This window comes from Balaenoptera ricei, chromosome 3 (genome assembly GCF_028023285.1).
Source record: "Balaenoptera ricei isolate mBalRic1 chromosome 3, mBalRic1.hap2, whole genome shotgun sequence".
Classification (NCBI taxonomy): domain Eukaryota; kingdom Metazoa; phylum Chordata; class Mammalia; order Artiodactyla; family Balaenopteridae; genus Balaenoptera; species Balaenoptera ricei.
In genome coordinates, this window is record NC_082641.1 from 43,063,888 (window position 1) to 43,566,886 (window position 502,999).

At 37.6% G+C, this 502,999-nt stretch overlaps 6 protein-coding genes, 1 long non-coding RNA gene, 1 other non-coding gene and 2 pseudogenes across 16 annotated transcripts in view; 4 read left to right on the forward strand and 6 right to left on the reverse strand.

Annotated features, from left to right (window-relative positions):
* The window catches only part of MCIDAS (multiciliate differentiation and DNA synthesis associated cell cycle protein), a 6,110-nt gene extending 5,912 nt beyond the window's left edge, over window positions 1-198 (reverse strand). The window contains exon 1 of the mRNA XM_059919302.1: window positions 82-198. Coding sequence (XP_059775285.1) covers window positions 82-198 — 117 coding nt within the window. The remainder of the gene's footprint in view (window positions 1-81) is intronic.
* Window positions 199-4,435: 4,237 nt separating this feature from the next.
* Window positions 4,436-6,564, reverse strand: CCNO (cyclin O). The gene is made up of 3 exons (XM_059919303.1): window positions 6,190-6,564; window positions 5,367-5,552; window positions 4,436-4,921 (listed from the first exon to the last, which is right to left on the reverse strand). Exons 1-3 carry the CDS (start codon window positions 6,562-6,564, stop codon window positions 4,436-4,438), a joined length of 1,047 nt encoding a protein of 348 aa, XP_059775286.1.
* Window positions 6,565-38,020: 31,456 nt separating this feature from the next.
* On the reverse strand, window positions 38,021-85,099 carry DHX29 (DExH-box helicase 29). Its single transcript, XM_059916380.1, has 27 exons — window positions 84,590-85,099; window positions 77,136-77,209; window positions 75,813-75,926; window positions 74,770-74,899; window positions 73,880-74,025; window positions 72,293-72,418; window positions 69,223-69,349; window positions 68,337-68,495; window positions 65,532-65,697; window positions 65,153-65,276; window positions 62,967-63,575; window positions 61,528-61,671; window positions 57,694-57,870; window positions 56,264-56,404; window positions 55,095-55,239; window positions 54,853-54,970; window positions 53,762-53,846; window positions 52,137-52,225; window positions 51,050-51,178; window positions 50,885-50,960; window positions 49,948-50,172; window positions 48,721-48,857; window positions 48,220-48,313; window positions 43,166-43,468; window positions 42,243-42,374; window positions 41,013-41,109; window positions 38,021-38,311 (listed from the first exon to the last, which is right to left on the reverse strand). Exons 1-27 carry the CDS (start codon window positions 84,768-84,770, stop codon window positions 38,265-38,267), a joined length of 4,095 nt encoding a protein of 1,364 aa, XP_059772363.1. The 5' UTR covers window positions 84,771-85,099; the 3' UTR covers window positions 38,021-38,264.
* On the forward strand, window positions 66,555-73,602 carry LOC132362238 (uncharacterized). Its single transcript, XR_009502311.1, has 3 exons — window positions 66,555-66,606; window positions 69,992-70,174; window positions 73,330-73,602. It is a non-coding gene; the product is annotated as an uncharacterized LOC132362238 (long non-coding RNA).
* MTREX (Mtr4 exosome RNA helicase) lies at window positions 84,972-218,695 on the forward strand. Of its 2 annotated transcripts, XM_059916381.1 has the most exons (27): window positions 84,972-85,346; window positions 91,176-91,313; window positions 92,623-92,689; window positions 95,684-95,746; window positions 96,668-96,780; window positions 119,125-119,299; window positions 120,405-120,495; window positions 128,677-128,801; window positions 131,641-131,739; window positions 132,151-132,253; window positions 134,038-134,169; window positions 135,472-135,551; window positions 137,153-137,263; window positions 138,817-138,918; window positions 140,806-140,931; window positions 145,211-145,361; window positions 160,113-160,285; window positions 160,883-160,951; window positions 180,885-181,013; window positions 189,558-189,668; window positions 190,832-191,020; window positions 195,177-195,340; window positions 200,521-200,626; window positions 203,711-203,767; window positions 204,702-204,864; window positions 216,315-216,419; window positions 217,830-218,695. In XM_059916381.1, exons 1-27 carry the CDS (start codon window positions 85,213-85,215, stop codon window positions 217,880-217,882), a joined length of 3,129 nt encoding a protein of 1,042 aa, XP_059772364.1. In that variant the 5' UTR covers window positions 84,972-85,212; the 3' UTR covers window positions 217,883-218,695. The 2 variants fall into 2 exon arrangements, with proteins under 2 accessions (XP_059772364.1, XP_059772365.1); XM_059916382.1 differs by lacking the exons at window positions 84,972-85,346; window positions 96,668-96,780 and having other exon boundaries at window positions 91,294-91,313.
* PLPP1 (phospholipid phosphatase 1) lies at window positions 216,608-331,211 on the reverse strand. Of its 2 annotated transcripts, none has more exons than XM_059916383.1 (6): window positions 330,743-331,211; window positions 294,420-294,574; window positions 257,975-258,255; window positions 231,175-231,232; window positions 218,963-219,139; window positions 216,608-218,398 (listed from the first exon to the last, which is right to left on the reverse strand). In XM_059916383.1, exons 1-6 carry the CDS (start codon window positions 330,798-330,800, stop codon window positions 218,267-218,269), a joined length of 861 nt encoding a protein of 286 aa, XP_059772366.1. In that variant the 5' UTR covers window positions 330,801-331,211; the 3' UTR covers window positions 216,608-218,266. The 2 variants fall into 2 exon arrangements, with proteins under 2 accessions (XP_059772366.1, XP_059772367.1); XM_059916384.1 differs by lacking the exon at window positions 294,420-294,574 and adding an exon at window positions 263,289-263,440 and having other exon boundaries at window positions 330,743-331,210.
* Window positions 331,212-397,430: 66,219 nt separating this feature from the next.
* Window positions 397,431-501,486, reverse strand: SLC38A9 (solute carrier family 38 member 9). Of its 7 annotated transcripts, none has more exons than XM_059916386.1 (15): window positions 501,114-501,486; window positions 483,648-483,794; window positions 460,541-460,673; window positions 456,904-457,025; window positions 456,705-456,768; window positions 455,984-456,077; window positions 454,184-454,354; window positions 443,809-443,868; window positions 440,977-441,171; window positions 438,334-438,441; window positions 421,548-421,654; window positions 411,674-411,787; window positions 409,930-410,078; window positions 406,115-406,204; window positions 397,431-404,914 (listed from the first exon to the last, which is right to left on the reverse strand). In XM_059916386.1, exons 2-15 carry the CDS (start codon window positions 483,758-483,760, stop codon window positions 404,749-404,751), a joined length of 1,686 nt encoding a protein of 561 aa, XP_059772369.1. In that variant the 5' UTR covers window positions 483,761-483,794; window positions 501,114-501,486; the 3' UTR covers window positions 397,431-404,748. The 7 variants fall into 7 exon arrangements, 6 of the variants coding, with proteins under 6 accessions (XP_059772369.1, XP_059772371.1, XP_059772370.1 ...); XM_059916388.1 differs by lacking the exon at window positions 501,114-501,486 and adding an exon at window positions 481,809-481,974 and having other exon boundaries at window positions 460,541-460,801; window positions 483,648-483,719; XM_059916387.1 differs by lacking the exon at window positions 501,114-501,486 and having other exon boundaries at window positions 460,541-460,801; window positions 483,648-483,728.
* On the forward strand, window positions 416,813-417,326 carry LOC132362046 (small ribosomal subunit protein uS10-like; annotated as a pseudogene).
* LOC132364214 (small nucleolar RNA SNORA18) lies at window positions 425,130-425,260 on the reverse strand. The gene has a single exon (XR_009502760.1). It is a non-coding gene; the product is annotated as a small nucleolar RNA SNORA18 (small nucleolar RNA).
* LOC132364177 (U6 spliceosomal RNA) lies at window positions 428,974-429,057 on the forward strand (annotated as a pseudogene).
* Window positions 501,487-502,999: the final 1,513 nt, after the last annotated feature.

A 502,999-nucleotide genomic window follows, 5' to 3' on the forward strand; every position in this document is an offset into this window, starting at 1 on the left:
GGGCACAGAAACGGTGAGCGCGGGTCAGCCCTCACTGCCGGGAGTGTGAGGACCCTGCCCGGCTCCGTTCCGCGGCCCCACCTTCCTCTCCAGCTTCCCGGGCTTGCCGAACGGCCGGCCTCGCGGATCCAGCATCCTATTGGGGCAAATGCTGTCGAAGGCCCGGCGACCTGCCGCGGTGCCCCCGCACGCCTGCATCCTGCCTCCCCGCCCGCTTCAGGCCTGGAGCCCCGCGTCGACTGCTCGGAGGCGGCGGCCGGGCCGGGATGGCGACCCCACACCCAGGGCTCCCGAGGCTCTGAAGCCGGCCAGAAGTCGGGGAGGCGCGTGGCCGGGGTGGGGCTAAGGGGCGACTGTGAAGGTGCGGAGGGAAGGCGGGGTGGAGTAGGAGGACCGCCGCGCGGGCGGGGCGGCTCGCGCCTGAGCGCCAGTGGTGGCGCCTTCAGCCCGGGACAATCTGTGCGCGGGCGGAGGCGTTAAAACCCAACCTGGCAACGCGGCTTCCCCCGGGAGCCGCGAGCGCGGGGCCCGGGCCCGCGAGCGCTCTTTTGGCTCGCGTTGGCGCCGCAGCCTCCCGGCCACGCCATAGGAAAGGAGAGGAGGGGAGGACAACCCCTACTGGTCCCTAGCGCTGGGTACCGCCTTTCCGCGTACAGACAGCGGGAATGTGGAAAAGTTAACGATTCTTATTTCATTTTCTTCCCACGCCAGCCACAAGGCACGAAACAAACTTGGAGTGTCAACTGCCAAAGTCAGACCCCGGCGTTTGCCCCGCCATGTAGGATTTGCTGGGGATGTATTGTAGAAGTCCAGCAGGGACTCCCCAGAACAGCCCCAGATTACGGAAGTCCCCTCCCCCAAGGCTAGGGAGCCCTCCTGGTTTTGACATCCACTTGGTCTGATGCCTAGAGCCCCGCTCCGTACCCCTACCCGGCACTTTCTCAGGCAGCAGCAGCTGAGCACAGCCTTTAAAAAAGTGGGTCACACATGTCCACTCGAGGCATTTGGTCACTCTCTGTACAACCGGCCTTGCTTGCTCAGCCGGAGTCTTGGCTCCTCTTCCCAAGCCGGAAGCCTCGCCCAGGAAGGGGCATCTCTAGATCCTTGGGTGAGGGGTCTCTTTCAGGACCACTCTCATATCCATACAGTTTGAAAAATCATCTGAAATTGAAATCTTTGTGACCCCCTATTGGGCACCTTAAATTGGTGCCTTACACCTCATAGGAGTAGTGAAAGATCCTCTTTTATTTGCACCTATTATCTGGATTAATAAACAAGATCCCCCTAACAGTGATGGAAAGCAATCCAATGATATAGTTAGAATAGACTTAGAGACTCTCTGAGCCATCTATAGATGCAGGAACCCAGTGAAGTCAGCCAGCTAGAGTTGGTGTGGTGTCGCTGATGGTGAGGAAGAAGCTCTGGCTTTAGGGTCAGAACCCAGGCTCCACCAGGTACCCGAACCCCAGTTCTTTTGGAAAAACATAGCACTAACTTCAGAGGAGTTGCTGTGAAGATGAGATTGTTTATGTAATACGACTGGTGCTTGGTGTGGATAAATTAATGTTGCTGTTTTGAGGCGCCTTTTCAGCTGCACCTCCAGCCTCCCACAGCCTCTTGCTGGCTTTGTCTCTTACTTCCTCTGGTTCCTGAGTAGCCTAGCCACTAGTCAGTACATTTCCCATCCCTATCCTTAATGACTTCCCAGTCTGTAAAAGGAGTGGGGAAGCTCTTAGCTGAGTTTTGGGGAGATTTTTACACATGGCAAGATCCAAAACAGGCCCATTTTCCATCAATGAGTTACACATGGGAGTAGGAAAATATGGGCAGTGTGCATAAAAATGTACAATAGATTGTCTGTGGCAACAGGAGCTGGAATAGCATGATTACATGATTCCTGGTCTGGATGAGTCTGGAACCAAATCACCCATATCAATCTTAGCTGAGTAAAGGCTGGTGAAGACAACTCCCCCCAAAATCACTCTTTTGCAGAGGTACCCCATCCCCTAATAGCCAGGCTGAGAGCTCCAGATATTTTGGAACTTGGAACAGATGATATGATTTTCCTCCTCCTTTTCACCATCACAGACCAGCATTTCCTCAAACAGCTCGGGGATCACCACTTCCCTCTCCCTGAGCCAAGGAGGAGAAAGTTCCTGGAGAGCTTAGCATATCAACATATCAGGAGAGTAGGGTTCGTAAGGTGCTCCTGTCTCTGGAGAGTACTTGGGTGCACAAGAAGTGCAAGGAAGTTTCTCTAAGTATGTTTTGAGTTTGCTTTTTATCTGGGCCATTTGTCATACATTTAGATTTATTCTAAATGCAGTAGAACATGACTGAGTTTATTCCGCCAAAAGTTTATTTTTTCAACCATACAGAAAATTTGAAAAACACAGTACAATGAACAACAGTAACATTAACATTTTCCTGTATTTGCTTTCTGTTTTTTCACCGAGTTTTTTTTTTTTCTGTGTAACTCCTCCCCCACACCCCATCACTGTGCAGGCTGCCACCAGCCTTTTTTTTTTTTTTTTTTTTGGCTGCGTTGGGTCTTTGTTGCTGCCCGCAGACTTTTCTCTAGTTGCCGCGAGCGGGGGCTATTCTTCTTTGCCGTGCGTGGGCTTCTCATTGCAGTGGCTTCTCTTGTTGCAGAGCACGGGCTCTAGGCGCGCGGGCTTCAGTAGTTGTGGCTCACGGGCTCTAGAGCGCAGGCTCAGTAGCTGTGGTGCACGGGCTTAGTTGCACCGCGGCATGTGGGATCTTCTCGGACCAGGGCTCGAACCCGTGTCCCCTGCATTGGCAGGCGGATTCTTAACCACTGTGCCACCATGGAAGCCCCTAGCCTTCTTGAAGACTTGCTATGTGCCAGGCAGGACCTGTGCTGAGGGGTTTGTAGAGAACATCTCATTAAATCCATACCTCAACACTACCAGGTAAATGCTACTGTTACTCTCATTTTTACAGGAAAGACTTAAGCACAGATATGTGACTTGCTTAAGGTCACACAGCAAATTGACTCCAGAGTCCAAGTGTTTAAGCACTACTTTATACTACCTCATAGCAATCTCATAATAGCTTCATAATAGCCCCGCTATCAGTTGGCGGTTGGGCTCAGAGAGGTTAAGAAATTTGCTGGAGGTTACAGATTCAGGGTCTACAGCAGATTCACAACAGTGAGAATGAAGATGATGGGACAGCTGTGGAGTCACAGAACTCCAGCAAGCCTCTGTCGCATTTCTTGACTCACTTTTCCCATCTGTAAAATGACTCCTGTAACATGACTGGAGGCAAGGACTGTACTGGCTCTCCAAATATGTTCTCCATAATCCCTATTAAATGGAGGGCACTGAACAGATCACTTGTCCCACACTTACCTTGGGAAGAGAGGTTTTTTTTTTTTTTTTTGAGCATTTCCAGAAACCTGTAAGTGGAGGAAATTGAGCATGTGGCAGAGGGTGGAACTCTGGACTCAGATCACCTGCCCTCACATCCTGGCTGCTCCACTGTTGTTTAACCTCTCTGTGGCCCAGTGTCCTCCTCTGAAAAATGGGATAATAGACTCTGCCTAGTAGAACTGTTGAAGGATTGAAATAATGAATGCTGAACACTGTGCCTGGTACATGTAAGCACTCAATGATAGCCATGATTACTAGTGCACCATTGTTACCATGGGCTCACACATAGTAGGCGTTAGACAAGAGAGAACTGTTCAACCATGTGATTGCAGGATAAATGGACTCAATTTGCAATGGCCATAACTGCCTGCAAAGCCTTCATTTTCCCACATCTGGCAGTTGTCAGGGTAACTCTTGGTTGCCCCAGCTAGTGGGAGTGTGCAGTCCCCAAAGCTTCTCAGCCTGGGATCTTCTGCACCAGCAGTGTGCCCCCTGGCCCCGCTAGACAACATCGACTGCTGTGGGTTCTTTTCAGCCTCACACCCCACCTCGCCCTTTGAACCTCTAGGAGTGAGCAGTCCTCAGCCTCCTAACAAGGTCACCAGTTACAGGCCAACCAGTGACCCTGACTCGCCTTGTAACTGGAACCTCGGTCTACAGGAACCTCTCCAGACCTGGTGTTCCCAAACAGAGATGCCTGGGGGGAGGGAGGAGCCCTCCATGGTTACTGACCGCCTCTATTCCCGGACGGCCTTCACCTTCCCTCTTCGTGGACAAACGCTCGCATTGGTAGTATTCAGACAAACCACCGCAGACAGCCTGTTTACTGGGGAAAGACTCGTCTCTTCTCTTGTGCGCTGTTAGTAAAATAAATAAACAATGAAACGCTACAATCGTACACTATTTACAACCTGCAGGATGACCTGGTGACCAAGTGGGAGGCCTGAACCCCTCTCTGTGGGCCAATACTGCATTCTTTCAAAGCAATGGGAGAGGTCCAGCAGCCAGGCCAGGGGATCAAAGGAGACCAAGGGTCTACTTCATTTCAAGCTCGGGGACAGGCTGCACTTCTCGCAGATCTGGAGGGGCACTATGTGAGTCAGGGACGTTCTGTTTATGGCCACCAGTAGCTGCAGCTTGCCCAGGCAGTCCTGCAGCGCCGCCTCGGGGTGCCCGCCCAGGCGCAAGTCCATCGGGCGAGGGAACTGCAGCATACGGTCTGCCAGCGCCAGGCAACAGATGGCCAGCAGGGAGGGGGTGTAGCTGGTGAAAGCGTAGTCAGCCAGGCTCAGCTCCGCCACCCCTCGCGCCAGGGCTTGCGCTTCCAGGGCTTCGGAGACCTCTGCCTGCCCGGCCTCCACGCGTGCGTGCGTGAAATGCTCCAGGAAGAAGCTGATGGTCGGCGCGCCCAGGCTGAAGTGCAGTTTGTGCAGCACGATGCACTCGAGGTTGCAGAGCTGCTGCCGGGAGAAGGCGCCGCAGCACAGGGCCAGGAGCTGCTTCACGCGCGGCGGGTGCACCTCCACCTGTAACACAGGGGCGCTCATCCCTCGCTTCGCAGCATCCAGGGCCGGAGGCCCACCCAGTCTCACACCCGGGAGAAAACCAGGACTTCCCCCATCCCTTCCAGCGAGATATTTGGGGCTTCGCCTCTCCATACTTCCACCGTAATCATCTGGGGTGTCCTTCCAGCGCAACGCTGAAAACAGGTTTGAGAAATTTTGAAGATTTTTTTTTTTCGGAGACTAGAATAGAGGGGCTACAGAGAGCTGTTGACACGTGGCCTATTTCTTTGGGGGCTGGGTGAAAGGATTGTTCGTTTTGGGGGGAATTCTGTAGTTAAGGCTGTGGGGCATGTAAGTTTGCAAAATGAGTTCAGGGAACCCAGCACTCAACCGTGTGCGCTGAACAGCCGGGCGGCCAGAGAGCGGCCGGGAGTCTGGCTGGCCCCGAGACGCCGCGTGGAGGTACCTGTTTGCAAGCGATGAGCAGGGACGTGACCCCGAGCAGCTGGAAGCAGTCTGCAGCCACAGGCGTGGTGATAAGGAAGCGGTCCAGAGTGTTCACCGTCAGGCACAGCGACTCGAAGGAGAGGCCGAACTGGCGGTGCACGGGGATTAGCCAGCTGAGCAGCTTACAGCGGGATTCCGCCGTTACCTGCCGGAGGGAGGAGGGAGGCGGGCCAGCTGAGCCTAAGGCTGAGAGCGGCTGTGGAAGGGACAGGGCACGAAGACCTAGGGAGCGTCCCCGGAGGGAGGCAGGAAACAGAGGAAAAACCTAAAGGCGCTGGAAACGGAGAGAGGTGGGCAGCGCTGCTGCGGAAAGAGCACAGGCAGGACTAGGAGCCAGGACGCCGGGATTCGTGCCTGGCGCCGTGCCGAGCGCCGGATACACGCTACCTCGTGTAATCCTCTCAGCAATCAGCGGGGGGCAGGGAGGTCACCACTTTGCAAATGCAGAAACAAGTTTAGGATCGTGAAGTAACTTGCCGGGGTCGGTAGGAGTCTGGACTCGAACCTAGAAACTGTCTTAACTAATCTGCATTCTACCGTGTCCCTGCTAAACAGTTTGGAGACTTCGGGCAGGTCACTTAAGCCGTCTAGGCCCCGCTTTTCTCCATCTGTAAAATGAGGCTGGTGGCCCGGCCCTCCAAAGCCCCTTCCCGCTGGGACCGGGGGTGGAAGCCGGGCTGGCGAGGGCCGGGGCGCCGCGGAGGGCAGACAGAGCAGAAAAGGAGAGAGCCCGGGAGAGGAAGAGGAGCGGCGGTGGAGAGCTGGCTCTACCAGCGCCTCACTTGTGGCTGCCGCGCCAATGACTCCCGCGGGTGGTAGTGGCTTTCCCGCGCCTTGCGGAAGGCGTAGCAGCTCTGACCGTAGTCGCGGAAGGTCTGTAGATCTAGCTGCACCAGCTGCTGGGCAGGACCGGGTAGGGGGCTGCAGCCTCCCGCCGCGGGGCTGTCTGCGCCATCCGAGCCGGAGCTGGGGGACTCGAACAGGTCGCAGACGCCAGAGTCTCCGGGTAGCGGGCACGGGTTCAGCGGCTGCAGCGGCTGCTTCCTCCGGAGGCGTGGGCGCCTGCTCTTCTTCACCGGGGCACGGAGGTTCTGGTCGTCCCGCCTCCCAGCCCGGGCGGCGGGGCTCATGGGGCTGGTGGGGCAGGGGGTCACCATGATGAAGCCGGGTGGCCGTTCTCCGACTCCCCGGCTGCGGTGGTGTGGACACGCGTGCGCAAGAGGGCGAAGAAGGCCAGGCCTGAGCCGCGGCGAGCCCATAAGTACTCTGCCTGCAGGTTGCCTCAGCCACACCCCCGGCTTCTCACTGGCTGAGCCCAGAGCGGCACGAAAACCGCGCTTTCCCGGCTAAAGACCCGCTTCCGAGCGCGCTGCTGGCACACTCAGCTACCCGGGTCTGCAAGGCGGAGGAGGGGCTACAGCGCGCAGGGCGCACTCGCGTTGCGCGGCCCGCTCCGTGTGCATCCCTTGTTACCCGGGCAACTGAGCTCGGGTTGCGGCAGGAGCTGAGCGCGCGCGGCGTGGGGTAGCGGTGGGGTGGGGCGGCAGCTAGGCCAGGTGGACGCCGGATCCAGATGAGGGAATCTAACCGCGCCCGAGAAAGAGATTCCCCCGGGGGGTATCTCCTCGTCCTTGGCCAGATGGTTTTGACAAGTGCGAACACCTTCTATGCCGGCTGTAACCAGGTCGGTAATTTTGTAAAGGCCCTCTTCCGAGCTCCAGACGAAGGCTCCAGCTAGAATTCTGTCAGCACAGACGTTTTCTTCCGTGACCCATACGAACAATAATTATAATTCAGTTGCGTTTGTGATTTTCGTTTTAGGCAGGACCTGAGGAGCCGGTATCCCTCCTTCCGCCGGGCTGGGGAGCACAGCCTCCGCAGGTTCCTCGATGCTGCTGCGTATCTAGGGGCCAGTCCAGCCAGCCAGCCGGTATTCGTGCTCCAAACAGAAGACTGCCCGAGGAACCTCCAGCAGCAGGTCTGCAGCCCTGTGATATTTTCTCCGCACTTTCCCCTCAAACCAAGTAAGCTGCAGCGGTTTAAGAACTTATCATTGTTGGAGGGTTGCATTTCTAGCTTTATTAAATTGCTCACCGCCTGCTATGTTCTAGGTCATTAGCTTCTGACCCCCTGCCCCGCGCGGCCCAGTCTTTCTCGGTTATTCCCTGCTTCCTGTTTCCGCTCCTTCAAAGTGGAAGTTTCCTTTGAGGAAGCTTCCTTCAGAAGCCTACGGAAGTAGAGCTGGAGGGGGGGCGGTGAGAGAGACTGGACTAGACCTGGCAGCTTCCTGTTCTAGTAGAAGCGGCAGCCCTTCTCCGGCCTGAGTGAATCTCCCTCGGGCTCAGACCCTTCAGGAGAAGGGGCACAAGTAACATCTAGTCAGCCTTACAGGCATCTCCCAGCGGCAGAAAGCCCACATACCCTCCGGCTGATGAATTTTGCAGAGGTGCTCGAAGAGGTGAGTTACTAGGTGCTGTTTGGCGAGCAGGTTCAGCCATTTTTCATTCCAGAAGAAAGCTGACAAATATATGTAATCAAAATGTAAATCCTTGTCTCCAGAAATTTAGCGGAGTGTGAGGTGGTGTCTTCTAGAGATTCAGGTAAAAGAGAAGGGACAGATTTCGGGTTCCAGTCAGTGTTACTCCTATTTTCCTGTAATTCTGAGCAAGGTCTTTAGTCTTCAGACCTAAATAATGTCATTTATAACATGAGAGATTAGCTAAGACTTACCTGTATTTCAAAATACAGATGCCAGGCCTCCCTGTCTCCTCTCAGGCAATTGTTGGGGAACTTTTACAGGAGGAGCAATTAAATCTGTGGAGTGGAGTCAGGTATCAGACTTCTTCTTTGAGAGGGTGTCTAGGTGAGGAGGAAGGACCTAAGAATTCTGATTCTTTAAATTGGCCCAGACGGCCATGTGGTATGGTGGGAAGAGTGCACAGTCAACTCCTCGGGTTAAAATGGTCGCTCTCTTTGATTGGTCATCTTGGGCAAGCTGCTTACCTTCTCTGAGCCTCTGTTTCCTCACCTGTTAGTTGTGGATATTAATACTTGCCTTAAGAGTCAAGTGAAATAGGTGTGAAAACGCAAAGTCCTTTTTTGAATATTAGATAGTGGGGTCACCTTAAAATTGTCATTGGGGAGTCGACATTATCACACTGGAGATATTCTGAAAAGCAGTACCATCATTTTATCCACCTGTGGACAAGAGGCTAGTGGTACCTTGTTGAAAAGGCTTTGTCCTCCCAGAGAGTTTGCCTGCTGTTAACTCGTAATAGGGGGACCCTGAGCTTTGGCCTGATGGCTCTATTCCTCAGTACTTGTGGAATGCCTGCCATGCCAGGTCTAAAACAGTTAGCAAGGCTGTCTGGGCCCTGTCCTTGCAGAGCTATCACTGTAGTGGGGGAAACAAAACCACTTGTCATACTTTTTAAATTACTGAAGTGTGATAAGGGTTATGATGGAGGATATCCCGGGTGTGCGGTTGACAGATGAAATACAGGACTCCAGTTAAATTCAAAAGTCAGATAAATAAGTGTTTAGTATCTCAAATATTGCATAGTACCTATTATACTAAAAACTCATTCGTTGTTTATCTGAAATCCAAATATTGCATGGGGCATGCTTATGCTAGAAGAGTATTTATTGTTTATCTGACATTCATATTTAACTGGACCTCCTAACCTCTGGCAGTCCTACCTGGGGCCTTGGGGGCCCATATTAGAAACAACTGGCCTGGACTGGAAAGGCTTCCCAAAGCAAGTGGTGGTTAAGCGAAGATAGAAGGATGGGGGTGGAAAGAAGATAAGAGGGAGATTTGGCCGCAAGTATTTAAAATAGAGAAACAGGATGTGGGAAGGTCTGGAAGCATGATTCCTGGGACATTCTAGGGCCTATCTGATGCAGAATGGCTGGAACACAGAGTTGGGGGGGGGGGGAGGGAGGAGAAGAAACAGGGGAGATAAGAGATAGTAGCTAATATATAAAACTTCTTATGTGCCAGGGATTGTGTTGTGCTTTTTATATGTATATATTATACTCACTTTATCTTCCCAACTCTATGAGATGGATTCTATTATTATCCCCATTTTACAGAGAAGAAAAACTGAGGCATAGACAGGAAAAGTAATTTGCCCAAGGTCATGCAGATAGTAAATGGCAGAACTGGATTCAAATGGAGACAGCCTAGCTCTTTGCTCCATAATCACCATGCTCTACTCCTTCAGTAGCAAGATCGTGCAGTTCCTTGTAGGCTACATTAAAGGTTTAGACTTTACCTGAAGCGACTGAAGATGCTTGACCAAGGGAGAAACACGATCTGTCTTTTGTTTTAAAAATTAAAAAATTACTCTGATATGTGGAAAATGGATTGGAGGAAAAGAAACTGGAGGCCTTTAGGTACAGTATTTGTGGTTCAAGCTAAGGGCATTTTATTTTCCCTATGAAGGGTCTTTAAAATTAATTTCTGTTTTTTAATCTTTCTGGGACCAGGGCCCAATGCACCTTAAAGGCACTAGGCAAACCTAAAATACTTTAAAAATGTAAAACCTAATTAAACCCAGGCTGCTATGATGAAAGCTGCTTAGCCACGATTTGACACTGCTTATTTTCAGGTGTTGTTTATGAAATCTGCAAGTGAGTATTAATATAATGGAACCAACCTTGTCTTGTTCTTTATTTTTATTTTTTCCAGTTTAGCACTTTAGCTTCTGTCAAAGCCCCTACCCTCATGCTGCCCCAGGTCTAGGGTTGGGGGACTGAAGTAGGAAGATCGCATTTCCTGACAGTACCTTGTTTCAGCAAACAAAGCAAGTGGGTTGCTACTTAGATATGGACAACTTTGTTGGCACCTCACATGGTCTTTAAACTCGGTTTTGATGTCACTAAAAATACTTGCTTAAGACTCTATTTTCTATTAATGTATTTAAGTGCCCAAATTGAGAAGTATTTAAGGTACTTGAAATCAGACAAGTTTTGCTGGTATTTAGTAAACAAAGGGCAGGAATTTTCAGCACATTTTAAAAAGCCAAACATTTTACTTACACGTCTAAATGTCCACAGGCATCCACACCTGGGGAAAAGGCCATCTCTTTGTTACCTGCCTTCCTGGTGCTTTGCCAATTACCAGTTCATTAAGGGTTCAGTACACATGCTCAAGTGCATTGCTTCTCCCTTAGTGCATACGTGTACTTTTTCTCCCAACTCACATCCACCTGTGGCAATCTGCCTGGCACAGGTGGTAGCATGTAATGGTTAAGAGCTTTGGCTCTGGAGTCAGACTCCTTGGGTTTTAAGCCTGGGTATGCAGTACACAAGCTCCGTAAACATGGGCAAGTTACTCAACCTTTTTATTCCTCAGTTTCCCCAGCTGTTAAAAAAAAAAATGAGGTAGTAAGAGTATCCCATAAAATTGTTGTGCGGATTAGATAAAGCATATAATGTGCCCGCATAGTACTCAATATGAGTTATGTGCTGCTATAATTATTGAGTTTTTCCAGCTGAGGTATGTGGGTTATTTTGCCATCCAGGGTGGCTGAGGAAAATAATACCTGTCATCCAGTTTGTTGATACGTATAATATATGTATTACATATATATAATATCTCATATGTATCTGAATTATACGTTGATATATGTTTATAGCTGTAAGGAGCAAGGAGGCTATTCATACTACAGTTCCACTGGACTTAATTTGAGATGTGAGGCGGGTCTTTGGAGTGTTGAACTAAAGATATAGCCCTCCAAATAAGCATTACCTGGGCTAACATTTAAGAAATTTTACTTCTGTAAAGTGTATGTCTTTTTGCCACATTCAGATGCTGAATTCCAGCTATGAGAAGGAAGATGTAATATAGGGTTGGGAGGTTCTCCAGCAGCAGCCTGTCCTTCCAGGGCCTGGATCAGAAAAACTAAAAGAGTAGTAAGCACAGTAGCATAATTATGCTTGAGGCCAACCCAGGCCCCAGCTCTCTTGAAATCTAGGAGACTAAGTGACTTGCTTCAGTGAGCCTTCAAAGCATTTCCTCAAACTGTGATTGTAGTCTGATACTCACTCTGCTGTTTTCCTTTTAGATGGTGGGGTTGCGCATGTAGACTCAGGGGTATCAGGAGGGAACAGCCCTTCTAGCACTGTGGATATAACATTTAGGGTGTTGACATTTACTTATGAAATAGTCAAGATGTTGTTTTACTATCAGACTTGTTTTAGGAATGTATTATGTAGCTTTATTGAGCTACTACCAGTGTATAGAGAGCAGAGTCTTACTTGAAGACTGAGGTCATTCCTGGTGTTGTTTGCTTGGAGAAAAGGTGTGCCTTCCCCAAAAGAAACCACAATAAGGGGGAAATTTTTGGTAATCTGCAAGAAGGAAATGTTTCTCTCTTGTGCTTGTACCCCCAGGTAGTGAGGTGTCTAAGGAGATTTGCTCATGATGGTAGATGTTAAAGTGGCATGCCTCAGATTTTGTGATATTCTCAGAATGGGTAATTATGACACAAAACCAAGAGACTATAAAAGATTGATAAATTTGATTATGTAAAAGTAAAAAAAATGTTTTTACAGGGAAAGATGTATTTTCAGTCAAAACTGGAAAAATACTTGTAACTTATGTCACAGACTTGAGCCTAATTTTCTTTTTTTCATGTTTTATCTGTGTTAGCTGTTTCTTTCCTTTTTTCTTAAGCCCAATTTTCTTAAAATCTAAAGAACTTCTTTAAAATCAGTAAGAAAGAGTGGCAATCTAATAGAAAAATGAGCAAATGTTTGAATAGATAGTCCACAGGAAAATGTGTCTCATACGAAAAGATGCTCAAATTCACTCATAATAAGAAAAAATGCAAATTAAAACTATCATGAGATATTATTTTGCACTTAATCTGATTGATAAAAGTCCAAACCTTTGATAAGAGGATATAGGGGAATAGGGCCTCAATATATTGTTGGTGAGAGTGTAAATTGGTACAACCATTTTGGAAGACAATTTGGCAAGATCTGTAAACATTTATAAAAGGATACTTATTGCAGTATCCTTGTTAAAAGCAAAATATTGATTGTCTTCAATAAGGGACATCTAAAAAACAGAATATTGTGTAGCCATTAAAAAGAATAACGAAGAAGCAACATGGATGCAACTAGAGATTATCATACTAAGTGAAGTAAGTCGGAAAAAGAAAGACAAATACCATATGATATCAGTTATACGTGGAATCTAAAATATGACCCAAATGAACCTATCTATGAAATAGAAACAGAATCACAGACATAGAGAACAGACTGGTGGTTGCCAAGGGGGAGGGTATTGGGGGAGGGATGGAGAATGGGAGGTTGGGGTTAGCATATGTAAGCTTTTATATATAGAATGGCTAAACAACAAGGTCCTACTGTATAGCACAGAGAACTATATTCAGTATCCTATGATAAACCATAATGGAAAAGAATATAAAAAAAGAATATATATATATATATATGTATAACTGAATCACTTTGCTGTACAGCAGGAATTAACACAACATTGTAAATCAACTATAGTTCAGTTTAAAAAAAAGAATGAGGAAGATGTTTATGGACTGATAGAGAAGATTTTCAAAATAGAGTGTTAAATAAAACAAGAAAAGGGAGAGGGACTCTTTACTGTATACCTTCACCTAACTTCTGAATTTTGAACTATGCATATGTGTTATCTGTTTTTAAATGCCATTTTTCATATGCAGATGAGCTGAAAGTTAGAAAGCAGGGCCCCTAGGAGAGGCCTGAAAAGTAGCAATAGCTCTCATGTGGACATTAGGAAAGAGTGGGTAGAATAAAAGAGGGCATGGGTACTCTGGGAGCAAAGTTGTATTGCTTCATATGTGAGACTTTTGTTTTGGAACTTGGTTTATATCAGGGAACAGAACTGACAAACATCCCTGCCTTCATGGAGCGTATATAGGGTGGTGGTACAGGGAGAAACAAACCATATAGGGACTGGGGCATTGAGAGTCCTGGCATGCAGGTTGCAGGATTAAATAAGTTGGTCAGATAAAGCTCACTAGGAAGTTTTGAGCAGAGACCTCTAGGAAGTGGGGGAGTTGGCCAGGTGGGCATCTGGGGGAAAAGCATCCTAGCCAGATAAAATAGCCAGTACAAAGGCCCTGAGGCACGAGCAAACCTAGCGTGAGGAGGAACAGTGAGGAGCGCAGTGTAGTGAGTTGGAGTGAGGGGATTAGCAGGTGAGGTAAAAAAGGTAATAGAGGCACATCTTGTAGGAGCCTGTTATTGCCAGCATTCGCTGCGTTCTTATGCTTTGTTAGGCTGCACTTTTATTTGCTGTAGCATTTAATCATCACCTGAACCATATGAGCTAGATACAGTTATCGTCCCCATTTTACAGAGGAGAGACTCTTTAGAGAGATTAAGGAGCTTGCTTGAAGATTCACAGCTAGTAAGTGGAATACCAGGCCTTAAACCCGAGTCTGTGATTCTAGTCTGGACCTTTATCCTGATGCTGTTCTGTGTTTATGAAGTGCTAAGGGAGAACTAAGGGAAGGCTTTGAGTGCACCCTTGGGCCACTGCGTTGAAGGAGGACAAAGCTGAGGGGATAGAGCCCCCAGAAGAAGGAGGTGCCCACATGGTCAGAGCTAGTTGCGCTTTCTCATGATAAACCTTGGAGGCTCTGCAGTCTGGTTTAGCAGGCCAGCCAGAATTGTCTTGCCCAAGTATGTGCCTAGAGGTTCAAGCTGAGCTAGAATTGAGAGCTTGGGAGAGGAAGCAAGGCTTTGAGGCCAAAGGAAGTGTGAAGCCATTTGGAGTGTGATGAGCACAGACTGTGTCTGATTCCTGTGACTCAGCCACCTCTTAGGAGGTGATCGTGTAACGAAGTGACTGTTCACTTAGCTTCTCAGAGAAAGCACGGGTACCGAAAAGATGAGTTTAAATTGTCTGGAGAGGGAATTCCCCGACAGTCCAGTAGTTAGGACTCCTTGCTTTCACTGCCGAAGACCTGGGTTCAACCCCTGGTCGGGGAACGAAGATACTGCAAGCCGCAGCGTGGCCAATAATTAATAAATAAATAAATACAGAAGTTAATTGTCTGGAGGGTGTAAGTTCTGCTATCTAGTGGCCTTGCTAGGAGTAGGAGGTCTCAGAAAGCAGGCTGACCTGAGGAGTGAGGGAAGTTGGCACCTTTGTTCTTTAGCCGAGACTTACTGCCTGTTAAAAAGTGCAGCTTTCTTCCCACCTTCCATTCCTGGTGCAAACAGTGTTTCACATGAAGCAGCAGATCAAAGACAATCACTAAAGGAAGCTTTTACTTTTTTATTTTTAAAAATATTTATTTATTTATTTGGCTCTACCGGGTCTTAGTTGCAGCATGAGGGATCTTTGTTGTGGCATGTGGGATCTTTAGTTGCGGCATGTGGGATCTTTAGTTGTGGCATGTGGGATCTTTAGTTGTGGCATGTGGGATCTAATTTCCTGACCAGGGATCGAACCCCAGCCCCCTGCATTGGGAGCGTGGAGTCTTAGCCACTGGACCACCAGGGAAGTCCCTAAAGGAAGCTTTTAAAGAGTTGTCTTGTTACTTGAATATAACTGTACCTGAACACTGTAGTTGTCTGTCTCTGCTCCTCCACAATCACTATTTAATGAACACCTACTAAGTGCTGGGCATTGCTCTAGATCTGCAGCAGTGGTAAGACACACAAGGTCATATAGAGGGAGGAGAGGGGAGGTTGAAAGTAAAACAATAAAATATAAACGATAGCAGGCCATGGTAAGTTCTCTGCAGAGATTTTAAAGTGTGCTGGCCTAGAGTGTGAATGGGTGGCCACTTTAAACTGGATGGTCAAGAATGCCTCTTTGAAGAGAGTTCTCACTTCATGTGTTGCTAAGGTCAGGATATCAGTCTTTTTCTTTTAATGTTGTGCAAATCCAGTGCCTAAGTGGGATTTCTCATAATGTTGCTTAAATTGCTACGCCATTGTTTGGCAGCAGTGTTTTCTTGGAGAGGGGTGGAGGTCCTACAAATGTTTAGATAATGATATTTAAATCCTCCTAAAGTAGTTATGTTGAGGTGAACTGCAAAGGAGTGAGAGTGTGAAGTAGACTTACTGTATACAATGGATTTTTCCCAACCAAGTGCAAGATAAAGCTAGTACATCTCTGTGTTTATTAGTGTTATTTTAAATGATGAAGGTCTAGCTTGCAGAAGGGTCTTCTTCTGCCCAGTGGGGCGTCCTATGTTAACATAACGTCAGACTTCTGTGTTAGATAGGGGCAGATCTATCATATCTTTTCTTTCTCTACCACATAGAAAACAAAGAAGGCAGCAATTAGTATCTTCAGTCCATGGTAAAACAACCCCCTGTCCCAAACATAAAGCAAAGCTGGTCCTATTGAAAAACAACAAAGGGGAAGGCTGAAGGGCACAATATGTAATGCGCCTACTTGGATGTCAAATCACAGGGTGCAGATCAAAACAGAGCAGCTGGTGAGGGACGCCTAGTCATATGTTTCTTAGAATTTATGAGAAAAGGCACCAAGGGCCTGCAGTTAACAAAGGCACTCAGCATGGAGCAGGTTAGGCTGCCCTACTGGGAGGCACCAGCCAGTCTCTGAGTGTGTTCAACTATGCGGATTTGAAATGAATGGACGGAGTGGTTGGATTTTCTCCGCATGTGGCAAGTCTGGGTGTTAAAGTTATATCCTTCAGGAACAATGTTTCCTAGTACTTTTGGAGAGACTGACAAATTTTCATTTTTCTTCAGCATTATAACCTGCATTTCTGTACGTTGATTATGTCTGCTCTTTCTGCATCGGCCCGGAGTTATACGTGTGTGAACCATTTGTGGAGAATCTGGTTTTTGTTCCAGACATTGTGCTCTCCTGTATTTTATGTTGTAACATCAATTTGAAATTCAAAGACCAATTGGAGGTTGTCTTTTTGGTGATATTCACAATACAAGTTTAACATACAAATAAGGAAACTGTAAGTAACCAAAGTAACATGTTTAGAGAATGCGCCTGACTTATTTTGGAGATGTACAATCACTAAAATATCTAGGCATTCCAGGAAGAGCAGTGACAGTAGCATGCACCCCTTCCTCCAATATGGCAATCAGATACTCACCGGAATACTTTTCAGTTCATCTACCAGTGTTCATTCAGTGTCTGCCCTTAGCCTGGCCTCGTGCTTTTTCATTAATAACATTTGTTGTATATTCCTGACGAGAAAAGTAATGTCTGTTTATTGCAATAAAATTAGAAAAATCTCATAATGAATAGAGAATTTAACAGTTACAGTTTTATAACAGAAAACACTGACATTTCAGTATGTATCTTTCAGTTACCTGTGTGTATATATCCAAACACATACATGCAATACATACATATATATGTTTTTGTATATACTTTTTATTAACAAAATTAAGCTTTTCATATATATAGTTTGGTATCCTAGTGTATTCGTTGCCCTAACAACTAAATCTAATCTTAATGGCTTAACAGAACGAAGGTTAGTTTCTTGTTTTTAGCACAGTCTTGCAGGTCAGGCAGCTCTCCTGGTCAGCTTTCCTCTAACAGTGAGTTGGAGATAGATTGATCAGAGCTGCTTCTGGTTTGCAAATCACCATCTTTGGAGCTCTGTGCTTCCAGCCCTGTGTTTAGGAGAGTGAGCTTGGCAAATTTGCAGTGGTTCTTTACTGCCTAAGACTAGAATGTGATTCATGATTTTTGCTCACATTTCCATTGATGAGAAATCCAATCACATGATCCCTGCATAACCCAAGGGAGGCTGGGCTGTAGTCTCCTCGTAAGCTCAGAAAGAGGAAAGAGTTCAGCCAACATATCACACTGTCTCTGTCCTATCTGCTTTATCTCACTTAACATTGTATCATGGCATTTTCCCCAAATCATTAAATATTCATCAAGATCATGATTTTATTAATTAATTAATTTATTTATTTTTGGCTGTGTTGGGTCTTCGTTTCTGTGCGAGGGCTTTCTCCAGTTGTGGCAAGCGGGGGCCACTCTTCATCACGGTGCGCGGGCCTCTCACTATCGCGGCCTCTTTTGTTGCAGAGCACAGGCTCCAGACGCGCAGGCTCAGTAGTTGTGGCTCACGGGCCCAGCTGCTCCGCGGCATGTGGGATCCTCCCAGACCAGGGCTCGAACCCGTGTCCCCTGCATTGGCAGGCAGATTCTCAACCACTGCACCACCAGGGAAGCCCCAAGATCATGATTTTTAATAGCCTCAGAGTTTCCCATCAAATGGATATGCCATTCTTTACTTAGTTAAAGTATTCCAGGAAGTTTTGTGTACAGTGACATACAGCCCTCACTCCAAAGTGATTTCCTGAAGCCAACTAATCTAAGGTTTTGGACATTTAGATTTTTGGCATTTATTTAGAAATGTTAGGATACTAATGTTAAAGATGCAACGGAAAAATTTCTCTCTACATTAGCACAAACTTTTATGGCCCAAAACCATAAACAGAAGGGCAAAGCTATCTCCTATATCCTCAAATGCCCCATCTTTTCTATAAATAGAGTGTTTCCCTGCACCCTCCCATTTCTCCCTACACCCTTTTATTTTCTTCTTTCCTAGGCAGATTCCCCCACCCAAAGCCAACTAATCTTAAGTTTACACCGCTCAGTTTTTCCCCTTTTGCGCTATATTTCAGCTCCCATCTCAACCCCTCTCAACACTCTCCCTCCTCCAGAGGTGCTGGGCTTGCCAGCGGTGTTACCACTCCCCTTAGGCCTTTGTCCATAGGCAGTGGTCCCCAACCTTTTTGGCACCCGGACCGGTTTTGTGGAAGACAAGTTTTCCACGGACAGGGTGGGGGGGTGAGGTGTGGGGTGGGGGAATGGCTCAGGCGGTAATGCCAGCGATGGGGAGCAGCCGATGAAGCTTCACTAGCTTGCCTGGCCCGCTGGCCTCCTGCTCTGCGGCCCGGGGGTTGGGGACCCCTGTCCATAGGGACTTAGGATGAATAGAGTAATGTTAAACCAGCTGAGAAAGAGAAAGGGCTTGTGTAACCAAGCAGAATAGGACTTGCTTATTAATAGCTCTCAGCAGACTGTGGTTTGAGGTAAATTAATAATTCCATTTTACAACTAAATGTGAAGTGTGTGTGTGTGTGTGTGTCTCCACCAGTCTCTAAATTCTGTCTTCTATGTAGAAATGAAGTAGGTAATAAAAATAGCCCCGCTGTGACCTTTTGGAAAGGTATAGGTCATTTGTTTTAGAATACTTTATCTCAAAATGACTGTAAGCCAAAATCGATATAGCTTTTGGATTTATCAAAATGGGTTAGTAAAAGATGTCAACTGAAAAAAATGCACGAGCCAAAAGGTGAGAATTATGTTTTATTCAGGGATGTTACAGAGGACTGAAGCCCAGAAACAGCCTCTCAGCTCCGAGGAACTGTTCCAAAGAGGTACAGGAAGAGCCAGGATATATAGGAATTTTTGCTTCAAAGAAAAACATGTAGTCTAACATCAAAAGATGACTGCTAATCACAAAAAAACAGACTTCTCAAGTTAATGATTTTAGTGCTTTTCTATGTATGGGAAGATGCAAGAGTCTGGACTCACTGAAAGTATTCCTTTGATATGCATCTTAACTTCTAGGGCCCGTATCCTGTTTTTCTCCATCCTGAATTCCCCTCGGGGTGCACTGGGGGGGGGTGGGGTCAGGGGGCTGGGGTGTCCCTGCAGCAGCTGATGGCTTGATGGCGCAACACTCCGTGTTTACTCAAATGGCAGGCAACATTTTTTTTTTTGTCCACAAAGGAAAACCCAGTGTGTTAACACGAGCAGACAACCCTGATTCTGTTTGGCCTTTACTTCAGAGAGTCCAAATATTCCCGTTGGACCACAGCTGCCTCACTCACCCGACCCTTCTCTCTTTTGTTTTCTAGAGGCTGAGGTAGAATCTTTTACAAACATATTGACTAGAAAACTGAGGGTAAAGCTCTACTAACTAGTTGTATGACTTTGTCCTGATCTAGTTGTTTGGACTCCTGGCTAGAGAGAATTTTAGTTTGGTGCCATTATTTACTCTAGTCGAATTCCTATTTGCTCCTAGATTATATTTCCTAGTCAGTGTTTTCCAGGTGTGTGAGGTCTCTATGCTAGATTGAATTTTACTTGTTAGACAGCTACCCTACCCACGAACACCATTATATAGCAATTCCCTTTCTATATGGCCTCAGAGATTCATAACCTGAGGGCCAGTCTGCCCAAACCTAACTTTAAAATCTCTTTCTTCATCTCTTTTAGTAGTTCTTTAAGACTATCACCCCATAAGCCCTGCCCTTATCCTGGACCTATTTTTCTTGGCCTTGTTTGGTTTGTCTAACTAATGCGTACTTATCAGCTCGTTCTTAAGGCTGGTACTCTGGTGAAGTTGTCTTTTTTACCTATGACTCTAACCTGACACTTGGATTGGTCTCCCTAGTGTCTGAGTGGCATGGACTGAGTTGACAGGGCACTCTTCATTGGAATCTACCTTTTGTATGAGTCAGCAGAAAATACTTTCTCTGTTTATGTTTCAAATTGTGTCCTCCCTAGTGGACCTATCATCAGGGTCCGGTTTCTTGTCCAAGAAATACCTCCAATTTTTCTCACCCCAGAGCCCAGTGAATAATTACATCTTTCCTGGCATGTCTGTCTTCTTTTTCATTTGCATAATTCATTCTGACACTTCTGGAGGAGTGACTCCTTTCCAGCATCTCATTGTATAGTTTTACTTTAGTAAAATATAGATGAATCGATTATTGGAGTTTGTAGACAAGGACTTAAAATAATTATTATAAGTATGTTAAGGAAAACACATGGCATGGATACACAGGACAGACAGAGAAGAATTTCATCAGAGGATTGAAATCTATAAAAAATAATCAAATGAGCATATTATAATTAAAGAACACAATATGTGAAAGTAGCACTCATTTGATGGCTTTAACAGCAGTCTGGATATAGCAGAAAACAGGATCAGTGAACTTGAAGACAGATTAATAGAATCTATCCAAACTGAATTACGGAGAAAAAAGAATGGCAGGAGGTTGGAAGCACAGAATATAAAAACAACACGTTTGATACAAAAGTATAGTCTAACAGTCCAAAAAGTCTAACATACATGACATTGGAGCTCCAGAAGGAGAGAAGAGAGGGAATAGTTCAGAAGCAATAGTTGAAGAGATGATGCTTGAGAAGTTACCAAAACTGGTAGAAGAAATCAGTAGATTCAAGAAGCTCAGTGAATTCCCAGCAGGATGTATGTGTATGCATCCTAGCACTTCATAGTCAAACTGCTGGTAACCAACAGTAAAGAGAAAATTCTCATGAGCTAGATAGTATGGTTGGGGTGAGGGTGGGAAGATACATTAACTTTCCAAAACACAACAATAATACTAATCGATGTCTTTTCAGTAGAACTCATGAAAGTCAAAATACAATGGAATAACATCTTTAAAGTGCTGAAAGGAAAAAACAAAAACTGCCAACCTAGAATTCTATATTCTGTGAAGGTATCCATAAAAAAAAGGTGAAAAAAAAATGAAGGTGAAATAAAGACGTTTTCAGGCAAACAAAAGCTGAAGGAATTCATTACCAGAAGATCTATACCATAAAAAATACTAGCAATAGTAACAATAATCTTTTGGTGTTTAGAATACCTGTGGAAGTAAAATATGTGATAACAGTAGCACAAATGGTGGGAGAGTTAAATGAAGTTAAATGTTGTAAGCGTAATTGTTTTATTTATAAGTGTGGGATTTTAATGTATGGAGTTGAACAACATGGAGAAGCCAATGCCATTGAAAAAAAAATTTATTACTTATATTTCCTGAGAGAAGGGGGCCTGTCATGCCATATGAGGAGCACCAGATTTTCATCAGGAGGCAGAACTAGGAGTGAGGGGAAAGCCTAGGTCAGAGTCTTTACTGGGGTTTCTGTGGGAAAGGCAACCCTCAGAGTAAACAGCATAGCATTGGCTAGTTTGAATAATTCCAGTTAGCTGTGGGCTACAGGGTGATCTGTCATTGCCTAGTACCTGGCCCTGGGATGATTTAGTTCAGGGGAAATACTAGCTTGGTCTGCAAGAGTTAGGTAAAGGGGGTCATTGGGAATATAAACTCAGGATCGGTTGGCTTGCCCATGAAAGGCGTGCTCCTACCCAAGGTCTTTGCTGTCTCTAAGAATTGGCTAGCCCCGGGAAGGGCAGTTTCTCCCTGGTCAGCAAGATTTTTTAAATGTCAAAACATTATAAGATACAGAAATAAAAAACATGATTAATACAATCATGCACTGTTCAGGAAGTGGTAAATGTAGTGATTTAGGGTAGACTGTAAGAAGGCAAGGATGCATATTTAATGTCTAGAGATGTGCTCTCCAATACAGTAGCTACTAGTCACATGTGGCTATTTATGTTTAAAGTTAAAGTAAAAATCTAGTTCCTTAGTCATACAACCACATTGAAGTGCTCCATAACCACACGTGGCTAGTGGCTACCACAGTGGAGAGTGTAGTTACGGAACAATTCTATCAAGATAGAAATTTTTATTGCATTATGCTGCTCTAAGGTAATCACTAAAAGACTAATACAAAACACTTAAGTTAATAGAGTAGATAAATAGAATAACAAAAATACTTGATTAATCCAAATGAAATCAGAAAAGAATAGAAAAAGGAACAAAGAACTGATATGACAAATAGAATACAAAAAGCAAGATGATAGACTTAACCCCAAATGTAAGTCAACGTATACATTTCAGTTAAAAGGGAAAGCTAATAGTACATAAGTCAGAATAGTGGGTACCCCGGAGCTGTGGGAGGCATTGACGAGGAAGGAGCAGTACAGTACAGTAATGCATTACAGGATATGTAAACCAGTGGCTTGGTGAAGGCAAGTGGGAGGTTTACTTTCTCCAGTTTCTATTCTCTACTTTTTAATAGACTTTTACTACTGTTTATTTTTCATTAAATGTTCTATGAAAAAGTGTCACAACACCTTTTCCTTTTGGGAGTATTAACAGAAGACTGAGGTTATAGAAAAAAAATTTCTGTGATTTTTTTTCTTGTAAACACATGCTTCTTGTTGGCTCTGTGGAGAATTTAGGTGGATGACTCTGAGACTGAATGGTCAGTCAGTGCCCTCAGCTTTGTCAGACAGTCTTATATGGCTTCATTCTTAGTGGGATAGCATTCTACTGCTGTGTGAGGACGAAAGGTAACCTGTGATCACTCGGAATTAGACGCTGCTCTGACAATATTTTGTAAATTCATACTAACCTTTCCATGTTCCTAATGTATTTCTAGCCTTCTTTTCAACGTCCTATTTCTCATCCAGCTTATCTCCACCTTTTCCCAAATCTGATTCATTCCTTTAGCTTTTTGCTGTATCCTTTTTGGACCTTTGATTCTATTGAGAGTAACAGTCCAGTGCCAGGACTCCAGATCTTCACTCCCAAAACTGCTCTATCCACAGTCATCCTTAAAATTTCTCTTTGTTTCACACCTCACACCCAAGCCATCAGCAAATCCTATCAGCTGTATCTTCTAGAATCACTGTTTTTCACCCATATCCAGGGCTACCACCCTGGTCCCAGCCACCATTGTTTCTTATTGCAGTAGCCTCCTAAAGAATCTCTCAATTTCCCTCTTGTCCCTTGCCATTTATTTTCTATACAGCAGACTGTATGATCATTCTAAAATCCAAGTCAAGACTATTTTACTCATTTGTTCAGAACCTGCCAGTTTCTCCTCATTTCACTTAAAATAAAAGCCAAAGTCCTGTAGATCTTTTTTTTTTTTTTAACGTCTCTATTGGAGTATAATTGCTTTACAATGGTGTGTTAGTTTCTGCTTTATAACATAGTGAATCAGCTATACATATACATATATCCCCATATCTCCTCCCTCTTGCATCTCCCTCCTACCCTCCCTATCCCACCCCTCTAGGTGGTCACAAAGCACCGAGCTGATCTCCCTGTGCTATGTGGCTGCTTCCCACTAGCTATCAGTTTTACATTTGGTAATGTATATATGTCCATGCCACTCTCTCACTTCGTTCCAGCTTATCCTTCCCCCTCCCCGTGTCCTCAAGTCCATTCTCTCTGTCTGCGTCTTTATTCCTGTCCTGCCCCTAGGTTCTTCAGAACTTTTTTTTTTTTTTAGATTCCATATATATGTGTTAGCATACAGTATTTGTTTTTCTCTTTCTGACTTACTTCACTCTTTATGACAAGACTCTAGGTCCATCCACCTAACTACAAATAACTCAGTTTCATTTCTTTTTATGGCTGAGTAATATTCCATTGTATATATGTGCCACATCTTCTTTACCCATTCATCTATTGATGGACACTTAGGTTGCTTCCATGTCCTGGCTATTGTAAATAGTGCTGCAGTGAACATTGTGGTACTTGTCTCTTTTTGAATTATAGTCCTGTATATCTTATTTTAATTTTTATTCTATATTGGAATATACTTGATTTACAATGTTGTGTTAGTTTCAGGTGTATAGCAAAGTGATTTATTTATACATATACATATATCTACTTCTTTTCAGATTCTTTTCCCATATAGGTTACTACAGAGTATTGAGTAGAGCTTCCTGTGCTAATTATCTATTTTATATATAGTAGTGTTTATATGTAAATCCCAACCTCCTAATTTATCCCTCCCCCCAACCTTTCCCCTTTGGTAACCATAAGTTTGTTTTCAAAGTCTGTAAGTCTGCTTCTGTTTTGTAAATAAGTTCATTTGTATCATTTTTTAGATCCTACATATGAGTGATATCATATGCTATTTGTCTTTCTCTGTCTGACTTACTTCAATTAGTATGATAATCTCTAGGTCCATCCATGTTGCTGCAAATGGCATTATTTCATTCTTTTTTATGGCTAATACTCCATTGTATGTATGTACCTCATCTTCTTTGTCCATTCATCTGTCAGTGGACACTTAGGTTGCTTCCATGTCTTAGCTATTGTAAATAGCGCTACAGTGAACATTGGGGTGCATGTATCTTTTCAAAGTACGGTTTTCTCCAGATATATGCCCAGGAGTGGGATTGCTGGATCATATGGTACCTCTATTTTTAGTTTTTTAAGGAACCTCCATACTGTTTTTGATAGTGGCTGTACCAATTTACATTCCCACCAACAGTGTAGGAGGGTTCTTTTTTACCCACACCGTCTCCAGCATTTATTGTTTGTCAACTTTTTGATGATGGCCATTCTGACTGGTGTGAAGTGATACTTCATTGTAGTTTGATTTGCAGTTCTCTAATAATTAGTGATGTTGAGCATCTTTTCATGTGGTTTTTGTTTTGTTTTGTTTCTAAAGATTTATTGATTGATTGATTGATTGATTGCTATGTTGGGTCTTCGTTTCTGTGCTAGGGCTTTCTCTAGTTGCAGCAAGCGGGGGGCACTCTTCATCGCAATGTGCGGGCCTCTCACTATCGCGGCCTCTCTTTGTTGCAGAGCAGAGGCTCCAGACGCACAGGTTCAGCAGTTGTGGCCCAAGGGCCTAGTCGCTCCACGGCATGTGGGATCTTCCCAGACCAGGGCTCGAACCCGTGTCCCCTGCATTAGCAGGCAGACTCTCAACCACTGCGCCACCAGGGAAGCCCTTCATGTGGTTTTTGGCCATCTGTTTGTCTTCTTCAGAGACATATCTATTTAGATCTTTTGCGCATTTTTTTTCCCCCATTTTTTGATTGGGTATTTTTTTTTTTATATTGAGCTGCATGAGGTGTTTGTATATTTTGGAGATTAACCCCTTGTCAGTCGCATCATTTGCAAATAGTTTCTCCCTTTCCGTGGGTGGTCTTTGCATTTTGTTTATGGTTTCCTTTGCTGTGCAGAAGCTTTTAAGTTTAATTAGGTCCCATTTGTTTATTTTTGTTTTTATTTTCATTACACTAGGAGGTGGATACAAAAAGATATTTCTGTGATTTATGTCAGAGTGTTCTGCCTATGTTTTCCTCTAAGAGTTTTATAGTATTCAGTCTTACACTTAGGTCTTTAATCCATTTTGAGTTTATTTTTGTGTGTAGTGTTAAAGAATGTTCTAATTACATTCTTTTACGTGTAGCTGTCCAGTTTTCTCAGAACCACTTATTCAAGAGATTGTCTTTTCTCCATTGTATATTCTTCCCTCCTTTGTTGTAGATATATTGACCACAGGTGTGTGAGTTTAGCTCTGGGCTTTCTGTTCTTTTCCATTGATCTATATTTCTGTTTTGTGCCAGTACCATACTGTTTTGATTACTGTAGCTTTGTAGTATAGTCTGAAGTCAGGGAGCCTGATTCTTCCAGTTCCGTTTTTCTTTCTCAAGATTGCTTTGGCTATTCAGGGTCTTCTGTGTTTCCATACAGATTTTAAGGTTTTTTGTTCTAGATCTGCAAAAAATGCCACTGGTAACTTGATAGGGATTGGATTAAATCTGTAGATTACCTCGGGTAGTATAGTCATTTTCACAATATTGATTCTTCCAATCCAAGAACACAGTATATCTTTCTATCTGTTTGTGTCATCTTCTATTTCTTTCATCAGTGTCTTATAGTTTTCAGAGTACAGGTTTTTTGCCTCCTTAGGTAGGTTTATTCCTAGGTATTTTATTCTTTTTGATGTGATGGTAAATGGGATTGTTTCCTTAATTTCTCTTACTGACCTTTTGATGTTAGTGTATAGAAATGCAACAGATTTCTGTGTATTAATTTTGTATCCTACAACTTTACCGAATTTGTTGATGAGCTCTAGTAGTTTTCTGGTAGCATCTTTAGGATTTTCTAAGTATAGTATCATGTCATCTGCAAACAGTGACAGTTTTACTTCTTTTTTTCCAATTTGGATTCCTTTTATTTCTTTTTCTTCTCTGATTGCCGTGGCTAGGACTTCCAAAACTATGTTGAATAAAAATGGTGAGAGTGGACATCCTTGTCTTGTTCCTGATCTTAGAGGAAATGCTTTCACCTTTTCACTGTTGAGTATGATGTTAGCTGTGGGTTTGTCATATATGGCCTTTATTTTGTTGTTTTTTTAAAATTATTTTTTAAAATATTTATTTATTTGGTTGTGCCGGGTCTTAGTTGCGGCAGGCGGGCTCCTTACTTGTGTCTCGTGGGCTCCTTAGTTGTGGCACATGGGCTCCTTAGTTGCGGCACATGGGCTCCTTAGTTGTGGCATGCAAACTCTTAATTGCAGCATGCATGTGAGATCTAGTTCCCTGACCAGGGAACATACCTGGGCCCCCTGCAATTGAGAGTGCAGAGTCTTAACCACTGCACCACCAGGGAAGTCCCTATGGCCTTTATTTTGTTGAGGTATGTTCCTTCTATGCCCACTTTCTGGAGAGTTTTTATCATAAATAAGTGTTGAATTTTGTCAAAAGCTTTTTCTGCATCTATTGAGATAATCATATGTTTTCTATTCTTCAGTTTGTTAATGTAGTGTATCACAACGATTGCTTTGTGGATACTGAAAAATCTTTGCATCCCTGGAATAAATCCCACTTGATCATGGTGTATGATCCTTTTAATGTATTGTTGGATTCAGCTTGCTAGTATTTTGTTGAGGATTTTTGCATCTGTGTTCATCAGTGATATTTGCCTGTAATTTTCCTTTTTTGTGGTATCTTTGTCTGGTTTTGGTATCAGAGTGATGGTGGCCTCATAGAATGAGTTTGGGTATGTTCCTTCCTCTGTAATCTTTTGAAATAGTTTCAGAAGGATAGGTGTTAACTCTTCCCTAAATGTTTGATAGAATTTGCCTGTGAAGCCATTTGGTCCTGGACTTTTGTTTTTTGGGAGTTTTTAAATCACAGTTTCAATTTCAGTGCTTGTGAGTGATCTGTTCATATTTTTTATTACTTCCTGGTTCAGTTTTGGGAGATTGTACCTTTCTAAGAATTTGTCCATTTTATTGGCATATGGTTGCTGTAGTAGTCTCTTATGATCCTTTGTATTTCTGTGACGTCCGTCGTAACTTCTCCTTTTTCATTTCTAATTTTATTGATTTGAGCCTTCTCCCTTTTTTTCTTGATGAATTTGGCTAAAGGTTTATCTATTTTGTTTACCTTGTCAAAGAACCAGCTTTTAGTTTCATTGACCTTTGCTATTGTTTTCTTCATCTCTATGTCATTTATTTCTGCTCTGATCTTTATGATTTCTTTCCTTCTGATAACTTTGGGTTTTGTCTGTTCTTCTTTCTCTAGTTGCCTTAGGTGTAATGTTAGATTGTTTATTTGGGATTTTTCTTGTTTCCTGAGGTAAGAGTGTGTTGCTCTAATCTTCCCTTTTAGAACTACTTACGCTGCATACCATAGGTTTTGGATTGTCGTATTTTTGTTTTCATTTGTCTCTAGGTATTTTTAAATTTCCTCTTTGATTTCTTCAGTGATCCATTTGTTGTTTAGTGGCATTTTGTTTAGCCTCCACGTGTTTGTGTTTTTATAGTTTTTTTCTTGTAGTTGATTTCTAATCTCATAGTGTTGGGGGCAGAAAAGATGCTTGATATGATTTCAGTTTTCTTAAATTTACCGAGGCTTGCTTTATGGCCCAGCATGTGATCTATCCTGCAGAATGTTCTATGTGCATTTTCAAAGAATGTGTATTCTGCTGCTTTTGGATGGAATGTTCTATAAATATCAAGTCCATCTGGTCTAATGTGTCATTTAAGGCCTGGGTTCCCTTATTGATTTTCTGTCTGGATGATCTGTCCATTGATGTAAGTGAGGTGTTAAAGTCCCCCATTATTGTGTTACTGTTGATTTCTTCTTTTATGGCAGTTAGCATTTGCCTTATATATTGAGGTGCTCTTATATTGAGTGCATATATATTTACAATCGTTATATCTTTTTCTTGGATTGATCCCTTGATCATTATGTCGTGTCCTTCTTTGTCTCTTGTAACAGTCTTTATTTTAAAGTCTGTTTTGTCTGATATGAGTATTGCTACTTCAGCTTTCTTTTGTTTTCCATTTGCATAGAATACCTTTCTCCATCCCCTCCCTTTCAGTCTGTATGTGTCCCTAGATCTGAAGTGGGTCTATTGTAGACAGCATATATATGGGTCTTGTTTTTGTATCCATTTAGCCAGTTTATGTCTTTTGGTTGAAGCATTTAATCCATTTACACTTAACGTAATTACCGATATATAGTTTCTTATTTCCATTTTGTTAATTGTTTTGGGTTTGTTTTTGTAGGTCTCTTTTCTTCCCTTCCTCTTTTGTTCTCTTCTCTTGTGATTTGATGACTATCTTTAGTGTTGTTTTTGGATTCCTTTTTCTTTTTTGTGTGTATATCTATTGTCTTGATAGAGTTTTGGTTTGCAGTTACCATGAGGTTTTGATATATCCGTCTATATATATACAAGATTGTTTTAAGTTGCTGGTGTCTTAATTTCAAATGCATTTCCAATATCCTGAATTTGTATTCTCCTCATGATTGCTGGTTTTGATATCATATTTGTGTGTGGATGATTTCCTACCTTTAATGTATGTTTGCCTTTACTGGGTGCTTTCCCATTCATAATTTTCTTATTTCTAGTTGTGGCCTTTTCTTTTACGCCTAGAGAAATTCCTTTAGGATTTGTTGTAAAGATGGTTTGGTGGTGCTGAATTCTTTTAGCTTTTGCTTGTCTGTAAAACTTTTGATTTCTCTGTCGAATCTGAATGAGAGCCTTGCTGGGTAGAGTATTCTTGGTTGTAGGTTTTTTCCTTTTCATCACTTTAAATATATCATGCTACTCCCTTCTGGCTGGCAGAGTTTCTGCTGAAAAATCAGCTGATAACCTTATGGGGATTCCCTTGTATGTTATTTGGTGCTTTTCCCTTGTTGCTTTTAATATTCTCTCTTTGTGTTTAATTTTTGTCAGTTTGATTAATATGTGTCTCGGTGTGTTCCTCCTTAGGTTTATCCTGTATGGAACTCTGCACTTCCTGGCCTTGGGTGACTCTTTCCTTTCCCATGTCAGGGAAGTTTTCAGCCATTATCTCTTTAAATATTTTCTTAGGCACTTTCTCTTCTCCTTCTGGGACCCCTATAATGTAAATATTGGTGCATTTAATGTTGTCCCAGAGGTTTCTTAGACTGTCCTCATTTGTTTTCATTCTTTTTCCTTTGTTTTGCGGCAGTGAATTCCACCATTCTGTCTTCCAGCTCACTTATTCATTCTTCTGCCTCATTTATTCTGCTGTTGATTACTTCTGGTGTATTCTTCATTTCAGTTATTGTATTTTTCAACTCTGTTTGTTCTTTATGTCTTCTAGCTCTTTGCTAAACATTTCTTGTATCTTCTTGGTCTGTGCCTCCATTCTTTTTCCGAGATCTTGAATCATCTTTACTACCATTACTATGAATTCTTTTTCAGGTATATTGCCTATCTCCACTTCACATAGTTGTTCTTTTGAGGTTTTATCTTGTTCCTTTGTCTGGAACATATTCCTCTGCCATCTCATTTTGTCTAACTTTCTGTGTTTGCGGTCCCACAGGCTTCAGGATTGTAGTTCCTCTTGCTTCTGGTGTCTGCCCCCTGGTGGGTGAGGCTGGTCTAAGGCTTGTGCAGGACTCCTGGTGGGAGGAACTGGTGCTGCTCACTGGTGGGTGAAGCTGGGTCTTGTCCCTCTGGTGGGCAGGACCATGTCAAGGGATGTTTTTTGTTTGTTTTTTTTTGGCCGTACCTTGCAGCATGTGGAACTCCTCCAACCAGGGATCAAACCTGTGCCCCCTACATTGGGACCATGGAGTGTTAACCTCTGGACCACCGGGGAAGTCCTCAAGGGGTGTGTTTAGAGGTGGCTCTGGGCTCAGGAAGACTTTAAGCAGCCTGTCTGCTGATGGGTCGGGCTGTTTTCCCACCCTGTTGGTTGTTTGGTCTGAGGCGTCCCAGCACTGGGGCCTATGGGCTGTTGGGTGTGTCAGGTCTTGGCATCAAAATGGCTGCCTCCAGGAGAGCTAATGCCAATGAGTACTCCTCAGTACTGCCACCACCAGTGTCCTTGTCCCCACAGTGATGCATAGTCGCCCCCTACCCAGGAGACCCTCCAAGACCAGTAGGTAGGTCTGGTACAGGCTCCTATGCAGTCACTGCTTTTTCCCCTCGTCCTGGTGTTCACAAGACCTTGTGTGTACCCTCTAAGAGTGGAGTTTCTGTTTCCCACAGTCCTGTAGAGTTCCCATGATCAAGCCCCTCTGGCCTTCAAAGCCAAATGCTCTGGGGGCTCCTCTTCCCTATGCCAGACCCCCAGACTGGGGAGCCTGACATGGGGCTCCAAACTCTCACTCCTGTGGGAGAACCTCTGCAATATAATTATTTTCCAGTTTGTGGGTCACCCACCCGGCAGGTATGGGATTTGCTTGTGTTGCGAATGTGCCCCTCCTTCTTCTTTGTCTTTGGAAGTAGAATATCTTTTTTTGGTAGGTTCCAGTCTTTTTTGTTGATGGTTGTTCAGCAGTTAGTTGTGATTTTGGTGCTTTCATGAGGGGAGGTGAGCTCACTTCCTTCTACTCTGCCATTTTGTCCTCAGTCCAAGATCCACCTGGTTATGTGGAGATCTTTCTTGTGATTTTGGGTGTTTGAAATATTCTTCCAGCGTTCAGTATGTATTTTGTAAGAATTGTTTCAGATGTAGATGTATTTGTAGAAGAAGGTGAGCTTCACGTCCTTCTATTCTGCCATCTTTACTGGAGCCGACAAAGTCCTGTAGGTCCTAAAAGTTCTCATAAGAAAGAACAAAAAAGGAATAAAGAAAGAGGAAAAAGAAAAGAAGAAGAAAAAGAAAAATATTTTTGTAACTATATGTGGTGATGAATGTTAATAAGACTTATTGTGGTGAGTATTTCGCAATATACAGTTGACCCTTGAACAATGTAGGGGTTGGGGTGCAAACCATCCACCTACCCCCTGCACCGTTGAAAATCCACATATAACTTTTGACTCCCCCCAAAACTTTACTAATAGCCTACTGTTGACTAGAAGCTTTACTGATAACGTAAACAATCGATTAACACATATTTTGTGTTATATGTATTATATGCTGTATTCTTACAATAAGTTAGAGAATAGAAAATATTATTAAGAAAATCATAAAGAAGAAAAAATAGATTTACAGTACTGTACTGTGTTTATTGATACTGTAAAATTACATTGTTCTGTTTATGAGATGAATTGTCAGTACCTACATCAATATTGTCTATTTTTTTTTAATATTGTCTATTATGATACAAAACACTGTCGATGTTATACATATTACTAACACTAAATATCAAAAATGGAAAGATAATGTGAAAAGGAAATTCATATTTATTTACAGGTATAATGATTCATGCATTGATAATGAAGAAGCAGCAATATGATAGTTCAATGGTAGCCTAGTGTAATTGATACAATTGCTTTGCTATAGCCTAGCCTATATACTAATGAATGAATCGTTATAAAATTTTTATGGCATACAGTATTACAGTCATATTCATAATATAGCATTGGAAACATTGTTACTTAAAAAAGACCCCCCTTATCTAATGCTGATACACAGTAAGAAAACTAACACATTGTTAATTTTATATTAAATATCACTCACCTTATGCCTATATAAGGGTAGGCTATCCACTTTAATACTAGTCTTGCACACGATGTTCTACATGATGAATACTTAGGTGATGATGATGATGTCACAAAAAAGTCTCATACAGTTCTTGCTGTATAGTTATTAGATTTCCACATGAAGACACACACATACACAACAGAGAAACTTATTAGCTGTATGACATGATGATTATTTACTATTCATTAAGTAGAAGTGGGTCATCATAAAGGTCTTTGTCCTTGTCATTTTCACATTGAGTAGGCTGAGGAGGAGGAGGTGGGGGAGTGGTTGGTCTTGCTGTCTCAGGGGTGACAAGAGGTGGAAGAGGAGGAGGAGGTGGAAGGGGAGGGAGGAGAGGCAGGCACACTTGGTGAACTTTACAGAATACATTATAATTTCTGACGTTTTTGCTTTTTCATTTCTCTGAAAATGTTTCTATAATATATGGTACCAATCTTTCTTCTACCATTTGCTTTAGTTTCAGTGCCTGTATCACAGAAGGGTCCATGTCATAAAAGGAGTTAAAAGCAATTTTGAATAATTGGAACCCTCTGCCAGATTGTCTAATGTCAATTTGTTTTCTGACACTGCTTCTTTTACATCTTCTTCCTAATTGTCTGGCACTGGTTCAGAAGCACTCACCTCCATCAAGTTGTCTTCTGTTAATTCTTCTGGTGTGGTGTCTGTTAGCTCTTGAAATCTCTCCAAGATCCATATCTTGAACCCTTCAGCTTCCACTTTTTCTGTCATATCCACAGTCTCTCTCTTTCATGATTTCCTTGACCTGCTATGTAGTAAATCCTGTGGAGTCATGCTCAACATCTGGACACAGTTTTCTCCAGCAGGAATATATTGTTTCAGGCTTGATGGCTTTCACAGCTTTTTCTATAACAACGATGGCATCTTGAATGGTGTAATCCTTCCAGACTTTCCTGTTGTTCTATCAGGGTTCTCTTCCATAGTGTGACACTCCTTTTCATAGAGTACCATGTATAATTAGCCTTAAAGGTCCTTATGATCCCCTGATATAGAGGCTGAATTAGAGACGTTATGTTTGGGGGCACGTAGGATCACTTTGATGCCTTCAATGTTGAACTCATGGAGTTCTGGGTGGCTGGGGGCATTGTCCGATATCAAAAGAACTTTAAAAGGCAGTTCCTTACTGGCAAGGTACTTCCTGTCTTCAGGGACAAAGCATTGATGGAAGCAATCCAGAAAAGGGGTTCTGGTTGTCCAGGCCTTCTTCTTATACCACCAAAAGACTCACTCTTTAATTGGATTGTCTTTTCATTACTGACTTGTAAGAGTTCTTCATATATTCTAAATACAAGTCCCTTATCAGAGATGTGATTGCAAATATTTCCTCCCATTCTGTGGGTTGTCATTTAAATACTTTCTTGATAGTGTGCTTTAAATGACAAATGTTTTTAGTTTTTACACTTAGCTCTATGATCTACTTTTAGTTACATTTTGTATGTGGTGTGAGGTAAGGGTCCAGATTCATTCTTTTGTATATGGATATCCAGTTGTCCCAGCACCATTTGTTGAGAAGACTGTTCTTTCCCCATTGAACAGTCTTGGCACACTTGTTGAAAATCAGCTGTCCACAGACAGATGGGTTTACTTATTTCTTTTTTTATTTGAAGTAGAGTTGATTTACAATATCGTGTTAGTTTCAGGTGTACAGCAAAGTGATTCAGTTGTATATATTTTTCAGATTATTTTCCATTATAGGTTATTATAAGATATTGATATAGTTCCCTGTGCTATACAGTAAATCGTTGATGCTTATCTATTTTATGTACAGTAGTTTGTATTTGTTAACACATTTTTGAACTCTCAATTCTATTCCATAGATCTAATATGTCTATCCTTACACCAGTATACTGCTCAGATTATTTTGGAATGGTCTTTTCGTTTTTCCTCATTAGCTGAGCGACCTCGGAAAATTTAGTTGCTTAGCGTCAATTTCCTCATTTGTAAATTGGAAATATATTATCCATCTCCCCTCAGGATTGTTGTGAGGACTAAACAAGAATATAATAAAGCTTTTAGTTAAGTGCTTATCACATAATACTCCATTTAAAAAAATTTTAATGGAAATCTACTTTCCATTCATAATATTTCCTTTCCTTCTGGCTAATCCTCCCCAATATAGACTATTCCTTATATTTTAAAATGTCTTGTGGGTTAGATTGATTCAGTGAGAAGAGGTGGGCATATTCCTGTACCACCACCAGGATTCAACAACCCCTAACCTGAAGAGCATGCATTTTCTCATATGACTCTCTCCTTATTTTTTATTTTTGCCACTGTGTATTAAGCTCCAGGGCACCTTCCCACTTTCCCCAATAACCATAGCAACTGGCGTGGTCTTCTCCATCCTTTTCCTGCATCCCCACTTATGAACCTACGTGCTGGCTATCCTGCTTCTGGACCTACCTTCAGTGTTTCTTATCTCCATTTTCCTCTCCACCAGCAGGGAAGCCCTTTGGGTTTATTTATTGTTGGAACAATTGCATCTCAGATTTTAAATTATGAAATTCTCTTCCTTAATCAGTTTCCTTACTTTTCACTTACAATAAATTTGGGATTAGATCCTGACCTCTAAACTTTCAGCCTCTCCCTGTTTTTTTGGTCCATGGCCTTTTTTCTGGACCCATTTGCCTGTATGTAAGCATTTTGGTCAACCATTTCAATGAGACAGTCTCTTTCATTCTAAGAACCCAAGGTCACTTGAATGCAAAAAAGCCCTTTATTAACTTTAGAGGCTTATCTCCTCAAGTCACTAAGCATTGCTGGGTGGGGAAAGCCAAAAAGCCTTTCCAAGTTGTTCCCTGTATTCTTCTTTAGTCCTTTCTTGGGCTCCCTCCAATGCTAATATTATCTTTACTCTCTGCTAGTTATTTCTGTTTTGTCTGCAAATCAGTGAGGGTCTTCCTATCCTAAAATATCTCATTCTTCAGCCTCTTATGTGTTCTCTGTTTCTTCATCACATCTATAAAGAGTATTCTTTACTTGGTGCACCACCTTTTGGTTTGTATTCATTCCCTAAAAATTATGCTTTGTGACTGTGCAGGGAAGAGTTTTTAACATAGCAGGCCTGAGGTTGCTGTCTTTAGAAGGGCCTACTTGCAGGGTTGGCTCTTGGCTGGAGCCTGAGAATTTGGCTTTTGAAGTGTTCCTTGCTTTTCAGATAACACTTTTGCCTGCTTGGGGCACTGAATGCCTGCTTTCCTTCTGGGTGTCTGGAATTTTGATAGTTATGATTATGGTCTTTGTGCCTGTAACCAGCCCTCAATAAAATCCTTGGACTCCGAGTCTCCAGCAGGCTTCTCTGGGCAGAGACATTGCACAACACGTAGGAGGCCTGTGCGTAGATTCCTCCAGACTCCACGTGATGTGTCTTTTTCCCTTTATGATCCTGTTATATATCTTTCTCTGCAATAAATGATAGCCTCTGAGCCCTGCAAGTCCTTCTAGCAAACCACCAAATGTGTAGGTGGCTGTGGGACCTCTTATAGTGTCCTTCCTCGCCACCCTTAATTCAAACTGCTCTCAAAAGCTTGATCTATTTATGAAATCTGGAAGTCTTTTCTTAGTTTGTAACATCTGTTGCCAATACTCTTGCTTCCAGAAACTTTCCTTTGTCTACTTCGGTAAGAACGCCCTACCCTGCCTCTCCTCACACCTCATTCATCTTCAGCAGACATTTATTGAATGCCTGGATGTGCCAGGCAGTGGGCCTGGTACACAATAGCGAGTGAAGACAGTCATGGTGCAGCATATGGTCTAGTGGGAGAAGACAAGAAGCAGATGGTACATTCTGAGAAAAGTACTGTGTTGTAAGAGTGATTAAAAGGGGAGATATACTTCAGAAGGGTGGTCAGTGAGGAAGTCCATAGGATGGTCTGTGGAGATAGCAAAGGGGCAGGTAAAGTCTATTTGGTAAAGAACCAGAACAGCAGAGAACAGCACATGTAAATGATTAAAAAGGCACTTGGCATCTTCTAGGATTCAAAAGGAGTCCGGTGTGGCTGGAGCACTGTGAGAAGAGGGAGAGTGGAGAGGAGTTTGGAGGGTAGCAAGGTCCAGATCACTTAGAGCTTTGTAGGCATGTTCAGAACTTCATACTTTAGGGGCAGTGGGAGGCCAGTAAAGGGTTTATTCAGCCAAGCAACAGATATCTTTTCAAAAGATCATTCTTACAGTTGTAGAGAGAATGGATTAGAGAGGGGTAAGAAGAGGAGAGCCTAGTTTGGAGATTACTAGTGATATAGGTGAAAGATGATGGTGATGTGGGTCTGTGTGATGGCTGAGGAGATGGAAAGGAGTGAATGGACTTGGAAGTACGGACTTCTCCAAGATTTTAACCTTACTTATCTTCTATCTGCTCTCTCCTTTGGTGATTATCTTCATTCCCACATTGTTAACTATCACCTCTGTGTGAAAGACTAACCCTATGATCCTAATCCTGATGTGAGCCAGTTTCACATTTTCAAAGGAATGGTTACATTTCAGAAACGTAAATGGCTCCAGAGCCATAATGCTTCTGCCACTTACTATCAGTGTGATCTTGGACCAGTTATTTCACTTCCTCATGCCTCAGTTTCCTCATCTGTAAAACGGGGATAATGCATTACCTACCTAACAGGATTGTTGTGAAGATTAAATGAGTCAGCAAACAAAAGACATCTGGGCAGTAGCTTGCACAAAGTAATCTATCAACATTAGTTCCACCAGCAGGACTCCACAATTTCTCTGTCCCCGTCAGTCACAGGTGGAACTGCCTCCAGCACCCAGTCTAGCTCTTTCACCTAACACTTCCATTTCTGTTAATGGCACTAGCCAGAGATTCCTAACCACAGTCACATTTGACTCCTTGCTGTCAAGTAGAAACCTAAAATTACCGATAACTACTAAGTATATTTTCAGTTTCATCTGCACATAAAGTGAAAGTTACAGCTTCTTTTATTCATTCATCAACAAATACAGTTGACCCTTAGACAACACAGTTTTGAACTGTATTGTGGGTTCACTTATAGAGATTTCTTTCAGTAAATATATTGGAACGTTTTTTTGAAGATTTGCAACAATTTAAAAAACTTGCAGATGAACCATGTAGCCTAGAAATATCAAAAAAAAATTAAGAAAAAGTTAGGTATGTCATGAATGTATAAAATGTATGTTAGATATACAAATACATACAAAATGTATGTTAATCGGCTGTTTATCAGTAAGACTTCTGGCCAACAGTAGGCTGTTAGTAGTTAAGTTTTGGGGGAGTCAAAAGTTACAGGCAGATTTTCAGCTGCATGGAGGGTTGGTACTCCTGTGTTGTTCAAGGGTCAACTATATTCACTGAATGCCTACTATGAGAGTCAAGCAATTAGACTCCGTTCCTACTCAATTCTAATCTTTTGTCCCTCAGATACAATTTCTGCCTTTGGTTTACACAAAAATATACTTTAAGTTCCTTAACAATCTTGACGGAAAATTCCTCTACATAATCAAGATGGAGTTTCAAAGATACTCAGTAAGTGAAACAAATGAAACCACTGAAAAATTTCTAAGCATGTTTTACTATCTCAAAGTTACCGACCTTATCAATCCAATTATGGGTAGAAAAAGGGTTCAAGAGCAGTGATATCAAAGCTTATGATTGAGGAAAATGGTGCAAGCTACTCATCCCTGAGTTGACAGTAGCATTAGCTATAGCTGCCTATCCTCCAGTACTATGTCTTTGTACTTAGTGAATGTTACTGATATAGGTGGCATCTATTAATAGTGTATACCTTATTAGGTTTTGACTTTGAGTATCAAATATTAAGTAAGTGAAGTTGTTCCTTTTTGTGGAAATTCAATTACAACTGGTTTTGGAGCTCATTTCCTCCTCTGGGTCAAGAAGGTCTAAACTCTCTAGACATCAAGGACTGATAGAAAGGATGAGGTGGGTACAAAGAGAATCACAACACAAAGTTATAGATACTATAGACACAGACCTTGCCCATAAGGCACATAATGATGTATACAACATGGATGATACCAAAGAATTTATTGTAAATGTAGTGGCAAATACATTGAGAATAATCATCATTAAAAAGAAATTAGAAAATTACACGTTTAAAGTATGTGCTTTTTTCTGCCACCTTTACCTTATGGCTAGTACCAACATTTTAAGTACTGAAATACTTAATGGGATGGTCCATTTTCACATAATTTCATGACTTTGTCTTCATCTTAATTTTTAAAGCAGTTGACCATGAATTTCAGTTTCAATTATTATTCTGTTTTTATCAATTCGGTAATGATCTGTAGAATCTTGTCATCTGGATGGAAGGAGAAAAAACTCCCATGAATAAATTCATCACTGACTAATTTTCCAATATATACACATGTAAACCACAGATATACTTCATTAAAAGATTCTTTTAAATTAGAATACAGAATTAACAGCAATATTTACTGTAAAACTAGAGATGCCTCTCTAATATAATTTGTTGCCCTACAAATATTATTTTAATTATCATTATAGTTGTATTACACCTACTTTGATAAAAAGTAGGCAAAGGCCTGAAGAGATGATGTGATATAACTGTTGGTCCTCTATAAGGAATTATTTCCTTAAAAATTCTTTTAAGACAGAAGTTTCCTAACTTTTTCACCTGGCTCAAATATACTAAAGGCTTTTTGACTCTTCCATATACTTCAGAACGTGTCAGGATTCCAACAGTATCGGCAAGGAATAAGGAACTCTTTATCCATTTCTCCATGTTTAGTCCAAAGGAAACAAAGAAATTTAACTGGGAAGTGCTCTTGGAGAGGTGTCAATGGCAAAGTGACAGACCTCTCCACACAACAAAGGAATCAAACACCAATTAATCTGATGAATAGACCAATAGAGGCTACATTATTTGCTAGAGGTTTTAACAGCTGCTTCCACTTTTAAACAGTTGGTCTGATATTGTGACTTCCTAACTACTCTCTGGATAATTGTAATTATCAGGGCTCCAAGACTGAAATTCTGTATCTTATTAGATACTTCAGTAAGAGAATGGTCTATGTTTCAATGATTGCAATGGAGAATTCTGATAACGGGGCCCATGGCCTGACACTCTGGTTCCCAGAGGCTATAGTGGCATTTAAAAAAAGGAAAAGGAAAAGAAAGGTCACCTGCTGCAAGGGGAACACGGCAGGTCTAGAAAGAACCATGATTTTTAGTCTGAGGAAGAGTAGAGTAAAAGAAAGTACAAGAGTAACTTCGGTTATTTCTTTTTCAACAGCTTGGTGTTATATCCCAACTTTTCTTACTATAAAGTCCAGAAAGAGGACACTAATGTACTTTATCCTCCCCCCTAAGTCAAAAATATATGCTTCATCAGAGGGCAAGTTCTGCTTTCTCTTTTATGGCAAAGAGAAACAGTGAAATCATTTTAAAATTCATTTTTCTTAATTTAAAAGTTGAGGTTCAACCTGTCCTTTATATAATATAATTTTTTCTAAGGCTGAGTTGTAGTGCACAAAGTTCCTCAAGAAAAGAGCTCACATCTCTTAATATGTCAAGACCTGATCTAAGTTTCCAGCAGTATAGGAAAACTAATACAGTTTAGCGCTTATTCATTCACCTTCAGTTATGCAAATAAACATAGAATGTGAGGCTTCAGGGTAGTAGCACTAGACCAGTAGCTCCCCACCTTGCCTAACTATGAGAATTAACTGGGATACTTGTTAAATATAATCACATTGAACAAATAAATCAATTCTTAACATCATTAAAAGCAGGAAAACCAAACTGATGTGATGCAATGAGAGGAATATAGCACCAACCAAAAAATATTCTTTTCCTGAAAATCTGATTCTAATCAACTCTCTAGATATAACTACCAGTTTACAGGAAATATAAGAAACAGAGGGACTTCCCTGGTGGTGTAGTGGTTAAGAATCCGCCTGCCAATGCAGGGGACACGGGTTCGAGCCCTGGTCCGGGAAGATCTCACATGCTGCGGAGCAACTAAGCCCATGCACCACAACTACTGAGCCTGCGCTCTAAAGCCCACGAGCCACAACTACTGAAGCCCACGCGCCACAACTACTGAAGCCCGCCCGCCTAGAGCCCGTGCTCCCCAACAAGAGAAGCCACCGCAATGAGAAGCCCGTGCACCGCAAAGACGAGTACCCCCCATTCGCCGCAACTAGAGAAAGCCCACACGCAGCAACGAAGACCCAATGCAGCCAAATTCAAATAAATAAAATAAATTTATTAAAAAAAAAAAAAAAAGAGAGACAGAGAAACACATTAAATCAAAGCATGAAGATGCAACCACCCAAATCCTAAATGTCAGAAATTCTACCAGAAAAATAACCTAGTTTATTAAAAATTTTAAAATGGGGAGGGTAGTAGAGGGGAAGTGTTACAGATTAAAAGAGATTACAAAATAATAACATGGCCATCGGCCTCTCCCACAGAGGAGATTCAGTATGCCTGGAGTAGGTCTTTGGACTTTGTACTTTTAACAACTGCCAGGATAATTCTGATTATTTGGCAGGTTTGGGAAACACTATACCAGACTAAGTGGCAACTCAGGTGTCCACTGCAGATTTCTGTTGAAGGATAATGTACATATTTTATACAGACTAACAGCTCTGCATTTGTGAGAATGGTAGAGAAAACATGCTGGGAACCTCAGAGAAAGTCCCTCTTTCTTATTTTTTATAATAACTATCACTGGTTTACTAGTATGTAAACTAGTAGCAAAATTACAAATGCTCAGTTTTATCATCCTTTTTCTGTGAAATGACCAGAAGTTTAGAAGTGAAGCATAGAAGAGGAAGGAGTAAACCAGAAGAATCTTAAGAGAATAACTAGATTGTGAATAATGAAGAACTGTCTGTGTCTGATGGAATTCAGCATAAAATAAATTTTATTAAAGTAATTTTTAATCACATGGAATTTAAGCCTCAGTGAGCTATAGTGTATGCCAGTGTTTAAAAGTATACTGTTTTCTACCTACATTATAATCAAACACTTACTTTCAAGGGACATCTTAGGATTTTCAAGCTTTTTTCTTAAAACAGAATCAATGAGAATTCTTAGCTGCTTGAAAATGACAGCTATCTTAACAGGTGCCTATTGAGAGGAGATAACAAATTGAACAATGTTAATCCCAGGGAGTGGGAATGTGTTTAAGTAAAATCAAATTAAGCATGTATACCTTACAATATGCTTTAGCACATCTTGACTTTAATATAAAACGTTATGGGAAAAATATAAATAAATCACTTCCTGTAGCTAAGATACATAAACTTCAATTTCCTTATTAAGTACCCATAAATTTGATATCTCTTTCCAAAATAAAGCAACCATTATTTCAATTGTTTGTTTTCTTCTCTTACTACAGTTTTTAAAATGGAATTTTTTAAAAAAGCTTTATTGAGGTATAATTTACAGATTATAAAAAATTTACTCATTGTATACAATCCAATGATTTTTAGTTAATTTATAGAGTTGTGCAACCATCACCAGAATCCAGTTATAGAACTCTACTACCACCTCAGCCTCTTTGTGAGAACTGCACCTATTTTTTAAGTTGCCTTTTAAATTTACATCTTCAGTCTTAGACAAACAGCTATCATGGTATATCAGCAGAATGTATCAGATTTGCTTAAACTGGTCAATGTTGATGAGTTACAGAGAAATAGACTTATTGCCGGTAGCACTGGTTGGTCTAATTTTTCCAGAGAAGAATGAAGAATGTGACAATATGCATTTAAGCTATGAATCTGTGTCTCTTTATAGGTGGCACAATATAGCGGAAGGAGCATGAGTTTGAGGATCAGATAGTTCTAGGTTTAAACCTTGCTCTACCATTAACAATCCATGTAACCTAGGTAAGTTATTTAACTTCTCACTGAGCTTAAGTGCCTTGTCTATAGAAAGAAACTATAGAAATTATCTAACAAGACTGTTAGGGTATTAAATTAGGGATAATCCATGTAAAGTTAACTACTGAAGTATACAACACATGGCAAATTATAATTATTACTGACAATAAATGGAATCTGTAATAGCAATATAATTTGATTTTCAAATTAAACAGATTTAAAACCATATAGGCAAGATAAAATAAGTAAGTCTTCTATTTTAAGTCAAATTATTGGAAGAAGTTACGCAAACTCCAATAAAATTTTTAAAAAAACTACCTCAGTGGTACTGGAAGTAGAAATTTTAATATAATCAGTAAGATCAGTTGTAGCATGTACCTGAAAATAGATCCAGCCATCAACAGAGAGAAGACGTTCCCGGTGTTGAACTTCTATGTCACCACCAAAAAGTAAAACTGGAAAAGGGGTTATTAGGGTAGTTTCCCTCAAATATACTCGGGCATACCGTATCTGCATAAAAACAGAGAGGAAAAAAACACTTTACAGCCTAAAAATATAAAAAATTCATTTATCTGTTTCATGTAAGCATTTTTCTATAATTTGCTACTATATATTTTAAGTCAGGTTTTATAAAGCTACATGTCTACATTCTCTTATGTGCATAATTTGTCAATTTTATAATAATCAGAGTCACCACCTGTGCATTTATACTATTAAAAGGATTTTAAACATTAATTGTAAGGCTGAATTATATACCTTGAACATAAATGAGACTATGAACAAGCAATTTTATGCTAATGCTGTTGAATAATTAATGCAACAATAAAATTATGATTAAGTTTCAGAGTGTCTGGTTTCTAAAGCAAGGTTCAGCAATGGCCATTAGTCAGGAATTTGTCACGTTTTACACATTTAAGTTTGATGATATGCTGGGAGTTATTCAAGCCAATGCTTGAAATTATGGATCTTTATTTAATGAGCTATGATTCAAAAGGCTGACTGTTTTAATTGTAATCTACAAATATTTGCTATTAAATTATCTTAGGTTGCACTGTGACTCAAACTGTTGCCACATCATATATAGTTCTACCCATCCCATATCTCCCTTATTTGGAAATGTGGAAAAAAGACATGTTACATGTTTTTGTTGAGAAACCATGTACGTCTTGATTTCGAATATAAACAAACATGAATAGCTCAATTTAAGAACCAAATACGATATCTGCTGGGCATCCTAATTTCTTATAACTGATTTCTAGAATAATGCCCTGAATATTGGAATTTAAGAATGAGTACTTTACCTTCTCCTGGTATAAAAGCCATCCATAAGTTTGCAAATCTCGATTTACTGAGGATGGATGTACTTGTGCTTTGCCTTGGGCTGTCTCCACAATGCAAGCCAATTTTTCTGTAACATCAACTGATTTTGTATAGATTATCTTCCCCACATTGTCATACAGTCCAGCAGTAAGTACAGCTTTAAGAAGGGCAATTTCTTGGAAGGAAAGGGTCTGTGAGGCTCTGTTTCCTTCCAAGCCACTGGAAGTTGTAGATGATAAAAATCCTGCTGCCTTAACCAACTTTATTAACTCCTGCTTTACATCCTGGATTGGTTTGTTGAAAAGAGACAAGATCATGATTAAAATAGAGAAGGTGCCAACCAACCTTGTATTTTATATTACTGTTTCCTATCAAAATTGACAGGATGCCAAAAAGCTAAAAACAGAATTACGACATGATCCAGCAATCTCACTCCTGGGCATATATCCGGAAAAAACAAAAACACTAACTCGAAAAGATACATGAACTGCAATGTTCATAGCAGCACCATCTAAAATAGCCAAGATATGGAAAAAACCCAAATGTCCATCAATAGACAAATGGATAAAGAAGATGATGTATGTATATACAATGGAATATTACTTAACCATAAAAAAAGAATGAATTTTTGCCATTTGCTACAACTTGGATGGACCTGGAGGGCATTATGCTTAGTGAAATATGTCAGACAGAGAAAGACAAATACTGTGTGTTATCACTTATACGTGGAATCTAAAAAATAAAACTAGTGAATATAACACAAAAGAAACAGACTCACAGACATAGAGAACAAACTAGTGGTTACCAGTGGGGAGAGGGAAGGAGGGAGGGGCAAGATAGGGATAGGGGACTAACAGGTACAAACTACTATGTATAAAATAAGTAAGTTACAAGGATATATTGCCAGCACATGGAATACACCCAATATTTTATAATAACTATAAATGAACCATAATCTTTAAAATTTGTGAATCACTGTGATACACCTGAAACTTATTAATACTGTAAATCAACTATACCTCAATTAAAAACAGCCTTTGTGGAAATTTGGCATGCTAAAATTTTTCATTTTTAGCCTTATTATAAATATTAATATTTGTTAAATATTTTCCTAGTCCATCATATTACTAAGTAAAGCCAGCAGCATAAAGTATATATCTTGGGCTTCCCTGGTGGCACAGTGGTTAAGAATCCACCTGCCAATGCAGGAGACACAGGTTCGAGCCCTGGTCCGGGAAGATCCCACATGCCGCAGAGCAATGAAGCCCATGCGCCACAACTACTGAGCCTGTGCTCTAGAGCTGCGAGCCACAAATACTGAGCCTGCATGCCACAACTACTGAAGCCCACGCTCCTAGAGCCTGTGCTCCACAACAAGAGAGGCCACCGCAATGAGAAGCCCACACACCACAACGAAGAGGGGCCCCCGCTCACGGCAACTAGAGAAAGCCTGCGCACAGCAACGAAGACCCAATGCAACCAAAAATAAATAAATAAATTTATTTGTTTAAAAAGTATATATTTTTGTGCATTAGTCTTTGTATAAATAATATCTTGTTAGTTTAGCCAACTGTTCAGATTATGCATTTTATTAATATATCAGTTTATTTTCAAGTTTAGCACCAGCCAATACTTGTGAAGAAATGTCTTAATATATTACTATTCCTCAAGTTCCATAAATATCTAATATTATAGTAAAATTTTAGACGAAAGACGAAAAGACAACCCTCAAAATGGGAGAAAATATTTGCCAACGAATCAACGGACAAAGGATTAACCTCCAAAATATATAAACAGCTCACGCAGCTCAATATTAAAAAAACAAACAACCCAATCAAAAAATGGGCAGAAGACCTAAACGGACATTTCTCCAAAGAAGACATACAGATGGCCAAGAGGCACATGAAAAGCTGCTCAACATCACTAATTATTAGAGAAATGCAAATCAAAACTATAATGAGGTATCACCTCATACCGGTCAGAATGGCCATCATCAGAAAATCTACAAACAACAAATGCTGGAGAGGGTGTGGAGAAAAGGGAACCCTCTTGCACTGTTGGTGGGAATGTAAATTGATACAGCTACTATGGAGAACAGTATGGAGGTTCCTTAAAAAACTAAAAATAGAATTATCATATGACCCAGCAATCCCACTACTGGGCATGTATCTGGAGAAAACTGTAATTCAGAAAGACACATGCACCCCAATGTTCATTGCAGCACTATTTACAACAGCCAGGTCATGGAAGCAACCTAAATGCCTATCGACAGACGAATGGATAAAGAAGATGTGGTACATATACCCAATGGAATATTACTCAGCCATAAAAAGGAACGAAATTGGGTCATTTGTAGAGACGTGGAGGGACTCAGAGACTGTCATACAGAGTGAAGTAAGTCAGAAAAACAAATATCATATTAACACATATATGTGGAATCTAGAAAAATGGTACAGATGAACCGGTTTGCAAGGCAGAAATAGAGACACAGATGTAGAGAACAAAAGAATGGACACCAATGGGGGAAAGTGGAGGTGGCATAGAATGGACTGGGAGGTTGGGGTTGACATATATACACTAATATGTATACAATAGATGACTAATAAGAACCTGCTGTATTAAAAAAAATAAAATTCAAAAAAACATTTTAGTAAAAATAAAAATGAAATCCTGCCATTTGCAGCAGTGTGGATGGATCTAAAGAGTATTATGCTTAGTGAAATAAGGCAGACAGAGAAAGACAGATATTGTATGATATCACTTACTTGTGGAATCTAAAATAAACAAATGTATACAGCAAAACAGAAAGAGACTCACAGATACAGAGAACAAACAAGTGATTACCAGTGGAGGAAGGGAAAGGGGGAGGGGCAAGATAGGGATGTGGAATTAAGAGATATACACTAGTATGTATAAAACAGACAAGCAACTAGGATATATTGTACATCACAGGGAGTTATAGCCATTATTGTGTAATAACCTTTAATGGAGTATAAACTATAAAAATACCGAATCACTATGCTGTATACCTGAAATGAATATTATGTTGTAAATCAACCATACATCAATTAAAACAAGATTAACAGTATGCCAAATTTTTAGTTAACTACAGCCCAAATTACATTAGGGAGGAAGATACTGGAAAGTCAAGGATTAAATGGAGTCATCTGATTCCGTAACATCAACTGATTTTGTATAGATTATCTTCCCAAGACTTTAGATGTCATAAAATAAGAATGTCTAAAATGTGAGAGCAATAAAAATGTACCTGAACGCATTTTCATTCAGTCTATTTACTTCCACAGTAGCTCTCCTTTCAAGATTTTTACTCAATAAGGATGGTCACATAGAGAACAGTAAGGAAGAATTACAGAGGACTCTGATCCTAGACTGCAAGAACCTTCTTCATTTGTCTCTGGGAAACATCTTAATTTCCTAAAGAACTCTGACGAAGTTTATTAATGGCAACAATCTAAACTTGTTGCCTAAAATCTTTCTCTACCTCTAGCAGTGCCAATCAACTGAAATACTACAGGGAGGATGAGCATTTTAAAGTAAACAGGATACAAGTGATTAAAAGGTGAAGTGTACATTTACGATTTACTTTAGGCTTCTGGTTTGGGACTTAAGGGACTTTAAGTCCAGGAGAGGAAAGACCAAACAGACAGTTGCTGCCACACCACAAAGCTGGTAAAGAGATTGAAAACCTTGCAGCCCAGGGGAGGTGAAGAAAAGGCTCATAGAAGGAAGGGGGTGGGAGGCAACTTGGAGGTTGGGAGGAAGTGGAGTCGAGATAAAGGAGTGTTGATTAGCTCTCCATATCTTGAACCCCAGTTAGCTGGCCCAGAGGCATCTGTTTTTTCAATTTATCCCGTTTTCTGCTTCAAGAAGGACAAAGTTTATTCCACTTAGCAAAGTCCCTGCTGTCATCTCAGCAGTTATTTTATTTTTATTTATTTTTTCTTGCATTCTTCAAGTCTACTGCATATCTGACATTATAGAAGTACACTGTTAGGCTAATCTAATAATCTCGTTTTTATTCATTAGTTCAAAAATATTGACTAAGCACCTAATAGATGCTTAGGTACTAGGTTCAGCAGTTATTTTAAATTACACACACAAAAATTGGTCAAATTATATGGGAATAAAAATATTTTTTAACCTTTTAAAATATGAGCATAGAATAGGGGAATTATGTGAGAGGTTATGGGAATTGTGTGAGAGGTTATGAATACTTTTATAGCATGTCTGCACTAAACACCATTTCCCTTTAAATGTACTAAACTTGAGACATATCAATCAATGTGTGGACCTTGTGTGGATCATGATTTGAACTAGCTGTAAAGAAACATTTATGAGATATCAGGGATATTTAAATACTGTATAGTTGATGATATTAAGGAATTATTTTTTAAGGCATGGTAATGTTAAAGAAAAAAATAGTCCTATACTTCAGAGACATATAACAATCTGACGCCTGGGATTTGCTTCAGAATAATCTAGAGGGCAGACAGTGGATTAACGGGAGTATAAGTAAAACAAGGTTGAGCACGTGTTGATAATTACGGAAGTGGGAAATGAGTACCCAGGAGTTCCCTATACTATTTTGTATGTTTGAAAATTTCCATAATAATTAAAAATAACAGCTGATTATCAGAGTTAAGAAAAACTATAGAACATCCCCAATTCAATTCTATTTTTTAAAATGAAAAACTGAGACTTAATTAACCTTCCCCAAGCTGAGCTGCTGAATAGACAACTATCCTAATTCCCAAGCTAGTGTTATTTCTATGAAATCATGTTGCATCTTTGATCATTTCCTGAATATATTATGATCGTTACATACTATTTTGAATCACTGTGTAATACAGGTTAACTGCTGGGATAAACAAAACAAAAAATCACAAATTTATTAATTCAGCAAATGTTTATTAAACCCTTACTATGTGTCAAGCACTATCCTAGGCATTTCTTTTTCCAAATTAATCCTCTTGACTATATGACCCTGAATTAAGATAGCTGCATTAAGACTTACCTCTAGGGTTAACAGTGATGTTCTATTAAGAAAGTTCCTCCGGCAGTATGCTATTTCAGAACGATAGCCTCCTTCTTGCCGTGCTTTCTTCCATCTACATAAGTAAAATGACCAAATTTTAATATGCTTCCAAACTCTTTTTCAGATGTACTAACCAAAGCTTTAATTACATTATAATCATATCAAAAGAGGAAGTTTTAGGAGCTAGCCAATTGTATGTAAGAATTTCAATTACAATACAGATATTTTTTGTTCATGTATAACAGTAAATTCATAACTTCAAGTACAAGGTAATATACACATAATAATACAGAGTACATTCGTAAATTTTAGGATTATAAAAATGTGAATCTTTAAAATAATTCAACTTGACAGATGCAGTCACTAAAAATAAATTTAAATCTTAAATGTATCTTTTTAATAAAAGTCAAAAATAATTTTTTTTAAAAAGTAAATACCCTCAGGTTTGACCTACTGACAAAACCCAGATTATTTCTTTACCCCAGATATGCATTGTAGATCGTCAGATGGTCTGAGTCTGCCATAGCCAAAGCTGATTTTGCAAGATCTGCTTCATCTTTTCGACCAATTGGTGTGGTAAAAGGAGACTTCTCTGTCATAACTGCAGCTAGTGTTGCCTATCCATAAATAACCAAAAAATTTGTCATTAAAGAGGTATATATTGAAAGCTGATTTGAAATAGAAAGCAAATCATAAAACAATTGCACTTTCAAGTTGCACGTTTCTTCTTTTCAATTTATCGTGTTCTATAATAGCTACATATTTTCATTTTAATTAGTTACTTTTAGTTTCATTTTATGGAATTTTAAACATTTATCACTTTACTTTTACACCATCTTTGTGGGTAGGGAAGTAATACCACCAGAATCAGAGATTTAAAAAAATGAATATTTGTGTGATTTATAGTCTGTCACACAGTTAAAAGAAATCCCTTAACCACAGCTCAGGGATCTTGACTCCTAGCCTGAATTTCCATTGTCTGCAATGCTCTTTAAATACTTCTTACATAATCTGGACTACATAACAACCCATTTGTTGTTGTTGTTGCAGCTTTTCAGATCAACTGTCATGGCAGAGGATATTTCTTGGACTCAACACAATTCTGGTGAGTATCTATATCTGATACTAGAAAAAAAGAGACTAGAGTAAGTCATACTCTCTCCATATCATTTTCAAACAGCCTTGATTTGTAGTCCCAGAAAAGGCCACAACTTGATATAGCTGGAAAGTTGGAATGGCAGAGCAGGCGTATGAGCCAAGAGATTCAGAGTCACAAAGTTTGTTAATTCTGAGATAATTTGAGAAAACAGAATCGCTGGTAATTGCCAGCTCAGAGGTAACTCAGAAAAAAGGAAGTTTTGATTCTACTTATGTGTGGAGTTCAAAACGCTCTAAGAATCACTTACTGTAATTAAGTAAAAATATTTCAGGTGGTATGTTTGATAGCAAAAGTCTAGACAAGCCAAAACCCTTTTACAAAATAGTACCTACAATACACTTAGTAAATGGATGATTTTCTTGTATATAAATATAAAAAGTTAAATATTTAAAAATTCTCATTAAGCATTTAGATTTCCTGGTTTTAATGTTAGTACAGACATTCTGTTTAGTTAAAAAAAATAAAAGTTAAAATTTGTTTCTAAACTTAATACGTCCCCAGCCAAAATGATATTTACAGTGAAGAAGCAGCAGTGTTGTTTGTCTTACCACTGGATCAAGACAGCCAAAAATGGCACCAAAAATAAGCATCTTGCCAATTTTGACATTCACAGGCAAAGCTGCAAGGTGTTGGCCCAATGGAGTCAGTTTAGGCTCATTTAGTTCACAAGCTCCAATTTTTCGGAGTAAATTCATTGCATTGCTGATTACTTGAAGTTGAGGAGGATCTAAAGCTTTGGAGAGGAAATCTTCAGGAGAACCAAGATTGCATTTCTGCAGATTGAAAAAGTGATAAATTAGTATGTGATCAGAAAGAATTAACAAAGAGATGGTCAAACTGGAACTAAATTTAAGTAAAATTTTAAGCAAGGAGGATAAATGTCTGTGTCTATTAAGGGAGTAGCAAAGAGGATGAGATCTTCCAGTCCATATTTTTAGTTTCTTCATTTCTGATTCTTATAGAATCAAAAATCTGAGAACTGAAGGATATTATAGATCTGTCAGAGTAGGAAGCCTTTGGTCTAGGCTAGGATTTCTCAAGTCCAGCTCTATTGTTATTTGGGGCCAGATAATTCTGTTTTAGGGGACTGTGCTGTTCATTGTAGAATGTTTAGCAGCATCCCTGGCCTTGACCCACTAGATGTCCATAGCATGGTCTCCCTCTCCCCCCAGTTCTGACAACCAAAAATGTTGCTTGACATTGCAGTTTTTCCCTGGTGAGCAATATCGTCCCCCGTTGAGAACTACTGGTCTAGGTTATGAATCTATATTTTCATCTAAAAACTATGAGTGCCTATGGCAGATTTAAAGCACAGTGGGTTTACTTACAAAAGATGGGGGAAGGGGGCATTTATTAAAGAAGAGTAAATAAAATACTTGAAAATCTAGAGCAACAGAAGGTAAGATAAGTTTAAGTCTTCGTCCCACCCGCCTGCCCAGAAAGGGGTGAAGAACAAAAAATTCATCTAAGTTCCTCTGGGATTACCATAATATGAAGACATAATTCCTCCAAAGGCACACGCAAGATTTCAGGAACAGAATAGTCCATAAAGCCTTCAAATCTGAAAAATAAAATAATACTAAATACATACTATCAGAAATGCCACACTGTACTGGTTTATGTGTTTTTAATTTCCGGGCTATGCCATACCTTTCTCTCGTGTACATTCGGAAACAGAAGCCACCTCTGACGCGCCCAGCTCTCCCCTGGCGCTGCAGAGCACTTGCTTTGCTGACAAACGTCTCCACCAAAGAACTCATCTGACTGCTTTCATGGTACCTAGAGAAATGTTTTAGGAGAGAATATGTACATAATTGACTGAAATCAAAATCTGAAAAAACTGGAAATATTTGACTCTAAAATTAAGTTGAAGATTAGAGTGCCTCTTAATTATGCAATAAGAATTCTGAGAGTTTGAGAAATGCCACTGTGAACATTACAATTCAACGCACCTTTCACAAGATACAGTTCAACCCTGAAAACACCTCCTCTACAGGTACAATTAAAAAAATCAAGAGTTTATTTTGTACTGGATAGTCATACTCACTTCCAAATATTGCTCAAGTTTCCTAATATTAGGGACAGTGTATATAGATTACAATAGACTACTAAGGTGGGCTCCCTTATTTGTGAAATATAAACATTAAAACATTTATAAAGTAATAATCTTTCTGTTGAAGATTCAGTTAAAGTTATCTATTATGTGCCAATTACTGTACTAGGCACTTTCAATTATGAAATTTTAATTTTTCCCATTTACATATGAGGAAACTGATGATTATAACTGATGGTCATATTACTTGCTCAAGATTATAGATCATAGATTTATAATCCAACTCTGATTCTAAAACTCATGCTCTTTTTTTTGTAATCCCATAAATAATGCTTTTGTAAAACATTAATTTATAAACTAATTTATAAAAATTTATGTTCTGAATATTTTCTCAGCACTTTTCTAAAAGCAGCGATACATTGACATTACTTATGGGAAAACTGATGACATGAATTTTAACATTTATTCTCAGACATTTTAAACTTCCCTACAGTTTCTCTGAGACTTTTTGTTTTGGGCAGAATTAGGACATTTGAGATTTTCCTGATATGGTTCTGTGATCTAATGCTTGCTTCAGCAGCACATGTACTAAAATTGGAATGATTCTGTGATGTCTCCTAAGAATTCAAGAGTCCCAAGCCCTTTTCGGTTAAAAATGTTTTGATTTGGAAAATCCAAACTTACTTATTTTCTTTCGTTCTTCCGGTATCAATTACAAATACAACATCTGGAATAGTGATACCCGTCTCTGCAATATTTGTTGCTAAAACAATCTGAAAATAAAAAGCCAAAACATTTAGGTAACAACTTTCAGCAATGTGCCATCATTTAAACTCCTTTGGATAGTTTAACCAATGAATTTTAAAAAATGAATTACAATTTTATTTACAAAAATTCACAATCTAATTGCTATTACTGTGTAATTTAAATTTGCTCTAATTAATTTTATCACCTTAGCTTATTAATTAAAGTTATAGATTCTTATTCCAACAAAAATACCAGTCCCCTAATTCTAGTCAGTCATCTTAAAAATGACATACATGGAATGGGAAATTGGATCAGAGAATGGAGACTGCTCAGCAGAAACTTCACAGTTAAGTAGATAAAAAAGTAATAGTTCTTCAGTAAGAAGAACTGGTGGGTTGTTGCCCTGGCTCTGCTACTTATTAGCTTTGTGACCTGGGCAAGTCATTTTACCTCTCTGGCCTCCAATTACCTGACCTGCAAATTACAAGGCAGAAAAATAGATGACTTCTTAAGTCCCTTTCTAGCTCAAAATTTCTTAACGGTGATGGCTGAATAGTGCAATCTTCTTGTGGCTTTTTTGTTTGTTTCTTCTTTTTTTTTTTTTCTGTTGAGTCTTTGGAGGTAAAACATTTAGGAAATTCTAGGTCAAATTCAATATATTATCACTCTATCTCAATACTGAATGCTTGCTTTTCTTACTCATTTATCCTAGGAAACAGAACCCAGATTATTAAGATTTAGATGGGACCTAGGTGATCGAAGTTTTTAGAGGTGGAATCCTTTTCTTAAGACAAAATGTTACAGGGAAGCCAAATGTTACAGATCAGAGCACACAGCCTCTGAACCCCTGGAGTTTTCAGAGCACAGTTAGAAAACCGTAAGTTTAATCCAGCTCCTGTTTAAAGATGAGAAAGGAAGCTGAGTGGGTTGCCAAAGGTCACAGACATGGCAGCAGCTTAGGGACAAGAACCCAGGCCTCCTGCATTAGAGTGCAGGCTCTTGCTGGGAGCTCTGTGTTCCCCAGAGTTTCTACATTGTGCTCTTTTTTGCCCCCCGCCTAAGAGAGGGTCAAAATCTGAGAAACTCTCTTTGCCAAGTATCTCTTCGTTCAGCATCCGAACAGAGGAGACGATGAAAATACTTAGATTGTCTCCTAACCTAATGGTCTCTGTATTGCAAAAATAATCAGGGATGAGTAGCAAAGAGAACAAAAAAGAATCCTTCCAGGATTCAAGTAGCTCCTGATATCCAACATCCTTTGTGATATCTTCTTTAAGGAATAGTAGTAATTTTTCTTTTCATAAGCAACATCCATGCCATATTTTTAAACTACCACTCCCCTAAAGTTATTAATAACATATAATATAAACATAAACACCTAATATAAATTGAATTTTAATACTGGGTTCACTTTTGATTATGTTAAGCTGCCGAGCATCTGGAGTCTGCATGCACTATAAGGCACTTAATATTAACAACTGTCTTTGATGATAAAAAGTCATAACACTTTTATGAAATATTCTCAGTTGGATCACATATAAATTTGCTGTACTGAATTTTACCTTCCTGACTCCTTGAGGAGGAAGTGTGAATGCTGCAGCTTGATCTTGAGTTGAAAGAATAGAATGCAGAGCTATCACTTTATATCTGAAAGTTAAAATCACAGTTCTTAGCAAGAGTTTCTCTTTAGAAGACACTGCAAAGAATAACAAAATTTATTTGCAAATAGAAAGCAATTTTTAAATTTTTTATTATGAAAAATTTTAAACACACACAGAAGTTCTGAAAATGGTACAATGAAACCCCATATATACTCATCAAAGAGAAAAAACTTAATATGAATGAATTATATGGAATGTAGGGTTTAAAGAATTTTAAAAATGTATTCTGATGCTGAAGTTATAACCGTAACAGCGGTAATAACTGTATCAAAACAGGCATAGTAAAAAGCCAATTCAATATGTATGGATGGGCTTCCCTGGTGGCACAGTGGTTAAGAATCCACCTGCCAGTGCAGGGGTCACGGGTTCGAGCCCTAGTCCGGGAAGATCCCACATAACCTGGAGCAACTAAGCCCGTGTGCCACAACTACTGAGCCTGCGCTCTAGAGTCCACAAGCCACAGCTACTGAAGCCCGTGCACCTAGAGACCGTGCTCTGCAACAAGAGAGGCCACCGCAACGAGAAGCCAGCACACCGCACCGAAGAGTAGCCCCTGCTCGCCGCAACTAGAGGAAAGCCCACACGCAGCAACGAAGACCCAATGCAGCCAAAAATAAATAAATAAATAAATTTATTAAAAAGAAAAAAAAAGTGCTTCAAAGATATTTAAAAAAAAATGTATGGATGATAAACTGCTGTTAGGGTTTTGCACCATCCAGCGTGCTGGGGAGGGGAGTCACCATCTTACTCTTAACCACAGGATTCCCTCTGCTTAATCATATTGAGAAAATAAAATAAATGTAGAAATAGTACCTAAAAATTTTAGTAGGTAAAATGCTATAATAGAAATGTTAAAAGAAAATAAAGAGCTTTGCCATGGACAATTTTCACTAAAGGTGAAAAGACTTTGAAAGTTCTGATCAAGAGTTTTAATGTGCGAAACATTTTTCTGTTTTAAAACTACCAGGAATATAATGAAGATTTGTAGTTACCGTTCTGAAAAAAATCTTCTGTCAGTTGATAAGAGATCATACAACTGTTGAATATGAGCAAGGCCTGGTAAAAAGATCAGTACTGCTCCTTCAACATTTTTGAACTGGGGACTTCTGTCTGAAATTTTTAAAAAGATACAATATTCAAAAATAAGGAACAGCGTATAAGATATTAATAGAACATCTCCAGTTAGAAAAGTTTTATCAAAACAAATGGAGACACATTAGAAATAGATACATACCTAAATATGTAAGAAGTTCCAAAATGAGATCCAGGTTGATTTTATGAGGATTCATGTAGAGAATAGCATGCTGAGTGCGGTTGCTGTACTTTTGGTAAAATGGATGTAAATCATCACTTGTTCCACTCTGAACTGGGATGTATTCCTAAAAGAAACACAATCAGAAAAAGCTGAACAAAAATATTATGTATTTTTATAAGACAAAGAAGGAAAAAAGGAGCTACTTGCATTCATTCAAATCTGTATTTTTCTCATTGTCACTATTATTTTGTTAAAATATAGCAAGAATACAATTTTTAACAGAATTAAAGTATTATAAAATTTCATCTCTCCTATTAATTTCATTTCATACAGCCCGCTTAAGTATAGCAAACCTTCTTATCTTGGCATGTAAACCCTAAATTAAAAAAGAAATGAAGAAAAACAGAACAATGGATGCATTGTTCTGTGGCAGCTGAAAAGCAGCCTGGCCAAGAGAGGTAATAATAACTTTATTAAGTAATTTACACCTGCCTCATTCCTTCTAGATTCTATTTTGGTTGCTGAATTCCAATCATCTCCTTTGAAATACTACTTTTAATTTTTTAAAGTCTTTCTTTAGTTTCTAATTTCTATCTCTGCAGTTTCAGGGAAAGATTTTAGTTTTTGCTTCCTTGGTTTATCTGCTTAACTAAAGGATAAAGTAACTTCTACTTTGTGCTTCCATTAGATGAATGAAATATTGTGGATATAATGAAAATACTGTGTATAGTACCACTGGCCAAAATGCAGGATAATGTAGCTTTTGTGATATTTCTAAAATTATGTCATTGAAAGTAAATTAACTCTCTGTGATGATCCGTGCTTGCCCTGGATAGTATAGAGCTAAGGTTGGCTCATGTCAGGACAGAGGCTGCTAGGAAAACCAATGGCAAGGATCTAGATCTTGGTCCTGCCCCATCCTGACTATCTAAGGTGTTGAGATAAAGTAAATATCGTAAGCCAAACACTAGAGTCAGTGAAACAAAGATTTAAAGAAATGACCTTTAAAATTTGCTCATAATCATATCTGTTCTTCTTCTACCAGATTATATTTGAATGCACTGTGTCAGCCATATTTTTAAACTCTTATGGCAGTTTGTGCCCTGGATATCACAATCAGATGTCTTTCAAAAATGTTTTATTTTTACCTGATACTTTTTTATTCCCCCTGCTTTGCTTGTAACATTAACGGTTATTTCTTCTTCCTCCTCCAGAAATTTCTGACAATATTCTGAGTCTTTCTCCAGGACAAAGCCCGTTTCTTCTATTATATCTTCAAGATGAAAAACCTGCATAGATTAAGGCATATAAATAGTGAACTCAAATTCATTTCAGTAAATATCATTTTAAAGAGAACAAGGGATTGTTACCTTTTGAATGTCACCAAATGCTAATTTAGAATATTACGAAAAAAGCTTTTTTCTGCATTTATTGGTAGCGAAGAACTTGGCTGATGTAGATGGATCTATTCCTAGTAGTCTCAGGACAAAGCACATCATGGTGTATAGTTTTTACATGTGAAAACCAATTAAAAGAGCAGCCTTTATCAGCTGAACCAAAAGGGCAAACATTAAGAATAGAAGGAAGCTTCAAAGACAAGCCTAAATTTGAGGGATGGGTGAAAAAGGAGTTCCTTATTGCTAGGCAGCTACCCCCAATCTGGATGTAATGCCTTTGCTATGGAAGTGTGTTTTACGCTGTGTACCTCTGAGGTATGTCGTTCATCAGCAGAATCCTCCTTCCAGCCCACTCACCCTCAGTCAAGGCAGCACCAGGCATCTGATTCCCAAGGCCATCTCCAGGTCCTCCCTCTCTCTCTCTCTCTTTTTTTAAAATTAATTAACTTATTTATTATTATTTATTTTGGCTGTGTTGGGTCTTTGTTGCTGTGTGCGGGCTTTCTCTAGTTGTGGTGAGTGGGGGCTACTCTTCGTTGCGGTGCGCGGGCTTCTCATTGTCATGGCTTCTCTTGTTGCAGAGCACGGGCTCTAGGCACGTGGGCTTCAGTTGTTGAGGCATGTGGGCTCAGTTGTGGCTCGCAGGCTCTAGAGCATAGGCTCAGTAGTTGTGGCGCATGGGTTTAGTCACTCTGTGGTACGTGGGATCTTCCCCGGGCCAGGGCACGAACCCGTGTCCCCTGCATTGGCAGGCAGATTCTTTGTTTTTTAAATAAATTTATTTATTTTTGCTGTGTTGGGTCTTCGTTTCTGTGCGAGGGCTTTCTCTAGTTGCGGCGAGCGGGGGCCACTCTTCATCGCGATGTGCGGGCCTCTCACTATCGCGGCCTCTGTTGTTGCGGAGAACAGGCTCCAGACGTGCAGGCTCAGTAGTTGTGGCTCACGGGCCCAGTTGCTCCGTGGCATGTGGGATCTTCCCAGACCAGGGCTCGAACCCGTGTCCCCTGCATTGGCAGGCAGATTCCTAACCACTGTGCCACCAGGGAAGCCCTTCAGGTCCTCTCTTGACTTGCACTACCCTAGGAATCGTTCTAGGCTCACACTTAAGGGCCTGTCTTATGGTGACACTCACTGGTGGGAATGTAGTTTCTGTTTACATATGCATTATAAAGAAAACTTACCTCAACAGGATAATTTCTTCCTGAAATTCTCAGAATAGGGCAGTGTATGAAATAGCTAGAAAACTTTTCACTGTCTACAGTGGCACTCATTAGAATCAAATGTAGATCAGAGCGTTTCTGTAAAATTTCCTTCAAGATAATTAGTAGGAAGTCTGACTGGACACTTCTTTCATGAACCTAGCATAAGGGGAACAAAAAAATCATAAGGTCAAGTAATAGGCTAAAACAATCAGACACTGAAATCTACTAAAAGTTAATCAATATTTACATATAGTCAGTACATACAGAAAGAGAAGCTGTATGTTTCAAATAAGGCAGATCTTCAGAATTGAAAATAAAGTCACCCTCTAAAATTGAAGTCAGTAAAAATCAGCATATAATGAACAAGAGTAGCTATGATAGTAGGACTCTACCTCAGGAGATGTTTGTAAGTGTGCAGCTGATAAGATTAGGGTGTCTCTCAAATTTCACGTAGAAGCTAGTGTAACTCTTAAAGCACTGCTACTAATACACAACTGAACAGACACAAAACTGCAACAAGACAGATGGTTTATCTACTATGTAGAAAAAGGGGAATTTGATTAGTAGGAATCTGACAGGTTCTCTATCAACTGTCTGAGAAAAAGGCTCTTATGCCCTTCCAACAGATGCATTTTAGGGACGAGCATTGTAAACCTGCTATAGAGCATAAAAAAACATGGGACATTGTCAGAACTCAGTATCTGCTGGATGTACCAGTCTATATTCCAACTTCCTGTACTGGAGTTATTTCTACTCCATTTTATTTTATGAGATTAAGGCAGCATACAAAAGATAGAATACATCAAGATAACAAAAATTAAAACGGTTTTGATCATTCATGTGCTCGGAAGGGAGGCAACAGCGGTCAAGTGTTCACTACAAACAGTACTAAGCATTGTGCTAGATGCTGGGGATTAAAAAATGACCAAGATAGTCTTTTCATTTCAGAGTTTACAGCCTTGGAAGAGGATACTGTAGAGGATGGTTTGAAATTACATATGAAGGGTAGTTAATTTTTTTTTGGGGGGGAGGGGTCTAATATTCTTTTTTTGTTTTATATTTATTTTTTTTTTATTGGAGTATAGTTGATTTATAATGTGTTAGTTTCTGCTGTACAGCAAGGGGTAGCTAATTCAGGTGGTCAGGAAGGCTACTAAGAGATATCTGCCATCTGTGCTGAGAAATGAAATGAGTTTTAAAAAAGGAGGAGAAAGGAACAGTATATGATAAAGGGAGAAAAAGTAGTCATGGGACACAACTTGTGCAAAATCATGGTGGACAGGGGGATAATTATACATTTCAGGAAATGAAGAAACAAAAATGATGCCTTGAGCATGGGATGAGGAACGGGCAAGAGATAGAGCTGGCGAGGTACTCAGTAATCTGCCCATATGAGGTCTTGTAAACCGTGTTAAGGAGTTGAGACTTTATCCTAATGAGTCAGGGTAGTGAGTAAGATATTTCAAAGCAGGGGGATCATGTGGTCTGAATTTTGTTTTAAAAAAGATAACTCCAGCTATAATTGAAGAATGTAGTAGAAGAGAGCAAAACAGAAAGTAGGAAGTTTTATTAGAGGCTTTTGTACTAATTAAAAGAGATAATGGTAGCCTATATGAGGGCAATACCAGTGAATATGGAGAGGTAAATGAATGTGAGAAAAGTAAAATCAACAAAGTCTAGGTGATTGGATTTAGGGGATATGGGAGAAAGAAGAAGGAATAATCTTGGATGTTTTTACTTTGGTAGTTTGACCAGGATATTTATATCTGAAGCTCAAGAAAGAAAGATTTCCTGATGGATGAAACAGATCTGGGGAACCTCCTCAAATAGATGGTAATTTATACAGATACTGACATTTTTTAAAAAGAAAATTAAAAATGAGGATAAAACATAAAATAGAGCTAATAAAAATGTATGCTTTATTAAGTACACTTGGAAGAGGTGGGCAAAAAGTTTGGCTGTAAACATACCAGCAGCCAGAGGAAAAGCTACTTAACTCACACACTGACCATAAACTAAAACAAATCGCACAACTATTCCTAATAAGAAAGCCAGAAGTATTGTCCTGAGCATCTTCATAAAGAAGGCCCTGAATAATGTAATGAACTCTATGCCAGCATCTCTTACATCATTATATTTAACATGATGATGAATTTCACTGGGTTTTTTCTTACTCTTACTGTACTTCTCAACAAGAGGTTGACATTATCACACTGAAGCACAATTCAGTAAATCACACCTACAGACTGCTAATACTAAAACATCAAAGAACAGCTCCCTGAAGTTGGTCTAACTTTTAAATTAGGGTTCATTCTGATATATATTTATCAATCAATTTTCTAATAATTTGGGGCTCCAAGAAAACTTACTGACTGGCTGATATAAGTATTTCATCTTACCTAGCAGTAAAAATTTCTCATTATAAATAGATAAATTAGCATTTTGACTTAAGTTGATTCTTGAGGATATTGATAAAATCTAGGTCTTAGCCATGCACAGCTGCAACTGTGACACCACCCCATTCCCCACCCAGCACTGCCAGGAGCAAGTTACCAATGGGCCTGCTCAATCAAGCAGCCATACATCCTCTTTCTTTTTGACATCTTAGTGATAACAGTACAACGCCTTCTCCCACTGAAGATTAAAGACTCCTTAGATAAAAATGAATTCCTATCACTCATCTATTACCAAAATTATTATATTTAAAAACATCTTACCCTAAACTTGTCCAACAACAGGAAAATGGTTAAATAAATTATGGGACATCCAAATTATATACTTCTATAAAGCTATTAAAAAATAGCGTTTTTGTAGACTATCTAATGATGTGAAAGAATTATAAAATAAATATCACACATGCTAAACATACACATATATAAATGCACAAATGTCAATATTAATTTTTTTTCTGGATGAGACTACAGATAATCTTTATTTTCATTTTTGTATCTCCCTATACTTCTAATACTTACTAACCAAAATGAGGAAACTAACCCAATAATCTATGTATAGTCTATTAATTAAAAATCAAAGAATGACTGAACTTTCACTAATGCCTTCTGAACTTGGTGAATTAACAGACATTCATAGAAACTTTACATCAGGGAAAATAGAAAAAAATTTTTTTTGAATAATAGAAATGCTGTATATCTTATTTCTTTTTCAAAAAATTATGTACAAAGCAAGTCAGTTTAACATATACTAGGCTAGTATACCATTTTAAATAATTCTAATGTGAAACTTTTGGCATAATTCAATTTTAGTGTGCATTCAAATTTGATTCAAGTAGGGGTATATCTATAGAGAAAATGACATACTGATGAGGATTCCTTGCTTTTTATAAGAATCCGAGAAAATCCTTTAACAAATGTAGCTGAGAGGCAGCAGACTGGTAAGAGATGGCTGCAGATGTACTGCCTGGGTTTGAACCCCCAGCTGTAGAGCTTATTGGCCGTGTGAATTTGAGCAAGCTATTTAACCTCTGTGTGCCTCAACTGTAAAATAGGGATAATAATATCTACTTCACTGGATTGCTGGAAGGACTAATTGAAGTTGTATATATGAAGTCCTTAAAATAGCACCTTGCATATAGCAAATGTTATACAGCATTTGTTAAATAAATCAATTTACAGGAGACACATTTGTTAGAGGAAATTAATTATTATATGTAGAGGAAATTAAATAATTATTATATGTAAAGTGTCTGGCATTTAATAAGCATGAAAAAAATATTAGCTAGTTTTAGAAGTAACATCTTTTTAATACAAAAATGTTTAGAATTTTTTTCTGAACATGACTACAGAATCAACTCACCTCATCTACAATAACGTGAGACACATTAGTTAGGAGACCATCTTCTTGAAGTTTTCTTAGCAAAACCCCTGTTGTACAGTAGAGTAACCTGGTAGATTCACTCACTCGAGACTCCATCCGGATCTGATATCCACACAAAGAATTCTGAAGGGAAAACACAAGGCCAAGATTAGATTCTCACAAATGATCTAGGAAACAAGCTTTAAAAAGTACAGGTGCTGATCCTGCTACTATATGGAGCAGTCTAAGTAAATCTGTTTAGTGCAATTTATTACTTTCCTATGGTCATCAATTATATAAAACTATACAATTAGTTTCGGCAATTTTAAACAAGAAAAACCTTTTTTCAGTTTTGAAACAAAAAGCTGTTCACCTGCTTTGAGTACCATTAACATTATTATGAAAATATTAATAGATTTAATCAATTTCTTATTAAATTATCTTGGAGCAAAATATTGAGGTACTGAGGAAGAGAATTTTAGAGAAGCTCCTACAATTTGGTCTACTTTTCTATCAAGATCTCATAAAAGCTGCAACCATTAAAAACCAGTGGTGCCTGATGGGAATCCTGAAGTCACTTCTATTCCCATCACATTTACTTTCTGTCTCCTTCAGTCATTCCTTTGTTATATTTGTAAACACGTCTGCCATGCCCTTAATGTAAATTCCTTATAAGACAGAAATTATGTCCTTTTTCCTCTTACATTTCATGAGAGAAACCAAGAAAAATTGCCAAATAAATTTTTTTTTAATGAAGGGATACCTAACTTAAAGATAGAGACAAAGATGTTAAGTATCATATTTATAAAGAACAATTCAAAGTAAGCTGAGTTATATGAACTGGGAATTCATTACATTTGGTTCTAAAGCAATTTTATTAATTCCTATACTTTACAGTCACTCCGGTTAAGGTTTGGCCAGTTTTGTGTATACTTTTATCGCAAAGTGTGTGACAGTGGATATTTAAGTACTTTTTCTATTATTTTTTTATATACAGGATTTGAAAATAGTCTGGCATTTTCTTTTATATTGTTTTTTCCTTCTGTTCACTGAACTAATGAAAATCATTCAGGAATACGTCCCACAGAAAAGATTTCCAAATACTTGAGATGTCTGATATTACAGTTATACTTGCATGTGTTTATATTCTTTGAATGATCAACTTAGTATGTAATATATTTGAATACTCAATTATTAAAGTGAATATATTTTTCCTTTTATGTGAGAATTTTAATGATAATTACTGACAATCCTTTTCATATACAGGAGAGTGGCAGAATATCACATCTAGCCAAGAAAACATGAGAAACACCTGAGATACGCTACTGAACAAACAGCATCAGTCAAAACTCATATATGGCACAGGCTCCATTTGGGTCCCAAGGGCACAGGTTGAGTGAGGTCAGCGCTCTCTGAGGTGAGGCTGGACAGTGTCTCACCTTTCCTCCAGGTCCATTTTCACAGCCCAGTTCATCACACACTCTTGTGGCTAAGCTCACCGCTGAGACCCGCCGGGGCTGGGTGCAGACAATGCTGCATCTACTTGTTTGCCACTCGTTCAGAAGCAGGTCCTCCAACAGGAAATGTGGCACTTGAGTACTCTTGCCGCTCCCTGTTTCACCTGCCACCACCACAGCCCGGTGCCTTCTAAGAGTTTCGACAATTGAGTTCCTGTGTTTGAACACGGGTAACTGTTGCCGTTCCTTTAGCAGTCTCTGGTACTTAGGTGTGCTTTGCAACTTTCTAAAGAGGTTTCTAACCGGCTCCAAATCTTCTGCCTTTTCTGATTCCAAGGACAGTGCAGAAAAATCCTCATCAGAAACTAAATTTTCCCAAGATTCCTCAGGATCTTCAGAGGTTTCTCTCGTATTCTCAGAGTGCTGTTGTTGCTGTTGCTGCTGCTGCTTCAGTTTATTCAGAAGTCTGGCAATGAAAAGGTCACGTGGTTTATTGGTCTCCATTTTATTTAACTGTTCCTTTCTCTTTTCCGCATCACTCCACTCCAGCCAGACATCTCGGTAAGTGGGCGGAAGTAACTGATGAACTGACTATAAAGGGAAAAAACAGTAGTTATGTCATTTTCACTAACTACTGGACACCAAAATTCAATAGGTTAGAACTTAAAAGGATAGCTGCCTTCTTCTTAAAATGTCTCTTAAACTAGTAAGTTACTACTTTAATATAAGATATACATGTATATGATGCAAATTTATAAATAGCATATCATATTCAGGCTTCTAGACTTACTAGCTGTGTGACCTTGGGCAAGTAACTTAACCTCTTGGTGTCTTAGTTTCTAAATTTGTAAAATGGGGCTAATAGTAGTACCTCCCTACAGGCATACTCTGAGGTAAACTAAGTTAATCATGTAACGTGCTTATTCCTGGAACACAATAAACTATTAAATACATGTTTATTATTTATTCCTACAGTGGTGCTATTTAAATATTCAGATGATCCATAAAGCATCTCTAAAACAAAGTTCCCTCTGAGATTCCAGCAGTTGTATAATATTACAGGTCAAAGTATTTAAAATGAACTCCACTGGATGAAACTAAGTTATCTTAATTCTGTGTTATAAAAGAGCCCACAATTATTTCTGTAACACTGATAGTCACTTCCATCAATTAAGCTTAGCTTATGATACCTTATTCCAGAAAATGAGGGAAATAAAGACATTAAGAACTTTTACTGACACAAAATGGAAAAGAATTATTGTTGGAGTTCCACTTAATCAGTGCCTAAATTTTCAGTAGTTCTAATTCCCCATGAAGAAAGACATATACGTTTATTATAAAAAGGAAATGTTGACAATACCCCCCCAACCAAAAAAAAGAGCATTGTGTTCTCTTAATAGTGCTCTCTTCAGTAATACTTTATTTTCATCTTTCCTTAAACTGGAAGCTTACAGTCAACATAACCTAAAAGTGAAAACTGGAATCAGTGTCTAATTTTTTAAAGTTGAGAGACAATATAACGTTAAAGGAAAACAAATGTTTAAAAACTCTCCTTAGGGCTTCCCTGGTGGCGCAGTGGTTGAGAATCTGCCTGCCAATGCAGGGGACACGGGTTCGAGCCCTGGTCTGGGAAGATCCCACATGCCGCAGAGCGACTAGGCCCGTGAGCCGCAACTACTGAGCCTGTGCGTCTGGAGCCTGTGCTCCGCAACAAGAGAGGCCGCGATCGTAAGAGGCCCGCGCACCGCGATGAGGAGTGGCCCCCACTTGCTGCAGCTGGAGAAAGCCCTTGCACAGAAACGAAGACCCAACACAGCCGTGAATAATAAATAAATAAAATTTTAAAAAAAACTCTCCTTAATTCAACCACTCTAGCACAACTATTTTTTAACCTGTAAATTAGTACAGCTTACAAAGCTGGACCAAATGGTTCAGAGCCTCTGGTCTAAGAAGAGAAAGACTGAACTATGTTTAGAAGTGAGAGGAAGTCAAGATTATAAATAAGCAGAAACAAGGATTAATCAGAAGAAGCATTCAGTAAGAGAAAATTGGCACAAAGGGCCATAATTAAAAACTAACTTCCACATGCAGATACAGTTTTATGTTGACAAAATATACCCATTACTCCAGAAATGATTTTTGAAACACTTAGGTCTAAAAAGTCTCACCTGCCCTTTCACTAAACGATAAAGAGCTAAAGTAGCTCCCAGGTGCTGAGCTTGCATGCCATCCTCCGTTAAGATTGTAGGGCATACTACCAGTACATCGTCTTCAGACTTGATTACCCTTACCCTACAAAGAAGCCAAAAACATTTTAAAATAAAATTGATGAAGTAAAAAAGGTCAGAATTCCATTAACACTGAACTGTAGTTTAATTATTTAAATTAAATATTCCCATGGAAGATATGATACTACATAATGACTTATAAGCACTATCAAGCTGAGATGTGGAATTAGCTTCCTAAATATCTACTTAACTCATCAGAAAAAAAAGATTTTCATCTTAGATTTTTCTGTAAGTTCATTCAGTTAACCAAAAAACATACCTACATTTCCAGTATCTACCTACTGCAACTTTTTCAAAGGAAGGATTTGGACTCTTGGGAAGATTCTTCCTGACCCAATCGATCAGAAATTGTTTGGGAGATTTTCCAGTCCAGCTTCGAGCGGTATAGTCAAAATTTCTTACATCATGAGGTTCTTTCTTTTTCTCTAAAATGATAAAAGATTGGTTCTTTAAAAATGGTTATGTAGTAATATACAGTCTCTTTTGAGAGATTAATGTTCTCTCACTTTTGGGAACAGACTTTTAGAAGAGAATAGGTTTAAAAAAAGACAGAAAGGCCTGCTCTTCTTTAAGTGATGCAAGGAAATCCTCTTGATGAACAGAATCAGTGAAAATCTGGATCTTTTTAAAAAAGTATCTTAAGTTATGTGTTATTGTAAAATATCTATGATACAATCCATGCGATGAATTGTTTAGAATACTCTGAATTACAATGTTTGGTAGACTATCTTTTGAAAAGATATAAATCAGATGTCCTTTCTCTGTTTAACAGCTGCCACTACCACCACTGTCAATGGCTTCATGTTGCCTATAAGATAAAGTCCAAATTCTTCACTACTGCCTAAAAGCCGTCTGTGGCCCAGCCGTGCCTATTTGTTGTCAGTCTTCCACCATGCTCACTATGCTGTAGCCACACTGGTCATGAGTCAATTCCTTAAATGCTCTAAGCCTGCCTGGCCCAATACAGTAGCCACCAGCCACATGTGGCTAAATTTAAATTAATTAAAATTAAAATTTCAGTTTCTCAGTTATACTAGTCACATTTCAAGTGCTCGATATAGTTGACCCTTGAACAACACAGGTTTGAACTGTACAGGTCCACTTATATGCAGATTTTTTTTCAATAAATATACAAAAACACACATGAAGAACATCATGTGTAAGACTTATATTGAAGTGGATAGCCTATCCTTACACAGGCATGAGGTGATAATATAAAATTAATAATGTGTTATTTTCTTTGTTTTATAACTTTGCTTTCAAAGAATTACCTTACCTTACAGAATGCCTCTCTCTCATAATTGGAGAAATTGCATATCAGCCTATCATCATAGGTAAGTGGTTTTTTAAAAAATGTTAACAATGTTTCCAATAGTATATTATGAATAGTACTGTAATACTGTATGCCATAAAAATTTTATAATGATTCTTTCATTAGTGTATAAGGCTAAACTAACAGTGACGTGAAGCAGTTGTATTGATTACACTAGGGTACCATTAAAGCAATCGTATTGCTGCTTCTTCGTTATCAGTGCATGAATCATTATACCTATAAACAACTAAGAATTTCTTCTGCACATTGCCTTTTCATTTTTGATGTCTAGTGTTAGTAATACATATAACATCTACAGTGTTTTGAATCATACAAGACAATGTTGATATAGGTACTGACAGATGATTCATCTTGTACATACATAACATAATCTCACAGAATCTATACAGTACAGTACTGCAAATGTATCTTCTCTTCGTTATGATTTCCTTAATAATGTTTTTCTTTCTCTAGCTTACTTTATTATAAGGATATAGTATATAATACATATAACATACAAAATATGTTAATCAACTGTTATCACTAAGGCTTCCAGTCATTAGTAGGCTATTAGTAGTTATGTTTGGGGGAAGTCAAAAGTTATACGCAGATTTTTGACTGCACAGGGGTCAGCGGCCCTAACCCCTGCGTTGTTCAAGGGTCAACTGTACTCATATTTGGCTAGTAGCTACCACATGGGATAGTGCAGATACAGAACATTCCCATCATAGTGTGTTCTGTTGAATAGTGATGCTCTAAGCTCTTTTCCACCTTAGACTTCCAATGTACTGTCTCCTTCCTTAGAAGTTCTTTCCACCAACTCATTACCAGGCTAATACCTAATCATCTGTCAGATCTCAGAGCAAGACCTCAGCAAGGTTTCCCCAGTGCAAATTAGGCCCCCTTATTAGCTCTATTATTGGAAGCCAGTTTTCTTTCTTCGACAGCACACATCAGTTTGTAATTGTGTTTCTGTGTCTGTTTAAAGCTTACATTCCCTGCTAGACTGTATACTTGAAGAGGGCAAAGATCAAGTTATTTTGCTAATAACTGTACATGTAGCACCTGATATTATGAACAATAAAAATTCAATAAATATTTGTAGAAAGAATGTACAATTAACAGAACTGACAATTTAGTGTGGGACTCAACTGACTATATTACAGAGTGATAAATATACTAGCTATATCAATAATTTACCTATGAGCACAAAGAAGAGCACACTTACACACCTCTGGTGGCACAGCAGAAATCAGAGGTTTAAAGAAGAGGTGCTGTTTGATTCAAGCCTCTTAGCAAGGGAAAGGTTGGCCAAGAAGGGGAAAACTGGATGAGCAAAGTCATGGAGCCATGAAACAATATATGTTTTAAAAAATGATGTAGCTGTAGTACATAGCTGGGAGAATAAGGTGGAAAGGATCTTCAGTGCCATGATACAGGGTTTGAACTTGCTAAGTGATTAAAATTTTTAACAGGAAACTCACATTTTGATCTGTGTTATGGAAAGATAATTCTGGCAGGAGTTTGGAGGAGGGACTGAAGAGAGATGAGGCCGAAGCAAGATGTTTGTAATTACAAAATGCTATACAAGTTATCATAATTATTACTTTTCCAAGACAGTATGTGGAAGCATAACTTTACTGCCATCTTATGTAGTTTGCTGGAATACAAAGTAACAATTTCTCAATTAAATAGTCCTTGACATTTTTCTATTTACAAATTATACCCTGGAACACTTTCCCTCCATTTTACCTTTCTCTTCTTCAGTAACAGCTGTAGATTTTTCAAATAAATTAAAGTTCAAAGCACTTTCCCCTTCTGTGGCTACAGGAGGTTTCTTCCTTTCATTCTGTTGATGTGAAATCTTTATGGCTGGATTGAATACTGGATGGTCTTCTAAAGTTTCCATTTCTACCAAAAAAACCATGATGCTTATTTTTGTTTTATTTGTATTTGTTTTTCATGCCTTTTTACTTTGTAAAAATTGGTTTAAAAAAACAACATTCCTTCTTTTTCCTTGTAGTCAATTAGTCAACACTTCCTACTAGGAATTTGTGCTAGAAGTCAGAGGTAATTTATTTTCACATCATATACTAACATTTTCAGAACAATTACTTAACAGATGTAGAAGGCCAGGAAAAACATCTTCACTAGAAATAAATACTCATGGAATTATATCCACCTCTTGTTCTTGAATGGAGATGGTATTTTATGGTATACATCTGAGGTTAACAAACTATGGCCTGCAGGCCAAATCCAGCCCCGCTGCCTATTTCCATATGGCCTGTGGGCTAAGAATGATTTTTACACGTTTAACTGGTTGAAAAAGACAAAAAGATATATTTGGTGACGTGTGAAAATTATATATGAAATTTCAGCATCCATAAAGTTTTATGAGAACATAACCATTTGCTTATGTATTGTTTATGGCTGCTTTTATGCTGTGACAGCAGAGTTAAGTAATCATAACAAATTGCAAAACCTAAAATATTTACTATTTGGCTTGTTGCAAAAAGTCTGCCAATCCCAATTATAAACTGTTAGGAAAGAGCAGACATATTAAAAAGAGGCAACCTCCATCCTAGGAAGGCCAATAAAGAAGAGATATTTATACGTCTGAGAATTTTAAAGTGTTTACCTCTTTGAAATTTCCTTATTTTTTCTTGAGCCTCTTTTTGGCCTTGCTTGTTTTTTTCTAATTTAAAGGTAGCTGCTTGCTCCTTTGCATCCAGAAGTTTTGCTGCAAGGTGCAAGTACCTTTCATTCTGTTGTTCCAAATAAGATGATGATAAAGAAATAAAAAGAAGAGCAAGATTAGTTTATCTATTGTCAATGTATTATATCAAAACCTGTGATCTTTTGATCTTATTCTTTGATCCAACAAATCTTTTAGAAATTTTTCATAGAGAAATAATACAAACGTGCAGATTTGCAGGTACACAGATGTTTACTGCAGTACTGATTGAAAAGGAAAACTGGAAATCAAGTGTGGTACATCTCTACAGAGAAAACTAGTCAGCCATTGGGAGAAAAAGTGAGGTAGCAAAAGAATGAGGGTGATCCACATGGAGAAACTTCCTTGACATGTTAAATAAAATAAAACAAACTACAGAATAAAATGTAAGTATGAGCTCATTTCTGTAAAAAGAAAAATTAAATTTTTATATATTTTATAAATACATGTATTTAAAGGATTGCATATGCAATAATAGGATAATACTAATTTCTGAAAGTTACCTTCCCATAATCTTTATCTTATGGAAGATAGCCAGGGACATTAAAAAAAAAAAAAAAAAAAAAAAAGGCCTCTGGGGAAGATGGGTGCCATAAAACTTAAGGACTTAACTCTGCTGGGCAAAAACTAGACAGAGTTAAAGCTAAACTCAAATTACTGTTTTTTTCTTTAGGTTAGGTTGATAGCAGATGAGAAGCATTAAAGCTCGGGGTGGAGAAGAAGGCATGTGCAGTGCTGCCATGAAAGTCAACCGCTGAGACGAAGGGAAAAGAGACAACTAAGGAAGCACAACCACCTGAATTCTGGGACCATTTTGTGTAGAAGCAAACATCAATACAGTGTAACAGATAGAAGGGTTGGCTATCGCCTCAATTTCACCTAAATTACACTCATTCTTTCAATCTTTCCTATCTATGGCACTGATACCACCATCCCTCCACCTATGAATCTCATGCTGACTTTGGCTTCTTAACCTTTATGTTCAGTAAATCATCAGTTTCTACTGATTCTTGCTTTAAATGTTTCTCTTCCAAATTCCAATTTGGCACCTTGTTATTTCACACCTCAGCAAGTGCAAGAGCTGCCAAAATGGCCTCCCTACCCTTTGCAAATCACCTTAAACACTACTAAATTTGCCCTAAAATGTCAAATTCTTCTTGTCGGTCACCTGCCCCCATACTTCTAGCAACTCTTCACAATCAGTAGGAAAAGTTGTCAAATTCATTTTCTGGGCATCAAAATCTTCTAGTCTCAGTTTAACTCACCTGTTTACTCCTATTGGCCAGTACTCACCTACACATTTTATCCTGTTTATTGTTTAATACTCAAAGGCCCCTTGCACAATTCCACTGCTGTACCCTTATTCACATATTTCACCCATCTGGGTCATTTTCCCATTCTTTGTTGCCTATGCACACTTCATGCATCCTTCAAGTCCCACTTTTTTCTTTGAAGTATTGACCTAATGCTCCAATCAGAAGAGACCTCTTTCTCTGAACGTCAAAGTAACATGTGTACTGTCCTAAATTATTTTTGTTTATATTACTTTAATACAGGCACATGGTTAAAAAAACTTATGAGGATACAGAGGAGTATAAAAAAGAAGTCTCCCTCCCACCCTACCAACCCCAGTCCTAATCACTAGTAATAGCTTCTTGTGTATCTCTCCCGATGTTTCCTTTGCATACATAAGAATGCAAATATATGTGTGTGTGTATATTGTTTTACTCAAATGAGTTCATTACACTACACATGCTGTTCTGCAACTTCCTTTTTGTCTTTCTAAATCAACTTTATAAAAGTATGATTCACTTCTAATAAAATGTCATTTTAAGTGTATAAGTGAATGTGTTTGACACATGTATACATCCACGTAACCATCATCATAATCAAGAAATAAAACATTGTCATCATCCCCAAAAGTTTCCTCATCATGCCTAACAGTCAATCTCTTCCCTCCATCCCTGGATTCAGGCAACCACTGACCTGCTTCCTCTCACTAGAGACAGATTTTGCATAGATGACTTTTCTAGAATTTAATATAATGAAATTGTTCAGCATGTACTCATTTTTGCCTGGCTTCTTTCATTCTTATATAATGTTTTTGAGAGTTGCTTGCAGTGTTTGGCTGTTATTAGTAAAGTTGCTATGAACATTTGTGTACACGTCTTTTTTTGTTGACGTTTTCATTTTTCTTGAGTAAATACCTAGGAATGAAATTGTTAGGTCATATGGTAAGTGTATGTCTAACTTCATAAGAAAGTGCCAAGCAGTTTTACCAAGTGGTTGTACCATTTCATTTTATACTCTTACAATCAGTGTATGAGTATTCAGTTGCTTCACATCCTCCCAACACTTGGTATTACTGATCTTTTTAATTTTAGCCATTTTGATTGATATATACATAGTGGTATGTCACTACAGTTTTCATTTTCATTTTTCCCATGACTAGCGATGTTGAACTTATTTTTACATGTTTATTGGCTATCCACATATCTACCTCTGTAAAGTGTCTGTTGTCCTTTTAAAACTTCTTTATAAATTCTAGACAGAAGTCTTTTATCAGATATATGTATTGTGTTATTTTCTTCCTCCAACTTGCTTTTTTCACTTAACCTAATATTTTTAGTTTATCTTATGATATGTAAGTTTTCTCTGTCCAGGCAATGGGTTTCCTCTATAAAGGAAGGTGCTTTTTAAAATTATCCAAATAATTTAGCATACTCCTTACACAGAACAATCATTTAAAAATACTTGGTGATTATCTCTTTAAACATGGGAGGAATGTAATTAACATATATTGAGCAGTTATTTTGTGTCATGTTTTTGCCTAAGTGTTATTTTATTTAATCCTCACATAAACCCATAGAGGCAACTATTTCCTCAATTTACAAATGAGGAAACTAAGTCTTATAAAAGTTAAATATTTTGTCAGGTATATCCAGCTAGAAGCCCAATATAAATTTCTACTCACAGGGTCAAATTTTTCCTCTTCTAAACTTTTAGAAGTCTCACTCTTTTCTTCTTCGTTTTGTTGTTCAGCGTATCGCAAAATCCATTCTTTCATATTTACTTCCAAATTTTTTTCTTCCTTTTTTGGCTAGAAAGAAAACACAAATATCTGAAAAATCAAAATTAGAAAAAGGTGTCAAAACTATCATCAAGTGTCACTGCTTTTATAATTTCTTTACACTCAGAAACAGTAGACACATAAGCCTCAAAAATCACATTCTTTACTGTTCAGTGAAGGACAAATGAATGGAACTCAACATTAATAAGTCTAAACTTCCATGATCCGAAGAATACATTTACATAAAGAGGCAAAAAAATGAAAGAACTGTTAAAAACTAGTGTTGTCCTTAAAAACAGTGGTTTTGTGGGGATGATGTTTCCACAGATTTTTGCTCTGTTTATTTTTAGGCTTTATTGAGGTATAACTGATAAATTAAAAATTGCACATATTTAATGTACATATTATTAAAATGTTAATTATTTACTGTATATATACATATATATATATATAGACTCATCATTTTGATGAGTTTGGACATACGCATACACCCATGATATCGTCACCACGATCAAGGTGCTAAACATATCCATCACCTCCAAAAATTTTTGTGTGTTCTTGTGTGTGTGTGTACAGTATTGTACTGTTAACTATAGGCACTATGTTGCATAGCAGCTGTATAGAACTTACCTATCTTGCATAACTAAAATTTTATAACCATTAAGCAACATTTCCCCATTTGCCCCTCCTCCCTTTAGCCCCTGGTAACTACCATTCTATTCTCTGTTTCTATGAATATGACTACATTAGGTACCTCATATAAGTGACATAATGTAGTATTTGTCTTTCTGTGATTGGCTTATTTAGCATAATGTTCTCTAGGTTCACCCATGTTCATAGATGTTTTATGATATGCAGAGTGGTTATGTGTAATGCGTAATGAAGTGTAATGAAGTACACCTTCCAGTATTAATGCCTTTCTGTAATCCCCTTCCATACAGATTTTGAATTGGCCACGTGACTTGCTTCAACCAATGGGACATTAGCCAGAGTGATACAAGCAGAGGCTTGATAAAAATTTGTACACACTGGTGCTTACTATCTCGAGATACTTGCTCTTGGAAGCCATATGTCAAGTAAGAAGTCTGACCACCATAATATCACCATATAAGAGGAAACCTAAGCTAGTCAAGTGGAGAGAGAGATGCCTTGCTAGCTCCCAGCTGAGGCACCTAGTCATGTGAGCAAAGAAACCATTTTGGATGTTCCAGTCTGAGGAGACACCTCATGGAGCAGAAGAACTGCCTAGCTGAGCCCAGTCCAGACTGCAAAATCATAAGAAATTCTTGGTTTAAGTCACTACATTTTCGGGTAGCTTGTTATGTAGCAATAGATAACTGAAACCGACAGTGATAGAAGAGTTTGGCAAACCCATTAGACATTTTCAATAAGTAAAAACATTATTGTAACCTAATATTTATACCCTTATGAACTATTATGTGTGCTTCATTCTGATTTTATACAACTTTAAATGTTTAATTCTTAAATTACCTTTATCTTAGGATCTTCTTCCTGTTTTTTGGTTTTAGATTGCAGTGGAGGTGAAATAGTGGCTTGTATTTGAGGAGACTGGAATTTTGGCCTACTTAGAGGTTGTTGCTCTTCAAATTCCTGACTGAATCCTTCAGGAAGTGCATCTTAAGAGAAATTGGGATGAAAATAAACATGTACATGATACATAAAACACACAAATATTTATTAAACACTCACATTAACCCTGTCTAGACAAAGAGCACCTAATTTTATTCTACTGCTCATCTCCTAGGAATAGAAATCCTATGATGAACCTCGTTTTATTATCAAATCAGTGGGAACACTCTCTAGATGATAACCAGCCCACCTCTATTTGACCATTTATTTCACCCCCAATATGCTAGACTTCTAAATTTCCATAAGAAAATCTTAACCCTCCCCTCTCTTTGGTTGCCTGTCACAACATGTGACAGTATCCTTAATCAGTCATAGAAGCAATATGCATTCCAGGTTCTTGCCAAAGATTACAACCTTGACCCTTTGCTTAATTAAATATTATTTATCCAAAGCCAGACAGCCCTAATTTCTAAACCAAAACGAGGATACACAGCCTGACAGGTTACAGACAGGCAAACTCTGAGAATCTGCTGTATTATGTACATTGTAAAATGGCTGTCAACAACTGAAAGCAGCACACAAAAAAATAATTTCTTCTTGCACAGACTACAACCTTTAAGAAGAATATACTAAAAAGACTAGAAAAGTGTAAGAACATTCTAAAAATAAATAATTATAACAGTGAAAAAAATTTTAAGTACAAGTCAAAAGCTTGATACCAATATCATAAACATTGAAATTATTTCAAAAGGCTTTATAAACTGAAAGACATTTATGACAATACTGCTTACCATCTGAAAGGTTTAAACAGAGCCAATCCAAGGCAGAATGAAGATCACCTCCGTGTAAGAGTGTGTTGGTCATGGCATCTTCAATGTCCTTAGTCTTAAATGAAAATGCTTGCAAAGCCATGTATAAATCCTATGAAAGGGAAATGTAAAAAAGTCATTCTGTCAATTTTCTCTTTTTTCATTACTAAGTCTATTCTCCCATTCATTTTAAACTAGAAACTCTGACACAAATTATAACTTCAAAAATATCTTTTTTTCTTTTCTTTTTTTCCAGTTAGAAGAGTTAAATGTGCTCACTGTATTGAGAATCTGAGAACTATAGATAAATAAAAAAGGACCAGGAGAAACTGCTCATATTCTATCTAAAGATACTGTTTGCAGTGTAGTATGCTTCCTTTCAGTCATTTTTTCTATGATTTTGTAAAAACTTTACTTAACATTATAACATAAGCATCTTCCCAAATTATTAGAAACTGTTCATCAATTTTAATAGTTACAGAATATTCCACTGGGTAGACATATCATAATCTATTTTCCTATTGGTGACCACTTAAGATGTTTTCTTTTTTTTTTTATTATTATCAGCAGTGCTTCAATGAACATGTTCATACATAAAGCTTTTTATTGTACTTTCTAAAGCATGATCTTTACAGCTGGGCAGGACTGGGTTCAAATCCAGACTCTGCTTACTTTGCTACTTAGTAATTAAAAACCTCAGGCTATAAATTATGTAATCCTTCCAAGCCTCATTTCCTTCATTTGAAAAATGGGGCAAAATACCTTCCAGGATTGTGTGTCAGAGAAAATGTAAGCAAAGTGCCCACCACAAGTCCAACATAATTTTGGGAATGTAATTTAGTTTTCATATCACTATTTTAATGCATGTACTTGTTTTTGGCACAGTTCCTTCCTTATTCTTGCAGATGGAACTAATCTACATGAAATTTCAATGGAAGTTGAAACGTCATTTTATCTCACATGTGGAGCGGACTTAAAAATGCTCCACTAAAAGTAAGTAACTTAAAAAAAAGTTTGCAAAATACCTGTAATTTTTTGGCAGTAAGTCTTCCAGAAATCACTCCCTTGTCATTATTTTGCTTTTTATGCTCATTTATCACTCCAATAATTTTTTGCTCTAGTTTGTTATTAATTACCACCTGTTGAGACCAAAAAGGTCATATCAATTAGAAGATGAATTATTAAATAACATTTAATAATTAAATAATTAGAAACAAATCACACAGTTTTCTATATCCCTTCCAACCAAGCCCAGAATTTCAGCTGAAATCAGATACAATGATTATCATATATTGGAATACCATTCACTGGACCACATTCCTACCATATATTTAAGAAAAAATGGGATACGGAAAAAGCAACAACATGTGGCAAGGCAAAAATCCTTTTATAAAGCCTCTTGAAGCCGTATGTCTCAAGACTCTGTCCTTGGACCACCCTTAGATTGCCACCACAAAGACAGATTCCTAAGCCCTATCCTAAACATACTGAATCAGAATCCTTGGGGATGGAACCCAGAAATTTGCCTTAATGTAAACCAGCCCAAGCACATTGCCTGAAAGAATGGATGCTACACTAAAAAGAGGGCAAATCAAGTAAAAGTAAAAACTTACATAAATTGTAATAATTAGGTTACACAAATTATTTTGGCTTCCAGAGTTTGTTTTCTATTTTTTCCTTTTGGCCATTTTACCTTCTGCTGTTTCCATATGTTTAACCTAAGATTATACAGCCAACTACCTTCAAAAATACCTTCTTTTGATCACATCTTTACTGAATGCTCACTACGAGCAATGCACAAAAACATACTTCAGGAATTCAGTCTAGCACAGGAAACATATATAAAAAGATAAACTGTAACCCAGCATGTCATTATTTAAAAAGATGGAAGAAGTGCTGATGGAACCACCAGGAAAATAACCTGGTGAGTTATGATGGACTTCACAGAGGTTATAAATGGAGAAAGGGAAATAGAGCATTCTAGGTTGAGAGCCCACGGACAAAAGCCTGGAATCGTTAAAATCATATGGGATTTGGGGGAACAATGACATATGAACTAAAATTTTAAGTGGAGAAGAGTAATGGAGAGGAGGCTGGAAAAGAATACTAAGTCAGACCTGAAAGGGTGTGTATGATATACTTAGAAGTTTGGACCTTATCCAGCTCTTCCTTAATTTCTTACAGGCTCTCAACAGATGTGTATGGTTCACTTTTATTTAGTATAGATGAGGAATTATTGTACTACTTACAAAAATTTTAAACACCCCATCATTTGCTTACATTTAAGAGTTTATCTTTTTTTTTTTAAGGTAACATTTCTTGAAATGACTCAAAACCTTGATACTCACTTTCAAAATAGATTTATCCAGATTTGCAGGACCACCAGAATCATTTGCAGAATTAAAACTATAAATTTTCGGACCTGTATATAACAGACAATAAAGAGTCAAGGTAATTTAATGATTAATATCCATGACACTATTTTAATTTTCCTCTAAAGATCGCTAAACATTAAATATTTGATTTCAGCTCTTTCTTTTCCACTTTACCAAATAACTCAATCTGGAAGTCAGCAATACTTCTGCTAAATTTGCAAAAACATTCTACCGCTTAGCACTCTCTAGGTTAACTAGTTTCTCATAGAGTGCAAATGCTTGGCACTTAGCTGAAGTAAGACCTCTCAGAGGATATCTGATTCCTGGCAGAGAAGATGGGTAATTTTGAAGAGAAAGCACTCCTCCTAAGGCAAAAAGGAGGTGGGAGTTCCTATCATTCTCTCCTACTGAGTATAAGGTTGCTATATTAGTTTCCAAGGCTGCTGTACAAACTTGGTGGCTGAATATACAGAAACACTCTCAATTCTGAAGGCTAGAAGTCCAAAATCAAGGTGTCAGTAGGACCATACTCCCTCTGAAGTCTCTAGATAAGACTCTTTTCTTGCCTCTTCTGGCTTCTGGTGACCCCAGGCACTGCTTGGCTTGTCTGCCTCCTTAAAATGGGTCTTCACATGGCCTTATTCCCTCTGTCTCTCTGTGTGCAAATCTCCGTCTCCTTTCTCTGGACGCTAGTCATTGGATTTAGGGCTCTCCTTAAATCCATGATGATTTCATCTCAAGATCCTTAACTAATTACACCTGCAAAGATCTTTTTTCCAAATAAGATCACATTCTGAGGTTCCACGTGGACATGAAATTTTGGGGGACACTACTCAACCCACTACAGTTGCCAAGTCTGTTCCAGTCAATAGAAATGCTATATATTAACAGTTTTCTAACAATGAATAACCGGGAAGGAATACATTTCATTTTCAAACTTTGGTCTCATGATCTCCTTACTCTCTTAAAAATTATTGAAGATCCCAAATACTTTTTGTTTATGTAGGTTATAATATTGATATTTATCATACTATAAATTAAAAGGGAAATTTTATTTATTTTTAAAGACTTATTTATTATTTATTTTTGGCTGCATCGGGTCTTAGTTGCCCCATGTGGGAGCTTCGTTGAGGCACACTGGCTCTTCGTTGTGGTGCGCAGGCTTCTCTCTAGTTGTGGCGTGCGGATTTACTCTTCTTTAGATGAGGCGCGTGGGCTCCAGTTGAGGCATGCGAGCTCAGTTGTTGTGGCACGCAGGCTTAGCTGCCCCGCGGCATGTGGGATCTTGGTTCCCTGACCAGGGATTGAACACACGTCCCCTGCATTGCAAGGTGGATTCTTTATCACTGGACCACCAGGGAAATCCCAAAAGGGAAATTTTAAAAAATATTTATTAATTCATTAAAAATAAACCTACTACATGTTAATATAGTACTTTTATGAAAAATAACTATATTTTCCAAACCAAAAAAATTTTCTACTTTTGCAAATCTCTTAATATCTGGCTTCTGCATTCAGTCTTCTGTAATGTCACACATCATGTAGTCACTGTACACTAGAGAGAAAATGAGCATGAAAATGGCAAATAACATTTTAGAATTATTATGAATATAGTTTGATCTCATTAAGCCTCTGCTAGAAAGGTCTCAAAAATTCCCCAGGATCCCCTAAGCACACTTTGAGAACCACTGCTATATAAAAATAATCCTAGAATCGTACAAAACCTTGTTACTCTGCTTTTATAAACCTTAAAATAGGATTTTTTTCACTTTGAGAAACCTAAACATTAAAGAGTTGCTTATTATAAAGTCCAGGATTTTAGTCTCTGTTGACTTACATTGGGTTGTTCATTTTAAGATGCTAGTTAATATAATGAGGCATTTAAAAAGGAAAACCAAAGTTTTTGAAAATAACTATTTACATTTGAGCAGCCTGAACTAGGAACATTGGTGGGTCCCTGAATTACTTCTGTGCTATCGTTAAGAAGGTACCCAAAGCTACCTAGAATACGTTAAAAGATAATAACAATTCTGGTATAGTATGGTTTTCCTCATCTTTTAGTCTCAGACTTTACCTTAATCCTGGTAACCTTGCTCATAAACTCATGTCAATGGTTATAAAGGAGAGTATATATCAGTAGTCTTTAACCATTTCTGGGGGGGTCTTATCAGTTGTAGTAAATTCATTCACAAATTTAGCACACTAATCAGTTTTAGAGGTCCCTAAACCCATGGAGGGGCCCCAGTTATAACCCTTTCTGAAAAGGTACAGATGGATGAATGTTTCATTACCAAGACAATACTGAGAAACAGTTCAGGTTCCTGTGTTACTGACAGAAGTAAGATTGTAAATTCCATTAATAAGTGTTTTTTGGTTTTGTTTTTTGTTTTGGCCACGCCACACAGATTACGATATCTTGGTTCCCCAACCAGGAGTTGAACCTGAGCCCCAGCAGTGAAACCTCCGAGTCCTAACCACTGGACCACCAGGGAATTCCCGATTGGTTTTGTTTTTTAAATTAGTGAATTAAAGATTGCAGTCAGCTCTCATTTTTCTCCTCCAACCATTCCACCTAAAACGTCCAACCATATCACTTCCTTGAGGTCAGCTTATACTGCAAACTTCCAGAGGGCAAATAAAAGATCTAAGTCCCCAGACTATCAGGAGGGGAATGAACACCCATACTGCTATGCATTCGCTGGGTGTCAATCAGGGTCTCTAAAAACGGTATGTTTTCATTTTATTCAATACTCTGAGGAACTGAAGCAATAATGAGATCTTGCCAGGGATATTACCAATTAAATCAAGTAAACCAGTAAGGCCCTTTCATTTTCAAATTCTTCCTAAAACATGTTCATGTAAGATTTTTAGTCAGCATGAATGAAAACTCCAAAATCTGAAATGCATTTTAAAACAATGATAGAAATCCTTCTAAACTGTATTTACACTTCCTGCCATAATACATACAATAAGCAAAATTCAAAGCTTTTCGTGATGCATTACTTATTATGAGTATCTATGACTTTGCTCAGAGGCTTGCAGAGGCTACCCAATTCCCTGAGACTGCTCTAATTTTCTATTTAGTGATTCTTTGGTCTTCTCTCCTGTCAGCTGCCACCTTTCAGAATGTCAACCTAATAACTCCCCACCCCCAAATTCTAATCTGTTACCTAGGAAAAAGTGATGGCACCAGAAGAAAATAGATACTGAAACTTGTAAATGAGTAACCCTATTTTCAAATACAATTCTAAGTCAATAGGCCATGGAATAAAAATGGTCCCCATTCTTCTGCCAAGTAATGTGCATAAGATTTATGGCAGCTACCTTTCTTGCTGCTTAGAGACCCTTCTCCACAAGTTTTGGTTTTGTTTTAGATGAAGGGAGTTATTGGAAATCTGACTGGAAATAAGGAAGTTAGTGTGCAGAATGTATCCCTAAGGCAAAAGCACTAAGGGTTTCAAATTTATAATGACTGTTCATGGAACAAAGGAACATACGTAACTGGCTCTCAAAAATATTTATTACATTAAAGTTGAAGCACAGAAAAACTAAGTGATTTCCTCAAGATGACTTAGCAAGAAAAAAGAAGCATCAGCCAGAATCAATTTCTTGTTGCCCAATACTCTTTCTTATAGAATATATTCTTTTTATACGGTATTGCATTTTACATCCTACAGTGATTGTGACGACCCACTATCACTGAAACATTCACTTTGAGGTGCTGGTGCTGGTGATAGGTGCACTGAGGCACTGTGGCTCCCTTCTGCCCAACAGTACACATCTGCAAGGGGAACCAAACCAGCCAAGAGATCCAGTCAGAAATAAATAAGACCCAAACTTGTCCTCATGGAGCTCATATTCTGGTGGAGTAATTAAGCAACTAATTACCCAAATAGGCTATGAAGGGGAAGTACAGCGTATCTGGAGAATAAATTAGAGTTAGCTGATATAGTCTAAGCAGTCAGGGTCTGTGAGGAAGTCCATCCATACTGCCAAAACTACCTGACTAAGCTAAGGTCTCTTCCCCGTTTAATACAAACACCAGTCCCCCCTCTCTCACTCCACCCATACAGACTTTCTTCTTGTCTTCCTGCATCATGCCAAGCTTGTTCCCACCTTAGGGCCTTTGCCCTTGTTGCCTAAGCCTCAAACATTCTGTCTCCAGATCTAATAACTGGTTGCTTCAAATCATCTCAGCAGGTTTCCTCAGAAAAGCCATCTCTGTTCTAAACCAAAACAGACCCCACCACCCAATTTATTCTTTACCAAGTCACTGTTTTCTGACGTTCATGGCACTTTTTCTATTTTATTTTGGTGACCCTAAAAATTATTTATAACGGTTTTTATGAATTTATTCATGACATCAGTCCCCTAGTCTTATTTCTCTCAAGATTTTAAGTCTCAACTAGGTTTAAGAATTTTCACAAACACAAGCCTTATGGTTGTAAGCACCCTCCACCAGCCCCCAATAAGCCCCTTGAAAGCAGTGATCTCAGTCTGTTTTGTTCTTGTGGTATCCTCAGTGCCTAAAATCTTGCCTGGCACATAGTAGCTCTTCAAACATTATTTGATAAACAAAAGAAATGATAAAATAGAAGTGGAAGAATACCCAGGATTGTACCAAGAACCATTTCGTGGCACCAGTCATTTTCTATTTCTAGATGACAGTCCAATTTTGAGAAAGTATGCTATGTACAATCCTTCAAATTGTTTGAAAAGCCAGAGAGAGAGATGGAAGCAGAGTAAAGCAATTACATTTACATTAGGAACAACAAAGAGTTCAGAGATAATTTTTTCTGTGTACTTTTCCACTTTTTTCTTCCAAGTAGGCCTATTATATGTAATATAAAAATATCCAGACAGAAAAAAAGAAAACAAACAAAATCATGTGGCAATCTTGCTGCAACAGTTTATTTATACTGCTATGTATATTGATTTATGGTTATAAAATATTCTCTACAAATTTGGTAGATAACCTCTCATTTTCTCTCTTTTGATTTCTTGGTCTTAGTAATTCCTCTGAAATTTTCCTTGTCACTTACCCAAGAAATTTTTTGGATGACTATATTCAGAGCATTTGACTAGATACTGAGTGATGTTAATACATAACCATAAAACTGTTCCTACCTCCTACAATTTTATAGGATAGATAAAATGTATAATTGCTCACATAGGCAAGATCTAAACATCAAAAAGAATGATTCAGACAACAATGATATACATGAGCTGTGGAGACAGAAGAATTCAAAAAGTAGTTGATATCTGCGGTGGGTTATTACAGGATTCTCGTAGATAGCTTTAGGGATAGATAGCATTCCAATGAGAGAAAACGGCAAGAATAAACATGAGGAGGCAGAAAGCCAACAGCTGCATTTGGAGCAGTGAAAATATACCAGATTTGCTAGAGCTGAATATAGGAACTAGGAAAAAGGCTAGAAAGGGGGTCTTAGACGAGCTGAACGGTTTGTATTTTATCACAGAGTCAGTGAAGACGCTGTAGAAAAAACTGGTAAGTGACGTGATCAAAGCACTGGTTCTGAAAGATCAATCTGATGCTTTATGCAGGACAGACTGGAGGAGGAAAAAAGAGTACAGCTAGGGAAACCCATTAGAAGGCTGTGTTGGTACTCCAGAAATTCATGAGTGCCTAAACTGAGGTGTGAACAGTATAAATCAAAAGTGAAAAGGGCATACATAGAAGAGAAATAAGCAAAGACTGCACGGAGCTTGACAACAGATTGGATGTGAAGAAGAAAGGAAGACATAAAAAATAAATATTGACATTGGATACAGGAATATGGAAAAATAGAAACAAAGAAGTCACAGGAGAAGCTAGTTTGGGGGAGAGAAGTATAGTTCAGTATTAGCCATGTTATTAAATTTGATGTGCTTTCAAAACAGGGCCAAAAGTCCAAGTAAATGTAGAAATGGCTGACTTGAGCTTGGAATAGACCAGGATTGGACGTGTTGACTGAGGAGTCATCTACAAAAGAAAAGACAGAAGTAATGGAAGTAGATGAACTCTCCTGAAAGGGCTGTAGAGAGAGAATCATACTGTCACAGACTGACACCTTCGGTAACGGTCATATTTTGGGGTTGGGAGAATGGGAAGCCAAAGAATACAACAAAGGACTATTAGAAAGTTCAAAGAATTCAGAGGAATATCAAGAAAAGACAGAGAGTTAGAAAGAGGCTGATTCACAGAGTAAAAGTGCTACAGAATACTTAAGGAGAAATTCTATGTACTTGTAATTGCAGGCATAATAGCTTTGTAGTTAAAGGGTTACAATATATTGTAGGGCAATGAATTATTATTCACCTTCTAAGTGAAAGTTTGTTACCTGCCTACTTCTTCAGTCTCATCTCTTTTCCTCCTTAGGCAGTGCTTACATTCTGAGTATCTTAAAGGCCCATGCTCTTTCCTGACTCAAGATCTTTGCACAACAGAGTTCCTTACCTCAGCCAGGAATACTATTTCCCCCATTCTGTACAGCGTTAACACCTATTCATCCTCCCGATACTGTCACTTTCTCAAAGAGACTGTCCATTACTCCTCCTTTTCCCCAGTAAAAATCAGATTACGCCGTTAAATTCTCTTCCTTAGCTTTTCTTTGTGGCACTTATCAATCATAAAGCAACGTTTGTGTGACTACTTCATGGCTGTGTGCGCCATTAGATTGGCAAGCTCCAGGAGAGACGATTTGTCTATTTTGCTCATCCCATCCCTAACTTCGTGCCAAATACACAGTAGGTTTTCAACAAATATTTGCTAAACTTACATTTCAGTAAGAACTACAAGCAAACAAGCTAAGCAGAACAAAACACCGTATAACTGTCCAAATCAGCTGTAATAGTGGCCTGCTGATCTGCAGCCAGAACCGGCAATCTCCAGATTGAGTTATCAAACCAGACTGCACAGTAAGCAAAAATGCATTGCTGCGGTAAAGATCGCTGATAATTTTTGCAATAGGTTACCCATATTCGGTGTGTAAGTGCTGAAATTCTTAAGTACTGATTTTTTCCATAACACGTGGAAACGCTACATCGTGGCTGAAAATGGTTTGAGAAGCAAGTAGAAAATGGGTCTGGCTCTAGGGCGTTAATAATTCCACACACTACTCTCTGCATTCGCCTCGCTAGTTTAGATGACGGCTCAGGACGGATCCCCACTGAAACGGGAGCTAATGCAAATTTCTTTTGTTCTCAGGAGATGGAAGCGGAGGTTAGGTGGGGGACGCTACCGTCGGAACTCTGGAGGCCCAAGCAGCTCACACTGATCTAAAAACAAGGCTACCCGATGGGGAGCCAGCAGCTCCGGGTGTGAAAGATAGAAATTTTAAGACCGAGGGTCCGCCCAGGTGCGAAGGCTTCTCCCCCGGGACTGGCAGTAGCGGTTCAGGAGGAGGCCGGGGCCCGACCGCTCGTACCTTGCTTGACTCGGGGATCCCTGGTGCTAGTAGCGGCGGATGGGGGCGGCCTGACCACGGGCTTCTTGTTTTGGGCCTCCCCGGCAGCTCCGGCCTCGGCGGATTTGGCTCTGGAAGCTGATACAGCGGCCCGGACCGCCGCGGCCCCCGGCGCCTTGTGTTTCTTGTTCTTGCCGCCCATGTTGCAGCTGCGGCAGAAGATTCCTCCCGGTCCAGGTCCCGGAACCACTCCCGCACCGCCTCCAGAAGCTCTTCACATTCCCCGAGTCCCACGCCGCCACCTTCCGTCCTCCATCCGGGCTTCTAGGCCCTGCTACAACCGCTGCTTCGCAATTGGCCCGACTCACCAAGGTCCCGCCTCCTCTCCGCCCACCTAGGCGTTTGCTGCGTGCCGGGAACCCTCGCCTCGCTCCCTCTTTAGCCAAGGAGCTGCCTATCCGCCGGTGGTTAAGAAAGGAAAGGTCGGAGGAGAAAAAGGAGGCAGGGAAAAAGTCTCCGGGGCTGCGTGACTCGACTAATTTTGTCTCCCACGGGGCCCTGTTGAGGCTTTGCTTGGCGTCACTGTTGGTGCGGTCGCGGAGCATCGTGGGTAGGAGGGAGATTCGGTCTCTCAGCTCCGAAAGATGGCGGACGCTTTCGGGGATGAGCTCTTCAGCGTGTTTGAGGACGACTCGACCACTGCGCCCGGAGCCAAAAAAGACAAGGAAAAGGAGAAGGGGAAATGGAAGGGGCCGCCAGGGTCTGCGGAAAAGGCCGGGTAAGGAAGATGTCCGAGATGTCTTTTTTTCTTTCTCTCTCCTCAGTGCTGAGGGAAGAAAATCCCACTCTCTTCTGAAGACCACGAGAAGTAGGATGTACGTTAGTGGCGTTGGGAAGTGAAGGGGGTTGAGAAGGATGTTGAGGAGGGAGGAAGAACGTTGGTTTGGGGAAGCTGGGTCTTGGCGTTCTCCGGTGGCCGCAGGCAGCGTGTACTTTTGCCGCTGCAATTTCCCTGACGCGTGCGTAAGGCCTGACTACAACCCCTGCCTGCGCCCTGGGGTCGTGAGGGCAGGTCAGCTGTCTCTTGAGTTTCTGTACCCCCAGCTCCAGCACAATACTGGGCACAATACAGGAAACGAATCACCAGTTGAGTAAAGGGTTAAGAAGCTTAGAAAATGTGACTTGGATTGACTTGGAGGGGAAAGGGCAAATAGCAGGAGAAGGGAGAGAGATTCAGTCTCCAAGCTTCAGTTTTCTTGCCCATAATGAGGTGATAGCGCCAACCGCTAGTGTTTTTGTGAGGAGTAAACGAGATAGTATGTGTAAGCGCCTAACAGTGTTTAGCACATAATAGATTCTCAAATGCTGGCTTTCTTTGATTTTATTAAGAAAAATTTTAAAAATTACTGGTCCCTGAAACTTAAAGTAAGATGATTCATTAGTTTACTCTTGACCTTGGGGGAGGATACCCAATGGATGCTTGAGTTAAATTAGACATGATTTTGCTCTCAAGGAACTTTTATTTGGGGTAAGGAGGTGGTACAGATACATATTTTAAAGAGTTAGTAGGAGATTGAAATACAATAAGCTGTATATACAGTTAAGTGCTATAAAAGTTCAGGAAAGAGAGCTATTTGTGATGTCTAGAGAGCCTTACATGCAAGAAGCTATTGTGTTGAGATGATTCCTTATTGACGCTGAGAATTTTTTTGATTTGTTTTGTTTTGTAGCACAAATTGGGCTAGGCGGAGTGTTTGCTTAGGGACTACAAGAGATAAGCCTGAGAATATAAATTGGTTTTAGATTATGAAGGGCCTTGAATAGCAAGCATATGAGTTTTGATTTCATTTTAAAAACCCAGGTGAACATGTGTTTTTTTCCTAACTTGATGACTGGATAGGTAGAGTGATAGTTTAGAAAAATTAATTTGGTATCAGTAGTCAGTGTATGGAAAGAGGAAAGACACTGATAGTAAAAAGTAAATTAAAAAGTATTTCAGTTATCTAATTATGAGATTATAAAAACCTCAACTCAGGAGGTCACAGAAGGAAGGAAAAGGAAAGATAAAATGTTGTGAAGGAAAAAATTGACAGGCCTTATTTAAGGAAGACAATGGAAAAGGTCAAAAGAGACGTTTTGAACTTGGATATCAGGAAGAAGAAAAATAGGGAAATTTATAGGAGATTTTGATTTAGAAATTAATCTGGCTAGAGACAAAGTGAAGTGATAGTATATCCATATTGAAGTGTCCATTGGGCAATTTTAATCTGGGTTTGGAGAAATACCAGAACTGTAGGTATATATTTGGATGCTATTTCAATTGGTACTGCTTGAAGTGGAGATTCCTGTGGGAAAGTATAGTTTTCCCACATATAACATAGAGATTAGAGGGATATTAGAACAATCAGGAGTTTGAAATGTCACATAAGAGTGAAACAAAGGAGAAAAATAGTCTTCCTCTCTCATTGAGTTAGAGGGTGTAGTAGTCTTGGAGAACTTTTCAGGGAAAATGAGAAAGGAGGACAGGTTCTTTTTATTTTTTTCCAAACAGGAATAATTAATAATTTCTGTAGTTTGAATGGGCAACTATGATGTTATGAAGATGATACATGTATAATTTCCTACTGCGGTAAATATTTTGTTTCAAAATTATTCAGGTAAAATTCACTTTGCAGTGTATTAGGGGTAAGCTGTTTCTGCAACCTTCCAAAGTGAACATTTGTAGGATATAAAAACAATTTATATTTTAATTTTACTAGGAAATATGTGAACATTAGAGAAAGGAAATACATAAGAAAATATAGACCATGATTAACTTACGGAACTTTGTTTACTACCAACACTTCTAACTAGACCTAGACGTCTAGGTATTTTTAGGGAAAAATCCAATTTGCCTTATTGTAACTATCATACTGTCATAATTATTTGTATCTAGTCAATATGTATAGCATGATTTCCATCTGATTTGTATAACACAGAAGGGCAAATCCTGGAACTTTAGAGGATCTTGTCTTTTGTATTGATATTTAATACTCTAGACTAAGTGGGTGCTTTTTTAAAAAACTTTATGAGAATTGTCTGGAGAGAGAGAATAATATGAAAAACTCCATGTACGCATAACTCAGCTTCAGTATTATCAAGTCATGGTCAATTTATTCCCACATCCTTTTTTTGTAAATCAAATGCTACTAATCATGTTATTTCCCCCTAAATATTTCAGTATGCATCTCTTGTTGATTATGACTTTTTTTTCCAACATAACTGTCATGCCATTGTTATACCTAACAAAATGTACAATAATTCCTTGATATCATTGAATAGTCAGTCCACAGTAAGATTCCCCAGTTGTCGCAAAGGTATTTTTTTGTAGTTGGTTTATTTGAATCAGGTTCCAGACAAAGCCCTTATACTGTTTTGGTTGTTATATCCCTGAAGTCTTTCATTTTACAACAGTCCCTTTTTTCCTTACGCTATTGATTTCTTTTGGAGGGGTGGATGAGAGGAGAAACCAGCTCATTTGTCCTGTATAGTTTTCCACATCCTGAATTTGCTTTCTTATGCTGTCATTTTACTAGCTTTTTTATCTTCAAGTATTTACTGTAAACTGTCCTTATATCCAGAGCGGAACTATGCAATCTATAGTAGTCCCCCACCCTTATCTGAGAGGGATAGGTTCCAAGAGCCCCCCAGTGGTTGCCCGAAACCTTGGATAGTACCAAACCCTGTATGTAGTATGATTTTTCCTATACATACATACCTACGAAAGCATAATTTATAAATTAGGCACAGTAAGAGATTAACAGTTACTAAAAATAAAATGAAATAATTATATCAATATATAAGTTGAGAACTTTCACCTTTTCATTTAAAGTAAGCACTTGACGGCTTCTCTTTGGCATTGCCAGCATCACTACTCTTGTGCTTCGGGGCCATTATTAAGTAAAATAATGGTTACTTAAACACAAGCACTGCCATAGTACAACAGTGATCTGAAAACTTAGACAGCCACTAAGTGACTTAATAGGCTGGATACTGTTGGCAAAGGGATGATTCATGTCCCAGGCGGGATGGAGCAGGAATGTGCAAGATTTCATCATGCTACTCAAAAAGGCATCCAGTTTAAAACTTATGAATTATTTACCTCTGGAATTTTCCATTTAATATTTTTGGACCTCAGTTGACCTTGGGTGACTGAACTCTTGGAAAGGGAAAACACAGATAAGGGGGGGACTCCTGTAACAGCTGCTACCTACCTGTAGCTATTGAGCACTTAAATGTAGCTAATCAGAATTGACATGTTCTGTGAATGTAAGATATACACTGTATCTTGAAGACTTGTTATAAAAAATGTCAAATACAGCATTTTTATCTTTATATACTGAAATAATATTTTGTATATTTTGGGTTAAATGAAATATATTAAAATTGGTTTCTTTTTTAAACTATTTTAACATGGTTACTAGAAATTTAAAGTTATATGGGTACTTGCATGTATATATCTTGGACAGCTGCTGATGTCGAGACTTGATTAGATTCAGATTCAATTGTTTAGATAAGAATACGGTTGAATAGAGAGTTGAATATAGTATTAAAGAATAATGGAGCTCTTCTGAAGGAAAGTATTCTACAATGAATTTAGGTTTTAAGCTTCTCAAAGGTATAGGAATGATGTTTCTTTGTCTTATAGTTGTCACCAACTCCTAGTAGGTTTAATTACAATGCTTTGGTTGATGCTTACTAATTCAGACAGAATAATAAAATGTTAGAACTAGAGGGATCATAATTATCATTCATATGTCTTCTTTTACTGAGGGCCAAGGATATTGATCGCTTGTCCAAAGGAGATTCATGTAAGTAATATGGGACAGCTGTGAATGCCTATTCCACTAAATGGGGCGTGAGAGGAATTACATATTTCAGGTTTTGCCAAGCATCAAGGAATAAACTTCATTATGGAAAGGTTATTCAAGCATATAGATCAATACTACTGTTTGTTGAGTCTTTTTTAAAAAAATTTTTCTGTTGAGATAAAACATATTAAAAAAAAGTGCGAAAGTCATGGGGCAAATTTTCATAGTGAACACACCAATGTAAGCCCTGTTCAGGACAAAAAAATAGAATATTGCAGAAATCCCTCTTTGTCCCCCAGTAAAGTGACTAACCTGATAACCACATGTGTTAGTTTTTTTTCTGTTTGTAAATATAATGTAAATGGATTCATACAGAATATGTTCTTTTGTTTCTGGCTTTTGCTCAACATTGTTTGTAAAATTCTTAACTGTAGCTCTGGCAGTACCTTTCGAAGTATGATTGAGGTTTGGTGTGGGATCAGAGGAATATTCCCAATTATCTGAAAAGCCTGCTCTTTTTCAACTATAGGAGACTGAATTTTTCTTCACATACTTCAGCCAAAAACTGTATCACAACAAGTTGAATGTAGAGATAGATGAGAGTCCAGCTGCCTTCTATTAAGCCAGACATTAAAGAGACTTGCAAAAATATAAAACAATGCCATTTTTCTCATTAAAATTTTTTTGGGAAAATACTAACTTTTTTTTAGTTTTAATATTTAATATGGTAAACATCAGTAGATAAGACTACGTAAACAAAATTCCTTGGAATCCTCAATAACTTTTAGACTGGAAAATCAAAATCAAAATCTCTCATTTCTGAGATCAGTAATTTTGGAGCCACTGATGTAATATAGTCTACTTTAATTTCCATTTTCCTGGTAATTAATGGTTCTTGAGCTCCTTTTCGTATGCTTATTGATCATTTGGATATCCTCTTTCGTAAAGTGCCTGTTCTAGTCTTTTTCTCATTTTTTTATTGGGTTATCTTTTTTTTTTTAATCTGTAGCCGTCACTTCCATTATTTTAGATACATACGCCTTTTGTCAGTTATGTGTGTTTCCTCCCACTTTGTCTTTTCTCTGTACTCTCTTAATGGTACCTTTTGATTTACAGAAACTCTTAGTTTCAATGCAGTCCAATTTAGCAAACTTACTTTTTGGTTAACAATTTTATGTTCTGTTTAGTAATACCTAAAGATAATTTTCTCATTTTATCTTCTAGAGTCTTTGTTGTTTTTGCGTTTCACAATTAGATCTAATATCCATATTGATTTTTGTGTATAATTGGCATAGGGGTCAGATTGATTTTCCCTATGGTTATCCAATCCACAAAGCACCGTTTATTGTCACTACTTTTGACCAGTGAATCCAACCACATAAAAAAATTTTCTCCCAAATAGTAATATTATGCCATTAGAAAAGCATTAAATGTTTATTGAAAGTGTTCACGTAAATGTCTAATGGTATTTTACAGTTTTTAAGAATATTATATTAGTAGTAGTTACGTTAGTGTGAGTTGCAAAATATTTTTAGAACAGAATTTCCAAGAAAATATGAAATGAAAGAGGAGTAGTATTCAGTTTCATTAGTTAAAATAAGAGTATTCTGGGCCTTAGCCACTTTTGATTTGTAATATCTATTTACATGACTTTTTTTGTTAATAGTGTATATTATACATGGGATAATATTTTACGGAGTCACCCTTAAAGTAAGCAGTGCTATTGCAGAATTCATTCTAAACCGTTCACTTTTCAGAAGACGTTTTGATGGTAAATTACAATCTGAGTCAACTAATATTGGAAAAAACAAGAGAGATGCAGACTTCGAGGGCACAGATGAACCCATTTTTGGAAAGAAGCCCAGGGTAGAAGAGTCAATAACTGAAGACTTAAGGTAGTATTTCCATTGTTATAAATGCTAGTAACTCTTAGGTTGGGTGGTTGCCTGAAGTTTTGAAAATTGCTTGTATGTTGTTACTTTATGAAAATATTTGTTGAATTAGAGAAATGAAAATAAATATTCTTTATATATTCATATAAACATATAACTGTAGAACAATTAGGTAAGTTTGGGGAAATGGAAAACAATATAGAAAAGAAAGGCTTTTAATACTTTTGAATCCAATTTTAAGAAAGAATCTTGAAGCCTGATTTTTTTAAAAAGAAGAAATGCCATTTCATTTATTCGTTAATGTCTTAGAAGAGGATCACTGGAAGAGTGGGATAAAAGGAAAGAATAAAACTGACACAATGGAAGGGAATCCTTGAGAAGGAGCATTAGAAGGAATTAGATTTTCACTGTTGCATGTAGCAGTAGAGTGGCTATGAATCTCAAGACTACTGTCAATGAGGGAGACCCAGGGATATGTGTGGCTGAAATAGCTGGGTGTTTCTTTGATTTCAAAAGTTGGAACTTTCTAGAAATTAATTCCAATTTCTTAGGTTGACCTGTTTCCTCTCGTAGCGATGGTCATGACTTTGCTTTTCCCTTCTCATTTGCCATATTCTAGGTTGGCACTACAATAAAGAATTTACTCCTATGGTTTTTTGTTGTTGTTGTTGTTTTTTAACCAGTTAGCTGTTGTTGTAGCTAGCAAAAGTAGGTACTATAAATGGTGGTAGATGTATCACTGAAATACTTAAGATGCACTGTTTGTCCAAACTAGTGGAATAGGTTACAAAATAATACTGATAATTTAAAATCATTGTTGCTTATTGTAGTAATTCTTGGGTTTTATCCAAAGTATGGTTATTGATTTAAAGTAAAAAATCAAAAGTACAATCAATAATAGTGGATCTAGTGCAGAAATACATCTATTTTTCTTCAATTTATCCACAATCATGTCTTTTCAGAGTCTAAACAGAGAACCTAGATGAGTATAACTTAGGATTTTGATGAGAAGAGGGAACACCTCTATAAATTATAGCAACATCTGTATTAGGCTAGTGTATTTTATACTTCCTATCACGTAATGGTTTTTATAAGCAGCTTTGTGTTTTGAAGCAGTGATAATGCTTTTGTAGAGGTACTTTTTATCCAAAATAGTTACTGGAACTAAGCTGACATAATTATTTGAATAATCCATTTGGAGTCTGTTTTGTATTTGTAATAAAAGATGCTAACTCACCATTTTGAATTCCCAGCATATATAATTCTCAGTAATTTATTTTAATGTAATTTTAACAATTTTTTTTTTTTTAAGTTTGTCAGACTTGATGCCCAGGGTCAAGGTACAATCAGTTGAAACTGTTGAAGGGTGTACACATGAGGTAAGCACAAACAGTGTATGGTAAGTTGGTGTTTTAAGTGGGATTTTGCTTTGGACTATCTAGTCTGATGATTGACAAGCAGTTTAGCCTTAAGGGCTTTGGAAACAATATGTAGTTTCTGTGCAGTCAGCTTACGTAGTCTAGTGGAAGGAGCTGGGGGTTTGTATTCAAACCTGAGCTCAGACACTGACACAGCGCTTTTCCCAACTACAGTCTTGGATAAATTTCTTAACCTCTTTGACATTGTTTTTCTAATTTGTAAGTTTAGAATAATGGGATTTACATCTTGGGGTGGTTGTGAAGATTATGTAAGAAAATTAGGTAAGATACCCAGCACAGAGTAGGGTTTTTTTGTTGGTTTTTTTGTTTTGTTTTTCAGAGTAGGAATTTAGTACATGTTTATTCCCATGCTCCTAAAGTCAAGTAACAGTGACATTTTGCAGGTCCCGTGCTTTTTTGTGTTTTGCTCTGATGACTGATATATTGCAGTTTCATTGTCTGCCACAAGATGGTGGTCACTGATAGCTTGTAGTAACCGTTTATCAGTGAGCATTTATAAAAATATGGGACATAAGGAAACTAACACTAGTTCTTTCTATTAAGACTTCTGCCTTTACCATGTAACCTTATAAGTTATTACTACAGTTAATTGGGGAATCTTATTAAAGACTTTATCAAATAAGCAGAGTAATTCCAAATTAACAAAAATTGCTTTTGATGTAGATCTGGAACCTTATTTTCTTAAACACCTGTTTTTCTACTTGAAATTTCCTTATGTTCCTTTAGAATAGCACTTAGTTTGGCAGGTATAATATCCATTAGATCATTCTTTTAACACTTATATTAGACCCTATTTGATGCTGTGGTCTTAAAAAGATGGGGAAAAAACCTCAAACACACACAAATTTTTCTCTCAAGAGGTCAGAAGTTCTTTCTGTCCTCCTTCATGATTATCCTCAAGCCCTCCATTCTGTTATCTCCTCTCACATTTTTAGCAGGTAACCTTACCTTTTACTTTATATTAGAGGTTTGAAGATACCAAGTTGGAGTCACATCAACTCAAAGGACAAGGCACTGCGTTGTTTAGGCTGAGGAGAGTTGTTCTTGGTTGTATCCTATCCTGCCTCCACAAAGACTTGGATCATTCCATTTTCCCTTGACTGTTTCTGGTGTCTCCTTTTCTCTATTTTCCTTTTCTTATCAGCATATGAATATTCAAAAGCTTCTCTTTTGTTCTTTGTTGCTTTTTAGCCACTGTGTTGTGTTTCTTCTTCCCCATTGTAGTCATTCATTCAGTACATATCTTTCGGGTGCCAGGTATATTTTATTATTCACTGAATATAGAGATAAACAAAAAAAGTTATGGTCCCTTTCTTTTCAGAGTTGTTATTGAGTGCTCTGCTTAGAAAATCCCTGCTTAACTTCCTAACTTTCCAGTCATCTTTTAGTCTACTATAGTTAGATTTCTTCTTTCTCCATGTCTTTCAAACTGCTCTGGCAAAAATCACCAATAACTAATTGCTAAGTCTATTTGACTCTTGATTATTCTGTTGGTTTTCTATTTTTCTGACTCCTTAGTCTCTGTAGGCTTCTCTTCTACCTGTCTGTTATAAGTTAGTGTTACCCAGACTGTTTTCAGAGAATAAAAACAAAACTCTGATTCTCATACATGTGAAAACACAATTTGTTGTTGCTGCTATTAAATCTCAGAAATGCTAAAATCTAAATTGCTTTGTGTTAATGTTTTTTGTTCATGTCATAGCAAGTATCAGGAGAGATGTGAGGGAGGTGAACCAAGTAACCAGGTATGGGCCCGCAGGTTGATCATACCTTGATGAGGGTCACACCATGATTTAGGGTCTAGTCTTCGATTTTCAGATTCCGAAATCTGATTTTGTCAGTGCGCCAGAGGTTGTGCTCTTTGGGTAGAATCACTTTCATCATACTCATGGTATGGTATAACAAAAGAAGGACATTCCCTTAAATTAATGGATAAGTAGTCCTCTTATTGTCAAACTACCTAGGAGTCAGAAACTACTTAGAAGTTTCTTGGCGTCATAATAAAGGGGAATATGTAGTCTCAAGGGGAAGACTGATGAAAACTATTCCTGTCCCCGGAAGGGTTCATTCATTAATAAAAACAACTCAAATTAATCCTTTCGTAATGTGTGCTGGATAAACTACCAAATTCTGCCCCTTTATAGATTCTATTTAGAGTTTCACATTGCTTCTAACACAGTTATTATACTGGGTATTGTTCATTGAGTTTCTTAATTTATCGTTTCACTTAATTACAGTCAGGTTCTAGTTATTCCTTTTTGAAACACTACACACATCATCTTGATTGTAATAGAATTGCAAATTTACCAACAATCTCTTAATATTTCTAAGACAGCTAATCTTACCTCATACTTGTTTGTTGAAATTTTGCTCTTAGAAATTATTTCTAACTTCTGTGTGTACCGTACTTTGCCCTTGTTGATTATTTATACATTAATTCGCTTACGTATTGGGAATTTAGATATATTGTGAACTGCTCTCCAGATCTTAATCTTCACTGGAGGAAAATTAGTTTCCTGTTGCAGGGAATAATACCATTTTATTCCACATAGTTTTCTTTCATATAGTGGCATCCCTTTTTTATGTCCATTCTGCTTTTTTGAGCATTCATTAATGTCAGGAAGTACATTAGATATAGAAAATACAAAGATAGCTGAGATAGATCCTAGACCTTAATAAACAGTTTCTTTTGGGAGATAGACTTAAGTGCTTTTAATTAGATTACTATCAGATAAACACTAATAGAAGTTTTTTGAATGTTGTAGCTTTTGCATTTTGACTTTTTCTCAAAGGTGGTTATTTAATTTTACAGTGTCTAAGACTGTCAGAAACACTTTAGTTCATCACCTTTATTTTTCAAACCATCATTGATTAAGGAGTGTTGAATGCATCAATTCTCGAATAGTAAATTGATTTTTTTTTTTTTAACATCAGGTTGCACTTCCTGCAGATGAAGATTATCTACCACTTAAACCTCGCGTTGGAAAAGCTGCAAAGGTTTGTACTTTGGGCAGTATGGTTTGTATAGTTTTGTGAGTCTGTTTTCCTAAAAATCTTAAAGATAAACTTTTAAATGAGATTCTTATACTTCCCAGTGTGTGTGTATATATGTATATACACACATGTATATGTACAAACTAAGAAGCCGCCACCTGAAGTCAAATATGGTGAGAACCAAATCAATAACCATGCTGAAAACCAAGTATCATGTGATAAGATTTTTAAAAATTAAAATAATTCTCAACCTTTTTAATGAATCTAATGAAAAGTACTGATCTTTCTCTAGAAAAAAATGCATATGTACAATCAGTTTTGCATATAGTTTTGGGAGTTGAACAAGCTTCTAATGAAATTTAAACTCTATTGCTGATAGTAAATGGATTTTGAAACCCTGATAGATGGTGAAAGAGTAATATAAATTTTCCAAGTCATTTTCTTAAGTAAAAAAGGCAGTATGGTGGGGTAAACATGAACTCTTCAAGTCTAATAGATACATTATTCTGCCTTTGCCGAATGAACTTCATTGAGGCCTTGCCTTTTCAGAGCCTCAGAGTTCCCATCTGTGAAAAGAAATTATACTTAGGTTAGGGGTTGCTGTGAAGATTAGTATGTGGAAAATGTGTTGCACAGTGCCCACCATAAAGCATGTTCTTGATAAATGGTAATGATTATTGTGTTGTAATTAATATATATGTAAACATATAATAATTGAAAGATCAGATAGTAGAAATAACTTCTATGCTGTCTGGTTAAAGTTTTTTTTTTAATTCTTCCTAATTTTCTCTAGTGGGTGGCATATTTCCCATATAGACTCATAAAGAAATGCTCCCAGAATGCTTCTAGGGGTAGCGTCTCTTGGTTTTAAGTGTACTATGATGTGTTTAGGTGTCTTCATACAGATACTAATTTTTTTTATAGGAATACCCGTTCATTCTTGATGCTTTTCAAAGAGAAGCCATTCAGTGTGTTGATAATAATCAGTCTGTTCTAGTATCTGCACATACATCAGCAGGAAAAACTGTATGCGCTGAGTGAGTAGCTTTCTTTTTAAATGGAATTTTAGGACTGTTAATATTTGCTTTATACTTTAGGTGCTCCTATGTTGGGTGCATAAATATTTACAAATATTATATCCTCCTGTTGGACTCACCCCTTTATCATTATGTAATGCCCTTCTTTGTCTCTTGTTACAGTCTTAGTTTTATTTTTTATTTATTTATTTATTGTTATAAATTTATTTATTTTTGGCTGCATTGGGTCTTCGTTGCTGCACGTGGGCTTTCTCTAGTTGCTGCAGGCGGGGGCTGCTCTTCCTTGCGGTGCGCGGGCTTCTCATTGCGGTGGCTTCTCTTGTTGCAGAGCACAGTCTCTAGGTGCCTGGGCTGCAGTAGTTGTGGCTCATCGGCTCTAGAGAGCAGGCTCAGTAGTTGTGGCGCATGGGCTTAGTTGCTCTGCAGCATGTGGGATCTTCCCAGACCAGGGCTCGAACCCATGTTCCCTGCATTGGCAGGCGGATTCTTAACCACTGCACCACCAGGGAAGTCCTTACAGTCTTAGTTTTAAAGTCTATTTTGTTTTACATAAGTGTAGCTACCACAACGTTCTTTTGGTTTCTATTTGCATGGAATATCTTTTTCCATCCCTTCACTTTCAGTCTGTGTGTCCTTATATCTGAAGTGAGTCTCCTATAGGCAGCATATAGCTGCAACTTCTTTTTTTAATCCATTCAGCCACTCTCTTTTGATTGGAGAATTCGTCTATTTACATTTTATTATTGATAGGTGTGTACTTACTGCCATTTTGTTAATTGTTTTCTGGCTGTTTTGTAGTTTGTCTCTGTTCCTTTCTTCTCTTGCTCACTTTCTAGTTTTAAAATGAAATTTTAAAATAACTGTTTTTTACTGTGCTCTTTAAAAGTTTAAATTTTTTCTATTTGATTTCTGTAAATTTAGACTCTTACCTTTATTTCATTTCTTCTACCTACTTTGGGCTTCATTTGCTCTTCTTGTTCTAGTTTTTTAAAGGAGGAAAGGTGAGATCCTTGATTTCAGACCTTTTTCTAATACAGACATTTAGTGCTGTAAATTTCCCTTCAGTCATGAATATGTATCATGATTCACTAATGCTATGTTCATTTTTTGTGCATTTCATTTCAGGTCTTTTCTAATGCTCTATCTTCAGATTCATTAATCTTTGCTTGTTCATTATCTAATCTGTCCTTATTCCTATTCAGTGCATTTTTTTCATCTCGGACATTATAGTTTTCTTTCCTGGAAGTTCATTTTTGTGTGTGTTTGTTTTCCATGTGTCTACTTAACTTTCCTCCAGCTTTTTGAGCATACAGAATACAGTTTAAAAACTGTTTAAATGTTTTTGTGACTATTACTTTCATTTGTGTTACTCCCTGATCTGTTTTAATTAATTGACTTTTCCCTTCATTATAGGTCAGTATTTTCCTACTGCTTTGCATACGGCTCTGATGGGATGTTTGGCTGTTTTTTAATTTCATCACTGACTTTTGGCAGTTTAATTATGATGTGACTTTACATAATTCTTCTCATGTTTCTTATGCTTGAATTTATTGGGCTTCTCAAATCATGGGTTTATTAGTTTTCATCAGATTTGGGAAAATTTCAGCCATTTTTTATGTCAAATAGTCCCCCTTCTAGTAATCTTAGGACTTCAGTTAAACTTAGGTTGACTTTAAGTTGTCTCAGAGCCTAGTGACACTCTTATTTATTATTGTTTTTTGGTGTTTATTCTCTGTGTTTCATTTTGGACAGCTCTTAAATGGCTTTAACTTTATTCATCTTTTTTTCTGCAATGTCAAATATGCTTTTAATCCTACCAACTTTATTTCATCTTAGATTTAGATTTTTTTTTTTGCTGAAAGTTTGGTTTGGGTCTTTTAATATTTTCCATATTTCTTCCAAACATGCTGTTTTATTTTTTCTCAATTTTCTTGAATATACAGAACATAGTTATACTATAGTAACTTTCACTATCCTTGTTTACTATTTTATATTTTCTGTCTCATTTTTGGATGCCTTTTTACTTATTTATTTTTACTCATATTATAGGTTGTATTTGCCTGGTTCTTTGCTTACCTGATTATTTTTTAATGCCTGCCGGGACATTGTGAATTTTACCTCCTTGGGTGATGAATATTTTTGCATTTCTATTCACATCTTTTTTTTCTTTTTTTAACATCTTTATTGGAGTATAATTGCTTTACAATGGTTTGTTAGTTTCTGCTTTATAACAAAGTGAATCAGCTATACATACACATATATCCCCATATCTCCTCCCTCTTGCATCTCCCTCCCATCCGCCCTATCCCACCCCTCTAGGTGGTCACAAAGCACCGAGCTGATCTCCCTGTGCTATGTGGCTGCTTCCCACTAGCTATGTATTTTATATTTGGTAATGTATATATGTCCATGCCACTCTCTCACCTTGTCCCACCTTACCTTGCCCCTCTCCATGTCCTCAAGTCCATTCTCTACATCTGCATCTTTATTCCTGTCCTGTCCCTAGGTTCCTGAGAAGCATTTTTGTTTTTTGTTTTTGTTTTGTTTTTTAAATACATTTATTTATTTTTGGCTGCATGGGGTCTTTGTTGCTGTGCGTGGGCTTTCTCTGGTTGTGGCGAGAGGGGGCTACTCTTCGTTGCGATGCAGGGGCTTCTCATTGCGGTGGCTTCTCTTGTGGAGCATGGGCTCTAGGCATGCAGGCTTCAGTAGTTGTGGCACCCGGGCTCAGTAGTTGTGGCTCATGGGCTTAGTTGCTCTGTGGCATGTGGGATCTGCCCGGACCAGGGCTCGAACCAGTGTCCCCTGCATTGGTAGGCAGATTCTTAACCACTGTGCCACCAGGGAAGCCCCCATTTTTGTTTTTTTCTAGATTCCATATATATGTGTTAGCATACGGTATTTGTTGTTCTCTTTCTGACTTAACTTCACTCTGTATGACAGACTCTAGGTCCATCCACCTCATTACAAATAACTCAATATAGTTTTTTTTTATGGCTGAGTAATATTCCATTGTATATGTGTGTCACATCTTCTTTATCCATTCATTTGTCGGTGAACACTTAGGTTGCTTCCATGTCCTGGCTTTGTAAATAGAGCTGCAGTGAACATTGTGGTACATGACTTTTTTTGCATTATGGTTTTCTCAGGGTATATGCCCAGTAGTGGGAATGCTGGGTCGTATGGTAGTTTTATTTTTACTTTTGTAAGGAACCTCCATACTGTTCTCCATAGTGGCTATATGAATTTAGATTCCCACCAATGGGAATGCTGGGTCGTATGGTAGTTTTATTTTTACTTTTGTAAGGAACCTCCATACTGTTCTCCATAGTGGCTATATGAATTTACATTCCCACCAATGGTGCAAGAGGGTTCCCTTTTCTCCACACCCTCTCCAGCATTTATTGTTTGTAGATTTTTTGATGATGGCCATTCTGACTAGTGTGAGGCGATATCTCATTGTAGTTTCGATTTGCATTTCTCTAATGATTAGTGATGTTGAGCATCCTTTCAGGTGTTTGTTGGCAATCTGTATATCTTTGGAGAAATGTCTATTTAGCTCTTCTGCCCATTTTTGGATTGGGTTGTTTGTTTTTTTGATACTGAGCTGCATGAGCTGCTTGTAAATTTTGGAGATTAATCCTTTGTCAGTTTCTTGGTTTGCAAATATTTTCTCCCATTCTGAGGGTTGTCTTTTCGTCTTGTTTATGGTTTCCTTTGCTGTGTAAAAGGTTTTAAGTTTCATTAGGTCCCATTTTTTTGTTGTTTTTATTTCCATTTCTCTAGGAGGTGGGTCAAAAAGGATCTTGCTGTGATTTATGTCATAGAGTGTTCTGCCTATGTTTTCCTCTAAGAGTTATAGAGTGTCTGGCCTTACATTTAGGTCTTTAATCCATTTTGAGTTTATTTCTGTGTTTGGTTTTAGGGAGTGTTCTAATTTCATTCTTTTACATGTAGCTGTCAAATTTTCCCATCACAACTTACTGAAGAGGCTGTCTTTTCTCCATTGTATATTCTTGCCATCTTTATCAAAAATAAGGTGACCATATGTGCGTGGGTTTATCTCTGGTCTTTCTATCCTGTTCCATAGATGTATGTTTCTGTTTTTGTGTCAGTACCATACTGTTTTGATTACTGTAGCTTTGTAGTATAGTCGGAAGTCAGGGAGCCTGATTCCTCCAGCTCCGTATTTCATTCTCAAGATTGCTTTGGCTATTCGGGGTCTTCAGTGTTTCCATACAAATTGTGAAATTTTGTTCTAGTTCTGTGAAAAATGCCAGTGGTAGTTTGATAGGGATTGCATTGAATCTGTAGATTGTTTGGGTAGTATAGTCATTTTCACAATGTTGATTTTTCCAATCTAAGAACATGGTATATCTCTCCATCTGTTTGTATCATGTTTTAATTTCTTTCATCAGTGTCTTATAGTTTTCTGCATACAGGTCTTTTGTCTCCTTAGGTAGGTTTATTCCTACGTGTTTTGTTCTTTTTGTTGCAGTGGTAAATGGGAGTGTTTCCTTAGTTTCTCTTTCAGATTTTTCATCCTTAGTGTATAGGAATGCAAGAGATTTCCTTGCATTAATTTTGTATCCTGCTACTTTACCAGATTCATTGATTAGCTCTAGTAGTTTTCTGGTAGCATCTTTAGGATTCTCTGTGTATAGTATCATGTGACCTGCAAACAGTGACAGCTTTACTTCTTCTTTTCTGATTTGGATTCCTTTTATTTCTTGGATTCTTTATTTCTTTGGATTGCTTTTATAGTGGTGAGTGTGGGCACCCTTGTCTTGTTCCTCATCTTAGTGGAAATGGTTTCAGTTTTTCACCATTGAGGACGATGTTGGCTGTGGGTTTGTCATATATGGCCTTTATTATGTTGAGATAAGTTCCCTCTATGCCTACCTTCTGGAGGGTTTTTATCATAAATGGGTGTTGATTTTGTCAAAAGCTTTTTCTGAATCTATTGAGATGATCATATAGTTTTTATTCAATTTGTCAATATGGTGTATTACATTGATTGATTTGCATATATTGAAGAAGCCTTGCATTCCTGGGATAAACCTCACTTGATCATGGTGTATGATCCTTTTAATGTGCTGTTGGATTCTGTTTGCTAGTATTTTGTTGAGGATTTTTGCATCTATGTTCATCAGTGATATTGGCCTGTAGTTTTCTTTCTTTGTGACATCTTTGTCTGGTTTTGGTATCAGGGTGATGGTGGCCTCGTAGAACGATTTGGAGAGTGTTCCTCCCTCTGCTATATTTTGGAAGAGTTTGTGGAGGATAGGTATTAGCTCTTCTCTAAATGTTTGATAGAATTTGCCTGTGAAGCCATCTAGTCCTGGACTTTTTGTTTGCTGGAAGATTTTTAATCACAGCCTCAATTTCAGTGCTTGTGGTTGATCTGTTTATATTTTCTATTTCTTCCTGGTTCAGTCACAGAAGGTTGTGCTTTTCTAAGAATTTGTCCATTTTTTCCATGTTGTCCATTTTATTGGCATGTAGTTGCTTATAGTAATCTCTCATGATCCTGTGTATCTGTACAGTGTCAGTTGTTACTTTTCCTTTTCCATTTCTAATTCTATTGAGTCTTCTCCCTTTTTTTTCTTGATGAGTCTGACTAATGGTTTATCAATTTTGTTTATATTCTCAAAGAACCAGCTTTTAGTTTTATTGATCTTTGCTATTGTTTCCTTCATTTCTTTTTCATTTATTTCTTTTTTTTTTAAATTTTTTAATTTATTATTTATTTATTATTTTTATTTTTGGCTGTGTTGGGTCTTCGTTTCTGTGCGAGGGCTTTCTCCAGTTGCGGCGAGTGGGGGCCACTCTTCATCGCGGTGCGCGGGCCTCTCACTGTCGCGGCCTCTCTTTGTTGCGGAGCACAGGCTCTAGACGCTCAGGCTCAGTAGTTGTGGCTCACGGGCCCAGTTGCTCCGCGCCATGTGGGATCTTCCCAGACCAGGGCTCGAACCCGTGTCCCCTGCATTGGCAGGCAGATTCTCAACCACTGCGCCACCAGGGAAGCCCTTTCATTTATTTCTGATCTGATCTTTATGATTTCTTTCCTTCTGCTAACTTTGGGGTTTTTTTGTTCTTCTTTCTCTAATTGCTTTAGGTGTAAGGTTAGGTTGTTTATTTGAGATGTTTCTTGTTTCTTCAGGTAGGATTTTAGTGCTATAAACTTCCCTCTTAGACCTGCTTTTGCTGCATCCCATAGGTTTTGGGTCATTGTGTTTTCATTGTCATTTGTTTCTAGGTATTTTTTGATTTCCTCTTTGATTTCTTCAGTGATCTCTTAGTTATTAACTAGTGTATTATTTAGCCTCCATGTGTTTGTAATTTTTACAGGTATTTTCCTGTAATTGATATCTAGTCTCATAGCATTGTGGTCGGAAAAGATACTTGATTCGATTTCAATTTTCTTAAATTTACCAAGGCTTGATTTGTGACCCAAGATATGATCTATCCTGGAAAATGTTCCGTGAGCACTTGAGAAGAAAGTTTATTCTGTTGTTTTGAATGGAATGTCCTATAAATATCAATTAAGTCCATCTTGTTTAATGTATCATTTAAAGGTTGTGTTTCCTTATTTATTTTCATTTTGGATGATCTGTCCAGTGGTGAAAGTGTGGTGTTAAAAGTCCCCTACTATGATTGTGTTACTGTCGATTTCCCCTTTTATGGCTGTTAGCATTTGCCTTAGGTATTGAGGTGCTCCTATTTTGGGTGCATGAATATTTATAATTGTTATATCTTCTTCTTGGAATCCCTTGATCGTTATGTAAAGTCCTTCTTTGTCTCTTGTAACATTCTTTGTTTTAAAGTCTATTTTGTCTGATATGAGAATTGCTACTTCAGCTTTCTTTTGATTTCCGTTTGCTTAGAATATCTTTTTCCATCCCCTCACTTTCAGTCTGTTTTTGTCCCTAAGTCTGAAGTGGGTCTCTTGTAGACAGCATATGTATGGGTCTTGTTTTTGTATCCATTCAGCCAGTCTGTGTCTTTTGGTTGGAGCATTTAATCCATTTACATTTAAGGTAGTTATTGATATGTATGTTCCTATTACCATTTTCTTAATTGTTTGGGGTTTGTTATTGTAGGTCTTTTCCTTCTCTTGTGTTTCCTGCCTAGAGAAGTTCCTTTAGCATTTGTTGTAAAGCTGGTTTGGTGGTGCTGAATTCTCTTAGCTTTTGCTTGTCTGTAAAAGTTTTAATTTCTCTGTCGAATCTGAATGAGATCCTTGCTGGGTAGAGTAATTTTGGTTCTAGGTTTTTCCCTTTCATCACTTTAAATATGTCCTGCCACTCCCTTCTGGCTTGCTTAGTTTCTGCTGAAAGATCAGTTGTTAACCTTATGGGGAGTCCTTTGTATGTTATTTGTTGTTTTTCCCTTGCTGCTTTTTATATTTTTTCTTTGTATTTAATTTTTGGTAGTTTGAATAATATGTGTCTTGGCTTGTTTCTCCTTGGATTTATCCTGTATGGGACTCTCTGCGCTTCCTGGACTTGATTATTTCCTTTCCCATGTTAGGGAAGATTTCAACTGTTATCTCTTTAAATATTTTCTCAGTCCTTTTCTTTTTCTCTTCTTCTTCTGGGACCCCTATAATTCGAATGTTGGTGCGTTTAATGTTGTCCCAGAGGTCTCTGAGACTGTCCTCAATTCTTTTCATTCTTTTTTCTTTATTCTGCTCTTCAGTAGCTATTTCCACTATTTTATCTTCCAGGTCACTTATCCGTTTTTCTGCCTCAGTTATTCTGCTATTGCTTCCTTCTAGAGAATTTTTAATTTCATTTATTGTGTTGTTCATCATTGTTTGTTTGCTCTTTAGTTCTTCTAGGTTCTTGTTAAACATTTCTTATATTTTCTCCATTCTATTTCCAAGGTTTTGGATCATCTTTACTATCATTATTCTGAATTCTTTTTCAGGTAGATTGCTTGTTTCCTCTTCATTTGTTTGGTCTGGTGGGTTGTTACCTTGCTCCTTCATCTGCTGTGTGTTTCTCTGTGTTCTCATTGTGGTTAACTTACTGTGTTTGGGGTTTCCTTTTCCTAGGCTGCAGGTTCATAGTTCCCGTTTCTTTTGGTGTCTGCCCCCAGTGGCTAAGGTTGCTTCAATGGGTTTTGTAGGCTTCCTGGTGGATGGGACTAGTTCCTGTGTTCTGCTGGATGAGGCTGGATCTTGTCTTTCTGGTGGGCACGTCCATGTCCAATGGTGTGTTTTGGGGTGTCTGTGACCTTATTATTTTAGGCAGCCTTTCTGCTAGTGAGTGGGGTTGTGTTCCTGTCTTGCTAGTTGTTTGGCATAGGGTGTCCAGCACTGTAGCTTGGGTCGTTGAGTGGAGCTGGCTCTTGGCGTTGAGATGGAGATCTCTGAGAGATTTTCGCCATTCGATATGATATGGAGCTGGGAGGTCTCTGGTGGACCAATGTCCTGAACTTGGCTCTCCCACCTCAGAGGCACTGGCCTGACAGCCGGCCAGAGCACCAAGATCCTGTCATACACACAGCTCAGAATAAAAGGGAGAAGAAAGGAAAGAAAGTAAGAAAAAAGAAAGTTTTTAAAATAAAAAATAATTATTAAAAATAAAAAAATTTACAAGTAATAAAAAACAAGAGAAGGAAAGAAGAGAGCAACCAAACCAAAAAAGAAATCCACCAGTGATAAAAAGCACTAAAAACTATACTAAAAGGGAAGAACAAAAAAATAAGCGTGCATACAGAACCCTAGGACAAATGATAAAAGCATTTTTGATTGCTTTTTCAGAAGCATTCACATACACACTCACAAAAAGAGATAAAGGAAAAATATATATATATTTTTGCTCCCAAAGTCCACCGCCTCAATTTGGGATTATTCGTTGTCTATTCAGGTATTCCACAGATGCAGGGTGCATCAAGTTGATTGTGGAGATTTAATCCACTGCTCCTGAGGCTGCTGGGAGAGATTTCCCTTTCTTTTCTTTGTTCACACAGCTCCTGGGGTTCAGCTTTGGATTGGCCCTGCCTCTGCATGTGGGTCGCCTGAGGGCATCTGTTCTTCGCTCAGACAGGATGGGGTTAAAGGAGCAACTGATTTGGGGCTGTGGCTCACTCAGGCCAGGGGGAGGGAGGGGTATGGATGAGGGGCTATCCTGCGGCGGCAAAGGCCAGCATGACATTGCACCAGCCTGAGGCGTGCCGTGCGTTCTCCCGGGGAAGTTGTCCCTGGATCACGGGACCCTGGCAGTGGCGGGCTGCACAGGCTTCTGGGAGGGGAGGTGTGGAGAGTGACCTGTGTTTGCACACAGGCTTCTTGGTGGCTGCAGTAGCAGCCTTAGCATCTCATGCCCATTTCTGGGGTCCGTGCTGATAGCCGCAGCTCACGCCCGTCTCTGGAGCTCGTTTAGACGGTGCTCTGAGTCCCCTCTCGCGCACCAGGAAACAAAGACGCAAGAAAAAGTCTCTTGTCTCTTCGGTAGCTCCATACTTTTTCCCGGACTCCCTCCTAGCTAGCTGTGGCACGCTAGCCCCCTTCAGGCTGTGTTCACGCAGCCAACCCTAGTCCTCTCCCTGGGATCTGACCTCTGATGCCAGAGCCTCAGCTCCCAGCCCCTACCTGCCCCAGCGGGTGAGCAGAGAAGCCTCTCAGGCTGGTGAGTGCTGGTCAGCACTGATCCTCTGTGGGAATCCTTCCACTGCCCTCTGCACCCCTGTTGCTGTGCTCTCCTCCATGGCTCCGAAGCTTCCCCCCGCCCACCCCCCATCTCTGCCAGTGAAGGGGCTTCCTAGTGTGTGGAAACTTTTCCTCCTTCACAGATCCCTCCCACTGGTGCAGGTCCTGTCCCTATTCTTTTGTCTCTTGTTTTTTCTTTTGCTCTACCCAGGTACGTGGGGAGTTTCTTGCCTTTTGGGAAGTCTGAGGTCTTCTGCCAGCGTTGAGTAGGTTTCTGTAGGAGTTGTTCCACATGTAGATGTATTTCTGATGTATTTGTGGAGAGGAAGGTGATCTCCACGTCTTACTCTTCCACCATCTTGAATGTCCCTTTCTATTAACATCTTGAGCTTTGTTCTGGGGTATAGTTTCTTGGAAAAAAATATAATCCTTTCAGGGCTTGTTTTTATGATGAGTTTAGGCAGGACTAGAGTAGCATTCAGTCTAGGGCTAATTTTCTCCACTATTTAATATATTTCTTGGTATTCTAGCTAGTACCTTGTGAATTATAAGTTTTTCCACCATGACCAATGGGAACCTGAATAACTCCCAGCCCTGTGAAGATCTGGTTATTTTTAGCTCTGCTTCATTTGGTTGGTTTCCCCCTGGCTTTGGGTTGTTTCCTAACACTTATTCACTGATTATTACTTACTTGAAAACACAGGAGTGCTCAGCAGATGTTCAGAGCTTTCCCTCTGTCCAGCTGTCTCTTCTCTGGTTATTTTCCACTGCAGTGTAGCTGCCATGGCCTCCCCAGGCTCCCACCTCTGTCTGCTTAACTTAGGGAAACCTCCAGGGTCCATCTCCTGGAACTGTGACTTGGAAACTCTGTGGACAATAATCTGGAATTACCTCATTTCCTTCCACCTTCTCCAGGATTACTATGCTTTTATTCAGTGTCTGAAATCATTGTTTCATATATTTTGTCATGTTTTGTAGTTGTTTCAGGTGGATAGGTAAAGCGAGTCCTTGTTAGTCCATGTTGCAAGTAAGTATTTTCTACATTATTTTTAATGTGTGTTCTCTACTACTGCAGTAGTTATCTAATTTTGTAAATAAATATGCATATATTGCCTGTGTTTTAAATTTTTTGATAGGTATCTTTTCTTCTAAACTGTATTTAAAGGCCACAGTTCTGGAGTCTTGCTACTCAAAGTATGGTCCTGCACCAGATACATGAGTATCAGCTACAGACTTATTAGGCAGAATCTCAGGACCCACCCCAAAACTACTGAGTCATAATCTGCATTTTAACAAGATCACCAGGTGATGCATATGTCCATTAAAGTTTGAGAGGAACTGGGCTATTCTGAAAATGGATTGTGCTCTTTCACGTGGATGGGATTTTGCAATCTGTTGTAGATAGGCTTTTGTGGGTTAACTTTTTTTTCCTTCATATGTGCTGCTGTCACTACTATCTAGTTCGTGAACACCTTCACCATGGCAAAAAGAAACCAGGTACACATTAATCAGTCGTTCCGCATTTCCTTAGCCCCAGTTCCTTTCAGCCACCAGTCTGCTTTCTGTTTGTATGACTTTACCTTTTCTGGGCATTTCATATAAATAGAATCATACAATACGTGGCCTTTTGTTTCTGTTTTATTTCACTAAGCATAATGATTTTAAGGTTCATCTGTGTTGTAGTATACATCAGAGTCGAATTGCATTTTATGACTGATTAATTGTGTGGTATTAATATACCACATTTTGTTTATCCATTCATCAATTTATGGGATATATGAGTATTCGCAGTTTTTTGGCTATTATGAATGATGCTGTTGGAAACATTTATGTACAAGTTTTTGTTTGAACACATGGTTTTACTTCTCTTCAGTATATACCTAGGAATGGAATTACTGGGTCATGTTTAATTTAACCATGTTTAACTTTTTGAGGAACCACCAAACTTTTCCACACAGCTGCATCATTTTATTTTCCCAGCATCATTTTATGAGGGCTTCAATTTCTCCATATCCTTGCCAACACTTGTTACTACCTTTTTTTTAAAATTGATTATATAGTAAATTTATTTTATGATTGTTTTAAATAAAAACTTTTTTAATGTGGATTTTCAGCATAATACAAGTTAGTCAGAATAATGCAAAGCATTTTTAAAGGTGAACTAATTAGGTTTCTGAAAAGAATTCCAGAAAGAAAAAAAGCACAATGATGTTACTTATTTCTAGACAAGATTAAGGTTCTCTGGGTATTAGTATAATCCTATATTATGTGCATTGTTTCTAGATTCTGATCATGTGAAGTTTATTATTTTTAAATTATTTTTTCTTCCAGTTTTATTGAGATACAATTGACATGTAGCACAGTGTAAGTTTAAGGTTTGCAGCATAATGATTTGACTTACATGCATCATAAAATGATTATCATAATAAGTTTGGTGAACATCCATCATTTCATATAGATACAGAATTAAAGAAATAGAAAAAATTTTTTTTCTTGTGATGAGAAAGAACTCTTAGGATTTACTCTTTTAACAACTTTTTTATGTAATCTTCAGCAGTGTTAATGATATTTATTGTATTGTACATTACATCCCTATTACTTATAACTGGAAGTTTCTACCTTTTGGCCATCTTCATCCCAACCCACCCCCCCCACCCCCGCCCCGACCTGTGGTAACCATAGATCTGATCTCTTTTTCTGTAAGTTTATTTTGAAATGTAATTGACCTATAACACTATGTTAGTTCCTATTACACAGCATAGTGATTTGATAATTCTATACATTTCAAAGTGGTCACCACAATAAGTCTGGTTACAATATGTCACCATAAAAAGATATTATGTAGTTATTAGACTATATTCCCCATACTGTATGTTGCATTCCCATGACTCATATATTTTGCAACTGGAAGTTTTTACCTCTTAATCTCCCTTACCTATTTCTTTCCTCTCCTCACCATTCTCCCCTCTGGTGACTACCTGTTGGTTTTCTGTTTCTATAACTGTTTCTATTTTGTTGTGTTTGTTCATTTGTTTTTTAGATTCCACATACAAGTGAAATCATACAGTATTTGTCTTTCTCTGTCTGACTTATTTCACTTAGCACAATACCCTCTAGGTCCATCTATGTTGTTGCAAATGGCAAGATTTCATTTTTTATGGTTTAGTAATATTCCATTGGATATGCATATACCACATCTTTATCCATTCATTTATTGATGGGCACTTGGGCACAGGGGTTCCCTTTTGTCCTCATCCTCACCAACACTTGTTTCTTGCCTCTTTGATATAGCCATTCTGTCAGGTGTGAGGTGACATCTCATTGTGGTTTTGATTTGCATTTCCTTAATGACTGATGATATTGAACATTTTTTAATGTGCTTTTTGGCCTTTTTATGTCTTTGGAGATACGTCTGCTTAAGTCTTTTTTTACTTGTTCATTGGGTTGTTGGTCTTATTGAATTGTGGTAGTTGTTTTGTATTCTGATACTAGTTCCTTGTCAGATATATGATTTGCAAAACTTTTCTGTCATTCTGTAGGTCATCTTTTCACTTTCTTGAGTGTCCTTTCAGGTACAGATGTCTTTAATTTGACGAAGTGCAGTTCATCTGTTTTCTTTTGTTGCTTGTGTCATTTTTAAGAAACCGTTTCCTAATCAAGGTGACGAAGATTTACACCTATATTTTCTTCTAAGAGTTTTGTAATTTTAGCTATTATATTAGGTCTTTGATCCATTTTGAGGGTTTTTCATTTTTGTAGGTCCAACTTCATTGTTTTGCATATGGATATCCAGTTGCCTCAGAATTTGTTGAAAGACTGTTTTTTCCCCTCAGTCTTGGCATCTTTTCGAAAATCAATTTGAGTTTGCAGGTTAACTATTAATAATTTATAATATATTTTATTTCTTCATTATGGAGAAATTACAGCTTTCCTATTGAGCAGCTGAATTAGGTATTCTTAACAGTGATCACCTAAAGAGTAAAGAAGATCATAGAGGAAGAAAACTTAAAAATGGCTCCAGTCTCCCTATTCATCATTGCCTTTACCTTGGCATAATGGTGGATATATTTCATGAGTTCTGGAATATTGTCCTTTGGGATAGTCAGGGCCTATCTGGTTATTGTATATTAGTCTTTCCAGACCTTGGCTTAGATGTAACTCAAAATTTTTCTCTTTGCAGGGGAGTTAGACAAGTGAAGCTTTGGATCTTAAATTATCATTCTAATGGCATCAGCCAATTGCAGATTAGTCTTGATCTGTTTCTGAGATTCAAACACATTATGGTCAGGTACTGCCCTAGTTTTGTCCAGTGGATTAGGACTAATTTTTTTATTGGTCCACTTTTCAGAAGGTGCTGAAGTCAGAAGTTAGTTTCCTCCTAAGGCACAAATATAGAAGAGGTTTGACTATTATTAGTTCAGTTATTTTATCTCACTTAGAAAAGTGTACAGTAGTTTGGTGCATTATCCATTTAAAGGCAACATATATAGTCATTAGAATTCTGGGCATTAGTGTAACTTTGCTTTCATTTTTCCTACAAAAGCAGACTGATTTTCAGTATGGGAAATTTTCATGTATATGCTGAAACCTGCTCTCATACTCTGGGTTAGGAGAACATAAAGAGATGTTTAAGAAATTCACCAGGTTTATAGACACTTTTGAAAACCTGGTGAGGACTGCTGTGGAAACCAGTCTGGTACTTATTCAAAAAGTTAAATGTAGAATTACTATATGACTCAGTAATTCCACTCCTAGGTATATTACTGCAAAGAATTGAAAACAGATACACAGATACTTATACATGAATGTTCATAGCAGCACTATTCACAGTAGTGAAAAGATAGAAACAACCCAGAAGTCCATCAATTGATGAATAGATAAATAAATCTGGTTTATCTGTGCAATGAAATATTATCCAGCTGTAACAGCAGTGAAGTACTGATACATGCTACAGTGTGGGTGAACCTCAGAAACATGCTGAGTAAAAGAAGCCAGATCCAGTAGGTATGATTCCATTTGTGTGAAATATCCCATATGACTTCATTTATGTGAAATATCTCAGGTAAATTCCTAGAGACAGAAAGATTGGTGGAGGCCAGGGGATGTTGAGAGGAAGGGAGCAAAAAGTAACTGCCTAATGGGTATGGGGTTTTTGGAAGGATGAGAATTATGTTTCAGAATCAGGTAGAGGTGGTGGTTGCACAACATAGTGAATGTACTAAATGCCACTGAATTGTACACTTTAAAATGGTTAATTTTATGTTGTATGAATTTTACCTCAATTAAAAAAATGTGATGAGGTATGTATTTGTATGTACATACCATATTTTATAATTTCAGGGAGTGGTTCATGGATCTCAGATAAAGATTTCCCCTAGGGATTCAAGGACTTAAGGTAAACTCCAGCTTTAGCTGGTAACTGTAGCAAGTATAATATTTTATTTATAAATCTGGTGCTAGGGTTAACATTTTGGTACCAGATTATCTATGTAATTAAGTAGTTTTCTGGCCCTGATGGTTTTTTATTTTATGTAAAGCTTTTTTTAAAAGCTTTATTATTATATAATTTAAATATTATTAAACTCACCCATTTAAAGTATACAGTTCAGTGAGTTTTAATAAATTTGTACAGTTGTGCAACCCTCTCCAGTTTTAGACTTCCATACATACAGTTTTGTTATGTGTGTTTGCTTTCAGCCTACTCCCACCTCCAACCCTAGGCAAACACTCATCAGCTTTGTCTAAATAGTTTTGCCTTTTCTAGAAGTTTCATGTAAATGAAATCATGTAATGTGGAGTCTTTTGTGTCTTTTTTTTTTTCGCTTTTTAGAATAACATTTTTGAGGTTCATTCATGCTGCATATATGACTAGTTCATTTCTTTTTATTTATAAGTAGTATTACATTTTATGGATACCTGACATTTTATTTACCTATTCAGTTGATAGACATTTGAGTTGTTTTGTGTTTTTGATCATTTTGAGTAGTTCTGATATAAACATTCATGTACAAGTCTGTGTGTGGACATGTTTTTATTTCTCTTGGGTAGTACCTGTAATTGCTGGGTTTTATGGCAAATATATATTTAACTGTTCAGTAAATTGCCAGACTGTTTTCCAAAGTGGCTGTACCATTTTGTATTCCTACCAATAATGGATGAGGGTGCCAGTTTCTCTATGTCCTTACCACCTCTTGTCATTATCTTTTTTGATTATACCTATTTTAGTGTGTATATAGTACTGTCTCATAGTGGTTTTGAATTTCTACGATGACTATAAATGTTAAGTATCAATTTCCTGTGCTTATCTTAAATGAAATATCCATTTGTATATCTTAAATGAAGTATCTATTTCAGTCTTTCGCTGATTTTTAAAATTGAGATGTTGGTCTTACTGCATCATAAGTAATTCTTTAAACTATCTTAATGGTATCTTTTGTAGAACAAAAGATTTTTATTTTGATGTTCAGCTCAGTTTTTTCTTTTATGGATTGATTGATTATGCTTTTGATGTCAATCCTTAAGACATTTTTGCCTATCCCAATATCACAAATATTTTCTCTTATATTTTCTTTTTGAAGTTTATAGTATTAGCTCTTCCACTTAGAGCTTTGATTTCCTTTGAATTAATTTTTATGTATGATGTGAGGTAAAGGTGGGGTTTAAATTAATCTTTTTGTATGTGGATAATTGTTCTAGTTGAAAAACTGTTATTTTTCCACTAAATTACCTTTGAATTGAATTGACTATTGAATTCCTAGTGAATTGACTATAAATGTATGGATTTGGTTTTGGACTTCCTATTCTGTTGATCTCTGTGTGTATCCTTATACCAGTACCACACTATCTTGATTATTGTAGCCTTAAAGTCAGTATTGAATTTAGGTAATTAGAGTCCGCTAACATCAGTCTTTCTGAAAATTGTTTGGACTCCTCTAGGTCCTTTGCATTCTTCAATAAAATTTTAAGATTAGTTTGTTAATTTCTACCAAAAAAGACTGCTTGCATAGGGATTGTGTTGAATTTATAATTTGGGGAGAATTTTCATCTTAACATTATTATAGACTCTTCCAGTCCGTGAGCATGGTATATTTCTTCATTATTCACATCTTCTTTGATATCCCTCAGCAGTATTTTGTAGTTTCAGTGTACAGGTCTTACATTTTCATAAATCTCTAAGTATTTTATTGCTTCATGCTATTGCAAATGGCATTCTTTCTTAAGTTCATATTTGTATTGTTAATGACTTGTATACTAAAGTACAGTTTATTTTATTAAACATCTTTATTGGAGTATAATTGCTTTACAATGGTGTGTTAGTTTCTGCTTTATAACAAAGTGAATCAGCTATACATATATCCCCATATCTCCTCCCTCTTGCATCTCCCTCCCACCCTCCCTATCCCATCCCTCTAGGTTGTCACAAAGCACGGAGCTGATCTCCCTGTGCTATGCGGCTGCTTCCCACTAGTTACCTGTTTTACATTTGGTAGTGTATATATGTGCATTCCACTCTCTTCGTCCCAGCTTACCCTTCCCCCCTGCCCCACACCGTGTCCTCAAGTCCATTCTCTACGTCTGCGTATTTATTCCTGTCTTGCCCCTAGGTTCTTCAGAACCCTTTTTTTTTTTAGATTCCATATATATGTGTTAGCATACAGTATTTGTTTTTCTGACTTATGAAGTACAGTTTATTTTTATATGCTGATATTTTATCTTGTCACTTTGTTAATATACTTGCTTACTAACAAGTTTTAGTAACTTTCATATTCCATAAAATTTTCTACATAGGTGGGCATATTGTCTGTGAATAAAGACAGTTTTTGCTGCTTCTTTTTGATATGTTATCCCTTCAGTTTCTTTTTCTTATTGCATTGGCAATATCCAGTACATTGTTGAATAGTAGTAGTGACGGTAGATATCCTTATCTGTTCCTGATCTTAAAGGAAGAACAGTGTTTCACCATGAAGTGTGATATTAGCTATAGTTTTTTCCTAAGTGCCTTTTATCAGGTTGAGGAAGTTCCTTTCTATTCTTAGTTGGGAATAAATGAAAAAAATTTAAAATCACCTGTTTGAATGGCTATTATCAAAAAGACGAGAGATAACAAGTGTTGGCAAGGATATGAAGAACAGGGAAACTTTGTGCACTGTTGTGGGAATGTAAATTGGTACAGTCACTATGGAAAGCAGTGTGGAGGTTTCTCAAAAAATTAGAAATAGAGTATAATCCAACAATCCCACTTCTGGATATATATCTAAAGGAAATGAAATTAGTATCTCAAAGAGATATCTGCATTCCTATTATTCACAATACCCAAGACAAGGAAACAACCTATGTCCATCAACAGATGAATGGATAAAGAAAATGTGATATCTATCTGTCTGTCTATATCCATATACACACACACTGTCGATCACAATGGAAAATTATTTAGCCATCAAAAAAAGGAAATCCTGCTATTTGTGACAGCATGAATGGACCTTGAGAGCATTATAAGTCAAATAAGTCAGAGAAAGACAAATACTGTGTGATCTCACTTTCATTTGGAATCTAAAAAAGCTGAACGCATTGAAACAGGGAGTTGAATGGTGGTTGCCAGGGGCTGGGGTGGACAGGGTGGAGGAGGTAGGAAGATATTGATCAAAGGAAACAAACTTCCAGTTATAAAATGAGTAATTTCTGGGGATCTAATTTAGAGCATGGTTATTATCTTTAAAAATACTGTATTATACACTTGAAAGTTGCTAAGAGAGTAGATCTTAAATGCTTTTACCAGAAAAAAACCAAAAGGTAATTAGTGAGGTGATGGAGATGTTAATTAACCTTATTGTGGTAATCATTTCACAATATATATGTGTAACAAATCTTACAGTATATAGTTTAAACTTATACAATGTTATATGTCAATTATATCTTAATAAAGCTGGGAAAAATAAGTGTATTGAGGATTAGAAAAGAAGCACTGTATTTTATCAAATCCTTTTTCCATCTATAGAGGCAAGGATATGGTATTTGCTTTTTACTCTGTTAATGTGGTGTATTACATCAATTTTTTGTTAAACCATCCTTATATTCCTGAAATAAACCTGGTTTATGGCACATGATCATTTTATATGATGTTGCCAGTTGCAGTTTGTGCATATTTTGTTCTGGAATATCTTTGAATCTTATCTTCATGAGGGATTTTGGTGTGTAATTTTCTTTTCTTACAAGGTCTTTGACTAGGTTTGATACCATGTTAATACTGACCTGATAATATAAGTTGGGAAGTGTTCCCTCCTGGTCTGTCTTCTGAAAGGATTTGTGTAGTTTTGGTATTTTCTCTTTAAATGTTTGACAGAATTTACTAATGAAGCCATCTAAACCACCTAGGCTTTTCTTCATGGGAAGATTTTTAAATTCCTAACTCAGTTTGCTTTCTTCTTGAGCCAGTTTTGGTAATCTGTGTCTATCAGGGAATTACTTGAAGTGGAATTAGATTGATTTTAGATTATTCTTCCTGTCTAATGTGTTTAAAACTATAATTTTCTGTCTTAGTACTGCTTTACATGCATCCCATAAATTTTGGTAGTTATATTTTATTTTCAATTCAATTCATTTTTTATTTTCTCTTAGCTTCCTCTTATGTTTACTTTTCAAGCATTTGGTGATTTTCCATACACCTTTCTGTTTTGGTTTCTAATTTAATTTCTTTGTGGTTGGAGAAGATACTTTATGATTTCTATAATTTGATTTAATGATTGATGTGGTTGATTTTGTTGTTTTTCAGTAATGTGTCTCATGTCTTAACAGGCTTCTATTTAACAAATATTTTTTAGTATACTATTTTAATTCCTCTGTTGATTTTTTTTTAGCTTTGAGTTATGTTTTTAGTGATTACTCTAGGGCTTACAGTATACATTTTTAACTAAATCACAGCCACAGTTTCTGTAAAATATTGATACTTTGCTCTAATATTTCTTCCTCCTTTTTTTCTGCTATTTTTGTCACATGTATTTCAACTATATGTTATAAATCCAGTGTAATACAATGTTAAAATGTTTTTGCTTTAAACAGTCTTATGTTTTTAAAAATATTAATTGAAAAAGAAGCACAAACCCTATACAGTCTTGTATTTACCCACATATTTATCATTTTTAGAACTCTATTCTTTTCTCTGTATTTGAGTTAAAGAATTTTTTAAGACTATTTCTTCTGGGGTTGATGTGTTAGCAGTGAATTTCCTCAGTTTTTATTTGGAAATGTCTTTATTTTGCTTTTATTTTTGAAAGGATAATGTCACTGAATATGTAATTCTGGGTTGACAGTTTTTTTTCTTTCACCATTGGATACTCATTCGGCTGACATTGTTTCATTCTACTCCATTATTTCCCATCAGAAGTAAGCCTTAATTATGGTATTCTCCTGTTATGTTTTGAGTTGTTTTTCTCTTGCTGCTTTGAAGACTTTCAGCAGTTTGACTATGTTTCTAGGTGAGATTCCACAGTTTTTCCTGCTTGGGTTCATTGTGCTTATGGTATGTATAATGTTTTTTAAAACAAATGTGGGAAGTTTTTTTATTGTTATTTTTTCAAATATTTATCTTGCGTCTTTCTCAGTTTGGAACTTATGTTTGGACACTTGGGGTTGTCGCATAGATCTTTGAGTGTCTTTATTTTTCTTCTATTTCTCTCTTTAGATTTGATAGTTTCTATTGATCTATCTTCATATTTAGATACTTTCTTCTGCCATCTCAGATCTTCTCTTGAGCCACCTAGTGGATTTTTCATTTCAATTATTGTACTTTTCATCTGTAGAGTTTTCACTTGGTTATGTTGTTATAGTTTCAGGTGTCTGTTGAGATTGCCTGTTTGTTGAATCATTGTCCTATTTCCTTTAATTCTTAGAACATGGTTTCCTTACATTTTTTGGACCTGTTTGTTATAGCTTCTTTGAAGTCTTTGTCTGCTAAGTCCAACATCTGGGCCCACTCAGTTTCTCGTGACTCCTTCTTTTACTTAAGTATTGATCACTTTCCTGTTTCTTTTTACATCTTCTAATTTTTTGTAGCATCTGTATATTTTCTCTTTCATGTATGTCTCTTACTATTCATATTTGATCATGTTTGGACAACTTTTAATTTTTTAGTTGTTTATTTCACGGGGGGCATGGTTGGGATAAATTTTTTTTAAGTAATTTATTTTTATTTATTTATTTATTTTTGGCTGCGTTGGGTCTTGGTTGCTGCACGCGCGGGCCTTCTCCAGTTGCGGCGAGCGGGGTCTACTCCTCATTGAGGTGCACAGGCTTCTCATTGCATTGGCTTCTCTTGTTGCGGAGCATGGGCTCTAGGAGCGTGGGCTTTAGCAGCTGTGGCACGTGGCTCAGCATTTGTGGCTCACAGGCTCCAGAGCACAGGCTCAGCAGCTGGGGCGCACAGGCCTAGCCACTCCGCGGCCTCTGGGATCCTCCTGGGCCAGGGATCGAACCCGTATCCCCTGCAATGGCAGGCGGATTCCTAACCACTGTGCCACCAGGGAAATCCCATATTTTGATTTCTGCAAATAGGTTATAAGCCTGTTGTGGATAGGAACTGTATCTTAAATATGGAGGATCTACCATGCTGCTAAGTTTAGTCCTGATTTCGTGGTCTATTTTTAAATACTTAACTCTGCTGAATTTTCTTCAAAAAAGAAAAACTGTATTGCATCCTATTAATCTCTGCAGAAGAATTATTGGAACCTGCCTTAATTTCCAGTCAAGGACAGACTTGATGGGACTTCCCTGGTGGTCCAGTGGTAAAGAATCCACCTTACAATGCAGGGGACGTGGGTTCTATCCCTGGTCATGGAACTAAGATCCCACATGCCACAGGGCAACTGAGCCTGCATGCCACAACTACCGAGCTCACGCCCCTCAAGTAGAGCCTGTGTGCCGCAAACTACAGAGCCTGTCTGGAACCCATGCGCCCTGGAGCCTCCACGCGACAACTAGAGAAGAGAAAATCCACACACCACAACTAGAGAGAAGCCCGGCACCGCAACAAAAGAAGCTGCATGCCTCAGTGAACATCCTGCGTGCTGCAACTAAGACCCAACACTGCCAAAAATAAAATTTATATTTAAATAATAAATAAGTCTTTAAAAAAGAAAAAGTTTGCTGACCAAAAAAAAGGTCAGAGATGTTTATTTAAAAAAAAAAAACACAAAGGACAGACTTGATAACTAATACATGTGGGGAAAGAATACATATGGATTAACTTATTTGTGAAACTCAAAAAAACTAATTTTCCAGTGTTTCCTAAATATTTATACTCTGTGTATGTATAAATTGGCAGGCAGAGGCTCTGTAAACTTTTGGAGGCCCATCTAGAGAAACAAAGGTGTTTTACTTCCAAGGAATAGGGTAATAACCATTAGTAATCCATTGGTATTAGTAATTAAGTTACATTAACTCCAAGAGACCAGAGTTCAAACGTTCTTATTCATTTAGACCAATATTCTTCAGATTTATCATCATTATTACTATTATTATAGTTTGTTGAAAGTAAATACAATAAGACATTAATATTCTGCAAAGTCTGTTTAAGATACGTAATTAGGGAAAGTTTGGACACAATTTATATATTAATAGAATTTATAAAATCACATACTTCTAAAGACATGGTTTTGTAAATTCTTTATTCTTATTTGTTTTCACATTTTTAGATATGCCATTGCATTGGCCTTAAGGGAAAAACAGCGTGTAATATTTACTAGCCCAATTAAGGCCCTGAGTAACCAGAAATACCGTGAAATGTATGAAGAATTTCAAGATGTTGGTCTGATGACTGGAGATGTTACTATTAATCCTACAGCATCTTGTCTTGTTATGACCACAGAGGTAATTTATATGGTGTCTCAATTTAATTAATTTTCCTTTTAATTAATGTGGCAATTCATTTAAAACAGCTAATGTTTTATTACTTACTCTATATCGATAAAAATGTAACATTTTACTGTCTGAGTAGATTTACTCGAAAGGGATAGAGTTCATCTTAAAACAAGTTCTAGTAATTGAATTTAGTTGTAAATTACCAATATTTCTGCTATTTGTCATAATATAGATGCAGTTTTTTCTTAACAAAGTGTTTTTAAAGGCGTATTGTCAGTGACATGAAAATAATTTGATGGTTTTGTATAATTTCAAAGATTTGAGTACATACTTTCGAATGTGTAGTGGCTCCTTGTTCTGTGTGATTTTTTATTCTTCTGTATCTGAGTGTTGATACAAATAGATAACTAACTTTTAAAAAAATACCCAGTTATGTTTAGCTTCTTTCCATAATCACAGTTAAGTTTTGCATATCTTCGTAACATCTTACATTTTGGACATTATTAGCTGTCTTTACTAAGTACTTTTGTACATGCTTGAATTATATCCTTGCATTCTACAAAGACATGGTACACTAGAGAGCATAAATTAGCTTCTGGTTTTTAGAGTTACCCAAAAGCATTGCTCACTTTTCATCTTAGTGCCTAAAGTAAGTTTGTTTTCCATTCTCAAAACTTTCTTGCATTCGTGGAAGATTTCTTTAACTCAGAAATCAGAATAACGGTTGCTAGAAAGTATTCATATTGTTAAGATGAGGTAGAAAAAATGGATAACAGTATAAGATCCATTGTGTTAGACAGAAGATAACTTCAAGTTATTCTCATATTCTAGTAAGTGTAGGTCTTGGCTTAAGTGCTGCACATGCAAGGAAGTGGCTTCTTATTCAAGATAATGGATATGGAGATGATAATTCTCTCCATGGATTATATCTGATTACTTACTTGAGAAATCATTTATTTTGGATTTAGGAAAGGAATATTATGTATTTAAGAGATATGTATCTCCCTAAAATTATTTTAATCTTTCCGTTAAAAAAGAATATCCAGAATTTCTTGTTAGAAAGAAGAGCTTTTGGTATGTCAGAATCCTGCTAAATCTTCTCCTTTTTCTTTAGATTTTGAGAAGTATGCTGTACAGAGGTTCTGAAGTTATGCGAGAAGTTGCTTGGGTCATATTTGATGAAATTCATTACATGAGAGATTCAGGTATATTCTGTAGTGTTGTTGAGATGTGAGCATGTATTTTATTTAAGAATGGCATTAGGTAGGGTGGAGTCAAGATGGCGTACTAGGAGGATGTGGAATTCGCGTCTCCTCACAACTAGGGTACCTACCAGGTACCAGTGGGGGACCACGGACACCTAAGGGACAGGAGGAAACCCCAGTGACCGTGTAGGATGTGGGGCGTTGGGGGAGTGAAGTGGGAGGAGAAGTGGAGGCAGGACGGGACTGGCGTCCCTGAGGGGCGGCTTGGGGAGGGGAAGGGATCCCATGCCCAACAGGGGAAATTGGGGAACCATTGGGAGGGCAGAGGATCAAAAGGGAGCATGTCCAGGTTTCCCCTGCCCAGTTGGACCCCCAGGAACTTGTTGAGATCCCAGGCCTGATCATCTGCTCACCTAGTCTCCCTCCAGCCACGTGGGTCCTGAGGGAGTGGGAGGGAGGAAAGGGGGAGCAAAAGTAAAGGCCGGACTTCTGGGACAGCACCCCTGAGGGGTGGCTGGGGGAGAGAAGTAGTTTCTACACCCAGCAGGACCCACCCACGATTAGGGTTCCAGCGGCAATGGGGGAGACCCCAGGGGAGATGGTGGGGGAGGTGTGCGAAAGAACAGAAGGGAACGGGGCCAGTGCTTTCCCTGTCCGCTTAGGCACCAGGAAGCCTTTTGTGCTCCCGGACCTAATACTCTGCCCTCGGAGCCTCCCATCTACAGCACAGAGCCCAAGCCCCGCCACTACACCCCCACCCAAGGCCCTACCTCTACACTCAGAGAACCCTTCCAATGAACTGGGCCTAAACCCCACCCACACACCCTCAGTCAGGGCCCTACCTCCTAACTCCTGAACCCCGCACTCCAGAGGCCCTCTTTTCGACTTGCTGCCTCTCCCCTTCTGCACAGGCCCCGCCCCACACTCACCCCACCACCCACCTAGGTCCTGCCCCACCCTGCCACTACCTAAGTTCCACCCCCTGCCTAAACTCCGCCTGCATAGCCAAGGCTTTTTTTTGTTTTCTTCCCATTTTTTTTCTTTTCCTTTTTCCTCTTTTAGATTGGGGCTCTGTTTTACGTTGTTGATTCATTGCTGTTGATTCTTTTATATTTTTATTTTTCCTAATCTTATTTTTCTAATTTTATTTTATTCTTTATACTTTGTTAGTGATATCTCCTTTTGGCTTGTTACCCCCCCCCCCCGCTTTTTTTTCCTTCTGCTGTGGTTTTTATTTTACCTTGTTGCAGTTGTAACAATTATAGTTTTATTTTTCCTAATATACCTTTATCTTTCTGATTTTATTTTCTTTTTTATTCTTGATATTGTATTGGTCCTTTTTCTTTCTTTCCTTCTTTCTTCTTTTTTTTTTTTTTTTTTTCTGCACCACGAAGCTGGCAGGATCTTGGTTCCCAGGCCAGAGGTTGGGCCTGAGCTCCTGTGGTGGGAGCTCCAAGTCCAAACCACTGGACTAACAGAGAACTTCAGACCACAGTGAATATCAATCTGAGTGAGGCCTCCCGGAGGTGCTCATTGCAGCATCAGGAACCAACTCTATCTAACTGCCTGCAAACTCCAGTGCTAGACTTCTCAGGCGAAACAACCACTAAGACAGGAATACAGCAGCACCCATCAAAAAAACCGAAAAAAATGAAATATGTTACAGACGAAGGAGTAGGGTAAAAACCTACAAGACCAAATAAATGAAAATGAAATAAGCAGCCTATCTGAAAAAGAATTCAGAATAATAGTAAAGATGATCCAAAATCTCGGAAACAGAATGGAGAAAATACAAGAAACATTTAACAGGGACAGAGAAGAACTAAACAGCAGACAAATAGTGATGAACAACACAATTACTGAAATTAAAAATACTCTAGAAGGAATCAATAACAGAATACCTGAAGCAGAAGAACGGATAAGTAAGCTAGAAGATAAAATGGTGGAAATAACTGCCAGGGAGCAGAATAAAGAAAAAAGAATGAAAAGACGTGAGGACAGTCTCAGGAGACCTCTGGGGCAACATTAACGCACGAACATTCGAATTAGAAGGGTCCCAGAAGAAGAGAAAAAGAAAGGGACTGAGAAAATATTTGAGAAGATTATAGTCGAAAACTTCTCTAAAATGGGAAAGGAAATAGTCAATCAAGTCCAGGAAGAACAGAGAGTACCATCGGGATAAACCCAAAGAGAGACACACTGAGACACATATTAAACAAACTATCAAAAATTAAATACAAAGTAAAAATATTAAAAGCAGCAAGGGAAAAACAACAAATAACATACAAGGGAATCCCCATAAGGTTAACAGCTGATTTTTCAGCAGAAACTCTGCAAGCCCGAAGGGAGTGGCAGGACATATTTAAAGTGATGAAAGGGAAAAACCTACAGCCAAGATTACTCTATCCAGCAAGGATCTCATCACATTCGATGGAGAAATTAAAACCTTTACAGATAAGCAAAAGTTAAGAGAATTCAGGACCACCAAACCAGCTTTACAACAAATGCTAAAAGAACTTCTCTAGGCAAGAAACACAAGAGAAAGAAAACACCTACAATAACAAACCCAAAACATTTAAGAAAATGGGAATAGGAACATACATATTGATAATTACCTTAAATGTAAATGGATTAAATGCTCCCACCAAAAGACACAGACTGGCTGAATGGATACAAAAACAAGACCCATATATAGGCTGTCTACAAGAGACCCACTTCAGACCTAGAGACACATACAGACTGAAAGTGAGGGGATGGAAAAAGATATTCCATGCAAATGGAAATCAAAAGAAAGCTGGAGTAGCAATTCTCATATCAGACAAAATAGACTTTAAAATAAAAACTATTACAAGAAACAAAGAAGGACACTACATAATGATCAAGGGATCAATCCAAGAAGAAGATATAACAGTGTAAATATTTATGCACCCAACATAGGAGTACCACAATACATAAGGCAAATGCTAACAGCCATAAAAGGGGAAATAGACAGTAATACAACCATAGTTGGGAACTTTAACACGCCACCACTTTGACCAATGGACAGATCATCCAAAATGAAAATAAGGAAACACAAGCTTTAAATGGTACATTAAACAAGATGGGCTTAATTGACATTTATAGGACATTCCATCCCAAAACAACAGAATACACTTTCAAGTGCTTATGGAACATTCTTCAGGATAATCATATCTTGGGTCACAAATCAAACCTTGGTAAATTGAAATCATATCAAATATTTTTTCCGACCTCAACGCTGTGAGACTAGATACCACTTACAGGAAGAAATCTATAAAAAGTAGAAACACGTGGAAGCTAAACAGTACACTAGTAAATAACCAAGAGATCACTGAAAAAATCAAAGAGGAAATCAAAGAATACCTAGAATCAAATGACAATGAAAACGCGACGACCCAAAACCTATGGGATGCAGCAAAAGCAGTTTTTTTTTTTTAACGTGATGGTCCATTTATTTATTTATTTATTTATTTATTTATTTATTTATGGCTGTGTTGGGTCTTCGTTTTTGTGCGAGGGCTTTCTCTAATTACGGCAAGTGGGGGCCACTCTTCATCGCGGTGCGCGGGCCTCTCACTATCGTGGCCTCTCTTGTTGCAGAGCACAAGCTCCAGACGCACAGGCTCAGTAATTGTGGCTCACGGGCGTAGTTGCTCCATGGCATGTGGGATCTTCCCAGACCAGGGCTCGAACCCGTTTCCCCTGTATTGGCAGGCAGACTCTCAACCACTGCGCCACCAGGGAAGCCCAGCAAAAGCAGTTTTAAGAGGGACGTTTATAGCAATACAGTCCGACCTCAAGAAACAAGAAAAATCTCAAATAAACAACTTAATCTTACACCTAAAGCAATTAGAGAAAGAAAAACAAAGAACCCTGAAGTTAGCTGAAGGAAAGAAATCATAAAGATCGGAAATAAATGAAAAAGAAATGAAGGAAAGAGTAGCAAAGATCAATAAAACTAAAAGCTGGTTCTTTGACAAGATAAAGAAAATTGATAAACCATTAGCCAGACTCACTAAGAAAACAAGGGAGAAGACTCAAATCAACAGAAATGAAAAAGGAGAAGTAACAACTGACAATGCAGAAATACAAAGGATCATGAGAGATTACTACCAGCAACTCTATGCCAATAAAATGGACAACCTGGAAGAAATGGACAAATTCTTAGAAAAGTATAACATTCCGAGACTAAACCAGGAAGAAATAGAAAATATAAACAGACAATCACAAGCACTGAGACTGTGATTAAAAATCTTCCAACAAACAAAAGCCCAGGACCAGATGGCTTCACAGCCAAATGCTATCAAACATTTAGAGAAGAGATAACACCTGTCCTTCTCAAACTCTTCCAGAATATAGCAGAGAGAGGAACACTCCCAAACTCTTTCTACGAGGCCACCATCACCGTGATACCAAAACCTAATGAAGATGTCACAAAGAAAACTACAGGCCAACATCTCTGATGAACATAGATGCAAAATCCTCAACAAAATACTAGCAAACAGAATCCAACAGCACATTAAAAGGATCATACACCATTATCAAGTGGGGTTTATCCCAGGAATGCAAAGATTCTTCAATATATGCAAATCAGTCAGTGTGAGAGACTATATTAACAAATTGAAGGATGAAACCCATATGATCATCTCAATAGATGCAGAAAAAGCATTTGACAAAATTCAACACCCATTTATGATAAAAACTCTACAGAAGAGAGGCATAGAAGGAACCTGCCTCAACATAATAAAGGCCGTATATGACAAACCCACAGCCAACATCATTCTCAATGATGAAAAACTGAAACCATTTCCTCTAAGATCAGGAACAAGACAAGGTTACCCACTCTCACCACTTTTATTCAACATAGTTTTGGAACTTTTACCCACAGCAATCAGAGAAGAAAAAGAAATAAAAGGAATCCAAATCAGAAAAGAAGTTAAACTGTCACTGTCTGCAGATGACATGATACTGTACATAGAGAATCCTAAAGATGCTACCAGAAAACTACTAGAGCTAATCAGTAAATTTGGTAGAGTAGCAGGATACAAAATTAATGCACAGAAATCTCTTGCATGCCTATACACTAATGATGAAATATCTGAAAGAGAAATTAAGGAAACACTCCCATTTACCATTGCAACAAAAAGAATAAAATACCTAGGAATAAACCTACCTAAGGATACAAAAGACCTGTATGCAGAAAATTACAAGACAGTGATGAAAGAAATTAAAGATACAAAGGGAGGGACAGATATACTATGTTCTTGGATTGTATGAATCAACATTGTGAAAATGACTGTACTACCCAAAGCAATCTACAGATTCAGTGCAATCCCTATCAAACTACCAATGGCATGTTTCACGGAAGTAGAACAGAAAATTGCACAATTTGTATTGAAACACAAAAGATCCCAAATAGCCAAAGCAATCTTGAGAAAGAAAAACAGAGCTGGAGGAATCAGGCTCCTGGAATTCAGACTATACTAGAAAGCTACAGTAATCAAGACAGTATGGTACTGACACAAAAACAGAAATACAGATCAATGGAACAGGATAGAAAGCCCGGAGATAAACCCACGCACATATGGTCACCTTATCTTTGATAAAGGAGGCAAGTATATACAATGGAGAAAAGAGCCTCTTCAATAAGTGGTGCTAGGAAAACTGGACAGCTACATGTAAAAGAATGAAATTAGAACACTTCCTAAACCATACACAAAAATAAAATGTATTAAAGACCTAAATGTAAGGTCAGACATTATAAAACTCTTAGAAGAAAACATAGGAAGAACATTGTGACATAAATCACAGTAAGATCGTTTTTGACCCACCTCCCAGAGAAATGGAAATAAAAACAAAAATAAACAAATGGGACCTAATGAAGCTGAAAAGCTGTTGCACAGCAAAGGAAACCATAAACAAGACCAAAAGACAACCCTGAGAAAAGGAGAAAATATTTGCAAATGAAGCAACTGACAATGGATTAATCTCCAGAATATACAAGCAGCTCATGCAGCTCAATATCAAAAAAACAACCCAATCCAAAAATGGGCAGAAGACCTAAATAGACATTTCTCCAGAGAAGATATACAGATTGCCAACAAACACATGAAAAGATGCTCAACGTCACTAATTATTAGAGAAATGCAAATCAAAACTACAATGAGGTATCACCTCACACCGGTCAGAATGGGCATCATCAAAAAATCTACAAACAATAAATGCTGGGAGAGGGTGTGGAGAAAAGGGAACCCTCTTGCACTGTTGGTGGGAATGTAAATTGATAACAGCCACTGTGGAGAACAGTATGGAGGTTCCTTAAAAAACTAAAAATAGAACTGCCATACGACCCAGCCATCCCACTACTGGGCATATACCTTGAGAAAACCATAATTTAGAAAGAGTCATGTACCACAATGTTCATTGCAGCACTATTTACAATAGCCAGGACATGGAAGCAACCTAAGTGTCCATCGACAGATGAATGGATAAAGAAGATGTGGCACATATATACAATGGAATATTACTCAGCCATAAAAAGAAACGGAATTGAATTATTTGTAGTGAGGTGGATGGACCTAGAGTGTCATACAGAGTGAAGTACGTCAGAAAGAGAACAAATACTGTATGCTAACACATATGTATGGAATCTAAAAAAAAAAATTGTTCTGAAGAACCTTGGGGCAAGACAGGAATAAAGACACAGAGGTAGAGAATGGACTTGAGGACATGGGGAGGGGGAAGTGTAAGCTGGGACAAATAGAGAGAGTAGCACTGACATATATACAGTACCAAATGTAAAATAGATAGCTAGTGGGAAGCAGCTGCATGGCACAGGGAGATCAGCTTGGTGCTTTGTGACCACCTAGAGGGGTGGGATAAGGAGGGTGGGAGGGAGATGCAAGAGGGAGGGGATATGTGGCTATACATATGCATATAGGTGATTCACTTTGTTATGCAGCAGAAGCTAACACAGCACTAAATCGTACTCCACTAAAGTTGTTAAAAAAAAAAAGGCATTAGGAATTTTGAACAAGTAGTTGTTGATCTTCCATGTGAGTAGAGTTCTCATAAACTAATTTGTGGATGACGTGATGTGATATTTCCAGTAGGATCTCATTCAGTTACAGCTTCTTAGAATAACAACTTCTGGGTGAGAAAATGCAAATTCACATTTTAAAAATGGAATTAAAATTAGTTCCCTTTAAGAGAGAGCTCTCTAGTATAACTAATGTTAAAGAATTTCCAAAACTTGTAGCCTACAAGGTTAACATTCTTGATTTTTATTTATTTTTTTAAAAAAACTAAGTGCATGTTTATGGTAAAAAATAAAAGGATTATGAAATAAAACTGAGCAAAATATTTATCCCTTTACTTGAACTATTGCACTACTGTAATGGAAAAAGTAAGTTTACTTGGAATTTTGGGTGGAACTTGGAGGGCGAAAGTTAACAAACACATTTAAAAGTTAAATGTTTAGTATGTACACACTTAAAGCTTAGTTTTTATTTGAATTAAAGCAGTGAGTTAACCTGTATTCATAGTGAAAGTAATGCAGTTTAAGAAATCATTTACCCTTTTTAAAAATTTCACTTTTGTGAAATTCATAAGATTAGGTTCTAAACAGAGTTATTTTGGTTTTTAAATCATGAATCCTGTATTGATTTGTTCATTTATGGGAGGGAAATTCTCACACGGATTTTTCCTTTTTTTTTTCCATCTGACTTATAGTTTTGTTTATCAAATCTTTCTGTCATCTCTGGAGATGATGATGGTAATTTAGATGAATGATGCTATATGCTGTAGTAATGGTGTTTCTTTGAAATTCGTTACTGTGACTTTCTATAAGCCAACAACTTCTGTTTCTCTAAGTGAGATGGAAATACTATTTCCATTGTCCTGGGACTCTTGTTAGGCTGTTTGAACAGGATTCAGTTTGGCACTGCTTTTTTGCAGGCTGTTATTTCAGAGTACATTGGGTTTATAGTGGTTTAGTCTACTGACTTTCTACTAGATGAATTCATGGTTAGAACTAAAGTAGTTTACAGTAAGGGTCTGTGGCTAAAAATTTCCTTGTGCAACATGGTCTGTATTTCTGATTATTGAGCTTGAGAGAAAATAATCAAGTGACATTGAATTCCAAGGTGTATTTGTATTTTTCAGAGCGTGGTGTTGTATGGGAAGAAACTATTATTTTGCTTCCTGATAATGTTCACTATGTCTTTCTTTCGGCTACTATTCCAAATGCTCGGCAGTTTGCTGAATGGATTTGCCACTTACATAAACAGGTATTTTCTTTCCCTTTTTTGATGTTTTCAATATTTAAAATGTTACAAGTTGGCCTTACTATATCCTGTACTTTCTTTCCTGATGCTGCCTAGAATAAAGAAGACATTTTAATGTGAAACTACTTTTTAAATCGAGCAAGCTTATCAAAATCAACTGACTAATTTTTTTATAAGTGTGAATTTTCTGAGTCCCATCTCAAACCCAATACATCAAAATCTCTGGGAGTAGGGTCTTGGGTTTTGAAATCTTTAACTTTTAAACGCTCCCAAATTGATCATGATGACCTACCAGGTTTGGAAACTATCTATTCATACAATGAACCACGAGTACACAGTAGAGAATTTTCTCTAAGACCTCGGTACTGGGAAAAAGCTGGGCATTTCCTGAGAGTGTGATTTGATTGTTCTCATGTGAACGCAGACTTTTTACTGACTGTATTTCCTTTTTGCTTTTCTAGTCTAATTTTAGCAGCATTAAAGGACCTTATAACAAGCTTTTGTTCATGTGTACTAAATTTATTTTATTTTATTTTTTTTTTAAACATCTTTATTGAAGTATAATTGCCTTACAACGGTGTGTTAGCTTCTGCTTTATAACAAAGTTAATCAGTTATACATATACAATATGTTCCCATATCTCTTCCCTCTTGCATCTCCCTCCCTCCCACCCTCCCCATCCCACCCCTCTAGGTGGTCACAAAGCACCGAGCTGATCTCCCTGTGCTATGCGGCTGCTTCCCACTAGCTATCTATTTTACATTTGGTACTGTATATATGTCCATGACACTCTCTCACCCTGTCACATCTCACCCCACCCCCTCCCCATATCCTCAAGTCCATTCTCTAGTAGGTCTGTGTCTTTATTCCCGTCTTGCCACTAGGTTCTTCATGGCTTTTTTTTTCCTTAGATTCCGTATATATGTGTTAGCATACTGTATTTGTTTTTCTCTTTCTGACTTACTTCACTCTGTATGACAGACTCTAACTCCATCCACCTCATTACAAATACCTCCATTTCATTTCTTTTTATGGCTGAGTAATATTCCATTGTATGTATGTGCCACATCTTCTTTATCCATTCATCTGTCGATGGACATTTAGGTTGCTTCCATGTCCTGGCTATTGTAAATAGAGCTGCAATGAACATTTTGGTACATGACTCTTTTTGAACTATGGTTTTCTCAGGGTATATGCCCAGTAGTGGGATTGCTGGATCGTATGGTAGTTCTATTTGTAGTTTTTTAAGGAACCTCCATACTGTTCTCCATAGTGGCTGTATCAATTTACATTCCCACCAACAGTGCAAGAGATTTCCCTTTCCTCCACAGCCTCTCCAGCATTTATTGTTTCTAGATTTTTTGATGATGGCCATTCTGACCGGTGTGAGATGATATCTCATTGTAGTTTTGATTTGCATTTCTCTAGTGATTAATGATGTTGAGCATTCTTTCATGTGTCTGTAGGCCATCTGTATATCTTCTTTGGAGAAATGTCTATTTAGGTCTTCTGCCCATTTTTGGATTGGGTTGTTCGTTTTTTTGTTATTGAGCTGCATGAGCTGCTTGTAAATCTTGGAGATTAATCCTTTGTCAGTTGCTTCATTTGCAAATATTTTCTCCCATTCTGATGGTTGTCTTTTGGTCTTGTTTATGGTTTCCTTTGCTGTGCAAAAGCTTTTAAGTTTCATTAGGTCCCATTTGTTTATTTGTGTTCTTATTTCCATTTCTCTGGGAGCTGGGTCAAAAAGAATCTTGCTGTGATGTATGTCATAGAGTGTTCTGCCTATATTTTCCTCTAAGAGTTTTATAGTGTCTGGTCTTACACTTAGGTCTTTAATCCATTTTGAGTTTATTTTTGTGCATGGTGTCAGGGAGTGTTCTAATTTCATACTTTTACATGTATCTGTCCAATTTTCCCAGCACCACTTATTGGAGAGGCTGTCTTTTCTCCACTGTATATGCTTGCCTCCTTTATCAAAGATAAGGTGACCATATGTGCGTGGGTTTATCTCTGGGCTTTCTATCCTGTTCCATTGATCAATATTTCTGTTTTTGTGCCAGTACCAAACTGTCTTGATTACTGTAGCTTTGTAATATAGTCTGAAGTCAGGGAGCCTGATTCCCCCAGCTCCATTTTTCGTTCTCAAGATTGCTTTGGCTATTCGGGGTCTTTTGTGTTTCCATACAAATTTTGAAATTTTTTGTTCTAGTTCTGTGAAAAATGCCAGTGGTAGTTTGATAGGGATTGCATTGAATTAAATTTATTCTTGATTTTATTTTTCTGCCCTTATTTTTCCTTTATACCAGAATGCTGACAAATTTATTTTTTATCCATTTATAAGCTCTCTAATGGTATTTTTGTAACATCCATGTTGCTTCTGTAGGATAGAAACACAGTGGATCTTCTGGAGGAGTTAGATCAACCTGCTGTTTTAGTAAGGCTTTGAAAAGTCTCTGTGGGCTAGAAAAGTTCCATTTTACCTCAGGGAGCATTCTGTGTCACCATTACTGCTGCTACAGAGAAATTGAAGTCTTCTTTAATTATGGCATCACAGGTCTAGGGTATGGATCCAAGATCATATGGAAACTCAAATCATGTATTGATACTTATCCCTGATTAGGGAATTAGTAAAATTGAACAGATGGTAGTATAATTTGATAGACCTCATTTTTCCCCATTTTTCTCTTCCTGACTTAAGGGTTTTTTTAAAAAACTTTTTTCTTTTTGAAATGTTGAATTCAAAAGTTTGTCTCCTTAAGGTCTGTTAGGTATGTCATATACATAGTATTATTTTGAAGAAATAAAATACATGGTTAATTACTTTTGTTTGCTTTTACAGCCTTGTCATGTAATTTACACAGATTATCGGCCTACTCCGTTACAGCACTACATTTTTCCAGCAGGGGGAGATGGTCTGCACCTTGTGGTTGATGAAAATGTAAGGGAGTAATAATAATTCTTATATCTATAATATCATACTTTGCTGTTTATACCCATTTTTCTTTAAACTAGAGAAGAATGGCAGAGATCCGTTTTTTTTCTTAAGTAGTTTTGTGGTCCAGAGTTATTGTTGGTTTTTTGTGTATGTATTTTTATCTCAAAAATTATATTTAAGACTCGTATTTTTTAATGCATGAATTAGATTTCCTTCCTTTTCCACTATTTTTTAAATGCCTTGAGAATAAGGGGCTCTGGACATGTTTCAGGTATCTTATGTTTTGCTTTTCCCAGTTATATTATTATATTAAATTATTTATTATTTGAGGAAGCTTTGTTTTGAGGTATGAAAAAATATTTGCATTATGATTAGGTGTTAATGAAGTTACATAGAAAAATTTTGTGATTCCAGGGTGACTTCAGAGAAGATAATTTTAATACTGCGATGCAGGTACTTCGAGATGCTGGTGATTTGGCAAAAGGAGATCAGAAGGGGAGAAAAGGAGGAACAAAGGGTAATTTGGAACTTTGTTTTAAGAGAATTTTACATGTAAATTGTGTTTTCAAATTACATTTTTGGGTTTTTTTTATTTAACTTTTTTCGCCTCAGGGGGCTGTATAAAGATCTAGATAGTGTATGATAAAATTGGATGAATAAAGGTTTAATCTCTTTTTCCTCTATGACATTTACTGAGATATAGTTCATATACAATTCACCCATTAAAGTATACAATTCAACAGTTATTAGTACATTCACAGAATTATGCAGCCATCACCACAGTTTTTTTATTGAGATACAATTCACATATCATAGAAGTCACCATTTTTAAGGGTACAATTAAGTGGATTTTAGTATATTCACAAAATTGTGCAACTACTATCTAATTCTAGAACATTTTCATTGACTCAACAAGAAACCCCATACCCATGAGCAGTCATTCTTCATTTACTCCCAACCTCTTCCCCACCACCCCTCAGCCTTAGGCAATCACTAATCTACTTTCTATTTCTATTTTCCTTTTCTAGACATTTCATATAAATGGAATCATGATATATGTGGTGTTTTGCAACTTAGCTTGTTTTCAAGGTTCATCCATGTTATAACATATGTCAGTACTTCATTCTTTTTTATGGTCAAATAACATTCCATTGTATGATTTTAGCACATTTTATTTATTCATTCTTTTTTTTTCTTTTTTTGAACCATCTTTTTCCCTTTATTTATTTATTTTATTTATTATTTTATGGCTGTGTTGGGTCTTCGTTTCTGTGCGAGGGCTTTCTTTAGTTGCGGCAAGCGGGGGCCGCTCTTCATCGCGGTGCGCGGGCCTCTCACTTTCGCGGCCTCTCGTTGCGGAGCACAGGCTCCAGACGCGCAGGCTCAGTAGTTGTGGCTCACGGGCCTGGTTGCTCCGTGGCATGTGGGATCCTCCCAGACCAGGGCTCGAACCCATGTCCCCTGCATTAGCAGGCAGATTCTCAACCACTGCGCCACCAGGGAAGCCCCTATTTATTCATTCTTCATGAACAGTTAGGTTGTTTTCAACTTTTTGATTGTTGTGACTAATGCTGCTGTAAACATTTGTGTACTACAAGTTTTTGTGTGAACGTGTTTTCTCATGAGAATATACCTAGTGCAGTTGCTGAGTCATGTGATAATTCTATGTTTAACCTTTTCAGTAACTGCCAAGTTATTTTCCAAAGTGTCTGCCCCATTATACATTGTCATCAGAAGGATATGAGGTATCCATTTCCTCCACCTCCTTGCCAGTACTTTACTGTAGCCTGTCTATTTGATTATGGTCATTCTAGTACGTATGAAGTCATATCTCAGTGTGGTTTTTATTTATATTTCTCTGTTGGCTAATGAAGATCCTGTACTTACTGGCCATTTGTTATCTGTGGAGAAATATCTATTCAAATCCTTGGCCCATTCAAAAATCACATTGTCTTTTTGTTGTTGAGTTGTAAGAATTCTTTTCTACTCTGGATACTAGACCTTTATTAAATATCTGATTTGTAAATATTTTTTTCCATTCTGTGAGTTAGGGTTATCTTTATTGTTGGTGTCTGTTGAAGTACAAAAGTTTTAAATTTTGGTGAAATCCAGTTTATCAGGGTTTTTTTCTTTTGTGGCTTATGCTTTTGGTATCATATCTAAAAGTGCTTTGCCTAACCCAACATCATGAAGGTTTACTCCTATATATTTTTTAAGAGTTTTGTAGTTTAGATTTTACATTTAAGTCTATAATCCATTTTGAGTTAATTTTTGGATATGGTTTATGTACCTTTTTTGCAGGACCATCAAATGTGTTCAAGATTGTGAAGATGATTATGGAAAGAAACTTTCAACCTGTAATTATTTTCAGTTTTAGTAAGAAAGATTGTGAAGCCTATGCACTTCAAATGACCAAATTAGATTTCAACACAGGTACTATATAATTTCAGTATAGTTTTAATGTTACGTGAAAATTAGTGTAAATATATTTCTGGTAAGACATTTTTGTGTATTGCTAGAATTTGCAGTTCACCTTACAGTTACAGCAGTAGTTACATCACATTTGTAAAAGCTTTAAGGCCCTCAATTTATCATTTCTTTTCCTTTCTTCAGTCTTCTTTTATTGGAAGGTAAGTATAATACGTTGTTCTATATAAGACCCAAAGACCCCTAGTAAGAAATATTAGGCTCATACCTTCTTATACTTCATTGCCATAGCTCTTTGGTTATTGTGGTTTTCTGTCTGATTACTTAAGGTTAGTCTCTTGGTCAGACTACCTTCTGTTATGTTTCATTCTTCTAGAAATCCAAACAGGGAAGACCTGCCCCTGTACCTAACTGGTATAATTTTTGAATAAAGTAAAATAACTTCTAGCAAATGAATATATTATTCTCATGTATTAACTGTAAATGTAACCATTTAAAAGTCACACAGCTAGATAGTAGCATAGCCTAGGCAAAAATTGCAGCATGCCAAATACCAACCCAGTTGTCATTCATTTCAGCCTTTTACATATCTAATCCTGTGCAGTGAGAAGTAAATAATATCTTCAGTTGTGCAGAATCAAATTTCAGTTGTCTTGTTTTCTTTATCAAGGCACAGAACTAATCCCATGATTTTAAAGCTAATTTTTACTTATCCATGGGTAAAAAATAACCAATGACAGATAACCCATATACCCTCCTAAAGCCAATAATATTTTATTTTTTTTGACTGAGTGAATTGCTCTACTTAGAAATGTTTTCTTATAACTACCAGTGCTGTATGTGCTTGATGTTGCAGGGTTTTATATTGATAAAGTCAACAAATATTTATTGACAAATAGTCACTTTATAAAAAGGCAGTGTAATGGTTAAGAGCATAGTCTTTGGAATTGTTCATGTAACAGTTAATACCAATGCCCATTATTTGCTCTATGCCTTACTTTCCTTAATAGTGAGAAATAATAATCCCTGTGTCCTGTAATTTTTTGACTTAAATAGATACCTAGCGTAGTTACTGTCACTGCTTTTATAAGATAGTACTTTTATTCGTGGACTAACTCTGCTAGATCTGTTTTGAAAGGCAATGAATTTTATTAAATAATTATGTAGAAAATTTGATCTACTTTACCTACTGCCTATCTTAAATCCTGAGTCTTTTACTCTTTATAGACTCTTATTCTTTGCTGTGTGTGAAATTTGTTATCACTGACTCATTTAGATACTTATATACACTTGGGTTTTCTCTCTTAGATGAAGAAAAGAAGATGGTTGAAGAAGTATTCAGTAACGCAATTGACTGCTTGTCAGATGAAGATAAAAAGCTCCCTCAGGTGTGTGTTTAATGTCATTAAGTAGACTGTGGCTGTTTACAGATAGTATATATTCACTTTGTATTTCCTGGAGTTGTTGCTATATTATATATTGCACTGTTTGCACACTGCAGTAAATATGTTGCATTGTGCACTGAAATGATACCTTGATTCTTATTTTGAACTTCTAAGAAGGTGACAAAAGGAAACATTTGCTGCCTTGAAGAACCTTTTCTCTGAAAGCTAGCATGATCTGGAAATTACTGCTTCTGTTTCTAATACTACAAAATTTTTAATGCTAATTTGAAGTCAATGAATTTCTTAATTCATAAGGCTACCAAACAAAACAATAGAGCAAACCTAAGTTTAGTGAGAAATTTGATTTCTACTTTGCTTTAATTAATTAAAGTGGTTTTTTCTTTTGACTATTAGAATTGCCTTAGGAGTTCTAAAATATACTGATGCCTTGTTGCCACTCCAGAGATTCTGATTTAATTGTCTCGCGTGTGTCCTGATCATTAGAATCTTTCCGAAACTCCCCTGGTTGGTCTAATGTGCATCCGAAACTGAGAACTAATGCTTTAGCCCAACCTAATACTATATGAAAGTTTTATTTTGTGAAAAGAAAAATTGGAAGGTCATACTCTGCTTACAGATGATTGCTTTGATTTGTGTGGGATTTATGATAAGACTGCAATTGCATGTTTCTTGGTATTTAAAATGGTATTTAATTTATGAAATCTTATTGTAATTTTTCTTTCCAGCTGAATTATTAGTATCTAAGGGCTGAGCCATGTCTTTATACATCTTTGTTATCCTAGCACACTTCTAATAGTAAAATTTAATGGCATTTAATAGTGTTAATGAGAATGAACTTTTCAGTAATTCATTTGTTTTTAGATAAAGTACATATTTATATTAAATATGCTTTACAGTTATTTATTTTCTTTTGGTTTGAGTTGGCCAGTATTTTTTTTTTTTTTTTTTTTAATTTTGGCTGCATTGGGTCTTCGTTGCTGTGCACAGGCCTTCTCTAGTTGTGCCGAGTGGGGGCTACTCTTCATTGTGGTGCACGGGCTTCTCACTGCGGTGGCCTCTCTTGTTGTGGAGCACGGGCTCTAGGCGCGCGGGCTTTAGAGCGCAGGCTCAGTAATTGTGGCTCATGGGCCCAGTTGCTCCACGGCATGTGGGATCTTCCTGCACCAGGGCTCGAACCCGTGTCCCCTGCATTGGCAGGCGGATTCTTAACTACTGCGCCACCAGGGAACTCCTGGCCAGTATTTTTTAAGTTTATTTCGTGCAGATGCAAACTTTGCTGTCATAACCTTTAATTATTTTAGAGGAGATGAAGTGATGCTGGAAAATTTGAGGAAGCAAAACATTTATAAAGTTTATTTAAACATGCCTTTCATATTAAAGCTAGGACAGAATTATATTGTGTTTTAAGTTTAATAATTTGTGGGAATATGGGTTTGGTTTCTAGTTTTTCTGGAAAAGTTATATAACATTTCTTTAAACAGCATTCTTTCTTGATTGCCCATTTTTCTTCATGTTGTTAGTTTCACATTTTAAAAGTTCTTTTCCTCACGTCTTTTTAAAAATAAAATTGAATCCAATCGCAGGTTGAACATGTACTTCCTCTCTTGAAGCGGGGGATTGGTATTCACCATGGTGGTTTACTTCCTATTTTGAAAGAAACTATAGAAATTCTCTTTTCTGAAGGATTGATAAAGGTATGATTTTATTTTATTTATTATGCCCTAAAATTGTGTTGTGTGAGCAATTTGAAAGTTATCAAGAACACTGTTTGTAGGCAACTTTTTTTTTTTATTGTTACTGTTTTTTAAGTAAGTCAAACAGAATGGCTTAGGTAATGAACTTATTTTTGTATACAGTGTTATACTTCATAAATTTTGGACTATAGGTAAAAGTCATTTGTTTCTCTTCCTAGTCTTAAAGTAAGAAATGGTATCATTACTGAATACAGTGTAGAATTTTCCAGAATGTGCTGTTTAATTTTCAGACCTGAAGTGATAACTGTAAGTGGACTCCATTCTGTATACAGATTAAAAGAACTAGTTTAGAAAAGACAAGGAGAATTGCTGTTTAGACTTATGAAAGAGTTTTTAGGATGTTCTCATTTAAACCAAAGAGAGTCTGATTTAACTTTTAATATTATGTCGATGTCTGTACCCAGTAATGGGATGTTGAAAATGGGAAACAACTCCAAAATATAGTTGTAAGCCTTTATATGACTCATAAATTATTTTATGTTTAAAAATCAGATTAGAGATTTGTCATGAGAACTTCAGCACTAACTAGGATATTTAAAAGAAACTTACTCACCCTAAAGACCATACTTGAGGTATTTTAGATAAAGAATTGGTCACTATTTGCACCTGGGTCCTGGTAAGGTCCTGTTGATGTCCTTATATAGATTGCATGTTTTGTTGAGACCCATTTGAAAGAATCTTTTAAGTGATACTTGTGGATTGTAGAATTCAAATAGAATAACTGTACATAAAGTGAAAAATTAAAGACCACCATTGCCCTTCACTTTCTAGAAATATCCACTAGGATACATACAAATAATATTTGATTTAGTTTGTAAACAAAAGTGATTATATTACCCATGTTATTCAATTTCGTCATATGCATTGCTATTCATTCTTTTTAATAGATGAATAGCATTCTGTTAAGTTGATGAAATAAAGTGTTTTTATATTGTTACCTATGGATGAAAATTTAGATTATTTAACAGTACTTCAGTGACTTAACTTGTACACATACCTTTGTGTGCTCTTTGTTGGTAAAGTCTTAGATGTGAACATAAAGTGCCACTGATTTTGATCTCCCCTCAGAGATTTTAAAGGTGTCTCTAAAACCACTGCATCATCAATGAAGAAACCAAGAAATGTGACTGTGTTTAGAAAAATATTCTCCAGCTTAATAATGCTTTGTCCATTAGACCAGTAGTAGTCTTTCCAAGTTATCACCACTGGAATTACAGAAAGAAAGACTATTTTCCCTGAATTAAAAAATTTCTGCAATGCAAGGGACATTAAATATTATAAATTTACTATAATATACATAATTATATGTCAATTTAATAATTTTGTATATAAAATACTGAAATACACCTGGGGTAGCATGTCTTATTTTTGTAGAATTTCATTAACAACTAATTTTTAAAATTAATGATTTATTTATACTTGAGTAATTTATTAACGAAACTATTTTTCAGTTTAAAATACGTGTTTAATTGTATAATTATTTATTCATTTAGGCCTTATTTGCCACTGAGACTTTTGCTATGGGGATTAACATGCCAGCTAGAACTGTTTTATTTACAAGCGCCCGAAAATTTGATGGGAAGGATTTCCGATGGGTAAGTAAAATAATTCATATATTGAAATAACTTTTAGCTTCAGTTGTTTTACCTAAGGTGATTTTGGCTCATGTAGTCTTTGAGATTTTCAGTTCTGAATACTTTAAAACTTGTACCTGAGCTAATATGAGAAGTTCATCAAAGTTTAATTTCAGATCCTTTGTATTTCTATTCTTTAGCCAAAAACAAAAACCAAAAACTACTTTAGGTGAAAGAGTTTGGTGATGAGGGATAAGTGTGCAAATGAGTCATGAATGCTTTAATACATTTAAAATACGTCTAGAATTTTTATTTCTTCAAGTTTTAAGTTATTTAAAGCACCTTTACTGTAGTGGCTACAGTTGTAGCTCACTGTTTTACTCTTTAGGTTTAAAATAGAGATTTTTTTTTAATAGGTTTGCACATATGTCTTTTCTAAGGCAAAAGCTGGGATCATGAGTGAAATGGTGAATTGGAGTAAAAATAAATCCTTAATCCAGAAGCAAGTAATCGCTTCTTACCAAACTTAAACTATGGGCCTAGAGCTATGGTAGATACTAAGAATGCTAAATTTAAAACAAAACCAAACTAATCCCTACTGTGAAGAGACTTAGTGCAGGTGGAAGTTTATTTTATGGGCTCTGAGAAGTATGTATAGGAAGAATAGAACACAAGAAAAGAAGTCACTTGTATATAAGTGGTCAGGGAGGCGTCATAGAGAAGGCCTCTAGGTTTTGAGAAGGCCCTAAAGTTTTGAGAATGCCTCAGAAACTTTCTGTAACTTGTGACTTTTTTAAGTCAAAAGAAGATTATTTCATGTAGAATATAATTTTTAATTGCAACGTGGATAAAGTCTTTCCTATGTTTTATATTTTAAGTTAATGTAAATTTTAAAATTCTTCATCATCAGTTTAAAATTACTTAATTCTTTGAATAAAACTGATGCTACAAGAAAATAAATAAATAAGTTTTTCGTGACTTTACATGCTCCTTGGCATCCAGTGGACCCCAGGGAAGGGTATGTAGTAAAGTGGGTAATTGAATTTAAGAAAACAACCATTTCTTGATGATTCAAGATCCTAATTATGAAATCTAAAAATCATAATGTGTCAAAATGTAACGATGACCTTGAGCGCTGTTGAGATTTTATTGGACTGCCTTTTTGAAATATTCTTTTCTGATCTTTAAGGTTGGTCCCAGGTCGTTAGGTCTGTTTTTGATGCTATCAGTAATATGCCTTCTAGTAGCACAGTGGTTTGTAACTCTTCTTGAGTGAAACATTTTTTGAGAGTCCGAACACGCTGGACCCTTTCCACAGGAAAAAAGTATACGTGTACTTAAAGATAAAACTTTGCCCAGTGTTCAGGTGGCTCAGTTTTACCCTTAAAGACTATGCATGGGAGACTTACTAACCTTTCTCCCTTAGGTGGTTCTTAGTGATGAATGGACTCTTCTGAATGCCAAGGACATACACTGAGAAAATAGAAATTGTGCTTTTTGTGTGTGTTGATTTTTATATTAATCTCATTTGGAAATTAAGAAAATTTGTTATAATCAAGACAGAATTGGTATTTAATAGAGTTTGGGTCATTGTTTGCTTTCTTAAACTTTCCTGTTTTCCAGAATATATAGTTCAAAGATATCTTTTATGCCATTGAATTAGCCAGTATTTCTCTATAGCTATTTGATCATTTTGGAGCTAAAATTTAGTTTTGCAACATTATTCTTAAGTGTTTTGCATTTTTGTCTTTTTACTTAAACTTTCCTAAAAGTTCATGTTTTTAATCTTGTTTCCTTTCTTGGAATGTGTAGCTTGTGCTTGTGAACTTTATGATAAGAATAATTTTAAGAATATGTTTTTCAGTAGGTTTTCTCCTAAACTTTTCATTTTTAATTATGTTCATTCAGATTTCCTCTGGTGAATACATTCAGATGTCTGGTCGTGCTGGAAGGAGGGGAATGGATGACAGAGGAATTGTAATTCTTATGGTAGATGAAAAGATGAGCCCAACGATTGGAAAACAACTACTTAAGGTAATAAGTTAAGCTTCTGTGCCTTCACCAGGAATTTGAGAAACATACTTCAGGACCACATTGAAATTAATTGTGTCAGTTCAAATACCTCTCTGAGTAGATGAGTTAATTTACTGAACTATCTGGGCTTAGGAAGGTGGAAGAGGGTAACTGCTCAAATTGCTGATACTTTGTACCCTAGTTTCTGTTCTAATAGGAAAAGAGTAAGTCGTGCAGTGGAGGGGATGGAGATCTGCAGAGGGCAGAAATGTTTACTTTGCCCTCCAAATTTGAGATACCTCTATATTTGCCCACTCGACTGCACAAACCACTTCTCACCTATCAGCGCAGGAAGTAGGGCAGATATTATCAGTATTATGCACAGTTATCTTCCTATACCTTTGCAAGCCCAGATAGCTTAATAAATTAATTCTACAATCTACCATTCTAATTCATCCTGTTGCGAGATTATAATATCCCAATAATAAATTTAAATTTATAAGCTTTATTTCAAATTAACCTTTTGCTTGCTTAGTATTTGTGTTTTGGATTGTCTAAGATTTTTGTTTTATTTTGAAGAGCTTCTCAAGGAAGTTTGACCTGCCTGATTGCTTTCCTTCTCCTTCTCCATGTATTGATAGTAAGGAATTATTAAGCATATCCATAGAGAACACTGTCAATAAGATAGGAAACTTAACATGAATTAAAGTATAAAATTAACTGCCAGCTGATTAACTACTTAAAATAAATCTTCGAAACATGTTAAGACGTGCATAGGTCAGTATCTCTGAAATATACTGTGTTCAACTTCTAAGACTTAGAAACTGCATGGAGAATTTGAGATATGGTTGTAGGAAGCCTGGTATGCTGAAGCAAAAATAGGTAAAGTTCTTTTTTCTTTCTTTTTTTTTTTTAGACTTTGGGTTCGTTTGTTTGTTTATTTATTTATTTATTTATTTATTTATTTATATGGCTGTGTTGGGTCTTCGTTTCTGTGTGAGGGCTTTCTGTAGTTGCGGCAAGTGGGGGCCACTCTTTATCGCGGTGCGCGGGCCTCTCATTATCGTGGCCTCTCTTGTTGCGGAGCACAGGCTCCAGACGCGCAGGCTCAGTAATTGTGGCTCATGGGCCTAGTTGCTCTGCGGGAAGATGTGGGATCTTCCCAGACCAGGGCTCGAACCCGTGTCCTCTGCATTGGCAGTCAGATTCTCAACCACTGCGCCACCAGGGAAGCCCCTCTTTTTTTTTTTTAAATGTTCTTATATGAGTAAAGACAAAGCTTATCTGTACATATTCATAGAGTGATCTTATGGTGTCTTATTTTCAGTTTTAAAGATTAACACTTGGAAACCCATCTTTAAGTGTCCATATAACTATAGTTCTTTGTGTAAGGAAAATGGTCAAGACTGAAAATTTGTGTTATTTTCTTTAAATGTTGTCGCATATAATAAACACTCATTTTCTTACCTCGTACTCTGTGTATGGAAATAATTGAGTCAGGAGGTAATATTTTAATGGCAGCATCTGGTTCCTTTAGTATAGATTTTTTCATTCCATTTACTTGACATCTCTAGATTTGTTACCCTATAAGTGCAAATTTCTATTGTCTTTCATTTCATTTAAAAAAAGCGTTTTTAAATTTTATTGTGGAAAGAACCTTTAACATGAGATCTAGCCTCTTAATAAATTATGATGTTGTAAAATATGTTGTTGTTGACTGTTGTATAGCTAATCTCTATTTATCTCACTTGACTGAAACTTGATGCCCTTTAATTAGTAACTTCCCAATTACTCCTCCTCTCAGTCTCTGACAACTACCATTCTACTCTTTAAGTCCATGAATTTGACTATTTTAGATACCTCACATAAGAGGAATTATACAGGATTTGTCTTTCTGTGACTGGCTTGTTTCATTTAGCATAATGTCCTCAAAGTTCATCCATGTTGTTACATATTGCAGAATTTTCTTCTTTAAGAGTAAATAGTATTCTATGTATTTACAGTCCTCCCTTGGTATTCTCAGGGGATTGGTTCCAAGACCCCCACGTATATTAAAATACCAAAATGAGAGGATGCTCATGTCTCTTACATAAATGGCACAGTATTTGCATATAACCTACACACATCTTTCGTATACTTTAAATCATCTCTAGATTACTTATAGTATGGAATACAATGTAAACGCTATTTAAATAGCCATAAATACAGTGTATATAGTTGCCTGTGCTGCATGACACATTCAAGTTTTCCTTTTTGGAACTTTCTGCAATTTTTTTCCCCAAGTATTTTCCAAACCACAGTTCATTGAATCCTCAGATGGGGAACCCGAGGACACTGGGGAACGGCTGTATAGCCATATTTTATAGCATCAAATTAGGATACTGTAATACTGAAAGAAGAGACTATTAATAATTATATCAATATATCAGGTATAAGTAGGGGTTGTCCTGGGGTCACTTGGATACAATGTTAAAATGCGCTGTTGAGTTTAAGGTGATGGAGAATTCAGATAGGTGTATTCTACAGCAGTTTGAATATAGAAGCAGAGCTTGAGGTTGGAAATAAACATTTGCAATATTGAAGCCCCACATTTCTTAAAGGAGGTAATAGTAGAAAAGAAAAATAATAGAATAGTAAAAAGTTGGTCTGTTTGTAAAATTATGAAGTATCTGAAGTTGTCTTTCATTCCTCTCTTCCTCAAGAATGTGATTTTCATACTAACTCCACATCTCACTTTGGCCCTATTTTCAAGGAAAGTGCATAAAAATTAAGTTTTTAGGGACTTACTCACTAACCCCCTAGGGTAAATGGCTCTTGATTTTTCAGGAGTTAAGGAATACCACCATTTGAGACTGTTGAAAGTTCTGCTCCTTCTTCTCATAAAATCCTATATCCATACATTTATAATTCTGAATGCAATAAGGCTGGCTTATGAGCCTCAATTTAAAAGCCTCTGAATACCCTAACAGTATTTGTGTATTTTACTATGCCATTTAAAGATTTGCATGTTTTGTGACACTTCTAAATATTTCAGCATGTATCTCCCAAGAATTTGGTCATTCTCATTTGGGCACTACATAACCATTTTCAATGTTAGGAAGTATTTGCATTTAGAAAAAAGTATTGCTGGGCTTCTCTGGTGATGCAGTGGTTAAGAATCCGCCTGCCAGTGCAGGGTACACAGGTTCGAGCCCTCTTGTGGGAAGATCCCACATGCTCCCCTTAGTGGAGCAACTAAGCCCGTGCGCCACAACTACTGAGCCTGCGCTCTAGAGCCCGCGAGCCACAACTGCTGAAGCCCGTGCGCCTATAACCCATGCTCTGCAACAAGAGAAGCCACCGCAATGAGAAGCCTGCTCACTGCAACGAAGAGTAGCCCCTGCTCCCCGCAACTAGAGAAAGCCCGCAAGCAGCAACAAAGACCCAATGCAGCCAAAAAAAAAAATTAAAAGAAAAAAGAAAGAAAGAAAGAAAAGAAGAAAGTATTCCTGAAGAAACGTTGTAAGAAAAGTTTAGATCTCAAGGAAGTATTTTGGACATAAACCTTGTTGCAAGTTAAGGTCACACTATTGTAACTAGCTCTTCTTTGGTAACAGCCACAATTAGGAGGAGAAGGGAATTACCGAAGTGTTGACAAAGACTGGTCTGTAAATTTTGGGGAAACATTTTGGCAGTTTTATGTCATTTCAGGAAGCTGAGAGTTTCAAAATAACTAATTTTTTCTGAATGTCATTCTGAAATAAATTTAGTGTGCTCTATTAGCATAGGCTAGGTTATGCTGCAGTAACAAACCTAAATCTCAGTAACTTAAAGGTTTGTTTCTCTTGTTCATTGCACGTTTACAAAGGTGACTATGCTTATTATTGTTTAGGGATTCAAGCTGATAGAGAAACCACCATCTTGAACATTCGCAGTCACTGTGCCAGCAGGGAAAATGTAGCTTTTCACACCAGCGGTTAAATATTTGACCAGGAAGTGATACATTACTGAAACTTATTTGCCCTCCCCACTGAGGGCAAAATGTGTAATCCTGTCAAGTACCTAGAAGGCAGAGAGCTAAACATACTTGGCCAACAGTATTTTAACTGCTACTGTCCTAGTTAGTGATTTTTTCCCCCCTTCACTTTCCCAAAGATCAACTGTTTTATCACTTTGTGTTGGTCATTTAAAGGAAAGAACTTAATACATTTCTGTAGTATTCCTTAGTGAAGACTAAACTGTTACGCAGTTCAGGAGGTTAAAAATATTTTTATGAATTTATTTTTAAAATCTACAACATTGACATGTTTTTTTCTCTCAGGGCTCAGCTGATCCTCTAAATAGTGCTTTCCATTTGACCTACAACATGGTTTTGAACTTACTACGAGTAGAAGAAATAAATCCTGAGTACATGTTGGAAAAATCCTTCTACCAGTTTCAGCATTATAGAGCAATTCCAGGAGTAGTAGAGAGTAAGTATAAAATTATCATAACAGCCTCATTTAGCTAGGGTAGACCAAATAGCAAAATTACTGTGTTATTGACTGCTTTGGCCATTGGTTTTTTTCTGGTAAGCCAAATCATTGTAACCAACTAGAACATTTTAAAATGAAAGAAAACACTATCAGGACATAATTCTATGGTTAATTCAAATTTAGTATAATTTATTGTTATAGACATATCACATGATAATTCATATTCATGAATAATGATATTCAAAATTAATATAATGCTTTCTAAGTCCAAAAAATAAGTGTTTTATTGTAACTATGTTCAAGTAGAATTGTGTATTGTGTGTTGATCCTTATTCTAGAAGATTGTGGCTGATTATCATATAGAACTGATTAAAATCTAAAATAGAAGCAAAGATTTAAAATTTTGGTTTGGGTAAATCTTCTAAAAATAATGCATAGTTGTAAAGAAAAACAAAACCCAAATTTGGCAAAAGATACAATGGAGATTTAAGACCATTTGTAATCTCACACAGACAGCCACACAACCACTGTTAACACTTCGTGGCTCTTCCATCTTTTTTATTTTTCAAAGTCAGGATTAACAATGTTTTGCTAATAACAATGATGTTATTATAGTTGATATCATTTGTTAAACATTTATCATATGCCTAGCCTTGTGTTAAATGCTTTACATTCACTAACTCACTGATTCTGGCTTTTTAAAATTTAATTTCAATTATTCTTTGAAAGTATGGTTTTTAATAACTGCATAATATTTTCATTTTATGAATGTACTATGATTTATTTAACAATAAAGGCAAATTTGAGATTTCTATCACAAGTGGATAGGACAGTACCACTCTATTTTATGCACCTGAAAGTAAATGAAGTGTAATAATATACCTTAAAAAAATGAAAAGGCTTGGAACATCCAAGTAAGTTAAATTCTCATTTTTTTTTACCCTTACCTGGATGACATCATAATTATTTCCTCTTAATTTCTTTGGTCTTAATTAAGAGAGCTTCTTCATTACAAACTATAGAGCTGGAAGAAGCTTTGGCATCATTTTACATATGTAAAAAAATAAGGCATAAGAGAAGTTAAGTCTGTATATAAGGTTGCACATTTGATTGATGGCAGGTTTGACTTGGACTCCTGTTCCTAACTAACCCATGCTGTTTTTATTAAAGTGTGGGTCATCCCTTTTTAATATGACGAGAATAGATGTAGTAACTTCTCTGGCTGAAAAAAAGACAACGATGAAAAAAATCTTGAGCTGGCTGATATTAAGACTTACCTTTGGGCTTCCCTGGTGGCACAGTGGATAGCAATCTGCCTGCCAATGCAGGGGACATGGGTTCAATACCTGGTCCAGGAAGATCCCACATGCCATGGAGCAACTAAGCCCGTGCGCCACAATTACTGAGCCTGCGCTCTAGAGCCTGTGAGCCACAACTCCTGAAGCCCACGTGCCTTGAGCCCATGCTCCGCAACACAAGAAGCCATGGCAGTGAGAAGCCCGTGCACCGCAACAAAGAGTAGCCCCCACTCGCCGCAACTGGAGAAAGCCCGTGCACAGCAACAAAGACCCACCACAGCCTTAGATAGATAGATAGATTAGATAGATTAGATAGGTAAATTTATATATAAAAAAAGATGTCAGATTTTTTTAATTACTTTTTAAAACATTGAAGTATAGTTCATTTACAATATTGTGTTGGTTTCAGGTGTACGGCAAAGTGATTTCGTTATACACATTTATATGTATATATCTATGTTCTTTTTTAAAAATTCTTTTCCATTATAGTTTATTATAAAATATTGAATCTAGTTCTCTATGCTTTACAGTAAAACCCTGTTTATCTATTTTATATATGGTAGTGTGCATCTGTTAATCCCATACTCCCAATTTATCCCTCCCCCACCCTTCCCCTTTGGTAAAGTAAGTTACTTTTTAAACTTCACTTTATATTATTCTTTTGTAATTCCATAGAAAATATCCCAGATACAGCAGGGGATAGAGGGAGAATTCTCCAAGTAGTTTCCCATTTATTTAAAGCCCTTAGGACTTATAGCTGGGCTCAGATTATTCGATATAACTTTGAACAAGACTCTGCTACCCACACTGTGAGCTTAAACATTGCCACCAGGACTTCCCTGGTAGTCCAGTGGTTAAGACTTCACCTTCCAGGGTAGGGGGTGTGGGTTCACTCCCTGGTCGGGGAGCTAAGATCCCACATGCCTCAGGGCCAAAAACACCAAAACATAAAACAGAAGCAGTATTGTAACAAATTCAATAAAGACCTTAAAAATGATTCACATAAAAAAAAAAATCTTAAAAAAAAAAAAAATTGCCACCATTTCTCCATCTCCTGTCCTGTGTCTCCCCAAGCCCCCCAACTGTTGTTGCTGTTGTTTTCAGTGTGGTTCTGATTTATGTTTTAAAAGGATTGTTAACATAACCTCTGACCCCTGGTGTTGCTACCATATACTTGAATCTTCTTGCAATTGAATTATCCTTGCTTTGCCTATCTCTCTTTTTAAAGGGGCAAGACCTGTTTTGCTAATATTTGGAACCAACAAATAGACTAAATATCAAAAGTATAACAGACTTTTTAGTGGAAGAAGTAGGAATTTAAGTGATGAAAGTGGTAACTGTGGGGTAGTTGCAACACCTTTAGTATTTTGCAGGGCTGAGCTGTGTGACCAAAGAGCATGTAGTGTAAGAGGAGATGGGTAGAGGTGATAGGGGCTATCCTCTGTGCTTTTAAATTGCAAAATACATCTTGAATGAAATTTATTTCCATTTCACTTATTACTTGGAAGAGTATGATTCCTTTTGCTGTCGATACATAGAATCTTTTCAAGAGACCTGGTGTTATTTTTACCAGCTTAAGTATACCAAAATTAAAATGTAGACTGTTATCTATGGAAGTACAGAATTAATCTTTATTTTACAAATACACTGCTTTAATTTTTACAACAAACTTAAATGGCTGTCATACATGAGATGTTTTTCATTTTGATTTACTGAATCCACAGTAGATTTTCCAGTGAGTCATAAGAGTAAAAATTCTTGGGGCTTCCCTGGTGGCACAGTGGTTAAGAATCCACCTGCCAATGCAGGTGCATGGGTTCGAGCCCTGGTCTGGGAAGATCCCACATGCCGCAGAGCAACTAAGCCTGTGTACCACAACTACTGAGCCTGCACTCTAGAGCCCATGCACCACAACAAGAGAAGCCACCTCAATAAGAAGCCCACGCACCCCAATGAAGAGTAGCCCCCGCTCATCACAACTAAAGAAAGCCCACACACAGCAACGAAGACCCAATGCGTCCAAAAATTAATTAATTAATTATTTTAAATTCTAGGATTTCACTCTTCCTTTACTGGAAAGAAAAACGCAGATTTAATTTTAATCTTTTTGTTTAGTTTCATTAATAGATAATGCCATGGTTAATAGCAGGGGCTGTGGAGTTAGACGTGGGTTTGAATACAGACTACTGCAGCCTTAGTTTGCTCTTTTATGCAATTGGAATAATATCTAGTTCATCAAACTCATGAAAATTAAATGATATCATTTATGTTAAATTCTCAGTAAGTGCTTGTTTTAATTAATGATAGTAATGCCATACATCAGTAAAGCCATTTAAACTTTAACCTTTGATAAAATTTGCTCGGTACTGGGAGTAGCAGTCCATTTCCCCATCACTCACAGGTCTGTATCTATTGCACGTTTTATATGATACAAATATAATTTTGGAACCGCATCGCCCCTCTCCCTCAAAAGGGGGAAATTGATTGCAGGCTGTCTTAAGAGTTTATGGACATATCTCACATGCTGTTTCCTAAGATACTGAGGCTTTCTTATGGCGGTACCCTGCAGGAAAACCAGCTTATTATACTGAGGTTCCTCTACTTTTTGATTGGCGTGCAAGATATCCTTTCCTTAATTTGGGAAAAAGCGGGCTGCACCTAAACTAACCTCCTGGAGTGGTATATATCTATATTTAGAGTCCTAGATACAAAACACATGTGATTTCTTAAACTGCCTCTCAAACTTTTGATTCATTAGTTAAGTGGTCTGAGAACAGAAATGATTTGGAGTGGAGGATGGGAGCAGTATTTTAAGCATCAGGCAGAGTCTTTGTGTATCATCTCTCCTGTCAGTGCTTATTTAGTATTCCACTGATACCTGCAGTGTTACTTTGTAACTTTTGGTAAGGCAGCAAGATGAGCATTTCAGTGTCTATTTTTCCTTTTCATATAACCTCTTATTGACTTTACCAAATTTTTTTAATCATTTCTTCTTCTGATAATGTTTACTCTCATAACGTGTTAAGAATAGCCTTCTATTCTCAAATGAAAAGAATACAGTTCATGTAGAAAGTAATGCAGTTCATTTAAAAATAACCAGGATGATGCAATATGCCTAAGAGAGTACAAAAGACCAGAAGTTAGAGGTAAAAACAAAAAGTGAAGAAAAGATTAAAAATTCCAGAGACCATGTCTCAATACTTCAGCAGACTTTTTGGCAGATCTGACTCTGGTGTCACTAAAAATAAGCAATTAATACAAATAAATAGGCTTAGAGGAGGAGGACATGGTCTGCAAACTCTGTGTCTCCTCACACATCCCTGATAACATTTCAGTCTCTTCCTATAGCTCCTTTTTCAGCCAACTTTTTAAATGTCTAAACGTGTCTTTCTTAAAATGTGCCCAGAGGTAAATAGTATTTGCTATGGGAGGTCTGACCAGGGACAAGTGCAATGGAAGTATTGTTATTGCTCTTGTTGACTTTTCTCAGAAAGAGAGAAGTCAAGTGCAAGGAGAGCTGTAGAGAAGAGTGTCACAGTTGGTGCCAACTGTTGACCCAGTAGATTGCATGCTGAAAGTTCTTCGCACAAATTGACCTAAGCCTCCTTTCTACAAACGCAAGTGCAGGAACTTAATAATAGTATATGTTATAGAGATACATATATCCTATTTTTTAAACAGATGGTTACAAAATTGTGGATTTAGGTTTTTTACCAAAATTATTTATGAAATTATGGTCTTCATCAACAGATGCAAATTTATATGTAAGTATTTACTTTGGAAAGATTCCTGAGCAGCTGGAGATAAAATGAGATGGTTTATTCATTGTTAAGGATGAGGGAAATCCTGGAACTGGACCTTAGGGTTCTAATGTTTGGTCCTGCTCCCATGTGGCATGTGATTTGGGTCAGGTCTCCTAATTGTGATTCGACTCCCAGAATAATACAGATATTATAATAACTATTTTGAATACTTAAAAGCATTAGGAGGCTCAGATTAAATAATTTTAAAAACTGCTTATTCCGCTATAAAGTTCTCACCACATGTGAGCTGCCCTTGCTGTCATACACCCTCATTTAGCTCAGTCTCTTAGGGTTTCAGCTTGAGTCCAGATGTTCTGTGGAGCTAATTCTTGCTCATTCTGCTCTGCAACCCTCCTCTATTTACTTTTGATAAAAACAAAAAAGCTACCAGCCACCATGTAGTTGTTCTCTATCTCTTTATAGGTGGGAAATGCTGTTAAGTTGCCTTTTTTTTTTTCTCTTGGAGTGCTTTCTGAATGCATATTGTTTGTTCTATTCTGGTCCACCCCTCATACCCCAAGATTATTCTTTCATACCTCGGTTCTATAAATCTGAACACAAAGGTAAGAAATCCTCAGTGATTGGAAGAAGAGTCAAGAGTTGTCTGGAAGGCATATTCTTTTCCAAAAATAAGTCATTTTCTAGGATTAACAGTGAAATGAGGCAGGAGGAAGTCCTCCTGTCATTGGAAGTGGCTGTACCTTCTGCAGGAAAGGACTCATGGATAAACTCCGTGTTGAAGCCCTGGGGGCCAGGCTATACTCAATACTAAGGATATAAGGGTGTCCAGGCAAGGGTTGGCTCACAGAAGCTCGTAGAAAAACTTGAGGGGCACAGAGGTAAGCTGAGGGCTGGCAAGGCTGGCAAGGGTTCTTGAAGCTGAGTCTGCAGGAAGGAAGTCCCTTGAGGCAGAGCTCTCTAGTGGTCAGCTCACAGGAGCAGGATGCAGGGTTACAGTGTGCCAGTGGAAATTAGGAGCTGCCTATGAGGCAGGTGGGTACTCTTCAAGAGGGAAGGAAGAGAAGTGACTTCTAAATACTTTCTTTAATTTTTTTTTTCTTTTTTTACTTTTAAAATGGGATGCCTCCTAAGTGAATTTTTAAGTTGGTGTCATCTACTTAGAATAGATGCAGAAAGGAAAAGACCTGGGAAACTGGGGAGAGGAACAAACTTTTTAATAGTTTTTTGTTTGTTTGTTTTTAATCAGAAGATCATGTTGTTGGTGACGACATCTTTCCCTTCTGTCTCCATGCAGTAGATTGGATTTCTTGCTTGTGTATAAGGATGACTGTGTGGGGTGGGAATTCAGCCAGAAGTTGGATATGCGTGGGGTATTAAGGAGGGTTCAGGAATCAAAAACTTTGCTTCTCTTATTCCCATGCCTGATATCATGGTCCTAGGCTATCACATTTACCTTTTTCTTCTTTCCGTCTTTCCAAAAGAATAAACTAAATGCCTAAGAGAGTGCAAAAGACCAGAAGTTAGAGGGAGCAGTCTGTGAGAAGGTTGAAGATGATAATTTTAAAATAATAATAATACAGTAATATCCTTCCTCAGTGTTTACAGTGTGCTATACTGTTAGCTGAGTACTTTCCATATGTTCTGTCAGTCTCTAACTATAGCCTTGTGGGGTATGGCTACTATTGTTATCCTCATTTTGTGAGTAAAGAAACTAAAGCACACAGGTTAAATACAGGAGTTTGGTCAATGACATAGAATTGAGAGTCCAGAAATAAACCCATATATCTGTGGTCAATTGATTTTTGACAAGTGCTGCTGTGACAATTGATAGCCACATGCAAAAAAAGTGAATTTGGACCCTTACCTCACACCATATACACAAATTAACTGAAAATAGCTGAAAGTCCTAAATAGACAGCTGAAACCATAAATCTCTGAAGAAAACATAGCTAAAAATCTACATAACCTTAGATATGGCAGTGGTTTCTTACATAAGATACCAAAAGTACAAGCAACAAAAGAAAAAATAAATAAATTGGATTTTATCTAAATTTTAAAACTTTTGCACTTCAATATATACCAACGATAAAGTGAAAAGAAAACCCACAGAGTGGGAGAAAATATTTGCAAATCATGTATCTGATAAGGGTCTAGTATCCAGAATATATAAAGACCACTTACAACTCAACAACAAAAAGCAAACAATGTAATTTCTTTTTCTAAACATCTTTATTGGAGTATAATTGCTTTACAATGGTGTGTTAGTTTCTGCTTTATAACACAGTGAATCAGCTATACATATACATATGTCCCCATATCTCCTCCCTCTTGCGTCTCTCTCCCACCCTCCCTATCCCATCCCTCTAGGTGGTCACAGAGCACCGAGCTGATCTCCCTGTGCTATGTGGCTGCTTCCCACTAGCTATCTATTTTACATTTGGTAGTGTATGTCTGTCCATGCCACTCTCTCAGTTCGTCCCAGCTTACCCTTCCCCCACCCCATGTCCTCAAGTCCATTCTCTACATCTGCATCTTTATTCCTCTCCTGGCCCTAGGTTCTTCAGAACCTTTTTCTTTTTTTTTTTTCTTTTTTTTTTTTTAGATTCCATATATATGTGTTATCATACAGTATTTGTTTTTCTCTTTCTGACTTACTACCCTCTGTATGACAGGTCCATCCACCTCACTACAAATAACTCAATTGCATTTCTTTTTATGGCTGAGTAATATTTCATTGTATATATGTGCCACATCTTTATCCATTCATCTGTCGATGGACACTTCAGTTGCTTCCATGTCCTGGCTGTTGTAAATAGAGCTGCAATGAAAATTGTGGTACATGACTCTTTTTGAATTATGGTTTTCTCAGGGTATATGCCCAGTAGTGAGATTGCTGGGTCGTATGGTAGTTCTATTTTTAGTTTTTTAAGGAACCTCCTTACTGTTCTCCATAGTGTCTGTATCAATTTACATTCCCACCAACAGTGCAAGAGGGTTCCCTTTTCTCCACACCCTCTCCAGCATTTATTGTTTGTAGATTTTTTGATGATGCCCTGACCGGTGTGAGGTGATACCTCACTGTAGTTTTGATTTGCATTTCTCTAATGATTAGTGATGTTGAGCGTCCTTTCATATGTTTGTTGGCAATCTGTATATCTTCTCTGGAGAAATGTCTATTTAGGACTTCTGCCCATTTTTGGATTGGGTTGTTTGGTTTTTGATATTGAACTGCATAAGCTGCTTGTAAATTTTGGAGATTAATCTTTTGTCAGTTGCTTCCTTTGCAAATATTTTCTCACATTCTGAGGGTTGTCTTTTTGTCTCGTTTATGTATTCCTTTGCTCTGCAAAAGCTTTTAGGTTTCATTAAGTCCCATTTGTTTATTTTTGTTTTTATTTCCATTTCTCTAGGAGGTGAGTCAAAAAGGATCTTGCTGTGATTTATGTCATAGAGTGTTCTGCCTGTGTTTTCCTCTGTGAGTTTTATATTTTCTGGCCTTACATTTCAGTCTTTAATCCATCTTGACTTTTACTTTTGTGTGTGGTGTTAGGGAGTGTTCTGATTTCATTCTTTTACCTGTAACTGTCCAGTTTTCCCAGCACCACTTATTGAAGAGGCTGTCTTTTCTCCATTGTATACTGTTGCCTCCTTTATCAAAGATAAGGTGACCATATGTGTGGGTTTATCTCTGGGCTTTCTATCCTGTTCCATTGATCCATATTTCTGTTATTGTGTCAGTACCATACTGTCTTGATTACTGTAGCTTTGTGGTATAGTCTGAAGTCAGGGAGCCTGATTCCTCCAGCTCCATTTTTCTTTCTCGAGATTGCTTTGGCTATTTGGGGTCTTTTGTGTTTCCATACAAATTGTGAAATTTTTTGTTGTACTTCTGTGAAAAATGCCAGTGGTAGTTTGATAGGGATTGCATTGAACCTGTAGATTGCTTTGGGTTGTAAGTCATTTTCACAATGTTGATTCTTCCCATCGAAGAACATAGTATATCCTTCCATCTGTTTGTATCATCTTTATTTTCTTTCATCTGTGTCTTATAGTTTTCTGCATACAGGTCTCTTGTCGCCTTAGGTTTATTCCTAGGTATTTTATTCTTTTTGTTGCAGTGGTAAATGGGAGTGTTTCCTTAATTTCTCTTTCAGGTTTTTCATCCTTAGTGAATAGGAATGCAAGAGATTTCTGTGCATTAATTTTGTATCCTGCTACTTTACCAAATTCATTGATTAGCTCTAGTAGTTTTCTGGTAGCATCTTTAGGATTCTCTGTGTATAGTATCATGTGACCTGCAAACAGTGACAGTTTTACTTCTTCTTTTCCAATTTGGATTCCTTTTATTTCTTCTTCATCTCTGATTGCTGTGGCTAAAACTTCCAAAACTATGTTGAATAATAGTGGTGAGAGTGGACATCCTTGTCTTGTTCCTGATCTTAGAGGAAATGGTTTCAGTTTTTCACCATTGAGAATGGTGTTGGCTGTGGGTTTGTCATATATGACCTTTATTATGTTGAGGTAAGTTCCCTCTGTGCCTACTTTCTGGAGGGTTTTTATCATAAATGGGTGTTGAATTTTGTCAGAAGCTTTCTCTGCATCTATTGAGATGATCATATGGTTTTTCTCCTTCAATTTGTTAATATGGTTTATCAGACTGATTGCTTTGCGTATATTGAAGAATCCTTGCATTCCTGGGGTAAACCCCACTTGATCATGGTGTATGGTCCTTTAAATGTGCTGTTGGATTCTGTTTGCTAGTATTTTGTTGAGGATTTTTACATCTATGTTCATCGGTGATATTGGCCTCTAGTTTCCTTTCTTTGTGACATCTTTGTCTGGTTTTGGTATCAGGGTGATGGTGGCCTCGTAGAAAGAGTTTGGGAGTGTTCCTCCCTCTGCTATATTTTGGAAGAGTTTGAGAAGGATAGGTGTTAGCTCTTCTCTAAATGTTTGATAGAATTTGCCTGTGAAGCCATCTGGTCCTGGGCTTTTGTTTGTTGGAAGATTTTTAATCACAGTCTCAGTTTCAGTGCTTGTGATTGGTCTGTTTATATTTTCTATTTCTTCCTGGTTCAGTCTCAGAAGGTTGTACTTTTCTAAGAATTTGTCCATTTCTTCCATGTTGTCCCTTTTTTTTGGCATAGAGTTGCTTGTAGTAATCTCTCATGATCCTTTGTATTTCTGCAGTGTCTGTTGTTACTTCTCCTTTTTCATTTCTAATTCTACTGATTTGAGTCTTCTCCCTTTTTTTCTTGATGAGTCTGGCTAATGGATTATCAATTTTGTTTATCTTCTCAAAGAACCAGCATTTAATTTTATTGATCTTTGCTGTCATTTCCTTAATTTCTTTTTCATTTGTTTCTGATCTGATCTTTATGATTTCTTTCCTTCTGCTAACTTTGGGGTTTTTTTGTTCTTCTTTCTCTAATTGCTTTAGGTGTAAGTTTAGGTTGTTTATTTGAGATGTTTCTTGTTTCTTGAGGTAGGATTGTATTGCTATAAACCTCCCTCGTAGAACTGCTTTTGCTGCATCCCATAGGTTTTGGGTTGTCGTGTTTTCATTGTCATTTGTTTCTAGGTATTTTTGGATTTCTTCTTTGATTCCTTCAGTGATCTCTTGGTTACTTAGTAGGGTATTGTTTAGCGTCCATGTTTGTATTTTTCCAGATGTTTTCCTGTAATTGATACCTAGTTTCATAGCATTGTGGTCAGAAAAGATACTTCAAACGATTTCAGTTTTCTTAAATTTACCAAGACTTGATTTGTGACCCAGGATATGATCTATCCTGGAGAATGTTCCAGGAGCACTTGAGAAGAAAGTGTATTCTGTTGTTTTTGGATGGAATGTCCTATAAATATCAATTAAGTCCATCTTGTTTAATGTATCATTTAAAGCTTGTGTTTCCTTATTAATTTTCATTTTGGATGATCTGTCCATTGATGAAAGTGGCATGTTAAAGTCCCCTACTATGATTGTGTTACTGTCGATTTCCCCTTTTATGGCTGTTAGTATTTGCCTTATGTATTGAGGTGCTCCTATGTTGAGTGCATAAATATTTACAATTGTTATATCTTCTTCTTGGATTGATCCCTTGCTCATTATGTAGTGTCCTTCTTTGTCTCTTGTAATAATCTTCATTTTAAAGTCTATCTTGTCTGATACGAAAATTGCTACTCTTTCTTTTGATTTCCATTTGCTTAGAATATCTTTTTCAATCCCCTCACTTTCAGTCTGTATGTGTCCCTAGGTCTGAAGTGGGTCTCTTGTAGACAGCATATATATGGGTCTTGTTTTTGTATCCATTCAGCCAGTCTGTGTCTTTTGGTTGGAGCATTTAATCCATTTACATTTAAGGTAGTTATTGATATGTATGTTCCTATTACCATTTTCTTAATTGTTTGGGGTTTGTTATTGTAGGTCTTTTCCTTCTCTTGTGTTTCCTGCCTAGAGAAGTTCCTTTAGCGTTTGTTGTAAAGCTGGTTTGGTGGTGCTGATTTCTCTTAGCTTTTGCTTGTCTGTAAAGGTTTTAATTTCTCCGTCGAATCAGAATGAGATCCTTGAGTAATCTTGTTTCTAGGTTTTTCCCTTTCATCACTTTAAATATGTCCTGCCACTCCCTTCTGGCTTGCCTAGTTTCTGCTGAAAGATCAGCTGTTAACCTTATGGGGATTCCCTTGTATGTTATTTGTTGTTTTTCCCTTGCTGCTTTTAATATTTTTTCTTTGTATTTAATTTTTGATCATTCAATTAATATGTGTCTTGTCTTGTTTCTCCTTGGATTTATCTTGTATAGGACTCTGCGCTTCTGGACTTGACTATTTCCTTTCCCATATTAGGGAAGTTTTCAACTATAATCTCTTCAAATATTTTCTGAGTCCATTTCTTTTTCTCCTCTTCTTCTGGGACCCCCTATAATTCGAATGTTGGTGCGTTTAATGTTGTCCCAGAGGCCTCTGAGACTGTCCTCAATTCTTCTCATTCTTTTTTCTTTATTCTGCTGTGTGGTAGTTATTTCCACTGTTTTATCTTCCAGGTCACTTACGCGTTCTTCTGCCTCAGTTATTCTGCTATTGATTTCTTCTAGAGAATTTTTAATTTCATTTATTGTGTTGTTCATCATTGTTTTTTTCCTCTTTAGTTCTTCTAGTTCCTTGTTCAAAATTTCCTGTATTTTCTCCATTGTATTTCCAAGATTTTGGATCATCTTTACTATCATGACTCTGAATTCTTTTTCAGGTTGACTGCCTATTTCCTCTTCATTTGTTTGGTCTGGTGGGTTTTTACATTGCTCCTTCATCTGCTGTGTGTTTCTCTGTGTTCTCATTTTGGTTAACTTACTGTGTTTGGGGTCTCCTTTTCCCAGGCTGCAGGTTTGTAGTTCCTTTTGTTTTTGGTGTCTGCCCCCAGTGGCTAAGGTTGGTTCAGTGGGTTGTGTAGGCTTCCTGGTTGAGGGAACTGGTTCCCGTGTTCTGGTGGATGTGGCTGGGGTGTGTCTTTCTGGTGGGCAGGACCGTGTCTGGTGGTGTGTTTTGGGGTGTCTGTGACCTTATGATTTTAGGCAGCCTCTCTGCTAATGGGTGGTGTTGTGTTCCTGTCTTGCTAGTTGTTTGGCATAGAGTGTCCAGCACTGTACCTTGCTGGTCGTTGAGTGGAGCTGGGTCTTAGCATTGAGATGGAGATCTCTAGGAGAGCTTTCGCCATTTGATATTACGTGGAGCCTGGAAGTCTCTGGTGGACCAGTGTCCTTAACTCGGCTCTCCCACCTCAGAGGCACTGGCCTGAAACATGGCCAGAGCACCAAGACCCTGTCAGCCACATGGCTTGTGTTACTGCAGAAATTATCCCAGTCCTCAGAACAGTCTCTCTACAGCTTTGAGTGGAATTCAAACTTCAGTGCAATTCATGTAAAAACAAGCATCCCTAGTTCATAGATCACATTGGTTTCCATCCACAGTATTCAGGGTCCATGGAACTCCTGACCTCCTAGTGTTGGAGGTTCTCCTGCAGAGGTGAGGAGTGGCTTGGCTCACCGTGGGGACAAGGACACTGGCCCTAATTTTTAAATGGACAAAAGATCTGAATAGACATTTTTCCAGAGAAGATATATAAGTACATCTTTTCATATAAGTACATGAAAAGATGGTCGACATCATTAGGGAAATGCATATCATAACCACATTGAGATACCTCACACTCACTAGGATGGGTATTTTTTTTTTAGGTAATTAACAAAATGGTGTGGTTGTTGTAGAAAATAGTTTAGCACTTCCCCAGCAATTTAAATATAGAATTACTCTAAGACCCAGCAATGCCATCCACTCATGGTATATAAGCAAAAGAATTGGAAATACGTTCAAACAGAAACTGGTGCATGAATGTTCATAGCAACATTACTAACGGTAGCCAAAAGGTAGAAATAATCCAAATGTCCATCAACTGGTAAACAAAATGGTGTACCCATATAGTGTGATATTATTCCACTATTAAAAGAAATGATGTACTGATACATGCCACAACATGGATGAACTTTGAGAAGATTATGCTAAGTGAAGGAAGCCAAAGATAAAAGCCACACATATTATGATTCCGTATATATGGAATATCTAGAATAGGCAAATTCATGCAGACAGAAAGGTTGCCAGGGTCTGGTGGAGGAAAGAATGAGTAGTGTTTGCTTAAAGGGTATGGAGTTTTGGGGTAGTGAAAATATTCTAGAACTACATGGTAGTGATGGTTTCATATATTGTTAGTGTACTACATGTCATTAATGGTGAATTTTATGTGTGTTTTACCCAAGTAAAAATAGTGTTTGTTCACAGTGGGAAAGAGGCATAATGGAATGAGTGAGGAAGGGAGGTCAGCCCTAGATGCAAGAATTGGGGCAGGGAGTGGCATCAGAGATAGTTAGAGTAACTAAAAGGACAGTTGCTGAAAGGGGCTAGTGTTTTGGCCACTGACTGAGTAGAGAGATAACTATGGTTGAATTTCCTGTCTTCTGTTTTAGGAGACATAGTCCCAGGTGGTGGTGGAAGCCTGATGACATTAACAAATTGGGTTTTTTGCTGAGTTAAAGCAGCATATTAGGAGATTCAAAATAGTGCTGTCCAGTAGAACTTTCTGTGGAAATACTCTCTCTGTGCTTTTCAAGTACAGAAGTCAACGGCCACATATGGCTGTTGAGCATTTGAAATGGTGCTAGTGCAATTGAAGAGCTAAATGATTAATTTAATTTTAATTATTTTAAATTTAACTAGCCACATAGTGTCTACTGGGTATTATACTGGAAGGTGCTGATATGGAACATTTCTACCATAATACAAAGTTTTACAGGGCAGTGCTTGTTCAACAGTGTAGGTCTAGATTTCTCAGAAATAGTCTTCTCCCCCTATCCACAGGAGAGAATTAACTTACCAGATAAAACCACTCCAGTTCAGAATCACTTTGAGGTCACAGTGAGTTGGGGAACTGTGAGAAGAGATAGAGAACATGAACCTTAATGGGGAAGGGAGAAACTAGACAGCATGTCTTATGGTTTTCTCTGAATCTTTTCCTCAAAGCTTCTAACCTAAGCAGTCTGAATTTTTCCCTACAATTGTAGTAGGAAAAAAAGATTTATCTTTGGTATAATTTACGTAAGATGTATAATTTTGTGATGTTGTGTATGTGTTTTATTTACTTACAGAGGTAAAGAACTCAGAAGAACAGTATAATAAAATAGTAATACCAAATGAAGAAAGTGTAGTCATCTATTATAAGATTAGGCAGCAGCTTGCCAAATTGGGTAAAGAAATTGAAGAATATATTCACAAACCAAAATATTGCTTACCATTTCTACAACCAGGTCGTTTGGTGAAGGTATGTCATTATTTTTTTCATAAATTATTTCAATATTTAGTAGTTTTTGGATGAAGATTCCAGTTTTTTTTCTTATCTTGGTAAAATACAGTAGTTTTTTTATCTATATTAATTTTATTCTTTTACCTGTTTCATGTGGCACTAAGGAAGGAGGGGTCATGTGAAGGCCTTTTAATCACTACTGATTTTCATTTGGGGGATATAAATTGAAGTGGACAGTTTTGGAATTAACATGAAATATTTCCAGTTATGAAATGCTGTCCCAGAATAAGGCAGTTTTAAGACCTGGATGAATTCATTAGCTATAAAAGACTTCAGATATTCTCCAAACAAATACACCATATCATTTTAACATTTATTTGCCAACTGAGAGATTCCTGTTATTGCTGTTCTGGAATCCCTTGAAATTTGGCAGTGATTTCTTTCTGTAGGGTTAATTTCTTTTTTTTTCCTTTTTTTTTAAGTTTAACAATGATCTTTCAAAAAAATATTTTATCAGGAGAACTCAAAGTTTTATTAGCCTGTAATGTGGGCATGATATCTAAATTGCCTTTTGGACATAAACATTCCTTTTTACTTGCTTTACTTTCTTTTCAGGTAAAGAATGAAGGAGACGATTTTGGCTGGGGTGTAGTGGTGAATTTCTCAAAAAAATCAAATGTTAAGGTAAACTGTTGTCCTAAAAGTGGAATTGTATATAAATTTTTAGTGAAATGTTTTTTCAGGCTCAGGAAGTTGATCAGATTAGAAATGCCATTACCAAAAAAAAGAAAGAAAGAAAGAAATAGCATTGCCTTAAGAGAAACTGTAATAAATTCTATATAAGGAATTAATTTTTTGAATAATCATAAATTTTATCCTTAAAGTGGTATGGTTATTTTCCTAACACTATCACAGATTTTAATTTCATGACAGTTTTACATTTCTTCTCTGAGTTCACCAGTCCTTTTTATAAATTTACTATTTAAATTGAATATTAGAAAAAATTAGCATCTGACACTGAAAACTGGAATTTTGATTCAGGTATATGTTAGAGACTTAAAAGAAAGAACTTAGGAAAGCTGGTTAATTTTACTTACTCTCTCTACATGAAGGCAATAATAAAGTTGCTTTTGGTCATTATTTATATAAATACTTTGAAAAGATTACATATACATAAAGTCAAGGATGATTTTGATAATTTGTTACAAAAATGATTACCTCAAAATTAAATCAGGCTTCCCGTCTATTATATTTTCTTTACCTGCAATAGGCACCAACCAACAGGTGCCAGTATATGACCTCAGGCAAGACGTTCTGAATCTTCATGCCTGTTTTTTCTTTTCTTTAAAATGAAGGGTTTGCATGAGATGATTTCATGATTTTGTCATTAACTTCTTTGTCTCGCCTGTGTGTAAAGGCAATTGAGAATTAAGCTTTGGGATTGAAAGTTAGTCCTGAAATATGTAAATGAACTTTGCGATACTGTGGAGAAATAATTAAGTTCATAGGTTTGTGATAGGAGTTTTGATTAATGATCTACGATTAATCCCACTGAATAGATTATTACCATTTTCATAATTTACAGGAATTTTTTTCAAAGTATTGTCACACTCATTGTCTCATTTGATTCTAATTTAAGAAGCATTCATTGACTATAGACACAATTCCTGTACTTACTCATTTTATGAACAGAGGCAAGCAGGTAATGAAAATGTAAGGCAGAATATGAAATGATTTAGTAAAGATATAAGCAAAGTGCATTTGGAGCAGGAGGAGGAAGAAATTTTGTCTGAGCTATTAGAGATGGCACCTGAGAAGGAAGAGAATTGAAAATTTTAAATGGAACCTTGAACACTAAGTAGAATTTCATTTGATGGATATTCGCTGGTGGAAGTAGTATGCAGCAGGCACAGAACATTTCCGGTGAAGGGAAGGAGTAAAATCATAAAAAGTATTGAGGTTAATCATGGAAAAGTATTTAAAATACAGATTTTGAGTATGTTGGGTCTAGATTTAAATATTTGAAAGCAATGGCAGGCCATTGAAGATTAATTGGTTGGTTGATTGGTTTGCTTGGGTTTTTTTTTCTTCCAGTTTTATTGAGAAACAGTTGACATACAGCATTCTATAAATTTGAAGTGTACAATGTAATGATTTGACTTATATACATCGTGAAATGATTACCACAGTACATTGAGTGAACACCCATCATCGCATGTAGATACATTAAAGAAATTTAAAAACTCTTTTTTCCTTGTGATGAGAATTCTTAGGATTTACTCTCTTAACTTTCATGTATAACAGCACTGTTATAATTATAACGTTATAATTATATTATAACGTTATAATTAACAGCACTGTTGGTTATATTTATCATGTTGTACATTATATCCCTAGTATTTATTTATCTTATAACTAGAAGTTTATATCTTTTTATTACTTTCATCTAATTCCCCCTTCCCCTACCCCTGCCTCTGGAAACCACAAATCTGATCTCTTTGTCTATGAGTTTGTTTGTTTTTGGAGCATAATTGACTGACAACACTGTTAGTTCCTATTACACAACATAATGATATATTTCTGTACATTTCAAAATGTTCGTAATGATAATTCTAGTTGTCACCAGGAAAATATATTACATAGTTATAGACTATATTCCCCACACTGTACATTTCATGCCTGTGACTCATTTATTTAGTAACTGAAAGTTTGTACCTCTTAATCTCCCTCAACTATTTCTCTCCTCCTCCCCTCCCCTTCCCTCTGGCAGCCATCTTTTCTCTGCATCAGTGACTCTGTTTCTGTTTGGTTCTGTTTGTTCACTCGTTTTGTTTTTCATATTCCACATTTAAGTGAAGTCATCTAGTATTTGTCATTCTCTGTCTGGCTTATTTCATTTAGCATAATACTCTCCAGGTCCATCCATGTTGTTGGACATGGCAAGGTTTCATTCTTTTTCATGGCTTAGTAATATTCCTGTGTGTGTGTTTGTGTGTGTGTGGGAGACAGAGAGACATCTTCTTTCCTCTATTGATGGCACTTGCGTTGCTTCCATATCTTGTCTATATTATGAGATACACAGTAATACTGCAAGGAACATAGGTGTGCATATATCTTTTTGAATAATAGTGTTTTTGTTTTCTTCAAATAAATACTCAGGAGTGGAATTGCTGAATCATTTGGTAGTTATATTTTCACTTTTTTGAGGAACCGCCATACTGTTTTCCATAGTGGCTGCACCAGTTTACATTCCCACCAACAGTGCACAGGGGTTCCCTTTTTTCCATATCCTCACCAACATTTTTATTTCTTGTCATTTTGATAATAGTCATTCTGTCAGGTGTGAGGTGAATAGCTCATTGTGGTTTTGATTTGCATTACCCTTATGATTAGTAATGTTGCATCTTTTCATGTACCTGATGGCCATCCTAATGACTTCTTTGGAAAAACATCTACTCAGGCCCTCTGCCATTTTTTAATCAGGTTGTCTGGTTTTTTTGATGTCGAGTTTTGTGAGTTCTTTGTATATTTTGGATATTAACCCCTTATCGGATATATCGTTTGCAGATACCTTTTCCCATTCAGTCGGTGAGCTTTTAGTTTTGTTCATAGTTTCCTTCACTGAGCAAAACCTTTTCAGTTTGATTTAGTCCCATTTGTTTATTTTTGCTTTTGTTTCCCTTGCCTGAGGAGACAGATCCAAAAAACTATTACCAAGACCAGTGTCAAAGACTTTACTGCCTGTGTTTACTTCTGGAAGTTTTATGGTTTCACACCTTACTTAAATCTTTAATCCATTTTGAATTTATTTTTGAGCATAGTGTGGGAGAGTAGTCTTGTTTGATTCTTCCACGTGTAGCTGTCCAGTTTTCCCAACACCACTTGTTGAAGAGGCTGTCTTTTCCCCATTGTATATTCTTGCCTGCTTTGTCATAGATTAATTGCCCATATAATAGCGTGGGTCCATTTCTGGACTCTATGCTGTTCCATTGATCTGTGTGTCTTTTTTTTACGACAGTACCGTGCTGTTTTGATGACTGTAGCTTTGTAGTATAGTTTTTTTGTTTTTTGGGTTTTTTTAATTTATGGCTGTGTTGGGTCTTCGTTTCTGTGCAAGGGCTTTCTCTAGGTGCGGCGAGCGGGGGCCACTCTTCATTGCGGTGCACAGGCCTCTCACTATCGTGACCTCTCTTGTTGTGGAACACAGGCTCCAGACGCACAGGCTCAGTAATTGTGGCTCACGGGCCCAGTTGCTCCGCAGCATGTGGGATCTTCCCAGACCAGGGTTTGAACCCGTGTCCCCTGCATTGGCAGGCAGATTCTCAACCACTGTGCCACCAGGGAAGCCCCTGTAGTATAGTTTTGAATCAGGGAGTATAATACCTCCAGTTTTTGTTTTTCTTTCTCAAGCTTGTTTTTCTTTCTCAAGCTTGTTTTGGCTCTTTGTGGTCTTTTGTGTTTCCATACATATTTTAGAATTACTTGTTCTAGTTATGTGAAAAATGCCATTGGTATTTGATAGGGATTGTATGGAAACTATAGATTGCCATGGGGAATATGGTCATTTTAACAATATTCTTCCAGTCTATGATCACAATATTCCTTTCCATCTGTTCGTGTTGTCTTCAATTTCTTTCATTATTGTCATGTACTTTCCCTATAGTATAGTATAGTTTTCTTATGGTACAGGTCTTTTACCTCCTTAGTAAGATGTAGTCCTAGGTATTTTATTCTCTTTGGTGCAATTGTGAATGGAATTGTTTTCTTGATTTCTCTTTCTGATAGTTCTTTGTTAGTGTATAGAAGTGCAGCAGATTTCTGTATATTAATTTTGTATCCTGCAACTTTACTGAATTCATTGATGAGTTCTAGTAGTTTTTGGTGGCGTCTTTAGGATTTTCTATGTATAGTGTCATGTCATCTTCAGACAGTTAAAGTTTTACTTCTTCCTTTCCAATTAGGATTCCTTTTATTTCTTTCTCTTGTCTGATTGTTGTGGCTAGGACTTCCACTACTGTGTTGAATAGAAGTGGCGAGAGTGGACATCTTTGTTTTGTTGCGGATCTTAGAGGAAATGCTTTCAGCTTTTTTACCATTGAGTATGATGTTAATTGTGGATTTGTCATATATGGCCTTTATTATGTTGAGGTATGTTCCCTCTGTACCTACTTTGTTGAGAGTTTTTATTGTAAATGGGTGTTGAATTTTATCAAAAGCTTTTTCTGCATTTATTGAGATGATCATGTGATTTTTATTCTTCAGTTTGTTAATGTGGTGTTTCATTGACTGATTTGTGGATATTGAACTGTCCTTGCATCCCTGAGATAAATCCCACTTGATCTCGGTTTTGGTCTTTTTAATGTAGTATTGAATTTGGTTGGCTAATATTTTGTTTAGGATTTTTGCATTTATGTTCAGCAGTGATATTAGCTTCTAATTTTTCTTGTGATATCTTTGGTTTTGGTATCAAGGTGGTGATGGCCTTGTAGAAGGAATTTGGAAGTGTTCCTTTCTCTACAATTTTTTGGAATAACTTGAGCAGGATAGTTGTTAACTCTTCCCTAAATGTTTAGTAGAATACACCTGAGATGCCATCTTGCACATCTTCACTTTCTTGGCAATGTTCTTTAAAGCACGAAAGTTTTAAATTTTGATATAGTCCAATTTCTTTTGTTGTTGTTGTTACTTAGGCTTTTGATGTCATATATAAGAAACCACTGCCAACATCAAGATAATGAAGATTTACCCCTATGGTTTTTTTCTACGTTTTATAGTTTTAGCTCTTAACATTTAGGTCTTTGTTCTGTTTTGAGCTGATTTTTATATGTGCCTTGAGAATCCAACTTTTTTCTTGTCCTAGGACTATTTGTTGGAAAATTCTTTTCTCATTAAACGATGCTGGCACCCTTGTCAAAACTCATATGATCATGGACACATGAGTTTATTTCTGGATTCTCAGTTCTGTTCAGTTGATCTATATCTTTATCCTCATGCCAGTACCATACTGTCTGTATTACTGTATGTTTGTAGTTAAGGTTTGAAGAAATGGATTGGTAAGACCTCCACCTTTATTCAAGATTGTGTTGTTGGCTATTCTGTGACCCTTACAAGTCCATGTGAATTTTATTATCTGTCAGTTTCTACAAAGAAGTTAGCTGGGATTCTGATAGGGATTTCATTTAATCTTTAGATCATTTTGGAGAGAGTATTGTCAGCTTACAAGTCTTGAGTCTTTCAATTGTGAACATAGGAAGTTTTCCCATTTTTTTAGATCTTTTGAAATTGCTTGCAACAATAATTTGTTTTCCAAGTATAAATTTTGCACTTCTTTTGTTAAATTTATTCCTGAGTATTTTAATCTTTTGATGTTATCATAAATGGAATTGTTCTTTTGATTTCATTTTTTAATATTTCATGGCAAGTATATATTAACACAGTTGACTTTATATATTGATCTTGCATTCTGTAACTTTGCTAACTTTATTAGTTCTAATAGTTCTAATAGTGGGTTCTTTAGGATTTTCTTGTCTGCAAATAGAGGTGGTTTTACTTCTCCCTTTCCATTCTGGATGCATTTTATTTCCTCTTTTTGCCTAATAGGCCTGGCTAGAACCTCCAGTACAATATTGATGGAGCAGATGCCCTTGTCTTTTTCCTAATCTTGAGGTGGGGGGAACATTCACTGAGGTGGGGGAACATTCATTCTTTCACCATTAAGTATGTTTTCTTAAGTGTCCTTTATTGAGTTGAGGAAGTTTCCTTTTCCTAGTTTGTTGAGTGTTTTTGTCATGAGTGTTGTTTTTTGTCAAATGCTTTTTATATGCCTATCCAAATAATCATGTGGTTGTTTTTTATTCTCTTTTGTATTTAATCTGATGAAGTATATTATACTAATTGATTTTCAAATACTAAACCAAATTTGGATTCCTGGGATGAATCGTACTTGTTCATTCCCTGTTATCCTTTTTCTGTGTTAATGGATTTGGTTTGCTAATATGTTGTTAAAGATATTTGCACCCATATTCAAAGGAGATAATGGTTTGTAGTTTTCTTTTCTTTTGCTGTCTTTCCCTGGGTTTGGTATCAGGGTAATGCCTGCCTCACATAATGAGTTAAGAAGTGTTCCCCTCCTTGTCTATTTTTTGGAGGAGTTTTTTAAGAATTTATATTCATTCTTTATATATTTGGCTGTGAGGTCACCTGCCTGGGCTTTTCTTTGTGGATTGTTTATTGATTGTTAAATCAGTTTCTTTATTTGTTATAGGTCTGTTCAGATTGTCTGTTTCTGAAACAGTTTCAGTGATTTGTCTTTTTAGGAATTAGTCCATTTCATCTAAGTTACCTAGTTTAGTGGTGTACAGTTGTTCATAATATTGCTTTATAATCCTTTTTATTTCTGTAAAGTTGTTAGTAATGTCTCCTCTTTCATTTCTTTTTTTTTTTTAACATCTTTATTGGAGTATAATTGCTTTACAATGGTGTGTTAGTTTCTGCTGTATCACAAAGTGAATCAGCTATATGTATACATATATCCCCATATCCCCTCCCTCTTGCTCTCCCTCTTGCTCTCCCTATCCCATCCCTCTAGGTCACAAAGCACCGAGCTGATCTCCCTGTGCTATGTGGCTGCTTCCCACTAGCTATCTATTTTACATTTGGTAGTGTATATATGTCCATGCCACTCTATCACTTTGTCCCAGCTTACCCTCCTCTTTCATTTCTGATTTTGATACTTTTAATCTTTCACCTAGCTAAAGGTTTATCAGTTTTGTTCATCTCAAAGAATCAGCTCTTGGTTTCATTGATTTTTCTTTATTTTTAAGTTTCATTAATTTCTGCTTTATTTATAATCTTTATCATTTCCTTCCATCTCCTAGCTTTAGATTTAGTTTGCGGTTCTTTGTCCGTTGTCTTTAAGTGGAAGATTAGGTTATTAATTTGAGATTTTCTTCTTTTATAATACATTTATACCAGTGTCTTTTATAAGACGTTTATACCAATAAATTTCCATCTGCAAGGAATTTAGCTGCATGAATTTTGGCGTATTGTGTCTTCATTTTCATTCATCTCAAAGCATTTTTTAATTTCCCTTTTGAGTTCTTTGACCCATTGGTTATTTAAGAATGTGTTAATTTCCATATATTTGTGAATTTCCTGAATTTCTGTCTGCTTTTGATTTCTAATTTCATTCTGTTGTTGAGAACATACTTGATATTATTTCATTCCTTTTGAATTTAGTGAAGTTTGTGCAGTGACCTAACATGTTCTCTCCTGCAGAATGTTTCATGTGCAGTTGAGAAGAATGTATATTCTGTTGAGGTGAGATGTTCTTTAGGTATCTGTTAGGTCTAGTTTTTTTTTAGAGTGTTGTTCAGGTCTTCTATTTCTTTCCTTGCAGATCCTTCTTTCTAGTTGTTTTATGCATTGTTAAAAGCGGGGTATGGAAGTCTCTTAACTATTATTGTTGAAATGTTATTTCTTCCTTCATTTCTGTCAATTTTTGCTTTATGTGTTTTGTGTTCTGCTAAAGTGTGTTTCATCTTATGATTAGTATAGCCCACTTCAGCTTTCTTTTGATTGTTGTTCATATGCTATATCTCTTTCCATCTTTTTTACTTTCAGTCTTTTTCGTATCAGTGAATTTAAGCTATGTCTCCTATAGACAGCATGGTTGGATATTGTTTTATCTAATCTGAAAAATCTCTGCCTATCGATTGGGCTGCTTAACCCATTCACATTTAATGTTATTATTGGTATGACTAGATTGATGGCTGTCTTTTTTTGTTTTCTATGTGTCATTTCTTTTTTTGTTTTTCTATTCCTCCTTTAGTGCTTTCTTTTGCATTGAGTACCTGTTTTCTAATGTGACATTTTAATTTATTTCATGGGCTTTTTTCTCTACCTATATTTTTTGTTATTTTCTTAGTGGTTGCTAGGGCTTTCCATATACATATTAACATAATAGAATAAGCTTCAGATTTATACTAACTTAATTCCAGTTAGATATAGAAACATTACTCTTTTATGCCTCTGTTCCATTTTCCCTCTTTTTGTGGTATATATGTTATAGGTGTTATACCTATAAATGTTACAAACCCAACAATACATGTTATAATTATTACTTTAGATAATGTTATGGCTTTTAAAGAAGCTTAGAGGAGAAAGGAGAGTAAGTATATATTTATAACTTCTGTTATATTAACCTTGTTTATCATTTCTGGTTGTCTTTCTTAATTCCTATGAATTCAACTTACCATCTAGATTTATTGACTTAGCCCAATACTGCTTTGCTCCCACCTACTTCCTTTGTGCTATTATTGGCAAATATACTACATTTCTGTTATAGGCTCAACAGTCTCAAAAATTCAATATATACATTTTGTTTTATATAATGAGTTTTTAAGTCATTTAAGAGAAAAGGAAATAGTCAATTATTTTGTCTTTTATAATTACCATTACCAGAGTTGTTTCTTCATGTGGATTCAATATTATGACTGGTGTCACTTACTTTCAGCCTGAAGAACTTCCTTTAGTGTTTTATGTAAAGCTAGTATGCCAGCAAAAAATTCTCTCAGTTTTTTGTTTATTCGGGAATGCTTGTTTTTGAACGATAACTTTGCCTGCATATAGATTTCTTGGTTAAGAGGTTTATTCTGTGAATATGCTAACCCACTGCCTCTGGCCTCCATCATTTCTCCTGAGAAGTTTCTGCTATTAACCTTATTGTAGTCTCCTTGTAAAAAATAAGTCTTGTTTTTCTCTTACTCCTTTCAAGATTTTCTATTTATGTTTGGTTTTTGCATTTTTGCTGTGGTATGTGTATTTGGGCATCTTTTTGCATTTACTCTGTTTGGAGTTCATTGAATTTCCTGTAGTGTTTTTCAATTAATTTTGGTAAGTTTTCAGCCATTATTTTATTAAATATTTTTTCATTACTTCTTTCCTCTTTTTCTGGTATTCCCATTATGTTTATGTTGTCATTCTTATTGGTGACCTACATTTCTCTGTGGCTTTGTTCATTTTTCTTCCTTTTTTTTCCCTCCCTCTGTTTTTGGATTGTATCATCTCTTCCAGCCTATCTTCAAATTTGTTAATGCTTTCTTGTACTTCACATATGCTGTTGAATTCCTCTAGTGAGTTTTTCATTTCAGGTATTTCACTTTTGAAATCCAGAATTTCCTGTTGGTTCTTTTTATCATATCTGTCTATTGATATTCTCTATCTGATTGTTATTGTCAATCAAATTGGGACATTGATTATTGTCCCTTCCTTTACTTCTTTAATTATGGTTCCATAGTTCTTTGCGCATATTTATAATGGCTACCTTTAAGACTTTGTTTAATCCAACATGTGGTCACTCTCACAGGCACTTTCTGTTGCCTGCTTTTTTTTCTGTTTTATTCGTTATGGTTCATACTTTTCTGTCTTTGTCCATGTCTCATAATTTTTCCTTAGAAATTGGACATTTTAAATAATATATTGTAGCACTCTTGGTACTGGTTTTCCCCACCCCCCCAAGCCAGGTTTATTGTTGTTATTTGCTTGTTTATATGTTTCATGAGCAGCTAGATTTTTTGAGTGAAGTGTATTCCACCTCCCTCTTCCCCCTACAATGCTGAACCTTTTATGTTGGCACAGCCTTGGATATGCCCATAGTTACTCTGGGATGACAGTGGTTTTAAAAAGGGTCTCTTTGTGTCTTTCCCTGAACATACCCTTCTGTTAAGCCCCACTAATTGCAGGAGGCTCCTCCTAGCTTCCCCCCCACCTCCCCCGCACCCCAGGTTCTCTCCTGTAAACTAGCTGGCCTCCACATTTTGTCTGTATTTCCAGTGATTCTACAGATTTCCTCCATTTGTGTTTCACCACGGCCTTCACTGTTTTGGAGCATGCTCTAAAGTTTGAACTTCCCCAGCCTCTATTGTAAATGAAATCACGTTCTTTTGGAAGGTATTAAGAGCTGTTTTAAGGCCTGCTTCTCCCCCCAGGCACAATCTCTGAGCCAAGTTCTAAAGCTTGGTGTGGGAACAGTGGTCCACTTCTCTCTGGGTAACACTCCTGCTTTAGGACCTGAGGGCTAAGTGGAGCATAAGAGCCTTACATCTTCTCAGCTTGCCTCTCCCAGCATGGAATCAACGTCTTATAAGCCAGGACAAGGGCAGTTTGAGGCCCCAGTATTCTCAGCAGTGCTACCCCCAAGATAGTCTCTGGCTAAGCAGTGGGGACGGGGCAGAAAAGGGGAGCCCCCACCTCTCAGCCCCTACAATCCCCTACTTGCCCAGAACTTAGCCCTAGCAGTAGGTAGGTGGGAGCACGATAAGAAATGTTGATATCATGCTCTTCCTGGGAAGATAGACCTCTACCTGAGATTTGCAGGCGGAGCAGCCCTCCTGTGTTCTGGGCTTCACCAGTCTGCAATTCCTGTTTTCTTGAGTTAGGAAGGAGTGAGAGGGGAGTGGTCTTGGTTTAGATATCACAAATTCTTACTGAATTTTCATAGATTTCCTTGAATATGTTTCTTCCTTTGCTATATGCCCTTAGAACCATTTCCAGAGACTTTGAATGGTTGGGTTTTTGTAATTTTCTCCAGTTTTGCTGGGGAGCAGGTTTGTGGAGCTCCTTATGCTGTCATGCTGGTAGTTGACAGGTTTTACATTTTTAAAGGAGAAAAATTATAGCGAATATTGCATTCACACACACACACACACACACACACACACACACACACACTGTGGATAGGTTTCTTAATTATTTGTCTCTACTGGTCCTTAATCCATGTATAAAAATAGTGCCAGTTGATGAGAGTTCTTTTAGGCAAAGATGGAATGGGGAATAGAGAGGAACACATTCATTTTATTCTGCTTAAATTGATGGTGAAACTGATTTTTCCATTGAGCTGTTTACATTTGTTCACTAAAAATATGAAGTACATTTTTATTAATTTTGTAATCTAGGTCAGAATACTAATTCAAAGATTTTTGTGGTCAGTTGGGTTTGCTAGAGAGAGAGGCATCAACTTAAAAAATTTGCACAACCTAAAAGCTGAGAATTATATTTTATTTGGTGGACTTACTGAGAAGCCAGTATATTTGAGGAAAAGTCATAAAATTATAAATCACATCAGTTCATTTAGTCCCATGTAATTAATTCCTGTTGATCTGGATGAAGTCGTCAGGTTTTCTATTAAAGTTTTGTAATTTCTTCCCTAGTTCAGGGGTATGACCTAAAAGTTAAAAGGAACAATATTTACCAAAGATTCCTTTTATGAATCTTCTTTTATGAATCTTCATTTTTAAAAAGCATCAGAGTAAAACAGTGATTGTCTATAAATGACAAGACTTAAAATGGCATGGTTAAAGATCTGATTACAGTGCAGTTGACAAGAAACTTGGGTGTTTCTGTGTCATACAACATTTTAAGATAATTATGAGTTATGACTAATAACATTATACCAGGGCATATCAGATTTTTAGGAATTAAATTTTGGGATATCTACATTAATGACATTTACCTATACAATATAACCTTAGAAGATTTATCTCCAGTAAATGGCAATGCTCCTCAAGTAATTTAACATACCGTATAAGCCTAATTAGTTTAACATTCCTTTCTGAGATGTCTCAGAATTTCTTTGAAGCATCCTAGAGTTAGCTGGAGGTCAAAAGAACTTCAGTTAGAATTTTATGTTTGGGAAGTTTGTCAAAAATATCAAAAAGTTTCAAAACACTTGGTAAAATCACTGTGAAACAATACTTGTTCACTTAACCAGAGTGATAAAAGATTTCACAAACAAATACAGATCACTTAAAGGCAAAGAAACTCATACAATCTGTTATCAAAAGCAGTACTCCAAGAAGACTTTGTTCTCTAATAGAGAGGAACCAAATCCAGTGTTGCACCAGCCTACTTTTGATAACAAAATCCATTTATGTAAATTTATGTAAATCAAATTTAATCTAATCCCAGCCTGACCATGTACAAAACTCCTTTTCAGGGTTCCTTTTACAAACCTTCCACAGTTTTCTGTACTCTTATTAGTTTGTCCCTTATTTTTTCATCTTGAAACAACTGGCTCTAGGACAAAACATTCTTTCCCCTTAACAAAATATATTTTCATTCCTCATGCCTTCTTTTGCATACATTTCATTTTCCTTACATACTGAAATGTTTCCCTTACTATCTTTAGTAACTTTAACTACATATTACTATTTTAACCCTTAAAAACCTTAATCTCTAGCAAAAACCAACAAGCAGCAAGTAACTGTGAACTTTTTGTCATACCAGCATTTCCTGGTTGGAATATTCCATAACCTAGAAACATCCATCTTCTCGTAGCATAATTTCTTTCCTCAATGTGGTGTAAGATGTGTCTAATAAACCCAAATTAGTTCCCTCTTGTAAGGAGACAGAGGTAGGTAAATTTAGACCTGTTCAGCAATTAATGTTCTAGTGTTTTATCTTATTTGAAATAACCTGGGTATTCAGTGAATTCCCATCATTTAACTTAACTTAGCAAAATTCAAATTACCAAAAATCTGGAAAAACTATTTTAGAGAGACATACCCAAAGCATAATTATTCCTAAAAGTGTTCACCTGAAAACTCTTATCTCATTTACCTTTATTTTGTAACTTATGAAAATCATACCAAGTTAAAGTTTTTCTTGCTGACAAACTCTATAACAGAAATAACATGAATTTATTGGTCTTCAGTAAACCTAGGTACAATAAAAGTCAAACATGTCTGTATTGATATTTCCTAGATCATGTGAACCTGAAATTCATTCTGGCCAGTTTCTTTTATATTTAGAAATATTTAGTTTATAAGCACTTACTTTTAAGTCGATTAAGTAGAACTCTTTTATAAGTTTAATTTTGGTAATGTTTTCCAGAGGTAGAGACATCTCATATATATAATGTACACACATACATATAAACAGACAAAGTCAGAGATCTCACAGCTTCACTTTAAAAAGTTAGTTAAGGGGGCCTCCCTGGTGGCGCAGTGGTTGAGAATCTGCCTGCCAGTGCAGGGGACACGGGTTCGAGCCCTGGTCTGGGAAGATCCCACATGCCGCTGAGCAACTAGGCCCGTGAGCCACAATTACTGAGCCTGCGCATCTGGAGCCTGTGCTCCGCAACAAGAGAGGCCGCGATAGTGAGAGGCCCGCGCACCGCGATGAAGAGTGGCCCCCGCTTGCCACAACTGGAGAAAGCCCTCGCGCAGAAACGAGGACCCAACACAGCCATAAATAAATAAATTAATTAATTAATTGAAAGGTTAGTTAAGAATCAGGTATTAAAATATAAACTTACTAGTTTATAAATAACAGTTGGAATAAGTTAAATTTGCTGAGATGAGTAGGGCTTCACTATTTGTGGAAAAGGCTTTTAAGATTTGTATTTGTCCTTGATAAACTGTTAAGGAGGCTATGAATTAGATTTTGGGTGAGGGAGCCTTTCCAGAGACTTGAGCTTAAAAAGTCCTACCTCCCCCACCCCGTGGCCTTTTTCTTCTAGGTTTCAGGTTTTACCAGACTGAGCTAATTTGACTCACTTTCAAGTCACTGTGGGCTGTATTTACATTTCTAATTTGTAGAGATTTACAAGACAAAGACAGTTGCTTTTAATTCTCTGAAGAACTGGTCTTCTGCCAAAATTATATTAAAGATTGATTTTCCCAACTATATTTTATTTAATTTGCTTTTTTTTAATATCAGAAGATTTCCAACCAAACTGAAAATTGAGTTCTATGTTCTAGAACTTTATGGTTCAATTTTTCATGCCTTCAAAGGCTTGCATAAGGCATTTAACAAAGACCCTCTTTCTGATTGCATAGGTTAGACGCAGAGCAAAATCTTTATTCTTCTTATTAGCCCCTAAATATTAGCTCCCAGTCTTGCACCATATTGAGGAAAGAAGATGGATATTTCTAGAGTTTATGGAATATTCCAATTAGGAAATGCTGGTATGCCAAACAGTTCACAATTTTACTTGCTGCTTGTTGGTTTTCACTAGAGTTTAAGGTATTTGAGTGTTCCTTTTACTGTGTGGGTTCAGGTAACCCTACTGGTTTCTGTTAGTATGTTTAATTAATATTGTCTGAAGGGCAGATTTATATGCCCTGTCCTGTACTTCCAGGCAGGGGACGCGTTCCCCAGTGAAACATGTCTATCTCACAATATAATTAGGCAAAAGAGATGTAACCATCTTATATAAGATCTATTTAAATATACCAAATTTTATAAACTTTATCTCAGTTCTGTCAACTTTTGTACCTTTAACTTTAGTTTGTATTAGGGCACTATCAACATACCTTTGTCTTATAAGGAGTCCAGAAACTTTTCTTTTTATCCCAACCATTTAATCTTTTTATATAAAAGGCTTTGGGATTCCCAATGAGATGTTGAGGCAAAGGACTCAGGACCCTTTGTTGATTTTTTTTAACTTGATTAATTGTCCCAAGCAATTGTTGGTCAGTTATCTCAGTGCAATTTTTTCAGACTTTTTTTTTTACCCCAGACTTGTTTGGAGCCCTTTAATGTTGGGGACCAATAGGGGGGTTCCTTTGACCCATCCAATCTTAGGTAGTGTTGTATCAGAACCTTTTGTTTTAATCCCATTAACATCCATTTTATTTATTCTGTTTTAAAATAACCATGTAAAAATTTCTTTATCCATTTGGGACGAGGCCCTTTAAAATTTCTACCTTTTTGTGAAGAAGTCTCTAGACTTTTTCTTCAGTTTTTTTCTTACTTCCCTGTTAATCAACCTAATTAACATGAATTATCCTAGTGTTTTTATTAGCATCTGTAAGACCCATGAAGGGAAAGCAGAGTGCACAAATAAAGCTTCCCAAGCCATGTTTTCTTTTCGTTTGGGTTAAATTAAAGGAGTTCTCAGGTTAGCCATTTTATCTTTTTCTACCTTCTGATTTCATTTTTTCATAGGTACCAATAGAACAGCTGTTTATAATGAGAGCTCTAAAAATTTACCAGTTTAGAAGTTTCTCAAATTTAAAAGATCCATCATCTGGCCATTAACGAGATATATCTTAATAGGGACTCAAACCAATAAAATGCAAGAGGCATGCCCACATGACAGTGTGAAGCAAGCCACCTAAACAAAATCCAGAAAATTTACTCCCCACAATAGTAAAAGACCTTCATTGTACAGGCTGATACAAGGAAGGTTAAGATGGCAGAAAGCCCCCTGAAAGTTGGCACAGTCAGACAAAAGATTGCTCAGAATCCCAGTCTGTTCAATGGGCTGTGAAATGTACACCATATGTGTACTTTATGGATGGCAGAGACCAAGTTCTCAGAACACACACACACACACACACACACACACACACACACACACACAGTGCTGAAGAAGATTGGGTAGAACATTTACCTCTCAAAGACACGGAAAGATAAATGCAAGTTCCCACTAAAAGGACTTTTTCTTTACGGTCAGAATTCTGAAAATATGTTTTATCAAGCTGGATTTCTCTAACTTAACTGCATATGCAATAAAAGAGCCCCCATCTTAGTCATTTTCAGGGCAAGATTTCCTTTAATTCCCAATTAAAGTACTTGTAAGTTTTGCATGTACATAAACCTGGTAATTTGTCACTCCTTTTGTTTTGAAAGTTTTGTTCCCTCTTCTGAAGTCAGTTTGTTGAGATAAAGTAGGTAGTGACAATCCTGTGGTGGGCCAGGGTGCTGTTTGTGAGCTTAACTGCTCTAGGTTTTACCCTGGAGCTGTTTTAGCTCTCTTACGTGTCTCAGTTTTTCCCGGCAGTATCCTGAGACCACTGTGGGTGCTCAGATCATGGAGTGACCAACTCTTATGCATATCCCCCGCAGAGCAAATTTTTAATTAAAGTGAGTGGGTTTCCCTGTAGGGGCAGCCGCATATTATGAGGGCTTGCCTCCACCACTCCCACAAGCGTCTTAGTTGCCTGAGAAAGCCGTTGCCACCTGGGAGGAGATGTTCCTTTTACGGAGCAGAAAGCTCTCATGAGATACCTCACTTTTATTACAATAAACTGTTAAAGTAGCCAATTCAAGGAAAAATGACAAGCCAGTCTTCTACCTAATAACGCACTCCGGCCTTACTCAGTGTCTTTCAGCTGAGCAGAGTCTTCCCAGTGTCTTTCAACGGAGGATAACCGACTCAGTGTCTAAACTAAGCAAAAGTCTTCCCAGTGTCTTTCAGCTGAGGTTAACCTGCTCAGTGTCTAAACTGAGCAAAAATCTCCCCAGTATCTTTCAACTGAGGGTGAACCAGGTACCTCTTCTTGAAACAAAGTTTCAAAGATAACCTGCTCCTCCAAAGAGGAGACTTAGGAGATTCGAGAACCAGGAGATAAACTGGAGATTAAATAAAACGTAGGAGATTCGAGAACCAGAAGAGACTCACCCAAATTGTCTGGACTCTCCGAGGAGGCAAACAGGCCCAAGTGGCCTCAGCTGGTACCAAGGCTCCGGATCCTCATATAGTTCAGGCAAAGGAGAGAAGTCTGCTCTGGGTCCCTTTGTTAGTCGCCGAAACAGTCGACTGAAAAAAAATTGCACAATCTAAAAGTTGAGAATTATGTTTTATTCGGCAGACTTACTGAGACCTTAAGCCCAGGAAACAGCCTCTCAGATAGCTTTGAGGGACTGTTTTGAAGAGGTAAGGGAGGAGCCAGGATATATAGGAGTTTTTGCAGACAAACAAAAACTAGGTAGTCAGAACATCAAAAGATTACAGTTAATTAAAGAAAACCAGACACCTCAAGTTAATGAATTTAACACTTTTCCATGTATCGGAAGATGCAAGCGTCTGGGCTTATTGAAATTGTTCCTTTGATATGCACCTTAACTGCCCTGTTTTTCTCCATCCTGTATCCCCTCAGAGTATACCATTGGGGGTGGCTGCAGAGGCTGATAGCTTGATGGCAGGCAGCCTGTTTATCTTGATCCTGAGCTCCCCTCAGGATGCACCATCAGGGGTGGCTTCAGTGGCTGATGGCTGCAGCATTCTTTGCTCACTGATACGGCAGGTGACATGACATCCTTTGTCCACAGAGGGAAAGTACATACTGATGAAGAAAATATTTTGAAGCATTTTAAGGAGATAAAAATGCATTGTCAATATTTATTTTGTATTTGTTTCTTTACATTCTATAATCTTGAGATTATCAAAATTATATTTCTCTTATGTGAAGGTTGATATTGTTGACCCACCTTCACCAAAGTACAGAACTAGAAAAAATTTGCTGAGAAAAGTTTTATCATTTTAGGAAATAAATTTAATAGCAAGTTTTCATTTAATGCAACAATAAAGAAAGCTTTCAAAAGAGTTTCCATAGTAACACTTGAGAATATCTCTGTAATGTTGTAAATGGTTTTGGTAGTTCTACAAAGATAATTATGTATGAGATGATAGGGAGAATATTAAGTTTATAAATAAAATCTACAGAATTGGAATTAAAGCCAATAACAGAGTTCTAGATTGTCTAGACACGTTAAAGATTCTTCATAAATCTTAGGTTATTTTTGTCCAAATACTCGTATGTCCTATAACACCTTGTAGTTAATTTATTCATCATATTGTGAAATGCATCTTATTTAGAGGGGTTTTTTCCCCTCTGGAAAGCTAAATATTATAATCACTGATTCTCCTTATGGTTCTTGGCCCCTTGGAAGAGTTAACAGTTGGTCATAACTATTTACCTCATTTTAAAACTCATTTTGTATTAACTAAGAGAGAGAGATATATATATGCGTGTGTGTGTGTATATATATATACACACACACATAATCTTTTCAGATACAAGTCTAATTGAAAATACTGTCTTTGAATCTGTATCAAGCTGAAAAATGTTTGAAAACTTCTTTAAAAATAACCATATTTTGAATAAAAATATGTGCTGAGAAAAAACTAGTTTTCTTTTTGAATTGGAAAATGGAGCTTATGCTTTCTTTGAGGAAATTTGTACTCAGATGTTTAAGATAATTATGATTATATTTTTGGTTTGTTTTGGAAATATATTTTACTATTCTGAGGCAGATTGATAGTTTTATTACAGAAATAGATTGTAGGAATGGATTCATGGTCATTTCTTGACAGTTTTTCATTTTTGCACAGGAACTGTGCAGGCGGGGGTGGGAGGAGAACAAATCATCACTTCTTGCCATGTTCCCCTCTCAATCAAAATAACTCTCCCTTAAGGGGAATCTGCCTACATTGTTGGTGGGAATGTAAATTGGTGCAGCCACTATGGAAAACAATATGGAGGTTCCTCAGAAACTAAAAATAGAGTTGCCATATGATCCAGCAATCCCACTCCTGGGCATATATCCGAACAAAATTATAATTAAAAAAGATACATACACCCCTATGTTCATAGCAGCACTATTCACAATAGTCAAGACATGGAAACCTAAATGTCCATCAACAGATAAATGAATAAAGTGTGGTATGTATATTGATACAATGGGATGCTGCTCAGTCATTAAAAAAAAAACAAAAACAAAATAGTGAACAAAATAATGCCATTTGCAACAACATGGATGGAACTAGAGATTATCATACTAAGTGAAGTAAATCAGACAGAGAAAGACAAATATCATATGGTATCACTTATATGTGGAATCTAGAATATGACATAAGTGAACCTATCTATGAAACAGAAACAGACTCACAGACATAGAGAACAGACTTGTGGTCTGACTTGTGGTCTGGGGAGGGATGGAATAGGAGTTTGGAGTTAGATGCAAACTATTACATATGGAATGGATGAACAACAAGGTCTTACTGTATAGCACAGGGAACTATATTCAATATCTTGTGATAAACCATAATGGAAAAGAATATAAAAAAGTGTTTATATATATGTATAACTGAATCACTTTGCTGTGCAGCAGAAATTAACACATTGTAAATCAGCTATACTTCAATTTTTTAAAAAAACTTATCCCTTTATCTAATTTTATGCAAAAGAGATTATTCAAATATTGAATTAAAAAGCAAAGAGGAATTCTTTACTGAAGAAAAAAGTCTTCTATTACTATTTGAAAAATGTTGCTCTCAAACATAAATTGTCATAGTGCAGAAGATGTGATTAGTGTTAGGTCTTTGAGAATCATGTTTTTATTAGAGAATATAAAAGACTAAAAGACTTTTAATGAAATGATATGAAACCACAGAGTAGAGGTGCCAGTATACTAAGCAATAAAATAATCTGCTCTGAATATATTTTTCATCTTGTTTAATTAAGGTTATTTGAAGATACATACTCATTTTCTGATACTGATAATTCCTTTTGGTTTCTTTTTCTAATTCTGGCATAACATGAAATAAAATTATAAACCGATCATTAGAAACTTAAAATGGCATATCAGTTGACAGTGATCATAACATTTAAATTTGTAATTATCAAGTAATTTCTGTGTTTTTTCATCCAGTGGAGCATGTTGAAGGATGAAAAGAGACAGGCTTCATTTCATGAAATTAACATTTATTGTGCATTACGTAAGTCATAGTGCTAAATACTGAGAACATAGTTCCTGTACACATGGAACTTAAAATTTGTGTGCCAGTTTTTAAGAATTAATAAACTTCTTTTATCCTGTTTTTTTCTAGCCTAATTCTGGTGAACTGGATCCTTTATATGTAGTGGAAGTACTTCTGCGCTGTAGCAAAGAGAGCTTGAAAAATTCAGCTACTGAGGCTGCAAAACCAGCTAAGTCTGATGAGAAAGGAGAGATGCAGGTTTGTACTTTATTTTTCATTTTCAGATTTCACATATTTTGTACATTATTTATAATCACTAGTTTTCCTGAATGTGATTATAATGAACATACTGTCATGATTTCCTAATTGGAAGTTTTCAAGGTATGTGAAAGCCATCTAACACCAGTAGGATGATTAATCTCCTTATCAGATTATGGCAAGGTAATTAGTGACAAAGTGAAAGATAAAGAGAATTTAATAATTTAAATTTTCACATGAAGCTGGAATTTACCTGAGCTAAAAAAGATGTTTTATCATTATTTTGCGATTGTATCATTTTACACTTTATTCCATCCATATTGTTTATTACATTCCTGTGAAAATAATGATTGAAAATAATGAGCCAGTGTTTTGATAATGAAAAAGTTCTACCTAAGTTTCCTTAAAATCGTTTAATTTACATGTGCTTTTAATTAAATGCAAAACATTCAGCTTGCCACATGAGATACACATATTACTTAAATGTCTCCTATTTTATTTCATTTTAAAATAATTAATATAGAATAATTGTAGGTAAGCCTTACTGTGGAGAGTCCAAGTATCTATTTGAAGAGTAATCTCATACTGAAATTTTGTTATTTTTAAACACTGCTTTAAGTATATGGTGTATTGGCTAGGTCTTTTAGGAAATGTCATTGTAATGATACTTGTCATAACAGGCTTTGGTTTGTGGAAAGTAAAATCTGCCACTGTAGCATCATCGGCTGCTGCTTTGCATCAGTGAAATGAATGTGAGATTCAAAGCTGACAGTATTTAAAAAGACTGTTTATTATTAAACATTTTAAAATAATGATTTAAAAGTCTAGTTATTTATAATTCTGAATACCAGCTAGCCTTTGATCTTTGTTCCTCACTCTTCTAATTTGCTCTCCTCCAGAATTCCACCACCATTGAAACTTACATGATTTACTTTTCCCTAACATTTATTTTGTCAACTGACTGCCTAACTAAAATTAGGCTAAAATCCCCACAATTTGGCATATAGTCATTGTGGCCAAAGGAATCTTTGAAGTTGGAATGGCAAATATGTGGCATGCATCGCAACATTCTCCTTCTCTCATGGCAGATATTAATAATAAGTCATGGGCCCCTTTTACACTCAAAGCTTATTAGACTCTTGCTGAGAAAATGATCTAATGAGTAATTCATTGGAGTTAGTATTTTAGGTGAAACCTGTTTGTTGTCTGCTGTGTTCTAGGCCCAAATTTTATTAAGCATGAGCATCTGTGCCTGTTTTACTTAAAGATACTGAGAAGCTTTGCAGTACTTAATAATATGATTTTGTTGAGTTCAATAGACAGTCTCTACAGGGAAGTCTTCACTGTACCCTGGGCAAAACTGAGCGTCTCTCCTCTGCTGAATAACATTTTTTTATTCAGTTTATTTCAGCATATGCTGCTAAGGAAATTAAGGTGGGGATGTGTAAGCATGAATTATATATGTAGTCTCTGACTTAAAGGGGTTTAGAACTATGGAGGGAGCATTTTTTGCTCAGAGAGGTGACCATCAAAGATACGTGTGTGTATAGTCTTATAAAAGAAGTAATGAGACTTAGGCAAATTTGTAGGAATATTAGAACTTTTTTCAGACAAAAATTGCATTCCCAGCTGTGGAAGCAACATGTGCAGAGTACAAAACATCCCTCTTTAAAAATAACTCCAAGACGAAATTGGGTCATTTGTAGAGACTTGGATGGATCTGGAGACTGTCATACAGAGTGAAGTAAGTCAGAAAGAGAGAAACAAATATCGTATATTAACGCATATATGTGGAACCTAGAAAAATGGTACAGATGAACCAGTTTGCAGGGCAGAAAATGAGACACAGATGTAGAGAACAAACGTATGGACACCAAGCAGGGAAAGCGGTGGGGTGGTGGGGATGGTGGTGTGATGAATTGGGTGATTGGGATTGACATGTATACACTGATGTGTATAAAATTGATGACTAACAAGAAAAAAAAAAAGCAAGTAACTAAAAAAATAATAATAAATTTTTATATTGATTACATGTTGAAATGGTAATATTTTTAATATATTGGTTAAATAATATATTTTTAAAAATTAAAAAAAAACCTCCAAGTTGTTCTGTCTATATGGTTGAATGACAAAGGCATAGAATAAAACAGGGAGGAGAACTATACCTTAAGAAATGGGATATGTATATAATATTATTTGCTTTTGCAAATTAATATTTTGAGTAGGAATCCTGGACACAGGGAAATAACGCCACAGGCAGTTTATAAGGAAATCTCACCTCTCAACTGCCATGATTGTGTAGCACTATTTAGGGTAGGTTTGAACCCAATTTCCTTTACATGAGATATGAGGAGGAAGTAGAATTTCCATAGTTATCTTTCCCTCCTCTAACTTTGAGTGTGTGTAATGTCAAATTTAGCTTTTGATCAGCCTTTATATAGGACTACTTTCTAAAGTGACTTTTTCTTTTACCTGTGAAATAAATCTTGAATTTATTTTTCCAGAAAAACAAAATGGCTTAGAATATAGCTAGCTTTGGATAACAGTTGATTAGTAGAGGTTAACACTTCCGACAATGTATTCTAAAAATTGCTCTTGTCACTGTGGCTTTGCCAGCTTCAAGTGTTTCTGACCACTGCCCCTTATCACAGCCATTTCATAAGAGTTAAATGAGACTCAGTGTCAGGAAATAAAGACCATAATTACAAAGTCTAGAATATTGATTTCTGTTTTGTTTCTCTAGGCAAAGAATTCTCTAGAATCATTCAGCATTAGATTAAAACATCTATAAAAGGACATAGAATAGAAGGTTACAGATCACAACTATACACTTAGGCTATCTAAAAACTACTTGAGAGTCAAAATACCCTTTAATAGTGGTGATAGAATGAGATTTAGCAGTTTTTTCACTTTAGAAGTTTGCATCAAAAGTGTACTATTACAAATTGAAATCAGATGTTTTTATTTTAAATAAACTTTGAACATATTTAAAATAGCTGATTTAAACTCTATTAAGTGCAGTAGCTGGACTTCCTCAGTGACAGTTTCTGTTGACTGCTCTTTTTCCCTGTATATGCACCATATTTTGTTGTTTCTTTACATATTTTGTAATTTTTTTTTAAATTGCACATTTTATATAATATAACATGGCAACTTTGGAAATTAAACCTAAGTTTCTTTATGTTGCTATTTGTTGTAGTTTGTTTGCTTGCTTGTTTGTTTTGTAGACTTTTCTGAATTCTGTTAATTAAGTCTCTATTTTTTGTTGTGCATGGCCACTGAAGTCCCTGCTTAGTTAGCTTAGTGGTCAGCTAATAATTAGACAAAAACTTTCTTAAATGCCCATAACCATTAAGTCCACCAGTTTCTGCTTAGGGACTCTGCATGCATATTGTAGCATGCCTTTAACACTTAGCCAGAGAGTTGACAGCACTACCTTAGCCTTCACTTCCTGTGTGTTCAGTCTTAAGGACACCCAGAGGTGGGAGTTTAGGGCCTTCTCTTTTTTTTGGAGTGTGAACACAGCCCTACACATGCATGAGGCCTTCTACGTTTCTAGTTTTCTAGGAGCGCCTTTCACATCTCCCTATGGTCATCTTACTCTCCATCTTTTCTTTTCTTTTCTTTTTTTTAAGCTTTTTGGTTAACCTGTTATTTGTCCTGTTATCCACCACCTCAAAGTCATGATGTTAAACAATTGCCTCTTACTATTTTTAACAGATGCCCCTAGGGAAAAGGTTGTTTGCACTGGGCAAGCCCTGGGTCAGGTCAAATAATGACCTTCTTGTGAATGAATGAAGTCTTCTAGGGGACCACCAAACAGGTGAAATACTGACAGTTCTCTGGGAATGGCCTATTGAAGTCATTTCAACCCTGTTCTGTCCCTTCCGGTGGCTGCCAGACTGATTTTCAGTGATTGCAGGCTCTTGGTTTTCAAGACTACTGTGGAGCTGAGTGGGAGAGGGAGTAGAGTAAGTTAAAACATCACAAAGCATCCAGTTCTTTGGTTTTGGGGTTTTTTTAATTAAACGCTCCTTGGATTGGTGCAAGCCTTTGTTTAATTTCCAGAGTTCTGAAGAAGTTGATTTTGACAATTGCCAGTATTCTCAACGCTTTTATGGAGAAGAGGATTTTTGGAGGCCTTTGCTCCACCATTTTCACTGGCATTCTTCTGGATAAACTTAGAGAAAGCATCTATTACATTCAATAGATTATTACATTAGTCAGCTTTTAAATTAGATCAAGACACAAATTTAATTTTTAAAAATCTAAAATTTAATAAAAATCACATTGGTTTGAATAACTTTGTCTGCCTTGACTTGATTAAAATTCAGTTGGTTCAGGAACATCATTCTGATTTAGATGAAAAATTCAAAAATCATATTGTGTTTTAGCTAATAGTCTTAATTGAAGAGATGACATTGGTTGAAATTTACTTAGAGTGTATTGACTTAAAGAATGTATTGACTTAAAATGTACTGACTTCTGATATTATTTACCTTATCATTTGCTTATCTTAAAAGGGGAAATTGATTTATGACAAACTTGCAAAGAAAAAGGTCTAAGAATAAAAATACTCCCTACTGTTGGCATTCTCACGCTTTTCTAATAATTGCCCTCATGATTATTTGGATTTATATAGACCGATGTTGCATCATGATGAGCCTGAATTCTAAGTTCTTTTATAAAGGTTATTAGGTTTAGAAAGTTGAATCAACTGCACAGTGCAAATATTATAGCATGTTTTTAAATCCTTGTGAGTGTAGAGATTTATAATTTCATGGCAACTATTCATTTGGTTTTTAAACATTTAAGTTCTTATTTACAGAACTTAAGTCTTAGGATCTCCCTTTCTTGTACTTAAGGAGACATTTGTAGGAGGGCCTTTATAGTTTCTTTCTTGTCATTAGTGTGAGACTTAGTTGACCATTTCTTGGATGGAACTTATTATGGGAAGCAGCATTAGAAATTGGGCAGTTTCTGTCTTCCTTCTGAATCAAGTCTTCACAGATAGTGTTTATTCTGTTTTCAAGGAAATACTTCTGCATAATGCAGCTTGTGCATAATTCAACTGCAAGTGCGTAAACCGTACACTTCTTATCTAAAGTCAAGTGAATTATTTTTAATTTTTCTGCCATTTTGGATTGTGTACATGTACCTCAGTACAGAAAAATTGTGTATTTCTCCCTCTGGATGTTGGCTACCTGGTACATCATTGACAGTTTTTCATGTCCTGAGTCTTCTCTTTCCAGCCAGCCCATGTATCTAGGATTTGTATGGATCACAAACTGGCAGCTCAAAAGCCAATTCAGTCCACATAATGTCTTCTTTAAAAGTGAATTTGACAGTTTGAGAATAAAAATAATGATAGTAAAAGATTATAATCAGATGAAAATAAAATAAGAACCCACAAGCTTATATACTCAGAATAGATACTGTAGAAGGAATGGAGATGTTAGAAGAGTCAATGTTAGACAACTACCATAAGTAATATTTGACTCAGGCAAGAATAATCCATGGATGCTAAAACTAGTGAGTTGAAAGTTTAATGAAGGGCTTCTCTGATGGCACAGTGGTTAAGAATCCGCCTGCCATTGCAGGGACATGGGTTTGAGCCCTGGTCCGGGAAGATCCCACATGCTGCAGAGCAACTAAGCCCATGAGCCACAACTACTGAGCCTGCGCTCTAGAGCCCGCGAGCCACAACTACTGAGCCCACGTGCCACAACTACTGAAGCCTGCACGCCTAGAGCCCATGCTCTACAACAAGAGAAGCCACCACAATGAGAAGCCCATGCGTCGCAACAAGAGAAAGCCCACGCGCAGCAACGAAGACCCAATGTGGCCATTAATTAATTAATTTTAAAAATGTAAAAAAAAAAGAAAGTTTAGTGAAGAGTGGGATATTTACAAAGTCTATAAAGAATCTCCCTATAAATTTCTTATAAATTTTTTAATATAAATTTATTTATTTATTTATATTATTTTTGGCTGTGTTGGGTCTTTGGTGCTGTGCGTGCGGGTTTCTCTAGTTGCGGCGAGCCGGGGCTACTCTTTGTTGCGGTGTGTGGGCTTCTCATTGTGGTGACTTCTCTTGTTGTGGATCACGGGCTCTAGGCGCACAGGCTTCAGTAGTTGTGGCACGTGGGCTCAGTAGTTGTGGCTTGCGGGCTCTAGAGCTCAGGCTCAGTAGTTGTGGCACATGGGCTTAGCTGCTCCGTAGCACGTGGGATCTTCCCAGGCCAGGGCTCAAACCGGTGTCCCTTGCATTGGCAGGCAGATTCTTAACCACTGCGCCACCAGGGAAGCCCCAGTTTCTTATAAATTTATCTCCCTATAAATTTATTGTGAAAGGGAAAGTAGTAACTTATAGTAGAAAATGCTAGCAGATGTTACTTTAATCAAGTAATCAAAGTTACTGTCACCAATCCAGTAATGTTGACCAATGGACTGAGACCAAAAAAAAACAAAAAAAATCACTTGTGCCAAAAATACATAACCTGAATCTGATGATTCTTCATGATTACACAAACCTAAACTGAGAAGCATTCTACAAAATAACTAGCCTATAGTATTCAAAAATGTCAGTGTCTTGAGAGTCACAGAAGAACTGAGAAACTGTTCCAGATTAAAGAAGAACAAAGCAATATTACAGCTAGGTTCAATGCATGATCCTAGTTTGGCTCCATAGAGTGGTGGGGGAGAAGGGAGGGCAAAAGACATTATTGGGAAAGTAGATGAAATTTTAATATGGACTGTCGATTAGATAATATCAGTGTATCTACATTAATTTCCCTCTTTTAATACTTGTACTGTGGTTGTATGGGTGTGTATGTTTGTGTATATGTATATACATAAATATAGAGAGAGAGAATGTTGTAGCACATGGGGCAAAATACAAATAATTGGTGAATCTGAATAAAGGTATATGGGAGCTCTTTATCCTATTCTTGCAATTTTTCTGTAAATTTGAAATTATATGAAATGTTAATACCATAAAAGAACAAAAAAAGGTGGAGAGTATTCTAGATTAAAGAAGACTAAGAGACCTGACAACTAAATGTAATAAATGATCCTTGGCTGGATCCTGAAACCAAAAGTAGTAGTAGTAGTATCCTGGCTCCGAACGTAGTAGTGGTGGTGGTGGTGGTGTTGGTAGTCGTGGTAGTAATGGTAGTAGTCTATAAAGGACATTATTGGATCAGTTGGGGAAATTTTAATATGGACTATATATTAGATGATGTATTATTGTTAAATTTTTATGATCTCATAATATTGTGGCTATGCAGGAGAAGGTGCTTGTTCTTAAAAGATACATGTTTAATTGGGTCCCATTGGTTTATTTTTGCTTTTATTTCTTTTGTCTTGGGAGACTGATCTAAAAAAAATATTGCCACAATTTATGTCAGAATGTTTTGCCTTTGTGCTCTTCTACGAGTTTTATGGTGTCATGTCTTATATTCAAGTCTTTAAACCATTTTGAGTTTATTTTTGTATATGGTGTAAGGAGTGTTGTTATTTCATTGATTTAATTGCAGTCATCCAGCTTTCCCAACACCACTTGCTGAAGAAACTGTCTTTTCTCTATTGTATATTCTTGCCTCCTTTGACATAAATTAATTGACCATAGGTGTGTTGGTTTATTTCTGGGCTCTCTGTTCTGTTCCATTGTTTATCCTCATTTTTTAAATGGGGAGACTGAAGCTTAAAAACTCTAGGTGACTTGATCAATGTCACACAAGTAATTGAAGACTGAATTCAAACCCAGGCAGTCTTGACTCCAGAACCCACATTCAGCCACTATACCATTTTGTTTAGTAAAACACAGTGAATATATTTGTTATCAGCAAGTGAATGACAGTTGTTTTTCCAGTGGTGATCAGTGTAAAGGTAAGGAGACCAATAAGCTGACAAAGTTGGATCTGTGAAAATGTTAACCTCTCCTCAGTTTATAGAGTCTGAATTTAAAGGGAGCAAATTTAAAGAAAGCAAATGGTATTTTTCATGGTGAGGGAAGGGTATTCTTATCAGGAGAAAGCATGGAAGAAAGTTTGAAGATATGTTTTCTTCAAGATTATGTCTAATGGAGTATACTGTTTTCTCTGCTTGAAATACCTCTTTTCAGCTCTTCATTCTGGCCCATCCAGAGATTACATGAGTCTTACGTGGCCAACTAAACCTAAATAGACCTAAATAGGAGTCTTTCCTTCCTCTGTAGTGCTATAGTACATTTAGGTATTCAAAAAGTAGCAAGTACTGAGGGTGCAAAAGTGAATAAAATATGGATTCTGTGTTAAGGGAATCACTTATTTTTATGTACCATTTGTTTGCCTGTTACTTAAAGGTTTGAATTTGTTTTTACTTTTTAAATATAGTTTCTACTAAGATATAAGCTTCCACAGTGATTACTGTCTACTTATTATACCTGTCACATATTGTAAATGCAGTTTCCTTTTAAGAATTCAAGCTAAATTTAAGAAATGGCAGAATTTGAAAACGTTCAATTTTAATTGTAACATATATATATAACTTTTCTGTTGGTAGGTTGTTCCAGTTTTGGTGCATCTCCTGTCTGCTATCAGCAGTGTTAGGCTTTACATTCCTAAAGACCTTCGACCACTGGACAATAGACAGAGTGTTTTAAAATCAATACAGGTATACACGTTAATTTTATAAATTAAATATAAATTTTATGTAAATATAAATAGGGTTTATAACAAGGCAGCTGATTTGCTTTTAAATATATTGCTTTCTTTCAGAAAACCTATAAACACTACCAATAGTGGCAGTCATTTTTAACAAAGATAGTGGCAGCAGATCTATATGTAGACTGTCCTCTCTTTGAATCTAGCAACAAAGTCAGGCTAAAGGAGGGCTCACAGAGGAAAACATGGCCACTATTGTATGTTAAATATGTTTTGCTTTATTCGTTATGAATGAAAATAACTATAGAGTGTATTTAAAGTTTTATGTATAAAATCATGTGCCAGGACTTTTAACTACTTTATAGTATAGTTAATACATGGATGAAATAGTTTTATTTTCAATAGGAAAAAATAAGATTTTATAGAAAATTTTATTTTCCGGTAGGAAAATCAAAAGGCACTTTGTTAGTTGGTTTAGTTGGTTAGTCAATAAATATTTGAAAAGGATTTACTATGTAGTGAAGGCTATGTACTAAAATCTGAGAAAGCAGGATGCTTTCAGTGTACAGTAGGAATTTTTAAGCTGTGGTCCATGGGTGGGCTTCTTGAAATGAATAATTCTCTTGACAGTTTTATAAAAAGTTTTTGTGGGTAACTCCCCCCCCCCCTTTTTTTATTTCTAACTGGCCAAATCCTATCTTACCTTTAAGCCCTATCCAAGACCCTGAAAGTCTCCCAGTGGGATACCAGCCTATAGTGACCTATCTCTTCCCTGAACTCACGTGTTCATTATATTTAATAGTAAAATCATGTTACAAAAAGTTTAGTGATGGGGATCTGGACCCTTTGAAAGTTTATATCTTTCAGCTCAGTAGTGCCCTCCCTAGGAATCAGCCCCAAAGAAGTAATCAGAATATTGAAAACATTTACACTTGAGATGTTCAATACAGGATTATTTATAATGGCAAGAAGTTACAACAACCTAAATACACAATGATGGGCTTTATCAGTAAATTGTGCTGCATACAGAACTATTCAACTTTAAATATTAGAATTATTAATAAATTATAATACATGTCTGTACATAGAAAAAACATAAAAGGAAGTATTTAGTTTAGTCTTAACTAATTTTGTATGTAAGATGAAAAATGAATTTTAAATATTTTGTTTCAGGAAGTTCAGAAACGTTTTCCTGATGGTGTTCCCTTATTAGATCCTATTGATGACATGGGCATTCAAGATCAAGGACTGAAAAAAGTCATCCAGAAAGTAGAGGCTTTTGAGCATCGAATGTATTCTCATCCACTTCACAATGATCCAAATTTGGAAACTGTGTATACGCTTTGTGAAAAAAAAGCACAGGTACGGCAGAAACTCTTTTATCATAGAATTCTAAGTATTTCACTATATAAGTGAGTATATATTTTTCATTTTCTTTTCCTATTGGTTTCATCAGCTAAAGCAGGAAAATGTCTAGCTATCTTTTAAGTAAACTATCAACTCTTACCAGTTAAAAAAAGTTGATCACTTTAATTGAGATGCCATTCGCATAGCATAGCCTCCCCCCGCTTTTAATGCATACAATTCAGTGGTTTTTAGTATATTCACAGATATCTGCAACTATAACCACTGTCTAATTCCAGAACATTCTCATCACCCCAAAAAGAAGCCTCATACCAATTAGCAGTCACTCCCCCTTTCCCTACCCTCCAGCCACTGGCAACTACAAATCTCCTTTCTGCCTCTATGGATTTGCCTATTCTGGAGATTTCATATTAAAAAAATCATACAATATGTGGCCTCTGTGTTTGCCTTCTTCCACTTAGCTAATATCTTCAAGATTCATCCATGGTGTAGCATGAATTTGTATTTTATTCTTTTTTATGGCCAAAAAATATTCCATTGTATATATATACCACATTCTGTTTAACCACTCATCAGTTGATGAACATTTGGAGTTTTTCCACTTTTTGGCTATTATGAATAATGCTGCTATGAACATTTATGTACACATTTTTGTGTGGGCATATCTTTTCATTTCCCCTGGGTGGAATTGGCGTAGAAATGCAGGTCAGTGAGTAACTCTGTGTTTAACTCTATGTTTAACTTTTTGAGAAACTGCCAAACTGTGTTCCAAAGTGGCTGCACCATTTTACCTTCTCACCAGCAATATATTAAAGTTCCAGTTTCTCCACATCTTCACCAATATTTGTTTCGTCTGTATTTTTAATTATAGCCATCCTAGTGGTATGAAGTAGTAGTTCACCTTTTTAGGCTAACTAGCTATATTCTCTAACCAGTAAAAGCATTCTTACAGCCATTCTGAATAATGAATTTAGAAAAAGCTTTTTGAAATGAACACATTTCTTTCCACTGTCCACTTCTCTTCAATAGAATCTTTTGTATCTATCTAAATGTCACTTCCTCCTTGAAGTTTATAACTCCTTGCTATTATGCTTTTTCAGCTTTTATCACATGCTGCTTTTATCATGTTTGTCTTCTTGTCTCACAAACTAGATTTTAAGCTCCTTAGGCTCAGGTGTTTCATTTTAGCTTATTTGTACTCTTCCATATTTCCCATAATGATCTATTTTTATAAAGTAGATGCCTAGTATTTATTGAATAAATAATATAAGTAGAAACTTCTTGGCTTAATAGAGTAATGTGTTCAGTTCATAGTTTTACAGCACTGCCCCTTTCTAGCTTTTTGTGTGCTAACATGATGTGGCCCTGTGCCATGTTGGGCACAGCAGGTGTGTTCTCAGTGAACATGTAGCACACCACGCTGTGGCCCACCATGAAGGTTTCTTGTCAAGATGAGGAAACTGAGACACAAAAAGCTTGAGTATACTCAGTTGTCATCCTGGCCTCATCTATCACCGGGACCATTGCAGCAGCTCCCTCCCTGCTTCCAGTTACTCCGTACCTGACCACCAGAATCATCCTTAACAGTTTCAACACAGGAACAGAAAGACTTGAGTTTGGTTGAGTGGTGACTGGAAAGTATCCACGGAGAAGGTGGTTTGAAGCCACAGAGAAAGGCATTATCTGAGCCACTCAAATATAACAAAAAGGCCCTAGTGTCTGGTTGAAAGACTGGCTAAATAAACTTGTTATGAAGACTGCAATACATGGAAAAAATGCTTATGCAGGAACATTAAATTTAAAAAGTAGGACCTGAAATCATTGTGGACTATGATTACAATTTAGCAAAAGTAAAAATGCACACCAGAAAAGACTGAAAGGAAAACCTTAAGTGGTTGTGTTTGGGCAGTGAGATTATAGTAGGTAATCCTACTCCCACCCACCCCCCATTGTCTGTAATGTGCTTATATTGCATTTCTTAATGAAAGAAAACTACAAAGAGTTAACAACTTAGGGGGAAAAAACAAGTCTTTTTTTTTTTAAATGACCTCCTGACCTCCTAGCGACTGCAGGATAAATTTGACATTCCTTAGCCCTGCCTAGGAAGCCTTCAAAATCTGACCCCTCAACTGTCAACATTTTAAGTGCTCATACCCTCTGATTCAGCTTTCCCAGTTTCTCAGACTGAAACTACAAAGTGAGGCAGTACAAGGATGTTCTTGTAGCATTGTTTGAAAAAGCAAATGAATGTAAACAACCTCAGTGTTCATCAGTAGAAAATTAGATACATGAATTATGCATATCCACACAGTGGGTATCAACATGGCCATTAAAAAAAATGAGGTAAATTTTTTTTTTTTTTTTAATTTACTTATTTTTGGCTGTGTTGGGTCTTCATTTCTGTGCGAGGGCTTTCTCTAGTTGCGGCGAGTGGGGGCCACTCTTCATCGCGGTGCGCGGGCCTCTCACTATCTCGGCCTCTCTTGTTGCGGAGCACAGGCTCCAGACACGCAGGCTCAGTAGTTGTGTCTCACGGGCCCAGTTGCTCCGCAGCATGTGAGATCTTCCCATACCAGGGCTCGAACCCGTGTGCCCTGCATTGGCAGGCAGATTCTCAACCACTGCGCCACCAGGGAAGCCCAAGGTAAATTTATATGTACTTTTTGGAAAAGAAATCCTAATTGTATTGAGTGGAAAAGGAAGCTGACCTCACTTCTGTGGGAAGAGCCCCTGTACCTGTGTATTTATTCATTTACAGACATGGATATCTGTGTTCTTTTAAAGTATGTAGAAAAAGATCTAGAACAGCATTATCCAGTAGAAATATAATACAAGCCACTTAATGTAATTTTAAATTCTGTAGTAGCCACTTTAAAAAAATAGTGAAAAGAAACAGGTGAAATTAATTTTAATAAGATTTTTATTTAGCTCAATATGTCCAAAATATATTTCAACATGTAATCAGTATAAAAATTACTATGGTAAAAATTTTAAATAGTAGACTGTCTTCTACCAACCTAAAGCTTTATATGCCTCTGGGTACTTAGCACAGTCTTCTATGCTAATACAGGTGCATCTTCAATTAAAGGAATTTTAGAAGACAAATTTTTTTTTTCTGATAGGCCTGATAAATCATGCTAGGTAGTATAGAGTTATCTAACATATAAAGCATTTCTTCTTATCCTCCTAGCATTATGACAATATATCTGTTCATAGCAATGTAAATAATTGCTAGGAGTTTAGTCTGATAGCCTGGGTTTGAATCCCATCTTTTATCACTCACTAGCTCTGTAATCTTGACCAGTATCTTGATCTTGGTAATCTCTGTCTGCCTCAGTTTTCTCATCTGTAAAATGCACATTTAATATTAGTTACCTACTTTATATGATTGCTGTAAGAATTAAAAGAATGTAAAGCACTTGAAGAAACAGGATTTATAGTTAGCTGTCAACAAATATCAGTTACTGACCACCATCATTGCCTTCAACATTTCTGCTCCTCAGTTGAAGCTTAATAAATCATCTGCAAAATTCCAAAGTCTTTTGAATTTCTACTTCTCAATCCCTAAACTTTTCTGTCCGTGTTTTTCTGAACTTCAAGCCTCCACTTCAGGATCACAGTGTTTTCTTGCTCTTGTACTGTCATCCTCTGTCACAGTTGAAAAGTATGCAATATTTACTGATTAATGGAATTTTAAAACTCATCTACCCTATAGGATGACCTCAAAATAACATTTTCCTTTTAGGCATTCATCTCTGTCTGTAGAATAAAGACCTATTCTCTTTGCTAAATCCATTTCCAGCTTAGGCAGATTTGTTATACAATTTGAGGGCAAAGAGAAGCAACACTTCTCAGGGCATCGTAAGGGAAATATAAGTAGTTGAGAGATAAGATTCATATACTCTCATCTTTCTTTCCTTATTCTCTGAGTTACCCCCTCATTCCCTAAGGATGAAAAGCTGGAGTTGGTGTCATTGCTACCTCAGATACATCATTCCTCTTGTGTAATATCCTGGGACAGTAAGAAACTCCTGTGTTCTCCTCCATGTCCCCCGGCCCCCAATATAATATTTTTTGTTTCATTTCATGACTAAACACCATTTCATTTTTTTACCTTATTACTGAACTTCTTTTGTACTTTTATATGCCTTAGATTGCAATAGACATTAAATCCGCAAAGCGAGAACTAAAGAAAGCAAGAACTGTCCTACAAATGGATGAGCTCAAATGTCGCAAACGTGTTTTAAGGAGGTTGGGATTTGCTACGTCTTCTGATGTCATAGAGATGAAAGGACGAGTGGCTTGTGAAATAAGCAGGTAAAACCTGGTTCTAGAAAACTGATTCTAAAATGGGATACTGTTTTTAAAATGAGGGCTATTAATCTTTTGGAAAAGGAGCTATATTAAAAATATAAAGTTGTACAGTGCCTTCCATATTAAAATACAGGTTCTGATCATGAAGTTGAGAAATTAGAAAGGGAGAATAAAAATCTTTTGAATCCTACTAATTAACACAGACACCATTAGTACTTTTGTATGTTTCCTTTTTCTTTATTTTAATGCATTGTGGACTTTTTACATAATTGTAACCTTAGTTTATATATGGTTTTTGTATACTTTTAATTATTTTTACAATTATGAACATTTTCCCCCCTTGAAACTTAATCTAATAATCATTATCCTTTTTTATGTAAAGTTTTGGTCTAACAGTAGGGTATTAGAGTATAGCATATTATAGGCCACAGCTTGAAATCAGATATAAACTTTTGTAAATTGGATATAAGCTGTTGTCTATTTTGGTAATCTTTTACCAGATTACGAATGACCTTAAAACTAAATGAGTTAAAACAGAAGTCATTTCATTCTCTCTGATTGTTTCTATGGGTCCAAAATGCTGGAAGGGCTCTTTAAGATGTTCTGGCTCAGGGTCCCACTTGACTGCCATCATCTTGAAGATACTTATTTTGCCATAGTCATGACCATTATTCTCGATGAGTCCATAAAAGACATCTTGAAACAGTTTTTATGTTCTCACCAAGGCCCTAATGGATGGGGCCAGAGAATTACAAGCCTTGTAGATGGTTTTGTATATTCCTGATGAAGACTTATTCATATTGTTCTTATTGATCATCTGGTTCAGATATGAATTCAGATATCGGCAGGGGCCAAGATTCTGTGGCAAACAGGACAGTTCTAGGCCACCAGAAGGGGGCAGCGACTACCCAGCCCCAATTAATTATTACAGAATAATGTGATATCAGAGTATTCAACTTAGAAAAGTCAAAAATCCAGATTTTTTTTTTTTTTTTGGTGAAATCTCTTGATTTTTAAATGTTCACAGACTAATTCAAAATTATTTTTTTAAGTCCCTGTGCAAGCGAAATAAAACGTTTCTTCATGTTAGATTTGGCCTACAGGCTTGTAGTTTTCCTTTAAGCTGTGATAAAATTAAGCTTTCCTACTTTGTACTTAAAGAAACCTAGGCACTATAAGGTTAATCATTTACCCAGGATTAAATTTAGACTATAACACCAATCTACTGATTTGAATGCCAAAATTAATGTTATTGGAATTATTTCTTTGTGATGTTATGTAGTATTGATATTTAATAGTTAATATAGAAATTAATTTCTGTTAGATATCTTCAGCTAGTTTTAGTCTTAGAAGAAAGAATATTTAGAGAGATAGTGATAACAATATCACATATCGAAGTATGTTACCTTTCCCCCAAAATTTGCCTCTCCCTCTGGTCTGTCTTGCTGAATAAGACCCAGCCACTAAAGGCAAAAACTGGGGAGTCGTCCTAGATTCCTCCTCTTCCTTCTAGCTCTCTTCTCACATCTTCATGATTGTTTTCTCCTACCTCTGTGCTGTTTTAACTATTCCCACTGACTAAGGTGCATCCTGTTAATAAGTCTCTACAACCCATCCTTTATACCCTTGCTTTCAGAATAGTCTTTCCAAACCATAAATCCTACCATGTCATTGTTTGGTAAAAGCCTCTCAGTGATTCTGTATTGCTTTCAGAATAAATTCCATAATTTAGTGTATTCTTGACTTTCCCTTTCTATCCTGTCTCTTGCCACATTTCACACATGGTGTTTCTTTTATTTAACATGACCTTTTCCTTGCTCCCTGTTCCTGCATAATTTTTTTTTAAGATCTTCTGAAACTTGCTTTGAGTTTCTTCAGTTTGATTTTAGGCTCCTCAACTTTTTTTTGCATAATTGCCTATATAAATCTCTATTAAATTGCTGTCCTGTGATTATTATCTTTCTTATCTGCCTCCCGCATTAGACTATAGACGTAGTCTCGCCTTATTTGTATTTTTGTCCTTTTGTCTTGACTTAACTCTCAGTTTACCATTAGGAACCCGTGTTTAGTTTTTGACTTTATTTTTGAGTAGTTATTACTGTTTATAAACATTGATAGTTCATGACTTTATTCTTTTTTAGAAATCTTATGAAAAATAGGAAATTTGCCCTTTTTTCCTTTTCTTTTTTTTTTTTTTTTTTAAAGAGTAACACCCTTATAGTTACTGGATGGATCCATTAAACCCTTTTATAAATGTAAGATACTCTATGGAACCTTGATTATAGAATTCTAGAGACACCATCACTGTAGTCTTTTTTCAGCTTTCGTTGAACACAGTTGAGAATTCAGAATTTTTCATTTGTCATCCACATGGCAAAGAGAAAAATAACAGAAAAAGATGTTTTTGCAATTATTACGCAAATCAGAAAATTAACACAAAGAGACAAAAAGCACTCGAGGCAAAGTGATGATGGTAAAATTGATCATATAAGCAAAATCTCAGACCCTAGGTAAATTCTCACACTCAAGAGTCAGTGAGTGAATAATATATTTCTAAGAACAAGAAGAAAAATTTAAGATTTTTATAACTTTACTCTCCTTTCTGGTCAACATAAAGGACTTAGTTATGTAATGTTTTGTGATAAGAACTTGGGCCATCCCATTTTGCTAAAACGGACTTGTGACTTTATCTTTCATCTTTTGTATTTGTGGCAAAATTTTCCTTGATACAATTCTTAGTTGGTCAAATACTGAAGATAGTTGTAAATACAAGGAAATTGATAAAAAAACAGATGACGAAGAGATGAAAATAATTCTAATCTTTATAATATAAATCTATTGTTTTTATAATATAAACATAAAAATAAACAAATGGGACCTAATTAAACTTTAAAAAGCTTTTGAACAGCAAAGGAAACCATAAGCAAAATGAAAAGACAACCCACAGAATGGGAGAAGATATTTGTAAACAGTTCCACCAACAAGGGATTAATCCCCAAAATACACAAACAGCTCAATAACAAAAAAAACAAGCAACCCAGTCAAATGGGCAGAAGATCTAAATAGACTTTTCTCCAAAGAATACATACAGATGGCAAAAAGCACATCAATAGATGCTCAACATCACTAATTATTAGAGGAATGCAAATCAAAAGTACAATGAGGTATAACCTCTCACTGGCCAGAATGGCCATCGTCAAAAAGTCTACAAACAAATTCTGGAGAGGATGTAGAAAAAAGCGAACCCTCCTACACTGTTGCTGGGAATGTAAATTGGTACAGCCACTATGGAGAACAGTATGGAAGTTCCTTAAACTAAAGATAGAGGGACTTCCCTGGTGGTCCAGTGGTAAAGAATCTGCCTTACAATGCAGGGGACGTGGGTTCAATCCTGGTTAGAGAACTAAGATCCCACATGCCGCGGGGCAACTAAGCCCAAGGGCCACAACTGCTGACCTTGCGCACCTCAACTAGAGAGCCTGCGTGCTGCAAACTACAGAGCCCATGTGGTCTGGAACCCACGCGCCCCAGCTACAGAGCCCACGCGCCCTGGAGCATGCACAACACAACTAGAGGGAGAAAACCCGCACACCACAACTAGAGAGAAGCCCACACGCCGCAACGAAGACCCGATGCAGCCAAAAATAAATAAAATAAATAATAAAATAAATCTCAAAAAAAAAAAAACTAAAAATAGAGCTACCATATGATTCAGCAGTCTCACTCCTGGGCATATATCATACTCCGAAAAGATACAGGCACCCCAGTGTTCATTGCAGCACTATTTACAATAGCCAAGACATGGAATCAGCCTAAATGTCCATCTACAAATGAATGGATAAAGAAGATAAGGTACATATATACAATGGAATATTACTCAGCCATAAAAAAGGAATGAAATAATGCCATTTGCAGCAACATGGATGGACCTAGAGATTATCATACTAAGTGAACTAAGACAGAGGAGGACAAATACCATATGATATCTCTTACACCACGTGGAATCTAAAAAACGATACAAATGAACTTATTTACAAAACTGAAACAGACTCACAGACTTTGAAAACAAACATATGGTTTACCAAAGGGGAAAGGTGGGCTGGGGGGTAAGGGCAGATATATTAGGAGGTTGGGATTAACATACAGATACTACTATATATAAAATAGATAATCAACAAGGACCTACTGTATAACACAGGGAACTCTACTCAATACTCTGTAATAACCTATATGTGAAAAGAATCTGAAAAAGAATAGATATATGTATTGATATATGTATAACTAAATTACTTTGCTGCACACTTGAAACTAACACAATGTTGTAAATCAACGATACTCCAATATAAAATAAAAAATTTTTTAAAATCTCAATGTGAAAATGTACAATTATGGAGCAAAGAAGATGGCCTTTCTCTCTTCAGTGAAATTATGACTTGTCATAGTCTTTTAAAATACTGTATTTAGATGATGCAAAAGAAGAACCAAAAGTAAGGGTAAGCTAGAACCTAAAAGAGATGTGTTTAAAATCTGGAGTCAGTAATATGTTTTGACAATGCAAGTGCAAGAAGAAACAGAAAATGATAAGCTAGTACCTATTATAGATATGTTTGAAATCTGAAATTGTATTTACTAGATGGATATACTCCAGATTCATAGATAACAGTCTTGATGAGCAGCAATTTATAACATTCTCAACACTAGGAAACTGTGAATAAAATGTGTATCTGCTATGGGTACATTCTAATTAAGATTTCTATAAAGTTGTTTTTCATTGTCTATTTTTTAAATTATTTGTAAAATAATTGAATTGAGTTGAAAACCATTTAAAAGGTCCTTGGACCTGGGTAATAAATGCTAATGACTAATTTTTCTGGTATTCTGAGAGTTAAGAAATGATTCTTTATTTCAATGAATATCTGCATTTTGGTATTTGCTAGAATGGGCTCTTTATAGGAAACACCCATTTCACGTTTATTATTCATATATTGGTAAATATAAAGACCTGCCATTTCCTTAGTTAAAAATCTTTGTCACTCCTCACTGACTAGTCCTCATGTTCAAATAACATATTTTATTTAAAACTATATCTTAAGGATGTGTGAGTACATGTGTGTGTTTTTATATTCTGACATTTGGAGTTTACTCCCTATTTTTTGTTTGTTTGTTCGTTCATGGTGGTATAGTGCTGATGAGCTCCTTCTAACTGAGATGATGTTTAATGGCCTTTTCAATGACCTATCTGCAGAACAGGCAACGGCACTACTAAGCTGCTTTGTGTTTCAAGAGAATGTGAGTTAATAGATTTAGCACATCTTATTTGTTAATTTACATGTCTTATAATTTAATATTATGGATATTTTAATTTTTAAAATATGCCTGCATATTTATATATTATAGGTAATGTTATTAGAAATCAATGTAACTATAACCCAAATTTAGTAAGAGAGAATTAATTAAATGTATATTATCAGAAAAGAAAGTAAACTAGAATTTTATTTATAGACAATCATCATTAATCAGATTCCAAGTTAAAAATTTGTTCTATAACCCAGTGCATTATTTGAAGGTCTAGATTAGTCAGACAGTCCAGAAGGAAAAAGAAAAGGTAAAATTAGGCAAAACTAGTAAAAATGAAAAGGGAGTGAGGTTGAATTAATATTCCTCCTCTCAATTTTGGAGAATAACTGTGAGGCAGCTGATTGTACTAGAGGCTGAAGTCTTAGTTTTCATTGGCAAGATTTGAGATAATGGCCATACGATTCTCATCACTGGCTTGGCAGTAATTTTTTCATGTGAGTAGTTAGTTGACTTTCACCAGCTCTTAAGAAATCAAAAAATGAAATGCCGGATGGACCAGAAGGACACTAATCATCGTTTACTTTATTGCAAAAGCCAGTATGATTTATTTTAAAAAGTAAAATGCATGTTTCACATTTCAAATTCAAAACTTTATTCATTGTGTATAAAATTGACAAAATAAGAGTAAGACAAGCACATTTACCTTCTAAAAATAATGTTGCTATTATATAAATTTTTAGAGAACCTTTTACCATATACACTTAGTTTAACTTTTAAAAAAGTAAATTGTGTAAGACAAATTTGTTTTGCAGTTCTGCTGTCGATCTGTTTATCCATTAACTATTTCCTTATTTATTAATCAGATCAAATACATAACTTCTTGGAGGAGGTAGGTATTTTCTCTCAGCTCTCTGATTACAGATCAGAATTACAACTGCAGTGGCAATGATTACAAATAGGACAGTGACCCAAAAATGATTTATGCTCTCGTAAGAATGCCTGCTGTGCACCCATGAAGTAATTTAATTTGCATGTGAGGAATGCATTTCTTTACAAAATATTATGTTTGGCTGTTGTTTTCCTTAGGTTCAAAATTTTATTACATTAATTTCCAAGATAATTGTTTAGAATGTTTGTCCAGTTTTCTTTGAACAGATATAAGGTTAAGAGATTATTTGGGGATTGGTGATCTTCTGCCTGTGTCAAACTTTGTCTTGTGGCTAATTTCTTATACTGTGCTTTTTTTTAATGTGGCAGTAAAAAAAATCCTGTCTTCTGAGAGGCCATGTATGTTACCTCTTCACCGGAGTTGGGCCTAGCCAAAACACAACTCTTAAATCTTGGGGCAAGATGTCACTAAATGTAGTTAAGATTTGTTCAGTGAAGCCCCGCTATGTTATATGTAGTGTCATCAATTCTTGTGGTGGTGCCTTTCAACATCAAAATGGATAATTGTACTGAAAGTACCGTGGAATTCTGTTGATACTTTAAAAGTATGTTTTCTAGCCAGAAAGGAAGGTAAATATAGGAAGATACTTGTCATAAATGCTGATAACTTCTGTTTTAAAACGTGTTGTTTCTAATACTGTGCCCCCTTATTTTTTATATCATTAGAAGTAATTTAAAGATTACACAGTGTTTATAATATAAATATCAAGTATCTTACAAATATTTATTAAGCACCCACTGTGCAATGCAGATACCTAGACACTAGAAAGACAGCAGAAATTTTTGCTTTCATGATACTTTCATGTATGCTAGTTGATGAAGATAAACAATAAAGAAATAAAATACACACATTATGACAAAAGGTGATGAGGGTTTTGGAGAAAAGTGAAGCAGAGGAGGCAGATAGAAATTGTTGCGAGGGCTGGGGTTACTGTTTTAAGTAAGGTGATTAGAAAAGGCCTCACTGATAGAGTGCCATTTGTATTGAGACCTAAAGGAGAGATAGGGAGCAAACTGCACTCACCTGGTAGGAGAATATTGGTAAAATGACACGTAGCTTACTTACGTCAGGGCCAGTGCCTTCTACTTACAGTGACCAGGAGAGGGGAAGAGATCAGTAACTGTTGATTGTGAATGGACACAATGTCAAAGACATTTAAGTCTTGTGTACTTTTCACTAAACTGAGATGTGGAGTTCATTCATGATACAAATCAAAACCAAGTCCTATATAAATACTGATGCTCAAAATAAAGGCAGATCTATTACAACTAACCTATAGTTGCTTTTTTAAAATTTACCTATAATTACTTTAAATTCTGTCTCACACATATATACATATCTACATACATACCTTTCTTGTAATAATTTTATTTTTGTATAGTAAGTCTATCTTTGTCAAAATTTGTTCCTTAATAATAACTTTATTCTAATCACAAGTCTATAGGTTTTGAGGACCTTACTCTCTTTGACAGCATAAGAAACTAACACAGAATTCAAGCAGCTTGTCCAAGTTTATTTGACTAGTTAGTAATAGACCTGAAACTCTCATTATTCTAACTGAGAAATTGATAGACTTTCCACTAGTGGGAAGACAATAATAAGACTACTGAAACTCATCTAAACTTTTAAATATTTTAAAAGTGGTTAGAGAGCTAGAAATATCTGGGTAAAACTAAAATTGAGGACATTATTTCTAATGTTCTTTCTCCAAGATTTTTAGTTTCCACAGAGTGAGAGTTGCCTAGAAGCCAAACTGTTTCAAAAATCAAAGTATGATACAACAGTTTATAAATGTTGATGTAACTAAACTACTATGCATGTTTACAATATTTTCTCTTCTTCAGTTCCATTTATGGTCACAGAAAATAGCTAGTTTAGCACACTTTGCAAATTTAGCAATGTAATATTTTCCTCTGAAATATAAGAGAATAGTATAATTCAGGATGAGAGGAGTGGTAATTTTGCTTACACAAACTAAGTTGATTAGAAACTAAATGCTAATGACTGAGGTCTTATAATTTGAAATTAATGGATATCATGAAAGCTTTGTTTTGTTTATAAAAGCAGATAGTATACACTGCATTTTAAACTTGGGTTTTACATACAATCTTCCTTTTCTTTTATAGTCTAGTGAGATGCCCAAATTAACAGAGCAGTTAGCAGGACCACTTCGTCAAATGCAGGTAAGATTTTTTTGAACTACATATTTTATGAATAGTATGTTGTGAAATAAACGTTTGTGACAGTCTAATCATAATATTTATTATTCCACAGAGACAGCTTCCTTCAGGATTAAATATATCATTTGATGTTAATCTTGTCATTTACTGCTGTTTTGATAACATCATTTGTAATTTTTATTTTAAAAATCAAACATTCTCCCTCACCAGAATGTTAAGTTATATAGAGTTGCTGGGAGCACAGATTTAACATTGCATAGTGTAGATAGGCTATACCAACAATTCAGTGTCTGCATCGTTTTCCTTGGTGTTAAGAATAGCATCTTGATAGATTTAGTTAGCTTACTTTTTTATACATTTTTCCATCTCAGTTTACAACAAATTTTAAAATCAGGTTTTAAAATCTGTTTTAGCCTAAGAAATGATTTATTTCTGGATCCTCAAAGCCACAGTAGTTTATAGTAATGAATTGGTCTCTTTTATTATTTTTCTTAGGAAGAATGGTTTTATCTGTCTTTTCAACATTAGACAGGGAAAGATGAACTATAAGACACTGCAAGAGAGGAATGAAAAGTGAACATAAAAGGAGGCCCCTTTAATGGAACATTTAACATTCCTTAATATTACTAAGAAATTTAAACTTCCAGAATCAGGGAAGTCTTAATAGGCCTAGGAGATTTTGACCTTCTCGATTACCAAGGAGAAAAGAATGAAATCTAACTTCCTATTGTAAGGAAAAGGAAATATTAAGATTTACATTTTTTACTCAGCAGTGGAACAGGCACTGTGGCTACTTAGAAGCAGAGTATCCAAATTGCAGGCTTATTACCTAGGAAGAAAAAGGAACCTTGTAGAATACTGACTTTGGAAACCTAAAGAAAAAGTGATATGGGAGATCTTAAGTAAGAAATTTTAAGTATATCTTTTATCTTCAAAGGAATGTGCTAAAAGAATTGCAAAAGTTTCAGCAGAAGCCAAATTGGAAATTGATGAGGAGACTTACCTAAGCTCATTTAAACCTCACTTAATGGATGTAGTATATACCTGGGCAACTGGAGCTACATTTGCCCATATCTGCAAAATGACAGATGTCTTTGAAGGTATGGTTAAATTTTGTACACATACATTTCTTTCTGATATAAGAAATATACTTAGGATGGCATTGATTTACTAAACAAGAATAATATATTATTTTTAATTTTTGATAATAAAAGGAAATCTGCCTATGTAAATCAAAAATATTCTCCACGAATCCTTTGTATTATTTAATAAGCTCAGTCTGCTCATTATAACAGTTTATGATCCTGTGCCAGAGTCTCTGCAATCACAGATAAGGCCTATTTATGTGGGTATTTTTACTTTTGGTTTTATTCTCTTAGTAATAACCTAATGGCTTGCTATGCAATTCCACCAAAAAATAGCAGAGCTAAAAATGCTGTCCATCATTGCATTTCTAAAAGCAATCAGAACTGTTACTCAACTGAAGAAAAATTTTAAATGAAGAAGTAAAGGTAAAGGGAATATATAAGGAGTAATTATAAGTGAATTACAAGAAGCAAATAATAAGCACAATATTTAAAGAAAACCATATTTAGAAATGCTGTATTCATTGCAAAAAGATTGGCTTAACGCAGATTGTAGATATTTATAATGGTGGATTGTGTTACATACCGATTGTGTGTATACTATGCTTTTTACCCGATATTATTAAAGACTAATAGATTACTGAGTTTATGAATCTCTGCAACAGAATCAACTATGAGCCTTTACTTCACTACATTGAATTTTTTTTTTTTTAATTTTTTTTTAAAATTTATTTATTTATGGCTGTCTTAGGTCTTCGTTTCTGCGCGAGGGCTTTCTCCAGTTGTGGCAAGCGGGGGCCACTCTTCATCGCAGTGTGCGGGCCTCTCAACTATCACGGCCTCTCCTGCTGCAGAGCACAGGCTCCAGACGCGCAGGCTCAGTAATTGTGGCTCACGGGCCCAGTTGCTCCGCAGCATGTGGGATCTTCCCAGACCAGGGCTCGAACCCGTGTCCCCTGCACTGGCAGGCAGACTCTCAACCACTGCGCCACCAGGGAAGCCCCACTACATTGAATTTTAATGGGTTTTAAGGTTTTAAATATTATAGTTTATAGTATATTATTTTTTAATTACGGTGTGCTGTTCTGGTCCTTTCCCTAAAGTTTATTTCTAAGCCTCCATTAAATGGTCATTAGTGTTACGGTCCCAGAATCTTTTTCTGAATACTGTATTCTGTTACCAGGGTGGTCATTATTTATTAGGTAACTACTGTGTGTCAGGAGTTGTGCTAATAAGCATTTTATATAATTTAGATCTAATCACCAAAGTAGCACATCAGAGTAGATATTATTTGCACTTTGTGCAAGGAAACTGATTTTTAAAAGGTAAATAATTTGGTCAAGGTCATGGAGGTGTATGTACTACATGATGGCACTATGATTTGAATTCTGGCCTCTGTGACTACAAGCACATGATAGTTGATAACTTCATCTAAGAACCATAATACCTTATCTTTGAGTTTTGGACCACCTAGAGACTTCTTAAAGACTACCTAAAATTATACCGTCTCTATCCACTGAAAATTCATGCTTGTAGGAATGGTAATAAGGTCTATAATAATTGATGGTGGGTAGCTACTGTTGAGGCTGTGAGAAGAGGGAAGCATGACATCCTCATCTCACCTGTGAACATTGCTTAACACGCAGAAACCCAGATAGATGTATGACAGCTTGTGTGTTTCAGAGACACAAAGGCAATCAAGTACAGCATCACCACTCTTCAGTCTAACTTCTTTTTGGAACATAAGGATGAAACTAATCACTGTTCTGTGCCTAAATTCTATGACTTGTTAATGTAATAGCTCATATTTGTATATCTGCTTCTCTGAGAAGGCAAACACAATGGCATAAAACAATAGTGGTGTACTGTTTGTTTTGTTTTGTTTGTTTAAGAAAAATGAAGGGACAATAGGCCTAGAAATATAGGAAGCCTTATAAAATTACCTTTGTGGATTATTTTTCTATGTACTTAAATGAAAAAGTTACCACAGTATGGCAGATAAATCCTAAACTGCTAAATTGAAGACAGTCTGTATTTTTTTTAATTAATTAATTAATTAATTTATGTTTGGCTGGGTTGGGTCTTCATTGCTGCACACGGGCTTTCTCCAGTTGCAGCGAGCGGGGGCTACTCTTCGTTGCGGTGTGCAGGCTTCTCATTGCGGTGGCTTCTCGTTGCAGAGAACGGGCTCTAGGCACACAGGCTTCAGTAGTTGTGGCTCGCGTGCTCTAGAGCGCAGGCCCAGTAGTTGTGGCACACGGGCTTAATTGCTCTGCTGCATGTGGGATCTTCCCGGACCAGGTCTCGAACGCGTGTCCCCTGAATTGGCAGGCGGATTCTTAACCACTGTGCCACCAGGGAGGTCCTGACAGTTTGTATTTCTGCCACCTATGAGTTGATGTTTTCCGCAACATACTAGCAATTCCTGAAATCTATTTCAGTTCCTGAAATCTAATTCCTGAAATCTATTTCAATTCCTTGAGGCTATTTCAGTGTCACAGTTTGCTGAGAAATCTAAGATTAAAAATTGAGGGATTCAGTTTATGACTTGAAATTGAGTCTAACATCAACACAGTTTTCATGATACCATTATATCAGCTATACCTTTTCTTTCTAAAATTGGGATAGCTCATAAAAGCAAATTATGTAATTAAACAGCAAAAAAATAACTGAGAACCTTGATTTACTTAGGATATTTTTTTCTCTAGCATACCATGTCTCCCCGCCACAACGGTTTTTTTTTCCTTTTTTTCTTTTTACTATGTTGTTTAGTGCGTCCATTTCAGAATTGCCATTCTCTCCTCATCTTGTTACTGTACATGCTTTATATAATTGGAAAAATACTATAATCAAAGCTCTAGCCCATAGTATAGTGTGTCTTTATTTTTACAGGCAGAAAATGACTGCATTGGAACTTTTTAATGTGCTCTGGTCAAGTGTCTGATCATGTCATGTCATGAGCCTCAGGAGTAGTTTTAAGTATTTTTCAAACATTAGCTGGAGCTAGTTAACATTGTAATGATTAACACCATATGTTTGGGGGATGTCTGATGTAAGAGAAGAGTTTATACTGTGATTCAGTTGAGGAATTTTGAACACTTCACATAAATAATTATTGCCTCTGTTATCACCCTGGAAAAAATGATAGAATATAATCGTTTCTTATTTCCACCAATTAAATTTGGATAACAATTAAAAATATATCTGTATGGGCTACAGCCTAGGGTTTCAGTCTACTGATCCATTGTAATAGATCCATTGTAACCTAGACAGGGCCATTGCTATTTATTTCTGTCTATACAAAAACAATATTGTAGTCTTCACTGTGCATGAAGGGTTTGCTTTCCACTAAGCACATGTCATCAGGAAAGCTCCTATGACGAATTATCACTTGAAAGTGTTTACTGTACTTCTGCCTGTCATAGGTTTTTTTGTTTTGATTTGTTTTTGGCTGCGTTGGGTCTTTGTTGCTTTGCATAGGCTTTTCTCTCTAGTTGCGGCGAGCGGGAGCTACTCTTTGTTGCAGTGCGTGGGCTTCTCATTGAGGTGGCTTCTCTTGTTGTGGAGCATGGGCTCTAGGCGCGCAGGCTTCAGTAGTTGTGGCACGCGGGCTCAGGAGTTGCAGTTCACGGGTCCTAGAGCGCACAGGCTTCAGTAGTTGAGGCGTGCGGGCTCAGTAGTTGCAGCATGTGGTTCCTAGAGTGTGCGGGCTTCAGTAGTTGTGGCACACAGGCTCAGTAGTTGTGGCTTGCAGGCTCTAGGGCACACGGGCTTCAGTAGTTGTGGCTCGCAGGCTCTAGGGCACACGGTCTTCAGTAGTTGTGGCACACAGGCTCAGTAGTTGTGGCTCGTGGGCTCTAGAGCGCAGGCTCAGTAGTTGTGGTGCACAGGCTTAGTTGCTCCGCGGCATGTGGGATCGTCCCGCACCAGGGCTCGAACCCGTGTCCCCTGCATTGGCAGGTGGATTCTTAACCACTGCGCCACCAGGGAAGTCCCTGTCCTAGGTTTTTAAAGCAAATGCTGTTTGGCACATTCCTACTCTCTGCCCCCACCACATGGTCTTCTCAAATGCCTTTCCACTAGCATAGTTTTACCCTTTCTTAGGAGAGGGTACATCAGTGTTAGAAGGGATTTTCCAATGGATTTGTTTTTTTAAAATACTTTTGCTAATAATAATAGAGTAACATTCTATTAGTATGTATCTATTCTGTGTTTAAATTTTGGCACAGTTTTAGTACTAAATGACTTAAGAATTAGTACCTGATACTTACTCATTTAATGAATAATTAACTGAGACCCTAGTGGGATCAGGAATTGTGCTGGGTGCAGCGCAAGCAACAGCCTCTGCCCTCCAGGAATGTTTTCAGCCTAAGCTGGGATCTAGTGGTAAATGACTGCGGGAAAATATAATTATGATCCTAACCTCAGGCCTCAATAACCACGTAGATAGGAGTTATTAAATCAGATTCAGGGCCTGAACTGTGGGGAACCACTTTTGTGAATGCCAGAAAGCTGGAGGTAGAAATAAATACCTCTCCAGATAAAGAAATGTGTTGATTTCAATCCTCAATTAGAATGATGTTAAGAACCTCATGAGCCTGATGTTTATAAAATTACCCTTAAAGCATGTGTGCTCAAATGTCCATCAGTGGGTGAATAAATTGTGTTTTATCCATATAATGGGACAGTATTCTACTATAAAAAAAAAAGTGAAGTACTGATTCATGCTAAAATATGGATGAACTTTGACCAGATTAAGGGTCTAAGTGAAAGAAGGTAGACACAAAAGCCACCTATTGTACAATTTCATTTATGTGAAATGTCCAGAATAGGCAAATCTGTAGAGACAGAAAGTAGACTTGTGGTTGCCATGGGCTGGTGGAAGGGGGGAAGGGTGTGACTGCTTAATGGATATGGGTTTCTTTTTGAGTGATAAGAAGATTCTAAAATTAGATAGTGATTATGGTTGTACAATTCCAAATATACCCAAAACCACTGAATTTGTACACTTAATTAAAAGGGTGAATTTTATGCCATGTGAATTATATCTCACTGTGAGTTTTTTCCAGAGTGGTGATGTAAATCTGAGGATAAAAACAGGCAGTGACACTGGTGTACATGCTTTAAAGTGGTAAATTTTATGTGTATTTTACCACAATTTTTCTTCAAAAGGCAGTGACTGGTAGGAATTCAGTTCTGCTTTCCACTCTGGCAAGACCAGAAAAAAAGATTTGTAACAAACCGTTAGGTTGTTACTGTGTATGTTTCTGGTCAGCTTCAGATAGCCTGGGGGGATGGGTCATGGCTTTGTATCTCTTATCTAACACTTAATCTAGGTGGTCCTGATTGATGAGGCAGAATGATTTCCAAACCTGGGAGTAAGGAGAACCGTTGTATTACAGAGAACTGCAGTAGGTAGGAAGTATGCTGGGTAATTCACTTCTTCACCGTAGGCTTCATTCATCCCCTTTACGCTGCAGGCAGCTATGGACAGTGTTTGTACACACACGGTGATTTGTTGACAAGACTGAGGCCAGCAGCCACAGCCATTTTATGTGCAACCCTGTACCACCTGGCCTCATTTTCTTAATTGTTCTCATGTCATCTGAAACTGTCAGAACTCATTTTCCAGAAATTGAGTGGGAGTGCTTACAAAGTGTGGCAGTGCTCACTCGCTCAGACCGTTCGTTTAGTTTCTTTAGCTTATCTTAGCAATATACTTCATGTGGTTTGGCCTCTGATAGCTTTTGCAGATCCTGGCTATTAACATGAGTTTCTCAATTTGTAGAAATACCAAAACAATATCAGGTTATCTGTGATTCCCAGTACACATTTGAAATCAGTCAAAACAGAGTTTGTGAGCCAGGGCACCTGCCTCTCCGATGCCCTGCGCAGCAGAAGATTTATAAAGGATTTCTTTTCAATTCTAAATGACCTGTGGAATACACTCTGTTCCTTTTTAAAGTCCTATATATATTTACATTTTTAACCATTACCTAATTTAATTCTCTTCAAATAGAAGTGTTTGCAAAATACACATTTAATATCTGGCTGCATGAGTCATGCAATATTCATTACTTTCATTACATTCCAGCCCCCACCCTCTCTCTAGACACCCAGAAGTTACTGCGACTGGATTTCCTCTTCCAGTGAGAGCAGGACTGGAGCTCAGCATTCCTAGCACCTGAGAACAGAAATAACGAATATAGCCAACATTTATTGAGCTCCTGTTGTGTTACTGACACTTGTTAATTAAGCACCCTACATGCATTATTTCATTCATTTCTCACAATAACCCCATTTAGGTATAGGAATTCTTGTTATCTCCACTTTATAGATGAGTAAACTTAAAGTTTTTAATATGTTAATAGAGAAGATTTGGAAGGAAAGTATTGAGTTTACTTTTGGGAACTGTTGAGTTTGAGGTGCCTATAATATGTCTGGGTGATCAACTTTTCGTTGGCAATAGTATCTAGCTGGAATTGATAGCATTGTTTCGTGTTTGTAACAGTTGTTTTTATAATTATGGCCTATTTATAAAAAATAAGTGAGCAGCTTTCATTTACTTAAGTAAAAAGTGTTACAGCAAAAATGAGTGATACGCTAATGACTGAAGTTTGTGAAATAATACCTTTAAAGATAAAACTTAGGGTCTACAAGTGATTATCCTAATACAGAAATTTCACACATGGACCATCCAGAACCTTATGTTTGAATCCGGACTGAAGCAGACTCACCAGTGCTCCTACTAGCATTTGCATTAATGGTATCAAAAGATTTTTAAGCAGTAGAGGAGCACCGTTCTTCCTGGGATGCAGTGGGTGGGAGATAGGCTCCTTACCTGCCCTTGTTGTGTTGCTTGTGCCTGCACATGGGTGCCCAATGGCAGAGGGAGTAGGAGCTGAAACGCTCATCCAGGGGAAGAGATAAAGAGGTGCTGTCCATTTTTCAAGTCATGAATTTACCAGTGGAGCTAGGAGATGCCCCCTTCTGATCCTACAGTGGCTGGTGTCCATCTGGCAGCCTCTTGTTCCTAGGGAATAGGCTAATCCTCTTCTTACCCATATTTGTAAAGCTGGTTGGTTGTGTTTGCTTCATGGTTTTGCTTTCAGCCCCGTCCTTTCCCCCATTGCAACTTCAAGCTGTTTTGTGCATTTTTATCCTGTCTCACCCAGGTAACTGTCCTCCAGATGCCATTCAGACCTGCTTTCTCTTTTTCCTTCTCTCTCTCTCTCTCCCTCTCTCCTTTCCTCATTTGGGCCATTAATTGAGCTTTCTCCTTCCCTGGTTCTGTCCATAATTTTCTCAGCCACGGTCACAGCAAAAACAAACTGGTATCTTCAACTTTTATAAAGGTTTTAGCTTGTAAAGGTCCAAGATTCTTCTTCCATGAACTCTTAGCCTCAGAGTTTAAAGGGAAGCCATTGCTCTAAAGGGTGGCTAATACGGTTCTCTCTGCCATTTCCGATGAGGGTATCAGATTTCTTTTCTAATCCTAGATGTAAAACTGTTAACCTGAACCTGAATGGCATTAACCACCTCTAGGGTTTCTCACTTGTAAAATGGTAGTAGAATGTTGGAAGTGGCTAACGACAGTCTCTTCCTGCTTGGAAACAACATCTTCTGTGAAATCACTATTTTTTTCTGTTAAAGGTTGCTAGTAAAAGAAGCAGCATTTGTTCTGTTAATTTTCAAAATCTTAGTATAGTTTATTGGTGTCAGAATGAGTTGTCTCAGTAACAGGAAGTAAACACCAGGTAGATATCACATAGCTGCTTCCTCATTCTCTTGGAGACCTGCTGTGGAGAGGACACAGCCACTGCTTACAGAGAACTTTCCTTCTGAAACACAGTTCCTTTTTTCTAGTCATGGAGAGAGAATTAGGAAGCCACTGATATTCTTGTTTTTCCATCTGCCTTATGCACCACCAACCTGGATCAGTCTAATAATTCACTTTCTCTATTCCTATACTTTCACAGCAGAGTTCTGCTGGAGAATAATTGTATAGTTGGTGTCATCAAAAGCCATAGTCTGTAACCTCAGAATCACATTAAACCTTCCTAGTAATAATAGAAGTAGCAGGAGGAGGAGGAGATTATTGAGCACCAGCTAGGTACACTTTGAACATTCTACCTCACTTAGTCTTTCCCACAGCTTGCTCGTACAGTCCCTCAAGTAGTAGATGCCATCTACTACTTAGTTTCCTTAGCTATAAAGTGGGAAGAGTAATAGTTCTTATCTCATATTATGAGGTTAACATCATGCATGTAATCCCTGGTCTGTCCACGTCCAGAGACTATGTCCTCCACGCAGGACTTCTCTCTGGCTCTGAGACTTCTCTTAGAGGCAATTCCAGATCCTCACCGCTCTCCTTAAGCATCTGCCTCAACTTTGCCCCAGATTTCTAGGTGATCACTCCTGCTTCAGAGGAAAGGGAGATGCCACTAGGTCTGTCTTAACCTAGAAATTCATGGCATATATCCTTTCCCTTATTTTCCTCTTAAGAGGAAATTGCACTCAGTTCCAGGGCGGCCTTCCACTGTTTTCTGCACCTTCTCAGTCTTTGAATCACGTCCTTTCTGCTTCCATTTTAGCATATGAATGTGTTTATATTTCTCATCCATGTCTTCTCCAGCTACCAACATAACATCCAGTGTTTAAGAGCAAGAGCATATATCCTGGTCTTAAATCCTACCCACTCACTAGATGAATGTTCCTGGGCAAGTTACTTAACTGTGCCTGTTTCCTTAGCTATAAAATGGTAATAATAATAGCTCTTATCTCGTATTGTGAGGTTAATATCATGCCTGTAGAGCCTTTAGTACAGTGCCTGGCACAAGTAGTCAATAAGTGTTCGCTGCTGCCGTCATTATTTAGGAAGTTATCTTGTTGTCGTCATCATCCTCAGTCCCTCAATCCTTTCACAAGCCAGGCTTGGAAAGAGTAGTCGAGAATAGACCATCTTCAACTCCCTACCTCCCATTTCCTTCTTGAGCCATAGTAACCTAGTCCCCCATTTCACTGAAATTATCACAAGTCATTACTCTGATTGCCGAATTAAGAAAACAGACTCTTTGTGACTGGATCCTACTTGCCAATTTCCACTTCCTACTTCTTGAAACCCATTACTGCAAATTCTTTGGCATTACCTGGCAATGAAGATTTATAACAGAAGTGAGGAGCTTAGAGTATGACCTGAAAATCTTACTAAATATTTACAATTTTTTCTCGATTATTTTAAATGTATAGACTGAATTTAATTAAAACTGAAATTTATGAAAGTAGTATTTTTATAGAAAATATAGATAAATCATTTTTGTGAGGCACTATAATATAATATGGTTAAATGCTTAGGCTGTAGAATCTTACTGTCTAGATTTAAATCCTGACTCCATCATATACTCCCGGCTCTGACCTTGGTCAAGTTATAATTTCTCTGAGCTTCTTCTTTTCCCTTTTTGTAAAATAGGGATAACAGTACTTGTCTCATGGAACTGTAAGGGTCAAACAAGAAAATTTACACAAAACATAGATTATAGACCTGCCACAAAGTACTCAGAAAATGTTGGACATCACCCTTTTTTCTCGAAACATGCTCAGCCTTATTTCACCTTTCCTTGATGCCTAAGTCTTATTATAAACATCAATTACTTTACTCTCCTATAATAAGAAAGCCAGGATTATGGTAAGATGTATGTATATGTGGAGGTGAGATATCAGTCTTGACCCTACTTCTCCAAGAACTCCATGGACCTTTTAATGGGAGAAGAGGAAGGACAATAAAGTATGAACTTTGAATATTTTGGTTCAAGGACTGTATTATGACCTTACATTCCTTTAGAGCTTTGCCCCTGTCACAGAATTTGTGCATCTCATATCTCAAGTGAGACAAATCCAGTTAGGTAAAGTAAGCCCTCTGTTTAAATTGCATTTATCATCATTTACCTTACAAATGAGAAGGGGAAATAAGAGTAGAATAAGGGCCTAGATCATAGAGCTAATTACTTAGCTGAATCTTTCCTAGTATCCAAGTCACCATCCAGTCTTCTTTCCTCTAACTCCAGGTGTCTCAGCTCACTCCTTTTATAACCAAGTCTAGATTAGGTGAACATCCTATAAGTAGGAGATGATAGCATCCTTTTAAGAGAGGTATCCCCATTGATCTTTCAAGTTGACATACGTGCTGGTGGTCCTCTTGTTGACCAATCTCATCCCATAAACCTCTCGCTGTGAACTAGCATCTCTGTGTTCTGCTTACTCTGGCCCATAGGTGGGTTCAGAAACCAGGCATGCTGTCCTTACCAGCCCAGGCCCTTGTGCAACATTTTCTCAGAGAGAAAAGGTGCTGTACATGTACATGGGCACTTCCTGCTGAATCCTGATGACTCTCTTAGGTACATGGCTTATATTTTTGCCTTTGTCTAAGCTCAAATTCCCTTCTGCTTTATGAGTTAAATCTCTCTACTGTTTTTCTCCCTTGGGCACATTGTACCATAATGTGGAAGGCATTAAAAGGTAAAAAGGAGCCCTCAACACTGCACATGGAGTGTATTACAAGAACTTGATACATGTTAATGAATTCTTCCAGTGTTGCAAGGAGTTAAATAAGGACCTGAAGTGTGAGTTAACAGCTTGCATATCAGAGAGAACTGATATTCCTAATGTATTTCAGACATTAAAAATGAAATCCAAGAGTTTTAAACTTAGGCAGGTAGCACTTAAGAGAAAGGATCCCAAGGCCCCTCCTCGTGCAAGTCTGACAGAAGTGAAACTGTGTTTACAACTTCACCTTTGATGCAAACACTTGTCGCAGACAGGGAGTCACATCCAGTGGGAAGAGACTGATCTCTTTTATGCTTCATTGAGGATGCACTGTGTGAGGAAAGCACTGATGAAAAGAGTCTATTTAAGGTCCAGAAGAATGATTGATTGCACCTTTAAAATGACAAATCTGATCCTGTTAATCCCCGTGCTTAAAAATTCCCTGTTGCATTCTCTTCACAGGATAGTATCCAGAGGCCGTAGTAGGCCACACTCAGGGTCCTTGAATAGCTGCTTTCCTACATTGTCTCAGTGGTCTTCCCTTGTCACTGCCTGACAGGGACCTCATTCATAAGAGACCCAAGTTATATGTCACCTTTGCTACCTTTCACCCATGTTGCTCTCTCCTGTGCTCCCAGGGCATTTTGTTTAGTTACCTCTCTAACAGCAAGTGTCAACACATTATAATAAATCCATGACTCTCTCTACCATTAGTCAAGGATGGGAATTAAACTTTTCATCTTTGTAGCCTTCCTGGTGCCTAGCAGTCACCAGTCATGTTTACTACTGGTTTACTGCAGGAGAAGTCCCTCAAAGTACTATTAGTTAATCATCCCATGTTCACCTTCCTTGCATCTTCACAAAAGTTCTGCTATTCCTGATTATTTACACTTTACAAGTGATTTGTTTCCTCTTCTGTCCAGGCAGCATAATTCGTTGTATGAGGCGCCTGGAAGAACTACTTCGACAAATGTGTCAAGCAGCAAAAGCCATTGGAAACACTGAGCTGGAAAATAAATTTTCAGAAGGTCAGTATCCAGCCCATAAGCTTTTTCTAATAATTTAGGCAAATCCTGTTGAGACTTGAGCTCTTGACCACAACCTAGGAGAACATTTTCTGATGCTCTTCACTGGATTGCCATGAAGGGCCATTTCGTAGTGTTCAAAGAAAATATCAGTGTGTGTGTGTTGGAAAAAGTTTGTAAATGAATATATATAAAATCTCAAAATATTTATTGTGCACTTACTGTGTGCCAGACATTGTTTTAAGCACCAGGGAATACAGCAGTGAACAAAAAAGATACAAACCCCTGCCTTAATGGGGCTCACATTCTAGTGCAGGGAGGTGGACAGTAAACAAGTCAACAATTAAAATATATCAGGTAGCAATAAAAACAAAGGAAGAGACAGTGGGGAATTGGAGGATGGATACAATGGCCTAGGGTCCCCTACTCAGAAGGTGGCATTTAGGTCCTTCATAGACACTTGATATACTTAAGCAACAACAAGAGGCCAGTGTGGATGGAGCACGGCTGAACAGTGAGTAGAATAGTAGGGGTTGGAGGAAGAAAAGAAATGGTCATGTAGCTCCCAGCCCTCAGCTTTTTCCTCTGAAATGATTGGAGGTTTTGAACACAAGAGTGGTGTGCTCTGACTTGGGTTTCACAAGGCAGTTCTTGCTGTTGTATCACAGGCAAGTCTGTAGATTAGCAAGGTGGAAGCAGGAAGACCAGATCAGGAAAGAACGGCTAGACCAAGGTGGTAGTAATGGGGGGAGGCATACATGCTTGCAAATAATTTCATTCCATCTGAATGCTGGCCAAGAAAAAGGACTATGAATTAAAACATCAAAGAATAGCAGCCACATAGTTGCTCTGAGTTATTAGCTGCTCACAGTCAAACCTAGTGATTCTGCTAGCAACTTAGTATCCTAAGAAGAGGTTTATGAAAACTGGCTTATATTTTCAACATTGTTAAATAGAGGCAGACCTCTTTAATCACTCCACGTTTAAGTCTAGTTTTGTAAACTTCTATATGATAAAATTTGTTTGTCCTTAGTCCAGAAAGAATTTCACATGGTAACTGAAATGTAGGGCCTTCCATTGCAGGCTGAAAAATTCATGCTTTTGGGTCAACTAACTTCTTGGACAGCTTAGTCCTTCTGGTCTTTCTGAATAATTTTAGACACCCCTGCACACACGGGGTACTTTAGATTCAAGAGTCATGAGAACAGGGGTCTGGTTTCTAAGTTTCCCATCTCTCAGAGGTGGCTGTGAACTCCTCTAGGTGTCTTTCAGGCAAGCAAGGTTTTGTAATTTCCAGGCTTGCCCTCTCACCAAATTTAATCAGGATTGTTGTGCTGTCTTCAAAACCCCAGGGGAGGGGAATTACATTCTCTGTGGTCTTGAAAATTTAAACCGTATTTTCTTTTCTCTTAGGAATCACCAAAATCAAGAGAGATATTGTGTTTGCTGCCAGCCTCTACTTATAAAGAGTCAGCTAAAGGAATGTGGGATTTTAAATTGTTCACCACCTGTCTGATGTATTATATTTAAATCAAGCATCATTCTAAGAAAGCATATTACATACACAGTTGTACATAAGCATTACATTTTTTTAATAAAAAAATGTACAGGTGGGGCATTTGTTTTAGTGAAAGGCTTGAAATTTTTTGTAATGAACTTAGAGCTATTAGATAACCATTGTGTTAAATGTAACTATATACACACAGGTAAAGTGGGCATCCAAGAGGTACAGTAGCAGCAGTCCCCTTAAAGGCTTGTATACTGGGAAGAAGGACGCATCCTCTTGCCTTCTGGTTGCAATCATTTTCCTTTAGAAAGCAGGCCAGCTTCATCTGGGTACTCTGCCACCTTCAAGGTTGGTGACTGTTCCGATAGTGATTCCCTGTCGTTGGTGTTTCATGCAGAGTTGTATGAGAGTCCTCCTCTTTTCTTTCTTTAAAAGGAGAATTTCTCTCCTTGAAGAAATCTGATACATATACAGCCTGTATAGAACAGGTAACATTTAGAATGGGGCAAAGTATTTAATGATACAATTTTAAATAAGTTTAAAAACCATATACAAAGTTGCAATAAGCAGTGTGCAAAAAATAAATATAAACAAAAGGATATACATTACAGGGTACAGGTTAAGAGTACGAATAAATTAGTGGCTAACAGGAATTTTTGTTAAGGACATTCTGAGAGTTGCTCTGTTATGTATTGGGCAGATAGCTTCACTCTGCTAGCCCTTAATGAAAGTGTCATTCCTCATGTAAATCAGTTTGGTTTTTTTTTTTCAATTCACACTAAAAAGAAAACTGTTTATAGCCAGAGCTTTTTACAATTAAAAAAAAAATTTAGTAAATTTTTAAATAACTTTTGCAAGGAGTAAGTAACGTAGGTATTATTTGCTATCTATCCTAAAATGACTTTTAATAACATTGGGGGTCCTTACCCAGTAGCAATTATTGAGCCACATTCTCTGCCTTACAATAGTTTTCTCATTGGGACATTTTTTTCTACTTATTTATCCAAGTGTTTCTCAGGCTCCTGCCCTGTATACTTACAACTAATATTGCAGCCAGAGCTCCTTGAATGAGTCCAGTCAACACATCACTCCAGTGGTGTTTGTAATCAGAAATTCGAGAAAGGCCCACATAAATGGATGCGGCAACAAGACCAAATTGCAGTGTAGGGCGTAAGAGTCTTGCCCAGTCTCCCTTCATCCTGGCTTGAAGATAAAGCTAACAGAAAAGATAAGAATAAAGAAAGAAAAGAGCTTAACATACCAACTGGAGACTATGTTTTATATTAATTATCACCACATTGCTAAAGGACTGATGTTTAAAATGACAGTCACTAAGTATTAATATTCATTAAATAATCTGTTATTTATTATATATGGAACAGGGCTTTAGGCAAGCATTCTTGTACTCATTAATACCTAAAAATTAATCCCAAAACAAAACCAAAAGGATAAAAAATTAAAAGAATAAAAACTATTGCCCTAGTAACATAATTTATTACTTAGACCACTCTTCAAATTATGAACAAGGTAAGTGTTTCTGACCTTCTAGGATTTCAGGGGGCAGCTCCTCACCTTCCAGTTTGAGTTATAACTGTCATTAGTTTAGAGTCTTGAGATCAACTGCTAGCATTCTGAGCACAGGTTGCCCTTACCCTGGGCCAGGCTACTATATTTTCTACCCAGCCTATCTAGGAACTAAGTTTGCTTAATTCACCCAAACAATTTACTTGAGAGCTCCTCTGGCCTCAAATTATTTAACAGAGCAACTGAGACTAAATAAATAATCTGTATTTATAAGTAAATACAATAATCTGCCTAAGTAAATAATACAGTTTGTAGTTTAGTCCTGATCCAGTAAAGGAGTCTATTCTTTCAATAGCACCTGTACCCTTTAAGTTCTATGACTTTTCTAATCAGACCTGAGAATCTTGCCTTTGCCATGTCAGCCTGCCTCTGACTTCGGGTGCATCCCTAAAGATTGTAATGTAGAATGAATTTGGAATAGTTTCCTATGAACTCCTTCAGCCAATACAGTCTCATTTTTTTAAAAAAAATTTTTTCCTAACTAACTTCTATCCAATAAGAATATACTTCTTAATATTCATTTTTAAAAACTCTGCTCAGTAATTTATGGCTCATATACTTAAATTGTTTTCTGAGGACTGCATTTAATTATGTGGCTGTACCCAATGATGCTGCCTATTTAAAACAGATACACAAATCCATTTCCAGTTCTTTGGGCACTGCTGTGTGTGTTCAGTTCTCAGCACCTGGCAAAGCCCCAGAGGTTGTCTAATTTTATCAAGTACTTTATAGTATAAACATCTAACCCTAAAAGAGCATACCAGTTGTTTAACTGAGTTGGACTGTTTAGCTGGCTGAAGTGCTACTGGCTTTCTGTAGAGCTCCTCTCCCCTTTTTTTGTTTGTTGTTGTTGAAGCTATAAAAACATAAGGAGTAAGAGGCTTGTCTCAAGATTCTAGAGTTGGGAAGATCGTTGGTTCTGGTTGTAACAAAGTTGACATGTGCCAACTGAAGCCCAATTAGGTACCACAGCCATGCCAGATAAGATTCACCTCATTCGTTCTATTTTAATTGGAAACTTTTTGTTCATTTTAAGGAGGACAGTTCCTTGACTAGGGCTGAAGCCAAGTTTCATATATCAAGTTTAACTGACCCTCTTCTGGTTATTATTAAGCTACCTTTTCAGATAAGGGTTAAAGGCATGGGTTATTCAGACTATAAAAACATATACCTAAGAATTACAAATACTTACATGAATGCAGACATCTTAGGGAGAACTGCACCCATCCCTGCTAGCGACACAGCAATAAAAAAAACCAAAAAGCAAAAAAAAACCTCTAACATGGACGTAAAGCTAGTCCTAACCTAAAGGAAACTCAGAGACAGAACTTTAAGGCTCTTCCTCACTTAAGATTCTAAAATCCCTCTAACAATACTTTCCTTTGAAAGAACCCTGACTTTGACACTAGGTAGCCTGCAGACATCTGTTAAATAAGTATTAATTTGCCCCAATCTCTTCCTCAACATCCCTGTGAAAATAACATTCACTTTGGATCAGTAATCAAATAAGTTGCAATATACTTGAGGTGAACCCTTTACCCTCTAAGTACTTAGTTTCTTCTTACACGTCTACCCAAGTACAGATGGTGCCCTCAGTGTGGCTCCAGAGGTCACTCCCCCTGTGGGAGCTCTGGGATTCCCCAGTTGTGATCATACACCTAACCTTGTGCTCCACTCTGTGTTCTGGCCCTTCTGCTGACTAACGGCCATATGGCCTGAGTGCCGGCTCTGGTCACAGAACAGTTCTCAGCTCTGGGTGAGGTTGGTTAATTGAGTGTGCTTCCTATATGCCTGTTCTGTGTTTCCCTGGGTCCAGGGTACTCAATGTAGCTCTACAAAAGCTGGGCACCACCTCTAGCCCTGCTCTTCCCTGGGAAGACTCTTCCATTTCAGTAGACCCCAAGGCGGTAAACATTTGAGTTTCTTGAACCTTGGGTCAACTGAGTTCTACAGTTGACATGCCCTAAACAACTCCAGACCTCGACAACTCCCCTCCCATGTTGCCAGCCAGAAGTCTGTCCTACATGAGCCGGTCCAACAAAGCACACCATGCTGTCTTTCTGGTGGCTCCACTTCCTCATCCTTTCTCAGGTTCTGCAGTGCAAATCTTTTAAGCTCCCACTCTCTGGAGGCGCTAGAGACTTGGCTTCCTCCTACCACTCATTTAACTGCTTTCCAGAATCTTTACCTCTTGCTTATTGTCTCCTTTTCCATTCTTTGACTTTGTGGATTTATAACTTTTAAAATTCTACTCCTTGTCCTTTCCTTTAGAGGGGAGAAGAAAGTACGTATGTTTCATTAAAAAGAAGTCTCCATTCCTCCATCTTTCCCTGTCTCAGAGGAGCTGACTATCTGATGCTCCTCAGCCCTGTTACGTTAGAACTAGATACAGGGACAGCTCATGCTTTAATACCGGAGCTGATAATAAAAAGGCTCTGTAGGTCCCTGCCTTTGCAACCTCCACTGTTCCCCTTCTTCCCACACATGCATATGTTAATCACATGTGCACTAAACCCATTAGAGGTAAGGCATTCAATTGCTTATCTCTTAAGATTTAGAACTTACAGAACTCCATATCCAATGTTGTATATGGTACCAGACTGGTTCAGTGGCAGCATCTACAACTTTCAATTCTCCCAGGCTTCCCTGGTGGCACAGTGGTTAAGAATCCGCCTGCCAACGCAGGGGACCCAGGTTCGAGCCCTGGTCCGGGAAGATCCCACGTACGGCAGAGCAACTAAGCCCGTGCGCCACAACTACTGAGCCTGTGCTCTAGAGCCCACAAGCCACAACTACTGAGCCCGTGCACCCTAGAGCCCGTGAGCCACAACTACTGAAGCCCGCGCACCGCAACGAAGAGTAGCCCCCGCTCTCCGCAACTAGAGAAAGCCCACGTGCAGCAACGAAGACCCAACGCTGCCAAAAATTAATTAATTAATTAATTATTTTTAAAAACTTTCAATTTTCCCTCTGGGGAAGACTGCTGATCCACAGACAAAACTGAAGGGGACCACATAGCCCTGCCTTGTTTTCTGGGAGGGCACTGAGTATGACTTAGAACAGGCTTGACCTAGAAATCTGCTGGGCTGTAATGTGCCCTCTGGGATTTACGCTGGGAGTAAGAAGGAGTTCTCTATTTTCAGAAGTTGTAGAAATGGCACCTAATGGATACATGATAGGCTACTTGCAAACTAAAGAGGAAGCAAAAGCTATGGTTAGATAAGAACGAGCCATTTAATAGAAAAGGATGAAGCAGCCACGGTGTGGAGTGGCAGCCACACTGTAAAAAACCAGGTGGTCAGTGAGACACATGGAAAAAGTTCTGTTCCTGGTGGTGTGCCTGTTCTAATCCAGGTATGTCTTTACTATAAACCATCCTCTCCTCTAGGAGATCTACATAAGTCAGCTGCTCACAACCAAAAGATAAAAAAGATGCAGACCTACTAGAGAATGGACTTGAGGACACGGGGGAGGGGAAAGGGTAAGCTGGGATGAAGTGAGACAGTGGCGTTGTCATATATACACTACCAAATGTAAAATAGATAGCTAGTGGGAAGCAGCCGCATAGCACAGGGAGATCAACTCGGTGCTTTGTGACCACCTAGAGGGGTGGGATAGGGAGGGTGGGAGGGAGGGAGACGCAAGAGGGAGGAGATATGGGGATATATGTACATGTATAGCTGATTCACTTTGTTATACAGCAGAAACTAACACACCATTGTAAAGCAATTATACTCCAATAAAGATGTTAAAAAAAAAAAGCCAGTTAACAGCCTCCTCTGTGTGTTTAACCAAAATCCTGTTTTGTTTTATTTTTAAATTTGAATTTCTGTGACTCAAATGATAGAGAGTTTTACTTTTTAAAAAGGTACGTTTCAAATGAAAAGGAAAACAGGCTGTTTGTACACCTGGGTTCAAACAAGGAGAAAAACTTAGAAAAATAAAATCCCACATCAGAACAAACATACTAAATGTCCACTGAAGGCACCATTACAAGAGAACTGTGGCACTAGGCATGGGATTTACGTCTATGACTTTTTTTCTGCAAACAGTACAAGGGTGTGAGCCCCTAAGCCGAATGACTCATCTATCATTCTCTCAGGCCCATTCTAAGATTCTTCTCTGAACATGCTTCACTTTGGCCTAGCTAACTGACCTGCCCAGTGGGTATTTCACTGGGGGGAAGGGGGTACTGCTTGATGAGAGATTCTAGCCTCTGGATGCCTCCCAATCCTAACATCCAACTTTCTGGTGAAGGAAAAAGCTCCAAAATAGTTCACAACTAGAAATAAAAGACAAGGTGGAAACGGCAGAACAAAAGCAATAACCTGCAGCGCTTCACTGAGGTGCTTCCCAGAAGCAAAAGCTTCACGCTGTAATAGTACAGGATTCATGAAGCCCCAGTGCGGGACAGCAAAGGAACAAAGGATGAAAACAAATGCAGCTGGCGAGTTTCGTCACTAGGGCAATCCACAAAACGCCAGTCAGCAGTGGAAGGCTTGAAGACGTAAAGAGGCAGGTAGAAAAGAGGGCCTAATCCGGGGATTTACACTGAGCTGGATTTGCAGTGGTAACTAAGTTTTTAAGAGGAGAAGCAAAGGGAATTAAAACAAGGGTGAGCCAAGGAGAGAGAATGGATGGGGGAGGATCCCCAGTTAGGTGTCCAGTCTTCGCTCGCGTATAAAGGACTACACCTCCTATGCCTACCTCCCCCACAAATTTGAACAGTGTCCTGAAATATTTAAGAGAACAGTCATGTTTTATAAAAGGAACACATGAACCTGCCTGGTGGCATCCCTGCTCTAACATACAGGAAAATGCAACAGGCCTTGGATTTCCAGGAGACACAAGTTGGGAAATGAAAGAGTTAACAGGAAAGACAAAGATACAGCATATACTTCACTAACCTTTACACTCCTCCCTCCCCCCATTTTCATCTATTAAAAGGAGGAGGATAGACAAATACCACAGGAGGATGTGATAGGGAGAGGGAGTTAACCTCAAGGCCCCAAAAGGAAACTGCAGTGAGGTCTATCTATTCCTCCCTGTCTTGAACCTGACCAGTGAGTCAAATCAAGAGCTCAGAGCAAATCAATTACAACCACTGACTGCAGAGCCCAGTTTCAGAAAGCAGAAACTAGTTTGAAGAGAATTAGCCTTGCGACTTGACCAATATCCTATCCTCCAAGGAATGCTCTCACTGAAACCAGGCCTCACCACTGGCCTTTGTGAAAAGGAAGGTTTCAGGGGTAGTTTTTGCCTCCAAAATGAGCAAATGCCACTCTTCAGGTAGGGCTTCTGGTCAGGAAAACCCCATGTAAATCTTATGGCTCAATGCAGGATAAAGTGTCCAATCTCTCATAGCAAAGTAAAACCTACTGAAAATGGGTTGAATATAAGCTACTATGCCTGATATTTTTAAAGAAATAAAAGCTGCTTAGCTGGGATATTACTAGAGATTCATAAAGGCAATGTTCTTATTCCTTAGGGCAGGAAGGACAGGAGTCAATTTGCTCAAAATAACTAGATATTCAAGCCCAGAGAGGAGCGTTGTAGGAAGAAGCTCCACCGTGCAGGCAGCAAACGCTTCACTGCCAAGTGCAGAGAGGCCTCCCCCAAAACACAGAGAAGCTAACACTTGTGGGCCACTTTATGAAGAGCCTCACGATATGGGTCACAAAGACAACGTTGTCAGAATAAACAGTGAGGACTTGCCAGTGCACAGGACCACACTGGAAAAAAGAAGGTGTACACACTTTTCCTTTTGTGTAAAAAATTACACTTTTTTAAAAAATAAGTAAACTCAATGTCTATGACACTATGTAAACATTCTTCCATTATTTTATTATCACTGAACATTCTTCCATTATTTTATTATCACTGAAGAGTAGGATATCACCTTTCTTTGCTGTCTAAAACTTCTGAAGAAAAAAAAACATTTAGCTTCCATTAAAGGATCTAGTTGTACAACCTCATTTTTAAAATTTGATTGTTGAACAAGATTTTTGAAGCTGGTTCATTTTTATTTTGCCTTTCCGAGACTGACCTTGTAACACTTAACTATAAAATGCTATTGCATCATAAAGTCTCTTAATGCAGGCATACCTTGGAGATATTGTGGGTTTGGCTTCAGACCACTGCAGTAAAGTGAATATCGCAATAAAGAGAGTCACATTAATTTTCTGGTTTCCCAGTGCATATACAAGTTATGTTTATGCTATACTGTACAGTCCATTAAGTGTGCAATAGCATTTTGTCTAAAAAAGAGTACATACCTTAACTTAAAAATACTTTATTGCTAAAAAAGGCTAACAATCATCTGAGCCTCCAGCGAGCTGTAATATTTTTGCAACAGTAATATCAAAGATTACTGATCACAGATAACCACAACAGATATAACAGTAATAAAGAAGAAGTCTGAAATATTTTGAGAATTACCAAAATGTGACACAGAGACACGAAGTGAGCAAATGCTATTGGAAAAATGGCACCCATAGACTTGCTTGGTGCAGGGTTGCCACAAATCTTCAATTTACAAAGAACGTACTATCTGTGAAGTGTGATAAAGTGAAGCACAATAAAATAAGGTACACCTGTACTTTATTCTTAAAATAAGAGGGTTTCCAGCTTCCCTGGTGGTGCAGTGGTTAAGAATCCGCCTGCCAATGCAGGGGACACGGGTTCAAGCCCTGGTCCGGGAAGATCCCACATGCCGCAGAGCAACTAAGCCCGTGCGCCACAACTACTGAGCCTGTGCTCTAGAGCCCGTGAGCCACAACTACTGAAGCCTGCGTGCCACAACTACTGAAGCCCGCACGCCTAGAGCCCATGCTCCGCAACAAGAGAAGCCACCGCGATGAGAAGCGCGTGCACTGCAAAGAAGAGTAGCCCCCGCTCACCGCAACTAGAGAAAGCGCACGCACAGCAATGAAGACCCAATGCAGCCAAAAATAAGTAAATAAAATAAATAAAATTTTAAAAATCATATAAAAAAAAATAAGAGGGTCCCCCCCCCCCATTTTCAACCACAGTCAAGGAATTATTTTCACATTTTTAAAGGGCTATTTGAAAAAAAAGAATATGCGACTGAGATTGCACCTGGCTTAGAAAGCCTAAATATTATCTGACCTGTGACTGAAAAAATCTGCCAACCCCTGAATTAGACTAGCAACAGCATGCTCAACACAAAGAAATATACCTTGGTCTACTTATTTTGAAACATTGCTTCTAATACCAAGCCAGGCACATTGTGCTGTTCCACCTTCATCTGATGAGAGACCTGGCCAGGAGAGCACTGCAAGGCAGGCCTCAGTTTATTCTTCTCTAGACTTTAATTTTACCATCTTTAGGATTCACAGAGTTCCTAAATTTAAATCTCAAATCCTACTTTAAAATTAGGCAGGATTCATGTAGTTTATGGGCCATTTGCCCAATGCTCACATTAATTCACAGTTTGGGAAACATCTTCATGAAATATCAACAGTGCTAGGTAGTGTATGGTCAATGCCAGATGAGGGACTGTACAAATGCTGAGGAAAGCAGGTGGTGTCAGAGGGTCTGAGTAAGACAGAGATGGGGGCAAGCACTATCTAAACACAGAGATGGGGGCAAGGCCCAGATACAAGGCATTCTGCAGCAGGGAGGGAAGCCAAGCTGAAGCACTGACACTGAGAGGTACTTGGGTTCCTATTGTAGAGTTTCATATAGAAATTTCATAACAGGCAGTGATAGAAACACTCTGGGGTTACAGCTAAAATATGACAGTGCTGGGAAAAGTACTTCAGTGTATTCCTTACTGTACTGGAAAAAGGACAGTCTCATCCCATTCCTCTTTTCCTGAACAATCAAGTAAATTTGGACTCTTCGGCACGTGGCCAAACGCCAGGGGAGTCACTAAGCACATCAACTGGCTACGTGCGACCCTACCCTGCGCTGCCGCCAACCTCGGTGGTTTTCACAGGTCTAACTCCAGGCGCTGTACAGTGTGCAGGGCTCCACTCCCTGCCTGAGCAGAACAATGGTCAGGTATTTTCTTTAAGAGACATTTGTAACCAGAAGTTAATTTCTGGGTGTCAGGAACTGACAGGGAAGTTCTGGCTATCAAAAACTGTCCTGAGAGGATTTAAATGACTACATGTCCACCCGAATCTGGGACTGACACATGGATGCCAAGATGCCTCGGGGAGCGAGACGAGTCATTGCCTAAGGAATCTGGGGTGGGGGCGTAGTGGTTAAGTGTGGTATATAAATGTGAACACTGGAAGGCAAGGAGACATCTGTGTGTTCAGGGGCTGAAATAAAAGCTGGAGTCTACATCCACATCAACTAAATATTTCCACTGCTCAGAGTCAGTGAAACGCAGCGCATGGCTGCTCTGGTCTGCTTGCTTCTCCAGAAATTTCCTGGTCTATGACAAACCTATTTGAACTTTCTCTTTTGCATTATACCTTTACATCTAAATAGCTGATACTGACCCAATCACCAAACTAAAGTTGAGGTAATCTGCCCTCTGCTTATAGCCCTAATTTGCCTCCTCGTTTGCTCCTGGGTGTCCACAGAGTGGGCTGGCCATCGAGGCCCTCTATAATTTCATCCTCTATACGTTAATTTCATATTTCACAAAAGAGCTCAGTAAAAGTTTCTATTTGAGCGAATATACAGATATTTTAAGAAGGGTCAAGGAGCAAAGAAGAAGAGCAAAAATAAATATAAGGCATGGAGTATGATACAGTTGAGAATATTCTTTGAAATTAAAAACAGTGGGTGGCGGGCTTCCCTGGTGGCACAGTGCTTAAGAATCCACCTCCCAATGCAGGGGACACGGGTTCGATCCCTGGTCCAGGAAGATCCCACATGCCACGGAGCAACTAAGCCTGTGCACCACAACTACTGAGCCTGCACTCTAGAGCCTGCGAGCCACAACTACTGAGCCTGCGTGCCGCAACTACTGAGCCTGCATGCCACAACTACTGAAGCCCGCGTGCCTAGAGCCCATGCTCTGCAACGAGAAGCCACCGCAATGAAAAGCCCGTGCACCACAACGAAGAGTAGCCCCCGCTCGCCGCAAACAGAGAAAAGCCCATGCGCAGCAACGAAGACCCAAAGCAGCCAAAAAAAATAATAATAATTTATAATAAAATAAATTTATAAAAAAAAAAACGGTGGAAGTTATATGTCACCATTTTATTTTCAGAGATCTGCATCACCTGACCTTCTTCGAAATAACTGGACAAGGGTCCAGCTCAAGTAGTCAACAAAGCAAGGGAGCCTGATTAACAAGAGATTCCCAGAGAGCTTGTAGACCTTAGCAGCCTCCTCCCAAGGCCCCTATTTCCCCATCTGTGAAAGGGTGGCAATCCTCCCTCCACTCCTACTTCATGGGAGCTTTCAGAAGGAGTCAAAAATTAAGAGTAGTGTAAATGCAAATCATCATCAATATCAACCAAACCTCAGATTCTTAGTTCTCTCTCATAAAACGGGACTTAAAGATACTGACACACAGGTGAGTTAATAACAAACCACAAAAGTAGCCCTGGTGATGTCTGGCTCTGGGGGATACAAACATTCAAAAGCTGTTCAGTATAGTCACAAACTTTGCTTTGGGAAAAGTTCTCAGGATATATTAATAGCTCTAGCCATTGCCAGCCTTCCCCTTCTCCCCCAGTCCCCATTTCCTGTTTAAAGAGAAAAAAATATGGTGGCTCCCTTTAGAAAACAGGTAATTTTTCCTAGAAAGATAAATGAACAGAGATTGCTAGAACAGTATTTGCTGTTACTACCGTCAAATAAGTCACATTTCCCATGGCACATTTTCAGAAACATTTGGGTGAATATTTTAAAAAGGGAGCTCTAAATTCTACTGAATTGGTACACTGTTGCTTCCTCACAAAATTAACATAAGATGAAAGCCTTGCAATTTCCAGAAATGTTGAAGAAGCCAAAAATTAGCTCTATTGAAAAGGTTTTGAAGTTTGCGTTTGAATTTTATATAACACATCTGCAATTTTTACGTTTTATAAATTTTACGTTCTTTCATTTTTTGGAATTTTTTTTTTCAAATAAAAGGAAGAGGGGCTTCCCTGGTGGCGCAGTGGTTGAGAATCCGCCTGCCAATGCAGGGGACACGGGTTTGAGCCCTGGTCTGGGAAGATCCTACATGCCGCGGAGCGACTGGGCCCGTGAGCCACAACTACTGAGCCTGCGCATCTGGAGCCTGTGCTCCGCAACAAGAGAGGCCGCAATAGTGAGAGGCCCGCGCACCGCGATGAAGAGTGGCCCCCACTTGCCACAACTAGAGAAAGTCCTCGCACAGAAGCAAAGACCCAACACAGCCAAAAATAAATAAATAAATTAGAATTTTAAAAAAAAAAGGAAGATTTGGTAAAACTGATGTTAAATTCTCTCTAAATGAAACCAAATAACTCCCAGCAGGCTACTCTTAACAATACACATCGTGAATCTTTAATCCATGTCATGAATTTAATATCATATAGCACTTAATGTGATCAGAGGGGGAAGGGGAATGGGAAACAACAAATTTACACAGCACAACTATATAAAAAAATCCACTTACAAAGAAAATCAAGACAAAAATTACAGCTGATCTGTTAAGGTAGAGATCTTCTCCTCTCCCTTCTTTTCCCACCAAATCTTGATAATTTTATACATACAGAGAGACACACAGACACAGAAGCCATTATAAAAAATAAAAGTCAATTAAGTTGACTTTTAAAGACCCCTTGTGTGTACCCTAAAGCCTGGTCTTCCACTAATTACTCTCACTACACATTCATCTCTAGTTTGATATGCAAAATATGGGTGCCAGTCTTCTCTAACTCTTCACTGCTGACTTTGCATAATGCAAGTGCAATCAGAATCGCCATCGGGAGACTGTATAGATGACAAGCTCCTGAAGCAGCAACTGGCTCTCCCTGAAGTTAGAACCTTTCTAGTCCCATGGAAAGCAGTCTGGGAGATGTTTCACAAAGTGGAAGGAAAATAAAACCTGCTCGAACAGGAGCAACAACAGCTGCCTTCACATCCAGTAATCAGAAGTCCCCACCCCGGCAGCCCCCAGGGAAGGCAGGCTGCTCGGCACCCACGCCACGCAGATGACGCCAGGGCTCTCGGTCCGGTGAGGCTGTGAGGAGCAGCAGTCACCTCGGCCTGTGTACCAGAGCAGTGCCCTGCCGAGATTACGCAGAAGCTGTTCGTATGTTCCAGAAAACCTCTTCAGAAAATGTGTCCCAAAGTAAGGGGACACGTCACCTCATTCTCAGCACCAGGCTTGCAGACTTGATGGTTATCGGTTTAGGCCTCTACCACTGTCAGAAAAGTGACAAGTGTCCTCGACCACTTGTCTGCTTCAGGAGTAAAGCCTCCCTATTATCCTGAAGGTTCCCAATTCGCAGCTTGCTATACAGCGCGCCTGCCTGCCTCCTCTAAATGCAGGGCAAGAAGCTGCTTCAAACGATTGTGACTGGCTTTGGCAGGAGCACAGGCTTCCAGCTCTCCTCGGGACTTAGTGCAGCCAGCAACGGCTCACAGCTGACTGAGAAGTGAAGCCGATGAGGGGGTCAGAGGGGTCTCACAGGAGAGGACACCAAACCTGAACACACGAAGTGCAAGCAGCACGTAAGCCACCCGCAACAGACACCAAGTACTTACTGCCACGAACATCATGCAGTACATGGAGAACGAAGAGTGGCCCGAGTAAAAGGACAATCTAGAAGAGAAAGAAGAGAAACATTAATTTTCTCTCCTACAGACCAAGAATATTTTTTATTTCATAAATCTCCTTACCTCCCCAGTGTACACAGCTCCCTCCCCTTACCTTCAGAAATCAGAAGGGTGGGGCAGGGGGCAGTTAAAGAGTCCTAGGAGGGTCTGAGGTCCGATTTCTACTCAGTATCATTTTATTGATACTTTTAGGATGGGTAATGAGTCGCTGAGAACAAACTTGCCAAGCATTTCTGAAGTAATACATGACAAGCCATAACTGGCATAAGTGGCCTGACTTTATTACATAAAAACTTCTGTGACCATGATTTAAGTTTTATTTTCCACTTGAAGGATTTGTCCCTGAACAGCAGTAATGAATACCTCCTTTGGAACACTCACAAGTTGACTACTTTTTAAAAAATAAATTCAAAAATTTTAAAGTGTTATTTTAGCATCTTGCCTTAGATTTCCCACCAGAGTAAGTGCTTTTGTTTGACATTTATTTTCACACTGTGCACGGATAGTCCTGTACCAAATGAACCAGCTCTTTCAATATTATAGTCTATAAACATCTAGGTATCATCTTTCTACCTAAAAATGACAGCATGCTTACAAAACTTAATTCTATTGCACTTAAGAACAAAACCAAGAGGAACCAGGTTCTTAAGTATTTTACTTATTATACCCTATTTGGTTCAAAAGGAATTTGGTTCCCCTGATTCAGAGAGGAGAAAAGACTCCTAAAACACATATCAGAAAGTCATGTGTGTACGTTTGGCAACTGAGAGTAAGTAGGAGAGTGGAGATTTCCTATGCAGATACTGATGATGATTCCACCAAGAATTACGATAGTCTCTTTTATAATCAGATACATTCCTAAAAAAGAGAATATTCCAACTTCCTGTGCCAAATAGGATTTACGTAATGAAACTTGATAATTATCCTGGGTTTAATCTATGTAAAACAAGAAAAATAAATCACTTTTAGCCTTCCCAACTACTTGGCTATCGAAAGATCAATACAAATCCTTGTTTTAAATCAGATAATTTGAGCAGAGTTCTGTATATTTTATGGCTAGTTTCAGTAAGTTATATTGAAGAGCCTAAAGTTAATAAAAGCCAATTTCAAGGATTGTCAAGTCCCATCAAGCCAACATGACCATGATCACAGAAATGTTCTCAAAGCCAAGCAAGTTAAAAGTTTCACTGAAACTCCATGTTCAGAGTATTCACTGTAGATTGTGCCACAAAAATCATAAAAACCAAACTCATGTAATGGCTTCAAACACCTCTGGTTCATTCACAGGGTGATTTCATTAGTTGAAAACAAAATGTTTTTAGTTGTTTATTCTGAATATGTAAACAGATATTTTATCCAGTTTAAGATCAGCCAAAGAAGTCTGGCTCTGACTTCGACAGACAGGGATTAAAAACATAAAGGGAGAGCTTAGAGACTCAGTCTCTAAGTCTTCACCCACAGTAAGTTATCAAACACATCACGGTAACATTGGCTTTTATTTCCATTCAAAAGAAAACAATAAAACACCGAAAACATGAATTCAAATTATTTTCATATTCCATTCAAAAGAAAACAATAAAACACCGAAAACATGAATTCAAATTATTTTCATATTCCATACAAATCTCTTTATTGAAGTCTCTAGGAGATACAGCTTTTAAGGGCATTTTATTATGTCCATAATTCACAAATGAACAAACAATTGTATGGATACTTTAATAAAATCCAAAGAGTAGTCAAAATGCAGATTGTTTTCATCACAGTGACCTCAACTGAAAAGTTTAAGATTTTGGCCCTGGTCTAAGAACCCTGCTCTGTTCTTAAGATTTTAACCAATCCTAGACTACCATCTCACTTCACTATAGCCACTCTGATCAAAGTAGATACATACAGTAACAATTTAAGCTAGCTTTCCATCAAAGCTTATGAAAGACTATTCAAAAAGAAAATTTACAGAGATAAAAATATATTCTGAAATGCAGCTGTTTGCATTAACTCCAGGGCATGGTCTAGTAAACAATGAGCAAGTAGACTGGTCTTGTCTATGTAACTTGCTGTGAATGGGATTCTATTCCAAATAGCAAACTTAAGATGACTTTTTTCCTTAACATTTGTCAGCCAGGGCATCCCTTTCTCCTGGGAGAACTCATTAAACCTGGTCTGAACCCCAAAACCACAGCCTTAAGAGTGTTCACAGCCATCCGCCCACCCCCCCCCCCAGGGTCTGAGTTCCTACTCCTCAATTCACCATAACATCGACATCAGCATTCAGCCTTACAAACTGCAAAGACAACCAAATCCAGCTTTTATCAGTCATCAGAAGCAATCAACTCACACAAAGTGTTTCTTAATTTTTTAATGGAATTTACTTATTCTGGGGTTCACCAGGAGGTTAAATCACAAATAACCTCCTAGCCACCTCACTGCTCTTCCCCTACCACCTGACTTTTCTTCCTTTCCTCTTCCCAACTCACAAGACAGTAAAAAACACAAAACGGTTACACCTTTAGTTATTCTTTTAGTTGAAAATGTCTTTATTTTGCATTAATTCTTGAATGATGATACCCTGAATTCTAGGTTGATGATTTTTTTCTCATCACTTTGAGGATATCATCATACTATCTTCTGGCTTCTACATTTGCTGTTAAAATGTGAGCCATATGTCTGCCATGCCTTTCTGAGTTATATGTCTTTTCTCTGTAATTGCTTCCTCTACCCCCAAAGTCTGCAATATTCTGCAGTTTTGTTATCATGTCTCTAAGTAAGAATTTCCTTTTATCTGTTTTAGTATTCGTTGGCTTCCTATGTCTGAGGATTTGTATACTTCACCAGTTTTGGATAGATAGGTCTCAATCATTTCATCTTTGAATTATGTATCCTCCATCCTATTATCATTTTCTGAGATTCTGATTCAACATGTTAGACATTTCATTCTATCCCACCACATCTCTTAACCTTTCTTTTCTATTTTTAATCTTAGTCTCCTCAGGTATATCTTCCCTCCCTTTCACTGTGTCTAATCTGCTTAATCAATCTGGTTTTTTTTATTTAAATTACTATGTATGTATCATTTATAGAAGATCTCTTTGGATCTTTTGCAAATCTTTCTAGTGAATTTTGATTCTCTTGATCCTACATCATCTTCTCAGTCTCTTCTTAATTTACTTCTATACAGCAGATATGTTGATTTTATATTCTAATAGGGTAATTCTAATATCTGCAATCTTTGAGAGTTTATGTAGTTTGTTTTATCTGCTGACTCTCACTTAGAATAGATTATATGTTCATTTATATTAGAGTATGAGCTCATATTCTTGGGATTCTGCATGCAGGGAAGCTTAAGAGTCCTTGCTTTAAAGAGAATTCTTCCAGAAATATGTGTTCTCTTCTGCTGGATTCACTATCAATCCACTTCAAACTTCTCCTTTTTTTTTTTTCTTTAAGCCACACAGATAGTATGAATTCTGGCCTCAGAAGAGTACAAGTATGATATTATGATTAAGAATTCTTTTTGATGGTTCCTCCTGGGAGGATGTTGCCCTTTGACAGTCCTTATAGTATCCACGGGCCTTCCATTTGTCTTTCTACACTGCTCTGGCCTCAGCCTTTATCTCCTGTGCCCCATGTTCAGAGACTATCAAAACTCAGGCTCTAGGCTACCAGGAATTGGCAGGTACTTTCAGGGCACACATCAAATCTACAGCATTAACTGACCCCAGCCTCATAAAAATTCCTTTACTCTCCCACCAGCTCAGCTACTTATTTAAAAGATTTATATGTATTTTAAGATTTATGTATATTTTAATATATAATACAAACATGTGCATATGTATATGTGTGCTATATCATCTAGCATGTTTAGTTGAACTGTATCAGTAAGCATTTCTAATCCTCCATATTGCCAGAAATAGAAGCAATCTTTTTTTTTTTAACATCTTTATTGGAGTATAATTGCTTTACAATGGTGTGTTAGTTTCTGCTTTACAACAAAGTGAATCAGCTGTACATATACATATATCCCCATATCTCCTCCTTCTTGCGTCTCCCTCCCACCCTCCCTATCCCATCCCTCTAGGTGGTCACAAAGCACCGAGCTGATCTCCCTGTGCTATGTGGCTGCTTCCCACTAGCTATCTGTTTTACATTTGGGAGTGTATATATGTCCATGCCACTCTCTCACTTCATCCCAGCTTACCCTTCCCCCTCCCCATGTCCTCAAGTCCATTCTCTACGTCTGCGTCTTTAGAAGCAATCTTTTTTTAAACAAGACTTAGAACCAATAAAATGTTATCGAAAATAAACTGCTCTACTAGGAGACACAATAGTTTGGCAAAAACAGTTTGTTTTTAATTATAAAGTGGCCAGCACTCACAAATGTTTCCAATTATTACTATTCCACCAGTTCACTGGGTATGCCAAAGTGGCTCTGTTGCAATTAGGAGAACTTCCTTTTTTCTCCTAAAATTCATCCTAAAATTGCTTCCTAAAGCGTTCTAAAGCAGAAAGGTTGTCAAAAGACTGTTAATGGTGACAAGCTATTGAGTACCTTCTATGTTCAGGTACTTAATACACAGAATTTCCACTCTTTACAAAAACCCCCGTAATAGGAACTGTCAATCCTATTTTACACATAGAGAAAACGGAACCTCCCAGAGGTTCAGCAACTAGCTCAAAAGTCACATCACTTTGAGGTTTAAATCTGCATCTTCCCAACTCTTTCCCACCGTACCATGAGTCCACCCCTGTGAATGGCAGGCAAGCGCAGCGTCAACGTTAACCCTGCCGCCTCCAGGCAGGGCGCACCCATCAGAAAGAACAGGGGTCGCTGCTTATACATGGCAACATGTGTGACTATATGAGGAAGAACTGAGACGATCTGTGACAAAATAAATGTCATCTACGTGCAAATAATCATCTTAAGAGAATACTAATTTGTTCTTTGTATGCTATAAAGACCAAATAAAAGGAAGTCAAATTGCAAAATGGGGCATTTTCTCCAAACGTTATTTCCTGATTATAAAGTTTACATAACAGCAAATTAACTTGAAGGACATGTTAAATTTCCCTTCTGTGATAACCTTTAAACATGGACTGATCCAGTAAAAAAGTTAAAATATGTCCCACACAACGGTACATAGGAGGAATGACCCTTAATGAACAATTTCCCCATATTCATCCTACTTTATTTCAAAAGGATTTGTAAAACCAATAACTGTTACTAAACACTTAAGCAATGAGATATCAAGTTATTATCTTAAAAAAACTCACATCTAAGATACTTGGGGACTCAAGTAGGCTATAAAATGGGACAAATTAATACTTTCATACTCAATTGATACAAGCACACACTTCTAAGAGGGTGGTCTGGCAACATCTATCTAAATGTATCTATCTATATGTAATTCCACTTCAAGGCATCAAGGCATCCTAGAGAAACACAGCACCAGCACAAAGATGTTTGCTGCAACACTGCTGGCAACTCAAGGACCCAAGAGATGATTCTATCACTGTTTTTCTGAATACTACAAATCAGCTAGAAGGAATTAAGTAACTCTATGTGAACCGACAAAAAATTATCTCCAGGATATATTTTAAAATGTCATTTATGTAAACCACATAAAACTATATTTCACATTTAATGTAAAAATACATAGAAAACAACAGAAAGGATACACAAACTGTTAACAGTGGCTCTGGGGAAAACTATCAAATGGGGATTAAAAAAAAAAAACTTTCACATTTTACAGTAATGATATTAGAAACACAACCTGTTATTATAGGGATAATATATATATATATGAAAATATTTTAAATGGTAATCAAAGTATCTTCAATATGCTTGCTATAAATTTCCTACAAACCTCTTCCCCACTACACACACACACACACACACACACACAAAAACACACACACCCCACCCCAAACTCCTCTTCCTGAGCAATAGTTTCCCTGAGAGCTTCTCTGCCAACCATGCTACTACTTGGAGTAAAAAAGCAGCTCCCCGAGACTTCCCTGGTGGCGCAGAGGTTAAGAATCCGCTTGCCAATGCAGGGAACACGGGTTCAAGCCCTGGCCCGGGAAGATTCCCACATGCCTCGGAGCAACTAAGCCCATGCGCCACAACTACTAAGCCTGTGCTCTAGAGCCTGTGAGCCACAACTACTGAGCCCACGTGCCGCAACTACTGAAGCCCAGGCGCCTAGAGCCCATGCTCTGCAACAGGAGAAGCCACAACAATGAGAAGCCCGCGCACCGCAACAAGGAATAGCCCCGGCTCACCGCAACTAGAGAAAGCCCACGCAAAGCAATGAAGACCCAACACAGCCAAAAATCAACCAATAAATAAATAAAGTTTAAAAAAATAAACTTTGTCCTTATTTAAAAAACAAAAACAAAAGCAGCTCTCTACCTATAAGTTCATGCCCAGAACCCAGCAGTGACTCAGGCCCTAGAAGCCTGTTTTCACATCTTTCAATCAAATGTTTGGACATTTATGTGTATTTTTAAATATCACAAGTTGTGTTTCCAATAAAAAAAATATGCACATAATTTAAAACCACTGAAATTCAGTATATTAACTCTGGTTATTACAAGTAACAGAGCCAATACACATGTTAGTTTAATACTGAGTGTTTGAAGAAGGAAGATTTTTTAAAGAGATCAGACTATCTAGAAATGCAAGAACTGCAGAGTATCTCTGCTCTAAAGGATACAAAGACAAAGGTAATAAATGGTGGAGGAACATAAGGTGATCCCAACCAATTTAATTTAAATAAAATACAACAAAAAATAATGTAAATTCATCTTATATCCTTGAACCACCCAGAGATTGAAAACTTATTTCATCAGCAGCAAAAACCCTGTCATACATTCCTTGAATTATTTTTACCATGATTTTATTATATTTCTATATAAAGCTATGCCACATTATATGGGGTCAATTTTAACCAAGCCACTTTATACATAAAAGTAATATGCCTATCTGAAATAAGTCACATGTTACTATTCAATTTTACTCATTAATATTAAAGCATCAAACACCACTGCATAGCCACTAACATCAGTTAATCATATACCAAACAATCAAATATCCACAGATATTAGATCATGAAACTTAAGGGAGAGAAGCCAGCAGGACCACGGAAAATGAAAAAAAGGAGAAAAAAAGTAGGAGACAATTAGTACATGCATAGGGTATTTTTAACTCTTGATTTAATGAACCATTTGATGACTAAAAACAAATGATCATGTGTCTTGTGTCTAGGGAAGAATCTTGCAAAACGCAGGAATCTGGAAAGTAGGAAGTTGCTGAGAACCTTCAGATAAAGGAAAGTAGAACTGCGCGTGTCTTGAATATCAGGTGACGGGAAGAAATGGTTCCAAACTCTCATCAGGGAAACTGTGTGACTCTAACAACAGATGAGGAGAGAGTTGGTATGACAAAGGGTAAAACATGCATAGGTGCACTAACTAGGGGAAGAGAGGTCACAAGTTTCCTTTGGCATGGGGGAAAATTCATGACCTGGTGCAAAAAGACTCCAAATCACCTAAGCCACCTTATCTAAGCCAGTTAAAAAGGAAACAAGCGGCAAGCGGTAGATTAAACAAAGGACACAGTGTGAAGTATTCCGACGCGGCAACTAATAATACCTTGCCTACCAACCTCCTTTTGAAAACAGTTGAACAAGGAGACTACTGGCTAAAAGGGAAAAGATTTCAGAGTAAGACAGAAGGAAGAGACAGTTCTAAATCACTTTCAACATTGTTTATCTTTTTTAAGAGGCAGGATTGCTAGCTAGAGGCAAGATGGAGAGATTTTTAGTTTAAGCCCTCCCCCAAAAAGACAACACCAAGGCCAAGAAAACCTATTAGCACCTAGCTAGAACGCTCCACTTCCAGCCCTAACACAGAACATGAAATCACCACCAACCCTTGGGCACCAGGGTCAGGAAGGATGAGGCTCAAGACATCAATAAAACTGTCTTTAGAACCGCACCAATGCAGAACTTTAGATCTGAGCTGAAGCAGACACTGCCAGTGGCAAGAGAAGAGACAAAGGCCCACATAGATGTAAAATTATTAGAGCCCAACAGGAAGCTGGCCAGACAGGTCACTCTTGGTTCCTTTCAGATTAGACCAGATTATATCAGTAGAGCTCAGGCTACAGGACTAGCAGAGTGCCACTTAGAGAAACCTTTCTTTCTACATGATGGAGAAAAGCAGAAAAGTCACATTTCCTTTAGTATCTCAACTCCTTCTGCTGTTAAGAGAAAAGAAAATTATATCGATTCCTGCTAAAATTACCCATTTTAGTATATATTTAGATTAGAATTAAGTGGAGGAAAGCTAAATATTTTTTACAAGTATAAAAACAGAGTTACTCTCCTGTTTCAAACCCTTCATGAGCACAAACTGCTGAATAACAGACCCTTCATAAGCCCCACCAATCTCTCATCTGCTACAAAACTACTTAAATTTCCCAGCACACACCATGTTTCACACTCTCTGCGCTTATTCGTCCCTCTGCCTGGCCTGGGCTTCCCACTTTTCTTTAATAATTATTATATGAGAGCCACTGTTTCCTCCAAGAAACCTTTCTTGAACAGCTAGGTTGAAGTTACTGCCCTTTCTTTCTCTACAAAGGAGAAATCATCAGCACTCAATGAACACGTCTGTCTTAGCACCAACCTTCTTACAGTAAAATCATCTATAACTGTACTCTCTTCCTCCAATATATCAGATGGGTAGGGGTGGAACAAGACTTTTTAAATAGGAATTTCTGTATTTTTTTTATTACATAAGATATGTTCATTATAAAAATTCGGAAGGTACAGCTAAACAAAAGAAAAATTGCTGGTAAACTCCCATCCTCCCTGGCTGAGATCACATCTTAATTCATCTTGTATCCCTAACACCCAACACCATTATCATGCACAGGGTAGGTGCTCAATTTATTTTTTTAAGCTAAAGTAGAATCTAATCTCTTGAATAATCATTTTTATTTAATTATCCCAGAAAATATTAAATTCTTACACTTTTCATATTTTAAACATTATATACAAATCCACCTTTTCTGCCCATCCCCCCACCATCCACAAGAAGTACACCTCAGCAATCTTGTGTCTTGTTACTTGTACTGAACAAAATGCATAAAATAAAACTAAGGAAAATATGTTATCTTTGCATGATAATTTCATCATGTAATTAAATGCTATGCTTAGCTTAGTCTATGCCAATAAATTGTAGCAAGCCACATACGATAAATTATCTGATTTTAACAGCATTGCCCTCTGCTGTGTTTCCCCTTACAGTGGTTAGGAATTCTGACTTTATCATCAAAGTTCAGGGGAATTAGGAGTTTCAATGTCAAAATGTTACGAGCTTAAACATACAGTACCTAATGCATGTTTCCCAACACATCTGGCAAACATTTTAATAATGTGTGTAAAATGTCCAGAGACCTTTTTTACTTTACAATCAAAAGCAATCAGATTAGTGGAGCAGATGATATCCACAATGATGAAGTGACAGATATATTCTGTTGTAAATAGAAAACAATTTAAGTTTTTTAAAAGCATTCTCAAAGCAAATGTAAGTGGCCAAAACCCAAAGCAAAACAACAAGGGTTGACAAATAAGGAAAAAGGTTTTATGTATTGTCTGAATGCTACTTTCCATTGCCTATATGAAGAATTTTCTCAATTTTTAAAAGATTCATTTCTATCCTTCAATAAAACAAAATCTTGAAAACTGCCCAACTTCTTCATAAATTTCCAAACATTACCTGAGAAGCAAAATATTGCAGCTGCAATAGATTACATAAGAAAAAATAAAAGAAAAAGTTAGCCAAGTACATACATGTTAAGCTCATTTATTATATAAATGAATAGTAACGTTATTAGATAATGTTATCTAGTGTCTTCCCAGACCTCACTCTCCCAAAAGAGTAGCGTTAAAAATCCCACAGCAACACAAGCTTTTTCTGTCTACTTATTCAGTAGAGAACAGCATCACAAGAAAGGCAAGATCCAGGCACCTAGAAGTCATTACGTTACTGACCAGTAGTAACCTGTTAGGAAATCAGCTGGTCCAGGTGAGACTAGTGCCATTTGGTACAGCAAAGTCACAAGACAGAGCAGGGCTTGCTCCTCAAACTAATGTACGGAGACCTTGTTCAAAATGGAGAGGTTACGGGTAGGGCCAATGCTGGGATGCAAGACTCTGCATGTCTAACAAGCTCCCAGGTGACACCCAGCCTGCTGATCAGAGCAGAGAACCACACTTTCAATGGCAAAGGGAGAGAAATGAGAAGAAAAGTAATTTTGACCTCAAGTAGGAATACACTCAGGATTAAGTCAACAGTTTGGGTACTTTTTGAAGATAGTCACATCCAAGGGAATGATGATGCTTTTCCTGTTTTCCATCTTCTCTTTTTATCACAAAACCTACTTAAAACAGAAAAATACTGTGTTTTATTTAAAAATCACTCAAATGCAGATTTCAATTCTTTGAATATGTAGCTAATAAAACCCATACGTTAGGCTTGTTTTGCTGTTCACAAATTCAACTTACTTCCTACCTCTCAATAAAAATATTTATTTGCTATTAGAGGAAAATAGCTAAGGGTATCGTTCACATTTATTTTGAATGAAAACTTACACTTTACCACTTGATCCATGGGGTTTATCATTATATTTTAATCTGGAAAAAGTACTCACTAATATATCTATGAAACATTTTTTTTCATATTTCAAAGGTGGCAATGTGGAATTCAAGAGTTCTAAGGAGAAGGTACAAAGCATCAGTATGAAGTAATCAGCTGATGACATATTAATATGATTTAGTAGCCTTTTAACATTTAATATAAAGCACTGGTTGATTTATTAAAACCCAAGGATATGTGTCATCTTAATATATCCATTGCAAGACCTACATTCTAATTCAAAAACTGAGAAGAAAATCCAAGGGGTAATTCAAAAAGCTGATGGATTTGTTCATAATTAATTCTCTAAACAAGCATTTAAAAGGGAAGGAGGGGAATAGAATGAAATGTCAAACATCTAAAACTTAAGAGTATTGCTAGTCTGGTGTGTGCTGGGGATAGGATGTTTGATTGTTTTTAAAATAAATTATGGTATACAAATATTTACCAATAAATAGTGGCACGGAGTCACAGAAAGTGAAGAAAGGCTCTTTCATATCTTTGCAAACTTGCACCTCAGCCAAAACAGAGTCACACGTAGACTCAACTCTTTCCGCCTCTCAGGAAAAAGAATGAGGCACCAAGTTAAATCTAAGGGGGGAAAATCCTTTGCTTTTATTTCCACATTAAAACAGATAAAATTATATGGAATGCATGAATGCAACACAGGCTAAATCAGAATTTTGCATAAAAATTAGGTATCATGTTGTACAACTACATTTTCATTTTCTAATCAAAGAGGAAACGTTTCCTTAGCTTTAAATGCCCCAGACTGCCTTTATAATTTAACAAACAAAACCCCAAAAATCAAACAGGTTATACTGAAACTAAGTCTAATAAAATACTGCTTGTATACTCTTAAGTCTCCAGCCTTTAATCATGTTGCTCCCTGGACCTGAGATATATTCCTTCCCAATTCTACACATTCAAACCTTACTCATCCTCCAAAATGCCTCCTCTACTAGAAGTAGTATTACCACCCTCTGATTTCATGTAGCATTTTATCTTCACTCCTTTAAGGCACGTATCACTTTCTATCACCCACACAATCTCCAAACATGTCTCAGCTCCTACGTAGTGGGCACCACAAGAGCAACAGGCACACCTTGGTAGCGCTTACACTAACTAGGACTTACAAGTAATAGGTATTAGTTGAATTCCAGTAACTCCCTGGAATACGCTGAAGCAGTGGTTCTCAGATCAGCAGCCAAAGCACCATCTGGGAACACTTTTTTAGAAATGCAAAGTCTTGAGCCCCACCCCAGACCCACTGAATCAGAAACTCTGAGGGTGAGGCCCAGCAGTCTGTTATTTTAACAAACTGTCCACATGATTCCAATGTGGCTAAATGTGAGAAACACAGGGGCAAAAAGAGTCAGGGTGGTATGGGGGTGAACAAGCAGTCACAGCTACAACCTAAACTGTCAGGTACTGCTTGCTATTCAGAACAGAGGAGGTGGAAAGAGGTGCTGGCCTTGAAGTCACCTCCTATTAAATACACTAATACTAATGCTCTTAGAGTGAAGGATCTTTTAAAATCATCCTCTCTTTCATTCTATACATTGATATTTCCATACAGATATGACTAAAAAGAAGGTTGTTTAGTTTACTGATACACACATGCTTGAGAAATACAGATCAGCCTGAACAAATGAATCTTTTTGAAGGCATAAAGGCTTATCCAGTGATGTTTACAATTAGGCTACACAGAAGAAGCCATTCTCTCAAAGTATAAAGCAGGTTTTACCAGGTACTTAGTACCACAGCCAGCCAGTCTAGTTACAATGGTTTTTCACTATTACAGAAGGCACACCCTCAAACTTCAGCTTTATTTACCTGCATGTGGGCTGCATTACAAAAAGAAAAGGAGGGACTTCCCTGGGGGCGCAGTGGTTAAGAATCAGCCTGCCAATGCAGGGGACAAGGGTTCGAGACCTGATCCGGGAAGATCCCACATGCCTCGGAACAACTAAGCCCGTGTGCCACAACTACTGAGCCTGCACTCTAGAGCCCGTGAGCCACAACTACTGAGCCCGCGAGCCACAGCTACTGAAGCCCACGCGCCTAGAGCCCGTGCTCCACAAGAGAAGCCACCACAGTGAGAAGCCCGCGCAGCACAAAGAAGAGTAGCCCCTGCTCACTGCAACTAGAGAAAGCCTGCGCGCAGCAACAAAGACCCAATGCAGCCATAAATAAATAAATAAATAAATAAGTAAATAAGTAAATAAATAAAGAGAGAGAGAGAGAGAAAAGGAAAATTATTTCTCCCACTCGACCAAACATATTGCAATTAAACGTCTAAGCAATATAAGCTGCTATAATCCAAACAGAAACAACTTTGTGCTGAATATCTGATTCACACAGCCAGAGATCAGTCACTAGGAATTGATCAGGAACACTGAGTTTATTCTAAATAAATATAATTTAAATAAAAGCCAGAAAAAAAGTAAATCTCTCAAAGAAGCCAATAGTTTCTATACTGTATTATCATAAACAGACCAGCTCACTGTGCACAATCTTAAATTCACCCTATAGGGTGAATATCAGCTCTCACAGCCTGAGATGTCATGCAAGGTCGTGTTCCCATATACAGGTGATATAAAGCAGTGGTTCTCAAAGTGTGGTCCCAAGATCAACACAGCAGCAGCATCTGGGAACTTGTTAGAAATACAAATTTTCAGACCCTACCCCAAACCTTCTGAATCAAACACTTGGAGATGAAGCCCCAGAAATCTGTTTTAACAAACCTTCCAGGTGATTCTAATGAACCACTGATGTGTGAGAGCCACTGATTCTCTAAAGAGAATCTCGACCTCCGAAGGGAGATACAGGTCTGAACTATCTGGGATCGTCAGTAATTTTTTTTCAAAAACTGAGAGCAATGCTATTCTCATTGGCACAAGCAACAGCAGCTGGAAGTCCTACTGTTACAGTTATAAGCCCCTTTTATTTCATAGTAAATTCAAGGGTATTGATTTTAAACAATGAATAGGACTCTCTGGATATTACAATTATTCCATTCTAGTCCATTATGTTCTCACTTCTATGTTAGGACCCAATGGTCACCACAAATGAAGCCCAGTAAAAGTCGTGCAACATCAGTGATATCAGACAGCACAAAAGTGTACACATGAGCAAGAAGGGAGGAGGGAGAAAGAGAAAAAGAAATAAGAGAACAAATGAGAAAAAAATCAAGACCAAAAACCAAAGTTGCAAAAGGGTACTCTCATCCTAAGATGTAACTCTGACTCATTTATAGTCAACAAAAATGACTCATTTTGGGTGCCTATGTTCTCTTCCCTCTATCAAACATTATAATTTTATAATTAAAAACTTACAGGGGGCAGGCTGTGGAGATAAATAAAAGAGCAGATTACACCATACTCCTAATAAACTTATAGACGGTTCTAGACTGAAATGTTTTTGCATTCTTGGCATCCTGACTTTAAAATTCAAGAGAAAAGGAATAGGAAAGTCTGTATCCAACCAAACTATGCTCCACAATAGAACAGCAACACAAAGCCACAGTTATGTACCGAAGTTATACAGCTCTGAAACCAGCAACAACTAATTCATTCTGGAAACACTGATGGAAATCACATTTTTCTCATAAGATACAGTTTTCTTAAAATTTCATTTCTATGTTTGATTTTCCTTTATCCTTGTTTCAGAACCCCAAAACTTACTAACAGATGTTCTTCATTGAAAACTATAGATAATAATTATTTGCGGGACTTCCCTGGTGGTGCGGTGGTTAAGAATCTGCCTGCCAATGCAGGGGACATGGGTTCGAGCCCTGGTCCAGGAAGATCCCACATGCCGCGGAGCAACTAAGCCCGTGCACCACAACTACTGAGCCTGTGCTCTAGAGCCCATGAGCCACAACTACTGAGGCCACGTGCCACAACTACTGAAGTCCGTGTGCCTAGAGCCCGTGCTCCGCAACAAGAGAAGCCACTGCAATGAGAAGCCCACGCACTGCAACAAAGAGTAGCCCCCGCTTGCCGCAACTAGAGGAAGTCCGCGCGCAGCAACGAAGACCCAACACAGCCAACAATAAATAAATAAATAAATAAATAAATAAATAAATTTTAAAAAAGAAAAAAGAGTGATGGGAAGTCTTTGAAGGGTTTAAAAAAAATAATAAAATAATTATTTGCAATATACATAGCTTTGCAATTTGAGTTATCCAGATATTCATACTGCTTTGGAGGAGATTGTTTTCCTGACCTTTACATAGGACTTTAAGTGGAAAACTGCTTGTGGGTTGATGTAGAAATGTGAAATGATGATGGGTAAAAAACCCAAGTGTACTTAAGTCAAAAGTACAATGAGAGTAATAGTACACATTGGCCAATTTGGGTACACTAGGAAGAGATAGAGAGGATGACACATATGGACTGAAAAATGTAATTCTTTTAATACCATTTTAACTAAATTATATTACTTCAAATTTTGTCCAAGTGGCTTGTATAAGAAAGAAAAATCTCTCAATAAGATAGGTCACAAAAAAAGTTTGAGTTAAGATTTATGTACCTGAACCAGAAAAACAATACATGTGTAATGAATTTGTGTACTTTAAGAAGCATTTACAAAAACATTTTCTGGAGTTTAGGTAAACACTCATCACCACAGTGACTTTCTTAAATTCCCTGGCTGAGAGAAAAACATTCGAGTTTTCCTGTCTATTTTCTGTTGGTTAATGTAGGAAAGATATTCTCAAAGACACAGGCATAGTGCTTGATGAAAAAGTACTGAACTAAGACTAGAATGGTGAAACCTATAAAGAAGCTCAACAAACTCTGAGTAGTACAAATATAAAGACAGAACCATACCTAGACACAAAACAGTAAAATTAACAAAAGCAGTATGAGAGAAAATAATACATCACATAAAGGGGAATATAACTAACAGATTATTTCTCATCAGAAACGATAGAAACCAGAAGACTGTGCAATGACATATTACAAAATTTGGGAAGGAAAATACCAAAGAATTTTATATCCAGCAAAATTATTCTTGAAAAATTAAAGCAAAGAAAAGGTATTTCCAGACAAAAAAAAAAAGCTGAGAATTTGTTGCTAGCAAACCTGAGCCACGAAAATACTAAAGAAATTTCTTCAGCCTGAGAGAAATTACACCAGATGGTAACTGGAATTCCAAACCCTCCACTGGGCACTCTGGAAATCCAGTTCTATAAACATAGAAACCTGTATTTTCCTGTATCTTTAAACTCTTCACTGAAGATTCACTACGTCTCCTAATCATTAAAGAGACTTTCACTTAATTTCTTCTATTAATTTCTTTAAACGTGACTGTTTAAAGCAAAAATTACAACACAATTTTGTTGAGTTTATAATGTATACAGATGTAATATATATGACAGTAATAACCCAAAGCATGTGGAGGCTGGGGGCACAGAGCTATACTGTATACAAAGGGCTAATTTTGCCATAAGAAAGTCAGCATTGTTTAGACGAACCAAGATGGCAGAGTAGAAGGACGTGCTCTCACTCCCTCTTGTGAGAACAGCAGAATCACAACGAGCTGCTGGACAATCATCGACAGGAAGACACTGGAACTCACCAAAAAAGATACCCCACATCCAAAGACAAAGGAGAAGCCACAATGAGATGGTAGGAGGGGCGCAATCACAATAAAATCAAATCCCGTAACTGCTGGGTGGGTGACTCACAGACTGGAGAACACTTATACCACAGTAGTCCACCCACTGGAGTGAAGGTTCTGAGCCGCACGTCAGGCTTCCCAACCTGCGAGTCCAGCAACAGGAGGAGGAATTCCTAGAGAATCAGAGAGTTTGAAGGCTACTCGGATTTGAATGCAGGACTTCGACAGAACTGAGGGAAAGAGAGACGCCACTCTTGGAGGGCACACACAAAGTGGTATGCACATCGGGACACAGGGGAAGGAGCAGTGACCCCAGGGGAGACTGAACCAGACCTACCTGCTAGTGTTGGAGGGTTTCCTGCGGAGGCGGGAGGGTGGCTGTGGCTCACCGTGGGGACAAGGACACTGGCAGCAGAAGTTCTAGGAAGTACTCCTTGGCGTGAGCCCTCCCAGAGTCCACCATTAGCCCCACCAAAGAGCCCAGGTAGGCTCCAGTGTTGGGTTGCCTCAGGCCAAACAACCAACAGGGAGGGAACCCAGCCCCACCCATCAACAGTCAAGCAGATTAAAGTTTTACTGAGCTCCGACCACCAGAGCAACAGTCAGCTCTACCCACCACCAGTCCCTCCCATCAGGAAACTTGCACAAGCCTCTTAGATAGCCTCATCCACCACAGGGCAGACAGCAGAAGCAAGAAGAACTACAATCCTGCAGCCTGTGGAACAAAAACCACATTCACAGAAAGACAGACAAGATGAAAAGGCAGAGGGCTATGTACCAGATAAAGGAACAAGATAAACCGCCAGAAAAACAACTAAATGAAGTGGAGATAAGCAACCTTCCAGAAAAAGAATTCAGAATAATGATAGTGAAGATGATCCAGGACCTCGGAAAAAGAATGGAGGCAAATATCGAGAAGGTGCAAGAAATGTTTAACAAAAACCTAGGAGAAATAAAGAACAAACAAACAGAGATGAACAATACAATAACTGAAATGAAAACTACACTACAAGGAATCAATAGCAGAACAACTGAGGCAGAAGAACGGATAAGTGACCTGGAAGACAGAATGGTGGAATTCAGTGCTGCGGAACAGAATAAAGAAAAAAGAATGAAAAGAAATGAAGACGGCCTAAGAGAACTCTGGGGCAACATTAAACACAACAACATTCGCATTATAGGGGTCCCAGAAGGAGAAGAGAGAGAGAAAGGACCAGAGAAAATATTTGAAGAGATTATAGTCGAAAACATTCCTAACATGGGAAAGGAAATAGCCACCCAAGTCCAGGGAGTGCAGAGAGTCCCATACAGGATAAACCCAAGGAGAAACACGCCGAGACACACAGTAATTAAATTGGCAAAAATTAAAAACAAAGAAAAATTATTAAAAGCAGCAAGGGAAAAACGACAAATAACATACAAGGGAACTCCCATAAGATTAACAGCTGATTTCTCAGCAGAAACTCTACAAGCCAGAAGGGAGTGGCATGATATACTTAAAGTGATGAAAGGGAAGAAACTACAACCAAGATTACTCTACCCGACAAGGATCTCATTCAGATTCCATGGAGAAATCAAAAGCTTTACAGACAAGCAAAAGCTAAGAGAATTCAGCACCACCTAACCAGCTCTACAACAAATGCTAAAGGAACTTCTCTAAGTGGGAAACACAAGAGAAGAAAAGGACCTACAAAAACAAACCAAAAACAATTAAGAAAATGGTCATAGGAGCATACATATCGATAATTACCCTAAACGTGAAAGCATTAAATGTTCCAACCAAAAGACACAGGCTTGCAGAATGGATACAAAAACAAGACCCATATATATGCTGTCCACAAGAGACCCACTTCAGACCTAGGAACACATTCAGACTGAAAGTGAGGAGATGGAAAAAGATATTCCATGCAAATGGAAATCAAAAGAAAGCTGGAGTAGCAATACTCATATCAGATAAAATAGACTTTAAAATAAAGAATGTTACAAGAGACAAGGAAGGACACTACATAATGATCAGGGGATCAATCCAAGAAGAAGATATAACAATTATAAATATATATGCAGCCAACATAGGAGCACCTCAATACATAAGGCAACTGCTAACAGCTATAAAAGAGGAAATCGACACTAACACAATAATAGTGGGGGTCTTTAACAACTCACTTACACCAATGGACAGATCACCCAAAATGAAAATAAATAAGGAAACAGAAGCTTCAAATGACACAATAGACCAGATAGATTTAATTGACATTTATAGGACATTCCATCCAAAAAGAGCAGATTACACTTTCTTCTCAAGTGCACACAGAACATTCTCCAGGACAGATCACATCTTGGGTCACAAATCAAGCCTCAGTAAATTTAAGAAAACTGAAATCATATCAAGCATCTTTTCTGACCACAACGCTATGAGATTAGAAATGAATTACAGGGAAAAAAACGTAAAAAACACAACATGTGGAGGCTAAACAATACGTTACTAAATAACCAAGAGATCACTGAAGAAATCAAGGAGGAAATCAAACAATACCTAGAGACAAATGACAATGAAAACACGACCATCCAAAACCTATGGGATGCAGCAAAAGCAGTTCTAAGAGGGAAGTTTATAGCTATACAAGCCTACCTCAAGAAACAAGCAAAATCTCAAATAAACCATCTAACCTTACACCTAAAGGAACTAGAGAAAGAACAAAGAAAACCCAAAGTTAGCAGAAGGAAAGAAATCATAAAGATCAGAGCAGAAATAAATGAAATAGAAACAAAAAAACAATAGCAAAGATCAATAAAACTAAAAGTTGGTTCTTTGAGAAGATAAACAAAATTGATAAACCTTTAGCCAGACTCATCAAGAAAAAGAGGGAGAGGACTCAAATCAATAAAATTAGAAATGAAAAGGGAGAAGTTACAAGGGACACCACAGAAATACAAAGCATCATAAGAGACTACTACAAGCAGCTCTATGCCAATAAAATGGACAACCTGGAAGAAATGGACAAATTCTTAGAAAGGTATAACCTTCCAAGACTGAACCAGGAAGAAATAGAAAATATGAACAGACAAATCACAAGTAATGAAATTGAAACTCTGATTAAAAATATTCCAACAAACAGAAGTCCAGGTCCAGATGGCTTCACAGGCGAATTCTATCAAACATTTAGAGAAGAGCTAACACCCATCCTTCTCAAACTCTTCCAAAAATTTGCAGAGGAAGGAACACTCCCAAACTCATTCTAGGAGGCCACCATCACCCTGATACCAAAACCAGACAAAGATACTACAAAAAAAGAAAATTACAGACCCATATCACTGATGAATATAGATGCAAAAATCCTCAACAAAATACTAGCAAACAGAATCCAACAACACATTAAAAGGATCATGCACCATGATCAAGTGGGATTTATCCCAGGGATGCAAGGATTCTTCAATATACGCAAATCAATCAATGTGATACACCATATTAACAAATTGAAGAAGAAAAACCATATGATCATCTCAATAGATGCAGAAAAGGCTTTTGACAAAATTCAACACCCATTTATGATAAAAACTCTCCAGAAAGTGGGCAAAGAGGGAACCTACCTCAACATAATAAAGGCCATATTCGACAAACCCACAGCAAACATCATTCTCAATGGAGAAAAACTGAAAGCATTTCCTCTAAGATCAGGAACAAGACAAGGATGTCCACTCTCACCACTATTATTCAACATAGTTTTGGAAGTCCTAGCCATGACAATCAGAGAAGAAAAAAAAATAAAAGGAATACCAATTGGAAAAGAAGAAGTAAAACTGTCACTGTTTGCAGATGACATGATACTATACATAGAGAATCCTAAAGATGCCACCAGAAAACTACTAGAGCTAATCAATGAATGTGGTAAAGTTGCAGGATACAAAATTAATGCACAGAAATCTCTTGCGTTCCTAAACACTAATGATGAAAAATCTGAAAAAGAAATTAAGGAAACACTCCCAGTTACCATTGCAACAAAAAGAATAAAATACCTAGGAATAAACCTACCTAGGGAGACAGAAGACCTGTATGCAGAAAACTATAAGACACTGATGAAAGAAATTAAAGATGATACCAACAGATGGAGAGATATAACATGTTCTTGGATTGGAAGAATCAATATTGTGAAAATGACTATACTACCCAAAGCAATCTACAGATTCAATGCAATCCCTATCAAATTACCAATGGCATTTTTTACAGAACTAGAACAAAAAAATCTTAAAATTTGTATGGAGACACAAAAGACCCCGAATAGCCAAAGCAGTCTTGAGGGAAAAAAACGGAGCTGGAAGAATCAGACTCCCTGACTTCAGACTATACTAACAAAGCTACAGTAATCAAGACAATATGGTACTGGCACAAAAACAGAAACATAGATCAATGCAACAAGTTAGAAAGCCCAGAGATAAACCCACGCACCTATAGTCAACTAATCTATGACAAAGGAGGCAAGGATATACAATGGAGAAAAGACAGTCTCTTCAATAAGTGGTGCTGGGAAAACTGGACAGCTACATGTAAAAGAATGAAATTAGAACATTCTCTAACACCATACACAAAAATAAACTCAAAATGGATTCGAGACCTAAATGTAAGACCAGACCCTATAAAACTCTTAGAGGAAAATATAGGAAGAACACTCTTTGACATAAATCACAGCCAGATCTTTTTTGACCCACCTCCTAGAGTAATGGAAATAAAAACAAAAATAAACAAATGGGACCTAATGAAGCTTAAAAGCTTTTGCACAGCAAATGAAACCGTAAACAAGACTAAAAGACAACCTTCAGAATGGGAGAAAATATTTGCAAATGAATCAACGGACAAAAGATTAATCTGCAAAATATATAAACAGCTCATGCAGCTCAACATTAAAGAAATAAACAACCCAATCCAAAAATGGACAGAAGACCTAAATAGACATTTCTCCAAAGAAGACATACGGATGGCTAAGAAGCACATGAAAAGCTGCTCAACATCACTAATTGTTAGAGAAACGCAAATCAAAACTACAATGAGGTATCACCTCACACCAGTTAGAATGGGCATCATCAGAAAATCTACAAACAACAAATGCTGGAGAGGGTGTGGAGAAAAGGGAACCATCTTGCACTGTTGGTGGGAATGTAAATCGATACAGCCACTATGGAGAACACTATGGAGGTTCCTTAAAAAACTAAAAATAGAATTACCATATGATCCAGCAATCCCACTACTGGGCATATACCCAGAGAAAACCATAATTCAAAAAGACACATGCACCCCAATGTTCACTGCAGCACTATCTACAATAGCCAGGTCATGGAAGCAACCTAAATGCCCATCGACAGACGAATGGATAAAGAAGTTGTGGTACATGTATACAGTGGAACATTACTCAGCCATTAAAAGGAACGAAATTGAGTCATTTGTTGAGACATGGATGGATCTAGAGACTGTCATACAGAGTGAAGTAAGTCAGAAAGAGAAAAACAAATATCGTATATGAATGCATTTATGTGGAACCTAGAAAAATGGTACAGATGAACCGGTGTGCAGGGCAGAAGTTGAGACACAGATGTAGAGAACAAACATATGGACACCAAGGGGGGAAAGCCGCGGGGGGTGGGGGCGGGGTTGGGGATGGTGGTGTGCTGAATTGGGCGACTGGGATTGACATGTATACACTGATGTGTATAAAATTGATGACTAATAAGAACCTGCTGTATAAAAAAATAAATTAAATAAAATTCAAAAATTAATTTAAAAAAGTCAGCATTAACTTGAAGTAAATTATGACAAAAAGATGTAATCACTAGAGAAACACTAAAAAATAACCAAAAAATTAGACTAAATGTCAGTAGAATACTTAAAATTTTACACTAAAAAATATTTGTGTAATACACAAGAAAGCAGTATAAGAATAGAAAGAAATCAAAAGAGATGAAAAAAAAGAAATTACACCTGAAACTAATATGATGTTATAATACATTACATGTCAATTATTCCTCAATTTAAAAAAAAGATAGCAAGATGAGACAAATAGAAAACACAGAGCAAAATGGCAGACCTAAGTCCACAATGGATAATTACATTAAATGTGAATTAATTAAACACTCTAATCAAAAAGCAGGGATTTTTACACTAGATTAAAAAGTATAAACAAGATCTGACCTACATACTTTAAATATCCAACAAACGCACTTTATATTCAAAGATTCAAATGAACCAGAAGTTTTACTTATGGAAAATATATACTATCCAAGCAATAAAACATGAGAGTACGAGAGTGGCTATATATTATTATCAGACAAAATAGACTTAAGGTAAAGGATATTTCTAGAAACAAAGAGAGACAGTTCATATATACACTAATATGTATCAAATAGACAACTAATAAGAACCTGCTGTATAAAAAAATAAATAAAATTCAAAAATTCAAAAAAAAGAGAGACAGTTCATACAGAAAAGGGTACCTACAGCTGGAAAAAAGAACATTTAGAAATGTTATACAACAAAGAGCAGAATCACAAAATAAATGAAACAAAAGCTAACAGAAAGGAAAGAACAAAAACAATCAACAGTTATAGAGATTGCAAACGCCTAAGAATAACTGACAAAACATCTCTGTAGAAAATTCATACAGATATAGATTATTTGAATAACACTATCAATCAACTTGACCAAATTTACATCTATAGAACATTCCACCCCCAAAACAGCAGAATACACATTCTCTTCAAATGCACATGGTATATTCTCAAGGACAGATCATATGCTGGGCAATGAAATGAACCTCAATAAATTTAAAAGCATTCTAATCATACAAAGTATGTTCTATGATTACAATGTAATTTAACCAGAAATAAATTACAGAAAGAAATAACCCGTAGATCAAAGAGGAAAACACAAGGGAAATTAGAAAATATTTTTAGTTAAATGAAAATGAAGATACAATATATCAAAATTTGTGACATAGCTAATGATCTAGGTTTCTACCTTATGAAACTACAAAAAAGAGCATATACAACTGAAAGCAAGCAGAAGTAAATAAAATAGCAGAAATAAAGGAAATTGAATACAGAAAAACAATAAAGTCAATGACCCCAAAAGAAACCAGTGAAACTAATAAAAAGATTAATAAAATTGAAAGCTTCACGCCAGACCACTCCAGAAAAAAGAGATTAAGACACAAATTATCAATGGCAGGAATGTAAGAGGGGCTTGCTCTACACTTCTTACAAACAATAAAAGGACAGTGAGGAGACACTGTGAACAACTTGATGTCAATAAATTTGATAATTTAGATAAATGGACAAATCCTTAAAAGGCAAATGACGAAAGCTCATATAAGAAAGAGATAACTAGGACTTCCCTGGTGGTGCAATGGTTAGGAATCCGCCTGCCAATGCAGGGGACACGGGTTCAAGTCCTGGTCTGGGAAGATCCCACATACCACAGGGCAACTAAGCCCGTGCGCCACAACTACTGAGCCTGCGCTCTAGAGCTCGTGAGCCACAACTACTGAGCCCGCGTGCCACAACTACTGAAGCCCACGCACCTAGAGCTGTGCTCCGCAACAAGAGAAGCCACCACAATGAGAAGCCCATGCACTGCAATGAACAGCAGTCCCCGCTTGCCGCAACTAGAGAAAGCCTGCGCACAGCAACAAACACCCAACGCAGCCAAAAACAAATAAATTAAATAAATAAATTTTTAAAAAAAAGAAAGCGATAACCTGACAATCCTACATCCATTTTTCAAAAAAACATTCCTACAAAGAAAACTCCAAGTCTAAATGTATTTACTGGCAAATTCTACCAAACCTTAATACCAAACATTGATACCAAATCTAGGCAACAACTTTACAAGAAAACTATAGACAAATAACACTCATGAACACAGAAGTAAAAATCATTAACAAAACATTAGCAAATTGAATCCACTTAATATAAAAAGATTTCATATACCATGACCAAGTGGAGTTTATTCCCAGGAATGAAAAGTTGCTTTAATATTCCAAAATTAAAGGGATACATTGTATTGAGAGAATAAAGAAGAAAAACAATATGACCTTCTCAACAGCCATAGAAAAAGCATCTGACAAACCACACACTTATGACAAAAATCTAATAAAGGACATCTACAGAAAACACATAGGTAATATATTTAATGGTGAAACACTGAGTGCTTTCTACCTAAGGTCAGGAATAAGACAAGCATATCTGCTCTCACCACTTCTTTCAACATTGTATTAGCAGTCTTAGCCAGTATAATATAGCAAGGAAAAGAAATAAAAGGCAATATAGAAGGGAAAAAAAGAAGTATAACTCTCTTTATTCACAGACAGTATGAAGAGGAACAGAGAAAATCTTGAAGAACCTATAAAAGAAGTTACTCCAACTAATAAGTTACATTAACAAGGTTATAGGATAAAAGGCCAAATAAAACCATATAAAAAAACCAACTTTTTGTTTGTTTGTTTTATTTCTAAACATAACAACTAGAAATCAATTTAAAAATTATTTTAAAACCCTTTCATAATAGCATCAAGAAATATTAAAAACTCAGTGATATATTTAACAAAATGTGTGCACGACATGGACACCAAAATCTAAAAACTATTGCTAAGAGAAACTAAAGAACATCAAATAAATGGAAAGATATACCATACTCATGGATTAAGGACTTAATATCAAAATGGCAGTTCTTCACAAACTGATCAACAAATTAGAAGCAATCTCTATCAAAATAAGCTTTCTCTTCTTCAGCCAAGCCACTAATTATCCCTTCCAACCCAACTCCTCCACTGTACATTCTGGAATTCCAATTCTATGGTTAAAATCCTCTGTATTTCCCTGTGTCTTCAAACTCTTCACTGAAGCTTCACATCTCCTAGTCATTAAATTAAAGAGCCTTTCCCTAGGACACTGCTTGGCCCTGTATTACTATCAAAGCAGAGAATGAGATATCTACATCCCACACCTTAAGAGTCCAGTGTTGGTCTTGATTATCTTCATCATTCCTCAAAGCCATTTCTGGACCATTCTTTCCCTCTTATAAAAAATGTTTGCTTACCTAAGCTCAAATCAACAATACCACCTTCCACTATCTACTTCTCAACCAATTAGCACTTAAGTCACTTTCCCCCCTTCATTAAGACTTTACACCCATATCAGGCCTCATATCATCACCTCAGAGCTTGCCATTCAACAGCCTGTCTATTCTTTGGCCTTGTTATCAACAGGGAGGTTCTATTCCATTGTCAACATTTGTTTAATGTAAGTCTTCCCTGCTAGACTAAGCTCCATGAAGATAGACACCAGAGCTGTCTTGTTCACTGCTGAATGCCAAGCACATAGCATAATGCATACTCTTAAATAAGGTGTTTTTTCATCCCCACTAAATGCAAATACCGAGGGGTACTAGCAGGCCTCTGTGACTTACAAAAGAACTAACAAGGACAATAAAGTGTCTGGGAATCATACACTAAAAAAAAAAAAATCAGAGGATGTTTTTCTGAGAGAAAGTATTTGTTGGATGAATAAATAAAGGAAAATGGTAACAGCTATCTTAAAATACAAGAAGGTCAAACATATAGAAAAGGAAAGATTGATAATTCTGAGACTTGGGATGAGGAATTGGCTCTGCTACTAATTAGTGGCTTTATTCAATGTTACTGGCCCTCTGTCTGCTCATCTATAAATTAAAGGCATTAGACCTTCTGGATTCCAAACATTCTCTTTCATTCATGTCTAAACAGTGCTCCTGATGTAGAAAGTAGCCCAACAAGTGTGTTATAAGAAAGCAACCTGAGGACCTAGAGCTATCAAAATATGAATGAAGTTACCTTACAAAAAATATACTCTAAGAATACTAAGAGATCTAGCAGAGCTTCATATCTGGTTGGACTAGATCAGAAGTAAGCAAACTATAACCCACAGGGCAGCCACTGTTTATGTAATAAATAAAGTTTCACTGGGACACAGCTACACCCATTTGTTCAAGGACTGTCTGTGACTGCTTTTTCCTGCTACAAAGGCAGAGTTGGATACCAGTCAACATACGGCCCACAAAGCCTAAAATATTTATTATCTGGCACCTTAAGAAAAAGTTTGCTGACCCTGGTCTGTATGATCTAAAAGGTTCATTTTATATTATTACACACTGAAGATGAAAAGAGTTGCATTAAAATGCTCTTAAATAGAGTATAGGGATAAAACAGGAAAAAAGAGTAACTAGAGAAAATAGATCAAACATGATCTCAGTTCATCTCCTGGTGATTACACTATCTTCTCTCTCTCTGAGTTAGTGGATGGCTCATCTTCCAATCACTGAAACCTTCTATTCCAAGAATACACAAGATAAAACAAGCATTAAAAATTTAACACGCACCTGCCCTCCTTCACTTTTTGTGCATTCCCTTGACATATGAAGTTTTCAATGTAGCCATCACTGCAGTTGATTTTTGACCAGTCTGGGTCACAAACATCCAAGAAGTGAGGCCGCAGTCTGCCTATCGAATACTTGGCAATATCAGTCAGGGACTGACTAGCAGCTGCACCAAATAAAAATGTTCCAATGGCTTTGTAAATAGTGGCTATGTAGTTATTCCTGATAAAGGAATTCGAGTGCAAGAGGTTAAAGTAAACAGATAGGGTTTCTCCAACAATCATCTGAAAAAAAAAAACAGAAAAATAATATGTTAAAGCAGCAACCAGGCACTTTAAACAAAGTAAAAAATAGAAAAGAAAATGGTAAATCACAATAAAATATTTGTTTTAAAAATACCTCCCCCCTTTTTTCCTTTTCAAATGGAGAACAGGATATCTAATTCTAGACCACAAAAAAAGGTATCAGATCAACTGATATTTTGCTTACAGAGCAATGGCAAAGCCAAAATAATTTCAAAGTCTACCTTGAAACAATAAAACCTTATTTCTTTTCTTATATTCAATTAAACTGAGCCTTAATAAGTAGACAGTGATGTATCATGGAGGATAAAAACCATGGTTTTTCAAAGAATACAAACTTCCCAATTAGAATATCCCTTACAATAAGTACTTTTATCTGACAGAGTCTGCATTTGCATCAAACATTCCTTTGAATCAAAAATATTCATCATGTTAAAAAGGGTAAAACAGTCTCACAGAGAGGAAAAAGCCAATATAATAAAAGCAGGGATCAAACACAGAGGCCAAAGGGTACAGAGGGCAGAGATCAGCTGTCAAGGCCTCCCAGTCCTGCCTCTCCGGAGACATTTAGGGCTGGCTGGCTTCCTTAACAAGTCTCATTAAAAGACCAAACACACACCTGATGCTCTCCTTCTCCAAGACAACATTTCAAGTGATTCCTTCCTCTTTAATTTTCACTGACTTTTGTAAAATGGGAGTCAGATGCTTCCTAGATTCTATTAGAGTGTGTGTGTGAGCACGCACCAGTGTAATTATTTTAAAGGCATAAAAAGGTTTTCAAATACTTCCCAAGTTCACAGGCCAATATTCTGAGAAATTTGAAAAAATACTGAATGGCAACATTACAAAAAATTACAATTGCTGATAAAATAAGCCACGCTCTAGCTACCTGAGACCAAAATAAAGACTTAAACAAAAAAAATTCTGCTTGCTAATTTATGTTGGGGGTGGATATAAATCACAAAGTTTCACTTAAGAGTTTCACTGCTTCCTCTTAAATTTACATAAACAATTTTACAAAGCATTCAAACATTTCCATTAGTGACGACTAATTGTCTTCAGGGTGAGCCTTACCACAGATGAAATAAATGGTTGCCTCCTGAAAGGGATTTCAAGAACCTGATATCAAAAATTTTTTCCTCATCTGGCTCAAAGGCTCCTAGAATTCCATAATTAGAATGTTATAACTTTGACAACTAGACTATGAACTCTACAAAAGCAAGAATGAATTTTTAGTTGAATAGAAAGCTAGTACCACCATAGTGACCTAAAACAGAGCTGGTGGTCAGTAAATTTCAATTCAAGGTGCTGCCTCTTGGGTAAAATGTAAACACCCTTAGTTTAAACACATTAAACCCCATAGAAATATATTCCTCATTATAATCCTTAATGTGAATGACTTAATCAAACCTTTGCTGAGAACAGGCCTCACAGGAGAGGAAAACCACACGCACTTCTGGGGATACCATACCTCCCCAACTGTGCTTAGGGTTCTCCCCGGCGATTGCCTTAGAGGCCTTGAATTAAAGTATATTACAGTCTCCTCAGGCTGTTAAGGTGTTCCAGCAACTGCCTTGATAGATTAGCAGCAAGAAAGGATATCTCTAATGTTTTGTTATGGAGTTGACCTTTGATAATTTGAAATATATACCAAATATATTAGTCAACCAAAATTTGAGCAGTCAAAACTTCCACTTCTCAGTTGTCAGCTCTTCTTGCGTAAGCACTCAACTACTTTCCAAAAACAAGTATTGGTCTCTGTGAGTCTTCCTAGTCCTAATGATCATTGTTTAGGGCCACCTAAACCCTGGTTCCTGCCACTGATGACCGAAAATCAGTTCACTAGGAACATTCAGAGCACTGCGCACAGATTAAAAGTTGATCTACAGAAGTGGTATATGCTGAAACTTAACCCTTAATTCTGGGAAAAGGGTGTGGGGGGCTCTAAAGCCAACAAATGCTAGGTCGACTTACATCATTTTTTTATTATATAAAAAATAGACAATAGAGATGTTCTAAATTAATTCTTCTAAATCAAATGCAGGGATGTGTCTGTGCACTGCACTACACATGCAAGACATATTTTCGTTTCATTTTAACACCTTATCTTGCCCTTTGAGCCATTTATACCAACTCAGCCTCTGGTGAAGTCCACGCTTAAATTAACTGTGCCCTAATCTTAGAGCTGAGATTACTGGTCACGCGTTATTTACTACTCCAAATAAAGACAGGATAAATTATTAAAGAACTAAAGATGATGTTTGGGGAGTAAGACAGAATACTTTGAAGATCAAAGCTAATAATTATCTAAATCAGCGTGATTCAACCATTTAAAACCTATGTCCCAGAGTATTTTCTCACCATCTTCTTTATATCTCCACCAACCAAGATAATTTTATACATCTCTACACTGTCACTACAGTTATGTGTCTTCCACTCAGGACCCACCTTCCCAAAGAACAGTCTAAAATCAATGGCGTACTTCCACTCCTTCCTAAATATCTCTAAATACCTCCATTCCCTTTATTCTACTGAATATCTCTCCAAAAAAGTCAAAATGGTCTCATCAGATCAAACAGATTTTTATCAAACCAAATCTTAACTTCTCAGTAGTGTAAGACATCACTGACTATTTTGTCCTTATTGAAATTCTCCCTTGGCTTCTGAGAAACTATATTAATTCTGATTCTCTACCTGGCTCCCTCACTCACTCATATATGTGTGGATCATTTGCAAGTCAAATCAAAGGCCTGGTATGAAGTCCCAATCATAGTCCTGATTTTTTTTCTAAAGAAATAATTTACTTTCTAGAAATTAAATTAAACATATACAAGTCTAACCAAGTGCTGCCTGAAAGAAGCTGAGTTAATGAATAAACTGAAATTATTTTAAATTAGTACATAAAACCACTGCCCTAAGCAGTGTTTGTCTTTGTTGATACAGTTGATATGAAAAAAGTACTTTTACAGCACCTTTAAACAGTCTGCTCTTTTTTCAGAAAACTACACTCAACTTACTTGCTGTTTTATAAAGATAACTTTCTCACAGGTGATGGTGAAATAATCAAAACTTCCAAGTTAATAAAATACAAATGACAAGCTTTTGCTAGCTGAGTGCCTGTCAGGTTCTGCACCAGCTGTGCAGGCTACACAGCACCCTGGCCTGTTGCAGGCCTCTGGTCTGTAGCAGATTTCTGTAGTTTTGCTTATGCAGCATCCTTCTTACTGAGACACAAAGACAAGTAGAATTGAAAGACAAGTACATTTGTAGCAGTGTTTGAGTACTTGAATCCTGTCTGAAATCAGCTACTAATTGCAGAAGAGTCCTACTAAAATTTTTATATTTAAAGACCTATTCTCTCAGAAACACATAATTTATTTTTTTTAAATTTTATTTATTTATTTATTTATTTATTTATTTATTTATTTATTTATTTATTTATTTATTTACTTAGGCTGCATCGGGTCTTTGTTGCTGTGCGCCAGCTTTCTCTAGTTGTGGCGAGCGGGGGCTACTCTTCGTTGTGGTGCGTGGGCTTCTCACTGCAGTGGCTTCTCTTGTTGCAGAGCACGGGCTCTAGGCATGCGGGCTTCAGTAGTTATGGCACTCGGGCTCAGTAGCTGTGGCTCGCGGGCTCTAGAGCGCAGGCTCAGTAGTTGTGGCGCACGGGCTTAGCTGCTCCGCGGCATGTGGGATCTTCCTGGACCAGGGCTCGAACCCGTGTCGCCTGCACTGGCAGGTGGATTCTTAACCACTGCGTCACTAGGGAAGTCCCAGAAACATATACTTTAAAAAAAGACCCTGATGCTCATACTCCCTCTTTAATGGAAGGATCAGAGGCTTGGCTTTCTTTCTTTTAATAGTAAAAACTCAGTGTAAAGATCTGTCTAGATTAAACAAACTACTGATTTCTTAAAACTTCACTATACTGTAGGAGAGTCACCAACATTACGGCAAAATCTCTCAAGTTTCATTCCAGCACGTAGGACATGCCAGGGTCCATGGCAACAGTGAGGATAACAAGATGAACAAGGCACCACCCTCTACCTTCAAGGAGCTCAGAGTCTTGCGAAACAAACATTTGTATAGCAGAGGTTTTCTTTTATTAATTATACACTACAAATTATGAGTTGATTAACTTTTAGTGCTAACAAGGAGCTGTGATCATTCTGCAATAAGACATTAAATTTCTAAATCAAGAAGATCTGTTTTGTTTTTTAATAAACTCCAGAACAGACAAGCCTATGCTATTATCTTTTTGGCCTGTCTCCTGGATGAGACCATATTTCCTGCTTGTAACATAAATCTTATTTCTAAAGTTACAAGTTATGGAGCATAAAACTAATTAAAGTCATAGAATCCAAGTCAAGCGATTATAAAAATCATGTAGTCTAATCACTTGATATCTTCTCCCCAGAGCACATTCTCTAAGCATTCCCACCTGAAATCCTAGAAAACAATAATTACTACAGTGTTTTAGTACCAGTAAAAATTCTTTGTCATGTTCACTTCTAATTATATATAGAATTCGGGCTCCTCTCTCCTATTTCTGCCGTTACCTAAAAATTCTTTAAACTAAACTAAACATGGGTTAAATGAAGTCTTAACACCTGTTAAGACTTTTCTAGAACTCAGTAACTAGAAAGTCAGTTCATATGCACAGTCTCAATAAATTATAAAATAATATCCTAGGTAAAAAGTATGCTAGAAATACATTGATATAATAGTCATCTATTGCATTACTGAAACAACAGCAAATTGGAGCTCTAAAAAAAATCACAGTGACTTAGAAAGGTTAGCATAAAACCTACACATGTTCAGTAAGGTTCTTCTGATTATACATTGTTGCTCTTTTGGCCCCACTTAAAATAGCTGAGATTATTTTGATCAAATAACAGTAAAGGTTAAAAAAACACATTGTTTTAGAGGGTTATACATTCAATCATTAACAGGTTAACACAAAACTAAGCCAATTGCCCAAAAGTGATAAACTTGGAAAAGTGGATTTAACTTACAACGATAATACTGAATGGAATGATTATTCCACCTAATAACGGATAAGGTATGGTGTCTTCTTTGTAAGGGTACTTGATGGACTCATCATTACAGAATAATCCTCGTTGGAAAGGGGTATGCCTTGAAGTAAGAATTGCAAAAGGCAATCCAGCTAGCAAAAGGAATAAATGAAAATATCATTAAAAAGGAATATCAAAACTAATTAATGGCGATAATTATCCCAGAGACCATGTTTAAAAACACATTTGCCACGAAAATAATAAGAGCACATGGAAAAAGGAAATGCAGCAACACATGCAACAGAAGTTAGAAAAATTATAGTTCAGGGTACAGATCTTTTTTCTACAGGAAACAATGCCTCCAAATCCTCTATCAACCAATTTAACCAAGAGCAACTTCTTCCCTTTGTTTCTGCCCAAATACACTAAACTGATTTTAGGGGGAAAAAAATCTCTTCTCATGCTCTTGTTGTCATTTAATCATAGGGTTTTCAACACTATTTTCAAACTATTTTGTCAGGAGCTTTACTTCCAAAAGGTTAAAAACAGCATTTTGACATTCCCCATTTTATCTTGATATTACTACCATATTTGGACAGGTCACGGTCACTGGCTAAGCTATCAGAGTATCTAAATAAAGTTTATCCACTCATTTCTGTACTGTCTACAGCAAGTTTAGAGCTGCTATGGAAAGCAGTCTAAACTTAAACCAAGCTTCTTAAGAAAAGATGGACAACGGAGTCAAGCACAAAAGCACCTAAAAGAGCTCCCTTTTTTTCATCATCAACGTTTTCCCTAAAGATCATGCCTCACACTCATCTCCTCATCTCAAAATGTCTAAACTTTTGTCTAAATCAGAACTTTAAGAATTCAGTCCTCCTTTACTTCATCACTGCACCCGGCATCCTGATTAATACTGACCAGGACTGCTTTCTAAGAGATAGAGTTTAGCAGAAACCCTCAACATGAGTTCTGCTTCAAGACTTTTCCAGGTATGGATGATTCTCTCCCTAAGTGACCCATTCTCCCAGCAGTAATACCATAACCACTAAGCTAACATACTCACTGTATATTCAGGTGTTCTTTCCATGAAGCTCCAAGTCTTGATGACCATCTACAGTTTCTCATCAACTCTGCTAAGCCCTAAAGGCTCAATGACAACCAAGCTTCTGCCACTCTGCCTAATGCATAGACTACAAGTATCAAATGTGTTCAATCCACAAGGGCCAAATGAAAAGGAGAAGCCCATTACTGGTTCTTTTTATTTATCTTCCTGTTTTTCATTTAGACTCTGAATACATGAACCAAAGTTTATTTTTTTGTGTTAACCAATTTGCCAAGCTGTTAAACCATTAGAAGTCTTTATGATGCAAGCAGTGGCCAAGATGGCAGAGAAGGAAGACCCTGAGCTCACCTCCTTCAACAGGCACAGCAAAATCATGATCATTTACAGAGCAACTATCCATAAGAGTGACCTGAAGATTAGCAGAAAAGATCTTCTACAGCTAAAGCTATAAAGAAGAAACCACAACAAGACAAGTAGAAAAGGTGAAGATGCAGTATCGTCATCATCCATATTCCCAGCGTAGGCAACCCACAAATGGGAGACTATTACAACTGCAGAGGTTCTCCCCAAGGAGCAAAAGGTCCTAGCTCCACATCAGGCTCCTCAACCCGGGGGTGTACACAAGTAAGATGAACCTCCAGACTGTTTGGCTCTGAAAGCCAGTAGGGCTTACTTCTGGGAGAGCCAGAGGGCTGTGGAAAATAAAGACTCCACTCTTAAGAGAGCACACACAAAATCTCCTATGTTTCAAGACCCAGGGCAGAAGCAGTTATTTGAATGGAGCTTGGGTAGGACCCACTTGCTGATCTTGGAGAGACTCCCAGGAGGCAGAAGACAACTGAAACTCACTCTGGGAACAACGACGCTGGCAGCAGCCATTTTGGAAAGCTCATCCCACCACCAGGACACTGGTGCTGCTAAGTGCCACTTTAGAATCTTCCCTCTAGCCAGTCAGTGGCAGACCAGGCCTGCCCACCAGACAGCACCAGCCCTGGGATGCCCCAAGCCAGGCAGCTAGGTGCGCAGGAACACAGACCTACCCACCAACAGGTTGACTGCTGTAGAACCCCCTGAGCCCCCAGCCATCCCAGCACATGACATCACCCACCATAGGACCCAGGACCCGGCCCCACCTACAAGTGGGCCACCACCAGCACTGGGACCCCCAGGAACCACTCACATACACACACACACAGCTAGTCATCTGACCCAGCCCCACCCACCAGTGGGCCAGCACTAGCCCCAGTCCCGGCCTCACACACTAGGGGTCTGGCACCAGCCCCGAGGATCTGAGGGGCCCCAGCCCCACCCACCTGTGGCAGACACCACCCCCAGAACCCCCAAGGCCCTGCAGCCACAAACTCTGGGCCCAGGCACTGCCCACAGGGGGCCAACACCAGCTCCAGAACTTTCAGGCCCCACAGCCAAAGACCCCAGGACCTGGTTCTGCCCATCAGTGGGCCGGCACTAGCCCCAGGTCCTCCTGGGCCCCGACACTGCCCACCAGCAAGCCAACCCAAGCCCCAGGACCACCACAGCCCCCCCACAGCAAGTTGCGTAAAGACCCGGCCCACCCACTAGTAGTCTGGCACCACCCCGGACACCCAGGGCCCTGGCCCCGCCCAACAGCAGGCCAACACCAGCTGCAGGACACCTTGGGCCCCTCGGCCAGCCATGTCAGAATCCAGCCAACCACCTGCAGGCCATTACCAGGTTGGGTGGTGGGTGGCCATGCAGCCAGCCAAGCCATGACCCAGCCCCACCCACCACCCAACCCCATCCACCAGCAGTTGGCAGCCTCCACACAAGGCAGGGCCTGGCAGCCAACGGGACCGAGGGCCACCGACGCAAACCAGTACACCCACAATTGTCAGCCAGCCACAAAAGAAGAAGGACCCATGCAGCCCCTATAGAGGGCACCCATAGAACACAAAGCTCTGGTGACCAGAGAGGAGTACACTGCTGGGCCACATAGGACATCTCCTACATAAAGCCACTCCTCCAAGATCAGGAAATGTAACCAACCTACCAAATACACAGAAATAAAAACAGTGAATTACGCAAATTGAGGAAACAGAGAAAAACATTCCAAGTAAAGAAACAAGATAAAAACCCCAGAAGAAGAACTAAGTGAAGTGGAGATAAGCAACCTACCTGAAAAAGTTTAAGATAATGATCATAAAGATGCTCGAAGAACTTGTGAGAAGAATGGATGAACAGTTAGAAAATATAAAGAAGAACCAAACAGCACTGAAGAATGCAATAACTGAAATAAAAAATACTCTAGAAGGAATCAACAGAACATTATATGATACAAAGGAACTGGAAGGCAGAATTGTGTAAATCACTGAAACTGAACAGAAGAAAGAAAAAGAAAAGAATAAAAACAAATGAGGAGAGTTTAAGAGACTTCTGGGAAAACATCCAGGTCCAGGAAGCACAGAGAGTCTCAAACAGGATCAACCTAAAAAGCAGCCCACCAAGAACATTATAATTAAAACGGCAAAAATTAAAAATAAAGAAACAACATTGAAAGCAGCATGGTAAAAGCAACAAGTTACCTACAAGGGAACCCCCATAAAGCTATCAGCTAAACTTCTCAGCAGAAACTCTGCAGGCCAGAAGGGAGTGACACAATGTATTTAAAGAGATGAAAAGTAAAAACCTACAACCAAGAATACTCTATCTGGCAAGGCTTTCACTCAGATGTGAAAGAGAGATCAAAGTTTTAAACACAAGCAAAAGCTAAGAGTTCAACACCAGTACAAGCTCGGACTACATAACAAATTTTGGCACAGCCAGCCAGGATCCTTGCTACTCATGGCTAGCCAGCATGATCGGGGAATTTTCGGGTAAACCCCTAGAAGTTGCCAGGATCACCTGTCCTGATGACCTTCCCTTCAAAATGGCCCAAAGCCAGAAACTAACACAACATTGAAAAGCAATTATACTCCAATAAAGATATTAAAAAAAAAAAATTCCCCAAAGCAGCACTGGCTGCCCCAGTGCTTGGCAGTTGGAAAAAGGTATCAACATTTGGGAGCAGCTGAAAGGCTCCACGCAGTAGGGTTGTTTGGGCAGATAGTTACAAAGTTGGCTGTGCAGTACAGTTTTGTCCTCCGGTTTCTGGCTTTGAAAGTCTTCACAATGGAGCACATTTTATGTGCAACTATGGACCAGGCCGTGTGGCTGACAGTGTCTTGGTGCTCTGGCTGGGTATGAGGCCTGAGCCTCTGAGGTGGGAGAGCTGAGATCAGGACACTGGACCACCCAGAGACCTCCCGGCCCCATGTACTATCAATCAGCAAGAGCTCTCCCAGAGATCTCCGTATCAACACTAAGAACAAGCTCCACACAACGACCAGCAAGGTCCAGTGCTGCACACCCCATGCCAAACAACTACCAAGACAGGAACACAACCCCACCCATTAGCAGAGAGGCTGCCTAAAATCATACCACGTTCACAGACACCCCAAAACACGCCACCGGACACGGTCCCGCCCACCAGAAAGACAAGATCGAGCCTCATCCATCAGAACACAGGCACCAGTCCCCTCCACCAGGAAGCCTACACAACCGACTGAACCAGCCTTACCCACTGGGGGCAGACACCAAAAACAACGGGAACTGCGAACCTGCAGCCTACAAAAAGGAGACCCCAAACACAGTAAGTTAAGCAAAATAAGAAGACAGAGAAATATGTAGCAGATGAAGGAGCAAAGTAAAAACTCACCAAAACAAACAAATGAAGAGGAAACAGGCAGTCTACCTGAAAAAGAATTCAGAATAATGATAGTAAAGATGATCCAAAATCTTGGAAATAGAATGGAGAAAATACAAGAAACGTTTAACAAGGACCTAGAAGAACCAAAGAGCAAACAAACAGTAATGAACAACACAATAAATGAAATTCAAAATTCTCTACAAGGAATCAATAGCAGAATAACTGAGGCAGAAGAATGGATAAGTAACCTGGAACACAAAATAGCAGAAATAACTACCGCAGAGCAGAATAAAGAAAAAAGAATGAAAAGAATTGAGGACAGTCACAGACACCTCTGGGACAACATTAAACACACCAACACTCGAAACATAGGGGTCCCAGAAGAAGAGAAAAACAAAGAGACTGAGAAAATATTTGAAGAGATTATAGTTGAAAACTTCCCTAATATGGGAAAGGAAATAATCAGGTCCAGGAAGTGCAGAAAGTACCATACAGAATAAATCCAAGGAGAAACATGCCAAGACACATATTAATCAAACTATCAAAAATTAAAGAAATAGTATTAAAAGCAGCAAGGGAAAGGCAACAAATAACATACAAGGGACTCCCCATAAGTTTAACAGCAGATCTTTCAGTAGAAACTCTGCAAGCCAGTAGGGAGTGGCAGGACATATTTAAAGTGATGAAAGGGAAAAACCTACAATCAAGATTACTCTACCCAGCAAGGATCTCATTCAGATTTGATGGAGAAAATAAAACCTTTACAGACAAGCAAAAGCTAAGAGAACTCAGCACCACCAAACCAGCTCTACAACAAATGCTAAAGGAACTTCTCTAGGCAGGAAACATAAGAGAAGGAAAAGACCTACAATAACAAACCCAAAACAATTAAGAAAATGGTAATAGGAACATACATATTGATAATTACCTTGAATGTAAATGGATTAATTGCTCCAACCAAAAGACACAGACTGGCTGAATGGACACAAAAATAAGACCCATATATATGCTGTCTACAAGAGACCCACTTCAGGCCTAGGGACACATACAGACTGAAAGTGAGGGGATGGAAAAAGATATTCCATGCAAATGGAAATCAAAAGAAAGCTGGAGTAGCAATTCTCATATCAGACAAAAGAGACTTTAAAATAAAGACTATTACAAGAGACAAAGAAGGACACTATATAATGATCAAAGGATCAATCCAAGAAGAAATAACAATTGTAAATACTTATGCACCCAACATAGGAGAACCTCAATACATAAGGTAAATGCTAACAGTCATAAAAGAGGAAATCGACAGTAACACAATAATAGTAGGGGACTTTTAACACTCCACTTTCACCAATGGACAGATCATCCAAAATGAAAATAAATAAGGAAATACAAGCTTTAAATGATACATTAAACAAGATGGACTTAATTGATATTTATAAGACATTCCATCCAAAAACAACAGAATACACTTTCTTCTCAAGTGCTCATGGGACATTCTCCAGGATAGATCATATCTTGGGTCACAAATCAAGCCTTGGTAAATTTAAGAAAATTGAAATCGTCATCAAGTATCTTTTCCAAACACAATGCTATTGACCTAGATATTAATTACAGGAACAAAAACTGTAAAAAATACAAACACATGGAGGTTAAACAATACACTATTAATTAACCAAAAGATCACTGAAGAAATCAAAGAGGAAATCAAAAAATACCTAGAAACAAATGACAATGAAAACACAACAATCCAAAGCCTATGGGATGCAGCAAAAGCAGTTCTAAGAGGGAAGTTTATGGCAATACACTCCTACCTCAAGAAACAAGAAATATCTTAAATAAACAACCTAATCTTACACCCAAAGTGATTAGAGAAAGAAGAACAAAAGAAATCCAAAGTTAGCAGAAGCAAAAAAATCATAAAAATCAGATCAGAAAGAAATGAAATAGAAACAAAGAAAACAATAGCAAAGATCAATAAAACTAAAAGCTGGTTCTTTGAAAAGATAAACAAAATTGATAAACCTTTAGCCAGACTCATCAAGAAAAAGAGGGAGAAGACTCAAATCAACAGAATTAGAAATGAAAAAGAAGTAACAACTGACACTGCAGAAATACAAAGGATCATGAGAGATTACTACAAGCAACTCTATGCCAATAAAATGGACAACCTGGAAGAAATGGACAAATTCTTAAAAAAGCACAACCTTCCCAGACTGAACCAGGAAAAAATAGAAAATATAAACAAACCAATCATAAGTAATGAAATTGAAACTGTGATTAAAAATCTTCCAACAAACAAAAGTCCAGGACCAGACGGATTCACAGGAGAATTCTATCAAACATTTAGAGAAGAGCTAACACCTATCCTTCCCAGACTCTTCCAAAATATAGCAGAGAGCGGAACACTCCCAAACTCATTCCACAAGGCCACCATCACCCTGATACCAAAACCAGACAAAGATGTCACAAAAAAAGAAAACTACAGGCCAATATCACTGATGAACATAGATGCAAAAATCATCAACAAAATACTAGCAAACAGAATCCAACAGCACATTAAAAGGATCATACACCATGATCAAGTGGGGTTTACCCCAGGAATGCAAGGATTCTTTAATATATGCAAATCAATCAATGTGATAAACCATATTAACAAATTGAAGGATAAAAACCATACAATAATCTCAATAGATGCTGAAGAAGCTTTTGACAAAATTCAAAACCCATTTATGATAAAAACTCTCTGGAAGGTATGCATAGAGAGAACTTACCTCAACATAATAAAGGTCATGTATGACAAACCCACAGGCAACATCGTTCTCAGTGGTGAAAAACTGAAACCATTTCCACTAAGATCAGGAACAAGACAAGGTTGCCCACTCTCACCACTATCATTCAACATAGTTTTGGAAGTTTTAGCCAGAGCAATCAGAGAAGAGAAAGAAATACAAGGAATCCAAATTGGAAAAGAAGAAGTAAAACTGTCACTGTTTGCAGATGACACGATATTATACATAGAGAATCCAAAAGATGCTACCAGAAAACTACTAGAGCTCATCAGTGAATTTGGTACAGCAGCAGGATACAAAATTAATGCACAGAAACCTCTTGCATTCCTATTCACTAAAGATGAAAAATCTGGAAGAGAAATTAAGGAAACACTCCCATTTACCACAGCAACAAAAAGAATAAAATACCTAGGAATAAACCTACCTAAGGAGACAAAAGACCTGTATGCAGAAAACTGTAAGACACTGATGAAAGAAATTAAAGATGATACAAACAGATGGAGAGATATACTACGTTCTTGGATTGGAAGAATCAACATTGTGAAAATGACTATACTACCCAAAGCAATCTACAGATTCAATGCAATCCCTATCAAACTACCAATGGGGCTTCCCTGGTGGCGCAGTGGTTGAGAATCTGCCTGCTAATGCAGGGGACGCAGGTTCGAGCCCTGGTCTGGGAAGATCCCACATGCCGCGGAGCAACTAGGCCCATGAGCCACAACTACTGAGCCTGCGCGTCTGGAGCCTGTGCTCCACAACAAGAGAGGCCACGATAGTGAGACGCCTGTGCACCACAATGAAGAGTGGCCCCCACTTGCCACAACTAGAGAAAGCCCTCGCACAGAAACGAAGACCCAACAGAGCCAAAAAAATAAATAAATAAAAATAAATTTAAAAAAAACAACAACAACTACCAATGGCATTTTTCACAGAACTAGAACAAAAAATTTCACAATTTGTATGGAAACACAAAAGACCCTGAATAGCCAAAGCAGTCTTGAGGAAGAAAAACAGAGCTGGAGGAATCAGGCTCCCTGACTTCAGACTATACCACAAAGCTACAGTAATCAAGACAGTACGGTACTGACACAAAACAGAAATACAGATCAATGGAACAAGATAGAAAGCCCAGAGATAAACCCACGCACATATGGCCACCTTATCTTTGATCAAGGAGGTAAGAATATACAATGGAGAAAAGACAGTCTCTTCAATAAGTGGTGATGGGAAAACTGGACAGCTACATGTAAAAGAATGAAATTAGAACACTCCCTAAGACCATACACAGAAATAAACTCAAAATGGATTAAAGACCTAAATGTAAGGCCAGACACTATCAAACTCTTAGAGGAAAACATAGGCAGAACACTCTATGACATAAATCACAGCAAGATCCTTTTTGACCCACCTCCTAGAGAAATGGAAATAAAAACAAAAATAAACAAATGGGACCTAATGAAACTTAGAAACTTTTGCACAGCAAAGGAAACCATAAACAAGATGAAAAGACAACCTTCAGAATGGGAGAAAATATTTGCAAACGAAGCAACTGACAAAGGATTAATCACCAAAATTTACAAGCAGCTCATGCAGCTAAATATCAAAAATACAAACAACCCAATCCAACAATGGGCAGAAGACCTAAATATACAGATTGCCAACAAACACATGAAAGGATGCTCAACATCACTAATCATTAGAGAAATGCAAGTCAAAACTACAATGAGGTATCACCTCACACCAGTCAGAACAGCCATCATCAAAAATCTACAAACAATAAATGCTGGAGAGGGTGTGGAAAAAAGGGAACCCTCTTGCACTGTTGGTGGGAATGTAAATTGATACAGCCCCTATGGAGAACAGTATGGAGGTTCCTTAAAAAACTAAAAATAGGGCTTCCCTGGTGGCGCAGTAGTTGAGAATCTGCCTGCAAATGCAGGGGACGTGGGTTCGAGCCCTGGTCTGGGAAGATCCCACATGCCGCGGAGCAACTAGGCCCGTGAGCCACAACTACTGAGCCTGTGCGTCTGGAGCCTGTGCTCCACAACAAGAGAGGCCACGATAGTGAGAGGCCCACGCACCGCGATGAAGAGTGGCCCCCGCTTGCCACAACTAGAGAAAGCCCTCGCACAGAAACGAAGACCCAACACAGCCAAAAATAAATAAATAAATGAATAAACAAATAAATTAAAAAAAAAAAAAAGAGTGAGACAGGGAGAAAGACCAGAAAACACTTAAAAAAAAAAAAAACTAAAAATAGAACCACCATATGACCCAGCAATCCCACTACTGGGCAAATACCCTGAGAAAAGCATAATTCAAAAAGAGTCATGAATCACAATGGTCACTGCAGCACTATTTAGAATACCCAGGGGCTTCCCTGGTGGCGCAGTGGCAGAGAATCTGCCTGCCAATGCAGGGGATATGGGTTCGAGCCCTGGTCCGGGAAGATCCCACATGCCGCGGAGCAACTGGGCCCGTGAGCCACAATTACTGAGCCTGCGCGTCTGGAGCCCGTGCTCCGCAACAAGAGAGGCCACGATAGTGAGAGGCCCGCGCACCACGATGAAGAGTGGCCCCCGCTCGCCGCAACTGAAGAAAGCCCTCGCACAGCAACGAAGACCCAACACAGCCAAAAAAATAAATTAATTAATTAATATTAAAAAAAAGAATATATTACTAAAGACTTGAATTCAAAAAAAAAAAAAAAAGAATACCCAGGACATGGAAGCAACCTAAGTGTTCATTTACAGATGAATGGATAAAGAAAATGTCACACATATATACTATGGCATATTACTCGCCATAAAAAGAAATGAAATTGAGTTATTTGTAGTAAGGTAGATGGACCTAGAGACTGTCATACAGAGTGAAGTAAGTCAGAAAAAGAAAAACAAATACCGTATGCTAAAAAATATATATGGAATCTACAAAAAAAAAAAAATGGTTCTGAAGAACCTAGCGGCTGGACAGGAATAAAGATGCAGATGTAGAGAATGGACCTGAGGACCAGGGGAGGGGGAAGGGTACACTGGGACGAAGTGAGAGAGTAGCACTGACATATATACACTACCAAATGTCAAACAGATAGCTAGTGGGAAGCAGCTGCATAGCACAGGGAGATCAGCTCCGTGCTTTGTGACCACCTAGAGGGGTAGGATAGGGAGGGCGAGAGGGAGACGCAAGAGGGAGGGGATATGGTGATATATGTATACGTATAGCTGATTCACTTTGTTATACTGCAGAAACTAACACAACATTGTAAAGCAATTATATTCCAAGAAAGATGTTAAAAAAAAAAAAACAACAGAAGAGTTCAACACCAGGAAACCAGCTTTACAAGAAATGTTAAAGGGACTTCTCTAAGTGGAAAAGAAAAAACCATAATTATAAATATGAAAACTATGAGAGGAAAAATTTCATTGGTAAAGGCAAATATATAATAAAGGTAGTAGATCAACCATGTATAAAGCTAGTAGGAAGGTTAAAAGACAAAAGTAGTAAAGTCATCTATATCCAAAATAAGCAAAGCAATATACAAAACAAAAGGATGTAAAATATGTAAAATATGACATCACAAACAGTAAACGGGGGTTGGGGGAGGGAGAAGTAAAAATGAAGGGTGGTTAAAAAGCATTTAAACTTAACAGATCAGCAACCTAAAATAATCATATATATATATATATATATATATATATAGCCACATGGTAACCAGAAACCAAAAATCTATAATAGATACACTGATAAAAAAGAAAAAGAGTCCAAATATAACATTACAGATAGTCATCAAATCACAAGGAAAGAGAGCAAAAGAAGAAACAGAAAAGAACTACAAAAACAACCCCTAAACAATTAACAGAATGGCAATAAGTACACACATATCAATAATTACTTTAAATATAAATACTCCAATCAAAAGACAGACTGCTGAATGCATACAAAAAGAAGAACTATATATATGCTGCCTATAAGAGACACACTTTAGATCTAAAGACACACACAGACTAAAAATGAAAAGACAGCCTCTTCAATACATGGTATTGGGAAAACTGGATAGCTACATTGAGAAGAATCAAACTGGACTGCTCTCTCACACTGTGAACAAAAATAATCAAAATGGATTAAAGACTTAAGTGTCAGACCTGAAACCATAAAACTTCTAGAAAAAAACACAGGCAGTAACTTCTTTGACATCAGTCTTAGCAATATTTTTTTGAAGATATGTCTCCTCAAGCAAGGGAGACAAAAGCAAAAATAAACAAATGGGACTACATCAAACTGAAAAGCTTTTGCACAACAAAGGTAACTATCAACAAAACAAAAAGGCCAACTACTGAACGGGAGAAGATATTTGCAAAGGATATATCTGATAAGGGGTTAATATACAAAATATACAATTCAACATCAAAAAAACAAACAACCTGATTTTTAAATGGGCAGAGGATCTGAATAGACATTTTTCCAAAGACGTACAGATGGCCAACAGACGCATGAAAAGATAGTCAACATCACTAATCATCCGGGAAATGCAAATCAAAACCACAATAAGATGTCACCTCACACATGTCATAATGGCTATTATCCAAAAGAAAACAAATAAGTGTTGGTAAGGATGTGGAAAAAGGGGAACCCTCATGCACTGTTGGTAGGAATGTAAATTGGTGCAGCCACTATGGAAAACCATATGGAAGTTCCTCAAAAAACTAAAAATAGAACTACCATATGACCCAGCAATTCCACCCCTGGGTATTTATCTGAAGAAAACAAGAACGCTAATTAGAGAGGATATATGCACCCCATGTTCACTGCAGCATCATTTACAATAGCCAAGGTACGGAAGCAACCTAAGTGCCCATCAAAAGATGAATGGATAAAAGAGATGTGCTGTATATATACAATGGAATATTACTCAGCCATAAAAAAGAATGAAATCTTGCCATAAGCGACAACATGGATGGACCTAGAGGGAATTATGCTAAGTGAAGTAAGTCAAACAGAGAACGACATATGATCTCGTATGTGGAACCTAAAAATCAAAACAAGTGAACAAACATAACCGAAGTCATAGATACAGAGAACAAACAGGTGGCTGACAGAAGCGAAGGGGTTGGGGCAAGGAGAGAAACAGGTGAAGGAGATTAAGAGGTACAAACTTTCAGTTACAAAATATATGAGTCACAGGTATGAAATGTACAGTGTGGGGAATATAGTTAATAATTATGTTCTATCTTTGTATGGTAATGGATGACAACTAGATTTATCATGGTGATCATTTTGAAATGTACAGAAATATCAAATCACTATGTTGTATACCAGAAACTAACATAATGTTATAGGTCAATTATACTTCAAAAACAAACAAACAAACTCACTGAGAAAGAGATCAGATTTGTAGCTATCAGAGGCATTGGTTGGGGGAAGGGGAATTAGATGAAGGTAGTCAAAAAGCACAAACTTCCATTTATAAGATAAATAAATGTGACCACCTAGAGGGGTGGGCTAGCGAGGGTGGGAGGGAGACGCAAGAGGGAGGGGATATGGGGATATATGTATACCTATAGCTGATTCACTTTGTTATACAGCAGAAACTAACACACCAGTGTAAAGCAATTATAGTCCAATAAAGATGTTAAAAAATAAATAAATAAAATAGCTAGCTAGTGGGAAGCAGCTGCATAGAACAGGGAGATCAGCTCTGTGCTTTGTGACCACCTAGAGGGGTGGGATAGGGAAGGTGGGAGGGAGGGGATATGGGGATATATGTATGCATGTAGGTGATTCACTTTGTTATACAGCAGAAACTAACACAACATTGTAAAGCAAGTATACTCCAATAAAGATGTTTTAAAAAAAAAGATAAATAAGTACTAGCGATGTGCAACATGATAAAGATAATTAACACTGCTGTATGTTATAAATTGTTAACAGAGTTCATCCTAAAAGTTCTCATTACAAGGGAAAAAATTTTTTTTTCTATTTCTTTAATGTTGTGTCTGTATGAGATGATGGACGTTCACTAAACCTATTGTGGTAATCATTAAAAAATAAAATAAATGAAAAAAACAAAGAGTAGCATTCTTAATCTTTCAAGAGGAATGAATAAGTTAGTCAGCTACAATGTTAGTATCTAGATACAAGGAGATAAATTTCAAGTTTCCAGTAATATTTTAAAACATTCGAGCACAGGGCTTCCCTGATGGCTCAGTGGTTAAGAATCCACCTGCCAATGCAGGGAACATGGGCTCGAGCCCTGGTCCGGGAAGATCCCACATGTTGCGGAGCAACTAATCCCGTGTGCCACAACTACTGCGCCTGCGCTCTAGAGCCCACAAGCCACAACTACTGAGCCCACGTGCCACAGCTACTGAAGCCCGCGCACCTAGAGCCCATTTCTTGTCCGCAACGAGAAATCATCGCAATGAGAAGTCCGCGCGCCACGACAAAGAGTAGCCCCTGCTCGCCACAACTAGAGAAAGCCCGCGCGCAGCAACGAAGACCCAACGCAGCCAAAAATAAAATAAATTTATTAAAAAAAGATAAAAAATAAAACATTTGAGCACAAACATTTTCACCTCAAACAACAATAAATAAATATCTAGCCAACAAAATAGTTATTAAAGAATAGGTTTATAATGTGGCTAGAACCTGTGAATTTCAGAGAATGAAAAACGGTGCTATAGGAAAGATATCTCTTACCAATAAAATAAAACAAGATAAATAAATCTAATAACTCTTAGCCTGCAGGTTCATGTTAAAAAGTATTGCCTTAGCTCATTTTATTACACTAGGTGGGAAGGAGAAGAGAAAGGGAAGTAAATGAAAGTCAGAGAAAATCCTTACACTTCATTTTCACTATGAATTAGAGGGCTTTTTCCCTTAAGGCTCTCTATTAGCAAATGGAGTAATTAGAATTTAATTTATTCTTGCTTCATGTACCATTTATCTAGTGAAGATGCAAATTAAAAAGGCAAATGGTTGTTGGGTTTTTTTTTTTAAGTCTTTAAGATGCTCACAAGTTTCCCAAAGCTATATTTCTAGTAATGCAACATTAAAAAAAAAAATTAAACTAGAGCTGACTTTGCTAACTGACCCTTATACTACCTCTCATATCTGAATTCAGACTATCCTCTGATTCACCAAATTGTCTGCATACAGAGGAAGGGCTGAAATGCCCAAGCCTTTAATACAAATACCACAGTTGCAGCACAAACCTTTTGCACTTAACAGTACACACCGTGGAGGTGAATACTCAGATCTATGATTTTAATTGTCGCCAGCCCTATGCAATAACTAAACGCTCAGCCTTCAACTCTAACTCAATGAGCAAATTTATTTTGTATTTACAAAGAACCTCCACTTCTAGAATTCATTTTACTTGTAAGAACTCTATATATAATAATGGAAACTTGCAGTGTCTACAATGCATATTTCCGAATTGGTTGAATTTTTCAATTAGCATTTCTTTCTTTTGGAGTAAGAAAAGGTATGTAGTACAGAAATTAAATCCACATATGATTAGTGTCCAAAACTCAGTAGGCTTTCTATCCTTATTCTCAAGAAAAATTTGTATTAATAGACCCAAATATATTGAAAAATGTTCTTAAGCATACCCATTAACAGTAAGTTGTTTTTTTCCCTTGGACCACAAAAGAAATTACTCAGATTTAGAAAAAAAATTTGTGGGAAACAAAATCACGAACAAGTATAATTAGTCCATTTTTAAAAACAGGAATATTCAAGTGGGCAAATACTGAGTGAATCCATTGTGCAAGGAATTCTGTGAAATGATACTAAGAATACAAAGTTGAATAAGGCACAGTACATAATTACAGCAGAGAATAAACAGAGATACAAAGAGCTATGAAGTGTCAAAAGAACACGAACTGGTGAGGCTCTAAGTGGTGATATTCAAAAAGGTGTTGGTTATCAGAGTCAGAATCTCAGCAGAAGGGGTCTGGTATAGAGACAGGATTTGGGGATATAAAGCACCCCTGAAGTCACAGCGGTAAAAGAAATTGTGTAAGTGAAAAGAAGTGAAAGGCGAGGCATGGGGCAATAGCAATACTAAAGGGATGAGCACAGCAAGAGGATCCACTGAGGCAGCAGACTTGCTGGGCTGAGGGAAGGTCAGGAGAAAGCGGCATCATTGAGACCAAGTCCAAAGACAGCATTTCAGGAGGTGGTGATTGGTCCACAGTGTCCAATGGGTTTTCAATCGCCAAACTTAGCAAAAGTGGTTTCAATAAGGAACAAGGAGTGGAAACCAGACCACAGAGGTTTTAGTAAGAAATGATAAGAAAATAAGCATGAATCTACCACAAATGCACACTATCCTTCTGAGAGTTTAAGTGAAGAAAGAGACTGGGCCTTCTGTGGAAGGCCCTAGAAATGTTTTAAATTAATATTAATATTTGCAATCTCTCATATAAACTCATGAGATGTATTACATCAAAGTCATTACCCAATGCCATTTCATTTTCACTAAATAACTAAAGCTGAACGTAGACCCCCCAAAGACGGATGGAGAGGAAGACCAAATCACCAGTTGTTCACTGACCCACTTAGGGTTGGAAAAGATGAGCTAGTCTAGAGTCCTGCTCTGGAAATTTTGGAACTAGAACAAAGACTGATTCAGTCAGAGCTGGCAAACAGGACTGATCAATGCACTAGAAGACTGGCTGGAGAAGAGGCTGAGGATAAAACAGGTCTGCAAAGAAAACTGAAGTGACTAGTCTGACCCGAAAGTGAGAAAAGGTGAAAGCAGCTTTGGTTCCCCGCTACCAAAGGGCTGCACTGATCTTGCTGTTTGGGGGGTTGTTAAAGTACCTTGTATCCTTTCAACAAAACCCAATTTCACTTAAGCTAGTTAGAAAGGGATTCTGCTCCTTGCAACCAACAGAGCCATAACTAAAACAATTATAACCATTCCCCCTACTCTGAGACCATATAGGTTTTTATTGTTTGATTACCCTCTATAATGCTATAATGAACATTTCTAAATACCAATCCTTGTTTGCACTTCTAATTATTTCCTTAGAATATATTTTTTGTGTGGAATTATAGCAAAGGATATAAATGTTAAGGTCCTTGACAAACTGTTCCAGAAAAGTTTTTTTACACCACCTATTTATTCTACCAGCCACAGTATACAAATGTTACAGAAATGCAAAATTTTAAAGATATCTGATGCTATCTTTGACATTCACTATAGATTTTAGGGCAAAAGTGAAGGGTTCCATTTACTCTTTCATCTATTCAAATCAAGTACCCTTTTCCTTTTACCTGAAAGATTACATTTCTAAAACAATCCCTTTTCATCATTTGTCAAATGACTGCATTTGTCATACAATGTTTCTCTTAATACTTCAGTTTACAAAATTCATTTCCATTTCCTTCTTTAAAACAACTTCATTGAGGTATAATTTACAAACCAAAAACTTTATCCACTCTAAATACATAATTCAATGACTTTGGTAAATGTAGAGAGTTGTGCAACCATCACCACAATCCAGTTTTAGAACATTTTCCTTACCCAAAAAATTCCCATGAGCCCATCTGCATTCAACCTTTGTTCCCACCACCAACCCCAGGCAACCACTCGCATGTTTTCTGTATCTACACAGATTTGCCTTTTCTGAACATTTCATAAAAATGGAGCCATACAATATGTGGTATTTTGTAAGTGGCTTATATCACTTAACATAATATTTTTGAGGTTCATCCATGTTGTAGCATGCATTTTGTTCCTTTTTATTGCTAAATAGTATCGTATTGTATGTATATGTTACATTTGGTTTATCCAGTCACCAGTTAATGGATACTTGGGTTGTTTCCAGTTTTTGTCTATTATGACTAATATCACTATAAACATTCATGTACAAGTCTTTGTGTGGACATTATTTTCATTTTAAATGAGTAGACTCCTAGGAGTGGAATGTCTGGGTCATGTGGTAAGTTTACGTTTAACTTTTTAAGAAACTGCCAAACTGCTCTTCCAAAATAGCTGCACCACTTTACATTCCCACATTCTGCTTTTTAATATGCCCACGTGGCTAGTCGTATTAGCCCATTTAAGAATCAGATTCTACGCATAGTAAACTCATACTCACCCACAAATAAATATAGCCTTCCACCTTCTACGAGTGAATATTTATAATGGTTCAAAAGAGAATAAGTGATATATAACTCATTGCTTCCACAAACTAAACACACAAGAACACTTCTCCATCCTTTTACCAGAGACAGGAAAAGACAACATAAGATCAAGTTCGCACAACATCTTCTTCAACTTCCTCTTACACAAATAATCAGGATCTTGAAACCATAATATAAATGCTAACAACTGTTTTAGAAAGACTGGTGATGGAGTGTCCAGCAAAACTGAGAAACTATGGTTAAAAACTTTTTTACACATTAAGGGAGGAACTCTTCCAGTGAAAACTACACAAATGTCTCCAGGAAAAATTTTTGTTTTAAGTTTCATCCATGGTGTAGCATAGATTGGTATTGTGTTCCTTTTTATTGCAGAATAGTATGCCATTATATGTATATAAAACATATCAGGTGCCCAGGAGAGAGTGGCATCCGTAATCACAGTCTTAAGAATCCATAATCACAGTCTTAAGAATGCAGGACACTTAAGGAAGATGTAAAAATAATTGTTATTTCTGTCAACATTAAGGGACATTATAATTCAACTAGAGAAAGAGCTCAGAGATTTCTCTAATAAAGAAGCAATTATTCAATTCAATTATTTAACAATTAACTGAGTTCCTACTGCTCTGTACAAGGCACAGGCTTGAGTTGGGAAGGGACTGCAGGTAATGGCACGTGTCCTACCGTGGTCAAATTCTGGATTTATTTTGAAAGTAGCATCAATGGTATTTACTGATGGATGGACTGGATATGAGTGTGAGAAATGAGGAGTCAATAATGATCCTAAGATTTTCCATTTGGGAGACCAAAAGTTTAAAGTTGGATTAACTGAGATGAGGAAGACTATAGAGACTGAATAGGGGGAGCAAGGAATAAATCCAAGAGTTCATACTTGGATGCATCAAGTTTGAGTTGCCTATTAGTAGAGATGTCAGGGACGCAGTTGTATGTAAGGTTCACTGGGGGAAAGGTCCAGGCTGAAGATATAAATTTAACATAGAGGTGGTATTAGAGCCATGAAACTGGATGAGATCACCAAGGAATGAGTATAGAGGAGAAAAGAGGACCCAAGGACTGATACCCAGAGAACTGCAAAATTAAAAGGTCAGGAAGAAGAGAAGGAAGTTGCAAAGTAGAATGAGAAAAAGCAGCCACTAAAGTAGAATTAAAACCAGGAGAGTATAGAAAACCCCAAGAAATCTATCCCCGAACTCCTAGAACTAATAAGTGTGTGTAGCAAGATCACAGGATATAAGGTCAACCCACAAAAATCAATCATACTTCTATATAGTAGCAATGAACAACTGGAAACCAAAATTAAAAACACAATACCATTTATAATAGTTCAGAAAACTGAAATACTTAGGTACAAACCTAATAAAATATAGGATCTGTACGCTGAAAACTACAAAACAGTGATGAAAAAAATCAAAGACCTAAATAAATGAAAAGACATATCATCTTCATGGATTGGAATATTTAACAAAGTAAAGATGTCAATTCTGCCCAAATTGATCTACAACTTTTAATGCAATTCTTATCAAAATTCCAGCCAGATTTTTTCATAGATAGATTGATTCTAAAATTTATGTGGAAAAGCAAGGGAACTAGACAGCTAAAGCAAATTTGAAAAAGAATAATAAACTTGGAGGAGTAATACTTCCTGAATTTTTTTTTAGAAAAATGTACTGTATTTTATTTTTTCCCATTTGATTTTAAGCTACTCAGTATATCTTTTTTTACCACCAATATATAACTACAGTAATCAAGACAGTGTGGTATAAGAGGAAGGAAAGACATATAGTATATCAATGAAGCAAGAACAGAGTCCAGAAATAGACCCACAAGAGGACAGCCAACTAATTTTTTTTTTTTTTTTTTACAAAGGTACAAAAGCAACTCAATGGAGAAAGGAGAGTCATTTTAGCAAATGATGTTGGAACAACTGGTCACCTATACACACACACACAAAAAAGATGAACTTTGACCTAAACCTCACCCTTTATACATAACTCAACACAAAATGAATCACAGAGATAAGCGGAACACAGAAAATTGTAAAACTTTTCGAAGAAAACATAGAAAAAAGTCTTCGTAATAGGGTTAGGTGAAGAATTCTTAGACATAACACCAAAAGCAGAGTCTATAAAAGAAAAAAATGTATATTCATAAACTTGATTCATCAAAACCAAAAACCTGGGCTTCCCTGGTGGCACAGTGGTTGAGAATCTGCCTGCCAATGCAGGGGACACGGGTTCGAGCCCTGGTCTGGGAAGATCCCACATGCCGTGGAGCAACTAGGCCCGTGAGCCACAATTACTGAGCCTGCGCGTCTGGAGCCTGTGCTCCGCAACAAGAGAGGCCGCGATAGTGAGAGGCCCGCGCACCTTGATGAAGAGCGGCCCCCACTTGCCGCAACTAGAGAAAGCCCTCGCACAGAAACGAAGACCCAACATAGCCATAAATAAATAAAAAAATAAAAATAAAAAAAAACCCAAAAACTTGTGCTCTCAAAAGATACTTTCAAGAAAATGAAAAGATAAGCTACAGACTGGTAAAAAAAAATACTTGCAAATCTCATATTCAACAAAAGACTTTCTATACCAGAATATATGAAGATCTCCCTAAACTACACAGTTTCAAAAAATCTAATCTGAAAATGAGCAAAAGACTTGAACATACACTTCACCAAAGAGGTATGTATGCATGGATAGCAAGCAAGCACGTGAAAAGGTGTTCAACATCAGTAGCCATTAGAGAAAAGCAAATGAAAACCCTAATGAGATATTACTACACACTTACAGACGGTAAAAATAAAAAATACTGACAATACTAGTGCTGGCGAAGATGCAGAACATTATACACTGCTGGAGAGAATGCAAAATGGTTCAACCACTCTGGAAAACAGTTTGGCAGTTTCTTATAAATTTAAACATACATTTACCAAAAGACCTAGAAATCCTATTACTGGCTATCTACCCTAGAAAAATTAAAACTTGTATTCACCCAAAAACCTGTAGACACATGTTCATAGAGTCTTATTTGTAATAGTCAAAAACTGGAAATAACCAACATGTTCCTTAATAGACAAACAGATAAGTAAGCTGTGATACATCCATATATCAGAATACTACTCGATAGAAAAGAAAAACACCAACACACCATTGATGTACTCAACAACTTGGATAGATCTCAAGGGTGTAACTTCAAGGGGAAAAAAAGCCAATTTAAAAAGGATAAATACTGTATGAATCCATATATATAACATACTTGATAGAATTATAGTAGGTATAGTAGAGAGTAGGTTAGTGGTTGCCAAGGGTTAGGGATTGGGAGAGGATGTGACACAGAGAGATGGTAGGAGGGAGTTTTTATGAGGTGATAAACAATTCTGAACCCTGACTGTGGTAATGGTTACACGAATCTATACAAGTGATAAATTTCACAGAATTATACACATACACAAAAAGAGTGCATGTAAAAACTGGTGATATCTGAATACGGTCTGTATTCTGGTTAACAGTACTGATGATTTAACCATAGTTACGTAAGATGTCATCTTCGGGGGGAGCTGTGTGACGGGTACATGGGAACTCTGAACTATTTTTCAACTTCTATGAGTCTACAATTTTTTCAAAATAAAACATTTCTAAATGTTTTATTACGGTGCTGAGAGATTCAAGTAAGATTGAAGAGCACTGGATTTAACAACTTGGAAATTGCTGGTGATTGACAGGAACTATTTGCATAAAGGTGGTGATTATAGAGTAGAATGCTTAAAATTCAGATTATGGAGGGGTTTAAGTTATTAGAAATGGCATCAACTAGGATATGACATGGGAGGTAAATGGCTGAGGCAGACAAAGGACAGTATCTCTGAGGTAGAAAAGTTAAGGGAACTGAAAATTTCTTATTAAATTGGAGGGGGAAAAGCAGTTTATTCTTAAAAAATTCCCAAGGAAGCTACTGAAGTATATCAAGTACAATAAACGACCATGCATTCTTCTAGAGTTGCTTTAAGGTCCAGAGAAAAGCATATTTAAGCCCAAAATGAGTAGTAAAGATAGACAATGAGAAAAGATCAGGGAAAGAAATACAAGCAAAGCATTACACTCCTGCATAAATGATGGATAATTGGCAGTGCCTTTCTCCAAAGTATAATACCAAAGTGGTTTACTATACTGGGAGTTAAATCAGTGAACTCTCTTCTTAAGAACAAGGACAGACTTTGAGATAGGTTAGGTGTTGGCATCAAAGAAACAAACCCTCTTCTCATGGCTTTCTGATAAACCAAAAAGCATCCTTTTTATAGTTAGAGAAATATATATGAACAGATCAAGTGACTTGCATAAGGTCATACTGAATTTCAGGAGTAGAGCTAGGAAACAAGATTCAAATTCAGATTTTCACTCAACAAGTCTAGATCATGATTCAGAAATTCTTCTAGGTGATAAAGTCAACCTAGACAGATAAGCTCCTCTACATGCTTTGGTGGCTGCTATCACACTAACCCAAGTTTCCCACCACTCTCCTCTAATCTTCACCACCTAGACTCATATTCACAACTTTTAACTGATAAAAGAAAACCAAAAGGGCTTCCCTGGTGGCGCAGTGGTTGAGAGTCTGCCTGCCGATGCGGGGGACACGGGTTCGAGCCCTGGTCTGGGAAGATCCCACGTGCCGCGGAGCGGCTGGGCCCGTGAGCCACAGTTGCTGAGCCTGCGCGTCTGGAGCCTGTGCTCCGCAACAGGAGAGGCCGCGATGGTGAGAGGCCCGCGCACCGCGATGAAGAGTGGTCCCCACTTGCCGCAACTAGAGAAAGCCCTCGCACAGAAACGAAGACTCAACACAGTCATAAATAAATAAATAAATAAATAAAAGAACGTGAATTTCTAAAAAAAAAAGAAAACCAAAAGAGTTTACTGGATTTACCTACTTTCCATCAAAATAGACCCACGCCACACTGAAAACAAGGAGGGATAGTCAAAAAAAATGTGAACAACAGAGGATGCAGACTTGGTAGGGTTAAAATCCCAACTTAGCCTCTTAGTAGCTATAAAAGAGAAATACCTGCCAACCTCAGAGAGTTGTCATGAGGAAAGAATCTATAACACAGAAGTACCTCAGACACAAAAGACACTCAATAAATGATAGAACAAACACAGCCTTCCATTTACCATATACGCAAAAATTCTAAACCAGTGAGTACCCAATTATAATCTTTTCTTAGGGAATAAACAAAATTTTACAGTAAACAAAATGGGTGCCTTCGCAGTTGCTCTTTCCATCTCCTTGTCCAGTGATTTTTCTTACTGGGTCCCACAAAACAGTTACTCTCCACATTGGAAACAGGAAATCTGCTGCTAAAATTACACAAGGGCATACTCCCCCAAGTTACAGAGAAATTAATTTGTCAGAAATTTCATTTTTTCTCTCAAATTTTGATAGCTTCTAAAAGGATGCCTTTAAGTGTATCAGAAGATTAATACTCAAGTATAAGAATGTATTTGATTGAAAACATACGCAATCCCACATATTCTACCGAGAAAATCAGTGAATCACTAGACCATCCTCCCCACTCTTATTGTCCTGCCAGTGACCCCTGCTTATATTTCCCTAGATTTAACAAGATCCCAAATCTAATCTCCTCTCACACTCACCCAGCCCTCTAAGCCAAGACAGCCTTTGGAAAGTCTGATTAAAAAGATTCCTCACTGCTTTACCTACCCTGGTGCCAGAGATGCAGCAATTGGGACCTGCCTCCGAAAGCAGGTTACCTTTCTGAACCACACTCTGAACTGGTGTTGACTGTTCATAGTCCAAAAACAGGTGTAAAAACACAAAAATTTTTCTTTCTACAAGTAAACAGAATTTCATTTCTTGTCGTGTTACAAACACAGGTTCACGATAAAGCAGTAAACTGCCATTTTTAAAATGCTATCTCATTCTCATTCTAAATATGGAAGCTTAAAGATAATTGACAGAAATGGTGGAGACGCTTTAAAATTCTTATTTAAAGATGGAGCCCACAATAATTTGGCTAGAGTAGAATATTAAGTGATTTTCCAGAAAGCCAGATATGAAATATAAGCTATTTGTAGCTACAGGGAAACACCAAAATGTTCTTTACAGTATAATATTTAGGCTCATACTTCACAATTACTGAATAAGGTAATATTCAAAAATCACTGTACTGCATTGGACATGTTCATCTTTTATGGTTTACATCACTAACCCTGCGCTCCAATCACAAATGAGTTCGTTTCGCATAAACAGTTCTAAGCCTACACTTTTAACCATAGGTCCTGCTTCTCAACAAAAACTAAACTTAGGATTTTCAAATATTTGTTTAAAGTAACCACATAACATGACTAAGAAATAAATAATTTTAAATCAGCTTTCATTAAAAGGCCCATAATCCCTTATTCTAAAACCCAAAGCCCTCAAAATCCTAGTTCTTTCATGACATTTGGCACCAAAGCCTAACCTGAACTTATCTAATGGCAAAACTTAACGTGAACAAATGAAGGAATGACCCCAGCCTTTATTTACCCCACTTATTTTGACTAGTCTTATTTCACTACATAAAAATTAGTGTCTTTGATTACAAGGTACTGTCCTAGACCCTGCTGAGGGCATTACATAAGGTGTATGAATCATATAACCTTTCAAAAATTCAGAAAGTTCTGGCTCCAAGAGTTCCGGATAATGGACTGTGAACCTGTATTTAGATAAAATCTTCACTGTTAAAAGATGCTAAACTCAACCTATTATTTTTCAGAGAGCCAAAAAAATTTTAATGTATTATATAGATCTACTACATAATAAAACTTGAAATGGTAATGGTCCCTTACATAAAATGAACTAAATACATCCCACACATATATTTTCTTAATTATAGGACTATGACAAGATTTCAGTTGCTTGTTTTTTGTTTCATTATAAAAACTGAAAGCTTGCGCTGAATTTTTAAGTACTATCATGTTTTCTAAATTTAAGTCTTCACTAGATATTAAGTCTTATAAGTTAAAAGTATTTTATTTATTTAACTGTCAACCAATTTTGCACTCCTTTCCTTTGGCAAGAACCAATGATCTCAAGGCAAAACAAATACTCACATAAAATGAGTTAACAAATAGATAAATTATATGAAGCAAAGCCCTGAAATTTTACTCTTTACATCTTATCAAGTAATCCTATTCCTAGCAATGAATGTATAAATTATTCACTAACTATGAGGATAATCATCATTACTAATATTATTTGGACAAAGAGCACTGACATTTCACCAGACTTTGTGAGCAAATTTTTTTTCTTTTCAAAATTTTTAAGATTAATATACTTTATTTCTTAAAGTAATTTTAGGTTTATTAAAAAAACTGAGCAGAGAGTAAAAGATACACTCCCTCTCCATAACTACCACCTTTAATTAATTTCCTCTATCACGAACAATTTTCATTGGTATGGTTTATTTGTTATAACTGATGAACCAATATTGATACATTATTATTAACTCCATAGTTTACATTAAGGGTTATTCTTCCTGTTGTACAGTTCTATAGGTTTTGACAAATACATAATGTCATGCATCCATCATTACCATATCATACAGAATAGTTTCACTTCCCTAAAAATCCTCTGTACCCCAACTGTTCATTCCTCCTCTGTCCTCCCACCAACCCCTAGTAACCACTGATCTTTTTACTATCTCCATAGTTTTGCCTTTTCCAGAATGTCATACGGCTATAATCATACACTAGGTAGTCTTTTCAGATTGGCTTCTTTCATTTAGCAATATGTGTTTAAGGTTCTTCCATGTGTTTTTATGGCTAGATAGCTGATTTATTTTTAGCTGAATAATATTCCATTGTATGGATGTACCAGAGTTTACCCATTCACCTACTGAAGGACATCTCAGTCGCTTCCAAGCTTTGGCAATTATGAATAAAGCCGCTATAAACATCATGTGCTGGTTTTTATGCGGACATAAGTTTTCAACGCATTTGGGTAAATACCTAGGAGCTCCATTGCTAGGTCCTATGGTAAGCCTATGTTTAGTTTCGTAAAAAACTGCGAGTCTTCCAAAGTGGCTTTACCATGTTACATTCCCACCAGCAGTGACTGAGAACTTCTGTTGCTCCACATCCTCACAGCATGTGGTGTCGTCAGTGTTTCAAATTTCAGCCATTCTAATAGATGTGTAGAGGAATCTCACTGTTGTTTTTAGTTTACAATTCCCTAATGAAGTGTGATATGGGGCATCTTTTCATATGCTTATTTGCCATTTGTATATCTTCTTCACTGAGGTGTCTATTCAGACTTTTTTGCCACTTTTTGATTGGGCTGTTTGTTTTTTGTTGCGTTTTAAGAGTTCTTTGTATATTTTGGACACAAGTCCTTTATCAGATATGTGTTTTATAAATATTTTCCCCCAGTGTGTAGCTTTACACAGAGCAGAAGTTTTTAATTTTAATTAAGTACAACTTATTATTTCTCTCATGGACCATGCTTTTGGCGTTGTTATCTAAAAACTCACTGCCAAATCCAAGCTGCAAATTTATTTTTAATTACAAAAATGTTCAAGGAAACAATGTCACAAGTTCAACCAATTTTCTAGGACCTAAAAAAGTAGAGTATATAATACCCCCAGCTAGAGTTTTCAAAATAGTATTTATGAAAGAGGAAAATAAACTTATGAAATATTAACACAAATGCCTTCACTTCACTTTTACCTAAAGTATAACAGATGACATTCCCAAAATAAGTTATACTGATATACTCTGCCTTCAAACTCTTTGGTCCATAACAGAAAAACACAGATATTACCATGCTAGAATTTTCATGTATTCAGAGATGAAAGGTTTATTTAAAAATATATATATATATTTGGCCTATTTTATAAAAAGGAATTAATGAAAAAGATAAATTTGACCTTTTTCATATATTTTAACATAACTGCATATTAATCTCATTACATCCATCAAAAATATTTTTGTTTGGTCATTCTGCCAGTTCAATATTTAACAAATTAAAAAATTATGTCACTTCTGCTTGAAAAAGTGGCAGGGGTAGGGGTGTAACTCTGAGTGCAAGTTTAGATGCTCTGTAAAAGGACTTAATTCCTGGTGGGAGGCAAAATGAACATTTTAATTTCAATTATCTTCTTTTTTTTTAAATAAATGTATTTGTTTTTATTTTTGGCTGTATTAGGTCTTCATTGCTATGCACGGGCTTTCTCTAGTTGTGGCGAGCGGGAGCTACTCTTTGTTGTGGTGCGTGGGCTTCTCGTTGTCGTGGCTTCTCTTGTTGCAGAGCACGGGCTCTAGGCCTGCGGGCTTCAGTAGTTGTGGCACATGGGCTCAGTAGTTGTGGCACATGGGCTCAGAAGTTGCGGCTCGCGGGCTCTAGAGTGCAGGCTCAGTAGTTGTGGTGCATGGGCATAGTTGCTCCGCAGCATGTGGGATCTTCCCGGGCCAGGGATTGAACCCATGTCCCCTGCATTGGCAGGCAGATTCTTAACCGCTGCGCCACCAGGGAAGCCCTCAATTATCTTCTTATCACATATAATTCACTGATGAAGCTCACTTAGTAGAAAGAGATTTTAGGGTTTCTCAAAAATCAGAATTCCCATCCAGGAATAACATTTAACCCACTTAAATCCTGCAGATTTGTCAAGATACATGCAGTAGAAAAGTTAAAAGACAATGTCTAGTAATTTAATAGAGATGTACTCAGTGTGTGAAGCAACAGCTGTTGACTTAACCTTTAGCAAAGGCATTCGTAACATTCCCTGAAACTACTTTTAAAAAGAAGATTTTGGGACTTCCTGGCGGCGCAGTGGTTAAGAATCCTCCTGCCAATGAGGGGACACAGGTTCGAGCCCTGGTCCAGGAAGATCCCACATGCCACGAAGCAACTAAGCCCTTGTGCCACAACTACTGAGCCTGCGCTCTAGAGCCCACAAGCCACAACAACTGAGCCCATGCACCACAACTACTGAAGCCCACACGCCTAGAGCCCGAGTTCCGCAGCAAGAGAAGCCACCACAATGAGAAGCGTGCATACTGCAATGAAGAGTAGCTCCCGCTCGCTGCAACTAGAGAAGCCTGCGCGCAACACAGACCCAATGCAGCCATAAATAAATAAATAAATTTATTTTTTAAAAAAAGGAAGATTTTATGAGCAGAAATTTTTTCCTATGAATCCTTTAAAAAGCCACAGCATTTAGGAAACCAGCAGTGGAATTCAGTAAGCTTGGTTAATGTGAAACTGAGCTTTAGTTTTCATTATTGGCAGTATATACTCAATATTTATATAACTTTTCTTTCCTTTACGTTCATCCAATATATTAAAATTTATCAAAATATTTTCAAGCGTTCTGTAAAATGGATGTACGACAAATACTTAATATACCAAATCTTTACATTACCTCTTCCAACGGTAGTATAAAAAGCAGTTTTAAACAAAGAAAATGTTTGTGATTATAACAAATTACTTAGGGATGCATCTGGTACTACTTCATTTTGTGACAATTATATAAAAAAAGGGTACTGGAATAAATGCTCATATGAACGGACTGAAGCAGTATTTTCCACAACAATGTAGACAAAAAAATACAGCTCCACATCGGAATAAGTAAACAAGGAAATAAAACTTTTTTCCAACCTAAGAAATTAAGCTCCATAATACCATATTTCTTTCATTCCAGTAGACGTTCCCCCATATTTTAAGATATCTCTAATCAGGATATATATTCAGTATGATAGCGTTCCATTTTTTTCCTGAAAAGCTATTTTAATGAGGTTATCTGATATTAAGAGATGACTTGGAAATACAATATATTTCCAAAGAGCTAAGCTGAATTTTCAAGGTAGTAATTATTATTAAACATAAGTGACAATCTTATTCCATTTCACATTTAGTATTTTTTCATTAAATTTTTCTATCTATATTTATTAAACACCTATTACATACCAAGCAATGTGCTTGACACTAAGGATACAAGTGGAGCAAAACAGACCATTCTTACCCTAGCAAGGCTTATTGCCTTGTCCAATTGGGGGGAAACTGGGAAAAGGCAGCACAGCACTTAACGTCAACATGGAAACAAAGGAGTTAAAATATTCAAGTGTGGGCAATAGGCCATTTTGATACAAGCTTTCTGGACTAGTACAGGAAAGGGTGGCACGAGAGACTCGTCATGCCATAAAACCCAACAAACACCAATGTCCTCCTACAGTGCAGGGCTCTTATGGCCACTTTTGCCATATATAACACTTTACTTATATATTACTTTACAGCTTATAAAAATAAACATATTATTAACCCATCCATTTCTTTTCTTCATAGCAATTTTTTATTACCATTTAAGTAGCTACTCAAAAATTTTTTTAAAAACTGGGCCTCATTTACCTCCTTTGGGACAGTCACCTAAAGATATATGATTTTTCAAACTGTATGCCAAAAACAAAGACCTTGAGAAACTCCATATATCCACAGTAAATGATCTCCCTCATCTTCCCAAATATTGCCGAATCTCAAACTTTAGAGATGCAGTATTATATAATAATGCAATCCCCAAAACTTATCCTGTATTGTCTTTTTCCTCAGACATTAATAAAGGGAGTAAAAGTGATTTTAAAAAAGTAATCTGAAAGCAATTAGAATACCAAAAATAGGGGAAAATATTTCTTCCAAGTTGTATTTTATCCTTTAAAACTGTGTATATTATCTACTTAATATAGCACACTAATAATACTTGTAGCAATAATCTACATAATAATCAATGCTAGAAAAATACTTGTGCTGAAATACAAAATCCTGGGGTTTTTTTTGTTGCATTCACACACACCACAACAGTTGAAAAGGATAATCCAAAGTCCATTACTCTAAATTTTGGTTTAAAAGGCTACTGACATTTCTGTGTTTTTTACAATAATCACCAAGAATGATGTCGCTAAAATCCCCAATCAAAAATGGGAGTAATCCACATCCTAGAGTAAGAGAATTTTAATAGGCAAACACTTCATACAATGGAGACATACAGGATTTCAAATAACACATTTTTTAATGAACTTAGAGTAAAGGTTTTTTTGCACATTAAGATATGTTTACATAAATGTTCTTCCATCTATCTATATGCTTTCCTGCATATTGTTTCATAAGCCTGGTGGCTAAAATAGAGGTTACCAGTTATCATAGAGTTTACTTCTTAGGAAAAAAGCAAATATTTCCTTAAACTAACCCCAAATTTTCCTTCCGTTTTACTCCTATAAAAGTGGCTTTAATCAAATTAGGATGTATAGACTGCATGTGGAAATATTTAATATATCTTGAAACATAACTAAATCCAAGTTCTCTTCACCTTCAGAATACTGTGCTAAAGACATCACCAAAAAATAAAAAAATAATTTGCTAGCCAAAAAAAGCAAAATGAACTCAAATATGAACTGAAAAACCAAAGAACAAGGCTATTATTCTTAGCCAATTTGGGGGCAAAATAGGGAAAGAAAAGCTAGTCTGTCCCACTGTGGAAATACGGCTTCAGAGTTTGCTAAAACAATAAAAAAAATGTAAGTCAACTATCTGGGGAAGGCAACTGACGAGAGACAAGCTGTCGAAAGAGAAGTATGGCATGATCTGCTGGACTCCCAAGACACTCAAGGAGGTAAATCTTTATTCTGCTTCTTCTCATCCATTTCCAACTCACACAGAGAGACACAGGGCAAGGTGCAGGAATCCGAACCAAGGATAGAGAAAGTAAGCACAATATCTCAAGTGCCAACCTTAAGCTAGTTTGTGAAATTTAACCTAGAAGCAAAGTGTCCAGTTATTTAAAGTAATGAAACCCAATATTAACCTACAAACTGATGAATGGTACAACTTAAAAAACAGTGATATAGTTTTGATATATTCTGAGGATCTTCTTTTGCATATGTATTTACATTCTTTCTGATGAGCTGTATTCTCAAATTTAACAAATAAATCTATCTCCTTTTTTGTGGCCTCAATTTCCATTTAACATGATAAAACAAGCATAATCTTAGTTTCAGCTCTGCCGTAAAATAGCTTACTGGGCTTGAGCAAGTATCTGGGCCTAAGTTTCTTCACTTGTCTACTGAAAAGTGTTGATCCAAAATGACTTAAATGAACTCTTCATTCTAAAATAATCATTCTATAATTCTTTATGATGACATCAAGTTATTTGGGGCAATATCTCCCTTTAACTGGAGAAACACTGCCCTGGACTGAAGCAGTGGCTATATTCTTTAAGCAATCATTCACCACACCAACACTGGTGACGACAGTACTATGGATTTACCCCCACCCCAATTCGATCACTTCATAAAACCTCCAGCACAACAAACCCATCACTACCTACTTATTCATTTACTTACACAGGAAATGGGTAAACCAAGCCCCACTGTGTTGAGGACAGTGGTTGTGACGGTACTGTCATGGTACGGATACTGGATGCTGTTGTCTTTACAGAAAAAGCCTCTCTGAAATGGATATATTTGGCCCAAATTTAGAACAGCCATAGGCATGGAAGCTGTTAGAGAAGGGAAAAAAAGACACACATGGTTAAATTCAATTCACTTCATTAGGAAGTAAAGTCTACTGAATGGGATGCAAATCTTAACCGTATTTTGCCCTTTCTGAAAAAGGATCACTATTCCATTACATCCAAGAGTAAAGACTGAGAAAACCAGGCATCATTAGCTTGTCCACATCAGCCCCACCTTTATCAAGTTTAAATTCTCTTACTTGCGTTGACCTCTGATTTTAGGGACAATCAATAAAGGAAACCCCAAGGGAAGACAGCAACATTGGCCCGTGAAAAAATAAAGTTGAGAGAACAGGAAGGTTTTGTATTTTACATGTTGTACGTAATTCATTTTTAACTGAATTGCTCAATACATTAAATATGTTTAAGAAAAAAAGACAAAACTCAGTAAATATATTTAATAATCAATAATACATCATAACAGCCAAATGCAGTCAAGGAGGGAAAAGATACAAGATTTTGTTTCATATTAAAATTTAAATTAATAGGGTTAGAAAAAAATAGAAACTGTAAGTATATCTGATAATAAGAACAGAAACAAGCCCTTTGTTTTCTGAAGACAAATTAAAAATGGTTTTTATTGGCCCTGGCAAGGCTCCAAAATCACTTTAACAAGTTATACAGGAATAATGTTCATTTGAAATTTTTCACCCAAATAAAATGAAAGACCAAAGAGAAGTTAAATAACTTAAATTAGTAATTTCTTAGTATGTTTAAATTTACCACACTTTTAGGCTTTGTTTTATACAATTCAAACAGTCACGCATCTACTTACTATATCCTTGATACTAGAGTATGCCATACATAGAGGAGACAATTAGTGTAAAACGGGCACTCGGTTCAAGAGCCTAAATTGTACATGTAGCAACAGAATGCATACTCAGGAAGCAGTTTTAAAAGTAATAATACTAAGACAGATTTTTGAGGGATGATGAAATTGTTCTATATCTTGATTGTGATGGTAATTCCACAACTCTAAGTATTTGTCAAAACTCACAGAACTGTACCCAAAAAAAAAGTACATTTTACTGTATGTAAATGTTAAAAGGAATACCATAAAAGAGAAAATATGACTAATTTCTAAAATGATATAAAAGGCCCTATAGGAATTCAGAGGTCAACGTGAACTGGAGTAGTTAGAAAAGACTATTAGGGCTTCCCTGGTGGCGCAGTGGTTAAGAATCTGCCTGCCAAAGCAGGAGACACGGGTTCGAGCCCTGGTCCGGGAAGATCCCACATGCCGCAGAGCAGCTAAGCCCGTGCGCCACAACTACTGAGCCTGTGCTCTAGAGCCCATGAGCCACAACTACTGAGCCCACGAGACACAACTACTGAGCCCACATGCCACAACTACTGAAGCCCGTGTGCCTAGAGCCCATGCTCTGCAACAAGAGAAGCCACTACAATGAGAAGCCCACACACTGCAACTAAGAGTAGCCCCTGCCCGCCACAGCTAGAGAAAGCCTGCGTGCAGCAACAAAGACCCAACAAAAGTAAATAAATTAAATACATTAATTAAGTTTTCAAAAAAGACTATTAAAGAACAGGCAACTGAGCTGAACTTGAAGCAGCAGGTAAATCATAGGCAATAGGGAGGGCCTCAAGGAGAGCATTTAGTGGTAGAGGGATGCAAGAGCAGCATGAGGTCACACCAACAAGAGTACAGAGAGAAAGAGCAAGAAGTTTTCAAGGTACATAACATTTCATAGCGAACATGTACTGCGTGCTCACACATGCCAAGCACTAGGCTACACAGATTAACTCAATCCTTACCTCAACCTTGTGAAGTAGGTAACATCACTTCCCCCTTTTTTCACATAAAATTATTATGAGGCTTTAAGAAATGAGGACACTTGCTGGAACTAGTAAGTAGTGCAACCAGGATTACAACACAGGCTATCTGTTCCTAGAGTCAGTGTATATATAATGTCTCCCATGGAGGCAAGTGATTCGCTAAATTAACAGAATTGTGACAAGGAAGATGATTGGGGTGAGGGGTACCTGTCCTTTGAAAAAGCTTGTTCAGTATAAAATACATGTTATGTTCATAATAAAAACTCAACGTTAATGAAACAAAATCTTTTCTGCAGATTACTCTTAATTCCACAATTGTGTGGTTTTTAATGGGAGGAAGAGAACCTGAGACTTTGGGGTTTAACAAAAAGAATTATGTATTTAAAATACTGGCCTAAGAAAGGACTTATCCTGTAGCAATAAATAAAATATCACTGTCCTCTTTTGCTCAGGGTTAGTAACAGAGTAAAATAAGGGGTTTTAAAAATTAACTTTAAAAAAAAATTAGAAAGGGGAGCATTTAACACAGCTTTGAAATAATCTACTAATTAAGTGTTAAGTAGTATGCTGACAGGGAAAATAGAAAAGGACACAAGAAAGAGTGTTTTGAATATGGAAATGACTCAATTTGAGGACTGGTCACAATCGTTGAGGCAGACCTGAAGATGACACTTCAGGCTTTGGGAATAGGGAGAATGATGGTCCCATTGACAAAAATGTGAAGTTGGGACGGGCAGCTGGTTTATGATGAAAGAAAATTAGTTAAGTATTGAAAATATTGCCTTTGGGGTAATCTGACACTTTAAAAGCTCAGCCTCATCTTTCACTCTTCCCCATGCAGCTCTTAAGGCTCCGATCACACTGAACCATTTCCTGTTGCCTGAACATACTATGTTTTCAAAACCTTAGGTACCTACCTATATGTTCAGCCTTCTGTTGGGGATACCTGTCCCCTTGTTTCCCTTTCCCTGATAAGTAAGGCACTCCCTACTTATCTGCTCCATGGCACCTTGGACACACACCCATTACATAGTATTTTAAACTGCTTTTTGCATTTTGTCAGCAACTTGAGGACAAAGACTATATCATTCTTGTATCCTTCGGACCAGGCACACAGTTGGCTCTCAGTAAAAATTCACTGAACGGCGAAAGGAATATAATGCAGGATGAAGATCAGAAGTAGAGACAGATTTGCAGATTGTTGGCATTGGAGGTGGTAACTTAAGCCAGGAGAATAAAACAGTCTCAGAGAAAGCCTAAAGTCAAGACTAACAGAGATCAATAAAAACAATCAGGTAAGGACTAATATCCATAGTGAAATCATGAAAAGAGACTGCAGGAGAGAGAGGGACGGGAGATGATTACGTGCTCTAGAGGGCAGGGGCTGTGTCTCTCTCATTCAGCAGAACATATTGACCATTCTTTAAACACAAGAATGAACAATAGAGAAGACAATGTTGTTATACAAAAAGCCAATGAAAGTAGCTTAGAGTATCAAGTCTGTACTAGGTTAAATGTAGGACGTCAATGCTAAAACATCAAGAAGAGTGAGAACAGAGTAAAGACAATGAGGTCTGAGGAAAAAAGGTGTCATATATACTCTGTGAGAAAATATCTTACACCACATCCACTAACACCACATCTTTATGAAGAAACTTCAATAATGAGTTTCAATATTGGGTTGTCATTGTCTAAGCATGAATCTCTTTCTTCAAGTTAAATATATCACAATGATTTCCTCTATTACTCATATGATTTATATATACACATACACACGCACACCACTATGGGCTGAATTGCGTCTGTCCCCCCAAATTCTTACGTTGAAGTTCTAACTCCCAATTTTACTATAATTGGAGATAGGACTTTTAGGAGGTAATTAAGCTAAATGAGATCATAAAGGTAGGGTCCTAATTCAATAAGATTGGTGGCCTTATGAGAAAAGGAGGAGAGAGAGAGAGTTCTCTTTCCACACGCACACATCCAAGGAAAGGCCATGTGAGGATACAACAAGAATGTGGCCATCTGCAAGCCAGGAAGAGAACCCTCAAAAGAACCTGACCATGCTGGCACCCTGATCTCAGAATCCCAGCCTCTAGAACTCTGAGAAAACAAATTTCTGTTGTTAAGCCACCTAGTTTTTGGTATTTTGTTATGGCAGCCCAAGCAGACTAAGACACACACACACACAGACACACACACACACACACACAGACACACACACACAGAGACACAGACACACACACACACACACACACACACACACACACAGAGGCACAGCCATCCCCCCAGAGTAAACAGACACCTCTACTCTAAAAAGCAATGAAATATTCTCTATCTACACAGAAATTATTTTCAGTGGTAATTTTTTAGGGTAGTAATAGAGAGTTCTATGTCAAAGTTAGTATTATAGGAAGATTCTTCTCAAAACAAACTCTTTCATAGGACACGTATATTCTTTCCTTTATATATAAAGGATATAGAAACTATTTTTGACACTAATCATAATTCTAGGGTATTTTTCTCTTAATTGAAATTCCCTTAAGAGAAGTCACTTTTAAAAGTTCAATACTGCTAATAAACACATTTGTTAGCTACTGTATGTCTGCTCTTAGCACATCTTCTCTAAGCTATATTGAGGAAGATAGATAAATGAATACCTGGAGATAGATACATACATATATATATATTTATTTCCTATATTCTTCTCCAATTAAGTAATAATTGAAATATCTCCCATTTTATATATAGTACATACTTCCTTAAAGACAGGTTGTTACAAAATATTCCAATGGAATAAATCTAAAATGCATTTTAAAGAGAAACAATGTTAATTTCTAATATGTAGAAGCAAAGGTAAAGAAAAACAAGTCCTAAGTTTACGTTTTGAAAAGAATGAAATATAAATCTAGACATTATTAAAGTAACTATACTGACTTCAGTACCCACTACACCTTTCCCTATTTTCTCAATTTCAGATACCACAGGGAAATTTAAGTGTCCATCTTCTTGAAAATCTCCTCTCATTATTCACTCAGACATTTCAATTCCTATGACACGGCAGCCACAGTGCCAGGAAAGGAAAAATTTTTAAAAGGGAAGGCCTAAAAACACTAAAAAAGGAAAGGAATGAAAAAGACCTTACCACAAAATTTTTAATAAGAGAGAGATAAGCGCTACTGGAAAATAACACAGCTGTAACTGCAAACGGAACTGAAGCTTAGATGACTTAGACAATGTAGCAGTCAGGATCCCAGCAGGAAACAGCACCCCCAAACTGGGGAACTTAAGAAGAGCTTAATAAGGGACTATTTACAAGGTATGGTGAGGGCAAAGTCAAGAGATAGTACAATCTTCTGAAGCTGCAACCACTCCTAGACCTAAAAGGTTCAAAGAGGTATGACCTCTGGGAGAGCCAACGTGACAGGAGTTAGCAGGAGGACTCCAGGAGAAGAAACCCCACTCTCCTTCCAGCGCTTCCCATTCTTCAAACCCATCTAGAAGCCAAAGGGCAAAGTGAGCCTCCTAGTACTGAGGACAAGGTAGACAACGACAAGAGCAGGTCCACACGGGGAAAAAGCTATCCAGAACCGGGAGGCAGAAGGTAAGACCCGTCAGGGTCTCAGCATGAAATAGAGTCTAGTAACTAAATGTAGATAACTCAGGAGAGTTTAATAAAGGGACTATTTACAGAATCTATATTCAGACTATATATTAAGAAGTTTGGACTCTATTCTGTGGGTAACAGGAGACACACAACCCAATCTCTGCCTTAGTGGGGGAAAAGACTCTGGGAAAAATTGTATAAAGGAAAAAGAAGTGTGAAGTTAGAATAGAGGAAAGTCCAGAGGCAAGAAATACTAGTGTATATGAGAGATGTTGAGGGCTTGAAATAAAGAAATAACAGTGGGAAAAAGAAGAAAAGACAGTTCTAAAAATGTTTAGGAGATTTTTCCCACAGAACTATGGACCATGTCTCTGTATATGTATATATGGATGTGTGTCTATCTCTCTCTTAAATACACACACACACACACACACACACACACACACACACACCCCACCCCTATCTTCAGCCTTTGGACTCTCTACAAAATACATTTTCCATTTGTCCTTTACCCTGAGTAGATTACTAACTGATAGACTTCCCCCACAATCCTGCCTATAGTAAGCACTTCAAGGAATATATGTTGAATGAATAAATGAACCAATGAATAAACAAGCATGCAAAAGCCTCTGAGGCACATAATAATAATTTTGTATAACTATAAACTTAGGTCCTGAAAAGTTTTAAGTTATTTTTCTCTCCACAAGACCCAAGTTAAAACAAATAAACCAAGAAAAGAACAAAACACAAACAAAACTGGTTAACGATCTTAAGTCTGAGAACATGCTAGGGAAGCACTTCCAATTCTATATTCTAACAATTATTTCTCAAGCTTGTTTTCCACTGGGAACACAAAGTGCTAACAAATAAAGATAAAAAGACTGATACACCCACGTTAATTGCTAAAAGAAATTTACGATTCACAAATTCCTGGAATCTTGAAGGCAATTTTTGTACAGTCCAGCATTATCTCCAAGCAAAGCTTAAGACATGGCTATTGCAGAAGCACTTCTCTCAGCAGCACCCCCTACTCTTTTCTCAATGAAAAAAGGAGTTGGGACCCCAATTCAATCTTCTTTACTGATCCACCCAAAACAATGTCCACAAATTCCCTGCAGGAAAGCAGAAGGATCAGATTTCCAGATGAAATGAGGAGTATAAAGCAATAATACTTCAAAATAGGACTTTACAAATAATTAACAATCAGCTCTCGATCCATCTTTTCCTAATATCTTCTCTAGAACCTACAGAAACAATCAGACCTGAAATTTTATCACAAAGCACAAAATAACATATCCTACTCCATAAAAGAAGTGTTGAATTCCCAATCTCAGCATCCATTCTATACATCTTCAAAGTTAGCAAAGGACTTTGTTCCAAGATTCCCATGTAAAACGTTTTCACATACTGTACAACTTTACAGTACATACTATACTGTGCCCTCTCAGTTAAAAGGATAAATCATAATGTGGTCTCTTACCCACTAGGAAATATCTGCTCTTACCAGAAGCACCTAAAATAGTTGGGGCAGCCTAGCTTACAAGACTCTTAAAATAGCAACCCTGCTAGTCTTGTAGTAATTTCTAAACCTGAATCACAAAACACAAATATGATTAAGAGAAAGGTTTGCTTTATAGTGAAAAAACCAGTTAATCATCTTCCACGGCCTTTCTCATATATGTCCAAAAAGACGAACGGAAATTAACATGTATTGAGCACATATAGGTCACTATCATGCTAAAGCAGCTGCACATACACTACAACTGTATATTATCTTCATATAAAACATATTTATGCTTTAGATGTCCTACCATAAAATCTGGGGAAAAAAATTTTAAACCTAATCAATAGCATGAGTATGAATCATATACACAGAAATATATGTATATGTATATACTGTTTAGTAGGCAAACTAATCTGTAAAAACATTATATTTAGTATAGTTTCATTTATATAAAACAAATTACTTGCATTTATGTCTAAATATACATTGGAAAGCCTAGAATATATAACCAACTTTCAAGTAGCTATTTCCAGATGGTATTAATACAAATCAGGTAGAAAACTAATTTTCCACTGTATGTACTTCCATGTTTGAATATTTCATAATAAAACAAAAGATCATGATCATTAATTTTGAATTTTAAAAAACACTTTATCACAATGAAACCTTTCTCGCTGTGTTTCCTGAAATTGGTATACATGCAACTTAACTGAAAAAGTCCCATCTATGGTAAAGAGATTGTTTGAAACCAGGGCAAAGGAAAAAGCCTATTTTTCTATTCTGTTTAAAACAAAAAACAAAGTAATAGTAACAAAGTAACAGAAATTATCCTTTGGCTTTTATGCCTGATTGATAGGCTCTCAGAGAAGTAGGCCTACAGTGAAATTATTACTTTTGGGGGTTTTCCTCTCTTGCAACTTTTGAGAACTACAATGATTTACCACATATGAAGTAGGTAGATCATAATAGCTATAAGTTTAGTATCTCCTAAAAAGTGTACAAAACAAATTTCCAAGGTCTAAGATTTTTTGACATTAGAAATTTTGTTACAACACTTTAGGCCCTTCCAGAACATGCTTATCTTATAGGCAGCAGAAATAATCTAGAGGGTCATCAGTTTAGTAGAAGGTCATCAGTTTAGCAGGGGTAATCACATACAAGCCATAATGAATATACTTATTTTAGTCACCACTTCTTGAAAAATCTTATAAAATAATGGTACTCAGGCAGATCATTCTAAAAGGGTGGCACTGTCTTTTTAATTATGTCATAAGCAAAGGAATATTACTCCAGTGGGTCATTCAAGTTTTTGATTTAAACAAAACCTCAAAATTGATTACATATTAATATAAACCGTTAGTCTGATGGAGGACAGAGGAAAGAAAATAAACAATTTCATTTAGGGCAGTGTCTAATGAAATTTTCTGTGATGACAAAAATAACCAATACAACATGCTGTCCAATACAGTAGCCACTAGTCACACTCGACTAATGAGCACTTGATATGTGGCTGGTGAGAATGAAGGACTAATTTTTTGTTTTATTTTAATTAATTTCATCTTAAATAGCTACATATGGCTAGAGGCTTTCATAATGGATAATGCAGATTTAGGGGGTTAAAAATAAACTAAGGTTGAGAGCCATCAAATTTCATTAACACTTAATACACAGCAAAACTAACTTTGATTCCCTAACTTAAGAGGAAATAATTATGAAGTACTTGAGTAAACACAGATTTAACTGTGAGCCAATGCCCAGAATAAAATTCCCCTACGTGAATACTTTTGGCTTGCTTCCTTTAAAGAATACTTTTGGCTTGCTTCTTCCTTTAAGAACCTGTCCCTGCTGCATCCCTCAAATTTAAGAACCCTGAATTGGCTTCTCTCTCCAGGCAACTAACCTTCCTATAAGGGGAAGGAAGAGGGCCGGTCAAGTTTGTCTGGGGTACTCTCCTACCTGGCTCACCAACCTCAAATCCTCCCACTCTTCTGTCCTGGGTAAGAAGCCCTTAATCTCTAACCCAGCAGAGTGCCTTCTTGTCTCTGGCTGCCCAAAGCCCACCTTTACAGCACCCCATCTGCGGAGCAACTACCAACTGCTTCTTCTTACTCCCAGAATTATTCCTACCCTGAATGGAGGCCATGAACACTCGGCTTAGCTGTATACAAATAATACTAATCAAAGGCATGTAGGTTTTTGTAATTCATTCCAAGCAGCACAATACTTATGCTTATAAAATACAATATAGTTTTAAGTTTCACTTCAGTAAAAGCTAAATTCTGTTCTTAGTACATCGCCTGATCATCTGCTTCTAACCTAAGGAATTATAAGGAACACTCAGTCTCTCTCAAGTGGGTAGTAGTCATTACTGTTAGAACAGGAAAAAACAGAATTCTTTCCTGGTAGGCTTCTCGAGTTATCCCACATAGTGAAGTCTCTAAAGTAGCAGTTCTTAACTTCTTGGGGTTCACAGACCCCTTTAAGTTTCTAATGAAACTATGGACCCTCTCCTCAAAAACACATGAACTTCTGCCATATAGTTTCACAACCTGCGCACACACACACACCCAAAAACGGTCATCTATGGACACTTCTACTATAAAAGTATATGAAACATAATAAAAATAATTAATATCCTAAAGTTCACAGACCTAAGTGATCAGTAGAATATGACCTCAAAGAAACTAGAATTAATTCAACCTGATATTCCTACATCTTCCCTTAATTCTCCTTCCTCCTTCCCCTCCTCCCAATTTTACCCTCTTCCCATCATCCCTCTTTGCTCTTTATACTTCGTCTCCTTATTTGGGTATATTATAGAACTAAAGTCACTTTTAGTATTACTTACATACTTATTGCAATATTATGTTTCCTGTTCTAATTTCAAGAGTCAAAGTTTATTTCTTTAAAGAAAAGTACAATATCTGTTGAATACCTACTATTTGCCAGATATTTGCCTATATTCTATCCCTAACAATTCTACAAAGGGGAAAGAAAGAGTATCCCCCTAAATCTGCATGTTTGAAAACTTCCAAGTCACTAAGTCATAGAAAAGTTAAGATATAAACCACAAAACAGTTTGATGTGAATGAAAATATGACAAATCAAAATTTAAAGTATAAAGTTAAAATACTACACATGAAAATGTAGTCTTAAATTTATACATTAGAAATTAATGAAACATTCAACACAATAACTTATCTTTTAAAAGCTCGAGAAAGTGAAAGAATATAGGAGATTAATGAAATAGAAAAAGGAAAAATCAGATCAATTTATCAAAAAATCAGATCAATAAAACCAAATGAGTTTTTTTTAATATAAACTTATTTATTTTATTTATTTATTTTTGGCTGCATTGGGTCTTCGTTGCCGTGCGCAGGCTTTCTCTAGCTACGGCGAGTGGGGGCTACTCTTCGTTGTGATGCGCGGGCTTCTCATCGCAGTGTCTTCTCTTGTTGCGGAGCACGGGCTCTAGGCATGCGGGCTTCAGTAGTTGTGGCTCGCAGGCTCAGTAGTTGTGGCTCGCAGGCTCTAGAGCGCAGGCTCAGTAGTTGTGGCGCACGGGCTTAGCTGCTCCACGGCATGTGGGATATTCCTGGACCAGGGCTCGAACCCATGTCCCCTGCATCGGCAGACTCTTAACCACTGCGCCACCAGGGAAGCCCCACCAAATGAGTTTTTACAGGTTGACAAAATAATCAGTCTTGCTCAAGTTTAAGAAAACAAAACCCAAATACAGCAAATTATTAAAAATTTGAAACGGCACTAACTATATCTCTGAGCTAAATTTTATCAGAAACTCACAGATCTTAAGCAACTCACCCAAGAGTACACAGCTCTTGGGTGTGTACTAAGGCAGATACCAGTATTACCCAGTTGGTAAAGAGGGAAGCCAGGACTTTAACAAAAAGTTCCTCTTCTTTTCATATCATACCACCTCTCTTTTAGGAAAGGACACTAACCACCAGGGTCTCAGTTTCTTAGCTACAAATGAAAAAGAAGAATGACATCTCTCCAGTCCCTTTTCAATCCATGATTCTATGAGCTTAAGCTGGTCTGTGTAGAGACAAACAGCTGATTTCCTTCTGTTGGTTAGACTGGGGGTGAAGGTGGAGTTGCTCTGTGTGACCTAGCATATATCTTAATCTACTACACTTGAATTGATTGAGCCATCCTAATGTGTAAGTACACTTTGAGGCAAACTATGGAAGAGAAATAAGAAACCTCAGCAAAACTTACAAGAAAAATAAACAGCAAACTTACAAGAAAAATAAACAGTGAGGGAACTGCTTCTAGGAGCTGATGTTTCACCAGAAAGGTAATGGATAAAACCCATATGTAAGAAATATTCTCCCTTCCAAAAAAAAAATCCAGCATATATAAATTTAACCATGTTTGTTCATTTCTCTACATGTATATTTGGGTCTAACAAGTAAGTCTACAGTTACTTTCGTGAAATTTGCTTCTACAAACCCTTTCATTTTCTCCTTTTAGAAGTCCAAGGTTAAAAGTAAATAAAATTTTTTTGGCTCTTTACTACTTTGTGTTACCTGAGCAGTTTTTAGAAAATTCTATTCATTCCAAATTTAAGGAATGTTCTTTATTTGGTGTCCAATTCAGTTTGAACAAAATACATTTTGGAGAGAAAAACATGCAATATTTTTCTTGCTTTCTTTGGAAACAGGTGTTGCAAATCTTTCCAGAATCACATGAAAAATCTTCCTGCCAATTGACAGGAGTTGTATGTTATTTCTGAACATAAAGGGTTTTCTTCCCCTCCTTTATAAAGGATCATTGATGTCCAAAAGTAAAGAAAGTCATTTAAAATTTTACCAACTTAAGTGAAACTAGTAAGTCTGCCAGATAGGATAGCTTGTTTCCTCTACAGATCAAATGCAGACTCCTTCCTGATTCTTAGTCCTGATCATTTGACAAATGTTTCATGTCTAGCACACAGCTAGACATTCATAATCTGACACTCAAGAGAGAATGCAGAGTAAAGATGAATATGTGAAATTTCAATTATAAAGGGGATAGCTGAAGCCATGAGATTTTATGAAGATCAGAGAAAGTGACAACAACCATAATCTTAGAAAGAAAAAAGAAAGACAACATAACCAACTAATAAGCAATGAACTACCAGGTAAGTAGGGTAAAGAACATGAAAGAATAGTGTCAGGGAAAATGAGGGGGCACTTTTCAAAAATGTCAATAACAGTTTTTACTTAACTCCCTGACAGTATGCTAGATGGTCTTTAGTAACTTTAAAGAGGAAATGTTATTACATCATTTTGAAGATGAAGAAACCTACCCAAGGCAACTTAGGTTGCAGAATTAGGATTCAAACCCTGGGTCAATGAGGCCGTGAGCCTTCTGGGTTCAGATCGTCTTAACAATAGCAGATGCCACTTAAAAAGCTAAGCAGAAAAAGAACACACAAGAGGTCACTGATGAATCCTGATAGAAGAACTGCAGTACTCTGAGTGAAAACAGAAAAACTGCAAAGAATTAGAGAATGAGAGTAAGTGGGTAGAAACTTTTAAATGCCTTGTGATAAAAAGGAAGGAAGGGGGAGAACTTGGTCTACACCTTGAAGGACGAATACTGCAAAAGAAGGTTAATGATTTTTTTGGTCTTCTCTATGGTGCAAAAGATGTGATATAGTGAGCTGATGTGGTGAAATGCAGGTGGTGGGAGAGGAGGACTTGAGAATGAGGATGAATGGATGGAGATGGATCCACAGGAGATGAGAGGAAATGTAAGCATACACAGACGACCAAGACTATCAACTCATCAAGAGCAGGGTTGGCTAGTGTTGGGGTTTTTTTAGTGTTTCCTGTTTGATTTGTATTGCTATGCAATGTAGTCAGGTCCTGGTTACTCTCTGGGGATGCCATATCCAGTTATTAGTATTGGCTTCACCCTTTCCCCCTCCCACACTCCCCTGGGCCCTTTGGCCCTGATGAAAACAGTGTGGCAAAAGGGAAGAAAGGGGGCTGAAACAGTGTGAGCACCTCTATGGGTCTGGCACCATACTGAACATTTAACAGTAATTTTCATTTAATCCTCAGAATACTAGAACACAAGCTCCAAGAAGGCATGAATATGTTTGTTTTGTTCTCTGATATACCCCAAGCACCTAAGACAGTGCTTAGAACAAGGCAGGCCCTCAACAAATATCTGATGAATGAACAAAGAGTCACCTTGGTATTATTATCCCCATTTTAAAGATGAGAGGATGACTCAGAGAGGATAACTAGCTTAAAGTCATACATGTAATAAGGGTGAAATTAAAAATGTTTAACAACTAGTACTGCACCAGCACTGGCCACTCAGAACAGATGCCAGTTGGTGCTGGAGGAGCTGAGTTCTGCTTCAACCTTTTAGTTGTGGGATCTTGAGGAGGTCCACGGGAGGGTTGTGGGCAGGGAAAGGAAGACTCATATGCATACTGTCTACCAGCCTTGATGGTAAGTGATGCATCCAGGATTCAAATATGCACTTATCTGACTCTAAAGCCTTCTAAATGAAGTGGGAAATGGTACCATTTGCTAAAAAATGAGGAGAGCAGGAGATAACTGGAGGTTTTAATAGAGTAGAAAAAATATTCAAAATACCTGCAATGGGAAACAATTAGTAACGAATTAAAGATTGATAACTGAGCTCAGTCTGTTGCCAGACAATTTAAAAAACAAAAACAACAGGATGATCCAACTATAATAGGGTAGAGGGAAATGAGGAATAAGAGAAATATGAATGGGCAAAGCGAAACTACAGTATAAGGATTTTCAATTCCAGGTAAATAATTTGGATATGCTTCAAAAAGAAATGAAAAATCAACACTGGCTCCTGAGCAAGAAAGGACTTGATGAAAGCTGTACCTCAAGAAGATGAGTTTGTGCAAGGTAGAGGGGGAGAAGGTGAAGAGCCTGGAGTTACATGGGAGGGGTCAGTGGTCGAGAGCACTATATATTTGGGTGTGATTCACAGAGATGGCACTCAAAGTATCCAGGGGCAAGAGTTCAAAGAACAGTGCACCCTCAGCATTTAGGAACACCTACATTCTGGTCACTGGCTTGTAGTCGCCACCTCTCTGTGGCTGACATGGTTTTACTATAAAAAGTACTTAGTTATCTTGTTGGTTTTCTGTTTAAGTTGGAACAAAAGGGATAAAGTGCAGTTTAGATATAAGTGACATTTACCAAAGAAGGTTTTTACTCTTTGTGGTTTTCTGTCAATAATTACCTATAATATCCTCAACCTTGGACTCTCTTAGTTCATTAAGACACTTAAAATAAATTTGTGTAAGTACTTAAACAGTTTTAAAAAAAAATCCAGGACAACTACGTGGGCAGTTTATTTTAATATGGACCCTGAGATTTCCACACAAAAAATAAGTTAGCCTATTTATTTATACGATAACAAAAATAAAAAGCAGAAGTTGGTCACCTGTTGTTACTGTCCCAGAAAGGCACACAGTGCCAACTGGCCAGGAACAACATTAATTCCTTCCACCCTCTTATGGTAACAGCTGTTCCCTTTTTTTTTCATGCTGGCAAAGGTCACACTCAGTAGCAAACTTTCCATGCAGATTTCTACATGCAAAAGGCAAGGAGATGGCTGACACAGTAGGGTGTGGGGAGAGACAGCTGATTTTTTTCTATTTTACTTTCTCCTGGGCACTTATCAGGAATCTATTTTGGGCTTCTTTGATATTTGAAGCTATAACTATTAATCATTTCTCAGCCAAAAAAAAAAACCAAAACATTCTGTTTACATGAAGCTGGACTTGGAGATGATATAAGCACATTTTGAAATAAGCAAAAAACTTCAGCAAAATTATACGGTAACATTTACATCATTAATGGCCACCTAATTAAAAATGCATTATGTTAAGTGAAGAGGCCAGACTCAAAAGGCTACATACTGTATGATTCCATTTACTATACGGCATTATATGACATTCCGTTTATATGACATTATAGGATGAAGAACAGACCCATGGTTGTCAGAGGTGGAGAATGGTGGGAGGAGTTGACTACAAAAGAGAAGCCTGAGGGAATTTGGGGGGGGGGGCGGGGAAGAGACTAGTTCTGTATCTTGATTGTGTGGTGGTTACATGACTCTAAATTCTGAATTGTCTAAATTCACACAACTGTATCCCAAAAGAGTGAATTTTACTATATACAAATTTTTTCTTAATGTTGGCTTAAGCCTCATATCACCTCTCTCGACTCCCCTCACTTGTTTCAAACCTCTTGCCAAGCTCCAAACAATGACCCCACCCCCTCCACCTAGCTGACATCTACTTGCCATTCTAGCTTCTTTCTATTCAGCTCCTCCTGGAATCTTTCCTTTGGTGTGGCAGGGTGGGATCCCAGATAGAGCTGAGGCTTTATAGTCAGATACACCTCATTGGGTTTACTCTGGGCATTCTCCCAGTTACTACTTGAGTGAGCATGGGCAAATTATCTACTTATCTAAGCTCAGTTTCCTCATATGGTGGCTGCAAATAAATATAATTTATGTACCTACCTGTTGTAAACTAAGAGCCTAGTAAGATGCCTAGCATATTACCTGGCATATGAAGAGAGCTTAATTAAATGCTTATTCCCAGATCTTTCTCCTCTGCCTACTGCCTTCACAACCACTGATCTCTTTCTGAGTTCCCACGGACCTGATACATACATAAAATCATCACAACACTTAACTGATGTATTGAAATTATTTATCTCTGGCAAGTAAAATGGGTCTATGTCTCTCTCTGATCCCTGAATTCACAGAGGCCAGCATGTTCATTGCCTGATAGTTAATAAATTGTTTGAAGAATAGCTTGTCCACCTGATCTGGTCTTACTGTTAAAGAAGGAAGTACTGGAAGAGAGAGAGAAGCAGGCAGAAAAGGCCAGAACACACTGAGATAGTTTGGGATGGGCGACCCGAGAAGGTTTTCCAAAGTTTCTACTAAGATGTTGTATACAGAATTACAGCACAAAAACTGCAAATAACCTAAGTATTAAAAAATGGAGGTAAAGTGGATTATGCCAAATACAAACAATGAAACACACATAACCATTAAAAGTAACTTTGTACAAGACTATGTTAAAAAGAGTACATGAAGTAATATCCCAACTTGTTTTTTTTTTAGAGCACAGGTTTTTTTGTTTGTTTGTTTTTAAATTCTTATTTTATATCAGAGCATAACTGATTAACAATGTTGTGTTAGTTTCAGGTGTACAGCTAAGTGATTCAGTTATACATATACATGTACCTATTCTTTTTCAAATTCTTTTCCCATTTCGGTTATTAACAAAATACTGAGCAGAGTTCCCTGTGCTATACTGTAGGTCCTTGTTAGTTATCTATTTTATTTTTTTTTTATTTAAATAGACTTTATTTTTTCCAGAGCAGTGTTAGGTTCACAGCAAAATTAAGTGGAAGGTACAAAGATTGCCCACATACCTCTTTTCCCCACACATGCACAGCCTCCCACATTAACAATAATCCCTCCAAAGTGGTACACTTGTTACACTTAATGAACCTACATTGACAAATAATTGTCATCCAGTGTCCATAGTTTACATTAGGGTTCACTCTTGGTGTAGTACATTCTATGGGTTTGGACAAATGTAGAATGACATGCATCTACCATTACAGTATTACAAAGAGTAGTTTCGTTGACCCCAAAATCCACTATGCTCCACCTATTCATCCTTCTCTCTCCTCTAACTCCTGGCAACAATTGTCCATAGTTTTGTCTTTTCTGGAATGTCAAATAGTGGAAGTCATACAGTATGTACCCCTTTCAGATTGGTTTCTTTCACTTAGTGATATACATTTAAGGTTCCTCCATGTCTTTTCATGACTTTTTGCTTAGTCTGGATGTACCATAGTTTATTCATTCACCTCCTGAAGGATATCACTGTTGCTTCCAAATTCCAAAATTTCGGAATTCCAAAAATTCCAAATTTTGACAATTATGAGTAAAGCTGCTATAAATATCCACATGCAGGATTTTGTATGGACATAAGATTTTTTACATTTGGGTAAATACCAAGGAGCATGATTATTAGATCCTGTGCAAGAGTATGTTTAGTTTTGTAAGAAACTGCCAAACTGTCTTTCAAACTGGGTGCACTATTTTGCAATCCCACCAGCAGTAAATGAGAGTTCCTACTGCTCCTCTCCCTCACAGTCCACATACTTCTTTTAAATTTCCAGTCATTTCCCTGGTTTATTCTGATTAATTTTCACAAGTGTTATGATAATTTTTTATACTCTTGAAGCCCCTCTTGAGTTTTCGAGTCCATGTGCCACATCGTAGCTAGGTTATCTTTTAACTGACAAATGTGATGAGGCTCCTAAATCCAAGTACTGCCATTAGTAAGTGGTCTCTCTACTCCTTAATATAATTTCGCATCATATCACATGACATGAAATGACAGCACAGAACAACGTAAGACATAAAACTGTATGATCGGGGCTTCCCTGGTGGCGCAGTGGTTGAGAATCTGCCTGCTAATGCAGGGGACACGGGTTCGCGCCCTGGTCTGGGAAGATCCCACATGCCGCGGAGCAACTAGGCCCGTGAGCCACAACTACTGAGCCTGCGCGTCTGGAGCCTGTGCTCCGCAACAAGGGAGGCCACGATAGTGAGAGGCCCGCGCACTGCGATGAAGAGTGGCCCCCGCTGGCCCCAACTAGAGAAAGCCCTAGCACAGAAACGAAGACCCAACATAGCAATCAATCAATCAATCAATCAATCTTTAAAAAAAAAAAAAAAACTGTATGATCTACTCATCACTCTATTTCATACCAATACCTGCTTAGGAATTGTCTATTCCCCTTAATGAAAATGCTTTTAATTGTTTCCTCCCTCTTTTTTTCTTTTTCTTACCACTATCACTAGGCCTCAACTATATTTTCAATAAACTGCAAGCTACTTGAGGGCAAGAAATGAATCTTGTTTAAAACAGATGCCTAACACTGAATACAGAGTCTGATGTCTACTATACCTACAGTTTATATTTATTGAATATAAAAATAAATATAAATATGTAAATATAAATAGATTTATTCAATAAATGATATAGATGTATATATAAGCGCATTTGGAAAAATATTTTCTTTCTTCAAAATCAATTTTTAAAAATTTTCCAGTCACGTCCAATAAAATCAACTGCTTCTAAAATTTCAGTTGATTTTTTTGGGACCTTATCAAACTTTACTGTAATATACTGTCTTTTAGATAACTAGATTCAGTTTGGTAAAATTCTATTCCTAATTTTTTCTTAATATTTTCATAAGAGAGAATGGATATATATATGTGGATATATATATATATATATATATATATATATATATATGTGGATGTTTATATATATATATAAGATGTCCTTGCCATGTTAGTATCAAAGTTATGCTGGATACATACATGATTACAAAGAATGACTTGTATTGGTTTGTATGTTGAATTCTGTCTGAAATTTCTTTTTTTCTTCAACATTGGAAGGATATTCTCAGTTAATACAGACTTCTAGCTTAGTCTACAAGGACTTTAGGCAGATTTTTTTTTTTGGCGGGGGGGGTGGGGTGGGGTGTGGGGGGAGGGATCTATCATTTCTTCTGAGAAGTTTCCTAACAGTCTTCTTTAGCTCATTTGAAGACAGTGTATTTCCACTTAGAGCACAGGTTTTTTTAAAAAGTGTCTGGAAAGATATATAACCAAAATGTTAAAAGAGGTCATCTCTGGGTGGCAAAATGTTAAAAGAGGTCATCTCTGGGTGGCAGTAAGATTAGTAGTGATATTTATATTCTTTTCTGGGCTTTTTAGAGTTTACCAATTTATTACATGTTAATTTTAGAAAATTTGGAAATCACAGAATAATTATTTTAAAAGAAAAAACTAATCTAGATTTTACTAATGATGTTATTCCATATCCAAGACTCAAATGTTGAAAACTGGGGTTAAATGCATTATGCTGAATCCATATAATGAAACACTATGTATTTCCGAAGTACAAATAGCAAAATATATTACAAACTATATACCTTTGGGGAAAGAAACAAGATATAAGAAGTTCCTCCAGTGAAAAAGTTATTTTAACTTGGAAAATCTATGAACATGGGACCTCCCTGGTGGCGCAGTGGTTAAGAATCCGTCTGCCAATGCAGGGGACACGGGTTCAATCCCTGGTCTGGGAAGATACCACATGCCACAGAGTAACTAAGCCCGTGAGCCACAACTACTGAGCCCACGCGCCTAGAGCCTGCGCTTCATAAGAGAAGCCACCGCAATGAGAAGCCCGCACAGCACGATGAAGAGTAGCCCCCACTCGCGGCAACTAGGGAAAGCATGTGCACAGCAACAAAGACCCAACGCAGCCAAAAATAAATTAATTAATTTTTTTTTTAAAGAAAATCTATAAACAGATACACAGGAACATTTCATCAAATATTAACTACTGTATCTTTCTTCAAAGGTTTATCCAAAGCCAAAAGATTTCAGAAGACAATATAAGATAGTGGGGCTTCCCTGGTGGCGCAGTGGTTAAGAATCCATCTGCCAATGCAGGGGACATGGGTTCGATCCCTGGTCCGGGAAGATCCCACATGCCACGGAGCAACTAAGCCCGTGCACCATAACTACTGAGCCTGCGCTCTACAACCTGCGAGCCACAACTACTAAAGCCCGCGCACCTAAAGCCGGTGCTCTGCAACAAAGAGAAGCCACCGCAGCGAGAAGCCCGCACACCACAATGAAGAGTAGCCCCCCGCTCACCACAACTAGAGAAAGCCAACGCTCAAAAGCAAAGACCCAACGCAGCCAAAAATAAATAAATAAAATAAATAAATTTTTAAAATATATGTAAGAGTGAATCAGGGGAAGGTTCCTCTTTGAAACATAGTTTCTACAGAGTTTATTTAGTCTTTAGCTTAAAGAAATTGACCTGTAGGGTTTTATCTCAGTATTATTTAAGCTTATAAGACAAAGCGTCCTGTGTTCAGGTGAGATCACCTGATTAAGTTACTTCTCTCTCTGAACCAATGAGACTTCCAATCTCAGCAATACCATCCACAAACTTCCCTTAACCAATGAAGTCTCCCTTATTAGCAGCTGGGCAAGAGACAACTTCTCCCATTCAGCAGGAAGACCTATATTCCAAAGAATAAAAAGTGTATGTTTACTATCATACTGATTCTTGACTAAAGCTGGCACTCTAATGTCTTTATAGAATTTCTAGAATAGTCATTGTCTAGAAGGGTATATACATAAATTAATTCCTCTTTAGAGACTGTGTATGGTGGTGGTTGGGGGGTAGATATTAAATCCTTTAAGGAGATTGCTTTAGCAACTGAACTTGTAGAAAAGAAACCTGACTGACTTGATTTCACCATTTTGGTACAAAATATGCATAAGAAGTAATTCAAGAATCAAAACTACAAATAAATTTTAAACAACCAAATAAAATCCAGACCTGAGACCTCAACTGCTTTTAAGAGTTCACATGCCCCCACCTATAAAAAAAAATGTATTGTGTATTTTAAATCTTAAAAGTATTTATGTGGATCCATCATGTCTAGTCTGAAATTATGCCAAATGGCAAGGTTCCAGAAACTAAAATAAAGTTATACTAAGGTGTGTCTCAGAAGGAAAACATAAAAACTCTAACTTTGGCAGGAAGTTACCAAAGTGGCATATCTAAATTAGTAAGCTTTGTTTAAAACACACACACTTTTTTAAAAAGGCACAAAAGCCAAAAAGTTTGGTAAAATTCTTTTTTTAATAGTTATCATTGCAGTAGCAAATCATATATCCGTTTTCCCAAAAATCTATGTTTGTACCACTCGAGTTATTTTATACAGAAGATAAGTTGCAAGAAGGAAGAACTCCCGCAAATTATTCCTTTATGGCTAAGAGCAAACATGCAACGCTGAAACTACACAATAAACAGCAGCTGCTATGGGAAGCAAGAAAAAAAAGACAGGCAGATATTAGTTTGTTGAATGCCTACTAAGTACCACGTACTTTATTTACATAGATTCTCATTTATTCCTAACAAACCTGTGAAGTAGACAGTATTCGCTCCATTATGCAAGTGAAGAAACTGAAGCTCAACAAGACTAAATAAGAATTCGTGTGACCTGAAGCAAGAATACATAGCAAAGCAGAATTTTGAAACCAAGTCTACCAGGCTTCATATCCCAAACTCCACCACATTTGGTAACAGTTGCTTTGGAAAACAAGGATATCAAATAATCCAGTGTTCTCAGTAAAGAGGGTTCTGTAAGAAGAGTTCAACTATTCCTATACCGTTGACCTAAAAATGGTTCCTCTATCTGGCAAGATCCTTCTTCCCCCATTGAGCATATCACAGGAAACCATGACAACCTATTATCCCAGACTATTGGCTACTACACTCTCCCTTCTAAGTGCAACTTTTTAAAAGAATTACCAATAGCTACAGATTTCCACTTCACCAACTACTCACTTCTCAGCCCACCCCAATTTATTTTTTTAACATTTTTTTTAATAAATATATTTATTTCATTTATTTATTTTTGGCTGCGTTGGGTCTTTGCTGCTGCACGTGGGCTTTCTCTAGCTGCCGCGAGCAGGGGCTACTCTTCGTTGCAGTGCGTGGGCTTTTCATTGCGGTGGCTTCTCTTTGTTGCGGAGCACAGGCTCTAGGGGCACGGGCTTCAGTAGTTGCGGCTCGCAGGCTCAGTAGTTGGGGCACACGGTCTTAGTTGCTCTGTGGCATGTGGGATCTTCCCGGACCAGGGCTTGAACCTGTGTCCCCTGCATTGGCAGGCGGATTCTTAACCACTGCGCCACCAGGGAAGCCTCCAGCCCACCCCAATTTAAAAATGGCTTTACATAAGGTTATCAATGACCTTTGTGTAACTAAACCCAGTGGACACTTTCCAAGTGTTATCTTACATTTCAGGAGAATGTAGACATTGTTACCACTCTCTCCTTGAAGCATTCTCTTCACTTGGCTTTCCAGAAACATTCTCCTGGTTTTTAAAGTGTTCCCTCCCTCTCAGTCTTGGTATTTTTCATTTCCTCCAACCAATCTAAAAAGTTGGTGTTTCTCATAGCTCAGTCCTAAACCTTCTTTCCTTTTCACTTTATAACTTCTGCCTGAGGTTTCATCAATTCTCATGACTTCAATTACCATGAATATGCCAATGACTCCCAAAATCAGACAGTTCCTTTGGGCTTTCGACCCATTTATCCAAACAAGGACTTGATACTTCCTCTTGGAAAATTCAAAGGCACCTTAAACACAACATGCTGAAAACCCAACTCACTATCTCATCTCCATCCCCCTTCCCATCTCAAATGGGTTCTCTCTTAGTGCTCCCCAGCTCAGTTATTACAGAAACCAACATCTATCCAATTATGCAAGCCAGAACTTTCAGAACTATCTTTGACATTTCTCTCTGACTTTCCACTTTCAATATGTCACCAAAACCTGTCCATTTTACCTCTCAGATACCTCACAAATCCCTTCAAACTTTTCTCCATTTCCACCAGCACCTCTTTACTTTCACTACCATTATCTCATTTGGACGGCTGCAACAGCCTCCTAACTGATCTCCCTAAATCCATTCTTTTCCAGCTTCAATCTATTATTCCTCCCTGCAGCCAAAGTCATCATTTTAAAAAGCTACCCTATCCTCCTTATTCAAAACCCTTTTTATAAACTCTCATAGTACCCGTACCTCTCCTTCATAGCACTTATTGGTTCATTTTTATACTTATTTGTGTGATTATATGCATCTCCACTGCCTAAGACAGAGCCTAGCACATAATATGTGAAGAACTAATATTACTGGAATAAACAAATGCCTACTATGTAGTGGACATTGCATCACAGTCAAGGAGAACATACAGATGAAGACCCAGTCCTTTTCAGATAAAGAAACTGAAGTTGTCAACTTGGGTGATTTACCCTAATGGTAGGTGACAGAACTAGAATTCAAACTCAGACCAGTATGTTTCCAGTGTCCATATTCTTTAACTTTTATGCATCCTATCAATATAAAATAATTCTGTAAAACTTTTATACATTAGTAAAAATAAATGGAAACTTATTTAGTATCTTGATAACATACAAAATATTTTAATAAAGTTCTGTTGAAATTGCAAAGTAACACCCTACATTTAAACTGCTTTAAAATAATACAACAGTCCATTCCCCTCTTATTTTGAGTAATTATAGTTTGCACAGATATGATGCTAGCCCCCTCAGAAAGTACCCATTCACCCCCTTTATTATACACAGTATTAGTATGTCTTTATCTCCTAGAACATAAACACCTTCTTCTGAATTATATTCAGATAATACACTAAAACATGCCTATGGCTAGCCCCTATATGAGCTATAACATTTCTGCCACAATTCTGTTTGATGTACCTGACAGTTCAAAATTTCAAACTCTTCTGCTTTTAATTTACAAAATACTCAACCAAGTTATGCTGTCTTCTAACCTCAATATTTCATTCCTTTTTTAAAAATTTGATTGATTGATTGATTGATTTTGCCACACTGGGCAGCTTGTGGATCTTAGTTCCCCAACCAGGGATCGAACCCAGGCCACGGCAGTGAAAGAGCCGAGTCCTAACCACTGGACCGCCAGGAAATTCCCCTCCAATCTCAATATTTCATTCTTTTTTTTTTTTTTTTTTTTTTTTTTTTTTTATAACTAGACAACCAAGTCTTGTTTATAGCTACTTTTTTTTTTTTTTTTTTTTTTTTTTTTTTTTTTTATTATTTTTTTATTTATTTATTTATTTTTGGCTGTGCTGGGTCTTCGGTTCGTGCGAGGGCTTTCTCTAGTTGCGGCAAGTGGGGGCCACTCTTCATCGCGGTGCGGGGACCGCTCTTCATCGCGGTGCGGGGACCGCTCTTCATCGCGGTGCGGGGACCGCTCTTCATCGCGGTGCGCGGGCCTTTCACTATCGCGGCCCCTCCCGTTGCGGGGCACAGGCTCCAGACGCGCAGGCTCAGTAGTTGTGGCTCACGGGCCCAGTTGCTCCGTGGCATGTGGGATCTTCCCAGACCAGGGCTCGAACCCGTGTCCCCTGCATTAGCAGGCAGATTCTCAACCACTGCGCCACCAGGGAAGCCCTCAATATTTCATTCTTAATTATGAAAAGTCTGAGGACATGAAGTAAGGGTAACTATAACAAAATTTTTCCAGCAATCTGCTTTTTTCCTAGTAAATCCTAAACATAGGTTGAATTATAGTTGATCAACCTAAAGGACAAATTCCTTACTTCAGGAAATTTAAATCACTATAAATGTGACCCTTAGATTTATCCAACTGAAAATCAGAACCTCCACTACAGTCTCTGTACTGGGCAGCAATCTCAGGCCTTGTGAGGTACATCCTCATGATTAATCCTACTGGCCCTCTTCCTCTCAAAGAAGCTTCACCCTCTCCTGACTTCCTCTTGGAAGGTAAAAACAGACTATAGCAATATTTACTTCTTCGTTTTTTTAAACGTTCCTTTTCCTCACTCTCCTCTTTGCCTCCCTTTTTATCAGAAGAAATTAAGTTAGCCAAAGCCAACATCAGGGCCTTTGGGCTACAGAGGCTTACGAGTTTAAAATTTCAGTCACAACTACTCAATGTTTTTAAGTGTAAGTTTTAAATTATTAGCCAACAAAAAATATGACTCTTAAATAGGACTCAATTTTGTCAAGATTTTCTTACAACTTCGGCCATGGTATTTTAATTATGATGTACATACTTCTAATTGGTGGTGGGTTTCCAGGGCTATAGGATAGACAAAATTCCTTAACTGTTCAATGATAGCTATATCCCAATGCCCTACGTAGTAATGAATCATTCTGCCAGCTACAGCTAAACAGTAACATTAAGGTCTCACCATTCCAATCATTAACTGGCTAACAAACTGCAAGACTAGTACTGAGGAAAACAGAAACATAATCCTAGATTATGTTATTATTTTATTTCAAAGAACACCTCTCTCCTATTTACTATTCTGCAAGTCACTGGAATAGAATATAGCACAGGTGGATATAAAGTTAGAAGACATTCCCCTGGCATTTCAGATCTTTGCCAAAAGAATGTGATAGTCTTAGCCGAAGACAAATTGCTGTTCATACAGATGACAATCTCCTGATACTAAGCAGATGGTTAGAATTGTGGTTTCTTTCTTTTTTCGTTTTTTCTTTTTAATTTGGTAGTAGGTGAACATTATTCTTTATCTTTTTTAAACCTGAAAATCTCCCTTCACTGAAATTTCAGTGAGTCTGACCAAATTATATTTTGCTTTGGCTTCTCAAGGTAGCATATGTTACGATTTCTCACAATATGGCTGACATAAGAGTAACCAACTAGTTGCAAGATTTCATGAGCCATTTGGTCACTGATAAAGTCATATACCTATGTGTGGCAAAAGAAGAGGCTCAAGCAGGGGGCCTACATTACTTTGTATCAGGGCCCATTTTTTCTTATATCACTACTTCCTGAATACTTCAATCAGTCTTCAGCTTTTTCCTATTTTCTGCTGACAACACTCACTGCCTTCATGGCCAGGCTAGATTTATAATTGATCTCCTGCAAGTCTGCTGCAGTTGCTCAAAATGTCCCATTTACCATGTGCTCTTTGTTTTCCTACCCGAGTCCAGTGGTATCAACTGCTCCAATATATTCTGCAGCTACTGACTCTCCTTAATAAGCAAGGTTTGCTCACCCCTATAATCCGGAGAGATAGGCAAGGCAGACATTATTCTCACTATACTTTACATATAAGTAGACAAAGGAGCCCAGGTGATCTTGCCCATGTGATCAGAGAGAGTAGCAGAAGCAAGACTAGAATTTGACTTCCAAGCCAACCTCTTTCACTACCAGACCACACTTTGAACCCTTTAAAAAAAGTTACATAAACAAAATTGTTATTCAGTGAAAAATCATCCACAATGTCAAATCCTAATGCAAAAACTTATCTTCTTAAAAGGTAGTTTATTTATTTATTAGATTTGATTAGTAATTAAACTATATTCAATGGCAGAACTTAGAATCTCTCTCATATTAATGTAGATATCCAACACTAGCTATAAAGTTGAGTATTACCCATAACTTGCCTAACAAGTTTTGATAACATCACAAATTAAGAGACCTTTTCTCCAACTGGGCCACTGGGTTAGACACAGACAATATCTGAGAAGGAGCATATTCAAAATTCCTCTCTTGTATCAATGCCATTTTTAAAAAAGTAAAATACAATAAACGTCACTTGCTTCTGCTGCACTGCATAACCATGCTAGGTATATTTTCTAAATCAAATTGGGATGTCATTTGAAAAAGTGTGGTTTAATAGTTTTTTTAAGAAAAATATTATAAAAGTATGACTTTAAATTACATTTAGTCATACATTTAACAAACTGCCTCTATGAAGAAGACTGTTACCTAAAATTAGGACTATCCAAGAACACTGCAGATGGATGTGATCACTATATACATTTATTTTTAAAACTCTATGGAAAGAAAAAAAGGAAAAATTCTTATTGATCAAGAGAAGTTATAAGAACTGGTTATGTTTAGCTGTATTACAGCTATACTTCAACCTGTATTGCAAGTTATTAGCTTTTGACCAGTTTATATTCAAGAAATAAAATCTTCATGTTTCAAAATTTGAGTACTAAGTGAACTTATGACTATCTCAACCATGCCATTCCCACTTCACACACACATCTTTTTATTCGTATTTCTAGTCTGCTCTTCTCTCTACAACCACAAACATTCATTTGGGTACTTTGTCTATGAGCTGTGGGAATACTGCTTACCTAGAAGTAAAACGAGAAGATCTGAGTAAGGTATCTGATTCCAGAAAGAAACAGGTTAGAAGTAATCAAAACATCTCCCATAGTGATCTGGACACTAAAAACTGAAATATGAACCAGGTTCCAATTTAAATGCTGCTTAAACTGAAGCTAGAACTACACTAAATAATGTTCCAAAAGAAAAGTCTCCAGCACATGGTATCAAGTTTAAATAACAGACTGGGTCAGTGGTACTAAATTGGTTTATTAACTTAACAATGATAATGATAACAACAATAGCACAGGCAAGGAATACGCTGAACACTTCACATACACTGTCTCATACATCATCTCATCTAATTTCACAGCACTATGAGAAAGACACTATTATCATCATCTTTTTCCACATTAGATGACAAAACTCATAGAGAGTTGAAGCAACCTGCCCAATGTCGTACAGTTAGTAATAGATGGAGTGAGAATTCCAACCCCAGAAGAGTGGCTGCCTCAAGTCTATTGCCTACTCACTCAGGCAACAAATATCTGAATGCCTACCATGCGCCACGCACTTCCTAAGCACCGGTATTACAGTGTTTCCACCCAGTAATATAGATGGATTCTGAACTATCTACAGGAATTATTTCCAGAATTTAGCACTAGCCAAGAGTGATGTTCCCAAAGGTTTACAGTACCTCTGCTGGAAAGTAAAAGCAGTGGTCTCAGGAGAACCTATTTTGAAATACAGACAGACTTAATTCAAATTCCTACTTCTCTCCCCTTACAGTGTTCTGTGTACCTCTTGGGGATGGAGACCCTATCTCACTCACTCTTAGTAACCGAAGTGCTGTGACATATCAGGCACTCAACTTACCATACAGTATTGTCATTGTTATGAGTCTGTCTTCCAGAGTAAGCAAGAAGCTATTTGAGATCCATGGGTTTTGTTTTATTTTTTCACCCATTTTTGTATTACCAGTGCTAGGGCATACAATGAGGCTAATACCATAGGCTAATACCATACAGTTCTGTGATGATTCATGAGTTTATGTAAAACATTTACCAAAGGCTCATTTATTCATTCAATAAGGAACGTTTTTCTTCTCTTCTTCTCATCTACCTCAAGCACCTAAGCAGCCAACCCATCTCTCTTCCTGCTGACGTAAATGAACCAAAAGGCAAGGCAGAACCTGGCTTAACAAGCTGCCAATTAACTCAAGAGCTCATCCGCTACACATTTCCTATATGTCATTTTCCTGGGCACTCCACCCTGAAAAAAGACTCAGGAAACATTTCCAAGCAGTGACAACTGAGAACTAAACCATGAGGCTCTAACTATATCTGCTGGAATGAGTTACGAAAGGTGACTCTGAACTCTATACACATGACTCACGTGAAATGCAATGAAGGACAAAGGTCTTCCTTTACTGAGTAGAAATGCCTACTACAACAACGTATTTGAAGAAGAAGTCTGTGGGTATGCTACTGAACAGGGCAAATCAGTTACATCTTCCAGTATGACATACCCTCCTAGCAAACTCTTAGTAGTTATTATGCGTTTGACTTATGAAAACTTAAAGTGCCTCCTTTGGACAGCAGACACACGCTCAAAACATGATGAGCAGAAACTGACTCTGCAGCCACACCATATAGAACATAGTCATAAAACATTTAGGCCACCTAAAATAACCACTGCTTTTACAGCCAATTAATTCCCTCAATCCTTCATTCCTCACCCTCTTCATTTCTCAAATCTGGACCAGTCAATCTGAATTCAAAAGCTATAATCCTTGGGCTTCCCTGGTGGCGCAGTGGTTGAGAGTCTGCCTGCTAATGCAGGGGACACGGGTTCAAGCCCTGGTCTGGGAAGATCCCACATGCCGCGGAGCAACTAGGCCACAACTACTGAGCCTGCGCGTCTGGAGCCTGTGCTCCGCAACAAGAGAGGCCGCGATCGTGAGAAGCCCGCGCACCGCGATGAAGAGTGGCCCCCACTCGCCGCAACTAGAGAAAGCCCTCGCACAGAAACGAAGACCCAACATAGCCAAAAATAAATAAGAGCCTACTTAATAAATAATAATAATAAATAAATTTAATAAATAAAAAAAAAAAGCTATAATCCTTAAAAACGCATTTCCCAATTCCCAACCATACCACTTCTTACCTGAGTTACACTGGGAGTTTCCCAACTACTCTAGGCCTTAGTTCCATCATCTACAGAATGAAGATGAACAAGCTATCCTCCGTGAGCGGGTTTTTTAGAGACCTCACAGCCACACAGGGCCTAGTGAGCACTAAGTAAATGTCAGTTACTATTATTATCCACTCTGACATTTAGAAATAAGTTACAAAGTTCACTATTAAGAATATCATGGATACATACTATATTCCAGCCACACCGGCCTCTTTTCTGTTACAAATGCCCTTTGCCCCTTTAGCCCTCAACGCCTGCTCTTCCCTACGCCTGGAATCATCTTCTTGCAGCTCCTCCATGACCAACTAACTTTCATCCTTAAATCTGAAATCAAAAATGCCCTCATCAGAGAAGCCTTCCTTGAGATTGCCACCCCCCAACATCTCACTCTCTTCTAACCTTGTTTTCATTCTTCCATGGCATTCACAAACATCTGTAATTGTCTTATATATTAGCATAGAGACCTTACCTATCTTTTTCACAGTGATTATTACAGCTCCTAGCATTGTACTTAGCACATAATAGCTAATAAATAAATAAATGAAGGATGTTGCAAAGTCAGATATTTTAAAAACTTAACATTGTGTTAAACACAACATAAAAAATAGTATCAGGTAAACATATGTCAAAATAAATATCTGAGGGAATTCCCTGGAGGTCCAGTGGTTAGGCCTCCACGCTTCCACCGCAGGGGGCCTCGGTTCAATCCCTGGTCAGGGAACTAGGATCCAACAAGCCGCGTGCCACGGCAAGCAAGCAAGCAAATAAATAAATAAATAAAACCTGATTGGAAAAACAGGGGTAAGAGGGACAGGGGGTATGAAGAGGTATTACACAATAGCTTTTTCTTTGCTGCCTGCTTAACTGCAGATAGGAATTCAAACAATAGAATTTACACAAATGAGGATACACAATTAAGGTCATTCAAAAAATTTAGGAATATTAAGTCTACTTTTTTACATGGTCACTCAATCATTTCCAAGGCCTGGATAATAAAAACAGTGAAGGTGACCAGAGTGTGGCTAACTCCATTTTCTTGATTAAGTTGAAATTCAGGACTTAACCACTGTATAAAGTAACAGTTTTTCCATTTGTTTAATTACATTCTACCATAGACTATACAGATCGATTTCTACCATAGCTGGGATTACCACTACCTGAAGATCATATATGTGGTTTTTACATGTGACTGATAAAACACTACTATTTCAAGATGTTCTGTAAGCTTCAAAGACATTCCATGAGTACTCATGGGAAACGGTTTAGAGTTTGTGTTTTTGTCCCTATTACAAAACGATGTTGATGTTATTTTTACTAAAATAATGATGTTGTTATAGTAGGATTATAGATGATTAATTTTATTTGACAAACATATTGTGGACATTAAGTGCAAGGCACTGCTCTAAGCCCTTTATATATTGGCTCATTTAAGCCTCACAACAACCATACAAGGTAGGTACTTTTATCATTATACAGCTGAGGCAACAGAGGCACAAAGAGGAAATTTGCCCAAGGTCACACAGCTAGTAAATGGAGCAGCTGGAATGTGAACCTAGGCAGTCTGGATCCAGAGTCCGTCACTAGACTGTGCTATCTAATGTTTTAAAGAAAAAGTCATTCCCAATGTTAGACTAGTTTCAGTTAAGTAAAAAACAACTCTGAGCCATCTGGGCTTTAAACCTAGACAGTAAGAAGGTTGAAGGGAAGAAGGAAAGCAGGCTGGAGTGGAAAAAGTGAAAATGAAAAATAAGGTAAGTAGAAAAAGAAGAGGGCCAAAAAGAAAGAAGAAAGTTACTTGTAACCACTGCTCATAATATCTGAATGAATGCTTTTTCGGAAAGAAAATAAGAAAAGAGGCAAGACAGTGTCCATATAATCCCTAACTAGCTTATTATATGGACTGTATATTTCCATCTCATATGCTGAATTAAGCCACCCAAATTAGGAGGAAACAAACAATTAACATTCCAAATTCCTTTCCATAAAACTGAAGCTACATGTTAACTGGTTCACTTAAAATGTGGGTGTTTAATGACTTACAACCAACTTCTTTTTTAGCAGGGTAAACAGTAACAATTTAAACTTTAATTTCTTATCAAAAAGAATTAGAATAATTCCACAAGCTAAGTAACACATAGGAAACTTTGGTAGAACTCAGCCAAAAATGACTAAACAAGAAAGAAATTAATAAAGCTTCATAGCATGTCCATGAGTTTCCAAAAGGATGTAATTCAAAAAGAATATAAAGGAAAAAATTACTTTTCATAAAAGCTATAGAGGGGAATGCTCTCTGAATATTTCCATACTCTATTCCAAGCAAGGTAAATTTAAGTTTAAAGTCAACTGTATAAAACCAACTAGAGCCAAATACTATCAATTTCCTCCAGGCCTCTGCTTTTGTTCCAAACTAGCCATTTAAAGGTAGACAAAGCCTTGCAACAGGAGGCCAGTCTGACCCAAGAATATGCCAGTTTGACAAATTTTTGTTCATCTTTTGAGATTCCTTCTCTCTCTCTGTGGCTGAGAGGAAAGAGAACAGTTACATAAAACAGAGAAACAAGTAAACTTGAGAGAGAGCACAGTAAACTTTCATCAGAAGCAAAAGAAGTTTGCTGAATAGAAGTTAACAGAAGTTGAAATGGCAAGTAGGATAGGCACTATGTCCTATTTATTTATTTACCTCTTTGATATCTAACAGAATGCCCAGCACCTACTAGATAAGAAACAAATACATGAGTGAATTCACCCAATAATGAGTGAATGAACAAATAAATGTTAGGAGAAAAGGGAAGGCTGCAGACTATTTAGCAAGTGAGACTCTTTCATTAAGTATTTGATTTTTCCTTGAGAAAGGGGCCCAGATTCAGGGTCAGGAAAGGGAGCACTCTTGAGGGGTACTACTTAAGGGGCAGGATGATGTCAGCATAATTACTGGAGAAGAATAAGTAACAGGGATTCCACAACCACCTATGGCTGCCAATGTTTTTTGCTGCCACATTTTCCCCTAAATTTATTGACTCTGATTTGGCATAATGATGAGACCACATTTGCAGCATGCTGAGGTAACCATGACCCCCTCCATTCCAAGAAAGCCCATGTTGCGGCCCATGAGTTGCTGTATCACCTGCTATTATGGGAAACTGTAACTGGTGTCAAGTGCAGAAAGGGAAGTTACCTCAGATCTGTTTGGACATAACATGAGTATTATCAGTAGGGCCCTGGAGAGAAAACAGCACATCCAAATAAGGTTTTCAAGAGAGAATTTAATGAAGGAATCATCTTCAAAAGTATAGGCAGGGTTTAGGGAAAGCAGCAGGGGATGGTGGAATACTCCCACACCAGCAACATGAGGAAGTCATTATCATCTCTAGGCCTAAAGGGGCAAGTAAAGGGTTACCAGAACCCAGAAAGATCTGTAACTGTAGCTGGCTGGCACAGAAGGCCACTGAATAGAAGCTGTGACCTACTCACAAAACACAGAACAGCTCTGGCAACACAAATCCAGCAGGAGTAAACTGGCTCTTCCAGGCCTCCTGCTCTTGTCCCATTGGTCAAAGCCAACCAGAAACCAAAAAGCAAGAGCAGGGTGGAGAAAAGATCTGAAGGGGCAAAAGGAGAATATACAATACAGAAGGATATTCCAAATGACCGCCACCCAGCAAAACACAGGCACATAAAAAGGTTTTGCCAGTTCCACCCAAATCTTCTAGGCATCATGAGAACCTGCAAAAAAGTCATAAACACAGGTACTTATTTGGGTTCCCACTGCCCTATATCAAGTTGAGGAAGAAAAAAAAAAAGATTCTAAGAGTAGTCCTAGGTAATTTTTGTCATTTCTGCATCTCTAAGAATAAACAGACAACCCTTTTATCTATAATGGATCACATCTAGAGCAACTCTCTTCTTTGTACTCAAAGGCCATCTATTCCATACCTTCATTATTACACTTATCATGATGTGTTGTGACTCTTGTTTGTTTCTCCCTCATTAGACCCTGAACTCCTTTAGGGCACAGATTGTCTTATTCATCTTTGTATCCCTAGCACTTAACATGAACTTGGAACAGAGTTAGCCTTCAATCAATGTGCACTGAATCAATTAGTGGACTCAGTGTCCATTAACTGGCAGCCCAATGCCAGGGTGCATAAAATCTAGAATGACCCTCAGCAATTAAACACTAATAAGTTTTATTCAGGACATGGTTTAAAACATTGAGCAAAAACACAGCTTTCATACCAGCCCACTACCAGTCTCTGTAGAGCAGCTTTTCTTGTGTGCTCAGATGGTATTTATGGCCTTTTCTACAATCATAGAACTCATTATCAAAAGAGCCAGAGAAAGATGGCAAGACCATGCTCCATCTCAGAAAGGAATCAAATACACATCATCTCTCAAAATTCTCACTCTTCTTCCAAGAATTGACCAGATCCACTAAAGGAACTAATAATCTGGGTACATTATGTGGAGGAACTCACGTTTCACAGCAGTGATAGATAACACTGATTTGGGGTAGAAACGCGTATACACACGTGCGCGCATGCACAACCCACACCCCCCCCCCACAAGCATGTTTAACTATCACTTCAACAGACGTCACCTTCTGTAATATTATACAGTAGCCATGTAACACAATCACATAATATCAGCATATCAAATGGATACACTATATGATGTTGGGTGATCATTAACAGAACCTGGAACATATTCACATTATAATTATGAATCACTTTCACATAACCCTGTACTTATGAAGTGCTTAATCATCTTTTTGTTGCTATAGTCAAATCTCACCTGTAGTTCTCCAAAGAAAAAGAAAAAAGTTAATGCCAGGTTGATAACCCTCTTTGAGCTATCACGATTTTAGGCCGCCAATCTCCTGCTGTCAGTAAGGTGAATGAAAACCAAATTTAAAGTTTGGTTTAAAGTGGACCCTTAGACTCCACTAGAAAGGTGAGTTTGCTATAAAAATATATTATCTCCCAAAACTCAGCATGAAAATGCTTTGTATCTCTAGCATCACTGTTCGCCTTCATTGCTGCTTGTAATGGAGTGTTGATACTGTTAAATCTAATGTCATCGTATATACCAAATTAAAATAACACTTCACTTTCTATTTAGGAATAGGGAATTCTGGGCTTATCTTGACAATACACTCAATTACTTTAAAACTCTAGTAACACAAGAACAGATAAAATGTGTTTCAAATAGATCGGTATCAGTATCTGATACTGATACTAAATGCATAAGTCCCCAAAACAAGCTTTTTCCAAAACCATCAAAAATACTTAAAATCATAAACACAATTTTATCTTTTTTGAGAGCCGTCATAAATTCTGCAACTGTCAGGTCCATGTAGCAATAAAATTACTCTTACCTCTATAGGACAATTATGTGATGTTTCCATCATATTGAAAATACAGACTGCAAGAACCTACAATTTATAAAGTTGTACTGCATATAGGTTCCTCCATTATACATGAATTAAAACAAAACAAAACATAGATTTACCATATGGCTTTCTGTTTAATAACACTGAGCTACCTCAGAGCAGTATTATGTTTCGTCTATCCTGGTTCAGTGTTTGGCCCAAAGAGAAATCATGACGTTTGTTTCATAAATTACCAACTCCCACAAGGTAGGAAAAGGGGAAGTTTATATATAATTCTGACAGTACACAATATGTGGCAATGACAGAATAATATCCAATATATTAGAATTATCAGTCACTTATGACTAAACATTTTCCTCTCCCTTCACTATAATATAAATGAAGTTTAACAAACCTCCACTAACATTCAGTACAAGTTAAAATACATTTTTAAATATAACATCTTTACCAAGGTAAGCTTTTCACTGAAAATAAATTTGAATATATTTAATGTAATTATGAATATGTCCGGACATCTGAAAGGATCACTTGTGCTTCTATAAAAATAGTGTTCCAAAATCGTGTTTCCCTTTCCTAAACTGAATTCCTAAAATTCACTGTGGAGCTATACAGTAAGTGTCTTCGTAAACAATAAAGATGCTTCATAAAAAAGAGATTTTTCCTCAGAAAACAGGTAACAGAATTTGTAAAAATTCGGCAAGACTGCCAGCACCTAAACGGTCAGGTTTGAGGCAAGAGAGTGGAATACTGGATTAAAACCGGGGGAAATTTCCTATCACTGAAAAGCCATTATGCAGACCTGCATCTAGGATGCTAAAGTCACAGCTCTCCAACCAACGCTGAGAACTTGCCAATACCATTACTTCGATACTCAACCATGAGTAGGACTACCCAAACATCGAGCAGGTGTTCTTGTCGTTTTTTCCATAACACATAAATAGTTCAAAGATACTGCCTTACACAATACATACTGAAAAGGTGAAACTATCTCCTCCCAACGCCTATCCCTTGGCCAAATGACTTCAATTCTTTCTCGTCAAAATAAAAGAGCAACTGGCAACCAGAAGACCCACAACTGAACTCTTCTGTCAGGAAGACAACGCCAAATTTGCTGCAGCCAAAGAAATGGCTAGTGCTCCTTCTGGGCTCTCACAGGAGATGGAAAGCTACACAATGGCAAGGTCTGTGCAGAGAAGGACACAGCAGGTCTGGGGCACACCATCCCCACTCCAGCCCCAAAAAAGCAAGGTTCTTCAAACCTATAGGCAGAAACCTGGCATCATCACACCCACTTACAGCCTGACAATTTACAAGCTGGTAAATAACACCTTCTAATTAGGAGAGTTCTAGTCTTTTATAGACGGAAATTTAAACGGCTTCCCACAAGTAAGATAAACCTGGCACTGGCGCCAGTTACTGAGAACCCCCAATGCATCAAACCTCCTGTTTCGCTACTGAACCTGATGAGCCAGTGACCAGGCTTCCCTACAGCCGAGAGGGGAAGAGCCCACGCTCCGGGCTGGGAGTGGAAGGGGAAACAGAGAACAGGAGAGCAAGGGATGGAGCGCAGAGGCGTGAACAGCTTCCAAGCAGGGTGGGCTCAGCGCACCGCCGGGCGACAAACAGCAGCGGCCACGCGGGAACCGGGGTGCGGGCTGCGAAGCGGGGTCCCCGGGCTGCGGAAGCCGCCCCCAGCGTCTCGCCCGGCACGGCTCGTGCGTCAGGCACACACACACCCCCACCCCACGCCCGCCCGCGGCTCTCGCCGAGTCCCCTCCCAGCGGACACACACCCGCAACCCACCGGTGCACCCACACCCCGGGCTCGCGCGCACACGCCCCTCCGGCCGGCGGCGCGTACGTACCCAGCAACACGCAGAGCACATCGAGGGCCACGTACGGCAGTCGCGTCTTGTCAAACATGATCTCGGCGCGGGCGGCAGACTAGGCACCCGATTCACGAGACCGGGCCGGGGACTGGCGACGGCTCCTCCCAGCCGGGGGAGAGCAGCCGAGGCCTGACGGGGACCCTGCGGCGTTCTGACGGGCAGCAATGGCGCCCGCGACCCCTTCCCTCGCAGCTCCCGCAACCACTCAGTCGGGGCCGAGAGGCTCGTGTGCCAGCCGCGGCGGGTCCGCTGCCTCAGGCCCTCCTCAGTCGGCCCTGGCCCGCCCCGGCTGCTCGCTGTCCAGGTCCAGGCGCCGTCTCCAACAGGCGGGGCGTCCGGACTCGTGCTTTAAGGATGGGGACCGGTAGGGAGGAGGAACACGGGCTCGGCCCCTCCCGCGGGGCAGCGCGGGACCCGCCTGCGCGCGGCCTCGCGGGCTTGGGGAGCGCAGCAGAGGCGGAGCGGTCAGTGAGGGGTGACGGGGCGGGGCCGGGGAAACACCAGGCCGGGGCGCGCCAGCCAATCGGCGCCTCTGGCCCCGCCCCGCCCGACCTGCGCAGCCCGCCCCTCAAGTGGGCCGCGCGGCGGACGGGCGGAGTGTGGGGTCACCTCCCGTGCGGTGCGAGGGGTGTTGCTCAGATCCATTTTCTGCCGGTGGTCGCCTAACCTGGCCTCCGCAACCCTGGCCGCCGGTTATTGCTGACTCGTGGGGAGAGCTGGACTCTCGACCCCGCTGCCTGCCAGCTCTCCTCATGGGGATTGGGTAATAAAGAGGAACGGGGTAGTCAGTGACAAAGACTCTCTCCCTGTCCAAACTTTAGCCAGGCTCCTCTGAGCCCTCTACTCGCCTGGGCCTCCATTGAGGCTTTCGAATCTGGTAGGGCAGAGCCCCGTATTAGCGTGAATTCTAAGTCATCCCTGTACCCTTGGTATCTGGTTACTTTTCATATGTGATCAAATTCCTTTATACATAAGTCCTTTAATATATAAGTCCTTGGCCTGCCTTTAAGCAGGAATCCCCCTACCCTTAATGTCTTCTCTTAATTTTCCATCCACTAACCCGCTCACTCTGCTTGTCTGTTGCCTGTGATAAACTCCCAGATGTCTTTGCTGTTTTCGGAGTTGAGCACAATTGCTTTCTCCTGTTGCAAGTTATGACCCCCTATTGCAATAGTTTGGAATAAAGTCTTCCTCACCACTTTAACAAGTGTCAGAATGAGTTTTCTTTATTCCTCTCACCCCTGATTCCAGGAGGACCCTAGCAAAATTTAGTAATCTCAGTTTCCTAACCTGTAAAATTGGGATGTTGATAATCCCTGCTCTGTGTTCTAGTCAAGAAGTGATAAAGTCCAGAAAAAATACACATGAAAGTGTTTTCTAAAAGCTTAAACCCTCTACAGATGTTAACCATTGGTATCTCTCCTCATTCATAAGATGTGAGACAAATTGAAAACTGTTACCTAGTACTTCTGACTTTGCCTGCAAAACAGTCATAAAATCAGTGGAGAGATACTATCACCCTCAGGGAATCTGAATATCTTGCCCCAAGTGATCCCCTAACAAGCAAAAGAATGTATTTGAAGAAGCATGTTTTTCTTTAAAAGGAATGTGAACATTGGATTTCACCTTTTGTCTAAATATCTTCTGAAACCATTAAACACTTTATACCCGAGAAAGATGTGCCATTGTTTATTCTCTGACTTCCCTTACTTCCAGAGTTACAGGGACCCCAAATTGTAAGGCCACAGTGAATTGAACTTACTTGTGGTATGTAAGTGTTTGGCATGTGTTAGCTGAATATCGTGATAGAAGTGTGTTGGTGTACAGGAGGCAAGCAAGGGGACGGGGTGTTCACCTGGGAGCTCTGGAGACTTCACAAGAAGGTGAGAGTTACATTGTTCTTTCCTGTCTCTCCCACACCAACAGCCATTTTCTTAGGTGAGAAGCTAGTAAAGAAGACAGTTAATAAGAAATGTTTTCCCTTTGGAGGAGTTACAAATAATAGCTTTAAAAATAGATCAACAGGAAAGTAACTCCCTGGTGGTCCAGTGGTTAGGACTCTGTGCTTTTACTGCCAAGGGTCTGGGTTTGATCCCTGGTTGAGGAACTAAGATCCCACAAGTCGATGAGCATGGGAAAAAAAAAAAAAAAAAGATCAACAAAGCAAAGTCCATTAAAATGCATTGTCATGCCCTGTGATTTTAAACGGGATCTGTGCTATGTGCAGATTATAAGCAGTAAGTCTTCAGTTGAGAGAATGATTAAGAAATGTCATTTTGCTTTGAGGTGGGGGGTTTTGTTAGTTTTTGGAGAGAGTGTTGTTTATTTGTTTTGGTTTATTATCATGATTGGGTTCTAGTGTGATCACTAGAATTGAGAATGAGTTAAGTAACCTTGAAATGATGGTGAAAATAATAAAAAGGAAACACTGATTATATAGTGACACCATTAACACCCCCTTGGGGGTAGGTACTAGTGTGTCCCTGGATAGGACATGAAACCTTAGAGATTTTCTTAAATGCCTAGCAAAGTTTGTCCTGGGGTCTGTATTTTTGTCTCTGTAATACAGCCATCAAATACAAAAGCAAAATAGAGTGGGCTTGGGAAGAATAGTCCTGAAGAATCTCTGAAGAAGAGAGAAACTAATTTCCTCTCTTCTTTTATTACTAAGCATTTTGAAAAGGAGACTGTAATCTACAACCTCCCTTTTAATTTCTCCTTAAATACTTGTGTAGTCTCACTTCTGTCCCCACTCCTCTACTGGCACTGTTCTTTAACATAGTGTTATTGGTACGTCTCCATCTCTCTGTTCCAACAGTGCGTACTTCCTTTTATTTTATAAAGTTTCTGCACAGTAATAAGAATAAATTCCTTTAGAGCATTTGTGTTTGTATGTGCTTATGTCCTTTCTCCCCACCTGGACTGAAGCAAATGTAGTGTTTATTATACTCAAAAAACATTGTAAAACTAAAACAATTAAAAATGTAAGTGTCTGATTCCCTAGTACATGTGTCTCCCTCCCAAAAATAATTTCACAATATGATATAATCCTTTTTGTACTTATTGTCAAAGCTATTTATTACCTTATTAAAGTTTTTTATTATGTAACATTTGATACATAAATATATATATAACATATAAGTAAGTTATGAAGCATAATAATAGACAACTGGGAATCCACTACTCAACTTAATACCTAGAGCATTGTGGTATCATTGAATCTACCTGTGTGTTCAATCCCTTTCTTGTTCCCTGCTTCAGGAAAAGTAACCACTATCCTGAATTTTGTGTTTATCTTTTTCTTGCTTTGTTTTTTCAAAAACACATGACCACACGTGTATGTATCTCTGAAAATATATATTGTTTAGCCTTCTTGTATTTTATCTTTTAAAAACATTATGCCATATATGTAGTTTTCTGCCCTTGATTTTTTTCACTCATTTCTTACACCCATTCATGTTGCTGCAATCATTGCAGGTGTATCGTATAAATGTATCATTTTATTCATTCTTCTGACAATGACCATCTGGGTTATTTCCATTCTTGCTATTACAAATAATGCTGCTGTGAACATTCATGTACATGTCTCCTGTGTGGAATCGCTAGCTGTGGAACTGCTGCATCATGGGGTATGCAAAAATCCAACTTCACTGAAAAATCCCAGATTGGATTGCTAGGCGGTTATACCATTTTACTCCACCCCCACCAGTGGTAGATAAGACTCCACATTTACATCAACACTTAATATTTTGAGATTTCTTAATTTTGGGTAATTTAATAGATATAGTCTATATTTCAACATAGTCTTAATTTGCATTTCCCTGATCACTAATGTGGTTGGGCATCTTTTCCTAAATTTATTCACCAAAAATGTTTCCTCTTCTGTCAATTGCCTATTCACATTTTTGCCTGTTTTTCTATTAGGTTGTTTATCTTATTTTTATCAAACTATAGAAGTTCTTTTTATATTCTCAGTAGCAATTCTTTGTGTTGTAAATTTTTCCTTCCAATATGTGGCTTGTCATTTCACTTCCTTTATAAGCAACTATGTGACAGAGTTATTGTAAATGTAATGTAAGCAGAAGTCTACTGGCAGATTTCTGTGAAAGTTTTTACTTTCCTCACCAAAGGAAAAGGCTGGTTTCGCTTCCCTCTGCTTCCTACCTTCCTTTAACATGGACATGATATTTAGAGTTACAGCAGCCACCTTGTGATCATGAGGGAATGGTCAAGAAGAGGAACATCACTGGTCTTTTTAATCTTGAGCTACTAAAACAACCAGCAACTTGGCTACCTCCAGATTTCTTCTAATGTGAGGGAAAAAAATTGCTTAAGTCTCAAATATTCACAACTGATACAAGGCTCAAGAGTACTTTGATTACTACTTCTGAGAAATCACATATCATACTACTCTAAGAAAGCCTTTTACTTGAGCTAATTTAATTGAATTTCTGGTCCTTGAAACCACAAAGCCCTGAATAAAACAATTTTCGTATCTAGAATGGATGTTGAAGAATGGTTTGAGCATAGAGGCAAAACAAGTGACATATTCTGGGGTCTTTGAGTAGGAAAGGCTGTGAAACAAGGAACTCACATTGAAGACTAGTAGAAGATAAGGTTCTAGAAGGTAGGTTATAGCACTTTGTAGCTTTAAAGTGTGTCTGGGGGTAAAAATACATCACTGAAAATACATAACGACATGCTTAAAACAGTCATTTAAAACAAGTAATCTAGTAGTGAGAGGAAGTCATACTCTGCAGTGGGCTGTAAATTCAAGATGAATAAACCTTATTTTGTAAACCATATTTAATTTCAAGTCCTTTTCTGTGTTTATTTCCATTTTGTTATCTTCTGTGGTTCCTAAAATCTTGTTTATGGCTTCCAGCCCTTTTTCAGCTTTGTTGCAGAGTATTAAGGGGAAAGCCTTCTATTATAATTGAGCCAGTCTACAAATGTGAGGAAAGTACTTGCGAGAGTAATTCACCTCCGTAAAAGGAGGTGAATCCCTAGGATCAGAGTTGGAGGCCTTGTGGGTGGACAAACCAGCTCCACCAAGATATTCTTCCACCAAGATTCTCCTTCAGTGTCAAGCTTGGAGGGCCTGAGTTTTCTGTTTGTTTTTTTAGGAAGACAATATTTCCTTAATCGGCTTATTGTGATAATCAAATATAAAAATGTAGGTGCAATTGTTGCAAATGTCTGATCTAGGCAGACACACAATACATATTTTTTCAAAAACAAAGATTTCTGTGAATCCACATCTATTATTTGTTTCCCTACCACCCACTCAAATGCAAATTTACCATGGTTCCCTAATCTACCAAAGAGATGGGGCTGGTCTCGCTGAGTTATTCTGGTCTCAGGTTATCACCACTTCCTTTCTCTAGGATGCTCACAAATTATTCCTTTAACCATCTCTTAAAATAGTATATCACCAGAGGTAGAGAAGTTAATTGCCTATAAAATATCTATAGCCTTAAAGACATCGTATATATTTTTCTTAAAAAAAAAATCTTGAGTAGGATTGCCATCCAGTTACTAGTCTTTAATCAGACTCCACCTTCTTCAGCTGTTTTAGAAATCATACTAAAATTCTCCCTTCTCTCATCTTTTAATTTCTTTTCTGTTCACAACCCCCAGTTTGTGCTTTGTTAAACCTCATCCCTGTATTGATATAACTGGTTAACTCACCTCCTTAAAGCAAAGGGAGTAAGCCTTCTTCACCTCTGTATCCCCAGCTCCTAGAGCTGTACTTGGCCCAATGAAATCACATGCAGTTTTTTTTGTTGTTGTTGTTAAATTGCTTGAATAAACAAATGAACAGAAAACAAAAAATAAACAACAGTCTAAGAGAGAGTCAAGCTATGCCCCCCACGCTCTCTGTTGTTATTCTAGCTTTTTCCCCCCAAATTTAAGCTTGTCTGGGGGCAGAGGTGAGGAGTAGGGTTAATTTTCCCTCCTCTCTTCTTACAGGCTCATGACACCACTTTATAAGTATATTTTTGTGTCCTCGATAATGTGAGCTACAGTTGACCCTTGAACAATTTGGGGGTTAGGGGAGCTGACCCTCAGCTGAAAATCCGAGAATAACTTTACTGTTGACCCTCCGTATCCTAGGTTCAACATCCATGCATTCTACCGAATGGGGATCAGGCAGTGCTATAGTATGCATTTAGTGGAAAAAAACAAGTATAAGGGGACCCGAGCAGTGCAAACCCTCGTTGTTCAAGGGCCAACTGTACTTTAAAAAGTGAATCTTTCCTCCCTCCTCACATTTAAAAAAAAATACTAGTATTTTCCCAGATATAGACAGTTTTATGGTATTTAAAGTAAAAGTTCTAAAAGGAGGTTACATGAGACAAACACCTATTCTTATGTCTAAATTAACAGTGGAGATTATCATATTAAGTGAAGTAAACCAGAGAAAGACAAATATACGATACCGCTTATATGTGCAATCTAAAAGAAAAAAGGATACAAATGAACTTATATACAAAACAGAAATAGACCCACAGGCATAGAAAACAAACTCATGGTTACCAAAGGGGAAAGGGGGGAAGGGATAAACTAGGAGTTTGGGATTAACAGATACACACTACTATATATAAAATAGATAACCAACAAGATATATATAGATAGATAGATAGATATCACTTTGCTGTATACCCAAAACTAACACAACATTGTAAATCAACTATACTTGAATAAAAAAAAATTTTTTTAATAGTGGAAAAGAGATTATTTTCTGTAAACAACCCCAGTAATAAATATCATAAACTTTAAAAAAAAGTGGATCTGTCCCCTTCTAAGTGACTGTATTATGGAATACTCCTGATTGGACTGCAAAGGAAACTTCCCCTGCTTTTCTTCCTCATTAATATCAGAGTCAGAAAAGCATTTCTAGGAACTTCCTAACCCTCAGAGCCACCTTCCCTTTCAGAGTTTCTCACATAACAAATTTCAGCTTACCTTTGGATTTTTAAAACACTGCCCTTTGTAAAATCTATGGCAATGATACTCAAACTTTACACATTAGAATCATCTGGGGCATTGGTTAAATACACAAATTCCCTTCCCCATCCCCAGAGATTCTATGCTAGGATGGAACTCAAGCATTGTTTTATCATGTTTAACAAATGCCCCAGGAGATTCTGATGCCCGTCAGAATTTGAAAACCTCGGGTCTAGTCAGTCCACATTTTCACTCTCCAGACAGATTTTAATAAAATAAATTACTTTCTTCAAAGTAATTGCTATGCACTAAGACTGCAGTACAACGTAGTAATTCAACACCTGGGCTCAGGAATCAGACTCACTGAATACACTTGAGCAAATTACTTAAAACGTTCTATGCACCAGTTCCTTATTTGTAAGATGAGAATGATAACAGTACCTTCCTCATAGGTTTGTTGTGAGGATTAAATGAGATGATACGTCTAGAACTCTTAGCATAGTGCCAAGGCATATAGTCGGTGCTCAATAAATGTTGGATGTTATTATTCAAAGACTCCTGTCATTTCATCAGAACCAGGTTGATGGTGTATCCTATTAACCTTGGCCTAAGGACAGTGTCCAGGGGTGCTCCAAACCCTTTGCAATTGTAAAATTCTATGTGTGAAATTTTGCTGAGAAATGGGTCTATAGATAGCTCTTCCCAGATTTTCTTTTTTTTTTTAAATTTATTTTATTTTTGGCTGCGTTGGGTCTTCAGTGCTGCGTGCGGGCTTTCTCTAGTTGCGGCGAGCGGGGGCTACTCTTCGTTGCGGTGCGCAGGCTTCTCATTGCAGTGGCTTCTCTTGTTGCGGAGCATGGGCTCTAGGTGTGTGGGCTTCAGTAACTGTGGCATGAGGGCTCAGTAGCTGTGGCTCGCAGGCTCTAGAGCGCAGGCTCAGTAGTTGTGGCGAACGGGCTTAGTTGCTCCGCGGCATGTGGGATCTTCCCGGACCAGGGCCCGAACTCGTGTCCCCTGCATTGGCAGGCGGATTCTTAACCACTGCGCCACCAGGGAAGCCCCCAGATTTTCAAAAGGGGTCTGTGACACTATACTGAGCTCTAGAAACTTGCTGCTCAAATAGTGCCCTCAACTGGCAGTGTCTGCATTACCTGAGGCTTCTCAGAAAGGCACACTCAGATTCCACTGTGGACCTACTGAATCAAAATCTGCATTTCAGAAAGATCCCAAGTGACTCCTGTGCACATTAACGTTTGAGAAACAATGCTCCAGAAATTTCCCAGGTTTCCCTGATAATGAGAATCACCTGCTATGCTTATTAAATATGCAGATTATCTGGGGTCTTGAAAATTCTGATTTATTAAATCTGGTAATTTTTTTAATTACTCTGTGTGATTGTTATATTTAGGGAGGAAACACTGCTCTCAAAAATGAAGCTACCAGCAAGTTAAGAATTTGTTAGATAACCTGTTTATAGCTGAACCAGCCTTGCTGCACCAGACTCTTCCCCTTTGCATACAAGAACGGAGGAGATCGAAGTCAATACTTCAGCTGCTTCAAATCCCAGAGGCTTCCCAGTTCTTATCCATATGAATCCTTGTGATAAGTCCCTCTGTTTTCTGTAACCAGCTTGAGTCTATATACCTAGCTTCAAAAAATGCCTAACAGAATGCCACTAATTACCATGGGGATTTTTTGAGGGTTTTGTTTGTTTGTTTGTTTTGGTTTTGGTTTTTTATTGAAGTATAATTGACATACAATGTTAGTTTCAGGTATACAATTCTGTGATTTGACATTTAAATACATTATGAAATGATCATCATGATAAGTCTAGTAGTCATCTGTCCCCATACAAAGTTATTACAGTATTATCGACTATATTCCCTGTGCTATACATTATATCCTCGTGACCTGTTTATTTTATAACGGGAAGTTTTTACCTCTTACTCTCCTTCACCTATTTTGCCCACTTCCCTCCCTCCTCCCCTCTGGCAACCACCAGTTTGTTCTCTGTATCTATGAGTCTGTTTCGGGTTGGTTTGGTTTGGTTGGTTGGGTTTTTCTGGGTTTTGGTTTTTTTTACATTCCCCATGTAAGTGAAATCATACGGTATTTGTCTTTCTCTGTCTGACTTATTTCACTTAGCATACTACCCTCTAGGTCCATTACCTTAGGGTTTTTAAAAATATTTGATACATATAAAGGAATATTTGTAATGTGTGTAAATTGTAAAGCATAAGAAAATAAACACCTTAGGGCTCACTACCCAACGTAAGAGCTAAAACGTCTCCAATATTGTTGACGTTACCTGAGTGTTCCTTCCCAATCCCAAACCCCCAGCCTGCTCCATTTTCTACCGCCACTAACCCAGAGGTTACTGCATTCTAAATTTTGTCTTTATCATTGCCTTTATTTAAAAGAAAATCATGACTTTACCACATATTTGTCCCTGGTTAATATTTTACATGTTTTGAGCTTTATAAAAACAGTATCATATCATGTACATTAGTAAGTGAGGATTTGCTTTTTCACTCACCATTGTTTCTACTGCTTATTCATGCTTCCTGTTGCTACAGATCAGTCATTGTCACTAATGGAAAAATTTCTCTTTAGGTGAATATGCCACTCATTATTACTCCATTCACCTATCAACAAACATCTGGGTGGTTTCCTTTGGACTTTTAAAACGCACTTCGAAAAATACACGTATGAACAGTCTTGTATATGTTTCTTGGTGCACTTTGGCAGGAGTATCTCTAGAGCATTTAATAGGAGTGGAATGGCTAGGGTATTGTGGTAGGCTGACAATGGCCCCCAAAGATCTTGTTAACTTACATGGAAAAAGAGTCTTTGCAGATGTGATTAAGTGAAGGACCCTGAGATCAGGAAATTATCCTAGATCATCCAGGTGGGCTCTAAATGCAGTCACAAGTGTCCTTATAAGTGGGAGGCAAAAGGAGATTTGATTCCAGACAGAAGAGAAGAAGGCAAAATTCCCTGTCAACAGTTTGAATCAGTCCAGTGAAACTGATTTTGGACTTCTGGTTCCACAACTGTGAGAGAATAAATTTCTGTTGTTTTAAGCCATCAAGTTTGTGGTGATTTGCTACAGCATCCATAGGAAACTAACACAGGTGTGCATATGTTCAACTTTACAAGATAAGGCCAAACAATTTTCAACCCAAATTAGCAAGTATCCAGAAACTATGATGTGTCAATGTCATGTATCAAATATTAGCTCTAATGGTGGTTCCAGAATTCCTAAATTCTTAAATTCCAGAATTTAAGAAACCTCTCTTAAAGCTGTATTTACATAACACTTTCAAAACAACTGGAAAAAAAATCAAAAGTCCTATCAGAGAATATGGGTAGAGAGAGTAGGTTGCCATTGACTGGCACACTCTCAAGTTATTATTTTGCTGGCTTGTTAATAACAACGGAGTTCTCTGCTTGTTATATTATTCTCTTATTGTTGGGGACCTTGGAAAGATCATCTTCTTGGCCCCAGTTCAGGGAGGTATAACCAGCTCTCAGATGTGTGAATGGGTTTTTAGAATCACTGGCATGCCATGTGTTTACTTGAATGATTTGCCTATTTATGAAGTTATTTTTGTTGTTACACCAAGGGCAGGTATATGTAGGAGCATTTCCCTGATCTCTGTACCTTGCAGAAACAGCACTTCTTTTCATTCAAACAGCACAGAGCCTCCAAGGACAGTGAAGAGGTCGAACTGTAAATAAGCCCTCTGTGCCCTTTACTCCTTGCATATCTGTTTTGATGCAATACAGTTAAGAACTCCCAGTCTTGCCAAACTTTTGACATTCTAGGATCATTATTGCTGCTGCCGATAGTGGCGGCTCATAAGGGGTGAAAGCATGACATATCTCTTAAAAAATGCATTTCCAACAATCAGGAGAAGGAAGGTGTATTAGTTTTCTATTGCTGCTATTACAAATTGCCACAAACTAGTGGCTAAAAACAACACACATGTGTTATCTTACAGTTCTATAGGGCAGGATTCTAACATGTCTCGCTGGGCTAAAAAATCAAAGTGTTGGCAGGACTGTGCTCCTTTCTGGAGGCTCTAGGGGAGAATCCATTTCTTTGCCTTCTCCAGCTTCTAAAGGCTGCCCATATTCCTTGGCTCATGGTCTCCCTCATCCCCCCAGCCAGCAACATTGCACCTCTCTGAACATTCTTCAATCGTCATATCTCCTTCTGACCACATCTGGGTGAAGTTCTCCAGTTTCAAGGACACCTGTGATTTTAGTTTGGGCTCACCCAGATATCCCAGGATAATCTCCTCAAAGTTCTTAATTTAATTACACCTGGAAAGTCTCTTTTGTCATATAAAATTACGTATTTACAGGTTCTGGTAATTAGGACATGGATACCTTTGGAGGGGAAGCATGATTCTGCCTACCACAGAAGATTTGTTTAAAGGGGAAAATAGAGAACAAATGCTATGCATACTTAGCTGCAAGTGCTATAGACATATAAGCCATATAAGCAACTTGTGCAGAGGGCCTATTAGAGCATTGGAGGTTGAATCAATTGCCAATAACGAATTATTTAATCAATCATGCCTATGTAATAAAGCTTTCATAAAAACTCACAAGAACAGGCTTTGGAGAGCTTCTGGCTTGGTGAACATGTGGAGATTTGGGGAGAGTGGTCCCTGTGGAGAGGGCATGGAAGCTCTTGGCCCTTTGCCCATCCCTTGTCCTATGCATCTGTATCCTTTATCATATCCTTTTATAATAAACTGATAATCCAGTAAGTAAAATGTTTCTCTGAGTTCGTGAGCTATTTTAGCCAATTAATCGAAACAAAGGAGGGGGTATGGGAATCTCTGATTTTTAGCCAGTTGCTCAGAAGTACAGGTAACAAACAACCTGGATTGCAATTGGCACCCTGAGTTGCAGGGAGTCATCGGAACCTTCCATTTGTGCAGCCAGTTGGTCAGAAGCACAGGTAACCTGGGTGTCTAAAGCAGAGGGTGGTCTTGTGGGACTGAGCTCTTTACCTGTGGAATCTGATTCTACCTCCAGGTAGATAGTGTCAGAATTGCTTTGAATTCTCAAACAACCTGCGGGCATCCAAGAATTGGTTGTTGGTATGGGAAGCCTACACACACACACACACACACACACACACACACACACACACACACACACATTGGAACTGGATCTGGGAAGTACTTTGCAGTTGGATATATTGGTTGTCTTTTGAGGAGCAGAAATTCTTAATTTTAATACAATCCAGACAAATGTGTCAATTTCCCCCTTTATGGTTAGCATTATCAATGTTCTTTCTAAAAAGAAAAAGAAGCAAACAAACCCTTGGTTTATATTTTAATTTTAACTTTGTTTTCTTTTTCAACTTAGAAAAAGATGAATGCTCATTCTTTTCAAATCAATTAATTAATTTATTTATTTATTTTTGGCTGCATTGGGTCTTTGTTGCTGTGCGCGGACTTTCTTTAGTTGTGGAGAGCAGGGGCTACTCTTCGACGTGGTGCGCGGGCTTCTCATTGCGGTGGCTTCTCTTGTTGTGGAGCATGGGCTCTAGGCACACCGACTTCAGTAGTTGTGGCTCGTGGGCTCTAGAGCACAGGCTCAGTAGCTGTGGTGCACGGGCTTAGGTGCTCTGCGGCATGTGGGATCTTCCCGGACCAGGGCTCGAACCCATGTCCCCTGCATTGGCAGGTGGATTCTTAACCACTGTGCCACCAGGGAGGTCCCTGAATGCTCATTCTTTTAGAAATGTATGGATAATGAAAAAGAAAAAAAGATGAAAAAATCAACAATAATTTAATACCCCCAAAACAAAGACAATTAGTGTTTATTTTTTTGTCTGTGTTGGGTCTTTGTTGCTGTGCACCGGCTTTCTCTAGTTGCAGTGAGCAGGGGCTACTCTTTGTTGCAGTGCACAGGCTTCTCATTGCGGTGACTTCTCTTGTTGCAGAGCACGGGCTCTAGGCGTGCGGGCTTCAGTAGCTGTGGCACGCGGACTCAGTAGTTGTGGTACACAGGCTTAGCTGCTCCGCGGCATGTGGGATCTTCCTGGACCAGGGCTTGAACCCGTGTCCCCTGCATTGGCAGGTGGATTCTTAACTACTGCGCCACCAGGGAAGTCCAGTATTTTTATCCTTTAAATAACTCTGTATGGGGACAGATAGTCACTAGACTCATCATGGTGATCATCTCATAATGTATGCAAATGTCAAGTTAATATATAGTAGATCTGAAACTAACATAATATTGTACATCAACACTTTAATTTTTGATTTAAAAAATTATATGTCCTAGTTATTGAGTGAGACTAGTTACACAGAAATTTTGATTTCATGGAATTTTAATAAATAAAAATACTAAATGTACCAACTTACAGTGAAAAATTAACCCATTAATCTCAATACATCTGCTTTCTCCTAAATCTTAATTGTTTTCCCAGTAATACTAGACTTTTAGTTACAAAACTGTGGTAGAAATCTAATGTAACAAGCAACTGATATTTGGTCCACTGGACTGCCAGGGAATTCCCTAGACTATGATCTTACTTTTCAGCAGAAATTTTGCAGGCCAGAAGGGAGTGACACAATATATTTAAAGTGATGAAAGGAAAAAGAAAACCAAAACACAAGACAACAGCAACAACAAAAAAACAAGGACTTCCCTAGTGGTGCAGTTGTTAAGAATCTGCTTGCCAATGCAGGGCACACGAGTTCAAGCCGTGGTCCCGGAAGATCCGACATGCATTGGATCAACTAAGCCCATGCGCCACAACTGCTGAGCCTGCATTCTAGAGCCCACAAGCCACAGCCACTGAGCCTGCGTGCCACAACTACTGAAGCCCATGAACCTAGAGCCCATGTTCTGCGACAAGAGAAGCCACCACGATGAGAACCTGTGCACTTCAACAAAGAGTAGACCTGTTCACTGCAACTAGAGAAAGCTCGTGTGCAGCATCAAAGACCCCATACAGCCAAAAATAGATAAATAAATAAAGTTATATTTAAGAAAAAAGAAGAAGCAATAATGCTCTACCTGGCAAGGTATCATACAGAGATAAAAAGTTTTACAGACAAACAAAAGCTAAAAGAGTTCAGCACCACCAAACTGGCTTTACAAAAAAATGTTAAAGGGACTTCTCTAAGGAGAAAAGAAAAGACCACAACTACAAAAAAGAAAATTATGAAAGGAAAAAATCTCAATGGTAAAGGCAGATATATGGTAAAGATGGTAGATCAACCAACCCCTTATAAAGCTAGTAGGAAGGTTAAAAGACAAAAGTAGTAAAATCATATAATCATCTCAGTAGATGCAGAAAAAGCTTTTGATAAAATTCATCATTGATTTATGATAAAAACTCTCCACAAAGCAGGTATAGAGGGAACATACCTCAACATAATTAAGGCCATATATGACAAACCCACAGCTAACATCATTCTCAATGGTGAAAAGCTGAAAGCATTCCCTCTAAGATCAGGAACAAGACAAGCATGCCCACTCTCACCACTTTTATTCAACATAGTATTAGAAGTCCTAGCCACAGCAATAAGAGAAGAAAAAGAAATAAAGGAACCCAAATTGGAAAGAAGTAAAACTTTCACTGTTTGCAGATGACATGATACTATACATAGAAAATCCTAAAGATGCCACCAAAAAACTATTAGAATTAATAAATGAATTCAGTAAAGTTGCAGCATACAAAATTAATATGCAGAAATTTGTTGCATTTCTATACACTAACAAAGAGCTATCAGAAAGGTAAAATAAGAAAACAATCCCATTTACAATTGCATCAAAAAGAATAAAATACTTAGGACTAAACCTAACCAAGGAGGTAAAAGACCTGTACTCAGAAAACTATAAGACATTTATGAAAGAAATTGAAGATGATACAAATAAATGGAAAAATACATCATGCTCATAGATTGGAAAAATTAATATTGTTAAAATGAACATACTACCCAAGGCAATCTACAGATTCAATACAATCCCTATCAAAATACCAATGACATTTTTCACAGAACTAGAACAAATAATTATAAAATTCGTATGGAAATACAAAAGACCCCAAATGGCAAAACGATCTTGAGAAAGAACAAAGCTGGAGGTATCACATGTCCCTATTTCAAGTTATATTACAAAGCTACAGTAATCAAAACAGTATGGTACTGACACAAAAACAGACACATGGGTCAATGGAACAGAACAGAGAGCCCAGAAATAAACCCATGTTTATATGGTCAATTAATCTACAACAAAGGAGGTAAGAATATACAATGGGAAAAAGACAGCCTCTTCAACAAATGGTGCTGGGAAAAGTGGACAGCTACATGCAAAAGACTCATATATATATACACATCATATACAAAAATAAGCTCAAAATGGATTAAAGACTTAAATGTAAGACCTGAAACCATGAAACTCCTAGAAGAAAACAGGCAGTATGCTGTTTGACACCAGTCTTAGCAATGTTTTTGGATCTGTCGCCTTAGGCAAGGGAAACAAAAGCAAAAATAAGCAAATGGCATAACATCAAATTAAAAATCTTTCAGCACAGCAAAGGAAAACTATCAACAAAATGAAAAAGCAGCCTGCTGAATGGGAAAAGATATTTGCAAAGGACACATCAGATAAGGGGTTAATATCAAAATGATACCAAGAACTAATAAAACTCAACATCAAAAAAACAAACAATCCAATTAAAAAATGGGCAGAGGACCTGAATAAACATTTTTTCAAAGAAGACATACAGGGGGCCAACAGACATGTGAAAAGATGCTCAACATCACTAATTACTAGGGGAATGCAAATCAAAACCACAATGAGATACTGTTTCACACCTGTCAGAATGGCTGTTATCAAAAAGACAACAAAGAAGTGTTGATGTGGATGTAGAGAAAAGAGGATCCTCATGCACTCTTGGTAGGATTGTAAATTGTTATAGCCACTATGGCACAGTATGAAGGTTCCTCAAAAAATTAAAAGTAGAACTGCCACATGATCCAGCAATCTCACGTCTGGGTATTTACCCAAAGGAGAAAAAACCCACTAATTCTAAAAGTTATATATACCAATGTCATTGCAACATTATTTAAAACAGCCAAGATACAGAAGCAACCTGAATGTCCATTGAGAGATGAATGGATAAAGAAAATGTGGTATATATATACAATGGAATATTACTCAGCCATTAAAAAATGAAATATTTCCATTTGCCACACCATGGATGGATCTAGAGGATATTATGCTAACTGAAATAAGTCCCTGGTCAGGGAACTAGATCTCACATGCTGCAACTAAGAGTTCACATGCCACAACTAAAAGATCCCACATGCTGCAACAAAGATCCCACACATGGCAACGAAGATCCAGTGTGCTGCAACTAAGACCCAGTGCAGCCAAATAAATAAATAAATAAATATTTTTTTTAAAAGTCAGACAAAGACAAATACCATATGTGGAATCTAAATAACAAAACAAACAAACAAATAAAACAAAATGAAAAGACTCATAGATAGAGAACTGGTGGTTGCCAGAGGGGAGGGGTGTGTGTGGGACAAATAGGTGAAGGAGATTAAGAGGTACAAACCTCCAGTTATAAAATATATAAGCCACAGTGATGAAGTATACAGCATAAGGAGTATGACCAATAATATTGTAATAACTTTGTATGGGGACAGATGGTTCCTAGATTTATTGTGGTGATCATTTCATAATATATGCAAATGTCAAATCCCTGTGTAGCACACCTGGAACTAACATAATATTGTAGACCAGCTATACTTCAATTAAAAGAAAGGAGATTCCAAAAAATAGGACAGGGAATGGTTTAGCGGGTCTAATATTAGTCAAATACCAGGTGTTAAGATAATAAATGACCTCTGATTATAATTGAATTCAAGATTTGGGGTTTTAAAAATTATGTCTACCTATGTGTTTTTATGTAAGAAGAACTTTTAGTACAATAAGGAAGACAAAATTATATAAGATTCTTCTGAACCTTAAAAGAATTAATAACTCAAGAAAGCCTAAATGGAGTATTAAATCAGAATTATATTAGATTGTGTTCATTTCAAATTTGTTAGAAACTTGAAATATGATGCTAAGTACAACAGCATATATGAAATGGCAATATGATTGGCAGTGCTAGAAAATTTAGTTAAAGTAAACCTAATAAAGAAAGCAGAACATTTGCTGAAAACCGCATAGGAAATTGTGTACTCTTATTGAAGCTTGTCAGTTTATCCCCCTTCCAGAAAAAGGTTGGACCCCTTCTTGATTATATTCAAGTTAAGGTGCGAGCCAGATACATCTATCCCTTTCACAAAGTGTTCACAGATGTTCTACTAGATTCTAAAATGCTCTGTTAGATTCTACTAATATCTGTTGGCCAGAACTGGGTCATATTGCCACCTTAGCTACAAAGGATCTGGGAAAGTAGTATTATTAACTAAATGTACCACTTCCCTGAGGGGGGAAAATGGAGCTCTATTTTTAAGAAAGAAGGGGAGAAAGAATCTGGTTAGAAAATTATAACAATGTCACAAAATGTTTATTGTATGTTAGAGTGTCTATCAGAATATGTGTGCATGTATTAATTCAGATGTTTGTGTGAGCACATTCAGATGTGTGTGTTAAGGTCAACAGAATTGGTTATAAATTCATTCAATAGGATTTCCCTGGTGGTCCAGCGGTTAAGACTCTGTGCTTCCAATGCAGGGGGCATGGGTTCCATTCCTGGTCGTGGGAAGTTCACGTGCTACAGGGTGTGGCCAAAAATTAATTTAAAAAAATTCATTCAGTGAATATTTGTTTCTTGGGAAAAAAGAGAATTCGTTTTTTGCAGATTTGGCCCTTCTCCTTATCAATATCTCATCTATTATTTTGTTTTATTTCTTGCTTATTTTACACCCAACTGCTGTCTGAGGATGCACCTCAAGGACCACAGTCCTGGGGAAAGAGCTGGAGAAGTGGGGCTGTGAGCCTGGATCTGGCTTGGACCTGAGCAGTTTTCTTTAATGTTTTAAATATTAGCTTTCTATATAAAATTTTATTTGAAAAAAGTGTTCCATTTACTCATTTTTAAAAATCCTGGATTATGGACAGTGCTTTACAAAGAGCAGATTAATAAAAGTTTCCAGAATTGCATGGTCCGATACACTTCATGTTTCTGGGAATCAGGCTCTTGATAGAGGTGTGATTTAATGCAGCTTGGAGACATGGGTTTGAACAGGCTCATTAGTCTGCATTTTAAGTATTGTGTTTATTAACTACCGTGGTTTGAAACTGTCTGACACCTGTTAGCCAGGAACAATGTATGCATAAACCAGGGGATGAGAAACCAGGGCAGCAAACATTATGATCAGGAAACACTGTGGTTTCCTAGGTTAACAGCTAAAGAACCATTTTAGCTAGAAGCATCCTCTCGCTCTGACATGACTATTTTTAAAAATATTTTATTGAAGTATTAGCAGATGTAAAGTAGTATATACAGGATGGATTTAAAAAATGACTATTTTTTAGACTTTTCACTAAAATCTTAGGTGGCTTACATGTGCTATCAAGAAATATTTTTTCATCTTTGAAACATTGGCTTATTCCCTTAGTAAAATTATGGAATGTGACTTTTTGTGTCTTTTCCTATCTTTACAGATATAAAGAAAATTTTAAAAATTGCTTATGTATTTGTTTGCCTCAAATAAGACATGTTTTATAGCCACACTGAGTCCCACACAGGATGTGGTTAAAGCCAGCCACTAGCATTAGTAGTTAAAAACAGTGAGGTGTAAGTGTCTCATGTATACAGTATTCATATGGCTTAGAAGTATGAATTCACTGGGTGAGACATTTTGCATTGAATTGATACTTACAAAGTTAATGTGAGATCATGAAATGATATAATCTTTAGTGGAAGTGAAGGACATAATTATATATAATGTAATTATTATTTTACTTTAAAATATATGCACAATGTCCCTTGATCCAACAATTCCATTTCCCAAATAGATGTGCAAAGATAAATATACAAGGATGTCTACTCCATTGTTTACAATATCAAAAAACTAGGAACAACAAATCTTTCTCAGTAGAGATTAGAAACAATACTATGGTACATCTCATGCAATGGGATACTATATAGTCATTTTAAAAATGGAGTTGATACTTACATCTGGACTTTGAAAGATGTCTAGATATATTGTTATGTGAAAAAAAGCAAATTACAGAACAGAATATATAGTATAAGCCATTTGGTAAAAATATCAAGTGATTTATATATAATAAATAATATGTAGTAGATATATATTAGACAGTATATATCAATATAGATATTGTATATATCAATTACTTTATGTTTTATATAATATATATAATCTTGATATATAGTAGATAATATTATCATCTGTTGTGGGTTGAGACTCTAGGAAATGTTAGTTTCTCCTTTATTTCTTACGTAAATTGTTTATAGAATGTGTGATAATTTATAATACAGTATAATATTATATATATGATTTATAATACAAAATACATAAAATTTCTGCATAGAAAAAAGCTGTTACAATAATTGTTTCTAATTCATGGAACTATGAAAGATTTTAAAAAATTATTTGTGCTCTAATAATTATTTTTCCATGTGTATATGCTGTACTTTTTTTTTGCAATTTATTTTTATTTATTTATTTTTTTAACATCTTTATTGGAGTATAATTGCTTTACATTGTTGTGTTAGTTGCTGCTGTATAACAAAGTGAATTAACTATGCATATACATATATCCCCATATCCCCTCCCTCTCACGTCTCCCTCCCACCCTCCCTACCCCACACCTCTAGGTGGTCACAAAGCACCGAGATGATCTCCCTGTGCTATGTGCTGCTTCCCACTGGCTATCTATTTGACATTTGGTAGTGTATATATATCAGTGTATATATATCAGTGCCACTCTCTCGCTTCGTCTCAGCATACCCTTCCCCCTCCCCATGTCCTCAAGTCCATTCTCTATGTCTACGTCTTTATTCCTGTCCTGCCCCTAGGTTCTTCAGAACAATTTTTATTTTTATTTTTAGATTCCATATATATGTATATATGGTATTTGTTTCACTCTTTCTTACTTCAGTCTGTATGACAGATTCTAGGTCCATCCACCTCACTACAAATAACTCAATTTCATTTCTTTTTATGGTTAAGATTCCATTGTATATATGTGCCACATCTTCTTTAACTATTCATATGTTGATGGACACTTAGGTTGCTTCCATGTCCTGGCTATTGTAAATAGAGCTGCAATGAACATTTTGGTACATGACTCTTTCTGAATTATGGTTTTCTCAGGGTATATGCCCAGTAGTGGGATTGCTGGGTCGTATGGTAGTTCTATTTTTAGTTTTTTAAGGAAACTCCATACTGTTCTCCATAGTGGCTGTATCAATTTACATTCCCACCAGCAGTGCAAGAGGATTACCTTTTCTCCACACCCTCTCCAGCATTTATTGTTTGTAGATTTTTTGATGATGCCCTGACCGGTGTGAGGTGATACCTCACTGTAGTTTTGATTTGCATTTCTCTAGTGATTAGTGATGTTGAGCATCCTTTCATGTGTTTGTTGGCAATCTGTATATCTTCTTTGGAGAAATGTTTATTTAGGTCTTCTGCCCATTATTGGATTGGGTTTTTTGCTTTACTGATATTGAGCTGCATGAGCTGCTTGTATATTTTGGAGATTAATCCTTTGTCAGTTGCTTCGTTTGCAAATATTTTCTCCCATTCTGAAGGTTGTCTTTTCATCTTGTTTATGGTTTCCTTTGCTGTGCAAAAGCTTTAAAGTTTCATTAGGTTCCATTGGTTTATTTTTGTTTTTATTTCCATTTCTCTAGGAGGTGGGTCAAAAAGGATCTTGCTGTGATTTATGTCATAGAGTGTTCTGCCTATGTTTTCCTCTAAGAGTTTTATAGTGCCTGGCCTTACATTTAGGTCTTTAATCCATTTTGAGTTTATTTTTGTGTATGGTGTTAGGGAGTGCTCTAATTTCATTCTTTTAAATGTAGCTGTCCAACTTTCCCAACACAACTTATTGAAGAGGCTGTCTTTTCTCCATTATATATTCTTGCCTCCTTGATCAAAAATAAGGTGACCATATGTGCATGGGATTATCTCTGGGCTTTCTATCCTGTTCCATTGATCCATATTTCTGTTTTTGTTCCAGTACCATACTGTCTTGATTACTGTAGCTTTGTAGTATAGTCTGAAGACAGGGAGCCTGATTCCTCCAGCTCCATTTTTCTTTCTCAAGATTGCTTCGGCTATTCGGGGTCTTTTGTGTTTTCATACAAATTGTGAAATTTTTTGTTCTAATTCTGTGAAGAATGCCATTGGTAATTTAATAGGGATTGCACTGAATCTGTAGATTGCTTTGGGTGGTATAGTCATTTTCACAATGTTGATTCTTCCAATCCAAGAACATGGTATATCTCTCCATCTGTTTGTATCATCCTTAATTTCTTTCATCAGGGTCTTATAGTTTTCTGCATACAGGTCTTTTGTCTCCTTAGGTCTGTTTATTCCTAGGTATTTTATTCTGTTTGTTGCAATGGTAAATGGGAGTGTTTCTTTAATTTCTCTTTCAGATTTTTCATCATTAGTGTATAGGAATGCAAGACATTTCTGTGCATTAATTTTGTATCCTGCTACTTTACCACATTCATTGATTAGCTCTAGTAGTTTTCTGGTGGCATCTTTAGGATTCTCTATGTAGAGTATCATGTCATCTGCAAACAGTGACAGTTTTACTTCTTCTTTTCCAATTTGGATTCCTTGTATTTCTTTCTCTTCTCTGATTGCTGTGGCTAAAACTTCCAAAACTATGTTGAATGATAGTGGTGAGAGTGGGCAACCTTGTCTTGTTCCTGATCTTAGTGGAAATGGTTTCAGTTTTTCGCCACTGAGAATGATGTTGGCTGTGGGTTTGTCATATATGGCCTTTATTATGTTGAGGTAAGTTCCCTCTATTCCCACTTTCTGGAGAGTTTTTATCATAAATGGGTGTTGAATTTTGTTGAAAGCTTCTTCAGCATCTATTGAGATTATCATATGGTTTTTATTCTTCAGTTTGTTAATATGGTTTATCATATTGATTGATTTGCATATATTGAAGAATCCTTGCATTTCTGGGATAAACCCCACTTGATCATGGTGTATGATCCTTTTAATGTGCTGTTGGATTCTGTTTGCTAGCATTTTGTTGAGGATTTTTCCATCTGTGTTCATCAGTGATATTAACCTGTAGTTTTCTTTCTTTGTGACATCTTTGTCTGGTTTTGGTATCAGGGTGATGGTGGCCTTGTAGAATGAGTTTGGGAGTGTTCCCCCCTCTGCTATGTTTTGGAAGAGTTTGAGAAGGATAGGTGTTAGCTCTTCTCTAAATGTTTGATAGAATTCTCTTGTGAATCCTTCTGGTCCTGGGCTTCTGTTTGTTGAAAGATTTTTAATCACAGTCTCAATTTCAGTGCTTGTGATTGATCTGTTTACATTTTGTATTTCTTCCTGGTTCAGTCTGGGAAGGTTGTGCTTTTCTAAGAATTTGTCCATTTCTTCCAGGTTGTCCATTTTATTGGCATAGAGTTGCTTGTTGTAATCTCTCATGATCCTTTGTATTTCTGCAGTGTCCGTTGTTACTTCTCCTTTTTCATTTCTAATTCTGTTGATTTGAGTTTTCTCCCTCTTTTTCTTGATGAGTCTGGCTAAAGGTTTATCAATTTGGCTTATCTTTTCAAAGAACCAGCTTTTAGTTTTAGTGATCTTTGCTATTGTTTTCTTTGTTTCTATTTCATTTATTTCTGCTCTGATCTTTATGATTTCTTTCCTTCTACTAACTTTGGGTTTTAGTTATTCTTCTTTTGGTTCTTTTAGGTGTAAGGTTAGATTGTTTATTTGAGATTTTTCTTGTTTCTTCAGGTAGGATTGTATTGCTATAAACTTCCCTCTTAGAACTGCTTTTGCTACATCCCATAGGTTTTGGGCCGTCGTGTTTTCCTTGTCATTTGTTTCTAGGTACTTTTTGAATTCCTCTTTGATTTCTTCAATGATCTTTTGGTTATTTAGTAGCATATTGTTTAGCCTCCATGTGTTTGTATTTTTTACAGATTTTTTCCTGTAATTGATATCTAGTCCAATAGCATTGTCAGAAAAGATACTTGATACGATTTCAATTTTCTTAAATTTACCAAGACTTGATTTGTTACCCAAGATATGATCTATCCTAGAGAATGTTCCATGAGCACTTGAGAAGAAAGTGTATTCTGTTGTTTTTGGATGGAATGTCCTACAAATATCAATTAAGTCCATCTTGTTTAATGTGTCATTTAAAGCTTGTGTTTCCTTATTTATTTTCATTTTGGATGATCTGTCCATTGGTGAAAGTGGGGTGTTAAAGTCCCTTACTATGATTGTGTTACTGTCGATTTCCTCTTTTATGACTGTTAGCATTTGCCTTATGTATTGAGGTGCTCCTATGTTGAGTGCATAAATATTTACAATTGCTATATCTTGCTCTTGGATTGATCCCTTGATCATTATATAGTGTCCTTCTTTGTCTCTTGTAATAGTCTCTATTTTAAAGTCTCTTTTGTCTGATATGAGAATTGCTACTCCAGCTTTTTTTTATTTCCATTTGCATGGAACATCTTTTTCCATCCCCTCACTTTCAGTCTGTATGTGTCTCTAGGTCTGAAGTGGGTCTCTTGTAGACAGCATATATATGGGTCTTGTTTTTGTGTCCATTCAGCCAGTCTATGTCTTTTGGTTTGAGCATTTATTCCATTTATGTTTAAGGTAATTATCGATATGTATGTTCCTATTACCATTTTCTTAATTGTTTGGGGTTTGTTATTGTAGGTCTTTCCCTTCTCTTGTGTTTCCTGCTTAGAGAAGTTCCTTTAGCATTTGTTGTAAAGCTGGTTTGGTGGTGCTGAATTCTCTTAACTTTTGCTTGTCTGTAAAGGTTTTAATTTCTCTGTCGAATCTGAATGAGATCCTTGCTGGGTAGAGTAATCTTGATTATAGGTTTTTCCCTTTCATCACATTAAATATGTCCTGCCACTCCCTTCTGGCTTGCAGAGTTTCTGCTGAAAGATCAGCTGTTAACCTTACGGGGATTCCCTTGTATGTTATTTGTTGCTTTTCCCTTGCTGCTTTTAATATTTTTTCTTTGTATTTAATTTCTGATAGTTTGATTAATATGTGTCTTGGAGTGTTCCTCCTTGGTTTTATCCTGTATGGGACTCTCTGTGCTTCCTGGCCTTGATTGACTATTTCCTTTCCCATATTAGGGAAGTTTTCAACTATAATCTCTTCAAATATTTTCTCAGTCCCTTTCTTTTCTCTTCTTCTTCTGGGACCCCTATAATTTGAATGTTCATGCATTTAGTGTTGTCCCAGAGGTCTCTGAGACTGTCCTCAGTTCTTTTCATTCTTTTTTCTTTATTCTGCTCTGTGGTAGTTATTTCCACTATTTTATCTTCCAGGTCACTTATCCGTTCTTCTGCCTCAGTTATTCTGCTATTGATTCCTTCTAGAGAATTTTAAATTTCATTTATTGTGTTGATCATCATTGTTTGTTTGCTCTTTAGTTCTTCTTGGTCCTTGTTAAACGTTTCTTGTATTTTCTCCATTCTATTTCCAAGATTTTGGATCATCTTTACTATTATTACTGTGAATTCTTTTTCAGATAGACTGCCTATTTCCTCTTCATTTGCTTGGTCTGGTGGGTTTTTACCTTGCTCCTTCATCTGCTGTGTGTTTCTCTGTCTTCTCATTTTGCTTAGCTTACTGTGCTTGGGGTCTCCTTTTCTCAGGCTGCAGGTTCTTAGTTCCTGTTGTTTTTGTTGTCTGCACCTAGTGGGTAAGGCTGGTTCAGTGGGTTGTGTAGGCTTCCTGGTAGATGGGACTGGTGGATGAGGCTGGAACTTGTCTTTCTGGTGGGCAGGACCATGTCCGGTGGTGTGTTTTGGGGTGTCTGTGAACGTAGTATGATGTTAGGCAGCCTCTCTGCTAATAGGTGGGGTTGTGTTCCTGTCTTGCTAGTTGTTTGGCATAGAGTGTCCAGCACTGGAGCTTGCTAGTCATTGAGTGGAGCTGGGTCTTAGTGTTGAGATGGAGATCACTGGGAGAGCTCTCGCCGATTGATATTACGTGGGGTCAGGAGGTCTCTGGTGGTCCAATGTCCTGAACTTGGTTCTCCCCCCTCAGAGGCTCAGGCCTGACACCTGGCCAGAGCACCAAGGCCCTGTCAACCACACGGCTTTTGGGAGGTCTGAGGTCTTCTGCCAGCATTCATTATGTGTTCTGTAGGAGTTGTTCCACATGTAGATGTATTTTTGACGTATTTGTGAGGAAGAAGGTGATCTCCATGTCTTACTCCTCCGCCATCTTGAAGGTCCTCTCTGTGCTTTTTCTTTTGTCTTTTTTTCTTTTTCTTTTTGGTGGCTGTGCCACACAGATTGCGGAATCTTAGTTTCCTGACAAGGGAGAACCCGTGACCCCTGCAGTGGAAGCGTGGAGGCCTAACCACTGGACTGCCAGGGAATTACCTCTACTTTTTAATTTAAAAAAAAGGAAGAAGATGGTAGGGAGTCAGGGAGGGAGTTGTTAGAGATTTGATTAGGTCATTCAAACACCTAAACGTCTTCTATCTTTAATTTATTCTCTTTGGTCACTGTTAATGTTGCATTTTCAGAATGCCAAACATGCAGTTAGGTAGATTAGGCTATTTAAGAAGGCCAAAGTAGGTGGGGGAAAGGCAACAGGGATAGATATATGAATTGCTTTTGCTGGGGGGTTTCCACCAAATGTGTTCTTACCACTGTATAAATCACACAAACTGCTGACACTGGAATCCCTCACAGCAGAGGACACTTGCTCCTGGGGCACAAGTCCTCCATTTGCTTGTAAGGAGGCATCAGTGCATCTGACTCCAAGCTAGAGTCAGTTTTAAACAAATAGTGGCTTTGAATTTTCTAGAGCATTAGAGTCTTGAGGCAATAAGTCCTTCAACTCTATGATGTCAGCTTATTTCTCAGAAGAGTTCCCAGCTGAGTTGTTCTGAGAAATGTTGACCGTTTGAGGCAAAGATGTAGACACCAGCTCCTCACCTCAGAGATCCCTTTTCTGGTAAACTCTCTTGTGGGCAGATTTAAAATGCCAAGAATATGGGGCAGACTTCAGATGTCCCAGAATTTGAATTCTATAGGTCATGGTCCATAAATGGACTATGGAACAACCCACAGGAGACTGCAACCAGGACCTCTGTTTTTCCAGCACCTACAGCCCTGCTGATTTTCCACCTTTCTAAGAAAGGAGAGATGGGGGCCATGGATCAAAAAATGGCAGCCGGATCAAAATCCCATGTCACCAGCCAAGACCACAGCAGGTGAGATTTGCCACAAACCCAGAAAGAATCAGATTTATGGCATTTGAGTCACCAAATAGCAGTGTCATTTTGCAAGGAGCTTGCTGATGGAAATCATTTCATTGATGGAAAATCATCACATTGCTTCACTTCTTTGCTGTTGTGTTTTTAATTGGCGTGCCCTAAGGCTTTGTGGCAGGAGTTGCAGAATACATAAATAAAGTCATTTCATGACATAAAACCTTTTCAAATGCCAAAACTCTGAAAGGAAAGAATAGTTGATTCAAATGCCACAGAGACAAAAATGTGTTTTTCTGGGACAAAGGAAAATGAATGATTTAAGTTTGTGGCAACTTTTAGTCTCATTCGTACACACACAGAGATAATCTTTTTTAAAAATTCTGTTCAGCACTTGGGTACAAGCACAGGGTGTACCCAGGAAGTTCAAATGTCAATGATCATATTAATACCCTTGTTTTCCTCGCTTGCTCATTGCCAAGTGAAACAAGGAATTAAGCACAGTCTCCAGCAGGAAAACAGCCATGAGTATCCTAGATAGAAAAGGCCCCATCAGCTTTTCCATTTCCTATAGGGCAGGGTTCCTTCTCTTGTAAGGATGGCACCTTGGAGAAGGATACCAAGTGTGTCATACTGGCCACTGTCTCATTTCACTGGGTGAAAGAGTTTCCTACACTTCCCTGGATATGATGGAAACAGAAAAAGCACTCCCCAAAAGGTGGTTGCCTGCTCAGCAGTCAGAATAAAGAGATCCTGAGGAATGCTACTATCTCAGTGGCTGTGTTTTCTCTCTGGAAATGCAACCTCCATCTGGGGTCAGGTGTGGTTTGTGTTGTTTTCTCTGGGAGGGTTTGCACAGACTTCTCCTATCTCTGTAGACAGTTCACAGTCAGTTCTGAGACTGGCGACTAAAGCAGGGATGCTTTGGTCCCAGAGGTATGCAGTTTTCAGCTAAAGTGCCCAAAGGAATGTCCCAACCAGGCGTTTCTACCAATGAGGCAAGCTAAGGGATTCTTTCTACTTTTTGGAACTTCACTGAGCTGTGGAAGGAAGAAATGAGTATGGTTTCCTTTTTTTTTTTTTTTTCCTTCTTTTTTTTTAAAAGCTGAAACAGGAGCAGGATTGTAGCTGTCACAAGCTGACTAAATATTTTTTTTACAGCACCAAAGCCTTTAAAATCCTTGGAACACTGGTGAGAACTAATGTTTATGTTGGGACCTTTACATTAGTTGAGGAGGGTATGTGTGCAAGTTACATATGCACAGTGCCAGCTGCTGCCCAGGGGCTCCACATCTGAGGAGAGTGGGGAGAGTGAACCATTCTATCCATGGTCTGGAATAACTTAAAACTGCAGGGGAAAAGACTTCAGCTCAACAATCTGAAAATGGACGAATCAGAATGAGGTTTGCAGCAAGCCCAAGAATGCCCTTGACATTCAAACCATGCACCCTAGCTTCCCTGACTGCGACGTGTAATTCTACTCTTTCTACCCTGCCTGTGGACGGTCTGTGTAGTGTCAGAATTCAGCCTGTAGGCCTCAAAACCCTGTAAGCATTCTAATTCTTGGATATAAGCCTAAGACACAGTTGCAGAGGATTGATTTCCATCCTCTCCCTTAACAGAGGCCACCAAATTTTAAAACATATAGAAAAAAGGAGGCTGTGTGACTTGAAAATTTTACTTTAATCGGATTTATGCCAGGATGACTTAGCATTTATCCAGTAATTGGTTCCCAAATTGAAGCTTTTTTTTTAAACACATCTATGGATCAGTTTACTGGAATGTTCACCAGGTGCTCTTTTGCATTTGTAAAATATTAACTTTTCGAAGGGTTGTTGAGCCAGTTTACATGGGAGTTCACACGTGGGAAAGTCATTCAGAGTGTGACTGTAAAGGTCATTACCATGCCTTAGAAAAATAAAAGAAGGGTGAATCAGCAGGGTCATCTTTCATGTGGGAAATATGGTTGGCTATTATTGTCAAAGTATAATATTTAGAAAGTGAAAAACATGGCCCAAATATTTAAATGAGCACATGCCAAATGTTTATTTACCTTATTACTTGGGGAGCCATCAAGATGGTAAAACTGGTTCATAAGAGAATTCAGGAGGCTAAGTATATGTAGTTTTGGGAAGAAAGAATTCAGGAATAAGATTGCTAAATTAGATTTTTAAACAAATGAGAATGTAGGGACTTCCCTGGTGGCACAGTGGTTAAGAATTTGCCTGCCAATTCAGGGGACACTGATTTGAGCCCTGGTCTGGGAAGATCCCACATGCTGCGGAGCAAATAAGCCTGTGCACCACAACTACTGAGCCTGTGCTCTAGAGCCCTTGAGCCACAACTATTGAGCCCACACACCACAAGTACTGAAGCCTGCGCACCTAGAGTCCATGCTCTGCAACAAGAGAAGCCACTGCAATGAGAAGCCCGCGCACCACAACGAAGAGTAGCCCTCGCTCACTGCAGCTAGAGAAAGCCCGTGCACAGCAACAAAGACCCAATGCAGCCAAAAATAAATTAATTAATTAATAAATCTTAAAAGATGGGAATGCAAAATGATGCAGCCACTTTGGAAGACAGTTTAGCAGTTTCTCATAAAGCTAAATATACCCTTACCATATGTCGACTGAAAAAAAATGCACAACCTAAAAGTTGAGAGTTATGTTTTATTTGGCAGGCTTACTGAGGACTTCAGCCCGGGAGATAGCCTCTCAGATAGCTCTGAGGGACTGTTTCAAAGAGGTAAGGGAGAAGCCAAGATACACAGGAGTTTTCAGGAAAAAAAAAAAAAAAAAAAGGCAGTCTAATGTCAGAAGGTTACTGCTAATTAAACAAAAAACAGGGCTTCCCTGGTGGCGCAGTGGTTGAGAATCTGCCTGCCAATGCAGGGGACACGGGTTCGAGCCCTGGTCTGGGAAGATCCCACATGCCGTGGAGCAACTTGGCCCGTGAGCCACAATTACTGAGCCTGCGCGTCTGGAGCCTGTGCTCGGCAACGAGAGACCGCGATAGTGACAGGCCCGTGCACCGCGATGAAGAGTGGCCCCCGCTTGCCACAACTAGAGAAAGCCCTCGCACAGAAACGAAGACCCAGCACAGCCATACATACATACATAAAAAGAATGTAAGCAGACAAGAATATCATTAAAAAAAATAAATTAAAGAAAAAAAAAAGAACTGTCAACTCTTTCCACTTTAGAAAAAAAAAAAAAAGAAAAAAGAAAAAACAGCCATCTCAAGTTAATGAATTTAGCACTTTTCTATGTATGGGAAGATGTGAGAATCTGGACTTAATGAACTTACTCCTTTGATACGCGCCTTAACTATCTAGAGCCAGTATCCCGTTTTTCTCTCTCCCGAATGCTCTCAGGGTGCACTGACAGGGGCAGCTGCAGAGGGCTTGATGACTGCAACATCCTTTGTTTACTGATATGGCAGGCCGCATTCTTTGTCCACACATATGATCCAGCAAACACAAATGAGAACTTATGTCCACACAAAAACCTGCACACAAATATTTATAGAAGCTTTATTTATAAGTGCTAAAAACAGGGAAACTACCAAGATGTCCTTCAATAGGTGAATGGACAAATAAACTGTGATATAAAAAGAAATGACCTCCAAAGACATGGAGGAACCTTAAGTTCATATTATTATTATTCTTTCATAAGTGAAAGAAGACAGGCTGAAAATGCTACATATTGTGTGATTCCAACTACATGACATTCTGGAAAAAGCAAAACTAGAGACAATAAGTAGATCAGTGGTTGCCAGGGATTCAGGGTAGGTGGGGAGGGTTGAATAGGTGAAGCACCGGAGATTTTTAGGGCAGTGAAACTATTCTGTATGATACTGTAATGGTGGGTACATAACATTATGCAGCTGTTAAATCCCTTAGAACTGTACAACACAAAGAATAAACTGTAAGGTAAACTATGGACTTTAGTTAATAATGTATCAATATTGGTTCATCGATTGTAACAATGTTCCACACTAATGCAAGATGTTATTAATAGGGGAAACAAGGGAGGTGGGGTAAAGAGGAGAGAGCATATATTAAACTGTCTGTACTATCTGTTCAGTTTATCTGTGAACCTAAAATTCTAAGAAATAAAGTCTATTAGCTTTTTAAAACTTCAGTGCCCTTAGGGTAATAAAACTATAAACTTTGTGATTCCTTTTTCTATCCAACAGAAATAATTTACAACTCTACTCTGCAAAAATCATTTACCACTTAATCTTCTACAAGTTTATGTCTAATTTCACAGAGTGTAGGCCCTAAGCAATAATAAATAATAAGTTAAACAAAGGTGCATTTCTCTAGAGAAGTATGTAATTATGTGGGTAGGCCTGTTAGACAATGCCAGTGTGACACTGAAAGGACAGACATACAGTCATCATTTTGCCTTATTTTTAAAGTTTTGAATATTTTTTCTTAACATTATAACATGTCCTATTTGCTAGAGGAAACAATTTTGCCACACTTTTGGTCAATCTTGCAAATAAATTTCCAAATTATGAGCTAGCTAGTTGTACCAGTCAGGGTCCAATCAGGAGTCAGAAAGCAGAACAATTATTTTAACAGAGAGAATTTAATATAAAGAATTGTTTACCATGTGCTGGACAAAAAGAGAGCATTAAGATATCATAGAAGTAAGTAACTTCAGGAGGTGATTACCATGTTTAGGACTGGAGGAGCAAAAGGTAGAGGCTGGATTATTAAAATTTGGAACCATGGGGGTGGGGCCTGAAGATATAAGATGCCTCAGGAACTCAGAGGAGAGATCCAGAGGAGTCAGGACCCAGATCTCTGGGAGGGGGTGTGGTTGGATGGCATGGCACCATTGAGTGTGTGAAATGAGGCTGGTGCTGGGAATGCAGACAACTTGCAAACTGGAATCCACTAGAAGGAACTGCCACTGCCAGGGTAAAGAGCTGTTTCCAGGGTGATGCTGATAGGAACAACGAACAAATGGCAAGGAGCCAGTAACTTGTCCCCTTACAGCTTTCTATTTGCAGAACCTATCGGGGAGCCAACTGGCTACGGAGAGTTGTGGTTTGTAACGCAAAGCAGTGAAGAGTAGGGTGAGTTTGAGGTTGAGACAGTAGCTTAACAACCAGCACAATGCTCTAACTGGAACACTTGTAATTAATATGTTTGCTATTGTGGAAAAGCATCAGTTTTGGGATCAGATGGATCTGATTTTGAAACTTGTGAAAATGTTTACTAGAGTGTTACTTTGGGTAAATTCTGTGTTATACTTAATGTCTCTAAGGCTTCGTTTCCTCATATGAAAACAGGGACAAGAATACTTATCTCAGGAGGCTTTTGTGAGCATTAAATAAGATCATGTATGTACATTACCTGGCATGGTGGCAGAGTCAGGATTCAAACCCAGGCAACGGGGACTTCTGAGCCATTCTTAATCACTATATATACTGGCTTTCCAATTTACATGGAGAACTAACTGGTAAGTCAAAAAATAATACAGTTTGGGGGGTAGGAGGGAAGACTGTGTGTTACAAAAGACAACATAAGGAACCCTTGTGGTGATGGAACTGTCTGTATCTTGACTGTGTGGTGGATACGCAAAACTACATAGATGATAACACTGTATAAATAAACAGACACACACACACACACAAGTCCAAGTAGAACTGGATTGTATCAATGTCAGCATCCAGGTTGTTGTATTGTACTATAGTTTTAGAACATGTTACCACTGGGGGAAACTGGGCAAAGTGTACACAGGATCTCACTGTATTATTTCTTACAATTGCATGTGGATCTACAATTACCTCAATTAAATTTTCAATTAAAAATAATAACACAGCTTGTCATTGATGCTAAGACTGCCTTCTATGATGTCCTGCAAGATAAGGAAAATATCAACTGGGGATATATTCATGTCATACTCAACATTTTAAACCATGTTTCTAAGGACATAAGAATGAACAGTTTGAGGTTTTGATGCCAATGGATTTAACTTTATAATCACAGGTAAAAGCTACGAAAGGAAGTCAAAATGGAGTTGGTATTGCTAAGAGAGCACTCTTAAATGGAACTCTTAGGAAGTGTGACTTATGCAACATCTCAGCTTGGATGGAATCTGAACTTTTGACCTGATGAAGTTATCAAAAACACCAGCCAGAAACTCAAGATACTTATCGGACCCTTATCCTAAAATAACTCTTGACAGTCTATCTACTTATCAGACCCCTACCTTAAAACAACTAGTGATTCCTTAAGGACAAATATTTTCATGCCAAGTTGATCATAATTCTCTCCAGGCAACTTTTAACAAACTTGTGGCTTTTTGTCTGTATAAACCCCTGACTCTTTCTCTTCTGCGGAACACTCCTTCGGAGTTACCCAAATCTGTGTCTCTTGAAATGCAATTCTTAAGACCCCAGATAAACTCTTTTCTTATTTGCAGCCTCCTGCATCATCATCATCATCATCATCATTATTATTATTTGGTTGGCAAACTATATTACCTTCAAATGATATCTGGGCTCTATACAACTTAATAAATCAGATATTTTGAAAGATTTGGTACAATATCCCAAAACATAAATGCAAAGCTTGAAGCAACACAAATAGTTTAGTCTCTGTCAAACAATTACTGAAAGTGAAACATAAATGAAACATGCTCCAGATTACCAAAAAATGTTCTTTTTGGTCCAAACCAGAAACTTTACCTAAATTCTCTCCTGTGTTTGGACACAGCCAGTAAACTAAGCTTGGTCATCATTTTGAATGTCAAGGTGAAGTGACATTTCAAAGAACTCCACTGGTCCCATAGATAAGAAAGTTTTAAAAAGTATATGTCAAAAAGATTTTGCCAAACAGCAGAAGTAATAAATGCAATCTAGCTGGTTTCCTGCAGAGCTTTATCTTCTCTTTCTGTGGATTTGTTCTTATGCAAGTTGTGGGGAATTTATTTGGTTTGGGGTGTTTTCCTGCTGTGTGACTGTGGTTGAAATAATAAGTTGTTCTGAATCAGTTGCCTCTTCTCTAAGGCTATCCTGTGATTAACAATATATCTGAACTAATTTCTTTGCTTATGTCAGGCTTACTGGCCCAAGAAATGATTGAAAAGAGTGATAAATACACAGGGCAGGGATTTCCCTGGTAGTGCAGTGGTTAGGAATCCACCTGCCAATGCAGGGGACACAGGTTCAAGCCCTGGTGTGGGAAGATCCCACATGCCGCGGAGCAACTAACCCCGTGCACCACAACTACTGAGCCTGCGCTCTAGAGCCCATGAGCCACAACTACTGAAGCCCGTGCACCTGGAGACCGTGCTCAGCAAAAAGAGAATCCACCACAGTGAGAAGCCCGTGCACCGCAACGAAGTGTAGCCCCCGTTCGTGGCAACTAGAGAAAGCCTGTGCGCAGCAATGAAGACCCAACACAGCCAAATTAATTAATTAATTAATTAATTTTTAAAAATGTACAGTGCAGGTTTTAATGGCCAGACAAAAACAGAATTATTCTGAGGACTTATTACTTATCTCTACTGTGACAGATACTGATGTATCTGTCTTTTCTTTAGGCTTGGAGCATCTCTCCCACCACTAAAACTGTCAAAAGCCAGAAGAGAGGAAGGAATGAAGATAAATCTTTTTCTTGGTGGCTTCATATCACAGTCCCATCTCTTTCCATAGTCAACTGGAAATTTATGATGAATCATGCTCTATGATGCCACATAATTCTACCTTTGAAATACAGTTAATTGCTCAGATTAAAATGTCTATTCCAAAAGGGGGGGGGAAAAACCCCACCAAATTCTTTTATTGGGTTTATTGAATTAGCGCCTTGTTTTGAACTCTAAACAGTGGCATACTATTATTGTGCTCTGAACAGAGTGGTGTTCCACAAATTCTTGTTAATTATCCGAGGTAAGAAGTGAGAAGAAAAAAAATCCGCATATGGAACTATCCCAGTTGGAATTTGATGAAGACATGTGGCTTAAACAGAATCCAACCCTCTTCTTTGAAAATATGTTTCTACTATTGCTTTCCTTTTAATTAAAAATATTCTGTCTGTACAGCAAGAGCTAAAATTTACATCTCAGAATTTCCTAAGATACCTTACAATTGTGGCACGAGGTCAAGCCACCAAGAAAAGACAATGGAGTGAATTGATGAACAGAGGAGGAAGTTGCGTGCGTGTCTGGGCTTCTTCCTCTCAGGCTCCCACGAGCTCTACCGAGGAGAGGCTGCCAGTGCAGTACAAAGGTCTGCCCTTTGCTGCAAATAACTGTGCTATTCTGAGGCCATCAAGGCCTCCGCAAGGCAATGAAGCCAGTGCATTTGTGAGCTGAACTCAGTCATAAACAATTTAAGATTCCAGCAAGGAAGTTTCTAGTGGATCCTGCTAAATCAGGATGAAATCAGTATTAGATTAAATCCTTTATAAAACTATATGTGCTGAGAGTGGGAAAGAGCGGGAATTCTCGATGGCACTTCTGAGTCTGAATCCCACAGAGACAAACTAGTTTGGCCCTGATCCAAGCATGCAAATTTCTCTCTATTCCTAGTCAATTGTGTTACCAATGACAGTTGTTTGGAAGGGTGAGAGGAGGAAGAAATCTATGCATATCCATCACCCCTAGAAAACCAAGTATAAGCCCAGCAGCTGTTTTTTTTTAACATCTTTATTGGAGTATAATTGCTGAACAATGGTGTGTTAGTTTCTGCTGTATAACAAAGTGAATCAGCTATACATATACATATATCCCCATATCCCCTCCCTCTTGCGTCTCCCTCCCTCCCACCCTCCCTATCCCACCCCTCTAGGTGGACACAAAGCACCGAGCTGATCTCCCTGTGCTATGCGGCTGCTTCCCACTAGCTATCTATTTTGCATTTGGTAGTGTATATATGTCCACGCCACCCTCTCACTTCATCCCAGCTTATCCTTCCCCCTCCCCGTGTCCTCAAGTCCATTCTCTACATCTGCATCTTTATTCCCGTCCTGCCCCTAGGTTCTTCAGAGCCATTTTTATTTTTATTTTTAGATTCCATATATATGTGTTAGCATACGGTATTTGTTTTACTCTTTCTTACTTCACTCTGTATGACAGACTCAAGGTCCATCCACCTCACTACATACAACTCAATTTCGTTTCTTTTTATGGCTGAGTAATATTCCATTGTATATATGTGCCACATCTTCTTTATCCATTCATCTGTCGACCAGCAGCTGTTTTTATAGTCAAAAGACAGAATGTTAACTAATAATCAGAAAGTTAACACAAAATTATCTCAAATTAATCTTTCTTCTGCTATTGCAATCATAATATTCTGGGCCATGCCAGGATATAAGTTGGTAGGGGCAATTGTTGTTATGACTATTTTTCTAGTCAGCACATCTCCTGATGTCCCTATTTTTGCTAATGGTACCATCACTTACCTATCATCCAGCCTTGCAACCTCAAAGACTCACCTTAAACTCTTCCATCAATTGCCACATATAATTAACCAATACAGTCAATCTATTATTTTTTTCTCACAACTTCTTGGGTGGATAGCTCTGGCCTCCCCAGCCAAATGTCATACTCAGTATTGGGCTGGTCCTTCGTTTTGAAGAGCTTCTTTATCAGACTTATGTTCTTTTTAAAGCTTCATTACTTGACACTGTGGCAGAAAATTATGGAATCCAGGCTGTGGTCAGTTATTGATCCTCATCTACGGATCTATACATTCTGGAATCTGGGGGGTTCTATATGATAAATGGCTTCTGTATATGAAACAATTTGATTTTTAGGTGAAAAGTACTGAAATGTGGAACATTTTGCCAAGAGAAGTTTAAGAGACTGACTTGTACTTTGCTATTCAAAGTGCAGTCCACAGACTAGCGTTGTTTCATCTAGAGCTTGTTAGGAATGTAGACTCTTGAGTGCTACCCTGACCTCCTGATTAGAATCAGCATGTTAGTAACAAGCCTCCCCTGAGGATATATGCACAGTAAAGTCTGGGAAGCTCTAGGACAATCCCTATCTTGAGATCCAGAATGATTGTACGACAAGATGAAAAGAAAGGGGCAGTGTGAGATAATAGAAATAATTCTGAAGAAGGAACCAGAAGTTGTGTGTTCCATGTTTACAAGTTGTGACCCCGGAAAAATCACTTAAGTGTCCTGGGCCTCACTTTCCGATATTTCAAGTGGGAATAATATCTCCTTGCTGTTTCAGGGGGTGGTTGTGAGGTTTGCGAAAAAAATGTGAAAGTGATTTAAAAATCATGTAACGTTTACACATATTTTAGAATCATTTTTAAAATTGCTTTTCTCAGGATCACACAGCTGCTTTGTAGCAGGGCAGGGACCGCAACACAGCTCCCCGACTTCTAGCCCAGTCCACAGCGACTGAGGCTCCCGTCACCACAGACTTTAGAAGGCCCTTGGCGTTGCAAGAAGCAGTGTTGGAACAATCTTTTAAGAAAAGAATTTGACAATTCATCTCAAGAGTGTTTCAATGTGTTAATACCCCACGACCCTGTAGTTTCTCTACTAGGAACCTAGCTTAAGGAAATAACTGAAAAGAGATGAAGAGTTTTAAGTCATTATGTTCACTGCAGATTTACTTATTATAGAAAAAAAACCCCTGCAAATCTGAATGTCCAACAACAGGGAATGGTCAGATACATTGTAAGACATCACAGGACAGTATATCATTCAGCTATTAAAATTTTTGTCTAAAAAGAGTTTTCAAGAACATGAGAAGATGTTTGAGATAATATTAAGACAAAAAAAGAGGTAGATCATAAAGTTATATAAGTATGATCTCAACTATGTTCAAAAAAAATGTGTGCAGGGAAAAGGCTACAAGGAAACATAGGAAAAATCAACTGTGCTTGTTTCTGGGCAGCAGTATTTTTTGTTCTGACCTTCATTTTTTTAGAATGAGACTGATTTTAATCAGTGTATGTGGGCATGCCTAAAATGGATTAGGAGAAGTGACAGTTTTTCTAACAATTTGTGCAATGGAAGTGAAGTTGTGCTTTTTGGTTAGTAACTGTGGCTACTTTTTGAACAATTTTTTCTGTCTTTGTCTCTGTCTCTCTCTCTTTCTCTCTCAGTTTGAATAAAGCATATGTGCACAAGTTAAAAAAAAATTGAAGTGGTCCCAGCAGTACAGTTAGGGAAACTATATAGTAAATCTCCCTCCTACACCATTCCTCAGGCCAATTCCCCATCCCAGAAGCAACCACTGGTATCAGCTTCTGTTTCCTTCCAGAGGTAGAGTATACATTTCTCCCAAAAGGTAGTACACTATAGACTGCTCTGCACCTCTTGTTTCTTTCTTTGTAAACTTTTTCTTTTTAAAAAATTCAAACCTTCAGAAAAGTTGCAAGACTAGTAAGATAAACTCTCGTATGCCTTTCACCTAGATTCATCAATTAATATTTTGCCACAATTGCATTCTCTTTATATCTATAGATAATTTTGATTATCATTATTATTGTTACTATTATTATTGCTGAACCATTTCAGAGTGAGTAGCAGACATCTTCATCCCTAAATACTTGTTTGTGTATCTCCTAAGAACAAGGACATTCTTGTACCTAACCATGATACAATGAGCAACTTCAGGAAATTTAATTGTCCCAGTACTATCCTTGGTGACAATTTTTTTTCTCTGCGTATATTGAAACATGTTGTAAGCAGTTTGTAAAGCAACCTATTTCTTTTTTAACAGTAATATAGCATTCCACTGAATGGATGAAGCATCATTTACTTAACCAGTATCCTATTGATGAAATTTCAAGTTGTTTCCAATCTTCCCCTACTCCACACAATACACAAGCTGCAAATTTCTTTGTACACCTATACAAGGAGGTGTGTATCTATCTGATAAGTTTCTCGAGATGAGATTGCTGTGTCAAAGATTATGTACATTTTGCTTTTTGATGGATGTTGCCAAAACATAGCTTCAAACAGGATGTACCACTTGACACTTCCACCAAAAATGCATGTGATTGCCAATTGTCTTTCATCTAACCTAATGCTGTTTATTATCAAATCATTTGATCGTTGATAACACATATGTGAAAAGTGTGCTTTAATTTTTTTATGTTTCTTATTGTGAGGTAGAAAATATTTCATATATTTAAAATGTAATTGCATTTCCTTTTCTATGAATTGTCCTTTGTTATTATTTTTGACTCTGTCTCAAACTCACACATAATCCCAAGTTGGGACTCCCAGGAAGCAGTGCTTTTCTAGAAAGCAGGGGGTTTTTTTGTTTTTTTTTCCCATGTAAGTCTCAGGTATCTCCACAGCTTGAGACCCCAAATGTTTGGGGATCCTATTGTCCATTCTTAGCAAGAACTTGACCTATCAATTGTTGTTTAATAAACATTGCTTTCACTGATGAACTGGGTATATTCTAGGCCTTTCATCATCGGTTCTCTGCTTTACTAGAGTCCAGATGGTACCAGTGGATGTATTGGGAAGCCATAGATGTCATCAAGACAGGTCTAGGTCTAAGTTGTCCATGAGGTGAGAGAGCACCATCTATGCTCTTCTGCAGACCCACTCCCATGATATGAGTTTTCTCAGATGACAAACTGGTCTGCTTGATTTTGTTCTCTGCCTCCAGGCCTGTCCCTCACATTTGTGGAACCTAGGGCAAGAATACAAATGAAGGCCCGCGTACAATGCATGCATACATTTATGAAAAATAATAAATTAAGCCAACATGCTGTACACAGCATATTTTAACCCCCTTCCTTTACAAATATACCTTCATAATGACCTGGAAGGTTGGCTTCAAGTTTGGCATTATCAGAGTTCTTCAGAGTTCCACACTGGAATGTGGAAAACCAGCCTCTGGTCTATTCCCATTCCCTTTGCACCCCTTGCCCAACCCAGGTCTCACTCTTGGGATACTTGCACACACATGTGTGGACACCCCAGTCACCCATACCTCCACCGATCAACACCCGTTGGTCACCTTTTGGGCTTGGAAAGTGCACACTACCAGCTCAGTGACCCTCTGGAGGTCACATTTCGGGAAGAAGGCTGTGCAAGAAGCAGGTGCAGGGACCTGTTGTAGTTCCCAGATGCTTGGAGCATGATCTAGAAGTGGATGAGCTTGGCTCCTTGGACTTCTGGGCCTGTGGGGAAGATGGTGGCCAGAGGAGGACCACAGCTGGGCCCCCTAGATCCTGTAGTCCAGGAAAGGCCCCTTGACCAGGCCTAAGCCAGTGCCATCTGCCTCCTTGTCTACCTAGTACGTCATCACACAGTGTATTACTGAAGAACTCTCTGTGACTTGGCTTTTTGTATACTTTTGGAAAAAATTTTGACAGTTTGTTGAGTTTTCCTGGTGGCAAGCTTCTACAAGGACTTTGTCATCTTCAGGTTATCGCAGCAAGATATGTAAAACTACAAAGTACTTTATGCTTACTTTCATGTGTATGTGTTTCTGGCACATGTATTCATAGAGATATTTATTGCTGTTGTTGTTCTAACTAAATATACATATTTCCTTTTTCTTACATAAAAGTAATATATGCTTAGAATAAACAATCCAGACATCACTTAAAGGTAAAAAGAAAAATGCAAAAAAACCCACCTATAACCTCACCATTTAGGAAGAACCACAATTTACATTTTGGTATATAGCCTTCTAAACATTTTTCTGTGGATACACACACACATGCTTTTTCATGCAAAGATGAGATTATTCTATTCATGCCGTTTTGTGCTGTGCTTTTCCTTTCAACAATAGTTGACAGATAGCTTTCCATTTCAGTGAATTTAAATTTGCATCATCATTTGTAAAGGCTATAGAATATCTACTATATTTATTTGCTTATTTATTCAATAAATAGTCATATATGTACCAGTCACTGAGCTAGGGTCTTGAGATACAATCATATGTAAGCAAGTTTTTAAAAACACAAATTTCCCATAATTCATTAAATTAACCCCCTATAGCTGGACAGTAAAATTTTTCAATTTTGCTATTATAAAAAGAGTAATGATGAATATCCTGTACATAGATTTTTATGCCCTTGCCTGAATAGTTCCTTAGAATAAATTCCTAGAAGTGTTAATTGCTTGATCAAAAGTAAATATATTTTAAATATTGATAGAAATGCAGATCGACTTTCAGAGAAGTTGTTCCAATTGACATCTCATCAATAGCACTTACTGCTCCAGATTCTTGCCAACACCAGGTGTTAGCAATTTTTTAAATCTTTGCCAATCTAGTAGGCCATAATTAAGATAAACGTTATCTCTTTTTCTCTTTCTCTTTTGTAAACTGACAGTTCATATCTTTTACCTTGGGATGTTCATCTTTTTCTTAGTGAAGGTAAAAGTAATTATGTACATTAAGGGAATTGTCACGTATTTTACAAATACTTGCTAATTTTTTGTTTCTCTTTGGACATGGTTGTGATATTTTAGCCACATTGAAGTTATTTTTCCCCAAATAGAACTGCCCATAAATTTTTTTTTAACATCTTTATTGGAGTATAATTGCTTGACAATGCTGTTAGTTTTTGCTGTATAACAAAGTGAATCAACTATACATACACATACATCCCCATATCTCCTCCCTCTTGCATCTCCCTCCTACCCTCCCTATCCCACCCCTCTAGGTGGTCACAAAGCACTGAGCTGATCTCCCTGTGCTATGTGGCTGCTTCCCACTAGCTATCTGTTTTACATTTGGTAATGTATATATGTCCATGCCACTCTCTCACTTCATCCCAGCTTACCCTTCCCCCTCCCCGTGTCCTCAAGTCCATTCTCTATGTCTGCGTCTTTATTCCTGTCCTGCCGCTAGGTTCTTCAGAACCTTTTTTTTTTTTTTTTTAGATTCCATATATATGTGTTAGCATACGGTATTTATTTTTCTCTTTCTGACTTACTTACTTCACTCTGTATGACAGACTCTAGGTCCATCCACTTCACTACAAATAACTCAATTTCGTTTCTTTTTATGGCTGAGTAATATTCCATTGTATATATGTGCCACATCTTCTTTATCCATTCATCTGTCGATGGACACTTAGGTTGCTTCCATGTCCTGGCTATTGTAAGTAGAGCTGCAATGAACATTGTGGTACATGACTCTTTTTGAATTATGGTTTTCTCAGGGTACATGCCCAGTAGTGGGATTGCTGGGTTGTATGGTAGTTCTATTTTTAGTTTTTAAGGAACCTCCCTACTGTTCTCCACAGTGGCTGTATCAATTTACATTCCCACCAACAGTGCAAGAGGGTCCCCTTTTCTCCAAACCCTCTCCAGCATTCATTGTTTGTAGATTTTTTTGATGATGGCCATTCTGACTGTTGTGTGGTGATATCTCATTGTAGTTTTGATTTGCATTTCTCTAATGATTAGTGATGTTGAGCATCCTTCCATGTGTTTGTTGGCAATCCGTATATCTTCTTTGGAGAAATGTTTATTTAGGTCTTCTGCCCATTTGGGTTGTTTGTTTTTTTGATATTGAGCTGCATGAGCTGCTTGTATATTTTGGAGATTAATCCTTTGTCAGTTGCTTCATTTGCAAATATTTTCTCCCATTCTGAGGGCTGTCTTTTCATCTTTATGGTTTCCTTTGCTTGCAAAAGCTTTTAAGTTTCATTAGATCCCATTTGTTTATTTTTATTTTTATTTCCATTTCTCTAGGAGGTGGGTCAAAAGGATCTTGTTGTGATTTATGTCATAGAGTGTTCTGCCTATGTTTTCCTCTAAGAGTTTTATAGTGTCTGGCCTTACATTTAGGTCTTTAATCCATTTTGAGTTTATTTTTGTGTATGGTGTTAGGAAGTGTTCTACTTTCATTCTTTCACATGTAACTGTCCAGTTTTCCCAGCACCACTTATTGAAGAGGCTGTCTTTTCTCCATTGTATATTCGTCCCTCCTTAATCAAAGATAAGGTGACCATATGTGCGTGGGTTTATCTCTGGAGAACTGCCCATAAATTTTAATAATGATTGATGATTAATAAGCTTATTGAGTTGAAAGAGTTTGAAGTGATGAGGATCTTTGTGTGTAGAGACACCAGTGTGAGTGTCCAGATCTCCTGATGAATTCTTGGCAGAGTGAATTGAAGCCCTTGGAAACATGCAAGAGGAACAGTAGAATTACCTGAAATTCTGTTCCTTTGCATGGGGCAGCAGTAGTTTGTGTTGAGAGGAAAATGCAAGCTAAGTGATTTAAAGAAAGGGAGTGGGAAAAGAGGAAACAACCAGTTTGGCTGTAAGAGGTCTCGGGAGGAAGACGGGGCAGAGAGAGAGAAAGAGATGTAGTGCCTGTGGTGAGGAGTAGAAATCTGAGGAAAGACAAAGAGGTTTACCGATAATTTTTAGGAAGTTTGTTGGTATGATAGCCAGTTCTCACAAAACCTGTGGAACAGAAACCACATTACTCATTCTACTTTGAAGTTGGGCTTGGATATATTTTTGGATACAAGAGTGGGAGATGAACCCCAAGGCAGCTGCTGGTGAATGCATTGCCAGCCCAAGGCACCCAACTGTGTTTAGGGTCCCCAGTGTGGTCACACTGAGGTTGACTCCCCAGTGCTCCAGCCATTGCCACGTAATTAATCCAAGCTGCTCATGGTAACTGCTCCCTCACCAGGACTCTGTTCAGGAACTTGTGCCAATGAGATGTCAGGGAATCCTTGCTGGGGCTTTCAGAAAACAGAGGTAAGTGTCTCTCTTGTTGAAAAATAACAGGGAAACATGTTGTCCCAGGTTGTGTGGCCTCAAGGGGAACTTGCCTTAGAGAGAAGCTGAACAGGTAATTAGCAGAGAGACAGACAGAAAGAACTTGGGTCCCTAGTGACATTGTTTTTGTTGTTGTTTTTTATTTTATTTTATTTTTGGCTGCGTCAGGTCTTAGTTGCAGGGTCTTCATTGCAGCGTGTTGGCTCTTCCGTTGTGGCGCGTGGGCTTCTCTGTAGTTGTGGTGCATGGGCTCCAGAGCACCTGGGCTCTGTAGTTTGCAGCACATGGGCTCTCTAGTTGAGGCGTGCAGGCTCAGTAGTTGTGGCATGCAGGCTCAGTTGCCCCGCAGCATGTGGGATCCTAGCTCCCCGACCAGGGATCAAACCCCTGCACTGGAAGGCAGACTCTTAACCACTGGACCCCCAGGGAAGTCCCCCTAATGACATTGTTAAGCCACTGAATCCACCAACCCTGAAGTCTGCCCACCCTGTCATATGAGGCAATAAATGTCCTTAATCTTTAAACCTGTGGGAGTCAGCCTCTGTTACTTGCAGCTGAAAACATTCTAATGGACTGACACACAGAATAAAGTGTGAACAAGCTGGAACCCTGGCAAAGTGCTGAATTCCTAAATGTAATAGTCTGGACTCAGCGCAGACCAAATGTTTAGATTGGACCTGAACTGTTTTCAGTTCCCAGAACATGCTGTGTTCTCTCCCATCTCAGGGTCCTTGCATATGCCATTTCCTCTTTCTCCTCAGTCTGCTCTTTGTGTCCCTGACTCTGGCTCAACTTCAGGCCTCTAGTAGGAAGCAAGGGGTCCAGAAAGATTTCCCTGGCCCATCATGTCTGAGTGAGTGTTCCTTCCACATGCTCCCACAGAGCCGTGTGCTGTACTGCATTGCCCGTATCTCCCTGTGAAGGCAGGAATATATCTGTGTTGGTCACAGTTTGGATGAACCTTGAAGACATTAGCTAAGTAGAAGAAGGCAGACACAAAAGGCCACCTATCATATGATTTTATTTACACGAAATCTCCAGAACAAGCAAATCCATAGAGGCAGAAAGGAGATTTGTAGTTGCCAGGGGCTGGAGGGTAGGGAAAGGGGGAGGGACTGCTAATTGGTATGAGGTTTCTTTTTGGGGTGATGAGAATGTTGTGGAATTAGATAGTGGTGATGGTTGCAGATATCTGTGAATATACTAAAAACCACTGAATTGTATGCATTAAAAGCGGGGGGTGGGGGGAGGCTATGCTATGTGAGTTGCATCTCAATTTAAAAAAAGAAAAAACCTCCACCGTTTTCCTGTTTTAGCTGATGAAACCAGCTAAAAGAAAATGAAAAATATCAATATATACTCATTTATTTAGTGAAATACATAGAATTTTACAATAAAAAATAAGTCATCCTAATTGTAGCATATGTCAGGGCTTCATTCCTTTATGTGTCTGAATAATATTCCATTGCATGCATATATCACATTTTATTTGTCCATTCATCAGTCGATGGATATTCGTGTTGTTTCCACTTCGGGGCTATGATGGATAATGATGCTATGAACACAAGTATACAAGTTGTTATGTGAACATATGTTTTCAGTTCTCACAGGTATATACCTAGGAGTGGAATTGTTGGGTCATATGGTAACTCCATGTTCAACTTCTTTGAGGAACCGCGGGACTGATTTCCAAAGTGGCTGCATTGTTTTACATTCCCACCAGCAATGTATGAGGGTTCCAACTGCTCCACATCCTAGTAAAGATCCATTTGAGTAAATTTATTTTAGGCAAACAGAATGCTGACCTGGAAGAAATAGGAATGATACACTTCATACTTACATAATTAATGTGCATGAATCAAATGATCAGTAATGACCTTGCCAATCTGCCTTTTGACATCCAAGAGCTCATAAGGAAAAGGCAAAAGAAAAGAAAACGACTAACTTGGGAATGAATGACTGATATTATCTGTTTAAAGAAAAATAAAGGCATACATATTGGCTAAAGAGCCTACAGTAAATTTAAACTTGAAAGTTATATAACGATGGCCTCCTTAGCTTAAGCCTAAGCCATCCCCTGCTGGGGTTCAGATGTGTCTGGGCCTGTTTGGTGAACTCAGATGTCAGAAACGGATTTTTAAGAGGAAGAATAAACTTGGGAGAGAGAACTAATTTAAGGGAAGACAGACTTAAACAGAAAAGTTTATTAAGGCTTTTGGTGTGAGGCATAGTTCCGAAAACACAGGATTCCCCAAACCCTGGTCTTGCCTCCATGTACCCAGGACTGAGTCCTAGAAGAGAAAGGCCTGTGCGTAAAATTTGAAAGCATGATTTCTATGGTTTGAATGTTTGTGTCCTCCTAAAATTCAGATGTTGAAATCCTAACCCCCCAATGTGATGGTACTAGAAGGTGGGGCTTTTGGGAGATGATTAGGTCATGAGCTTGGAGCCCTCATGCATGGGATTAGCACCCTTATAAAAGAGACCCCACAGATTTCCTTAGCTCCCTGTGCCATGTGAGGATACAGCAAGAAGTCAGCAGTCTGCAGCGCAGAAGAGGGTCCGCCCCAGAACCCAACCATGATTGCACTCTGATCTTGGACTTCCAGCCTCCAGAACTGTGACAAATAAATTTCTGATATTTATAAGCCCCCTCGTCTGTGGTATTTCTGGTATAGCATCCTGAATGGGCTAAGATAATTATTCTCATTAAAAACTCTAAGAGGGACTTCCCTGGTGGTGCAGTGGTTAAGAATCCGCCTGCCAATGCAGGGGACACGGGTTCGAGCCCTGGTCCGGGAAGATCCCACATGCCTCGGAGCAACTAAGCCCGTGTACCACAACTACTGAGCCTGTGCTCTAGAGCCCGCGAGCCACAACTACTGAGCCCGTGTGCCACAACTACTGACGTCCTCGTGCCACAACTACTGAGGCCTGCACGCCTAGAGCCCGTGCTCTGCAACAAGAGAAGCCATCGCAATGAGAAGCCCGTGCACCACAACGAAGAGTATCCCCCACTCGCTGCAACTAAAAAAAGCCCGCGCGCAGCAATGAAGACCCAATGCAGCCAAAAATAAATAAACAAACAAACAAAAAAAATCCTCTAAGACACTGGATGAAAGATAGTACTGCTTCAGTATTCCATTCATATAGATATATTACCCAAAAGGGAGAGGACTTTCTCCCATTTTGTCCCTAAACTTCATGACCTCCAGAATATTCCTCTCCACAATGGTACACTGAAGGCCCCTGTGTATTGGCAGTGGCAATGTGCCTGGAGGAGTTGTTGGCTGGGGACATTGGAGGCAGCCTTGAGGCACCATCGTACAGCTGCCTGGGGAGTGCAGGCTGGGCAGTTGACATCACTGGAGAGGGACAGGGCCGAGGAAGACAGTGGTGGCAGCCCACGATGGTCCTGCGTTTTTTGGTGAGTCCCGGTGAGATGCTCTCTGGGGACTCCCGGAAGGGGCATTGGTGGGGACTAGAGGTGAGGATAAAAACAGGAGAGACCCAGCTCATCACTATTTGTAAATTCAGAGTGCACAGCATTCTGGCTGGTGTGGCCTAGAGAAATACAGTCTAACCACTATTGAAAAAAAAAGGAAAAATAAGTAAGTAGCTGAGGAATGAGCCAACTTTGAAATGAATGGCTAAAAACACATTGTTCTTCTGGGATGACTGGTAATCTTATAAAATAATAATTTTTCCACCCCAAGAGTCTTTGCTATTTGTGATAGCTGATGTAATAAAGCTGTTTAGTGGCCTTTCCCACCATAGGCTGCTGTGTTGTTCTCACATCTGGGAACTTTCCATTGCTTCAGAGATGAACTTTCTCACAGTTTTCTGTCCCATGGCATCTGAGGTTATAGATGAAAATGTAACTAGTGGTCAATGGCAGGAAAATTAAGCAGCGTGTGTAATAATCAAAAAATGAAGCAAGTTCAATTCGATCCAAGATATTGCGTTAACACAAAGCCAATGCAACAGAACCAGTGAGGACAGCCGCAGCCTGGGTTCTCCCATCTCACGGGGGAGGTGAGAGAACCATCTGTAAATGCTGCCTTCTTGACCTCAAGGAAATGAAACCACATGATCACACCTCTATTTTTCTAGGGGAATAAAATACATTAAGTTCAGGCCAATGCTCTTTTTTGAAGATATCACAAGTTATCATTAGACTCATTTTCCATCAAAGGACACTTTCCAACTTTTAAGACAGAAATACAACAAATCTCACCCGATAAAGTTCTTGGCATGTGTTGAAGCATAAAAACAGTTTGGGCGAGGGGTGGGGGAGTGTTGTTTGGGGAGCAGCTGAGGAGTCAAGATCAGAGAAGACCCGTATTCCCTCTGTGTGTGGGGAAGACAGACCAGAGCAATGGTTTTCAAACCGTGGGTTCCATGGGGCCGAACAATACCCTGAAATTACCCTGGGGTGACTGGGGGAGGGGCCACGTGGGTCCACAGCCTCCACAAAAAATCAGACAGGCTGAATCTTGATCTCTTTTGTGTACTGGTTTTTATCTAAAATGTATATTTGAACATAGGGATTTGCTGCCAAAGAAAGGGAAAAGAGAGAGAGGGCCTGCGAGAGAAAGAGACTGAGGTTGAAAACCACTGGGGTTTGCTTGAATCCACTTCTGCAAATGTGATGGTTTCCCAGGAGGGGCCTTTTACCGGAGGAATCCTTCATGTTAATCACAGTCGCAGCAAACTCGTTTGCTGTTTTCCTTACTCACACCGGGAATTCATCTACTCCTGGCTCCCAGCACATGGTCTTGGCAATACTCATCGTGGCTGCTTTGTTTCTGAGCCGCATGGTGGAAACTGAGCAGAGCCCTTGGCTGGATCCGTCACACCAACCCCTGGCTGACCTTCTGAACTGTACATCTCCGCATACAGAGGAAGAAAACTCAGGAGCCCCGGAGAGGAGAGGGCTGACCAGCTGGTCCTGTCCAGAATTGGGGAAGCTCTGCTCAGGACAGCTGAGATTAAAAGAGAGTCAGGAAAGAGAAATCAGCGATTCCTTTAGGGGCCAGAAAACTTATGGAAATGCCAAAAGATGGCAAATCCAGAGGGCTTGGAAATTTGGTCACTTTAGCACTCAGCTCTCTGACCTTTGGAAATGACACATCACAGTACTGAGTCCAAAACCAGCTTTGATAAATTTTTTTGTTCATCTTTGTACTCAGGCATTTTAAGACACTGTAGAGAGGTCTTCTGATGTTTTCCACACATCATAATGGCATAAAACCAGGAGAGGAGCAGCGACAGCCAGAAAGAATTACAAATACAGAATAGAAGACAAAAAAATGTGTGTGGGGGGGAGGCTAGGGGTACATCTGTGGGCTTAATCAGTAACTTAATCTGGCAACGCAAACTTAACCAGTTAAGGGTAAACAGAATCCAGTTAGGCCCCTGCCTCCTAATGAGCCCTTACCCTACCTTGGGCTTTTGGGCTCCTCAGCCAACAACACGCAGACATGTCAGTTCCTGCTGGCGTCAGTCCTGTCTGGCCTCTGGAACAACGGCCGACACTTGATCATTCAGCATTTCTCAGTCCTGAGCCTCCGGAGGCTACACGTGGCATTATCGAGAGTTCTTTGCTTATTAGTGGGCTTGGAATTTGCCTGCTGCACCCACATCTGGCCCCCAGATGGTGGGACTGACCCAGGTGTGCACTAAGCTGCAGGTTCCCTGTGTTTATGGTCAGTCTGCCTGCCAGGTCCCTGCTTTTTCACTGGGACTGGAACGTGGTCCAGAGCTGGCTGGAGCTGCCACGCCTCCCCGGCTCCTGCCGCTCTGCTCAGGCCATCTCTTCCCTCTCACTGCCACTCTCCCACCCTGCAGCAAAGTTGAGAAAGCGGTACAATGAATAGCCATATATCCCTCACTCGGATTTACTAATCGTTAACACTTTACCACATTTGTTTTTCTTTCTTTCTCTTCCTATGCACACAGACACACACACAGTTGTCTTGATAATGTCTTTTTTTAAAAATAAATTATTTATTTTATTTTTGCTGTGAGCGGGCTTTCTCTAGTTGCAGCGAGCAGGGGCTACTCTTCGTTTTGCTGCGAGGGCTTCTCATCGTGGTGGCTTCTCTTGTTGCAGAGCACGGGCTCTAGGCGCACGGGCTTCAGTAGCTGCGGCTCGCGGGTTCTAGAGCGCAGGCTCAGTAGTTGTGGCGCACGGGCTTAGTTGCTCCGCGGCACGTGGGATCTTCCTGGACCAGGGCACGAACCTGTGTCCCCTGCACTGGCAGGCAGATTCTTAACCACTGCGCCACCAGGGAAGCCCTTGATAATGTCTTTTATGGCTGTATTGTTTTTCAGTTCAGGATCCAATCAAGGATCATGCACTGCATTTAGCTGTCATGTCTCTAGTTTTCTTTAGTCTAGAACAGCTCCCTTGTTTGTTTTTTTTTAATCTTTCTTTCTTTTATAAAAAAATTTTTATTGGAGGATCGTTGATTTACAATGTTGTGTTAGTTTCTGCTGTACAGCAAAGCAAATCAGTTATACATATACATATATCCACTCTGTTTTAGATTCCTTTCCCATATAGGTCATTACAGAGTATTGAGAAGAGTTTCCTGCGCTGTACAGTAGGTCCTTATTAGTTGTCTATTTTTATATAGTAGGGTGTCTTGACTTGGATATTTTTGAAGAGTTCAGGACAATTGTTTTGTAGAATGTCCACAGTTTGGATGTCTGATTATTTCCTCCCGATTAGATTCAGTGGGACCACAAGGATTTTTTTTTCCATCCCCTGCGCTGCTGCACATGCAGCATTTTTGGCAGGAGTACCTTCTAGGTACGACTGCCTCTTAGGCATAGGCTGTACCCAGTGCCCACTTGCTTTCCTCTGTACATCACTGTAATCACCTCCTCACTGTCCCTGCCGGAAGGCGACACAGCAAGGGTGGCCAAACAGCTTGCGCCGGGCAGACCTGGGCTCCCAGGGGCCTGGCAGGGTTGTGCCACCAGACACCACTCTGACTATGCAGCCCGACTGGATTGGTTCCGAAGGGAAATAGCTTAAATGTTCTCCTTTGGCTCCCACTTTCATTTGTCACAGCTGAGCTCTCAGATATCCTGGGCTCTTAGAACTTTGTCATAGTCCGGTGGTGGTTAGGCTGAGGAAACAAACAGGGCAGAGATCCCACAGAGGCAACATCTTAGAGGCTCCATAGGATGTAACCTTCAGTATGTAGACAAAACTTCTGAACTCAAATGGAAACTCCAGGCAAAGGGCTGCTGTGCTGGGCTTCAGAAACAAGAAGAACCAGGAGAACTTGGGACCAGATGTCTGTTCGAGTTCAGGGATTTGGCAAGTATCCATGTTCTGCATTAGCAAGAAAACCAAGTTCCTCCTTGGAAAGGAAGCTATAAATGCAAAAAGTCAAAGTCAAAACCCAAATCCAGAGCCCTCATAGGTTGTAGGAGACCTGGAACCAGGAGCTCCTCCAGGGCAGGAAGCCTTTCCTATTATCCTGTGCATCCCCATGACCGAGCACCATGCTTGGTGGGTGGGAGACACCCAACCCTTGCTGTTGAATGAATGAATGGATGAATAAATAAATAAATACGATTTCTAAAGAAGAGTCAAGTTTAGTATCCAAGAGTCCAATTTAATTGGGAGGATTTAAGAGTCAGTATCTGAGGGTATAGATGGGGAGAGACGGCAGAATGTAGAATTTCGAGATACATACATCAAGGGTAACTGAGTTGAAAAATGGGGTTGAGCCACAGTAAGTTGTTGAAATGTGTTATAATTCATCCTCAGTCGACCTAACTCCAGATTTTTCTTTTGTGATGAGCTCATTGGTGTCCTGGTTTTCTTCAGGCAGAGAGAGACCTTTTGTTCAGCCACTGTGCAGCCAGGAACGTGCCTGCCCCATCAGGCACACAATCTGCCTCTGAGAAGCTGGGAATGGGGCCACAAGGATGATTTTTCCCCCCCTTTCCTGCCCTGCTACAGGTGGCAGAAACAGAAGGTGAGATGTGGACACACTCATATAATATCCAGGCTTTTCAAACTTCATACAGTGACATGCAAGCTCACTCTCTAATATCATAAAAGCTGGGAGGAAAGTCCAGGAGTGGGAATGGAGAAATTCCATGGAAAGAAAGCTCAGGAAGCTCCTAATAAAACATAGCTTAAACATAAAAATTTGGCACTTTATCAAGACAAGAAAAATAGTGAGGGGTCGGTGACTGAGCTACGGACTGCATTTAGCATCTGGAGTGTTGGAAGCTTCCAGCAAGGCCTGCTAGAGTGATAAAGGGGCTCTGGAAGATCTCTTAATGGCTATAAGTGCTGTGCAGGGGGAAGAAGACTTGTCAGGTGACTCAGAATAAAAGTATTTTTAAGTTGAGAAGAGTGCAATTGTATTACCATCCCCACATTTAGAGATGAATAAAAAAGGCACAGAGAAAGGAAGTGGGCTGTTACTGGGCCTCCCATAACTACAGTCCTGCTCAGCTTCCTTATATAGGTTTCTTTTCACACACATGCTGTTAGGTTAGGTTTCTAAAACTCATGGTTTTTATTTATAGGTTAAGCAAACCCCAATTTTTCTAAATACTGAAGACGATGCTGGCCAGAACTTAATTTGGGTTATCACCATGCCTAGCACTCCCTCCCTCCTGCTTTCCTGTCTGAGTCCCTTGAGGAACCTGGATGGCCTCTTCATTTCTATAAACTTTCCCAACTTTCTTCTCCTTTTCCTCCCTGCCTCCCTCCCTTCCTCCCTTCCTCCCTTCCTTCCTTCCTTCCTTCCTTCCTCCTTTCCCTTTTTTTTGCCAACGTGTCAGTACAGCTGAGCCCTCCTGATCCCTGTTGGCTGCACAGACCCAGCTCCAGTTCTGTCCTTCTTTTACTGGGGAACTGATGTCAGCATGGCTGGATTACAGCCCAGCAACCGTTCTGTTACTAATGAACTGGCAGGGAGAACAAAACACTCTCCTGGAACAGTTTTGTCATCTATAGTTGGAGCACAGAAAACCTTGGGATTTGGAAAAGAACAAATGTCATTCGAGTTTGCTTATTTGCCTTCAGATGTCAGGACCCCCGGTTCACCACGCCCTGAATGTTTGTCTGATTACAGAACTCCTGCAAATAACAAAAGGTTAAAGGAAAACTCCACCCTTGCAGCATTTCCCTTCTCATTTTCCGCCCTCCAGGACTGGCTGGCAGGCTTGGGTCAGGAAAATTTTTATATTTATAGTCCCATAAATAGGGGGGCCAGACTTGGCAGCTTCAAAAGGGCTGAGACAATCTTGGAAAGCTGGGATTGAAAGAGCCCTTAAGGAGCATTAAGGCCAACATTCTTCTCTAAATATGAGAAGCTGAAGCCAGAGAGGTTGCCAGTGTTATGGGTTGAATTGAGTTTCCCCAAAATTCATTTATTAAAGTCCTAACACCCAAGATCTCAGAAAGTAATCTTATTTGCGGATAGGGTCTTTACAGACATATAAGTTAAAGTGAGGTAAGCGGGGTTGGGTATAAACCAATATGAATGGTGTACTTATAAGAAGGAGAAATTTGGACAGAGGCACGTATACAGGGAGAATACTATGTGAACATGAAGCCAACCATCTGCAAGCCAAGGAGAGGGGCAGGGAACAGATCCTTCCCTCACAGCCTTCAGAAGGAAACAGCCTTGCCAACACTTTGATTTTGGATTTCTAGCCTCCAGAACTGTGAGACAATAAATTTTTGTTGTTTAAGCTCAGTTTGTGCTACTCTGTTACAGCAGCCCTAGCAAACTCTTACATCTGGAATCTCAGTTCAAGAATGGCCTAGCCAGTTGAATCTTCTGAATGCCTTGCCCAATGCTTCTTTGGTCACATTGCCACCTAGACTGGATACATACTATAAAATTACTATTTACAGAAAACAAGAGTGCTTTTCCAGAGGGACAATTTGTCTAAGAATTTGAAGAGCAATGCCTCTGATCTTCCATGCTGGAATCTCTATGTGTAAAAAGAGGCAGGAAGATGCTGCCCACCTACCCCCATCTTATTCAGTTTAAAAAGCTGCTCCCATTTAATTCACTTCCTCAGAACCCAGGAAATAGGCATTCTCTTTTTATACGATTGACCTCATTTTTAGTACTTGTCTCAATCTCTTTAAAAAATTACCTGGCCTTAAAAGAGCACAACTAGAAATATGAAAATTATGAAAGAAAAAAATCTCATTGGTAAAGGCAAATATACAGTAAATGCTGTAGATCAACAACATATAAAGCTTGTAGGAAGGTTAAAAGACAAAAGTAGTGTAATCATCCACATTCACAATAAGTGGTTATGGAATACACAAAATAAAAACATGCAAAATATGATGTCAAAAACATTAAATGAAGGGGGGGGAGTAAAAATTCAGAGTTGTTAAAAATTTCAGGGTAGTTAAAATGTACAGCCTTTTTCTATGTCTTATGGAATTCAGTTTGCCAATATTTTTTTGGGAGGATTTTGCCATCTATGCTCACAAGTGAGAGGGCCTATGAATTGCATTTCTTACACCAAAAAAAAATTACCTAGCCTTTCTCTTTTTGTGAGAATATTCTCAGTTTAGCTACTATCATCTTCTATTTTGTCCAAAGTTGTGTTCCTTATTTGTTATTAATGGTACCTTTGGTTTCTATCAATTTATAATTATGAATGGGCTTGAATTTTATTTGTGTGCAGATAAACCATGGCACTTTATTACTGGAGGAACATATTTGAGGGATGGAATGATAAGGATAATTTGCAATAAATTTTCACAATAGATTGACATTCTGTCCTCAAAGCAGTTAAAACAACATCATCAAGAACAAAAATAGCCTTTGCTATGATGGCAGGCTCTTTTCCAATGTGAAGACCCCCAGCAGGGGTATTAGGAGATCGGGGAATTGACTGAAAGCAAGAGGAGTCTCTCTTCTCTGCACGTCTCGGTGCTGAGAGAGGTGCAGGGGCAGTGAAGCATTTGGACTAAGCTTAGGAACATCCCAGAGAAATCCTGGGGGCCAGGTGAAGAGCCCAAGGACAGGCATTGGGCTCAAGGGGCCAGGGATTTGCCAGCTGGCCCCAGAAGAACATTCTGTGAGAAATCTGTGCCTCTGCTATCACCCCAACACATGGCAGTCAGGCTGGCCTGTGCTGCCAGGGACCAGCCACTACACTGACTTTACTACGTGGCTAGTTTTGTGTAAACCCCTGTGTTAGAAAGGGTGTACCCATGTGGGCTTGTGATCAGTGGCTCCCAGAGTTTAGGATTTCATGACACTGTGCCCGCACCCCCTGCCCAATAAAAGAGGGACGCTGGCAAATGGTTGGCAGCTTTTAATTCTGGCAGATAAGAATATTATTTAAAACAGTATCTTCTACCAATATAATTTCATAAAAACATGAACATTTAAACAATTATTTAAATTAAAAAAACAAAACCTAAGAACAGTTACAATCGTTCCATTGTAGCCAAAGAATGTCGCCTGCCATTTCAGTAAACAAAAGATGTTTTGGCCGTCAAGCCATCAGCCATTGCAGCTGGTATGATAACTTGGTATGATATTTTCATAAGTTATAAAATAAAGGTAAGTGAGATAAGAGTTTTCAGGTGAACTCTTTAGGAATAATTATGTTTTGGTATGTCTATCTAAAATAGTTTCTCCAGGTTTTTGGTAACTTGAAACCTTAGTTTTGCTAAATTAACTTAAATGAAGAGAATTCATTTAATAGTCAGGTCATTTTGAATAAGATAAAATACTGGAACATTAATTGCTAAACAGGTCTGCTTTTGTCTTCTTATGAGAGCAAAACTAAAGATGTTTGGGGTTTATTAGACACATTTCTTGCACAACACTGAGAACAGAAATTATGCTATCAGAAGAAGTATGTTTCTAGAGGTTATGAAATATTCCTAAATTTGCCAACTAGGAAACGCTGGTATGACCAACAGTTCACAATTACTTGCAGCTTGTCAGTTTTCACTAGAGATTAAAGTTTTTAAGGGTTAAAATTGTAATATGTAAATAAAGCTACTAGAAATAATAAGGGAAACATGTCAGTATGCAAGGAAAGTAGGATGTGTGTTTTCAACAAGAGAAGGTATGAAAAATGGAAATACATTTTCTTAAGGGGCAAGGGTGATTTTGTCCTACAGCTTGTTATCTCTAAATGGAACAGGAGAATAAGAGATAAACTAATACAGACACAGAAAGTTGTGGAAGGTTTGTAGAAAGGGAACCCTGAGAGAAGAGTTTTGTACATGGTAGGCTGGGATTGGGTTAAATATAATTAGGTAAATAAATTTTGTTATTGAGGGTGGGCTGGTGCAGGACTGGAATTTGGTTCTCTCTCTCTGTTAAGAGAACGAAGTTTTCTTGGAATGTTGAGCTACTTTTAATAACAAACTGTGAATTTACTTGCCTTCTAAATGATCTGTATTTGCCTTAAAAATCTTTTATTGTCACTTTGGTTGAATAAATAAGTATTGTTTCACAGCAACCTAGGATCCTATTTAACCAAGTGTTTTAAAACCTTTTGATATCTTTCACAAACTTCCCCTAGTCAAATTCTAAATAAAGTTCTTTTGACCTCCAGCTAACTTTGGGATGCTTCAAAGGGCCCCTGAAACATCCCAAAGGGAGATATTAAATTAACTAGGTTTATTTATGTTAAATTATATGAGAAACATTGTCAAATAAGTGGTGATAAAACCTTCTTAGGCTGGGATGAGTGAGAGAGTAGCACTGACAGATATACACTACCATGTGTAAAATAGATAGCTAGTGGGAAGCTGCTGTATAGGACAGGGAGATCAGCTCGGTGCTTTGTGACCACCTAGAGGGGTGGGATAGGGAGGGTGGGAGGGAGGCTCAAGAGGGAGGGGATATATATATACATATAGCTGATTCACTTTGTTGTACAGCAGAAACTAACACAATATTGTAAAGCAATTATAATCCAATAAAGACGTAAAAAAAAGAAAAAAGAAAAGAAAAACCTTCTTAGGTTAGATGACTTTAATATGTATGTATTCCAAAATTTATGTGGCATTCCTAAAAGTCTGATATGTCCTGGTATAAGGTTATCAGGCATAATTCTAGCTATTATCTTAAAATGTTGTATGTCACAGAAATATCCAAGTTCCTTGTCAATTGCATTATAATCAAATCTTTAACCATGCCATTTTAAGTATTTTGCTGTTTATAAACAATCATTGTTTTACTCTGACGCTTTCATAAAATGAAGATCTTCAAGAAGATTCATAAAAAGGACTTTTTAACAATTATAAGTTTCTGATAACTTTTAGATCATACCACTGAACTGGGTAAGAAATTGAAAACTCTAATGGAAAACCTGATGATTTCATCCAGATCAACAGGAATTAATTACACAGGACTGAACTGATAAATATGGTTTATAATTTTATGACTTTTAAAAAATATACTGGCTTTTAATCTTTGTTTTCTAGAAAACCTTTCCTCTTACACTAATTATGACCTACAACAAACTGATAAAGTATACTTTTGTAAAGAAGATGAAATATTTATCTTTTTCTCTCAACCTGATCCTTCCAGAATTTGGCTTCTCCACCTGGTTCTCCTGTGGACCTGATGGCTTATTGTGACCAGATTACAAATAGTTATACTAATCATTGTTTTAATGTGCTCTCTCTGTTGTTTTCAAATTATTTATGCCTTGTGCCTCTCTCTGTTGCACTATGACTTTATTAATGTTGCTAGCTGTATTACTTATATCCTATTTTATGATTGTTGTCTCTTGCATTACGAGTGTGTAACCTGGCCTCCAACAAAATTAATGACATCTCAAGATAGTTGATCATATATGTAGCTCTATATAGAATAATTATCATAGTGCAATTCTAGGTATGAGAAAAAGCAACAAGGGAAAACATTTCCTGGATTATACTAAACTCGTAAACCAGGCGATCCAGAGAATTTTAGATTATCAGCACAGTGAGTGGCCCAGAATTTTTGCCTGGTGTAGGAAGACTTTCTAGTGACTTGGGACAAAATTGCTCATGAAATGCCTCCCAAATGTTGGTTGAATTTATGACCAAAATGAGGCCCTGTGGACAAAGAATGTTGCCTTATCAGCAAACAAAGGATGTTGTAGCCATCAGGCCATCAGTCACTGCAACTGCCTCCAGCAGTACACCCAAAAAAAGATACTGGCCCTAGATAGTTAAGATGCATATCAAAGGAATAATTTCATTAAGCCCAGACTCTTGCATTTTCTCATACATAGAAAAGCACTAAATTCATTAACTTGAGAAGTCTGTTTTTTTTTAATTAACAGTAATCTTTTGGTGTTTGACTACCTGGTTTTTTTGTTTGTTTTGCAAAAACTCCTATATATCCTGGCTTCTCCCTTACTTCTTTAGAACAGTCCCTCAGAGCTATCTGAGAGCCCATCTCCTGGGCTTATATCCTCAGTATGCCTGCTGAATAAAACATAATTCTCAACTTTTAGGTTGTGCTTTTTTTTCAGATAACACCATCAAACGACGTTTGGCAATTCTGAAGTGACATATTATTTTGAAATAAGGATATATTTATAATTTTTTCAAATGGAAAAATCACAATGTAATATTTTATTTATCACTGCCACCTCTGGTACAGTTACTGGTGCTTGAGCCTGGACCTCTCTGCGGTCCCAGGCTCTTGTGGAGATTTTCTTAGCAAGCTCAGCACCCCCAATGTTTCAGCTAGGTGGTGTCAGGTACGATAGGGGTTCCCTACCCTATCTTTTATAGCTCCCTTGTTTCTACAAAAACAGAAGAATCTTTGCATCTCTTTACCGAGTGAAGAATTACATTTCATTATTACTTATAGGTAGCTCCTTAAAATGCTTTGTTAGCTAGTATCAGTGCTCAAAAAGATATGTCATCCCCCACTATAAAGGCGATGTCCCCTCCTGTCTTAGTTTGGGTTCTCTCAGAAGCAGATTCTGAAAAAAGGATTGGAGTGCAAGTCGGTTATTTGGAAGGGGATCTCGGTAGAGGAATGGGGATGTGAGACAGGGAGGGGAAGGTAGTTCATAGAGAGGAAGCATTCACAAGCCCATTGCCACTGGGGCAGCTGGGAGACTCCTTGGAAACTGCAGAGTACCCCTTGGAGTGTTGTACCATAATTCCCACCTGTTACTGGTTGAATGCTGCTCCTGAGGGCATGGATTGCCCAGCACTTGTCACTTGCCCTGTGCACAAGCCACGTGAGGTTCTGCAACCAGAGCAAAAGTCTTCAGGAAGAGTCACAGAAGCCAAGTGCTTTAATCGTAGCAGGGAGTGCTGGAGAATGTGGGTAGGGCACCAAAGGAATCTGCTATCCCCACTTCGGCAACCTCTGAACTCTTGATATGAAATCATATCACAGACCCTGCCCTTTGATAGATAAAGCAGGAAGAATTATGACTGACCTCAGCCCTTAAAGGAAAAAGGAAGGACCTTCTTCCCCAAAAAGCCACATCCTATTTTTCCATGGGTGGCCAGACCACCTCCAATAACCCTTGTCTCGAATCTGTGGGTGAGACCACTGACGCACATCATGGTGATAAAATGCGTACACTCAAGACAAAAATCTTCCACTAATACCACGGGACTTTTACTAACAGTGACCTAGACGAGAGATGGCAAACTGATTCCACCTGTGGGTCAACACTGATCAATTGGTTATGGCTGCCAGAGCACTGTGTTGAGAAGAATTCTGAAGCGTGGAGAGAAACGGGGTTACGGATTAGGGCAGCTGGGTACATATACATAAGGGGTACCAAAAAAAATCACTGAAAAACTTCAAAATCCTTTCCGGAACGTACTATGTGTGTACATATGCTACTAGAAGGAACATTTTCATAAGATCCTTGGAGGTTGTGTGTGGGTGAGGCACGCAACGGAACCCTCAGAAGGCAGCATGCTCTAGCTACATCTAGAGCAGGGGCTGGGTGGAGGGTAGACAGACAGTTCAGGTTTTATTGTTGACATGGTAGGCAAAATTACATTTAAAAGTCTCTTAAAATGTCCTAAAGTTGCTAGTATCTGGGCCCTCAGAAGCTTAAAAGCCTGTACAGTTAAATCCCCAAATGCATACACGATGCAACCGTTCTACATGGTCCCTAACTGGCCTTCTAAGGTGTCCACAGGGGTCAGGTCTGGTAAGCTGAGGGCTTTTATTTTGATGAGTGGATTGTGTAACTTGGTGGTTGCCTTTAGCTGCCTTCCTTTCTCTTCCCACACCTCGTGCTCCGCTCCTCCTCTCACACTCAATATTGACAAAATGAGGAGGTTAGGCCCCCATCTCACACAACACAGGAAATCACGTTTCAGATAGGTCAATGAGCTAAATGTAAAAGACCAAACTTATTTTAAAAACTTAAATTCGGGGAGTTCCCTGGTCGTCTGGTGGTTAGGATTCGGCTCTTTCACTGCCATGGCCCGGGTTCAATCCCTGGTCAGGGAACTGAGATCCTACAAGCCTCGCGGCATGACCAAAATAAGAAAAAACAAAAAAACAGAAAAACAACTTAAAAGTTTGATAATATCCAGTGTTGGCAAGGATGTGCAGCCATGGGTACAATTTCCTAAGAGGACTATTTCTACTAAAATTTTTACTTCGTTTCTGGTTATCTATCCTGTAAAAATACTAAGTAAATAGTAAGACACCTGTACCAGGTTATTCATTGCAGCATTGTTTATAATAGTGGAAAAAAATTGGAAATAACCAAAATATTCCTCAAAGAAATATGGCTAAATAAATTAAGATGCATCCTTATAGAATGTTACACAGCTTTAAAAAAAAAAAATAAGGTAAATGTATACACAATGACAGGGAAGTGGCTCTAAGACACATCAAAACTTACTTGAATTCAATTTCCTCATATGTAAGGTGGAGAGGTTGGACTAAAAAAATCTCTTAGAGTCCTTCTAACTTCACTCTATGAAAAGGGAAGTACATCATATGGCTCAAGAATTTTGTGCTCCTAAAAATAGAATTGTCCCCTTTTCAACTTTTTCCCTGGGAAAATCTAAAATTCACAAAACCAGTAACTCCCTCTCTACTTTTTCTCCTTTCTCAAGGTTAAATCTTTCTTTCTCAATTCAGATGATCAAAATATCTTGGAATCTAAAAGTAAATAATAAAACTCTGAGAGTAAATATGTTCAAACAGCTTTACTAAGTGAAAAACCCCTGAATACATGGGTTTCATAGACAATACACTCCAGGGCCAGCAGTTAAACGGATCACTCTACATCCTCTGGGTAATATTGGTGACATTGATCAGCAATGGCCTGCTTGGCCAGACAAGGGCTGTATTTTTTTATTTTTATTTTTATTTTTTTTATTTTTAAAAGGCTAGGTTTCTTTTCTTTTTAATATTTATTTACTTATTTATTTAGGCTGTGCCAGGTCTTAGTTGCAGCACGCATGCTGAGATCTAGTTCCCCAACCAGGGATCGAACCCAGGCCCCCTGCATTGGGAGCTTGGAGTCTGACCCACCAGACCACCAGGCAAGTCCTGAGGGCTGTGTTTATATGAGGAGGAGAGGCCTCATAACCAATGATTGGGGTGTCCTGGAGAAAACTGGTTCCAATTAGAGGGGACTCCAAATTTACATGTGTCAAAAACAATCTCCTAGGAACTGATAAAATGGAAAGGATTTAATTTTAAACAAACAGGAAAGATAACCTAAGGAAGCAGAAGTTTCATTCCATTTTGACTAGATTTCCATAGCCACTTGAGAACCTAGAGTTCCTCTGTTGCCCTGGTAGGGAATTTGCTTAACCTTTCTGGGCCCCAGCTTCCCCCTATGGAAAGCAGTTATGGGACTTCTGGCTCATCTTTCAGGATCATTTTGAAGAAAGGTGAATATTAGAAAAGCCATCTGAAAAAAGAAGAGAACACATCAATCACTGAGGGAAAACCAGGACATAGGGCATAACAAACAATAAATTATCTACTGCCTAAGAAGGTCCTGGAACCAATATAGACAATTATTTTGGTTCTTATTTACAGCCAGAGAGGCCTCTGAAGCTCATTAGAGTCTGGAATTACTTCATACCCTGGGCTGGAAATTTCAAAGGAAAATTTCAAGAAATTCTAAAGGAAACTTCCAAATCCACTAGCTGGTTTGCTCTTCACTAGATGTTAACTGGATTATTTACTTTTAAAAATCAGGCTGAATTTTGCACTGACTGAGCCAAAGTTTGCATCTATCTCTGAGCAGCTCTTGCTGTTGTCAGTGTAGCTTCCACGTGTGGACAGGAGAAGAAAATACGGCCCATTGTCCTACCAGATGCAAATTATGGTCCCGATTCAACAAAAAACATCTGTCCTCCACACAGGGAAAATAAGAACAGACTCTGAAGCCAGACTGATCTTTTGTGACATGGCACCCTGCTCTTGTAGAAATTCACATTGTGATTTGTGATTAGCAAGCAAAAAAAAAAAAAAAAAGATTCTGAAACTCACATGATTTGTAATTTTTCTCAGTTTTGAGGCCTGTGTTAATGATAAAAACTCTATTAAATTTTAATTAGAATAAACTGATAGTTTTTTGAAAGAGAGAAAGAATTTTGAAAGAAGAAATTACTTGTCTGACGTAGCTATACATAACAAAGTTGATGCTATATTCCATCATTCTCTCTGGACCTTTGAGAAACCAATACCCAATAAAAAGCAGTATCAATAATATAACTGATTTCATAATTTTCTGTAGTCACTGATGATTCTTTCATTGAAGGTATGAATGACTGAGATTATTAAGTGTTGGCGGACTACATATAGATTACACCCCTCAAATTAATCAAATATATTTGATCCCTACCTACTTGTAATAGAATAATACTATAATATTAATCTTACAGGTCTCAATTCTTTGTCCTCCTACCCCTCTTCCATCATTTCAGCAGCAGTGAGGGCTTTTTTTTTTTTTTTTAAGCCTAGAGCTTTAGACTGCTCTGGGATATTTATTTATTAAAAAAATGGTTTTTCTTGGCTGCATTGGGTCTTAGTTGCAGCACATGGGATCTTCGTTGAGGCATGCGGGATCTTCGGTTGCGGCGCGCGGGCTCTTCGCTGTGGTGCGTGGGCTTCTCTCTAGTCGTGGCTTGCGGGTTTTCTCTTTTCTAGTTGTGGCGCGCGGGCTCCAGGGCGCATGGGCTCTGTAGTTTGCAGCACACAGGCTCTCTCATTGAGGCGTGAGAGCTCTGTAGTTGTGGCGCGCAGGCTTAGTTGCTCTGCGGCATGTGGGATCTTAGTTCCCCGACCAGGGATCGAACCCTAGTCCCCTGCATTGGAAGGCGGATTCTTGACCACTGGACCACCAGGGGAGTCCCAGGGCTTTTGTTTTGTACTGCTCCCAAGGTAGGGTCTAAACAGCTAAAATGCAGAGAAAGAAACTGATTCAATGCCTAGCTTTGAGTTTTAAAATCTTAGCTTTGATGATCAAGAGCAAATATGAAGGAGTGTGACCAACTAGTGCACCCTAGTCAGTAATGAGCACTAATATTTTTTCTTTTTCTTAATAGTAGTTGTTAGAAAATGGTTTTTATTATTTTATGACTGTTAGTCATTTGTACTTCCTCTTTTGTGAATTGTCTGTTTTTATGTTCTTCCCATTTTTGAACTGGAATCTTAGATTTCTCCCCCTTATTTACTTTCACATTGATATGCCACATATGTAGCCAATATTTTCTCAGTTTGATATTTCTTCTTAAACGTAGCTTATAATTTTTTTGATCTGTAGAGTTTAACAGGTTTATGTAATCAAATCTACACCTTTTTTTCCAGATGATTTCCTCCATGGCTCATAAACTTAAGATAGTTTTTATCCATACACAGCCAAGAGAAGCATTCACTCATACCTTCTATTTTGTTTGTAGTTTGATTTGTTACAACAAATTATTCTACCAGGTATCTTGTTCATTCCATCAACAAGTATTTCCTGAGCGTCCATCCGCCGTGTGACAAAGTAACAGGTGTTAAGGATAAAGCAGTAACCAAAACACTTAGAGAGTAACAACTGGCAATTTCCAAACAGTTGAGTAGTGCTGGGGAAATAGGTTTGGCTGCTTTTGGTACAGTATTGAGCCCAGTGAAGTCGGTCAGGGTTGAGAACTACTGGAACCTCTGCAAACCTTAGCTTTTTTTCCCCAGAGAATCCTCTTGAGTTAACTTGATAAACTAACACAATTCCTGCAGCAGTCTAAATCTGATTAACCATAGAACATTAATATGCTCCAGGTATTAGACAAAAAGTCATCAGAAACAAAGGAACCAAGAGAACTACTTGAGAAGGACTTAGAGAAACAACAAAATACACCTTCACCAAGATTTTGAATCAGGATTCAGAGTAGCAGGGCTGTCGGAGATGATTTAGACTTGGCCTTTGCATAATACACAATTAAAGAAAACCTTAGAACAACCTGTAAATGTGAAAAAAAGAGAACAAACTCAACTGTAATTAAAGACAGCCTCTGAGTGTTTCACCAGCGTCAGGTTAAGTTTGTCATTCAAACTTAACCTGATGCTGCCTTTTGGCTGTCTGTGACCTGGGAGGTGCTGGGCCCAATGGACAGGATTAGAACTGCTTTGTGAGGGCACTGTTTGCTGCTGGGCCTTGAGCAATGGCCTGACCAGAGGATCCCTTTCTGCAGCTCACTCCTGGCCCCCGGACTGGCTCGTCCCTGGAAGCTGTCCCAGTTGGGCCTCATGTCTCAGTGTTTCAGAGCTGCTGTCTGCTGGACCTGCTATCACATGACATGCTATCTCCTAACACGGCATACCCAGCACCGCCATTGGACATTCAGCCTTAAGAAATTCCTGGAAAACTGATAAGGAAGGGAGGGGGAAACTGTTTGCAACCTGCTGCTGTGATTTGAAAGTTGGTGAGTATGATGGTTAATTCTGTGTCATCTTGGCTAGGCGGTGGTATCAGACATTTGGTCAAACATGGCTGGATGTTGCTCTGAAGTTCCTTTTAAGATGAGATAAACACTGAAATCAATAGACTCTGAGTAAAGCAGATCACTCTCCATAATGTGGGTGGGCCTCATCCAATCAGTTGAAGGCCTTAAGAGAAAGACTGACATCCCCTGAGGAAGAGGGAATTCTGCCTGCGGACTGCCTGTAACGTCAGCTCTTTCCTGGGTCTCTAGCCTGCCAGCCTGCCCTGCAGATTTTGGACTTACCAGCCTCTACAATCACGTGAATCAATTCTTTAAGATACCTTCCTATCCATCTATTTATCTATCTATCTATCTATCATCATCTATCTATCTACCTGTCTCCTATTGGTTCTATTTTTCTGAGAACCCTGACTACTACAGTGAGTAAAGGGCTCAAGTAACCCTACTTTGGGCTTAGACTGAGGAAAGAGCTGAGGAGTAGGATATCTCCTTTACTTTTTATTTGTATACATATAACATAATCATGGTTTTGCCAGAAAAGTCAGGACTAACTAGGACTAAGTAGTCCTGATTTGTATGATGTAATTAAATGCATCAATATTTTGTGTTTCCATGATTTCCAGATGTTTTATCACCCACACTCACTTGAAAACCATTCACCTGACTGTACAAGACAAGATTTCTTTTCCCAACCCACTGCCATGCTTCTCTTCTTAAGCTGTACAGCCCCTCAGTAGGAGGAGTCTGGCCAATTCCAGGAAGTGTTTTCAGGAATGTAATGATATAATCCCCAGACTGAGCATTTGTACAGTGTATCACAGCTTAATAAGGTGTTTTTACATAGTGTTATATATTCTTCTAAAAATTATATAAATTAGGTAAAAGAGGTATAATTATTCTAACTACCTCCAATTTGGCTAAAGAAGAAACTGAGGGCCAAGAAGTGTGAATGTGGGGCTTCCCTGGTGGCGCAATGGTTAGGACTCCGCCTGCCAATGCAGGGGACACGGGTTTGATCCCTGGTCCTGGAAGATCCCACATGCTGCGGAGCAGCTAAGCCTGTGCGCCACAACTGCTGAGCCTGCGCTCTAGAGCCCGTGCTCTGCAGCAAGAGTAGCCACCGCAGTGAAGAGTAGCCCCAGCTCACCGCAGCTAGAGAAAGCCCGCGCACAGCAACGAAGACCCAATGCAGCCAAAAGTAAGTAAATGAAATTAAAAAAAAAAAAAGTGTGAATGTGTCATAAAGCTAGTCTATTCAGTGATTCTATGGCAAAGCCAGGATTAGAAATCAGTTCTCCCATGCCCTCACATAGCACTTTTTCTTACCACCCAAACATGTATCTGACCAGGTAAGCAAACTCTTTGCCAGATTAGAGTGCCAACTCAGCATCCTAAAAAGGAAATTTATTGTCAGTGATTTTTGACAATGAGATGAGAGGAAAGGGAAGCTGGGGCAGTGGGAACCAGGCTTAGCTAGGGCTGAGGGTAGCTGGAGAGCTGGAAGTTCAGGGAGTAACTGGTGAGTCATTTCCATTTTTCTACAAAATGAATTTCTAAAGTGTAACAAGGGACTCAAGGCTTTTATTCCTCCTTTCTGCAACTTGTCAAAATAAGTTTAATTCAAATGGACCCTATTCTGGAAAGCAATTCCTAATTACCAAGTCAAAATTAATCATTAACTCTTCTGTGTGCTCATTCACATATTTTATTATAGGACTAATCATATATTAGACAGGCACCTCTCCCTAACTAGACTACACGTGCCTTAAGGGCAAGGACTGGGTCTTTCTCTGTGCACTCATTCAACTGAGATTGCAGGCACCTCTTCTATTGCAGACAATGTGCTAGAAGCAGTGGGTACAAAGGTGAACTTCCTCCTCTGGATGGTGAAATATACACAGCCAGTGATTACAATACAATGTGGTAAATGCTACAATAAAAGCATGTGTGAAGTGGACAGCACAGAAAAGGGGGCACCTAAACTATTTGGGAGGCAGTTAAGAAGGCTGATTTCCAAGCAATGTCCTGAAAGATAAACATTTGTCAAGTGTACAAAAGGAAAAGGGCACATCAGGCTCAGGGCACAGCATGTACAAAAGCAGATGGAATAAGAGAGAATTAGTAGTTTTGTATGAACTGGTGTGAGGTTCGAAAGGTATAAAGATTGTAATAAAAAGCCTTGGTTACCAAGCTAAAGCATTTCTGTTTTATTCTCTAGGTTGGTCCTTCCCAACCTGCAGACCACAGAGTTGTTTCAAAGTTTATAATGTAGACTAAATAAATAGGTCTAAAAGGTGTGTGTGTGTGTGTGTGTGTGTGTGTGTGTGCAGGGGGTGGGGGGCACTTGTTTAAATGTTTGTAGATACTTTAATAATATATTCAAAGCTATGTATAAGTGGTATAGAAGTTATAGTAGCTTTTGGTCATTATTTTTATAAATCAATAAATACTAAAAACAGAACTACTATTGTGTGAGGGTCCAAAGGATTTTGTTATATTATCAAAAGGGATCCTTATAGTTAAAGTCATGAGAAGTCAGTGAAAGATATTTTCTTTTTTAAGAAAAAAAACTTTTATTGCTTTTTTTCATAAAACATGATACATTTAAAAACTTTAGAAAATACAGATAAACAAACGAGAAAAGAAACACCCAATAGTCCTAATACCCAGAGATGCCCAAAATTCATGTTATATAAACTTCCAAATATATACATATATATACACAAATGTTTTAAATTCTATACATAATTGTACTCTCTCTTGACTTATATTTATAAACATCTTTTTGACACTTATTACATATAGGCATCTGCATCATCATTTTAAATAGTTAAACAGTATTCTATTGATGAGTATTCTATAATTTATCTCCTATTGTTGGACACTTAGGTTGTTTCTAATTCTTCCATTACAAATAGTAAAGATATAAATATCTCTTTGTGTTTATATATCCACACCTTCCAATTAGGACATACATCTGGAAGTGAGTCAAAGTATATGAGCATTCTGAGGCTCTGATGCATACTGTCAAATTACCTTCAGAAAGTTTACACCCACTTTTACACCAGCCACTTGTGTATGAGTGTTCATTCCCATACCTTTTTCAGTGTATAATAATAATGTTATTATTATTTTAGTATTCGACAAGGAGAAAGCATTTTAAATTACTTTTCTACTGAGGTTGAACCTTTTTTAAAACTGCTTCAAGGGATAATTTACACTTCATAAAATTCAATGTAAGTGTACAGTTCAATGATTTTAGTAATTATATAGTTGTGCAACTATTACCATAATCCACTTTTAGAACATTTCTATCACCCTAGAAAATCTCCTCCACATAGCCATATACAGTGAATCCCTGCTCCCACCCCCAGAGGCAACTGCTATTTTGCTTTCTGTTCCTATAAATTTGCCCTGTCTAGACATTTCATATAAATGAAACTGTTAGTCTTTTGCATCTAGCTTCCTTCACTTTCATAATGTTTTTGAGGTTTATCTGTTAGCACAGATCAGTATTTTGACTCTGAACTTTTAAAATCTTCATGTTAACTTGCAGTTGTTCCTCTGAAGGCTGTCTGTTACAAAGGCCCTTGCCCATTTTTCTACTGGGGCACTGAAGGATTTTACAGAGGAGGGATATAATCAGGGTCATGTTACATTAAGAGAATTCTAGCAGCACTGGGAAGGATAACTCTGTATTTGCATTTCCAATTCTAGGACAATCATCAATACGTTTACTGCATTGAATTATGCTTTATCTACCTACAATAAAGAACTATAATATGAGCTACAAAGAACTATAAAATTATAAAAGGTATAATTATTTGAATAGTTTCCTCTCCTTAAGGAGTGTCATAAAGTTCTAATTTAGTCTCTAAAAAAAGAGACTTAATTGTGCAAAGTTGATTTTACTTTATTGTAGTGAAAACAGGTCCCTTCCGGGATAAAGTGAAGTATAAATAAATAAATGTCACCTTATTCTAATGTTGCTTTTGGTGGCTTGTTTTCTGCATCAAGAGCCCTTAAAATGTTCCTCATCTCTAAGATTCATTGAATAGGTATTTGACAAACAGTATCTTTGAACTCTATTATTTCTGTAAAGTTAAAAGGAACCCCCCACCCCGCCCCGCTGCAAAACCCATCCCCAAGTAAAAACTCTCTAATCTAAAAAAGAAAAATGTCCTATTGTGATCCCATATTAACCATTACTGAATTTGTATCCCATGCTATTTTGCTAAATCCAATTAGATTCTTTCAGAAGTAAAGGCTCAGATCTAGTAAAAGTTGCAGTTCTTAAAGGTAGCAGAGGCACTCAAAGCTTGACATATCCGAGTGCTGAAACTTTTCATTACACCTCCTTCAGTCTTCTAAATCCCGTCCCCAGAGCTGTGTGGATGATTTACCTTAAAGCTAAAACAAGTTAAAGTAAGGGATCCTCACTTGTATGGGGTTCTTCCTAATTTTGTATGTTTTTCCTTAAGAGGGTAGAACAAATTATATAACTTCAGGCTCCACTAAACCTGGACCTGCCCTGTAACCAATGACCTCTATCCCCCATTCCAAAGGTTCTTTGTAAGTTGGTCCTTTACTTCATGGCTTGAGTATAGATAAATTTCTACAAGCCTTCTTTTATAACAGACATCCTTTTAGAAAGTTTGTCATGCAGATAATAAAGTAACAACATAAATGATTCACCTAGAACCTCATCACTTCAACAGGTAACCCACATTTATTCTTCTGTGGCCCCTTCCAGTATTTGTCCACATGTCTACATAACTTTGTGTGATTATAATCAAAGTTTTATCTTGGAAAATGACCAGCTGCCGGAGTTTAGAGGGTGGGCAAGGATGCTGTCAGGGCCACATCCACCTTGTTTACCACTGGATACTCTGTGCTTAGCACAGAGTCTGGCATCCGGTTAGTACTTAAATATTGGCCGAGAGACTAATTCTGAACCTGATTGGCCCAATTTTTTTTTTTTTTTTTTTTTGGGGTATTGAACTCCAAGTAGAAACGAAACACTCTTAAAAAGTAGCAATTATTGTTTTCCATTAAAGTGGAACCCTGCCTCATTAATTGATTGATTAAACAAGTGTATATTAAGTGTCTGTTAAAACCAAACACAGTTGGATTACTTGGGACATCAAGAGAGACCCAAAGGAGGAAAAATCTGCAGAGTGTGCCCTTTCTAATCCCTATCCCAGCCCTGTACTTTATGGCCTGAGATGAATAAGGAGAATGGAGGAATTTTTAATCTTTTAAAAAGACATAGCCTTATTTTATCTTTGCAGAAGAGTTGAGAAATATAAAAAAAAAAAAATGACATTGGGGAGAAAAAGGAATTTTACTTAAGGCAGGCAGAAGATAAGAGCTCTCTATTGCCTTAAATGGCTCTGTAAGATTATGATACTAAGCTCTTTGCCAGAAACTGGGCTACACTTATCTGAAGTGCCACATTCATTCTGAAATGCTCTTAGAGGGAGAAGTCAAACAGTTTATTGTCCAAAAGGGATGATCATTTTAGGTTTTGGTTAACATACAAAGCATATACCTTTTTTTTTTAGGATCTAGAACATGAGGGAGGGCATGTAAGACATGCATCGGTCACTTGAGTGACCTGATGTGACACACGCAGAGTCACTTGAGAAGTCTGACCCTGCAAAAGATGGCCTCCTTCTACCCTGGGGTCAGTGCTACTAGGCAATGTCATTTCCTGGCAAAGTTCAATTAAACAAAATCCCAGAGTAGTTTTTCTTCAAAATAATTTTGATTTAATTTCTTCTTTTATATAAAAAGACAACAAATTACATTTCAGAGAATAGTGTTTAGGTTATGAGGTTCCCGTCAGAGCTGTTTTGCAATACATGTTTACATAATCTGAAGTGAAGTCGGCAGTCGACTGTGAAACTGGGGCCAGCCAGGCTGCCTTGTGCGCGTTCCATTTTGGACAACAAACTAATGTAACATTCTATTGTTTAGGTGTCAGCTAGATTTGGATTTTCTTTTGGACGTTTGAACTGGGATGAGAAAACAAACCACCACCACATCACCACGACCAGATTCTAAAAAGCAACAGGTCAGTCCTTTGTAAAGAAAACAAGCAGCATCAATATTTTCTGCTCTAATCAATGAGCCCAAACATTTGACGTTTTGAATACAGATAAATAAGTCAAATTTTTGGAGAGAAAATCTTATAGAATCTTTCTGTTTGTACTGCCCAATGTGTTACTGATTATTTCCCCTATTGACCAATTGTACTTTGCTGTCCAAGATTCACAGAAGTGAATCTTGCAGTGTTAAAATGCAAAGAGAACAATAAACAGTATACAGAAGCAGTTAAATATTTCTTATAAAACTTATCCTAGAGAAAATTTGCCAAAGTAAAAGCAATTACACTTTAGAAGATCCCACTTGATGGTGAATGTGTCAAACACCTAAAATTTTGTACAGTTATTAGGAGAAGGCTGAAAATGTGTCCTTGCAGCTTTACCACTCAGCTTTCTTTACCTGCCCTCCCTGAGGATCCCGACTGGAAGGGATCTGTTTCTCTTTGTCTGAAAGTGCCTTGCATTATAGTCAACTGTAGGCGTAGTTCCTTTACTAGACCACAAGTTCCTTTAGGATATGAGTGATGTCTTATACATACTTGCCTCCTCCAAAGTACCGAACATGGCAGTGCTGGGGCTCAGGACAGGCTTCCTCAAGATACGCCACAGTGGCACAGTGATTATTTTGAATTAAAGTTACTTGAGAAACAGCTGGTGGAAACAAAAGCCATTAAAAAACACTCTGACTTACCCCTTCCCCAGGAAAGCGAGAAATAAATCTCCCAGGTGAAGGTATCCTCCCTATACCAGGAGGCTACAAAGCGTCCTTATCACCCGAGTTAGGGAACTCAAGGCTTAAAAAGCTGTACTATAAACAAATGTTGTTACTTCTTCAGCAGTTTGCTCCCTAGCATAAGTTAAATCTTCACAAATCTTTCTTTGTCTAAAAATGATATATGAACAGCTTGCTTTGGTCACTTCGGGGGTCCCATTTCTATGAGAATTCTACACATGCAAATTAAATTGTTTTGTTTTGCTTCTTTCTCCCGTTAATATGTCTTGGGTCAATTTAATTATTAGACCAGCCAAAAGAACTCAAGAGGGATGGGGGGAAATTTCCCCCTCCCTGATAGTAGTTATTCAATTATTTATGGAAATGAGTAAGTCAAAATACAGATAAAAAAATTCTCCTAATGAACTCCAAGTAGAAACCAAAAACTCTTCTGCCTCTACATTTAGTGGCTGTATTGTATTTGTAAAATATATTTAGTGTAAATGAAGTGAATATTTCCCTCTAACACAGTCCCTTTTTGTGGGTAAGTTTATTCTTTATTCCAATACATTTTTTGGGTGTGATGATGAAACTGATTTTGGATGATCATCCATAGGTGTCAAATGTCAAAGCATATTTCTTTGTCCTTTCTGGCAATAGTATTAGCATACCACATATTCATCCAGAGCCTTTCCAAGGAAGAGCTCTCTAAACAAGCTATTTTAAATTTTATAACGTCCTCAGTTATGTGTTAAATAAGCTAAATTCAAAGAAACTAAGATTAACCACATCAGAGCAAAAAGTGAAAGAAATTTAATTAGAAAATTCAAAGAGATGACAGCAGAGAAAGTCTAAAATTAATTGTAATATGATCAGAATGAGATCTCATCTCATCATTCTAATTTGTGAGCCAGGACACATGTACACAAAGAGTTTTCCGACCAAGCTAATTAATAGGCCAAAGGAGCTGGTTTTGTGAAGAAAAACCTAAGGAGGCAAAGTCATTCAGCATTCAGCATAAGTCTAACATAGGATTTTGGAAATTCTAAATCAGCAAGTCTCTTAAAGAAAACAAAAAGCAAATATCACGTTGCTTTTTAGTTTAATCAATAATGCATTCATTTTCATATTCACTTTGATTATTAAATGTGCAAAAATATACCAAATCACTTTTCTATGTGTTAAAACATTCAAGTATATCATTGAAAAAAGGCAATGCAACTTTGTCTCTGAAGTTTTTAAAGACAAGGGAGGCAACTAGAGATAAACAAGGATTAAGCCTGGAAGATCTCTCAAGGTCTGGCTTTTGATTCCTATGTCTCTAACTGAACAAAACTCTCAAATCATAAAGATGCAGAGGCACAGAGACACATTTTCTCCACGCCTTATATTCCTGTTCTAAGAGAGGTTAACACAGGGATCCAGACACGTAATGCAGCATTTTCTAATTACCTAACTTCTACCAGCAGTTTCTGCTAACAACAACAACAAAAAACTTCAGAGAGACTGTCTCCCTCAATAAACGTAACTAAGTTCAAGTACATATTAAGGTTTGTAGAGATGAAATGACATAACTTGAAGATTGACTTTAAAATGTTTCAGTGGAAGAGAAAAAAAGGGGGATAGGTGAGCAATGCGGCAAAGTCTTATAATTACTAAATGTAGGGGATGGGTATGGGGGGATTTATCATATTATTTTTTTCTACTTTTGTGTATGCTTGAGAATTTTCATAATGAGACTTTTTAAAAAAGAGCTTTAGACAGTATAGTTCATCAGTATAGGTATGGGTCTATGGACTAGATAGAAAGCTCTGCTAAAAGGAAGAACGGCTGGTCTTGAATCTGGGGCTCTTTACCAGGTTTAAAAAACCATTTCACCTGTCTTTCTCAAAGGAAGGAAAATAACACAAATCTACACATTATCTTGGGATGTGTATTAACACAATACACTGTTTAATGGTATCATAAAATTAGAGAAATCTAACTTTTCCAGCTGAACATGGAGGCTATATTACATGAAAGACATGGATTTAGATTTTGGTTTAGTTTTTAGTTTGAAAGGAAAAGAGGAGAGTGCCAATCAAAGAATTCAGATTCCCTAATCCTTTTCTCAGATCCAAGTAGTTTTTGATTTGGGGATTTAACCTCTACCCTGACAGTTACAGAAGTAAGTTGAGGGGGTCTCCTTCTGGAGGTCATACTTTGAACAAAAGTAATCCTTTCCTGTGTTGAAGAAATCACTTTCACCCCCAGCAGAGAATACACTTTTAAGGAGGCCTCACTCTTTCTGGCCCCTCTCTATTCCCTTAACGCCTCATATATCCCTCTCTTCCATGCTTCCTATATTCTTCCTCACTGGTCCTGACATCACATCCTATGCAATCCTCAGGGGTCCAAAAAGCCAAAGAGCCCCCTGGGTCTATGAGGACAATCATACTTGTTCCTATGCAAAATATGGCTTGGGGAACTGGAACTGGATTAGAAACAAAAGAGGAGTCAGATAGCAACAAACTCTCTCCTAGTTCCTTTATTTTACATAAGTTTCATGACCATGGGGCCTGCGCTGACATTGCTTTTTTTTTTTTTCCCTTCTTTCTTTTTTAAAACAGAGATTAAGGGCTCACGTAAGAATTCACTCTACTAACACTGATGTCATGGACACTTCTTTTTTAAAATGAGGTATTTGGTTTACTGTCCAAAACAATAAAGGTTTGGGCAAACTGCAGAAATGATATAGCAAGTAATTAAATAAAAGTGAATCACTGAAACATAAAACAGAAATGGGATCTGGCAATATAGTTGCTCTGACACTCTGAGAATCATTATTGTAGCCAGAATAAACCCACCCACCCTACATCTCTAAAAGCAAAACCCAGCATGATTTTTCCTAGGGGCATACATTTCTACTCAGAAAAGACAAGTGAGAATGAAGAGATGAGTGAATACGAAAAAGGTAAAGAGATTAAGACCACTCTTACTGCCCTTTTCCCCATTCTAACAAGAATTACTTATTAATGGACCACTATTTCCCTTGGTTTCAAATTACCTTAGGAAAACATTAATAATTACGGCAACAACAGCATTTACAAGTGAGTTTATGTGGGACTGTTGTCAGAGTTCAAAACACCATGAAAGATCTGGAGAAGACAGTTGACTATTTCACATAAAAAACTGAACAATTAGGTTAGCCAGGCCCAAAATAATGATGAAAATGTGAAAGATTAACTTAGGCCATGTTAGACGCTCTTCTTGGTACAGGGAAATTATATAGATGAGAGATGGATATATGAATACAAAGGCCAGGCCACATGCTGCTCCTGAATATCTGCAAAATAAAAGCTTTTGGGTTAATATTCATCCTGCGTTTTCCTGATTTACAATTATGGTAAATATAGTACAATTTAAATCCTCCTCAGTCTGATATTACAATAAAATTGTTTTTGATTCATTTGTTGTTGACATAAAGCATTTGAGTTTAAAACTTATTTTACTTGCTAAGTTAATATAAAATATTATTTCCTGTTCATCTTTATAGCATCTGCTTGACAAAGAGTTTTTTATTCATCTCTCAAATCTCCCTAGTTCCTCTGTATCTCAGTGATTATGGCTACTTCCTCAGAAACATCTGGAGATAGGCTTCCTACCTTTGATCTTTTATAAACTAATTATACATTCTGAGTTGCTGAAGGACTGCTAGCATCTGCTTAAGACTGAGAGTGCCTCCTTGGCATTCAGCATAATTATCAAAGATAGTAACAAAAATACCTAAACACATGACAGAGGAACCCATACTTTCTTCTCTCCTTCCCTATACTTAGTTTTCTTGAAAACAGGTTAATGGGAACTTGTAAATCCATTATATTCAATAAGCATCAGGCTAAAAGTCTCCCCTTTTGTTTCTTGCTACTTTCTTAGGTAAGGGTCTTCTAAAAAGTGACTCAGTCCTGCTCTCTACAGGTCAAGGAAATCAGATTATTCTAAATTTCAGTTTTCCATGAGAATCTGAGGTCACAAATATATTCCCAATCTACTCAACCTATCACAATGTATTTGGAGAAAGGATATTAAGGAAAGAGCCATCTGGGATCTAAACTCTTACTTTATGACTACAATTGACACTGAAATAGGTTCTTGAGTAGAAAGGGATTAAGAAAGTTAGGACATAGCCTTGACATATTAGAGACATTTGAGGTACCCCAAGAAGTTATATATTATATATTAAAAACAACTTTATTTTGGATAAAGAAAAAGGAATACAGTGGAAAATTATGAGAAAAAGAAAAAGAGAAGGGGAGAGGTACATAAGGCTAAGGGATAATGGGACTTCTAGAGTCAGGAATAAGCAGAAATGGAAGATAACGAGCACCTTAACTGATACCAGGGAACTACATTTGAATGTTACCAGTTTTAAATACTCACAGGAATTTTATACAATTATATCAAAACAACAACTACAACAACAACAGGAAAAGCATAAAAATAAAGACCAATATATGAAGGGGCAAAGTTCCCTTACAGGCAGTACCTTATGATTCCTCCTATGTTTGGGTAGAAACAGGCCATGAGCACGCCAGCTCCCACAATAACTAGATTAAGAATCAACACGTGGAAAATGCTAAAAGTTGAGAAGAGAGTTTGGAGGAAGAAAAAATATAAAAACAGGCAAATTATAACAATTAATATGAGAATAAAATTCATTATTATCATCTTTAAAATGAGAATGTCTTAAACTTGACAATAAAATTACAGCATAAATAGAAGGCAACAATAGTACTCAATACTGGTGATGGGACAGTGATACTGGCCCTTTTGTGCAATTATATAAATAGGTTAAATTTTGTAGGAGCAAACTGGTAGTGTGTATCAGGGTTCACATTCTTTGACACATAATTCCATTTGGGTGGAAAATCATAAGAAAATAATTGAAAAAGCTATTAACATAAAGATATTTGTGAAAAGACAGAAGCATCCTAGATATATGGCAGGGTAACAATTTACTTGATGGAATATATTAAAAAACATTAAAAATAAGTAATCACTGTTACCTAGATGGTAAAAATCCATCTAGGCAACTTGAGGAAAAGTTAGTTAGATTTTTACTACACAAGAAAGTCTGAAAACACTTGAAAAAATATCAGAAGGAAATACACTGAAACGGGTGTAGTGACTGTGTTATAATTTGGGATTTGGGGTAATTTTTCTTTGTTTCTATATTTAACAAATTTTATGTTTTACAATATTTCTTTGTAAAGTGTTTACTTTTATAATTAGAAAAATAAATTTTATTAAGGGGTAAGGCAAAATGGGCAGGTTTTTATTTTTCAGATTTAGTCATTTAAAGCTATTCAGTATTTACCATGAATAGAATATCTGCTAAATAACTTGAACTAGCTGTTAACAATTCAAGGTTTGGGAATCACTTCTGGACACAAATAAACATAATGTAGATGGAATACGATGCTCAAGAAATAACTCCATTTCCCCCAAAAATGATCCTTAAAAGCCAAATTTACACATCAAAGCAACATTTTGAGCCCAAGTTATCAGAGGTTAATTAATCCTAGGTATAGATTACAGAAAGAATTAAAAATAAGGAAAATTATTTACACAAATAAGTGGTTAGTCATCCACCTTGATGAATTACAAAGATATTCAGGCTTCCAGATCTTACTATTTATCCAGAAACTCCAAACTTAAAATTGTTTCAGAGCTTTGAGAGAGACATTGGTTGGACCTTTGTTATTTCTATATTGTAAAAGGAATCAACTTTGTGTATTTTCCAAAGTAGTGGTTCTCAAAGTGTAACCACGAACCCCAGGGAAGTTCCTAATTCCCTTTCAGGAAGCCCTGAGGTAAAAATTATTTTCCAATCAGACAAAACATTACTTGCTTTGCAAAAGCATTGGTGGGTAAACTGCTGCCCCCTTAGCATGGATAGAGGCAGCTGCACCTGTCTGTATTCTATACTGTATTCTTTACTGCCAAACACTCTCAAAAAAAAAAAAGTTTTATTAAAAATTGTCCTTGATAAAGGAGTAAAAATTATGTTTTATTAAATCTCATACTTCGAACATACATCTTTTTAGTATTCTGTATGATCAAATAGGAAGTATATAATAAAGCACATCTGCTGCATACTGAAGTAAAAAGGTTGTCTTGGGGAAAAGTACTTGTGCAACTGAGCTGGGGGACAACCCCGCCGTTTTATCCGAAGACCGCTATTTTTACTTGAAAGGCAGACAAACTATGGTTCTTCAGACTTGGGTATTTGACAGACATTTTCTTGAAAATGAATGATATGATCTTGTAATTTCAAGGAAAGCAACTGGTAGTTTGTGTTGCCAATGATAACATTTGAGCTTTCGAGTAAAAACTAGAATTTTGGAGAGCTTGTATTTGCCACCATGAGAGCTCGACAGTTTTCCAATAAATATCTAAAGACTTTTGATATTAATGAATGTGGGTTTTGAAGTGTGCATAATGAAGTGTGTCAACATTTGGAAGATCTACAGAACTCACTGAACCAATATTTTCCAAAGGACTAACCCTGATGTTATAAAATCATGCATGGGTAAAAGATCCGAAGTGTAAGATAGACCAATGGATTTTAATGTAACTGAGTTTCAGATTCAACTAACTTTTAAAAAACTACCACTTGTCAAGGTATGGCATAATATCAAAGAAGAATATCCACAATGATCTGAAAAGGCTATTAAAAGTACTCCTTCTTGTTCCAACTATGTGTCTATGGGAGGGTGTATTTTCTTCATATATTTAAACAAAAATTACACTTTATAACAGAATGAATGCAGAAGAAGCTAGGAGAATCCAGTAATCTACTAGCAAATCAGACATTAAATCAGTTTTAATGTCATTAATCAGTTTTGAAATGTAAAAGAAAAGTTTTTTGAAAATCATTATTTTTCAAAAATGTTATTTATGTTAACAAGTAATGGTTTTATTATTGCTTTTTAAATAAATTAATAAACATTTTAAAAATTCTGTTCTAATTTTTCATATGTTAAATATTGATGGATATAACCCACATAAGCTAAAGTTCCTGGGGGTCCTCAAACCTTAAAGGTGTAAAGGGGTCCTGAAATCAAAAAGTATGCTCCAAAGTATGCAGTCTGTAGAGTACTTGTAACTGTAGGATAAATGATAATATGTTCTTGGTGGCAGGGGAAGAAAAGTAATGTGAACACAAAAGGGAATTCCAGACTTTTTCCAAGAAGAAAAAACATTCTAACAGCCAACGTTACGCAAAATAATGGCAGAAAACAGGAATAAGGCATTTACCTAGAATGTTTTTCATCTATTACTTCTTCGTATGTATTTTATTTTGGTGAATGTAAATATAGCAGGGTGTATAAACACAATAGGAATAATATTTACTGAAATCCAATGTGAAAACTGTAGCTGCTGCTATTGTCAATGCTAGAAGCCTGGTAACTCTTGATTTCTGCTTTTAAAAGCTTTTGTGTTTTTAAACCTACATATTTATAACTAATTATTTATTAAATGAGGGGAAAGACTGCATTAGTTCACTTCAAATAAACTGGTTAAGACCACTTGTTTAGCTGGTTACTGTAAATGTAATTTTGTTCAAATTTTATCCAAAAGTTTTCTTCATTTAAGATCATTTATTCCCAATAAAATAGGTCAGGGTTAGGTACTTTTTACTAGAATGAATCTATAATAAAACTTAATTAAGAGTAGGAGTTAACCAGGGGTCCACAAGGAAGTTTCAGGGAAACCTGAAGCAGCATATAGAAACTTCTCTTGGATGAGGGTGACTAGCTTTGAACAGATTTTCAAAAGGATTCACAACTCCTCCATTACCAATAAGAGATTAAAAATTACAGCAGTAGTTACAGAAGCAAATAAGAAATTAAACTTGTTATGTATCTCACCTTCAATCCTAAACAATGATCATTTATGTAAAAATGCATGAATGTATAATATACAAGTAAATATCAATAACCAATAATTAAAAGAGTTGCTTCTCATTAGCCATACAGGTCCTACATACTATTAACTTCTTGGCAAAGAGTAGATTAATGGCGACTAAATCATAAGATAAATATAACTGGTATCAGAGCTAACATAAATACACTGGAAGGAATTAACTTTAAATCATTCTGGACAAGGGAGAGGCTTCTATTTTTAAAGCTCTTCTGGGACAAGAACACCAATGATCTATCCTTGGTGTTAGGCAAATTTTTCACTGTTCATTAGGCAAATTTTTATAGCAAAAGGATCAGTCACATTTTAAACTGACCTGTTTGCACAGTCATTTGTTGCTTGGCACATCTTGCTGGTCAAGAGAAGAGCCCTTACCTAGGATAAACGTCACCGAAGATATGGCCCAACAGCTGGACACGAGCCAAGTAGCCTAGGAGTGGATATACAGTCATCATCTGGAACAGCAGGAATATCCTTGCAATGAAGGACAGGATGTCACTGCTAGGGAAGTTGTCTAAAAAATTCTAATCCAAGAAAGATAATATGTTACAAATCAAATTCAGTATATACAAATTTATAAAATGGAATTTTTTCGCTTTGTTTGAACATGGGTGCCACTCAAATTGTGGTTTGTGGACGGGCGTCCATCCACAAACTGTTTGTTAACTATTATTCTTCAATGAGCTAAGTACAGAAATTGAAAGTAAGTGTTTGGAAACTTAAAGACATTTGACATTAGAATAAAAATGTGGCATTTTACAAAAGTATCAGTCTGCAAATGATTTGATATTGAAACAACAACAACAAAGAAGACCTTGTCCACCACTGATAGTCTGAGAAGTACTGCTCTATAAGGTTCAAGCATAAATTTGTTTGAATAAATTTAAATAGCTAATTCAATGCTACTTCATCCTTAATAGTTCTCTTGCTTTTCCTCCTCTGAAACACTGTAGCACTTTCAAAGTAAGATTACAGAATAAGGTGAGAGTGTATCTATCACCTACTATCATTATTATGTACAGTCTATCAATAAATAGAAAAGAATTTATTTCTCCTTCCTTTCATGGTTCTTTTCTCCATTTTCGTTAGGCATCTAAGAAAAAAAAAAGCTAATCACTCAGATTTTTTTTTCCTTGCAAATACAAATACCACAGATATTCTCATTCCCAAGGGAGTGGGCTTTATATGGGATTGTTCACATCAGGGGAATTTTCAGCAAACATTTGGCTGCCAAGCCAAAGAACTTCTGGAATCAAGGAAATCAAGAGAACATTTCAAGCTATCATAACAGCAATAACTCAAACCTATTTATCTTATAAAGATGAGAACATTATTACCACTATTATGCTGAAATAATCTTTATAATTCATCTGTAATAAATCATATTATATACTCCACTACACTCTATTAGAGGAATTTCTTCTGCCTAGAAAGAAAATCACCTGTGCATGCTATTTCTTGTGAGAAATTCTTCAGTTACATAAAACTAGAGAGTACACTATTCCCAGGTTTATGACAGGCCAAAGCAAAGAAAATATTATTTATGGCAACCTTTTAGCAAAAGAATGTTTCTTTTATTCTTTCTGTCTCTCCCTCTGTCTTTTTAACAGTCAAATAGTCTTTCTTTGCTTTGATACTTGACACATAGTACCAAAATGGGTGTCAAACCTATTATTATGGACTGATAAACTAAGACACCAGTTTATTCAAGACATTTCCAGATCTGGACTTTGGAAAATAAGGGAATTGAATATAGTCTCTATGGAGGGTTTATAAATTCAAGACTACTACTAGTACAATTCCCCCCCCCACACAAAAATACTATGCATATAATAGGAATCATTTATTTGAGTACCACAAGGTGCCAGCATGCAGTAGGTCTTCTCAGAGAGTCCATCTAAAAATCTATGGAGTATCTATTATAGTATTTAATGGAAGAGGAAACCGAAGCTCACAAAGGAGGGGGAAGGTGCTTAAATTCCCACATGCACGGTAAATAGTAGAGATTGTATTCAAACTCAGGCCTGTCTGGTATTATATTTTGCTACTGTATCACACTGCTTGCTCTGCAGATATGAAGGTGTAAACAATCACACAGAGAGGGTACACAGTGCCTTACCTGCTCTATACAATCTTTGGATAATGGTGGTGAAGGAAATGAAACAAAAACCAGGACTCCAATATAGAGATAAGTTAATGTCACCAGCATATAAGCAATGGACAAGTCCCTCACCTGTAAAGAGAGAATAAAATTTCCACAACGTTGAATAAATTTTTAGTAAGTAAGTATACCTGAATAGGCTAAATAATAAGACTGAAAAATAAACATAAGATTTATCTTTTTGCTCTGTGTGTCTGTGTATACCTCCTGGGTATCCAGTTTGTTCAGAGAAAGTAGTTAAAACAAGATTCATGTACTTTACAATTAGTCTGACAACTTTTTAAAAACTATTCTGGAGTATGTAGAATAAGCTACCTGTTGGCAGACTTAGAAAGTTAATTAACATAAATGGTGATTTAACATGACTGAAATTCTGACTTAATTTCAAAATGTAATTCATTTGCCAAAATATAAAATATTTAACTAAAATAATAAAGCTAAGGGACAACAAGAAATCAAGAATAGGCTACTTTCTGTATGACTTATGGAATTAAAAATTTTTTTTCTTTTAGTGAATTAACTTGTTAAATCATCAAAGCATGCCTAGACCAAAAGAGACTGGTATATATTAAAATATATTTAATAAAGAAGGAAAGCTAAAGCAGACAATAAGCAGGTATTAAAGACACGCTTAATAAACCTAAACAGTAAACAAAAGGAAATCAAAAGGCAGCTGTTCAAACAGCTGCACAATGTTATGATTGGAACCAGTAAACAAATGCAGAACATTAAATAAAGTGGATTGCTTTCTTCCACTGCTGTTCCCACCCTCCCAACCATCCCCATGCAAAGTAAAAAGCTCCAAGATATTTAATGAAGCCAGCTGTCAGATCCAAACAGAACAGATCCCACAGCTTATAAATCTGGTCTCCATCACCACTAAAGTTATGGCCAAATAATTCAGCACAACTAAATTATGGCTATAAGCCTATTCACTTTTCATTTTAAACACACATTACTTTGAAAGCTAAGAAAACAGGTAAGAAAAAAAATTATATACAATTTTGCTTTAGTTTGATACCACAGTAAGAAAACTGGACATTTGGTATTAGAGAACATTTCTGATTTTTGGGAAAACGTTCCTCCTTAAATGGGCTAAAGCAACAGTAGAGAGTTATAAACTTAAATGTTGATAAATTCACTTAAAAAGCAAGTAACTAACTATGAGAAATCCAAAGTTAGGTCTAAGATGACAATCAGCTTGAAAACAAAACAGGGATTTCAAACCCTAAATTAGACAGTGGATAGGCTATGGAACTACAGGAACCTGGATTATGGAGATTGCTTCCAGCCTTTTCAGAGTTTCTAATTGTGTAGGGTTGAAGAAGGAGAGGCTGACCAAACCTGTAGGGAAGTTCCAAAGTCTTTCCTCTAGTTCTTGAAGCTCTAGGGCCCATCTCAGGCTAGACTTCAGCCACCCCTTGGGTTGCCTGTTGGTCTTGTGTAGTATAAACAGAAATGAACCAGGCAACTCTTATTTTCATATCAAAGGGTAGTAGTCTCCCATTATGACGTTTGAAAGTCATTCTACCCTCAACCTACTCAACGTCACTCAAGAACAAAGAAGTTTTGCAAAACGCAAAATCTTGGAAGGCCAAGAAGGCTGTGTCAGAGAGAGCTATATATAAAAAAGGACAGCTACCATTTCATGGAGTCTTTAGCCAGTACACCACGTGATCAACACATTATTTGGGGCAGGTTTCCTGCAAAGATGTGTACCTTAGCAAACTTTGGGGAAAATCTGATGAAGATAAAAAGGCAAAGATGCAAGGGCTTCCTGATAAGATAGTTTCCCCCTTCTGCTTCCCTGTTCTTATAGCACTGCACACATATCTGAAATATAGCATCTACTACCCTATATTGTAATTGTCATTAATTTTTATTATAAAAGAATCTATATATATGATATGAGGATATCAACTGGAAAGAAAATGTTCTCTGACACCCAAAAAGTAGTCAAGGTTAATAGTTCTTCTATCATGCTGGTATTTTAATTTTTCCACCTCTAAGTTGGTCCATACTACTAGACTATGAGACCCCTGAGGACAAGGACTGTGTCTTCTTCATCTTTGTATCCCCAATCCCCAGGACAATACCTGGTACATAGTAGGAACTCAGTAAATGTAGGTAAAAATAATCATGCTGTCTACAATTATTAAGTGCTTCTAGGTACTAGGCTCTGTGCAAAGCACAGTACATATATTATCTCACTTAATGTAGGTACAATCCTTTTCTTCATTTTATAGATAAGTAAATTAGTGCAGCTAGGTTACAACACTTTTCTTCTTTTTTTTTTGGTGGCGTTGGGTGTTCGTTGCCGCACGCGGGCTTTCTCTAGTTGAGGTGAGCGGGGGCTACTCTTCACTGCAGTGTGTGGGCTTCTCACTGCGGTGGCTTCTCTTGTTGTGGAGCACGGGCTCCAGTAGTTGTGGTGCACACGTGGGATCCTCCCGGACCAGGGCTTGAGCCCGTGTCCCCTGCATTGGCAGGCGGATTCTTAACCAATGCGCCACCAGGGAAGTCCCTACAACATTTTTCATGGTTACACAGTGAACAGTTGGTGAAGTCAATATTCAAACCAAAGACTTTCTGGCTCCAAATTGCATGCCCTTAGCTACTACAATGGAGAGCTAACCAGTTTCTAATACATTTGTGTCATAGTTAATAAACAATAGTAAAGAAAAAGGTGAAAGAGAGGTAACAAGTTTTGAGTAACAAATGATACAATAAAGCACACATATAGATGCAAGAGAAATACTATAATCAGAAAAGTTCTATTTCACAGTAGTATAAATGTACATTCAGTGGAACTAGGTCAAGAGTTACACATCTGGGGACTTACCTGGTGGCGCAGTGGTTAAGAATCCGCCTGCCAATGCAGGGGACACAGGTTCGAGCCCTGGTCTGGGAAGGTCCCACATGCCACGGAGCAACTAAGCCCGTGCGCCACAACTACTGAGCCTGCGCTCTAGAGCCGGTGCTCCGCAAGAGAAGCCACCACAAGGAGAAGCCCGTGCACCACAATGAAGAGTATCTCCTGCTCACCACAACTACAGAAAGCCCACGCATAGCAATGAAGACCAACACAGTCAAAAATAAACAAATAAATAAATTTATATATTAAAAAAAGAGTTACATATCCGTTTTCATCTGAAAATACTCTAAGGAACAGAAATGATATTTTAATATAAAAAGCAGCTGAGGTTTAGCACAATTCTGGGAAACATGCCACCTATGAAGAGCATGCACACATGTGGGCTTTGCTATTCTCTGGCTTGAACGCAAGCCATCACTATTCTAGGCCTCTTAAAAGCCTGTTTAATGGAAAATGGTGGAAAAAAACCATCTTTTAGAAAATGAGGCTCAAAGTAAAAAAATATTTAAAAACAGGCAAAAGTGACCATATGAACTGGTAATGTGTCAAGAATCCTACACATTAATAAGGTAACTTATTCTGCCTCACAAATAAGCAGTGGCTAGCAGGGCTGGCAGTAGAGAACTAATGACAGGAAGAATGACAACTGGGACACAAGTGGGTCTAGGAGCACATTCTGTTTCTCAAATACGTTTTATAATCTATCTGTTCCACGTACTGTTCATAGTGAAAATACTATCCAGTGGAGCATTTACTAAGAAAATGACAGACCTACCCCAAACATTTACATAAAAACTTCTGCTGATGTATATAGTTAAGTAAACTACACAGATTCATAAGAAGCAAGAAGTGAATAATAAATTAAGATATAAGGCATCTCAAATAGTTTTTAAAGAAGTAAGCAGGGCATAAAACTAAACAAAGATAGGCAAAACAAAACAAAAAAAGCACGATATAGGTTCTGATTCAAACATGATGAGGAAATTCCAACAAGATGAGGAAATACCATATCCAGGATGGTTATAAAGAATATATATTCTGATGATAAGAAATGAGTTGGATGATCTTCAACTCTACAACTTTTTTTTGGTAAGGTATGCCTTGCTAAAAATAGAAATTATATCTCATTTAGTTATACATATAAAAAATTATGTTTGGTGGAAAAAAACCCATGAAATTAAGTCAAATTTGGAAAACCTGGAAGATCTGAGCACTACACCTGTTTAGGCGCCTCACTGTTCTCCTTCACAAATGTCTTTAGATCCACGTCCAACTATAGTCTATATAGAAGAGAATGAGGCCTTTTTTATTCTTATATCTTCTTTTCTATTTTCAAGCTTTTTTTTTTTACTGATCTGTGAATGACTAACTCAACATCAACATTAAGAATTCAGAGTTCCTGACAAACTTCATATTTTCTGACTTAAATCTCAAGAAAATATTGTATCATGATATTAACAAAACATCTGTGAGTCAAATTACTTACTGAAACCTGATTAAAAGTACAATCATTAAATAAATCAAATGACAAAGTTTTTCTCAGAATATAGTACCCATTTAGCTTAATTTATGCAATATATAAGTATAGTCAAAAGGAGAGTGTTTATATTTACAAGTATTTAAAATGTTTAGAATTTTGCTGGCACACAGTGCTTCATAAATATTAGCTTTATCACTAGTAATTATTAATATTTTAAGAAGTTAACATGAAGTATAACTGATTTTTTGAAAACTGGGCCACATTTCATATACTAGTTTCAATCAATTAAGACAGTAAGAAGACATCATCCATTTCAACTTTTATTTTTAAGCCTTTAAAAAAATATTTTCCACAAGTGACAAAAGTTGAGTTACATTTCATTAGCTGAACCTCACATACTAGTTCTACAAAATGCTAGTCCCAAAGCTCAACAGAAACAAGAACTCATTTTATGGTATTTACATATGGAATACGGATTTCAAGGCCCATTGAGTGTTTCTGTAGGAAAGGCAGGCAGGACTCTTCCTATGTCCTTCGGGGACTATGAACAGGAACATTCATCTCTCTACCCAGTCTGGAGCTTCTCACACTGAGGAATGCACACCTTCAGGTAAACTGGTGTAACTTTCCAGCAAAGCTCTTCCTCTTAAGAATTTCCAGGAGCAAAGCTAAGTACGGACAGTCCTCTCTTTTCATGGTACTATGAGACTGTGAAGGCGCCTGGACACCTTTTTTGAGGAAGATGCCTTCGCAGCTGCAGCACAGCTGGGGTCGGTCTGCTCCTGCTCCTGCCTCACCGCTGTTTGCTCTCACCCAGGAACAGGTCAGTCAGGAAGCTGCGCTGCAGCAAAGCCTTGCAGATACTGGGAAGACCCCTTTAACACCTCACCAAGGGAGAATTACTCCATCCAGCCACAACATAAAATCTCTGGAGAAGGGATGTGCTGACTCGATCAGAGGCACAAAGGAAAAAAATCTAAAAGCGAAAGGACCAGTTCAGACGCCAACCAAGACTCTGGGAGTCACTACAAGAAAAACTCTTAGAGATGAAGGTTCTAAGACTCTAAGATTTTTCAAAGTTGGTTCCAGATGAAGATCTGTAAGTGATTCATTGACTTGTACAGTCTTTCAGAGATTGTTAAGCAGATTACTTCCACCAGTATTGAGCAGTTGAAGTCACCATTGCAGATGCTTATATCAACTATTTTAATAGATTAATGGTTGTTAAAAAAAATGACCATGCAGTGCGATCATAATAATCAACGGGAAAAATTATGATTGTTCCATGATGCTTCCTCTTTCTCACGGTATAATTGTAAGAGCAAACTTCTTTTCTATGCTTTGGTGAACTGTCATATTCCTTTCTTCTAAGTTTTCATCAGCTTCCAACATTTCATTTTTTGTGCTTTCAATGTTGTGAAGTATCGCTAAGAATTCCTTCAATGTGAAGTTTTTTGATAGCGTTACTTCCTCTGGGACATCTTCATCCTTTTCATCACAACCACTTTCCTCATTCATGTTGGTAAGTTCACCTTCCCTAAGTTCCTCTGGCTGCATACCTAGAGTCTCTCGAATGGCAGCAGTGTCAACATTTCCACAGTCAAATATGTTTGATTCAAATTTCATTTCCAGCATTATTACTTTTTGTTTCATTTCTGCACTTTTGTGTTTGTTTGCCAATTTCCTCGATTCTCCATTTTTGTAAAATATAATGTGGGTTTACCACCTGGTGACAAGGAGGCAACTGAACTATCTGCTTTGTCCTCTGGGTGTAACGTGAATAATAGATGGGCAGTGACCAACCTCTGACAGATTTTGAAAGAAGTGGTGTGACTGAATAACTAATCATGCTGTGCATCTGTAATTTATGGAGTGATTTATGAACTGAAGGGCTAGCAGTTACTACTTTATGCAAGTACTCATAGTTCAAATCCTGTGGCAACCTAAATTTGAACCATGTGGTTAGGGTGTACTGACATAATTTAACTAAGCCATAGTAACTGAAATTCATGCATATGGGAGCTGTGCAAAGCGAAGTCTGCCTGTAATTTAACTCATTATTTTCAGACTGTTTTCTAGTAAGACAAACTAATTATGAGCACAATAAAAATATGCATGAGTGTTTAAGATAAAACATGAGAGTTCACTGAAATTGTGTTCTTCACCCCTAGATACCCAGGGTATACAAGGTGTTCTTCTCTGTCATTAAGGGGACTTTGGTGGTAAAGTTTGAGAAACACAGCCTTATGGATAGAATGACCCAATATACATGAGAATCCAACTTCACAAAATGTGTTTCTGTGGTACTTGGTCTAAGCTGGCATAGTTGATAAGGATAGATAGGTGATTTGGCTGACACCAAGGTATACACTGTTAATGACATACACTATTTCCTGTAAAGATAAAATAGATATTTTCCACGTATCTCTAAACTTCCTAAACATGTGGTATGCAGCTTAGTTCAAGTGGCAATGAGTCAGGAAATTTGTGAAGGAGAGGAATTTAAGAGTAAAGGCCATAAAGTATATCCTCAATTTTCCCTCTACACCCCAAAGTTCCAAATGATTATTTAGGATAGTAACATTTTCTTCCTATTCCCTCAAAAGATTTAAAACTGTTTATGACAAAAATACAATAAGACTAAACATTTCCAAAATAAAAACCCTATCTAAAGTGTGAGGGATACAGGGAAAGATAAAAGCTCTAAAAATACATTTGCCTAAGAAAAGTTATAGAAAAAGATAAGAGGACTTAATACTTTAAGTTTTCTAAAAGTCAAAGCAAAAATAGAAACAAGAATAGTTATATGACCCTTATTGTCAAACAATGAGTTTATTAAGAGAAACTTTTTCCTAGCCTTGAACACAGAAAATTTTCTCTCCACAGTCTTTGTATAAAGGATGTTGAGCAATTTAACAAAGACTATCCCAATTACAGTTCTTAATAAACAGTGAAGCAACATTCTGCATATGGCTTTCTTGTATTTCCCTGAAACCTTGGTAAAAAGCCACTTTTAACATTAAAATCTAGTGCAGTGATGAGAGAAGAGAGAAAGAAATAACTGATGTGGTTCAGTTATATATTTTTCTGAGACTCTAACATTAATATCATAGGAAGAAATCTTGGAGAAGACTTAATATGTTCTCATTGCAAAACAAATTTAAAGGCACTAGAAAAAATCTGCGGGATACTCTCTCCTGTTAACAGAAAGATCCACAGTTTGTAAACGTCAGGAAAGCAAGGGTAAGAGAGGTAGAAAAGCTAAAAACTTCTAGCCCCTACTAAACACCAGGTCATGTTAAACGCTTTTCCTATTTTATAATATTTGATTATGATTAAAAACTTCATAGGTAGGTATCAAATTAGGCTACTTTTATATACAAAGAAAATGAAATTTGAAGATGACCAAGTTAGGAAGTTGGGAAAAATCAAGATTTACTCAATTTCAACACCACTCACAGGTAATATGCCAGTTGTATGTAACCAGGTAACAATAAAGATGAAAATGGAAGAGCTTGACTTATATTCTTGCCCTAATTTGAGACCTAACTTCCTTCTACTTAGAAAGGCCCTCATAATGACTCTGCCAAACATTACTTGAAGACTTCTCATAATCCCCAGGCACAGTGAACTCTTCTTTCATTTGTATTTCAGTAACAATTGTATAGACTCCTATTAGAACTTTTTGTTTACATGGTTAGAAGCTATCAAATTGAATTCAAATTGTACAAATAAGGCCACAGGTAACTGGTTAAATTTTGCTTCCTTTGGGTTTAATTTGCTCTTCTTTTTTCCAGTGTCTCAACATAGAAGGTTAGGTTATTGATTTGAGATATTCTTTTCTAATGTAGGTGCTTACAGCTATAAATTTCCCTCTAAACATTGTTTTAGCTGCATCCCATATATTTCAGTATGTTGTGTCTTCATTTTCAGTAATCTCAAAGTACTTTTCTAATTTTTCTTGTGATTTCTTTCTTGACTCATTAGTTATTTAGGAGTATGCTGTTTAATTTCCACATATTTGTCAATTTCCCAAATTTCTTTCTGTTATTGATTTCTAACTTCACTGTGGTCAAAGAACATACTTGGTATGATTGCAGTCCTTCCAAATTTATTGACTTGTTCAGTGACTCAGCATATGGTCTATCTTGATAAATGTTTCATGTGCATTTGAAAAGAATGTGCATTCTACTGTTGTTTGAGAGAAGACTTTTATAAATGTCAATTAGATCAAGTAGGTTGATAATGTTTTTCATGTTTTCTATATCCTTACTTATTTTCTATTTGTTCTATCAATTATTAAGGGAGGGGTGATGAAATCTCTAATTATAATTGTGGATTTGTTTACTTCTTGCAGTTTTGACAGTTGCTGTTTCATTTACTTGGAAACTCAGTCACTTGGTGCATACATGTTTAGGATTATTATGTCTTCTTGATGAATTGATCCTTAAAGATCATCATATAATGTTCTTCGTTATCTCTGGCAGTACTCCTTGTTCTGAAGTCTACTTTGATATTAAAACAGCCTCTCTTGGGGCTTCCCTCATGGCGCAGTGGTTAAGAATCCGCCTGCCAATGCAGGGGACATGGGTTTGATCCCTGGTCGGGGAAGACCCCACATGCTGTGGAGCAATTAAGCTGGTGCACCACACTACTGAACCTTTGCTCTAGAGCCCACGAGCCAAAACTACGGAAGCCCGTGCGCCTAGAGCCTGTGCTCTGCAACAAGAGAAGCTGCCGCAATGAGAAGCCCACGCATCACAACAAAGAGTAGCCCCCGCTCACCACAACTAGAGAAAGCCAGTGCGCAGCAATGAAGACCCAACACAGCCAAAAATAAACAAATACAAAACAAACAAACAAAAAAACCCCCAGCCTCTCCACCTTTCTTATGTTTAGTGTCTGCATGGTATATTTTTAAAGTAAATTTCTTGTAGACAGCACATAATTACGTTTTGTTTTTTAATCAGACTGACAATCTCTGTCTTTTAGTTGTAGTCTTTAGACCATTTTTAATGTAATTATCTATACTACTCGGTTTGAATCTATTATCTTTCTGTTTGTTATCTATTTGTCCCATATATTCTCGTTTCCTTTTTCCTGTTTTCTTTTAGATTACTTGGGTATTTTTAAAGATCTTATCACCACTATTTGCTATTATCTGTACATCTTTTTTTTTTTTTTTTTTTTTAGTGACTGCTCTACAGTAAACTATGGCCCATGGGTGAAATCTAGACCACTGTCTGTTTTTGTAAATAAAATTTTCTTGCAACACAGTCACCACCCACTTGTTTACATATTATCGTTACTTTCATGCTACAATAGCAGAGCTGGGTCATTGTAACCACATGGCCCACAAGGCCTAAAATATTTACCACCTGAACCTTTACAGAAAAGTTTGCAGACCACTGTTTTGTAGTTTAAATTTAAAAATTAATATCTGGTAACAAAAGTCAATTCCTCAGGTAATTACTCACATTGTTTTCTTGGTTCTTGTTGTTCTTCAAGAGGGTGATAATACAATTATGAATAAAGAAAGCAAGGGTAAGCACCCCAGTCAGCTGTGGAAACTGAAATCTTATCTCTAGGAGAAAAAGAGGGGGAAAAAAACACATTAAAACTGACAGTTGGAAAATGAATATTAGTAGCTGAAAGTTGATTACTAAAAATCAGTTGTCTCTGTTTTGTCCAGGGAATAAGAATATTAAAATGTCTTTACAAAGTTCCTCAAGGCTAACATTATACTAACAAATACTTGAAAAGGGAGAGAAAAGGAATCAAGAAATGACTACTCTGTGAAGGTACTTTATATCAGTTATTTCTGTTTGAGGTCATACAACTAGTATGTGGCAGAGCAAGATCAAATTCAGGGTGTGTCTGATTAAAAAATGGGCAGAACACTATGGAGAACAGTATGGAGGTCCCTTAAAAAACTAAAACTAGAACTACCATTATGATCCAGCAATCCCATTACTGGGCATATACCCTGAGAAAACCATAATTCAAAAAGAGTCATGGACCACAATGTTCATTGCAGCTCTATTTACAATAGCCAGGACATGGAAGCAACCTAAGTGTCCATCGACAGATGAATGGATAAAGAAGATGTGGCACATATATACAATGGAATATTACTCAGCCATAAAAAGAAACGAAATTGAGTTATTTGCAGGGAGGTGGATGGACCTAGAGTCTGTCATACAGAGTGAAGTAAGTAAGTCAGAAAGAGAAAAATAAATACCGTATGCTAACACATATATATGGAATCCAAAAAAAAAAAAAAAAGTAGTTCTGAAGAACCTAGGGGCAAGACAGGAATAAAGATGCAGATGTAGAGAATGGACTTGAGGACATGGGAGTGGGAAGGGTAAGCTGGGATGAAGTGAGAGAGTGGCATGGACATACATACCCTACCAAATGTAAAATAGACAGCTAGTGGGAAGCAGCCACATAGCACCGGGAGATCAGGTTGGTGCTTTGTGACCACCTAGAGGGGTGGGATAGGGAGGGTGGGAGGGAGATGCAAGAGGGAGGAGATACGGGGATATATGTATATGTATAGCTGACTCACTTTGTTATACAGCAGAAACTAACAAACCATTGTAAAGCAATTATACTCTAATAAAGATGTTAAAAAAACTAAAAAAAAATGGGCAGAAGACCTGAATACACATTTTTCCAAAGAAGATACAAAGATGGCTAACAGGCACATGAAAAAATGATCCACATTGCTAATCATCAGAAAAGTGCAAATCAAAACCACAATGAGATACCACCTCACATCTCACGCAAAATGGCTATCATCAAAAAATCTATAAATAACAAATGTTGGCGAGGATGTGGAGAAAAGAGAACCCTAGTACACTGCTGGTGGGAATGTAAATTTGTGCAGTCAATGGAAAACTAAAAAATAGAACTACCATATGATTCAGCAATTCCACTGCTGGGTATTTATCTGTAGAAAATGAAAACACTAATTTGAAAAGATAATGCACCCCAATGTTCATAGCAGCATTATTTACAATAGCTAAGATATGGAAACAATCTAAGTGTCCATCAACAGATGAATGGATAAAGACGATATGGTATATATATGTATAATGGAACATTACTCAGCCATAAAAAAAAGAACGAAATTCTGCCATTTGAAGCAACATGGATGAACCTAGAAAGTATTATGCTTAGTGAAATAAGTCAGATAGAGAAAGACAAATAGTATATGTTATCACTTATACATGGACTCTAAAAGATAAAACGAATGAATAGAACAAAACAGAAACAGACTCACAGCTATAAAGAACAAACTAGTGGTGAACCAGTGGGTAGAAGAAAGGGAGGAAGGGCTAGATAGGGGTATGGGATTGAGAGATACAAAGTACTATGTATAAAATAAATAAGCAATGAGGATATATTGTACAGCACAGGGAAATATAATCATTATTTTGTAATGGAGTACAAATATATTGAATCACTACACTGTACACCTGAAACTAATATAATATTGTAAATCAACTATACCTCAATAAAAAAAAATTCAGGTGTCTGACTGAATTTGTCTGACTCTAAAGTCCTTCCTCTTCTATTACTTGAATTTGCCAGAAAAATACTTAGAAAAGTAATCAGGGAAGGGAGAATTTGTCATTTAACATTCTTCAATGGCTAATCTAAAATGCATTGCTTAAAAATACTGGAAATAATTTAAATGTCTACATAGAGGGGAATGACTAAACTATGATGCAGTTGCTCAGTGGTATATATTATGCAAGAATCATGTTCCAGAGAAAGATTTTATGCTACAGCAAATGTTCATAAGTCAAATAGCATGTATAATACAATTTTACTTTTATTTTAAAAAGTGTGTGTATGTGAAAAAAAAAAAAAAAAAAAGACTGTAGAGATAGCCACAAAGTGTAAATAGTGGTTATCTCTGGTTAATGGAATTTATTGTAAATTAATCACTTACCTATATTCTCTAAATTTTCTACAATAAACACAATAAACATAAAGTTACTTTGAAATAAGAATAATAAAATAACATTTTAAAAGCACTGCCAATTTTTGTCTTTAAGGTTTGCTAATATAAAAATGAAAAAATTTCTTTTATGTAGAAAAAGACTATGATTTACTCAAAAACAGTGCTGCATCTAGGCAAAGGAGGTGGCAAAGTGGAGGACAACCCATCACAAGTGATTCCTTAGTGTAAAAAGTAGGAATGAAAAAAAAGCCCCCTGGCTTTTTACCATAATATTTTAGGAAAGGAAGTGAGAACAACTAAGAATCAAGCAGTAGCTCTAAAAGAAATCAGAAAGTAAGATAAAAAAAATTACATACTTTTGTTTTATATCAAGTTTTTTGTCTGCTAGCTTTCATCTGAATTTTTATCTGTGGAAGCAATTCAAAATGTATTTTTCTTAGGAAAAGTCTCTCCTTCTTCTGTCTATAATCTTTTAAAATTTTACATGTCAGCAACAAAGTAAAATGTGGGGGCAATTCCCACTTCTGTTTTTTAAAAAACTCTTAAATTGGGAATAGAAGCATACTTTTTTTTTTTTTGACATTCTGCACAAAGTGTAAAGGGTCTTCTTTTTATTATGTGTTACATAGGCAAAATTATTTAAATCAATAAATTTTTAAGGAATTTCACATGTTCTGATTCTTTCCACTGCCAATCACCTTAGTTCCTCCAAAGTCATAATCTTCAAGATAAGATAGCCCTTTCAAAAAGAAGTTTTACTCAATCCACAGTTATCATGTCAGTCAATCCACAATTCTTTCAGTTGGGCTTCTTTGATCCAGTGGAATATGGATACACTTCAAAATTCCCCACCTGTAATCTCTGGGATCCAATTTCCTCAAGCAATTTACTTTAGGACCATGTTTAGGGTCAGGAGATGGATCTGCCTGGTTCTGAATTTTAGACACCCTCTAAACATGCATTAAGTTCAAATCATATTCACTCCTAAGCTATCACACCCTAGAACAGTACAGATCGTTGGGATATGCCAATACCTAAGATAAAAAAAGAGTTTGACTGTTAGGTTTTTCAGTTTATTTAGCAGCTCTGTCTTGTAGTTCTTTCCCATGGATCTAACACATAGTTCTATGAGTAAAGGAAACCACATAGTTACTCTGTGAAGTGCTTCCAATGATATAGGTTTATAGAAAAAGCCCCATAGGGATAGACCTCAACAGAAGGATACTTTCTCAACAAGAAAAAGAATGATCATTTCAGATCAACAGTTAGCACTATATTTATATAATTATATAGAGCCCCAAATTTTGGGGAAGATGATAGAATTATTATTTATATATGACAGGCCTAACTCAAGAAATAAGAAAAATCTCAAATAAATGGTCTAATTTTACACTTAAAGAAACTAGAAAAAGAAGAACAAATGAATCCCAAAGTTAATAGAAGGAAGAGAAATAAAGATCAGAGTGGAAATAAATGAAAATAGAGACTAAAAAGACAATAGAAAAGATCAATGAAACTAAGAGCTGGCTTTTTTTGAAAGATAAAACAGACAAACCTTTAGTTAGATTAAAAAAAAAAAGAGAGGACTAAAATAAATAAAACTATAAATGAAAGAGGAGACATCACAACTGATAAAACAGAAATATTACAAAGGATCATGAGGCTACTGTGAACAATTATATACCAACAAATTGGACAATCTAGAAGAGCTGGATAAATTCCTAGAAACATACAACCTACCAAGACTGAATCATGAAAAAACAGAAAATCTGAACAGATCAGAGATTGAATCAGTAATCAAAAACCTCCCAACAAACAAAAGTCCAGGACCAGATGGCTTCATTGTGAATTCCACCAAACATTCAAAGAAGAATTAATACCAATCCTTCTCAAACTCTTCCAAAAAATAAAAGAGAAATGAACACTTCCAAACTCATTTTACAAAGCCAGAATTACTCTGATACCAAAGCCAGACAAAGACACGCAAGAAAAGAAAATTATAGGCCAATGTCCCTGATGAACACAGATACAAAAATTCTCAACAAAGTATCAGCAACCCAAATTAAACAATACATTAGGACTTCCCTGGTGGCACAGTGGTTAAGAATCTACCTGCCAAAGCAGGGGACACAGGTCCAAGCCCTGGTCCGGGAAGATCCCACATTCCATGGAGCAACTAAGCCCATGCGCCACCACCACTGAGCCTACGCTCTAGAGCCTGCCAGCCACAACTACTGAAGCCTGTGTGCCTAGAGCCCATGCTCTGCAACAAGAGAAGCCACCGCAATGAGAAGCCCGCACACCACAACGAAGAGTAGCTCCTGCTCACCACAACTAGAGAAAGCCTGTGCGCAGCAACAAAGACCCAACGCAGCCAAAAATAAATAAATAAAATAAATAAATTAAAAAAATACATTAAAAGGATTACATACCATTATCAAGTGAGATTTATTCCAGGGATGCAAGTATGGTTCAATGTGTACAAATCAATCAATGTGATACACCACATTAACAAAATGAAGAATAAAAATCATATGATCATCTCAATGATGCAGAAAAAGCATTTTACAATATTCAACATCAATTTATAATAAAAACTCTCAACAAACTGGGTATGGAGGGAATGTATCTCAACATAATAAAGGCCATATATGACAAACCCAGAGCTAACATCATATTCAATGGTGAAAAGCTGAAAACTTTTCCTCCAAGATCAGGAACAAGACAAGGATGCCCACTCCTGCCACTTTTATTCAACACAGTATTGTAAGTCCTAGCCAGAGCAATTAGGCAAGAAAAGAAATAAAAGCCATCCAAATTTGAAAGGAAGAAATAAAACTGCCTCTATCCATGGAGGATATAATACTATATATGGAAAACCCTAAGGAGGCCACCAAAAAACTGTTAGAACTAATAGTCAAATTCAGAAAACTTGTGGGGTACAATTTCAACATACAAAAATCTGTTGTGTTTCTATACACTAATAACAAACTATGAGAAAGAGAAATTAAGAAAACAATCCCATTACAGTTACATCAAAAAGAATAAAATACCTAGAAATAAATTTAACCAAGGAGTTGAAAGACCTATAAACTAAAATCTATAAGACAATGATGAAAGAAAGTCACAAATGTAAAGTTATTCCATGCTCATGAATTGGAAGAATCAATATTGTTAAAATGTCCATACTACCCAAAGCAATCTATAGGTTCAATGCAATCTGTATCAAAATTCCAATGGCATTTTTCACAGAAATAGAACAAACATTCCTAAAATGTGTATTGAAACATAAAAGACCCCAAACAGCCAAAGCAATCTTGGGAAAGAAGTACAAAGCTGAAGGCATCACACTTCCTGATTTTAAATTATAATACAAGATATAGTAATCAAAACAGTACGGTAATGGCAAAGAACAGACATATAGATCAATGGAACAGAGTGCCCAGAAATAAACCCACACATATACAGTCAATTAATTTATGACAAAGGAGTCAAGAATACACAATGGGGAAAGGACAGTTTCTTCAATAAATGGTGTTGGAAAAATTGGGAGACACATGCAAAAGAATGAAACTGGACAAGTCTGGAGCTAAAAAAAAAAAAAAAAAAAAAGAATGAATGAAACTGGGCCCCTATATTAAACCATATACAAAAATCAACTCTAAATGGATTAAAGACTTGAATGTAAGACCTGAAACCATAAAACTCCTAGAAGGAAACATGGGGGGGAGGGTAAGCTCCTTGACATTGGTCTTGGCAGTGATTTTTTGATTTGACACCAAAAGCAAAGGCAACAAAAGCAAAAATAAACAAATGGGACTACATCAAACTAAAAGGCTTCTGCACAGTAAAGGAAACCATTAATGAAATGAACAGGCAACCTACAAAATGGGAGAAAATGTTTGCAAATCATATATTGGATAAGGAGTTAATAACCAAAATATATAAACAACTCATATAACTCAACAGCAAGAAAACAAACAACTCAATTAAAAAATGGGCAGAGGACTAAATACAGGCATACCCTGGAGATATTTTGCATTTGGTTACAGACCACTGCAATAAAGTGAATATTACAATAAAGGAAGTCACACGAATTTTTTGGTTTCCCAGTGCATATAAAAGTTACGTTTACAATATATTTAGTATATTAAGTGTGTAATAGCATTATGTCTAAAAAAATACATACCTTAATTAAAAATACTTTATTGCTAAAAAATGTCAAAAATCATAGATCACCATAACAAATATAATAATAATGAAAAAGTCTGAAAATTGTGAGAACTTCTAAAATGTGACACAGAGATAGGAAGTGAGCAAATGCTATTGGACAAATGGTGCTGAAAGACTTGCTCAATGCAGGGTTGCCACAAACCTTCAATTTGCAAGAAAACACAATATCTGCGAAGTGCAATAAATCGAAGTGCAATAAAATGAGGTATGCCTATAGGCTGTTATCCGAAGAAGACATACAAATGGCCAACAGGTACATGTAAAGGTGATCAATATCACTAATTATCAGGGGAGCACAAATCAAAAACAATGATAGTGCTTGCTCTGACAGCACATACACTAAAATTGGAACAATACAGGGGCTTCACCAGTGGTGCAGTGGTTAAGAATCTGCCTGCCAGTGCAGGGGACAGGGGTTCGATCCCTAGTCCGGGAAGATCCCACATGCCGCAGAGCAACTAAGCCCGTGTGCCACAACTACTGAGCTTGCGTTCTAGAGCCCGTGAGCCACAACTACTGAGCCTGCGTGCTGCAACTACTGAAGCCCGCGTGCCTAGAGCCTGTGCTCCACAACAAGAGAAGCCACTGCAACGAGAAGCCTGCACACCGCAACGAAGAGTAGCCCCTGCTCGCCGCAACTAGAGAAAGCCCATGTGCAGCAACGAAGACCCAACACAGCCAAAAAAAAAAAAAAGAAAAAGAAAATTGGAACAATACAGAAAATATTAGCATGGCCCCTGCACAAGGATGACACAATTCGTGAAGCATTCCATATTTTTTCAGTATCCTGTAATAAGCCATAATGGAAAAGAATATGAAAAAGAATAAATGTGTGTGTGTGTATAACTGAATCACTTTACTATACACCAGAAACTAACACAGCACTGTAAATCAACTATAATACAATAAAAAATTAAAAACAAAAACAAAACACAATGATATATCACACCTGTTACAATGGCTATCATCAAAAAGATAAGAGATAACAAGTGTTCTTAAGGATGTGGAGAAAAGGGAACCCTGGTGTATTGTTGGTGGGAACGGAAATTGGTGCAGCCACTATGGAGAATGGGATGGTGGTTGCTCAAAAATTTTTACATAGAACTACCATATGACCCAGCAATCCCACTTCTGGGTATATATCCAAAGGACTATCTTGAAGAGACATCTGCACTATGTTCACAGCAGCATTACTTACAATAGCCAGGATATAGAAACAACCTATAAGTCCATCAACAGAGGAAGGAATGAAGATGTGGTAAACATATACAATGAAATATTATTCAGCCATGAGAAAGGAAATCTTGCCATTTGTGACATGGATGGACCTTGAGGGCATTATGCTAAGTGAAATAAGTCAGACAGAAAAAGACAAATAGTGTATGATATCATTTATATGTGCAATCTAAAAAAGCTAAATTCATAGAAACAGAAACCAGAATCCTGGTTATCAGAGGCTGGGGAGGTGGGGGAAATGGGGAGATGTTGGCCAAAGAGTACAAACTTCCATTTATAAAATGAATAAGTTCTGGGGATCCAATGTATAGCATCATGATTATAGTTCATAATACTGCATTACTTGAAAGTTGCTAAGAAAGTAAATCTTAAATGTTCTCACCACAAAAAAGAAACGGAAATTATGTGATGAAGATGTTATCTAGTGCTATGGTGGTAATCGTTTTGCAATATATAAGTGCATCAAATAAACATGTTGTACACCTTAAACTTACACAGTGTTATATGTTAATTATATCTCAATAAAGCTGGGGGAAAAAAGAGTTCAAAGTAAGGGAGCTAGAAAGAAAATTTTATATAAATATATGTATGAAATCAACATCTTTCTTATATACCTATAATTGCTTAGAAGATATAGAGAAATTAAAGCATTCCATTCACAATAATAAAATAAGCATACATATTGTTAAAGGTATTCCTAGGCCATAACTAGGAATAACATTAATGTTAACATGACAAATTTATATTAAAATATTATAAAACTTCACTGTGGCAGCCACGTAAATGTACTACTCCGATATCCAAGTGAGAACCTGATGCAAGGCATGCAGTGAGCTGATAAACTCCAGCTGCAGCCTCTTTGGGCTGTGCTGACCTAATCAAGAAGTCACACTTTCCCTGGGCAGCTCCTAGCCAACGACTGAGCAAAGCAGAGTACTCGGGCCTGACCACTTTTGCCCAACCCTCGACTCCTCTGCAGGCAATCTTTGACAGAGCTTCACATTGGGTTGGCTAAGACTTTCTTCATCTATTCCTACCCAATCCTCCTCCTTTCCTTTTCTCCTTTCGCAGACCTGAGCTACAATGTGGTCTGATGTAGCTACCTACTCCTGCTCGCCCTCCCCTCTTTCATAAATGCTCCCCCACAAAATTTCTTGTACTTCTAACTCCATTTTGATGGCTGCTTACTGATATTGGAAGTTGTCTAAGAAAGCAGACAATGAGATGGGATTTGGGCATGGGATCAGTCATCACCCACCTCTGAGTTACCATGTCAGCAATGCTTTAGTGATATCCCAAGGTTCTAACAGTGTTTTCACTATCATTGCTTTTCTACAGATTCTGTTGATTCAAAGAGGCTACAGCACCTCTGACCTCAACTTACCTTTTATGAGGGTGGTATGTGACTGTAGCAGCTCCATTATGAATCCTATTTTTAGGCAGGGAATTATAGGACTACTCTTCCTCTACCCTATTGACCTAGGGACACAGAAGCCTAACTCTTAGTTCAGCCAATCCCAAATAAGGGAGAAGGAGGCTCTCATAGCCAACCAGAGTTATTTTTAGCTTAAAATAGAAGACTCTCCATGATCTGGCCTTTGCGTCTTTATCCGTGTCTCCTATTACTTCATCAATAAGTATTCTTTCACTTCAGCCATCCAAATTCTTGTAATTTCCTAAATGGGTCATGGTATCTCAGGCCTTAACCATTTCTTAAACATATTGATCCCTTGACCTGGCATAAACCCATTCCTCCAATTCTTCATTTAAAGAACTCCTTTTGGCCTTAAAATACTCTTATTAAGAACACTTCTCTGATTCTTCTTATTTACATGCAATTCCTCTATACTACTGTGTCTCTTGTATATCTTCATACTGTGATCATTAATTCGCAAAGCAGTCTTACAGCTCAACTGCAAGCTCCTGGACGGCAGTGGGCCATGTCTTTTTGGGCAATGCATGACACATAATCGGAGGCGTTCATTTATTTTCATAATAAAGGACTCTTGGCCACGAAAGTGGTCAACATTCTACTTTAATCTGTTCTTCAGAATGATTTTGCTTTTTGCTAAGATTTACTAGTTTTCGATAAGCTCTTTTCAATTTAGCTGATCTTTCCTGTCTTTTGGAGCACTCAACGTCTATTACTTCTAAGATGCCTCGTGAAGCAACTTGTTAGTTGATTCTTCTCTAATTAAGCCAGGTGATACCACTGTTGTTTCTAACCTGTCAAATTAGAGTGAGTGAATATCCAGCTTTTTCCAATTAACCAACAAAAACTCTGAGTAAATTTCTTGAAAACCTAAGATTATCTTTAATAGCTCTATTGAGATATAATTTACATACCTTTCACCTGTTTAAAGTGTACAGTTAAAAGTTTTTAGAATATTCCCAGAGTTGTACAAGCATCACCACAATACCTTACTCCTTTTTATTGCCAAATAATATTCCATTGTATGGATATACCACATTTATTTATCTATTCATCAGTGATAGATATTTGGATTGTTTCCACCTTTTGACTACTATGAATATTGCTGCTATGAACATTTGTGTACAAGTTTTTGTATGAAAAATATGTCTTTTAAAGAACCCAGACATTTATACCATGATCAATGTGTAGTAAATTAAAGAAGACAGATTCCTTCACAAAGTGGTTTTAAAGAAGCCCCAAACCTCCAATCATTCTCAAACTGCCTACTTTATTCCTCTGAGAAGTCATATTAAGAAAGGAAGTAAGCAGAGGGGGAGAAGATAATTGAATACATAAGACAGGTACTGAGAAAGTAAAAAGAACTCCTATAAATCAATATGAAAAAAATAGAAAATGGGCAAAAGACTTGAAAAGGCACTCGACAAAAGAGGAAATCCAAATTGGCAATGAACATATAAAAAGGTGTTAACTTCATTAGCCATCAGGGAAATGCAAATTAAAAGCACAATACCACTACACACCCACCAGCAAGGCTAGATGAAAAAGAAAACAGAAGTGTTGATGAAGACGTGGAACAACTAGACACTCAAACACTGCTGGTATGGACGTAAATTGGTACAACCATTTTGGAAAGCTGACTGGCAATATCTGCGAAAGTAGAATATATGCATACCCTTTGACCTACCAATTCCACTCCTAGGTTTATGCTCAAGAGAAAGCAGGCATTTATGTTCACCAAAAGATATGTAAGAGAATGAAGAGTGCTACAATAAACATAATGGTCGAAAATTGGAGACTACTCAAACGTCCCTTAATAGGAAAAAGATAAATTGTGGTATAGTTATAAAATGAAATACTAATGAGAATGAACAAACTACAAATGCACACAACAATATGGCTCAATATCACAATATAATGTTGACTGGAAGAAGCCAGACACAAAAGAATACATACTGTATATTCCAATTATAGTCAGTCAAAAAACAGACAAAATTAATCTTTGGGGTTAGAAGTTAGAACAGGTGGTTATCTCTGCAGGGAGACAGCGATTGGTAGGGAGAATGAGAGGGACTTCTGGGGTGCTAGTAATTTCTGGTTTTGATCTGGGTGCTGGTTATCTGGTTTGTTCAGTTTGTGAAAATTTTGTGAGACTTTACTTTCTGAAAATACCTTTGTTGTACTCTAACAGTTGAATGAGAGTATGGTGGGATTTAGAATTTTAAGTTAAAATAATTTATTCTGAGACCTTTGATGACACTTCTATTGCCTTCTAACTTTCAGAGTTGTTAAAATGTCTGATACTATTCTGATTCCAGACCTTTTGTACAGACTTGTTCTTTGTCCCTGAAAGCCCTTCTCTTTATCCCTGGTGTTGTAAAATTTCATAATGATGAGTTTTGGTGTGGGTCTTATTCACAATGCTGGGTATTTTGGGCCCTTACATCTAGAAACACATGCTCTTCAATTCTGGGGAAATTTCTTAAATTATTTCTTTGATAATTTCCTCACCTTCATTTCCTTTCTTCTCTATGAAACTATTTTTAGCTGGATATTGGGCCACCTGAATTAATTATCTATTTTCTCATCTTTTCTGTCCTATTTATTTTTTTCCTTCCTCCCTCCCTCTCTTCCTCCTTCCCCCCCTCACTTCCTCCCTCCCTCCCTCCCTCTTTCTCTCCCTCCCTTCCTTCCTTCTTTCTAACCATCCATCCATCTGTCCATCCATCCACCCATCCATAATTTCTAGTCTTTTGGGGAAGTTAGCTTTATCTTCCAAATTTTCTTTGAATTCTTAATTTCTATTACATATTTTATTTCTAAGATCAACTCCCCATTTTTCCTTCCTTGCTTGGCATCCAAATATTGTTTCATGGATATCACTGTCTTTTGTTACTTTGAGGATGTAATTTTTTGGAATTTTGCTTTTGTTCCTTCTTATTATTTTTCCCTTTAAATTCCTTTTTTATCTTTCTTTTTTTAAAAAATATTTATTTATTTATTTGCTTGTGCCAGGTCTTAGTTGCAGCAGGCAGGCTCCTTAGTTGTGGCATGTGAACTCTAGGTTGCGGCATGCATGTGGGATCTAGTTTCCTGACCAGGGATAGAACCCGGAACCCCTGCATTGGGAGCACGGAGTCTTAACCACTGCACCACCAGGGAGGTCCCCTTTTTTATCTTTCTTGTTTTATTTTTATGTAAGAGGTTTTCCACAAATATCTAGTGCTCTTTGTATGTTTGTTTATATTTAAAAGTGAAGCACTAAAAAAATGCATACTTAGTGGACATCTAAATGGTCTGATACAAGCAAGGTACCTGCCATTTATTTGGTAGAACCCGAATATCTGAGACTCTAGGTCTTTCCTCTTGGGCTTATCAGTTTCTCCTGAGAAGAATCCTCTATTATCCTATGCTATCAGCATTCTGGGAACCAAGGAATAAAGAAAAGAGAATTGGAGGGGTAGATGGTGGGGTATGGCCTCATCATTCAGCATATATGCTTTCACTTAACCTGTTTTAAGACTAGAGGCTTATTCCTACCCTTTTGCTGTATTTGGCAAACCCGAGTCCAGAGAGTGTCTGATTTAGTTTCTTCCATCTCTTGCTAGGTTGAAGAGGGAAGGGGGATGGATTATAGCTAATTATTCCTGATATAAACCTTCAAGGAATTCTCCCATTTTAAGCCCTTCTCCTTACCCTTGCTTTCAAAGTTAACCAATTTTCTCCAAACACTCAGGCTTTCAAGAATTGTGTAGTTCAAACTGGCCTCCTCTCTACAGGTACTTACATTTCAGCTTTCTCTGCTTTGCTGTCAGTTACCAACCATGTATCAGTTTTTGAGCTTCTAAAAATCTGTTGCTCTCTCTCATTTGCTATTGTCTCTTCTATAGAGTCTCTTTGTGTTTGTTGTTTACATTTATTTTTTTAATGTAAATGTTTTAATGGGATTTAAAAAGGAGTGGAGATAAACACATTTACTCTTAATAATTATTTATCGAGCACTCATTATATGCCAGAAGTATTATAGGCCTTGGAGACACAACAGTAATAGAGAAGTATAAAAAACAAAAAAAAACATTTCTTTTCTCAGAGAGCTAACATTCTAGTTAAGGGAGACAGATACACAGGTAAAAAAAATAATACAGGTATTTCTTACCATCTGAACTTTCACTACTCTCATTCAAGAACCAAACAGATTCGGAAACAGTTCTAGGTAAGTCTCTTGTTATCTTAACGTCTGCTACTATTTATCTGAAACTCAGGAGCTAAGTTGATTAGAATAACAGATATGCCTCAATATTCCAACTAGTCAGAATCAAGAACTTAATAGATTTAGATGACCAGGGATATCTGCATATAAGATTTGGTAGTGATGAGGGCTCTAAAGAAAATAAGGAACAAGAAGGAGGTGTGAGAATGGGCAGGAAGTCAGGGAAGACCTCTCTAACAATACCAACTATGTAGATACCTGAGAAAAAGACAACAACATTTCATGTACAGGGAATCCTAAGTGCAAAGATTCTGAGCTAGGAGTGTGCTTGGCATTTTTGTGGAACAGCAAGGAAGACAGTGTGGCTGGAGTGGACTGAATGAGTGGGAAAGTAATAGGGGATGAAATAAAAGAGGAAGCCAGGAGTCAGATCATATAGGGCCTATGGACTGTGACAAAGACTTGTCTTTATTCTGAATGAGTTGGGAAACCATTAGAGGCTTTTGAAGGTTGTGTTTCAAAAACACCACTCCTAGGTGTAGAACAGATCACGGAGAAGGAGACAAAGTGGAAACAGTGAGACTAGTTATGAGGCTACTGCAATAATCTGGCTGAGAGATTAGAAGCTTAACATAATTCTTTTTGGTGGAAATGGTAAGAAGTAGTCAGATTCTCAATTTATTTTACAAGTAGAAAATAGATTGTGCAGATATGGGGGGTGGAAAGGAAGAACAGTCAAGTATGACTCCAAAGAGTTTGGCCTGATCAAGTGGTAAATTGGTGCTACCATTTTCTGAGAATGAGAAGCCTGGGAGAAGAGCAGGTTAAGCAGGCTGTTGGGAGGGGGTGGATGAGGAAGAAAACAAGTATTTGATTTGTGTAAATTAAGTATACAAAATGGACATCCAAGTGGAGATGTAGAAGGGGCAGGTAGATATATGAGTATGGATTTCAGTGGAGAGATCTGGGCCAGAGATAAAAAAAATTGGGACTAGTCACCATATAGCGTGGTGGCTAGATGACATTATTTAGGGAATAAAGGTAGAGAGAAGAGGGGTTTGTGTACTAAACCCTGGATGACTCTATCATTTAGAGGTCAGAGATATGAGAAGGAACAGTTATGTAGAAGAATCAAGAGAGAATAGGGTTTTAGAAGTTAAATAAAGAAAGTATTTTAAGATGGAAGGAGTGAACAAATGTGCCCCATGCTGCTGACAGGTTTAGTAAGAAGAGGTGTGAGATTTGGTCATTGAGTTTGGAAGGATGCAGTCATTGGTCATCAGTCAGTGGAGTGATTGGAGCAAAAGTCTAACAGAAGTGAGTTCAAGGCAAAATGGAAGGAGAAGTGGAGACAGTGAGCACAGACAACTCTTACAAAGGTTTTTCTTTAAAGGGAAACAATAGCTAGAGGGGAATGCGGGGTCATATGAGTTTTTGTTTTTAGATTGGGACATAGGTTTGTATACTGGAAGGAATAGTTCAGTAGGAAAAATCTGATGATACATGATTAAAAAAGAAAGAATAACTGCAAAAGTGAAGTCCCTGAGGAGGCAGGAAAGGATAGGATGAAATACATGAGTAGGTTTTTCTCATTATTTTTCCAGTTACCTGGGAAGAAGGGTGATGGGATTTACCGAACTGAAAAATAACTTTTTAGAAACAAGAGTACATAAAGATTCAATTAGAACTAGAAGTTTATGAGAATTCTTCATCAGGACGGTAAAGATTCACACCCTCCAATTCTCTGATTTTTAATTAGCCTTTACTGAAAAAGATTTATGATATATTTTCTTTCTTAAGAAATTCTTCAATCACAATAAAGTAATTTCAGGACCACAGGTATTTACATGAACCTCTTTTAGTCCTCATGATTCTCCCCTCATATCATTTAGAAATGAAGTAAAGTGAAATAAATGGCTTGATATCTATTTAGGTATATTCCCTTTTCCATCTTTTAAATAACTATTTATACTCTCCATTTCTCCCATATTTATCTCTAATGTCTTATCATTAGCAGAAATGTTCATCACTAAGCCTCAATATAAATCAATATGGATCTACTTTTAGAAAATAATATCCTAGACTATTTTTATTAATCAATGGAAGAACTAGTTTAAAGTTGCTATTTTCATCACTGTCCAATTTTAAATACAATCTGTGAGAGAAGATGCTTTGCAAGCCCCAGTACTTCCTTTATCCTGAATTTACACTGACTTTTTAGTCTTTGTGGGCTTCTAATAGATATTAAAAAAATCAAAGCTGATGCAGCCAGATGATCTGAAAACAAGTAACCATGGTAACATAAATACTACCTTCCAATGACCACCAACTCAGCACACCTGGAAAACTCAGGAATGTTGTAACAAAAGAAACAAAAGGGGTGGTAGACAACTATATTTGCAGGCTTTAGAGACTAACACCAGAAACTGAATAGAGATTTGAATTCTAGACTGCCAGAATCAACAGTTGAAGATTGGAAAGAAAGCAGTCTTTCTAAACCAACAACAGAATTCTGTACTACGTTCCCCTTATTATTAGTTTTTAAGATACGAGCGTAATAGTTACTTCCATTTTTTAGTCTGTTTCCTCATTTAGCATTATCCATTCATTGCTTCATGGTGCTTCTATCATGTCCAAAATCCTCTAAATTTGGGTGAAACTTAAGAAATTGCCAAGTTATAGCCATGGGGAAAAAATTTGGGTGAAACTTAAGAAATTGCCAAGTTATAGCCATGGGGAAAATAAAAAGGTGGGAAAGAATACTTAATAATCACCACCCTAATTAGCCTGAAAAACAGCAATATTAAAAGAAAAAAACCCATAAGGGGAACAATGATGTTAATTACCAGTATTATTCACATGTATTTATCACTGACTGTGTTCTAAGTCTCTGAAATTCTAGGGGTATGTTTCCTCAGAGAAAGTCTAGAGAATGAGTTCTTGATTTGTCAATTGCATTGTGACTTTAACTCCCAAGCAGAAATGACAAAGCGTACTGGTTAGCCCTAACTGCAAGAAAACCACAGTAATTTCAACTGTACTCCTGTTTTTAGCTTAACAGCATTAATAAAAGTGTTCATCATAAAATCTACCAATACTTGTTTTATAGTAACAATAGTTAACTGAAGATCACATTATTGTAATTTATTAATTCTTTACTTGGGACAAATAGCTCACCTGGGACAAAAAATTCTGTTGGCATAAACCAATGAAACTCCAAATGAAATCCCAAGCGAATAGCCTTCAAGGTGACAAGAAAAATCAAGTAGAGAACGGACACTGTGCCTGTAAAGAAAAATTCAGAAACCATTTATCAAGTTTGTTTTACAGACTATTTCAAAATCAAGTTTTGTTTCTACATTCTCAGCATAGTTTGGAAAATTATTACCTTTGTTGTTTATGCCCACTAAAACCCAGGTAAGATCTAAAGAACAGAAACAAGCTATGTGAGATATCAAAAAACAAAGCAAAAAACTATGTAGTAGGCCTAAGAACTTAGGAGCTGAGTTTAGTGGAAGATACATGCAGAGAGTCCATTATAAAATTGTAAGGTTACATAGGAGAGAAAAAACAACCTGAAACTGACTCTTATTCTTTGTATTGAAAGTATTAGAGGGGAATTCCCTGGCGGTCCAGTGGTTAGGACTTCTCGCTTTCACTGCTGAGAGCCAGGTTCAGTTGCTGGTCGGGGAACTTCAAGATCCTGCAAGCTGTGTGGCATGGCCAAAAAATAAAGAAATAAATAAAAAATTTAAAAATGAAAAGGAACGGGTAAAATTAACTTTAAAAAAAAGTATTAGAGACAGTCAATAAGTTGGAAAAGTCTGTCAAAATATTTAGTGTAAGAAAAAGCGAAGAAAGAAAAGTAGTAAATGTGAATCATAAACTTATTTGAGAAAGGCAATAAGCCACATAATCCATGAACAATCTGATCTACTATCTAGATGAAGTTTTGATTGAGCAGTACTACTTGCTAGATGGAAAGATTCCAGATTCCATTCACTGTGTAAAGTAAATGCCCACTTTATGCAGGGTAATGTGGGCATTCAGAATTTCAGGATTTTTTAGTAGTCTAGATGTTAGAGGATTTAAGGAATTAAGTCCAGTCATTATGGAGTAGAGTCAAGAAATCCAGAAAGGTTTCTAGAGGAATTAGATTCTAATTTCTCTAAAGAAGCTATATGTAGTTTTAAAAGGGAAAGTACCAAGGAAAAGGGCAAAAGAAAAATATCCTTAAGGAGGTAGAGAATAACTAACCTGGTTAGAAGCCTAGTGATTGTTTTGCCCAACTGAGCAAATTCTTCTATAAGTTTACATGCTAACTTTTAAAGATCTGTTCCATGGGAAAGTAGGCAAGCAAATCAGGAAACCACAAATGAGCTATATAAGCTCTTACTGTGGGTTTGGAGGATAGCTGATTCAGAAAGGATGAATACAAGAGGCTAAAGCTTATATAACCACAACTCTTCATTTTCTGTGTGTGTCTGTGGTAGTGTCTTACAGTGAATCCTGTTGTGAGGCAGAGGTATACAGAAATATCCTTACCTCCTCCTTTGGTCTTCTGAAAACCCAAAGCCACCTCCTTGATGTGATGAGTAATCTAATTATTTCATACTCCAGGCCGCCTACCAAGAGGTCAGAACTATAGGGAGGAGGTGAAATCCTATTATCTATTTAGGTTATCAATTCTTTATGAATTGATATCCTTGTCTTTAGTTAACCAGATCTGAGCTTTCATAGGGGTTCCTTTTCTAAAACAGGTCTCACAAAAAGAAGTCTGTTTCTTTAAGGAGGCAATAGTGTTCTAAGAAAGAAAAAGCACAGAGGAAGAGAGCAGAAGCAGAATAAACCTTAGGAGCTTCAGCTAGAGAACAATATCCCAGGCTGAAAGTCAAGTGATAATTTTGTGCTATACTCTTAAATAGATACTGTAGGAAAAAAATATTCCATAACCTCCCTTAGTAAGTTATAATATTTCCAACCCTTAGACCTGAGAATTCCTAAAACATCCACTTTGGATCTCTCCTGCTGAAATCGTAGTCTACTTCCTCTAGCTGTTCTCTTAGAGGAAATGAGGGATAGTTGTTCAGTAAGGATAGAATGGAAACCCCAGCAACTCATCCTTTTTTTTCTTTATTTTAATTTGGTTGAACCGGGTCTTAGCTGTGGGAGTTGGGCTCCTTAGCTGTGCCTTGAGGGCTCCTTAGTTGCAGCAGGCGGGATACTTAGTTGTGGCATGCAAACTCTCAGTTGCAGCATGCATGTGGGATCTAGTTCCCTGACCAGGGACCAAACCCAGGCCCCCTGCATTGGCAGTGCGGAGTCTTATCCACTGTGCCACCAGGTAAGTCCTTTTTTTTTTTTTTAATGCACCCAGCAACTCATCTTAAAAAGGGACTTGGACTTGAAATGATCATCTATATTTTTCTTTTTTTTTTTAAAGATTTTTTTTGATGTGGACCATTTTTAAAGTCTTTATTGAATTTGTTACAATACTGCTTCTGTTTTATGTTTTGGTTTTTTGGCTGTGAGGCATGTGGGATCTTAGCTCCCCCACCAGGGATTGAACCTGCTCCCCCTGCACAGGAAGGTGAATTCTTAACCACTGGACTGCCAGGAAAGAGCCCATCTATATTTTTCTCTCTTCCAAACTCCATTAAGAAAACCAAAAAGCAGGGTAACATATGCATGAACAAATTAAACATAGATGAACAGGCCTGGAAGGTAACTATTGATATTTCCCCAGTCAGACCATATTTCCACAGAATCCAGCATGTATTCTACTACACAGAGGCTCTATAACACAGTGCCTTGGCTTACCTAGGATATTAAATTTTGAAAAAAATGAAGGAGATTTGAAATTAAGCAGTGGCAGAAGGAGCCCTATGAGGTAAAAGGGCACTGTCTTGGACTTATTCCACCACTTTTCAAACTGCTGGAGTCCCGAGTCATTGGTGTAGAAAATCATAGAACCATTGTCAGGATGGTCACCACTCCTGGCACTTGGACAAATCACTGCAATAGGGAAGCAACAGATTAGAGAAGGCAACAAAGAACAGAAAATGACTACCCCCAAGACTGACACTTGTTCTGCCAACCTCAATTTTTACCATGAATGCTAAGTTTCTTTTTTCTGGAAAAAAATAGAGGGTTATATTTAGATATATCATGAATCTTTTTTATTTATTTTTATTATTTATTTTTATTGCAGTATAGTTGATTTACAGTGTTGTGTTAGTTTCAGGTATACAACAATGTGATTCAGTTATTTATATATTTATATATTCTTTTTCAGATTCTTTTCCACAATAGGTTATTACAAGATACTGAATACAGTTCCCTGTGCTATACAGTATGTCCTTGTTATCTATTTTATATATAGTTATATTAGAAACCTTTTACATATAAATAATTAAAGGTAGGAGAATGTTAGAAAACTTTGAGGTATAGCCTTAATTTCTACTGGAAATTATAAAATTATCCTACCAGATATCCTTTGGTCCCATTGCTAGAGAGAAAATACTGGGTTGGATGATATTTGATCCTATTTATATAATAATATAAGAAATATCATACAGGTAATTGCTCACTGTGTTAATAACCCACACAAAGGCCAAAGAACAGGTTTCTTCTAACAATAAACAAAATCTCTGGGTTTGGAATAAAAAGTGGACACCATCAAAACATCTGCCACGGTATTGCCAAAATCTAATTATTGCTTATAGCTTAAGAATCTTGAATTCCAGCAATCCAGAGTAATTGTCCTGGATGTTTATCACACCTTATAGCAGCTTAAGAGCCCAGATGATATCCAAACTGGGAAGCGAGTAAAATGTATTTTTCCTAACACTGATCTTCTGTTAGCATAGAGAATACAAATCATTCTCACTGTGTTTCTAGTTTCATAATAGTACTTTTTCTAATAATCAGCTCTTTGTAAAGAATGTTTAATGCTAGTGAAAAATGCTGACAAACAATTTTATTCTCTATCCGTTATTTCCCATACCACAAAGCCAAAAATTTTCTTTCACCTTCTTTCTTAGCACTTTAACATGCACATTTTTCTTCTATGCTCTGGAGAGAAGTAAATTAACTTGAATTTTTCTTGTGCTAATAATTACAGTGGTAAAGGGCACAGGCTGTGGAAGTATATTGACTGAATAAAGAATCTCGACCCTGTCACTTAATAGTTATGTAACCTTGGGCAAATCACTAACTTCTCTGTACCTTGGTTTCTGCACAGAAAATGAGAGAAAAGATCTACCTTATGGAGTTGCTGTAAAATATTTAGAACAATGCCTGCACACAGTAAGTATCCAATAAATGTCAGCTGTAATTTTTAATATTAACTGAGATGGATTGTTTCATACTCTATTTAATACACTGTTCAAAATAAACCAAAGAATCAAGAAGTGCTACTATCAACATATCACTATGCAAAGTAAACTGACTTTGCTGATGGTGCTCTCCAAATTATCACTGTAATTGTGATATTTATGGACTCAACAATGAACTCTCTAGTGAAGAAATCCTATTAGATATTAATGAACTAGTTTTATCAATTGATATCAGAATAGCTATAGTAAAATGAATTTCTCTTTTAAGACAAGTATGTTACTTGGTCTTCTGAAAATTCTGAGGTAAGGAACAGGGTGCAAGAGATATATGTTTAAATTATAAAATACTTCAGTAAAATACTTTAGTATAATTATTGAAAAGTGTGTATGTGTGTGTTCACAGAAATAAAAGCTGATACTTCACTCATTTTCTAGTCTTAACAGATGACAGGTTAATCAGTTTAATCAAGGGGTAAAATAAGACACTGAATAGAAAACATGGGAATGTACACTTTATGAGAGGAGAAACTCTTGTCTGTCCATTATATCCCAGAGCCTAGAACAGTTCCTCACAGGTAACAGGCTTAATAAATATGCATTGAATGAATTGTCCTCTTAGTGATCAATGTGTACCTCCATCAAAATGCTATGAATTCAGTATCTTTGAAACTTAAACACATAAAAGCTTTAGGTGATGTTAGTTACACTGTTAACCAGGTTATGTTAGCTTTTCTATTCACTTTTCCTATGATTGCCATATTGGATAAACCCATAGGCCACAAACGTTTATTTTTAATAAATTAATTAAAAGAAATTTTCTAAGAAATTAAGGGGTTTTTTTTGACAAATCTTTAATTTATTTTTCTGTATTTGCTAACCTTGGTTCATTATTAGGAAATTTAGGGCACAGATTTGTATATCTTAAATATTACTAACTAAAACAATAAATGTCTAAAACTAACAAACTGAGAACTATGGTTCTAGACTTCCAAAACAATTAGCAGTGATATAGGTTCTTCAAAATATGTATTGATCATAGGCAAATATGGATACTATAGATGTGAGCTGTAACTGTGAATTGAATAATATGAACTAAATGTTGTTTAGCTCACATTAACACAAAATTTTGCGGAGTTTTTCTTTTTTTTTTTTTCCAACATACTGACTGCCAACAATTTAATAGTGGCTTACTTAACATAATGATTTTATGCTGGTCATTTACCTAAAATAAAGTTATAGGTTCTACCTTAAATCATTTTTGAAGTGAGGTGACGAATAAAGAAACAAGCCAAACTTTCAATTCCAAACTACTTACCAGGGTTGCTATCGTTGGTACTCAGTATAGCATCTGTGTCATTAATGTGATGAATAAAGTCTAAAAATTAAGGGGAAAATATAGTTTAATACTGAATGAAAGATGCTAAATCAATCACCCTCTAAAGTCTTTTACCTATAAAAATCTTTTAAGATCTACTGTGTGGTAATATTACCTAGTACACCGAACAAAGGCTACTTCACTGTTAACATAGCTTTACCTTCTTCAGCTTTCTCTACTTACGGGAAAAATGTCATTGGTGTCACAGTCCCACTGTGTTTTACATGATTGAAGATTTTTTTTAAAAACTACCCACAAGGCTGAATTTAGTTAAAAGCCCTGGAATAAAGACAGTGTGCACAATTTTTTTACATATACGGACACTAATTTATATAAGTATAGTTACATCTTATATAATAAAGTTCTAAAGTCTGCAAAAGGGGTAAAGCCAGTACTCATAACAGCTGAGCTTATCTGGAAAATCACTTAAAGTTTTTACAAAGTATAGGACGTGCTATTATAAACTGAAGGCTATATAGTAATTATTGCTCACAAGCACCATTAAGTAATACTAAAAGAAGTAGCAAAACAAAAAACTAATGCAGATACCTGAGCATTCATGTCATTCTACAGTGAATGAGAGAATGGGTGAAGAATATGTTTTTACTTGCCTGAGGGAATTTACTTCATTCTGTTTGATGTTAACCTTTTATAACCTTAGTAAGCATTAATAAAAGTAATGTAAAACTTAAAAATAGGATGGTAAAAAATGTTGGATTAAATTTTAAGGTCATAAAGTAAGTTAAATATGTGAATTATTCATCTCCATTGTACGCCTCTCAAGATAGAATGAAAGAAGTAGTCTAGTGCTCTAGGTTTTTACAGTTATCTCCAGGGCTTACTACTGATTTAAGATCGGAAGTTATGAATCTTTAAGGAATTCCTGGTGCCAAAGACTTACATAACGCTAGTAAAACCTTGATACCAAGTATACTGGGTTGAATAGTATTCTCCCCAAATCCATGTCCACCAGGAAACTTAGAATGTGACCATATTTGGAAACAGACTCTATGTAGAGATAATCAAGTTAACATTAGGTTATACTGGATTAGGATAGGCCCTAAATTAAGTGACTGGTGTCTTTAATAAGAACAGGAAATTGTGGACACAGAGACACTGAGGGGAGATGGCCATGTGAAGGCAGAAGCTGAAATTGGAGTGATACAGCTACAACTCAAGGAATACCAAGGAATGCCAGCAGTTGATCATCAGAAACTAGAAAGAGGCAAGGAAGGCTTCTTCCCTAAAGGCTTCAGAGGGAGCAGAGAGCCCTACAGATACTTTGATTTTGGACTTCTAGTCTCCAGGACTGTGGGAGAGAACAAATTTCTCTTGTTTTAAGCCAAACAGTTTATGGTAATTTGTTACAGCAGCCCTAATACATCAAGGCTCAATGAGGACAGTGTGAGAAAGAAAAACTCTAGGCCACTATCTCTTATGAAGAGACACAAAAGTTCTAAATAAAATATTACTCCCACTCCTCCCAAAAGTAAACTGAATCCAGTAAGAAAATTTTAAATATACATCATGACTTACAAACTAATTTAAGTTTGTCCCAGAATATAAGTATGATTTAAATATTATAAAATGTATTCCTTTAATTATCCATATTAACAATTTAAAGGAGAAAAGCTTTACAATCATTTCAAGAGATGTAGATTAAGTATTTAATAAAATCCAGCACACATTAATAAAAATGCATAAGAAAACAATAGGCTGGAACATCTCTGAATTACTAAAGGGTACAACCCTTTGATCCTACAACTAATGCAATATGTAATGGTGAAACATTAGAAAGATTTCCTCAGGAACAATATAAGGATGTCTACCAGCACTGCATCCATACAAATTTACAGTTTAAAAAAAGATAAATATATCTATACGTGTATATATGTAAACATATATACATGTGTGCATGTGCCTGTGTGTATATATGTATGTATGTACATATTAAATATAAATGTATGCATACAGATATGAATCATTCAAAAAATAATAACTAGAGGAAGAACTTTTCACTATTCATAGATGACATTAACTACCTAAATAGAAAATCGAAAGTGAATCTACAAAATTATAAGCAATAAGATTTCAACACATTTACTAGATTCAAGATAAATGTTAAAAAATTAATTAGGTTCTTTTATTATAACAGCAACAAATAATCTTAATTTTTTATAATTAAAAACTATATCACAAGAAGCAAGAAAAACTACAATTCTGTAGCCTGTGGAAGGAAAACCACATTCACAGAAAGACAGACGAACGAAAAGGCAGAGGACTATGTACCAGATGAAGGAACAAGAAAAACCCTCAGAAAAACAACTAAGTGAAGTGGAGCTAGGCAACCTTCCAGAAAAAGAATTCAGAATAATGATAGTGAAGATGATCCAGGAGCTTGGAAAAAGAATGGAGGCATAGATCGAGAAGATGCAAGAAATGTTTAACAAAGACGTAGAAGAATTGAAGAACAAACACCTAGAAGAATTAAAGAACAAACAGAGATGAACAATACAATAACTGAAATGAAAAATACACTAGAAGGAATCAATAGCAGAATAACTGAGGCAGAAGAATGGATAAGTGGCCTGGAAGACAGAATGGTGGAATTCACTGCCGCGGAAGAGAATAAAGAAAAAAGAATGAAAAGAAATGAAGACAGCCTAAGAAACCTCTGGGACAACTTAAACGCAACAACATTCACATTATAGGGGTCCCAGAAGAAGAAGAAAGAGAGAAAGGACCCAAGAAAATATTTGAAGAGATTACAGTCGAAAACTTCCCTAACATGGGAAAGGAAATAGCCCCCAAGTCCAGGAAGTGCGGAGAGTCCCAGACAGGATAACCCCAAGGAGAAAGATGCCAAGACACATAGTAATCAAATTGACAAAAATTAAAGACAAAGAAAAATTATTAAAAGCAACTAGGGAAAAACGACAAATAACATACAAAGGAACTCCCATAACGTTAACAGCTGATTTCTCAGTAGAAACTCTACCAGCTAGAATGGAGTGGCACATTGTATTTAAAGTGATGAAAGGGAAGAACCTACAACCAAGATTACTCTACCCAGCAAGGATCTCATTCAGATTGACAGAGAAATCAAAAGCTTTACAGAAAAGCAGAAGCTGAGATAATTCAGCACCACAAAATCAACTCTCCAGCAAATGCTAAAGGAACTTCTCTAAGTGGGAAACATAAGACAAGACAGGGACCTACAAAAACAAACCCAAAACAATCGAGAAAATGGTAATAGGAACATACATATTTGATAATTACTATAAATATGAATGGATTAAATGCTCCAACCAAAAACACAGGCTCGCTGAATGGATACAAAAACAAGACCCATATATATGGTATCTACAAGAGACCCACTTCAGACCTAGGGACACATACAGACTGAAGGTGAGGGGATGCAAAAAGATATTCCATGCAAATGAAAATCAAAAGAAAGCTGAAGTAGCAATACTCATATTAGATAAAATAGACTTTAAAATAAAGAATGTTACAAGAGACAAGGAAGGACACTACATAATGATCAAGGGATCAATCCAAGAAGAAGATATAACAATTATAAATATATATGCACCCAACAGAGGAGGACCTCAATACATAAGGCAAATGCTAACCGCTATAAAAGATGAAATGGACAGCAACACAATCATAGTGGGGGACTTTAACACCTCACTTACACCAATGGACAGATCATCCAGACAGAAAATTAATAAGGAAACACAAGCTTTAAATGACACAATAGGCCAGATAGATTTAATTGACATTTATAGGACATTCCATCCGAAACCAGCAGATTACACTTTCTTCTCAAGTGCACACAGAACATTCTCCTGGATAGATCACATCTTGGGTCACAGATCAAGCCTCAGTAAATTTAAGAAAATTGAAATTATATCAAGCATCTTTTCCGACCACAACGCTGTGAGATTAGAAATAAATTACAGGGAAAAAAACATAAAAAACACAAACAGGACTTCCCTGGTGGTACAGTGGTTAACAATCCATCTGGCAATGCAGGAGACATGGGTTCGAGCCCTGGTTGGGGAAGATCCCATATGCCGTGGAGCAACTAACCCGTGAGCCACAACTACTGAGCCTGCGCTCTAGAGCCCATGAGCCACAACTACTGAGCCTGTGTGCCACAACTACTGAGTCTGCGCTCTAGAGCACATGCTATGCGACAAGAGGAGCCACCGCAATAAGAAGCCCGCACACCACAACGAAGAGTAGTCCCTGCTCTCTGCAACTAGAGAAAGCCTGCACACAGCAACGAAGACCCAATGCTGCCAAAAATAAATAAAATAAATAAATTAAAAAGAAAAAACACAAACACATGGAGGCTAAACAATACGTTACTAAAAAAACAAGAGATCACTGAAGAAACCAAAGAGAAAATCAAAAAATACCTAGAGACAAATGACAATGAAAACACGATGGCCCAAAACCTATGGGATACAGCAAAAGCAGTTCTAAGAGGGAAGTTTATAGCACTACAATCCTACCTCAAGAAACAAGAAAAATCTCAAATAAACAATCAAACCTTACACCTAAAAGAACTAGAGAAAGAAGAACAAACAAAATCCAAAATCAGTAGAAGAAAAGAAATCATAAAGATCAGAGCAGAAATAAATGAAATAGAAACAAAGAAAACAATAGCAAAGATAGATAAAACTAAAAGCTGATTCTTTGAGAAGATAAACAAAATTGAAAAACCTTTAGCCAGACTCATCAAGAAAAAGAGGGAGAGGACTCAAATCAATAAAATTAGAAATGAAAAGGGAGAAGTTACAAGGGACACCACAGAAATACTAAGCATCATAAGAGACTACTACAAACAAATCTATGCCAATAAAATGGACAACCTGGAAGAAATGGACAAATTCTTAGAAAAGTATAACCTTCCAAGACTGAACCAGGAAGAAACAGAAATATGACAGACCAAGCACAAGTAATGAAATTGGAACTGTGATTAAAAATCTTGCAACAAACAAACAAAACTCCAGGCTTCACAGATGAATTCTATGAAACATTTAGAGAAGAGCTAACACCCATCCTTCTCAAACTCTTCCAAAAAACTGCAGAGGAAGAACACTCCCAAACTCATTCTACGAAGCCACCATCACTCTGAGACCAAATCCAGAGAGAGATACTACAAAAAAAGAAAATTACAGACCCATATCACTGATGAATATAGATGCAAAAATCCTCAACAAATTACTAGCAAACAGAATCCAACAACACATTAAAAGGATCATGCACCATGATCAAGTGGGATTTATCCCAGGGATGCAAGGATTCTTCAGTATACGCAAATCAATCAATGTGATACACCATATTAACAAATTGAAGAATAAAAACCATATGATCATCTCAACAGACGCAGAAAAAGCTTTTGACAAAATTCAACACCCATTTATGATAAAAACTCTCCAGAAAGTGGGCATAGAGGGAACCTACCTCAACATAATAAAGGCCATATACGACAAACCCACAGCAAACATCATTCTCAATGGTGAAAAACTGAAAACATTTCCTCTAAGATCAGGAACAAGACAAGGATGTCCACTCTCGCCACTATTATTCAACATAGTTTTGGATGTCCTAGCCATGACAATCAGAGAAGAAAAAGAAATAAAAGGAATACAAATTGGAAAAGAAGAAGTAAAACTGTCACTGTTTGCAGATGACATGATACTATACATAGAGAATCCTAAAGATGCCACCAGAAAACCACTAGAGCTAATCAATGAATTTGGTAAAGTTGCAGGATACAAAATTAACGCACAGAAATCTCTTGCATTCCTATACACTAATGATGAAAAATCTGAAAGAGAAATTAAGGAAACACTTCCATTTACCACTGCAACAAAAAGAACAAAATACCTAGGAATAAACCTACCTAAGGAGACAAAAGACCTGTATGCAGAAAACTAAAAGACACTGATGAAAGAAATGAAAGATGATACAAACAGATGGAGAGATATACCATGTTCTTGGATTGGAAGAATCAACATTGTGAAAATGACTATACTACCCAAAGAAATCTACAGATTCAATGCAATCCCTATCAAACTACCAATGGCATTTTTCACAGAACTACAACAAAAAATTTCACAATTTGGGGGCTTCCCTGGTGGTGCAGTGGTTGAGAATCTTCCTGCTAATGCAGGGGACACGGGTTCGAGCCCTGGTCTGGGAGGATCCCACATGCCGTGGAGCAACTAGGCCCGTGAGCCACAGCTGCTGAGCCTGCGCGTCTGGAGCCTGTGCTCCGCAACAAGAGGGGCCACGATAGTGAGAGGCCCGTGCACCGCGATGAAGAGTGGCCCCCGCTTGCCACAACTAGAGAAAGCCCTCGCACAGAAATGAAGACCCAACACAACCAAAAATATAATAATAATAAATTAATTAAAAAAAGAAAAGAATAGCTCTTTAAAAAAAAAAAAATTTCACAATTTGTATGGAAACACAAAAGACCCTGAATAGTCAAAGCAACCTTGAGAATGAAAAATGGAGCTGGAGGAATCAGGTTCCCTGGCTTCAGACTATACTACAAAGCTACAGTAATCAAGATAGTATGGTACTGGCACAAAAACAGAAATACAGATCAATGGAACAGGATAGAAAGCCCAGAGATAAACCCACGCACATTTGGTCACCTTATCTTTGATAAAGGAGGGACGAATATACAATGGAGAAAAGACAGCCTCTTCAATAAGTGGTGCTGGGAAAACTGGACAGCTACATGTAAAAGAATGAAATTAGAACACTCCCTAACACTATACACAAAAATAAACTCAAAATGGATTAAAGACCTAAATGTAAGGCCAGACACTCTAAAACTCTTATAGGAAAACATAGGAAGAACACTCTTTGACATAAATCACAGCAAGATCCTTTTGACCCACCTCCTAGAGAAATGGAAATAAAAACAAAAATAAACAAATTGGACCTAATGAAACTTAAAAGCTTTTGCACAGCAAAGGAAACCATAAACAAGACGAAAAGACAACCCTCAGAATGGGAGAAAATATTTGCAAATGAAGCAAGTGACAAAGGATTAATCTCCAAAATTTACAAGCAGCTCATGCAGCTCAATATCAAAAAAACAAACAACCCAATCCAAAAATGGGCAGAAGACCTAAATAGACATTTCTCCAGAGAAGATATGCAGATTGCCAACAAACACATGAAAGCATGCTGAACATCACTAATCATTAGAGAACTGCAAATCAAAACTACAATGAGATATCACCTCACACCAGTCAGAATGGCCATCATCAAAAAATCTACAAACAATAAATGCTGGAGAGGGTGTGGAGAAAGGGGAACCTTCTTGCACTGTTGGTGGGAATGTAAATTGATACAGCCACTATGGAGAACAGTTGGAGGTTCCTTAAAAAACTAAAAATAGAACTACCATACGACCCAGAATCCCACTACTGGGTATATACCCTGAGAAAACCATAATTCAAAACGAGTCATGTACCACAATGTTCACTGCAGCTCTATTTACAATAGCCAGGATATGGAAGCAACCTAAGTGTCCATCGACAGATGAATGGATAAAGAAGATGTGGCACATATATACAATGGAATATTACTCAGTCATAAAAAGAAACGAAATTGAGTTATTTGTAGTGAGGTGGATGGATCTAGAGTCTGTCTTATGAGTGAAGTAAGTCAGAAAGAGAAAAACAAATACCGTATGCTAACACATATTCATGGAATCTAAAAAAAAAAAAAAAAAAAAAAGGTTATGGAGAACCTAGGGGCAGGACAGGAATAAAGACGCAGATGTAGAGAATGGACTTCAGGACATAGGGAGGGGGAAGTGTAAGCTGGGACAAAGTGAGAGACCGGCATGGACTTATATATATTACTAAATGTAAAATAGATAGCTAGTGGGAAGCAGACACATAGCTAAGGGAGATCAGCTTGGTGCTTTGTGACCACCTAGAGGGCTGGGATATGGAGGGTGGGAGGGAGACACAAGAGGGAGGAGATATGGGGATATATGTGTATGTATAGCTGATTCACTTTGTTATACAGCAGAAACTAACACACCATTGTTAAGCAATTATACTCCAATAAAAATGTTAAAAAAAAAGACCCAATGCAGCCATAAACAAACAAACAAACAAATAATTTTTTTTTAAGAAGGAAAGAAAACAGGTGAGGGGAACATGAAGGTTCCTTATGTTGTTCCATTTAATTTGTACATGTTTGAAATGCTCTATAATAAAAAGTATGTGTATTTGAATATTAAACTAAAACTGCTTTACCAAAGAAAAAATATTTTAGGGTCCTGAGAATAAAATAAGTCTAAAAATAAGATATGTAAGACCTTTATCAATAAAAATTTAAAAGATATTTTAAAAGACCTAAATAAATGGAGAACTATTCCATGCCACGATCATGGACAGTAAGACTCAGTATCCTAATGATATTATTCTCTCCACATTTATAAATTCAATGCAATGCCAATCAAATTCTAAACTCAGTACCCTAATGACATCAATTACGGTAGTGGTTGATACATTAAGTTACACTGACTGATAAATTCAATACAATTTCAATCAAATTCTGATAGGAATTTTTTGTGGAATTTGACAAAATGATTCTAAAATGTATGTGGAAGAGTTGTGGACCATAATGAAAAAGACTGAGTAATTTGAAAGTAAAAGAAAAACTTCTGAATCAGAGAGCCACCATAGACAAAGTGAAGATAAGTCACTAACTGGAAGATATTTGCAAACATTAATGAATAAATATTAGTATCCAAACTTTACAAAGAGTTCATATAAATAAATAAGAAAAAGACCAACAATCCAAAAGAAAAATTGGCAAAGGATATAACAAGCTATATAATGTCCAATTAAGAAAAGATGTCTAGGATCATTCCTTGTGAGGAGAAATGCAAATTAAACAATATCCCGACTGGCAAAATTTAAGTCTGATAATATCAAGTGTGGATGAGGATGTGGAACAAGGGGAAGTTTCATAAACTGTTGGCAGGAGTATAACTGGTATAAGAATGATAAAGAACAATTCCGTCATTTCTAGTGAAGTTGAAAATGTGAATATTCTAAGTTCCAGCAATTTGTCTTATAGGTACATAGTTTGAAGAAACTCTCCCACATATACACAAGGAGACAAACAATGATGTTTAACAAAATTTTGTTTGTAACAGGAAAGTACATAACTGAAAACAAATTAAATAGCAAGAGAATGGATAAAGAAGTCATGGTACATTCATATTACGGAATAAAGCAGTTAAATTGAACTAGAACAATGTATTATTGAAGATGATTACAGAAAAAAGCAAGTTGCAAAAGCATTTATACAGATTAAAAACATGCAAAATAATATGGTATGTTGCTTATATATTTATATAGTAATATAACAAAAACATGTAGGTACCATTATTTTGTACCAAAATTAGGGAAGAAGGAAAATGAGATTGAGAAGGAGTACACCTGGGGCTACATTTATAGGTCTGTAAGAATAGAGAACTAATGTAAATATGGCAAAATGTTAAGACATGAAAACTCATTTAGTGGGTACAGTGGTATTTCTATTACCCTTGGCATTTCCTTGGTAGTTTGAAACATTTCATAATTTCTCATACAATAAAAATGATTGTTAATAAAAAAAATACTTAATTAAAATGCTAATTTTATGGTTTAAAATAAAAATAGAATTTATCTCCCTCACTCACCTGCCTCTCAAAAGCTCTTAGGAAAATTAGCTGTTGTAGTTATGTTAGAACTTATTTTGAAATTTGGTTTTCATGTAAATCTAGATTTTAAATACATAGGGCTTATTTAATAATATATTTCCCACATAAATTCCACTATTCTATTGTTTCCTAATTTTAGATCCTAATATTTTGAAAATATGTGACTGACGTTTGTTTCTTCAAGACTCTACACATTGAATTTTTTAGCAACAAACACCAAGGAACTTCATAAGTTTTCCTGTTACACTAAAATTTTGTGGTAAAAACTGAACAATGCTTAAAACATCTGTTGGAACTTAGAAATATTTTATGTTAATTAGAGAATTTGAAGGAATATTATTTATTCAAAAATTAATTGTTGGAAATTAACATACACATTATATTTGAGATCATAACCATACAAAACAAACTGAATCAAGTATATCTTCTAGAATTACAAATATTACTTTTTACTTTATTAATCCCAAGTCCAGAATTTAAGGTTGAAACGAAAACATTATAGTAGTTATTGTATCTGAAAGTAACTGTGTTAAAGCATATGATATGGATACTTACTAAAAATAAACTTTCCAGTATTAAAAAGAAAATTAGACATAAGCACCCAATACACTATCATTGCTCCAATGAGAGACACCAAGGAGAAAAGGAGACTCGACCACTGCCCAAAGGAGCCAAAATAATATCTGCAGACATCTGGATATTCCCACGTAGTGGTATCTACTGATGCTAGATAAAATATAAAAGGGAAAGAATAAAATTAGATGTTAATCATATATTCCATATTCATAATTTGTGTTCTCCAAATTAAATCATTTAGCAAAAGATTATGGGTATTCCACCACCAGGTATTAGACCATATTATGAAATAACAGTAATTAAAACATTATATACAGCAGACATTAATACAACATTGTAAATCAACTATACTTCAATTAAAAAAACAAAAACAAAACAAAAAATTATAGAACAACTACATAAAAAGAAATGTAGGTGAATGAAATAGTACAGATAACCTGAGAAGTAGATTATAGTATCATAAAATTTTATAATTAATAAAAGCAAGTGATAAACCAAGGCTAGAAAAAATCATCAATAAGGGACAGAAGACATTATCCAATATTGGCATACTTAATAATAACATAGAGGAAAGTTTTCTTGAGTCATACTTCATACCACATGCCAATTTAAATTTCAGATAGTGAGGGAAGTGGGGAAGGGCAATAGAGTAGTAGAGGAATAAGAGGTACAAACTATGTATTATGTATAAAATAAGCTACAAGGATATATTGTGTAACATGAGGAATATGGCCAATATTTTATAATAACTATAAATGGAATATAAATTTTAAAAATTGTGAATCACTATATTGTACACCTGTAACTTATATAATATTGTACATCAACTATACTTCAATTTAAAAAAATTTCAGACAATTGAGTTAATTTAAAAATTAAATAACAGAAAATTTAGATGACAATGTAAAAATAGCACCTGAAAGGTTATCCTTTTCTATCAACTGAAGAAATAGAAATTACAGTGAAAAAGATAGGCAGATATAAACAAACTAATACGATACAAAAGCCATTCAAATATTGAATAGGAAAGAAATTAACAAAAAATAACAGGTAAAGGGCTAACTGCCTACCTCATATAAAGAATTTAGCATATCTATAAGAGCACCAAGGGACTTGTGGATAAATGGGAAAGGGATATGACTAAATAATACAATTAAGAGAAAATATACCACTGCTTAGTAGAGATGGAATAAAACTGGAGGCAAAGCCTGGTCTGTTGATTCGTACTTGCTAAGATTCAATGAAATAATGTATGTCTATTTAGGTCCTAAACTAAAACAACCTAAAAAGGTATTTCCCTGATCTAAATTATAGAAATGAGTGGAGGTAACACGATGGTACAACTTTGAGAATTCATTACAAAGGACACATTGCTCACATTTTCATACTTAAAATTTCTACTTTTAGGAGATTCCAACATTTAGATCTTTTGGTAGGGATAGGTGAAAACAAGTCACCATAAACTGATAAGAATCATAGAATTTTCAATTTAGTTCTAGCAAAGACCTTATTTTTAAAATACAACTTTTTAAATGATTCTTATGAGGAAATTAGCACCAAAGTAAATGCACTCTGCAAAGAACTAGACTCTCAGAATTTCAAAGGCAGCCACTAAATTCATTAACATATCAGTTCAGCCAAATGCTATGAATTAGAGAAGTAAATCTTTAGACAGAAAATAGTTAACACATTTGTGAAATGTACACATTAGTGATCTACCTCAACATAAATTCTTAATACCCATATCACTCATCTGTTTTTACAGTGGCAAGTTCTTACATATCATAGCTCGTGATTTCACAACTCTGTAGCAGCAATAAAGTGTTAAAAGGCCCATCAGCATGATGACACACATTCCAGTAGTAAACCCAGCCTGTTTAAAAAAATAAAAATACAGAACAACATATATCATCATTTTAGAATAAATTCATATATAATCATATTGTTACCCTAAACAATTATGATTAAAAACCGGACAACTAATGTAAAATTAAATATAATCATCTAGGGACCTCCCTGGTGGCGCAGTGGTTAGGAATCTGCCTGCCAATGCAGGGGACACGGGTTCGATCCCTGGTCCAGGTAGATCCCACATGCTGCGGAGCAACTAAGCCCGTGCACCACAGCTACTAAGCCTGCGCTCTAGAGCCCATGAGCCACAACTACTGAGCTCACGTGCCACAACTACTGAAGCCCGCGTGCTGCCACTACTGAAGTCTGCGCGCCTAGAGCCCGTGCTCCACAAGAGAAGCCACCGCAAATGAGAAGTCCGCGCACCGCAACGAAGAGTAGCCTCCACTCGCCGCAACTAAAGAAAGCCCACGTGCAGCAACGAAGACCCAACTCAGCCAAAAAATAAATAAATAAAATTAAAATAAATAAATGTAATCATCTATTTTCTTTAATAAATTTTATGTAGATTTATTAAAACCTCTATTGTAAAACTTAAAATACAAAGAGAAAAAAATTCTGGCAAAAAGTGTGCTGAAAATTATATTACCTGTTTTATGCCCCAAGGAATACTTAGTATAGATGTTCCCATCATGGTATTCCAAATCATAAAACTGAAAAGCAGAGTAATAGCAGTAAAAATATGACGTTTGACTCTTCAAACATTTTAATTACAACAAAAAGTTAAAATAATCAATAATTTTTGTTTACAAAAAGTTTGTTATGCTCCAAAAAGTAGTTTTACTCACATGGTTACTAAACTGGTGTTTTTACCGTATCCTTCAGTGTAACTTTGAAGTTTATAAGCAGAACCTAATGGACTATACACATAGCACTCTTCTGGATCTGGAACTACATGATCTGGGGCAACCTGGTTAAAAAAAAAAAGTACAGAAATGTTAGAAGCAGTAAATGTGCAACAGAGGATATTTTCTATGCAACAGAGTACCTGACTCTAGACACATTTCCAAATATCATGAACAATTAAATAGTGTGTATATCTGATTAATAAATATAAAAATTATTTTTCAAATATAGTAGAAGATCTAAAGGAGCAAGAGTTTAAATACTATAAACAATAAACTGTTCATCTCAAATGAGAATGAATTCCTAGAGTATGCAATTGCCAAAATATTCTTCTCTTCATTTTCATGAGATAGGAGGAAGAAGAGTCAGCAAGAGCTAGATTAAGTAATTCTAGATGGATGAGACTTGGGTCTTAAGTGAGGGAAATTTTAAGAATGAAGTGGTCACCAAACTCCTATGTGAAGGTGGTTTTAGCAAAGAGGCAGGTAGGGAACTCAAACTATAAAGAATTGAGGAGTCAACAGAAGGGAAAGAAAGGAATAATAAATATAGACTATTCTTCTAAATGCTTTGGTACCAGAAGAAAAAGGTGAGCTAAAGTGGCTTAAGGAAAAGGCAAGGCAAGGGTTCTTAAAGACAGAAGATGTAAGCAAAAGGGAAGGAGCCAACAGAGAGAGGTTGAAGATGTACACAGACAGAACAATTGAACAGATATACATTTTTATACACATAGCTCCCACCTTACCCTGACACATTTCTTTCTAATTCTACCTCCCTATTTTGGAGGGAAAAAAAATATGGTTTCCTGATGGAATTCTGACCATCTCCCTGAGAATTGTCCTTTGCGAATATGTAGTCCTTACACATAATATTAAAGACGTAGGAGCTGACTGGTATAAATCAACAATCTTTTATATCAGTACTTACCACGTAAATCTACAACTCTGTGTTAGGTTTAGCATTCAAATAAAAATAATATACAACCCCTAACTTCAAGAAGTTTAAATTCCAGTTGGAACACATGTGAAACAATTAGAAAACGCTATAAGAATAAAAATTAAGCGTTCAACTCGAACACAGGAATGACAATAATAATGATAACAACAACAATGGGGACTAGAATAGTTGGGAAACGCCTCAAGAAAGTGATGGATTAGGACTCAGCAGGGAGACAGGATACAACTGGTGCAAAAAGAAAAAATACCAAATCCTTCTCTCTTTATGCATATGATTGGTGGTGTCTTGTGGGCAAAGAATGTCTTGAATGCCATGCCTGGTGTGGCTTTGGAAACAACTATTTCCTATAGATACAAAAGTGTATATGGAAATAGGTCTGCTGCCTTCTCTTTACCCTCAGTCCTCTTGGGTCTGAGTTCTGCTGTCTTCTACTATGGAGTAAAAAGAAAAAAGGAGCAGGACCATGTCTGTATCAGGCAGCAGATAAACCATGATATCTAGCAGAGCAAGTTCAGAAAAAGTGAAAATCAAAAGTTATCAGGGGGCTTCCCTGGTGGCGCAGTGGTTGAGAATCTGCCTGCCAATGCAGGGGACACGGGTTCGAGCCCTGGTCTGGGAAGATCCCACATGCTGCGGAGCAACTAGGCCCGTGAGCCACAATTACTGAGCCTGCGCGTCTGGAGCCTGTGCTCCACAACAAGAGAGGCCGCAACAGTGAGAGGCCCGCGCACTGCAATGAAGAGTGGCCCCCACTTGCCGCAACTAGAGAAAGCCCTCGCACAGAAATGAAGACCCAACACAGCCATAAATAATAAATAAATAAATAAATTTAAAAAAAAATTATCAGGGATAGGATTAGAAGCTAGAGGATAAGAAGTTATTAGGAGAGACAGAAAAATTGGAAGATTGGATCCCACACTCTCGTCAGTGGTCTAGGACAGTGCTTTTCAAACTTGAATGTTCTTGTGATACACACAGAGAATTTATTAAAATACAGATTTTGATTCAGTAGATCTGGAGCAAGGACTGAGATTCTGCCCTTTTAACAAGCTCTCAGTGATGCTGATATTGCTGGCCTGTGCAGACCACACTTTTATTAGCAAGCATCTAGGAGATGTCAGCAGCCAAATAATTTACTACCCTTCCCCAATTTAGAGTAAAAATATTAACGTAAGTGGGGAAATTTTCAGAAATAAAAAGGTGTAACTGTGTAAAGACCTGACACCTGTGGTTTCATATTACTCTTCCCTAAAAGGTCTTTTAGGAAAAATAATTTTGGGATTCTCAGAAAATGAGCATGGATGTATACACACAATCATTAAAAATGGTCATAACATATTATTAATTTTAGATCACTGTTTATATACTTAGATTAACTAGACTCATCTCACTGTCAGTTAACAAAAGGGATTCAAGTTGGTGTACAATGCTGACTTAATTTCCAGGCAAACAACATACACTCAGACCTAGACTGGCCCAGTTGGTATCTCTGAAGTTTGCTTCCACAAGTACAGTCTCTAGGAGGTCTGAACTAGACCCAGAGATATTGGATTACTTCTACTCCCCAGAAGGCTTAGATAATTCTGATATGGAACTAAGACTTTATCACAACTATTGATGTAAAGACCTAGGGGAGGAAAAAGTGAAAAAATTGGGGAAAAAAATTATCCCACCCAGAATATTTTGGAAGTCCCTACTATGATTACACAGAAGGAGATCTTAATAATTCACAAGGCTTAAAATGAGATATCTGTGTTCAAGTGACTAGCCCAGTCCTTGCCCCTCAGTAAACATCTAGAGTGTTGAATTCCCTTCTCCCTTTTCATTATTACCTATAAAAAATCATTATTTTTTTCTCAGAATGCTTCATTTTTCTTTCAACTTTCAAATTTCTGAATATCGGTAATTCTTATAAGAAATGAAATTACTTATATATTTTTGATCCTAAGATAATAACACAGATTTTATAAGATCAAGAGTCAACAAACCATAGCCCATGGGCCAAATCTAGCCTTCAACCTTATTTTAACAGCCCCTTTGGTAAGGGGCTGTTTAAATGATTATAAAACAGAAGTAGAGAAGAATATGCAACAGTAGGTGGCCCACAAAGCTTAAAATGTTTAGTATCTGCTCTTTGACCCTGGTTTTTGATCTATAAAAGGACATTACCAAATAGGAAAAAATATATATATATGTATGTATATATTTCAGTTTCTCACTCCTGTAGAAAATTTCTAAAAACATTTTTCCCTTGCAGCTTCAAACTTAAAAATTGAATAGACTAACCAGAACTTATTATTTATGTTATTAATCAATGACCTAAACTACTTCAACAGCTTATCCTCCTCAAAGCTCTTAGGATTGTGGATTAGCAGAATTTAATCCAACAAATCTCTAGGCTGTTGTCAACCTAGAGAGATTGTTTCAAATCTCTCTATGCCAGGCTAATAAGAATGAACTAGCCTGAGATGTAAGACGCATTAATTAATATCTTTGACTTTCCATGATGCTATCCTTGGAATATGGCCAGCAAAAAGTTCAACCACTGGGAGCTGCCGTGGCTTATGTTGTTCAGTTCATTTCAACTTAACCTTAGACAATTAGCAATGCTTTGCCCCTTACCAGTGCCTTGTCTGCAGAAGCAGTGAGCCGGCTGTAGTAATGAATCCTCTTGTTCATTGCAGAGGCATGGTCACTAACCCTCTGAATGACATCATTCACATTGACGATGTTTGTGGGCTCTATATAGAAAGGCCTAGAGAAGGGAATATACACTTGACAAAGAACGTTCAGGCAGAAATTCTGGAAGTCAGCCATTGAAGAAAATAACTTCTTGTCCTCCATTAGAAATGGGATGTACCAAGGCAAGGCATTCACTTCTCACTTTTGGTGGGAAAAGAAAATGTCACAAGAGAAGTATTATCCAATCCACAGAATAAAGCTTTTGTTTCATAATGCTATTACTTTAAACACACTTTTTTAAACTTAAGGAATTTTGCAATAGAGGAGACATAACAGAAAGACCTTCAATCAGTTATTAAAAAGAAATATAGCAGCTGGCAGTTTTCAACAATGAAACTCAGACAGACACGGCTTTGAATGTTCTCTCAAAAAGCATTTGGCACTGAATCAGAGAAATTACAAAAATGTTCCTCTAGTTAAGAGTCTCTACTCCTTCTTTACGGGCCAAAGTTACTTCTTATGATAAACACAATTCCTATTTGTTGGTTCATGTACTAAGGATTAGTGATCTCAACCGTCTCCCTTATGAAACTTATCCAAAATACTATCAAATAGAACATCAAGACACTAGAGATATTTTGTCTCATTCTACTTTTCCTAGATTTCAGTAACATACCATTATGTTACTATTTATACGTATGCTTTCTCCTCATAACTATGTCCCAATCAACTGCAGATTCTGGTTTTCAATCATCATTTTCAGTCATTAACCCATTGAGTTCCTTACTGAAACTCCCTCCATTTGCTTTCTTTCCATTAATAAACTACCCAAAATGGAAAGATCTGGCACAAGCTCATGAAATGACTGCACTCCTCAGATCCCCTGAAGTCACAAATGACACTGTCTCCCAAATTGTATACAATTTGCTATTTCAGATTATACACAGATTCAAATAAGAAAGGGAAAAAAAGCCAGGAGGTTTATCACTGGTTCCACATAAGTCTTCTATATTTACAGTTCTGAAATAAGCTTAAAAGTTATTAAAGTATGGTAACCATTTCTGGAGACACTGTTAATCTAATCTTGCGGGAAGCACTTGAAAAACCAAGTGACTGGAATTTTAGTTTATGCTATTTTTCCAAATAACTCTGTGATATTAGAGAAATTAAATTTAGCCGTCTCTCTAGTTAGCATACAGAATCTTTGAATCTTTCTTTTATTATTTACTCTCCATCACAGCATCTAAATTTGGTGGGTACTTTCTAGTTCAATCCAACAAATATCTAAGAGCATTTACTAGAGCAAGTATGTGGATATAGAGATCAACATGACATACTACCTATAGTAAGCAATAACTGCTAAATGAATTCATTGGTATCAATAAATCTCAAGGGGATACAATGAAAACGAAAGGGTCGGAGGCCAAATAAACTATCCCTACTTATAAATTTGGTAGGCTGAGATAACTACCTCTCCTTCCAAAGCATTAAGGTGTTCTAAATAATTTACATCTCTACTGTGACACTCAGTAGTACTAAAAAGCAATGTAAAAATATTTATGTCTGGGAGACAGTGCGGGGTCACACTCTACAGGGCATTCTCTTCTTGTTTTGTAAGTATGATATCCGACAAAATTAAAGCTACAGCTTTAAGGCCAACATAAAGCAGAGATTTAAGCTAATCAAGGATTACTAGTAGAGACTAATAAGTATGCTATTGATAGAAAGAGTTGTAGATGTTCTACTTGTAGCTTATTATCTGAAAATTCAATGGTATTAATATCAAGCACTAAGTTGGCTTGAAGGCCTGTTGAAAAGCAGTCCAGGAAGAGCTACACTTCTTGGCTCCTGGCCTCTTAACAGAAGTGTTAACTGTACCAGTTTAGTTGGCTTGGGTACTCAGAGAGCAGAATGACTCTGAAAGATTTTCTTTTCCAACAGTTTTCATCAAGATGCTGAGTGCCTGTTCAAACAAATATTTTGGAATCTTTTCAATGCAGATTCTCTTTAAAAATATACAACCCAGCATATTTTAACTGAATTATTAGAAACATATGCTTAAAGCTTCATCTGAGAAAGCAAAAAATATAAATTATATTTCTAAATTGAACTTTAGTTGGATCTGAAAACACTTTTAAAATTAAAACTATGCAGAGGATAATATTCAGAATAAAACATTTTTTGAAACTTGGGCTTTTTCTTTTGAACACAGTTTCACATGAGTGCTCCCTATCAATGTTACTTCCCATTTGAAATGTAGCTCAACTGTGCCACACTGAAAATAAATCATAATATTTTATGTAGAAGTTATATTTGTCTCACCTTAAAAATATTTATGGTCATGCTACAGAAAAAAAATGCTTTTAACATTCAGCAAAATTAAAAAAAATATTTTAAAATGTGACTCAAAACCCTTTATTTTCATTTAATACACCTATAAACAAAGAAACATTATTTCTACCTAACACCTTTTCTAGGTTCCAGTCCTTAAATTCCTTAAAAATTTTTGGCTTTTAAATCTGTCTCCACCCTTCTACTGACGAGTTATGCTTCTCTGAAGTTTAATAACAATTCCATGAATCTTAAGAAGGTTCATACTCAATATGAAGACCCTTCATTTAAAACTATTCCTTTAGGGCTTCCCTGGTGGCACAGTGGTTAAGAATCCACCTGCCAATGCAGGGGACACGGGTTCGAGCCCTGGTCCGGGAAGATCCCACATGTGGCGGAGCAACTAAGCCCATGTGCCACAACTACTGAGCCTGCGCTCTAGAGCCTTTGAGCCACAACTGCTGAGCCCATGTGCCACAACTACTGAAGCCCACGCACCTAGAGCCCGTGCTCCGCAACAAGAGAAGCCATCTTAATGAGGCCTGGGCACCACAACGAAGAGTAGCCCCTGCTCGCCGCAACTAAAAAGAAAGCCTGCACACGGCAACGAAGACCCAACACAGCCAAAAATAAATTATTTAATTAATAAATTAAAAAAGAAACAAACTATTGCTTTATTCACATCTCTATGGAAGCTGCAACTCTCAAACACCTGCCAGATTGGAGTAGTTTGTTAGAAAATGAAAAAGGAATCAAGTATTCAAAAAATCTTATGCAAATAAACATTCAAAATAATGAACCCACTGTACTTGTTTCTACCTGCTTGGTAAAACACTATGTCTGCCAGGCAGCTTTTCAATAAAGAAGACCGAAAAGAAGTTAATCAAGCCATTGTACCTAGATATTTACTGCTACAAAAAAATATTGGTAACTTGTGGCTTGCCGACATGTTTCTTGCTTCCTCTGATGCCTAAATAACACCCTCTTTCACAAAAACCCTGCTTTACACTCCAACTTCACTCACTGTCTCCAAAGGCTGAGCCTGTATAAGCTCTTCTCTTTCTATTATGGCTAATTAATTTATTGGTTCTCTAGTTTATTAAATATTGTTTAAGTGCCAACCAAGTATTCAGCACTGTGCTAAATGTTAAATGATGAATAGGACATAGAACCTCAAGGATCATAATCTACTAGAGGAGATACATAAGTAAGCAATTCCAATCCAGAGAGAAAAATAGAAAAAGAGAGAAAATGCTTATGAGCAATAATGGGAGTAAGAAGATTGTGTGATGCTGGGTATGTATAGAGTACATAGAAGGGGAAACTAAACCACGTCTGGCAGACCACTGAGGAAGAAGCTATTGTTGAGGTGAATTCTAAAAGATATAAAGGAGTTAATCAGGGACAGGGAACAGGAGGAAAGAAACAGTGCTTCAAAGAATGGAAAAGCATGTAGAAAGAACCCAGAAAAAGAGCACAATATATTTTTTAAAACTATAAGTAGTGAGAAGAGAAGTAGTAAGAGATGAGGTAAACCTGGGTTAGTACATGGAGGACTTCACATGCCAACAAAGACATAATCCTAAAGGGAAGAACTCTCAGCCTCCTTTGCCGATTCCTTCTCAAACCCCCAACCCTTAAATGTCAGAGTAACCCAGAGTTTATTAATCCAGACATTTTCTCTTCTCTATCTACACTCAATCTCTCGGTGGATTCATCTAGTTACATAACTTTAAATATCATGTGTACGCTGATGGCACTCAAACTATTATCTTCAGCCTGAACTCCTGATTCATATATCAAACTGCTCTCTGTTACCTCTCCCCCAACCCACCTCTAGGACTTCACTGTCTACCACACTAACCACAGTAGTTTCCTCACCATTCCCGACACACTGCAAGCATGTACCTACTTTAGGACCTTAGTTAATAATTTCAGGTATAAACAAAGGCTCTGAAGGCCTTTTCCCTAAATATGTTCATGGCTTGCTTTTTTACTTCTTTCAAGCCCTTCCTCAAGGTCCCCTTTCTCAATGAGGCATTTGGCTATCCTTGTCACCATACCTAAAATTTCAACCCCTCTTCTCTATCCTTGTCATTTCCTATACACCATCTCTGCTTTTCTGCCTTACATTTTCTCTTTAGCATTTATACTACCTAGCATAATACATACTTTTTATTTATTATTCATTACCTCCAGTAAATATAAGTTTCATGAGGGCAGGGATTTTTGTCAATTTGGCCACTACTATATTCCCAGGGCCTAGAATAGTACCCGGCATATCGTAGGAGCTCAATAAAATGTGGTGAATAAATGTATTTTGAAATAATTTTAGACTCACATAGAAGTTGGAAAAATAGTACAAAGAGCTCCCATATATACTTCATGCAGGTTCCCCCCAATGATGACATCTTATATAACCATAGTATGATCATCAAAACTTGTACTGCTTTTATTATCAGAAAAAAAGTTAATAAAAAATTATAAATGTAATGCTTTTAACTTTTCTTTAGTTTAAAAAATTTTTAAATAAATATCTGGGGGAGAAATGATGGAGGCAATAATCAAAAGTATCAAATGCTATAAAAAATGAGAAGCAGCAACCTATAAGAAAATCAATTTATTGTGGTATCCTCAAGCAAATTAAAGACTTTTTCAGGGTTAGAGAATGACTGCATCAAGTGCTACTGCTAAGTCAAATGAGATGAGGACTAGTTGATGAAATGACCACTGGTAACCTGCACGTGAGCAGTTTCAGTGGAGTGGTTAGAACAAAAGCTTGTCTGAACTGGGTTCAAGAGAAAAATGTGGTATGGTGAGCACAAATAATCCTTGCAAGGAGTTTTCCGTAAAGAGGAAAGAGAGCAATGAAATGGTAGCTGAAGAGGTAAGTGTAAATACTATAGGAAATATTTTAAAAGCATAAAAAATATAAAAATCACCTATAATCCCACAACCAGTAATCATTAGTAACATTTTACCAACCTCAATCTCTTGGAAAAAAAATAGAATGAGATACCACTATATGTTCATCAGAATGGTGAAAACTTAACAATCTCGCAATATCAAGCACGAGTAGGAGGTAGAGCAATGGAAACTCTAGTGAGAATGTAAGTTGGTATAATCCCTATGGAGAACAGTCTGGCACTATCCAGTGAAGTTGATTATACACATACACTACCACCAAGCAAATCCACTCCCAGGTATATATCACGGAGTTCTTGCATATGTATACCAGGAGACACATATATTAATGTTTACAGAAGCATTCTTTGTAAAAGCCCCACACTGGAAACATCCCGTATGTTCTAAAGTAGAATGGATAAATAAACTGCAGATACTTACAGAATAAAATGCTAGAAACCACTGGCAATGAAAGTAGAGTCATATACAACTTGGATGAAAATTATAATGCTAAACAAAAGTCACAAAAGAATACATACAGTGTGATCTCATTTACATGAGATGCAAAAACAGGTAAAGCTGAATTCAGTATTTAGGGATACACAGACAAAATATTATAAAGAAAAGTAGGAAAATGATCACACAAATGTCATGAGAGTGATTACCTGTAGGGAGGAAGAGGGATGTGCTTGGTGAAGGACACATGGGGAACTTCTGGGGTGCAGCTAATTTCTAGACCTTGTTGTTGTTTGGATGGGTGTTGGCTTTATTATTTTTTTAAATTGAACGTATGTATCATGTACTCTTCTGTGTATATGATATATCATGTGGTAAAAAGAACTTTAAAAACAAATCTTAAAGTAACATATTCTTTCAAAATTTAGTAATGAGACCAAGAGGGACTGAAAAAATCTTGTGTACCATACAGAAATTTGCTGGTTATCTTGTGGCAAAATATCTTTAAAATTTGTCAAACTTAAGTATGAATTATCTACTTTTCTTCTATAAAAAGACAACTGTTCCAAATTGGTTGACCTCTTCTGTGATGACTTGTGGCTATCGACAGTATGCTATATAAGTACACAGCAGGTATCAAAAACCAAAATAGCCACCCACATATCTAATCTATCTCCCTTCAAGGTAAAGATATTTTAACAATGACTGAGAAAGCAGTTGCTCTTAAAAAAACTCACAATATACAGAGAATATTCTGATAATAGATGTTTAAAAATGTTTCCATTGTTACATGATTTTATTGTTGAAAATAATGTCTGTCACCAATAAAAACTCAAAACTGCAGTTTTATAGACATGGAATAACTGGTCGAGAAAAACAAGGACATTCCTGAAGTACTGTATTTAGCTCCCCTCCAATGGAGCTTTCAGACCAGCTAGGCAGCTCCTGCATTCTGGCCAGAAGCCACTGGGTTGTAACAGTTTTGATTTTAATCCCAGTTAACCTGGGAAGGATGATTCTATTAATTTCTCCCCTTCCCTGAGCAAAGAGGTCAGCTGCTTTCTGGAGGCTCTCTCTAAATCAATGCGTTTTTTTTTTTTTGAAGCAGAGGAGAGGTCGGAAGATAGACTGGAGAGAGAACCAAGAAAGGTGAACAAAGCTACTGGTTGTTTGCAAATTAACAGTATTAAGCCAGTAAAAATAGGAGTATTTTGGACTTTAAAAATAACATGGGATACCAGAATACACAAACTAGCACAGCAATCACTAAATGTAAGAACTGAGTCATATCAAGGAGGATAAATTTAACCAGGCAAATTTCAACAAAAACTTCCACATAATTGTAGGATGAGCAGAAATGAATTTCAAATCAGCTTGAATTACTATTGTGGCAAGGTGTTATAAGAGTTTCAAAAATAATAAAGCATATTCTGTTGTTACTGTTAATATTATAAAGTAAAAACAAAAGTTTTAATGTACTGTTAATAGATAAAATTTAAAGTTAATTTTATCAAGATCATTACATCTTATAATTTAAAATTTTCTATTTTTATGTTTTATAATATACATAATTTATAAGTACAGAAGTACATGTATATAATTTGCAAACGAACACACATACACACACGTAAATATATACAGTCCCAAAGTTTTAGGTTGTCATTATTTTTTTAACTGATGAGGATGATATGAAAAAAGTAAATGTTAATAAACACCTGGTTGAGGTTATGGGTTCTTTATTTTAGAATTCTAAGCTGTTACTAAGCCATGAGTAGACATCTTCATTAATGACATATGGACAAAGAACTTGACCTGAATATTAATTCTCAGGCCTAATTAAATGCAGATTCTGCTAAGAATGAATTTAAAAATTCCTCCAATGCAATTCATGCTTTCAAACTTTGGTTTTTAAAAACACATAAATTGTTTTAATTCTACCGACCTGAAAACAAACAATCTCTTCTTTCATGGTTACAAAATGATCAGTAACAGAAATGCAAGGGTTTTTTTGTTTGTTTTGCTTTCAGTATCAGCACTGGAATGAGGCTAAAAGAATTATATAAACATCAGGAACTTTCAACAAAGTTAAGATGCTAGAAGCACCTGTAAGTAAATACAAATATAACAGTTCTTTAGTTTTTCACTAGGTTGATATAAAACAGTAACAACACCACCATCACCACATCCTATCTTCTATCTAGAAAAAGCAGTTCCAATGGAACATACTGACTGACATTCCACAAAGGAAGATTAACAATACTTAATTATAAATTATAATTAAGGTATACTTAATTATATATTTAGTTGTAAATAATTATTTATATTAATTATAAAGAAGTAAATTGCAGAGACACTGTAGGCTTCAACCTGTAATGTCATGCCAATTATTACTCTTCTTCTTACACAAATCTACCAAAAGAATTTCTGGAAAAGAAATGAAATTTCTAGTTTCAAAACTTAGTTTTTCCCCATTAAAAAGAAAAAAAAAAAAGCAGGGAAGAAGAAAATTGCCAGGCCAGCATTTTTAACTAAAATTTCCTCAAAAACTTGAAACGTAATGAAAGAAGGTAAATACTTCAGTAAGTATATATATTGAGATAAATCTTATTTTTAATATATACATGTGATTCTTCGATGAACACTAAAATTGCTTTCTTCATTATCTTAATTCTGTTATCTAGAAATTGAAAACACAAAAACCAAAATTCATCTACTCTTTAAACAGACTACCAAAGAAAAAGAGCCTCTTTCTTATTCTTCTTCCATAACTTAAGAAAGGGATACTACTTATCACACCTTAGAAGTCTTTATCATGGCTCCCAAGAAAGGTAAATGAGCTAAGAGAACTTCTGCTTTGCCACTGGAAAGACAGCAACAAATCGTCTACACAAACTGGCCTTTCAGGTGACCATGGCTGTATTTTCAACCCAGATGGCAAATACTGTAGTAGTCTGACCAGAATCCATTGTTGGTTGTATGACATGTTACTCCGCAAACCAATCCCAAAATAACAGAATAGACTGATAAAGGCCAAGAGTCCAGCGTGAAACCTGCTGCCAACTGGCTCTTACCAGCTTTTACATATAGGAAAGTTTTATAAACAAAATATAAGATGTTTTAGTAAAAAAGAAAATAAACAGTGCTAGAAAGGGGATTTTGAAACAGGAACTTTCACATATTGCTGGTAGGAGTATAAAGTGGCACAACCTTTCTAGAAAACAATTTGGCTATATATATCAAGAACCTTGGGCTTCCCTGGTGGCGCAGTGGTTGAGAATCTGCCTGCCAACGCAGGGGACACGGGTTTGAGCCCTGGTCTGGGAAGATCCCACATGCCGCAGAGCAACTGGGCCCATGAGCCACAACTACTGAGCCTGCGCGTCTGGAGCCTGTGCTCCACAGCAAGAGAGGCCCTGATAGTGAGAGGCCCGCACACGGCAATGAAGAGTGGCCAACGCTCGCCGCAACTAGAGAAAGCCCTCGCACAGAAACGAAGACCCAACACAGCTAAAAATAAATTAATTAATTAATTAAAAAAAAAAAAAGAACCTTAATTGTGCTTTACATCCTTTTATTCTAATAATTATACTTTTGACACTCTATCAGAAGGAATCAAAATATGGTTTAAATATGATATGTAGAAAGCTGCTAATCAAAGCATCATTTAAAATAATTAAAATTGTAAACAGCTTAATAGTTAAACATTGTTAAATTATGATATATTTAAATAATACATATTTATTTTAAATGATATTCAGAAAGAATATGGAAAATTGCTTACAGCTTTTTGGGACATTTCAGTGATTCTTAAGAATAATTTTTATTGTAAAACTTTTTACTATTCCTTGAAACCTGGTACTTTCCTCTTATTTATCACTCTTAGCTTCAGTCACTATCTCTAGAGTTTATGGCAGTTAAAATCCTTGGATGACCTTGCCAAAGAACTCTAGGCTTGCTGCAGGGGCATGAGTTTCAGGGGGAGGCTAGAGATTGTTTTGTTGTCCAAAAGGCTATTTTGATTAGAACAACTTCATTAAAAGCAACTGTGAGGGTGGAGTGAAATTAAGGTGAGTGGGCCTCACTTTTTTAACTTCTCTAAAAGCAGGCAAGAGGTATCCCTAGGGGTCACAGCAGTAGGAAGTACCAGTCCCTATGGTTGCTTACACCTGAGTCCAGAGTCTCTCTTTGCAGACTAGAGGTTGGTAGTCACGGACAGATAGGACAAATCTGGTCCATGGCCTGTTTTCATAAATAAAGTTTTATTGGAACACAGCAAGGCCTGTGCAATCACGTGTTATCTATGGCTGCTTTCACTCCACAATGGCAAAATTGAGTCCATATGCCCACAAGCCTAAAATATTTACTATCTGGCTCTTTACAGAAAGAAAAGTTTGCTGACTCCTGCCCTAGATCACTGAATGTTCTTACACAGAGCAATGCCTGCACCGAAACCCCCAAAACACCTAGCCATCAGTACCACAAATGACCTCATTCTACTCCTGGCTGGGCTTGGTCAGACCCTACAGCATAGTTACTCGCTGGGATATGATCCCATGGGTTCTTTGTAATGCTGGATCAGGATGGGTTAAATCAGTATTTTTTTCCTAATGAAAATTGAGTACTGAGCTAAAAAGAAAAAAAAAAATATGTGTGTGCGTTTGTATATATACATAACAAGTCAAATATTTATAACCCCTCATCATAGTGATTCCCCCCTTTTTTTTGCTGAGTGTCCATCTCCTTCCCCAAAGTGTCTGGCACCAAAAAGAGCTTAGTGAATGTTTACTGACAAAAGGAAGGAATAGAAGAACAAAAGGAAGGGAGGAAGGAAGTGGAGAGGGAAGGACAGAAGCAGAGAACGAAACAGGTAGGCAGGCAGGCTGGTAACTAGGGAATAGCTTACAGAAGTAAAAACAGCATGCAACAGAAATTTAAACTGAGAAAGTAGCACATTAAATTGTATACAGTATATGAGCTCATAAAATATCATAGAAAAGGATAGAAAAAAATATACTAAAATGTTTTAACAACACTTGCCTCTATGTGATGGGAATATATTTCTTTATGCTTTTTTTTCCAGAACATTCTCTATACAAGAACAAAACAAAACATCCCCTAAGTAGAGAAAAAAGATAATTTGTATCATCCTATAGAAGCACAGGTGATTTAAACACTGTTTCTAATAAAATGGGTTTTTCATTTTGCATATACTATTTTTATCCTAAATTATAGGAATGCTTTATTTTCTGAATAACTTTTTTTCTCATTATAAAAGTAGTACATTGTTTATGTTGAGGATAATATAGAAGTTATAGAAGAAAATAAAAATCACCCATTAGAAATAATCAGTTAGGGCTTCCCTGGTGGCACGGTGGTTGAGAATCTGCCTGCCAATGCAGGGGCCACAGGTTCGAGCCCTGGTCCGGGAAGATCCCACATGCCGTGGAGCAACTAAGCCCGTGCGCCACAACTACTGAGCCTGCGCTCTAGAGCCCGCGAGCCACAACTACTGAGCCCACATGCCACAACTACTGAAGCCCGCGCACCTAGAGCCCATGCTCCTCAACAAGAGAAGCCACCGCAATGAGAAACCCATGCACCGCAACAAAGAGTAGCACCCCCTCGCCGCAACTAGGGAAAGCCCGTGCACAGCAACCAAAACCCAACACAGCTATAAATAAATAAATAAATAAATTTATAAAAAAAGAAATAATCAGTTAACATTCTAGTATATTCTCAAATGAGTGTAGACCCACATACGTGCACACAGGTGCACACACACACGAAATTAGTTTTACTTGTTTTTGAACTTTACATAAAGTGGAATCACACAAAATGTATTTTTCTGTCTAGCTTCTTTTGCCAACATTATCTTTCTGAGATTCATCCATATTCTTGTGTGCAGCTGTAGACTGTTAATTTTCATAGCTGTGTAATATTCCATTACATGAAAATACAATTTATTTAACCATTCCTAGTTGGTGGGTATCTGGGTTGTCTCCAGTTTGGCACTCCTATGAATAACTCATAATCTATATTTTTGTACATGGCTCTTGGTGAAATGTGCATACATTTCTATTGATTATAAACAGCGTATACTCAATGCTAGCAGATAATTGCAAACCCTTTTCCAAAGTGATTATGCTAATTTACACTTACTCTAGTACTACATAATCATTCCCATTTTTCTATATCCTTGCCTTGATTTGTTTTCATCATTGATTGATTTCTTACCTTAGGTTACTGTTTTTTGTTTTTTAGTTTTTAGTTTCAGATTTTCCATTTGGTTATTTTTTTATTCAATAAATATTTTCCATGAATTTGGTCTTTTTTACATTTCTAGCCAGTGGCAAAATTCTCAACCTTATTTCAATTTCCCTGAACATACTAAACATAGTCTTTAAAAAGTATGTTTCTCAATAAATGCTGGAGAGGGTGTGCAGAAAAGGGAACACTCTTGCACTGTTGGTGGGAATGTAAATTGATACAGCCACTATGGAGAACAGTATGGAGGTTCCTTAAAAAACTAAAAATAGAACTACCATACGACCCAGCAATCCCACTACTGGGCATATACCCTGAGAAAACCATAATTCTAAAAGAGTCATGTACCAAAATGTTCACTGTAGCTCTATTTACAATACCCAGGACATGGAAGCAACCTAAATGTCCATCATTGGATGAATGGATAAAGATGTGGCACATATATACAATGGAATATTACTCAGCCATAAAAAGAAACGAGGGCTTCCCTGGTGACACAGTGGTTAAGAATCCGCCTGCCAATGCAGGGGACACGGGTTCAACCCCTGGTCCGGGAAGATCCCACATGCCGCAGAGCAACTAAGCCCATGCGCCACAACTACTGAGCCTGTGCTCTAGAGCCCGTGAACCACAACTACTGAAGCCCGTGCGCCTAGAGCCCGTACTCCACAATGAGAAGCCACCACAATGAGAAGCCCGCACGCCGCAAAGAAGAGTAGTCCCCACTAGCAGGAACTAGAGAAAGCCCACACACAGCAATGAAGACCCAACGCAGCCAAAAATAAATAAATTAAATAAATTAAAAAATTTAAAAAAAAAAGAAACGAAATTGAGTTATTTGTAGTGAGGTGGATGGAGTTAGAGTCTGTCATACAGAGTGAAGCAAGTCAGAAAGAGAAAAACAAATACAGTATGCTAACACATATATATGGAATCTAAGGGAAAAAAAAAAAGTCATGAAGAACCTAGTGGTAAGACGGGAATAAAGACACAGACCTACTAGAGAATGGACCTGAGGATATGGGGAGGGGGAAGGGTAAGCTGTGACAAAGTGAGAGGGTGGCATGGACATATATACACTACCAAACATAAAATAGATAGCTAGTGGGAAGCAGCCGCATAGCACAGGGAGATCAGCTCGGTGCTTTGTGACCACCTAGAGGGGTGGGATAGGGAGGGTGGGAGGGAGGGAGACGCAAGAGGGAGGAGGTATGGGGACATATGTGTATGTATAACTGATTCACTTTGTTATAAAGCAGAAACTAACACACCATTGTAAAGCAATTATACTCCAATAGAGATGTTAAAAAAAAAAAAAGTCTGTTTCTGATAACTCCATTATCTGGATCATCTGTCAGTCTTTTTTGTGTATCAAGTCTCTTAATTTCTAATCATGTTGTCTCATCTTCTCTTATGCCTAGCTATTTTTGATTAAGTATCTGGCATAATACTTAATAGAATTCTAGTATACAGAAAACAGTATAAATAAGTTGAAGCCTAGAATAATATTATTTTCTTTAGAAAGGGTTTACATTTGCTTTTGGGAGCCAATCTGAGACACTTAGCAGTCCTAGATTACCTTAATCCAGTTTTAGGGATTGAGATGAGTTAAAGTTGAGCTACAGTCCCTGAAAGAAGGCCATTCTATTTCGAGTTCACTCATATTTCTAGGCTTATAGACCTTAGGTCTTCCAACCTAAAGTTTGCATGGGGCCTACCTACTATTAGTGAACCCTGGATTCCAGTTTTTCTCCCTCTAGCCTTGTAAAGCTGTTGAAAGCTCTGTCAATTTAACAGCCACCCAGCTAATCAACTGGAATTGGCAGATACCCTTGAGGAAATGCTGGACTCCCCTTTCTTGGTTTCCTCCTTCTTCTTGATCTAGACCCCATTATTCTTCATTGTTTTATCAGTTCTCCCATGTCTTTAGGCAGATTAAAAACATTTTTTTTGGTCAGTTTTTCTCATTATTCTCAGCAAGATGGTTGGTCCAAATTCCTTAATCTGCCCTTGTCATAAGCAGAAATCCCCCATGCCCTCTTTAATTAAAAAAAAAATTATTAAGATATTCATTCACATACCATAAAATTTACCCATTTAAAACATACAATTCAATAGTTTTTAGAACATTTATGGAGTTGTGCCTCCATCACCATAATCAATTTTTGTTTTTTTTTTAGCTCTGCCATGAGGCATACAGGATCTTAGTTCCCTGACCAGGAATCGAATCCATGCCCCGTGCATTGGAAGCAGGGAGTCTTAACCATTGGACTGTCAGGGAAGTCCCACCATAATCAATTTTAGAACATTTTCATCCACCCCAAAAGAAATCCTGGACTCCATTATCCCCTCTCTTCAGCCCCTGGCAGCCATTAATCTGCTTTCGGTCTCTATGACTTTACCTAATTTAGATAGTTCGTATAAATTGAATCATACAATATGTGTCTTATGTTGTGTGGCCTCTTTCACATAGCATGGTTTCAAGGTTCATACCTGTTGTAGCATGTATTGATATTTTAATTCTTTTTTACAGTCAAATAATATTCTGTTGTATGGATATATCACATTTGGCTTATACATATATCAACTGAAGGACATTTGGATTGTTTCCACTTTTGGCTATTATAAATGTTATGGACATTTCTTTATATTTGTGTGGACATATGTTTTCAATTCTCTTGGGTATATACCTAGGGGTAGAATTGTTAGGTCAAATGATAATTCTATATTTAACATTTTTAAGAATTATCAAACTGTTTTTCAAAAGTGGCTATACCAAAAGAAAAAAAAAAGTGGCTATACCAGTTACAAAAGGAGTCACGGGTATGAAATGAATAGTATGGGGAATATAGTCAGTGTAATAGCTTTGTATGGTGACAGATCGTAACTAAACTTATCATGGTGATCATTTTAAAATGTACAGAAATATCAAATCACTATGTTGTGTAACAGGAACTAACATAGTGTTGTATGTCAATTATACTTCAAAAACAAACAAATTCATAGAAAAAGAGACCAGATTTGTGGTTACCAGAGGCAGAGTGAGGGAGGGGAATGCATGAAGGCAGTGAAAAGCTACAAACTTTCAGTTACAAGATAAATAACTACTAGTGATGTAATGTACAACATGATAAATATAGTTAACAATTCTGTGTGTTACAGATGAAAGTTGTTAAGAAAGTAAATCCTAAGAGTTCTCATCATAAGGAAAAATATTTTTTTCTATTTTTTATAGTTTGTATCTATATGAGATGGTGGATGTACACTAAACTTATTGTGATAATCATTTCATAATGTATGTAACTCAAATCATTATGCTGTATACCTTAAACTTATACAGTGCTGGATGTCAATTATATCTCAAAAAAACTGGAAGGAAAAGAGAGTGGCCATACCATGTTTCAATCCCACTAGCAACGTTTAAGGACCATGCCCTCTTTTTAAGCAATTATTTTTAACACCCAAATTTACTAGACTTAATAAAATAGACCAGTTATTCCTCAATAAAGCTGAAATAAATAAAATAGAAAATATTTATAGAAATAGGGACTTCCCTGGTGGCCCAGTGCTTAAGAATCTGCCTGCCAGTGCAGGGGACACAGGTTCCAGCCCCGGTCCGGGAAGATCCCACATACCATGGAGCAACTAAGCCCGTGTGCCACAACTACTGAGCCTGCGCTCTAGAGCCCGCAAGCCACAACTACTGAGCCTGTGTGCTGCAACTACTGAAGCCCGCACGCCTACAGCCCATGCTTCACCACAAGAGAAGCCACCGCAATGCGAAGCCTGCGCCCCCGCTCCCTGCAACTAGAGAAAGCCCGTGCGCTGCAACGAAGATCTAACGCAGCCATAAATAAATAAATAAATAAATAAATAAATAAATAAATAAGAAAAATAATAAAAAAATAATTCTCTAACTATAATAAAAGAGAAACAAAATAAAATATAATAAATTAATATAAATTTTAATATGTAAGTCGTAGGGCATAACAACAAAGACAGAATGAACACCAATGCCTACATCAATTTATAATGAATAAGACAGGATTTAAGAGAAGATTAAGCTATTCTACAGAAGAGGTATAAGAAAATAAAAAATCAGAGGTATTGGTAGATATAAAAACTCGTGTTAGAATAAACAAGTCATATATGAATTTGAGGAAATGCAAATTTCAATTTGATGAAATTCAAGTTCAAATATGAGAGATATGAATTGTTGGAATTCAAATTCAAATTTGAGAGAAATAACCTTAATTGAAGTAGTGAGAACATGCCAAGATAAATTATAAACTAACTGAAATAGAAGAAATGAGGAAGTGTGATGCTGTTGCAATGAAATCAGGCTTTTTAAATTAAGTGCAGCACCAAAGTAACTTTCTATGTTACTGTATAGAAAACATATTTCCTCACTTAAAATGTTGAGGCATTCACTTATCTCTTAATATTTAAAAGATCTTGGAAACCATACCTTGTGACAAAGGAATACAGAACAGATTGCAAGAAGAAATCTTAAAAAAAGAAGCCATAGAAAAAATATGTAATAGACTTTTGGAGACAATTTCAGACTAAGACTAAAAAATAATAGGCAAGCCAAAGATACATAATCTCAGTATGTTATTTTTACATCAGTTCCTTATCTTTGGGTTACAGTCAGCCATTCGGCTTTTAACAAGATCCATAAATTTCATGTGCTTCCATAACTTTAAAATATTTGATTTTAAGTCTGTTTGTTAAAAGGATTTTCAATTTTCTTATTGTACGCTTGCAATTGGTTTCATTGCTTTTGCAGTAATGGTATAATTACTTGTGAAAGGAAAATCCAAATGGAGTTGGTATTGCTGACAGCTCTCGAAAATGGAGCTGGGAAGCCATTAAGGAATTGTGACTTATGCATGTCTCAGCCTGGATGGAGTGTGACCTTTTGACCTTACAAGCAAGTCATCCAGAACATCTGCCAGAAACTCAAAATACTTATTGGATCCTTACCCTAAAATAACTAGTGACAGTCTATCTACCTGTAGGACCCCTATCCTAAAACAACTTGTGATTCCTTAAGGATAAATCACAATTCTTCCCAGGCAATTAACAACCTTGTGGCTTTTTGTCTTTATAAGCCCCTGACTCTTTCTCTTCCTCAGAACACTTTCAGGATTACCCAAATCTGTGTCTCCCGAATTGTAATTTTAAGACCCCCTCCAATAAACTCTTTTCTTATTTGCAGCCCCCTGCATTATTTTTTGGTTTACACACTAAAAGCCTTTCAACTATATACTTGGAGATGTTATAATACTGAGTAGACAGAGAAAGATGCTAGCCCAACTCTTCATACCCTTTCCTCCCAACAAAACACACTTGATTGGCACTAATGAGCACCAAACTCATTAGGCTCCCTCTTTCTTCAGGCTTGTCCAAATAATGTCAATGAGGGAGGAAGAAAGGGAAGAAAATAAAGCATTAGTTTAGAGGCAACGAAGGAAACAGCAAAATCAGACAGACCAGAGAGAATAAGGAAAGAAATGGAAGCAACTCAGGCAAGCAGATATGGATACAAAAGGATAGTTAAGCAAACAAAGACATCTGGAAAGAGAGACAGAAGTAAAAGAACCTGTGAACTTGAGAATAAAAAGGTTCTGATGGGACTAGAAATAAGATCCCATTCTAACAAAGTCCATAGTTAGATTTATTTATTTATTTATTTAAATTAATTAATTTATTCTTGGCTGCATAGGGTCTTTGTTGCTGTGCACAGGCTTTCTCTAGTTGTGGCGAGAGGGGGCTACTCTTCGTTGCGGTGCGCTGGCTTCGCATTGTGGTGGCCTCTCCTGCTGCAGAGCATGGGCTCTAGGCGCATGGGCTTCAGTAGTTGTGGCATGCAGGCTCTAGAGCGCAGGCTCAGTAGCTGTGGCGCACAGGCTTAGTTGCTCCATGGCATGTGGGATCTTCCCGGACCAGGGCTCGAACCCGTGTCCCCTGCATTGGCAGGCAGATTCTTAACCACTGCACCACCAGGGAAGTCCCTTTAGTTAGATTTAAAGCATCTCTGAATCCATGGCCAGGGTTGCCCTCTTCAAGCATTTAGCAAAAAGAGTTCCACTGGAGAAAAATAATGGTGGAGAGTGGGGAGAAGAGAGGTTAGAGAAGTGGACTAAAAAGGGAGAGAAAAGAGGAGAGGGAAGAGAGTAGGGAGAAAAGGAGGAAGGAGAGGGAAGGGTACAGAAGTTGTAATACAATCAGCAAGTTGGTATCAGCTCCATGGCACTGATAAATGGTTAAGGGCCCTGGTCCTGTCTATTTAACACGGATGGCAAGTTCCTCAAAATGCAATTTATGCAGCTCTGGAAACCAACCCTCTTGGGAAAACTACTTTTCTAGATCTGTATAAATCCCCAACTATGAAACTACCAAGCCTCAATAATCACTCCCAATCACTGTTATTGGTCCAGGGCACATTAATAGATAAACTCTTCACTTTGTTATGCGCCCCCCGACCCAGGACCACAAATACCAAAAAGAATCAATTCAGGCTGCTATTCAGTGATAGTATTATTGACAGATGAAAGTGAGAGAGGCCAGTTTACAGATGTGTAGACAAGTACACTGTAAAAAAAAAAAAAATAGGGGCCATAAGCATGCTTAGTATGTTTGAAGGGCACCAGGAACTGCCTATTTTCAATGTCTACCTCTACCCCACTGGCTTACCAGAGTACTTGAAATGTTATCAATTAGAAAAATCTAACCTTTAGGTTAGGCTTTTAATTAATTAATTAATTAATTTCTTTATATAAATTTATTTATTTTATTTATTTATTTTTGGCTGTGTTGGGTCTTCGTTGCTGCACGTGGGCTTTCTCTAGTTGCAGTGAGAGGGGGCTACTCTTCATTGTGGTGCGTGGGCTTCTCATTGCCGTGGCTTCTACTGTTGCAGAGCACAGGCTCTAGGTACGTGGGCTTCAGTACTTGTGGTGCGTGGGCTCAGTAGTTGTGGCTCGCGGTCTCTAGAGCACAGCCTCAGTAGTTGTGGTGCACGGGCTTAGTTGCTCTGCAGCATGTGGGATCTTCCTGGACCAGGGCTCGAACCCATGTCCTCTTCACTGGCAGGCTGATTCTTAACCACTGTGCCACCAGGGAAGCCCTAGGTTAGGCTTTTATATTCTAGGATTCTCCTTATTAAAATGCAAACAGCCATGGAAAAGTAATAGACTAGGTCTTTGACACATCAGATTGTTTGCCATCGTAACACCTAAACAGACAAAAGAGCCCTGCACGAATAGGACAGATAAGCACTAGTGAATAAGGGGAGGAAGAAAAAGTATAATTTACAAAGCACTGTCTAGAGGAAATTTTTGAGTGAATTCCCTGAGCAAAAACTGGGCACATAGAGAGAAGCAAGAAAGCCCTAAGTCCTGGGAAAAAAGGAAGAGGAAACAGAGTTTGAGAAAATGGAAAAAGGGAAGTTCAAAGCCAAATTAACCACTTCACAGTTTGGTTTCAGGCTGGCTGGGGTAGTCAACTCCCAAAGGTCATAATCCCAGAGCAGCAGCAAAGCATGAAGCAATCCTGAATACCAGGTCTAATATTTGGTTACCAGAAAGTCTGGGAAAAGCAGGAAAACAATCTCTAAGACCAGTGATTGCCAATGGAATATTATCAAATACAGTATAGCAGATTTCTAAACCTTCCTGTTCTGCCACCCACATTCCTCACTCCACCCCAAACCAGGTAAAAAAACTAATAGGGGAGGGGAGGGGAGGAGAGGGGAGCGGAGGCATGCAGAGGGAAAAGTGGATTTGTGTAGTTTGCAAAAGTTCCCCAAATAATCCAAATAATTATGACATGTATCATTCCTCTACAGTGACAAGCTCCTTCTTCCACCTAAGTCTAATTAGACCCCAGGTCCAACAAAATGATAAGCAGGTCCAGCACGTTATCTTTTAGCCCAAAGCAGTTCTTAAAATTCTTATATTTGAACCGAAACGTGACTTTGACTGCCACCTAGTGGAAGAGATAAAGTCAACCACAAACTAAACTGAGGATAAGCAATCTAAAAGTATCAAATGTTGTTCTTTATATTCTAACAGCCTAAGACAGTTTCCAAAAGTGTGGTTATATGTAAGATGATTTTAGGTAGCACAAGGATAAACGCTATTTTAACTACTTGGCATTGACTGCAATGCATATTAGAAAAAAGTATAAACAATATTTCATCATTTCACAAATACATGATGAGGCTAAATTAACCCTAATTTTTCAAAGTTAGTAAATTAAAAAAATATTAAATTATAATATTACACAGGTGGTACTGGGATATCACCAAAGTCATAAGGTGACTCTAAAATGACTGCAGTTTTGGAAATAGTTGTCTAAGTTGGTTCTTCTAATTGAAGACACTTTTCCCTCACTGTGTCTGATATTTATGCATATAAAGTGAAATAACCCATATTTTAGTAGAAATAACAATGTTTTAAGGTACTCCAGTTTTTTCCTCATCAAATAAGTTTCTGAAATTATTTCACAAGCAAATTAGCATTCAATACTGCTAAACCCCTATAAATATTTGCCTTCCTTAAAACATGCTTACCTAGATAGTTATCCTATGATTGAAAACAGTTGATTCCCTCTCATTTTGACAAGTTTCATTATAGAAAATATATTTCCATTTAATCTACACGGTTAAACAAATTCTCAGAGAACTGTCTGAACTCCTGCCAACCTACTGCAGTGGAATACACTTTAATGACCTATGTTCTATTGTCACAGTGGTCAATTATTTATCATAGAATTTAGAGGTTTCAAGAAAATCCTGAGCATTTAATCAGCATTCATTAGTCCCTGTATTCACTGATACTGGAACATATAAGTGAAAATTACAAGATTCATTTCATTATCTTCTCTGATGGCCACCTTAAATGACAAAGATAAATTTCTCATGTGATAAATTTCACACTGCTCTAGCTGCAAAAAAGACTAAAAAATTAAGTATCTGGAAAATGGAAATGGGATTATCAAGACTAGCTTAAACCAATCCTCCTTCATCTCCTGGATTGGAAACTATTTAGACCCTTAACACTGCTGGCAAAAAAGAGGTGGGGTTGTTGAATAGCTGGGTATTTACCGAACAGTAATCTGCCACAGGTCCCACCTCAAGCACTCAGTTTCCTTCTGAGGAGGCAACCATCTTACAGTTTCCTATTTATTCCCCCAGAGTCATTTATACATATTTGCATAATATATAACTTGTTGATGTTGTTTTTACCCAAATGGTAGTATACTATATAAACTGCTCTGCACTTCACTTTTTTCATTTAACAAAATAAGTTGAAGACTTGTTCCATTTTGATATGTAATAAAGCCACTTCCTTCTTTTCAATGGGTGAAAAATATTCCATTGTATCAATGTGCCATAATTTATTTATCCAGTCCTGTAAGAAAAGACATTTTAGTTGTTTTCAATCTTTTGCTATTATAAAAAATAGTGCATTAAACAACCTTGTACATATATTATTTGACACTGCAAATTAATGCTTAGAAATGAAATTGTTGGGCCATGTAAACTTTGGAATTCGTTGCTGGCATGTTTTTTGGTGAGGGGCAGATCACATTAATTTTATGGATTAAAATTTAAGAGCATGACATTTTATTTTAGAGTCTTCCCTACTGAGAGCAGTATATGCCTTTTTGTTACATGTCTTATCTTATTAATTCTAATATGCACATTTAATCATTTCTAAAATATGGATGCATCTCATAATCCAGGTAACTGTCACCTGTGATCGTTTCAGTCATCAAACCATTTAGGGACCATTTAAGGAAGAAATGTGAGCCACAGTGTCTAGAAAGCTTTCTGTGACACTTTCTGCTAAGATCAGGAAAGTGCAAGCATCAAAACTAAAAAGTGTCAGTGACTAGGAAGAAAATTCTTTCAAGAAATGTTACACTATCAATGTTCTTAGTGATACTAAGAACAATTTTGTGTGGGCAGGAAAAAAACACTGATTTTGATGACTGCAAGTCAAAAAGTGATTCAGAAGAATCAGACTCTATATGCAAAGAATCAGATTTGTAATATCTTAACCGATATATTTTGTTTATATTTTTACTTTTATAATTACAAGAGTTCTTCTAGTAAACATCAAAATAAAATTCTAAGTCCAAAGAAATTGTTGCACCAGAGGTATGGGTAGCAGTTTATGTTAGTATTATATTAAAAACAACAACAACAACAGGGACTTCCCTGGTGGCGCAGTGGTTAAGACTCTGCGCTCCCAAAGCAGGGGGCCCGGGTTTGATCCCTGGTCAGGGAACTAGATCCCACATGCATGCCACAACTAAGAGTTCGCATGCCACAACTAAGGAGCCCACCTGCCGCAACTAAGACGTGGCAAAACCAAATAAATAATAAATAAATAAATATTTTTTAAAAAAGGCAGCACAATTTATAATCAGCATCTCAGATTTGAAGAAATACTCTACATATTATTTTAGGTCTCTCAGTAGTATTTTAAAGTTTCTCTCATATAGATTTTGCACATCCTTAAGGCTATTCCTATGTATTTTGTCTTTTTCTCCATTATATTTTCTCATCAGAATGCTATTTATTTTTGCCTGTTTTGTAAACAACCACGTTACTGAATTGTCTTACTATTTATAATAATTTTTCAGTGGATTCTTTTGGGTTTTCCAGGTATGCAATGAAATAAATTTTAAACTCTAATTATCTTAAACTATCCGCTGGAATTTAAGCTCAATGAAGGTAAGGATTACGTATTACTTTTACTGTTCTATCCCCAGCACCTCGCATGTTACCTTGCACAAATCAGATAATCAATATATATTTGTTAAATGAGTTATATGCATCTTACTTCATAAAACTTACCCCAACCACCCCTGACAGACAAGTGGAGTTTAGTCTAAAAAGTCAGATATAAGTGAGAAAAGAGTATTTATATTTATTCTCTACCACATACAAACATACAGATTCTGTAAGAAACTGGATATTTTATAATCAAAGTTATATATATTTGGTTATAATTAGTTCTATATTAGTAATTAAAAACCTTAATTATAAAATAAATATTTTATTTTAAACACTTACCTTTTGGATCTTATATCTGATGAATCAAACTGGATATTCATAGGTCCAGGATTTATTTCATTATCTACCTCAGGGATGAGAAGATGGCTAGAATCACTATCCATATTTGCCATTTTTCTCAGACTCTAAGCACTGAAGAAGTCAGTCCTATAATAAATCAGAAAAGATAAATAATTTAAAGTTTAATTTAAACAATATTTTACTATTAATAGGTAATAACATTTGCATGCATAAGAAATTGAAAAAACACAGGAATTTGCTGAAGATATCTTAATGAGCTACATGCCTAAAATATTTATATTATCAGAAACTTGTTAAGTTGAAATGGAGTTACTGCTTATTTTTCAGCTTAGTAAAAAAGAAGCAGGGCAATCCATTTCCAGTAATAAAATAGATTAGGCTACTTGGACTCATTTTCCTGCAGAAAACAACTAAAAATACTGGATAAAATATATATATATATTTTAATCGGAGATCTCATAGCTTCATTTTATTTATTTACTTTTTTGGTCTGTGAAATATATTAAAACTTTGCTGATGACAGTTGGAAATCAAAACATTAAAACTTTTAACATAATAAAATAGCTGTGTTTGTGAAGATTTTTTTAAAGTTTCCTAAACCAATAAGAGAGAAAAATTAAAAAGTAGTGAATATAATACAAATTAAACATCAATTGAAAATAGGAGTTAGTGTGTTAAAAAAAAATTAAGAAGTTGGTCAGGTATAAAGGAGGTCATCTTAAATTTCTAATACTGTTACAGTATGTATAGCACAGCTGAGGTAGGGTGATGGACAATATGACCTCTTGAAGCCCTTTACAATCTTTTTGTTGTTGTTATTTTTTTTTAATTTAATTTTATTTAGTTTTTTATACAGCAGGTTAGATACAATATTTTTTAAAAGTTTTTGAAAAGCACCTTTTAGTAAGGAAAAGCAGGCCATTTGTAGGTGAATTTAAGGAACCTAGAAAGTAAGTAGCTCAAAGAAGTTGCTTCTGATCTGAGGGTATTTTCTGTGCCAGGAGAAACTGGGCTGAGGTTTTCAAGACCTTATGAAGTATTAAGAAAATAGAAGACAAAACCCAAGATTCACCCAAAGTAAGGAACGATTGTAGTAAGAAATCATCTCCTCTCCCTACTTCCCATACAGCTGGGACTACAAAGAACTTTACCATCAAATTAGGAGTTAACAAGAAGTAAAAGTGCCTCACTGCCTCACAAAGGAGTAACAAACAAGTTTTCTTGACACTGAGTACAGCCTGTATGTGTATGTGTGTGCGTGTGTGTGTGTGTGTGTGTGTGTGTGTGTGTGTGTGTGTGTGCGCTTGAGGGAAATATTATATACCACAAACTGCACCTCATGTGGATTTGCAAGGTGATCAAAGAACACTTAAAGCTGTGAATATACTTTCAGGTTACTTGCTTGGTAGAGCTTATAGGTAACTGGCCAAAGCAAATGTAAATCTTTTCTATGAGGATACAGAAAAGATTGATCCTAGGCCTCAAAAAAGACTTGCTAACAATCTTTCAAGAACAATGAACAGTACATAGCCAAAAATAACCTAGCATATAAAGAAACAAAGTACTGGGCTTCCCTGGTGGCGCAGTGGTTGAGAGTCTGCCTGCCAATGCAGGGGACACGGGTTCGAACCCTGGTCTGGGAGGATCCCACGTGCCGTGGAGCAGCTGGGCCCGTGAGCCACAATTACTGAGCCTGCGCGTCTGGAGCCTGTGCTCCGCAACAAGAGAGGCCGCGATAGTGAGAGGCCCGCGCACCGCGATGAAGAGTGGCCCCCGCTCGCCGCAACTAGAGAAAGCCCTCGCGCAGAAACGAGGACCCAACACAGCCATAAATAAATAAAAATAAAAATGAAAAAAAAAAAAAAAAAAAGAAACAAAGTACTATTAGTGAGAACCAGAAGAAACAGCAGAAACAGATCCACAAAGGCTTCAACTACAGGGATATCAGAATAAGATTATAAAATAATTATGCTTCCTATGTTTAAACAAATAAAGGAAAAAGTGGACATTTTCAAAAAGTAACAGCATGTTTGAAAAGGACCATAATGACTGTTTAGGCCTAAATAAATAATAAAAAAGAAAAAAAATAATAACACAAAATGTAATAGCCAAAATTTAAAACGCAATGGATGCATTTTAAAGTTGAAGAGAGGGCGTTGGCAACATGGTAGAATAAGAAGCTACCTTTATCTTTCTCCTTCAACCAGTAAACCAGTAAAACATCCACAATGCAACAAAGGTGCCTCTGCCCAACATACTAGGATGCTGGAGAATCCCACACATCTGTACATCTACGAGTGAGGGGACTGGAACACACAGAGGAGGGGGAACTGAGGGAGGGAGAAACCAAGGGAAGAGCAAAGGCAGTGCCTGTAATACTACCCCTCTGGCTGCAGCAGCTGAGACTGCAGCCCCAGAGTACCGGGTAGCAGCAGGGGAGGCGGGGCACATGACTCCTGCCTCAACAGCCCCCATGGCCACAGGGGCAGAGACGGAGAACCTTACAACACGGAAAACAGCAAAGGTGCCCATGCAATCCTGGCTCTTCTTCCCTTTCGTCTCCCTCCCCCTGCAGTGTCAGAGTCTGTGACTCAGTAGATCCTGGATGCGAAGGAAGAGTCCACCATCCTGGCTGGTGATGCCAGTGACAGTAGCAGAAGCAAGGCACCAACAACCCTGGAGGCACAAGAAGCAATAATGAGGGCCCAGAGTAATGCCACTAACAGAGGTGATGGAGGATGGAGAGTAAGGGCTCAAATATAACCAGAGTTGGCTCAGGTGAGAAAAACCAAAAGATTGTGCTATAGCGCCACCTACTGGAAAGCAAAAGAAAGACCTCAATTTCTAATCTGTTTAACCCGTTATAATCAAGCAAAAATGTAAAAAAAAATAAAATGTGGCTGCGGAGAAACAGTTCATCAGGCACCATGAACCACAGTAACAGTGCACTAAAAAAAGAAAATGACAATTCTCCAGAAACCAAACATAAAGTCATGAAATATTTTGATCTAATTGATAGAGAATTCAAAATAGCTGTTATGAAGACACTCGACAAGCTACAAGTTTTCTTGTAGAAAGGCAGTTTCAATGAGCTCAGGAATAAAATTAATGAACAGAAGCAATACTTTCACAAAGAGATTGAAACTAAAAAAGACCTAAACGGAAATTCTAGAGCTGAAGAATTCAATAAATGAGATGAAGAATGAATTAGAAAGCACTGGAAATAGAGCAGACCAAATGGAAGAGAGAATCTGCAAGCTTGAAGACAGAAATCTAGAAATGATACAAGAGGAAAGAGAAATAAGATTTTTTTTTTAAATGAGGAAATTCTACAACAGCTATCTGATTCTTTTAGAAAGGGTAACATTAGGGTTAGTGGGTATCCCAGAAGAGAAGGGAACAGAGTTTATTTAAAGAAATAATAGCTGAGAACTTCCCAAACCTGGGGAAGGAATTGGATATACAAATCCATGAAGCTAAGAGAACACCTAATTGCCTCAATGCAAAAAGACCTTCTCCAAGACACATTATATGAAAATCATCAAAAGTCAATGACAAAGAAAAAATTTTAAGGGCACCCAGGGGAAAAAGGATGATAACCTACAAAGGAACCCCCATTTTACTATCAGCAGATTTCTCACCAGAAACTCTACAGGCCAGGAGGGAGTGGGATGATATTCTCAAAATACTGTGAAAGATAAAAACTTTCATCCAAGAATACCCTATCCAGCAAAGTTATCATTCAGATATGAAGGAGAAATAAAGACTTCCCCAGACAAACAAAAGCTGAGGAGTTCATCAACACTAGACCCGCCTTATAAGAAATGTTGAAAGGAGCTCTTCTACCAGACACTAAAAGGCAAAAGTACACAGAATTTTGAGTAAGGTGATAAACAGACGAAATCAGAAGATTGCAACTCTTTATTAGAATAGGTTTGTAAACACTTTATTATAGTGTAAAGGTTAAAGGGTGGGAGTAGAAAAAAATTTCAATTTGGTAACAAACTCACAATATAAAAAGGGATAGTTTGAGAGAACAAAAACACAAAAGGGGAAGAGGAAAAGGACAGAATCCATATAGGTAAAGGCAGCTAAGATGCTATCAGCAGGGACTTCCCTGGTGGCACAGTGGTTAAGAATCTGCCTGCCAATGCAGGGAACATGGGTTCAATCCCTGGTCTGGGAAGATCCCACATGCCTCAGAACAACTAAGCCCATGTGCCACAACTACTGAGCCTGCGCTCTAGAGCCCGTGAGCCACAACTACTGAAGCCCATGTGCCTAGAGCCCATGCTCCACAACAAGAGAAGCCACCACAATGAGAAGCCCGTGCACCGCAACGAAGAGTAGCCCCCACTCGCTGCAACTAGAGAAAGCCTGCGCCCAGCAACAAAGACCCAGTGCAGCCAAAAATAAATAAATAGATAAATAAATGAATTTAAAAAAAAGATGCTATCAGCAGAAAAAGGACTATTTTATGTATGACAATTTTATACAAACCCAATGGAAACCACAGAACATAAATCCAGAGCAAAGACATGACACATAAAAAAAAGAGGAAACTGAGAAAAACACCAAACCAAAATGGTAGATGGAAACAGAAGAAAAAAGAAATAATGGAGATGTAGAGTAACCAGAAAACAAAAGATAAAATGGCGATACTGTCTTCATCTATCAATAATCACCTAATTGTAAATGGACTGAATTCACCAATTCAAAGGCACAAAGTGGCTGGATGGGATAATTCATCAAGAAGATATTACAGCAAAGTGATTCAGTTATACATATGTGTGTGTGTGTGTGTCTGTTTACACACACACACAAACATATATTCTTTTTCAGATTCTGTTCCCTTATAGGTTATTACAAAATATTGAGTATAGTTGCCTGTGCTATACTTCAATAAAAAATTAAATTAAATTAAAAAAAAAGACATCACAGTTACTAATATACATGCACCTAACATAGGAACACCAAAACATATAAAACAATTATTAACAGACCTAAAGGGAGAAATTGAGAGCAACACAATAATAGTAGGGGACTTTTAACACCTCACTTACATCAAAGGATAGATCATTCAGACAGGAAGTCAACTGAGAAACAGTGGCCTTAAATGAAATGTTAAACCGGGTGGATTTGACAGATTTGTACAGAACATTCCATCCAAATGCAGAATACACATTCTTCTCAAGTGCACATGAAACTTTCTCAAATGATAGACCATATGTTGGGGCACAAAGTAAGTCTCAATAAATTTAAGAAGACAGAAATTATATCAAGCATATTTTCCAGTCACCATGGTATGAAACTAGAAATCAACTACAAAGAGAAAGCTGGAAAATATATGGAGACTAGACAACATGCTACAGAACAACTATTGGGTCAAAGAAGAAGTCAAAGGAGAAATCAAAAATTACCTGAAAATAAATGAAAATGAAAATACATCAAACCAAAATCTTTGGGATGCAACAAAAGTGGTACTAAGAGGGAAGTTTACAGCGATATAAAACTACCTTAAGAAACAAGAAAAATCTGAAGTAAATGCTTTATCTTTCACCTAAAAAAACTAGAAAAAAGAGAACAAACAAAACCCGAAGTCAGTAGAAGGAAGGAAATAATATTGATCAGAGTGGAAATAAGTGAAACAGACTAAAAAAGCAATAAAAAAGATCAATGAAACTAAGAGCTGGTTCTTTGAAAAGATAAACAAACCTTTAGCTAGACATAGTAAGGAAAAAATGCTGATAAATAAAACTACAAATGAAAGAGGAGAAATAACAACAGATACCATAGAAACAAAAAGAATTATAAGAGATTATGAACAGTCATACACCAACAAATTGGACAACCTAGAAGAAAGGGTCCAATTCTCAGAATCATACAATCTTCCAAGACTGAATCACAAAGAAATAGAAAATCTGAATAAACCAATCACTAGTACAGAGATTGAAATAGTACTCAAAAAAGCTTCCAAAAAACAATAGTCTGGGGATTCCCTGGTGGCGCAGTGGTTGAGAATCTGCCTGCCAATGCAGGGGACACGGGTTCGAGCCCTGGTCTGGGAAGATCCCACATGCCGTGGAGCAACCAGGCCCGTGAGCCACAATTACTGAGCCTGTGCATCTGGAGCCTGTGCTCCGAAACAAGAGAGGCCGCGATAATGAGAGGCCCACGTACCGCGATGAAGAGTGGCCCCCACTTGCCGCAACTAGAGAAAGCCCTCGCACAGAAAAGAAGACCCAACACAGCCATAAATAAATAAATAAATAAATAAACCGCCCTCCCCCCCAAAAAAGTTTAAAAACAAAACAAAACAAAACAATAGTCTGGGACCAGACAGCTTCACAGGTGAATTCCATCAAACATTCAAAGATTTAATACCTATCCTTCTCAAACTCTTCCAAAATACCAAAGAGGAGGAAATGCTTCCCAACTCATTTTACGAGGCTAACATCACCCTGACACCAAAATCAGACAGAGACAACATAAAAAAAGAAAAATTATAGCCCAATATCTCTGATGATCATAGATGCAAAAATCCTCAACAAAATATTAGCAAACCGAATACAACAATAAAAAGATTATATGCCATGATCAGGTGGGATTTATTCCAGGCATGCAATGATGGTTCATTATCTGCAAATCAATCAATGTAATACACCACATTAACAAAATAAAGAATAAAAACCATATGACCTTATCAATGGATGCAGAAAAAGTATCCGACAAGATTCAACACCCATTTATGATAAAAACTCTCAATAAACTGGGTATAGAAAGAATGTACCTCAACATAGTAAAGGTCATATGTGACAAACCCAGCAGCTACACATACTCCATGGTGAAAAACTGAAAGCTATCCTCCTAAATCAGGAACAAGACAAGAATGCCCCCTCTCACCACTCTTATTCAACACAGTATTAAAAGACGGCATCCATCCATCTCCTTCTTCCTACCTCTCTGGATGCTCCCCCCAGCCCTGCAGGCAGCATCCTCAGTCCATCCTCAGCGCCCCTGTCCACATGATGGGAACAGTGGTGGGTCTTGCAAGCATGTCCCCGAACTGGCCTGCATCGGTCGGTCGGGGGAGGCGCCTGTTCCACCTAGGCCAGGGGTCTCAGGTCGAAAGGCAACATTCCGCCAGAGGAAGTGGCGAGAGGGAAGGCGGGGGCGCCCCTTGTAGCACTTCCCGCCTTGGTGCACCATGTCTCTTCCACACCCTGCCATGGGCCCAGCGCACAGGCTGGGATGGGGAAAGGGGAAAGGCAAGTGCGGATGGTGGGGGCATTGGAGGGCGGTCCCACGGATCCCTTTCCTGGGGGGAACTTTGGGCTGGAGGGCAGGAGCAGCATGTGTGTGCTGCTGAACACGTCTGTACCCGGGTCCTCTGCCACCCCTGGCATGGGGAGTGGGCCAGGGGATCTGGTTGGTTGCGGCCTTTGTGCTTTCCCCCTCCTCTAAAAAAAAAAAAAAAAAAAGTCCTAGACAGAGCAATTAGGCAAGAAAAAGAAATAAAAGGAATAAAAGAAATAAAATAAAGAAATAAAAGGAATCCAAATTGGAAAGGAAGAAGTAAAATTTAATAGTCTGCAGATGATATGATACTACGCATAGAAAATCCTAAGGACACCACCAAAAAACTACTAGAACTCATCAATAAATTTGGTAAAGCTGCAGATAAAAATTAATACACAGAAGTCTGTTGTGATTCCATACACTAACAATGAACTATCAGAAAGAGAAATTAAGAAAATAACTGGGGGCTTCCCTGGTGGCACAGTAGTTAAGGATCCACCTGCCAATGCAGCGGACACAGGTTTGAGCCCTGGTCTGGGAAGATCCCACATGCCGCGGAGCAACTAAGGCTGTGCTCCACAACTACTGAGCCTGTGCTCTAGAGCCCACGAGCCACAACTACTGAAGCCCAAGCACCTAGAGCCCATGCTCCACAACAAGAGAAGCCACCACAATGAGAAGTCTGCGTACCACAACAAAGAGTAGCCCCCGCTCGCCACAACTAGAGAAAGCCCATGTGGAGCAACAAAGATCCAACTCAGCCAAAAATAAATAAATAAATACATTTATTTATTAAAAAGAAAATAATTGCCTTTACAATTGCAACAGAAAGAATAAAATACCTAGAAATAAATTTAACAAAGAAGTTGAAAGACCTGAACAATAAAAACTATAAGACATCATTAAAAGAAATTAAAGACACAAATAACTGGAAAGATATTCTCATAATGTGCTCATAAATTCAAAGAATTAACATTATTAAAATGTTCATAATACCTAAAGCAATCTACAGATTCAATGCCGTCCCTATCAAAATCCCAAGCACAATTTTCACAGAAATATAATAGCAAAAAAAAAAAATCTAAAAAATATACAGAACCACAAAAGACTCCCAATAGCCAAAGCAACCCTAAGAAAAAAGAACAAAGCTGGAGCTATCACACTCCCTGATTTCAAACTATATTACAAAGTTACAGTAATCAAAACAGATGGTTTTGGCAGAAAAAGATATAGATCAATGGAACAGAATTGAGAGCCTGGAAATAAACCCACACTTATATGGACAATATATGACAAAGAAGCAAAGAATATACGATGGAGAAAGGATAGTCTCTTCAATAAATGGTGTTGGGAAACTGGACAACCATTAAAAAAAAAATGAAACTATGCCACTATTTCATACCACACACAAAAATCAAGTCAAAACTGATTAGACTTGAATGTAAGACCTGAAACCATAAAAATTCTAGAAGAAAACACAGGCAGTAGGCTCTTTGACATCAGTCTTAGCAATATCTTACTAGATATGTCCCCTTAGGCAAGGGAAACAAATGGGACTACGTCAAACTAAAAAGCTTCTGCACAGCAAAAGAAACCAATAACAAAATGAAAAGACAACCTACCAAGTTGGAGAAGATATTTGCAAACCATATATCCAATAAGGAGTTAATATCCAAAATATATAAAGAACTCTTACAACTCAACAACAAAAAAACCAAACAACCCAATTTTTTAAATGGGCAGAGGAGATAAATAGACATTTTCCAAAGAAGACATACGGGTGGCCAACAGGCACATGAAAAGATGTTCAGCATCATCAATTATTAGGGATTATTAGGGATCAAAACCACAATAAGATATCACCTCACACCCATTAGAATGGTTATTATCAAAAAGGCAAGAAATAACACGTGTTGGTGAGGATGTAGATATAAAGGAACACTTACACACTGTAGGTGGGAATGTAAACTGGTGCAGCCACTATGGAAAACAGTATGGAGATTCCTCAAGAAATTAAGAATGGAAGTACCATATGATCCAGCTATCCCACTTCTTGGTGTTTATACAAAGAAACACTAATTCAAAAAGATATATGCACTCTTACGTTCATCGCGGCACTATTTTCAATAGTGCAAGAAATATTTCCAAAGTACAGAAACAACCTAAGTGCCCAACAATGAATGAATGGATAAAGAAGGTGTGGCATATACATATAATGAAACACTACTCAGCCATAAAAAAAGATGAAACCTTGCCATTTATGACAACATGGATGAACCTTGAGGCTATTATGTTAAGTGAAATAAGTCAGAGAAATAAATACTGTGTGATTTCATTTATATGTGGAATATAAAAAACAAAACAAATTAAATAAATAAACAAACTAAACAAAAACAAACACATGGATACCAAGAATACTGAGTAGTGGTTATCAGAGGGAAAGGGGCAGAGAGAAGGGTAAAGGGGATCAACTGTATGGTGATGGATGGAAAGTAAATTTTTGGTGCTGAGCACACTGTAGGGTATACAGAAGTAGAAATATAATGAACAATTTTATAAGCCAATGGTACCTTAATAACAAATAAATCTATAAATAATACTGAATAAATAAAATTAGCAACCTTTATTAAAGAAATTGAAGAGAAAATTAATGTACTAGAAGATAAATCAGAAGAAGTTATCCAGAACACAGCAAAGAGAGAGAAAAAAAAAAAAGGCAAAAAATGTGGAAGAGAGGTTAGAAGACAAGAGATAGAATGAGAAGGTCTAACTTACATGTAATTGGTGAACCGGAAAGAGAGGAGATAGCAGAGGTAATACTGAAGAGATAATGGCTTAGGATTTTCGAGAATTCATAAAAAATAACGATCTGCAGATTCAAGAAGTTTAATGAATTCAAGCAGAATCAATAAACAATATGTTACAGAGTTGGAAAAAAAAAATTAAAATTCCAGACCAAAGGGGGAAAAGATCAAGTGAAGTTCTTGGAATTAAAGTGTACTAAAGCCCTTGTATTGTCCAGATCAACATTACACTTTGATGTGATGTGTGGTGTAATTTTAAAGGTAACTACTCACATAATAGAAAACAGTATATAACTTATAACCTAGGAGAGGGAGAATGGAGAATGTTAAAAAATAAATGACCTAAAGAAAGGTAAGAAAGGAGAAAAAAAATGTAAAAGAGGTAGGACAAATAGAAAGCATAAAATAGATAAGATCCTCCCATTCTTTCTTAAACCCATGCTAATCAGGCTATCTTCCCCATCACTACACAAAACCTGCTCTTATTAGATCACCAATGTCCTCCATATTGGTAAACTCAATTTCTCAGTCTTTAACTTGCTTGCCCTATCAGAAATATTTGCCACAAGGAATCACTCTCTTCTTTAATAAACTGATTCAACAGGGCTTCAGGTTTTTCTATATCTCTCTGGTCCCTCCTCCTTTTCTGTCTCCTTTGCTCACTGTTTGCTCCTTGTCTCCAGACTTCTTAAAATTTAGAGTCTCGGGCTTTCCTGGTGGCACAGTGGTTAAGGAATCCGCCTGCCAATGCAGGGGACATGGGTTCGATCCCTGGCCTGGGAGGATCCCACATTCCATGGAGCGGCTGAGCCCGTGCGCCACAACTGCTGGGACTGCGCTCTGGAGCCTGCGAGCCACAACTGCTGAGCCCGTGTGCCACAACTGCTGAAGCCTGCATGCCTAGAGTCCATGCTCTGCAGTGGGAGAGGCCACTGCAATGAGAAGCCCATGCACTGCAGCGAGGGGTGGCCCCTGCTCGCCACAACTAGAGAGGGCCCGCGTGCAGCAGTGGAGGCCCAACGCAGCCAAAAATAAATATATTTATTTAAAAAAAAAAATTGTAGTCTCAAGGGTCAGTCTTTGTACTCTTCTCTATTTACCTCAATTTTTAGGTAATGTTATCCAATCTCATGGTTTTAATATCGTCACTTGTGTTATACAATTCAGTAGCCACTAGTCACAAGTGATTAAATTTATATTAATTAAAATTAAATTTTAAAAAATTCAGTACCTGCGTCACTCTAGCCACATGTGGCTAGTGGCTACCATATTACACAGTGTAGGTATAAAACATTTCCATCATTGTAGAAAGTTCTACTGATCTAGATAATGACAAATTTCACATTATATTTCTAGCCAAAACTTCTCTCCTAAATTTCAGACTTGCATATCCAACTACCGACTTAACATCTTTTTAAAAATTGAGATATAATTGACATATAACATTATACTAATTTTAGATGCACAACATAATGATTTGGTATATGTATATATCCAACTTAACATCTTTACTTGGATATAATAGACAAGTGGAACCTGTCTAAAACTGAACTTTTGACTTTTTCCTGAAAAGCTACCCCCATGCATTGTTTTCCTGATTTCAGTTAATGGTATTTCTATCCTTCTAGTTGCTCAAGCTAAAATTCTTGGAATCTCTCATAACTTCTTTTTCTCAGTCTACATTCAATCCATTAGGAAATCTTGTTGGCTTTCCTTCAAATATATCCAGACTCTGACTACCATCATTTGTTACCAAGATTTCTACAGTGGAGCTCTCTGTTTGTACCCTTACAGTTTACTCACCACACAAGCAGGTAGAGAGTTGTAGAGTGGTATAGTAAGGAATTTGGCCTCACCCAGTTGGTTGTTACAACTGAGGGAAGTGCTATTAGCACCCAGTGGGTAGAGACTAGGGATGTTGCTAAAGATCCTACAATGCACAGGCTAGCTTCCTACAACAAAGAATTACCTAGCCAAAAATGTCCTGAGACTGAGAAATCTGCCCTAAGGGGGAAAATAGGAGGTTGTGTTAGGGAAAGATAGGAAGGGACCTTATATGGTAATGGCAGTATTCTATTTCTTTAACTTGATTGTGGTTACATGGCCATTTGGTTATAATTATTCAATATATTCATGTACGATGCACTTTTTTGTAGGATGTTGTATTTCACAATTATTAAAAAAAAGGGAACTCCATAAAATGAAGTAAACAGGTTTTAACACAAAACCAAGTGCTTTATACCTTTTATTCTCAACCTATAAGTTACTATTATTACCTTCACTTTATAGAAAAGGATACAAAGCAAGGAGAAGGTAAGTAATTGATTACAAAGTTAGTAAGTGGCAGAGTTCAAATTCAAGCCTACACAGTTTAAGTCCAGAGCCTGTATTCTTTGCCACTATGCTGTGCTGTTTTTCCTGTTCTTTGGCCTTTCCTCCTCTCTTTTATCTTTCACCTTTACTTCTCTTTCTTGTTACAGCCCAAACTACTCAACAAGTATAGTTTTATTATTGCTGTATTTGTTTAATGGAGTTTAATGTCCACTGATCTTATTTTTCTAATTGTAGCATTTACGGCAAAGTAGAAAGAAAATGGGGTTTCTGAGGGAGAGTCCTATATTTGCCACTCACTACCTGTGTAATTTAAGACTACCCATTTAACCTCCACGAGACTATTTTCCCATTTGCAAAATGGAAATAATAACATCATCTTCACTGGGGTGTTTGAGAATTAAATGACATGATGCATATTATACTTAGTACTTTGTAATGGGAAAATAAATGTTCAAATGTATTATTATTCCTTTCAAAAACCAAATAAAAATACTTCTTTTTTTTAAAACATATGCAGCCTCTTGAGTTTTTTCCTATTTTTTTTAAATGAAAAATTCTTCTTAGTAACAAAGAGCTAAGCAAATATTGCCAACATGCCACTATTATGTGATAGAGATGTTGGTAACATGTTTTATTCCCCAGCATGTGTTTTCTTTTCTGTTTCTTTCCTTTCCATTTCCCTATTCTGCTCTTCTGTGTTTCTGTTCAACAATTAAGCCAAAGCTCTCATTAACTTAGTTCTACTGAAGATAAATAATGTTAAATAAAAATGTTAAAGTATTACCTTATAAAGTAATAACAGTAATTTTAACAGTAACTTTTCAAAAAAGGCAAAACCAAATACAGTTGACCCTTCAACAATGAGGGAGTTAACTGTGCCTCTGCAGTTGAAAATTGGTGTATAACTTGACAGTCAAGTATCTGCAATTCTGCATCTGTAGATTCAACCAATCATGGATGGTGTAGTACTGTAGTACATAATATTGAAAAAAACCCACATATAAGTGGACCTGAGCAGTTCAAACCTGTGTTGTTCAAGATCTACTGTATTACCATTTCCAATCAAGAAGGGCCTTATTTCTGTATCTTATAAAGAGTATGAACATAAAAATGATGATCTATTTTAAGATGAGACAACTAAAATACTGAGTAATGGTAAACTCTGAACAATATATTCATCTAACAAGTTCTCAATGAGCCTCTACAAGGTACTGAGGTACTGAGAAAAATAGAAAGAAAAAAAAAACTCATGGTCCCTATCCTCAACAAACTTAAAAAATATAATTTATGAAGTCAAGAAGTCAGGTAACTTGTCCTAAATCACTTAAATAATAAAACCTAGCAGGATGCTAATAACCAATTATGATTTTCTGTTCTTCATTTCACTTTTAGCTCATATCTACACCACTTGCTAGTCATGACTCCCAAATTAGCTTTGTAATAGATCAGTGCAAGATTTATTCTTTTAAGGTAAAAAGTTTAGTTGACTGTTTGAAACATAGAGCCATATAACGTATATATTCAAATGTGGAGCATCAGAAATGATCTTGAATATAAAGTGTACACTGTTCAATAGCAATTGTTACTAAAATCTCACTAAGATAAAAGGAACTGTGAATAAGCTAAGTAGTTTCATCAGAACAGTTAGCTGATATGCAAAAACAGAAGCTTGATTTTTCAGTTCCTTTTTTAATGTAATAAAACTGATTAATAATTCAGTTGACTTCTTTGGTCTTAAGTATTAAAACTTAAGGCAGAATTGAGATTACTTTGACCCACTAATTTACAAAACTAGGATTGACAGTCCTATTAAATATCCTTAGTCTAAAACTGTCAATTTTACTAAATAACTTGAAAAAAGTATCCCCTGGATGTAAGGAGTAAAAACATTCTACATAAAATATTAATGAAAACTATATTTTAAATTAAGGTGGATATCTAAGATCAGCAACAACTCAAGGATGCCCACTCTTGCCAATTTTATTCAACATAATATTGGAAGTCCTAGCCACAGCAATCAGGCAAGAAAAAGAAATAAAAGGATTCCAAATTGGAAAGGAAGTAAAAAGGTTAACACTTTGCAGATGACATGACACTACACAAAGAAAATCCTACAATGCCACCAGAAAAGTACTAGAGCTCAACAATGAATTCAGTAAAGTTGCAGGATACAAAATTAATATAGAGAAATCTGTTGCACTTCTATACACTAGAAATGAATTACCAGAAAGGGAAATTAAGAAAACAATCCCATTTACCATCGCATCAAAAAGAATAAAATACATAGGAATAAAACTATCTCAGGAGGCAAAACACCTATACTTGGAAAATTATAAGACACTGATGAAAAAAATTGAAGACAACATAAACAGATAGAAAGGTATACTGTGCTCATGGATTGGAATTAATATTGTTAAAATGACCATACTACCCAAGGCAATCTACAGATTATTGCAATCCCTATAAAAATACCAAGGGCATTTTTCACAGAACTAGAACAAAATATTTCACAATTTGTATGGAAACGCAAAAGACCCCGAATAGCCAAAATAATCTTGAGAAAGAAGAACAGAGCTGGAGGAACAATGTTTCTTGACTTCAGACTATACTACAAAGCTACAATACTCAAAACACTATGGCACTGGCACAAAAACAGACAAATAGATCAATGGAACAGGATGAGAAAGCCCAGAAATAAACCCATGCTCTTACGGTCAATTAATCTGTGACAAAGGAGGCAAGAATATACAATGGAGAAGACAGTCTCTTCAATAAGTGGTGCTGGGAAAACTGGACAGTCACATGTAAAAGAATGAGATTAGAACATTTTCTCACACCATATACAGAAATAAACTCAAAATGGATTAAAGACCTAAATGTAAGACCGGAAACCATAAAACTCCTAGAGGAAAACATAGGCAGAACACCCTTTGCCATAAACCACAGCAACATATATATATTTTTTTGATCTGTATGCTAAAGCAGAGGAAATAAAAGCAAAATAAGACCTAATCAGACTTAAAAGCTTTTGTGCAGCACAAAGGAAACCACCGGCAAAACAAAGAGACAACCTACTGAATGGGAGAAAATATTTGCTAATGATATGACTGATAAGGGGTCAATACCCAGAATATATAAACAGCTCATACAACTCAACAAAAAAACAAACAACTCAATTTAAAAATGGGCAGAAGATCTGAATAGACATTTTATAAAGAAGACATACAGATGGCCAACGTCAGTAATCATCAGGGAAATTCAAAACCACAATAAGATATCACCTCACACCCATTAGAATGGTTATCATCAAAAAAGTAAGAAATATCAAGTCTTGGTGAGGATGTAGATATAAGGGAACCCTTATACACTGTTGGTGGGAATGTAAATTGGTGCAACCACTGTGGAAAACAGTATGGCAATTTCTCAAAAAACTAAAAATAGAACTACCATATGACCCAGCAATTCCACTCCTGGGTACATATCTGAGAAAAAATGAAAACACTAATTCAAAAAGATACAGGTACCCCAATGTTCATTGCAGCATTATTTACAACTGCCAAGATACGGAAGTAACCTAAGTGTCCATCAACAGATGAATGGATAAAGAAGATGAGGTATATGTATAATGGAACACTACTCAGCCATAAAAAAGAATGAAATTTTGACATTTGCAACAACATGGATGAACGTGGAAGGTATTATGCTAAGTGAAACGTCAGACAAAGACAAATACTGCATTATATCACTTATATGTGGAATCTAAAAAATAATACAAACTAGTGAATATAACAAAAAGGAAACAGACTTACAGATACAGAGAACAAACTAGTGGTTACCAGTGGAGAGAGGGAAGCAGGGAGGGGCAAGATACGGGTAGGGGATTAAGAGTTATAAACTATTATGTATAAAATAAATAAGCTAGAAAGATATATTGTACAACACAGGGAATACAGCCAATTTTTTTTGTTTTTTACTTTTATGCTCGTATCTCTTAAAAAAATACTATAAATCATTATTTTAATTTGTAATTCAGGTATACCCATCCTCCTATGCTGTTTACCCTTTATTGTAACTATTTAGGGTATTATATAAATCACAATAAACAGCATTATTTTTATGTATGTAACTGAGATATGTAGCATTTAAGATTGAGAGAAGAAATCTAAGGCTAAATGTTTTCAGAGCTCTAGTGGGCATACAGTGGGAAAGGAAAGGTGAACTTTATTTTCTTCGAGGCAAAGAAACTATAGGTGACATCTTAGCTTGCTACCAACCTTTATTCTAAATATGAAGTTTGTAGTTGTTTGTGAGGCAAGGAGATTTTTGTTCAAGTTAAAACAAGGGTTTCTTTGACCTACTGCAAAGTGTAAAGCCTTTCCCTTCAGGGGCTGCCTGTTACCCTGCATATGACAAGCAGTAAGAAGATAAAAGGAGGGGAAACAGGTTCTAGAGTTTGCTAATCTACTGATCTCAGCAATAGATTACGGTATGGCTTGAGAGTCATGAAAATTAGGTTTTAGTCAAGCTGGCCATTAACCGGTTGTCTGGTGGTGAGCGAGCCAGTTTCTTCAACTCGGTGGACTTAAGTTTCCTCATCTGGAAAATGAGAGAATGCGCTTGACTAGCTGCTCTCAAAGTCCCGTTCCAGCTCTATTATTCCAAGACAGGAATATGTCAAGCCACCTACTATGGGCACTGTCTCTCACAATCGAGCCGGGGAAAAGCGTGACGAGGACTTACCTGTCTCAGCCCTCACCCCATCTGCGGTCCTAGCTCAAGGCACCAAAGGAGCTTCCTCCCCACCTCCCCTCTCTAGCTCTCTCCTACTCGGGATAGAGAAGGGCGCTCCCATTCCCGCAATTCCCCCAATTCTCCTCCTCCCTCCTCCTCTCACTCGGGTGTTCACCCACGGTAACCCTGCCTTTTCCCGAAGGTCCGGCAGACACCGACTCCCAAAGCCCCTCGAGTTCTTTCTCAGCCTCCGACGGAGGCCCTAACTTGCTCTCACCCGAGCCCTGTAGGAACGCGCGCCGCCTCTCCGGACCGGTCTCCGCGGGCCCCGGCTTTGGCCTCACCGCTCCCGCAAGAAGCCACTGTTCCGAGGCGTCTCCCTAAAGAACTTCCCCGGGTAACAGCCGACTCCGTCGCAAGCTCAGCCTTAGCAGCCGCGTCCCTCCTTTCCCTCCGCTCCCTGCCGGGAGATGAGTTTGCAAGACCCGGTACGTGCTCTACCTGAGCAGGCCAAGCCCTTAATCTCAGAGAGCTCGGCGGGAAGGAGGACCCCCCTCCCCCAAACTTCTCAACTTGCTGCAGCAAGGCTTCTCGTGCCCTGAACAGGAACAGGCAGCGGCCTAGGCCGCGGAGGCCAGCGGGGGATGGAGTTCTGAGAGCGCTAAGCCGGCTGCCGCAGTCAAACCTCCCGCCGCCGCGGACTACAACTCCCAGAGGGCTTTGCGACAGCCAACACGCCTCCCGCCGCAGAGCCCAGCCCTCCGGCTTCGGAAGGAAGGGCGGCGCAGGTGGGCTAATCGCGTTTTATCTGCAGCCAGACCTTTGCGCCAGAGTCGGTTGCCTGCCTGCCCTTAAGGCATCTAAGAGGAGGGACGCGATCTCCTGCAGTCCTGACCACCCCGGAGGCCACCTGAGAAAGGGCTGATGTGACATTTCCATCTAGGGCTGACCTCCCATTATCTGTCATCTCAGGCTGTTCTGGCTGGTGCTCTGTACTCTCATCACGTGCTTGCACCCTGTGGACACCAAGGGAAGCTGGTTTGAAAAAAAAAATTGTTAGATTTGGCACTTTCTCTCCCTTGTCTAGACATTTAGGTTTGTTTTTTGTTTTTTACGTGTTGGCAGTTTAGTCACTAGGCTAAAAGAAGGGCTTTGGTAGGATTTTAAGCACCCTCTCCCCATCCGTAACAATTTCTCTGACAGCCACCCCAAATAAACATATAGTCTAAGGAAAATTGGTGTGCTTGTTATAAAAAGTCAGCTTAAGGTAAGTCTCCTGAAAAGCATATGGCAATACCTAAGCTCTTCTTACGTAGGAAGCCAGTGGCTTTTTTTTTTTTTTTTTTAAGCAAAACAACCAGGAAAAATCCAACAATGTAGTGTAATGTGTTAATCCCAAATGAAAGAAACCAAATTTAGCAAATAGTTAAAACTGAGTGCCAAGCATTTTACATAAAATACCTCATTAAGTCTTTACCATGATTCTAGAAGTGTATATTATCCCTATTTTACAAATAAGGAAACAGTCCTAGAGAATTTTAAGAGTTACCCAAGGCCAAACAACTATCAAGTGGCAGAAGATCTGGAATTCAAACTGAGGTCTTCTTCCAAAGCCTATGCTCTCGAACTCTGCCTCTATTATTGAGGGTTTGACAAATGCAAGGCAGGTAATGTGATGAATATTGCCTTTAAGGCAGATAAAAGTTATTTTGCTAATGGTGTCCTTATTAAAAAACTTTTGCAACTGCTTTTTAGCCTGCCTTCAAATTAACAGTACATTCTTTTGATAGCTCCAATGGTGGCAAAATTTTCTTCTTTCTCTGCTTTTCAGGCTGAGAAAATATTTTTAGGCAAGGCTGAGAAGCACGAAAGTAGATGGTATGGAATGACGTCAGCGAAAATGGCTGAATAGGGAACTTGAAAACTCTCCCTCCACAAAAGCAACGAATAACCTGGTGAAACTGTCAGAATCAGCTTTTTTTTGGAACTCTGGAATCTAATAAAAAACTCACAACAACCAGGGGAACACTTAAGAAAAGACTGCTGAATTTTGGCAAGAAATCTCTGTGATTATCTCCAGCTTGCCAGTGGCCTTGAGGACAGCAGCCCACATTCCTGGTGTAGGTTGCTGGTACCAGAGAGAGTAATATGGACCTTATTCTA

Excerpts from the sequence above, each read along its gene's own strand:
- CCNO (XM_059919303.1), bottom strand. The coding sequence starts at position 6,564 with ATGGTGACCCCCTGCCCCACCAGCCCCATGAGCCCCGCCGCCCGGGCT. Across the intron at positions 5,553-6,189 it reads CATTGGCGCGGCAGCCACAA|GTAACGGCGGAATCCCGCTG; the intron begins GTGAGGCGCTGG and ends TCCCTCCGGCAG. Across the intron at positions 4,922-5,366 it reads TGCTCATCGCTTGCAAACAG|GTGGAGGTGCACCCGCCGCG; the intron begins GTACCTCCACGC and ends CCTGTGTTACAG.
- DHX29 (XM_059916380.1), bottom strand. The coding sequence starts at position 84,770 with ATGGGCGGCAAGAACAAGAAACACAAGGCGCCGGGGGCCGCGGCGGTC. Across the intron at positions 74,026-74,769 it reads CTGTTTAAACCTTTCAGATG|ATGCACTTCCTGAAGGATTC; the intron begins GTAAGCAGTATT and ends ATTTCTCTTAAG. Across the intron at positions 55,240-56,263 it reads GGGGAATAAAAAAGTATCAG|GAATACATCCCAGTTCAGAG; the intron begins GTAAAAATAAAA and ends TGTTTCTTTTAG.
- MTREX (XM_059916381.1), top strand. The coding sequence starts at position 85,213 with ATGGCGGACGCTTTCGGGGATGAGCTCTTCAGCGTGTTTGAGGACGAC. Across the intron at positions 128,802-131,640 it reads TTTGCCACTTACATAAACAG|CCTTGTCATGTAATTTACAC; the intron begins GTATTTTCTTTC and ends TTGCTTTTACAG. Across the intron at positions 195,341-200,520 it reads GTGGCTTGTGAAATAAGCAG|TGCTGATGAGCTCCTTCTAA; the intron begins GTAAAACCTGGT and ends ATGGTGGTATAG.
- PLPP1 (XM_059916383.1), bottom strand. The coding sequence starts at position 330,800 with ATGTTTGACAAGACGCGACTGCCGTACGTGGCCCTCGATGTGCTCTGC. Across the intron at positions 231,233-257,974 it reads CAAAAAGTGAAGGAGGGCAG|ATTGTCCTTTTACTCGGGCC; the intron begins GTGCGTGTTAAA and ends TTTCTCTTCTAG. Across the intron at positions 218,399-218,962 it reads CTCTGGCTGCAATATTAGTT|GCTGTATATGTATCAGATTT; the intron begins GTAAGTATACAG and ends TGTTCTATACAG.
- SLC38A9 (XM_059916386.1), bottom strand. The coding sequence starts at position 483,760 with ATGGCAAATATGGATAGTGATTCTAGCCATCTTCTCATCCCTGAGGTA. Across the intron at positions 454,355-455,983 it reads GAAATCACGAGCTATGATAT|CATCAGTAGATACCACTACG; the intron begins GTAAGAACTTGC and ends TATTTTATCTAG. Across the intron at positions 410,079-411,673 it reads CCAAAGATTGTATAGAGCAG|AATTTTTTAGACAACTTCCC; the intron begins GTAAGGCACTGT and ends TTCTTGGATTAG.